Source organism: Trachinotus anak, unplaced genomic scaffold (assembly GCF_046630095.1).
Source record: "Trachinotus anak isolate AG129_WGS33_773 ecotype Australia unplaced genomic scaffold, CSIRO_AGI_Tana_v1 ptg000011l, whole genome shotgun sequence".
Taxonomy (NCBI): domain Eukaryota; kingdom Metazoa; phylum Chordata; class Actinopteri; order Carangiformes; family Carangidae; genus Trachinotus; species Trachinotus anak.
The window spans coordinates 26,591,688-27,168,403 of NW_027273862.1; the positions used below are offsets into that span (position 1 = coordinate 26,591,688).

The 576,716-nt window shown below is 40.7% G+C and overlaps 3 protein-coding genes, 2 long non-coding RNA genes and 2 other non-coding genes across 14 annotated transcripts; 5 read left to right on the forward strand and 2 right to left on the reverse strand.

Moving 5' to 3' along the window:
• Positions 1-10,034: 10,034 nt before the first annotated feature.
• LOC139628128 (uncharacterized) lies at positions 10,035-14,065 on the reverse strand. Its single transcript, XR_011692697.1, has 3 exons — positions 13,948-14,065; positions 11,795-11,846; positions 10,035-10,583 (listed from the first exon to the last, which is right to left on the reverse strand). It is a non-coding gene; the product is annotated as an uncharacterized lncRNA (long non-coding RNA).
• Positions 14,066-56,154: 42,089 nt separating this feature from the next.
• On the forward strand, positions 56,155-176,670 carry lrp4 (low density lipoprotein receptor-related protein 4). 2 transcript variants are annotated; one of them, XM_071489450.1, is made up of 38 exons: positions 56,155-56,496; positions 110,948-111,094; positions 133,711-133,827; positions 140,551-140,664; positions 140,757-140,873; positions 141,955-142,083; positions 146,141-146,260; positions 146,447-146,572; positions 147,685-147,810; positions 148,654-148,788; positions 149,528-149,653; positions 150,140-150,370; positions 151,319-151,475; positions 152,051-152,268; positions 158,442-158,618; positions 160,666-160,791; positions 161,687-161,895; positions 162,498-162,579; positions 162,675-162,780; positions 162,875-163,076; positions 163,330-163,519; positions 164,273-164,404; positions 165,044-165,184; positions 165,278-165,364; positions 165,449-165,620; positions 165,817-165,979; positions 166,110-166,335; positions 166,489-166,792; positions 167,196-167,414; positions 167,557-167,691; positions 168,278-168,386; positions 168,680-168,872; positions 169,247-169,360; positions 169,615-169,726; positions 170,281-170,342; positions 171,374-171,461; positions 171,555-171,696; positions 173,116-176,670. In XM_071489450.1, exons 1-38 carry the CDS (start codon positions 56,436-56,438, stop codon positions 173,455-173,457), a joined length of 5,757 nt encoding a protein of 1,918 aa, XP_071345551.1. In that variant the 5' UTR covers positions 56,155-56,435; the 3' UTR covers positions 173,458-176,670. The 2 variants fall into 2 exon arrangements, with proteins under 2 accessions (XP_071345551.1, XP_071345552.1); XM_071489451.1 differs by having other exon boundaries at positions 168,728-168,872.
• A 1,049-nt stretch (positions 176,671-177,719) lies between these two features.
• LOC139628100 (uncharacterized) lies at positions 177,720-244,401 on the forward strand. Of its 2 annotated transcripts, XR_011692685.1 has the most exons (13): positions 177,720-178,280; positions 178,813-178,907; positions 179,665-179,798; positions 181,046-181,214; positions 181,563-181,670; positions 181,868-182,003; positions 186,239-193,379; positions 195,215-197,632; positions 198,790-198,891; positions 199,015-199,080; positions 225,116-225,221; positions 242,262-242,491; positions 242,828-244,401. It is a non-coding gene; the product is annotated as an uncharacterized lncRNA (long non-coding RNA). The 2 variants fall into 2 exon arrangements; XR_011692686.1 differs by lacking the exons at positions 186,239-193,379; positions 195,215-197,632; positions 198,790-198,891; ... (2 more) ...; positions 242,262-242,491; positions 242,828-244,401 and having other exon boundaries at positions 177,724-177,845; positions 178,170-178,280; positions 181,868-182,746.
• LOC139628484 (small nucleolar RNA SNORD67) lies at positions 178,332-178,443 on the forward strand. The gene has a single exon (XR_011692794.1). It is a non-coding gene; the product is annotated as a small nucleolar RNA SNORD67 (small nucleolar RNA).
• LOC139628485 (small nucleolar RNA SNORD67) lies at positions 179,447-179,560 on the forward strand. The gene has a single exon (XR_011692795.1). It is a non-coding gene; the product is annotated as a small nucleolar RNA SNORD67 (small nucleolar RNA).
• Positions 235,185-480,662, reverse strand: LOC139628098 (protein kinase C-binding protein NELL1-like). Of its 6 annotated transcripts, none has more exons than XR_011692683.1 (21): positions 480,184-480,662; positions 479,559-479,687; positions 445,799-445,949; positions 431,400-431,570; positions 405,918-406,014; positions 398,357-398,429; positions 397,695-397,777; positions 393,583-393,717; positions 391,255-391,357; positions 388,716-388,789; positions 383,939-384,038; positions 380,865-380,993; positions 315,939-316,064; positions 295,295-295,417; positions 271,949-272,044; positions 257,245-257,385; positions 247,478-247,671; positions 242,830-243,006; positions 242,249-242,473; positions 238,065-240,101; positions 235,185-237,901 (listed from the first exon to the last, which is right to left on the reverse strand). XR_011692683.1 is itself a non-coding variant. In XM_071489463.1 (20 exons), the coding sequence occupies exons 1-20, from the start codon at positions 480,374-480,376 to the stop codon at positions 239,958-239,960; spliced, it is 2,664 nt and encodes an 887-aa protein (XP_071345564.1). In that variant the 5' UTR covers positions 480,377-480,662; the 3' UTR covers positions 235,185-239,957. The 6 variants fall into 6 exon arrangements, 4 of the variants coding, with proteins under 4 accessions (XP_071345564.1, XP_071345567.1, XP_071345566.1 ...); XR_011692684.1 differs by lacking the exon at positions 235,185-237,901 and adding an exon at positions 240,618-241,138 and having other exon boundaries at positions 239,985-240,101; positions 480,184-480,414; XM_071489463.1 differs by having other exon boundaries at positions 235,185-240,101.
• On the forward strand, positions 354,074-360,147 carry LOC139628099 (piggyBac transposable element-derived protein 4-like). The gene is made up of 2 exons (XM_071489467.1): positions 354,074-354,353; positions 356,211-360,147. The coding sequence occupies exons 1-2, from the start codon at positions 354,232-354,234 to the stop codon at positions 358,285-358,287; spliced, it is 2,199 nt and encodes a 732-aa protein (XP_071345568.1). The 5' UTR covers positions 354,074-354,231; the 3' UTR covers positions 358,288-360,147.
• Positions 480,663-576,716: the final 96,054 nt, after the last annotated feature.

Here is a 576,716-nt window from a genome sequence, read left to right on the forward strand (position 1 = left end):
TGACTGTCACTCTATGGGTTATATTCAAATAATGGCATGGATGTTACTGTTTAAATACATATTTTTAGAGAAAATTTGAAGATATAAATAGAGCTAACAACTCTGCCCAACATACCTCTGCTCCAGTGACTCGTGAACTGTTCATTTTTGATGTTTTCTGTTGTGGACAGCAGGACAGGGCTACTTGTGAATGCCTGTGACAGGCGCAAGAAACAATCAGTGCCAAAAGAAATACTGGTGGTCATTCATACAGGCCACAGTATGCTAGACACTGCCCAGGAAATTGAGAAATTGCATGGAGACGCCAAGCTTCAGCATGAAACACAAGCTGGCAGTCAAGATTTAACCAAACGAGCAGACACTGCTAACCAGTAGAAACAAGTCACTGTATGCCGAAGTTAACTTCAATGTAGACTGTTTATTTTGTTACGTCTGTTGTAGACAGCAGCTCAGAGGGATTTCTCCGTGTGACAACTGAGGGGTGACGGCTTCAATAGTGTCTTCAAAGGCAAAACAGCAACAAGAAAGAAGCACTATCAAACTTTTTATGGTACCATATGTTTAAATAGACCAGGCTACTGTCATTATTTGTACTCGATAAAAAGTAGTAAAGAGTAGCTTTGCTGCTAACTTCAGAGCTGTTGGTCTGTATGTAATGAAGTGGTCTTCTCTCTGCTCTCAGTTTGTCTTCTCTGTATGTTCCCCTCATATTTTTACCAATAAATATGACTAAATACACAACATAACAAGCTGTTTAGCTTTGCCTCAGGCAGCATTACACTGGGTAAAGCTAGTGCAGCAGCAATAAACACATGCAGTGTATTTACTTTGTGTATTGGTGAAACTTTGGTGTTTTGGAGGAGGATTCTTGTCAAGGGAACCTTACTCTTTTTCTTGTACTAAAATGGTTGCTAAAAAGAGTAATAGTAAAGCTTAGCTGCTAGCAAAGCTAAAACATTCATCGTTTCGCCTGACTTTAAGTGTTTCCATCTTTCATTTCCATCACTATCTGTAGGCACTTGGCCTGTATTCTGAGTGTGTTTCAAACACCAAATACACAGCTTCTGTTTGTCAGCCATTGGTTGTTTGGCGTCTCTTAGCTGCTTAGCACTGTTAGCTGTTTAACACTGTTAGCTGTTAAGCATGCATGCAACAGTTACCAGGACAATACTAACAGCTAACTGCACTAGCACAAAGTACTTCATTTTCTATGGACAGTTTGATACTGTCCTGACAAAGTGAGTTTGCTGTCAGTTGTTCTGCTGTGAATCTAAGCGACAAACTTTCAAATATACAAGCGGTAAGCACTCTATATCCAAATACAGGTTTTTGGAGGATTCCTGTAACTAAAAGAGCAGCTCCCTGGAGCTCTGGGAAAAATTAATCCTGATGTCTGTATCAAAAATTTGTTGGTTTATTGCCAAGCGCTCTTACATCTTGTAAATCACAGTGTAAGCACAGCCAATGGTGGGTAGCTGCATTTAATCAGTGGATATCCTGCTGCAAAAAAAATGAGTTTAAAGAATTTGAGAATCCAAAGACAATATACAAATGTAATAATCCAGATAAACAAAGGTACCACTGTCCTACTTACAGGAACAAGGGACCTGCTGAGAAACACTAAACCATTTAATTGAGGCATTTGATTTAGGCTGGTGATCAACACGTCCATATGGAGGCTTAATGGATTCACTTATAATCAAGCAAGCTTACGAGTCAAAACAAAGAGCCTCTCAGTTGGAAAGCCTTCACTGTGCTTATGTAATGTGAGTGCTGTTGATACAAAAACCTTCTCTGTGACTGCATGGATACTGATATCTGAGCCTTGGGCTTAATCCAGTATGACTAGTCCTACATGTAGAGCCTGGACTATGATGAAGTGACTGCTCTCTCGCTCACACACACACACACAGGGGCTTATTTTAGCACTGGGTTAGTAAAGAACTGCTTTTAGGCTTATTACACTGAAATTGGACTTATTATGCATCTGCTTATTACTAAACATACTAGCAGATTTATAGTAAATATCCTTTGTTTTTTTGTAACTTGTAATCTTTTTTTTCTTTTCTTTTTTGCACTCATTTTTAGTCCAAAAAACAACTAGCAAAAGTGGTCATATTGGAAATACAAGTGTAAAATCAACTTCAAAAGAGCTGGACCTAACTTATTTTCATTATCTGTAAATCTGAGAACTACTTTCTTGATTAATCAAAATAATCACACACAAAATAAAAAATTACAGACCCAGCTTTGTGTCTTCAAAGTTATTTTTTGTCTAACAGCGTGAAACCCAGTGATTAAATGACACTGATATAAACGACAGAAAAGCAGGAAATCCTGCCATACAATAAGCTGGAAGCAGAGGGTGGGTGACAATTACTTGATTATCAAAATAGTTTTCTGATTAATTTTGTTTCAGTCAACAAGTCAGTTAATTGACTCATCATTTTGGCTTTAGTAATTTAGATTTTTTTTCCAAGACCATGTTGCACCTCTTACTACAAATTCATTTAAACATACTAACTTTATGCCAACCTTTTGAGGATATTCCATATTCTATATTCTTCAAATTTTCTTCTTATAAAATGCATTTATCGTATTATCTTTATCATTATTATTATCTTAAGTTTGAAATTTTTCCCCAGTGACCTCTTTCACAATAAAATGACTGATGGCACCCTCAGCCATTCCATGGAGGGAGGGTCTATCTGCTATACAAAATAAACCTGACACCCATGCAGAAAGATACTTGTAAATGCTTATTTTACCAAGTGGATTTATGTATTTCATGATATACTATCAATCCTTCCCCACTTGCAAAACCACCAGCTGCACTTGAGCTGTAACTCTCATCTACTCACAGAAAAGGGCTTTATAAGGCAGTGTTATCCTAAAAGCAAAATGTTTGGACGTAAAAGAGCCTCACAGAAATCTGTTTATCAGCAGAGTGCCGCACTGACATTGTTTACTGAAAACCACAGCAGCACTGAGCAGCTTATGGAAAACAAAACCCCTCGGAGGTTGATAACACTTTGTGTTTAATTGCAGAGAGAAACAGGATAGAAGATGTTCTGAATATTTCCAGCCCCCCCTTTGGCTTCCCTTCTCTCTGCACACACTCGATCTAATTTTATTTCCTTTATTCCTTTGCCAAATCTCTGTATCAGTTTATCGTTCTCCACCTCCCCCATCTTTGGATCCCCCTCCCTCCCTACTTCACTCTCCTCGGAGGGGGGGGGGGGTCGAGCCTCCAGTAAAGCCGGTTCGAGTTGGTGTTGTTGACAGAATCAGGATGTCTCCTCCCAGAGGGATGCAGGAGTGTCAGGCTGGGACACAGACTAAGGAGGGCTGCAGGTCTCGCATTAATAACACTATACTGCACGCACACAAACACACACATATTTGTCCCATATGCTCATCACTATTCATCACTAGTCATCTCCATGTCCTCATAAGCTGACAGGAGGTGGAGAGACAGGGAGAAAAACAGGAAGAAAGATGAGGTGAACAGAGAGAACAAGGAAGGATAAAAAGAGTCTATCCTTCAAGTCATAAGGTATCAGGGATTTCCATAGCTTCTTGTTTCTGTGATTAATGTGTTACTGATTGAATCAGCATGGTAACACAGTTAGGGACTGTTCATTGCAAAAATGTTTCCTTTATGTTCTTGAGCTGATTTTAAAATAGTGAAAATAAAAGAAAATCAAATGCAAGTTTAGTTTTTTGTCAACCACACCTCTTTCTTAGCAGATGGCAATCATGGTCTTTTGGTCAGTCCGCCACTTGGTCTCCTCTTGCAGCACCAACAGGTTGAAGTTTTCCCTTTTTCTGTGAAATATCTCAAAATGTACAAGATAGATTGGCACAAAATGTAGAACAGACGTCCATGCTGCTGTGAGCATGTTAGCAAGGCTACTACTAGCATTTTTACACTTGCTTCACCCCTGCCATTTTTCTTTACAATGGGCAGGGTCAAAAAGCAGCTAGCATAGCTGTAAACATTCATTTTTATGTGACTCCTCATAGCGCTGTGTTCCATGTTCAATCCCACACATCTTGCAGAGTCGCAGTATGTTTATCTGATGCATCTGATGTGTGCTACAGGCGCTGTTAAATTATGCATTGTGTGGTCAGAGGAGTTTCACTGCCACACACTTTCAAATATAGCAGAGATGGTTATTATGGTTATTTTGGCAGCTGCAGTTTGTGATGCTGTGAAGCTGTATTATTTTATACTGACAGGTGTTTCTAATATGTAATTTAATTGATATAAATATGTGCAAAATATTAGTGAGATGTACTGGGACGAGCTGTCTCACACAGCCGCCCCTGAGCCGCTGGCTGGTCCAGCCTTTTAACCCTTTCTGCGTCAAGTTGCTTCAGCTGCTGCGGAGGTCGGAAATCAGCTGCTCCAATCAGCTCCAGTGATCAGCAACATATTGGTGGAAGTCACGCCCCCTCCAACATAGCAGCCAGCCACAAAGCAGGACCCATGCAGCCTACTTTGCATATATTCTACTAGGAAACAGGGTTAATTGTATGGGAGGGTGGGGGCCCATCAGCTACGGCCGTAACAACCTAAATATACTTAATAGGCATTAGAATAAAAACATTTAAGTATTAACATGTCAGATGCTTTTCTGAGACATGTTTGACAGCTATGACTTTAGGAAACTATATATTGGTAGTAAGCTAGACTACTGGTTATGTATTGATCTATCACTCTTCTCACATAAAAGTAAAATTACTCCCATGAACAACAGTCAGTCAATGCTCTGATCCTCAGTATCATTAGAAGATGCACTCCATCAACATAGGATAAAAAACTGGACTTACTGAACAGACACTGTGCCATTATGTTTCCTGTCAATATGAACACTCTTTCTGGCTCCACAAAGAACTCAGCTCAAACAAGCTTCCCACGCATCCTTGAAGTCGGTGTCTTATTGATTATCAATGCTCCAGAACACTCTCCTTTAGGAGGCCCAGTTGTTTGGCTCCTAGTTTTGTGAAACAATCGTTCACCGTCAAAAATATTGATCCAATTAGTCTAATTCACTTTAATGGAAAGGGGAGCGCCAAAACAAAGATTAAAACCCAGCCTCTGCAAACCCAGAGGAAATGTAGCTCATATGTTTATCTCAGCTCCAATCGCTATGGCCGAGCTCACAGAAACTGAACGGGGAAGAAAAAGACCTGCACTCTGTTCTCCTGCCTTCAGTTCATGTTTAAGCACTTGAGCTAAAAAGTAAGCAACTTCCAGGAACCACATGTTACAGGCAGAAAATGGAAACAGCCCTCCTTGTTGGTTCAGCAGAACAATTTTTGTGTGTTTGAGCTGAAACAGGGACGACTGTTGATTCCTTTATGCAGAGATAAATGTGTTTTCTTTGCCAAAATGAGCTGAGGAAGAAATTACCAGCAGATTATAAGTAGGTTTTCTCATATAGCGGCACACTCAAAATAATGATACATTGTCCTGAGATAACCCAACCCTCCCTCTAATGTCCTTCTTTTTTCCTTCAGCTTGCCTTCGATCCATTCCACTCCTCCCTCTGCTCTGCTCTCTGCCACTTTTATCCCTCTCTCATACGATTTCCTTTAATGTTGCAGCTTGCACCACTTGGTGTGCATAACCGTGTCTGTGCATGTATAGGTATATGTACTCTACACATGAACATATGTGTACCAAGCTCCATGTAATATTAGACTTTTAGATCTAAACAGGACACATCTGCAAGGCATTAGAGATTAATAATCCAACCAAACCACACAAAACAGGTACAGCAATTCAAGCTAAATAAGGGGGATATTACATCCTTATGCCTGTTTAGGAAAAGTCAAATATAGATGACACACTGGTGGTTTTGCTCAGCAGAACTAGCCCCACACAGAAGGAAATACATTTTCACACTGTCACTTTTTTCCCTACCAGTAGGTTCATTGCTGCCTGGGATGATGGAAGCTAATGAAGTGTTTCAGTGCTGTGCTACTGGAGAGACAGCTGAGAACCTGTGGGAGTTATTGGGAGAAAAAAAACAGGTGAACAAGAAGGAAAAAGTAAAGTGTAACAGGAAACGTGGGAGGCGGAAAGTTTGACAGAGAGCTTTCTGCTCTGTTGCAGCAGATGAGCCACCATACCTGGAAGACAAGTCCACAGCGGTCAACTCCAAGTTGAGTCTCAAGTTCAGCATTGTTGCAGTGTTTTCAAATGTCAAACTTTTGATGAAAACCCAAGTCCACTGATTCAATTTACTATTTGAATCTAAGTCAATAAAAAGCTTACTATGAGGAAGCAAGCAGGATTTTACTTTTAAACGTGGTCTCTCGGAGGGAGCAGGTGATGATGGTTGTTGCTTTACAAGATCTTTGGTCATTGTTACATTTATAAGACAGGAGTTAATAATACGTCTTCTGAGCAGCGCTACATCCAATGACACAGGCCAGGGCTAGCTGGTTAGTGTGCTAACTTAAGAAGAAGAAAAGACGTGTTGGAGACAAGAGTTCTCATTGAGGTTGCTTTCCATCGCTGGAGACGGTTCTTGGTGAGTTAAGGAATGACGTTTGATGCTGAACTCACAATATTTCCTCTAGAAAGCTGTGCACAACTGTTAATGCTAACTTTAGCAATAGCACAACTTACAAATGGCTCTTTTAATGGATGAATTTAACTTTAAAATGTTAAAACTATTACATTTTAAAGCTGCCACACCTTCTGCTCGGCTTTGGTCTGAAATAACTCCTGAGAAAAAAACTTTTAGCTGCTAGATTAGCCAATTAGTTATTAGTTCCTGTTGTCAGTGTGTTAGGCAAGTTATAAGTGGGTCTACCAGAGACATTATGCTGAAAACAGCTGAATTAAGCAGCAGAATGAATGATAATTCTCTGTTCTTTCAGAGGAACAATTTTCATACTTACTCACTTTTCAGGAGCTTTATTATAACTGTCTATATTTTTAATGCGTCTCTCAGCTCATACTGATTTAAGATACAGGCTGCAGCCTGGAGTGGAGCTGAAAAAGTTACCAAAGAAATAATGAGATATTTAGCAGCGCTGTGGAAGTGAGCCTCAAGGCCAAACAAAAGTTAGCAAGAAGGAGATTGGTAAACAAGCACCAAAAATGCATAAGAAAATAGGAGACAAGTCTATGTTTCAAGGAGTCATGATGCAGAAAATAAATTCATAGGAAGAGTTCAGTGGTTATTAGGGAGGGTGTGTTTGTGAGAGGAAGACAGAGATGTGTGTTGGTTCATCAGAGAGAAATAAGCCTGTATTTGAAATTAAAGTGACCCCTAGATGCTAATGTTATTTTATTTCAGAGAGCGTTGATCTGATAAACAGACCTGCTCTTCCTTATGTGGCAAAAGTTACAATAGTTAAACAGTGACAGTCTTAACAATATTAATAAAAGTTAACCTCACCTGAAAGTAGGAATTTAAGAGGAGTCTAGGTTCTGGTTTCACTTAATAATCAGGGTTAATATCTGGTTACACCTACCTGGATCTGTATGGACGTGACTCATTGCTCCTCAGTAGCTGTGTTGTTGTCAGTGAACTGGAGGTGGTGTTCAGGCCAGTTCTGTGGATGTTTTCAGGTCTTTTCAGGAGTATATTTCAGTTCAGTCATTATACTGAGGAGAATCTCAGTTGACTGTTCAAGCTTCAGTAACCTTCTGCCAGCCAAACAACAATCAACCTCTTGCGGTCTCTCTGAGCTGTAGATTCGTGTGTAGAAATAGGCAGTCTTGCCAAGATAGTCAAAGTGAAATAATAAATTATGTTTCCAACTCGATGAATGTTACCAAATAATAACATACTTCAATTCTTTTGTTAAAACAAGATCATTTATGAACAGAGTGACCTATAGATTGTTCATTTGGGTTGAGATTTGGTAACTATGAAGGCCATAGCATATGATGCACATAAATTTCATACCCATCAAACCATTCAGTGACCCTTTGGGCCCTATGGCTAGGTCCCTCCCATCAGAATAGAAATGTTTCATCATAGTATGAAGGTGATCACTCAGAAGAGTTTGTATCAATTTGCAGCAAAATGCCGTCCACAGCATAACCAGAACCAACTCCTTACTGTAGGGGTCAAGCATTCAAGCCTGAGCTGTTCTCCTGGTAAACACTATACATTCACTGTGTAGAATATGGTGAAGCTTGATTCATCACTTTTTCCACATCTCTATCAGTGCATATGGTTCTTGCACCTCTGAGCTCTCAAAACTGCACTCATCTTTGTAATGAGGGGTTTATGCACTGCAACCGTATTATAATACCCCTCTCTATGTAATTGCCACCAGATTGTTTTTGCTGACTGATCATGCCCTACATTAACATTCTCCTTCACCTGAGGAAGAGTTGCTCTTCTGTTTTTCCCTACACATAACACATTGTGGCCATAAAATGTGTTGTCGACCACAATTTCTGACCCTTTCTACAAATGTCTCTCTCATAGATCTAAATGTAGATGTCACTTTAGTCACTGTTCCTATTGAAACACTGGCCAGTTGAGCTTCTTTGAGACTAAAGCTCCTGCCCCAACAATGAATCTTTTTTCAAGTCATATAGATGTTTTCTTCTTCTTCATCTTGATACAAAATCAGAATCAACTGGGCCTGTTCAGCATTTTTATACCTGCCACAGAGCATGATTGGATGTTAATTGCTTAACTGTACCATGCAATGTACCTGTGTGGAAGAGTTTGCATTTGTTATGTTTCTCCCCTCATTTATTCAGGTTTCCCCCTTTCATGATTAAAGTTAAGATAGCTTGACAGTAACTTTAGTCCAAAATGAAATATGTCAAATACTATTGGATGGTATGGACATTAGTGATCCCCAGAGGAATCCTGACTTTGGTGATCCCCCGCCTTTTAATCTAGTGCCACAAGTAGGTCAAGGTACAAACATGATGGACATTTAATGAGGTAAACTTTGCAAATACCAAATAATGATGAGCAATGATGCCACTAAACCCCTGGATTTCATTTTTGGATAACAGAAACATATTGAATTCTTGACCAGCTGTTCAGCAGAGATTGTAAATCCTCAAACAAGATTTAAAACACGCACATGCCAAAACAAAAGCTGAAGAGGTTTTTGTATATCTGGAGATCAGCGGTTAGTACTCTAGCTTCTGGATTTGGTTTGGCTCATTTTGATTACTGAGTGAGTGATGAGAGTGAGCAGTCTGCAGCCCAATCAATCACTGATCAATTCACTGCCAATGTGGGAGGTGCTGGGTGGCTTTACTGAAGAGTTGCAGCACTGGCATGTAAGCACTGAAAATATAAATCCCACCTCTTTCCAGCAATTTGTTATTATGACAGATTGCTGCATTTATGGGATTGAAATACATCAACGCATTTCACGAAACATCTCCCTCGTGCGCTTTTCCTCTGCTGCACTCCCTCATTGCCAATGTCAATCACACCGCTCTGTGATTCTTTACTCCACCCACCATCATCCCCGCCATCACCATCAACAATCTCTCCCCTGTTTCTTTCCTCCATCCCTCCATCTTCACACAGCTGCCTTTCTAAGCTAAAATCAATACACTATAGAGTGTGGCCGCTTGCCTCTCAGCTGCTGTCTATCGAAGTGATTGTAACACACTCAGAAATGATGACAGCCTCTGTTATGTTTGATTTAGCCTCATATTGCCAGCACAGGATTTATCCTCTCCCTCTCAAGCAGGCATGGTATCACTTGTTTTGTATAAAAATACAATATTTATTTTAATACCTGCAAAAATAGAAAGAAAAACATTGCAAAAAGCATAAGCTATTATACATGACCTATTAGATGGTGTACTGTATATCCACTGAGATCAGTTTCTGAATAGATTTGGAGTAAAAAGAAAATAGACTGTGCTGTAATACTCTAGCTCCTCTAATTTTCCATAAAGGCACAAAGGCTGAGGGAACAGTTTGACATTTTTGGAAATTTGCAGCTATAATAAAAGGGAGAACTCAGTCAGGATGTTTTGGATGGTGAAGAGATTGATTTATCTACTGTAGCTACTTTATACAATCAATATACTGATTTATTTATCGTGTCATCATAGACCATGAAGGCCAAATCGAAATGAGAGAGTCTGGCCTTTGGAGGATTTACACATCTGCGCCACTAGCTGTGCAACTTTTTTTTTTTTTTAAACTTTAGGTTTTAATGCCCATGGTTTCCTCACATTTGTACCATTGGCTGTTGAACTGGCAGACAACCAATACTTACATTTATAAGCATAATCCTCAGGCTCTCTGTCAGCGTTGTTTGCTGCCATATTATTTTCATTACTGGTGTGCAATGAATCTTGGGATAGTTTGGGGCCATGAAGGATCCACCTGTTGTAGCCTTCATCCCCCAGGAAAAGAAAGCAACATTTCTTGACTGCTTTTGAAGGAGCTTTCAAAATGGACCAGCCTAGACATGCCACTGTGACGCAATTGGTCGCGATTGGTCAATCGATGCAGCCTTCGAAGGACGTGGCTCCTGAATTGGGACACAGCTTTTAACTGTCTGCTGCTTGGTGTTGGGCAGGTAGGTACTGGTTACTGCCAAACAGCCGCCTGTTGCTGCCAGAAACACAGTTGATGAGAAACATTCAAAACAATGAGCTATATACCTGAGTAGAACTGCAAAGATGGGTGAAACATCTCTCTGGGTCAGTCAATACTACCTCTTCCACATTACCCACAGTCAATACTAAAATACTTAAACAGTGCAGGTTTAAGAAAAACAACCGCCCATGTCCAAACTCAACTCTTTATTTACATTTTAATTGTCATATCCTCCACTGGCAAAAGTTGTGAGTTCACTTTGGTATGAAAACTTACAGAAAAACATATTCTACACACAGTGAACTGCAGTTTTTGAATAGACAGCATCTCAATTACATGACAAAAACAAACAGCATGACATTAACAACCTGCTGTGTGACTTGTGTTTGCTTCGATTTGGTTTTGACAGAAGCCACAGCTCGTCTCTGAGGTTCATATGTAATTGTAGATGTTTAAGTGTCACATAATGACAGTAATTACACAAGAAGCACAAACTGATGCCCTGTGTTATGTGTACCTAGAGTGATGTCTGGCTGTAATTTGGATGCTCCATGTTTGTTGTTCTGGAAACATCTCCTGACAGCAATGGTAGTTGCCATTATTAGTTGTTTTTTTTAAATCCAGAAATCAGGAAGTCTTTTGACATGCAAATCATAAAATCAATGTTTAATGGGCCTCGAGTAATTTGTCCCAACATCCACAGATCTCAGAAGTTTGGTTGGTACAATTTTCTCATATAATAGATGTTGATATGCAGAACACTGAGCTGAACGAAATGAAGTCTGGAGACATTTCCCTGTTGCCAGAATCAGTAAGCTCAAAAGGTAAAAGTTCATCAAAACTTTCTCCAATAAAATAAGCTACATATAAGTCCATGTGACTGCTGTTTACAAGTCCTGACTGGCTTGTAATTTAAGTTTGTGAAATTAAATGGAGCGTGTACCAAATTCAATAAACTAAACTTTTCCAGTTTGGACCAAAGAGAAGCCAACTCTCTACTTTTTCTCAATTCTGTGCTTTTGTTAGAATTTTTTTCCCCTTCTCCCGGGTTGTCTGTAAATTCTCTTGAACTGCTCTGCAACTAATCTTTGTCACTTTGCTATTTCTCTGTCCTTCGGTACCCACAAGCACCCTTCACCCAAGGAGGTGTAGCTGTAATGACGGCTGATGGAATTACAGTAAAAATATTGATCTGCAGCTGGCTGAAACATTGAGCAGGTCCCTACCTTGGCTGGCGGCTTTACTCTGGTTTCAAGGTTTCAAGGTCTGTTTGAGATCCTGGAGAACATCAGAGGAGGTTTAAGACAACTGAGAAGGAAATTACAATAACATGATTAAAAACGTGGAAATCAGGATGACTGTCTTTTAGTTAGCAGGATAGCTTAAAAATTATTTCATTGAAATTTGGTGGAAGGTAAGGCCGTGAGCAAGAGCTGACAGTAGTGAAATAACAGGAAGTGAAAGAGAGATGGGGAATTATATGCAACAAATGCCACCAGGGCTCTCAACCTGTGACCATTTCTAAAGCGCAACACTCTGAGGTTCCTTTCATGTGTTTGAACTTCTTAGTTTACTCTGATCCATTTAGGTTGGTGAGATCACTGTCAATCCAGTTCTTCAGTTCCCATCTGAAAAGGTCTCAGTTTGCTTCTAAGGAAACTGCTGTGCAGTTTGGTAAAATGAAATTAAACTGAAAAATGTACTTGATTTGTCTTTGAGCTTGCTAACCTCTCCTCCATCATGTCACACTTCAGAATGTGTCATCTTTTTCACCCTTGTTTGCCTCTGAAGTCCAATACGGTTTTGATTAATGCTCACACCATGAACACAAATTCTCCTGACCTGGCCATGTTTATAAGCCCAGTATTCATGACCACACAGCCTGCACATGACAACTGCATGTGCAAGCATGTTAACATCCTCACCCGATGTAGCATCAAGAGATGCAGTGTTGGAGATCATCAGGGCGTCAAAGAATAAGCCAGTCAATATTCTATATTTCTTTGACTGTCAATAAAACCAACAATATGTTAGTGCTACTAAAACAAAAAATTACAGCTTTTCATGGCACTACCCCCTAAGCCCAAATCTTCAAATATATTTTCTTTTCAAAAAAAAAGGCAAAATAATTTTCTTAAACAGGTAGGCAGTATAATTTCAGCAGATTTTGGGAACCTGCAAGTACAGCAGCAAGACAGCTTATGTGGGATTAATTGGTAATGAAGGAGCATGTCAGTCAGTGCAGCAGTGTGGCTCATTCATGTGTTTTAATAGTTTTTGGAAACAATGGAGCTGTATGACACAGACGAATAAGCTATATCAGGCTTTGGTTATGAAGACAGTACTTGTGAGTAGGATAAATTCATTATTGATTTTGGACTTTTTATGATTTCGTTGTCTGTAAGAATGTGGTATCATACACAACCTTTTTAAAGATATGTTTGGCGGCATTTTTGCCTTTATTTGACAGGACAGTAGAGAGTGAGTTTTTTTGTATATTTTTTTTGTTATTGTTGTATTTTATTGTGTTGTTTTTTGTATTTTGTATTTTATATTTGTATTTGTATTGTGTTTTGAATATTCTGCAGCCAAAAACTGTTGAAAAACCTTCATGAAAGCATCATGAATCTAACCTGCTCTAACTGTTTGTTTTCACCTTTGAGTTGAGACCAAACTTCCTCAGAGTTGTATTCAGTCAGCTTGACTCCCACAATCCCCCTCTGTCAGACTGGGATGATGGAATTGATTGAGGGATACAGAGGGAATTTGTTCAATTGCTGTTCCACTGGTGTTATCTTATCTTCCAGCCGTCTCTGAGATGATGAGTCTGGGGACAACAAAGCCACTTTCCCCCTCTGACTGAGCTAATCTAATTGTGCTCTTATCCTGCCACTTCCTGCCTAGTTGGCTCTGTTTACAGTTCAACTTTCGGAGATGGGGACTGCAGGATCCAAAATGCAGCTGAAAAAAAAAAGTTTTGTTTTTTTGTTTAGTTGTTGTTATACAGCCTTAATTGCTTATGTGTAAAACAATTTTTGTTGTTGTGAGATGTTTATGTACTATCCATTTGCTTTTTTGGAGGAAACCAAATCGCTATCTGGCGTCATAGTGAAGAGGTTGGGATGGAGGCTTGGTCCTACAAACCACATGGCTTTGACACCAGAAACAGGCTTCTTGCATCTCACTTGTTTTGACTACTCAAACATCTGGTTAGGATCAGGTAAAGATCATGGTTTTGCCTCGGTATTCACAGAACAAATGTTCACGTCTCATGCTTAAAGTCAGTCATGACTTTATCAGCCATTAATCCTTCTTTTAGTTCCTGGTGTGGTTATTGTACAGAAATCAAATCAAATAAATAAATAAGAGAACACCTTACCTTATGTTGATTCCTCAGTATATGACTCCAACCCCTCTCCATCCAGGTATCCATGACAACCAGGAGAAGTCAGATGTACGGATTTACAGATCGAGTCTTAAACTGAACGGAACTGCTCACAGACTCAAGGTGATGTTTGATGTTAGTTAGGAGCTAAAATCTGAATGGTTACATCAGTACTTTCACAACTGACGGTTTTGCCAAGCAACTGTAAACATTATAGCCCTTGAGGCTAATGTTAGCTAGCATACTACTACCGACAGAAATTAAAACTGACAGTTAAAACCCCCAGTTCTCTGTGAATGGACGACCTCATGCTGACTCATTTAACCTTCTACTTTTGCTTTTTCTCGCTGCAAAGTTTTAGCAATGTTACAGCAGTTTATTGCACCACAGTGTCCGTTTTGCTTACGTCTGCTCCCCCATAAGATCATGTGAGATGAGATCACGTGAGGTGCATTGCTCCTTGATGGCTCCCTCTGGCAGGATAATCTTAATAATGTCCTGTAAAGTGTGATGCACCACTATTTTCAAATCTTGTAGTGTGTGCATGTTTGAGATTAAAGAGAAGAACATCTGTGAAGTTCCCCCCCATGTGTGTGATGCAACCCAATTTCAAAATCAGATAGGATTTTAAGGACTCCTGTAGTCTGAGCCCTGCTTTAACAGAGTGCGCACCCGAGCTTTAAGCGCCACCGAACACCAGCTGAATAAGGCTCTCTGAGGCGATTAATAAAGTGTTTTCTGTGTCTGCAAACAACTTGTTTCACCATCGTCCATCTGGAGGAACAGATAAAGGCAAAAACTTTCAGAAGCTTATTGTGCACCTGTCCACGCTGCTACACAGTGGGGTTTTGAAAATCCTTGTTGGCCAGTTGAAAACACTGACCAGACTGTCCACACCTCTAAGAGCTTTACAAAGGCAGCTGGAATTTGCTTGAGGTTCTTGAAGACATTTCACGTCTCCGCTGTGAGGTTTCTTCATTTCTGACTGAGTAGTGACCTGGATGACTGAGGCTCTTCACAGATGCATCCAAACCCGATGACAAGACCAAATTTGAAAATAATAGAAATACAGACACACGTGATCATAAAAACTATATTTTGAGATCATCATACGGATGCATCTCTTCTGTGTGTCTGTGTGAGTGTGTTACGTGCATGTTTCGGGTGTTGATGTGTCATTGATCTGCACCAGACGTCTCTCTCATTATGTTAGCAGTAGCCTGTTGTGATAAGGCTGATGATAGCTGTCTTTCATTGGCTCTTGCTTCACCTCTTGCCCCCACCTACCCCTGCCCACCACCCCCTCCAAGAGAAAACTGCTGCTGCAGCACCAGGAAAGAAATTCAGCAGTTCCTGATTCAAGTCTGCAAACAGACAGAGCGGGACAATGGGGAAAAGAGACAGCACAGAAAGCTTTATTGAATCTGTAAACACACTGGGTGTTATTACACCTCGCAGTGACTGAAGAAATCAGATTAACTTTCCCTGAGGCACAAATAGGGCAGTAACCAATGAGGTCATCATAGCAATGAGCTGTGTAAACAAAACAGAGGCTGGTTAGACTCATGTTAGCACATGTACATACGTCCTAAATACCTTTCCACAGCTACACCGATTTATCCCAGGGCTTTGTCATTTTTGCATCCATATCTCACTTCCTGGTCAGGCTGAGCTGCTTGCACTGGTGTTACTGGAGGTCATTGCACAACTTTCTGGACTATAAAAATGGAAAAATCTTGGCAGGATATCATAGAAAGAGCCTCTTCTTGCTACTATTTTACCGTGAGTCATCGGATTGGAGAACACCAGCTTTAAATCTCTGCTGACAGGGAGGTAATCATCTTTACTGGAGTCTGTTGTTCTTCAAAGGTCCTTGTCCATTTTTAGCTACATGTCGTTTTGGGAGATCATGATGTCACCTCAGCATTGGCTTTCAGGCTGCAGGCTTTTGAATCCCTAGTTCCGTTTTTAAAACCTGCCATTAGCCAACCAGGGGGCAGAGAAAATAAACCAGTGATTCAACCCCCCCCTTCCTCCCTCCCACCCCACCACCGTTCATTTACGTTCTGCCTCTTGGAGCAAGACGATACTTCCTGGAGTTCGACTGTGTGTGTGTGTGTGACAGATAGAGAGAGAGAGAGCAGATACCAACCAAGGCACACTGAGCATCAGCAGAGAGAGGGGACAGAGAAAAACAAACTGAGCCAAGATGGATTTTAAACCGAATACAGCAAAGTTTTGTTAAAAGACTGAGGAGGTGGACGTGGCTGAGCTCATTCTGATTATATGTACATAAGAAGAAGAAATGGGGGTTTAAGATTTCTCTCCTGCTCTGCAGAAATACTTGCCTTGGCCCTAAAAAACTGTTTTTTTTAAGAAAGCGAATTTTGATTTGATTTGATATGAGAAAAAGAAAAATGCATGAATAAAAAATTATTCTGCTATACTTGACCAGAGAAAATCATGCAACAAGCTTGTGTGTACAGTTTACTTTAGAGCTCTTGTAGACATCAACAGTGCATCATTGTTATCTAAATGTCCTGTTTCACCGAATTCAGCTTTTCTGCTCAGGCAGATGTTTCAAGAAGTGACAACAGGAAAAACTTTTAAAGACAATCGATATCCGTGTTGCTGTGTTTCATGGCATGTTATTCACTGCTTTTATATTCCCTGCAAAGGCAGGGTATATAATACAGTAATACAGCAAGAACGCACATCCTGTTACATATTGTATCTTTACTCCATTTGTTTTTAGCTTGAACCAACCCAAGTCAATTTAGCATTACATTGACATATAACAGAAAAACATGTGCTCTATAAGAGTGACAAAATAATTTCAACTCACGGTCCACTTTCTAGCCTTTTTTTTCAAGCTTTCAACTACATTCTACATCTTTTTTGACTGGACCAGAGTTATGATCTCCATCACCTTTTATCATATGACAGATGTTCCATACCTCTGTAATGTCTGAGCCACTTGCTGATGAAGACTGTGAAGTGCAGCTGAAAGCTCAGAAAAACCTTGTAAGTCAACCCTAATAACGTCAAAATGAGATTTTGTTTTGACAAATACCGATCCCGGGGTCAAAAATGAAAAAAGTCCAAAAGTGATGGGGTCTGAATTGTTTTTGACACCACTGATTTTTTTTTTTCTTTTTTGTGAACTGAAGTTTTAATGCACCTGTATTTATGCTCCTATAACTCTCTGTGTACCCCCTTGACAGTCTCAGAGCCTGTTGCTGCTGGATTTCCATCTGTGTCCGATCACATCTCCAACTATCACGGCATTTTGATTGGTTAATGATGACTAATGGTTGCTGTGTTGGAGTCTGGAGAAGATTCGGGGTCAGAGTTGCACCTCTTGTACATTGTGGAGATCCAGTATATGGTATAGCCCATCACTTTACTCTGGTCAGGCTTCAGATGCTTGAATTGCACATTTGCCAAGAGTTATAGAAAGACCATAAATCTCGTTGTGTTCTATCCTCGGGGCTGAAAGAAGAAGTGGAAATTTCTTTCTGGTGCAATCAGGTGAAAGCAAAAGAGGAACAATCATTTGTATTTTTCCACATTAAATTTACCATCCATCACTAAGCAGCAGAGAAATACTGGAACCAAACATCTGTTTCAGGTTTGACACTGCATGGAGTGAGAGGAGTTAGATACTGAAGGGATTTACTCTAAATGAACAAATTTCTATGGCCTGAAGAACAGTTTATTGGCTTTCTACAAGAAAACTTAATGGGCACATATAGAGTAATTAAAAACTAGCCAGCTAAAGTTACTAATGTGTGGCTCAACCCTGTGTTGATAAAAATTAAATATATACTAATTAACTTATAAAAGTAACAGTAAATGCTCCTTGTCCTAAGGTTGAGAATGAACTTTCAGTTCCAACTTTAGCAAACATAGCCTTAAAGACAGAGACAGAGACAGTGAAGATGTTCCATGCAGCAGTAAATTTCCCCCAAAACATAACAGGCAGAACCATATAGTTGCTTAAGCAAATGGCCAAAAGGTCTTTTGAAAACTTTCATAACTGAACTACTAAGACCAGTGACGAAGAACTGAAATATGACCTAAATACCCTTAAACAAAAAAATACGCTATATATATTTATAATAAGGCTTTATAATTTTTTTGTTTGTTTGGTTTTGGTTGAGAATGAAATACAATCTGACATCTGTTACATTTGCGTTGGTTGAGACATTAATTTCAATTTCATTCTGTACATGATGTAATCGAAGCATCCTTTCAGAATCTCAGTACTGCAATGGAGACGTTTTATGTAATGCTAATAGATGATGCAAATGAAAAATTGAAAAAAAAATGAACAAAGCTGGCCTCTGCTTTTCTTTTCTCCTGTCTTGAACACGAATGCAGTTTTCGCCAGTTTACGAGTAGATAAAGTGGATAATAGACAGAGCACAGCTTGTGCTGAATGCCTCTGCCAGAGTGCTGACTAGGACAAAAGACAATGACCACATCACACCTGTCTTGGCCACAATACACTGGCTTTTTTCTTTAAGAAGAATGACTTAAACAGCACTGAACTTGTTTTTTAAAGGGCTTACATGGCTCACTACCAACTATCATATCAGATAGCCTACACAACCAGAGTCCTCTTCACAATTTGACATCAACAAACAAGTTTCCTCTGTTTTCCATCATTAAATAATGATTAATTCATATGTAGTTACTCCCTGCTGTTTAAAAACACACCTTGATGCATAGATAGTTACCTGATGTTTTCTTTCTTTGCTTTTAAATTGTCTTGTCTTGTATTTCCTTCTGTTTTCTGAAAGCTCTTATAATTGTTTATAGCTTCCTGGTACGTGATTGATTGATTAAAAAATGAAATTGACTGAAACTGTAGAATGGGCAGAGAGTACCGACAGAAACATCATTTACTAGCTTCAGAAATTTTAACTAATGCAACTATTAATTTAAGGGACGCTAAATGACGAAGAGTTTAAATGAATTTCAAGAGAATCTTGGTTCTAACATTTTTCTTCTAAAAGTCAAGAGCATCTTGGCTTCAACTGAAAAATCCCACGAGCCTCTTGTTGCACCATCATTGCTTTTGTTTTTACTGCATAGGTCAAGCTCAGCAATTATCTTCTTTTCTTTCTCTTCTTTCTTTTCTTTTGTATTATCTCATGGGGAACAGTCACACTGAGCTGTGTCACTTAAAACACAATGTCTGCAAGGCAACTGTTGTTGTGGTCCACCACACTCACCTCTTGCAACATGTTCTTAAGTTTCCTGGTGTTGTCTTTAGTTTACACTTAACTTTTTTGGCACATGGTGCAGAGTTGCAATACTCATCAATGTCTCAGGCCACAGCCTGAGGCACATGGAGCACATGGAGCTTTTGGCCTTTTCAAAGACAACATCATGTCATAAAAGTCAGTTCAAGTTTGAATGTCTCAGTGACAGCAGCACTTTCAAGACAAAGAACCTCATGTAAAAGTTAAGTACATGTACCGTTGCCTGTAATTACTCTTAATTAAAGTGCTGACATCAGGCAATTATCACCCAAATCTACAAAACTCTCGCTCTTTCCAGAAAAAGCGGAATGAACACTGGAGTTGTGTTCATCAGGTGGCCATAAACACAGCTGAAAATGTACGCTAATGTAGCAGAATCACACAAGCATTTAAATGAGCCATTTGTAGGTTTTGCTATCGCTCCATATCCAGTGTTAGCAATAGCAGCTGTTTACTTACCAGTCTACAAGAAACTGTGAGTTCAGCATCAAACTTCATTCCTTTACTCGCCAAGAGCTGTCTCCAGCAGTGGAAAGAAACGCCAATGTTAACTCTTGTCTCTAGCACCTGCTGTCTGATCAAATAGCGATCGAAAACTGAATAATACCACTTGAAATAGTTTTTAACATCTAGAATGTTTTTCACATTAAAATGCTGTCACAGCTAGAATGACATGAAGAGTGAAAACTGACCAGTGAAACTAACAAAAAAGAAAAACAAATGCCAGTATCCTTTAAAGTGGAGCATAAAAGATGCCTGTGGGATGTGTGCACCTGAGCAGGTGGAGTGAGATGATGATGAGGGGAAGCAGCGGGGGTCAAAGCTCAGAGGTGACCTGCTGCCTCTGGGGTCACTGGACTGGACTCTGCTGCTCTGCCTGTCAGTCAAAACACTTGAGCCTCAGGCTGTACACACACACAGACAGCACACACTGCACATATTCACCCAGTGGAAACAGCTGAAATGAAACAGTCAGCAGCGTCAGGACACTGTTAGTTATGGCTCGCCGAAAAAATTCCAAAAAACTAATTTCCATTGCAAGAGGCTGAAATCCAGCTGGACATCAAAGACGCTGGCAGACAAAGCAGAGTGCAGAGGTGACTGTATGGAAATTAATGCACTCATATAAAATTCATGATGCATTTCATGAGGCAACACGGAGCCTTTGTTGCCAGCTACTGTGATTCAGTTGGTTGTTTTTGTTTTTTTGTTTTTTTTGTTTTTGTTTTTTTTTTTGCTGTTTTTTGCCATAAACTAGAAAAACATGACCACTTCTGTCTGTCACAGTGACCCCCTGGTTTTATGAGGTTTGAGGGTATAAAAGTCTGAAATCCTTAAAATCATACTGACTTTGATAACGACACAAATTACTGAAAATCCAGCTGTATGAGATAACCTTGCATCACAGTATGTCCTTCCTTGTCAAGACAGAGAGGCTAAATTAGCTAACACTAATATTATCATTCTGTGAGCTTGTGCACACTGATTCTGAATTTCTTTCTGATAACACCCTAGCATGTGTTAAGCATTAATTACAAAAGTTAAATATTTTTTTGTAATGTCTTAGAGGTAAAAAAAAAAAAAAAACAGACTAATGTGAACTTCCTGAAAAACTGTTACATCTTGGAAAATACTCTTTATTAGTCTTTAATAGACCTTATACTGAAGTTCCATCAACCCTACTGTATCTGTCTGTCCCTCTCATCTTACCTTTATTTCCTTTCTTGACACCTGACACTTTGTTATAAATATTATAAGTTATATAAAAAATAACAGTTCCAGTATTCTGTTCAGAGAATTATCTGTAAATAAACTCTGAATGGTCTGAATGATGATGAATGATGTGTACCTGCCAACATGTGGTTCAAGGTGCTCTCCCATAAACTGGCCCCCAGTCTTTATTATAAATAATCTCATACATGGATATATATATATTATATTTGTCTGACATTATCCAAGTTGCCATATTGAGTATGAAAACAAGCTAGACACACAAACCACACATATAGCCTATATAATTTCAACCCATCTGTTACCACAACCTGGCAACCCAGAACCCGATTCAAGTTGTGTGTGCAGGTGGGAAGTACATTTGACTGAATTAATTGTCATTAAACTAACAATTTCAACTAAACCTGTTCATTTTATGTTCATGTAATGTTATATAATGATAATATTAAATGACGTGAATCTTATTAAGTGTTTAATTGTTAGCAGATATGATGATGATATTATCAGTCGTATGCTCTGGACTTCACAGTCAAGCCCCTATGGGAGATTTTAGACCAATATGTTAGACAGCGTTCTCCACCACCATCAACAAAACACCACATGAGGGAATATCTGTGGAAGAGTGGTGTTCATCCTTCCAGTAGAGTCCAGAGACTTGGAGAATCAATGCAAAGGAGCATAAAAAAAACCCACCTTACTAAGACACTCTATGCTGGTTTTTCCTTCAATTTGTCACCCATCTGTAGCTGCATACGGCCACAGCAACCCCCGCCACGAAGATAGCACAGCTTGTATGATACCTGAGAGGCAAAATGCGGGTCAACAGTCAGCAAATTACATGCTTCGGCTTGTAGAGCAATAACTCAGATGTAGAGTATCAGCATTTTTATCAGCTCAGTTCTTCTTTCGTCTAGCATATGATGGCCTGTGATGAAGGAACAATGTTTTCACCTAACATCAGTCAATGTATCTTTATATGGCGCTAGTTATGAAATATGTTGTGTTTCATGAGGTCATATGCTTTGTGAACGAGCCCTGATTCCATGTAATACAGCCTAATAAGACTATCCGCTCAGTGAATGGCTCTTGCACAGCCAACCCGCAGCTGGCTGTTGGGTATGAGGGCAATCAGAAGCAGAGGGGTGAGAAGTGACAGGCAGAAAAAGGTGACAAGGGTGACGAGGTTGTGTAACCACAGGAGGAAACCCAGTCTGTTTACTCAAGTGATATTTTAATTTGAGCTGCGGGCTTCAAGCTGGTTTTTTCCTCTGGATCCTTTCAGTGTGGACTGACTTTTTTCACCTCCTGAAATTGGGTCTGGGACATTAAGACAACATTGACTTTGGCATGAGAGCAGCAACTGGGGAAGTGACGGGACTCTTAAAGAAGTTTCCTCCCTCCACCTCTCCCTGCCTGCACTCTGATCAATGTCACATCACACTTGACATTCACAACAACCAGACACACCGGCTCATGTCCCCTAACGTAACTCCGTGCCACACTGATGAGGTCACAGACTCCTGCAGAGGTCAGATCTAACACAGGAGCCCTGCCTGCCATATCTGAAAGGTTCCTGTAAGCACTGTTAACCATTTAATTTTTTGTAATGATCTTTCAAGATGAAAGTGTCATATATAGTTTATATATAGTTTAAATATAATGAATTTACCAGCTGTATGATTAAAAATTGCCTCATCTCACTAAAGGAAAACCATGGAGTCAGGTCAATGTTGCAGCACTTGAGCTGGAGAACTTCCCTTCCGTATAAAAGCACCTACTGTCCGCAGATCAGGACCTCAGACGGTTTAAATCTTTACATGATGCTGCAATTTCAACACGCCCCCCAGGGTGTGTCAGTTATACCGTGACATCACAAATCAGGGGTTGACGTTAAAGGTGCAACAGTGCAAACACATAGCAGTTATGTGTGTGGTCAGACTTTCAACCAGAGAGGACAGTGACACGCTGCTTTTCAGCCTGGTAAGTCATCGACTGGGATGACGTCAGCCAGTAAAGGGAGAAAGAGGCTGGCACATCCATTAAATGCAACAAAGGTGAGCCACTCTCACTCGACAGGCAGAAGATGGACAACTGACAAAGAAATTGATTTCCATTATCCAAGTATGTCTGACAATCTGCTCCATCACATTTGTATGCGCATCAATCACTGCGGCACTGACACCATGCCGGGTGCTGACCTTTTGTCCTTAAAGTGCAACTACAAGAAGCATCACGGTGTTCAGAATCAATAGGATTCATCCTCTGGGGGACATGAATGTGCTCAGGATATTTCATTGCAGTTGTCCAGCTGTTCATATGTCCTGGGGGTACTAAAGGTGAGAAAGGTCATCAAAGTAGTTGCACAGTGGTACAGGGCTGCCAGCGTGGGTTCTCTCCAGGTACTCTTCTTCCCACAGTCTGAAGACGAAGGTTGTGAATGTGAGCATGGGTGGATGTTTGTCTCTATAAGTCAGCTCTGTGATAGACTGTCATCCTGTTCATCGCCCAATGTCAGCTGTAGGGATAAGTACTATAGATAATGCATGAATGTTGTGGATACCATGCAATCCTATAGTGGATGAGTGTGTGTAACAGCAATCTGAAAAAGTAGTTGTTTAAATTTGGGCCCTTCTTCTAGTGACTTAAATAGTAGCTTTGTATAAACCAGAGTTGACACTGTTGACAAAGTCCCTATTTATGGCACTTGGGAGCAGTGGAACAAGCTGAAAATGCAATACTAACATCACCTTGACACATTATACAGTTCTCATGGCAAATGTCTAGCAACAGGTTGCCCATACACACATCCAGACACAAAACATTACCATTCATTTTGAGTCATGTTTGTGTCCATCTGATCGATTAAAGCCGTAGGCTGTATATAAAGATGGACATAGCCTTTGTGATGTCAGCCATTGGTTTCTGAGGAGTGGTTATGAAGCTCAGAGTGGGCTGCTCTTCCATTGCCATCTTGGCATTACCTGACTCAGCCTAACTTCCGGCTAATTCAAAAATGGGCAGAGGTGGGTCATGTCCGGAGCCGATGCTTCTGTGAATTCCGGTTTATAGCAAGCATACGCTCACCCACCTGTCACTTAAAGTGGCATGCCCTCAGTTACTTACAACTTTAAGTCTTAAGGCTGTAAACATGTTTATTTTTGCAGTAAATTGGACATTTTAACATGGGACTCTATGGTGATTGACTCACTTTAGGAGCCAGCCTCAGGTGGCCATTCAAAGAACTGCAGTTTCCAGCACTTTGGTGTTGGCTTCATCTTTCAGCCCCAGAGGTTGCTGCTTGATTTAAGACCAATATTCACTCTGCCTTTATTTCTGGTTTGGTCTCCACCAACCCCTGAGAAACATGTCTGGCTGCTTAGCTGGGAAATGTTCCATTTTCTTCATCAGCTGGTTGCTAATTTTGTGAACAAGGTTGTTTAAATGAAGCTGAAAAGCTCTGTCCTGCAGAGTTTAGTGAAAAATCTCTCTCACTTTGTCACAAGTAGCACCTTTCACACTATACATAGTAATTTGATTCATTGTTTAGATAAGAAATATTGATTATCAAGGATTTGCTTCCACAGATATTTTCACTTTAACAGGATTATGTATAAAACTTCAGGGTGAACATTGTCATCATCCTCAATGAGATGTTTTATTTGAATTTAAATTGACTGGGATCAAAAGGAGACCTGTGGTCAGTGTGATACTGTCATCCAGGCCAAACTACAGAGCACAAACTGATAAGTACCCGTCTGTCGTGGCTCCTCACCCACTGAGAGCAAAGACTGAAGCTAAACCATGCCTTGAACACAGACTAATCGTCCTCTCTCTGTTTACAGCACCCAAGGGTGAGCCTTAATGAGGCTAACGGTGATATTACTAAACATCCAGCAGCCTTCATCTGTCAGGAGAGCTGCAGGCCTGAGGCTTTTGATGTCTGTCTGAGCAGCGGAGGAGGCAGGATCCCTCCTCCCGTCCTTTCAGACGACTTCACTGCATCTCTGTTGAAGTGGAAATATGAAATGTCAGAAAGTGTGCTGTGTCTGCTTGAAAATGTCACAGATGCAGCATCTTGTCATACAAGAATCTGCAGGAGGCTGGAGGGAGATTAAAAGAGAATCAAGAACAGTTTTGTAGAGAATAACCAAAACAAGTCTGCAGAGTTTTGGTTTTTTTTGTGGCGCTGACATTTCTGGCTCTCAGGATGTACTTTCTGGCTCAAAATCCATGTTGGAATAATAACTCTTCAAGTGGTGCAACATATTTTGTTCTCCAGCCAAAATGCAAATGCCAAAGCAGTTCTGTTATTTCAGTGCCCAGCATGGTAATGTTTCACTTCTTTGGATCTCTGCTCTGATTAGCCAGTCAAGTCCTCTCTATTGTGAAATTTAACATGTTTTGTCATTGACAGGCAACTGTACTTGTCAGTGTTGCAGCAACTGTCCCCAGTAAATGTTGCTAAAAGTTCTTATGCTTAACTGCTAATATTATACTGTAGAGTCATTAGTGATGGAAAAAAGTATTCAAATTCTCAATTTAAGTCAACACACCAATGAAAATTATTTTGTTTCATGCAATTATTTCATTTCATGCAATCTAAATGTTATTCAAATTAACATAATGTCAGCAGTAAAATGCTTCTAATCCAACTAAAATCCAAGATGAAAGTAAAATTGTATTTATTAAATCATGTAGCAGTAAGAGGACAAAGACGAAAGTAATTTAATGATACAAAAGAGTAACTTTGAGGACACATTTTTAGGTTAAGCTAACAAATTAAATAAATGGACGGAATGGCTTTGTAAAATGAAGAGGAAAATAAGTACTGAACACACAAAGACCTGTGTAGTCATTACTACATTATTACCAGCCGCAACAGAGTTGCTGGTTTTGTTTTTACCCTGCCAGGAGGTGTGTGTGTGTGTGATCATTGCAAAATGTGCTCCTGGAGACACCTACTGTAGCGAGAACTACCACAGAGGCAGTTTTTAGTACTTTGGCAGTTCTGTATATGTTTATGGACAAAACCCATTAGTACTCATGGGTTGGAACATCAACATGTTGTCAAGCGTGTGATCGCAGTACAAGATGGATTCTAGTTATATGAAAACTCAGCATGACACACACCCATCTTTGAACACCACCTTCATTTTGATGTCAACTACACACCTGTGAGGTTTTCTATTATCATGACAAAATCTGTCGACAGACATATAAACACCTGCTAAAGTACTTAAAACCCCCCCTGTGGTAGTTCCCGCTACTTTATCTCCAGGACCACACAGACTCAGGTGAAAACAATACCAGCCCTGCTGTCACTGCTGTGAAATATCACTTTTTCTGGAATTATTCACCTAAAATTGATGATTTCTTAAGAGGACAGAAACAGAAAAATCATACTGTTAAAAGAAACACAAGCTAGACTTGTGTTAGTGGGTTTGCTTTGGAAGTGAGTTTGCTGTCCTTGCTGTTCCACAGTCAGTGTCACTGACTCAAGGCTGATGCATGCACTGTTTGTGGGGGGGGGGGGCGTAACATCAGTGTGTGACGGCCCCCTCCGAGGTGAGTCCACCTGAGTGAGGAGGACGAAGAGCAGACACAGGTTGGATGAATATGGATGATGTTAGGCTGCAGAAGCTGCTGTCCTGCTATAAAACATCCCGTTACTAAAACTGAAGAACAAAACTGACTGAGTTTGAAGGTCTGCTGGAAGCCCTTCTGACAGAATTGGACATTAAGTATATCAGATATTTGTTTTAATGTCCTTTTCCACACCCGTGAATAGAAAACTGTAAAATACATATTGCATTGCCTCCTATTTTCTACCTTATAAAATATTTGCAAAGCTTTTTACAATGTTTTTAAATCTGCAATACTGCCATCAACTTGCTGTCCCTCTCATGTTTTGCCAGACTTTTCACTGTATTACTGCCAACAACTGTCAATATGTGTAACTGCATGAATTGCAGAGACATACTTTCCTTTAAAATGCCCAAAAGGACATCCAGATTTAAAGCAACATAGGTTGGCAAGCTGAGATATAAGATGTTAACTTTTACATACCTGCCTGTTGCTAATTAAAGTTTATGGTTTATTGCATCTAAATTAATCTAATAAACTTCTTACACCCGACCAGACCCACTGGTGGCTCCATCTTTACAAACTCATTTAATTTGGCCCATTTCTTATTGGTTATTTTTCAAACTGGCTATAACACATTTTATTATTAAAAAAATAAGCATGGGCTTCCATAAACCACTGAACCCTGGTTTTCCGAGGTGTGGAGCTCAATGTCAGGTGTGTCTTTATCACCAGGTTCAGGTGATTGACACTGAGGTGTATATCTGTATTACAATTATTGGATAATGGGGGTTGTGGTGTATTGCAGGATTTCTTTCCCCCATCCACTCAGGCAGAGCAGGTCATAATGGCTTCATGGCTAAGCCACAGAGGCCCCAGCAAAGGTGGAGGAAGTCTGACCGAGCTCAAGTCTTCATCAAAATGAAGTTTCCATTTCCCTTCCCTCTGAAATCCCTAAAGCAGCACCACAGTGGATCCATTTCACACCTGGAAATAGTTTCCTCAGCGTGTGGGTTCACGATGGGCTTACAGGCAGGCGGGGGCTGCACGGGACGTTTAAGCCTCCATCAAATAATGGCTTTGTAATTTCAAAGCAAGCGGCCGCATCGAGCCAATCTCAGTCACTGCCTTTCTCCGCTGTTATCTCCTCACCATGCCTCCCTCTCGCTCCTTGTCTCCCCGTCTGTTTTCCCCCACAGGTGTCGCCCCCTATCTCGCTCTGTTTCTCCAGCCGTCTCTGTCTCTGACAGCTACAGACTTTATTAGCTGTGATTGGTTACAGTTCACAGCCATGAAATGATTCTTGGGGGAAAAAAATAACACACCCAAACCTGAATACAGCTCACATTAGCTGCAGCACGAAACCTGCTGTATCTGTAAATGTGGCATGTGACAGGTAAGTAATCTGATAGTGTCACTTCAAAGGCTTAAAGAAACATCTGTGCTATCTCAAACCCGGCTGTCCGACCATGTGCTGCTCTTTGTTTGGGAGAAAATGGAGGGAAATCATGAGGAGAGTGGGAATCCCAGTTTCATTGTGGAATTTTCTCCAAGGTGTTGCTTATGAAAAAGTAAACTGCTCTTGTGGGGTTTGTTTGAACGATTGTCAGGTTGTTTGGGCTTCGATGCTTTTTTAAAAGAAAGTTGGCACTGGAGATTATATTATGTCAGGTGGCAATGACTCAGAAATCTTCCCGAAATGTGAAGACGAATACATGAACCAGACAGTGCTCAGTAGACCCAAGTAGCAGTGTGACATGACGCTATACAGTCGTCTCATTGTGGGTTTAGACTGAGCGCAAATCAAATCTGAGCGAGGGAAATGGAAACTTCACCTGGGAGGTGGCAGAGAGATGGAAGTAGATGTGAGAAGACGTGGATTCACTGTGAGAGGTACAGCCTGACTTGAGATGAAGACACAAGTTGAAAATGATTCAACTTCAAAAAAAAATTTGCTGGTGATAGAAAGTGAAGTTGCTGGCACATCTGCTCACTCATGGTTGCTGCACATGCTTTAGATATGGAAATCACATATCACATTAAAGGAGCTACTTCTAAGTATTGCTATTGCTACATAGCTAACATTAGCATTAACAGCTGTTTACTTACCAGTCTGGAGGAACCGTTGTGAGTTCAGCACCAAACTTCATTCCTTTACTCACCAAGAGCTGTCTCCAGCAGTGGAAAGCAACATCAATGTTAACTCTTGTCTTTATCACATCTTTTGTTCTTCTGAAGTTAGCATGCTAACTAGCTAGCCAGGGCCCATCTCGTCACTTTCCAATCGCAACTCACTGTAGCCTCCAATCTGCCCTGAAGATGTAGCGCTGCCTCAGAGAGCGTATTATAACCTTTTGTATCATAAAGACAACGATGGCCGAAGCTCTTGTCAAGCAACAGTCATCACCACCCACTCCCACAGAGAAACCACATTCAGTGGCAGAGAGACCACAAATGTGTACAAAACTTACAAATAGTCCCTTTAAAGATTTGCAGTCATTGATTATGTTATTTTCTCACTTCTCTCCTAAACTAAGCACAGTTGAATTTCAGTATGTTGGAGAGTAAGTGAATGCATCACAAGCCAAATGCACTTCAGTACGTATGTCACTAAATGAATGCATCACCCTTCATATGGTCCTTGACTAACAGTGGGAATATTATTTACCTTTGTTTTAGATTCTACAGCTTCAGAAATGAACAGGGAATTACATGATGCATAACTAGCAGCAGCTGTTCTGACCTGGTTATGTTTTGCATAAGTAAACAGCTGAGCCTGGTTTCCGAGAGTTGGATAAGACCCTATCCTGGCTTTCAGAAACCTACCTGGAGTGTTCCAATAGAAACCAGGATACTGTGGCATATAAACATCTTATCAAGGTTTTTGAACCATCTCATAGTACATGCCTGGAGGCACATGATCAGAAACCTGGATACTGTTATGATCATGTATACAAGGATATGAAGAACCAGGTTTTTCATGTTCCATGTAAACACTGTATCGAATATAATCAAAAACCAGATAAAGCTCAAAATCAGGATACTAATGCACATGTAAACATACTGTGTGTGTGTAAAGGATTTAGAGTCGATTTTTCCCGTAAGCCTGCATTCTGCTACGACAGAACTTTCCAGAGATGTGAAAAGATTATTACCATAATTAAACACTTTGAAGAGAATAAGTGTTGCAGCAAAGAGGTATGTGTGTGAGAGAGAGAGAGAGAGAGAGAGAGAGAGTGTGAGAGCATGTAATTCATGGACTACTGAGGGTGGAGCAACTGGGAGATTTAGTGATGATTTAGTGCGAGCAGTCATAGCTGTGGAGAAATGGAAATGTTTTCCTAAGGCTCACGGCACTTAACAGCCACAGCTTACATTCACAAGCACACACACACTCTCTCTCTCACACACACGCATAACTCACATAAACACACCTAATTTCCCTCCCATTGGAGTGCAGCAATAATGAAGTGCAGATTGAAAAGCATTTGATGTTAGAATCTGGCAATTATGTGCATTCAAACACAGACAGACCCACAGTGCATTTACAATCACACATACTGTAACTATACTGTATGCAGCATTTTTTGCTGCGGGATATCACAAACAGATCACAGCATGCCTGGACTGAACATGACAGCACAAACGGTGATGACAAATATACTGGAGAGAAAGAGATGCTTAACTTTTCCACTGTCAACATCTTTTAGTGCCTTTTTCTTCCCTACATCCACCTACCTCTGGAACTCGGCTCCTGGGCACTTCCACCTGTAATCATCTTTCATTGCTCCAGCACAGTACTGACTGCCTGACCAGCTTCTTGAAGGGAAAATCCTCTGTTAAACAGTAACGTCAGGAGCTACAGCTGAGTTTGGGTGTTTGTGTTAAATGTCAGATTAAAATGTCAGCTGTGCCATTTTGCAGTAACAGTGTATTTTTAATACAAATAGCTTAAAAACAGAAGTGAAACATTGTTACAGGAAAGGTCAAGAAGCAGCTTATACAGTGGTTATGAAAAAACAACCTAACAACATGAATTGGTTAAAAAAAATGCAAACCAAATAAAGCAAAATAAGAGATATAATAAAGCAATTTATGTCGTCTGGTTTTCTCTGAATCCCCAGATTGTCCACTCATCAATTCAAAACAAATAGCAGCACTTATTCAAGTGTTTCCTGCAGAGCCAGAAATAAACAGGTCTGCACTGGTTTACACACAGCTGTGAGGTAAAGAGGTGGCTGTGTTTCTGAAAGGCCAAAACTATTGATACATAGGTAAATACTGTATAGGTGCAAGTTAGCTAGTAAGCCAAACAGCTAGTGAATGAGCAACTGAGTTAATCAGCTATCTTGAGAGTTTTGTTTTTGAGAGTTTTTAAACTGTTAAATAATAGACAGTATTGATTCAGTTAAAGAGGCTATTTGTACGTTTTCTCCACTGAACTTGGTGTCTTGCCAGGAGCGGGGGGTGGTGCTTGCTGCTCGTTGTATTTACAAGACAAGAGGTTACAATACGCCCTCTGAGCAGCACTGCATCTTCAGGGCAGATTTGAGGCTACAGTGGGTCGCTATCAGAAAGTGATGAGAGAGGCCAGGCCTTGCTGGTTAGTGTGTTGACTTCAGTAGAGGAAAAGATGTGATAGAGACAAGAGTTAACAATGTCATTGCTTTCCATCACTGGAGACAGCTGTTGGTGAGTCGCAATTTTTCTTCTAGACTGGTCAGTAAACAGCTGTTAATGCTAACATTGGCTATGTAGCAATAGCAAAACTTACAAAAAGCTCCTTTAAGTTGAGTCTGCTAATACAAAGTATTTTTTTTACGACGGCTGTGTCCTCAGTGCACTCTGTCACAGGCCTGGAGGACTGAAGATCACAAAACGTTATAAATCTCATTGTCAGTCATTTTCTTTTTTTGAGGTCCAAACTTCAAGACAGAAAACGTTAAAATAATTTGACACGGCTAGTCCCATTTCAATCTGGCTTCCAATGTGGCTTAGAAATGCAACTTCCTTTTCCCTGAATTTATGGCTGGTACTGTCCCACAATCCATTGTGGCGCAGCCTTGTGTTTAATGGTGCAATTTAGTGGTAAAGACAGGAAACGCCAAGCAATCACTTCATATTTACCAGGTATTTCCATTCTGGCAATCATCTATCATTTCTCTACCGCTTTACCGCTGGTGTTTACCACAGCCATACAAAGGCAACATCCTTAAAGGCCTTTTTACTTTACCATTTGACAAAGATAAAAAATAAAACTTTCTAGCTTTGGTCTATGTAAGGCTGGTACATCTTCTCTGAACAGAAGAATTCACCCTTCAGGTCTTCTGAAGGTCTCACCAAAGACACAGCCTCTATGTACTAGATACATTGCTGCCATGTTTTTGAGTTTCATGTTCGAATTCTGCCGTCATTTCAGACCCTGCCACTCCCACCTACCTGCCTTCCCCGCCAATAGAATCACCTGGCCTGCTACTCCTCCCCACTCACCTGCTCACCTGTTCCTCATTCCCTTATTAGCTCCTGGTTTAGATACCTGTCCATTTGCACTTGCTCTCTGCAAGATTGTCTTTGTGCCAAGGGCCTTAGCTCTCCAGTTTTCCATTCTATACCTGCCTGTTTGATCCTGAGTGTGTTTTAGACCTTCCTACCTTTTTTTCTGCTTGGGTTTTGTTTTTCTAAGTAAAGACTCTGTGCTCTTTTATCTGCCTCCTGAGTCATGCACTGTCTGCATTACCAAAAAACTCTCTGAAAACTCATCAACTGGAGTAGAGGTTACAGGTTAAGGAAAAGTAGGTTCACCAAAAAAATGTAAATCTTCTTTCATTATCAGAAAAAAAAAACTATTGGAAAGCACTGAATGTCTCATGCTGATCAGATTCAGTCATATAAAAATGGTCTGAGGGTGAAATTGGCTTCCTCAATGTGGATACCTATTTACCTATAAATCCTTATAGGTTTATACACCACTGGTTTGCCTGCTGTTGTGTAAAATTAACCTGAAAATGTTTTCCCATCATGAAATTTGTCTCCGTGTGTAATTCCTCAATCAAAATGCGCAATGAGCATAACCTCTGTGTGGCCAGAGGCTATTCCTGAATAATTTAGACTTTAAACAGCCTGATGTTGCTCTATCACCTCATCACAGATTCAGTCATGGAAGCAGGTCACCAACCCTCATCTATAATCCACAAAAAGGGTTTCCCCCGTCCATTAACACCCTCACTGCTGAATGCAGGACTTGAAAACCCACACAAATTACATGGGGAGGGGTTGTGAATATGTTTTTTGTGGGGGAGGTTGTTGTTGTGGGATGTAATTTTATTGGGATACATTCAAATATCCATTCATTTTCATCCTATTCTAAGCAGAGGTACAGATACTTTTCATGTGAAACCTATTGTAAGATCTTTCCCACCATCCTCACCAGTTTGGGCCAAATTCTCATCAGCTGCTTCGAGCTATTTCATTCTTCATTCTTACTTCACTTGGTTCATTTCAACACAACAAACTTCATACTCATAAATTAACCACCATCAAAACTCAGAACACAAGCCCTGGCCCAGAAGCACATTTCATCCACCAAAGAAAAACATTTTTCTAATGACATATGAACCTATGAATAATGACTTCCGTGTCTTGTAATTATGATCTGGCATTTTGTAATTATGAAAAAACCATGTTATGATACAAGATAAACGTCTCATGTATATGAAATAAATCTCATATTTTTTCACGGTATGAGATTCGTGTATGAGATTTTAAGATCATTTAATTCGCAGATCCTAAGTCATAATTAGGAGATACAGAAATCAAAATACATACAAATGTTTTTTTGTTTGTTTGTTTTTTTCCATTGGTGGATGCAATGCAGGAGAAACAGGTTTTGTCCAAAATCACTCACTCATTAAGTTCTCCCTGTTCATTATCAAGGGAGTGCTTTGTTGAGAACTATAGAGTGAGCTCTGTAAAATGAAAAAACACTGTCAGACACTACTCTAATTTTTCTTTCTTTCAGTCCAAGCGCAATTCATGATGGTGTATATATATTGCTTGGTTAGTGACTTGTACACTACTCTTCATAATGCATGATGGGATACTATGAATCCACTATATAAGGTATGATAATTCTTACTATACATTCGGACAGCCTAGGAAAACAACTTCAAAGTAAGCTTCCCTTGGCCAAACTCTGTGAATACCCCTTGTTATTCGCATTAGGGAATAGGCAATCAGCTGATTAATTACCGAATTCACTGAGCACATGACCAGTCATGTACAGCAAAATGTAACATTAAGACAAGTAATTTCTTGGATTTTGGAATTTGCCCTCATCTGAAGCAGCTTTGTATCAGTGAGCTCATTGGCATTTTAGAAAGGTGATGCAGCCACTTCAGAGCCATGTCGTTGTTTGAGGTAATGCACACTCATTGGTTTGGTGTTTTCCCTTTGATGCCTGTTTCTGATGAATGGAGAATCAGTTGAAAGCATAGACTATACATACAAATGGACATATACTCCAGGTCTGAAAAGGCAATAGTGCCTTAAACTTGCAATCTATCTAATGACCATCAGGGGGCGACTCCACTGGTTACAAAAATATGTCCTTTTGTATTAATGTCTATGGGGAAATGGCTCTGTTTATCACATGATTTATTACCTCTGTTTTCCTTAAGAGTTTATGGTCTCAATCACTAGTTTTAAGTCTTCTTCAATACAACATGATGTTCATTTTTTTAAGATATGGTCCAAAAAAATGGTGAAAAGTGGTTAATTTGGAGCTGGATTTCAATCTAACATGCTCAAAATGTGAAAATGCTGATGTTAAGCAGGAAATGTTTACCATGATCATCATCTGAGTTTAGCATGTTAGCATGCTAAACATTTACTAATCACCAATGACCACTATGGGAATGACATTAGTTTTTCAGGTATTTGGTCATAAACCAAAGTAATGGATAGAGTACAGAGCAGGTCAGATCCACCCCTCACTCCTCCTCAACACCACCTTCTCATCCAAATATGGTTTCTTTTGGTTTCAAAAAACCAAGATGGTGACGGCAAAATTGCAATCTCGAGGCTTCAAAACACCAGTTCACAAACCAATGGATGACGTCACGGTGGGTTTCCACTTCGTTGAGAGCTCAGCAGGTGGGATTAAGGACTGTTAAATGGCTACATTCATAAAAAAAAATAACATAGAAAGAAAAGTTAAAATACAATAATTGAGAAAGAAGTATACAAGTTTCTGTAGGACAGCTATCAGAAATAAAACAACTTTTTATATTGACACGTTTCTTTGGTTATTAAAAGGAGAATGCTAAGTCATTTGCACCTATTGTTGCACCGGTTGACTTGGCAGGGCAGATATGTAACTCGTTACCGATTGTTTAGGGCAAAAACAAAACACACAACTCCCTCTCCTGTCCAGAAATTGGCTGACATGAACACAATGTCAGGCTGGAGGAATCAATTGAAAAGAAGTGGCAATTCAGTCAGATTACCAGGCTCACTGCACACCCTCCATGGCAATTACAATAATGTATTGTCTGACTGACTTCATAAAGTGGTGCATGTTACCAGGAGGAACCCACCACAGCTGAATGCTGCAGCCAATATGCCTCAAAATGCAGTTCCTCAAACAGCATGTCTGTGGAAATACAAAGGCAATATACTGTATTTTTCCCATGAGATAGGATCTTGGTTGGTAATTTCACTCACATTAGTTGTGTTGACATTTTTGAAAATGATTGCTCCATTAAAAAGACGCCATAAATTCTCATATAAAAGTCTCAGATTCTACCCTGAGATGTGGCCTGTTTGGAAAATCTAATGCAACTCAAATAAAGACAAACAACAACAACTACAAAGAAACAGTGTCACTGATGTGACACACCACACTAACACTGAAGCCTTCATGGTGTGGATGTAGCTTTGGGTGGAATATTGGACTGGTTGAAGAGAATATTTCTAGTTGAAGTAATGAAAGGCTTTCCTTGTTCAAACATGCAGGAAGCTGTTCTGTTTTTAGACACAGTGTTGTGCTGGATGTGGTTGCACAGCTATAATAAGAATAAAGACATAAGAATGCACAAATTTGTTGAATATTTCTGTTTACATAATCACTGCTTTCTCTCTCTCCCTCTATCTTTGTGTGTGTGTCTCTCTCTCATACACAAAGAAGACAAAGATGTTGCAGCCTTAAAGCCACTGTGTGTAGGATTTTAAAAGTTCTGAATCTGTCGTTTCCCAGTGGTTGTGTCCCACTGATGGCTTTAGATGTAAAAGAGACTTTATGTAAATTTCATGTCAATCCATCCATCAGTTGTTGAGACAGACCAAAGTGGTGGACTGGCCGACCCACTGATCCAACATCATTACAGCTACTCCTCTGCTGTGGCTAAAAAGACAACCCGATAAAATACAGCAACTTAACACCACACAGCAAACATACCTGCATTCTGGTGATGAAAGCTTGGACCCTACCTGACAGGTGAAAGCTTCTCTTTGTCAGGTCACATCAGAGGTTTGTGCGGGAAATTAAAGGCACAGTATGTAACTTCTGCCACTTTGGGTCTTTCAATCAAAACAATAACAAAAGACTACGTAGGCTGACATGTCATGGGAGTTGATGTCTTCACCACCACTGCTGTGTCAGATGCTCCTGGTTTGGATTCTTTCCCTGTCATCCAGGAGGTTTTTACCAGGAGCCAAATTATCCACAAAGCTCTCCTCCTCTCAAAATAAAGAGACGAGTGGATTTAAAACCATAAGAAACACAGAATGAAGCACTTTCACATTAAAAATCAGTGATTCACCAATGCAGTTCAGCAGACACAGGATGTCTCGAAGGGGCCAGGAGCTGAGCTGCCTAACATTTGCCAGGCTTTTTTCCTCTCATAACTTAAGATCTAGATGTCTGATGACTAAAATCCTTCATCTTATTAAAATATATAGTTGAAAACAACCAAGGTGTACTAAGTGTATCTTAAAAATGTGGCTTAACACTGGACAAAAGTCAATTTCGCTGACGCATGTGCAATGAAATTACCATTACCATGATTAAAATCAAATCTAAGTTTGAGAATTGATGAAAAAAGTAAACAGCTCAACAACATGTATATACCATGAGTCTAGTCATTTTTAGACATTGTAATGAGGAAAATTAACATATTACATATTATATATATATATATATATATATATATATATATATATATATATATATATATATATATATGAGAACATCCTGTCATCTTCCTGCATAAACTACATGCACAAAAATCCTGCCACAAAAGTGAAACTAAATGGTAATAACCTAAAAAAAAATACATTGTTAATGTACTGGCAAAAACATAGCAAATCTTCTGGAATACCTGTAACAAGCATTGATTACTTTTAAACACGCCAGCAGTAAAACCTCTATCACTGCATTTGTGACATTTATTATCTGATCGAGAGGCACAAAGCAGCCTTCACAGTTGCTTACTGAGACACATTATCCTTCTCGTTGCAATTATGACTGTTATGATGTACTGTATCATACAAAGTCACATACAGCAGGCTGACATCCAGTAAAATGTTCTGTCAAAGATAATAGCTATGAATAAGACTCAAATCCATTTGATGTAAATTATTAACCTTTTAAAGTGCATAATTGAACAGATCAAGGGACGATTGCTTCTAGTTTTTTCTTTGATGTGCCTCGCAGCTCAGCTCACAATGTAGATTTATGAAGCTTGAATACTGGGAGGGAGAGCTTAATATCTCTTTCTCTCTTTCTGCCTATTTCTCTTTTATAAGAAATTGCTCTGCTGAGGCAGGTTCAGACTCGGGTCTTGTGGAGCTTCTAGCAGAGTTGTCCCCTGTGTGTGGGACAATCACTGACTATTAAAGGACTGCTGGCAAGAGATGGTGTGTGATCATTTGTTTCTGTGTGTGTGTGTGTGTGTGTGTGGGTAGGTGTGCACTGTGGTAAAAGTTGCAATGTGAAATCTCTCAGCAGTGGGAGAAAAGTCGCCTGCAGGCTTCTGAGGCTTTTGTGAGTTTCCACCTTCAGAAAAAAAAAACTGGCAGAGCAAACTTAATCCTGCTCCTACAGGGCGAGAGGGGGCCCGACCAACAAGAAAGAGACAGAGAGAGAAAGAAAGACAGAGAGAGAGTGAGAGGAGGAGAGATCAAGGGAGGAAAGTGAGAGTTTCTAATGTCAGGGCTTCTGTTTTCTTCTCTTTTATCTTTTAATCTGTTGTTTTAATCCTGCTGTGTGGATCACTGTGGGCGATATGTTTGTATGAAAGTTGAGTTGAGGATCTTAACAAATGAAATATCACACATTATAAAACTGACTCAGTTTTTTTTGCCTTCACTCTCTCTTAGTGCTCAGAACAAAGCAAACATCGCTGTTTTGATTTTGGATTTAAAAAAACAAAACAAAACAAAGCATCTTGTAACGGAAAAGCACAAAAGCTGCTGACTGGTCACCACTTAAGTCTAGACTGAAATATTCTTTGGATTTCCATGAAATGTTCTACAAACATTCTTGATCCCCAGAGGGTGAATCCCACAGAGAGTGCCCTTTCTTCTCTAGTGCCACCATGAGGTTGACATTTTTGTTTTCTTAGTGAAATGTCCTGTCAGCTACATTTATTAGATGGATTTCCATGAAGCTTGGGACATATCCAAGGAACCCAGATGCTGAATTCTCATGACTTTGGTGACTCTACACGACCATTCTGCTAATCTCTTAACTTTTCACCTTGCACCACCACCAAGTCAAAAGTTGTCTAATGGCTGATCAAATAATTTCAAAACTAAAGACGATCCCATGCACCTCAGCTGTACTTTGTTTAGTGCTAATCCTAGCATGTTAAACTCAGTTGTTGAACATACTGTTCCTGCGAATGCTAATATTAGCATTTTATTCATGTGCAGCCTCACAGAGCGTGGCTGTAGAGTCTTAAACTTGTTGTTCTACATACCCTGAAGGCGTGTGCTCAGTTTCAGATTTCCTGTATGACACTGATATGACATGGATACATATGAAGTGCAAATGAAATGGCTGTAATTCACCAGTCTGTCAAAAGAGACGAGTGTGTGAACACAGCGACAGTGATCTGTAATCTGTGTATCTGAACTGACGAGCATCAAGATGTTTTACTGCATGCGTCCACTAATCTGTCCTTTCTCCATGCACAACTAACGCATGATGAAGTGAGTCTGGTGGCAAGACTGATGATGATAAACTTCGGCAGACGCTGAATAATAATTCATATCGTAAGTAACAGATGAATACAACACATAAACACGAGCATGAAAACAAAGTACAAACATGTTGAAATTCCACTTCTTGATTCACAAAATCTAATCAACAGACAGGAGTGGTAGGAGGGAAGTCTGTAGGCAGCCAAGGTCTTTTTCTACTATTGAGTGAGGTGATGGACTGTTCAAATATTTCCAACATCTGGAAAGACATCAAACTCTCCTGTTTAAATGGTTAGTACAAAATAGTGACTACTGAAATGTTACAAGTAGTAAACTGTGTAAAGGTCCAGTTTTAGGAGACAACTGATTGCAGTAAGAAAAATTCAACATCTAAAAATTCTGTTTTTCCAATAAAGAATTCTTAGATCTTTAATTTTGTATAACTATTTGATTAATTTAAACAAATGAAACTGGGTCAATTTGTCATTCTGGATAAACAATTCCACGGTGTTTTGTCCCTGAATGGAAAAACAAACTGCTCTGAACAAGCTAAAACTATGGTTTGATTTTCAAGTTGTTCCCAAAATGGAGACACAATTTACAGGCAATAAAAAGGAAGAAAAACAGCATAATACAAAACATAGTACAAAAGGACAAAGACCCCATGCCACATAACTTGACAGTGTGGATGAACACATGCTATGTGGCCGTAAGTATGTGGACACTTGAACATTACGCTCCATGTGATCTCTGCAGCAGTGTCAAATGAGGCTCATGTAGTATTTAATGCCGGCTGACACAGCAAACTGATGGTACAAGATAACTCTGTAGTATTGTTAAACTATTCAGGAGACTCTTGAATGTCTGCAATGACTGGAATTGATGTTATTATTAAAAAGTAATGAAACTGCAGCTTCACTCACTTCTCCAGTCTGCTTCGCTTTAAACAGGGAGCTCTCCGTCCAACAGATTTATTCATGTCTTTTTGAAGTTTTAAATGATCTTGTTAAAAGATGGACAGACAGTGGTGAAAAACATTACTGCATCTTTATATGCAAACATTAGACGGCAAGGAGGAGAAACAAGATGCTGCTATGAAAAGAGCACTCATGTAGGGACAAGAAATATTGCAAATTTTCTCAGCACTTAGTTGAAACCATGTTGCAATCTACTGAGTGGTGATCATCAAAATGCCTGTTTATCATTTACAAAACTATACAAACACTTCAGAATACATTAAAACACTTCTGCTTTGAACCTCACTAAACCTAATTCACATAAGACGGTACAGTCTGAGGCTGCTCAAGACTTAAAGTAGTTCACATTCGAGCCTTTCACACAGTACTCCATTATTATTAACCACTAATAGGCACTATTACATGGTCCAATATAAACACAAAGCCCAGAGACCATTATCAAGTATGTATCCAAATAGACTGCTTTCTGATGCTAATTTAATACAGGAGACAGAAACAGACGAGCAGGGAAAGAGACCGCAAGTTAGCTGGTTGGAAATCAGAGCCGACGTGGTCTCGGAGTCGCCCTAGCCTTGCCACTGAGGCCAGTTTGCAATCATGTCCCCCCAATCTGTCAGGGTGGGTGGTGAGAGCAGGGGCAACAGGAGTGGACGGGATGAGGGGAGTGTAGCGAGGAGAAATAAGGCTAAATGAGACTCTGGGGGATTGGAGACCACAGAGCAGCTCGCTGTGTCCCTCTCTCCTCCAATGCCGGGATCTTTTAGGTTCTCCTTCTATTCCTCTTTTTTTCATGGCTCTGGTCTCTAGAACAAAATAACCTCTTCACACTCTCACTACCACCATGCTGATAGAGTGGGGATTAGCGTTCAAGCACTGCTAGCAGTGCGCTAAAGATGTGCAGGGTAAACTTTTGCTCTCGTAAGCAAAACTGAGCTCTTCTTCCTCCTCACCTTGGAGGCCACACACTCACCCAAGAGACTTTGTTAAGAGGATTGACCCTGTTGGTTCAAACTCAGAGAGTGTTACTGTTCATTTCATCAGCCATTTCAATGCCCAGCACCAGGAAAAAAAAGAACAGCTCGAATATCTTCTGAAACTGAAATCCACAAAATGTTTTAGTCATATCCATCCCATCCAGCAGGTTAAATTGGCTTAGTATAAACAGTATAAGAGATAAATAGCTAGCTGTGAAATGAGAAGTAGCCCCAGACAAAAAAAAAAACAAAAATTGCCATTATCAATTTTACACTCTGGTTTTTGTGTGAATTAAACAAAAAAGACTAAGCATGTTAATTAGCGAGGTAGATTTTGTTACCTTGAACAGAGACAGAGCAGTTTTCCATCCCTACAATTGTGTTGCCTTTCTTTTGCTATTGCTACATAGCCAGCGTTAGCATCAACAGCTGTTTACCTTCCAGTCTTGTAGAAACATTGACTTCAGCATCAAACTTCATTCCTTTTCTCTGTGGTGCTGTCTCTAGCGGTGGAAAGCAACGCCAATGTTAACTTTTGTCCCTATCACGTATTTTTTCTACCAAAGTTAGCATGCTAACCAGCTAGCCCCGGCCTGTCTCATCACTTTCTGATAGCGACCCACTTTAGCCTGTGCCATCAAGACAGGGTGTATTATAACCTCTTGTCTTATAAACACAACGATGGCTAAAGCTCTTGTCAGGCGACAATCACCATCACCTGCTCACGGCAAGAAACCACATTCAGCAGCAGAGAAAACTTACAAACAGCCCCTTTAAACTACTTTAGTGCCTTATACTATTATTTTACTTAGTGGTTCATCTGATTATTTTTCTAGTTATGGTGTGATGTTAACATTTGTGTGACGGCCATAAGAAGTTTTGCTATCAATTATATATGTGTATATATATATATATATATATATATATATATATATATATATATATATATATATAATATTGATAGCAGTAATGCCATGTCATCATTCCAAAACATCATCCTAATGTCCCATAATATAACAGAGTACAGTCCATAGACATGATGTGTGTAGTGGTTCATTTGTGGCATGTTTCACAAAGCTTTTATTGACATAATTTTCATGTTTTAATACAGCAGCAGGACTGATTTTTAAATTCAGAGGATGTGCGTGCAGGGTTGTCTTGTGCTGACCTTGTGGTTACAGTAATGACACGTTTAGGAGGACGATTGGCGCCAGACTGCTCAGTAGACCTCAACCACACTTATTATTTGAGAACATATTGTTTTGGTCAGAAGCGTTCGCCACACGGGGGCTTGAATAATACCATGCGAAAGCAAACAGTTGAAACAAATGCTGTGGGTTCTGAAGTTTTGAAGAATTTAAAGCACCCAGTCAAAATATTAGACGGCGCAGACATTGTGCAATTACTCAAAATGTTCCTCTGAGGTATTTCACCGAGTCTACAGAGAAACTGCAGTAGCAACTCTGAAGCCAGCAGAGCTTCATGTTTCATTAAGCTGACGCTCTTTATCCCTGCGGCCCGGTGAGCGAGCACATTAGAGTGTCTTGCTCAAGGACATGCAGCCAGGGAGACTTTCAGGGATAAAATGTGCGTGACCTAAGATGACCTCTCTAACCTGCCCTGCCCCCATGCTCCTTTACATAAAAAACAAGTTCAGATACAGAGGCTGACACAGTTAAACAGTTTTATGTGTGTGACTGTTTGTATTGCTGTAATCACATCATACAGATAAATTATTACTGATCCGATAAATCTGAAATTAATTATCTGAAGATTTTATCCTTCCTTCAGTCACTAATTTATGTAATGAGAGCAGTAAGAGGAGATTTTAATTAGTCTCCTTAGCTAACTATCTGTTGTTCTATTAAAATCACTTGATTTCTGTGCAGCATGTTTCAAAGTTGACTCAGCTGAACTCGACTTGGCTCAGTGGTTGTTGAACCTTATGGGTCAACTTGTGAGGTCTTGCACAAGGTTGTGTTATAATCAGGATGAAGTACTTCACATTGCCTGCAGTCTTGTGTTTAGCCATGATGCCAAAATCACAGCTCAGCACATTGCTGTTTATTAGGGATTTTTTTTTGTTGTTGTTGTTGTTTATTATCTGCAGACAAACTGGTTCCTCTTGATTCATTATTTACATAAACTCTTAAAAGAGGAGGCCACTTTTAGAATAAATTCATCCAAATTACCAAAAAGATGAAAGGTGAACAGACTCTTTAATTGATGCATTAGATGGTACAGTGAGGATCCACAAGTTGGTTATTAGTTGTCATCCACTCAGTGTGTCAATTCCCAGCATCCTTGTGCAAGACACAACAGCTACCAACAGCTCCCAATGTGTGTGTTTGTTGCTTTAGGTAAATGTGGCTGCCAAATGAATGCACTGAGAAGAGCCCTCTCATTACACAGCACACAGTAGTCACTGTTGATTAAAAGTCTCTGAGATCTTGTGTACATGTCTGAGTGTGTGTGTGTGTGTGTGTGTGTGTGTGTGTGTGTGTGTGTGTGTGTGTGTGTGTAACTATATGGATGTGTCAGCATGCTCACCCCTGTCCCCCTCCAGGCCCCTCCTTGTAAAAAATATGTTTTGTTCACGCCAGATTCAGCAGCACAATTATCACTGTGGCCTTTTCTGTCTCGGCTCTTTAGGCCAAGAGATGAAGCATGAAATGAATTCTGTGGCCAGCGGCCGGGCCAGCTGGATTTGGACTGTGCCAACACAATGGCTGGGGCCGGTGCCAGGACACTTATTTGCTTTTGCTATGAAGTTGTTTCTCTTGGTGTTTAATGAGTAGTGTCAGCATAAACCTCATGTCATTATGTCTTTGGGCACTTAACCCTTGATATGTCTGTGCTTGAAGTCTCAAATATTCTTGGTATGCTCAGTTATAGCTGAGCTAAGAATAAATCATAGTGTTTCTTCTACCTTTCTTCAACACAAAAACGGATTGTAGATATTGAGTATTCAGGGTAATAGCTGCCTCCAAGACTTCTGCCTCTAACCCAACACAATAGAAGTGAAGTGTTCTTTGCATTGAAAAATCTCATTAAAATGAAACTCAACAGCAACAAACCTTTCCCAGAAACAGCCTTGCAGTTATTCAAGACAACATAGAGAACATACTGTCTGCAGTTCATGGGGAGTATATCTTTGATTGAAAGTAGTTCCAGTAAAAATTGTTCCCAGTGTTTTTAATGTTGATTTTTCTTTTTAACATTTCTATTTTATTTCTGCCATTTACTGCTCACAAATTGCAGATAGAGTTACAGTCCTACAGGCCCCTGAAGGAGAGGAAACTATCCCGTGTTACAAATCACAGCTCACACATGACAAATCACAAATTTTGTGAAAGCCCGTCAGGACAACATTGATACTGTTTTGTAATTAGGACAAGTAAAGTTTAATGTGAACTCGATTCTTAACATTTTCTTAAAGGTGCTATATGTAAGTTTTCTCTGCTGCAGGATGTGGTTTCTTGACGGAAGTGTGTGATGGTGATGATGCTCCCTGAAAGAGCTTCACCCATCATTGCATTTACAAGACAAGAGGTTATAATATGCCCTCTGAGCAGTGCTACTGGTTGCTGCTGTGACTCCATACAGAAAAGTGACAAGACAGACTTGCCAAGCTGGGGCTAGCTAGCTAGCTAACATGCTAACTTCAGTACAAGAAAAGTAGAAGGAAAACAAGAGGGTTGCTTTCCACCACTGGAGACAGTTCTTGACAAGTAAAGCAATAAAGTTTGCTGCTGAACTTCCAACATTTCTTCTAGACTGGTAAGTAAACAGTTGTTAATGCTAATGCTGGTTAGCAAAAACTTACATAGAGTCCCTTTAAACAGTTTACTAATTGCACCAGGGACTTGTCCAAGTTCAAGGAGTCCATTTACGCAACAGGTGCTGCTCATCACTCAACAGGTACGAGCACACACCTTCACACTAAGCTGTACACACCCTCCCTCCCCTCCCCCAAACACAGGTGTAAGACTTTTTACAAAGAGCAAAGTGTAAACAGGCCGGTCTTTTAGCCAGGAGGCCAACATAAAAGGCAGTTTGCATGATTTTGAGGACTGCTTTAGGATTGTTCGGTAGCCTATTGACACAGCTGCAGGCCCCACCTTCTGCCCATATCGCCTAAAGAAAAGAGGCTCGCATGGAAGCCTGCATGCACCGCAATCTGTTATTCTGAAGGTTAAAAGAAAATCCAAGCGGGTAGAAAACATTCTGAAGAAGCCAGACAAAAACCCAACAAGCCTTTATAAGCCCTGAGGATTCAAAGCTTTTGAACAGTGAAAATTAGGATACTCTGTGTACACATGCATGTCTGTACACATACATGCATACATATTGATGTATGCTGTGTGTGTGTGTGTGTGTGTGTGTGTGTGTGTGTGTGTGTGTGTGTTTTATTTTGTGGGTGTGATCTTTGTGTGCACTGTCATTCTCCAGCTGTTGCAGGGAAAGTGCTGTTGCCTCAAAAAGAAGCAGCTTACAATTACAAGTTCCATTCTGAGGAGCACAAAAAGAAGGCAGCAGTGGACAGGCCGATAGAAAAGATGTCTATTTATAGTGAACTCCTGGGCATTTTTACAGCGGACAGCCAGCTTTGTGTTTGTGATGGAACATATGGATGAGGGAAATTGTCACGTAATTACACCCTGTTAAGCGTCTGACCTGTCATTTTGTTGAAATGTGAAAGGGGTGATTCTGCGAGAGCTTTGTTACCAATGATGGCAGAGAATTTCAAACAGACGGGGAGGAAAAGCTCACATCAATCAGTGTGTGAATTGAAAGACACACACACACACGCACACACACACACATGCATACACTGGAATACATCTCTGCACATAAGGCATTGATTTTTAAATGCAAAGAAAATCTATGAGGTTGACTCCACTCTTACAAACACAGAGACAGGCTACGTCCACACTAATGTGGACATATTTGAAAACATGTCATTTTTTTCTCTGCTTTGGACTTCCACCCACACTAAGGAAATCTGAACTTCTGGAAAAGAGTTTGTGTATTAAACATGCCAGTCTGACACTGTGAAAGCACGAACAAAGTCATCTATCTAAAATAAGACGGCTTATGCAGTGCTAAAGTTGGGTCAAACACACAAAAACGTCCACCTGATCATTTTGCATGTCATTACATAATCTATGTTGTGTTTGCTGCAAGAGCAGGGCAAGCCCTTATGATCGTGAATATCGCTGACTGACTGGCTGAGTGATCAAAATTCCACCATTGGTCAGCCGGATACCAAATGATTGAGCTGGTCTTCAAAAACAGGTCCTCTTGATGGGCGCTTCAAGTCCACATTGTGGTTCACTTCACCTGTGCACTGTGAGCACAAAGCACTCCAGGTTTGTTTCACCCTTTGCCATTGTATTTTAGCCCTGCCGTACACATGCTTATTGGGAAGGCCAGAAAAACATATAGACTGAACCATGTCCGCTGGTAATGACAGCAAGACTGGTGACTGAGGAATAACAGATATAAAATGAACACATCAAACAGCAACTATCTACTATTACTAATATATAGATATATTCTGCTGCATTAAAATACTGTCTGTGTGAGCTGTATATGGGAAAGAAGCAAACAGATGAAGAGCTCATAGCCTTCAACACAGTCATACAGTAGTTTTTGACCTAGTCTTGTTTTGTTTCTGTTATCAGATGCCTGCATGAGTCAAATACTTTCTACATACATGTGCAGTAGTGCTGAACAAAATGTAAAAAAAAAAAAGATTATGATTTTTGTTTGAGTTTGTACCAAAGGAGCTTTTTCCCGTATGTCCAGGGAAAATGATTTGTAGACTAGGCCATCTCTGTAGCTTTATGGTATATTGTGACACATTTTATCTTTATCAAAAAATTGCAGCTGGGTATTGCACGAGGCCGTATTGCAATTTCAATAATATTTCAATTAATTGTTCACCTCTAATGTGCAGTCTTCTTGTAATTGAAACAGCAATATGCCAGAATCAAAACCAGGATTGTGTCATCAGCTACACTGAAACACAAAATAGTGTAAGGTATCACAGTCAGAGAAGATGGACTGAGCAGAGTAACCAGCCATATGTGTCTGTGAATGGACTGCACTTACATTGTGCTTTTCTCGTCTTATCAACCTCTCAAAGCGTTTTACACTATAAGCCACATTCACCCATTCTCACTGCGCTTTTTTCTACACATTCAAAGCTTTTGTGTTGCCTATGAACACTTTGACATGCAGACAGGAATGGAATCACACTACTGACTTTGCCATTAATGCACGACCCGTTCTATTTCCTGTGCCACAGCCACCATTCAGGCCCACTCCTTACCAAACGATGACAGCAATACCACCGTAAAGGTCCCCTGTGGAGTTTTCTTGTAAACAAACAAAACTTATGCTTACACTGAGAGTTACTCATCAAAACACATTTATCTACTTATTTATCCAGGAATGTCCCCAAACACATTGTGTGTATCCTTGAGGTCTAACAAACATGCTGAGTGCATTTCCTTTCCCCCCTAAAATGTTTGCAAAGCAGATCTTTGGAACATTTTAAAACCAGCATTGTTTACATCTGTGTTTATTTGGTAGCAGTCTTCTTCTTCCCTGTGTTTGTTGGCATGTTGCTTTGTCTCTTGGGTGCATTACCGCCACATCTAAATCAGTGACACACCGTGGGCAGGAATGTACATCAAGTGACCTGTGTGCACGAACATGTTAATTGTTGGGGTGATTCAGTGTGTAGTGTAGCAGGGGCGAGAAACTCCCCCGGGTGGAGCACAGTGGATGCAGGAACACTAAATCACCAGCAGTCCTACGGTCAACATGTGAGCTTTATAGCAGCTCTGGCTTTCAGAGCTGGATGTCAATATTTGGTCCCATTCCTTGTGGTTGGGGCTGTGACGCATTCAGCCAGAGCTGGATTTGCACTGCTCGCCTCCACAGGCCGTCCAGCCAGCAACGAACAAACAAGCTGTTCTGCATTAACCAGATACAACCTTCCAATAGCAACTCACAATGCCTTATTATATTATTGCCCCCAAACCACAAGCCATTATGAAAAAAATACTGTTCAAACCAGAGATGACTCTTTTTGATCTGAATGGAGCTAAAATAAAAAAAAGATAATAATCATAATAATTGTTTCAAACAATAACTGAAGGAATATTCCATCATCTCTTCCATTGTTCAATCTCATCATGTGGAGACATAGACATTACAAATGACTGTGTGATGGGCCAAAAGTATAACAAATAATAAAATTTTCAATATCAATGGTTGATAAAATAAATTGTCCATGAACTCATTTAACATATTAAATATATAAATAAATATATTTTCTTAATATTTTTTTTTTCATATTTCTTACCCTGTTACATATATAATAATCTTCAGGCTACATATAATTTTAATTTTCTCAGTTCTTCATTATCTCACTGAGCTCTGCCACTGCTCTTATTGTTGCTGTACACCTCTGTTTTGTTCATTCTCATCTGTGATTTGAAGCTCAGATGACTTCTATGTCTATGTGGTTTAGCAGTTCAGTGACAATATTCCAGTATGTAGTTAGAACCTGCTCTAAAGGCTCATTATAGGCTATATATATATCCTATTGAGATAACATGTAATTCAAATTATAAACACTCCTGCATTTTAACTTTTAACCCCACAGGACCATTAAGGATTCATCATTTCAGATATAGCAATGTGTGTGTGTGTGTGTGTGTGTGTGTGTGTGTGTGTGTGTGTGTGTGTGTGTGTGTGTGTGTGTGTGTGTGTGTGTGTGTGTGTGTGTGCATGAGGTCCATGTATACGTGCAGTGACACTTTGTGAAGGCACAGGATGATTAGTAGCAATTTATCCTACTTTAAAATCTTAATCTCGCCCTCAGAGGTAATTCTGCCCACAAAGCCATATCAAAGCTTTTGGCCTCTGTTTCCATTTCAGCAGCTTTAACAGAAAGCCCCATCCAGAGCTTCCAGAGCTACACCGGCCCCACCTCTCCTCAACCCAGGTCTCAGTGCTCTCCCTCTGGGTATGGCGCTTCAGAGCTGGGGCCTCTTTGGTAGCACCGGCGCCCCCAGGACTGTGAGTCATAGAAGATCTGATGGCTTTCTAATGAGGTTTTAAGACCTGATGCCAGCAGGCCAGGTGTGTGAGCCTGTATAGGTGGGTTTTGCAGTGTGTGTGTGCTTTGTGTTGTGAAGGAATGTGCATATGTTTACCTGCGTGTGAAACGTGCTGATTCATTCACAGTATGTACACCTGCAGGAACAAGTGTGTGTTTGCTTGTGTAGGTGCTGATTATGTACATTCATGTCTAAATCTCTCTTGTGCTGCGTATGTTAATGGTGGATCACTAACACAGACGACAGATGTCAATAGAAACATGATTCATGTAAAATGTACTTAATATTGTGTTTGTATAAAACTCTATTGTAAACCCATCAAACCCAAGTAAGAAAGCCTGAATGTTTTAACAGGTGAAAGTGAGGCTTTGTCTAAGTTGGTGTCAGTGATCCAGGATAAACCTGCTTGTGCAGACCACAGTATTTGCCACTAAATTGTAGCCCAGTATCACCCAACCACCCACCCCAACTTTTGCTCCAAAGGCTCAGTCACACCCGCATTTATAATAGAAAATCCATATGCAAAGGTAATACATGTACATATATCAAATTTCTATACATGAAAATATATGTACATATAAAATAAAAACATATATGTAAACCAATTTGAAATGGGAACAATTTCATAAATTGGCATGTATGTCTAACCCATACAAATATGTATCTTTATCTACAGTATGTATATTTACATTGTAGACATATGTTATGTAAATATATATCCATCCCAAAGCCTTTCAGTATATGTTTATATCATATACAATAGCACCCAAATGTCTGAGACCATTTTCCCTGAATGGGAAGATAGGCATGTTTAATATTCACAAGAAACATTGCGTAAATAAATCAGATATATATCATTAACATATATGGTTGCAACATGTTACACCATATACAAATTCATTATATAGATTTTTTTATTATTTTAATTTTTTGTACATACACAGATTTCACTGTGGGTTTTTCATATATTTTAAAAATTGATATCTTCATATATCCAGAGGATGTGTATATGTGATAATAACATATCCACTTAAAGTTAAGGTATTTGGCAACATCACTCTTGCCTTTGGGACATATATGTCATATATTACGTGGGAAATTTACAAACAAAATTATTTCATTCCACTGTAATCACCACAATGAGTGAATTCACTTGCTGACACAAAGAAAAAAGTTCAACTATGGTGAACTTTGACATGCATGTGTTCCACTGACATCTGACCTCTGAGGAAACAGAGAGGCCCATAGAGTCAGAAACCCCTGAAAGCATAATATGTCAGTGTGACATGGAAAAGTTGGAAATTAAAAAAAAAAAAACACCAACCAACCATCACAAAATCAGATTACCTGTGAAATGTAAGACAGAAATAAAGAGACTGTGAGCTCTACATAACGCTAGTATTCTCATTTAAAACAAAAAAGGACAAGTTATGATTGGATCTAAAATAACGCCACTTTTGCTTTAGAGAATAAAAGCCCTTTTCATTGCAACCGAGGACAAGCCTGCGGTCAAACTGAATCTCCATGCCTCAAAAAGGCCAACAACGAAGCGAGGCGAAAGCCTGCATCCATGTCAGCGTGTGTTTGACTTTGGCCACATGTAAACGAGCCCATTGTACGAGGAGAACATGGAGAGAGCAGAGCATCCACAAAAATAAACCTCACACAGAAAAGCCCTGTAGTTAAACGGGCCACAGAACAGGCTGCTGGGCTCCGAACCACACCACAGCAGGACGCGCTGTGTGTGTGTTTGTGTGTGTGTGTGTGTGTGTGCATATGTGGTGGGTATGACTGTGGCACAGCAGCCGGTCCTGGCCATGTGGAGTGTGGTGTGGTCGGGTTCCCCTGCTAATTTTAATAAGGGTGTCTCTGGTTACATCATGGCCAGGGAAAACAGACAGAGAGAGAAGAGAGGCAGACAGGAAGTAGCAAAAAATCTGCCATCAGCATTATAATGTTTAAAGAACCGTTCTGGTGGGTTAGCATGTCTAATTTAGCCAATTAGCTTAAAAAGTTGAAGCTACATTCATATTTTTTTAGCCCCTTGAGGTAATAAGAACTCCACAGCTGGTCATGGCTAACGTGTTAGCAACAGGCTATTTACACATCCAGCAGACACAGGGCAACATTAGAATCTACTTGGAGCCATGTTTCAGTTTAATAGTCGCTCTCTTTTTAGCTCTAATTTGGTGACAGCAAATGTGCCATAAAACCAAAAGAGGTTAAAAAGCTCCACAGAGCTGAGCTGCTGGTAATTCTCTGTGGGTTTATCACTGGGAGTGACTCTACATCACACACAATCATTTGACACACAAAAAAAATTAATTAATAATGCTAAATTATCAGTTACTGATTCATGTTTAATTGTTAATATAATAAAATCATTAATTAAGACCTCTGTTCTCTATAATTACTGGCTGGCAGATCGTCTTTTTTTTATATACATTGGAAAATTTCTAATTCTTTAAAAGGATTTAGAAAAAGACTGTGTAAAGATTTGAGACAACATAGGTTGTCTGTTCACGCAGGTTATTACGATCCATAGCCAAGTTTTATTGTCAGGCGACCTCTATCAGCTGCAGTAACTATGATGGGAGCAAAAAAGTAGAAGAAGGTGATGTGGTATAGAGAGCGACAAAAGCCACGTTCGGAGGGGGATGGGGTGGATGGATGTATCAATAAAACACAGGACTTTCTCACAAGAGACCGCTGTCCACTGTGTGTACCCAACTGTCATTGTTATTTCTTTTATCCATGACTGTTGCACAACCTTAACTGTGTTTTTATTATTGTAACCTTGGCAACGATGTCACATTAATGCAATTGCAGTGATGTAGTTTGGATTTCTCTGTTTATTGGGGTGTGAACGTCCCACATTAGAATACCAAAAATCACATGTCGATGCCATTATAATGTATTCCATGATCTATTATTTGCTTTTTAACAAATGACTCTAAAAGTCACTGAATGGCACATATCAAAACAGTCATCCCCATTATTTTCAATGCAAAACGCCCACACCGGTGGTGGCTAGGCGTGCACCCGACAACACTTCACATCACTGACTTATTTTCAGCCTCGCTGCCCCGAAAAGAAGAAGAGAAAAGGCTGTTTTGTAGCAGCTTGACTTCCATCTCCTCATCTCTTGCTGTCTCTGTTACTGTTTCTCATGTGTTAGGAGAGACAATTTGTTGAAATATAAAGAGTTATATGACCCACAAACACGTTATTACAAAGACAATGGCAAAACAAATTACCTGATGAGCTATAGCTTCAGATTGAACTCAAGTTTAAGTTTTGATGTCCACACATGATTTTAAGTTAATGTCTGCATGTTGCAGCGCGACACTTCCCATTGGTGCTCGGGGTGGCACCTAATGCTTGTCATCTGATGTGACATGATGCGACGCTGCAGCAGTAGTGTTTTCAGCTTTACTCCCTTTGTGTCACTTTTAACAACTGGGCTATTACACATGATAATGTAAAAAAAAAAAAAAACAGATAGACAATCTGTCCAGAGCAGTTTTCATCTCTCTGCAAATTCATTTTCACAGTGCACTGAAACAAAGTGAAACAAATGTCTGAAATGTTGCATCAATCTGAAAGCTTGGCCCAAGTGAAGATAATGGATGTAAAAATTATTTGTATTTGGCTAAACCATAAGCGAACCACTGGTATGGTCCCATAAAACTGGTTTACTTTGACATGGTCTATTTCACGCAAACATGTGACCCCTGTTTCAAGTGACCACAGAGCTATAAATGTCCATTAACGTGTATCTATGTGTGAGAAAGAAAGATGCTCAGGAAATTAATCAAATCCTGTGTTAAGCTCAGGGAGGAATGTTCATATAAGCAAGTGGTGAAGAGGGAAGGTCACATCCGTGTTATCTACACACACCCGTGCACATATATGCAAACATAACTACACATAAGAAAAATTCCAGCACCTGTCTGATTTTCTATCTGTGGCGGCCTCCTCATCTCCCAGCACACTTCTTTATTTATCGGCGGAAGCTAAAGTGATAAGCCCACAGCTGTTCTCCTAGCAACACACACACACACACACACACACACACACACACACACACACACACACACACACACACACACACACACACACACACATACACACACACACACACACACTTACTCTGACAGCCATATGTTGCACTGGCCAAAAGGTGTCAGATACCAGCGGTGTCTTCGAAAGAGACAGAGAATATAAAAGTCAGAGGAGAACTGGTGTGACTTTTTGGCACTTTAAGTGATAAGGTTCTTCATTATGATTGTTTAAACAGGGTGTACCAGAGCATACAAATTCATTCTCAGTGTGTGTGTGTGTGTGTTTGTGACAAGTCTGCAACCAGAACGAAAGCCCTTGGTGCTGCACAGACAGACTGCTGGCCCACTGCGGACACATTAATCACAGGTTATAATTAAATGTCTCCATCTCTTCACTCAGAGACAGGATGGGAGCTGAAAGGGGCCACAGCTGCTCTCCATTCACACTGCTGGCGGGCCGGCTGGCCGCCCACGCTGGTCCGGGTCCTGATCCTGAATCAGTTCACTGCTCACTCACTGCAGTCAGCAGTGGGACTGCAGAGAGGGAGAATATGTAAAACTCATCCTGCCTTTATTGTCGTTCTTCACATTCTCCTAAAAACACATGTTTGGGCTGTATTGGCTCTGATGTGTATTTATGACATATATGACATTTAATAATGGTTATGGTTACTTGGTAGTGCTGTTGCTGTGACTGTTCTGGTGCCAGTATAATATAACTAAAGCCAGTTATATGTGGTGCTTGATTGTGTTGATCTTATTAACACCTCAGTGTGTTTCAAAGGCACTACTTCATACAAAATGTTGCCCCACCACATCTAAAGGCAAAAGTGTTTATACATGTTGTTAATGGCCACAATCAAAGGCGTAAAGCCTGCTGTCATCGCCTCATCCTGGCTGCATCACAGTGCCGCCCCAGACTCTAACCAAGAACTTTGTGCTGGCGTGTTTCTGTTTTGTCACATTGTAGTCTCTCCTCAGACACGTGCAATTACACACGCAAAAACACAAGTAAAGAATGAAAAGGAGCGTTTGAAGGAGTATTTCAAACGCTGCCTTTAGCACACTTGCCAATCACTGCATTTAGTGAATCTATGTGTTTTGGAAAGTTACAGTGTTGGATGCAGCCTCTGCCATGTGGAAGTCAGCTTCAGGCACTGTTGGATGATCAAAAATGCACTTTATCTGAAGCACACTTAGGTCTGTGGGATTTAAGGAAACAATCCTTTCGATTTTCATTATTTCATTTTTATCCTATCTATAGCTGGATTTTTTTTTCATTAATAGTTGTTTAAGGCATTTACACTGTTAATGCCTGTTGGATGACATTGTTTACTGTTTTATTAATACAACGTGATGCGCTCTCAGGCCATGGTTTGTTTAGCTGTGCTGTAACAGATACAAGACTTGATCTTCTCTTTAGAAGTTAAGTTTGGGACCTGTATTAAATCTTGGCATTTTTCTCTTATATTTCCTATTCATAAAGTATTCATAAATTATTCTGATAGGAGCTTAGATGGTGTCTGAGGTCATTAATAATGAGCAAATCGCGCCCTTTTTGATCCTTAGAGTTTTCCCTAAAAGAAGGTTATAATGAATTATTGTACTGTGATTAATAGTATTTCTGCCTCATAAATGATCCCTCTTATTGAATCTTACATTTAGGAATATGTTCAGTGTCTTTAGGATTTGTCATGGGGACTATTACAGCTCTTTGTCCAAAGCATTGTTCATTAAAATGCTCTGCATCAAATCATGAATAAGTGACGGCGCAGACCACTTTTATTGGGATGAAATGTAATACTCTGATGGATGCTCCACAGGAGAGTGGGAGTGGAGACATGTGCTGAATGATGATGTTCTGTTTAGAGATGAGGGAGCTCGCATCCCAACTAGAGCTGCCTCAATTAGAAGGGGCGGTCTAAAGCCTCCATTCTAAGGATAGAGGAGAAACATGAATATGCAGGAATGTGGAACAGCGCACATGCTACTCATTCATCCATTTAGAAGGATGAAAAATTAGGTGGTGTTATTAAAATGAGATTATAAGTATATCAGTTCACTGTAACAACTATAAACCATATTCTATCTATCTATCTATCTATCTATCTATCTATCTATCTATCTATCTATCTATCTATCTATCTATCTAATGCTTTTAATTATTATCATATATCATCATACTAACATACAGTAGTTGTAGAAATTGATGTTGTATGGTACTTCATTTCTTCCTTAGTGTCTGGGGTATTTATGGGATTTAAAGTATATTGTATTTGTTGTCTGGTTATTACAGTGTCCATGCTGGAACTGCTGATATGTCATAGCTTATATTTGATCCCTAATAGTGAGATCATGGTGAATTTATATGACATAATGCTCATTTTTAAACTCCTGGTATCACTATAATACTCCTATGAGTACATGCAGTGTGTTCTGTGACTTAATTGTGTTTAATACAATCATATTCCTTTAGCATTTTGCACTGAGTGTGTATTATAGTTAATACTGACTTTATGTTGACTTTTTGGACCTAACTGCATGTATGAACTTGTTGTGTACTTATATAACCCCTATAGGAACCTTTTTAGAGTTCTAAGAAAAGACTTTTGGAATTAATTGCGTTTTAATATAGACTAACCACAATATCCCTCCAGTGGCGCTTTGTAAAACGTTGGTACTGAATAATGACAGTGTAATAACCTCATCTCAGTCCACCGCACTGCAGAAACCGCTGCTCTGTCATTTGCCTCCACTGACATAAGTGACAAAGAGAGGCTTTCCCACTCTCCTCCTCCTCTTTAACCCACGTTGTGTGAGAAAGAGGCAGAACGGGAGAGGAGGGGAGAGAGAGAGAGAGAGAGAGAGAGAGAGAGAAAACTTTTTCCGTGTTGTGAGGAAAAAGGCACAAACAGCCTATAAGCTGTCTGACCTTGTCTTTGATTTGCTGACCACAAGCCCCCTTTTAAAAAGACATTGTAACTTAAGAAATGACACAACCAGAGCAGGGATTTTGGACGAGACCATTTGTTGAGAGATAGGGGCGTACATAGACATGGGGAGAAGTAAAACGTATAAAAACAGCTAATTGAGAATATTTATAATCTGTTTACTATTTTGCAAAGTGTAATACGATAACGATTTGTCACCTCCGCTAACTCACACCAATTTTAGCTTTTAAAAAATCCGCGATAGACACATTCTTCCCCCCTTTGCTGGTGTTTGGTACAGTCCACAGCTTCTTTTGGTCGCCACCGCGTCGGTAACTGGAGCACAACATGTTGGAGAGCGTCGCCGCGCTGCTCCCCCCAGAGTTAACTTTCTAATCCCGGCTCTGTCGCGTTATCACACACAAGAGGAGGAGGCGGAGGAGGCCGGGGAGAGAAAGGGGGCTGAAAAGTCAGTCATGGTATGAAGTTAGCGTCCAAAGCCGGAGCATCTCCTCGTAGCAGAAGCCCGTTGATATTTAACTGAGAGGAGAAGAAGAGGGGGGGGGAAAGGGAAGAGGGAAGCCCGGAGAAGAGAGAGAAAAGCGGGGTACAAGATGCAGCTGGCCGCGGTGTTGTGGGGAGCCCTGGTAACTTTACTGCTCAACCAGACTTCAGGTAAGAAAACGTCCGTTTAGAAACGCTACAGGGTGGACTTTAAACTGCAGGAGAAGAAGTGGACGGAGGTGTTTTTGCACCGCCGGTGTTTGGTAGTAGTGTGTGTGTGTGTGTGTGTGTGTGTGTGTGTGTTTTATTCCCTCCTTATCAGCTCTGTGGTGTTTTGACTCGCACATTCAGACATCTGCACTCAGCAGCCAAGTTTCCCCCTTATTAGAGAGCGCAATTTAGGTGGCTAAAATAGAAAGTCTAGTGGAAAATGTGTGTGAGTGTGCGTGTTCATGCTTTTTTTTTTTTTTTTTTTTTAAATCTTGTTTGACAACATGCTTGTGCAAGTGTTGAAGCCGGTGCTCCGAGCTCTCGGATCTGCAGAAGTTCATCCTATTTTATTCATTTAACTTCTGAAAACGCTTTTGCACTATGTTCCACACTTATCCCGTGTGTCAGCTATACGAGCTGTTGGAAGTACATGGCTATTATGCGTTGCAGTGCACTGAGTTGCGATCATATAGGTTTATGGAAGCCTTTGTCAGTGGTTTCTGGTGTTACATGAAGGTTAGGCTGCATGTATCTGCCTGATGTCCTGTCACATCTCCAGCCTGACGCAGATTGCCATCAGCCCTGACTGATGTGGGAATTAAAACCCTGAATCTCAGATCAGTTTTCAATCAGCTGTTTTAACATCAGTTGTTTGTAAGAGAATATGTGATGGATTGTGTGCTTTTGCATTCTTTATAAGCAGGTAGAAAGTTTGTTTTTAAAAGAAATCATTTCTGCTTGTCTCTCTCATGCAGATCATTCATCGACTTAAAGTAAAACTAAATCCTTGGGATATGACAACGGTGCTGGTGGATGCAGCCCTCATTCTTATGTTCAGTTTAAAATAACCAAGCACGCTGCCCTGTGCTGTGATTGCAGGTGAACTGGGTTGTTTATCTACGATAACCTACATCCTGTGTCCCCCTCCAACAGCACTTGTAATAGGTCTGAGTGATTTCCACCACCCCCTTCCTATGTTTTCTCTAACACCTTGTATTTACAACATGTTAGAACAGCCGCTGGAATGCAGGGACCCTACTGAAGCTATTTCTAAACACACACAGCCACACACTGGGCTGAGCGTCATACACACACACACACACACACACACACACACACACACACAGTCTCGCACACACTTTGGTGCCGTGCCCTATGACATGACATGAAAAGGTTTACCTGACAGGATAAGGAAAAATTACATCTGTAATTGGCTGGTTGGACCTGAAAAGGAGCTTGCTGTAATTGTGACATCTCCTAAATGTCACCAGGATACTGTCTCCAAAATGTCAGCCAGATAAGGTTCAATATCCCAATTGAAAACAAAAGCCCCCCCTGGATGATCCACATCCTATTTATAGCTGGGTCTTTCATCCTTTCAGATGTAGTTATCAATGTTTTCCCCTGCCTCCCGTCTTTATCTGGGGCGGGAAGGGGGGTGGGAGGGTGCTGCTCGTTTGATTATGGACTTCTTCTGTCATAAAGCAATTAAGTCTGCAGGGCCTGTATCATGTCTTAAACACACCGTTGTCTGTTGTGCGTGAGTGTGACATGCTGCTATTGACATTTTTCATTGTGGCACCCAACATATACCTGAATTGATGCTTTGTAAAGCCAGTGCCTTTTTTCTGGGGAGGGGGGGCAAAGCTGCTGATGGATGGTATTTAATTCAGATTTTCAAATCAAGATCTTTAAGTTCAATCATTCTCATGCCAGAGACTTTAAATACAACATTTTCCCCCTCAGAGGTTTATTTTTGTCAGGATGGAAAAGCCTCTGAAATAGCATTTAAACCCTCATGTGACACTGACAGTCAGACTAGCGCTAATGATATTATTTTAGGGGTAGCAGCTCAAACACAAGATCTCATCCCACAGCTATCCAGTGGTTGGGAAATTCCAGGATACATAAAAACCAACATAGATAAATATATCTTTAAACAATTAATTGACTAAATGAAAAGCAAAGATGGAATTCTAGTGGGTCAAGACTTGAAATGTTCATTAAATTGGCCACAGATATTGGCCTAACCTTGACATATTGTACTGTTGTATTTCAAAATATACATTATGGGATTCATGGAAAGATGAATAACATGGTAAAGGCTATAATTTCTAAGCTCTGTACAGTAAATGGCATTAGAAATGCCAGCCGTTGGTCCCAGCAGACAGTAGATGACCCAGGGCTACAATTTATTAGTCTGACTGTGTGTGTGTGTGTGTGTGTGTGTGTGTGTGTGTGTGTGTCTGAGAGAAAGAGTCCAACGTGTGTGAGGTCAAGATGCCTCCTCAGCTAAGTCTAGTGGCCTTGCAGTAATGGGCTGAGTTGGACTAATGGCGTGTTGGGGAGTGTGTTACACAGTTTAATGATGTGCTCTGGGACAGCACGGCCCCTCACCCCACTCCAGTGATTCTCACTGAACCCTCCTCATTTACTAATCAACTATTGATTGGACTCACAGGTCGACCCTGAAGCTCTGGTGTTTGTTTCACTGAAGGCATGGCTGCACGCTAAATCATATTTGTATTTATAGAAAAGTGTCACTGACAGATCTAAATCCATAATCCTATGGGCCGGGAAGACATTTTCAACTTACACGATGATCCCTCTCCTGCAGAACTGAGCAGGACTAAACTGAGACAGTGCTGCGGTATGAATCTGACAGCTGGGCAACTATCCAAAAAAAACTCCTTCCTTGAATGAGGCTGGTTGGTTTTATCTGCTGCAGCCAAACAAAGACGAAGGAGGAAAGAAAAGGGGACGATGACAGTAAAATACAATGAGACGGGGTGGGCTGCAACATGTCATTATTCTCATCAAAAAAAGTCAGTTGTGGTTTCCCAGAACTCAAAGCTACGTCTCCAAATTGCTTGTTCTGTCCTAATAAAAGCCTCACACCCAAAGCTATTCAATTTAAAATGATATGAAACAGAAAAGGCAACACATCCTCACATCTGAGAAATAGAGCGTGGCCAACTTTTGACATTTTTACCTAAGCTTTATGGCTTAAATGAGTTTGCAGCAGTGCGTTTTAGTGCAGGTGGTCTTCCTCACCTGAGATAAAGAGTTCCTTTGCCAATACATTGTTCCTGCTATATACATTTTACAGCGGCAGCCCGCTGGGTACAACAAAACCCTTCGTAGTCGGACCGGCAATCAGCAGCACCAGAACAAATCCCACCGCATCAGTGGGCTGCTGGACCGTCAGAAAATCCATAAAGTTTTTACCGCCCCAGTCCATCTCCTCACTGGCCCTCCTGTGTGCCTGTCATTTGGGGTGCGTGTGAGAACCAGACACTTCACCAACTTGAAACTCGGGCACAAACCCCACGCCCCTCTCTCTTGACAAACTGCTAACAGCAAAAATGTAGTAAACTCTCTAAATAAAACGTAAACCTTAATTCGCCTTAATTCAATTCAAGAACCTTTATTTGTCCTAAGATGGCAAAGTAAAGGGTACATAGAGTAGACATTAAAAACACACAAAGTACACAAAAAAAAACATACAAGACAAACTATACATGTATAGAGAAACAATGCTAATGACATGAAGAAACATCAGTGCAAAAAAAAAGAATCAACAATGATGCAAAACAAAACCTGTGATGTTATAATGAGAACAAAAATGACATAGGAGAATATCATTACTAGTGCAAATAAATAACTGTATACATAAATGACTGACTGTTTGAAAATTTAGATCGAAATTGGCTGTATGAGAGATAGTATTTTATTGCACTAAAACTATCTTACATATATACACTATAGGTGCATATTGGCATATTTGGCATATGAGGGAAAATAGCAGAGCAAATGTCATATTTTAATGAGTATGGCTGTTGTCTAGGTTTCCGTCTAGTGATAATGGCAAGTCAAGTCACGTCTGAAAAACAATTTTGTGTTTAAGGAAGATGTTTACAAAGTTTTTTTAGCTCTCTAATCAGATAATCATTTCAGTGGTAAATAGAAAAAACGAAAGAAAAACAAAAGAAGCAAAAAAGAAAAAAATTAGCTGTAAGATGGGCGTACAGTACAAGCTGAGAGGTGAGGAAAGAGCGTGTTGAAAAGAGGAGGTGGGGAGTTTGGCCTTGTGCTCGCTCTGCTGGCTGCCCTGCTCTGTGGTTCAGGTTGCTGCCGGTCTCTGTGCCCTTCCCTGCTGCTTGCATCCCCTCGTTGGATTGATTAGTCCCCTGACATTGCCCTCCTCATCCTGGACTTAAACACACACACACACACTCTCAGTCTCACTAGTGGCCTTTTCAGAGAACCTGCAGGCGTGGTTTGTGCGTACCCAGCAAGCGTTACAACAGCAAATTTATGATTTTGTCTTGCAAAATAGCTCCAACGCCACATTTGATGAAGTGTCCTCAGAGTAATTGTTTTGGTATTAATGGTGTTTAATGTTGATATTACAGAATAACTCAGCCTCCAGACAGATTTATTGCTCGATGTGAGTTGTTTTTGGTACAGATTCCACTCTGCAGGCGACGATACTTTCCCTGACAGGAGAAGCCTGTTTTGGAGGATGTGGCCGCGGCTCACGTCTATGTAACGGGACTCCTTTGTCTTTACTCCTGGCAAGGTTTGACTGTTTTGGCATGCATGCACATTCACCCTCCATTCTGGTGGCTTCCTTGTCGAGGCTGAAGCTCAGAGGAAGAGGAGGGTTTCAGTCCTGGTTTTGAGACTGAAGCTGTTGTGTTGGAGGAGTTTATGTGACTTTTGAGGCCTGACTGAATGTGTGTGTGTGTGTGTGTGTGTGTGTGTGCCCTCCTCTGGTCTAGCTGGTTGGGTTGGTGTCGGCCAAGCTTTTGCTTTCACCAGGGGAAGGCAGAGTGGGCCACCCGATACCCCCACTGTGCTTTGTGTCTCTCTGCTGAGAGGATGGAATTGCACCTCCAAGGTAGCACTGGAGGTATGGATAAATGTCAGACCTCATACCAACCCCCACCCGTCCCACTCCTCTACTCATGTTCCTCCACCTTCCTATAAATCACCTGACTCTCTCCCTGCGAGGCCGGCCTCCTCTGTGAGAGCCCCGGGGGTCTCTCGTCTTTGGGGTCGTTTCTGATTTCAGAACATGATGCCCTGGCCCTGGGGCCCGTTTCAATTATGTTCACAACACTAATATATGTCACAGATGTCAGGTCTGAGAGCACAGGAACAAGCAAACAAAGTCAACCACTGGCAGTCCCTCAGTGCGTGAACAGTGGATGGAGCTGGTAGAAATCACTGTCAGGATATTTGATTGTGTTCTGCTGTTTCTGCTGCTCCTTTCACTGCCCACAGTGAGAGTGCCACCTATGAGAGTTTGTTTATGTAAATGACCTGATAATTGAGGGAATTTAAAGTGCTCTTCAGCTTCTTGATCTTCTTGACCAAATGGAAAGCCAAAATAATCAAAATGCATTTTAACATCTGGCCAGGGACAAAGGATGAAAATTAACCTTGCAGGCTAACTCTGGCCCATTTACAGTTTTTCTGTTGATCATCATTTCGAATCGAGCAACTGTGGTGGTTTGAGCCTCACCTCCTCCTGTCCACATGGTGAAATTGCTGCCATTGGTGGAGCAATTTAACCTCATCTTCTTTAAAAGATATTAGTATTATTAGTATTGTTAGTATTACAGCAATGTTAGTTTCAGTCTAATAAAAAAGTCCCAAAGAAAGATTCCTGACAAATACTGTTCCCCAGAATCTGGGCGCAGTTGCACAAAATAGTTAAGATTTCTCCTCATGTTAGTCTTGTACTTGAGGAATCTCTTCAAGTCAGTTAAACTGTTGTGCAAAAGACCTTAGCGACCAATGCAAGTTAAAAAACTAAAGGTACCACTGGCTGAGTTTATGGGGATAAATGAAGAAAATGAATGCATCCCAAGAACAGTGTGGATGAAGGAGGAATGAGGAATTTATTTGACATTACAGGTTTGACTGGCAGTCAGTTTATGATTTGTCCGACCGTCTAGAGTTGGATCCTTCTACTTTCTACAGCTTAATGATTCCTCTGCAGTTTTATGCCATCTGATCTTTCCAGTCAGGTGTAGTGCAGGTATTTCATGTCCACAGATCAGCGGGGTGCCAGGTCACACACCAAGTTTCAATGCTCTTACCGTCTGCTGAACACTGTGGCCCCATGAGGACGAGATAGCAGTGCGCTTCTTAGATGTTACCAGCTCCCCAAAAGTGATAACAGATATAACGGTAGAATTTTACTGCTGTCAAATCTCTTTCACTGCTGCAAATGTCTCAACTTTTCTCCTTAACTAAAGAAACATTTTAAGAGATTCTGTGCAACACCCTTACAGAGAAATAAAACCTTGAGTGTCATACTTAAGTAGAAAAGATGCCTGAGTCTGAAACCTCAGGTTGCACAACAGACACGTCTGCAGGCTACAAGATGTTTAAATGACATCATCAGTACATCAAACATACTGTGAAACTGTGTCTGCTGCCTTTGAAAGTTTTGTGACAGGAATTTAGGTCACGTCACCGCAGAGGTTTGGTATTGAAAGGGACGTTTGTCATTTTTCAGGCCACGTAGAATGAATCTGAGTTCCTCGGGGGTTGCAGATTATTGGAGACTGTAATAAACTGTGGTTGTCCGTCTCAGTGGGGGTCTGCTGTAAAGGACAGAAAGATAAGCAGGGTTGGAGACTCACTGTCTGAGCACAACCACGGGAGGGGGGGTAGGGAACACAAAGACATTTTGAAGGACACACACACGTACAGATCCATAGTAACTTAATTCTTCAGTGGCTTCTCTCCTCCCTCTCTCCCTTGCTGTGACTTTGCATGGACGTTGATCAAATTCTGGCAAATTTGGAAGAAGACATTGGTGTCAAATGATTGAAGCTTCAGCAGATTGTTGTGATGAAAGGCCTCTTTCCCATCCCTGAATGTGTTTTCATCCATGCATTAAAAATAAGCCCCTTATTCTTGTGTATCGTCTCGCCTCTGCACAGACAAAAAGAAGACATTTGTCTGATGCCAGTGGCTGTATGGGTTCAGTCTTTGCTGATGGGCGGGAGGGAATTTGTGCAGCCATATTTCCAGCGTGTCTAATGGGTTAAACTGCACAGAGGGCCACACACACACACAAACGTATGGTTTGGAGATGACTTTTGTCTCTATACAAGAGAAACATCTGAACAATTTTTCAGTGGAGGACAGTTGTCCCGTTGTCATTTTTTTAGGCAGGGGTGTCCAGTCAATCTTGGGAATGAATGGCCAGTTGAAAGTTTTATGCTTGAAAAGACGGCAGTTAATCATTAATATCTCTCTGTGGGATGATCACTGGGATTTGTTATTGAAGCAGTCAGATAGTGAATTTGATAATCAAAATTTTATTTATATTTTTTATTTGTCAAAACTGTGAGTGAACACACAGAGGAAAGCTTTTAGAAAAGTTAGGAATACAGTGATACTCTACTGTGTTATTGTTAACAAAGCTAGTTCTGGTTTTGGTGTCTTTATTTATTGACAATAAGAAAAATATAGAAAAACTCCAGTCTTATCATTAAATGCTTTTTCATTCAAACACCTAAAAGAAAGCAGCACTTGCCTAATCTGTTAGCATGGGTGACTGTTTACATTTTTGTCCTTCTCCCGCCATGTAGCAAGAAAACAGATTGGGTGAGAGTTCAGGATATAAATAACTACAGTGACAGACAGGCTTCTCTCCGAACTGAACATGGCCCCATTCACTACGCCGAGGTCATGGACTAAGTGTGTGTGTGTGTGTGTGTGTGTGTGTGTGTGTGTGTGCGCATACATACTTTCTACTACACTGCATTGAAGCTCACAAACAGGCTCTATGCAGCTTCATGGAAAGAGGGAGATGAGGATCTTTCTGTTAATTGATTTTAATTGATTTTTCTCCCCCACAAGATTAAGTCTTCAGCCCAAAAACTCTGAAACCCTGAAGAGCATCCGGTATGGCGCATATTTTCTGCCCATTTCTGCCTGTAAAGTTTGACAATCACGGAAGAAAAGACATTAAAACACTCACAGAAATGTTTCAGAACATTCATGCTACATAACTGAATAACTACTCCTAAGTTCCAAACGATCGTTGCTTCACTAAAAAATAATAACCGTTACTTTAGGTGGTGCTTCTGTGTTACATGGAGGTGACTGCGGAACATTTGAATCCGCTGGCGCCAGAGTAAGCTGCAAATGTCTCAGAGTTAACTTTTAAGCCTACAGGAGGTAAACATTTGATATTTAAAAGACAGTGGAAAATCTCAGCTTTTTGTTTTCCAGATATGTTTTAGTTTTTTTGCCACACAGCTGCCTTCCTTCATTCTCATGTGGGATTTTTTTTCCGCTCTCCTGATCATAATCTCTGCTTCTCTGCTGAGCACCTTTAAACTCTTCCATGTTGCTTATGCCCCCCCACACCCGTTCACAAATGGGGGTCCTGCAGATGGGGGCCTACAGCTATCTCATAGATCACTTCTAAAAGGTGCCAAACAGCCTGTTCAGGCACATGTTTCAGAACACACACACGCACACACACACTCTCACAGCTTCCATCTTAAGCTTCAGATAAGATTAGACTGTGATATGATTTGACTGAGACCCCCCACACTCTCTCCCCAACACACGCTGGTGAGTGTTAAATCCTGTCATCCAACTCTATGTGTGCATTTACACTATCAGCTACCTAATGGACTTCAGGTGGAGTTTAAAGGCCTGATGGATCTATGTAGAGAAAAATAAAAACAAACTTTGTAGTTTTCCTGTGATTAATATAGCTACATTGTGTACATGGATCATTATTTTCAGTTTTTGTAGCTCAAAAGTAAAAATTAAAAATTTGCTGATTACCAGATTCTCTGTGTAAAGTTTGGTAAAATCTATACAAAATAAAAGCACTTCCAGTATCCTTACATATTATGACTGTAGTATAGTATATTTGAGATAAATAAAGCTTAGATCACCTTAGCTGTTATTGATTCCAACATCATTGGAGTAAGAGAAATAGGAAGCTTTGATTAGAGGTGATCAACTTCATTTTCATTTAGCACCTGAAGGGCAGAACTGTGTTTATGAACTGAATAACACTGATTGCTACAACAGGAGCTAAAGAAATCTGATCAGTTGTTAACGGCTGATGACGTGATTGGGTTTATTATTGTCCCAACATTTTCATCCATCTCATGCTTAGCTGCTGTCCACATACCAGCTGACACTGGTGTGTTGCTCAGCTCTGAAGGAAAACAGCTGAACGGACTCGGGTGACTTTTTGATTGTGTATCAGTGTTTCAGCCTTTCCGTCCCACACTTCCCTCAGTCCCTACAACTGCAGCGAAGCACCTGCTACGTATCTGATGTCCTTCTAGTTGTTGAAACCAGTAGGAGGCACGCTACTGCAACGATGGAATTAAAAACATGTCCAAAGTCATGTCAGACACACTCATAAAAACCTGCTTTAATGTGACACAGTTACTTCCAAAGGCTGAAGTGTCTGTTAAAAGTTTGGCAATGAAGACTAAAGTGTGAGAAACAATAGCTACCTGCTTGGTTTGGTTTTTATCTGTTAGAAAACAATATATACTCAATAGAAATATACGCAATCAAACAATCTGAGGCTGCTGCTCTTATTTCATTTATCAAGTAATCTATTGATTATTCTATTTTATTCAAGCAATTAGTCGTTGCCATTATTTAAAAAAAAACCAAAACAAAACAAAACAAAAAAACAGAAACCCACAACAAACAACAGGGATTCAGTAGCGTATGTGTCCACAAAGACACAAATACATACTGATGATCATATCCACAGCTGAAGAGACGATTACCAATCGCTCATGTCCATGCTGATTTTGAAGCAATCATATATTTATTGGGCGGTGGGGCATGATGTGTTTATAAAGTGTAATAACATCCTGAATGATCTGCTTTAGCAAACCACTATTAATTAGCCAAATATGTGTTTCATATTTCAAACTAAAATAGGATATGAAACCACCTAAAACCTGTTCCCTCCTGAGTATTTCCTGTTTGTCACAGGGTTCCCAGCTGCCACTCAGCTTTGTCTCGTTGCTGCTCTTATGTGCAGCTGTGAAGTCACATTTTTGCTCCCCACTAAACAAAACTGGGATCTATCCGTATGTAACACAATCTAGATCCCATGCATATAACATAATCTATTTAGCACCATAGCTGCTGTGTCTCTGGTACAGTAAAGGGACATACCATACTATGGGTAACTAATTGCTAGCTAGCCAAAACCTGAGGTGTACAATCAGCCCACTTTGACTTTCTTGCTATAATTATCTCCAAGTGTGGCTCATGTACACACACTATACACACACACACACACACACACACACACTGTGGTAGCTGAGACTTCCTTGGGGCATGTATGACCTCAGAGTGTCTTTGCCCTTCTTGAGTGACATCGCTCAAAGTTGTCCCTCGATACTGACGCACAGTGATGTCACCTGAAAGTGTGAGAGCTGAAACCTGACCCTGGGCACTCCTACACAATGCTTCACCTGAGAGAGTGCGCTCGCCTCACAGCCAATCGTGAAGGTGAAGCACTGTACCTGTGTAATTCATACTCTGTGTTATGGAGTAGTTGTTCCACATCTTTGTTCTTTGTCATATGTCTTCATGCTTATGCTTCTTCTTCACAGCCACCCCCCACCCCCCCTGTCACTCTTTTTTCTTCACCATTTTCTTTCAACGGACCCTCACCCTGCTGGCACTAACTCCGCCAGCCCTGTGATGAGGGAAATGGAGGTGGTAGCTGTGGAGGTGCTGAGGGTCTTTATTAAACAAACAGTAAAGGGCTTTGGAGGCCCCATTGAGGCCTGGAGCTTGGAATGGGGACGCGACTGAAAGCGCTGCACTCCCTAATGAACTCGAGTGGCCCATAGAAGCGGGGCCTTTTCACAGAAGCCAAGGAGGACAAAGTGTCAAAACAAGCCCAGCCCCTCTTCGTTCACAGGGGCTAAACGCCGCCTTTTGACTCCGTGGAGTGTGGGCATCTGAAGGGGAGGCCATGAGGAGAAAGCAGGGGGAGGCAGAATGTACTTGTTAAGACAATGGGCTCTTAAATCAAGCACCCCTCCTTGCCTCTCTTCTTCTCCTTAGCTCCTCTGCTCCCGCCTCCTTAACCCCCTTGTATCGCCTCGACTTCTAATTAGACCTACTCTTGCACAAGCAGTTGAATGCCCCATATATCGCAGGGGCCTCAAAGGAGAGGCTTTGGAGTTGCGTCTCTGTAGCAGTGTTGCCTGTATGAAAGGCCTTAGTATTCAGAGGAGAGCCCTGTTTGGGCTCCTCAAAGCTCTCAATCTGCCACTGGGGACTTGTGTACCATCATGTTCTTTCCGTTCGCTGCCGCTCCTCTCCCTTCTTCCCTCTTTCTAAGCCACTCCACCCCCTCCATTCCTTGCCTCTCCTTCTCTGTCCCACCCTCAGCCAAAACTCTTTCTTCTGTTTGTGACCCCTCCGTCGCTCCGCCATGCTTGGCTGCTTGCGGGGGCCGAGGCAGGAGCCGTGCACCGCCGGAGCCCGAGCAGCTTGCTGCCTCCCTCCTCTCAGTTGTTTAGCTATGGATGAAAAGCAGAGACAAATATGTCTGTGGTTCAAAGTCCATCCCAGCAATTACAGTGACTGATTAAAGAGTTGGCCTAAACAGGCAGCTATGTATAATACTACAACTCCCACTCAGTGTTTCATAACACCACCTTCAGAATAGAACTGAGCTCAGCGGGGCCTGATAAGGGCCCATGGCTGGCTGAGTCCACTGTTTACGGTGAAGTGATTAAGAGCTGGTGCCATGAAAGGGGCCACGATTGTTTTATGACCTGAGTTTATAATAAGCCCAGTAGACAGTGTTGTATTTCTTGACAAACAATACCCACAACCAAAAACTGCAAACGGTGAAAGTACAGTTGAGTAATAAATGACTAGACTAGAGCTGCAGCAGTGCAACATGCCTGCTCTTTTCTCCATTTCATCACATTTAGCATAATTTATTTGACAGGCCTGATAAAGTGAATGACAGTGGATGGGTTAGGATGGGAATTTGGCATTATTTGTGACATGATACATGAAAAACTGATTAATTAAAAAAAAGATACAAATCAATCAATAGCAAAGTCATCATCAATCACTGCCCTAAACTGAACAGAACATTGTCTTCTACACACAGTTTCCTCATGCTTGTGTTTATTGCCCTAAGTGGGAATGTATGGTGTATGTCTGTCATCTCTTGCCAAACAACCACATCAGTCTAACAGCACTGGAGCTCTGAGATGAACAAAAGCTGCATTGTTTGGCGTTGTTTATCTGCAAGGTTGCACTCAGATGTCTGATTTAACCTTGGACTTCCCTGTCATTATCACATGCACAAATGGTCTTAAATGCAGCGCTGTGATTACAGCAGGGGTCAGTTTCAAATTATGATGTAAACTTAAGGAATCTTTGCAGGATTGAGATTCTTCTGATCTCTTCAAAGGCATGCCGTAATTACTGTAGAGCCGCAACTTCAAAAAGTATGGAGCTGATTTAGCTGACCTCTTGTTGGAAAGATAACTCTTGCTTTCAGAATTGATTGATAAGTCTTGTATTTTTGCCGTTATGATTATTTTATATGCTGTAACTTTAATATCAGTGTTGTATTAATCTGCTACATTGTTGGAAAATGAAACCCAGAAAACAAATCCAAACAATGCAGGGAAAACAAAGAACGGCTAATATTGTTTTACCTTCTACTTTTGAATGTATTTGGAAAAGTCCTGGGGTTCAATGTCAGAATACAAGTGAGGGCAATTTTAAGAAGCCTTTAAAACATGAACAAGAAGTAGTGGGCCTGCTGGGAGCAAGAAAAGAGAAAGGAAAGGAAAAGAGGATGAATAATGAGTGATACAGTGCTACAGTGACTTTGCCTGTGGATTGTAGTAGCCTCTCCCAGGGGCCAGAGTTAGTCTTTTATGCCTTGAGGCAAAACTAGGGGCCGATAATAACAACAACAAGACACTCCATCAGAATCAGGGGAACCATCTGCCTGGACTGAAATGAACTGAAGCAGGCCGCATCTATATTCTGCTGAGAGTCGGCACTAATTGGGTCAGCATGATTTTCCACTTTTGTTGCTAGGTGGTTGATCTGTGGGGCTTCTATTCTGAGAAGCGCCTACTTAAGTTATTGTATCGGCCATCAAGAGACAAATCCAGCTACACTGGGCAAAGCCCATCGTCGAACATCGTCCTCGTTTTCATTTAGCCCACATTCATTTTAGAGAGGTTGTTCTAAATCACGGTGGTGGCCCAAAATGGGTTTTCTCAAAGGCTTGTTCCACTTTTTTTGTGATTTTGTTTGTGTGTTAATGGCGTTTATCCACTTTAAGGGTCTGCTTCCTGTTGTTGTCACAGCTGCCAGGGACACAGTGACCCAATATGAGGATAATTGTTTTTTTCGAGAAGCAAGAACGAGCAGGGGGCACTGTGGTTTTCCTGTGGAATGTCTGCTTGTTGTCTGTGATTGAAGGAGAGAAGACATAGTTTAGGAGTTTGATCTGAGTAGAAGTTATGTGGAACATGTCAAACATTTCACTTTGTCATCAACAACAATCTCGTCACAGAGGATTCAGATTTATGCTGTTTCCCCCTCTTGCTCAGATCCGGAGCATCAGACAGCCCAAAGGCCCTCACATAGCTTTGCATTGGTGGCAGATGCTGAGTGTGCTCATTGCTCCTAAGTTATAAGGTAACTGGGAATAGAGTAGAGTAGGCAGGGATGTTTTTGTCCAGACCTGGAAGACTGGTGCCGCTTATCCTGTCCAGGTGTTAGCCTGGGAGGGAGAGGAAATCTGGGGCACAGTTAAATCAGAGCCAGGCCTGGACATGGCTCTGTGGGCTGGAGCAGCATGCTGCGGTTGGACTGGGCTATTGAAAAACTCAGGTCAGCGTCCAGACTGGACCTGTTCATTTACACTCTCTCTCTCAGGTTCAAACCCAGAACCTTTGCAGCACCATTGTATCATCCGTGTTTCAAAAGTGTGGGTAAAATCCAGGTAACATCTGATAATTCAGATGAATATGCGGAAACCATATAAAGAACTCCAAGAATTAATTCACGATTTCATTTATGACTTCAACCTTGAAAGGCAAATTGGTCAGGCAGCCATTATGTTAGATAGCTCTGTTGACAATCGAGGATTAGGATTGGCAGAAAACTGATTGATGCAGAGCAGGGAAGTCGGATTTCAGGGTCCACACCGAAAAGGTATTTGAATGCCAGCTGCAAATATATTCTACCAAGAGGTGAGCATGGTTTGTATATGAGATTTATGATACCGTCAGGTATAAATTAGGTTGAAATCTAATGTTGTGACATGTTTCAGTCTGAGGACACAACCTCATCTCTCCTACCTGTTTACTGTTGACTGGTAAGTGCCTGTTAGGATGAGCTGGCATGTGTGGCCTTCAACCTGCAGCTCTAAGGACAATATATACTGACTGCCTGGGGCAACTTGATTTGCACAGCCAACCTCCGGTGTGTACAACATACAGACGTGCAGTTAGGGCACACCTACTAATACCCCCTGACAATGTCAGTCGGTGGCCTCTCTGACTAGCTGTCCTCCTGCAGGCTGCTTTAGATGCTCGATTGATTGCTGTAACCTTGGCATCCAGGAGGGAGGTAGGGACACGCTTTAGAGCAGCATTCATAAAACACAGGCACTTCTGAAATTGCTCAGTTAATAGGGATGTTGTGTGAGCTCTTGCTCACTTAAGACAGCAATGCTTGAGGCTCTAAAAGCATATTTCAAGGTTTTACAAAGTTTTACTCTTCCTCTCTTAGTGGCGAAGCATTAATTTTATGTCTGCAATTAGGCTAGCCTTTAAGGTCATGGTTAAGCTCGGAGCAACTGGTCTGTTTCTCTCGCTTTGTGAACGTGTGCTTTGAGAGAACTGTTTGCTATAATCTGATTGGAGCTCAGTCGTCTGTAGCTGTACGTCACCACAGCCGTCCAAGCTGAGGCTTCCGGGTATCAGGCCGTCTCCCTCCTATACTTTGACACAGTCATTCATGGTAAATCTGTGACAGGTGCCGCAGCTTAAATGTGTGTCTCTTTCATGCTACATTTATTTGCCTGTGTTGTGTGCATTTTCATGCTGTGGGTGTGTGTATGTTTGTGAGACAGGTGCCGGGGTGCAGTCAAGTTGCCGGGCAGTTGCAGCAGCGGGCTGAAATAAAAAGGTTCAGCTGGCGCCTGGCGCCCATAGTGCTCTACTCAGATATGTGCCTCTGGCAGTGTGCCACAAACACACACACACACACACAAACACACACACACACCAACCAGGAGCCACTCGACTAACCCTGTTGATTGTAACAAATACACACATGCACCCCCTAACAATCAGACACACATATTCCTCTGCTGTTTTTCTTCCCCTCCGCTGCCACAGCTGAAGCTGGCACCCCCGGCTCTGCTGTCACCCCCGGGGCTCCAGGTAGACACGGTCATCAGGCTGAGTGGTGCCAGCCCGTTTTATAATTGGATTTAGTGTTGGCACTCTTCCGTTCCCCCTTCAGCTGGATAGCATTGATTTATGAGGGAGGCCTGGGAGACTGTATGTGACCGAGTCCAGCGAGCACTGCAGCGTGAGGCTTTGTTCCTGCTGTTAGCTTCTCCTCTGTCACTGAGCTGAGCGGTGCTGTGAATATCTATACACTTACTTCTAATTTAGATTAGGGTGTGTGATATCACTTTATTACTCCTCCTTGTCTGATAAGCTGATTCAAAAGTCAGCTGCAGTTGGTCTGTTGGCTTTGTTTTTCTGACCCGCCACAGAACAGGGATGGGAATCAACTTGCGCGTTAGTCTCATCAGTACATCTGATAGTGTTTGATCGAATCTGTATCCAGCATCAGATCCTCTTATCCACTGAGGATCGTTTCGAATCCCATATCAAATCTCTTGACGTTTCACTTCCAACAACTTCAACTTAACAAAAGTTTAAGAACTGGAAGTCAGATTAACGTACACAGTTTCACTATTGTACTTCTAATACCAGGATCCAGGTATTTTAACCATCCTGGAACCAGATCCAAAATGAGCCCAGCTATCAGAGCCTTCTTCACCATTCCAGTGTCTAGTTAAAGACTGGATGCCAGAGAGGCTCTCACTTGCCCTCCAGTTACTGTAACCCCCCTCAACTCAGTCTTTCTCAAGTGTAGGGTGTCAGCGCCCTGTCTCCCCCTCCTCCTCCTGCCTCAGGGTGGTTTTCGGTGATGGCTATTCTTGGCGGAGGAGGGCGCTTGCTCGCTATACTGCGCTTCCTTGCCCTGCCGCATGATAACCCTTTCACCTCTTCAGATGATCTTGTTGCCCTTCAGCAGAGGACGCAGGGGTTACGCGCCTGCAGGACTCACAAACACTGACTGTCTGACCACTTAAGCAACATGGAAGCAGCCCTGGAATGCAAACAGACGCTCCCTTTACCCTTGAACTGCCTCTGACCTTGGTTCGTGTTCAGGAGGGTGGAGTGATATTTAGGATAATGGGTGGATGCTGTACCTGTCATCCACCTTCTGGAGCAGTTTCTCTGCAGAGTAGCTGGAGTGTGAAATGTCCTTCATCTGGTCCAGTGTGGAATGAAATCCATTTTTTTAATATGAGCTTCCTTCACAGCTGCTAGTCTTGGACAAAAATACATAGTATAAAAGTATGATTGGATGGGACAAACCTGGAATGAGGGACAGACACTCACTTGATACACATGTGAAATATTGTAGACTGGCTTTTATTATATTTTGGCACTGCACTCTTACCGATACTCAACCCCAAATCATATTTTTTGTTTCTCACAAATGCTCCTCAATGAGATTTAATGATGACTGTTATAAGTTGCTAGTGTTGTTTTTCACAGGACGAAGGCTTTGGACAGTGTCCTGCAACACACCAGTGTCTCACTTGCTGATGTGTACATATACTATTTTTTCCTTCACATAATTAAGTTTAATTACATCCATGGTCCATCCATTAGGATGTAAGTCCCTCAGAAGAAATCCAAGATTCCCAGTAGCGGGGCACACAATGACATGCACATAAACTGTAGTTTTCACATTTGTGTAATTAGTTTTTACACAGCTGACCCCCCTCAGACATGTTGGCCCTGAGAGGAATACTGAGCTGCTGCCAGTGGTGAGTCACATGAAGGGAGGAAGCTCTGAGATAAAACTGAGACAATGTCCAGGGAGCGTCAAGTGCTGACCTCGTGTTCCTGATCAGCCAGACGGCTCAGGGCTCGCTGTTCTGCAACAGAGCCACCATTCACTGCAGCGACACACTGGCTAACCCAGTCACTGCTAGACACAACCACTGCTGACACAGCTCTAAGACAAACACATGATGCACTTTTGAACCACCCTAATTCATTCAGACCCACTTGAAATGTGCAAATGGTATCAACTCCAAAAAATAATTCATGTGGAATGATAACTGATATGCACTTACAACTGCATTTACTCAGCCAACTGCAGCGTTGGCAAATAAATGAAGAGAAGATGTTCACTGTGATGGATTAACTAACTGTTTCAAGTCTCTGCAAGGTGATTTTTCATGTTGTAGTCAAATGAATTTAAGCGGCCTAGAAAGTTGGAAAACAAGAAAAATCACTATGGTAATGTAAAGATGGTATAATTTAGAGTCAGTGGGGTAAAACTTTAAAAGAACTGCTGCAATTTTGGTCTCAATTTCTTCTTGACAAGAGATAAAGGAACAAGACTAGGTCAAAACCCGGTATATGCCTGGATATTGTATATGTAAATTTTGTATGCAAAACTAAGGACGTAATTGAAACTGTGTGGAAGTGCTGTAACAGGTACTTTCAATGCAAAGTAGCTAAAGCTGCTGGAAAAGTGGCTAAATGTTACTAGATGTCGTAATACCCTAATTTGCATATTCATGATGCCAGCATGTCATTTTTGCATCCCGCCAGGTGTCAGGTGGTTTCAGCCCTTTACCCGTTAGCCTCTGTTGTACTCTCTGTGCTCACATATACCATATTTTAATACAGCAGAATTCACAATAAAGCTGTTCTCATTCACATGTTTTTCTTTCTGTATAAAATAGTGACTGAAACACAGCCCGTTAAGACTACAAGCCTCTGCTGCTAAAATCCTGATTTTATAAACGTTATCTGACAAAATCACCTCACACATGAGTTCAAGACAAAGGCTGTTCTGTGATTTTTGGCTACATTGTAAAATGATGACTCAGAGAGAAAGTTAAAAGTAGCATTCTGACTCTCACACAGTGCACAGCCTCCATCTGGGTAACAGACTGCTGCTCCGCCTCTCTGTAACTCACTGAACAGAGAGTAGATACAGAGAGAGTACCTGTTGCTCACAGGGCATTAGCCCGCTGGTGACTTTCCTCGAAAGAAAGTAGCTGAGGTTTGTCCAAAAAAATTGCTTGGTTTGTCGCGAGGCTCAAAGTAAACACCCCCTGATGATGTAAGAGAATATGTTTGCCCTAAATCATGTTGAAAAAGCAACAGCCAATGGGTAAACACTCCAACCCGAACAGTACAACACTCGGCCAACCAATGGTGTAACTTCTTACTCACGTATTAACTTCCATCCTATGATACTCTGCCTCAGCTTGATAACTTGTTCAGCTGTTCAACTTCTTATTCTTTGACAAAGTGTTTTAATTTATGGCCCATTTCTTCCCCCTCAAACTGCCTCATCTACTACTTAAGTTTATGGTTTTCTAAATTTCCCTGAAGTGCTTTCGAAGACTCCCCGAGAAGGGGCCTGAACATGTTGTATTCAGCAATGTTTTATGTCTTCTCAGAGAGAACAATACAAGCAGTGACTGTGATGATAACATGGTACGAGAGAGACACTTTTTCCAGTCAAGAAAAACTTTTGATCCCACCCTTATTTTAATGTCTTGGTGTGTGGAGGTCCAGTGAAGAAGCTGGTGAATAGCATTCATAATACTAAAAGCCAAACAGATGGAGAAAAGGTTCTGACTGCAGAGAAACTGCAGTTTTCAGCCCTTTCACACATGTCAACACTTCTTTAGTTCTCTCCATGCTTTAGTGTTTTAGTGCCTTTTTAACCTTTTAAGCTATTTATTTTTCAGGCTGAAATTAAACCATGCTGCAGAAAGGCGCCATGGATCAGCAAGAACAACCAAGAGCAGTGACACGCGTTAAAACTGTTCACTGTAGTTTAAGATTGAGTGGGCGGATTTTTTCATGGAAGCTACTATGTCACTGAATATGCTTCACACTCTGTGTTGAAATAGCCTTTTTTAATTTCTAAAGACAAGTATTACACTGTTGCTGTTCAAAGCAGCAGCTCAGATCTCTGCCAGTGCTGAGTCATGGATGACTTAATGGTGTTGTGCCCTGTTTACTGTGTTTACAACGTCCTTGCAGATATTTCCATCCCTGTGGGAGAGTGAAGCACGTCTTATCTGTGAGGCGATGGCACAAGGAAGGAGAGACAGTGAGAGAGAGAGAGAGAGATGCAGGCTGAGGAAGGAGAGAGGGGGAGAAGATCAAACGCAAAGAGAGGCTAAATATACTCATACCATCTTTGGCTCTGCATGTGCATCTATATCTCACTGTGTGGGCTTCACAAGAGGAAGCTGAACCGTCAGCGTGTAACTGATTCACTTTGCTGAGAGGTTCTCGACATAGAGATGTCCCCACCATAAGATGCCTTTGGCATAGGTATTGATTTATAATTCAGTGTTGGATTCAGTCTGATGATAGCGCCACTGTCACTCAAGCTGGATATGATGGACATTATCAGGCCATGTTGTACTGTATTTATACACCCCAACATAATCATGTTTACACTCTTTCATTCACTCTCTAATGTAAAGCAATGAGGGTGAGTATTGAGCTCTCTTCTTTTTTTGTACCACTTAAAATGTGTCTGTTTAGTCAAGTACTGAAACTCTTCTTTATTTAGTTGTGATATCTTGATTTTAGACATTTACCATTTGAAAAATATTTTGAAATTAATTAAAAGTTCTGTAGATTATGTAGAATATTCCTTAAAGTAAGGTACTGAGTACAGCGAATACTTAAGTGTTGCATTCATTGCATCAGTAGTAAAAAATGTAATAATAATTATAATAGTATCCAGCCCTAACAATATGTCTAGTATTACTGAAAGATTACTGAGGCATTCCTCAACTTTCTGTATGTTGTCTTCACTATCAACAATCATAGAAACATCAGAATGTGCAAAAGTGCTAGCAGTCAAGCTGACCAATCATCAGTCTTCTGGTTTCTACGTGGTATCTGCACTAGCACAGCATGCAGTTGTGCAGCTTGTATAGGTATGGATGCTACACCATCATCCTCAAATCCACATGTCTAAGTCCAGCTTTATGGCTGCATTTCAGTGATGGCCAAACTATCAGGTAGTGGCTGCTGTGTAGCGACGTTTGATGTCAAACCCCAAAGGGGGTGAGTAAAATGAAAGGTGAGGGAATAGTGATCACCGAAGAATCTCTTAAACACTTGTTCCCTCCCCCTGTTTCTTTCACCTTTGCCTGTCTCCCATCCAGCCACTTCATTACTTCCTTATCCATCACACACCCATCTCTGTATCACACTGTTGACTTTGCCAAAGGCTTATCTGGACTATTGCCAAACACAAGTCCTTTGTGGATAACCCTTGCAGGGACGTTGGGACAGCAGCCATTGATAGAGTAGCATGAATGTTATCTGCCATGCTGGACTTTGGATTGAATGTGACTCAGATTTTAGGAGCTGTTGGCACTGGAGGGAAGAAGACTGGAGGTTTGCCAAATGCTCCCTTCCACAGTTGAGTCTGGCCGTCTGGTCCTTGATGTAACCTTGACTCTGCTGGAGATCGTAGCACAGAAAGACGTCAAGTTCCTGATTTGCTCCAAGCCAGGACCAGCACGCCAGACTGTCATGCCCAGACAAGAGCCTCTGTTTCCAGTCTGGCCTTACCTCACGGCCCCTGAGGGTGGATGCCGAGCCGTGGAGCTGTGGAGACTGATATATGGAGGGGAGAGGGCATGGAAACATTCTGCTGATGGTAGCTGAGGAGCAAACCATGACATACATCCAGCATGTTCTGCTTTTTTGCTTGTTCAAATTTGGACATCTGATATGCTGGAATTATTGTACACACCTCTCACAGCAGTGCCTCATCCAATTTGGCTCCGTTTTCTTTCTTGTTAGAAAACCAAAGAATGCCCCTGGCAGTTTCTTCCTTTCTTGTTTGTGAGCACGGCCAGCTGTTTATAGACTTTCTTTGCCTCTGCCTGTAGTCCTGACAGAGGCATGTTTTTTTTTTTTACTTTAGCTGTGAAGGCTCTGTGTGCTGCTGGCTGTGGGGCTCTCAGATCTTTAGAGGTTGACCTCTCCAAAACGCTGGGCTGGACTCGGACACAGTTGTGGTCATTGTTCTGGTAGTTAATGATTCTGCCCCTCCATTTTCACCCTCAGTCTCCTTCAGTTCCGCTGCCTCCTTTATAGAGTCAGGAAATGGCTACCCCGAATGGATGTAACTTCCAGGTCAGTGGACGTGGGGTGAGGGGTCACGGTTGGGTTGAGGCAATCATAAATCGGATGACCAGGCAACTTTTTTCTGCTGCCTGATGAGTTCGGAAACATTTCATGGTCAGCTCACACAAAAACACATGCACAGATGTGCATGGAACGTGCATGAAAATACATTAGGGGTTTGTTAGCATGCAGAAATGAGAGAACTTGTGCATCCAGCTCTCCCCCATAGTTTTCTCTCCTCCACTATCCTCAACTCTCTTCCCACTGTTCTAGCTTTTCTCCTCCTCACCTCTTTCTTCACTCTCTCCCTCTGTCCGCCTCATTGCTAAGCAACAATGACAGCCGTGACAGATCTGCGCTTTGGCTCACACAGTGTCACATCTGACTTTAGCCAACCCCCTCCGACATAAACACACATACACACAAATGCTACGCAACCAAGTGCCCTGCTGGTTTGTGGTTTATGATACTGAAACCCACCCCTCCCCTCAAAACAGCCTCCTGGTCAGCACCCCCTCACTGAGGTGACAGAAGGGAAGCGTCCAGCTGGATGGAACTGTTGTGTTCCTCTCCTGAGGGCTTTGATCCTTTGCCCCTCATCCCCCAAATCAGCGCCTACCCCTGCCAGCTTGAAGAGGGGGCCGGATTGCGCCTTGATTTAGCACTGTTTCCCCTGTCTGTGGGGATGGAGGCTCGAGTGTTGGAGAGGTACGACGCATACTTGTGTGGGGCTGTGTGACAGCTGCGACAAGGTGGAGGCCCCTTCTCTAGATTGGCCGCCCCCATCGCCCCACCTGCCTTAACTTCCCCCTAGCCAGTGCTCACTCTTGGCTACCCTTAGCTCCACAGTGCAGACTCATTGTCTCTAAGCTCCTGCTTGTCTCTGGGGAGCAGAGGGAGAAGGCTGAGGCTCCCTCACTCTCCCCTCCCCTGGTACCCCCTGATCCCGGCCCCATTTTTTAAGGCTTTAAGACTGACCTGTCAGCCGCTCTCTCTTCCCCAGAGTCAATGTGGCCCGGCCCCCTCAAAGACCCGTCCACATCGGCCTTCTGTTTGAACAGGCCCCACCAAAAGACCCCTTGTGCTGCCCTTTGTGTGCCCATAAATAAGATCAGAGTTAAAGTCCCTGTGCTCTTGTGTCCAGAGACGGGCCCTGTGGGCCAGGAGGACTAATGCTGCTTGGCAGACCTATCGATCACAAAGCTCCTCCCAGAATGTTGACCAGCTCTGCAAATGCCCTGATGCCTTGCCTGCTACGTTGCTCTTATATATGCACGCAATTATTGCAGGTTGCTTAAACATATATTCAGAGATAGATTTTACATATACCCAGACAGAAGATTTCAACATTTTCACACCACCATAACATACATTATACCTCACATCAGCAGATTTCAGACTGCGACAGCGTTGCTCTTCTGACTCTGTCTCACTCGTTTCTTTCTTATGTGACACCACTTTCGACTAAACCCCAGTCAGACCATCAAGCCCATCAAATCTCAGTGTATCCCTGCAGCCTCAGCCCTGTCCAGGAAGCTGTCTTTGCCATCTAAATCAGCCCAGATTTATAGCAGGGTCTGGATGGAGCAGAGCTCTGCTTAAACAATTGTCTGTCTTGTAACTTAAGAGGCAAATAAAAAAGAGATAGTCTCCTATCCCGGCGTCTGGATTAGATGTCCCAGACCTGGAGGCCAACACATGTCTGTAGGATGAAGAAAAACATGGCCACTGATGTCTGTCCGACTGAGGATGAAGGGAATACGTGAGTGAGGTTCAGAGAAGTGGAACTTGAAGACTGAAGAGAATAACAAATAGACTGAGGTTAAAGGTACAATGGATGCAGAGAGGAGGCGAAGGTCGCATACGCCAGCCAAAAGGGTGTAAAGGCCAAGGGGCCGCAAAAAGAGGAAGGAAAAGGGTTATCAAGGCAGGCAAGCCATTACAAGTGGATTAGGTTAGAGGAAGCTGAGCTCCAGCAACAAACCGGATTACACAATATCACTGGCCGCTCAGTTTACTGTGCTTAAAGATGCCTGAGCCCCTAGCTCGATGGAGAGAAGCTTATAGTTAACTGGTTGAAGAACTTGAGTCTCTGGTATTTACCCTGGGGCAGGATGATGAAGTTGAGAAGTAACGATACAGTGTTCCTAGATACTTTGAGCCCTGTTTATTTCCCAATTTATCCTCTCCTTTGGGGCTCAGCACTCCTTACTGTGGTGTTTTAGCACTTCCCAAAAATCACCTGCAACTCTCTATAAGTGACACACATGTATTTCTCTATTAAGGTATTGTGAAACTTAAGTTTGTTCTGAACAAACCAGAAACATAACCCTCATTGCGTTCTGTGCAACATATTTCAGATGTTTACAGAAGCAAACATTTTTTCTGACCTCATCAAAGGTTAAAAAGTCAAACTCTCTATAGGTTGGCAATGCGGGATCACACACAGAAAACCAGCCCTTTGTGTACATGCACATGTTATACACACAGAGACACAATTGTCTAGCATGATGTCAAGAGATATCAAATGTCCTGGGGTGAGAGGCTGTTTGCTCCGGGTCCAAATCCTTCTGTCATGACGATTACACGCATGTCCATGCGTCTGGAGCCATTGGCCCACCTGTTCTCATTCCTTCATCAGCAAAAGGAGACAGGGAGCCTGGCCCGGGGCAGATGGGGACAAGAGGTCGCCACTGTTTTGAGCTTTTACAGTCTTGCAGCCTTATGAACTTACACAGTGGTACATTTAGGATTTAGTAACACTCCCAACTGACTTCAAAAACTATAAATTCTCACAAACATCCCTGCAAGGGTTATACACAAAGGATTGGTGTTTGGCAAAAATAATGGCTCGACATAATCAAGTAACAATTGTACTACACTTATTTATACAGCATTTTATTTGGCGCATAACGCAAGATGTTAAACACACACAAAAAAGAAAGCAGAGTATTGAAAGGAATAAAAAGGGCTTACGGTCATGTTCAAGGCATTCAAGTTCAAGTTATTTCAGTGAGAAGCAGAACAACATGGTAACTCAGAAAGGCTTGAATGCTGGGAATTCCACTGACTACAAACGTCTACCCTCTGAGCTGAGCTTAGGATGATGGAACTAGCTGTAGACTTTTATAGTCTATTCTAACTTTTACTGACAAATAACCCAGTGTAGTTAGGCCATCTCTGAGACAGGATGTGGCTTTATGGTTAAGACCAAAGGGACTACAGGAAGTTGCCTTAATCAAGTCTAGGGAAGGCAAAGGTTTGGAGATGTTGATTCAAGAAGAATGCAGTGTCGCCAAATCACATCTAAAGATAAAGGTATTTTATACCTGTTCTTTGGGACCACACTGTGGGGGTGAAGCCCATGATATACGATGAATCGTGAATAATGGAACCTTTTGTTTTTACCTGATTCTCCTTGTTCATGGTTCATGGTTACACCCAGTTGTGCAGTTGTGTGTCACACACAAAAAAAAACGTAAGAAACGTTAAAATTCACCTTTGCTTATCTGAATAATTGCTGCATGAAGTGAGCATGCTTTGATGGACTGTCTGTTTCGGGAAGTTGCAGGAGTTGTTGGACACAGCTGCAGATTCTGAGCTCAGAAAGGTGTATGTCTATAAGCTTTCAGGTGCACAGTGCATGTTGATACCTCAAGTGACTCAAGGTTTGTCTTAATAGCACAGGTCTGCTATGAGGGGCATTTTCTTTCAGGCAATTTGTGGGACATGTTGTGTCATTTGCAGCATTAGTTATAGAAGTATTTGTTTCAGATACTACACTATCAAAGTCAAAATCTATATTTAGTTTGTCTGCAACTGGAAAGTCAGCTGAATTCAGCCTGTTTTCATCAGAATCAGAATCAGAATCAGTTTTATTGCCAAGTATGTTTCCACATACAAGGATTTGTTCTGGTGATTGGTGCAATTGGAGGTTCTTGGAGGTAAACAACAGGTTTACACAGTTTTAGTTTCATGGAGATGCTCAGAGAGATGTTTGTGTCTGTGAGTCTTTATAGAGGAAAACTACTTTCACAATGACAGTGCCTGTAAGAACAGAGGAGTCGGTCTTTCTCTGTCTGTATGTGTGTGGGGAGGAAGCCTTTGGAAAGTGCTCTTTAATGAGTGTGAATCGAGTCAACTCTAGCAGCTTCTGTGTTTTACATGAGACTCCATTTTTCCTCTCTGCCTCTAATCAATCACTGAGCCCCTCTCCCTCTCTGCCCTCTCTGTTGTTCTTCTTCCTCCCTTTTTTCTTTTTTTTTTGGGGGGGGGGGGGGGGGGGGGGGGTGGTGAAATACAGAAAGGAGTGCATAAAGAAGAGAAAGAAATCCTCACATGTGTAACTGTGGTCCAGGCTGCCCGGGGGCTTTTGTTTGGGACCCATGGAGCCCAGCCGGGCACTGTGGGAGCAGCTCAAAACTGCAGGGGATTGTGGGAAAAATCCATGCATGCAGTTACAGAGATCAACAAATGAAATGGAATATGGAACAAAGCTTCAAAATCATAATCGTCCAATGCTTCTACTCTGTGAAAACCTTTTAACTTCAACAGTAGAGTTTTTACGATTTCATGCTGGAAAAAAAAAAACAACCTTTGCTCTAAAACCTATTTCAGAAGAAATGTAAGTAAAATGTTCCCACTTTTAGTCACTGGCACCACATTAACCAGTGACAGTTGACATATTAAGTGAGAAGTGAAGTTGGTGCTCACAGCTACATAAGCTCTGCTTGTCCAACTGCAATCTACACTGCACCACTGAATTACAAACCCATTGAATGCAACATATATCTGACTAGTGTCTGCTGAAAGGCCACAGCAGAGCGTTCACGATGAGCTGTTTTATGCTTAGGCTGTCAGAGGATACAGCACTGCACTTAGGCTATATTTGTAACATGAATGTTGGAGAAGTGCAAATATAAAGGCACTCATTCTCTGTATTTAAACTGGCCAAAAAAATGTCCAGCCAGATATTCAGCTTATTGCACACAGCTGATGTATTAATCTCTTTGCCCAAGAGCTGTTTAACCTCCTTACATTACAGTATACTGTATCTACAGCTCGTAGGAGGTCCCATTAAAATAAAATACATGCACAGAAGGGGCCAAAAGTCTGAGTTCACTTTCCCATTTAATATATATGTACAAAAGTGTTTTTTGAGTTCACAAAACTAGTTTCTTGTACAAGCAATTATTATTAAATGTTATTAACACAATACATTTTTATTTTAACCCGGTTTATTAAGCAGCTGTGCCACTTAAAATGTCTACATTGAAAACACAACTAATTAGACTATCAAGGCTACAAACTAATAATGCATGTTTGCAAGTATTGGTGACGTGTTCAGCCAGGTAGAGTTTGTTTGCAGATGAGCTTCTGTGTCATGATCCCTGCTGTGCCAGTGCAGTGGTCTCGTGACCACAACTCAACTGTTGGACACTGTGAAAATGTCGGTATAAATGCAGCAGAACTTCTTATAGCTCTTAGTGCAGGTGTGTATGCAGGTGAGGTGGTGGTGTTGCTGGGATGAGATGGGATGTTGATGGTGTAGTCCCACTTCAGTGATCTGCGTCGTCGTCCTGTCAGGCTGGAATGCCTTGACAGGAGGAGGAAGGCAGTGTTATGGGGGATGGGAGTTTAGTTAGTGATCTCTTTCTTCCTCCCTCTCTGTCTCTCTCTCTCTCTCTAACACACACACACACACACAGATGCACACACACATACCCTGAGAGTGGCCGTGTGGTTAACTCTAGCTCAAGTTCATTGTGGCTAAGTTCCGGGAGGAGGTGGTGTTGGAGGGTGTTGGTGGGGTGAGGAGGAGCAGTAATTAAAGAGTTTTGAGAGAGGGGCCCCTGCACTCTGTTAGATGCATTTCACCCCCCTCCCCCCACCAACCCCCTCCCCATAATCCCCACAGGAATAAACAAATTGGGCTTTTCAGCCTGCAGGCTGGGCCTGGGGGCTCCTGTAATGGGATAGACATGAGGTGTATATATGTGTGTGTGTGTGTTGGACGGACAGAGACTGTGTGTGTGAATACGAGATATGAGAGAGAGAACATGTGTTTCTTGGTCAGTGTGCACGTCCCTGTTTGTGTGTGTGTGTGTGTGTGTGTGCATGTCCCACTGCAAGTGTAGTAAGTGGCTAATTGCTCCCAGCTCAGTGGTGAAGTGTGCAGACGGACAAAGAGGCCTCAGCTTCATTTACTTAATCCATGTGGTTGGTATCTGAACCAGATTATACTGGGATACCTCTTAAACACCTGAGCACCCTGTATGTGCGTGTATACTGTATGTGTGTCTGTGTTTCATTACCCTAATGCTGGATCCTCGTTTTGAGCATTTCTGCTTTTATTGCATTGTAACCAGTAGAGATGCATTCAAAAGCTCTGGCTGCATTTGAACCAGAGAGGTTGTATGTGCGTTGGAACTGGTCACTCTCTGGCTTTGAAGATCCCATATTTGACACTTTCCCAGTGTTTTATTTGAAGTGTTGATATCCTTAAGAAGATATATTTGTGGTTTTAACTACCAAAAATGATCTCAATGTAGTTTTACATCTCCTCTCTCAGGCTTCTCTCTGGAGCTGTAGTAACAACAAGTCAGTGAGAAAACAGTCAGCCAGTCTCTGATTGGCTGACTGTTTATGGAGTCATCTAATAAAAATATAGCAGATTTCAGGGAAATGCATACACAAACCAAATCCTGCAAGGTTGGATGGTGGGTCCAGGTGGGCTGGGCCTGGGGCATGGCTGAAGGTGGTGACTGCTTTGTTGTGACATCACAAAGTTCCAGAAGTCCTGACAGCTGGTTTTAAGGCCCAGCCAGGTTCTGAAAACAGGCTGTGTTCATTTCTCTGTGGACTGAGGCTTTGATATTTTCACGGTATTAATATAGAACCTAGATCTGCTTTATCATCAAAAAAGACATGGAAATCTCACTTTATACCTTCAAAGGAGAAATCTGCACTCTTTGCATCCTGAGGCTTATTTTTGTACTTTAGACCATCTTATCAGTTATGCTGAGGTTTGACTCACCAATGTAATTGCTTTGATGTCATACAGGGCAGTTGTTTTGCTTCATTTTCAAAAACATTTAATAGAACTCCATGTAACAAGGTTGTAAACAGATTAATTCAACAGGACCAAGTCCTGTTTTATGTGTTTGCTGCCTGATATGAAGTTACCTGGCACACACCAGCTTCTTTGACAAAACTATACCACTGTTCCCGTTCCCTGCAACTCTTCTATTTTATGCCCACAGCCTGATGTGCATTTTCTCAACTGGAATCCTCAGCTGCTGCTAATCCAAATGTCACTGCGGCGACGCCGTGCACCTCCAAACATCCTAAGCGGATCAGAGGAGCAGGAGCATGATGTAAGACGAGCAAATGAAACGAAAGAGGGAGAGTGTATCTAAATCCTCATCTTAAAGCTGAAATGTGCAGCACATCACGAGGCTGCCTGTCTTTTCTTTAACGAGAACAAGCAACACAACAGTTTTGTTAAGCTAATGAGAGCCGTGTGCGTGTATGTTTGGCCGATCAGTTCTTAAGTGTGTGTGTGTGTGTGTGTGTGTGTGTGTTTAGCGGAGAGGGAGGAGGTTGAATGAATTCAGCCCCTCTCCTCTTAATGAGTCTCAAGCACATCTCATTTCACTGGCTGTTGCACTTAAAAAAGAAAAATAGCCCCCCCCCCTTCTCCTCTTCAGCTACTCCACCTCCACTTCCAGTCTCTCAGGCGACTTCAGAGGGCTCTGCCATGCAAAGCAGCCAATGATTTACTAAATGGTCCTTTAATCATTACAGGTCTCATTCCCCCAGCCTGTCTGGAGGTCAGTAATCGTCTCACAAAAGGAGCTCTGTTTGTCGTCAGGTTGTTGACAGCACAGAGAGGAGCAGGAGAGTGGAGAAGTTTCAGCTCGTCTGCCTGCAGGTCTGATGAGGATCAGCAGGTTGTTTATTAAGCATCACTCCAAATCCCAGCCGCCATTATCTTCCAACAGGATGTAGAGACACAGATGTGGTTCTGTAACTGAGGAAAAGGGGAGAAAAAAAGTGTATGAGACGCCAAAAATGTAAAAAAGAAACTCAGTTACAAAAAGCGTATTGAAGCTGGCATCCTGCTGAAGCCCGTCCCTCGGCACCCCAAAGCCGCCTTGACTAAGACATCTCCGAAAAACCTTGTCAGAGAGGAAGTGGCATCGGATATGAAAGAAAGAAAGCAAGTTTGTTTACGTCTCTATCCTCCTCTCCACCCCGTCATCACCATCATCCTCCTCTTCTGTTCAGCTCCCCCAGATGCTGTTACAGTGAATGCTTGATGCCTGCTTTCACCACACATCTGATGTCCCAGCTTGTCTTCGAGTCATGAAATGCTTTCTTTTGCATCTTACACAGGCCTGCTTCCCTCCCCACACAATCCTCCGTTTTGTTCATTTCTTCTCTGAGCTCTGGGATGTGGAGGTTGGGGGCTGGTAGAACAGATGGAGAACAAGAAGAGAAAGATGGAGGTTCTGCTCTGATTCGTCTTTAATCAGAGTGTCAGTGGCGTTGTGTTTCTCTGTTGCTGCCAGCTTTCCTCCTCCACACGCCTCTTTTCCAAAGCCTGGTGGTTTGTAACTCTTTCTGCGCTTATCCTCTTGTTTTTTCTTTTTTCCCCTTTCACTTTATCTCTATAGTGGCTTGCATCTGTTCTATGTGAAGGTAAAGATCTTCAGATGCTGCAGAATCAGGGGGAGAAACACCATGGAAAGATCTGTGACAGCTAATCAGGAGGAGAGGATAGGGGGAGGGCAGTGTGGGGAAAAAAAAGTCTAGAGAAAACTGAGAATAGTAAATTATCTTTGTCTGAGCAAACTCTGATTTCTCTGCGTGAGCGAGGGTTGTGTTCCTCTTTCATGCCTCCCCTGCTGTATTGTGTCTTGAATCAACTCTCTGGCCTGTGTGATGAATCATTGATACCTTGTGTTGCCATCATTAATAATTTCTTAACCTCAGTGATGCTGAAGTCATTGATATATATGCTATGCTGTGAGGAAAATTTAATATTTCTGTAAAAACCAAAAAATAAGTATAAGACACAATGGAATCAAGACCAGCCGGCTTTGAGAAATGTACCATTGAAGGTTTTGAGGGGAGGGGGTGGCGTGCATGGGTTGGCAAAGTGAGTCCAGTCCCAGGACTGGGATTTGTCCTGGTACGGCCAGTCCAACTAGGTTTTCTTGTATTGGGGTTGGCATATACATTTTGCAGCATCAGCCAACACTGTCCTGATTTTAATCCAGTTTCCACAAATCCCAGTAAAAAATAAACTGGAAAAAGTAATGCAAGATTTGGCTGTTGAGGAAACATTGTCACCATTAAGTTTATTGAGATCCTGTTCTGGAGGACTCACTCATATGCCTCAGCAGATGGGCAGAGAAAGACAAAGACAGAACTCGGACCTCAACTTTACTTTATCAGCATCCAGGTTGCACTAACGTCAGCGACGGCTCAACTGTTACAGTTTGTCGAACTCTTCGTAGATTAGTGATGTACCTGTTTCCTTCAACTTCTTGGGGGTCATATTCACAAGTTTGAAATTCATTCCTGACGTCTTGCTACCATCGTGGTAACTTGTAAACCTGTCATTTGGTCACGTGTCATTGTCCCAGTGTCGGTGCTGGTAAGAGGTGAGATGCACAAAACTATCACTAAGATTAAATGTCCATGTTTGAGAAGAACTGATTGAAATTAATGTTGATGCATAACGAATAATGTTGGATTAGCATTTTGTTACTTCATGGGTTATTTGGGATTTTTGTGTTAATGCATATATAATAATTTAAAAAAAAAAAACAAAACAAAACGCAGCATTCAAATACTGATTTGGACATTGATTACCATGGCAACAGTTGAAGCCTCATAGCTTTGAGGCATTCAGGTTCAACCCTAGTGTGTTGATGTGTGTGTGGACAGAAGGTCAGTAGGTCCTCACCTCAATATTCGATAAGTACATTTCTTCAGGAATCGGAGATCTGTGATATTGGAACTGGTTCTTGATACTCAACACTAACAAAACAACCAAAAAATGATGATTTATAACCCTGATCACAATATTTTGCAACGAGTATTTATCATTTTACATAAACCTTGCAACATTAACAGACAATCATACAGTTTTATTTATCAAATGGATATTAAGCTATGGTCATGTGACTGATGACAAGGAAGCATTGTGTGTGTGTGTGTGTGTGTGTGTGTGTGTGTGTGTGTGTGTGTGTGTGTGTGTGTTCTCAGTTGTCGGCCAGCAGCCTGCAGGCGTCTGAGCCAGCAGGCAGGCCCAAGCAGGCCCAACGCTAAGATCAGACCTCAGGCTGCACCTCTTCTGTCTTCTCTCAGTCTGGGCTATGTCACTCTGCCAACATTATATGTGTGTGTGTGTGTGTGTGTGTGTGTGTGTGTGTGTGTCAAAGTGGCCAAGATAGGTCCATTCTTTTAATCAAGGCTGGCTGAAAACAGACAGGCGAGTGTGCAACATCCCACTTGCCGGGGGAAGAGCTGTCACTCAGCCTTCAGGAGGGGACAGCAGAGCAGAAAAGAGGAAGACGAAGGAGGGAGGGAGAAAGGAAAAAAAGCAGCAGGGCAGAAGGAGGGCTCGAGAGGCATAAATAAAGAAAGATCTGGATTTAGGACAGCAAGATGGAGGTGCGGAGAGGACAGAGCAGAACAGATAATTGAGGCGTGTGCGTGTCAGGAGAGCGATTTACTCCGACCTAACGGTAAAATATGATGCTGTCATTCCATTTGTCCGAAGGCAGACGGTCTCTCAGGCACCGTTTGTTATGGCTGAGCCTCAAACAAATTTATCTGAATGAAAGATGCGCTACCTGCAAGACAGGCATTGCGCTTACAATGTTAATGCTTTGTCAACAATAACACGTTGAAGAATGATGACCTCCATCTTCTTGAAAACGGGACAGAGAGTGATTTTGCAGCAGATGGGAAATTATTTAGTTTTGGCTGAAAATAGCAAAACGCAACCAGGACTTTTGTGCATTTAGTTTCCTGACCTCATTAGTGCCGGATTGACCAGATTTCAGTTCAATGCAAATATATCATTATTGGTATACTGTATACTGTCTGTCAGTCCGTAAGCAACAAGTCATTAAGGAACAGTAATGTCAAATACATATTTAAAATAATTTAGAAAGAATCACCAGTGCATCGTCTATCCATCAGAGAGCACTGATAAGTTTATTTTCACACTGTAACATGTCCTACTCATTATATATTTTATTCAGTGGTAGAGGAGTTACTCCTTAATAACCAAATTTAAGGCATCCTTGTCAAAAATATTTGCTAGGTTTTTAAAAAGAATATCTCCTTAACAGCTATTGATATTTGCTGAACTCAACAACAGCTAAACTTCAGTGGGCGTCAGGCTCTAGATCCCATTACTAAAACCTGTTGTGTTTTTAAATGCAAAAGTAAATTTATTGCAGAAAAAAAAGGAAAACAACTCTGGCTGTGACTTTTTGCAGATTATGATCTCAAACCTCGTAGCTGTTGTAGCATTTGAACAGTCATGAGGATATTGTCACCAGTGATTTAACTGCTCACCCACTGTGTTATGGTGTAGTTAGCAGTCTCCGCTAACACTGGAGAAAATGATCATGCGTCATATAAATTGAACAATAAACCCATTTCCTCCATTTCACTTGGGTACAATTTTACCATCAACTGAAGGATGACAGAGAGGTGGACAACAGATTTGAAATAAATGGTAACTTTAGTTTATTATAACTCATTTTGTCATTCATTTCTATTATCGGAGCAAATTCTGACAGGGAGGAACATGAGCAGTCAGAGGATTGGAGAAATAGCTTTTACTTATCGCTTTTGTTTGCTCTTCCAAAGAAGTCTTTCTAAACTGGGGGTTTGACTGTGTTACTGCACGTGTCCTTTTCCCCGTTGGACCTATTTTTACTGAAACTGCCATGTTCCATCATCTCAGCAATTACCTCAGTGAATACAGTGTCATTTTCACTGATAGAAATGATGGCCAAAACTATGAAAACAAGTTGTAATAAATGGGAATTATTCCCAGAATGTCTTCTTTTCTCCCCTTAATGCTCTCTCCTCCTCCTTCATTACACTGGTGCTGTTTTGGCTGATGACTTGATCTGCTGAAGCCGCTGTCACAAGCTCACTGGGGGGGGGGGGGGGGGGGGGGGGGGGGGGGGGGGGGGGGGGGGGGGGGATACATTAAGATTGATGTCTTCATATTCAAAAATGCCATGGGCCAAATTAACATTTATTAAGTTACATCCTGATTTTCCTTTTTATGAGGTTCTAAAACAGGATATCAGTCACATCATCCCAGACAGATATTAAGCAACAGACAATAGCTTGATGCCTTGGGACTGAAACACAAACACACACATGCGCAAACACACTTGATTGTTTTAGCTTTTATTGCTCATCACGGCGGGGGACCGTAACTTGTTTTGCCGTCCAATGTCTGCAGCTTCCGCAAATGAAACTTTGATGAGCGCTGTGCTTCCACCTGCTTACGGCCGTCGATGATCCATTAACAGGTGTCATAACACTGGAGTGTAATTATTCTGCAGCCAGAGGGGATACATAACTGCATCTTCACTTCAACGTAATCGGAGGGCTGCGGTGCGGCGAGCGCCACAGACTGACAGAGCAAATATTTGTACTGTCTATTTAAACGGGAGGTTTATTAGGGCAGCAGAGTGGGCTGCTGTCATTTCTACTTGCAGACGTGTGAAAAGCTTCCTGTCATGTTGAACTTCTCTCCCCGGAGTCAACCCGAGCCGCTGTGCTGTAGAGCACTCTGGCAGCAAAGAGTTAGCACAGAAGCTCAAGTGTGTGCCTTGTTTCAGAGCTACATTTACTAACAGCTAAAAATCTGTGTGTATTTCTTTGTATGTTTGGTTTTCATTTGCATGAACAGATTGTATTTCTATTACAGTATTTCTAGTCTATACTCAGCAAATGTTCTTTGGGCCAGTTTTATGATTTGACATCCCTGGTACGCAGATAATGGATTATGTGCACCATAGCAACAAAACCAGTTAGAGATGGCCTATAATTAGCCTAAGTGAAGCTGTACCTTTCCATCCTACACACACACACAGCAGAAAATTGAAAAAGTATGTTTAGTGGGAGTTACGCTTTGCCTCTTAAAATGAGTTAGAGAGCTGCAAATTTACAGAGCAGTTGTCTCTAATTCAAACAGGAGGGAGATAAAAACCTGTCATTAAATAAGGTACAGGGCTGCACCTTTAGTCTACTTACTGTCAAACACCAGCTATCAGATGTTACAAATCTGTACTTTCTTTTGCCAGGGTTTAAGTACAAGGAATGAAGTGTGTGTGTGTGTTTGTGTATGACTATCTATTATGAGGAGCTAAAAATATTGATCCAACCCTGACTCTTGAAATTATGTTTATTTACATCTAAACTGCAACAGCGAATATTTTTTGTATGAAACGTGACTGCATCCGATAAGGACAGGGTGGAAAAACTGACTCTGCGATTCAAATCGATCTTCATTTGAAATCTCATATCATAGGTCGATCTTACTTTGAATAATTGCCTTTTACATTCTCCCATGGATGTGTGAAGCTGTAACCCTGTTAGTCTCGCCTGACCACCCTTCTCGCGCAACGAGATCTGGTCACGTGAGAGACAAAAACATGGCGGACACGGCTCAACTGAAGGCGCAGGTCTAAAGGCAGATGCGTGGCTGCATTTTGGATTTAAAGAGCTGAAACAAAAAGCAAATCCATGTGCAAGATGTGCAAAAAGAAGCTGATAGAAGAAGACGCTGTGTGCACTGGGGTACATTAGCAATGTATCAGAGCAAAATTGGCATTTTAACTTAAGTATCTGTGAATGAATCGATATTGAATCGAATTGCGTCGAACTGGGACCTTGTCAAAGGGGAGTGAATTGATTCGGGAGCATCAATGACAATACCCAGCACTAATCCAGATTATGTTTTCTATTAACGTAGTGAGGATATGTTGCTAATTTACATATTTGCTGTTGCAGTTAAGTTGTATATTAATGTTTTGGGGAAACAGGTTTGTCTGATAGAGAGGGTGCAGTTACATGCCATCCACTAACATACCTGTCTTAAAAATGTCATACTGCTGAAATCTAAAATCAGTTTTAGTGAAAATGTTTAAATTATATTTAGTCATTTTTGGAAAATGTTTTTTTATTCGTCAGTTTAATGTGAATAAAATCTAACTTCTGAAATTGTGTTATTTGTTATTTGGGACAAACGAGAACAAAGAAGCTGACTTTTTTTCCCCATTTTATGCCCAAGGAGGAAGATAAATAAGGATTTTTGTACAGTTCCTGCTTGTTATCATCCCAACTTTCTTAAAAATAGCACAAGTCGAACTGTGGGCTGACTGCGTCATCGCTCTCCTAGTCTGCAGAGCCATGTTCCGCCGAATTCAGAATGAGGCCTTGAGTAAATGATTGACCGAAAGAGTTTCTTTTACTCTCTCCGTCAGACCTTCATGTAGCTATTTGAGACCCTGACATCTTCCTAGTTTACTGAAATGATCAATCAGCCGGACAAGGTTGTGACTCTGCAGACGCCTCTAATTTCCTTCGGCACAACGGATCTCCGGCACTGCCCTTTCTTTGCCTTTTCTGCTGTCTCCTTCCTCAAACAGACAATTGGTTTTTATTGATTTCCTGAGCATCATTCCCAGATGACTCATCTGCTCGCTCTGGGAGTCTGGCTCTGTGAGGAAATGCTTTCTTCACGTTACCTGCTCTACTTTTGGTGCTGCTTGTCAAGGTGGAAGGTCTTGTCTGGGCCTTGAGGCTTAGAATAGTTGCTCATGATAGTAGGTGGGAAAGATTTATAGTGTACTCTTTCTCTTAGAGGAATAACAACGTCTTTAGTGAGGCTGAGGCTGGCAAGAGGTGTGCTGTGGCGCCCCTGAGGGGCATTTGGCCTTCCTCGACTGTTTTGTAAGCGTTTGACAGGTGAAATAGTGTGGGAACTGCAGGGAGTATTGCTTTAAAATGCTTTTTGTTGCGCTTGTCGGGGATGTGGAGGTGCCTGGTGAATGCTCAATAGCTCTGTAGGAGCCATTGGTGAATGGTTGAGTGTTGGGGGGGAAAATGGCTTCCCGCAAGAGCTGTGAGGATTGTTGCTGAGGCTCCTTCTGTGGGGAAACTGTCCACATTTCTTTCTCCCAACTTCTGACTCCCGCAGAGGAGTGCAGAAACAGGGTTTTTTGTTATTGATCGATCAGACTGACACGTACTTTGCCTGTTTCTCAGCCTGAACCGTTTGGACAGTCGCCATACGAACTGATGAGCCATATGTTCTGCTGAAGCCCAGCTTGCTGTCTAACATCCTGCGCCTGAGGAAAGAGACACGCTACAGAGTGTATTGTAATGGCACAAAGCTGTCTCACTGTCACCGCTCATTTTCATTGTTTTCACTGTTGTGTTCCATGTGTTGTGGAAATCTCACATGGGTTACGGTAAAACAAAGTTGGTTGTAATTTTGCCCTGACAAATATGCCATTAATCAGACCAATAATTGCTTTGTTCACCCACTCTCTGAGTTTGGTCCAAGTCCCTTCAGGCAGGACAGATCCAGCAGGGCCTTTTCAAAGACGGAGAGATGGTTGGGGTGAGACATAGTGATAGAGGGTGAGTCACCCACGTTTTGATGATTGGGGCAATGGGAGGGTCAAATGGGGTCCTGAGAAACCAGAAAGATGTGGGGCGCTTCGTGCTGCCCTTCGCCCTGATTCAGAGTGTTTGTCTTAGTGTTACCGAAAAGGAAAATGAGAAGAGTTGAGGTAAAGAGAAATGGACGGGAAACCAAGTGAAAATTTTGAGGTTAAGAGAGAAAGGGGAAGTGGAGACGAACAGATGAGAGAAAACAGTTTATGTTGAAGGAAATGGCTGCTGATGGACGACACTGGATGGATAAAGGAATGTGGGTTTTGCGGGAATGGCTTGTGGTTGCTTTTAGAGACGGAGAGAGTAAGGCAGAGAGGGAAGCAGAGAGAGGGATTGTTCAGAGCCAGCGCCTGGCGAGGGCCATTGTTCATCCTTCCCTTTTGAGCTTAAGGAGACAGGAGAGTTTCACACGCCACTCGCAGGCATCCTGCTGGGCAGCCCCGGAAGGGGGCTATTGCAGCCGGTAAAGAAGGCCTGGCCATAGGGATAAATTACTCTGAATGGAGGGGTCTGTGTTTGCCGTTTTCTCCTCTTTTTCTAAAAGGAGCCAGAGAGGGAAAGAATTCAACCCCAACCACAGGTTGTCCGCTTCGCTTCTGGAAAGGCTCTGCCTTCCAAGTCACCAATTTAACATCCCTCCACCCCCATCACCCTCCAAACTCTCCACTCCCACCTCCTCTGGAATGCTCTGGGGTTTTGTTGTCCTGCAGGGACCAGGGTGTGTGTGTCTTCCAAGGTTTCATAACTTGAAGATGTGCATTTACTCTTACTGAGGAAATGGATACAAAATGTGAATCATTTTCAAAGAAATAAATTTAGTAAAATTCTTGATCAATGTACCATCCAATGTATAATTAAATGATAATCACTCTGTATGTCTTCTGTCTAGTTTCCGTTCCCATATTTATTTTGCAAATAGTTTCATATGTAAAGAGACATTTCTAAAATGAAGAGCGTCAGACTCGGATTTAAAGTACTTTCTGTTTTAGCTAATAAAGATAAAGAAAGTGACATTGAAGTCTGTTAGGTAATTTATTTTGAAGGGATCATTTGCAGGTGAAGGTTTTGACTTGTTCTGTGTCTATCAGGTAATGAATTCATTAATTAATGATTCAGCACTAAAAGGGAAACACGTGTTATAGCCTGAATGAGTATATCCTAAAGATATTATTGGTCAATTTTGATGAGAAATATTATTGTATATCATAATAGATGAGCAAAACAAAACAGCGCACATAATATCAATATCAGAATTGACTCTTAACATTCAGTATGATTTTGCCTCTATTCTCATGTTTCTTGACCAGTTTTGCTGATGAGACTAAAAACCTTTGTGAGCCAGACATTGTGTTCACATTTGTACAGGCATGACCGGTTTTAACGTGTGTGTGTGTGTGTGTGTGTGTGTGTGTGTGTGTGTGTGTGTGTGTGTGTGTGCGCAATTGTTTGAGCCCTCCTCATAGTTAGCAGCTCGCTTTAATGGCTGACTGTTGGACTGATGTAGAAAACAGAGAGGTCAATATACTAAAACTGGCAAACTCTCACTCGTAGATTTGAAATTTACAAGCCCAGTTTTTGCCCCGAATCTCAAATGTTAACATCATAGAGCGTCTGGTGCCAACATGGAGGAGGTTAGAGCTGCGGAGTGGAGCCCTTCATGCTGCGTCAGTTTATAACTGGATATTACAGAGCTGGACCTCAGTGCCTGTTCCCCTCATCCAGTCAAAGCCCATAAAGTGAGTTACAGCTTGCCCGCATGGAATAATCTCCTCTTATTACACTTATCCCTTCACAGTGAGTTCACATTCACAGACATGGACCAAGTAGAACTGCTAATACTGATCTGGCATCCGGCACTGCCATGAGGCCTTCCCAGGACCACTGTAACTTGCTTATATTCAGAATTGGACTGTTCTGGTTTTGGTGTTTTATGGAGCTCAGACAAATGTTTTCACAGGTGAAAAAAAATCGTTTGCACTGGTTAAACTTGTGATGGATTCAGGTGTTCAGATAAGTATACAATGGCACAATTAATGGTCCAATTAGTTTTGATATCCGAAACCATCTCAGTGTAGTTTTACATCTCTGCTCTCAGGCGTCTCTCTGGAGCTCTAGTAACAACAGAGCGTTTTGTGTTGAGCCTCCCTTCTCACTGGCTGAGTGTTTTCAGAATAAAATAAAATACAGCAGATTTCAGGTAAAACACTCAGAGAAACCAAATCCTGCAAGGTCCAGGTGGGCGGGGCTTGGGGCGTGGTTGAGAGTGGTGACTGCTTTGTTGTGACATCACAAAGTTACAGAAGTCCTGATGGCTCATTTTAAGGCTCAGTTTCTGAATACAGGCTGTGTGCATTTCTCTGTGGACTGAGCACTTTGATACCTTTACAGTATTAGTATTAGTATTAGTATTAGTACGCAGTATTAGTATACAGTATTAGTATCTTTTTTATAATCAAAAAAGACATGGAAATATCATTATCAGCATTCCTGGTCATAAATTTTAAAAGAGAACAAATTTCATAGCAATTAATTGATTGCATCGCTGTTCATAAGGCTGTGAATCTAAAGTGCCTGACTCTTCAGTCTAATTTGCCTGTTCAATTTTTTTCATTCAGTTTAGCAGAAAATGTAAGCTACAGTATAAAAGCATCTTTAATAAGGTTCAGGGATAAGCAACTATCTGCAACTGTGTCATTGCATCATGATTGTTTCTGTGGCTTCTGTGTTCTTTCTGTGAGCTTTTAACCAGGACAGCTTTCTTGTTTTGAATATTTGTTTGGTGTGGCCCAAACTGACTGCAAGTGTTGTAAAACCAGCAAAAAAAAAAAATTTAAGACAGCATTCCTGCTGTTTAATGTAATGCCTGTTTTTGTGGGAGTTTTTCAGCTACAGGTTTGCTGCATGTTCGTCTGTAGGCTGCCTCGCTCTGAGTTTTATTTGTACAGCAGATGGATTTCAGTCCATCAGTGTGCAGCCCCTGAGCAGGTGATCGATAAATCCCAGGGAGAGGTGCTGATCTCAGGGGGCGAGTTTCTGTTGCAGGCTGTTGCAGACAAGCGGCTCGTGTAGCACTTACAGGCGGACTCCAGTGGACTGGACCTGATCCAGACACTAGTTTTACACACACACACGCAGCAAAAAGTTTCACCAGCAGTCCGTGTGTGCTGCAGGGACACTTGCTGGAAATGGTAAAATTGTTCCTTTAAGACAGAGTTTTCAGACTCCAGTGGACAGCCCGTTCACCTTCCCTGCACCTCTCTCTTTCTCAGTTATCCTGTGTTTTTATTCTACCTGGACACTGGTTCAAGCTGAGCGATGTTAACATTCCTGTCGGTTCAGCTACTTGAGTTTGAGCTGAGTGAGGGCTGCCGCTTTTAGAACCCAGAAGCATGGTTTTGATTTGACTCCACAGAACAATAGATGTTTGCAGTTCAAACAGGTCGCTTAGTTTGGGTTTATTGGACATTTTTGAGGTTTGCATAACACAAGCGTAGATTAGGATTCTGTCACTGATCCACTTTTTGAAGCTCTGTGCAGAATAGTAATGCACAAACAATTAACACTACACTCATGGCTGTCACTCTTAGGGCCAGATGTTGGTGCTGATGTTGGCATTAATCTCCAGATCGTTCAGTACATGTGCTTTTAATTTTCTAGATGTCTGGTTTAGGAGCAGCATTGTTTACATACTTAGTATTTCATCATTTTGTTTAGTCTGACTACTTTTTTTCCCAGTTTCCAGCGTCAACTGTGTTTCCTTCAAACTGCTTGTTTTGTCAGACCAACTGTCAAAAACCCAAATACAAAGACAGAACACAGTAAAAGGCCAAAAAGACTTGTGTTTGACAAGGTGGAATCAAAGACTGTTTGACTGAAACCAGTGGTGCCCATAAGTTTAGCCACTGGAGCTGGAAGGCTGATTGACATAAAAACCTCTACTTATCTTATCAGGTGTGGGCAGAGCAGGGGAGAAATCAGCGGGACTGTGGATTGGGAAGCTCTGATTTAAACAATCACCTATCAGAATACTTGACAATTAGTTTCCTCAGTCAGTTGATGAATTGACTTGCAGTGTCAGCACAGCATCCTCTGGGAAGTACCTCCACACACACCGATTAATGCAAAACCACACAGTCATTGAGAAAAGATACAGAAAGATGAATCTTTGAAGAATTGATAGAACAGTTGAATATCAGACTCCAAGCTCTGAACTCTGGGGTCAGCTGAAGCTCTGACCTTTGTGTCCCTGATAGAGGCCCCTGTTGGGGATGGTGAGTGTGCATGAGGGGAGGGTGGAGAAGGGGGGTGGGGGGTGGTGGGTCAGCTGGCCAAAGAGACAATCTGTGGATTAGAGTGAGCTTGGACACCAAGTGCTCACTCAGCACATTACCCAGCAAGTCTAGTGTTCACAGCCAGAGGCAGAGCTCAGGGCTCCGCTGTGTTTACACTGCCAGGTCTGACACACACACACACACACACACTCACACACTAAAACAATCCTGTTCAAACTAAAGCCAATGCATTGCACTGAAGTGCACTGAAAGTCTCACACTGTGCAGTAAATCTGAAGCGATGCTCTTTGTAGCTGCGGAACAATTTTATTGAGCCGTGTCATAAACTGCATCGTAAAATTTGTGCATCATGATTTAAATTTTGAATGCAGCTTTTGGTACTTGTTTTTATATAATCTGTGCTACAGATGCTATTTATTTAGTATGAAATAAAATATTGTGGTTTGATACACAGGCCCTTTCTCTCCAACAGCCTCTGTCTCGTCTCAGTGGTGCGGCGTTCACACCGCTTCTTCAGCAGCCGTTGAACAAACTTTCATCGCTCTGTCTCCCGTTGCCCTCCTCACTCCTCCTCCTCTCTGACTCCACGCAGAACACTCGCTTTCTCACCCACACTTCATAACAAACACCACAGGAGTCCTCCCACACGCGCTTATGACAGTCAGACCTGCAGCTCTTCATCTCGCTCTGCCGTCCATCCTGTACGCAGCCTCCATCCTTTCAACATGTGTGTGTCATCTTTGTGGAAAAGTCGTCTTCCAGTTTCCCATCGGGTCATTAAATCCTTAAAGCGCATGTCCAATACACAAAGCAGAGCAAATGGAAGTAGTCACGATGGATCTTTTATGTGTTTTCTCTTTGATCATAGCACAGAGCCCTTCCCTCATTCATTCATATACTGTATACAGTGTACACACACATGTTCACACACACACACACACACACACACACATATTGAGTCCCAAAGCCACATAAGTACAGTGTGTGGAGGCCAGTCATCACAAAGGGCTGATGGTAGTGGAAAATGAAACCTAGTACGACACACTCGCCCCTCTCCCTCCTTAACCCCTTCATGGCCTTGTGACCAGACAGACCACACAGCATCACACACACGGAAACATCACTGACTTCATCTGTTACAGAGGTGTGTGTGTGTGTGTGTGTGTGTGTATATGTATGTATATGTATATGTATGTGTATATATATATATATATATATATATATAATTTATTTTTTTTTAAATTAATTAATTCATTTTTTTTTTTAAACAAGTAGAAAATCTGCCCAATCAGCGTCGTGATTTCTGTCTCACCTCCGTTTATTGGCCTTCGGTCACACTCCACCCACTCACCACATGTTCTCGGACTTTCTCCCTGTTTCCAGATGCACCTGCTCACCTGTTTTCAATTCCCAATCACTGGAAGGTCCCCGCCTACTAACACACACCTGTTCCTCATTTCCCTCATCTGCTCCCCAGTATTTAAACCAGCCCCTTTTCTCCAGTCAGTCGCCACACTGTTCGTCAGTGTGTTTCGCTTTGTGCCTTATTATGTATTTATTGCAAATGAAAATTAGCTCTAAGCTAACTCTGACAACAGTTCTGTTTAATATGCACATGGTTCCATACAAATAAGTGTAACTTAACATAACAACAATGCTGTGAACTAAAAAAAATCTGTTATACAATACACCAACAATAAATAGAAGATGTAAAAGTTATGATAAATGCATCACATAAACATAAAATCAAATGTATGTAATGTGTTTTGTGTTCTGGTGGGAGCAATGGATGGAAAGTAAAGATAAAAAGGAACTTGGTTAGCTTGGTTAGTGTTGGTGGAGGCTAAAATCTTCGCACTTTGCAAGGAGAAAATGAGATTTGGGATTACGTGGGATTATTTTAAAATGCTGAAAGGAGTTTTTGCACCTCTTAAGTAAAATAACATGAAAACTACACTTACAGCATATGTACAGAATGGATATGTCTGTGCTCTTTCCTTTTTTTTTTTTTTTTTTTTCACTTCATGTATCCCCCCACCCACACCCGGTGGTGCCAGCCCACATGCCCGTCCAGCAGCCATCCACTCATCCCTGGCCAAGGCAGTGTTATCTTTGAACTGACTTCAGAGAGACTGCTGGCCGGCCACGGATGATGACACTGTGTGTGTGTGTGTGTGTGTGAGAGAGGCCTTTATTTTCTTACCCGCAGCAGCAGGACCATGATATATCACCGAGCGTGTAATTATGTTGTTTTCGCTCATTTCAGGGGAATAAAGGACAGTATCCTCCCACATGCCTCTGGGTCGGACTTGGTTAATAGGCAATGACTCGGCTGAGTGTGTGTATGTGTGTGTTGCATACATGCCTGGTGTTATTCGCTTCCATGTAGTGCTGGACGTAATCAACATTCAGCGCTGACTGTCTGTAATGATGCCTCTGGTCAGGTTTGGGGAGCGTCAGCATGGTTAAGCATTACAGGCAGGGCCAACAACAGCACACACACACACACACACACACACACACACACACACACACACACACACACACACACACACACACACACACACACACACACACACACACACCACCCTGCTGAGTTACAGTATGTTATAAGAAAGTGATTGAGTGCTGTACTGTGATAAGACTGGAGTTTTAATGAAAGTCTGAGATGAGCAGGCGTGAAAAGAACCCCGCTGCTGACCAACTGCTGCACATTTCAGACGCTGCTCTGTGTGTGTGTGTGTGTGTGTGTGTGTGTGTGTGTGTGTGTGTGTGTGTGTTGCGTGTCTGAGATAACCGGGAGGATGAGCTTGTGATGACGGGCCTGTCTTGCTTTGAAGACCTGGCATCAATTCTGAACTTGTTTGTCTGGTACTTTGTTTACATTCTTGGGCGCGGGAACCGGATATTTTAAGCGTCTGAAGAATTTCCCTGTGCGCTGGAAAAGTGGTGTGCATATGTGCATCTGCTCACACATGCTGGTCCTCCACACTTGCATCTTTTTTTTTCCCAGCAGGGCTTCAACATGTGCTGCTGTGGTTACCAGCTTGCCACATCAGAGCGGCCTGACCTATGGTGGGCAAATTAGTAGGTGGAGATGAGCCGACAAAGAGGGGGAACGGGTAGGGAGGATGAGCTGTTTGGAATCTTGAAGCCAAGTCAGCTTAACCCAGAGCCATCATAACCGCAGGGAATTCAGTCAATGTGTTCTTTGAGTGTTTCAGCAGCTTTAGAGCTTCCTTTTGTTGTGATGAGGAGAAATACGGATATAAAAAAGCAGCAGGAGCCTGGGAAATTGTGTGCATCATCATTAAGACTTCACCCATCAATACCTTTTACATATCGGTGACGAAGGAAGTGAAAGGTGAGGGACCATTGCAGAATCCTCACCAACTCTTAATGGAGCGTTTTTGCCTCTTTAAGCTCATAGTTTTGGTTTTATGGAAAATGTGCAGTTTTGTGCACGGATGCGCTAAATGATCACAGTTCATTTACTGAATCCATTTGCCACTAATGAATGTGAACGTGAGCGTTGTTCACTCTTGCGAGAATTAATGTTCACGCACCAGAAGGCAGCAGTTCATGGACCAGAATACTGTTTGCCAACCACCAAACATCAGAAGAAGAGGGGCGTGTTTTACTGCAGCACCCGAGGATTTACAGCACCCAGCGTGTGTCCAGTGAACGCAACTACTGGTGCTGCCGAAGCCAGTTCGGATGAACACTTGATGGACTTTTATGAATAAATCAGTGCTGTTTCCATTGGGGAAAAAACAAGTCCAAATGTCAACTACATTGACAACAAATTTTTAACGACACATCAAGTTGATGCATGCAACAAGTCTTTTAAAGTATCAGCAAATGAATGATGATCACAAGAAATCATTAAGAAAGGGTCTGAGTCAAACACAGCATTTACAGTCTGTGACTCTATAGTCAATACAACTATTCATTTAGTTTAAGTGGCAATGCTTGGGGGCTGGTAGTAGGAGGTTCTACTGAGAAAGAATTAAAATAAATAAATTAATTAAAAAAAAAATAATTAATTTTTAAAAAGGAAGAAATAAAAACGAACTAGTTCATTTTATTCCTTGTGAACTTAACTTTGAGCTACAGTAGCTAGTGTAGTGAGGAGCTATGTAAGTGACAGTGATCAGTTTGGCTGTAAAGTTGTAAGAGTCCAGAGTTATTAGCAGTGCGATCACGCCCTCTCTTCTCTACTCACACGTTTCACATTGCAGCCTTGATAGACTAGATCGAAAATGGAAGTGGCACAGTCTGCTGCGTGAGGTGAGGTTTTGTTAATATTTGGCAGGATTGTTTTTCTTTGAAAATAACACTAAAAGCCAAAAATGACTTGGGTTGACTGTATATAAAAAACATTTTAGTATTCGGTCTCATACATCCCAGTTTCTGCTGATTTCCAGTTTATATTACTTTTATATTTACCTGAGTATGGAGTCATGGCTGGGTCAATCCAATTCAAAACTATGATGCTAAATTTGACCTGTCCTATTTAATTCATCTACGTTTCACAGAAAACAGACCACATTAAAGGAAGCACTTTGAGGAGTGTCCAAACTTCATTTTGTGCAAATGTAGGATATAAAAAAAACAAAAGCAGATGTCAAATGCATCTCCACGACTGACTACTCTGTGTTACAGAGTTAGGCTTTAAGAGAGTGCTTCATATTGTGTTGTTCATAGGCTTAGTGAGTTTTTATTTGTCCTTCTACAGTTTCTCTGCGAGTTTTAAGCAGCCCAAAAGTGGTCAGTAAGCCCTGTTTAACTGCAAGGAGTTTTGTGCTGTTGTTGAGATGTTTTCTGACAGTTTATTGCAGAAATGAAGGGGACAGAGTTGTCTGTAAAATGTCCAATATGTAGTTTGCCATGTTTACTCTCTTTCATTTACATGTAATTAGCTCAGTTTATCATTAAACTCACCCTGAAAAGGGCAGGACGTGCCAAAACACAGGCCTGTATAATTTAAAATACAAGCAATGAGTCAGCCTTACAAATGTCTCCCCTCCTGTGTTTGAAGTCTGTCAGCTTCTCACTAGCCTTGGTGTGCTTTTTCATTCAGATCTCTTAGAATATTTATTAAAATGTGACACTATTATTAAAAAAAAATGACAAGAATGCCCAGTTTTATTTAAATGTCTTTTCCGAAAAACAGGTGGTGCAAAAGTGACGTACTCTTACGATCCATTGTATCTTATATTTCTGGCTGTATTTTAACCAATCAGTGTTACTTTACTATCAGGAAAGCCAAAGCCACTGTTGCAGTATGAATGGTGAATGACAGTGCAGGTGAGCAGCCGTCGTGTATACGTGAGCAGTCAGGCGTCTCACTGTCAGCAGTCTCACACGGCGAGAAGTGACGAAGGATGAACACGCTGTTGTCTGACAGCGAGGTGGGGAACCAGTAGTGTCCATTGTGGTTGTGCAGCGCCGTGCGATGCTGTGATGTGCAGCTGGTTTGGGACTGCTCGGGCTGAACAGTTGCTGACACGCTGAGACGCAGCTGTCTCTCTGAAGTGACACTTTAACAGCTCGACACCAGCAGCGGATGGGTGGCAGGAAGACAGAGGGCAGACAAAAGGTTTGACTCATTCCCTCCGTGTGCCTGTCTTACCCTTTTGCATTGTCAGATGGTTCTTTTTTTCCCCCCAATTTACCGCTTATCACTTTTTATAGCAGTACACTCATGCGCTGAAAGAAAGACGCAGCTCCGACCCTCCAGGTAGTCTCCAGGGAGGTCCACGCCTAATTAACTGGCAGCCTTTTGACATCGTTCAAAGCGTGTGGCCACCCGCTCTCCAGGCTGGGTTACCATTGTGTGTTTTGGCTCCTTTGCTCTCTCCTCTACTGCTCACGCTCGTCATTTAACTATTTAACAACAGCAAATTGTGAAATGGTGAAACAGTTCGAATGCCACCTGGTTAGATCTGAGACTCCTACAACGTGTCCGCTTCCGGCCCCGGTTTGGTCCATGAACACGGGCTTTTGGCGGCTGGCCCCTGCTGTAGGTGGGTCAGGTTTAGGCGTGGTGTCAGGTTGGGTTTGCGGGATCATCTGTGTTTACCTTTTATGGGGGGTGGAGGACCACCTGTCTTGTTTCACACCAGGCCTGTTTAGACAGTTTCAGGCTGTAGTTACCAGCAGTGAAGGATCTTTGGTGGTCTTTGTTTTCTTTTTCTCTGCTGGAGGTTCCTGTCTGTCTCGTGGCCTCTGGCAGCAGCAGGTGAAGTGAGAGTTAAGTTGTCCGTCTGTGTCACTGTTTGCCTGAAGAGCAGGTTCAACACATCATCCTACACCTGTTACTGGATAGAAGTGGGAGCTTTACTCCTTCCTCAGTTGGTTTGACCTTTGTCTGATCACCTGGCTTATCTGTGGGTTTGATGTGGTGGAATTTAATGATTTATGTAGAAAAATCAAGAGATCAAGTATTTTCACTATTCAGTAGCAAATGAGATAATTTGCTGACATTGAACAGGTTTTATCCCAGTCTGGGGCTCTGGCACCTACTGATGCATAGAGAAGGGAAGAAACACTTAAAGGCCCCTTTTTTTTTCACTTTTCCTTGCTTGTTTTAAAGGTCTAATATTGTATACAGGGACATTTCCATGTCCTTTTAGTTTCAGGTATAGGTTCTATATTAATACTGTGAAAGTATCAAAGCCTCAGTCCACAGAGAAATGCACCCAGCCTGTATTCAGAAACTGAGCCTGAAAGTGAGCCGTCAGGACTTCTGGAACTTTGTGATGTCACAACAAAGCAGTCACCGCTCTCAGCCATGCCCCAAGCCCCTCCCACCTGAACTCACCATCCAACTTTGCACACTCTGAGTGTTTCCCTGACATCTGCTATATTTTTATTAAATCACTCAGAAAACAGTCAGCCAGTAGCCTCTCTTCTGATTGGCTCACTGACCTGTTGTCAGTAGAGCTCCAGAGAAGCCTGAGAGAGGCATTAAAGCTGCATTGAGATGTTATTTGGTTCTTAAAATCACAAATATATCTTCTTATGGATATCAACACTTCAAATAAAACACCAGAAAAGAGTCAAATATGGGACCTTTAAGGCTCAGAGCACTTTGACACTTTCACAGTATTAATATAGAACCTAGACCCTATAATCAAAAAAGACATGGACACTCACTTTATATAATATGGGACCTTTAAGATGAAACTCTAGCAGGATTTATTGACTTTAGAACAGCTTTACTGAAGTCACAAGCAGAAAAGAAACTGTTTACCCTAAATATATATTCTGTGTTCACCTAAATTGCAGCAAGCACCTGCAACTCTTCCAGTTCAGTGTGTCAAACTGATCTACTCACAACAATGTAGTCTAAAATGGTCACAGGTGACTCTATTGTCCCTGCTCCACTTTAACTTCCTTTAATAGACTGAATCACGTATTGTTGCTAAACTTGCACTCGCGGCTCAAAGAGATCCACTGTCTCTACAAAACAGCCCGGCATGTGATCTGCTATCTGTGTAATGCATCAGAGGCTTGTCATGCTGGCGCTCTTGAAAGCACTGGGCTGCCATGGCTGGCTGCTGCTGCAGCATAGTGTGTTTGTGTGCTTGTGTGTTTGTCTGCAGCCCTGCATAACAATCTAGTGCACGGCGAGGATTCTGTCTTTATTGTCACTAATGTCGTGCTCTCAGTGTAAAGGCGATATTCATCTGTCTGCTGGTTGACACACATTCATACCTGTTTCTCAGATTAATGTTGAGTATGAGTTGATCTTTCACTTGTCATCATCAGTTTCATCAGTTAACATCAGCATCTCTTTGCTTCCTTGATCCAAGTTGTGATGTTGTGATTATTTGTGGTGGCAGGGTTACAGCACTACCAACTGATGTTTGCATTGTTTTTTTTGGCAGTATTTTCTCTTCCAGAACAGACTGAAAGTGTTAGCAAGTCTCTGCCCACCCATGTGAGAAACTATTCACAACGGTTCACATGTTGCATATATGACATATTTTTTTTATTTTTTTTATTTGACAGCTTTGAAAGTTTTCTTTGTTTTTCATGGCAGTTGTAGCATGAGACACTGTTGATTTGTGGCTGCGGTGCTTGTGCCAGTTCTGTGTGTACCTACCTGTGGTGGTGACACAGTATCAGCAGTATAACAATCATTTCTTTTCTGTTACTGAGGAGCAGGTTTTTCCTTCCTCCTTTTTTTCGAGTAGATTTTTTTGAAGTGTTTGGCTCCTATCTGCTCAGCTGTTTGTCCAGTTTTAAAAATCCTCAAACTCTGCAAACGTAGTGTTTCATTTCGATGATAAATACAGCACATATTTACGTCCACCCGTCCCATTCTTGTGAAATATCTCTGGAATGCTTTGGAGGAATTTCTTCAAATTTGGCACAAACATTCATGCTGAAGGATGAACTGATGAGAATTTGATGGTCAAAGGTCAAGGTCACTGTGACATCACAAGACGTGCTTATATCATCATAACTCAAGAATTCATTTGGTAATCATGATACAATTTCACACAAACGTCTAACAGGATGAAACGATGACATAATGACATTTTATATCAAAAAGGTCAAAGGTCAACATCACTATGACATCATAATGTTCTGCAAATGCCACTGTACACTCAATACATTTTATATTCCTTCCCTATGTATATTACAGACGTGGTTGTAAACTGTAACTTGACTGGTTGGTAGAGTTAATATAACTCGAGTCATCTTCAGTCACGCAAACTATCTCAACATATCATAGATGATTCTCTACCTGTGCTGTGAGTTTTAGTTTATAGCCTGACTGATTCTGGATTTTTAAGAGCGATACTAATGTCATTTGAGATATCTGCAAGCCATGATGACAAATGGTCTGATAACAACCTGTTAGCTGACATAAACAAATCAATGTTGCTGTGGATCCTTTAGATTTGTGTTGTTACTTATCTGCCACGATTTACACAGTTGCGATGTATCTGCGTAGTATCAGCTGATACGTTAGCCTGGTTCATTTATCAGTCTAGCTCTAGTTAGTTGATCCTGAGATTCCCGGGTAGGGGTGTGTGAAATAGATAAAATCTTCTGTCATGTCAATGTAGTTGTCATATTGCATCAGAAAAATATTTTGTGAAATGGTACATTTTCGGAAAATACTTCAGAGAAACCATTTAATAGACAAAATAATACTCCAGTTCACTGATTTGCGACACTACCCACAGTGGTCTAATACTGAAACCAGAAACAGCACACCAGAATATCTCTCCGCTGTCAAATCTCCCACTGTGCACAATGTATGATCATATCACCTGAATCATTTCTCAGTCCTGGTTGGTGCTCGTGCATGTGCAGCCCAGTGTGTGTGATGGTGTCCTGCTAAGAGCTGTAAGTTTCTCTGGCTCTGGTCGCAGCAAATGGCTCCAGTATGTTTGACAAATGCGCGGCCTGAGATGTGGCTTCATGTTGACACGGCTTCTGCTCCAGATCACAGACTCTAATTTAGCTCAGTACACACACACACACACACACACACACACACACACACACACACACACACACACACACACACACACACACACACACAGATGAATAAAACACACATAATGTGCTGTAAGTTACAAATCCAGCACAGCTCTACCTCGGAGTATCAGGAATTAGGCTGAGTTGGGGATTTTCAGGCTTTAGTCTGTACCTGTCTGTCTGTGATTGTCCTGTCTGTCTCTCTGAGTGTAAGTGGCATGCCCCCCTCCCCCCCCGGTGTCCCACAGCCTCAGGAACTACACACTGTGCAAGAAAATTAGAAAGACAACTTTAAAGACAGGAAGACTTGGATGACGCCATCCCTGTTTCCCTCTGGAAACGAGGGGAGGGGAGAGGAAAAAAGTGGGGAAGAGGAGAAAAGAAGGGAGGCAGCTGAAGGGGAAGTGTGAAGAGGGGATGGATGGAAAGAGAAGAATGAGGAGAAAGAGAGGGAGAGAGAGAAATGAAAAGAAAGAGGCCATTAATTTAGTGCTGTGGGAGGGATCTGAAGGTTACTGAGCTCTCTCTGCCAGGCCCTCCTGGGTTGACTGATGCCTTTGTGAGGAGGCCAGGAACCACACACACACACACACACACACACACACACACACACACACACACACACACACACACACACACACACCATGCGCGTTCCAAGAAACTCTGGGTTTGTAGCGGCAGGCCAGTTTCAGCAAAATTGACACACACACCATACACACACACAAACACACACACACACACAGATGGTCATTAATAGGCTTCAAAGTGAGAGCTAAATGGGAAACCTTTATTTATTTCCTCTCCTGAACGTGATGTGCTGCGATGTGTCTGAAGGTGTGGTGACGCCATGTTTTTCTCTGCTGTGGTGGGAAACCAGAGCAGAGTGAACGTATGGATCCTGCGTGTGTGTATGTGTGTGTTTGTGTGTGTTTGACTGTGTATTTTTGGGATACTGCGTTTGTCTGTGCACATATGCACACAGCGTAAGCAGAATGGGGCCTACGTTAAAGGGCCAGTAATCACTGTAATGTAACTTTACTTTTTAACTCTATAAAGAGAATGAAGATGTTTCATGATTCATATTGTGCTCTTTGGCTAAAGCTCCTGCTGTTAACAGAAGTACCCATCCTACCCGTGAGTCTCTACCTGCCAGCCCACAAATCGTATTGTAAAGACATAAGGGAACATGCTTGTTTGGTTCGGATGTTTTTTTTTTGTTTTTTTTTTTTTTTCTTGGCATATCCTTCAGCCCTGACATGGACATATTTTCTTTTTTTTAATTAACCTTTATTTTACCAAGCAAATAAACAAAACACAAGACAAGAAAACAAAGAAGAAGAATGACTAATTAATCAGATCAAACAGAAGTAAAACATTGTCAAATATCGTTAAAATAAAAGGAGGTATGCATATGTAACCTCTGACAAGGGCTCTCAAATAGATATTGCTTGGTTTTAAAAATGCTGGAGACCGCTGACCTAGTGAACCAAGACTGGATGCTCATTTATGTTGTGTGTGTCAAGTGACGACAGGGTTTTATCTCCATATCTCCATCTCCATATTACTTAAAATCAAAAATGTAAACTGAAAAATACCTATTATTATTTTAGCTCACAAACCTCATTAATCACTTCATGAATCATTATGCTGATGGGTGTCGGTACAGTCCAACAACAGTCTCATATCAGCTGTTTTTTTGTTTTGTTTTTTTTGAGGACGAGGAAGAATCTTTTTAAAAGACGTCGTCCTACTTATCACAAAGGATCTCAGCTATAAACACATACGCTCACATACAAACAAGCACATATTTATAAAACCTCTTCACTCTGAGGAGCTAAAACTACCTGTGGCGATACTTGTTTATACTCATGATTTTAATACTTTTGTTTGTTACTCATACAACACACATATTCATGTTCCGGTGGAGGAGATTAATTAAATGAAATCCATTCACGTTAAGATCAGGCTTATGAATTGTTGTCTTTGAATACCACAAATTGTCCAGAGGAAACCAGATTAATCAAATACTCTGCAATATGGCCGCCAGCCAGATGGTTTGTGAAGTCTCATTTCTACATGGTGACATAGTGTGTGGCTGTATGAAGCGAATTAGGCTGTAGTTTACGGTACACAGCCCGCTGGAGCGGTGACAGAGAAGCTGCGTGGCAGACGGCAGCTCAGAGAAACGCTGCTAACGTACTGAGCCTCCTTAAAACAAAGAGATCAGCACATGAACACGAGCAGCCCAGTACTCGCACTGAACTGTCATTTTGTTACCATTGCAATATTTCACCATTAGCTAATTAGCTGTTGATGTTTGGCAGAGTGTGTTGTTTTGTGTCTGCTCTGCTGTAGAGCTGGAGACTTGGACTGAGATCAGATTTAAGTTACAAAATCGTTTCTATTTACGTTTCTAGTTTTGACAAAGAAAGTCCCACAATGATCATTAGAAAAAGACAACATCAGGCAGGGCTTGCATAACCACCATAGAGTATTTAAAAGAGGTCTGTATGTTGAAAGTGCAGCTATCTAAAAATATTACTACACAGCTTTGGAAAAAAAAAAGTTCAGGACATGATGTGATCTTGAAATCGCCCTTGAGGACTCGAGACTTGACATGATTTGAGATTTGAAACAGGCCTTTTGACTTGATCTGGAATTTCCCAGAAATATGTCAAAACAAGCCTGTCAGCTTTAAAAAAAAAAAACAAAAAAACAAAAAAAAAAACTTGAACCTCCATCAAAGGTAATTTATGGAGATAGGACTAACTTTGATAAAGTCCATTCACAGCAGCCTCATGATTGAGCGGATTTGAAGTTGCGAACCTGCACAAAGGCCCTGAAATGCTCCTGTTGTTTCTCCAGCTGCTGAACAATCATTCACACAGCAAAGCTGAAACCAGGTTAGTTTTTATCTGTGTGGAGTTTACAGCTGCAGCATAAATCAAATAGAGACTCACATTAAATTACACTAAACAGATTGGCTGTGGTTGTGGTGTCACACAAACAGAGGGGTTAAGCAGGGTGAATATATCATCATAAAAAAAAGACAATGCAAGAAATCACACGGGTAAAAGTCAGCGTTTTAATCATCAGCTGTGTCATGTGTTACAGTAAATGTCCTCCCTGTATGACTCCTCTGCCACCACCTCTGTTCAATGTTGTCTGAGTCAGGGTTCAGAGGCAGGTTGTGGTTTTTCAACTGGGATGAGTCCACCTCCACATTCAGTACTTTCACCCTCAGTCATTTCTGTATGTGTAACTGGTCGAATCAGTGATAACAAGTCCGTTAACGTGACCGTGTGTGATGACCTCTGACCCTCTCTCCCTCCGTGTGTGCAGGTGTTCGGGGCAATGCTGAGTGCTCATGTGGGAGGAATCACTTCACGTGTGCTGTCAGTGCGTTTGGGGAGTGTACCTGCATCCCGGCCCAGTGGCAGTGCGACGGAGACAACGACTGCGGGGACCACAGCGACGAGGACGGATGCAGTGAGTTCACCGCTTATTCTGTTTTTGCCATCCTCTTCTGTCTCTTCTTTTCTCTCTCTATCATTGAGCCACCATAAACAAAAGATCTTAAAATCAAAGACACTAGAGATTTATATTTTAACAGTAAAATCAACTCTGAGTATTTCAGAAACTAAAAAGCTCTACTTTGAATTCGCTCTATTGACCGACTGAAGTTGTAGACATCAAGTTGGCACTGAGGCGAAAGCAAGCCTGTTTATTAGATTTGATGTGATTTCTTGATCCATGTGCCCTGCCAGTAGATTGAAAGTTAGTCTGTGTGATCCAGCTGAAAATGCTTTTGCCCACTTGGTGGCAGATAAAGGTGGACCGAGAGTTCTGCATTTCTAAAGGATTGTAAGACAAAAGTTTGTTTCTGACGTCAAAACATTTGTCCCAGTTTGTTAAAGGATCAGACATAGATCTGTCAGCTTTTAATTAAAGGTTCCTAAAAGTAAAATCTTTTGATAGCTTACCTTGAGAAATATAAACATGTTTTTTTTTTCCAATAAATAGAAGTAGACAAACTTCTCAAATATTAAATAATGTATAAACACAAACTGCTGTACATTGGTTTTTGTCAGACTAAATGTCTTTTTTGATTATAAAGCAGGTTTAGGTTCTGTATTAATACTGTGAAAGTATCAAAGCCTCACCACACAGCCTGTATTCAGTGACTGAGCCTTAAAACGAGCCATCAGGGCTTCTGTAACTTTGTGATGTCACCACTCTCAGCCACGCCCCAAGCCCCGCCCACCTGGACCCACCATCCAGCATTGCAGGATTTGGTTTCTATAAATGTTTACCTGAAATCCAGAAGAGAGGCTCAGATCCTCTCTTCTGATTGGTCCAGGGAGAAGCCTGAGAGAGGAGATGCAAAACTACAGTGAGACGGTTTTTGGTTCTTAAAACCATAGATCTTCTCATGGATATCAACACTTCAAATAAAACACAGGAAAAGTGTAAAATATGGGACCTTTAATTATGGAAGAATAAGTAAAAGTGATCACAGATCTGACCTGACAATCAATATTAACTTTCAGACAATTTTTGCTGCTCAGTGCTACAGACACAAATATATTTTGGTCGGTACAAAAACAGTATCAACGTTATCAATGTATTAAACATTTTGATATGGAAATTTATGGACGGATATTTAATTTGCACTAATGTACTTTGTGTTTTAGATATTTTCTGTAATTAAAAAAACTCAAACTTTGGTTTTAGCAGCTTGACAAGTGTGGTCATAAATCAGTTATTCTCAGCTGAGTATTATCATGGTCTTCTTGAGCAAGGCATTAAACTCCCACCACTCATCAAAGACTTTGTTTGGACTTGGCAGCTCTCTGGTGCAACTGTGCATAACTTCATGACTTCTGACTTTTGCTAGAAAGGTACAAGTGTGCTCAGAATTTTCTCTGCATAAATAGTCCGGAATAGTAAGAAAGAAAAAAAATATAATTGGGCCCATATGGATCCCATCATCACCCAGTGAAACAGTGAATGGGTCACTGGTCCAGGCGGGGTAGTATTTCTGATGCAGAAACAGAGCGAGGCGCTCTGCGTGGTGTATGCCCCGTGCACAAAAATGCTTGAGTGACTTTTGGCACCAGACGGCGTTTGGCTGGAGGGAAGTCTTGGCAGCAGAGTCAGACAGGAGTATTTTCCTGCAGAGTATGTCAGTTTGTCAAGTGGAGGAGATCTTCACCGCTCCTCTTTTACACTTCTGTGTATCGATGTGAGATGTCAGTGTGAGTGTCTTCTTTTTCGTTTTTTTTTTTCTGCTTGCTCATAAAGCAGATGAGCAGGTGCTGCCCTTTTGTTTGACACCTCCTAAGCCTTTTTGAGGTGTGAGAGAGTGTGAGAGAGTGTGAGAGAGAGAGAGAGAGAGAGAGAGAGAGAGAGAGAGAGAGAGAGAGAGAGAGAGAGAGAGAGAGAGAGAGAGAGAGAGAGAGAGAGAGAGAGAGAGAGAGAGAGAGAGAGAGAGAGAGAGAGAGAGAGAGAGAGAGAGAGAGAGAGAGAGAATATTCCTTCTCCATTAGTCTTCCTCTGTCACATTAGGCTAGTTAGGAGTTGGGAAAGGGGACGCTAAGTGTTATTGATCTCTGCCCAGTTGAATGTTCACTGAGTCTGATCGCCACTTATTGATCTGTGGGATGTCACTTTTTAAGGAGACACATGGAAGCAGCTGACAGATATCAGAGCATCTAGCTGGACCTTCCTAATCCATTAGTACTGTCTAATCAATCCTCCGCTGCAGCCGGCCACTCGTCCTCTTGGACTCATTCCAGTCAGTCTCGTAATCATAGAGCTCATAGTACAGAGATTCATGTTGCTGCTGTGGCCATTTCACATTACGGCTTCAGTATTTATTACCACACAAATGTAATGCCCTGCTTTTATCTCAGCGTATGCAACATTTTCTATTCAAAAACTCTGGACAGGAGCACCCAGCACCATCAATGTCATTCCTTTATTTAGTCGTACAGTTGGCTAATCTTTGAGCAAAGTATGTGTTTCATTTGTGCGTCCTCAGGTTCTGATTTGTTAGTTCAGAACAACTGAAAAAATCGATTACTGTCTCTCTGGATCTATCTTTTCATGTGCTGGAATCCTTGAATCTAAACTCTGGTTGGCACTGAACACAGAAGCAATAAATTGCCATCCATTTTGATATTTGATTAATAGTTTGGGCAGAAAAAAGCCAAATACTCTCTTGTCCCAGCTTCTTAAATGTTTAGATTTGATGCTTTTCTCTGTTTTGTACTCTAGGATGCTGTGGTGGGTTTTCTTCTTTTATAGATCAGTAGTTATCAACCTTGGTATCGTGACTCCCCAAGAGTTCCCAAGATATACATATTCACAGGATTATTAACTGGATAAAAAAAATAATAAAATAAAATAAAACAGTTTTTTGTTTTGTTTTGTTTTGTTCTACAAAATCACATTGATTTTTCTAGCATTTTTCTAATCTTTACTGTTTTCTTGTGAATTTATGGATAAGTTTCCCTCCTCTGGTAAAATCTTTCAAATGAGGCAATTTATGAAGGAAAAAAATAACTCTTTACAATTGTGAACTGTTTAGAGCGTCACTCCACACTGCACACTACGTTTTTGCACACTTTGAATAGAATTTGATTTATTTAATCAAATAAATAAAATCAAATAAAAATTGATTATCACCAAAAAGGTTACAAACTACTATTTTGGGCTAATTTTATAATTAAATCATCTATTGATCAAGTATGAAAATCCTCTCTGTGTAGCTACAGGGATCAGGTCAGAGGAAAATTCTTCAGAAAAACAGCTCAAAAACCAAAAGTATATTTTGCAGTTAATGGTTATTTTGATTTGAAAAGTGTCGTCCAGCCGTTGGATTTTTATAGTGTCCAGCTACTGAATGATTGATGTCCTCGGGTACAGAACTATATTAATGTCGTGTAATATTGCTTTTTGAAATCAAATGATATTCTTTGTGTGTAGGCTGAAAGTCAGAGGTGTGTGTGTGTTTTTCGTGTTTCACTGAGGAGAGTCGAGGCCCACATGACTCAGCTTCTATTACACTGATTGAATTAAGGGAGTCAGATTGTAAAACCAAGGAGCGAGATTTTATGGTTTTTAACGACATTTTCTAAATGCAGCGAAGAATTGAGTTTATGGAGGCGCAGCTTCAGTGCACGGTGGAGCGGGAGCGGATTCCACCATTCAGCAGGCAACGGCAGACGTGTGTGACTGTGAGAACATAGACTCACAATGAACACACACATTCAGATAAACACAGAACAATCCCTCTGTTCAGCGGAATAGTAGCCGCGTAGTTTGTGGCATCCAGACCTTGTTTGAACTTTAATGCATTGATCATTAATGCCAATTTAACAATTGCTAGAGAGAGCACAATCGCTGTGAATCACCCTGGAGGAATGTGTGTGTCTGTGTGTGTTGAAACTCAGGAGAATAGGAGCAGAGGGAAAGTGGCCAACTGTGTCTATGAAGCTATCCTTGTAAACTTCTGATCTAATTACGATGTGGGAATCATGTGGAAATGTGTAGTGCAGATGTGGCTGTTTTTGTCAGTGTGTTTATGTGTGTATGTGTGTTAGTGTGTAAGTGTGTGTGCTTGTGTTCCCCCAGATAAAGTTTCATAGCTGCACAGAGACCAAAGTGGGAGTGGTGGAGAGTTGATGAGAGGACAGAGAGGAGTGTGCATGGATTCTCTGTGTGTGTGTGTGTGTGTGTGTGTGTGTGTGTGTGTGTGTGTGTGTGTGTGTGTGTGTGTGTGTGTGTGTGTGTGTGTGTGTATAGACACTCCAGCTCACTCTGAAGCTGGCGGATGAAGGTGAGGAGGTAAAAGACTTTACAGCAGTGGGTTCTCCTCTTCACCTCACATGTAACATCTGTCTGTTTATAGTAGACCACACTGGGTGGCTGTGGGGTGGGAGAGTGGGGGAGTGAGGGGCAGGTCTTTAGCTGGCGATCATAAATCTGTCCTTTTAAGAAAAACATTTAAAGTTAAAAGGTCCATGACAGTGTGCTTGCAAGGTTTAGCTTCAAATTCCTCAAATTTTCTCTGACCATTTTTGAATGAATGCTGCACAGTTTTATATATTATTCCCAGTGTCACACAGCCATTCATTTCCATTCATTACCCTTATGTATGAAAATCATTTAGTAGACTTGTGACCCATTCTTGTGTTCTGTAGTCCTTTCCAGTGAACATCGAGTGTGCGTTATTTTCATCAGCATTGCCTTATCATTCTGATGATTTCAAAAGTACATTGTTTGGGGATTGTTTGGAATAAATAAAGCAGAATGGAAGAAAGGGCTTCAGCTAAACTCAAAATTTATCTATCAACCCATTTTTCTTCTGCTGGGGTCCACCTTGTTGGTCTCCTCCAGAATACATCTAGAGGGAGGCCTCCAGGAGCAGGATCACATGCTGCAGGTTCTTTTCAAAATGAAGGAACAGTGGTTTTACTCTAAGATGCTTCAGAATGTCCAAGCCTCACAAAGCAACCCCTGCCATTGTTGGGTGCATGTTTTTTTGGGTACCGTTGAGACCTGAAGTACAATCCAGGAAGTACAATTTGAGATCCAGAAGTTTGAAGGCCAAAATACTGCACAGGGGCAGCATTTTTTCTTCCTAGACCAAAGTTGGTCTGGATTGAGGTTGTTTGATTGGAGCAACTTATCAGCGATTGGCTGAGTCTATCACTGGTTGGTTTTTTGAGGTAAAGCGAGACTTATAAATTTGAAAAGATGGCAAATTTCTTCATTTAAGTCCTTCAGTTTGCAGGTTGCCCCTGTTTAAAACTGAAATAATCCCAAGCAGGTGATTTTATCTTTGGCACCAATATATTGGCAATTTCCGGTTGTCGGACTGATGGTGGCCGGATGGAAAATTTAACATATCGCCCAACCCTAGTGTGAAAGCAGCCTTACAGAAAGCTTAGACACCCTGTGAATGAAAGTCATGTTGGCTGCAAGTATGAATTATCTCACTCTGGACCACTATCCAGAGCACATAACAAGGGGTTGGACAATCAAATGGTAAATCAAGAGTTTGCCTCCAGGCTCATTTCCTCTTCACTATGCCGGACCAGTACAAACACCCACATCACAGGAGACGCTACCCAAATCTGTCTTTCGATCTCACACTTCATTTCACCCTCACTTACTCAGCAGTCACGTTGACATGTAATTCTCCAGCTATGTACCGTGACCTCAACATGCAATAAATCTGGGGAAGAAGATTTGGCGTCACGGGATTCTCAGATGATCTTTGTGAGCCACGTTTCAGAAAAAAGCACAAAAATGAATGCTTGGCACAAAGTATCTCGAAAAAAAAAACCAAAAACATTGATCATCTTTGATTACATTACGTGTTTGATGATGATCCAGGCCTATATGACAGTATTATGATCATGGAAAACATTTCTGTTTTCATGCCTCACTAACTGAAGAGCAGGAAAAGCACATTGCAGGGTCACACATCTCAAGGACAAGACACTAATTAGCCCTGATGAAATTTAATGAAGGCATAACTCACAGACGTTTCATCAAATTAATAACACCCCCTTTTTTTCATTGATACAGCTGTCTGAGCTCAGGGGGTGTACACAGCTCCGGATTGCACGGGATCAGAACACACTTCACTGTGTTTTGATCGCAGGCCAAACGTATGAGCTGCGAGAGACTCTGACATGAAGCATGGCGACGTTAAAGGAATATATGTTTACGTTCTTGGCACCAAGCTCCACATCCATAAACCCTCTTGAAGACAAGGAAGATTACAAGCTTCCTCTGTGAATCTGGTTCCTATGGAAATAGCTGCGAGTGCTCATTGTGTTGAAGGCTGTGCAGCCGGAGGAGGCAGGCTGAAGTGAAAATTGAATGAACAGGGAGAAGGACAGAGAAAGTCATGTAAAGAATGATGCCTGCTTCGTGTTGTGGTCAGTGCTTTCAGCTAAACCTCCTGCCGCTCTCTTTATAAGCCACTCTCACCTCACTGGAGCTCTTCTCTCAAAGGTTGTATTGTGATCAGTTCCCCTTTTGCTTTACTGGAAAGAAAAGTTCAAATTTGTCATAGTTGCATCAAAGCAAACAAGAGCAGTTTATTTTAATGGGGTGAATGAGCGTGGGTGTAAAGGCCTTGTAAAACTGCAGTGACTTGTTAACAACAAATTTCTGCAATATTTTTGAAACCAATATGACATCAAGATTTATGGATCACTTAGATAGAGGCTGAAACTTTTTTTCCTTTTATATTAATTTATATGATAATTCTGTAATCAATTTTTTGTTTTATAAAACCAAAACTGTGAAATGTCCAAATGTCACAAACAACTTCTTTTAATTCACTATAATATGAGGCAAGGAAAAACAGTAAATCCTAACATCAGAGCAGCTTGAACTTTTCCTTGAAAAATGACTTTAATGCTAAAATGGTATAATTGATCGGCTAATCGCTGCAGCTCTAAACTTAAATTCCCTCACTTAGTGGAGGCAGAGTTGGGCATTATAACAGGTGACACCGTGAATGGACAGGAGGGATTTCAGACACCTTGATATTTGACAAAGATGTAAGTTGAAAATTTCTTGTAGTTTAATAGAGCTGTAGATTTGAGACTTCAGGTTAGGCCTTGAGTCAGACTTTAAGGAGCTATTTTTACAGTTTTGCTATTGCTAGATAGCCAACGTTAGCATTAACAGTTGTTTACTTATCAATATTGCTGAGAGCTTCAGCCACTGTTGCATTTACAGTACCAGAGACTATAAAAGACCGTCCAAGCAGCTACTTCTTCAGGGCGGACTGGGCACTACAGTGACTCGGTATCAGAAAGTGACGAGACAGGCTGGGTCTAGATAGTTAGCATGCTAACTTCTGTAGAGGAAAATAAATTGAACCAAAACCAGCGCTTGGTGAGAAAAGGACTAACGTTTGATGCCGAACTTAAAATGTTTTCTCTCAATTGATAAATAAACATCTGTTAATGCTAAAACTTACAAAACTTGCTCCTTTAAGTAAAAACAAACAGCAAAAAAAAGACTTATTTTACAGGGGAAATGCCATTTTACCAGTCAGCAACCAGAAGCCTGAAAGACTGAATCTTAACTTGATGTTGTTACCAACTCTGTTGGATTTGCCCCAGAACACATAAAACCACCTCCGGCGGGTCTAGTATTGTGTCATACTTGAGCCTTTATTTTTCTGATGACTTTTTTTTTCTCATGCTGATTTATAGTCTTGTAACTTTAATTGTGTTTTATTAGTATTTTACATGGGTTTCTGTTTATGTTTGCCTTGAATTCAGTTCCAAGTGTCATTAAAAGGTCTTGAGAAGTCTGAAAGGAAAAGGAAATTATGATTTTTTTTTTTTCTTTTTATAACCCGGATGTTATTTTTTGTAGCTTGGGCTGTCATTCCTACAGTTACAATAACATTTTTCACACTAGCTTCTTTGCTGTGCTCTAAGCATGTGTGAATCACTTGAAATGTGATCAGGCTTGACTGATCACACAAACTGTGCATCTCTCATCCCATTTCTCTACATACTAATGGTTCTTAAATGAAAAAACAAGAGGTTTATGTGCAACTGGTTTATCCATGATACAACCAGAGCAGTGTTTTCCTTTGAATGTGGCCTCCTGAACTGTGTAGATACCCTGAAAGTAGATGAGGCCAACAGTCTAATTGAGTCTGACTTATGGATCCTCCTCCATATCTTATCTGGCTCTCAGTTCTCCTGATCTCTCCTCCCAGTTGAAGGCAAACAAATTTATTAATGCACACTGATATAGAGTGTTCATAACAACTGTAACCACAGCACATAAGACAGGATAACCTTGGAAGGTTACATGTCTTCTGTTATTTTACCATTCGTACCCTCCCTCCCACCCCCTCCCTCGCTGTTGTAGATCATCCGTCAACTTATTTCTCTCTCTGCATTTCACACACACACACACACACACACACACAGATGCACAGGCTCACTGTTGGAGTCAAGCTGAGTTGAAAGCAGCTGAGGTTGTGAAAGAGTAAATGCTTTCGGCCAGCACGAGGAGACAGGGGTGCAGAAGAGATGGATGTGAAGTGTGTGTGTGTGCGTGTGCGTGTGTGTGTGTGCTGGTTGGTGGCTGGAAATGAGATGAAATGAAAGAGGAAAAATCTCTCTTGAGAGTGATTGAAAGCGCTGCATGAGGTTTGGCTTCCTCTGCTGTTGGCTCACACAAGTCTGTGAGGTTTGAGAAATGGGTGTGTACCATATACTCAAATTCACACACTCACAGGTATACACACACACACACACACACACACACACACACACACACACACACACACATATGTTACACTTACTTGTGAGGACCCTCACCAGGACTTTCACAGGCGTTTCTCCTTGGCCGTATTATATTTCCTGTATTCATGAGAAGAATCCATTGATGCATTTTTTGTGTCCTTGTTTGTTGCTCCTTCACATGATGCTGAAGTAGAAGAAACACTGAATCATTCACCATTTCTGAAAAGGGGACAAGGCAACGTCTGTTTTTGTTGTCAGTTGCCTAGCAACTGTGTTCTCACAATTCAAATAGGTATGGGGCTATGAACAGCATGACCTTAACTTCCAATGTGGAGAACACAACTGCTGTAAGTCTTTTGAATTTAACCTTTCATTATTGAAGTGTTTTGAGTACAGTTGGCTGCGTTCCTGTGTGTTTCTGACATGAACCTCCACATTCAGGATTTCATATCCAAAAGCATAATAACTCTGGACTGTCATCAGCTGCTGCAAGAGGCTTTGATGAATTTGATAATTCAACGTTAAGCTCAGGGCAAGGTCAAGTTCTACATGTTCATTTTCCTTTTCTCAGAACTGTAGATTCTGGGGTTTTTTTTAATTCACTGAGGCTAAATTTAGTTTAAGCTCAGTTATAAATAAAAAACTATTACAGTAAATTAAGGTAAATTAAAACCTTTATTCATCATTTTCAAGATTGTGACAGGCCCCGACTGTCCTGATTATAAGACGCGTAGGAATCTGATCTTCTTTGATTTGAGCTTTTCAGCAAAATCACTTTAAATGAAAATGATCTGTTGCAAAGTAAGAGTAAGTCGGCCTTTTAAAAGGCTTCACATTTGTATCTGTCTTTAATAAACTAAACCTTGACCCTTCACCAGTCACACTGAGGAAAACAAGTGAGGAATGCCCACGGTGTCCTTGGTTCAAATATCTAGAACTCACACTGGTTCTCACAAGGGCATTGATACAAACTCACACACACATATAAACCACCAAAAAATAAGAAATACCCCCTCTGTCCTTTAATCCAAAGCTCTCTGCAGTCTTAGCCAATCAGAGAGCAGCTGTCACCACAGGAGCTCAGCTGATGCAAAAGCAGGAGCGTAGAAGATTAGGACCCCATTCCCTCCTTCTCTATGTGTCAATTTCTTTCTCCGTCGCTTCATCTCTTCCTCCCTCTGCCCCTGCATCCGTCCTCTCTGCCCTCCGCCCGCAGGAAACCTCCAACCCCAGCTCACTTTTCTTTTTACCCAACTCTTCCTCATTTATTTCTCACTGTGTGGGTGAATTTCTTCCTTCTCTCTGGTTTCTCTGTCCTCCCGTCTCTTTCTTCTTGTCTTGTTGTATTTTCTATCTCGCCTTCCGTCTCAGCGTTTGACCGAGCTTGTTTGGACACATTAGCATAATCCTCCCCTTCTCTTTCTTCATCCTCTGCTTGCCTCCTCACTCCCCTCCGGCCCCTTCCTAAATATTTACTCCCTGCTCAGTAAACCAGGCGAGCACACTTGTTCACACAGAGGAGGAGATGATTAGAGGCTGATTGGGGGCAGACAAAGAGACAGAAATAAGAGGAGAAACAAAGAGCTTGTTGGTCTGGTGCCTGCTTTTACCTTCTTTGTAAATACAAGCTTGTTTGAGTGGGTTTTAAATATTCTGTGTGTTAGAGGTGGTGGATTCAAGTTTTTACTATTTTACAGGGGTCAACAGGTTCAACTATGAGCCTGTTTTTTTCTTTTTAGCAGTGTCTAATGGACCAATGTTTTGCAGCCATATTGGAAGCCTGTTGTTCATTTATATATTTTATTTTATTCTATTTAAGAATTAATTGACTTAAGCAAACTGAGGACTATGTGACAGATGCAGCTTTTCCTATCAGTCAGTGAAGGAGAGCAGAGTTACAAGAGCTTATGATTAAACTTATTTGGCAAAAAAAAGAAGAGTCATATATGTAAATGCATGTTCAGTGTTGCAGTATGAGGCTAGATATGTAACTGATAAGTGAACGGTGGTCTGCTGCAGTCCAAGTTGAATATACAGCTAAAATCAGTAGGTGATCGACAGGTTGTAAATTTTTTAAATGCTTTTCTCGGTCTTCTATGACAACAAAGCTGACTCTTGGTTTGATAAAACAAAGAGTTTTAATTATTTAATTCTGCCTTTAGAAAATGTTTCGCCAATTTCTGGCATTTTATAGAGTAAAAGATTAACCAGGAAGTTGAAACTATGATTCACTGACTAATCAAGAACGACAGTAAACATTAGTTGCTGCCCTAGTTGAATGAAAATGCTGCTGTCATTAGTACACTGCCACAGATTTGTGTTTGTGAGACACACATCAGTTATTGTCAAATAAACCTGATTGAAACTGTCCTTAAAATCATGCGTTCATGCTGTGTTCATGTAGTGCTCATGTTTGTTTGTGTGCAGCCTGAAGCTGCCACCTCGCCTCTTCATCCGACACAGTTCTGGCCTCAATTCTTTTTCAATGGTTTCAGTTGTTTATTGTCTTATGTTCTTAGAACAAAACTGTGATTAGTTGATTTAACTCTGAACAGGGATGAGGCAAACATAGATATTTCAATGTAGCAACAGTATCTTTTTCATAATGGTTATGTAACGGCTCAAATCAGAGACAAAGAAAGATTGTTGGCGGCTAAAGAGAAAACATTTGCTGCAGGTTGGCACCGTTTTGGGTTAGTCCCAAATAACAAGAGAAAAGGAGCAAATCTGGACGTGTGATTTACGTGAAGAAAGTGTTAGCCAGAGATAAAACAGTCCAGATTTATTTTCGCTTTTAAGAATTAATCACACGCTGACTGCTGTGGGGATGAGTCTGTCAACTGCTTCTGCTTTTGCTCTGCTTTTCCATATTTCATATCACAGCAATTTTAAGTTACACATGTATAATAATTCTTTTGGATTCTCTGACAGCCAAAATAAACCTGTTTGCCGACATCACCGCAGGCTCTGAGAAGCTGTGGTGTGGACTTTTTGTTGAGTTTGACATTTTAAAGGGTGAATAACTAATGGACTAGTTTAAAATAATGATTAATAATTTGTTAGGCGTAGCCCCAGTCATGATGTTAACTTTTAAAAGGGCAAAAATACACAAAGGAAGGTTTACAGAGACAGTTTATATGTTTCCAGTTTGAACTATTGATGAAAAAACTTATTTACTCTGGCGCAGTAACAAGGAAGTCAACTAGATTTGAGGTTGTGTTGATGTTATTTCAGCCAACATGACTGTTCTGGTGTTCACACATAGTCTCCCTGGTTTCTCATCTTTTCAGCTTTGTAATGAATCAGTGAACTTCTGGGACATTTGCTGACTTTTGGATCATGTCGCTCACAGTGAGAATGCACATGTTGACGCTGCTCCTGTCAGAAGTAGACAAATGGATTCATCTAATATCACACAACTAGACAACCACAGCTGTGTGTGGCAGGATTCATGCCTGTGTGTGTGTGTGTGTGTGTGTGTGTGTGTGTGTGTGTGTGTGTGTGTGTGCGCAAATTTACTTCCTCCCTGAAATCTTCCTCAAACTGTCCTGTTATCTAAAATCAAAGCTGCACTGACACACAGTCAGTTGTTTTGTCCTGCAGGTGGCTCAAAGATGGTTGCTTTGATCCAGAGCAAGACATCATGAGATCTGCTTGACAGATTATCAAATAATTTGATAAGAACATCACTGATCACCTGAGAGTGCTGATTTTTGCTGATTCTGATCTTTAGTAACTCAATCGGGCCACAAATTCCATCTGTGCACAGTTTCAAGGGCAGACGGCCATGGAATTTACTGAGGCACAGTCATGGTGCAAAAGAGACCACCCTGCCACCTCCTGCTTTCTGGAAACACCTGTGGGAGATGCTAAGGTGACTTTAGGTGTCTTCTCTTGTTTGTTAAAGGGAACATAAAATTAAAGCTGGGGTAGGCAGACAAAATTGAAAAAATTGAAAATACAGCTGCCCCCATGCAGCTCACACAACACAAGCAGCACAGCTGCATCCGTCAGCCTTTGGCTACGGTTAGCAGAAGGCTAAAGTGTTAGCAACGTTCGACATGGTCACTCATCACCTGCTTTCAGGGTAAATTTACCTACACATCCAACCACTACAACACATTTATCAGCCTGTTTCCTGTCCAGAAGAAGTACAACAACACTTCACCACAACAGCCAAAAGAAACGTTCTCTTTCTTTCTTTATAAAAAGACCTGCAATTGGCCAAAGTCTCGCATCACAGGTTTGATCTTCTAAAGCCTGAAAACCATAGACTGTAAATAAAGATGGATGCAGCCTCCGTGACATCACCCACAGGTTTCTGATGAGTGATTTTAAAGTGGGCTGCTCCTCTGTTGCCATCTTGGCAGTGCCCGACTTCACCTAACTCCCGGCTAATCCAAAAATAGGTGGGGCATGTGTGGTGGCAAGCATACACTCACCCACCTGTCACTCAAAGCAGCCGTTTTGAATTATCAAAGCAGTTTTGGAGCCAGCCTCAAGTAACACATCCTCATTCAAAGAACAGCAGTTTTTGGCACTTGTTGGCGTCATTTTTCAGCCTTGGAGGTTGGTGCTTGCAGAAAACGGAGGCAAGAGGAGGTGCAGACGCCTAGTTTGCTCTCACACCACTTGAATTAAAATATGCTAAAAGGTGATTATGGAATTTTTGCCCGTGGACACCAAAGAATTACTGCCCACCCTTTAATAATTGCGTTCGATCTATGAGTTCACTTGCAACTTGAATGTTCTCACTCGAACATGTCATGCGTTATTCTATAGTCGTTTCCTTTATTCAGACTCTTGCCTCTGTCGCTTTCTTTTTGTTGGTGGTCTTTTTGAAGTGCACTTTTTTGGCTAATATCCCCTTATCCTGGTTTATACTCATAAAACTAATTATCCTTGGCCAGTAAACAGTCAAGTAGCTGAAGTGTCGTGTGCAGAGAGATGAATTGCCTGCTGTGGGTGGGTGACTAAAGGACAGGCAAGGTAACATTAGAGAAATTATAAACTAATTCATCATTAGACCACATTAGAGTATTTCCTGTCATTCATCTGCTTAGGAAGAAAATGTGTGGGTTGTCAATGACAGCACTTGAGTGTTACTCACTGGTCTCGAGGACTCAGCAGAGATTTGTCATGGCAACAAGCACGTTTTTCAGCATTAATCTGCCTTGATGGGGACAGTAAAACGTCTTGTAACAAAGCTGAGACACACTCATGAATGTCTGCAGTTCATTCAGCACAAGCACTGACACTTAAGTAGAGTGTAATGTAAATTTAGACCCTCTAGAAAAGGAAAATCTTTTACTACATTCATTAGACAGCTATAGTCTGTAATCTTGTATTCAGCTCTCTGGTTGGTGATAAATAGATGGATAAACAGTCTTTCCTCACGGGTTTTGAATTTTTGATTTGTTTGATGCTATAAACACTTTGTGATGAGGTGATAAAGGTTGATATCACCCTCAGAAGGCTAGTAAACCTCACTGAGGAGCGATCTCTCGATTGGTTTATGAACGCTAAGAGAAGCTGCAGCCGGGGCGAGGCAGGAGGTCTGTTTACTGTAGAGGCGGAGGAGGACGGCAAGAGCAGATCACACAGGCCACCGCCAGACACACTGCCAAGAAAAACTCTGCTGGCAGCGCCACTCCGCTCTGACGGACTGAAATATGCGCTGGCGACTGACCAGAGCTGCCTAGAATCAGATAAGCCGCCTCTGTTGGGATCGGCTATGAGAGGAAAATGAAGAGCAAGTGAAGAAGGAGAGACTGAGATGGATGAGAGGGACAGAGCGGATTAGTTTGAGTTGGACGGGCAGGACAAGGGAGATACTTTAAAATTCTGAAATAATACATTTTAAAGCCTTACAAACTATTAAAATATCCTTCACACAGTGGTTCAATGTGCTGCATGCCCACTCTACGAATGGCAGAGGTAGGGTTAAGTGCACTGAATCTGGTTTTGTTCTAAAAAAAAAAACCTTGTCCAACTCCATTTAGCTTAAAAAGGCTGCTAAAAGTAAAAACCAAATGGCGTTTTTGTTGCCTGCAGAAAAATGAAGAAAGGCAGCACAAACTTGAAGTGCCAAGGAAACACGAGGAAGTGAAGAGAAGCCAGACAACGAGACACGTGTTTGAGGTTTTAGAGGAGAATCTCTACATGCAAGAACTTGAATAATGTGGGTGCAGTGTCAGATGTAAGAAAAAAATAAGTGAGGAAATGAGAGTTAGGGGAGTGTGATCCCTGTTGGCTCAGCTTTGGCTCAGTCTACCTCTGAATGAATGAATGAATGAATGAATTAGACCTTTATTGCACTTCAGGGAATTTGCTTTGCACAGACAGCATAAAAGATCATAAAAAAGTAAGCAATCACACATGACAGCACATACTATAAAACATAAGCATATAAAAACATCTTAAATATCATATTTTTATACCATAAAATACAACATAAAACATAAGCATGTAAAAGCATCTTAAAAGGCATCATTTAGGAGGTGGATGAAGGACATCAAATGCAAGTTCAAGAAGTGCTCAAATGTAGTAGTGAGTGGGACGAAGGATGTGCTTCCTCTGTTAGCCTGTATCCTGGCTGTGCTGCACCTTCACCCTCAAGATAAGAGCACATGCTCAGACCATAGAAGGTGCAATAGATCTGCAATGATCTTGTGAGCTAAAATCATGGTGCGCTGGTTTGTCATGTAAGTAACAATGCACATTGGTTTCCCAATTATCCTGCCACCCAGTTTCACAAATGTGTCCACTTTGTTCTTGTTTTGCACAGACTGGATGCAAAAGGTCAAAATACTCTGAATGCAGATCTCATAAAACAGTGTCAGTGTCGGTTCTGCCCACCTTAAAACCACTGATTTCCTTAAGAAGTTGTTGAGCCTTTGCTAACCTAGCGTTAATGTCAGCATTTCCTGTCAGTTCATTGTCTATAATATCACCCAGGTACTTGTCCTCCGGTCCCTTTTTAAATGGTTGTGTTGTTCATAATGAGAGGAGACAAAGAGGATTTATATACAAGATTCAAAAGTGTTAGTCTTGCATCCTTTACACCCTTCTTTATGCAAATTGTGAAGCCTCCATGTGATCATTGGTTTTAGACTTTAAATGAGATCAAACAATTCAATCAAAACATTTCATAACTACTGGGATTAAGGCTGGTGGTCTAAAATCATTTCACTCAGAGGGATTTGTCTTTTTAGGTAATGGGATTATTTCAGACATTTTCCATAATCTCTGAATTACTTGTGAGTCCAGTGATGCTTGAAAGAGTCTAGTGAACTGCTCACAACACTGCTTTAGCATATTTCCATCCGGACTGATGGATTTCCGAGTGTTTATCTGTGAGAGGGTGTGTCCCTCTTCCTCTAATGCTACAAGTGTTGGTGCGCTACCCTCTCTCCAGCCCCCCTTGAGCTGCTGTTGAGATGGTCTGTCAGTCTTGTGACAAGCAAAAAAGCAATTTCAGCAACTGGCAAACTCTGCTGTTTGTGCAGAGCTGGTCCACTGTGAGCTCAGGCCAACCATTGTCTTTATTCTGCACCACGCCTCTTTGGAGTCGTTGTCCTTGAGTAGCTGCTCCACTTCTGCAATCTCTCTTTGCTTGATTTATTTGGGTCTGTACTTCTCTCTGAATTAGTTTTCCCGTATGTCAGTTATTCATTTTAAATATTCTTTGTTTTTTCAATTTGAAGCTTTTTTTTATATCAGCAGTGACCCATGGTTTAGTATTTGCACATGGTTTTTGTTTGAAGATTGAATTTGAAACCAAAGACACTTAGGTTTGGCAAACACATAATGTCGAAAGGTGTTGACTTTGACTTTTAGTACTTTTCCATGCAAGTTGTTGCAGTTCATTTATCACGTTCCCTTGTGTTTATTTGTGAGACTTGTTTTTTTTTTTTTCCATCTTGCTGCTTGATTTCAGACATGGAGTCCAAATAATAAAAAAAATATTGCACAGATCTCCAGATCAGCACTGTGAACAAATGTTTCCAGTGGAGACAACAGTAATTTGGAGGTGAACCAACCTGTTCTGGACTGGAAGAGAAAACCCTTATTAAAGCTCATTGGATGAAATATTCTTGTTAGACTTGCAGACTCCTCTATCGTTCTCTGGAGTCCACATCTGTTTTTCAAGCAGAGAGAGAGTCCTCTCTCTCTCTCTCTCTGTCCATCCTCCCCTCCGTTGACCCGGTGTGATAAGCGGCGTTTAGACAGATATATTGGTCCCATTAGAGCTACTTCATTCAGCTGATCCACAGTAAAGCGGAGGCCATTAACTCTGCTGCTCAAGGCCATTTAAAGATGCACACATACATCTTCCCAAAGACATGGAACACACACACACACACACGCACCAGCATATGCAGATCAGACATGCCCATTCTTACTGCTCAGTAAGCATATAAAATCAGAAGGGCTTATTATTTTTAGTTGTTAAAAAAGAAAAAAAGGGATTTATTTTAAAATAGATATTTAAAACACTCATGCTCAAAATTGTGCATCTATTCCTGAGAATTTAGCCTTCACCCCGTTAGAAAGAAGGTGAACGGGTTTAAGTTTGATGAGTTTACAGCTTTAAAAAGCTGCATTAAATAAAACTCAACAGGAAAATCTCTTTTCAGAAACTGTAACTCTTGATAGTCCAGACTTGCAACAAATATTACATCTACCCATTGTGTAGAGGTCAAGGCAGAAGTCTGAAGGGGAATGTACTAATTTAGCAATTTAGACTTCTGAAGTATAAATAGATTAGAGAGACGATGTGTCATGCTAATGAAATATGTGTGACTGAAGTAATTCATTTAGTCACTAATTTGATGTTTTATGAACTTACTGTAAGCGCATTAATGATATTATTTTATCTGTGGTGTGTCCTGTGTTGCAAAATGTGCCTCATCAGAAAAGAAACCAAAACCCAAAAGCACCTTATTTCTAGGGAGGAAAAGTTCATCTGATCACAGTGAAATCTGACTGTAAGAAACAAAGGGATGTTTCTGAAGCTGGCAGTGATGCGGTGCTGTAATCAAAGGACACTTAAACTCAGAAGTCTAGATAGAGATTATTGAATTGAAGATTTCCATGAGCGAGCTCACAGCAGGACAGCGGAGGTGTGCTCGTCCAAAGAGAATATTTCATCCAAAGTTTTTCTCTCCCACTTCAGAGCAGGTCGGTTCACCTCAGGATCACTGTCATCTCCACTGGAAACCTCTACTCACTGTGATCTGAAGATCTGTCCTTTTTTCATCCTTCAGACTCCATCTTTGGCCACACACACACACACACACAGGAAGGACTTCAACACAAAATATTTCTACTAACTGAATATTCCGTTGATTAGCTTTCAGTTTAGTCTGTAAAATAATGACAAACTTTGAACACAATTTATTTTTTATTGAGAAGTGACTCGGTTATCAAAATAATTTTCGGCCGTTCGATTTAATTGATCAATCAGCAAATTAATAAGGCAAACTTCAGCTCCTGCGGTAACTAGTGTATATGTGTGTGTCAGAGAATGAGAGAGAGAGAGAGAGGGAGAGACTTTTGAGATGATGATGGGAATGGCAGGTGTGTGTGTGTGTGTGTGTGTGTGTGGGAATGTGCTGTGGAATGCAAGTGGGAATTCTGTAGCTCGGATGAGAAAAGCCCATCGGTGAAGGTCAGGGTGTGTGTGTGTGTGTGTGTGTGTGTGTGTGCGCGCGCGCGCGCGCGTGTGCACGTGCATGCGTGCATGCGTGCGTGTTTTAACACATGTGAATCCAACAGCACTCAGGAGGATACACGGTGAATGTTCAGGGGAAATATTTTGGAAAGGCGTTGGTGCGTGACTGAGACAAACATTGTGTGTTTTTTGTGTTATTGCGTCACCAGGAAATGTCAGTCGGGGTTGTGCATAAAGTGAAACAAGTGGTCATGTTTTAGCAAGTTTAAGCGAATTTCCCCCAAACGCAGTTAGCAAAACAAAGCGCACGCGTATCAACAACCGCTGCTGTTCACACACTCGAGAAGAGGTGAGAGCCTCAGTGACAGTGGAGCAGGAAATGTGCGTCTACGGTCGGTAGCTTGTGAAATGTAACACGCGTTCTTACTTTTCTCTTGACTTGGGAAATATCTGCATCTTAAGTACTGTTTAAGCATATTCAGCACACAGACCCCACTTTTGTCTCTTGAAGGCGGGGATGCAGGGAATTGTTGGACTGAGGCAGGTGGAGGGAAAGCAAATCTGCTGAAAAGTGCAGTACATCATAAAGTGATTCCTGGAATGCAACAGACAACACACAGTAGACAAAGTTGAGGTTGGGATGGCTCGAGAGTGCATTATTTAATATGTGTGTGTGTGTGTGTGCGTGTGTGTGCGCCAGCCTCAGAGGAATGCAGTGGTAGTGAGAAAGCCGCGCTGAGCTGAGCAGAATCTGTGTGATAAGAGAGATCAAAGTACTCAGAGACCTCATCAACCTTCCCAGCATGCTCCCTGCTGATCCACCTGATACCAGGAGCAGGTCTCACCTGCTGTGTGCATGTGAGTGTGTGTGAGAGAGAGAGAGTGAGTGAAGTATATTTATTTGCTTGCATTTTGCATTGCTTTCGATTTGTGTGCCTGAACAGCTCTGCACTGTGGATGAACATGAGTTTGTTTAGCCTGCACAGCGACGGTTTGCTTATGTCTGCATGTGTGTGTTTGTCTGCGTGAGTGTATGCTCTCCACCTCTTCAGATAAGCTGAATTATTTATTGAAATGTCGAGGAGCAGCATTTTTTTTCTCCTCCCTTTCTGTCGAGGCCATAATTCTGCTGACGCCCAGTCAGAGATGCAGCAGACAGCTTCAGTCTGACAGAGAGCTTTCTGGGCGGTGTGCAGGTGTCAGGACTTTAATGACTCTCAGAATGTTTCACCAGTGGATCTGTGCACATTTTTTACTGACTGTTAAATTCAGAAACAGAAAACAGTTTTTCTGTTTTTGTTTTTTGTTTTTTCCCCTACAAATTTGATCTGGTCTGTTGGCTACCAGCTATTTTTTTTTTCATTTCCACCCTTCCAAACATGTTTAATGGAAAAACAATGAACTTCTGTTTGTTATCGTCTTGTTTCTTGCTTTAAAGGTCCCATATTGTATAAAGTGAGATTTCCATGTCTTTTTTCATTATAAAGCAGGTCTAGGTTTTATATCAAAAGTATGTGCTCAGTCCATAGAGAAATGAACACAGTCTGTATTCTGAAACTTAGGTCCTAAATCGAATTGTCTGGACTTCTGTAGTTTTGTGATGCCACAACAAAGCAGTCACTGCTTTCAGCCACGCCCCAAGCCCAGCTCACCTGGACCCACATTTCAACCTTGCAGGATTTTGTTTCTCTGAGTGTTGACCTGAAATCTGCTATAGTTTTATTTTATCACTCAGAAAACAGTCAGTGAATCAGAAGTGAGGCTTAGATCCTCTCTTCTGATTGGCTCACTGACTTGGAACTAGAGCTCCAGAAAGGCGATGTAAAACTATACAGAGATGTTTTTTTAGTTCTTAAAACAACAAATATATCTTCTTTTCGATATCAACACCTCAAATAAAACACCAGAAAAGTGTAAAATATGGGACCTTTAAAAAAAAAAAAGGCTCTGAAACCTTTGAATCAACTACATGGGAGTAGTTTTCAGTGCCATCTAAACTCTGTATTAAAATGTGACAAAAGCCTTGACAAAAACATAAAGGTGGTAGAATATCTGAAACACATTTCATGTCTCCACAAGTTGATTTTCACACCATCCAGGACTAAACTGAAGCCAGTGGGTGCCTGCAGGGAAGAAAGTGATGGTATGAGCTGTTTGCAGAAATGCATTGTTTATGCTAATTGAGCAAAACGACTGTGAGTTTATCAGAAGGTGAAGAGAATAAGGGGTCGAGATTGGGCACGTGAGAGAGTCCTGTTTGCTTATGTGTGTCCCTCTCTCTCTCTCTTTGTGTTTGTGTCTGAATAATGTAATATCCATGTAGGGGTATGTGGGTCAGTGGGGCTTAACTTCCCCTGGAGACCAGAGCCACACCCCAGCACACACACTTCCTTAATTCACTCTCCGAGCCCCGACTCGTCCGCCTGTCTGCCTCACTGGTTAACCCACCGCGTGACGTCATACATTTTTCATAAAGTCTGCGATGCTCAGTCAATATTTCATATGTGCTATTGACAGGCGGGGTGAGAGTCCACTGTAAGGAGTTACTACTCCCTCTCCTCTCTTATCCACCCCCCATCCCTCTCTGGCCTGTAATTAAATTAGCTCTGTCTGTGGATGACAAAGGGCCAGTCATTCAGGCTCTGCTTAGATAGTGAGTCGCTGCACTTAGAGCGGATATGAAGTTAAGGAGGAATGCGCTGAGCTGAGCTGGGTTCAGTGCTGCTCCCTGGGTCTCAGGGTGAGAAGATGGGAGAGAGGAGGACTTGTGGGTCCAGATCAGGCTCAGGCTGAGCTGGAACCAGACAGAGAATGAACCCTCCCGCATTTTAACTCTGACCTTTACTGCAGACAGCAGGGACACAGGAGCAATGACTGTGAAAGCAGTAAAAGCTTCATCACTGCTTTGGATTAACATCACATCAGACTGAGTTTACTCATGTTTCACTTACTTTATTATAGAGCTTTTTACTCTTGAATAATCTGCCTATCTTTTCAATATTTCATTTATGTATAGAGTTCAGATATAGTGAAAAATGCCCATCACAACTTCCCAGAGCCCAAGTCAATGTATTAAAATTGCTTGTTTTGTCCAAATAACAGTCCAACACTCAAACATGTTCAGTTTACGATCACAGACGACAGAGATGAGCAAATGTTCATATTTCAGAAGCTGAAACTACAGATGAATCATTTTCATATAATGGAAATAATCAATTAGACAACTAATCATCTTAGTTCTGTGTTATTTATTCATCTGCGACATAACACATTAATTGACATATTTGTGTAATAAATTAGTAACAACTAATGACCCAAATATGTCTTGAAAACAAGGACTGAAAAGTGTAAAGTATTAAAGTAGGTGTTGAGCATCAGATCGGACACATGATCTTTTTTTACTCTCCGGATTTTTGATTGGATTATTTTGCCAATTTTAGACTGTTTTTATTTTGGCACAGTTTTTGAGTGACTGCTTGAATTCAGACAGAATTTTGTATTTAGAGTTGTAGCTTCTTTTTGTGAAAATTCTGCATAAACAAATACACAGTTAATATGAAAATGTGCTTATGATGACAGTATTTTAAAGATACGACAGCTGTAACTTTATGAGACAAAACATTGAAAGGACAACAGAGTACAGGGTTCAAAACAGAGAGAACACAACACAACATGCCACATACACCTGACTTCAAACAGACTTGACAGATAATAAAGACACATTTTAACATTACAATCTTGTTTATTATCAATTTGTCTCATAACTAGATTTCTGGTCATTAACTCTCGCCTGAGCTAGTTAATTCTGCTGATGATACAGCATTGAAATAATCAAATGTCTTGAATCTTTGCAGAAGTGATAAAAGATTTCACATTAAATTTACTTGACCAAAAAAAAACAAACAAACAAAAGAAACAAACCACAATGTATCAGTGTTTAATATCAGAATTTTTGTATTGTATTTTGTGCATGTTGTTGATTTTATGTCACTTCATCATTTTAGGATACAGTTTCACTGAATATGTGTGGAGTGGATTGTTTCCTGTCTTCCGCTCTGCTTTGTGGTTTGTTGTTTGTTTGCACGCTCCTGCTGACACTCTTGTTGTCTGTCCTTGTGTGTTTGCAGTGCTCCCCACCTGTTCGCCGCTGGACTTCCACTGTGACAACGGCAAATGTATCCGTCGCTCCTGGGTGTGTGACGGAGACAACGACTGTGAGGATGACTCCGACGAACAGGACTGTCGTAAGTGCACTTACTCGCTCTCTCTCTTGTCACCGCGAACAATCGGTGGCAGTCGCATGGATTCGCACCGTCGCACACACAAGCACGCACACTCACACACAGACACACACTGGACCTGCTCTGTCAGGCTCAGGGGGACGAGTAATTAAAGTGGACAGATGTTTGAGGCAGCCATGTGCAATGAAGTGTTTGTTCTGAGTCTAAAGAAGTTGCCTGGCTGTCTCGCGCGCACACACACACGCACTTGCGAGAGGTCAGCACTCCCACCTTTCACCACACAAGGCATTATCTGACTTTTGGCCTCAGTTTATTTTGTTCCTGTTTTGATTTGTGGAAGTGTGTGAGTGTGTGAGTGTGTGAGTGTGTCAGTGTGTGTGTACGCATGTGTGCCTGTGTATGTGTGCTCATTTTGAAATACCCCTCAGTTGCCTGTCAGGCAGAATGTGCCCTGCAGTGAGGGAGCGTGTGGTTGTGTGTTTCTACGGTCATATTTATGTATTTGTGCATTGCTGCCTGGTGGGTAGGTGTGTGTGTGTGTGTCTGTGTGTGCTCCTGTGTTTCTGTCTTTGTGAGGACCATTTTAACATCGACATCTTGTTTTGGAAAGAGGGAGTCGGTTCCTCACATCATCAGAGAGCGGTTTGAGGAGTTAACGCTGCATTCATGCAGTGTTGGCAGATTCTGGACAACAGGAAAACCTCCCCTCATTCTGACTTGGGAGTGTTCATGCATTATTCCAAGGTCGTCAGGCCTTTGAACCTTGTGTGAAATACGCAGCTCTCTCATTCATTTGAATGGAGCCAATCTGTCGGTGAACTATGGGGAGGGGGGCCGACACAGGGGGGCCAGGGGCCAAACAAGAGAGGGACTTAAAGCAGAAATGATGAATCTGGCTCAGCTTCTGCTGCAACTGAACACAGCATCACCTGGTGAGGCTTTGCGTTAATAGCTACATACATGCAAGTGCACATTTCTGTCAGATGACTTTATAGAGTGAACACTGGGACAAACAATAAAATAATGGCTGCTGTGATAACTTTCCAGAGATGTAAAATCCTGTCACTCTTGCAGTGCAGTGTCCTGTTGTCTGATCAGCCTTTAAATGCATTCATTTGTTTCTGAAGCTGGACTTCCTTGTTTGTATTTCACTGTCTCACTGATGCCAAAACAACATGCCGCCGCCAACACAGACCCCTGCACTGTTTTGATGCAGGGCGCCACAGGGCTAGCAGCGCTCACCACCGCCGCTTCATAGAAATAGTCAGAAATAGCTACTTTGGAGCGGTTTGTTAACAAGTGAAACAAAGTGAAGGATGTTGTGGCCTAATATCTCCGACAGAATTACAACAAAGAGGCTGATGTGATTTTTTTGTAATGATCGTCTGGATCACAGGAGATGAACATGGCTTTAGTGTCATCAAGGGTTTTTACAAAAAGCCCTTTTAACAGACTTTTGATGCTGAGTTTGAAAAACCATTTATCACCCAGGAAGGGTATAAGGAAAATGTGCTATTACATTATGGGAAATGTAGGATTCTCTGAGTATCAGAAACTAAGAAGTACTGGAAGTTGACATCTAATGCAAGCTTCACTTTCAGGCTAGAATTAGATTCAGATTAAGCTTCAGGATTGGGGTTGTGAGTCGAGGGAGTCGTGTGTGTGTGTGTGTGTGTGTGTGTGTGTGTGTGTGTGTGTGTGTGTGTGTGTGTGTGTGTGTGGTGCTCCATTAGTCAGGGTGGAGTTGGTGGTCAGTGAACACATAGTCCACTTTTAGTCCCTGTGTTTAGCCATAATGACTCAGGAGGCTCCATGTGTGCGGTCTGATCTGTGTGGATGAACACTGCAGGCCAGTCAGTCCTCCACACTGTCACTGTCAGTTTGGTGATTCACTTTAATCACACTTAAAACTCTGCATTGGGACAGAATTAGTTACCGGGGGTGACGTGTTCCTGATGGAGACAACACTACCAGAGTCAGACAATGTCCTTTTAGGACAGGGAGGTATTCAGTTCAAATTCAGAGAGGTCCAGTTGGACAACATTTCTTCAACCAAAGGTTCAAAACATTTGCTTTTCCATCATGAGATCTCCACCATTAACATTTCAACAGTTAACCAACCACAACAGTATCAACTCATCTTAACAAGGGAACAGCTTTAACACCTCCTTCCTTCTTTCCCGCTTATATCCGACTTTCCCCACTTTCTTCTCTGACGTCACCTCTCACCATGTTTGTATAATAATAAATAACAATAATAACATTTTATTTACAAGCCCCTTTCAAGGACATCTTACAACACACAATAAAAGATAAAATAGCAAGTAAATTAGAATAAACATGATTGCATTGAATGTTAGGCATTGAGTAGGCAAGTTTGAAGAGGTGTGTTTTGAGGTGGGATTTGAAAGTACGAAGAGAGTCAATATTACAGATGTCTTGTGGAAGTGGGCTCCAGACTCGAGGGGCAACACGGCTGAAGGCTCTTAAGCCCCTGGTGGTCAGATGGGCAAGAGGTACAGTGAGATAACTTTTGCCCCTAATTCTGCCTCATGTAGTTCATATGTGCAGCAGTCACAGGCAGGTTAGCTCTTTCTCCTCTGAATGATTTTTCTTGTCTGTCTGTCAACCAGTGATTTCCCCTCCTCCTTTGTTGACCCACATACTCTATCAGCAGCCAGACACCGAATTACTTCCTGATGGGGAAGCTGGCTATGAATTTTTCATCTTCATGCCCAGTAAATTTCCCTCCTTCCCCTGTTCCCCAAACTACTTATTATTTCATGCTTCTTTCTGTCTCCTCATTCTTTCACCCTGGTCTGTCTTTCACCTCCCAATATATTTTGTTTCTCCCCACCATGCAGTGGTGTTATTTCATTATTTAGAGACGGGGAGACAATCCTCCACGCTCGGCTGGAACCCAAGTAGTTGTCAAGATTTCAGACAAACATGGAGACTGAGGTGTGTCTCAGTGTGGATGTGTGTGTCTGAACATGATTTTCTGAATTTTTGTTTTAAAGACATTTCATCAAGGAAAAAAAATATATAACATGATTTCACCACACACACACACACACACACACACACACATGCAGGCAGCCTGGTAATGACTCTCAGTGGCCTTTGCCCTTTGACGTTTGGCCGCTGTATGAATGATGAGTGTCTTGAGGGCTTGTTGACCCCTGACCTTCCTCTGTTTACCTCGCTGGTGGGAGGGGAGAGAGAGCATGGGAGAAGCAGAGAGGGACAGAATCAATTATTTTCTTACAAATTGAATAAATTAGTGTATTTGTCGATGGTGCAGGTAAAATTAAATTCTCATTTGGACCTGCTGTTGGGTTTTTATGGTTTTAATCCTCTTCTTCTTTTTGCAGGGGGGGGGGCGTTCTGGTGTGGGTGAGGTCAGCTGAGGTTTAGCAACCAAAAGAGTTTGACCGATCAATCAGCCGGGCTGAACAATTGAACAATATTTACTTATCACAAACCACATTGCATCAGTATTGACATAATCTTGGCGGATTAGTAACAAGAAATTGCAATATAAATGTGCTAGAGATATCTTTGAGGTAATTTATAATAATGATATATAATATAATAATTTGTGTGTGTGTGTGTGTGTGTGTGTGTGTGTGCGTGTGTGCGTGTGTGCGGTGTGTGCGGTGTGTGTGTATATCTCAGCTGATTTTTCCAACGTTGATATTGGGAGCCAGCTCAAAGTCCAGTTTACATATGTACAGACAATTGTTCCCCGCACCTTTTCCTTCCCGATACTGATTCTAATACCTGAATTTGTGCGTCACCTGATACAAAGTACTGATCTGATACCATTGCATTAAAAAAGAAATGTAACAGCTGTATACTACTAACCCTGTGTGGTGATATGGCTGCTGTCATGTTGTATGGCACGGCTGAGGGTAAACATGAACAGATACATGAATGCCATAGGTTCTTGAAATAAATAACACTCCCTTTACTAGTTGTCCTAACACTTGTTCCACCCCGCCAAAATAAAGCCTTGCATATTGAATACTTTACCTTTTTAATAGTGGGAGTTAACAGTGTATCATGTTGCCAAATTGCTGAAATTTATAATGTTACACTGTTTTCCATAAATTAATTCTTTGCCGCTCTGTAACCGCTCTGTAACCATATAACACAACTTCCTGTGTAAACAGCTGTTTTAGAGCAGCAAAGAAGAATTGATTCCCGTGAATACTGCAGTTTCATCCAGGCCTGAAATTTTAAAGTTTATTGCCAGTGCATTGGTATCACAACAACTCTACTCTCTTACCCAGAGTGGTGTGTAGCCATGTAAATAATTTCACAGGGCTGGATTTGCCAAGGTCATGAAGTATCCATCATTGATGATTCTGCCTCTGCTCCAGCAGCAGTGAAAGTGAATGAAATTCTGTTTATGTTTCTGAAAGTCCTGAAAAATTAAATCTAAAATTCCAACAGCAGAATCTCTCTACTGATGATTGACACACCTCACTATAAACAGTTTGCACACAGGCACAGACTCTTTGCTACAAAGCACAGAAGCTCTGGGAAAACTGTGCACAGCAAAGTTTTTGGATTAGCTTAACTAACTGCAATATCAATCTTGGAAAGGCGCATCGCTGCTGACTTCATCAAATGTAATTTTTCCAACAAGATTCCACTGCATCTCCCAGTTTTTTCTTGAGCGTACAGAAATATTTAATATCCGGAGGTGTTCAAAACAAGCACACACACACACACACATAAAACACACAGGCCCTGGAGCCTCATGTCATGTCACTCATCTCAGCAGTGCAGTGTGTCAGTGGTAGCCTTGACTCGTGCTGTCATGCTGCAACACAGCTGAAAAAAGATGGAAAATCTCTGAAATAAATAAAAACTTCATCTTCTGTTTTTTCTTGTCACTCTATTCTGTGGGCATCCTCCTGTTTCCGTCTTTTACCTCTCCCTCTGTGTTTGTCTCAGCTGTCCAACACTCACACATGGCAGTGATAAATTATAGATTACCTCCTGCCAGGGGCCATCCATCATTGGTTCTCCTTGACGAAGCTGTTTATATGGCCCCCGGGCGAGTAAGGAGAGGCGCTGCCATCGATTGCAGTGGTAACAGTAGAAGGCAGGGTTTTGAAAATGCATTCAACCTTTTATCAATGCAGGTGTGATTAAAAGGAGCGAGGTGGAGGAGTTTTTTGGATCATTGAAAGGGTCTGAAGCTGAAACACTGTCAATGTCAGAGTGCTGAAAGTTCACTGGAGAGAGTGACGCATGTCTTCTGTCTCTTGTCTCAAGGTTAACTGTCTGGTGAAACAACATTTTGTAACCTACAGCAGCCAGTAGATTTAACTGAGACATACAACAAGCTGCTGGATCTCAGGTCTGATGGATTAAACCAGACCAAAATTCAAACCAGGTTTAAAATTTAGAGGAATTGGGGATTTGTTGAGAAATATCTTTTTTTTAATTCGGTTTGGACTGTCTCTGTTGCATGTTACATGAAAATGCACAGTTACTATAAAGTGTTCAAATATGGTGCATTGAAACCTGCAAAGAACAGAGTTTTCCTTCTTGGCATGGGTCTCACAGCGGGTTTTAATGTCCACAGTCATAGTTGTAGTCATAACAAATAACTAGCAAATAACAAATAAAATGGAGGCTGCTGCACACACATTGTGCTAAAACACATGCACATATGCAGACACCTCCATATAGTCAGTGTACAAGCAGTGGTTTAAATTGACCTACAAGGGGACGGAGCCATAGTGTGAGAATATACATGTTATATTTTAACAGCCTGAACAATGATGACTGCAGCCTGCTAATGTTGTGAGCTCTCAGATGAAGCTATGTTAGCCCAAACAAGCTAACGTTAGCATTTGTGAACATTGTGTGTGGAGCATTGTTAGAACAGAACAGATGTCAGCTCCCACAGTTGAGCTGTATCCTCATGCTGGCTTCTGGTCGTCTAGAACTCGCCCCAGATGATCTGCATCAGATACAAAATATCTCCACGCACCAGTCATGGTGCGGTTGACCTGTAGCTGCACCTGTACTCTCTGCTGTCATTCCATGCGTTGTTATTGTCTACTGTCCCTGTCTTCTTTCTTTATTACACTGCTCTCGTCAGTCCTGGAAGAATCACCTCTGCATCTCTAATATGCTCTGGACAATCAGTCCTGTTTGGGTTAAATTAGAACTGAGCATACAGATGGATAGTGGAGATGAGGATTATACTGAGATATCTGCACCAGATATCACCAGCCACTTGTGAAACTATTTTGGTTTCATAGGTTTTCGTAAGATATTTGTTATTCGTCCTGGAGAAGTGCTGAATGAATATAATCATTGCTGTAGCAAATGTTTTCCCTGATCAGTCGATGACTGTGAAGAAAGCCGCACACACTGTACACACTCAGCCTGCCTCCTCACTGTGTTGCAGTAGTTGTCAATCAGATGTTTTTGTGCAGAGATTGAACCACAGGAGTCTTTGAGCTCTAGACTTGCAGCCTCTGGAGAGTTCAGCTTGTTTATGGAGAGAAAAATCTTGTTTCTTTTCCTCAGCCCTTTGCTCTGAGCCTGACATAAAAGGCCACAGTTTCCCTGATGTCAGTGCCGTTTCAGATATACTTTAATGTCTGCCTGTTATCACATTCCTGCACAGTATCTGCTCTTTGCTTTTGTAGGATCCTCATTATTTGTCTTCTGAAACCTTTCTTTTTCTCTCTGCAGCCCCCAGGGAGTGCGAGGAGGATGAGTTTCACTGCCAGAATGGCTACTGTATTCGCAGCCTCTGGCACTGCGATGGCGATAACGACTGTGGGGACAACAGTGATGAACAGTGTGGTGGGTACAAATTAAGATACACAGGGACACCAGCACATCATTCATTCATTCGCACTGTCTTATAAATATGAGTTGTGTGTTTTTCATGTCAGACATGCGTAAATGTTCGGACAAAGAGTTCCGTTGCACTGATGGCAGCTGTATCGCCGAGCACTGGTACTGCGATGGGGACACAGACTGCAAGGATGGATCAGATGAGGAAAACTGCAGTAAGTTATTCTGAGTGTGTGTAAGAACATTACGAGACAGACTGAGTGCTTCTCATGTTAAAGCATGAAGCATAATAACCATGAGAAAGAGAAACCTGCTTTTCTGAATCAAGGTTAGAGGTTACTGTTGATTTTTCTTGATTATTATTATTTTCATTTTCTTTTACTGGTTTTTATAACACTAGGGAGTCAAGTGCTCCATAGAGACTTCAAACAGGGAACTTATCTCTGGCAGCAAACTGGCAGGATGAAAAGACAAGCCATTAATCATAGCAGGGGTTTGTCCTCACATCTAAAGTAATTAAAGTCAAAGTTAGACCTAAATTCAAAAGCTGAAATAAATTATTCCAAACAAGAAAGTTTCAGTATCTGAACACAAACCACCTGCTCCCCCACAACTCTAGGCCAAAGTCAGTCCAGACTGACTCAAAAACTCTTCAGGCTGCATCTTCAGGATTAAATACAAAGTATCACAGGGATCACATATTTTGGTGGGCCAACCTGGATGTTAGCATGACCCTGGTTCCCTCGACAAAAAAACAATGGTATTTTTACATTAGCTTTTGGATTCCTGCAGAAAATAAGCTCTTGGACAAAGAAAAGTTAATGATACTTATACATTTTGTTCGACAAAAGCTTTTCCTCTTAGAAAGTTAGCAATAGTTTGCAAAAGCACAAGTATAAACACAATAAGGCTATAGAGGTGAACTGATAAGTAGATTGGTTTTCGTGTTCAGAGGATGATGTTTAACTTCAGCGACAGCCTCTGTAGTCTCATTTAGCCGCTTGTAGAGAACGTGAAGTGCTAAAATACTGACTAATTTCCTGTGTTTAGGACTCCAGCGGTACTTTATTATGGCCAAAAGAAGTGAAGACTTGGTTTAAACTAAGATCTTATAAAAAACAGTTTACTACAGAGCATGTGAACATGTGCACAGTCTTAATAGAGAGTTGCGGCTTCTCCGTCTTTTCGTGTATAGTTTCTGACAGTCAGCACACAACAGTTGAAGCTTCAAAGAGCCTCAGACAGCCAACTGCTGCAGCATCAGCATCTGTTTAACACATCTGTGTCTCTGTGCAGCCTCAGATGTGATGACAGCCACCTGCAGTGTGGAGGAGTTCCAGTGTGCATACGGGCGCTGCATCCTGGACATCTACCACTGCGATGGAGACGATGACTGCGGAGACTGGTCAGATGAGTCGGACTGTTGTAAGTTTTCCATCAACTTAATGAAGACCCGATACCGACTTCAGGTGTTTCATAACCCTGAACCTTAAAGGGAACAGGGTCTTTCAGACCAGTCACCTGTCCAGCACTGTGCTGTTAAACCAGAAACACAGTGGTTACACTGCACTTTGAGATGAAAGTCCCCTACATAAGTTTTAAAAAGATCAATCAATCGATCGACGTGAAGGCAGCAACACTGACAGGAGCACCCTCCCAGGGACGAGATCGAACAGACCAGTTTTACCAGTCTGCAGGGCAGCTAACAGCTCGCCCTTTCTGCCATGCATCGGCGTCTTTGTGTGTTCTCTGTAACTACACGTGATGACTTTGCTCCCCGAGTTATGTGTGTCCTCTTGGAGCAGAAAGGTAAACTCGGCTGGGAGTCTAAAATAAGTCAATCACCTTTTATTAGCAGGTTTAGCAACGTTTAAAAAACCTTCATATACCTGCTAATTTTGGTGTAAAAAGTGTATTAGTCAAGCTAAATGAAAGCTCTGTCATTAGACCAACTATGGTCAGACGTGAAGGTTTTGCAAAACAATATCACTTCATAAAAACATCCTCATTTTCAAGATCTGCAAAGCAATAACAAACTGTTCCAGTGGACTTGCTGATCCAGCCTATCCTGCTGGTATAAAGCTCACAGTCAGCTGCTGTCATCTGCGTATGCACACACACAGACGTGCACACGGCTCTTTAGGCTCCGTGGCAGCGCTCCAGGCTCTCAATAAACAACATCTTGTGCAAGAGAGGAAGGTGAAGCTCCTCTTCGAGACCAGTCCTGCGTTACGCCGTTAGATTCAAGTTTTCTCTCTACGTCCTTTCTTCCTCTCCGCATCTCTCTCTCCCTGCATGCATCCAAATGGCAATGCTGCACGTGTCCCAAAATAGCAACACATCTTCACATCCTGCAGATTTCTGCAGCTGAACTGCACAAGTTCAACTGGAGTTTAAAAATACATAATAGGCTTATCTGTGCAGGAAGTCTAAATTTAGGCATTAATCTGAATTGTTGGTGGTTGCACCAACTGAATCAGCACCAACAAGCCAATAACAATTGTTCTCATCATCGAGTGACCTGTTGATTGTTGTTTTTTGTGCGGCCAGTAGCCCAGAAAAACAGAGATTATCAGTTTTCAGTGATGTAAAACAGAAAGGAGAGGCAAATCTTTACATTTAAGAAGATCTTCAATGACACCCACACAGTCTTGAAGAAGCAGAGGAGTTAAGAAATACTAAAGATTTTGGTGCTTTAAGAGACGTTTCCAGCATCCTAGCTCCGACAACTTCACTTCATCTTAACGCTTGGTGTCGGTTTCACACATTAACGCTCGATGGCAGGTTTAGCTCAGAACATCTGCTGTTTGTGGACGGCCGCTTACCAGCATCTGTCAGAGCTGGAGAACGCTCAGTCTGTTACATATATTCAGTCACTGTATCCCACACTCTCTCTCTCACACACACACACTGCACACACACAGAGTAAGGCCATGGTTCTGATTGACACAGACTCATGATGTTTCGCTCTTGTCACTCCAGAGACGCTGCCTCGTGTCTCTCATCTCTGACTTCTAACATGTTCGTTTCATTCGCTCATTGTCTGTAACAGCCCACCTCATCTCTCCCTCTCTCACACGCACACACTCCAAAACACTCATACACAGTGGTTTCTCCCTTTGATGCCTTTATCTGCAGTGCGATAAGCACAGCTCCAAGGTTTTGTAACATCGTTTGATCGTCTGTAAGGTCACGTTAGTCGACTGAGCTGCTCTCTCTGTTTCTCTCTCGTCTCCTCCCACATCCAGGTTTTTAATTGCTGCCTCGCTTCTGAAGTGTTTAGCTTTTTCTTTTTTTTTTTTTTTTTGAAAGTTGAGCTGGCATGAAAGGGGGAAAAAAGACAGTAGACAGACCTTAAAAATACATTAAATAACTGTGCAGGGAAAACACTGCATCGTATATCAGATCCAGACTAACAAGGTATTACTGGACACACACACACTACATTGTTTGTTTGGGTCTTTAAAAGTGTGAAAAGGATTTTGAATTTAAATGATGGAAACCGTTCTCACTTCTTCACTGAGCAGCAGTAGATCAATCTACGTCCTGTCTCATGTTCAGAAATCTTTATTCCTCTTACCTCCTCATTCCCTGCTCTCTTTTACTTACTTAAACTGCCCATTACTATGTTTTTTATTTTATTTCATTTATTTTTAACCAGCATTTGTCCAGAATGAGAGTTTTCACTTTTTTTATGTGTTTAAGTTTTGAAAAATTGTATTTCACAAAGCGTAAAAAAAAAAAAAAGTTTGAGGACGTCTTGGCTTTCTGAAACATACAGATAGTTTGTGGACACACTCACTCACACACAAACAACACACACACACACACACACACACACAGAGGAGGCATTCCTCAGAGGCATAAGACAGCCCATCCTCAGACAGCATTCCTTGGCATCGGCTCTCCAGACACATGAAGGGCGCTTTGTTAGAGAAGAAGTCTGTCTCTCTCTCTCTCTCTCTCTCTCTCTCTCTCTCTCTCTCTCGCTCTCTCGCTCCTCCCTCCTTCCTCTGTTATGCGAACGCACACATAAACACACACATTCAAAAACGCTCACACTCGCATGCCTTGTTGCAAACACTGATACTGCTTTCGGGTGCATGGCCGAGAAAGATGAAAGGGCATAGTTGGTAGGTTTGTGTGTGTGTGTGTGAGCGAGAGAGGGGGAGAGAGAGAGATAGGGAGAGAAATAGAGAGAGCAACAAAGAGAGAGATAAAGGGTGGATGAATCATTTGAGTGTGTGTGTGGGCGTCAGTGTGTTCATCGGCATCCCACGCTGATTCTTGTGGCCTGTAAGTCTCTCTCTCTCTCTCTCTCTCTCTCTCTCTCTCTCTCTCTCTCTCTCTCTCTCTCTCTCTCTCTCTCTCTCTCTCTCTCTCTCTCTCTCTCTCTCTCTCTCTCTCTCTCTCTCTCTCTCTCTCTCTCTCTCTCTCTCTCTGTGGGTGAGCCACCTGCTGTTTTGATCATCTCTCTCTTCTCTCGCCCAGCTGATAAGTCTGTATGGGGATGCTTGAAGCTCTACAACATCTTTTTTTTTTTTTTCTTGCCTTTCTTCCCCCCTGCATTCCCCTGCTTGTCATTTCGTTCCTCCCTTATCTCACGCCCACTGTAGCTTCGATGGGAGCCGGCTCGTGCTGTCAGGAGGAAACACGTCAAAGAAGTACACACATACACACACATACACACTCACGTGCGTTCACAGACACTCGGGCTTTAAGATGCTTATGTTTGATTCAGCTTTAATCTTCTTGTCCACCTCCGTCTTCATCTGCCGCCAGTTTGAGCTTCGCTTTGATCTGATCACATGTAGAGATGTGGTGGGAGATTTAAAGGTGGGGCAGCTATGATCTCTCGTCAGAGGGGATCACGAGGCAGTCAAAATAAACACAACCAATGATGGGATATATTTTTTTGTATGAACAGCAATCACACAGGACAGAAAACTAAGAATTTCTTTGTGTAGCTTTGTATCAGAAGCTTTGTATTTGGTCTTTATTTTTCTGATTAATCAAGAAATCGTTTGGCCTATAAAATGTTTGAAAACAGTTTCTTAAATTCCTTGTTTTGTACGGCCAACAGTCCAAACTTTGTGTACGATGTTCAATTTACAGTAATAATAAACAGAGAAAAGCAGCAAATCCTTATGTGAACATTTGAGAAGCTGGGACCAGATATATGACTGAAATGATGAATCCATTATCATAATTGATAGAGATTAATTGATTCACCCCAGTGATTCTCAGAGGAGACTGAAAACCTGAAATCACTCAGAATTTCACAGTGAAAAATCCTAAAAGTATGACATGATAGTAAACACGAGAGAAAATAAATATTGTACCACATCACAAATTAACACGAGAGCCTGATATTTATTTTTTTTACCTGTTTGGTGAGCCCAGGTCTGAACCTCAGGTTGAAAAGTTTGCCATGTTTCTAATTTCATTTTGTGTGTGTGTGTGTGTGTGTGTGTGTGTGTAGCCTCCCACCAGCCCTGCAGATCAGTGGAATTCATGTGCAGCAGCGGGATGTGCATCAACGCCGGCTGGAGGTGTGACGGCGAGTACGACTGTGACGACCAATCAGACGAGAAGAACTGCAGTGAGTAGCTGCTGAACAAATCTCAGTATCGTGCTGTGCAATGGGCTGTGTATCTACAAATATGTGCATTTTTTATTCTCTCTTTACATAAATGTTCATGAGTTTTACTCAGAATATCTCAAATCAGCTGTTGTAATAATGACATAATAATATTTGTGTTTCTGTGTGTGTGTGTGTCCCTTGCAGCCACGTCCATGTGCACGGCCGACCAGTTCCGCTGTGGAACCGGACGCTGCGTCCGGTTGTCATGGAGATGCGATGGCGAGGATGACTGCTCGGACCGCAGCGATGAAGAGGGCTGCGAGAAGACTGGTAAGACTGTGTTTGTTATCTTGTTTTCAGGAGCTAAATATAACACGAGCTTCAGTCGTAGTTATGACAACAGCTGAGAACAGCAACAGCCCTCCTCTGCTGACAAACAAACCAACTTTTTTTTTTTTTTTTGTTGGCTGAGACAGTTGCTTTTAAAATATAGACCAAGGACAAACAACTGAAACTATACTGACTTGTATGTTGGGATAAAAAAGAACAATGAACAGGCAGCAGAGAAAAGATGACGATGGAAAGTTTTTACTTCTGTTTTGAATAATATAGACATGTATCATTTTTTTATTGATTGATTTTATTTTATTTTATTTGGTTAAAGACAAAGAGAATGATAACCTATTAATACATAAAATAGCAAGACATAACAAGACATAACATAAGCTAATACAGCATAACATAATGTAACATGATGGCATACATTACTACAGAGAACACCTGACAGCTTTTTGTTATTGCTATAGATATAGTGTTATATATAATTTGATTTGTTGAGAGGGAGGGAACTTTTTTTTTTTTAATGTATACACCTGTGTCATGAGTCATAGTGGCAAATGGATATCACACCATTTTGCATAAACCTCTTGCACCCAGATTTTCCTTAACTCTCCCCTTATAAAAGTTCAATTTCTATTCTTTCTGTTTATGTTTCTGCAGCTGCAGGCCTTCATTAATATGTAATGAAATATTCAGCCCCATGATGTCATTTTTATGGCTGCACAGTTGCCATCAAATCAAAATATATTTTGCATCATTGCACTGGAGTCTCTGGATACACTGCAGTCTCTGTGAGACTTTCACACAAGCTGATAACCAACGTTCACATATACTGTTGGACTCACTGGTGAATCCAGCAGAGGTTAATGGAAAATCCCAAATAAAACACTTTAATTCTCTGAATACACATTGGCAATGTGCTTAAAGCTACAACTGTTTTCTGTAATGTGGCAGAGTGGAAGATATAGAGTTTCTGTTGTACCACAATCCTGCTCATTTTAATTATATCATTGCCCACAGGCGTCCAGTACAACCACAGATGTTTAGGAATAAATACTTAACTATCAATACTGTGAAAAATTCATCATCACATCTTCCCACAGAAAGTCCTCCATGTGCGCCTGATCAGTTCCAGTGTGGGAACGGCCGCTGCATCGGTCAGAGGAAGGTGTGTAATGAGGCTAACGACTGCGGAGACGGCACCGACGAACTCCCACACCACGACTGCCGTGAGTTAATATCAGCATCTGAACATTAAATCTGAAAGTTCAGCCTTTTTTTTTTTCCTTTAAAGCTCAGACAGAATATGAAGTAGCACTGACTTTGAAGTGTGTCTGTGACTGCCATAACAATGTTGAAGTAATGAAGACTGCTATGATCATTAAACCTAATGAATGTTAATTGAGATTCATTAACAATTGTGTCTGTCTGTTCAAATTTGACATCTTGACGTTAGTAAAAGGAACAAAGCCTCTTATGGGAGGTTTTATTTAATGAAATGTTTTTCACACTGTCAGTTGTAATAAGTTACCACTGTATTATTACACACATTTTACAATTAACGCTTGTGTTTGACAGTGTCATTACAGTGTTATTAATCAAAGTGTTTATCCCCATGGGGCCAATTAATGTGTTCACATTTATATTGTAATCTGTGTGTTAGATTAAGAGTTGTGTAATTATCTTGTGTGTAATTTGGACATTTCAGCGTGAGGGTGTTTCGAAAGGAAAACTCATCTGTGGATAGACTTCATTAATGCTTTGAATAAATTTTATTACACATTGGCCATTTTTAATATATAATGTGTGGACAAGGCTTGTAAGGAAAAGTCAGGGAGTCACCAGGGGCATGAAAATTTAGAGGAAATGCAAACTTAGTTGACCCACATAGGTGTTGGTCAAGGTGAGGTTTCGGGCTTATATTTCTATCCAGGACCAGGCTGACCAACATCACCATCCTCAGGCCTCGCTGCCTGGGGGCCAGAAATATTTCAGGGCTCAACACCAGATACTTTTTACAGTTTGGGTTGTCTATACTGAATCAGCATGCTGCGTTTATGTTCCCTGTGCAGGTCCGCGCTCCAACAAGGACAACTGTAACCAGAATAACGGAGGCTGCTCCCAGAAGTGTCAGATGGTCAGAGGACTGGTCCAGTGCACCTGTCACACTGGATACCGACTGATGGACGACGGCAAAGCCTGCCAGGGTGTGTGTGTGTGTGTGTGTGTGTGTGTGTGTGTGTGTGTGTGTGTGTGTGTGTGTGTGTGTGTGTGTGTGTGTGCATTACAATCTGACATCAGAGTTTGCATTGAAAGTGAGAGAGCAGACTGAGGGTGTTAATATTCATGACCTCTGCAGAGTTGCTTAGCAACCTACCCAAAAAGTTTGATTACGAAACCTAACTCACTAACTCCTGTTCAAGAACCAGGAAGACAAAAATGTAAAACTAAACAGGTAACACTGACAGGTAGCAAAATGAAGCAAAGGAACAAGTTAAATTGATGAAGTTAGGAAAAAAATAAAAATCTTTAACTTCCTAAATATGGCCGACTCACACAGTTCCTGTTAGTTAGTCAGTTTGTCTTTATGCCAACAGGATATTTCCCAAATGTGTGAACACATTTCCATGGAACTTTGGGGAAAGTTCAGCTTTGGGTTAAATTATTGATTAGAAATTGGTGTGGATGTGTGAATGAGTGTGGATGAGTGAATTCATCACAATCAAATCTTTATTTCCAGATTCTTGCAAGGTCAAGAAATTAATTCAAACCTTAAGGGGTGTAACATGAAGTAGGATGTGGATATGTTTCTAAAGTGTGAGCGTTTTTTTTCACTTTTCAACCACCTTCACTCTGCCTTGAATTCACTGATAACCCTGCAGGAGTTTGATGCCACCATCTCTCTGTCCCTCCCCTCTTGTCCTTTGCCTCTGTGGTCCATTCCAGATGTGGACGAGTGTGCTGAAGAAGGCTACTGCAGCCAGGGCTGTACCAACACGGAGGGGGGGTTCCAGTGCTGGTGCGTTCAGGGCTACGAGCTCCGACCTGACAAGCGCAGCTGCAAAGCTCTGGGTAAAAACCACCGTACTATGTTTCAACCTTGACATGTGACCGCAGAGAGTCACTGGGGTTTGACCTCCAATAAAAACACGCTTGCATAGTGTTTATACTTGCCTCAACAGTAACTGTATCCATTCCTCTGCTCCGGGGTATTGGACTCAGAATGAGGTCGGCTCATTCGCAGGGTCTGGACTAGATTTAGATATGCAGTGGAGGTAGAGCGCAGGCCTGGTACAGCAGCCCATAAATCTGCTGCAGACCAGAGTTAAACCCAGGTCAGGACTGTCTGTCAGTTGCCAGCAGCCAGACCTTCACCTCTATTGAGATTAATGCTCACTGTTATTAAAAGTGACCAGCCGTCCCAACTCAAACTTTTTCGTCTCTTTCCTTTTTTTTTTTACTTTCAAACTTTCACCTCATGTTTGGCTTCTCGCTATTGTCCTTTCAACTCTAATTCACATCACATCCATCCCTGTCTGTCTTTCCGTTCTCCTTCAGGTCCAGAGCCAGTCCTGCTGTTCGCCAATCGAATCGACATCCGTCAGGTTTTGCCACATCGCTCCGAGTACACCCTGCTGTTAAACAACCTGGAGAACGCCATCGCCCTGGACTTCCACCACAACCGCGAGCTGGTTTTCTGGTCGGACGTGACACTGGACCGCATCATGAAGGCCAACCTCAATGGCTCCAACGTGGAGGAGGTCGTCTCCACCGGTTTGGAGAGCCCAGGTGGGTGCGGCAGCTGATAGGATGCAGGTTCAGAAGTAGGACAACAGGCTCATTTATCATCTCCCCTGTTTATTCAGCTCTGCTGCATTCTGTCCAATTATTCTCTGCCCTGCCTCACTTCATCCATCACTTTGTTCATATAGAAGTTAAGCAGTTTGTCATCTATAGTGTTCGAATTATAGTGTTTCTCTCTTATTTTAAGTCTACTTTTTTTATACTTTATATCTTTTGTATCTCTCCTTGGTTCATTCTCTCAGCCACAACAGACTCGTTTTTCTTCACTATATTTATCTCTGAGTCCCTGTTACTCAGATTTTCTTGTTTACAATTTATCTCTGTTTTATTCTTTTTACTTCTCGTCTTTCTTTTTCACTCTCCCTCGTCTTTCTCCAATCAAGACAAAGAGAGAAACTACTCATTATATACAGGAGTAGTTCAAAATCGTGGAAAGGACATTTATTTTTTCATAAAAGTGACAAGGAGAGAATTGATATTAATCTCATCAGTGTTAAGAATGGAGCTGGAGGTCTAAAATATGAATTCCAACAAGTAAACAAACAATAATCAACTTTAAAGATCCCATATTTGATAAAGTGTCCATGTTCTTGATTATAAAGCAGGTCTAGGTTCTATATTAATACTCTGAAAGTATCAAAGCCTCAGTCCACAGAGAAATGAACACAGCCTGTATTCAGAAGCTGAGCCTTAAAATGAGCCATCAGGACTTCTGTAAATTTGTGATGTCACAACAAAGTAGTAACCACCCTCAGCCACGCCCCAAGCCCCTCCCACCTGGACCCACCATACAACCTTGCAGGATTTGGTTTCTCTGTTTCCCTGAAAACTGCTGTATTTTTATTTGAACTAATTAAACCACGACACTAACACAGTTTACTATAAAATGGGTTCGTTTTCAGACAAACTTATAATGTTTTTTCTCTCCTCCAGGTGGACTGGCCATAGACTGGATCCATGACAAGTTGTACTGGACAGACTCGGGGACGTCCCGTATCGAGGTGGCCAACCTGGATGGAACACACCGCAAAGTGCTGCTGTGGCAAAACATGGAGAAGCCCCGAGCCATCGCGCTGCACCCTATAGAGGGGTATGAGTCTTTACACACACACACACACAGAATCTATATAATTCAGTGCAGATGGTTTCAAATGTACATGTATATACATATCCCCTCTGGACATGTCCCAGTTGTAGTGTAGCAGCAGAGCAGGGATTAAAGTTTGGCAGCACAGCAGTGCCCACAGGCGAGCATCTGTGTGGAACAAGTATTTCATGGAAAGGCTGCAGCAAAGTGTGTTTTCCTCCCCTGTGTCATATGCTTCAATGACAGGAGAGAGTTTTGGATGAAGCTCCAGAGAAATTTAAAGCTAGAAAGCTCATTCAGCTTATTAGGCTGCTCATTTGCATGGGATAATTAAGATGTATCAAAAAAGGTAGCTCTTCTCTCAGAGGCCAGTCAGAACAGTTGAGTGATGATGAGGAAGACATGAAAGTCGAGGACGGAGGAGACTTTGTTATATCAGACATCTGCTGTGTCTTGAATCCTGACAACAGTTTGTTTACCTCCTGTCTTAAGTGGACCCACAAGGATCAACTCATTCTGCTCAAACAGACTGATATAAACAAGTGAAGTAACCATGACTGTCCCATTTTCCTCCTCAGGAAGATTTACTGGACAGATTGGGGCAACACCCCTCGCATCGAGTACGCCAACATGGACGGCTCCAACCGGCGGGTCATCGCAGACACACACCTGTTCTGGCCCAACGGCCTCACCATCGACTACGCCGGTCGCCGCATGTACTGGGTGGACGCCAAGCACCATGTCATTGAGAGGGCTGACCTGGATGGACGCAACCGCAAGGCTGTCATCAGCCAAGGTAAACTCCCTCCTGTTACCTGTCTTTTCTGAATTGGGCTGGCCCTTGAGAACCAGTTCAGTATCTGAGTTTGTAGCAGATGCTTTTGGGATATTGTTAAGAGACGTGCTTTTAAGGTTTGGCAGACACCTGACTGAACTGTAGTGCTGAGCAGGGGATTTTTTATGTGCTAATTGTTAATGACTAAAATATTTAAAGAAGATCTTTGACAGTTATTTGCTCACATTTCACATTTAACATACAGTAAGACCTAAAAAGGCCTGTGTTTAAAATAATGGTAAGACGACCTTGTGAACTTGAAATGAGGCTTTGTCAGCCCTTCATCCAAGAGAAACAGAGGGGGTGTGGTGTGCAGCGGTCTGGCTGGAGCTCAGATTCTCATTAATTACCACACATACATAAAGAAACACGCACAAACACCGGGGGTTGGATTTAGGATGCAGCACTCTAAGGCTACTTCATTTCACCATGTGGAGTTAATCAATGCCACATTTGCGTTAAAGAGCATATGCATCTTGCCTACCACTGAAGAACACACATACACATATACAGACACACACACACACACACACACACACACACGCCATAAATGAAAACATAAAGCTTTGCGTGCCTCTGTTTATGTTGTCGCTTCCTACAGTGAAGCCTGAGCATGTGTGTCTGTGTGCACTTAAAGTGGGGATCTGGCATTTACAGACGTAAGCTGGCAGGGTACTGATCTGTCATGCACGCACGCGCGCACACACACACACACACACACACACACACACACACACTGGCCTGCCTCTGAGATGTCTCATGCTGCAGTAAGATTTGTTTCTCAGGTTTTGTCTGATCGTTTTTGTCCTTTTCCTGAATCTGTTTCTTTACTCCTCATGTTTATCAGTCAGCCGAACATTACAGGACAGCATGTTAAGCTGTACAGGTACAGAAACACATTAAGGCAGTTTAACAGCAATCACTCGTTCCTACATTTCAAATGAATACAGTCGGTTTTCCAAAATCAAATACTGTAAAGAATCAGTATTTCTACTGCAGGCTGCAGGCAGACCATTGAGTTATCCATGTCCCTCCATATATTTGCCAAAAAAGAAAACAAAAAATTCACCCATGTTAATCAATCAGTGCAATCAGTGTCTGTTTGTAAGGAGCCAAAAATGCATGACCAGATTTGTGCAGAATTGGGGGGGGCAGTCGTGCCTTGGGCTAAGGTAACACTACCAAGAAACAGTTTGATTTTGGGTGTGATCCAGGGGTCCTCAACCATTAGACAAATGTGACTGTGAAACTAACAGGCACAAAGTAGACTCCAGTTCATGACGTGGTGTTTTCAAGGTCAAGAAATCAGTTTAGTGGTCACAAAAAGACCAGGTGAATCATGAGTTTTAATATTAGCTGATGAGTAGCTTTCAATTTGGGATTTTCTTTTCTGATTAAGTGAAAAAAAAGAGTGTGGAAGCATATCAGTGAAAATTAAGAGGGTTTAAGAGAAAAGGACAGGGAAATTGTTTGGTGGAGGGTGTGTGTGTGTGTGTGTGTGTGTGTGTGTGTGTGTGTGTGTGTGTGTGTGTGTGTGTGTGTGTGTGTGTGTGTGTGTGTGCACCCACCATCAGCCCATGGAGCTCTCCTTAATGATGTGTGCTCTCAGGATAAAAGGCTGTAATTGGCCCTGTCCTTTCTCTACAGCCTGTGTTTGCTCAGACAACACACAGGACAAATGGGACGTGTGTGTGTGTGTGTGTGTGTGTGTGTGTGTGTGTGTGTGTGTGTGCACGTGTGTGTGTGTGTGTATGCACGGTTACATTACGAGCTGCCATACCCAGGAATGTTAACAAGTGTGTGTTTCCCTACACCTATAGTTCTGTGTGTGTGTGTGTGTGTGTGTGTGTGTGTGTGTGTGTGTGTGTTACATAGAGTGACAAACAGACAGACAGAAATAGAGAGAGGGTGTGTGTGTGTCCATGCACACTAATTGGATGTGTGCCAGCTCCTCCGTCACTGGAGCTGGAGGGCAGGCGGATGTCATGGATAACGCCGCTATCCAGTCTCCACACCTGTGCACCTGGAGGTGGGAGACAGGAAGAGAAGGGGTGGGCTGTTTGTGTGTGTGTGTGTGTGTGTGTGTGTGTGTGTGTGTGTGTGTGTGTTTATACATCTGCCTGAGGACAAATCCTGTATACTGCAGTGATGCCTCACTGACAATGAGTCGTCTGCTGTGTGGCGATACACTGGATGTCCAGTCAGTTCTATAGGAAGCAATGACAGTAAACCAATAAAACAATGCCCCCTTGTGGACAGCTGCTCAGCTCACAGGTATTAACATGACATCTTACATTTCACCAAGGAACAAAGGTGTTGGTTTGTACAATAATAATGTACAAGTAAGTGGGGTCATAAAAATATCAAAGTGTTCATCCTCTGGAGAGATTCTTCCTTAAATCCTACTTTAATTTATCTTTTTAAGAAACCTTTTAAACTTTCTCCTGTAACTAAAGCTGATACATCTGACCGACTCATTTACATGTGCTCAGATGATCAGTCTCTTAAACTGTGTGTCTTTGAGTCGTCATGTTTAGTTTTATTTTGTTCATTTGTCTGTTTCATTGCCATTTATGATTTATATCAAAATCTCTGCTTTAACATTGTGAGTTATTTCAGAGAAATTCAAAGTTTGGATGGTGCAAGCTGTTATATTCTTGATCTTCAAGGACAGAATACATGACAAACCTTAAACTAGAGTCACTATCTTTTTACTTGCTTTGTCATTTTGTAAACGACAATAAAAGCTGCACAGCTCAAAAAGGAATGTGATTGTGGACGGAAACGTTCACTGTGTTGTAAGTCCATCCCACGGCAGTGTTGTGTCCGGCTGGTGTGGCCGGCGTGCTGCTGATGACGTGTAGATTAGAGAGTGTGACAGATCCGGTTCAGGCGTGAGAGGACCGGGGAGGTGCCACATGTAGGTTAAAGGGGACATTACTGTGAAGGCTGGTTGGGATGTTTGATGCCCCGTCGGCACTGCAGCTGCTCCCCCAGCTGTCCCGGAAAGAAGGAGCAGGAGGGGGTGTGATGGGATGGGATGGGGGCGCCTGGATGACAAGGAAGAAGGTGACCATATCAAAACCAGGCGCCTCTGTAGATGTCGATGACTCACAGGGAGGGAAGGGGGTGTACCGATGTCTCCCTCATGGTAGGATAAGATCACAAAACCCACACAGTCAGCCAGTATCACCTCACACACACCTGGACCTGTCTGAAGAGGAGGGAGAATTCTTTACATATCCTTTGACAAGACAGCTCCAGAGCCAAATCATAATTGTGCCGATTTTAGACAATTTAATTCAGTTAATTAAAGACTCCCTTTTATGAAAATCAAGTTTTTGGCCTTGTTAACATGTCCATGTGGTGTTTTTTATATAATGCAAGACATATCGTGAGTGAAATAAGCAGTCAATGTCATGTTTGAGTATTTCCACCTTGAACTGCAGTGAACCAATGACAGTCTCATAAAAACAGATTCAGATACCCAGATTTATGTCATATAACTAAGGAACCAATCCTGTCAACTTCCAGGGATGATGGGTGGGACTAAATAAACCAAAAACTTTGTCAGTACAGAGAGCGAGAGTTTGCATTAGTACAACCACTAACACTGTGTCAGGCACTGCCAGTTACAAGCTAACAAACAGCATGAATAACTAAGTTTACTGTTCTGATAAGACTGCTAGTCTCTGATTTTGGTCACAACAAACTCCTGAGTCTGGGTCTAACATGTGTCTGAGTCTCTCTGATGTTTCCTCCTCTAACCATCTTGATGCACTCTCTGCTCTTTCACCGGTCAACCTAGAACAACCAGCGGCGGTGGGGGGGGGCACAAGTCCTGATCCAGATTTCTCAGTGAAGAAGTAGATGTGCTTCCAGCCCCAGTTTTTCCCTTTTTTCACTTTTTATGTTGCAAAACCATGTTAAACAAAATATTAATCATTGCAAATTATTTTTTATATAGTTTAAAAGATGTCTCGAGAGGAACTTTAAATTCTTATATGGCTGCTTGTGTCTAGAGATTTGAGAACTTTGGGCTCCTTTGTTAAATAAAAAAGGGTTTCTACTGAAAAACATGTTCACATTTAGTTTAAGTTAAGTAAATTAGTATTGTTTTGGGATTAGCACCGAAACTCTGGTATTGTATCAGTCCTTGAAAATTTCCCCTAGTGAGGACACAGTGTTAGATTGCCAGTAGTAGGCATTTGTAATATGGAGAATCGAAGATGCTAAGACTTCACCATAGGAATAGTTCAAAATTAAACTTGTTAATGACTCTGATGGACAAGCTATCTTATGGTGACACCGTGCCTGCATCTCATTGCTGTCTCTGTACTGCAGTTTCAGAGTTTGCTGATATTGATATAGTTCTAATAAGATTCAATCAGCTTCTAATATTTAGCACAGATTTCACATGTGAGGAAACATTTTCTGGAGGCAAACTAAAGTAAAATGTGTTCTTTGTTCATTTAGACTAATGCAGGAACGTTCACCTGGACCACAGGAGCAACTAATAGTTTATTGCTCATAAAACGTATACATATAGATTAAAACGATAAAACTTTTGTCTCTTACACTTGAGCACACACACAATTACTCTGATGCTCGTGGCTCGTTATCATTCTGGTCTCTCTCCAGTTTTAGCCATTTACCACTTGACATTTATGCTGCACTGTAAAACACTGTCATTAAATGAGCAGTGCTGTTTTTAAAAGCCCTGCACCAGCACGCTCACCGCACCACCACCACCACCACCACCACGGCTCTATGTAGCAGCAGAAATCACTTTTTCCATCCATTCAGACCTCTGATCCAACTGGCTGTGCAGCTACTCCAGTGGAGGAGGGATTAAGCTGGAGAGAAAGAGAACATTAATTTTGACGAGTGTGGAAGAGTCACCCCAAGCAGATGTTCCCACTGGATACAAATCTGCAAGGAGTTCCCTGTCACATATGTTAGTGTTTAGACCACTGAGATGGGCTGTGAACGCTGAGACTGACAATTATCAGCACAAGTCAACAATTTACACAGAGACGAACGCAGTCGCAGATGCAACGCCTCAATGCAAATTTCTAATGTAGCCAACTTTTTAAAGGGCCTTCAACTTACTACTAACTATAAGTGGTGGGATTTTACATGAGCACATTATTATCTGCTAAAGTTAGAACAACACATGGTTATTTGACTTAAATCTTTTCTCTGTGTTCTCACTTGTCTGAGGTGGTTGGGGGCTCTGTTGGATAAAGTGACATCAGTTGTGCCTTTCTATTTTTTTTTTTACTTGATTATTGCTCATTTATCCACAAATGTTTAATAGACATTGTGTACACAACATGAAAAAAAAGGGTTTCAAGACAGTCGAGGAAATCAAAAATCCCAAATACTTAGTGTTTCCATGTTTTTCTCTTGTTAAGTTAACCATCATTTAGACCATCAAGAGATACTAAAACTCTCCATTTAAACCAAAACCTATGAGGTTGTTTTTGGATTAGAATACTGTTTACACACAAGAGGATGAGAGCATCTGGGCAACACTACTGTCCTTCACATTAAAATCTCCCATTAAAATGATTAAAATCAAAGAGAAGAACTGGACCAGTCCAGAATCAGGCTCTTGTATCAGTCTGACCTTGTATAAGTGCTGCTCATGATGTTGTGTTCAAAATCTGGACGGAAAAGTCACGTTACTTAAGGAAAACCGATGGAGCGCCTCTGCTTTTGGATTCTCCGGCCACAACTAAACCAACTACAGGCCGATGAGAGGCAGAGTAATTGAAAGCAGCTCTAAATGGGGAAGATATGACATCAGCCAAGCCCACAGCGCTGAATGGGAGGATGTTTGGAGAGAGCTGGTGGAACGAGCCAAATTCAGCATTTGTTCTTTCCAATTTTTTTGTGTTTGGAAAGAGGCTTCAAATCTCCACATTAACCTCACAGAATCAATATTTTTGGTCATTATCAGGGTGTCAAACATAGCGCCTGCGTTAGTTTACTTTGATGATTAACTTCCTTCCAAAAAATGGGTCATTCTTTCATGAGAAATGTCTTTGGCCCGTTCAATCAAACGCTTCAGTGAGCATCTCTCAGTCTTTCTGAGCTCTGTCTATCTCTCTCTCTCTGTCTCTCTTTAGGCCTGCCCCACCCATTTGCCATCACAGTATTTGAGGACAGCCTCTACTGGACCGACTGGCACACCAAGAGCATCAACAGCGCCAACAAATTCACCGGCAAGAATCAAGAGATTATTCGCAACAAGCTGCACTTCCCCATGGACATCCACACCCTGCACCCCCAGAGGCAGCCCGCAGGTCGGTACACAGCCGGGTCAGGAGCTAAATGCTCATTTTAAAGTGTGGTAAATGTCCATGAAATATCCCACACTCTTTTCACTGTAAATGATTATTGGTAGAATCAGCCGACACTTAGCAGCTGGTGAAGTTGAAGTCGTAACACTATAGAAGTGTAGTTCTCCAAATAACTCATTGTTCTATGTTCTTTAATATGTTATAAGGTTGTATTGTTGATATTGGAATATAAAATTACTGCAAGGTCACAAAGCAACAACTTGAACCAGGGTAATCAATCGCATCACAGTGGAGGAGTTCAATCGATTGTTTTGATTTTGTAGGCAGAATTTCATGTTGATAATGTTAGATTTTGTTTCTGTGTTTTGCCATCAGAGGCAAAAACAAAACATACATTCATTTTAACAGTAATGTGGCCAGTTCTTTATGAGCAACAGTCTAGGAAAAAGCTCAGTGACATCACAAGTTGGGATTCTCGTTTCGAGAACAATGGACCCATTTTTAAAAACATCCACATTAGCAGCCTGAAGCAGAAGAAAATGTCATGCATCAAACAAAGACTCAACATTAGAGGGAGAAAGCTGAGCTGGTTGAGGACAGACAGAAAATAAGAACCGTCTTTAGAGGTGTTGAACACAGGGGTGAAAACTTTTCTCTCACGGTGGCGAACCCTGAGATGATAGCATGATTTGTTGCTCTAGTGTTAGACCCTGTGGTAAAACAGCCAGTTGAGGTGTTTTATCAGCATGATAACATAGTGTTGTGTTCTTTGCTAACAAACCATGTTGAACTTGAGTTCAGGCCAATAGAAAGTTTTGGTTATCATGCTGATAGAATACTGTAAACAGTCCTGACACTAATATGAACTGTGAGCTGCCTCTGTGCTGGCAGAGGGAGGTCATTCACTTTTCTTTTTGTTTTGGTTGAGATTTATTGAGTCATGTTAGTTCATCTGATGAACAGATTTGAACTCTGCATTAATTAAACAAAGCAAAGAGGCCTCTGGACTCAAGTGAAATCCAGACACACACTGTGACATTTAGAAGAACAGGCTCTGCAATTGATGTTTATAAAGTATACACAGTATTGCCTTCTAGTTTCAACACTATGCTCCTTTACTTTCTTTCCAAGAGTTAGAGGAGGATTTGCTTAGCTTAGCATCAGGACTTGAAGCAGAAAACAACTACCAACATACAGCATCTCAGCTCACTTGTTAGCATGCTCTACCTGGTTTGTTTAAAGGAGCTGTTTGCAAGTTTTGCTATTGCTACATAGCTAACCTTAACATTAACAGCTGTTTATTTACCAGTCTAGAAGAAATGTTGTGAGACCAGCATCAGACTTCATTCCTTTACTCACAGAGAGCTGTCTCCTGTGGTGGAAAGCATGCTAACCAGCTAGCCCTGGTCCGTCTCATCACTTTCTTATAGGGACTCACTGTAGCCTCCAGTCTGCCCTGAAGACGTGGCGCTGCTCAGAGGTGTATTTTAACCTCACTGGCCCGAAGCGCTTGTCAAGTGACAATCACCACCACCTGCCCCCCAAAAGAAACTATGTTCATGGGCAGAGAAAATTAACAAATGGCCCCTTTTATTCATACAGAAATGTATAACTACAAGTTGTGCTTTTATGAACAAGTTAACTGCAGAGAGTGTGTCAGCGTATTCCCAAAAGTGCTGAACTATTCCTTTACATTTACCTGAAAGAAACAAATACCTCCTCATTCACTTTAAATAAAAATTCTGTGCTTTACACGTATGTTCTCACAATTTGAATTGGACACATTGCCAATGTATAAAATGAGTATCACTGTTAAGAATCACTACATCCTCAGATTTCAACAATACAATGAATGTGCAAAATGGCATCACAGAAAATAGATTTGGCAGCACACAGTAGAGAGGCAGACAGAAAACAGAGGGAGAAATGATATGCAACCTAGGACCTTGTTTGGATGTAAAAAAAAACAAAACAAAAAAAAAACTATAAAAGATTGCCTAACCCCATAAATCATCACATACTGAGCCGTGTGTCTCTGTCTCTTCTGTAGGAGGCAGGAACCGCTGCGGCACCAACAATGGAGGCTGCAGCCACCTGTGTCTTCCCAGCAACAAGACTTACACCTGTGCCTGTCCCACCGGCTTCAAGAAGGTCGACCACTACAACTGTGCCAACGGTGAGTTTCCAAACACCCAGCACCTTGGTATTGTCACTGTCGAGTGGAAACTTTGTATGTCCAAAACCATTACTTTTAAGGAAATGGAAAAAAACTGTTTTGTTTTGGGGCCTGCATAATAATAATCGAGCACCACAAGATTTAATCACAAGCTCTTTTTAATACTTTTTTATTTGTTAAATATTTGTAATGACATACAAGGTTTCTGCTCAACAGCAATGCTATGTGTCATAATTTAATGGACGTTATATAATTGTTTATTTAAGTAGCAATAAATGTAACAATTTTAGCAAGTTAGCATGTGACATTTATTGAATGCATTAAAATACTATTTCATATTTTTTATGTAGCAGTTATTATAAAACACACACCAATATATTTGTTCCCCTGTGTTTGAATTCTACTCATTTTTAATAACCTGGAAATGAGAAAAGATAATCTGATAACATGAATTTAATCTTCTTGATCAGCCCCGCAGTCGAGGTGTTGGTTAGGGAAGAAGTGCACGCAGAGGAGACATTACAAGTGAAATTCCAACTAATGGAATTTTAGAAGTAAAAATGACATGTTATGGTCCAATGCAGTTAAAGTAGTGTTGAACTAAATTGAATTTTATTTGTAAAATAAGTTTTTATTGAATGTTTTTATTTTTGTGACAGTTGCACTGCTTGAAATAGAAATATGTGACACGTAGACACCCTGTAGTTATAAATGTTTTATTATCATACCAGATGATTATATTAGGGGAAGGGTTGTGATAATATTAGTCGATTTGGTTGGATTTGCCCTTTACGGGCTGTTAGTTGTCTGTGTGGTAGTGCTGTTTTGCTGTGTTCACTGTTGACCCCACTGTTAAACCTAGAAGACTGACAGAAGACCTTTGGTCTTTAATCAGGTCTTGACAAGTTCCTGCTTTTTGCCCGAAGGACGGACATCCGACGAATCAGCTTTGATACAGAGGACATGTCCGATGATGTCATCCCTCTGGCTGATGTGCGCAATGCCGTGGCGCTGGACTGGGATGCCAAAGACGGCTACATCTACTGGACGGATGTCACTACCGACTCTATCAACAGAGCGCTGTGGAATGGCACCAAGCAAGAGGTCAGTCACATTTATACTCTGACTGAACTCAACACAGACATCCCATCAATTCAATCGGAAGCAGCAGCTGCTGAATACAGATAGATTTAAGTTAATGCAATACTGCCATCTACTGGGGCTGATGGGAAAGTGGACCAGCAATTCATGCTTGCTAGAAAAAATAGACCGTGTAATAGAGTTTATTTGATATGTGATACATTTAGTTTCGCTTGTTTTCCACTGCACAAATTCACACAGAGAGAACACAACAACAGACACACAAACACATGTCCCGGTAAGATTTAAAAGTACAAATGTTTTTCCAGATACTATAGCTATTGGTCCCTATTTGTTCATGGGAAGATGGAATAGTAGCTGTGAAATAGTGGCTTTGATTTATTCTCTTGATTCATCAATATTAGTGTCAGATGTTTTTAATGTTGTTGTTGTTGTTGTTGTTGTCTTTCTCTCCAATATGAATAACACCAAAAATTATAGACTGTATATCTTTTTATTTGTATGGATCTCTCACATCTAAGGTCTCAAAGGTTCAAGATGTAACCTGAGGCGAAATTGAAACTAGACCTGGAGAATTTAGATCTTTGTTGTCCCTGTTTTTGCAGGTGGTGGTGGACACCAGTCTGGAGAGCCCAGCAGGTTTGGCAATTGACTGGGTGACCAACAAGCTCTACTGGACTGATGCTGGTAAAAGACGTCATGCATCATGTGTCATGTACAATCACTGTCATAACTAGTGCTCCCACATTTCAACAGCTCATGTCATGTCTTGGGTTTCTCAGGTACAGATCGTATCGAAGTCTCTAATGCTGATGGGAGCATGCGGACTGTGCTGATATGGGAGAACCTGGACCGGCCCAGGGACATTGTCGTCGACCCAATCGGAGGGTGAGATATTAAAAAGATTTAAAAAGTAACGTATGAACCTGAATCTGGCATGACATTCTCATTATTTCTCATTTGTTTTATTCTTTCTCCATAGTTTCATGTACTGGACCGACTGGGGTGCCAACCCGAAGATCGAGCGTGCAGGAATGGACGCCTCCAGTCGCATTGTCATCATCTCATCCAATCTGACATGGCCCAACGGGCTCGCCATTGACTACGAGACCAAACGCCTGTACTGGGCAGATGCTGGCATGAAGACTATTGAATTTGGCAACTTTGATGGTTCTGACCGACAGGTAAAGGGTGTTTTTAATTTGCCATTCCATCATTTTTATCCTCACTAAGTTAATGTTCTTCTGCTGATTTGTTGGAGAAAGTCTTTAAACATAAAATGTAAATAGAAGGAATAAAGTATTCTGTTAGCAGCAGTTTGATCAGTAGTGGAGACTAGCTTTCTAGTTTTTCTCTTCATTTGAAATTAACACGATAAACAGATGTTTAGAAGGGTCTATAAATCTCACCACACCTCTGCTGCTGTTGTGTGTGCAGGTTTTGATTGGCAGCCAGCTGCCGCACCCCTTTGGACTGACTGTACACAAGGACAAGCTATACTGGACAGACTGGCAGTCCAAGAGCATCCAGAGCGCTGACAAGCTCACCGGCTTGGGACGACACACACTGGCCGAAAACCTGGAGAACCTCATGGACATTCACATGTTCCACCGACATCGTGAGACAGGTGTGTGTGCACCCACATGCTCGATCAAGACTGAAGCAAACATGTGCAGTGGAGTCAGCAAGTAGAAGGGCAGTGACACGTTTTTCATTTTCGTTGTTATGTCTCTACAACACAATGGAGCTGAAATAAATGAAACAGTGACTGCAATATAGAATTTGCTGCTGAAATTTTAGGATGTTTGCATCCATATCAGATAAATAGTTTAGAAGCTCTAGCAATTTTTACTAGTTAATAACTGTTATTTGCCCAAGCCAGGCAAATGGACCTCTGGGATCCTGAGTTATGGAGCAGCCTGTCCTGTTAGCATGAGCATAAGCAGCCAAAGTTCAAAGCATGTAGAGCTTAGATTAAGATCATGCATAGTACAAACTATACAAATGAAATACTCTTCTGTCCTGCCCTGGGTTTGTGTAGTCTCTTGTTACAAAGATAAAAAACCACTCTCTGCTTTTCTGATTTTTGCCGCCTTTTCTCAGCTCAGATCCAGTGTCTCTGCTGACACTGGGGGGATTACAGGTAAACTGAACCCACATCACTGAGAGGGCAGAGAGCCTCAGGGGCTCAATGCCAAACTAAAACCTCACTGATCTCAATGATGTGTGGGGGGCTTTCCTGTGTTCTCCAACAGCTTTCACTGTAGCGTAGTCTGTTTCTTTTTTGTTTGTCCCACTGTCTTCCATTCCTTGCCTCTAAGCAGAACTAGAACCTTAGTTGTTGGATGAGCTGAGTCTGGTTGTGTGTCTCCATCTGCAGTGCATAACCCTTGTGCGGTGAATAATGGAGGCTGCAGCCACCTCTGTCTCCTGGCTCCTGCCCCCAAAGCCTCCAGCTGTGCCTGTCCCACTGGGATCAACCTGCAGACGGACGGAAAGACCTGCACACCTGGTATGAAACAACCTCTGTTTGCATTTCTGAAAGATTTGACCCAAAAATTTAAATCGAGGAAACACTGCAGTTTCCACAATGTCCACTGAGGATAAATGTCGTAAAATATGCTCAGAATTCACATTAATAAGATTATACTTATAACCTAAGATGATACCTCATAATTTAAAGTTATACTTTGTCTTCATTGTAAAAACTAACCCAGCACTTGTTGTCTGTAAGTTCATATTTACAGTGCAAACAGTAACAGCGAATGCAGATTGATGTTTCATGGTGGAAATTAACCAAAATGCAAAGAAATATAGGCTGAAAAAATGGGTAACTGGTGAATCCAATATCTACTATAACCTACAATGCAACATTACGCTTATTATCTGCGTCAACAAAGGCATGACGGGAATAGTAGTACAATAGTAGTGACAAAATCCTTGAAAAATCTCTTCTATTAGTCTGCAGATAAAAGGAGAAAACTACACAGAAAAGCATCGAGTTCAAAGGGTTAATACCAAAAACTGTAGATAAAAGTGTGTCAGCCCCCTTTGTGTTCTGACAGAGAGGTGCTGTGAGGTGTGTTGACGTGTGTGTGTGTGTGTGTGTGTGTGTGTGTGTGTGTGTGTGTGTGTGTGTGTGTGTGTGCAGGAATGAGCAGCTTCCTGATCTTTGCACGGAGGACGGACATCAGGATGGTTTCTCTGGATATCCCTTACTTCGCTGATGTGGTTCTGGCCGTCAATAGCTCCATGAAAAACACCATCGCCATCGGTGTTGACCCCAAAGAAGGTCTGTATGTCTTGTTTTAAAATCTGTTTCTCAAAAAGATAAGTGATGTAGACTTGGCATCCTTACGTATCTGTGTGTGCGTTGCCTCCGCAGCAAAAGTGTACTGGTCTGACAGCACGCTGAAGAAAATCAGCAGATCCAACATCAATGGAACAGCACATGAAGAAATCATATCTACAGGTGAGGAGGGTGGCTTACATGTATGATACGGTTTAACTCCACCCTGCTGTAGCATCACGAGTTCATCTTTGTCTCTCTCTGTAGGTTTGGTGACAACTGACGGTCTGGCAGTGGACGCTTGTGGCAGGAAGATCTACTGGACAGACACAGGGACCAACCGCATCGAGGTTGCCAACCTGGACGGCTCCATGAGGAAAGTTCTCGTATGGCAGAACCTGGACAGCCCTCGGGCCATCGCGCTCTACCACGAGATGGGGTAAGGCTGCTACAGGCACAATAGCTTTTTATTTTCAGAGCATTTGGTGCAAACCTCTGATTGTACTGTCAAAGATGTAATTGACCAGACTTGTAATCCTCAGTGCTGTCTTCATCATCTAGTTTCAGCTTTCCTACACTATCTGACCTTTGACCTCTGTGTCCTTCTTCTCTTTCCCTCTCTCTCTCTTCTCCAGTTATATGTACTGGACAGACTGGGGAGAACATGCTAAGCTGGAGCGCTCAGCGATGGATGGATCCGACCGTGTGGTCCTCATCAGTAACAACTTGGGCTGGCCCAACGGCCTGGCCATTGACATGGCTGGCTCACAGTTACTGTGGGCTGATGCTCACACTGAGGTCAGCCGTGACTCCTCGTGATGCTCATTTAATTTTCAGCCCAACTGTAAAAAAGGACAAAAGTCTCTTTTTTTTTTTACAGCCTTGTAATGTTGTCTACTGACCTTCTGGTATCTTTGGTTCTGTCCAGCGTATTGAAGCATCTGACCTGAACGGGCAGAATCGCCACACCCTCGTGACTCCAGTCCAGCACCCATACGGTTTAACCCTCCTGGGGCCCCATATCTACTGGACCGACTGGCAGAGCCGCAGCATACAGCGAGCAGATAAGAACACCGGGGCCAACACTATCACGGTGCGAGCCAACCTGCCAGGCCTGATGGACATCCAGGCTGTGGACAGGGAGAAGCCACTGGGTGAGTTTGAGGACTGGAAGTTGAACTTTGAACCTTGGGATGTTTGAAAGATTACAAGAAGTGTAGTGTGAATCCAGTATTTTGGAGCATCTGTCCTATTTTAAGTACTCCTCTGTCTCTTTGCACCAAGTTTTCTCTCTCTGGTCTCTTCAGGTTTTAATAAGTGTGGCAGGAGGAATGGTGGCTGCACCCACCTGTGCCTGCCTCGTCCCAATGGCACGTCGTGTGCCTGTCCCACCGGCATCTTGCTCAAGGGAGACGGCAGGTCATGTGACGACTCACCAGAGACGTACCTGCTCTTCTCCAACCGTGTCAGCGTGCGCAGAATCTCCCTGGACACCAACGACCACACTGACGTACACGTACCGGTGCCAGAGCTGCACAATGTCATCTCACTGGACTACGACAGTGTAGACGGAAAACTTTACTACACTGACGTCACCCTAGACGTTATCAGGTCGGGACGCAAAGATCTGAATATCTGCTTGCAATCTCTCTTTTGCAATTTGTGTTTTAGCTTTAATTTAGTAATAAGGATTTTATGATCTTCTGTATTAATCAAGGTCAGTCATTGTCTAAACAAAAACAAAAACAGCGTCATTTAGTGTAATTCAATTTGTTTAGCCATGGGTTTTTTAGGGAGGTCTTTTTTTCAAGCTTTTACCTTCCTACGTCTCCTGCACAAGCTTGTTTAGTTTGGATTCATGTATGTCTGTTTACATGTAAGTAGAAATGTGCTTGTATATATAGGTGCCTTTTTGTACATATCAGATATTTACATAGTAACTGCTTCTTTGTTACTGTGCAAACAAAACAAATAAAAGTCGCCTAATATCATCAAATGTCTGTCCTCTACTTAGGCGTGCAAACCTAGATGGCAGTGACATGGAGACGGTGATCAGTCAAGGCCTGAAAACCACAGATGGGCTAGCTGTAGACTGGGTGTCCAGGAACATGTACTGGACCGACACTGGGCGTAACACCATCGAGGTGGCCCGCCTGGACGGAACAAGCCGCAAAGTCCTGGTCAACAACAGTTTGGATGAACCCAGAGCCATCGCAGTGTTCCCAAGCAAAGGGTAAGGGGGGGGAGTTTTGGCTCACAAGCTGTTAATAGAAATTTCTAAACAAGCCAGATAATAAAGTCGAGAAAAAGATAAATATTAACAAAAAGGTTGTTTTTACAATAGTCTCCTCACCAGTTCAGCCTTGTCTCTGCAGGTTCCTGTTCTGGACTGACTGGGGTCACATTGCAAAGATTGAGCGATCTCATTTGGACGGCTCAGACCGAAAGGTCCTGATCAATACGGACCTTGGCTGGCCCAACGGTCTCACGCTAGACTACGACACACGAAGGTCAGAGAGAGAAGCACATCTGTGGGGGGGAGCTACCTGTAGGGATTTTTTTTTTTTTCACAAAAGAGCCTTGTAAATTAAATTAGAGGAGATATTATGAAGGTTTCATGATGTAATAACCCTGGTGGATCATCAGAAATTCTATCTATGAGACAAGAAAAGAGTCCTGAAGATTATACAACAGCCAGTTATTGTGTAACTACTCAACATAATGAGATTAATCATTAAAATCATGAGAGGATTTAGCATATTTGACAAACTGGCTTGTATAACTGTACAATCTTAACTTTTTACATTCTTTGGTGTGATAATAGAATGATGATAGCAGCAGTGATAACAGTGCAACTGAGGGGTCAAGCTTAGACTGACGAAAGTTGAATCAAGTCTAATTATGTGCAATTAGAGGATAAACTTTTGATTTAGGTAAAAACACAACCTTACCCCACTAGTGGTAAGGAAGTTAAAAAAAGCCAAGCTGTCTCTCAACTTTTCATCCATCCAACACTTTTGTTTTCTTGTGTGTATTTAGCGTTACAGCCTCACAGGGTGTAGAGGTGCGTTAATGATTCTTTGATGTTTTCTGCAGGATCTTCTGGGTGGACGCCCACTTGGACAGGATCGAGAGTTCAGACCTAAACGGGAAACTGCGTCAGGTCCTTGTCAGCCCCGTGTCCCACCCGTTCGCCCTCACGCAGGTACCCCCACCCTCACCCCTCCTCACCCTCTGCTGTGGGCTGACCCTCCTTCCTCCACTCACCTGCTCTCTTTCACTCATCGGCTCACCGTGTGACTCTCACTGGTCGTCTCTTCGTCCTCCAGCTCATACTGAACTCATTCGACTTAACCATTTCTTCTACTTCCCTTCCACTCTGACCCTCATTTTTCTTCCTCCTCTCTCCCTCCCCTTTTCCCTTCCCTTTCTTCCTCCCATCCCCTTGCTCCTTGTCTGTGTTTTTCCTCTCCTTTTTCTTCTCCCGTGTTTCCCCAGTTGAAGCCGGTGTCCTCCCCTCTAACTCCTTTCTCCCGACTCTCGCAGCAAGACCGCTGGATCTACTGGACGGACTGGCAGACTAAGTCCATCCAGCGGGTGGACAAGCACACGGGCCGTAACAAGGAAACAGTGCTGGCCAACGTGGAGGGGCTCATGGACATTATAGTGGTATCACCTCACAGACAGACAGGTAAGGAGGTTTTTCTTCTGACGCCTCCAGCAGACATGGGAGACACCAAAGACCTCACTATGTTTTCCTACTTTTCCTGTCAATACTAATACAAAGAGAACAAAATCAATGCTAGAGAAAGAATTTTTTTCACCTTATAGTTGTGTTGTTTGTCTTTCTTCTTCTGAAATATTCAATATCAGTCTCTCAGTGCTACGCAGTCATTATCACCATTGATTGGTTAGAAAACAGGATGATTTTTTTCAGTCCCTGTGTTGAAAATGTTTTGTGATTTTTAACATGATATTTTTTTACAACACCACAAACTACATCCTCAAAAATGCACTTCAAATGTAACCAGACTGTCTGTGAATGATCGCCATCCTCTAATTCAGGTACCAACCTCTGTGGCGTGAATAATGGCGGCTGCACTCACCTCTGCTTTGCAAAGACCAACAGCTTTGTGTGCGCCTGCCCGGATGAACCAGATGGGCGACCCTGCTCCACCAGTGAGTGACCGCTGTGATTGTGCAGTGTGTACCGGACTGTTGCATGTGCTGACTTTTAGATGTTTGACCATGAGGAGCTTTGCAAACAGTGATTTAGTCCAAATCCCATATTCTTGGCCAATAAGAAAAGCTCATAGTTGGATTATCTTGGCCACAGTTATTTCAGGTTAAAAAGATGCAGTGACAAAGAAATAAAGGTAAAGTCACTAGTTTGCTCCAGGACACTCAAATTCTGATCTGCTTGTGTTTATCAGTTTCGGGCTACATCCCTACGTCTCCTGCCAGAGGAACCAGCAGCACTCCTGTCCCTAACAAGATCCCTAAAGCTCCAACAGACACTCCACACAGAGGACCCTCGCTGGTCAAGTACGTCTGTTTGTCCATTTGGATATTTGTTTAACAGGAAAGCTCCTTTTTAAACTGATTTGAACTTTACTTGCTCTAAAATGTAATAACTTAATGATTATTTAATAAATAATAAATAATAATAGCTTAAAGTATGTCAGAATACTTTCATGGTATCACACTGAGAAACAAGGTGAAACAAGCTGCTGAAGGATTTTCTGTCACTTCCTTTAGTTGTTCACCTAATTTGAAGAAGTTGCAATAATTGGATAAAGTGAAGTTGCTTGTCCTTGCACAAAAAAACATTGAATTCTTTCAGTCGTAAAAGGTCAGAGAATTTTCTTATTCCACTAAGGACTAATTATGTCACTGTTCATCCCTAACACAAAACACAATGAGGTTTTCAGCCAGCAGTGATACTACAGAAGCTTACACACTCCTCCCAAAGGCCTTTACAGAGAGTTATCTTCAGGGAAAACTGTGTAATGGTTTTGACTTAATAAGGTCTTTTCCACTGAACATTAAGTTAAGTCTCCTAACATATAGTCTGTTGTATTCCTGTCTTATTTTTACAGCTGCACTGACAAGAACCTGAGTGTGGAGGGCTGCTCGAGCAACGTGGTGACAGCTCCTCACGGTTAGTATATGAAATAGTTTCTTCTTATCACACTGCATGTAGTCTTAAAGGAACAATCTGACTGTCAAGTCTGACATTTGGGAAATTCACATTTACCATCTTACAGTTTAAAGAGAAAAGCCATGTTTTAATTTCATCCATGTGTCAAGTTCAGAGATAGGTCGAGTATCTCCTTAGCCTAGCTTAGCTCAGAGACTGGAAGCAGAGGGAGACTGTTCACCTAGCTCCATGAAAAGTGTAAAAGACAAATCCATTTTTTTTTTTTTTTTTTATCAAACAAATACACACAAATGTAAAGTTGAAACATTAGGTGAAATTGGTTGTAGCTGTTGGTTACTAGCAAGCCAACATAATAACAGCTTTTGGAGGTGTTATCATGGTGTTTTTATCGTTGTGTGGGAGGTACAGTAATTACTAGTTTCCAACTTGTAAACATCTTTCACATCAAAACCAAGCAATTACGACAGGGAAAGTGTTTCTTTTTTGTTTTCTTTTTTTTTTTTTTGAATGCTCTGACACATCTGACTTGGCACAAATAACACACAAGTGCCTGAAAAAGCAAACAAATAATTGTCAGCCAAAGTCCATCAACAAAGTGATTAAATGCGAATGAAATGATGAACAATTATAATATTAAAACTTTATTATACAGCTACAAAGTGCTTCATGGTAGTCATGTGTGCTTCAAGTCCTGAAAAAACAGAAAAACTCAACAGAAAAACGGTAAAACTAAATCAAAACAACAAATAAATAAATAAAGCTGAAATGGTGAGTTTTGTTGTGTTATCTCTACACAAAGGGAATATTTTTAATCCTCACAGGATGAACTCTGCAGTCATACAACTTGCTTAAAGTTTGAGGACATCCATCCCAACCCATCCCACAGGACGTAAACCCGACAAAAGCCCAAACTCTTTTAGAACTGAGATCAAACTGAAAGTGGGTTAGACAGGAAACAAGATACCAAAACAAAGCCACTAGATTTGCTCTGTAAATACACCAATCTTTAATATTTGTGCTATCTGTTGCAGGAGAAGGCCTTCACATCAGCTATGTGATTGGTGGAGTTCTGACCATCCTGGCTATTCTGATCCTCATCGCTGCTTTGATCATTTACAGGTCAGTCCCCTGCTTGATACTTTTCTCAGGGTATAATAAATGCACAGAGAAAATAGTTCTATATGTAAACCATGTGCTAATTTTGACCAACAGGCATAAAAAGTCAAAGTTCGCTGACCCGGGAGTGAGCAACCTGACCTACAGTAACCCCTCCTACCGGACGTCCACACAAGAGGTCAAGATCGAGGCGTCGCAGAAGCCTCCGATATACAACCAGCTTCGATATAAGAAAGAGGTAAGGAACAGGCTGCGCACTGAAGTGAAAGTGACAGACGTTTTTCGGTTTAATAGATGAATGGATTTAAGGTAAATCCATGATATTTTCTCAGATTGATCACAGACTGTGTAGGTGTATGGTGGGTAACCACAGAGACAAATGACTTCACTGTTTGTCTCTATGGTCATATTGATTGTGATTGATTGTGACATGAGCAGGTCACAGACACCCGTGCTCATCTTGTCCTCCCGCTCTATCTCCCTCACTGCAGCTCTCTCATCCCTACAACTCCCTCTCTCCCTTTATCTTTTGACCCACTTGTCCCGTGGAGAGGTAGTTACACAGCATGGAGGAGTCGTGTCCTATCCAGTTGTGTTTTCTCTGACTTGTCCTTCTTTGTTTTCCCTCATTTCTTCTGTCTTCTCTTTGCATGGACTCTGCAATCCAACAATTAATCATTTCCGTCTTTGGTGCAGTTTCTGAGATCTGTGATCAGTAGCATGTCAGTGTTTATACTACTATATTTATACGATTTGATTTATTTGTGAAACTGACATTTCAACAGGGAAGGGATCTAAATATAAGGATAGATTTTGTTAAAGGTGCTACATGTATCATCATCATCGGTATATTATTCTCAAATAAGTTGTGAAGCCTTGAAATAAGCATAAACATCTCAGAGCATGTTGCAGACAGTTGGTCGGCTCTGTGTCAGAGCTGTGATATGATTGATGGCACAGTTTCAGGTAAGGACACTGACACTGAGTGATGTGAGCTGAGCTGCTTTTTTTCATGCTGGAGATGAAGAGACACTGTCTAAATTATTCCCGTAAAAATAGACTCACTAATTTCCATGAGCATTATATGCAGCGCTGTAGCCTGGCTCCATTTGCTCTGGAAAAATAACACCATCCCCCAGTTCAGTGGATTTCACTCCACATTACACAGACTGGTGTTTTTGTTTATGGTAACTACATACCTGTAGCACCTTAATCTGAAAATGAAAAAACTAACTCCAGATGAAAGCACAGCATTACTAAAAGGAACCAAGCTGCTGTGCATGGGTTGTGTTTAAAGGTGATATCTTGTTCCGGAGTGTCGTGCAGTTTGTCTCTGATTAATCCTTAAAGGGAAATCCACCTTTAACAGGTTAAACTTCTGTGATTTTGGTGATGTTTTTCTAGCCAATGCTAACATCAATAAACTGTAAGTATTCTTTAAATACGAGTGGAGGGTTAGGGTTAAGGAAAGAAGGAGGAAACGGGCGTGTGACGAGGAAATTGAGGAGAAACGTATATAAAAGACATTTAATCACAAATTGACTCCTGGGAATTGTTTAGTTGAACAGATTGAACCTGAGGGTGGATTTTTCCTTTAAACTGCTCACATACATAGAGGCCGTCACTCTGACTAGACTAACCAAGTCTTGTTGTCCAGGGGGGAGTGGATGGAGGTTACACCAAGGAAAAGATCCGCATTGTGGAAGGCGTGTGTCTCCTGTCCAATGAGGAGCTTTACTGGGACGACCTAAAACAGATCAAGCCGTCCAGAGGAGGCCTGCACACCTGCATGCGCACAGACACCGTGTCCCTGCAGGCCAGCAGCGCTTCGCTAGATGATGGCGAGACGGAGCAGCTCCTCCAGGAGGAGGCGTCCGAATGCTCCTCCATAACCACCCTGACTCCTTCAGCCATCACCCCACAGCGTCATGCCCAGCACAGCCTGCCTGACACCGGGTGGACCTCCACGCGCAAGCCCTCCACTGAGAGCGAAATGTGAGGGAGGCCCCCCTCCCCCCCCGCCCGCCCTCTGTGCTTTATCTCAACCTCTATTACCTAATACATACATGCACACACCTGTATTTATAGCTGGTACAAAAACACAAAGGTAAATAGGTAAAAACACAGTAACTGTTGCATAGGTAGAGTAATGGTACATATGAACCTGGTTAGACACAACCAAGCTCCCAAAAACACAACTACTGTCTCTGAAAATGGGGCTCCGTCCTACTTGTGCACACACAAACACACATATACACACACAGTACAGTCCTTTAATACTACCCTCAGTGCTACTGCCTATAGGCAAAAATGATAAACTAATGAGCATGCTGGAACAAGAAAGCAAATAACTCTGGGGAGGAAGTGAACAGAGAGACACAAGCGTTATCTGGAGCCTTTTTAAAGGACGCAGACTCTGAGAGTGACGAACGCTTCTCTGTGTACAACTTCACCTTTATTTTTTGTGAATTTTTTTTTTTTTTTTTTTTTTTTTTTTTTTTTGGGACAAAGCTAAAATGACATACTCCCTGGACGATGTAACCATGATGCTCTCTAATACCACTCATGTCTTTATGAACTCTATTTATGAACGTTTTTGTACTTGTAGAGTGGGTTTGCTGACTTTCAGAGAACGGTGGGAGTGTTTGTTTGAACTTTGTGCTGCAGGACCTGGGTTTTCAAGAGTTGTATTTATGACAGTGCCAAAGGGTGGAGCTTCACAGAGTCTCCATACTTCTTTCTGCATTTACACTTCAGTAGAAATGTATTTTAATAACGAATTGTTGATTTCCTTTGACTTTACTGACTTGCCCCTACTGGTACGAGACCTCAGTGACGACGCCTGCTTCTGATTCCTTATTTTACAGCCTCCAACGGGTCAAACAAGGACTTGCTGTAGCTGGTCCTCTATACTGGTTGCAGAAGTCCATTCAACCTCTGCAAAAGTAAACTGAAAGGAGCCTTTTTTTTGTGTGTGTGTGTGTGTGTGTGTGTGTGTGTGTGTGTGTGTGTGTGTTTTTTTTGTTTTGTTTTTTTTTTAGTTTTTTTAAAGTTGTGATTCAACCATTGTTGATCCTCGGGCAGAGCAGAGGAAGATGCGATGAAGTAACAGCCTAAGTGCCAAACATTTCGTTCTCTTTCCTCCTTCAACCTGTATATTTATTTTTCTCAGAGGTTTTAAAATGTATGTGACATTCTTTTTTATTTGGGTTTGGTCACCCAAATTGCAGAAAAACATATCTTCTCACTTACCACTACTGCTGTTCAGCCATGCAGATAGTTGAGGTCTTATTTACCCAGCTGTTAGATATATGTCTCTGGGATTTCTTCTGCCCACAAACACCAGGGTTAACTGTGGAGCTACTTCCCCAGTGCAACCTCACATTGAACATTTCTTTTATTGGTCTTTCCAGAAAATATGATTCAGGTTCCCAGGGTTCGCTATCCGGATAAATGATGATCTATGAGCACTTACTATTACATTTTGAAGGTCTTTGATTTTAATTTTAACACGTTTAACACCTGTTCCCTTATCCATGACATCCACCTGTAGTTCAGCTGTAATCCCAGATGTCTAAGAAAAGTACATGCCATTCAGCTCTCCCTGTCCATCTTATATGTATTTAACCCGCAATGGTCTTAAGTATGTGGGTTAGAGCATTTTTAAGGCTACTGCAACTACTGGTGACAAATTAAAGGAAAAGCCAACAAAGTGTCTTAGTAAGGTGTTGGGTCACCATGTGCCGCAAGAACAGCATCAGTGCATTGATTTAATTCTGTTTTGATGATGCGGTGGAGAGCACACGTCGGTCCAAAATCTCCCCAGGTGTTCAATGGGTAGAGATCTGGCGACAGTGAAGGCCATAGCATATGATTGGCATCAATTTTTCTCATTTATTCATGTTTTTCCTTTAATTTGTCGACCTCTGTATATTGTAAAAACAAACAAAACAAAAAAAACCAGAAAACCCTGTTTTTACAAATTGACTAAACTGAACAAGTTACCGTTAAGAAAGGTCATGTTGTCAGCTTAGATTTTAGATATCTGCATTACTACAAATGTCAATGTGATTTTTGAATCGAATTTCACTTCTGGACCGTAAATCACAGAAGCTCCAGTTTCACTTTGGCTCTATATTATCGCACTGGGGGAGCAGCAAGTTTCAGAGACGAATATATCAAGAAACTTGGCACGTACAACCAAAAAGTATCTGCGTGACCAAACACTATTAGAGGTAAATTAGAACATTTGTTCTTTTCATGATTTGAGTTTTAATCCATCAACTCTAAATCTGTAATGCAAAGGTGCACCCACAGTGTCTGCCACAGTACAGCATAACAAATGGGTAAATTAGGAACACTGTGCATGTCTGACCCCATCAGACAGTGAGGGTTATAGTTTAGAAATATATCACTGACAACTTAAAAAAAAAAAGAATTTAATACAAGTAAAGATATTATGCATTGCTTTAACTTTAGAGTACAATTCTGTCTGTTGTTGAAATATGGTACGAGGAAATACTATATTGTTATATTGACAAATATATCAGTTAGACTTTATAGAACCATGTATTTTGAAGTATCTGCTACAAGCTCAGCAACTTGCTGATTTGCTGCTAGACGAAGCACTGAGGCCAATGAAAGAGGGTCTTGGCAGCTACATAACTACGGTCTCTGACGGTTGGTTGACAGTAGGCCTACAGAGCATCACAGCGACCCAGTAACCAATCATCCCGGCTCACAGTCCCTCCAACTCTGCTGCAGGAATGCTAAAACTGTACAGATTATATCATGCCGAAATAAGCAAAAACATTTCTGTTGAAGATATTGCGTTGATTAAGTTGTATAGTCTTTTGTACAAAGGGATTTCATGACCGTTTTTAGACTTGTATTAATTTTACTCACTGGAGAAGAACTTTTTTTGTTTTTGCTGGATTATTTTAACCACTGTTTCCACGCCTTGTAAATGATAGGGAAGATACCAGTTATTTAATAGTGCTCTTTTATCTTATGAAATACTGGTCGCGTATAGCTGTTGTAAAGTTAACAAAAAGAGGTATTTATGATTTCTGTTTGGTTGTCACTTGATGTGTAAATATGAAAAGACTGTATATGTATTTCCATGGCAGTACTAACAAGCTGTGTTGTGTGATATAGTGAATTATCCCTTTGCTATCTTTTAATATAAAATTGCATTTGCATTTCAATGAAACTTTTGTCTCACTCATCTATGCACTTACTGCTCTTAGACAATTGTCTCCCTCATCAGGCACAATGATCATATAGCAATAAAGAAAATGCATATGTATTGTTTAGAGAGCAGACAAAATAGCACCAGGCAATGTGAAGTACATAAGTTCTAATATCAAATAAATGTGTTTCAGGCAGTCTTACAATGTCTGGAGTGAAGAATGTAAATCAGAAGATGTAAAGCAACCTCCAGGTCCAGCCCCAGAGCTGACACAACCTGGACCACAAACTCTACTTTGACCCGGAAAGAGGACAGATTTTGCAAACACACAAAGGCAAAACACAGGAAATTCATTCACATAGAGGGAGAAGAGATAAGATGCGAAAAGAGGATGATGTACAAAAAAGCATTTTGCATTCTCTGTACTAACATTACTTGAAAATATACATCTGTTTTCTATTGCAAACAAGCTTCAACCAGCTTCAGATAACATCAGTAACTTAGAATCAGTTGTTATCTTGTGTAATAAAAGTGAATATAAATAGGTATATTGTAGTGGCTACCATATGGAAACACAACTAATTCTGGACTACCACACCCACCCTATAAGCCCCTGTTGATGTGCTACATTGTGACTTACTTAAGAATACAGTAACATTTAGATCCTTCAGTGGAAATACATGCAGAGCATTTTATACCACTATCACTCAGTGACAGCAGCATTGTGTAAATCTGGACAGATGTGGCTGAGTAAAGTACCAGACCACTACATCCAGGGGTAAAAGGTTGGTCTCAGCTTTTACACCCAGGTACACAGAGAAAATAATGGCAGTATTTGTAATATCAACATGTGCGTTATATTCTGCAAAACAATGAGAGCGAGCGAAATTTAATGTAAGAGGTTATAAACTACTTATAAAATCAGCTTAATTTTAGTTCATTAATCAGCTAAATAACCGCAGAGCTTCAAGCTGTTGCGCTTCTGCGGCGACTGTGTGCATGTGACCACTACACAACTTGTCATTGGTGGAAAGAAAATATCAATTGTCCAATGAACGTCCATCATCCCGGCGTTTAAGCCAATCAGTGATCAGCTTTACCCGGCGCTCTTGTTCAAAAGCAGGAAAAGACGTCGCAGGGCCGCAACGACGAGATAAGAAGCGCAAGAAACACAAGGAAAAGTGGTTATTAGAAAAGTGAGCTGGATGCACACGGTTTCTGTACGTTTGGATTGGGTTGTCTTGGTTTAGCTTTCTGTTTTAGGGAGAACTATCTGCCATTTATGAGAGACTGAAGCGAATGTGAGAAGCTAACATAGCTAACTAGCTAACAGTTACGCTAACGCAGGTAGAGCTCGTCAGTCGGTACTGGCCTTTTGTTTTAACTGTTTTTTAACGTCAAAGGAAAAAAAATATTAGTCTTCTGGGTTCTTTCAGTCTCACGGAGGCCAGTTTCGGTTTTTTATGATGAGTCTGAGAACAAAGACCCGCTTTTCTTGCATGTTTCGTTGTTAACCTCAGGTGATGAAAACTGTCGCGAAGGTCTCGGAATGCACTGATTTGAGGCAGACTCAGTCATGGCGGCCGACACAGAGCGGATAAACAGCTGCGGACCACAGTCGTGAACGCGAGGTAAATACAAAGCAAGCAGGGAAGTCAGTGTTCGTCGTGGGGGTGGTGGCGGATGAGAGTGATGAGTTGCACTAATCAGCTGGGGTGTCTGCTGCAGTGGCATCAGCACCCCAACCTGACCCAACCTGAGGACACAGACTGCACAGGGGCCATCTGACTCAATCTCCATCCCCCATGTTATGAAATGTGTGCTCTGCATAGATGTAGGCTCGCTAGGCAGTTCATTAGGTGCACAGAACTCTATGTTCACCCCATTTATGCATATGTATAATGTGATAGGCTACACATCAGAAGCACCACTGAGATTTCTCATAAGGCTACTTGATGTTGATTTACCATAGTAGGTCTGTAAAACTGTATGAGCAGTTCTTCTATAATGACTTTATTTTTTGTTCAGTTATGTTATTTTGAGCGATTCCTCATAAGTATATAAATTTAATCTGTTGTTCAAAAATATGTCTTTTTTTTTCTCTCTCCTGCAGAAAGTATATTAATACAGCCTGTTTCATATCTCCCTGTTTTTGTGTGGTAGGATGCTGTGCTGTGGAGTTTCTTGAGCTCCCCCCTCCTTCAAGCAGAACTGAACTATCAGCTTACTGACTTGGAGACCAGCTCTTTCATTTCAAGGTTTGTTTTTTGGATGTACTGCTGTCTTACTGTAGGAGGATGATTTTTTTAACCAAAGGGTTTTTGTTTTTTTTTTGTACTTGTTAATTAGTCACCCACAGTGCTTTTGATGAGTGTCCCTGAATCAGTCTGGTTTTCCATCTGCTTCAGATAATTAAGAATATCAGTTTATTAGCTTCAGTCCAGTCCTTTGTTTTAGTTGACAAACATCATGTGTATCACCACTTGTCAGTTAACATATTGCTTCATGCAAAATTATGACTGTTTTTGGAAATTGGACAGCTGAGCATATGTTAGCATAGTCAGTACAGCTCCTGATGACTCAGTTACACTCAATCCCTTTCATTGTACCTGGAGGTTTTATGACACTCCTCTATATTGTGAGATGAATGGACCTTTTTCATCCCGAGTGTTTACCACAAACAATTTTAGAAAGTCTGGGACTAAACCTGTGTTTCAACCAGGGTCACACAATGTTGCACAAACTGAAATGTCTTGACTTTTGTTTTGCTATACCTTGATAGTGAGAGCCACTGGGGTGTGACAATGATGAGTTGCACCTTTTAGTCAGGTTGCTGATTGCAGTGGCACAGTGGACCTGTCCTGACAACCTGTGATGACACCCATTGTGCACAGGGGCCATCTGAGTCAACCCCCAAACTGACAGGAAAAAAAGTGGGTCAGTGCTTAAAGGTTTTCTTCTGTCATTTCCTGACCTACTATTCTGTCCCTTTGTTCTGCTCTCTTCCTTTCCCAGCCTGAAGATGGGAGACTTCAAAGATGTGGTTAGGAAAGCTGTTTGAGCCATTGTGAACAAAATGTATCCTGCCAGCAAAAGCTTTCCCTTCACACTGGGTGGAATAAAGATCGCCTACTCCAACCTGAGAGCTGGTGAGGACCAACAGCCCAATTCTTCTGTGTTTAGTATGATGAGAAAATCTCTTCCCAAGTTATATTTTGTGGATTGTCTCATTTTAAAAAAGTCACAGCTAAAATGCAAAAAAGATGAGAAATGCAAAAAACTAAACCAAATCTTACATGGTGCGACATTCATGTGGAGTGGAACAATTTCAGTGCATGAAATGGATTGTTGCAGTCATTGGCTGTGTAATCTTGGCAAATCATGTGCAAAAAAATGATTCAGTACAAAAGTGTTTCAGTGGGCTTGGTGGCAGAGATGCTCAGTGACCTCTTGGCAATGGTTACATACAGTGTGAAGTAGGGGCGGGCGATATATATCGAATATACTCACTGTATCGCGGCTTCTTCCACGTGCGATGTAGTGAATGACTATCGCGAACATCGAGTGTAAATCGTCACGACTGTTTTAAGACGCCACCATTCACTTTGGCGTTTCACTCCTCTTGCTCGCTCCTGTGGCTGTCTCTGTCTTCACAGACAACTTTCTCAGAACACTCTGCATGTGTTACGTGGGTGAGGCGTGTGTTTGTATCTAGAGCGGAGGGAACTGGGGAGAGTGGAAGAAGTGAGGTGCCAAAGCAAGTTTATACAGCGTAAGAAACAGTAACTGAAGATGGAGGCAGATGAAGTGGTATAGAAAAGATGCAGCATCAGAATACACTGCCTGCCTTGTGTGTGCATGGCAGCTGTGTCTTGTCTGTGTGTGTGTTCATCCCGACTGTCTGATGTGTAGCTGCTACTGCCGCCGGCTATGTCTTTCTACAGAGTTTGCCTTGACTGGTTTTCTTCAGAGCAAGACAGAGCACACTTCTGCCCCTCACCTGTTAAATTATTGACATAATGATTTTTAGCCTACATTGGCTTTCTGCTTTAACCATACAGTCAGCCCAGCCCTAGTGTGAAGCTGTGTTCACTGAGGCTACACAGGACATGCTGTCAGTCCAGCATACTCATTTGTTTCTTACTGTGTTAATGACTTGGTGCATTTCTACTTATTTATTTCTGTTGGTCAGTGATCCAGTTAAAACTTCCAGCTGTGACCAGTGGCCCACTTGATAGTTGGATTCCGTGGGAAACAAAAACAGCCCACAGAAGTGTTTTTCATGCCGTTTCCCTTTTTCTTGTCCTGATTACTTACTTAACTTTATCATTGGTTCTGCTTTTAAATCTCTCTTGTCCTCTTTCTGTCTCCCTCCCCACTTCCTTTGTCCCTGCAGGCGGTCTTGCACCCAGAGAACTCGAACAGCTCTGCAGCAGCAGCAGCCACTGGTGCAGTCACAGCTCAAGCCTGGACCACTACCTGCTGCACATACCTCCTGTCCTTGGTCCCTGAGCTGCTCCAGTACGACCTGAACTGACCTTGTCTGAAGCAGAAAAACGGTTCCAGTATGTTTGCACTAAAGAATTTTTATAAGGTCCTAAACCTTCATGTTAACTAGTAGAAGGACTTTCTGTTGGCACTGAACTCCAGTTTTAAAAAAACTGAAGCTTTGAATTGGGAGAAATTCAGAAGAAATAAAGTAGATCATACACATGGTTTTTAGTTTTCCTTTAGCTATATATTGAAATTGCTGTGGTGTCTGTAGTAGTTCAGTGTTCATGATGCCAAGAGGGTTGCCTGCAATGTCAAAATTACCATCAAGGATGGCATATGTTTTTGGGTTTTGTTTTGTGTGTTTTTTTTTTTTTTTTTTTGTTTTTTTTTGCCTCATTGCTGACTTATTCTCTTTGTAGGCTCTGTTTGCTTCCAACTGCTCATCATCGTGACCCAAATCCTGCCTCTGTTAATGCCAGTCATATCCCAGATTCTCTCTGGGGACCTGCATGCCGGTTCTTAGACAGGTGAGGGCACAGTTCCCTTTGATCTGTTTGACGCATTTTTATTCAGGTTGGAAAAAATGGATGCTTCTATAATAAATGAAGGAAAAAAAATATTGAGCTGTATTATTTTCCCTGCTTAAATAACTGTAGAAACAGTTTTCCAATGCTGAGAGGTTCCTGCTCAGTCTTTTCTCTAAAGAGACTCTTTAACTGTGCAGATGGACGCGGTGTTGGACCAGAGTAGCGCGTCAGAAATGCAGTGCTGTACAGCCGCTGCACATCATCCACAGCATGAACACTGTTAACCACTATCTTGGGAAGACATCGCTCAGCTGTACTGTGGGCTTAATGCTGGTGAGCATAACAAGAGGACGTCCAGTTTGGCTATGTTTATCTTCAAAAATGTTTTGCTGTCAAAAACATTGGTATGGACACGCACAGTAAATGTCCACAAATATATACGTGTTCTCTACCAGTTTGACATTTTAAAACATGTTTTTCTTGCTGTTATTTAATCTACATAATTCAACCCAATAAAAAATAAACTGCTTAAATTACAATTTTAATGGGTTATAAACTTTTGACCTGTAGTATATTTTTAACATTGTCATAGCATCCAGCTTTTCAGTAATCCTTTGAGTCTAGCAGTTCTGCAGTGGTGACTGGAATGGGTTCACAGTGTTTTGATTCCTCTGAAGGAATTGCAGTTTTTGTGATTTCCTTGCATCATCAGAGGCCACAGCTCATCATAAATATCTGCAATATTTTCTGTGTCTTTGTCAGCCAGCAGCAGGTTCTTAGACATCAAGTCTGAAAACCTGCAATCTGCAATGTGTGCGTTTGGTTAAAGCTGGGTCTGGGCAACATGCTAAAGTGCACATGATTGTCATTTGATAATAAAGGGGGGAAAAACATTTAGATAATTGTTAGTGTTGGTTTTGGCAATAATTCCAAGCTTATTAAACAGATTTGGGTGTAGATCAGAAATGACTAGATCATACGGAATCAGGAAACCTGTTAAGCAGCTGTTTGTACTTTTGTGATTTCATGAATAATGAAATAAAATATTCATTTTCTTTGTTTCGGGGATTTTAAAATATTATGAATTGCTTTTTATCACTCTGTGCGACAAAACAACACTAGTGGCCACAGCTCTCAAATATGGTTAATTTTTATGGCTTTTCCAACTTTCCCACATAGCTATTTCTATAGGCAAAGACTTCCAGGTTTTTAATCAAACTTTGTTTGTGTTACCATTTTAGCTACGTTTTTAAAAATGCATACTATTGGTAAGTGAAAATATTTTGGACTTTATTCAACTATAATTGTGATTAGCTTATGATAGAGCCATTTGATGGAGACTTGTTAGGAAGAAAGAAATTTGGATTTGATGTTCATGTCAGCATACATGCTACCTAAAAGTTAAGAAAATGGCATAAAAGTGTCATTAAAACAAAATTGTGCAGATCCTATAATATGCTGGTGTTGAACAATGGAAAACAGGTTTAAAAGCAGTAACATCTTCAGGAGGTTGTTCCAGATGTCTACAGCACAGCTTCAGTATGTTTGGACCTAATTCAGGTCAAAATCAGCTGATCAGTTGGAGACAAAGCCCTAAAACAAAACTGAAATCCTTCTTGCTCTGGTTATTGTGGATGAACTACAGCCTCCAGTAGAGGAGAGGTCTCAAACGAGGAAACAGAACAGTTGTGTGGTGTTAAAGGCCGACCTGGTGCCCTCCACAGTGCTCCATCTCTGATGTGCAGTCTGTTTTTCACCACCAGGTGGCAGCTGAACATCAGTGTTGCCCCAGCCTGTGGACAGATAAATGTGTCCTAATGCTGTCTCAGTCACGTGTGAAGTAAGGAAACACATTTCACTGGATTTATTCTGTTGCAGAAATACATACACGGGTGCCTGAGGGCTCCACACAAATGTGCAGCTCCTGCAGGAAGAAAACTAGGTGGTTAAAGCTACAACTGTGATGAAAACCTTTGTCTCAGAGGCAAGTTCCCACTAAAGTATTGATTCTGAAACTCCCTCACCAAACTCAAACATCATCATTTTGAATATTCATTTTTTCTCACACGCTTTTCTCTGACCAAGTCCTTTTATAAAGAACAGTCTTTACTTTGATTTGGTCCAGACTTAAATATAACAGTATGAAATACAACTTTGAGAGATCAGATGTAAACAATGTGCCACGTTCTGTAGTTTATTGTACAACCTGTGCGTTGATGATGATGGGTCAAAAATATAGTTCTCAAATGATCCTCAGCTAACTCAGGGTTTAGATCCTGCACAGACTGACAGTGGATGGTGACTGTATTACAGATGAAGCTCCGATTTTACCGTGTGGGTATTTTAATAACCATCAGTTTTGCCTGGAGACAGCAGCAACATTTCCTTTGACCTCAAAGGTCCGACTGCAGTGTAAGATCTTACTCGTTATTGATCCGTGTGCATATGTTCTCCCTTAAAGTTTGGCATGAAAGGTGCTATTCAGGAGTCAAAAAGTAAAACGCCTGTGGTATAATAGTGTAAATAATGTCATTATTCAGTGCTTTTAAACTTTTTTAACTGCTAGGCACACTGATTAATAATATTTCATGGGAAACTTTACCACAAGTCTGCAGTGACTTCATTTGAAGTAGAACAAGAGACAAATCAATTATTCATCTCCTTAATTGTGAACTGACACTGAGTTCTTTTCAGAGCAGCACCTCAAAGGTTGCATAGTGTTTATGGCAGACCACTGTCATTAACTTAAGAGATCTCAGAGCACCATGGGAGTCGTTTCCAGCACCAGCCAACATCAATCCATTTGTCTTTTTTTTTTCTTCACCTAAAGCCATCAACATCAGCCAAGCTGTCTGCCAGGCTGTGTCACAGAGCTGAACAGTGCCCTCCGTCTGGGCACTTTTTCTATCAGACTGAACCCGACTGTACTAGTCTGTAGCATGACACCACTGCTATTGCAACCCAGAGAGCAGCCGGCTGCACAGTGTGTGTGCACTGACAGGAGGAGGAGGGTATTATTTGCCGTGGTGGAATGTTTTTTTTCTAGTCTTTTGTACGGAGTGAAATTTGGGCTGTGATGTGCTGTATGGTATGTTCACTGACTTGTTATCTTTCAGTTGTGTTTTCCCTCTGGAAATCTGAGGATGGCAGTCCTCCTCTCTTCCCCTCCTGCTTTTTATACCTTCTCTTCTTCTTTGTTTCTGCGGCAGTTGAGACAGATGTTCTCATTCACTTTGCAGCGTGTTTGATTCTCTGGGAGCAACAAACTAATTATTTGCAGTTTTCATCATCTTGTTTTCAAATCTGCTGTGGTACAGGAACAGCCATCATGATGCTTGGCAAACTAAATGGACTGTAGTGCATTTTATCGCTGGATAAAGTTCGGATATCATTTAATATTATGCTACAGCATTGTGAAATAGTGGTGAATAGTAAAATTCTAAATTTTACTAAAGTGAAACTAAACAAATGTAACATTTTCTTTATATCAAAGTAAAAACACCAATATGCACAGGGCTGAAACTGATTATTTTCCTTGCATTAATTGCTTGAACACAAAATTGTCAAAATTCCCTAGCTGAAAAAAAACAGCAACAATGATGATTTGTAAAGCTGAACCAGAGCATTTTCATAACTTTTGCTTGAAAAATGACATAAATGATTATCACTCATTGAAACTGACAGTTATCATTAAGGTGAGTTTGGTTTCCATGTGTGATGAAGATGGTTTCACTCTTCACCAAGTCAGTTAAAGAATGAAAGGAGGGAAGGAACTGGAAGGAACGGAGATGGAGAAGAAACAGAAAAAGGGAAGGAAAGAAAAAGTTAATGTTGAGTATAAAATCTGGATATGAAACATTCTCCACAACAGTTGCCTGGAGAGGAGGTTGTTAACCTGTAAAAATGTGCATGATAAGCATTACCAGTCACATGAGGACGTGCTCTTGAGCCTGCTACAGTTAAACTCCAACCCACACCAGTTTTATACATACAGATCGTTTTATTCCCAAAATTTCAAAAGGAGATTTGACTGCAAGACCTTGCAATTTAGATGTGTACTAGACATCTCTAATGATGTTCATCTACAGGCCAGTGATGATGTTTGTTACATTATGTGCCGACTTAAACATCTTTTTTGTTTGTTTTATTGTTGTAAATCATTATTATTATTATGATCATTATTAGGTTGATCCAAACACCAAATGTCCTGAAAGTGGCAGCAAACACATTTTATGGTGTTCAACCCAATTACCATGTGGTACCATAAACCTGCCATTAAATCATATCATTAGCTGAGTTGCTAGCAAACTTGCCAATTAAAAACAAAGCACATTAAATGCTTCCAATAACAATAAATACTGCATATTACATAACATAACATACATAACATAATACTGCAGTGATTCCTACAGCTGGTCTCATCTCTGCTGTGCACTGGGATCAGACTAACTACCAGACTCCTGTCTCTGAGCAACGTATCACTAATGCATTTAAAATTCTTTAAATCTGACCTGTGGTAATTTCCTGTGAGTTGTATTGATATAAAACACAGTTTCATACACTGACAGGTAAAACAAGCCGCTGCCACTGGCCCAGACAGACAAAGAGACAACAAGGAAGTGATGTCCTCGCAGATGACCTGCCTGATAAGAGGACCGACTGAATTTCCATTATGACCTCAAAAGAGCGTAGTGACGTGTAAATGAATAGTCTGAGGGCGCTGTTTGCTTTTTGTATTTGAATATTGTCAATGTAGAGGAGGTGAAGTCTTTCAAGATGAAATATCAAACAGCTTTGCAATTTTCATTTGAATATCGTCATAGAACACCCACATGATTGTGTGAAAGTGGAAATGCAAATTGGATTACTGCATTTTCTTTTTAATTTTTGCTTAAAAAAGGCATCCTGTGAAAAGTGGGGTCACATGACAGCTGGGCTGAACAGCACAGTATATTTCCTGAAGTCATGTTTATTTTATTAAGTAGTACCTCTAATCTCCTAGGCTTCTTCTCACCTGATTATATATTTAAAGTGAAAATGTCTGATGTGGTGCTTTTGATTTAGAATTGTTTGGTGCTTTATTAATAATAATATGATAAACTTTGACCTGTATGTACTCTTTCTTTCAAGTGTAGAAATACTGGAACCATTCACACCTGACTGACTGCAAAACATTAAATACTTTCAAAAGGAACCTTCTGACTGTTTCTCCTTTGCTCATATTCATGAACTCATGTCCAACGTAATCCTAGAACACGTGTGTGAAAAATTACATTTTCATATTCAAGTTTACATGATCGTTTTAATAAAGTCCCCTATAGGCTTCTGTAATGAGTTTAACATTTATAATTTAGTCTTTTTTTCAGAAACTGCACTATCTACTTTGGCTTGGTGTTATTTATATTGGCTGTAGGTGGAGTTGCTCATCTCGCTGCATGTGTCCTTTTGATGTCATTTAACAGGTAGAAAAACATTCAGAGTTTCTTTCACATGTCCATGAGGGATTTAAAATAGGACACTTTTTCTGATGTGTCTCGTCTCATTTTCCTCTCTGTCCCGGCAGAAGGCTGTGACTCAGAGCTGTGACTGACAGGAGTGCAGAGAGCGATCATAGAGAATTGACTGACTAGACTTTGTGACCGCAGGCAGCTCTTGTTTTGCTTTTAACTGATCTCAGGGGGGAGTTGAGGAACATCCAGCTGCCCACAGGTGTTTCCTGAGTATTGCAGGGTAAAAATATGTCCAGCACCTGAGAGAGAGAAGCTGAGCTGGGGCATCTCTTAAAAGAGATAAATATGTTTGTGCAGCCTGAGGAGGCTGTCCTGCGAGTGTGCAGGTCCGGAGGGAGCTGCAGCTTTCATGGTGCTCTGAACACACTTGTTCAGGTCGCTGTGCAGATGGTGATCAAAGGAATGTTTCATATCAACACCTGAAAGAGCTTTTCTGCTAACCAGGTCATGTTGATTTGTTCAGCTCCTGAAAATGACCCATCGGGGAAGTGACCGCGGCCCCCAGTGAGCTGAATAAGTACACATGCTGGTCACATTTATGGTAAGAGGCAGCTCAGTGTCAGCTAATGAAGAGCTATGCAGAAAAATTTGCCTGTGTAGTGTTTAGTAATTTTGCCCTGAAGGGCCTCATCAATCCATGATGAACATGCGATTTTAATAGCTGCAATTCAGATTTACTGGATGGTATCACTGAGTCATTTCCAGCTTTGTGTAGAGTGTTTATTACCCAGATTCACATCAGCTCACATCGTTGCATTGACTTCATAGGTAATCATGCATCTAACATTGGTCGCCTGGTACATAACCTGTTTTCCAAAATCCATATTTTTTTCCAATATTTCTTCCCAAAAAATATTACTTTCATAGCACAGACAATTTAACAGCACTACAGGTTCATGTTATGAGCACAAGTTTTTTTCCCATCAGATTCAAATGGCTGATGACTATAAATACCATATATCCCATGAGCCTAAGCTGTGAATCAGAGCTGCAGCTAAATGTGGTTGTTTTGTTGTTGTGGTTCTTAACTTGCTGCATTTATCCAACAGTGAATTTCTGAATGTTTTATCAGATTACTACTGATTCTAAATGTTGACATCAGTACGCTGTGACAGGCGCAGGTGTCAGTGAGTGGTGTTTGAGCTGAGTGACTGGATGTTTCTAACTGTAATGCTTCTAGGGTTTGGTCAACTTCTCTATTCACATTTTATGTACACAGGCTCTTACCCTTTGAATTTTACCAAGGAACTAAATATTTTCTGACGCAGTTCCTCATCCTTTGCACAAATGACACAGCCAATTTTAAAGGAGCTATCTGTAAGTTTTGCTATGCTACATAGCTAACGTTAGCATTAACAGCTGTTTACTTACCAGTCTAGAAGAAACATTTTGAGCTCAGCATCAAACTTTATTCCTTTACTCACCAAGAGCATGCTAGCCAGCTAGCCGCGCCGCATGTCCTCACTTTCCGGTACTGACTAACTGTACACTCTAATGTTCCCTGAAGAAGTCGCACTGCTCAGAGGGCGTATTATACCTTTTGTCTTGTAAACACAACAGTGTCTGAAGCTCTTGTCAAGTGACAATCACCACCACCCGCTCCCGGGGAGAAACCTCATTCAGCGGCAGAAAAAAACGTACAAATAGCCCCTTTTATGTGTCAGTCACCTCAAATTCGTCTGTGCAGAAAGTGGATGTAACTTGTTCATCCCATAGACTGTATATAAAGGTTCATCCACAACCCTAGACACCCAAAAACAGCTGCTCCCACTTCACCATGGGAGAAAATGTTCAGAAATCGATTTGCAGCTGATTTGTAAGCCACTGCATCTTTGTGTAATACTGTGGATTTCGATTAAGGTGCAGTTTCAACCTTACCATTGTCACTGAAAGCGTCTTGTTCCTTGTTTTCCATCATCACTATATTATACCTCTGTGGTTGTGCAAATACCTAGAGGCTTCTACAAGAGTTCATACCCACCAACATTTTTCTGTATACATATAAATGTCCAAAAAAGAGAAAATAAGATGAGATTGAAACGATAATGCAACTTACTGCTTTTCACTGTTTCATTCCTGTATGCCTTTTTAAAAAAAAATTTATTTGGGAGCAATGTCACTAAAAAATGAAATGCAGGTACATAAAAATACACTGAGGTATTTAATTGATAAGCTGTTTTGTAAAGTGTGACTGACAAATGAATCATGTCTGTACTGTTTTTTTTTTTTTTTTTAGTTTGTTTGTTTGTTTTTGTCACTGAAATTGGTAATTTCCTCTCTTCTTTAAAACAGAGAGGATTCTTATGTGGTGACACATGTGCAGGGAGCCAGACCAGAGGCTTCTGTGACTGCTGTTTATCTTAATGTGAGTCATCATAAGGTTAAGTGGAAAACAGTTAAAACTGGAAACAGTTTATAATAATTAGGAGCAGCTAATGCCTTTGGCTGAGGTTCTGCTTGCCTAATGAAAGCTGCGTGCAGCACCCTGGTATCTAGCTCCGTGCCAGTGTAGGTGTTCAGAAAAATCACAAGGGAGCACACAAATGAATACCGTGTTTTTTGTTTATTTCACCTCAGGAAAATGCAACTAAAATAGGCTGCTGCTCAATAGACTTGGTTCTGCCGTGATTCTGGTTCAAAGACACGCCATTTATTCTCATAAAGCTTATGTCTTTGGGCAAATCAAAGCAATGAGTGCACATTCTGATATCATATAGAAGGTTTTCAGAAATATTGCAACACCTCTCTGCTCTGAAATCGTGTCATGCAGATTGCATTTTTGTGAAGAGATCTGTCAAAGAATGTTTTCTCCCCTCAGATTTTCATATTCATGTGGAGCTCATGAATACATCATGACTTCTCTGTATCCTGTGCACCAGTGGAGGCAGACAGTGATGGAAGAGTTGGGAGGTGTGAAGTTACATATTTTCTGTTGGAATAGTAAAGCGATTTCTACAAATGCGCCCAAGCAGCACTCCACCAGAAACCTCTGGAAAGGGTATGGGGTGGGGCAGATTAAAACACAGATGATTGTTCTCTCAGTGGTACCATAACTCTCATTTTGACTCTTTTCCTCTTCAGTCAGTCTCACTTCTCAAAGCCAGAATGGGGAGTTGACCTTTTCAGAAAGAGAGCAGGAACTTGTCAGATTAAATATGCAACAGGCTGCACATGTAGGAGACATGCAGCTACCAAAATATTTCAAAGCAAACTCAAAAGCAGTTCAAAATTTCTCCTATAGTATGAAATCTCTGTGTGTGTGTGAAGCCAGTGAGGCCATCAGTTATTCCACCTCACCCACAGCTCTAAGGTTTCTTGTGGGTGTAAATAGAGGAATATCTGCATACAAGCTGACTTGAAGCTCCAAACAGGACCATGAGATACAGGAGTTTAGAGGACCTGGGAAATATGAGCATTTCTAGCAAATACACTTAGGTAGAGGGTTGTTGTCTTGGAAATTGGAGAATTATCAGAAAATACAAACAGCCAGTGGGAAGTTCAATGAGCCTGGGAAATCTGAGCGTTTCTAAGACAGAGCTAATACAGAGTCCCAGAGTACTTTAGGGGGCCATCAGTATAGTCTATGAACAAACGATACACAGATTTATAGGGTAGTTTAGGTGGCCTGGGAGATTTGAGCATATCCAGAAAATAAACAGAGCCAGTGGGTAGCACAGGGGCCTGTGACTATGAAGTCACACCAAGTACACTTGTGGGTTGCTGATGGGGCCAGGAAAATGGGAGCACATACGCAGAGCCAGACCAGCTTGGAGTCTCAGTAATGACTGACATAAGAAAAGAGACACTGGCAACCCTTATGTGATTATTTGTGCGAATGGCCGATTAAATATAATCGAGTTCACCTTTAGATTACTCCTACAGCGGATGAAGTTGCACCTGCAGCTAAAACTGTCTCATCCAAATGTTGAATGAGAGGATTTTTTCACCGTTTTTGGTGAAAAGGATGATATTGTGCTATGATATTGTTGTGCAGCGTGTCGGGGTGGCTGACCCATGCTTATCTGGCATATGTATCACAGATGCAGACAAGAGCAGAAGAAGAAAGCAGCGAAATCGCTTGGCGTTGTCGCTGGAGATTTGGACGCTGAATAGATGTGAGCTTCAGTCAGATCCAGGCTCAGATTAACCTTCCCTGCTGTCCTCTCGCCTCCTCAGAGGGCGGCCCATGATGGACGACCTCTCCCTCGCACACACAATGCACACAGCTCTCACTGCTCATGCCCATTAAGAACGTATCCTTATAAACGGATTAGGAGGCCAGTAATGGAAACTCAGGGAACTTGGTCCCATAATCTCCTGCTTGATACCTTCTGCTCTGATCAATCTTTGTTTGGGTGCCTTGGAGGTAGTTGTGAAATGTCACTGGCTCCAGCTTGAGAGGTGAGGGCGTGTGTATGCGTGTGGTTCAGGGTATTCAATGTCAGATATCGGATTCATCTGTCTAACTTGTTGGGTGCAGATTCATAATGTGCACTGGCTTGGGGTGTCGAGAGGAGCCATTAGTTATTATCTATGAAGGGTGTTGCATTTTTGATTTATTCGGTGCTGCAGCAGAGATTGTGCTGGTGCATTATACCATCATTATGGCTTCAAGCGTGACCCAAATTTCCTCTGCCCCTCTTAGCTCACCCTCCTCCTTCTCTCTCTCTTTCTCTGCCTTCCACAGTGGCGTCTGCATCCAGATGGAGAGCAGACTGTATGGTGTGACCACAGCTTATTATCAGCCTCAGCTGCACTGTTACACCAGGCCAGAGAGAGAGATGGAGAAAGAGAGGAGACAGAGGACGGAAAGGGAAGGTGGGAGAAAAGGAGAGCAGATTTGTACAACACGACATTACAGCAAATACACAGTGTCAGCAATTATCACAGTTAAATGTAATACTATTAAAGAAAGAACACAGAATTTTGACAGATCATGTAGGAAGGTTTCAATAGACACACATAACATGTAGGGGTATGAGTAGGATTTTTCTAAATGGCTTCTGCCAATCAAGGCTTTATACTGTGGCTATTTTGCTTACACCTGCAGTACATGCACATAAAGAGGAGAATCACGCTCACTAATAGGCAATTTTAAGACACATTCAGATGGGTGCTGAATGAGCAAGTAAGATTTTAATCCACCACAACAACCACCTTCAATGTTCCTGCTCACAGATTCTCAGAGTCTATAGAACAGCATTCATGCAAAGGATATTCCCTCATTCTGTGTTTTGATGATGATGATGATGGTGATGATGAACACTGGACCTTGCTTTACAAAAGGAAGGGAGAAAATGCCGTCCCACAATTCTTTGCAGCAGCACTGGTTAAAGCGACTGAAAGCAATGCACCATTGTAGTTTCACCACGGCAGACCCACACAAATGTAGAGACAAGAGAGCGCCTGTTTTATGTTTGTGACACAACCCAAAACTTTTGGAAATCCCCAAATGATCGGCTGAGCTTTTTTTTTCAAATCTGTCCAAATTTCATATATATATAGATATATATAAATATATCTATATATATTTTCCTTGACCTCAAGTTTTCCTTCGAGGTCAAGGAAAAGTGGTTAGGAAAGGAGATTTTTACTTTTTGACCACAGCCATGGTCACCTGTAAGGAAGTTTCTACATTTACCAGGTATCTCTGTTCATTTATTCAAGTTTTTTACTTAATTTGTCTCCCATGTGTATCTTATCGTCACCCATAATGACAAACTGCATGCTGACATTGATGAACGATGTCCTTGAAGTCCAGTCAGTCAGTAGCACTGTTGGATTCAGCCATTTGAGTATTGAAGGGCATGAAAGGTTGTTCAGGGGAAAGTATTGGTGTTGTCTGGTCTTATTTAACCAACTGCCCTCCTGTTCTTTCTCCTTGTCCCCAATCACTGCTCATGTGGGTGAACCCCATGCAGGGACACACTGTCACATTGTCACATCCCTACACTGCCTACCGCTACGCTCTACCACAGTCCTGTTGTGATGCTTGTTTGACATTCGAACATGGTCTCTTGGTCTATTCCTTTCTCTGACTCACTGCTCTGCTTTCTGTCCCCAGCATTTTTTTTTTGTCATTGCTGTCTCAAGGTGAGTCCTGACACAATCAGCAGCAGTGGGAACCCCTTAGCTCAGTCTGCCCACCATCTCACAGCCCTTTCATGCCAGAACTGTGACCTGGGAAACATCCAACCGGGTAAGTCAAACATAGCAAAGAAGGATGTTATCCGGATCAAGGTTGAGAGCTGAGACAAACTCTGCTGTGCTTGAACTAAAAGTTTATTGTATAGACTGGTGATACACAAATTTTTGTTCTTTATTTTTGTTGGTTTCTGTGATGGTGTTGTACTTCACCTCGCAGATGTCGCCTACGTAATAACATTAACATTTTCTGTCAATTAAAGCTAGAGTTAGATTTCCCAGTGTTCACTTACGACAACCTGATACGGTGTTTGAGGATAGTATCTGTTCCAGTGAATGTGGCTCACCCAGCACATGTGTCATCACATCATCTGTTGTTGGTGTCTGGTAATATGAACAAGACAAGTGGTGTCCCATTCTACAGTTGAGCTATTTTAACACGACCCACACCTTTTATTTTGGAGAGCCACTGAAGACTCAAAGTGGCTTGTTGGGACAGCTTAAGGGGAAGAGTTGGAACAAAGAACAACAGCTTAGAACAGCAATGTCATATTAACTATAAATTCCTGACAATATACTGACTGCAACCCTCTAACTAGGTTAATCTACTTGCTGTTAATTATATTGAAAAATGTTATTCCTCTGAGCTAAACAATCAAATGTTCCTTGTTTGTTGTATAAATCTCTACATCTTACGTTTGGAGATTTTCTGTATCTCTAGCCTAGGAGGTTTAACCATGTGGGTGGACCACTACTGTGCAGCCATCAATTAGTGTCAGACTCAGTCTATGATAATATCAGCATAAAGCATGGATTAAAATTAACAGATGCTCTAGTCTTCTCTCATATCTTGCTCTCTCATATCCCATAAGGTCTGTCTCTCTGCAGCAACAGACAACTGTCATGCCAGCTAAACTGCACAAAAATGACAGATTCGACAATAAATTTTCAATCTTTATTAGGGACTATTCGGCAGAATGTCATAAGAAAATATAATAAGATAACATGGTATGGTACCATGCTGTTGATCTCCATACTTTAATGCTCTTGGCAAATAAATTAAACTACAGACAAAAGATCAAGGATTTATTTAGGCCAAGAGCTAATGATGGCTTTTGTCCTATATAAGACCTGGATGACGGATCTAAAAATGGCGCCTATTCAGTTCAATACAAGTTGCTCACCTGGCGCATACGCCGAAAAAGTTTCTGGCTTCTGGGTTACTTCCGCGTTATGCGGCCCATAGAGACTGTGCAGTAGTGTCTCTCCCATTATACCTTTGGGCAATGAGAATGAGCGAAAAACATTCTCGATCTGGCGCTGTGCGTTCACGAGTGCATTCATTGTGTGCACATCCTCCTAAACTTTGATTTATCAGTCAAAAAACTGTTGCTGAGTGACTCTCAGTGCTGCAAAATGGAGACAACAAACATGTTTACAAGGTCTTTCACCTGCATTTATTTAGATTTGTTATTCTGAGTTTACTGTGTGAGCCATCACCACTGGAAGTGATCACATACTCATCAACCTCATCATTTTACAGGCTGTATATCTGAAATGAATTCAAGATCTAAAGATCTTGCTGACTGAGAAGAAGAGTGCATTTAGGTGAGGGATCAAGGTGGAGCTGCAGAGGGAGCAGACTCAGCTGATGGAGATTCACGCCCACAGATAAATTCTTTAAATCATATGTCTGGTAATTTCCATGGAGTTGTATTGATATAAGACACAGACGGGTAAAACAAGCTGCTGCCACTGCCCCAGACAAAGTGACGAGAGAGGAGGAAGTGATGTCCTCACTGATGAGATGAGACTGTCTCTCAGCATCTTATCACTTATTGTAATACATTTAAAAATCTTTAAATTTCATCTCTGGTCATTTCCTTACAGGGAACAAGCTACAACCACTGCCCCAGTGACAGAAACATTACAACTGACGAGGAAGTGACGTCCTCACTGATGACCTGCCTCAATGAGAGGACTGAGTGCATTTTCATTTTGACCCCTAAAGAGCGCAGTGACATGTAAATGTAAATGCAGTGGCCTGAGGAGCTGTTTGTTCATTATGTTTAAATACTGTCACTGCAGAGCAGGTTCAGTCTTTGAAAATCATCATTTTAATATGTTCGTAGATGAGTACACACATGAGTATGTGAAAATGAAAATGCAAAATGGAGTACTGCATTTTCTTTTTAAATGATACTTAAATAAAGCATCCTGTGGGAAGTGGGGTCACATGACTGCTGGGCTGAGGAGCACAGGTGGAGAACTGAGCCGCTCACACAGGTGTCTTGAGTTTTCTTTGTTCTGTGTCCTGAGCTCATTCTCCGTTTGTCCTTCAGCTGAGCTGCTCTCACCTTTGTTCCTGAGTGTGTCGAGTGAGTCGTTTATTTCATTATATTTCCTCAAGTGATGTGTGTTTTGTTGTTAAGTGGTACATTTAATCTCCTTGGTTTGTTCTCCCACCGTTATATATTTAAAGCGATAATGTATGTACTGATTTTGATTTAGAATTGTTTGTTGATTTATTCAAGATAAAGTGATAGAATTTGACCTGTTTGTTCGCTTTCTTTCATTTGTAGACATGAACCACTCACACCCGACTGACTGCAAGCAAAAGATTAAAAACCTTCAGATGGAACCTGCTTGTCCTGCTTTGCTCACATTCATTCAGTCCAGTGTTTTATCCTAGAACACATACATGTGTCAGAAATCTCAATTCTATCATGGATTTTTTTCAGTTTCAAGTTTATATGATAATTCTATTGAAGTCTTCTATAGGCTTTTGTAATGACCTTAATGTTTATAATTGAGTCTGTTATTTTCCTGCACCAGATGCTTTGAGGACAGACCACTATAATCATGGATTGGACGCTACAATCATAATCAGGACTGTGCATTTAAAGGAGAACCCAACACTTTGACAGAACTCACTTTTCTTATTCCTGTGCCTCAGAACAGTTTGGTCAATATTTGTGAACATGCAGCTCTTCACTGAAGTTAGAAACCAAAGAGAGAACATTAATGTTCGATGTCGACCCGGTTTGCTCTTTAACAGTGAACGGGGCTCTGATGCTGTGAGGCCATAAAATGTTTATATCATTTCTTGGCCCGAAATGAGATTCAAATTTCAAATTTTGTACAAAATTTAAAAGCCAAATGAGACGTGTTAGGAGGAACACAGCACAGCTACTGTAGATTATAGGGTCAGCACGGTAACTCATTTCCCCCAGTGGCTCAAATTAATTTCAGCTGTAGATGCTGAGAACAAACCTTTGACTTTTTCAGTCGATCGTTCCAGAGTCTGTTTTTCTGCTGTGTTTGTTCATTTGCTCTCAATGTGAGTGATTCAATTAAAGACTGATGCATTTCCTGCATTCCACATTTTCATTGATCACTGACAGATTTTAATCAGTATTTTGATGGAAGACACAGCTGCGAACATTTCAAAGTCAGTGTCGTTGTGTTGTCTCTGGAGGATTCTCTGGTTTCCAGCTTTAGGACAGTGACGTGTTTTCAGACACAGACTTCACTGTTCCTGGGGCCCAAATATCACTGGTGACATTTAAGCCTTTTATTTATTCAAAGTTGCTTCAAACGAATGAACTGTGTGTTTATGAATGTTGTGATTATTATTTACTAGTAAGTTAAACTTTGTGCACAGCTGTGGTTGGGCTGCTACCTTCACTCACCGCTGCAGTTTATGAACTTTAAACATTTCCTTCACCGGCACTTCCTGTTGTTTCTGGCCTTCATGTTTCTGCTTTAATATTTCCCGTGTGTTCATGAAACAAACCGGAAACAAACTGGTTAGACTCGGTCGAGTCTTTGCCAGAATGATGTGAGTAAAGTCAGAAATATAAACCGGGGACAAACACGCAGAAACACGCTGATCCTTGTGGCAGTGGAGGCCGGTGGAGCAGGAAGAGGAAGCCGCAGAGCCGCAGAGAGCCGCTGTTTATCCGCTGCCCTCCTGCGCTGATTGGGCAGAAAACGCGCGTTTTCTTCTTTAAAAAGCAGCGACAAACAAACATGAGGCAGAAACTGAGGCTTTGCTCTGTCAACAGCCTCCAGCGGATCTCCTCCTCTGCAGCACCGAAGGTAAGAGAGTTCACTTTATTCATCAGAGCCTGTTTGGTTGGAGGACGAGGCCTTTGCATCATGAGAGAAATGAACTGAAATATTGATGCTTGTTGTTTTGTTTGCAAAGAGGGAAACTCGGCACAAATGAGACGCTGAATATGTTGAACAGAGTTTTTGTAGCTGCTGAATCTCTGAGAAGTGATGTTATTGTTGGAGACACCAGTGGTGAGCTGATGCAGAGACAGTGTGACAGAAGTTGTGCTTTTGTTCAAATCTTTGTGCAGAAAACTGTGAAACCAGGGCTGGGTGATCTCACTTTGGCATATGATCAACTTTTAATATGAATGTACAGATGCCTTCATTAAAGCTGCTATATTTAGAGAGCCCTGGTTAATGTCCAGGGTTAACGCTGCTAACCTGCCCACTGCCACCTGTTAAACAGCTAGCATGCTAACCGCAGCTAGCATGCTAACCGCAGCTGGCGAGAGCGGCCCTTGTTCTGCAGCCTGGTGCGTTTGGCTCACAGACATATATTATATTATATTATATTATATTATATTATATATTATTATATTCTTCACCTGAACAGAACAAGAGCTAATGTCACCAGCCAATGAGACACCTGCGGTAAAGGCGGCACACAGGAGGCGGGGCAGCTGGTTAGCGGCTGGTTAGCAGCTGGTTAGCAGCCTCATAAATATACCTCATATATAACTATGCTGTCCAAAAGAATCCTCCATATGAGCTCAGCGTGAAATGTGGTTGGTTGTGGCACAGTTTGTACATGTAAGACAACATTGTTGAGGAAGAGCTGCTAGCTGGCTAACATCTGGAGCTGGTGTCGAAGCGGCGGAAAAAGACGTCGTTACTTCCGGTTAGGACTTTCACAATAAAATCAGTGGAAACAATGTAGATCGTGATAAAGCTGGAAATATTGACATATGACCTTTGGCCAGATCGCCCACCCCTATGCTCAAAAATGACAAGTACACATTCTGACCCTTTTTCAAAAATTTTTTTTTTTTTTTTTTTTTAAACTTAATCTGATTGGACAGCGACAATCCCACAAAGCAGAGTCCAATCAGAGAGCAGGTGGTTCCTTTACCTTCATCTCTGCCTATACCCTGAAAGGTGTAGTAGATTTTCAAGATGGAGGACAGCATGGGCTTGAAAATCTACTACACCTTTCAGGATCTGCCGTGGAGCTGAAGGCAACTGAATGATCTGCCCTCTGACTGAACTTTGTGACTGGATTGTCATTGTCCAATCAGTAAGGTTTAAAAAAAAAACAAAAAACAAAACACCAACTTCTCTTTTTTTGGCACCAGTAAATGCCACTTAAACCACAACCAAGTAATGTAAGCTTTTAAAAATCTTTCCAGGATTCCTGTTAACAGTATCTGCAGTTGGAGCTGTGTGCGATAACCTCCTTTGAGACTGATGGGAGCTAACTTCATAACTTGCACTTGACTGAGTTTATAATGGTAAGTGAAATGGATTATTAAAAGTAAATGTTTCTCAATATTGTTTTGTGAAAAACTGCCTAAAATGTCTTGATTTGCCCTGCAATGGAAAATGTATTTTAGTACAACTGCATGTTTTCATAGAGATGCCAGAACCCACCTCAGGCCAGGACCACATCCTGTATGGTGCCCCACACCCAGCAAGAAATGGTAAGTCATGGGCGTGACTCCATCACATACCTATACCTAAACTAGGATCAAAAGGATTTTGAGCTTATAAAGTGATGTTCACAAATAATTCCAAATGTAGTTTTAAATCAATCTTTGTAAACCTGCAAAATCTGTATGAGAAACTCAAGTATATACATGTGAAGACATTGTGCTTGTGTAGAGGAGATTTGTATTTGTAAAAAGACCGTGTGATTTTAAAATCTGACCAAATGAAATGAGTGGTGAGGTAACACAAAGACACCGTGGAAGAACTGCTTTTGTCAACGTCTGTGTATAGATACAAAGCAGACAACTGTGTAAAACTTGGTGTTCAAAGTTCCTACACAGTGTGTGACACTGAATTTACAAGCACAATTTTGACGCCATCCTTACACCTTAAAATGATTGGACAAAGACGGTCCAATCACAAAGCAGAGTCCAATTAGAGGGCAGGTGATTCTGGTGTCTTCATCTCTGTCGCACATCCTGAAAGATGTGGTAGATTTTGAAGGTGGACGACAGCGCTGGCTTTAATATCTACTACACTGTTCAGGATCTGTGGCTGCCTATAGAAGACTGTGGCTGTGTGCACAGCTGGAGGTGTCCTGTTGAAAGTTTTACTGGCCTCTCTTTTACTATGGGAAAAATGCTTTTTGGGCCGCAGGGGCCGCACTGGGAAATATTGTCTGCAAGTCTGAGCGGCGGCGCCGTATCCAGGTCTTATAATACATCCATGGTTTAATGGCACAGTGTTGGGCAGGTGTCAGGTCTGTTTGCAGTGCTTGTGCTCTGGAGGTGAAAACGACAGTGTGGTCCTGGATGTTATGTTTACATCACTACTGATCGGAGCTGGAACCGAAAAAATGCCTGTGACTACGGTCATTTCACCTGGGAGTGAATCGTGATTGTACCCCTTCATATTTCCGATAAATGTCAAATGTTAGCTGTTTTTTTTTTTTTTTCTGTTTAAATTGGGATATGGTTTTAAGGGGATTCGTCTGTATTTTTTCACCCTTCTTGTCCTGGCCGCAGCCGGAACCCTCAGTGCATGTAACCCCAGTGGACAACTGTGGCCTGTATGTTAAGTGGGATGTGTGGTCCTTAAGGTAGGATTGGTTGCAGGTGCTTGAGACATCACCACTTTCCTAGTTGGCTGAGTCCTGACTGGAGCAGCACCTGATCCAGCCCACCAATCAACCAGATGCCGTTTGGGACTGAAGCCTGGTCAGTCTGACAGTGGGCACCGCTGATGCTCAGAGTTTGCCAGTTCACAAGCATAGCTGTTGAACTTTTGTTGAGCTTGCGTATTAGTATTGAAATATGTGTTGGACTATTTGGGATTTGGACCAGGTGCAGAGAAAAGTAGAAAAGACCACACACGTCTGTGGAAAAATCTTTGTTTAGATCCATTAACACGGTTGATGTTTGGGCTGTTTTATTTCTTGTAGGACAGAGCGGTGAAAAGTTTTATTTTCATTTCTGTTTTCATTTAGAAAGCTAGTTGCAACTCTTATTTATCTAGAGTCCTCCACTGGTCTATTTAGTTCTTTGTTTTAACAGAATCTGTTTGCCCAGTTTGCCCTTTGAGTTAACCTAATTTATTCTTTGTAGCAATTTTCCCAAGCCTCTTCTAAATGAAAAACTTTGCTTAGCCAACCACATCTTGTTTCATGTTGCCTCCCTTTTCCCAAAAACAAGCTGGGTTGTAACACTCTCTTTAAGCTTCATGTACAAAAATAGTAAGAACAACAAAATTATTGGCCGAGATAAATGTGAGTCGTCACAGGGGAGTGAAGTGAGAGTCATTTGGTGGGTGAGGGCCTAGCTTTAACACTTATGGTTTGCAATTATGTTAGAGGGAAGTACAGCTCTCAGCTCAGGACAAGTTGGACTGTTCTACTGTTTTTGATGAGGTAGGGTAACACATATCCAACTCAACGTGAGATTCTGCCCAGATGGCAAATTAATATTCTCCATATGTGTGAGCATGAAACGGACATTACACAAAGAATTTCATTTTGGATTTAGCTGCTTTGTGCAATTGCTTTCTTTCAGTTGAAGTCTGCAGGTTCAGACAGTGAGTGATTAGAAAGTAGCAATATTTAAATTGCTGCTGTGTTTGGTTTCTCTTCTTACTTGTTTAAAACCCTTTGGGGACCCTGCAGCCCTCTCTCTCTTCTTTAAGCCGCCACACCCAGATGAATCATCACTTCATAGTGAGGATTATCTCTCTGAGTCCCTCATGCTGCTAATACCACACTGTCATAGGGCACCTGTACCTAACACTAGGCATTGTAAGAAAGTGTGCACCATATTTTTCCTGAACAAAAGGGGTGTTTTAAGGACAAAAGTCAAGATTGAGATGATGAATATGTTTCTCTAAAGGTATCAATGTTGAAGATGTGGCTTTTTTTCATGCAAGCAGAGATCTCATTAGACTGCATAATAAAAGATGGAATAAGTACTATGGACTAAAGAAAAAGTATGGAGGATTTCTCTCTGAAAGCAGCCATTGTGAGGCTCTAAAATGGGGCATGACAGCCCATGGTGGGTACATTGTTATTTCTGCTGACCATTTGGTGCTGGTAACTTACAGAATTGCCTGGTAGAAAATCTACTCTGCTTTGTTGAATTTGGAGGTTAGAGGGGAGCATGCCTGCCCTTCACCTTCAGTGAGAATACAGAGCAAGTTGTTGTGAGTCAGCAGGGGGATACAGGTAACTTTTTAGTGTCCAGAGAAAGACAGGAAGAGGGAGAGTTGCAGCTTTCCTCTGGCCAGGCAGCTGCAACATTAAAGTGAATGATGACTTTAAGCAGTATATTTGATACCATCTGCTGCATTGCTGATTCTGGTGGTGAGATGTGCTCAGACGCAGCCTCCCTGACTTTTGGTGAGGCTAAAACATTTCTTTGCAATTTACTCAGATGTAATGCATGGAATGCATGTATACTCTTCCCTCAGATTCAAGATTCAATCATTTTAGCTCTTAGAATTTTTTTTGTACAGTGCTTCATACAAGCAAAAGTACACAACCGTAAGACATGCCACTTGACTACACTCCAGACTACACTTCAGATAAAAGGGCAGTTAAAAATGTACTGTAAAGTGTTTTATTGTTAGAGGAAAGGCTCATCATTATTTTGCCATTGACAAAATTAAGTATACTATATATCCACAATGATGTGGACACCTCAACATTGCAGTCATGCAGTATATGATGATCATTAAATTCCAAAGAAATGGACATTACTGTGGTGCTATAACAGCCTCCTCTCCTCTTTGAAGGCTTTCCACAACATTTTTTCAAACCTGGCTGCAGGGATTTGCTCCCATTCAACTACAAGAGTCTTAAAGAGGTCCAACACTGATGTTGGGTGATGAGGCCTGACTTAAAGTCTGTGTTCAGTTTCATCCTGAAGACGTTAAATGGAGTTGAGGTCAAAGCTGTGTCCAAGTTGCTAAAGTTCTTCCACACCAAACTGAGAACACAATTTCTTTATGGAACAGGCATGTTGATGAAGAAAATGGCCTTCACCAGGTTGTTGCCACAAATTTGGAAGCCAGCTGTTAAATTATCATTGACCCACACAAGGTGGGCGGACCCACACAAGTCCCACAAATGCAGAAATATGTATGTACTACAAACACAGTTCTGTTTTGCTATATAGTCCATATAAAATGAGTTTTCTTGCTAACAAAGATTTATGTTTACATTCAGTGTTTCTCACCAGAATGCATTGTGTATATTTTTGACAAATATGTTCACATTTTGTTTCCCTTAAAACATCTGCTGATCAGCCCATTTCTTTTGATATTTTGAAAAAAACATTGTTTACATCCAAGTTTGCTCGCTAGCTGTCATCTTCTTCCCCACCTGTAATCAATTAGCAAAACAAGACTCAAGACGCTGTAGCACAGGAATATTCACTTAAAAATGAGAGATCCAGTTAAACAAATTTCTTCAAGCAAAGGTCCAGAGTTTTTAATATTATGATTATCATAAAATAATCATAATGTCTTCACTATGTAAAAATACAATAACTATATCATAACTTTTAGCTTTTCTAGGATAATAATGGCTGTAATAAATAACTACAAAACAGAGAGCTTTTGAAAAATTATAATAAAATGCTTAACTTAACTAAATTAAATAGAAAATAGAAAGTGTTGCTTAACATTACATTTCTCCTCATTATGGTAACTCCAACAGTTAACCAACAGTCTAAATCATTTTTATAGTAAATAATCTCAACACAGTTTAAGAGCTTAATAGCTTTCCTTTGTTATTTCTTCAGTATCATCACGTGATTAGTGCCATAAAGGCTCGAAAAGTAGTGCCAATTATAAAAGAAAAACTCCCTAAATATTTAATAATTCTCAGTTTTATTGGCTGTATATCCGGGTCCGAATAGGGTGGATTTTAGGTCCAGATCTGGACTGTGATCCACCTTTTAGTGACGTCTGCCAGTGTAGAGGGCTACCCAACATCCTACAGCAGAGTATAAAGTACATCAAAACACCTATCTTGATTATTTTCTTTGTAAGCCCTCACAGCGGTGGAGTAACAACTTGTCAGAATACACCACAGTGCTAGCACATCCTGCTAATAAGAAATTAGCAGCTTTAGTCTTATGGAAAATTACTGTGTGTGTATATGACAAAAACAGAGCTCTTTGTTGACACTCACACTCCATTTTCAGAGTGACATGTTAAAGCAGTGAGATGTGACAAGTGAGTATGTGGCCACAGGGTTTATTTTAATTGGTTAGAAAAATCAAAACGGAGAGGGAAATCAGCAGTGGGACTTTAACTGATTTACTGCTAGAGAGACGACAAACTTGTTAAACGATTTGTAAAATAGGTAAAAGCAGTTAAAGTTGCTTTGATACTAAAATCAACAGATTTAACATTTCCCACACATTTTAACTGAGGTGCTACGAATAAATGAACTCCTTTTTCATGAAGCGAGTGAACGTTCAAAGAAAAATTAACCCTGGGTTTCACTTTGCCGCTCTGTGAAAAGAGACAGAGGAATGTCATTTCTGCTCTGCACATCTCCAGCTCAGTCTCTCAATCCAGCTTCACACTGAAATAAATTGAGAGAGTGAACTGACAGTGAACCCTCTGTGTTTCATAACCTGTGAAAGTAATCTAACAGGAAAGTAATAATTTTGGCCAATTTCTGTACCTTTACCGTTTCCATGTCAATAGAATCCTCTGCTTTTGCAGGTGTTGGTGTGAGAGAAGTACGGAAAACAGTTTAGCAATGAGTGTGTTGTGCTTATTCTCTCCTTTCCTCCTTTCTTGCCTGTCACATTCAGATGAAAACACTGGGGAAGAGACTCTACTGTAAATTAGCAAGTTTCCTTGAATTGTCCCTTGCAGGTGTGCAGTGAGTTGGAAAAATCCACTGATGTCTGAACCAACAGCAGGTTTGTTATCCTTATTCTAATTATTGCTGTGGTGACAATTTGTGCATTAAGGTTTGAGTGCAAAGCTGCAAATCAGAAAGGTTATTCTTTGTCCAGCCCTTGGCAGGCAGGTGTCTAGATGACTTAAATTCTATTAAAAAAGGTGGTGGACTTCCTCCATTGTCAGACTTTATTTTAAGAGGGTGCAATGTTTCTGGCGTAAACAGCTGATAATAACAACACCTGTGTACTATTTCTATGTGGTGTGATGAGTTTTGAGCTGCTGTGGCTGTGATATGAAGGTGATGTTTATTGTATTCTGTGTTTCATGCTTGATGGTGTAGTACCAAAACTTTGTTAACTAAACTTAATACTGACAGTGTGTGTGTCTATATTCTGTGCATTACTTTAGATAAAAACATATAATTTTCCCACTCCAGTTATTTCTCTTTAAATAGGCTCAGTGGTATCTGAAATATCATTTGTAGACATTTATTACTACAAATTGTTGTGAATTCCTCATGCTGTGGAGACCGTGGGGATTATAATATAACATATATATATATAGTTGCCAGCTACACCAGTGATGTATGTCAGTTACTTAAATAACCCATTATAAATCCCAGAGCCATTCCCAAAGCCTCTTGTGTGTCTTTGCATTACAGCAGTTGCCAGTACAGAAGTCAGAGATGATAAACTGCTATCAACACGTACAACTTGTGACTGCCTGTAATTATGTTACCAACTTCCAGCAAAGCAAAGAAGTTGAACTCCACCTTACTGCTCTCTGGTAGGAGTCTTGTAGCAGTCAATACACATTATGCAGCTACCTCAGGGTTAGAGCCCAACACAAATTACAGCCCCTCTTTATGTATATTCACTGGAAGTTAATCATTGGCAATTCCCAGACAAATTTAATGCCCTCTGGCTATATTTGCCCCGAAATATGGATGCTAGCCTGCCTGTGGTGACCTCTTGCAGTGATACACAGCCAGGTCCACTCAGGTGTCAGGCTAATGCATTTAAATTGACTCTATTAACCACAGCTCCCGTGGAACCATTCAGCAAAGGCACAGTGCCCATTACATACAATGTTGTGAATGTAATGCAGGCAATAAAAACATGAAGAGGAAGCATGCACAGCAAACACACATTCAAGAAAACTGTAACTTGCACATAATTTGAAGCCATTTTTTACACTTCTGGGTGGTCATGATTAATGGGATGTTTTCTGGTGTAAAGCATTATCATCCACATGCTATCCCCCACCTTGTGACTTTGCTGGCAAATGTTGAGCCACATAAGACTTTGAAACGTGACATGCCAACATTTGTACCCATGTCTTTCTTGACCTGGTAGTAGCCCTGTTTCTCTGCTTTCACCCTGGTTTCAGTCTCTCTGGTTGTCTGTCCAGTCACATATTTTGTTCTTGTTGTTGTTCCTGTTGAAGTGGGAAATTGAGGCATTGTTGGTTTCAGTGAGATTGTCTGAGGGGTCTTTTGGAGCTACTGGATTTAAAAAAAAAAAAAAAAAAAAAAAAAGCAAATGTAAAACTGACAGTGGCTGTCATGGCAATGTGCTCACAGTAGCAATGTTAACATGTTTAACAGGTAAAGTTTTGTCATGATCACAATCTTAGCTTTGAGTGATGGCAACTTAACCTTCAAGTATGTGCACAGAAAGAGCTTTCATTAATTATTAGTAATTAATTAGTTTTCAGAAGTATGGCTGAACTTGGACTAGAATTACAGGACTTGTCTACCAATGGGTGTAATAACGACTTCCATTCCAAATAGCTGTGGCATTGTTATTATGGCTGTTTGAACTATAACACTTGAGCGTTACAGTCCATGGTGATCTTGAGAAAAAAGGAGCTTCTTTTGGACTGATGGGCCAGAAGGTGGGCTCAGCAGATACTCCGACCAGCCAGAAACAGCACTTTCTACACCTCCATGTTAAATTAATGTTTGAATGGAACTCTGTGTGACACACAACATTTTGTGTGCTGTAACCTGCCTTTGTGTCAAGACCACAGAGTTGAAAAAGAAACAAATCTACTTTATTCTTCTAATACTATAGGTTTTTCATTTTACTTTTCAAGAAGCTGGAACTGTTTCACATAATATTACACCTTTATTTCACATTTCAAGTGAAATAAAAGTGTAATATTTTGCTGCTGTCATCATGATTAAGATTCTTAATATCAGTCTTTTTTCATTATCTGGTAAGGCTGAATATTTAATTGAAATATTGCTGAAATTGAAATATGGCCAAATGATAATTCCAAATCGCAGGAGCTGCAATTTTTTGATAAAGGTAAAATGTGTCACATCAGACCATAAATGAAGGATTTTCCTTAGCCTAAAAATGATATTCTCCACGCGTTAAGGAACATGGTTGTTTGGTACCCCAACAAAAATGACATCATCATTTTTATTTTATTTTATTTTATTTTATTTTTTCAGTGCAAAAACAATTATGCCAACTCAAATCATGAGTGTTCAGTCTGGTTATCCTGGTTATCCTGTTTGTGTTTGTGCATGGAAAAAAAATCCCAAAGTTTAATTTGCTGTAATTCAACCCTTGGCTAACCTTTTTAGATGTAGAGGTGATATGACACTTCCTTTTCTCTAATCTGTAGTCTCATTTTAGTGTTTGGATCACACTCAGCAAATAAATGGGCAGCGAAGAAGTAGATTTTGCTGCAGTAGTGGTTGAAGAATTTTCATTTAGCGTTCATACTTTTATTTTGCAGTACAAGTGAATCCAAAGCTAAAGGCAGCTGCTGTCACCTGCAGAGATACAAGCTACAAACAAAGAGGTGCATGTTTGATACTCAGAAATCAGTATTCTTTTGGTGAAGTATTGCTTTAAGTTTCCCTCCTCAGACTTGCTGAGACACCAGGGGAATGAGGCAGGGAGGGTTGGGGATTGAGAGACCGGGCAAAGTAGGTCAGCCCTAAAATGCTCAGGCTGGCGCTGGTTCATCTCTTGATATTGAGCAGCCCTGTCACAAAGATAACCTTGTATCATCTTATGGCAATCAGTTCAAGGCCTCTGTGATAATTACGACAGCTGACAGCTGTGATAGCCATGACCGTTAACTTGAAGATTGTACTTTTCCCTCTTGAGCTTTCTGAGCAGCTGAACCCTTCTTTCATCTGGATCTCAGACAGAAGGGGAGCGTCACCTTCATCTATGAAGACAGTTTGGTTTTGGCTGCAGGCCACGGCTCGGTCTCTCCTTCCATCATCTCCTCCTCCTTCACCAAACTCAAGTCCTGATATTTCTTCTTTTCTCTCTGAATGTGGTCGGACAGTTTCTTGGTCTAGATATTTAAGCTCACCTGACACCCACTGATCGCGAATGTCAAATATTTACTCTTAGTAGTTTGTTCTCTTTTAGTGCTTTCTTGGTGCAGCTAATCTTGATTAAAGAACAACTCTGACACTAATAATCTTTATTTTAAAAAATAAACAAGAAAACAAGCAATGCAGTTTGTATTATCTCATTAAACTGACAAAATGGTTTGTTTTCAGAGAAACATGCCAGATGAGCAGTTTTTTATTTTCTACGTGTTGGCCATTATTAAACCATGTCCAGCGGTCAGAACGACATTTTCTGAATAAATTAAAGAATAGATAGTTCAAATAATTTGAAGACCACATAAACCTTGCAGCTTCAGTTCTTAATTAAAAATCTACATTTTACTTGCCCCACTGAGGCCCCGGGAGCTTAATTAATTAGCATGGAATTACAGTTAAGCACTACAAGTATTGTTTATCTTGATTGCCTCAGAGAGAATAAGAGCTCTGTAACAAAGTTGTGGTGAATAGCCCACAGTGTCTCATCCATCATCCCTTCTGCGTCCACCACTGAAAAAATCTCAACTGCCACATTGTACTTCTCACACTCCCCTTCATCTTGTCTAACCTCTCACTGGGGACTGAGGCACAGAATCCTTGCGTGTGCTAGACATGATTAGTTATACATCTTGCATCCTTGCCATGCACCTCACTAAGGTTGAATTAATGTCCAAATAACAGTATTTTGCTCGCTTTCACAGTTTGAACCGACTGGAGAGAGCTGGCTGTACTGTAAATTAGAATAAATAACTAAGGTAACTGTGGTATTATGATCATTTCGGGGGAGAAAAACTCAAATGTAATGCCTTGCATGGTAACTTTATCATAATGCACATGTCTGCAACATAAATCCCACCTTTACCTCACCTTAAGGTGTGTTCACAGCAAATATGAAACAAACAGTAGAGAAAGTACAAATACTTTCAGTAAAAAAGATGCACCTGTAGGCAATCAGATGTGGATGTAGTCTATGCAGAGCAGCGCAGTCAGAGAGAAGGCCTGCAGGGTTTGAATGCACTGAAAATGTTTCAGCTCAGGGCACGGGTCCAGACTTGGGTCAGACATGAGTTTCAAAAAAATTCAAAAGACTTCCAACTTCATTTTGACTTTGCTTGAACCTGGAATGTATGATTTGCAATCCCCTTTCCAAATCTCAAAGAGGAAGAATATTGTCTGGAGCAGCATTTATTTTAGAGGTAGGGCAAACTGAAGGCCCAGCAGCTTTTGTTCTGATGAGCTTTTGAATAAATTAATACACAGCAAATGGTACATTGTCTGCAGTGATGGATGTGTTGTACCAGATTGTGTTTGTCAATTGAGACCTCTATCTCAATTTACCATAATACAATCCTGACCTCATCTGGGACCACAAGCTCTGGGTAGTAACCACGGAAATGAAATTGAAAACGCAAGAGACCAAAATGAGTTTCCTTTACAAGTTGTGTGGGCTCACCCTGAGGGAGATGATAAGGAGCTGGAGTGGACCTGCTGCTCAGTCACACTGAATGGACCTGATTGAGGTGGTTTGGCCATCTGATCATGTCTCCTGGGCATCTTCCCGATGTGTTCCAGGCACTAGTTGGAGACCCTGGGGCAAAACCAAAACACAATGGGATTATGTATAACCATCTGGCCCGGGAATGCCTCAGGATCCCCCGGGAGAATTGTGGAGGTTGTGACTTAAATAAAGAACATCTGGGCTGCTTCACTGAACCTGCTGCCACCACTATCTGGAGGCAGAATTGCAGAGAAAAGTGAACAGATGGATGAATTGTAATTCAATAGCAATGATTTTAGGCCTGTCATTAGTGAGAGGAGTGGGATTGAGATGAAGAAGTTATTGGATACAGTGAAATGAGAGCTTTTACACTGATACCCTTTTATGACAAGACATTTAAAGAGAAATACATTCTGGATTCTTATTTTACAGTAAATTTGCACCTGCTTTGCTATTCTAAATGTTGGACATTTAACATTTAAAAAACAATCTGAAAATGCATGTGTTCACGTTTATCCCCACAGCCATAGTTAACTGTGAGAGCCAGGTGTTCTCAGAAGAAAAGGCTCAAATTGAAATGATGTGAACTTGCACAGGACCTCTGTTTAATAGCACCTTATGTGATCTTGTACTATCTCACCTCATCCATTACTGTCTGAATTTTTGGCTGTGGCCATGGTTTTGCCTAAAAGTGCAGCAGATTGGGCTGATGACTTCAGAGCCCCTGACGCCACAGAGCCGACCATCGTCTTCTACCTGCAGCTTCATTTAGCAGCAAATAGTGACAGGTGTCAGAGCTGTGACCTTCTGTGACCAACAAGGTAATATACCAGAGTATTATTGGTGAGGGACTTATGTAGATATTTGACATCACCACAGTCTGAGACACCGTAGATCACGATTTCCTCTGAGAGTCTGCAAACTCCAAGAAAGGCTTTATTAAAAGGAGTGATTTATCTAATCTGGAGCGAGGACCAATGATGTGTGAAACCAAGAGAGATGATTAAACCTCTCTAGTGTCAGGGAGATGGTCCCTGTCACATCCTGCTCCTTGTCAGAATTTAAGACCCCACTGCCGTGACATGTTGTCCTCTAGACTCTGCACTGTTCACTCATTTTATTTCATTCCTCCCATTGTTCTTTAATCCCCAGTCGATGTGGCAGAAACAGATTCATGAATTTAATTGCTGTGACGATTCACCTTGCAGTGGGCGAGAGTGTCAGCTCAGTAACTTTTCACAAAACTTTTTTTATATCCAGTGGCACTATCTACAAAATATCTTTTGAGTTTTAAGGATGACAAATTCGTTGAGCAGTTATTAACCTGGCTTTTATTTTAACATTTGTCAGAAACTCAAGCCAGGAAGACAGTAAACAAAGGATCAGTTCACCCAAACAACAGATGGTCGTTGGTTTTATTATTCTAGATCTAGATTTTTGAAATATCTGCCTCTGAGGTTACCAAGTACAATAGACGTGAATGAAATTTCAGGAGGTAATGACAGGATGAAAGTGTAGGGTTTAAAAAAATTCAAGAAAGCAGCATGTCTTTGCAGAAACATTGTCCTGGATTATCCAGAGTAACGTCGAATGACAGTTTTCATTGAAATGTCTTGCTATTGAAGAAATACTGTAGTTCCAATAAGAGCTGTTAACAGTGAAATCTTTCACTCATCCAGAGCACCTCCATTGTACTGGTGAAGGTAGAAAGAGACAGACTTATAAAAATAAAGTATGATTTATTTATTCATGTATTTTTGTTATTTGTGATTTGAAGATATAATCTCTTTGCTATGTAGAATAATTTTCTTAGTTTTTGCTTTCATTATCCAGTTGGATTAAATGTAGTGCGACTTCCTCAGTGAACTCAGGGTGTACTCTCTTAGCTGCCGTGCTCTTTCTGTAAATCTTGGCAAAACAAAAACTGCTCATTACATTTTACCTAACTGAAACAAACCAGGTTCCTTTTAACTTAAGTAATGGCTCATAAAACATTTGGACATTAAATTTTTTTTAAAGCCAATAGTTTTTTCTAATAATGCATTTTCACAAAGTTGAAAACAGTTCTAAAGCTCATGAAAAGATGTGCTAGAGATATGTAATTTTCACAGGTTGGCAACAATATTGCAGGGATATACTGTTGTAGGAGTATGGTAGAATATCCTGTCTGTCATGTATCCAACAGCATCTGAATGCAAAATATGTGTGACTAGTCTTAGCGTGTGTGCGTGCGTGTGTGTGTGCATAATGAGGGCAGAATGCTGATCGCAGCATGAAAAAAAACAGAGTCTGTGTATAAATAATACAGCCCAGTGAGATTTTCATTTTCTCCCTGATTGACTCTGAATTGGAAAAAGCATCCTTTGGACACTGATAGTGAGGACTGACATCACAATGAAAGGCTGAGAGCACACTGAGATATATTAAAGATATCTATCCATTCATAAACTAAACTGCTTGTACTGTTCAGTGTTGTGGCAGGCTGGAGTATACCCCAGCATGCACTGGGTGAGAGGTGGAATATTGTCTGGGCAGGTCAGCAGTCTGTCAGGGGGTAACACAAGCAGACAGACACATTCATCCCCTTGAGCAAAGTCAGGGATCAGAACATTGGCAGTTTCATCCAAATGAGGGGACAGTTTACTGAAATAATGCTTCAACAGTCCACCTGGATGATGTGGTCTGAGATTAGTTCCAGTTGAACTGCAGCACATTTCTTCTGCATCATTAATGGCGTTCTTGCACTGTTAGCAAGAGAAAAGCAGCGATAAAATAATAATGATCCATGATGTGTGAGCAAATTATTATATTAAAGCCCAACATAGTGCCATCATTTTTTTTTTTTTTTTTTTTTTTTTTGTGGTTTTTTTGTTAAGGCAGCACTTTAGTAGTAGGATCACTCGTACACCTGCTTATTCATGCAACTATCCAGTCAGCCAATCATGTGGCAGCAGTGCAATGCATAAAATCATGCTGTGCAGATATCAAACATCAGAATGAGGAAAAAAAACACTCGAACAATTTTATTCAGAATGGTGTGAAAAACAACAAACATCCAGTGAGCTGCGAATCTGTGTATAGAAACATCTTGTTGATGAGAGAGGTCAGAGGCGAACGTAAAGGTTGGAGCTGACAGAAAGGCTACAGTAAACTCAGATAACCACAGTTTACAGAATACACAACCGGTTGAACCTTGAGATGGATGAGAAGACCATGATCGTTTCACTCCTCTCAGTCAAGAACAGAAACCTGAGGCTGCAGTGGGCGCAGGCTCACCAAAACTGGACAGATGAAGCCTGAAATGTAGCCTGGTCTGATGAATCTGGATTTCTGCTGAAGTTAGGAACATGAATCCATGAGCCCATCCTGCCTTGTGTCAACAGTCTGGGCTGCTAGTGGTGGTGGTGTGATGGTGTGGGGGATGTTTTCTTGGCTCACTCTGGGCCCCGTAATACCAATCAGTATGGCACAGCCTAAGTATCTGAGTATTGTTGCACTGCGTCAAAAAGCAGAAATCAAATAGGTTTCATAAGCATGACAATGTGAACTTCAGTGGCCTTCCCAGTCACTTTGGGATGTGGTAGATCAGGAGATTGGCAGCATGAATGTGCAACTGAGAATATCTGCTGAAATGATGTGATGCAATAATGTCGACATGGAGCAGAATATCAAAGGAAAGTTTCCAACATCCTGTGGAATCTATGACCAGAAGAACCGAGGCTGTTTTGAGAACAAAGAGAGGCCATACCCAGCAGTGGTGTGATGTTCCTAATAAAGTATTCAGTGAGTGTGCTTCTTTGCAGCTTGGTCGCAGTAGACATAGTTGAGCTCTCCACAGTTCATCTAAGTGAAATCACCATGATCTCAGGGAGTGCTTAAAGTGCTGTTTAAGATCAGGTGGAGAGCGTCAGTTGTTTGGTGCATGACAGGTTTGAGTAGGTTTTCCGCATGTTAGGTTGTTTAATATTATCCAAAATTCTGGGCCCATGAGGACCTCTACTACCTACATCAAAACCACAGATGACAAAAATGCAGTTTACTGGCAATAGGTGTGAACACCGTCACTTTGCTGAGGAAGGCATTACTCAAACTGAGCATGGATTTGAACAATAAGTGAATGTGAAAGCAGAGCAGCAGGAGCAGAGACGAGAATCAAACCTGAGTTTGGACTCATCTTTTTTGTTCACTTCACTGTCTTTTGACTATGGCAGGATACCTACAAACACAGGAAACCCACATAGGCACAGAGAAAATATGGGAACTCTGGCAAGCTGGGTCCAGCTCAAGCCCAGGACATTCTTACTGTAAGGTGTAACGTGCTGTCCATAAAAGGATGGTTCAAAAACAAGAGCTTTATCACAGATGAGCAACAGCAGTGCCACTGTGAGGAAATCTAGTAAAAAAAAAAACTGATCACTGCAACAGTATTAGCACCTGTCAGTCAGGCCCCTGGTCAATCAGCTCAAAGTCTGCAGTCAATAAGTGACCGATCAGATGGCTTACCAGACCACTGCCGCTACATCCAATCAATTTTTATGCCTGGAAGTCAATGTTTGTGGTTTTCTTTGTGGATTTAATTGCTGGAAATGTTGCCGTTCTGCAGTGAAGTACACACCACACAGTCTGTTTGCTTGCCTCACACCCCATGCAGCTGCAGAAGTCTTTCTTCTGTTTCACTTCCTGCTCGTGTAGGTGATTTTAAAAGTTTGTGCAAACAGCATAATGTGGATAAACTGGCCTTAAAACAAATAACTCAGCAACTTATGTCCTTTTTAAGTAGTCACTATGTCTGCGTGATTGTGGTCTGTCCTGTGGTTGTGTCTGTGTGGTATCATAACAAGCTCTGGACAAGAAAGTTTGAGGGTGCTGCATTGCTTAAGTTTTATTTATAGGATTCAGGCACATTAAATTGTTAAACTATTATTTTTTTGGTACAGTGTGCTGTGTTGCTAGAGGATGTCTGATTTCATAAAATTAAAGAGTAAAATTTGAAATATAGTGTACTCATTGTTTTACAGTATAGTGAATAGGTGATTAAAATGCAAATGGAGTTTTTCAGCATTATCTGATATTCCTACTGATATAATTCTGTATGAATGATATAAACAAAAGGCATTTTTGAAATGTTCCTGTCAGCATATCCAAAGGATATGAGATGTCCCACATTTAGAGAATCACTCTTCTAAATTAGATTTTATAATAATCACCGAAGCCAGATACTGATCAAAGGGATGTGAATATCTTAGTCTTCCCATGAGATGCCACGCAGCCTAAAAACAAATCTCCCTCTGCCCCAGATTGTATCACTGTGAATGTAATTAGAGGATGTGCTGTTGTAATTGACAAGGATATACTGTGCTTTTGCATGGTGGGATATAAGGTAAATGAGAAGGTGTGCAGACCCTTGGCCTCACGGGAAAATGCAGTGTGTTCCATCTATCTTAGTATCTTATGCATCAGAGCTGTGAGCTGCTGGTGGCAGAGCCTTTTGTGTGTTATTAAAAGCTGTGCAACCTCTCTTTGTCAGAACATACTGGGCCATGGAGAGAGTTAGAGGAGTGAAAACAGTGAGAACACAGCCGCTGGTCTTTATGAACAACAAACTGCACTTATTGACCGTGCTTTCTTAGTGGAAGAACTTAACATTTTGAACTCATTTAATTCAGCAGCAGCAGCTTTATCACTGTACACTACCAGACTTTCACATTTCAGCTGCAAGGTCGATTTCATTTGAGTTCTAGCTATTTGACACTGAATACAAAGCCTCGGAGCTCTCACACAAAGACACACACACACACACACACACACACACACACACACACACACACACACAAAATACAAAATGCATTGCTTACATAAAACGACACAAACACTGTTCTGATTAACTTCTAGCTAAAGACAAGACAATGGGGTTTGTTACTGACAGGTTTCTTATTTTCTTTATAAAACATTTTAAGTTAGTAATTAAAAATAAAATTAAAAAAAAACTCTACATCATATTGTTCTTAAATTTATAGACAAACCTACAAAGACCTAAAAATAAAGTCTTAGTATTCTTAGTTTTGTGTGAAAATCCTCCTGTGGAGAAAAAAACAACAAATGAGACTAATGATAACACAAGATGAATTACATGAAAAACTGCATGGAAATGGAAAGTGTAATAAATGATTAAATGCACTGATGGGAAATGAAAGAAATTAATGTAAAATGAAATGTAAATATTTACCATGGTAAATAAGTACATGATTATATTAATAAACATAAACTAAATCAGTATTCACTGAAATAAATTAATCTATCTCCCTTCCAGCTTCATGAAATTATTGCAGTGGTTACATATTTAATTTTGCCATTTCATTAATTCACAAGAGTTGTTTGTCATTGTTTCTTATATATTTTCTAATGATTTCTTAAAAGCAATTTGTAGACTAGCTTTTCAAAAAGGTTGTTTGACAGTTATATTTTTTTTTCATGTGGCATTTTCCCAAAGGGCTATTTTATGTTTCATTGTGTTGTTATTTTGAAATGGCACTCTTTTGTCTGTCAACACTTTAGGTTTAAGGTCAACAACAGTGATTGTTTTCACTAAGAGGATTGGCAAAAACAAAAGCCTTCAGTATAATTAGCCCAACCATGACCCTAATCTGGAACAGAGGCTCAGTTGATGATGGATGGAAAACAAAAAAAACAAAAAAAAAATCTGATTAATTGCCATTTTTATTTGAATGATCCAATATTGATTCATAAAAACCCAAGATTGAGATTTGCATTTTGGCCGTTTCTCAGCAACAATGCTCATCTGCGGTAAATGTATGGGAAGGCATTAGTTACTTGTAAGTGGTTCAGTTAGGATTGCATGATTTGAAAAATGTATGCATTATGTAATTGGAGTTACTATAACATGCACAAAAAAGTTATTCCTACTTAAAAAGTAACTGGCTATGCAAACAATCCCATAATCTGTTGCACTTTTTTTTGTCAAAATAACTTAATTCAAGGCCCATTTACAGGCTTCAAACTGTTGTTTGCTCAGTTGTCATGGAGGTGGCTCATTCGTGTTGTCATAAGCATGTGCCATGCAGAGATGTTAGAGTGTTGAATGGTTTGTGTTAAGTGCTCAGACTATTAAAGTAATAGTACTTGAAGAACCTGATGTTCCAACAGTCCAGCCATGTAAGGTGGTCCCACTGGAACTCTTCTGAAGGTTCCCTTGGAGAGAGGGAAGTGTCTGTCCTTGAAAAAAACCTGCAATAAATGCCACTTGGTGGCAATGCAACAGGCTGTAAACACAATAATGGAAGATTATCACCTTACAAAGTTGCTAACATACTAGCAGAAGTACACTTCCAGCAGACACAGAGCAAAATTCAAAATCCTCTGTGGGTGCAGCTCTAAGAGCAGCTTCTTTCACGTTGTCCTTTATCATCTGATTCTTTGTTAATGCTGCACCACGCTCTCTCATCCTCTTCACCAACAGACAGTCTGCTCTGTGTAGGAGGGTTCTCACAACTGATGTTTTATGTTGTGTTGGTTAGAGTGAAACTGCACACGGTGGTCTTTATGCTTACATGTGAACATTTAGGAACAGTAGCATTTTCCTCCTCACTTGTGAACTGCAATTAGAGTTTGATGTTACTGAAATATGATGTATGAAACAGTTTGATGAAAGTGTTTTTCCAGATGCTATGTGTATTTTTGTTTTCGACTATGTACAATACATATTTACTCTTACCTAACTTAATCAAATCAGATTTCCTGCATGGAATATTCCACAACGACTTTCTACAAACACTCACTGTATTTGCTTTACTGGTTTCATATTTCATTTCAAATACAACACACTGTGCTGCCCATTCCTAGTTACAAATATCAGCTGCAGCAAATAGATTCCCATAAATATACAACAGCCTGCACACCAAGCTTGGCCATATTTTTCATTGGTGAATAGGCAGCCTCGTTTTTTTGTCTCTGGTAACGTATGCACCTCTCACTTTCTGGTTGGTAATGCTCTTGAACTTTTCAGCTAAATTGCATCATTAAATGGTGAGATATTTATCACGAGGAGAGTGTCTGTGGAGAGGAGAGAACTTTACAGTGGGAGGCAGTTTTTAAAGCATTGGTTGCCTGCTCATGTTTGTCCAGTTCAGTGGAGTTATTTGGATTTGGAGACCTCAGATGTTCAGCAAACAGTGTTGAGGGAATGAGTAGGTCAGAGATTAAGAAGATGGGGGATGAGAAGAAAGGTGTGAGGGGTTAAGAGATCATTAATGCATGCATGTGTCCTGGATTAGGAAGCATCGATCCCAGATAAAGATGTTGGCTTTGGCTGTCTCTATTGCTCTTTTCTTGCCGCTGAGGGGAGTTTGGACATTTCACCTTCAGTTTCCTATTAGACGCCCAGCAGATTAATCACTCTCCCTCCTGCTTCTACATCTTCTCCTCTTTTAATCAACGTCAACAATTAGATCTGTTTTGTGTCTAGCTGCTTCTCCTTCTTTGTCCCCTTTTTCGTCCTCTCAGCAGCATTGCAGGGCAGTTTGTTATTCCAGGCCAGATATTTGTCATTTATTAAGTCTGCAGTGCATGCAAAATCTATGTTCCTGTCTTTGAAAAGGCAGGGCACATGGCACCAGTGCACAGAACCTGCTGTTGACCTGCATGAGCTGCAATTTGTGCTTCCTGCACAGCAATGCATCCTGGGGGCAATGTGTTGGGGTAGAAGCTCCAGTGATGGGGCATATTGCATATGCTCAAGTTAAGTTATGCTTCTCATAAACTTCTTGTTGACTACATAGATTTCATGTTTATAATTTTCCTACATACACTAACACGGGGCCCAGGTTGATATAAATTGTAAAAATTGATACCGCCACGATTTTAAAGTTAATTCTGGGCACTTTAACAACCACAGCATTTTCCTTTAAGAGTTGGTACATTACTTTGGTTTTAGCAGGCTAAACCTTTAGCTATAGTAGACAGTAGCAGTGGGCACAACTCCAAATACTACAGCAAAGTATCCAGTGCATGGTTGTTGCTATTTAAATAGAACAAACAGAATGCTGGCACTCACAGAGCAAACACGTTTCAGCTATAAGCCATCATCAGCCCTAACGATAGTTGTGGGTTTGACAATTTATAAAGATAGGTGAGGTTTGAACACCAATTCACAATGAGAATACACTATAGTTTAATGAGGTGCAGCCTAGAAAGAATCACAACAGAAGCGACACCCCAAGGAGGATGGTGCGACCATGACAACAACATTACACAATCAAACAGCTTCAGAAGCAACAGCCAAGAACTGTCACTGGAGAGATACATGATAGACACTGGTAAACAAAGATGCATAAAAATGCACATTTTTATATAAACTTTTAACCACTAAACCAAATCCATTTTGTCAGCACTCTTTGAGTATTTACTGAAATCTGTCTGTAACATCAAGGGATGTGGGATGTGATATATATATATATATATATATATATATATATATATATATATATATATATATATATATACATATACACAAGGGATCAAATATTAAGTTATGTTTCTGATATTGATCACTTCTTTGATCTGAAAGAAAGCTTTGCTCACAGACAATATGCTGTTGTGGCAAATCCCTTTGCAACCATCAGTCCCCTCAGCACAACCATAGACCAGACAATTTGTTTAATGTCTTTTATTGAGGCGGCTGTACACACACACTTCCACCTTCAATACACTTTCAGTGTGCATCTCTGGCTGCCTGGCTATCAGACACACGTTTTCCTGTTTCTCTCTTAGTCCTTCCAAACAGTTTCTCCAGGGTCACTGTGACCGTCTCTCCTTCTTTTTGTGTGTGTGTTCTTTATATAAGGAGAAGTGTGATTAGCCAATGAGCGACAGCTGATCAATCACCTCACCTTGCATTGCTCTTATATGGCACCCCCACTCCTCTCCTGCAGCTGTATGCCGACCATCCCCATCCCCACAGTGATTAAGTGAAAGTTCTTGTTCATCTGCTTGTGTTAACTTTCAACACTGCAGTCAGAAGTTTTAGTAAAACCCTTAAAATTATCATTTCATCAAATCAAAGGTGTAGCCAACTCAACCAGGACTAAAATTCAGTTGAAACATTTAGGGGAAAACAAGCTTATATTATGTTATATTGTTCAAATGCAGGTACTGAAAAAAGAATAACTGTAATATGTGTCCAGAAACTGCACAGCAGAAGTTGTACTGTAGGCATGTCAGCCATTTCTGCCATTTCTGCCTTGTCTGTCTTTCCATGTTCCTTTCAGATGATAGCAGCAGTTTGAGACACAAACACAAAAGAGAGAAAAAAACATGAAAAAAAAAAAAAATCCACCCACAAATGAGCATCCACATCTTCACCCACATACCCACATACACTGTGGCAACATCACCAAAGTGATAAGAATGTGATAATACCTCCCTCAAAGGGGAGTATGTGCTCCTTGCTTGAGTCATGCACACTTCCTCCAATGCTGTCAGGCAGAAAGATGCACACTTGTTGTTCTGTAATTATGCAAAGCTCTGCACTCAAGCAGAAAACTGTGACACTGTCCAGGGCATCTCGGCCCTCTCTCAACCCGTATCCTCCCTCATGGTGATGACCGAAATGTCACTGTTGTATCAGGAGGAGAGTCATATTGTGTGTCTTGCACACACAGTTGCACATAGTCAGGCATCTTTTCTTTTTTCTTTTTTCTTTTCCTTCCATCATGAATATGGATATTTTCCAGATTTCCCACAAATGGGGTGAATTTGTTTTCTGCTCTCGCCCTCAGGCAGGTTTAGGAATGACTTGTCGGTGTACAGGCCAAGCTCAGTTTTTCATAAGATTGTTTCTTCCCTGCTTCATTTCCCACTCTCTCTGTTCTTGTTTTCACCATCTGCATTCATGACGGTCACCAATCACAGAGCTGTAACTTCTCTCTTTAACTTCTTTCTTTCTCCACTTCTGCTCCTCCTGCTATACATCATTGGTGATTTACATCATCATTTGCTTCAGGCTTTTGGCTATTCTGGCTTTTTAAACTCCTGACATAGCCGTTTGTCTTGGTTAGAAAACATCCCTGTGATTTGATTTTAGTTTTTCAGATATTTTTCTCTTATAGCACAGTAGAGAAGAGAACAAGCTGCTATTCATTAGGCAAGATGGCTGAAGTAGAAGTGTGTTGTGGACACGGTGGGTTTTGGGATTTGAGTCTTAAGAGACTTTTCTCTTAAAGATTTCTTTGTCAGTGTGTATCAGTGCCTGGGTCATTTCTTCAGACAGGAGGCAGCGATTAGAGAATTCTATTTGACAGACTTCTAATTGGGCTTCAGCCTCACATCAGGAAGCCCCATGCTTTGTACGACTTACAATTAACTCAAATTCCATGTTCTGAGATATGGTCCTATGGAGACTGTTTTTCTACCAAACTTACAAAAGTATAACAGAAAACCTAGAGATCCCAGAAGATGATATTTATAGATGGCATGCATGAGTGCAAGTTTATATACCCAAATACTGAATGAAAAGATGACTCCAGTCCTCCCAACCTGGCAGAAGGGGAATTTTTACTGGTCCCAAACACTGCAAAAATCACACAGGAGTTTGTAAAGAAGGAGAAAGTAAAACTACGACCTGGCTAAATATGTTACCCGATCCAATCGAAACATCTCTGGAGCAACTACCTTACTTATTGGACCTTGGACACTTTTAGCATAGCTTTATCCAAATAGAAAAAAATAAAGTATAAAAAGCAAAGTATACTTGTAATTATCGGTGATTTAGTGCTGAAACAGTTCATCCATTTGTAAAGAGACGATTAATCAACATCACTTTTAACATTCAGTGAACCAATCAATCCAGTCGATCATTTAAGCTATTTATCAACCTAAAACTTAAAATGTGCAGCTTCTTAAATTTGAGGATTAAACTGTTTGGTTTTCAACCATTAGCTGAACCAAATAAGCCATTTAAAGATACTGGGAAATTTGGATGGATGTTTTTAATTTTCTAATTGCACATTAATCAACCTCATTGATTAATGTACAAAGTGATTTCATTACACTTAGCATTGCAGTACTTTTTTTCTTACTTCCTATTGAGTCATCCCCCCAACACTTGTCTTATCTTGTCTTGTCAGTATCTGCCCTGCTATAATTTAGTAGCAGTCCCCTTCTTGACAATATATTCTTTTTGGTCTAAAGTGTTGTATTTGTAATATTAGTGTGAAAGAAAATCTTTAAACACTTAAGTGTTGAGTTATTTGGAAACTTATCCTCAGACCTGCATTTGTAATTTTTATCCCTTTAAAACAAAGAGTAGAGCAGTCTCTTTCACCTTGTGTTAATGTTGGTTCAGAATAAACAGATTTTATATTTATCCCAGAGTAGTTTATGTACAACAGCGTCCTGTGTTTCATCTTGTTTGGCTTTTATCTATATTCAGTGTGAGGAAAAAGTATCCTAATGGGTATTGATTTTTGTAACTTTCCATCTCACTACCTCCTCTACCGGTGCTTAATTCTGACTTTCTCCTCTTTGATCATCACTCGAATTCTTTAAGTGCTGTTTATTAAGTTAGACTCTATGATGGAGAGACTGGATTACTGAACAAAAAGTGAAATGTGTGTGCATTTTTCGACCAGTATGAAAATGTGTTGTGATTGATGATGTGTTCACTGACACCACAGAGAGGTGCTTGTGTTGAAGCCGACCAGAAAGGTCTGGCTGTGTAAGATAAAGGGTGCTCACTGCAGATGCTGTTGGAACTATTGAAAGTGTAAGTCGAACCTCACGGGAAAGAGAGTGGGACATTTCTGTAACACCTGAGAACCGGGACATAACCTTAAGCAGCTGAATTATGTGGTGATGGGAGGAAAATATTGTTGTATATAATCAATTATTATTTAGCCTGTTGTTCTGTGGATATCTAAGTATTTGTTTTGACTGTTGATTCTGGCCAACATTGCATTATTTTTTTATTTTCTCACATGTGGTCTTCTTCTTTTTTTATTTATGAGCCATGTGGCAAATGTTCACATCACACTGTGTTATTTTCTGTTCGTGTTAACTACTGCTCAGCAGAGTGAATCCTGAGTCAGGTGAACATGGCAGCGTCCAGCTACATGCTACATTTAACCTCTTTATATCAGAGAAGCCCTTTCTGTTGTACTGTGAGCCATGAGCAGCAGGGGCTGGCATTTATAGAGAAAAGGTCATTTATGTTGTATCAGTGTTTCTAGGGATACATTGAGATTTAGATTTATTTTTCATTATTTGTTTTTTGATTTGGTCTTAAAAAGTAAAACTGGGTGTTTTGAGATTATTAAGATAATAATAATAATTTGTATGACTAATTATTTGTGGCTCGTAACTCCAAGTGGCTGACAATGGTGCTCTTCCAGTTTCATACTCAGGGTATTTCTTGATTGGTAAAAATTTGTAAAAATCAAAAACGAAGAGCTTTAACCTTAGCACTGTATTTAATTGATGAATGCATTTGTTACCTTTAACCACAAATACTATGTGGCGTTGATGTTTGTTGGAGCAGAATCCTTTCAAAATGATGTTACATCTACACTACCAGAAATTAAATGAGAACGTCAACAGTTAGCAGCAACATCATTTTAGAAAATTTGTTTCTATTATCGTGTATAACATAATTTCCACCTTTGACAAGATGAAAAACTTTTTCATTTTTAGTCAAAATGTACATAAAAGCAGAGGGTTTGAAAGGTATCATCAGACTTGTTTGTTTCAGTAATTCTGTGGGACAATGTAACAAGCAGCCAATCAGCACCTGTTTTGCTTTGATTTTATTGGCTCATGATCAGAATATACACAACTTTGAGTGAAACTGTTGATAGATCGTTTAAATGAGTCATGCTGTTGACCCTTGTTGATATATCCAACACAACTTCCACCATTGTCTGAGGATTTTCAGTCATCTCAGTTGAATTGAGGACAACTGGACTTGGTTGTAGACACTTGGGCAGATGTGATGCCAACCTCCGGAGGGAATTGGACCTCTCTCTCATTGAGTAGCTGGTTCTGCACTTTCTCTAGGGTCATTTCAGCTCTGTGGCCTTTCACTGTGACATATCAGCCACCATTGTAGGTGGTTTCTGTAGTCTGAAATTTTTCTGGCTTTCCTTTCATATTCCTGCAACATTGACAGTGTGTGTCATCCCAGAATGCTTTGTAAGATGTCTGTGAAGCTTCTCAGACATCCAGGTCATGGTTATTCAAGATGGACTTGGTTGTAGACTCCAACAACTCCTCGACTACCCACAACTAACCAAGGGATATCAGTGGCCCTGGTGAAATGTCTAGAAGTCCAGTTGTCCTCGATGCAACCCTTCTTTGTTAACAGTCACCATTGTCTGAGCTTGCAGATGTTAATTTCAGACCATGCGTGTTGTGTGGATTACCTCTACTGAGAAGATGTAAAAGACGAGACAAAGACTGACTCATCTTTCTCCTTTCTGTACTTAAAAGACGAGGATGTGACTGTCATCTTTTAGGCCAGGCCTTGTTCTCGCTCCAAATACTTTGTAAAGATGGCCAACATAATCTGTGACTGCTCTGGCACCCCATGAAGCATCATCCCCTCAAAATAGAGGGTCAATCTTCTGTCTGTGCCTCTCTGTCCAGTGCTGTTAAGGATTGCAGGGTATTAAGAGGGATTCAGCCCACAGAAGGGGCCACGGTATTTACCGAGTAAGTGCTGAGGGCAGAGATGGAAATGGCTCAAATCTGAACCACATGCCGACAGGGAAGAAAAACCATAAAACAAGAATTGCCTGACTCTGTGGGGCGACACGCACTAGTGGTGTAAGGAGGGAAAGATTGTGTGGCTTTGTGTACATGCAGAGAAAAGCGAGATGCTTTATTGTTGGGAGACATAAGTAGAAACAGGGAGTCGTCTGACACAAGAACAGCTCAGCTTCACAGTTTGTGCAAATAACTTTAGACCAAGACAAAACCTTTGTACAGCCAACAAATTTATGGATTATCACTGTTATACCAAGAAAGGAGATTGTGTATCAGCAAAAGTAAGAAAAACTATCCACACACTGTGCTGATAGCTGCCAGAAATTTTAATAGATCAGCAATGTTTTGATCCGCAGGGCTCTTTGTTAGGCACCATCAAATCATTACAAAGCAGACATTGATATTGTGTTTTGACCTCGTGTTGATGAACAGAAGAATCATTTAACAAGGTACCGCAAACCCTGCTAGCTTAGCTACCACAAATTGCTTTATGTTTACAGGGATGTACATCTAGTGTTGCACCATTTTAAATGTAATGTGGGAAGTTGGAAATGGTAAAATATCAGTAATACATGTACCAAAGCTTTATAATAAACAGCAGTGGTTTTAAAACATTGCAGCTGTTTTAGAGGACTTGATGCAATTTCTGTATTTATCAATGACCTTTATTATTGATCTTGCTGTGTAAATAATAGCTTGGTTTTGTACAAAGAAACTATTTACTGTCTCTCATAATTGATTAATCATTTGTTGATTATCTAACCTAAAAAAACCCCAAAATTCTTCACATAATTCTTTTTGTTGGAAGAATATAAACCAGACATGTTTTTGTCTACTCAGTGTTGAGCTTAACCACAGGTTAAGAAATACTCTGTGCTGCATGTTCTGTCTTCAGTGGTCTCTCCTGCAGTGTGTCTGATAATACAGTCAAAAGGCCAGTAAATGTCAAATGCTGTGGTCTGACTCCCTCTCCTCTTTCTTCACGCAGATCCTCCTCCCCTGCAGCAACCTCTGAAGGTTTCACGCTGACTGAAGTCATGCAACTATCACACCACATCCCAGCAGTGCTGCACGGTGGGAGTGTAAAGCATACTGTGAGTAAACAGTCTTATTCACACATGCATACTGTACAGAGTGGGATGAAACACCAAGCACCAACAGTTCTTCACCCGTTCACACTTTGCTATAGTGATTAATGCTTACATATACCTGTTCAGCACCACCCAAGGTCAGTATTTTCAATATCTAAATCAAGCTTCATGCTTCATCAACCTGTGTGATGCCACAGACACTGTATCTTGTTTTTAGCTACAGCAGTCGCTTTTGTGTTGGTTTAAGCGTCTGTGAAATATCAGATGACTTTAGATTTGTGATATATTGCATAAATAATGTTACTTCCCAGTAAATAGTAGGGCTATAAAATGTCATTTTATTCCAGCTGTGGCCTTAGGGATGTCACCAGGATTAAAAGCTTGTATGCAGTATGTTGCACAAGAGGAAACATGATGATTGATCCTCTGGGGACCATTAATTTCCTACAGTAGATTTCTTGGAAATCTGTTAAATCTTAGTTGTTGATTTATCTTGATCTGGTTGAAAGTGTTTAATGGACAAATCCACCAACTACTTGTTGTCCCTGTCCTCAGGGCAAAAAAACAAAAATCAGTCTCAGTCTGGATTAGACAGACCACCTGACTTAATAGTTTTGACAAACTACCTATTTAAATTACATGAGCCCCACCTTATTTTCCACAGATTTGTAGAACTGCTTATGAAATTAGGACGTGTTGGCCCACTTCTTGTAACTATGACAACCATGTAGATATGAGAGGAAATGAGCCTGAAAGCAGCAGAGTTTGTTCCCTGTGGGTCAGCCTCCCAGGGACTGTGCAGCACTCTTCACTCTGCCTCCCGCTCCTCTCCCGCTGGGCAGCAGATTGTCTGTAAACCAGGCCACAGCATTTGGCACCAGGGTTGAGGGGAGGCAGCCCCAGATTGTTGTGGGTGTGTGCGGGTAGATGCCAGGAATACCGTTACAGATGGGTTGTTGAACAGTGTGGGACGGTGTAAAGAGTTCCAGTGTCGACCTGCATGTCTCATTAGGAACAGATGAGAGCTGAGAAACAGGAAGAATTACATGACATGACGGTGCTTCCTCTGCAGTTTGTGACTGGCTGCATTCAAGCATGACACAGCACATGTCATGGGTTACGATAGAGGAGCCCCTGTCAAACTGAGCAGGTGGTTTGTCAGGTTACAGCATATACAGTGACACAGCAGGGCTCATAAATATCATCTAAGTTCTCTACCTTTCCTCCTGCTGCAATTTACTCTCAACTGCAGCTCATCCTAGACCCATTTTAGATAAAAAAAATTCCTTGCTTTTTTCATATAATTGAAATTATCTTAGGGAAATGCATGCCAGCCTTTTCATAAGCTAACGACAGAAAGCCATCAGTCTTCCTCAGGCTTCCTTTGCGTGAGATCCAAAATTCAAGACTGGCGTCTGCAAGCAAATGCATTGCAACCTCCATCTATCCGGGGTTAATTGACTCTTAGAATCCATTTCCAGTACTCATATTTCTCTGTTGCCCGAGCCGTATCAATATCACTTCATTATTCCAGCAAACAAAACAACCGTTCCAAACATAACAAACCACGTATTAATTTCTGAACCTTTCCTTGCTGGTAAGAACTCTGATGGCACCTCAGTGAACACTGTAGTCTAGACACTTTCTAGGGGGTGTTCTCCATCTGCTCACCCAGATAAAACATTCAATTTCATTTGTGTTGCAAGTTGAGCCGCACTTCCATTCAGCTGTGCCTGCGTGAGAGCTACAAGAGGCAAAGACGAGAGCAGGAAGTTGGAAACAAAAGCCCACAGGGAGTTTTACCAGTCTGCCTTGGCAAACCCACTCACCAAATAATTAACTACCGGCATCAAGTACACCTCCAGAACACCAGTAAAGTACAGGAGCTGTGGTAAATAATGTGGAGACAGCGCACTAATCTTTTGGCAAACAGAAACTGTTAGAGGATAATGAAAAGGAGGAGAAATCATTCAGCCATCTAAGCAGTGCTGCCACGGGAAAATTTCTAAGCTACCATAAAATCTTTTCTGGAGGGAATCCATATGTAACAGTTTCCACTGAGGTCCCCCCGGCTGTCCTCTTATGAAAATGTGTCTTTTAATTAAAGTAGTTGATGGGAAGCATCGGGCTCAGGGGTTCACGCTGGTGATGATCCATGTTTGCTGAGAAGCCGAGCTGGCACAATGAGGACAACGCGTTGTTTTCAGACCTGTTTTCCTCTTCAGGCCTCGCTGTTATCTTTCAGCTCCACTTTATGGAACATCCATCCATCTGCGTGTGAGAGGGCGATGACGACGGCAGAGTTTGGTGCAGACGGTGTGGTTCCTTTTCTACGGCCCATTGTCCTTTATCAGGCACGACGGGATGTTATCAGCCTCAGCCAGGCTCAACCTCCTACAATGCTTCATTACCTGTGTGTGTGTGTGTGTGTGTGTGTGTGTGCTCTCATCCCGCAAACAATGCTTCATTACATATCTCTCCCAGGGCTCCCTTAACATTTCTTCCTGTCTCATTACCCAGTGAGAGTCGTGTTATCTGTTCCAGTCATATTTACCAAGCAGACCTTTGACACACACACACACACACGCACACACACACTCACACACACACAGCTGTCATGTTTGTTAGCGGCATAATCCTGATATCAGTGCTTGTAATGAATAATCACTCAGTGTTTAATCAGTGTGTGTTAATGACACTATATAGACATAAATACTATATGTAAACATTAAAATCCGCAAACAGTTGTAGTTTAAAGAATCAGTATCACATATCTATAATTTAAACAATAAATATGCTATTAATGGCTAATTATTCTAAGTTTGTGCATAATCTAAGGTGTCTCAAAACACTTAATGAAAACACTTAATATGAAAACTGACAATGGCAAAATTTAAATATATACTTCTTATGAAACAAAAAACCTAAAATTCAAATCTGAAATCGAAACGTCCTAATTTTAGATGATGCAAATTTCACAACAGAGTTGAAGTGAAAAGAAAACACAGGTAAACCTCATTTGTTTCTGTTTTTTAGTAAGACAAATGAAAGAAACCCCTCGAATACAAAAATAAAAGTTTGGCAGAGAGGCCTCTGGGAAAACAAGCTGGTGAGAGCAGAGTTAGACAAAAGCTGCAAGTTCATGGTCGGCTAGGTTGGAGTCATCCAGTTGAATGCAGCAGATTCTGTATTATTTGTTAATTATTGAGCTTTTGAGATGCTGGTAGGTGGATTTCGCTGCCTTCAGACAGAGCCATGCTAACTGTTTCACCTTGTTTACAGTCATGATGCTAAGCTAAGCTTATCGGCTGTGGGCCATAGCTTCAGACCAGCTTCTATACAGACATGAGCATGCTATTGGTCATTTCATTAAATTATTGGCGAGAAAAGTGAATACATTTATTTCCCAAAATGTCTCACATATTTTTTGTCTGCCTCTGAAAGTTTGCCTCTGTGATTCCAAAACAATGGAGGTGAATGCATTTTCATTCGGGTTTCCATTGCAGCGTTGAGCAAAATAGAACCAATTTCTTAGAAAACTCAATGAAACACAGTTGCAAATGGTCTGTGTTTCCTAATGGACGACGATCACAGTGATCAATGATCACCAGAGCCATCGACAATTGCTTATGCCATTGTTGATGTCAAAACATTATTTGGCTTGTTTTCCCATTAATGTATGAACTTGTTATTGCCATCATTATCTGTAGTATGAAATTAATATTAAGTTGAATTTACCCTGCCATAGTTTCATGTATATAATCGTATACACACGTGCCCACACACACTGCGACCAGCTGATGGTCACTGCAGTGCTGCTTGTTGAATGTGAGTGTGTACATGTGTGTGTACATTTTTTTTTTAAGCGACGTTTGAATGTTTTTTTTGTTTTTTTTTTTAAATTTCATGTTTCCATTACTTGTTTTTAAGTTCGCAGTAACATACCGTACATTAAGCAGGTTAACGGAATTGCACCTATCAACAGTTTTCATTGGAACTATGATACTTTCAATACCTGAATAGCTGAAGTGTTAGACACAGTGAAATGTTTTTGTGATTTGGGTGAACTGATCCTTTATATATTTTGAAAGTAATCCGTATCGCCTAACATCCGTTTGTTTTTTTTTTTTTTCAGTTGCAGGTTGTAAGCCTCTTTGCGTTCAGCAGAAATTATTCGACATTTCTCTTCTTTCTAATGCCGACACATGGTAGAAACCTTAGTCTCTGTAGGAATTGAAGGCTTCAGCAGTGAGGTGGTTCAGGCTTGATGCCGTCACGGTTTGCTCTGTTCACATCTAAATATTCCAAGTGAGTCAGTGTGAGTACAGATGAATATGATGGCAGAGCTGGAGGCTGCAGCCCGTCACGTCTAATAAGAGACTGTCAGGTTATCATAGAAAGACTATTGATCATCCACATCTGGCCCAGTTTCCCTCCTCAGCCCAGATTAAGGATTTCACAGCACCGTTGATGGAAAATGAATCACAGAAACACAGAGAAATAGTGGGACACAGGGAGTTGGGGGAATGTATAATTAGATGTAATTATTCAGGGTTATGCAATCTTTTTTTTTTTATTATTATTTTTTTATTTATTTTTTTATATTATTTCAAGGAGCTGAGTGTCGTACTGGTATAACATAAGCTTAATGTTTAAATGAGAAAGAGGATCCATTTAGATCTGCATTTACATAGCACTGAATATTTTAACTTTTTACAGCTTTGCACTGAAATCTAAACTTAAGCTCAGCAGCTACAAATTTAAAGACCTCTACTTATTATAGGCTACATTCACACTAGTACTTTTTAAGTTTTAAAACGCATCTTTTTTCCTTATCTTTTAGACGCTACTCCACGCCTAAAACGGAGACTTTTGGAAACGCTGCTGGCCCCTTTTAGGTTGAAAACGCCAGGGTTATGTTGTAGTCCGGATGGGAAGAAATGGAGACGTTTGGAAACGATGACGCATGCACTCATGTACGCTCCCTGATTGTGTTGCTGACCTTGTGGTTTTTGCAAGCAGGTGTTTATTGTAACTGCCTTTGCTGTTCAGTGTTCGTATTGTTTTCTGCAACTTTCCAACTGCAGAGAAGTCCATTTTTTTCCTGTTAACACCAGCATTCTTCCCCAGTATACATGAATGGTCATGTGATATGCATTTTCAGGTGTGATAGTATGGACAGAGATACTCTGCTACAGAGCTAAAATGGTCGTCTGAATGGAGATAGTTTTTGTTTTAAAACGCTGTTTTAAAATGAAAACGTAGTGGTGTGGATGTAGCCAAAGTCTATATTCATGGTGGAAGATATACGACATGTTGTTTTCAAATTTCTGTTTTGCATGTGATGAAGTGGGAAATGTAAAACAGATTCAGAGGGAGTTTTCTGTTAGAACCTGTCTTTTCTCATAACCAGCCTCTGAGGGGATAATGGTGCCTCAAGCTGTTGTGGATGCATGTTTCTTTAATAAAGGCCAGCTGCCTGCTCAACTTATTATCTACATTCTCTATACGCAGTGATAAACAAGCACATTAGAGACCAGCGCATCTGCTGACACCTCCTGATATACAAGGTCTTTTCAAGAATTCATTTATGTCGAGTATTTTTTTTTTTTTCCTAAATGGGCCTGGCACTTGTGGATGGCTGTGCCTCTGGGCTGCGTGCCCTCTCCAATTAAAATCTGTTTGCCTAATTGATAAATGTTATCAGTTAATAAGTTGTGACAGAAAATTAATGGCGCTGGTCAGAGCGGGTGTGTGAAGGTCATGGTGGAAGGCTGATGGTTTAATTGGTTTTTACTCGGCTCTCAAGTTGTTTCTTGCCAGACACAGCATCCTAAAACAGCCCTGATGTCTAATTCTAGCACACTTACTGCCATTTCAATCAGGATCCAGTCCACCAAATTACCTACGCCTGTCCTGCTGCCATTAGATTTACTATATTAAAGAGAAAAGCCCTCCCTGGATACTCCTATAGTGTTATATGGTATCAGTTATCTGACGTTCAAGGGTTACAAGCGTTACTTTGTGATGTGCTGCAATTCAGTCAATTTTATTGATTTCCCACATTAACGAGAATGCTTTTAGCAAACCCTGGAGGAGAGCCGTGAACTCAGGTGTGTGTTTTCTACATGTAGGAGTGCATGCAGAGAGAGTGATGGCAATAGTCTGGGAAACTGCAGATACAAAGTGGAAAGATCCAGAAGCTAAAGAGCCAGATTGTGTATTGTACTCAGACATAGACTAGACCAGAGATAAGACAGTGAGGGTTGGACAGAAACACAACTCCAAATTAATACTAATGTTGCTCTGTGTGTGCTGAATGTGTAAACAACTGTTTGCTAACAAGTTAGCTGTAGCTATAGGGGTGATACAGTGTTGATTTTACTTATTTGCTCTCTTGCTAAGAGTTGGATGAAAAGATTGATACCACATCATATCTGTCAGTTAAACATGAGAAAGTTACCTTAGCTTAGCACAAAGAATTGGGGGAAACAGCTGGACTGGATCTGTCAAACATGACAAAATCCACCTACCAGCACCTCTATAGTTCACTAATTAACACATCATACCAACCAAAGTTTAAAAATGATTAGATGGGGTTAATGATTATTTTGTATTGCTTTAAGGTGGCCTTTAAAGAATTTTGTCAAGAGCTTTACAAAAGTACTACATACATCAAAGTATGGTTATTACAGTCAGCCGTCAAGCAGGAAATATCTCAACATAACATGACAAAATGGGATGTTTTGTCTCTTCATTTGTGCATTTAGCTCATGGAGAAATGAAAATACAGAGCAAACAATAAATTGATTCAAGGCAGGCTCACTTGTCTGTTAATGCACACGCTGCTTTACATTTCTCTTTGTATCTTTATTAGATCTCCTGCCGCTCCCTCTCATCTTTCTCCACCTTATTCGTTCTTTCAGGAGCTCTATGAAAAATTCATACTTGGGGATGGTGAAATGCCCACTCTTATTTAAAAAAAAAAAAAAAACCATTCATTTTCACATCTATCAGGATATTGAGACTACCTCTTTAGATCTGAAACTCCTCTCTACAGAGAGAAGAGGAAAGTTATATAAGTGGTGGACTAAAAGGTCCAGGTAGAGAGTTAATTTGCATGCTGGTGCAGGCTTCTACAGCAGTCTGAGAACGTCAGTGCATTAAACACCTGTAGCTATGCTAACTAGCTTTGGGCATTAGCAGAAAGCAATATTCCTTTCTGTTATTCTCTCCATAGTTTCCAAATTTCACATTTTCTTGAACATAAAATGAGGTAATTCATATTTGTAATTGTTATTACTGACTTTTTTCATTCTTCCTGTTTTAAATATGGTGTGACACGTAAAGATAATGCATGAATTTACATTACACACACATGCTTACACACATGTACAATGACACTGGGTTAAATAAACACTTAGCTGCCCCATCTGACCACAGGTCAACAGTGGCATTGCCGTTTGCCTTGTCACTTTCTCAGCTGCACTCTTTAATTATACATCCATTGATTGGTCAGGATGTCGATAAAGCATTTAAGCAGCTTAATCCATGCTGTATTAACATGAACAACATGCACATAGTTGATGTATTCATTTTCAGCCTGGTTCAGAGCACTTGTATTTGTTGCTTCTTGCATTTCAATCACAGTGCCCTGGGTTTTCCTGAAATGTTGATAGAAAGAGGAGAAATTGATCGATTTGACTGCTAGTGCCAGGAAGAGGAGGAGCTGGTGGTGGTGGAGGGAGAGGAGGAGGAGGAGGTGGTGGTGGAGGAAGAGGAGGAGGAGTAGGCTTGGGACTGCTGAAGTTACTTTCTGTTTTTCTGAACTGATGCCAAACCGCTATCTCTCCTCTGTTGTTTTAAACCAACAAATCTATCAGGAAGAATAAGACATCACTTTAAGTTAAATTAGAGGTGACTGAAAAAGCAATTTGCAATTGTGTGCTGTTAAGTCCTTCCATTCATCCATAGATGCTTGCTGTATCCGCCCTCTGCTCCCCCTCCGCATCTATACAGTAGATGAGAGCTGGTGCTGAGGGAGTCACTCCATCTTCAGTGGCGACCTCCACGGTGCCAGCCTATGAATGGTAAGCACCTTTGGGTGGAGTCGCCCCTTGCTGAGGGGAGCGGGAGCCAGGTCGGACAGGGAGCACAGGGCCACCACTCACCATGACTGCGACAGGCAGAGTGGAGAGGAAAAAAAGTACTTGCTTTACAGCTAACTGACAGCAGGTTAATTGACTGAACCCTCCCCAGTGCAGCTCACCAGAGACTGCCTCCCCCCACCCATCTCAATTCACCATCTAGGATAGAGATGTTCATACTGATCTGTGGCAGGAACACACTCATGGAAACCCGCTGCATCTGATTACATAATAGTTCCTGTATAATATTAAAAGTGTGTACTTTCTCTATGTGTGTCTTTCCTAATTTCCATAGCTGTTTTTAAGCCATACTTGTGGCATTGTAATGTTGGTCTTTCAGTCCATCAATCCAGCTGTCTGAAATATTGCAATAAATATTGCATATGGGTGGAATGGTGGTGCAGTGGTTAACCTGCTGACCAGCCCCAGCCTTCCTGTGTGGAGTTTGCACTTTGTCCTCATGCCCAGGTTTCCTCCTGGTACTCTGGCTTCTTCCCACAATCCAGAGACATGCAGGTTAGGTTAATTGGTGACTTGTGAATGCGAGTGTAAAGGTTGTTTGTCTCTGTATGTTAGCCCTGTGATGGACAGGTGACCTGTCCAGGGTGTACGCTGTTCTCACCCAATGTAGTGTGGGATTGCTGAGCCTAGAAGGACATCCAGAGAGGATGAACCTGACCGACTCTGTTGATTCCCTAGCTTTTCGTCTAGCGCCAGCAGCAAGTAAACATCTTTGGCCATGTTGGCCATGGCCATTGTCTTTGTTCATAGATGTTGATGGTTCCCATTGAACTGTAATAACTTTGGTAATCCCTAAATGAATCTCCTGCTGCCGTCAACAGGTCAAAAATGTTATTTGTCTAGGTTAGTTCCTAACCTAGAGTAACAGTCACTGGCAATAAGGTCAGTGAACTGACTCAGTAATGTTAATGACAGAGCAAATTATATCTTAAGTTGGCTAACACTACCTAATATTATCCGTCATGTTTTTGACCTATTTTGGCTGCAGAGGTTGAACCCCTGAGTGTACTGACTTGGCAAGTGTGGGTTTTACTACTTGTGAATTCAGATTTTTGTAAGAGGAAAATTGTATTATTTCTTCTTTCAAAAGTTACATAGTCTTCTTTTACAGGTGGGACAGAAGTGATTTGAAAAATCAAGGTTCATGTGTTGACTTTGAATGCTGTAAAAATCATAGTTGTATGTGGTGAGAGTAACTTCTTATTTTTTTTGGGAACACCAGCATTTCAGTAATTGCATGCATTTAATATAATTTTAGGTGCTGTGTCGTGTGTGTGTGTGTGTGTGTGTGTGTGTGTGTGTGTGTGTGTGTGTGTGTGTGTGTGTGTGTGTGTGTGTTTTTTACTGATTGTGGTGCTGCAGGAAAATATAAAGCCTTAGGTTCCATGTTGGGCACCTTCTACTTTTTTTTCACACAATGGAGCTTCAAAAGTGTTGCTGTACCTGCTCCTGTCAGTGGCACAGCAGTGCTCCATTAAAGCATCAAAAGCATGTACTTATCTTTACTGCAACACAGCCTTTCATACTTTTCCTGAGGGAAATGGAAAACAGCAGTATTGATAAAAAGAAGAAACATGAAAGACTTTTCCAGCACGGTATCCTGATGCTGGGATTGGCTTTCATGTCTCAAGCTCAGAAACACTGCTTTCGTTTAGGCTGCCGATGGGTGGCATGATGGCAAGCAGCATTTAGCTGTCCTCAATTTGGGCCGTTAGCCTGAAAGTGCGACTTGTCTACCAGTGAACTTAAAAGTCAAACTGCCAGTCGTCACATTTTGAAGCCAAGAACTCAAACCAAATAAAGTAAACAACTAAAATATTTATTAACTGAAGAATTTTTTTTTACAGCAAACTCTTATCACGACACAGTCTTCAAGTCAAATGACACTTAACCCTTTGAGTACAGTTAGGTTGGCCACGCTGATCTGGAGAAGTAACAATGAAAGGACCTGGGGGATTCCTCCGCCGCAGTCCTCTATCAAAAACATGAACAAGCACATCAGGATCTAGAAGGTCCAAAATTGCTGCTTTTTAAAAAGTCAGACATTAAAGGAGAAACACAGTTGCTTGCTATTTTAGTAGGAACTGAATCAAGAATAACATTGTCATTTTCAACATTAGAATTCTTTTTTTTTTTTTCTTTTTTCTTTTTTTTTTTTTTTACATGTGTACATAGTTCTATTTTGTCTGTTTCTTGTGAAGAGATTTTTCAGTTCATACAGACATGTGTTGGAGGAGAAAAAAAATGGCTTGTCAGTGTGGTGAACAGTCCATCCAAGCTCCTTTTCTGTTTGCAAAGATGCTCAGACTGCGCTCAGTCTGATATCCAAAGTCCGCTTCTGTTGACGCTTTTAGTGAGGGACACTGATCAGAGCTCTGTACATACACACAGGCTAGTCAAATCCATAATGCTGCCCTAAAACAGTGAAAAGACATTAAACTATGACAGATACTAAAAGGGTTAAGGCAAGAATAGAAAAATAAAGAAATAGTAAAAACAATAGAAATGTTGCATCTCTCTCATAATTGACTTACAACGTTCATATCCTAAGAAGCTGTGTTAGTGAGAATTATTCACATAGTCTTACTCTCTTTACAGAACCCTTTACTTTACACAGTATTTACAGCAAAACAGAACCTGTCCCACAAAAAGAAAAAGTAGTCCACTAAAATTAACACATTATTCATGAACACAATGATAATTAAAAAACTGTATAGTTTTATCATATTGTCAGCATGTAAAAACATTTACACACAGACTTGCAAATAGTGTTTTACAGTTGTCATTATAATTCATATCAAATTAATCAACATAGCAATCTGAAAACCTTGTTTTCAGTGATCTTTTGTACAAATGTCTGCTTTCAATTGCTGTGTTCAACTTTAATGGGTACAGATACCATTTGCATGACTTTTTTTCTGTGTGTGTTTGTGTGTGTGTCTGTGTGTGTTTGTGCACAGTTGACAGTATTAGTTTTACAAGAGGCATTGTGACAAGAGAGAAATGCTCAGATGAGACACGAACAGATGTGGTGGCAACAAAGACGGCACAAGGACAATGTGGCTGAGAGGTCAGAGCAGCAGCATACCTCGCTGCACGCCAACGCCCCCTCCAGAAAACAACCAGCCTCACCTTTCCCAAAAGTCTGTGAAATGGCCACCACCTGTGGAATCCAAATAATGCACTCTGCTTGAAGGGGTGGAAAAATACCTTTCTGGACTGTTTATGTGAGGGATCAGAAAGACGACCGGAAACAAGAACCAGTTTGACATTAAATATTGGAAGGTCAGCAGGAGGGAAATGGCTGAGACATTTACTTTGAACTCCAGAGACCGAGGTCACCCCTGACGGTGGTTCCAAATAAATGTTCTTCTGTTATAGGCTGTGCAGACTACAACACCTCCAAATCTCATGGCTGCTGTATTGCCCTCGACACAAGACATTTTACAGAGTCTTGTCACATTGTGGTGGACTGAACATAAACTACAGCAAAGGATCGTAATGTGGAAGGATTGTAATATGGACAAAAAAACACGAGCGTCCACTGCTTCCCTCATTTCCTGCCTTCAGATGTAAGGTGTGCTCTCATTGGATACTGTTCATCTCCTAAATCAGACTTGTTTCCAAGGTGATCTACAAGTGCATCTTATTTTTTTTCATAGCAGGTGGGATTGCTCACGACGGTGTCAAGGATTTTTGTTTCAGACCTCAAGTATTTCTCTGGAACAGGAAAGTTATACTGTTTCATTGTCTGTCATTCTGATGAATTTTGAATTTTTATTGATATTGAGACATAACTTGTTAAATAGCATTTAATTTTCAAAAACTAGTTGGATTATGCATTTATAAGTGCATGGAGAGAGTGACAGCTGAGGGCACTAAAACACTGTGGCCAGGCAAATATGAACAATGCAATTTTCTACAATTAACTGCAACTACAATTAAAATATGAAAAAACCAAAACCTTCCTCCATGGACTTAAACTGAGTGCTCGCTTGAGTGTAATCAAATATATTGGGTCAGATTGTCATTAGGTTTTGCCAGATGACTTCTCCTGGCTGTAATTTTATTGTGAAGGCTGAACACGCACTCTGCTGCCGCACATGGGATTGGAATTATCAGTGCCACTTCAGCTCGAGTTTTGCAGTGAGGGAACAACTCTGAACAGGGGATTTCCCAATTCTGCAAGCACTGGCTTCACTGGGAGGAAATCCTGCAAAATGTGCTCCTACAGATTTTACAAATTCTGTAAATGACTGAAAATATTTGGTTAATGCGACTCCTGGTTTGGATAACCTGTAGAGTACCAGTGTGAAGTCTGGCCTTGATGGGGAATACCAGCATCTTTTAGGGCTAAAACCGATTTACGTCTCTTCACATAAAAAAATTAAAAAAGATCTTTGACTAAATCAAATGAAGGTTTTACTTTCACTGTGGATTATCTCAATTTCTGGAAGCAAATGGATTCTTTTTGAAGATGGAAGATGAGTCCTGATATCTGCAACTGTGCTGACGCTGAAGGAAAAACCAAAGAGGAAGAAGAAAGTGTAAAGAGAGGATCTTACCTGTTTGAACCAGCTTTGAAAAATTATGCCTCTACAGAAATTATTTTACATGCCTCAGATTAACAGACTGTTGAGAGGTTTTATAACAAAAAATTACTGACTAACTTTTTTACCTGACCTGAATCTGGAGTGATGTGGTTTTGCTGTTATCAGGCAATCATTTCACGGCCACAGCGCATAGTTCACTTCTCAAAGTCTGTACTCATTTCAGAAAATGTTGAGCTCATGTTAGAGCTTCCATCTGGTTTCTCTGGGGGAAAAAATAAAACGAGCAGTGATGGACACACAGGTGAAAACGACACTTGAGGGAAATGTTAGTGCTCTCGAGGCGAGCTTGTGGATAATGGAGAGAGGTGTGGAGGAGCAGGCAGGGCAGGAGGCCAGAGCAGGGTCAGAGCTGTGAACGTATGAACTGTTGCAGGAAAAGCACCAGACTCTCCTGCCTTAATAAGCCTGGCCGTCAGTAAACAGACTCAACACTCGGTGACCTCCTGGCATACTCAACTCCAGGCCTGTGTGACATGGCTTTAATTATCCACATTTTTTCATGTATCTCTGCCACACTCTGTGTGTGCCATATGGTTCAGGGCTGAGGAGCTCTGGGAGATGCCACAGGAGTCCACCCTGCCACAAGCTGTGCTGATTTAATCAACAGCTACGACTGATGCTTGTTGTGGCCTGCAGGATGCCGCTGCGCATCATCGCACTGCTCTCACAAGCTTTTAATATCATGACTGTTGTTGTTATTCATAACTATCTGGCAGTCAGCATCAACAGAGAGGAGACACTGAGGCTGGGGGAAAGTGTTGGGAGACAGAAGTGTTAATGACTCAGCGGGGCAGATAACAGCTACGACCCAATTCAGAGCCTGGATCCTCTGAAGGATGTGGCTTATGAAGGTGGGTCATTGAAAAGGACCTGAAGACAGAAGACTGAAGTGTGATTGAAATGAAATACTGAAGAAACTGTCATCTAACTGTCTAAAGGCAGTGTTTATATCTATTCTGAACCACACTCAGAAGCGGGGCCTAGCTTGAGAGACAAGTTCAAGTCTCACATGCCTTCTTACTTCCTCACACCTGGCCAATCACTGCTTGAAGTGGATGAGCTTGTCAGATTGTTTTACAAAGCTACAAAAATTGTTCACTCCAGCGCCCCTCAACACCAAAAGGGGATTTCAGATGCTGTTTGATGTTCCAACAAATACTTTGTCCAAAAGAAAAACAAGACTAGGTCAAAACCTAGCATGTGGCTGGACCGCCTATGGTCAAATCCTGATTTTATGTTTGCGAGGTCAGCTGACAAAACCACCAAACACATAAATAAAAGACAAAGACTGTGCTGTGATTTCAACTGTATTTACTTATAAAATAATCGAGCAGAGACAAAGTTAGGAGAGATCTTTATTTTAGTTATTTAAGTTATTTTTCAGGCTTTTGCCTTTAGTACAGTCAGAGAGGGAGAGAGAAAGAGGGGATGTTACACCGAGACAGACTATCTTTCTTATTTTGTCTCTCAAACAGCCTCTGTCTGGGATTCACAACAGTTTAGCCTTTATTTACTGGCAGCAGACTTTTATTAGAGGCAGCTCTTTATTTTCTAACTCCCTCTGGTTTATATGTAGAATCGGTCGTAGTGGTCTTTTAGTACAAAGCCTTGTTTTCAGTCAATCCTGTTCACCATGTTAAAGTTACTGCATTAAGTGTTAATACAAATGCAACAGTTCCTGTAATCATTTCAAATTCAAAGCCCTCCAGTGTTTCAGTGTACAGAAACCCTTTATTTTTTAACAGGGCTTTTATTGCTATGCTGCAGGAGGCATATTGTCTCATTTCCAGTTGGTGTCTGTTGTTTACATGTTATTCACATCAGCTAGTTTCAAGCAGTTACCGATGACTTCTCTCTCTCCCTCCCTCCCTCTCTCCTGCTCTCTCTGCCCAGTGTATCTTATGTTCAGTTATTTCTCCGCCTCCTTTAGTACTAATGAGACATGTAATGAAAGTAGTTTACTTGCCGTAATGGACGCGTGGCAGTTCCCAAGCAGCCGGGAAACCAGAGTGGCTCAGAAGACTGCCCAAAACAAAGTGTAGCGCTAAGGCCCCAGTTGGCATCCATACACTGTACAGCCGTGTATCAGGTTTATACCCAGTCTGTTTGGAAAAAAAAAAGTCTCTTGATCAACAATGTGAACAATGTGCTAAGTTGGCAACACTACAGCTCTGAACACCCCCCACTCCTAGAAGCTCTTTGCGCCAGAAACTTCAACTCAGTGACAAGGCACTCGGCTGACCAGTGGTAGAAATATGATCACTCAGTCAGTCAGTCAGGGACGTTCCAGATTATAGGGCTGGCCCCACTGTTGTTGTCCAGTCAAAAATTATGTATATGGATATATATTTGATGAAAAGGAGGATGCATTTCATACAACTGATGTAAGTTCCTTTAGAAAAGGATAAGCCTTGTTTTTAACAAATTAGATGTATCGAGACATCACACGATGCAGTTTCTGTATTGGGAGCAAAGAGCAATGACTTGTCATAAAACATATAAACTGAATGTAAAGAGAAGTCATTGTTTGCACTGTTTTGCCTTATACTTTTGCACATGTGACCAGAGAAGCACGGAATAACTTTAAGATTAAGGTTAATAGATTTTGATTTTCTTACCTGTTTCCCACAGACACAGATAGAGTGCCAGAACATCTGTCCAGCTGTGAATCCTTAATGACAACTCTTAACACTCAGCTGCCTGTCTCTGGTTTTCAGTTCAACACGCAATGCTAAACAGGCTTCCTCAAGACATGTAGTGAAATGGAAACAACACAAAGACACATACACAACACAGTGACTGTTGTGAGAGCTACTACGGCCTCGGTCTCCTTCTGAGCCACACACAAACAAACACACACACACACACACACACTCGCTGTTTGTTGACAGAGTTACAGCATAGAACACAGCCTCAACACCCCAGTCTGTCCAGTGTGTGTTTGTATTTTCTGTGCACACACTGGCATGCACGTGTGTCTTATGAATCCGAGGGGAGAGTCATCAGATGAAGGAGAGGGGTGTGGCAGTCCCATAGTGACAGAGGAGGACGGTAGGAGGAGGAGGAGGAGGAGCACAGGAGGAAGAGTTTAGTTGTTCTGAAGGCAGTCAAGATCCACCGAACAGCAGACGTTCCCGTTCTGAGCAGCGTAGCATGAAAAGACAGGGAAGAAGAGATATAAAGTATGTAATATACCGTATTCTATTATAATATGCTGTACACGTTGAATGTAACAGCAGCAGTCAGAGCCTGGCTGACCATAATCAGTCAAAATAAACAACCTAATGCAGAGGGAACTGAACATGATGTTAACACCACCTCCACAATATCAGTAAAGGGTCACTTTACACAAATTACAAAAGAACATACATCCCTTCCCCTAGTCATTCATTCTCAGGCCTATCTGCTATGCTTCTGAGATATCCATCTCTGAGATTTATGCTGCCACTCTAGTACATTGGAAGTGAACAGAATTTAGGATGTGTGGCGTCACGCAGTGACAAATTTGAGAAATTGAACGGCAATATGTCTTCCCACAGACAAGTGTCCCAGTTACTCTGGATAATCAGCAGACCTCACTGTGACAGTGTCACACTTTCCTTTTGGAGCTGCTTTCTACTGAAAAATAGTCCCTATGGAAAGGGTTTCAGAGACTAGTGCATAAACTATCTGCATGACTCCATCAACAGAAAAGAGGATAGATTACTGACCAGGGTGATAGATCTGTGCCCTCTGACATGGGACAGGCTCTTATTGTCTGTACAGCTGTGACATGTAATGGCACGTGTAAGATTAATGTCTGTTGATATTCTGCACTTTTCATATTATCTACAAATTTCATGAAAAGACTACCCTAACATGGAACTGATCATATTAACCACTGTCAATGCATCCACAGCCTGATATGTTATTCCTCTCCACCAAAACCAAAGGGAAAAACTATGAAATACACATAAGTGAGCAACACTGTTCCACATTGTGAGTTTGTGTAGTTTAATTTGATTCAACCCCACATGCACTGTCCTTCTGCTGCAAATACGAAGTAGATGTGGATTAATCCGCTGCTGAACAAATACACTGTCCACAACAAATACACCATTAATTCTTGTTTGAGTAACATTGGCTAAAAACCACAGAGCACTGTGTCCTGTGGTTTTAGGAAAGTCAATAGCCTTTTTAGTAAAAGGAAAAAAAAGTAGAAAAATATATATATACAAACTGTGCTGTGGTTGTCGTTGCTTTGGCCTACCTTACACTTGCAGGTGGTGCAGGGTGAGCTGGGCATTTGCCATGTGTCTCCACTGAGGCGGGCGATGCCTGTAGGGTCCTCGCACGTCTGCCGGATGTCATACGACATGTTGTCGGCCATGCAGGGGTCTGTGACGCAGCGTGGGCAACACTCACCCTCCGCCACTGCCGTGTACTCGCACATCAGCACGGGGCAAACCAGAGGCCAGCAATCTACCTCCCCCTCCTGCAGAGGCATGGAGAGGTAAAAAAGAAAGTGACAGAAAGTGTGTTGGTTTTGTGTGTGAATCAGCTGATCCAGCAATAGCAGCTACAGCTCACACGCTGATTTGTTGCCACATCTCTAATTAGAGAGGTGGTAATTATCTAAGCCCTCCACACATGTACACACACACACTCAGCAGAGCAGCAGAGCAGGGGGCCAGGTATTAAACAAAGCCCAGTTCTGAGCTTCCTGTTGATGAGGAGATTTTGTTTGTTTTCTTTATGTCATCTGTTTCTTCTAATAAACCTGTTCCACCACACTCAGGGAATTAAGATGAAGGTCAGCTTTCATTTCTTTGTGTGTTTGTGTGTACAGACCATGCAGCGGCACTGCTGGCAACCGTACAGCCAGGATGCTCCGCTGCGGTAGAGTGTGCGTCCACTCTGGTCCAGACACTGGCTGCTGGGCCTGTTGTCACAGCCGGGACAGCAGTACAAGTCCTCGTCTGGGTCTCCACAATCACAGGGTCTCCTCCTGCAGTACGTCTGCCCATCCTGCACAACAGAGGAGGTCACATCAGTCAGGGAGCAAACAGACTCAGGTCATGATAGAAGACCCAAGCCTCACATCACTTCATGTCCTGGGCTGTAAGGTACATCCCCATAGCCCGCGTGAAGAAGAGGGACTTTGAAAATAAATCTAAGGGTCTCAGACCCACTATGATTCACATAAAAATGATGCTACACTGATATGAACAAATACAGCTTGAAATCTTTCCTGAGTGAAACCTTCCCTTTGGTGCCTCATTGTCTTTGACAAACAGGCACAAATTCAAATCAGTACCATTTGGTGACAAAAGTACAGCCTCATATATGCACAGGGAGGAGCAGGATAATGCTAGAGTTGTGACAAACTTCTTAAAATAACATTATTATTTGCAATGGAAAATCCTGTCAGCTGTGAATCTTGCTTATTAGTTAAAACACGTGACAAGATGAATGTTAAAAGTTGGACTTGAACACAGAACAAAGACTTCAGCCAATTCAGCCAATGGGCAGCTGCCGTACACTTACGTGAGAGGATATATTCTGTTCCTCAACCAAAAAGCATCACAGAAAGACAAATACGGTAAATACAACAGGCCAACTCTGTAATTCTCTGTAATGTCTTGTCTCACTGCTCAGAATCAGAATTGAGAATATGTATTCACACTGGTATTGTTAGCCTGTGGTCTTTTGCTTGTGAAAAGGGGAAATGCAGAGGTCAGAAAATTGAAATGTTCCAGATTTTTCTCCTCATTGAAAAAAGTGGGGGCTGGGGGGTCAACCTGAAAGGTTTGTTTGGTTCCAGTGAAGAGATTTTCTAATGGCCTGAATATTGTTTCAGTCTTTTATCTCTAAAAACTGTACAATCCTGAACTGAAGGCTGAATTTTTCTGCCTCTGTGCTGGTGACAGCCAGGGCAGGAGGTATTGTGTTTTTGGGTTGTCTGATGTTACATACATTCACTTGGGCTCAACAGTGAACTGACTGGACTTTGGTGGCCAAAGGTCATAGGTCAAGGTCACTGTGACTTCACATTCTTCCGAACATGATATATCAAGAATTACATCTCTCCAAATCTGAAGAAATTCCCTCAAAGCAGTCTTGATATATCACACCGAAGAGGCCAAAAATTTTTTGTGAGTGAACAATGGCACATTGACCTTTGATCACCAAAATCTACTCAGTTCATCCTTGAGTCCAAATGAGCATTCCCTCAAGGTGTTCCTGAGATATTGTGTTTACGAGAATAGGACAGACGGACAACCCGAAAACAAATCGCCTAAAAATGTGAAAGATGTTGAAATCCTTTTTTTTTTTTTGAAAGTATCAGTATCACAATTTAAAGAAAAATCCACATCCATCTAATCTATGACTATGGGATATTATCAAAGTGCATATCAGAAATCTCTCTCAGACACCATTAGAGAGAGATAGTTAGCAATTTTGTATGTTGGTATGTTATCATCCAGACAGATTCTTCCTGGCCAGTCGTAGCCACTCTCAAATCTCCATTAACCAACAGCAATTAATTAGATTCATGAATGAATCAAGAATGTGTTAGAAGTTTGGTGTCTTGGCTGAAATGCAAAGTCAAACACAGGGGAGTCTGTCTGATCTGTGAGTCTCTCCATCCACCTTGTCCCTGGCTCCCTGTCTCTACCTAGAGAAAACTTTATGGGCCATTTTACTCAGCACAGCCAGCACTGTCTGGCCTGGGGACAACAGTGTAATGGAGATGTAAAAATGTTACATAAAATGGCTGTTAGAAAATGTATGGGAGCCATAAAATCATTCCGCATACCATTAAAAGGGCAATACAGAGCCAATGTTTTATCGATGCATATTGTCCTGCTACAGTAACCGCTCAGTCCCAGGGTGCCAGTATGGATGGCCTTGGTCTTTACAGTTACGGCCCTGGACTTGCTGAGAAATTACTGCCAATTGTAGCACGCTGGCAGGATATATGAAGACAGACTGTTCATTTTAATACCAGAAGAAGGACCAGGCCTGCATGCCAATGCTACACTGTTGTGCTATCCAAAACAACAATGAAATCATTACTGCTTTGATGGTAGAAATTTTATGATAAATTTGATGACTGCGAGTTATTTTGATATATTTCTTTTTTATTATTAGGTGTGACTTGTTTTCAGCGCGGTCCCAGGAAGGGGATGTATTTTTTCTTAAAGTTATTTAATTTCGGAGCCTTTCGGTTCCTGTGGGGTCACTTCTGTAGAAAGCTAAAATCCAATTCTTCTATTTAACTCAATTTCCAGTTTTCAGTTTCCTAATAAGAAGACGTTTTCTCTCAAGTTTCCAGCATATGTTAGAGTTTCTACAAACTCTCCTCTCCTACTCTGTATTTTTGTTTATACATTTCAAACACACTCTAATGTTCAACAAACTAATTGACATTTTGGTATAGTTTATCTCTAGGCTCTGTGAATCCCTGACCTGGTTAGCTTTAATCTCTCCGCCTCTTCACAGACTACATTCCGTTCCAGGCTGCCTCCCAGCCACCAGGACAGTGGTTTTCAGTGTTGGTCCCAAATCAGTGCCTGTTTCACATTCAGTGAGCATCTGACTCAACTCATGAACTGACAGCTGGAGTGAAAACCAGCAGGATCCTGGATCCTCAAGATATCCCCAACACCAATCCCCAACACTGAGCAGAGCATCTCAACCGCTTCTCAATTATGTCTCTTTTCTAAACTCTGCTGTTGTTACGTGGTGGGTCTGCTTTTGCCGAATGTGCTCTCATTTCTCAATCCTGAAATTCCCTTGTGAATGTATGTAAATGCCTATATTTATTGACAGTTGACAAGAAATAAATATTTAATGCTGTATTTCATTTCAAAGCTAGTTTTTCTTGTATTGAATGTGTCTCCTCTCCGACAAAGCCTGTGGAGTGTGAGATAGAACACCACAGATACAAAATATAGTGCTCTACATATACTGACTAAAACGAGTCTGTTAACACATCATAAAAGAGCCGCAGACATTTACTTATTATGCTTGTAAAATATTCAAAATGTCACCAAAACAACTCTGAACTCTACTGGAAAAGAAAAGTGGCTGCTGAAGGACAGACTGCTTGAAAACGCCCTGCGTTTGAAACACTCCCGGTGTGCATTTGATCAGTGATGGAGCCAAGACATGAAGCAGTGCTGCAGAGGATTTTCTCTGTGTCTCTCAACACTTCACACAAGCTTGACCTAAGCTCAGTTCATGTAGCATATGAATTTCTTGCAGAGGAAGCATAATGCAGAGAAAGCCTCTGCAGGATGTAAATAATGGAGATCACTGAGCCAGCATGTTTGCAACACAATTTACATTGTATAAAGTTTAGACATATTGTGACAGAAAAAAAAAAATCTATCATAATAGGTGTAAACTAACTTACTTATGTGTAAACTTGATCAATTGGATGTAAAAACACATCCGAGTCATTTGCTCGTGTTGAAGTAAATTTCATAAGTCACGATACACAAGTATAATATAATTTTTTACCCGCAGTATTTCCATTTAGTAGTTCATGTGAAACTCATTTTATTGCAAATAACCGTCTATGTCTGTTTGGCATTAATCTCACTCACTGAGCTTCACCTTTGCAAAGACAAATCATCATAATCTCTGCCTCATTCTGACTCCTGAGCACACACATGAGTTGTTAAACCACCACAAATATTTGTCAGAAAATAATGCAGGCTAATGACAAACAGATGGGAGCGCTGAGGTGTGTCTTTTTTTTTTTTTTTTTTCCCTCTCGAGCCGAGCCTGTATGATGCTTATTTCTATTTTCATTTATATTTCTATTTTGCTCTCCTGAGGTCGGGATGACCAAAAAACTGTACTTAACTTTTTGTGTTAGCTTTTGATGTTAGCTAATCCACCGCCACACACTCAATTAACAAACAAATGTGTGCGTGTTGATCTTTGTGCTCTAACACTGAGCTCCCTCCTCACTGCTAATGAGTTTTCTGTACTATCAAATGTATTCCTGCATACAGGTAAAATGAAGTAAGGTGATAGAATTTCTGTAAAAAACATACTGTCAAGGAATTGGATTAATAATTTCCAAATCATATATTGGTGCTTGCCCTTGGTTTTGTCCCTCCTTTCTCTTTTTTCTCTTCTTGGGGGGTCCTTGGATGATTAGAAAGTCACACTCCACCTAAAATCTCTCTTTTGAGCATTAAAAACTTAGATTTGAAAAGTGGCAATTTAAAGTTTGTATATTGCTCCTTTGCATAAAAAAGGCAGATTCTCACATTAAAGATAAATGAAACATTATTGAATACATATTCTTTACAATAGATATACTTGTCTATTTTCCTCACAAAAAACTATACATTAACAGCTTAGTCACAGGACGTCACAGAGGCAAGATACAGTTTTGGTGATGAAAACCCTAAGTTAAGATCCTCCACCAGTACGACAAAGTGTAGTGAATTTATATGCGGATGTTTGTCTTCTGTACCTTGCAGGAGCATATAGCGCAGCGGTCAAAGCTGGGTTTCCAGTCCTCTCCATTGCGCCTGATTTCTTCTTCCTGAGGACAGTCGCCGCTGCAGCCTGGACCGGACGTACACACACAGTCGTAGCCTCCCGGGAGGTTTACACACACACTGTCATTCCAGCAGGTGTGTGTCTGCAGACTGCACTCGTCGATGTCTGGAAGACAAAGAGCAAGCCATTGTTAATGGCTGTTAACTTGTAATTTGTTGTACAAATGTAGGAATGTAATTGTGTGTGTGTGTGTGTTTGTTTACTTGTTGTATTGTATTACGCTCTATTTTCTCTATTAGTATCAGAGAACTATACACAATATGTTTTGTCCTCAAATTATTTTGTAAAAGTTGTGACATTAAACAACATGACATTATGACCCGTGGTATCCTGTTGGAAATTACAATTTTATTCATTTTACACAATAAAATTTGCAGCATTCAACGTTAGTAAACTGTCCTGGAGCCAAAAACCCAAGACTTCTGGGTAAAAAAAAAAAAAAAAAATCATATATTATTAATCCTAATTAATGTTGTGTAGCATATTTCCTGGTGATACTCTTCATTCAGAGCTGCAGTGTTGTATCACAGTACAAGACGCAATGTATTATCTTATTAACTATGTGGTAGATATGGTTGACATTTACTTTTAATTTAAACTTCCATTTCCTCACATTATTAAGGGGCACAGCAGGTATTCAGTGTAATGTATATAATTGTGTTGTTCAGAAATATTCTAGACCTTCAAGTTGCTTTAATCATCTCTTCAAATCAATATCTTTCAGTTGTTGCAGTAGAAACTGAAATTTCAGGTTGTTGAGGGAGGGGAGTGTTAGCAACAGGCACACAGCAGGATGACACATGCTGCTGTGTTATGGAGTGCGAAATTAACACTGAACATAAGACATAAGTGGATATACTGTATGTTTCAGGCTCTGTATGTGAATAAAAACGTAAAAAAAAGTATTGTCTTTCTCATTTCATATCTTAAGGTATGGTAGATTTTTCTGGTCTGTCACGATGAACTCGAACTTAAATTATAATTTGAGGGAAGAAATTAGGTCATGTATTATACCCTTCCTGCATGTACAAAGAGTAGGGGACACTGGAGACAGTTGCAACAGCAGACGGTCTTATCCCTCCAATCAGAAAAATGGGATGACACTCATTTTGCAAATTCTCAGTTAGACTCAGAAGACACAGACAACATCGACTGCAGCATTAATTAAAAACAAAAAACTTCCAACCTTCTTTCAACCTTTTCAATGAATTAGTTATAACTCACTTATTTAAATCATTGTTTTGTTGACTCCTAAGCGACATGGTTAACGTTTGTCATGCTCAGTGTTTCTACATAGCACACAATGTTCTGTCATGGCAACTGTCATCAAAACAGACCACACAACAGGATTTTGTTTAGTTCAAAATAGCAAATATATGTTGCCAGTTTTGTTCTGCAGCAAAACAGATGCAACAGTAATTGCTCATTATTATGCACAACAGAAAACAAATGAGTTATATTTTGTTGTTTTATTCTGTTCTGCTTATTAAAAGCAATAAAATAGATATATTGCGCTTATTTGGATTCAAGGTAGGACTGTGTTATGCAATACTCAATAACTCTTCTTTGATAAATATTATTAAATAACTAAGACTATAATAATATTGTATAAGTAAATAATGCTATAATACAATACATATTTTCAGAATACCATGTTTATTGTTGCATCTCTCCCCAGGGTTTGGGTCTAAGAGAAATGCAAAACCATCCCCAGTTTCCCCTATAGCTTGCATGCATACTGGCATCATAGCCTGAGTCACATCATTTACAGCCGCAGTAGATTCAGAAGACTCATCTAAGAAAAGAGGCATCTGCTCAGTCAGCTTCTTTTTCACTTCTCCCTCTTTACAAACCAAAAGGACCAACATGAACAGGCGGGATGGATTTTCATTTTCATCTACTTTTCTTTATCAGCATGGCACAGGAAACAGGGCGCCAAAAGTCTGTCCCTAGCTTTTTATCAAGCCATGACATTTAACTCTCTTTATCCTCACTAAATGTGAGCTGTTCAGAAAGAAAAAGACCAAAGTCCCTTTGACAGCAGCTCCGCTCTCCTGTCAGCACCTGCTGCCTGCAGACATCAATCACACCCACACAGCACCGACAGCACGCTACTGCTGCTGCGTGAACAAAGCTATGGAGTAGAAAAACTAAATAACATTAATGAGAAAAAAATGAGTATGCATGTTCGTGTATGTTTACCTCTGACCATGCTCTCACACTGTGAGCAACACTGTCGATAAGTCCTTTTACTTTCTTCACAGTTGACTTTGACAGGAAACTGTGGAGACTGTCACCAGATCTAAAAAGGTTGGTTTCCACACCTCTGTGTCCCTACTGATAAAGTATGTCTGACTTTTACTGAGCAATATTCACATCAGCTGTACCTTTTAATTATGCTGTGTGCATAAAAGCCCTGCTAGAGACAAGAGTTGAAAATTAGAAAAAGCTGTAAACTCTGTACATTAGTTTTTTGCTCTGTATCGGAACTCAAACTGTGAAACTGCAGAATCATCTCAATGTGATCAGACTTGGCTCAACTGTTCTATGTCCAAGCTACTTTCAGCTTAACGCTACCATTACAAGTTAGGATATGATATATGAAGGGCAAAATGCCAATGGACATTAAACCTACTGTTTTCTATGTAAACACACTCACAAATGGTGGCAAAACACACACACACAGCATCAGACATGCTGCAATCCTTCATCCCTACGCCAGGAAAAACAGCAATTTTATCACACATATTAATTTGATCCTCAGATGGTCACATTACCACTGTCTGTCCAGTGCAGCCAGTGTGTGCTACAGGTGTCATATTAGAGAGCCAAAGAGGGACCTGGACTTCAACAAGATTCTGCTCCAGAAGTAAGAAAAAAGTAATTCAAAATCCCCCTGACATTTGTAACAACATGTTAATTAAAACAGAGCCTTTCTCAACAGTATGTCACAGGGCTCAGTTCATATGTTTAGATAAGGCAGTAATTCTTTTGCTTATACAATGTCTGTTTTTAGCTGCTATTAACAAACCCCATTTCCCATAAGCCTAAGAAAAAAACAGGATAAAGGTTATAACGCAACAAAGCAGGTGAGTCCATGGAGCAGCTGAGAGGACACAGTTATTTCAGACGTGTCTGTAACAGAGGACTACAGCTTACAGCTCAAAATGATTTTACAACAGAACGTTTTACAGAAATTGATAAAGCTAAGTTAAGATGATGTTGGTACCCATTTTCTCAGCAGCTCACACTGAGAGTGCCAAGCAAAACCCCATGTTTCCTCCAGTGCAGAACAGTGAGTGGTATCCGGCAGGAAGACCTACTCTGGGTGGACATGAGGTTTCGATCAATGCTGTGGACACACCAGGCAAACCGATGCGCTTTGACAGTACTGAGTACAAACTCTAATTGGTTACAGTGTCGAGTTTGTTGGATACAGAGAGAATTTATCGTACCTGCAACTGACTATTTGCATTCACAAAAAAAAATCCCATCAGCCACTCAGACACTGCACCTCCGCTGGTGAAGGATTAATTCTCTTCATGCTACATCCACCACAGTTACAAAGCTGCTGCTCGCAGACGAAGCGCACTCATACATGTAGGCTGTGTCTTACAACCAAACACAAAAGCCCCGGGAGAACCCAGCTGAGCACAGCCGACCATATGAGACACTTCCACTCATACCTGCATGTCCTGTTAAACATGAAAGGACTAATTCTGCAGCGTACATGACAACGCACATTGATGCAGGTATAGACACACACACACGCACACGCACGCACGCACAGAGAGACGCACAAAACAAATAAATCCCTATGACAGATGTTGGTAATTAGAAGGCATCAGAAAGCTCAGTATTTGAGTATTCAAGTTATAATTCTTTGGTTTGTCTCCAGGCAGCCCATATGGAAAGGTCATGTACATTACAGAGAGGAAAAAAAATGATGCACTCGCACTCTTGTGCAGGGAGACAGTGGGGGTTTGTGGTGTATTATCCTCATCTTTATGCACAATCTGTTTATTAAAGCCACCTGTCTTTTCCTAAAGCGTTAGGCATAATAAACATGTTTTGAGATTCAGTCTGTGCAGCTCTTTGTCAAAGCAATAAAGAGGGCTGTTGCTTGCAGGTGGCTCTGGTCTCCACCACAATGTGCAATGCAACACAGTACAATGTAACAAAATGTATTGCATCATAGCACAGCTAACTCAACACAATGCACAGCAACAAGACAGAACTTGGAGCACAATGAAATCCAACAGGAGAAAACACAAAGTCACCTTAAACAACACGCAACCGAGTGTAACATTTTAATATTACAATATACCACACTGAAACATTATGACATGGTGTACTGTAACACAAGGTGTTGTAAGAATCTTACTGTGTTACATTATAGCACATTATTCTGACACAGCACAGTGAAACAAAATCATCCAGACATCAACATCAAACCAAAACACACACACACCGCACAACAGAAAACACAAAAAAGCACAAGATGAGAACAAGACACACAGTAATACACTCTAGCTTCGAGAAAATCTCTCTACTGTCCAATTACAAGGCTTGTTACTCCGGCATTTCCTTTTGGTTTCATTTCTGGACGACAAAAACACAACTAAACAAACACACACAGACACACACACACATTAGATATATTATATCTGTGGACAAGTAGATTTACCCGAGCTTCTGTTACGTAGTCTAATTTGTACCCTGTGTCTGCTGACCACACTGCTTACCTGCACATACATTACACATGTGGGGGAAAAACAAACAGTACATGGACATGGTGTGAAGTGTCTCACTGAAGGACCACCTCCTGTACAGACCTCCTCTGCCAGAGTCTAATTAGTTCCACCATAGCAAACTGAAAATATTTAACTATTTCAAATGGCTAAAACCTTATTTCATTGTAGAGCTGTGAGCAGAGCCTTGATTGGCTGAGATCCGATCACAAGTGGTCACTGGAGACACGTGTTAATGGCAGGTGTGACCATGGGGTCATGTGTCAGGCATCAGGATGCCCCGAGAGCAGCACAGCCAGTTGTTTCATGTGCCAAACATTTACCTTTCATTAGACAGACGCTTTTATCCAAAGCGACTTACACGTGAGGGATAAAACATGGGATACAGCATGAATTAGCACCAAATTCAAAGCATGAATTAGCACATGAATTAGCACTAACACTAGAACAAAGCACTTCATTTGAGAAACACAACAAATCCTTTTACTGGAAGGCCCTTTTCACAGGGCACACATCCACTAACACAGAATAATTCCCCAGTTTGCTGTTGTGGAAAAATACAGGGAGATTGTTTCCATCAATCCATTACTATACCCTTAGGAATTTTGAATTTGTTCTTTTTTTTTTTTTTTTTTTTTACAGAAAATAGTTGTAAAAGTGATGCTTTGGGGCTGTTAATTTGCATCTCAAACTCTGACTGAAATCTTTGAAATATCCTTGTAAAAGAAAAGTCACAACAAAAATAAAAAACAACCACTTAACCTCTTTGCCAGATGCGATTATCCTCTTCTCTCTCACTAATTCCCGTCCCCAGTGCTCTCTGCCCTCCTGCATGGCCATCACATACTCTCTACTCTCTGCAGTTCTCTGCTTTGAGCTGGCTCTCTTATTACAAAATGCTACTTTCTGTTTGGTTGACTCACGAGAGGCTGTTGGAGGGATATTGTGGAGGGAAAAAATCCTGTTAAATTGTCATTCGTACTTATTTCCCCTGCTGGCTTCCAGCCTAATGCTGCATAGAGGGAGGAGAAAAGGTGGCGAATTTACTGTCACAGCTACATGCACTTGTCTGGCTCAGGAGTGACACACATACAAGTACACAACACACACACATTATGTCACACACTTGTATTTATGCAGTAAGGTCTAGGAAAGCAAAGTTATTAATGGTGTCTCTTAATGACACATAAATAAGTGCTTTCACTAATCACATAGCATAAATCATAACCCTAATCTGCTGAAAGCCTCTGATTACAGAGCACAGTCAAGTAAGTTAATGTCCAATTAGACGTGACTGATGTGAGTCACGCCATTCGCTGCAGATGTGAGTTATGTGCTGATTTTATGCGATTAAACCATCTTTTAAATCATTCTGATGACGCACGTTTTTGTTTGTAGAAAAACGAAACAACCCTTGTGTGAGAGTGCGTAACCATCCACCTGTTGTCTGCACATTTTCAATTAGCACATGGAAATGATGGCAATTTAAAGGGAAAAAAAACTAAGAGCACAGATATTGCAAGAAGGTGTAAAAGTTGGTCTATCAGCTAAAATAAAATGCGTCAAAAAGCAAAGAGAAACAGACTCAGAAAATAATCCCTGATGAGCGCGAGGCATGTGAGTTAAACATCAATCATGGGTGACTGAATGAATGGCATTAGATGGAAACATCAGACCAATGAGTAGACTGTAACCTTCCACAAATATATACATGAAACAAACATGATGCCATTTTCCATCATGTGTTCATTTGTTTGAGATTTGACTGGCGCTCTTTTCATTGCATCATCCTGCTGTGGCCTCTGGTCATGCCTTAGGGCCGGGGACATTATGTTCTCAGGTTGCCTGTCTGTCCATATCTCAGGAACTTCTCAAGAGAATCCTTTCAAGTTTGACACAAATGGCCAGTTGGACACAACAATGAACTGATCGAATTTTGGCAATCAAAGGTCAAAGTTCAAGGTCACTGTGAGGTCATAAATCCATACACTACAATTTAACACAAATGTCTAACAGTATAAAATGATAACGTGATGACATTTTATATCCAGATGGTGTTGATGTTCATTTTAGCCCTGTGATGGTTTAATGCCACTGCAGCAGAAGCACCACCAACTGTTTTGACTCCTAATGTTTCCACAGTAGTGGATGAAAGTTTGTGGTGAATTCAATGAATACTTGATTTATGTCTTGTTGTGTTACTACTGCTGGAACTGATAAAAGGCAGCCGTTTTGAAATCCTACACACAGGAGCTTTAAAGGACAACAAGTGTATTTTTTGGGTCCCCTGTTACACTTGAAAGTTGGGTCTGAAAAGTTTGTAGCTTTCTTTTTAGTGGAAGATGGATTCAGCTTGCATTCACTTTTACATTTAATTCAAATGGTGACCCGCCAGAAAAAAGTCAAAACAAATCGAATTGTCTACAGACACTTCTCAAACCACTTCTGCAGAACAGTCCTCCTCTCTGCCATTGATTTGTATGTTTAGTATGCTCCAAGCATTAGATGCTTTCCCAATAATTTGCCAATGCACTACTTTTGGTGGAGCTTAGGAGCTCTAATCTGACACAGAAGTAATGTATTTACCTCTGCTGTGGAGAAACTATGAATGTTAAAAAGATGCAGAGCACAGCAGAGGAGTGGATTATGCTGCACAGAAGATTTGATACTGTACGATGACTCTGGAGAACATTGGAGTCTGTTTTAAGGGCTGTAGCTACCAGCATCCACATAGTAGCAAGCTACAGGCCTCTCATAGCCAGGTTTGCAAGAAAACAATTATATTTTGCAGGAGAGGCTGGTGATGGCCAATAGGTTACTCTAAATTAAAAGATTTAAATGTCTAATTGGATGAGGAACACACAAAAATATGAGAGAAAAGAGCAAAACAGTTTTGACTGTGGAGTCTCTTAGAGACGCTGTGGATGGTGGTCAGTCTGTGTGGTCATTTGATATGGAGCTGCTTAAGTAAAGTCAAACTTTCTTTTAGAACCAAGTTTGAGTGAAGCGACTTTGTTGGCAAATGTGCTGACATCATATTTCTCCCCTTACAGGAAGTAAATCAAACCGGACTGCTGATGTTGCATTTTGATTTAAAGGTTAAGTGAAAGCAAAAATGTGTCACTGAGCCAAGCTGCCTTATTTGCTGCATATTAGTGTCTTGGATTGGCTGAGGGATATTTAGATATCCTGAGCTCCTGCTCTAATTAAGGCAGAATGTCATGTATAATATGCTGAACAATGGAAAATCATGATATGCAGGTAATGTCAGTACCAGGAATCAGTAAGAAGCTGTACTTCTGAGCAAACTAAGATGGTGATGATGTTAAAGAGGCTATTTGTAAGTTTTCTCTGCAGCTGAATGTGCTTTGTTGCTAGGAACAGGTGGTGGTGATGTGTTGCTTGACAAGAGCTTCGGCCTCTTGTAATACAAGAGGTTATAATATATACGCCCTCTAGAAGCACTCCGTCTTCAGGGCAAACTGGAGGCTACAGTGAGTCACTAGTAAAAGTAATGAGACAGGCTGATACGGGCCGGCCTTCGGGCCTTCGTTAGAAGAAAAGAAGTCACTGGACACAGCTGTTGGTGAGTAAAGGAATGAAGTTTGATTCTGAACTTTCAATGTTTCTTCTACACTGGTAAGGAAACAGCTGTTAATGCTAACACTGGCTATATAGCAATAGCAAAACTTGCAGGTAGCTCCTTTAAATGTTATACCTGCTAAACATTAGCGTGCTGAAACATCTTTGGATCCACAAATCAACACAATGGTGCTAACTGTGGACTTGAGCCTCACTTAGAGATTTACAACCACAGCAATAACAAACATGTATTGTTATGAAAGTCTGTTTCTTTCTGTCTTTTGCCCTGTTCTTCTCACTGTGACCAAAACAATTAACAAGTTCCAGACCTGCATAACATCCAAAAACAAAGAAGGTTTTTGGTGTGAAATATTCATTAGAGCACAGTATGTGACTTCTCTTTTTAAGTGGAAGAAGTGGAACATGGTCAAAATTAACAAACTGCTTAAATCAGATCAAACAGGCCTATCAACCTATTTTTAAAAAGAAGCACTTGAAGTTGATTTTTTTCACACCCTCCTAAAACTTTTATCTGACAGCGCAGCAGAACAAATCTCTGATTCCTTTCTCATCGTTTCCAAAGTTTGCTCTGAAAGTGGTGCTTCTGTACGATAAATGATCAAAATCACGTTGTGATATAAGAGGAAAAATCAAAGCAGTCAAGATACTGCACATGGTCTTTTTAAAACTTTGTCACTGAATGAGACCATTAACATACAATACCACTATGAATTTGTGAAAATACTGTTGCTTGCAGTGTAAATATGTGATTATCCAGATCTAAGCAAGTTAATTATTGATTTTAAAGTCAGGCTTTTCTGCTCCATACATCATCAACACTGTTTTTGAAACAAGAAACACAAGAGCCAGGTGTTTCTCTATTTTTGTCCCTAACTCTGCATCCTGTCTTGGTGTGCTAACACATGTGAGAGAGGGCACACGCCACAAACAACAAGGCTGCTGTGTGTTCCTCATGAATATCTCATTATAGGTTGCATGTTGGTTTCACTGCGCGTGGTTAGGTCTCGAGCTGTGAAGGTGGGAAGACCTCTGATTAGCCTCCTCGTAAGCCTGCTGGGTGGCACGTCAGAGCGAGCACACGTGCACCCATCACAGATTTCAAACAGGATAAGTGAAACAAATAATGACAATCAAGCAATCATGCAGAAGACCAGAGACTTTAAGAGGAAGCCAGGCAGTGACAGTATTCAGCGTTCCTGAGTAATTGGACAGAGAACGAGAGAGAGGAGGGGGTCCTGTAGAAGCTAGGTGTTGGGCATGCAGAGTCAGTGGGACTGGTATTTCAAACAGTGATAAGGATGTTTGCACTTCAGTGTATGCTCACCAATGCAGGAGCTCCCATCGAGCAGGTAGGAGCCATTGTCATGGAAACCACTTCTGCATTCACAGTGGTACCAGCCGGGCAGGTTGACACAGCGGGAGTGGTTGTGGCACTCAATCAGACCCTCTGCACACTCATCGATATCTGAGGGGACACACACACACACACACACAGTAGCATCAGCATCAGTTTGAATTAATTTTTCTGGTAACAAACATGAATCTGAAACTCCCCTCAGTTGTGCCATTAAATTTTTATTTTTTTTTTTTTTTGCCTGTTCTTTGATCAGTTCTAGCTGCAACATTAGAGGCTGACCCAATCAGAGCAAACTGCTGCCACCGCAGCAGAGCTGGGTCAGTTGCTGCCCACATTATACAGCCGACATCTCTGCAGCCTGTCCACCACAGCAGACAGTGTTTTAGAAATCACACCACTTGGCAGCAGAGTCATTTCCTCCTTTGCCATTTTGACTCAGCTGGCTTTGTCTGCAGCATGTGGCGTGCACACACATGCCCGGACCAGAGGTGTTAGGGCTTCACTCTCTCAAATCTCTCTCATTAATAATGTATGTTGTGAGCCCTGCATCTCTCTCATCTGCAGCTCTGGTGCTTCAGTCTGTAAGACCTGACCTGCGCACACACCATGATGTGTAAAGTGTGACCTTCACTCACACCTTCCATCACCTAAATGCAAACTGTAGCAAACAGGGAAAGGTGGCAATGGACTACTCAAGTGTCAGGTCTGCGGAAATCTCATATAGTCGCTGAAGGAGGAAAATCCCACATCTCAAATGGACAAGATAAAGTGCATTAGATTGTAGTTTGACCAGGAGGCATTTTTTTACATTATGTAACAGACTTTAAGAGGGTTTTTATGGGTGAGTGAGGGTTGTAGAGTCTTTTCATACATACAGCTTATAAAGTAAATGTGTAGTCTCAAAAATTTCAGTTTTGTTTTTGTGAAATCCACCACTGACAAAGCTCCTCCTACTACAGACCTGTTATTTCTAAACCCAGCTGTGGTTCAAATTCATACACCTATGATGAAAACCTATGATGAGGTGACATCTTGCTCACAAATGGAGTTGAAATTTAGGCCCTTAAATGTCAGTGCTTCAAAAGCTGCTAATGTCTTACTAAATCTGATTTACTGCAGCTGTATAATTACAATAGTCATATAAGGTAAATAATAATACCAACATTCATCTTTGGTTACTTTTATGCCTTCTACTTGGATGCATTGTGATTAGCTTGTTTGCTAACAAGATACAACATAAAAACAGGACTAGCTCATATAAATCAAAGTCTTTCCCTCTGAGAAAAGTTGTTTATCTTTCACACGTGTTATCTGAAGATCTGGAGATAAAGGAGTGATGTGTTGAGGTCACTCCACATTAACTTAAAAAATAATTAGGGTCCTGATGAAGTGTGAACATGCAGACAAAATCTGAGTATACTGTTATTTTGTAATGAAAAATGTTTGTGTTGTGTTCATGATCATTAATCTATTGATGAGTTTAGTAAATATTCTATTTTCTAAATGTATTCTTGATTAATGTGTCATTAATCTGTATTATATTCCTAATTTTCCCTGTGATCTACAGTATATTTCTGTTGTGAGGTGAGATACAAACAAACGCAGACACCACCCTGATGACAGAGATATGGTTGTAAGTATTTGTGGGTATAAAAGTATTGGGACCAATCCCAGTGCCCCCCCTGAGGTCTGAGCCCCGAACCCCCACAGGCTTAGTCGACATCACCTGGTAAGTGATCGAGTGTGAGAGGCTGTAAGGCTCAAAATGGAGGAACAGGACAGCATTACATATAATGTTACCTTGACAACGCCAAAACACGTTATGTATAATTGTGGGTTTGGGTTTTGATTTAGTGTTTTTTTTTTCTTTTTTTTTTAAATTTCCTACCTTTGTAAGCAAAAAATAATGTTGGGTAAGAGCTGAAATCATCATCATGTCATCATAGCCCAAATAACTACACATGGTTCTGGCTCTGAATCACCGCTGAGCTCTCTGTTTAAAGCCAGAGCAAATTACACATGTTGACATTCTTTAATGCTTCCGGGCGTCCTCTTGAAACCATGGTAACCCCATGTTTAACATCACAATGCTATGATCTGTGGGCAATTCCCTCAGGCAAAGTCTGCAGAAATGTGGCCTTACGAAGAGTCTGAGAGAAAGCCCCCATGCACTGGATGGTTTTGCAGTGGGACAGCTCTAAGGCCTTGTTTATTTAGCAAGAATGCACCTCAAAATCTGTGTCTCCAAGAGGGTGGACACTGGGACTGGGCTCCGGAGAATATGTGGTCTCTTAGACTTTTGGAACCTGCTGAATATTTATGTCTCATATTCCCTTGTTGAAAAGGTACTACAGCCTAAGAGAAGAGTTGTGAGATGTGTTTAATTTTGACCTAGATTAAAGCAAACCACACAACAGACTACATCTTTGTATATAGAGCAGACACTGTGAGAGCAGCTCCATTTCACACCCAGCTTCCCCACCCATAGAAAAATAACCAAACTGGCCTTCTGATCCTCCGTTATGAACATATTTGTGTTGCTGCAGTCCTGTTGTGACACCTCTGACCCGGTCTTTAGAGCACACACACAAACACACACATACAGTATTTATCTGTGCACAGATAAAAGGGAGACTCGGGGTGAGCCGTTTAGCAGTGTGTGTTGTGGTTGTGCCATTTGGCTGGTGCACTGTAGGTAATAAGACGTGACAGCTGCCTGGAGGACTGCCCTCTGTCAGCCTCCGAGGTCAGAGATCCAGTCAGTGCTGCACCAGAAGATTCCCTTTCTGACATCCCCCTGAAAAATAGCAAGATTAGAGGTGACTGGTGGCTGAGAGCAGCTAACCCTTCAACAAAAGAGCAGTGCTGCGCAGGGTGCATGAGAGGGCACAAGTCTGGGCGCTGGGGCTGGTTGTCGTGTGTGCTAAAGGTGCTGCAATGCAGTAATGGTTTAATCCAGTAGCGATTAGATTCCTTCAGCAGGGATTCAGTGCATCATTAAGTTTCAAATATGGTTCAATTTTGTTTAACAGGATTAATTTTTACACTTCCAATTTGTTAAAGTGTAAAAAGTAATATAACTAAGTAAGGAAAGAGACCGTCAGGAATAAAACTTCTTACATTGTCCTCTCAACCCTCAGGTTGAGACAAGGCAATCATTGTATGTTTTTCTGTGCAGTTGCCCGCGCCAGTGACAAAGACACGATCCCTCATCTGGCCCCCTCCCACGAACACTGCCAGTTCCGTTCATCACAAGAAACAATCCCTTGATCTTTACAGTGGTGGGAAAGAGTTTTGCTCCCGTGCTACGAAAGAGCGGAGGAGCTCACGAGTGTGCCAGTGAGAAAGATGGACACTGTGGAATATCTGTCTAGTTTTGTACTTTATTGTATCGCAGCTGTTTGTCTTTGTCAACATAGTTTTATGAAAAACATGAACACAATGATATAACATTAAAGCAAAGGTACTTCTTGGCCCTTGGAGAAATCTGGGTTTCCCCAGGTCCTTAAAAAAAGTGAAATCAAAAGTAGGCCTTCAAATGTCTTAAAAAGGATTTTTTTTACTACTGGAGGTCTTGAAAATTAAATGTATTAAGAAGCTAATGTTTGTTTGTTTTTTTATTAAGTTTTGCTTTCAAATGTGTTTAAGGGGAAAATTTGCATTGATCACACTGTGACAAAACGAAACCAACATGGAACCAATAACCACTGATAAAAACAAACTATACAAACGACACAACACAAACCGATACACACCCAGCAAGTGCGGCGTGATGTGGTGTGGTGTGTGTGGTCTCCTCTCAAAAAAAGCAACTTCTGGAAGTCATAAGCTTAAAATGCTTCTGTTAATGTGGCTTTCATCTAATATTGGTAAATGCAAGTTCAACAAGCTCTAGCTTGAGACCAGCACATTTAGTGCTGTCTGAGGCCTGTTGCAAATAATGAATTTGAAGTCATTAGACTCGCACTGGAAGTCAGTAGAACATAAAGCTGCCATAAAAAGATACCAGCAGATTCCTGCCATCACCCAGTAATGTTCTCTATTCCCTGTGTGACCCAACAATGTTAACTCCTGCAACTCACACTCACTCTCACACACACACACACACACACACACACACACACACACACACACACACGTTGGTCTTTCTGTCATTGACATGTTGCTTTCCTAGCTGCTACTCTCAGCTCCTACCTTGACCCTAATTCTAACCTGAACCATCAAACAAAGTCTGAAGCCTCAAACAGCCCTTTGAAGTTGTGAGTAGCTGCCAAGATGTCCTCACAGTGATACTGCCCAACCAAAATTTGTCCACAAAGACACAGTGATGTGAATAAATTCATTTACTTCGCAAGTAATTCTGGGACTCCCATTCTCCCTCATATCCTTTGTACTCGTTTTTTTTTTTTTTTTTTTTTTTTTTTTTTTAACACAGTATGGATGTGAAATTTTTCTTAAATTATCTTAAAAAGGTCTTAAGAAGTCTTTCATTTAACTGGTTGAAAGCTGCAGAAACCATGGAAACAGGAAAGAGAACAAACAAGATCTGACAGGAAGACAAAACAAGTGCATGGATGGATCTTGGATCTTGGATGTGGTGATATAGAAATTTAGTTTGTGGCTGTTTGCTTCAAATTCATATGAAAACGGTAAAATGTAGTGAAAGGGTTCAGAGTGGGAGGCAGAGAATATAAGTGTAAATTAAAACAACAGCTAAACAATCATGTTACTTTTGTTGTAATATTCATTTAGCAGATCATGATTGCAAACAGTGAGAGAGCTGAGTGTCTGTTTAACCCTGCAACAGAATATAGCAGCCATCAGTCACTGTGGCTGCACAGGAGGCTAACAGCTGCCAGCCGCTCTAATATACAGCACAGGCAGACCACAGATCATTTAATATAGTACACAGTCTGACTAATAAACCTACAGCACAGTGCATGTCTGCTGCAAATCTTGCTACCGCTGTCACAAATTAGTTGTTGGTCACAGTTGCAAATAATGTACAGCGTTTAGTGCATATAAGGGCCACCGCACTAAGATTTAATCAAAATGATTTAATCATCCATTCATCCGTTCAGTATTAATTCGCCGACATCCATGCTTTACACTTAAATGTATGTTTTATGCTTCTGTACCTTCAGGGTCACACAAACCACTTCCCTGCTTTGCATAAACAAATAACAATGTTCATGTTCCTTGTAGAGAAAATTTGTAAAGAAAAGCAATAATGCCCAGTTTGAGCCTCGACCGTACACAAACAACAGGCGACAGCGCTGCCTGCATTCCTAATAACAATAATCCTGCCCTGCTCTCCAGCATCTGTCCATAATTTAGAAGATGTTTTTCACTGCTATGACAAAACACCACCACTTTAATTATGAAGTACATGAGGCGCTGCAGTTTTCCTCTCATCTTCCCATTTTCTTGTATTGATGTGCGACCACTCATTACTCTGCCTCTCCCTGTTTCTTCTATCTCTGTATTTTACTGCTTTCATTATGTAAAACAGGGACAGTGACATCGCTGAATCTGGAACATTGACTATGAAATTAAACCAAATACTTTCAGCTTCAAGGTTGTGTGAGGGTGTTTAAATCCATATTGGGTGAACAGCTAATTTTAGGACCAGGCTGTCATTCAGTTTTATAGTAGTACTTTTTGTTTTCTTGCATTAGAGATTTGAGAGAGTGAAGCCCTAACACCTCTGGTCCGGGCATGTGTGTGCACGCCACATGCTGCAGACAAAGCCAGCTGAGTCAAAATGGCAAAGGAGGAAATGACTCTGCTGCCAAGTGGTGTGATTTCTAAAACACTGTCTGCTGTGGTGGACAGGCTGCAGAGATGTCGGCTGTATAATGTGGGCAGCAACTTTTCTTGCATTAGAACTTATTTGTCATTCATTCATTTGTTTACTAGCCATTCTGCTATACTTTTAGGGTCACAGGTGGGCTGGAGCTAATCCAACTGGAAACTGACTGAGGGCGGGGTACACGCTGGCCAGCTCACCACCCTATCACAGGGCTGACATACAGAGACAAACAACCACTCATGCTCACATTAACACCTGTTGGCAATTTTTTAGAGTTGCCAATGAACCTGCATGTCTTTGGACTGGGGGAGGAAGCCGGAGTACCCGGAGAACACGCAGACACTACAAGGAAAGGCTCCAGCCGTGCAGCAGGTTCCTTCAGAACCTTCGTGCTCACTGTGTTCTGCCGGCTTAGGGAAGGAAATCACATCAGACATCAACAGTGATTTACCGCCATCATCCTCTCTCACTGCTGATGCCTGATGTGATTTCCTTTTCGCAGGTGAGCAGTCATATGAAATGAGTTTTAATATTTGCCCTCATTCATATCAGAATCAAAAGTATTTTATTGAATTGAAAAATTAATACTATGTTACATTAACGCTGGTGAATATAGTGTCTTGAAGTGAGGGGTGTGGGGGCTACAATATTGAATCCTTTGTTCCACCCTTAAAACCCACAAAATCTCTGCTCCACACCTGTCTAGGACTGTCGATCTGAACAACAAGCTTAATATATAGTCAGAGTAACCAAGAAGTTTTCAGAGTCAAACTGTGAAATGCTCTTGAGTGGCAAAGCCTGTCTCCTGACCCCTGTACAGCTGATCATGTGTTTCATTTGCTGAAAAAAAATAGAACTGTACATTGTGGACAAACAGGTTGTTCTGGGAATTTGGGTCACACAGTGGCTGGTTGAGTGGTGCAAAGATCCAGTGGTAGTCACTGTTTTATTCATGGCAAAGTGAAAAGCAAAGCTCTGCTGGTGCTGCCTCTCATTTGGCAGGACAAAGTTAAAAAACTTGGCCGGTGCAGCACAGTTAATATGAAAGCGTCCTCCACTCTACGGTTCACACTCTTCCCTTAAAGGTCGGCACTGGGTTGGCATTTGGTAAACTGCATGCATTTGCATCTTAAAGTTCCCTAAAAGCTGAGCCGTACACAAAAGCGCCACACAAAAGGACTTAATGACTGAATTCACTGATCACACGGATTCCATTCACAACTGAAATGAGTTTTATGTGAAACTTCATTCATTAATGCAGGTGTGAGAAAGATTTGAAGCCAGGATGTCTCTGAAATGAGCAGGAAGTGAAAATGACTGCAGCACAGATTACTTCAGATTGTCACAGACTGTAAAGGATCTGTAAGGCTTAAAGGTAACATTTCAAAACAGATTCACTGCAATACAGATTGAACACAATTAAAAACTTCTAATTGCATGGCATCGCCTCGATGACCTCTGTGAAATTTACATCTAGATTAGAAATAAAAGACAGTCTAGTTTAAACGTAGACACCTCTCTGCCTGTATTCCACCTCTTTTGTCGTCATCTTTCTATTATTCAAAGCACTTTGCTGCTCAAAGAGCTTTAATCAGCACACTCTCACACACACACACACACACACACACACACACACACACACACACACACACACACACACACACACACACACACACACACACAAACTCATCACCTTCCTTATTTAGCTACTTTATGAGGCGCAGAGCTTCTGTAAATGAAGGTGTTGGAAAGAGAGAAACACAAAGGGAACAATAACAATGCACCTGTAGACTGTGCACTGTTATTTGCCTCCTGTGCGCTGTGTGCACAACATTAAGTGCTGTCAGACATCATTCTACCTTTCAACTCAATTACTAAGGTGTTAGTGCCAGATTTCTCACTTCGAGGAAACAAGGGAAGGTAAATTAGCTTTAGCCAAGGCTATGCCATTTGCTAGCCTCGACTGGCTGGAGTTAGATAGCACTCAACCAAATAAAAAAACATGTAAACAGTATTGTAATGTATACACTGTTAACTTTTAAAAAAATTGTATTAATGTCTACCTTTCCTGTATTATTTGAAAATTGTTAACAATAGACTGTAAACTGATGGACAGGCACAGAGGTGGGGCGTGTTGAGACTTCAGTGCATGCAAGTTTGTGGCAAGTATACACTCATCCATCTGTTACTCAAAGTGGAAAGCCCTCAATTCTGTGATATGTACTTCTCATGGGATCAATAAAGTCTCAACATGTTCTATATCTTCACACGCTGACAAAAGATGATCCAAACTGGAAAGGAGTCATCCACTTGGGAGCATTAATGTGCTCTAAACATTTTAAGAGAGAGCATCAATTAAGCATGTCCTTGTCTGAAGCAAGAAAGTCCAGTTCAAATTTAATGGCAAAGTGATAAGTTGTTGCAATAAGTGTTGTCTGGGACAGCCAGCAATGACACAACCTACCATCTGTCTGATCTGGGGCCTGTGATAATTCACAGCTGAAATTGTAAACACAGAAATACCTAATTCCACCAGGACCCTGGATCTCCTTTTATTGGAGAGCACTTGTTGTTTAAAATGCCATCCATCACTTTTTTATTAAGATGTGATAAAAGCTCATTTCATTCACACACAGTCAATAATTCCTCTTGCTCAATGGGGTTATAAAGATATTTGTTAACTGGTGTGCATCTGCAAATGTGTGTGTTTGTGTGTGAACAGCCATTCATTCTCCTTGTCTGTGGCAGTGAAGTGGACAGTTGACCTTCCTGTGGTATGGGGTACAATATGCTTGGAATACACACACACACACACACACACACACACACACACACACACACACACGCACACACACACACACACACGCACACACACACACACACGCACACACACACACACACACACACACACACACACACACACACACACACACACACACACATACACATATATATACACTCCATCAATCCTTGTTACAGCCACAGGAAGGAAAGCAGCCAGACAGCATTTCATATTTTCCTCTGTTTCCATCTATTACAATGCAAACAGGAGCACTTAGTACTTTCTGCAGGGCTTCACTTCTGCCCCGTCTGTGAATTTTCCCAGCGGGGATACATGAAGACTTTGTGACAGCCCAAACTGTGAAGAGCTGTGAGTTTTAGCTCAGCGAAAAAATGGGAATTAATCCAGACATAGTTAAAATAATCCCCGAGCTCTCTGGAGGATCCTCTGGACTACTGGGGTTTACATAATTACACTTATCTCGGCCCCACTAACCTAGTGAAACAACATCACAGTAAATGCCACGTGGGGCATTTCCAGTAATGTGTCCTCAGACAGAAACAGCCAGGTTTGGTTTGTGTTTGTTGCTACCTGACAATCTGTGACCAGTAAATGTGCATAAAATTAACAGCCTGCTGGATTAAAGGAGCGGTTACAGTGACCACAGACCATAGCCAGGCACTAATGACGGGATGCAACGCTGCTCTATTTGACTACTGATATCAACGCTCATTTGCATTTACCTCTTGTAATTACATGTGACAAAATGTCTACTTGCTACAGTAATTTGTTAATGACACAATACAGTAGGGTTTTTTTTAATGAACAGTTTGTAGGGTTTTTTTTGGATGTCTAGGTTACATAAAAATGCTGGTGTTGTTTCAGCTGTGTCTAAAAGACTATTTCTATCTAAAGCAAAGCCATTCACAACAGTTAAATGTTACTTGAATGTCTAAAAGAAGTGGACTTTTAACCGCGTTTTAATGCTGCCATCTTTTGATCTACAAAAGGTGATGTGGGACCAACATGGAGCTGTTATCCAGAGAGTGAAAATACAGTTCAAATGAACGTGTTTAGATTAGAGAATAGATAGGTCTTTATTTCAGTCTAAATGTATAGCTTTGTAAAAACACCCTAAAAACCTCATCACCGTGTCCACATTCTCAGATTCATCCACCTCAGCGTGGATATAATCTCACTTCACAGCACACCTCTTCAAATTTGGCAATTCTGTTCAACTCCAACATTCAATGTAAGCATATTTATTTTATGCAATTATATTTATTCTAATTTATCATGTATTTTACACCTTGCACTTGCTTTTTTTATCTTTTACAGTTTGTTGTAAAGTTTCCTTGAGTTCCTTGAAAGGTGCCTATAAAAATAAAATATAATAATAATAATAATAATAATAATAGTGTATTATTATTATTATTATTTATTTTCATAAAACTACCTAAAAAGCTAAAAAAAAAAAAAGTAGCCCAACTGTCATGGGGTCAAAATGCAGTCCCTGTCCAGTGCTGCAATGCTGTCTGAAGTTTAGCTGATGCTGCTTTGAGGCTTCAGCAGTCTGAGTGGGTATCATCCAAAGTCACAGTTATTCCAGTTGCTATACTGCAGCTTGGCAGGAAAATAAATGTCCAAGAAGCAAAAGGCAGAAATGTCATAAGCAGACTGTTATGTAGAAAGTAACTCAATAGATTAGTCCGACAGAGACCGCTGAAGCCTCATATTAGCTTTGGATTAACTGTAGAAAGCATTTTTGTGGAGTACAGACTTTGTTTCCCGCGTCTTCCTCTGTGATCACACTGGGAGGAGGGCTCCTCAGAGCAAGAGAGAGCATCCAATAACATTTTCAACATGCATAAATAAACACTGTTTTCAGATAAATGTGAATGAAACAATCTGAACATATACTTTAACGTTGCTTCCAGGTTGATCGAACTTCACACTCAGATGTTTTTGTTTGTCAGGTTTATACTTTGGACAATGGTTTTTAAAAAATGGGTCACCTCTAGCCCAACCTCATGCTCTGCAGCACAGTGCCTACATTATCTTACATTGGCTGTTTTGGCAGAGAAATGGTATATACTTCACAATGTGTGAAGTGGGAGTTGGTCGTTCGGGGAGCTGTTCAGTTTTTGATCCATGATCCAGGAGTGAAGCCTTTCAAAAAATAAATCACAAGGATCCAACATTGGATCTGTGAACCCACTGGAGGAAGACGGGCAGCCCTGAAGAATGGATTAATGTGGGAGAAGATGAAAAGATCAACTGTGTTCCCATGTGCTTTATATTTAGATGCTGTTAACCTCCCACTGAGCTGCAGTGTACGCCACAGAGGAGAGAAGTCAGCGGAGCAGCGAGGCGTTTTATTACACAGGAGGGAAGGGCAGCAGGGAGGCAGACGGACAGACGTACAGACAGACAGAGAGAGTTTGACAGATATTCTCAGGTAGAGAGTGAAACACAGGGAACATGAGTTAACACAAGAACCCTCTGTACAGCTTGTACAAGTTGCCTACAGCAAATCTTCAAGGGAAACTCCACCATCCTGACAGCAGGACATGGAAGTCTTTTACTTCACTAACACTGCTCTAAGACAGTTTAGATGTCACATGATGATTCAAATTAAAGTACGGCAACTCTAAAGGGTAGAAGTTATTTAAAATATGTACTCTGTCTATTCTATAGTGTCATGGTATTGTTAGAGGTTTATATAAACATTAAAAATAAACACTGGTACTAACACTGATAGTACCCCAATAAATAATAAGTTTCAAAGTAAAATGTCTGAGAATTTAATGCTGCTAATGAATAACAATTTGATTTAAGCCCTTAACCTGAATACACTTTGATGGTCGAACTGACACTTTGCTTTCAGCACTTTTCACTTCAAAAGCCACTTCAACCTCTTTCAGTGATATAACATAATAAGACATTTGTGTACAATTTTTCAGCTGAATCGTACGGTGGCCCTGAGAGCTCAACACACTGCAATTTCATAAAACACGTGCAAACGGACAAAACACAAACAAATTCACCTGACAACACATGTGCTGCAAATACTGTGAAGTGTTTCCAGGGGACACTAAAAATCATGAACTTGGCTGGAACACTTTGTTCTTCAAAGCTTTGTGACTTTTGTAGTTAAAATCATTGGATGTATATTAATACATGAATTATAATACATCCATGCAGGTGTGTCCCTGCCAGGCTCATCACTTTTTGTGTCCCCTGGAAACACTTCCGTTGTGTTGTGAATAATTGCAGTGCATGTGTTCTCAAATTAATGAAGATGTTTTCTGAATTTGTTTGTTTTTTGTCTGATTGCATGTGTTCTCTGAAGCTGCAGTGCATTGAGCTCTCAGGGCCACCATAGACTCGAGCACATGTACATTTTCTTCAAAGATGGACCCATTTGTAATTTGATGTAAATATATGATCTCTACTAAAGCTCAGGTATTTGTTCAGGTTTATTTTTATCATCCCTCATCCCCCTTCTAACAAATTTTGAAATCTATGTTGAAGACAAATGTGGAGTCTTCAGTGGCTCAGGTGTAAGCTTACAGCAATTAGAAATAAAACCCTGTTCTTCTGCAGTTTCTGCAAATGAGACGTACAGTGGGGGTGAGATATACAGGGAAAGTGGTCTCAGACTTTTGGACCCCACTGTGGATGTAGAGAAACACAGTGTGACAGAGCCAGAGACTGAAACAGATTTTGACATAGAGAGATGGAGGGATTTCTGCTCCTCACTTTGCTTTATTTTCTTCTTTGCATAATCTTTTCCTCCCCTCGCCCCCTCTAAAGTGGTTCAAAGAGGAGCGCCAGAATCATTTTGCAGATGCGATGTAGTCATTTTTCAGACCACTCTTTCATTTTGTTAGTCATCAAAATTCAATTTACAAGCACTAATGTAAAGTCTGTGCCAAGCTGCCACATCGCCATTTGGATATAAAATTTAATTTTCAAAGAACAGCACTGAGGATTTAGTTTGCCATGTTAATTAATTGATAGATATTTGATGCTGTTTTTTTGAAGAGGTTAATTAGCCCTTGGTTTCTTGCCAGCTTTCATAAAATGTGTTGCATACTGATTGCCACTGATTACCTCTCAGAGGTTCAAATGTGTAGACCTGAGAGTATGTGTCTGAATTAATTTATCATTATTTTCTCCACAACAGAGTTTAAAGTGTTGTGAAAGAAAAGACAAAGTGCAGTGAAAAGATTTCACCACGGAGTGATGTTAACATTTTTTTTTATTTCCTAAAATTTTCTAAAATTTGAGGGATGAAAATGCACAGATAGGCACAGTCTCAGCTTGAAAACCTCTGTCTTAATATCTTCGTCTGGACCCGTCATTGACATAATATTCTTCCTAACCCCTTACCCAACCCTTAACCAGCCCTAACCTCAACCCAGTTCTATCTCCAACCATAAAACCAAGTCTTGACCCTCAAACAGAACATTCAAACTTGTGGGGTGCAGAATTTTGGTCCCTTAAGAGTGTCGGGCCCTACAAGTACAGTGGGCTCCCGGTTTTCGGACAACAAGAATACAGTAAAATAAGGCCACACACTCAGACACTCACACAGCTCTGAACTCAGAGATCAGAGGGAGCACAGGTTGTCTCCACCTCACTCACTGGAAGGAGCTTCAGCAGAAATCAGAATTTTAACCCAGATCAGCTGGATCTATAAAAATTAAAACTTCACTTCATCATCACTGGTAGAGGAAACGCCAGCAGTAGTGAGTGTGACACTTTCCATTTATTTTACTAATCTAATACATATGTATGTTTCTTCTTACTTAAGATGTGCTACATAGCGTTGTAAGAGCTGTCTCTCATTTCCCTCTGGGATTATGAAAGTGATATCTTATCTGAAAGCCCACTGTTTACTTTGTCACAATGTGTAATCTTGTGGGGGAAATTATATTTATATATAAATATCTAGTGCAATCAATGAAAAATTAATTGCACACACCACACACACACAAAAAGAAAGAAAGGTGTTTGTGTAGTTTTTACACTTGGTATCATCTGCTCCCTCCTGACTGGTTTTTCCACAGAGTGACTTGTGATGAAGAAAGGAAATGTGTCCCTGGGGGGTTACAGCAAACAGACGTGCACCATCTTCCTCTGCTTTTCAGAGGGTGTATTAGGACGAACAGCAGAATACCTGGGGTCTAAGCTTTTGTCACCAATAATGTGCACATGTATGTGTAATCTGGTATCTAAAGAGAAACCATGGCAACGTGCTGTGAACAGCTGACCTGCGAATGGGACGCCCCGTGAGAGCCGGTTGATGACTTTGGTAAAATGAGACCGCAGAGACAGAAGCTTTAATAACAAGAGGAGAGGAGAGAAGTGAGGGATGAAAAGAGGTGATGAAGGAGCAGAAAAATATGAGAAGGAGGAGGAGTGGACGAAAAGGTGGAGGGAAAGGAGGAGGAGGAGAAAGGGAGAGTGGGATAGGAAAGGAAAAGGAAGGAAAGTAAAGAAGAATGGATGAAGGAACAGGGAGAGAAGAATAAGAGACAGGATAAAAGGAAGGGGGGGTAGTAGAGGGAGGGAAGAGGGAGGCATAGGGGGGAGGAAAAGGGATGAGAAGAGGAGAGAAGGAAAGGAGATGAGAGGAAGACAGAAAGAAGAGAAGGAAAAATAGAGTAGAGGAAAGATGGGAGGAAACAGGAAGGGGAGAAAAGGGAGGAGGCGAGCAGAGAAGAATTAACAGTCCTCCTGAGATCCTCAATCTCTGCAGTGTCCAATTCAAACACACGGCTTTAGAGATGGAGAGTGAATGTGTGTGTGTGTGTGTGTGTATGTGTGTGTGTGTGTGTGTGTGTGTGTGTGTGTGTGTGTGTGTGTGTGTGAGTGTGTACAGTAGACCGAGTGAGTGGGAGCGAGGGAGGACAGAGGGAGGGAGAAACAAAGTGCAGCTGCTGAGCCCTCGGACTGACCCTGATGACCAGTCCTCTGCTGTCACTTCTGAGATTCGATAAAAACAATATGGTGCTCCAGCTGAAAAAGATGGGACGCGTGAGAGGCAAGGCGGGGTCGTCAGGTCTTACCTGTCTCGCAGCGGCGTCCTGTAAACCCTGAGGGACAGACGCATGTGTTGGGAGATACGCAGGTCCCTCCGCTCCTACATCCCTCTTCACAGAAGGCTGGAAAGACAAAGAGAAAAGCGTTAGTTCAGTTTGTCTTCATGTTCTATCACAGCAGCAGCAGCACAAAGAGGCTTTGAATTCCTGCAGTTAAAGGTTTGGTGAAGGCATTACAAGGTGCACAGTGATTCCCCTGACTATTCTGAAAGCAGCGTAACAGTTCTGGGAGGAAACACTGACACTTTTTTGTCATGCACATGGGCGTATAAATGGTATTTTTATGTTTGGAAGTGTGTGTGTGTGTGCACGCACTCAGGATATGAAGCAACCTGACAAAATATTATCACAGATCTGAAATGGCAACACTGTGCATCTGAACGAGGCACTTCTGCTACAGTTTTATTACCTGACATCCACTCAGAACAATAAGCTGTCCTCTTTAAACTTCATTTGGGTTTACTGAGGGGTCTGATGTTAAATCTGAGTGGTATTCATGCAGAGGACAGGAGTTAAGTGACGAAGATTTTTTTAAAAAAAGGGTTCAAATATATTTTTTGTAGTTGCATTGATAAATATGTCAACAATGGATCAAATGTAATGTGAAAGGTGTCACACTGAGAGTCCTTGCTTTGGGTTTGTCACTGTTTGTCTCTTTTCATTGTTTTGGTTTTATGGCCAAAAATCCAAGTGAATGAATGATTGAATGAATGTTGCTTTTGTATTTGCCAGATGTGTGGGTATACATCTGTTTGTCATCAACACTTAGATACTTATTGCAGATTTAAAGAATCAGTCACATTAAAGGTGGTGACATGAAGACATCCACCTGTAAAGACGCAGGTCAGAAAGCAGCAGTGTAAATACTTCTACCTGTGATGTGTACACACTGCTGTCACAGAGCCAAAACACAAAAACTGTGATACAGTGACTTTAGATTTTTTACTCATATGTAAGTGAAACCATGTTAAATCAGCTGAAAAGTGAGACTGGTTGAAAAGCACAATGATGTCATTTTATTGAGGATATTCATGCTTGGCTCCAAGATAAGTGGACTGGTTTTATATAGCACATTTATCCTGAGAACAGTGCAAACACTTTACTAAGCTTCTAACTCACCTACGCACACATTCAAACACTGATTTTGGCCCAGCTGCCGTGCAAAGTGCTGCTAACCTGTATCAGGAACAGAACTCAGTGTGAGTGTCAAGGCCGACCCGAGCTACTGCTGTGCTGTACTAGAAGGAAATGTGATAAAATCCTTGCATGTATAGATTTGCTGCCTTTCACTTTCTCTTGTAGTTTGTGTTTTATAAGTGCCTGGTGTCACTGGTAAGAGGATCATGGCGCCACTCGTACAAAAATACAGTATCTTCCAAAAATGGTTCATTATCATTTTCTAACCTGCCAGCACTTTACTCAAAATCTGGTTGAGTTGAGGTATTTAAAACTTCTTAGTTTAAATCTGGGGAAGGTCATCTTCATGTCTGTATCACATCATTCCTGCAGATTTACCAGCTGCACATTCATGCTGCCAACAACTTCCCAAAGGTGTTCTCCTGCAGGACTTCTCAATGTAGAGTCCGGGGACCCCTTGGGGGTCCTTGAGGGTGTTCCTGGAGGTCCCCAGCTTAAAGGGGAATAATTTATTTTCACTATAATTCCACTCATAAGTAACACAATGACATAATATATGACAGGACTAAAAGCCTAAAATCGATAAATGAAGGTCAAATTTGGCCTGCTGGCAATGGTAATTAAATCTAAGGTCAGAGTTTTGAACTGACAGAGCTACGTGCATCATTTCACATGTCTATTGTGCAGTTATTTGAAAATCATATCACTGTGTGTGCAAGCCTGTATGCACAACTGTCTCACTGCCTTTTAGCTTTGAGCAGGCTAGAAGTGCTGTGATTTGTTCCATTAGCACACAAGATGAATCAACATGGCTTAGGCAAACGGGCGAAGGAGAAGGCTGCAGGTTGAGGAGAGCTGGCAGAGAAACGCACTCCACAAAAACACAAAGGAAGACCGAGTGTGAGGAGAGTCAGAGAGAAAGAGGAGTTATCCAGTGCTTAAAGCGAGCAGGATTAAAGCAAAATGAGGGCAGACTTCAGCAAGTTCATTAAAGAGAAATTACTTTAGTATTTCTAAGCTTAATTAATGACATGATTTGAAAGATGAGCCTTAATGGGCTGAAAAATCTATTTATAGTCACATACATATGGTGTGCGAGTGTAATGTCTCTGTGTGTATAATGTATGTATAGCTGCTTGTCTCCCTTTTGCTTTATGAATCCAAAGAAACATAATTTATCCCAGTAAATCATCACACCGCTATTTTGAAAAAAAAAGAAAAACTAAATATACAAACGAATGCAAGAGTGTAATAAATAAAAGCAGAATCCCACGCCAGAAGCTATTAGAGCCATTAATTTGACTGGTTCCACTATTTAAGAAGTTCCATCAGGCCCTCATTAGGAGCCTGATTGCCTCTGTACTAATAAACCTCACACTTAAAAAATTACACTTATATTGACTCGATCTATCTCCAGCACTAATTATCATTTTACCACCATCAGCATCAGCCGCCTGCCTGTCGGACTAATGACTTCGCTTCGCTGGAGTTGGGTGTGTTGTATGTTTTTCAAGACTTGCATTTTTCAGTCAAAGCTGCTGGCAACCAAGGACAACACACAGTTTCCAGTTGGACAGCAGAAATCTAGACCATTGGTATACTGTCACTCTGCACTGAAACACAGATTTATCATGATTATACCAGTAACAATAATGTTGCTACCAATTGTGCAGCGCATTAATATACAGTCACATTGAATCCAGTCAAATTAAACAATAACAACATGTTTTCCATTTGAGCAATTTGCCTTAAGGAGCTTTTTTTTTTGCATCGCAGTGGGAAACTAAGCACTAATGGCCCACCCTGCAGGAAAATCATGTGTTGTTTTTGAAGTTCAAGTAAAATCATGGGAAATTTGAACACTTTCTCTTGCAGTTTGTGGCATTCTTACGCCACAAATGTGGACAAATATTGTCAGATTGTACCATACATGATTATGATTGTGTTTACATGCAAGAGTGGGAAGTGGTGACAAGACAAGTAGCACCTGAAATTGCTTTGTGAGATGTTTGGTGGATGTACGGTACATCACCCGCTCTCTGAGGATTTTCTGTTTTCAAAAATGCCTTTCACAGAGGAGTTTTCAGCTGCAGGTTTTGTAAAGTGTAAAGTGAGATTTCCATGTGTTTTTTGATAAAAAAAGGTCTAGGTTCTATTTTAAGACTGTAAAAGTATCAAAGCCTCAGTCCACAGAGAATCTGTTCAGAAACTGAGCCTTAAAACGAGCTGTCAGGACTTCTGTAAATTTGTGATGTCACAACAAAGCAGTCACTGCTCTCAACCATGCCCCAAGTCCAGCCCACCTGGACCCACCATCCAACCTTGCAGGATTTAGTTTCTCTGAGTGTTTTACCTGAAATCTGCTATAGTTGTATTTGATCACTCAGAAAACAGTCAGCGAATAAGAAGAGGATCAGAGCCTCTCTTCTGATTGGCTCACCAACCTGTTGTTACTACAGTCTGTTACTAGCCGAAGAGAAAAGATGTAAATCTTCACTGAGATGGTTTTTCTGTTCTTACAGTCACAAATATATCTTCTTATAGATATCAACTCTTCAAATAAAACACAGGAACATTTTCAAATATGGGAACTTTAAGTATTATAGTTATGGTTTCCCATTCCTGAATAACATTAAGAAGAGGATAAAATATAGTGTTGCTGTTGAACAACCGCAGGTGAGAACATCCCAAACCACTGAGGAGGAGTGGACAAAAAGACACATCGTATTGTGTTGCAATGGCTTCTCCTGGGGCTGTAAAAGTTAATCTTTAGTTTCCTCCTCTGACAGCAATACCTGATGTTTATCACTGATGCTACAGATCACTATCATGCTCCATTGTTGCAAGAAGTATCTCAAGTCTCCACAAACCACTGAATGTACAAAGCATCGACAACACCTCCACTCCTTCCTTCACCTTCCACTCCTCTCTGTGTGGCTTGTATCAACTCACAGTCACAACATCTTTTTCCATTTCTCCTTGACGGCTCCTCCCTCCACATTACATTACATTACCGGACCCATGCTACAGCGACAAATAGCCTGTGCTGCTTCTGTGAGGAGGAGCCTGCCCTCCTTCATTGTAGTCCCCATGACCTCCAGCTAAACTATCTCACTGCTTAACTGAGCCTGTTGCTGACTCGTGACTTCGCCAGACATGCTTATACCCACAGATTTGCTATTTGAGTTTCCCATTACGGGCCTAGATTGCTTTCCAGTGGGTGGTGAGAATGGAATCATTCCACTCTGTGCCGTGGCTAACAGCCACGTTCACGGTCGTTGGGCGTCCAAGGATCCATCTCAGAATTAATAGCAGGAATATCACAGAGAAAGACAATGGATATTCCACAAACTCGAGAAGGTATGAAGGGAGAAAAAATTAGCTTTGCAGTTCTATGGCAGAATAGAAATGTGCTAATAATTAGCATCCCATGGAGTTCAGCACAGTTCAGTAACATGCTGCATTAAGACATCGTTAGCCTCATGATAATGATCTCATCTCTAACTGAAAGTTCAAATGTCTGGAATCTAAAGCTGCATTTTTCTGTATTTTTAATCTTGGCCCTAACACTGAATCAGATGACTACACACTGTGAAAGGGGTCACTCCTAGCCCCAATTTGTGCCACTAGCATTGCAATGAAGTCACAGTGGTAAGCATCTGTTTCTGTGACAGGTAAATACCCAGTGAGAGCATTTGAACTACTGGGTGTTTCAAACACTGACAGGTTTTTACCTCCTCAGAAAAACAGATGCTTACCACTGCGAGTCAAAAGTAACTGATAGATAAGAGGCACAAACTGGGACTAGGTCACTCATAGTAACAAACAGACAATTACTATTCAAATCAGAGCCTTTGAATATTGCATTTATTGAACAGGTTAGTCTCACAAATAATGTTTTTAGATGGCTCACTTTTCCATCTCAGATTAGTAATATATTTCTGTTTCTGCAAATCTATCAATCATTTACAATCTCCTAACGCTTTGGGTATTATTTTCTTATGTCTTGCAGGCCTAATAAAACATAAAGAAACCAATAATATCACACAAATCTCCTACTTTTCATAGGTTATCAATATATGAAGTGCTGTATATCTTCAGTGTTCAATCAAGGTCCCTGGTTTCACTATGAATACATGAACACAGAATAAATAAACAACAGATTTTGGTGGTATTTCTCATTATTTCTCAGTCTGGTAAAGAGCTGCTGGAAACACAGTTGATGTGACGACCATAACAGAGGTCAGAGTCAGTTTGGACTGCACAGCTGTGTGTCTCACTGGTATTTAAGCATCGCTGACATCTGTCTTTCAGGCTGATTTGCAGGTCAGCCATTCCCACCAACCCAAATCCAGCAGCTGCAAGAAGCTCTGATAAGCACAATTTACACTACCTGCCTAAGTTAGAAACCAGCTGGTGAAGAGATGGTGTCATATTTCCATCATACCAGCAATATTACATAAAATTAACAACTTTAACAGTTTACAGTCTCTATGTCAGGGCAGAATCTGAATATGTTAGACATTTTTACCATTGTAGCAGCTGTATGTAGAGGCACCATTTTCTGTCAAAAATAAGTAAGAAATTAATTCATAATTGAAAAAAATTCAACATTGTAGTAGCTGACAGGACAGAGCAGGCTGGTCTGAACACACACGATGCAAGCCTCAGCAGTTCAGAGATGCAGCCGCCATGCACACACAACGCAGTGTGTTTCAAATGTGACTGTGATAATATATCAAGGTTGTATTTCTGTCCGCTGTTTTGCAGTTTTCCAGTTAATTAATGCAGCTTTTAAATATGATCTTGTCGTCCAACAGATGCTGATACCAGGAGGAGGGGGAGAGTGCGCAATAAAACACATCACAGAGAGTTCCCCAACACACCGTCAGTAGTTCAGACTGACAGAAGAACAGAGGGGTATCTGGATAATGGACTCTGAGCTCCTTCTTCTTCTTTATCTCTCTCTCCAGCAAACCTGGTCTCAGAGGGAGAAAGAGGCCTCCTCTTGCTTCCTCTCTCTGCAAAATATCTGCACAGGTAACCTGATAATGAATGCACCCCAGCAGGCTTAAAGGCAGAGGTAGAGGTCCATTGTCAGCTTGCACAGAAGAGCTGAGAGGACCAGAAACTTGGAAAAGAAAGAATTAAGGCCAACTCATTTACTCATACAAATCAGCCTTGCTTTGTAATGCATCACAGTAGAAGCAGTTCACCCTTGGCTGTACTCTCTGTTCAGCATTTAGTGAACATCACAGATAATGACCGCACTTACAAGACAATAAGGACTCAGGCCAGGCGGTCGGCATGGATTAAAGACGCATTAGGGAAGATTTTTACTGCCATAATGTATCAGCAGAGGGTTTAAGGGTGGCTGATCAATACTGCTGACACGACAATTAATTCCACCAGGTGCTTTCAGAGATTTCTTGCTCTGGAACGCAGCTCCACACATTTCAAACTGCTCGAGAATGAAGAGTGGGAGTGTTGCGAGCAAGCGAGTAGAATAGAAACTCCTATGGATTTCCAGGTAAAACTAAAAACCAAATAAATAGATAAATAAAAAGGAATAAGTATAGCAATGCACTCAGACCTCTTGATCATTCACCTACATGATGTTTCTCTTCTGTTAGAAGTCACTTTAGCTTAGCTCAGGAGAAAAACGGAAAAAGTTCAGTTAATCATTTTCACTTATGACATATTCAAAAACAATTGTGTGAGTAATTTTGCAGAATTCTTTTTGAACAAGTCCACCAACCTGAACAACCACTTTTATCATGGGTTCTTACTCTCAGGTACGACCTCAAATAGCACCTTAGGCGGCAAGCATACTGAAGCTCTGTCGTCATGGTTACAGTAATAAATACGCTGTTAAGATTGTGGAACAGTTATGGATTAAAAAAAAACAAAAACAGAATTACCACCTTGTGGCTGTATGTCTGTGGCAACCCCCTAAGGCGCAGGAAATATGGTCACAATCTCCCCTTCCTGTTTTACAAGCATTAAATAATAACCAGTGGTGTTTCTGGAGAACATTATGATGTCACAGTGAAATTAACCTTTGACCATTTGGATATAAAATGTCATCATTTTAATCCTATTAGATATTTGTGTTAAATTGTGTCAGAATTAGCATATGAATTTGTAAATTATGGTCAAAAAAATGTTTTGTGACATCGTCATGACCTTGACCTTCGACCATTCTTGAGTCAAATTGAATGTTATTACCAAATTTGAAGAAATTCTCTCAAAAGCATTACTGTTATACCATGTTCACAACAATAGGATGGACAACCTGAAAATTTCTGCCTGATGAACATTTGCTTCAAATGGGAAATTAACAGTCTGCCGTATAAAGGTCCTGTGTTTTGTGGACCCATCCTCCCTAATCCTCCTCTCAACACTGGAGCGGACGTTGTTGCTCATTACAGTAAGTCACCTGATGCCTCATTTGCTCCCGTCGTACAGCCGCAGGAGGTCACCTAACACAACAGAACAGGCGACCTATGAGGGCTTGAGTGTCTTCAGTTTGGCTGTTGTGATACCTGTCAGTCCTCACAGATGTAATCTATAAACTAAGCCTTCCAGTAAACTACAGTGACCATAATTCATTGCCTCTGTAGCTGTGGTGTGTGCAGAGAGAGAGTCTGAAATGTTGCCTCCATAACCAGATGGCAGCTGAAGACTGAGCTGATGCTGAGGAGCTATTAGTTGATGTTATACAGGGAGAATGAAAAAATATGAGCAAACTGACATCCAGCATTTTTTTTCTGTGCCACATTTTCTAGATATAAAACAGCTGTCAATATTCAAATGGCCCTCTGAGATTCTGGCTCTCACTTTAAAAGCATTCTGCATTTTGCATTTTTTTTCTCGAGCCATTAAGTTTCAGGCAGCAAAATACCACTATGTCGTCTCGTGTTCATTGTTATCCGTTACCGCACAGCCCTGCTTAATGCCACTTTAAAATCAGAAGATTGCTGTCTCGAGAGTTAGACTGATCTCTTAAAAGCGTATTCTATAATCCTAATCCAAAGTCACACTTTTATGAATATCCACAAGTAAGAAGCTGCCTTAAAAGACTCGCTAGTGCTCTATCTTAAGCTCCTGCTTGGCTTCACATTCATGATGATCCTTCGGGTTGTGTACTCACAATGACTAGACTTAAGAAGCCTGTCATGAACTTAGACCTGGTTCAAGTGATGGAGGTAACAGATTATGGCACTACTAACTGGGGGGACATGATTAAAAGGGGGCACAAGTGAGGCAAGGAGTCAATTAAAAGACATGAATTATGTTAATCCAAACATGGCTCCTCCATCATACAGGTTGCGAACTGAACTTAGAACATGCAAATATGCAAATGCATGGAACAACACCTGTGCACTTGTGGCTCTGGTATAGGGAACGAACAGCAGGTTGTATTACTGTATGTCCTCAAACTCACAAGTAAGACTGTCCTCAATTCTCAGACCTTAGTACAGCAGAAAAATAAGATCCACAACAAAACACAGCAAGTCACAAACACAAGCAGATACAAGAAAAAGACAATCTTCCCAAATTCAGCATTTACCCAAGCCAGTCTTAGAAATCTGGTTTGGGTTTAAATTTGAGGGAAAAAAAGTGATATGTTGAGACAAATTCAATTATAAACAAAAATGATAATGTGGCAATGAAACTGGAGACTGTGTTTTCTTCAAGCGGCTGAAAAATGAAGCCAATATGGACGTGCCAAACACTGCAGTTCCTCAAATGGCCACTTGAGGCTGGCACCAAAAGTGAGTCAAACCCCACATACCCCCATATTAAAACCCTCAAATTTTAAACATGTTTACAGCCACTTTAACTAATTTCCTCCTTCATGACAACTGTGCGAGGGGGTGAATATTTATATAAGTCATCCAGCTAAAAAGGCAGAAATATCCCTCAGAGAGCAAAATCAGAGCTGGTAGGGGAGTGAATATTGGACTTACATTCATCAGGTGGACACAAGCGCAACTCGAAATGAATGTTAATGGTTTTTGTGTGTGTTTGCAATCAATTTCATCTTAATAGGTGACAGTACATCCTTGTTGTGTTTATAATTTGTTTCCACAATCCCCTAAATAGACAAAAAATTAGTTATTGCAGGTTTTAAGTTTTGCTTTATACGGTGTACATTATCATTAAACTAACTTATTATGTACTGGCTTCATACTTTTGTTATGACTTGACAAGAAAATCCACAGTTACATAAAGAATATGTTCCTACCTAAATGTGGGTGTGTGTATGTTTATAGCAGCATTTATGTATTTGAAAACTTGCACAGCTGAAATACAGATGAAGTTAAAGTATGTATATGAAGAGAGAGAGAGAGAGAGAGAGAGGAGAACACAGTGAGATTATAAAAAAGTAGATCTGACAGGAGTAAAATATGAATAAAATGATGCTAAACCAAAACAGTTGTCACTGTTGGGAAGGTTTTGCGTGTTTGGTATTTTTATGTAAAAAAAAAAAAAAAATCAGTGGCTGAATAAAAACTGGATAAAAAATTCCTGCTGTTGCCTCTTCTCCACCCGAATCAGTGTGTGGCAGACATTAACTGGCTGTTCACGCCACGTCTGGATGATTTTATCTATTTTCATCTGTGGAAGAGTCATGGGGGCACGACTCTATCAGCGCAACGAGTGGGGGAGGAGCAAGGACGCCCTTGGCAGCCGGATGTGAGGAGCTTTCATAACAGAGGGTGGTGCAGGACGAATGACTCCCTCCATCGGAATCCATTACTGAGACACAAACAGGTAGGCAGCTGACACCACTGTTTTCTCCAACCTCTGCTGTTTCGTTGATAAGATCAGCTTCACTGCAGAGAGGCGAGATGTAGTGTTGGAATTACCTATGACCCATGCTGCTGGAATCTGGAGGAGGGATATGCATCACATCAAGAAATGATGGGATTTTGATTTTATGAGGAAGATTCTGTTGAAAGATGTCACTTGTTGGTCCAGGGTGGTATTTTTTTCTCTTTAGTTTTTTCACTAGATTCAGGTTTGCACCTTATAGCTACCAGGGGAAAGTCACTATTTTTCATATACATTCTTTTATAGCATGTGTATAATCAAAAGAGTCAGCCCCCAACACAGACGAACAAAATCTCTCTCGCCATTCAGTTTACGATATGAGATTTCTGCCTTCACCATAAGGCAATGAAGATAAATGGAATCTAGTTTGTAGTGCTCACAGGGCTGAAAGATTCAGATGCAATGTGTCCCCAACTTTGGATGATCATAATCACTTTGATGGTGAAAGTTAAAGAAGTATTTCATTTTTATCGGCTGTCATTTCAGGTGGTTCAATTGTGCAGTAGCTGGGGCAAAGTGATACTGTTAGATCCAGATTAAAAATTTTAAATAACTTCATCACACAATCTGATCGGTGGTTGTGGGAAATTAACATTTTTAGATTGTGGAATTAATGCATTAATACTTCTCCTCGTGCTGCATGAATTAAAGAGATTTGATTCATCACATCACATCTGTAATTCTTCAGAGAACTCGCAACTCTCAACATTAAAGGAGAATTTATTTCATATTGTAAGAACAAGGGTGTAAATGCCATATAAAAAAAAAGTCTTTAAAAATATGACTCCGGAGGGTTGTAGCTCGGCTGGTAGAGAGCGTACCATTAAGGCTAAGTCCTTACTGCAGCAGCCCGAGTTAAAATCCAGCCTGGACCCTTTGCTGGACGTCATACCCTCTCTCTCTCTCTCCCCCTATTTCCCCTATCTCTCTCACTGCACCTATCATAATAAAGATGCCCAACAAAATATATACATATATGACTCTGAATACAACATGTGACTGTCGCCCCACCAGGCGGAGCATCAGCTGATACTAAAGATGCGGTCAAAGACACTGTCATATCCTCCTCTCAGGAGATGGCTGCTGCTTCATTTCTCTCGATTTATCAACATACTAATGTCTCAACACACTGACCTGCGTCTCTGCCTCTGTGACCTCCTTTGACCTTTGACCTCTAGGGATGGCCCTGTTAGTCAGTCCACCAGTTAAGTCCAGACTGAAATATGTAGCCATGTCCACCAGGTCTTTTTGTACAGATGTTCATGTTATTCATGTTTCCTACGGTCACCTAAAAACTTTGATCCCCAGACCTTTCATGTCATCAACAAAATTTCAGTTTGGCACAAACTGTGGTTTACGAATAAATACCTACAACACTAATGACCTTCCCATCAGCCTTAGCTGTACATTGTAGTACTTAAGTAAAGTACAAGTATCACATTGTAAACATGCTTCACCGTCCTGTATTCAATGTTTTCTTTGAGTAGAAGTATGGTAGTTAAAAATTATACTTCAAGTATAAAAGTACTCACTACAAACAAAATGAGCTCAGTCAGTGTGACATCATTACAATAGTGGATTAATATTATTGATGCACAAACAATTTACCAGATCACACACACTTCATGGAGCAGATCCCATCACCTGCACTGATGATGACCACCTCTCTCTCTCTCTCTCTCTCTCTCTCTCTCTCTCCGTATCTTTGTTTGAATGTTCTTTATCGATATAGAAGCAGCAACAATAAATAAAACCATAGATCATATTCTGACTGTGACGGCGGCTTGGACAACATGACACTAAAAATAACAACACAGGGTCAATAACTATTAAAAGACTCATTTATAAAGTGACACATGATTCATCTCTGTGTCTGTGTCCATCAGCTCATTAGTGGAGGCTGGAATCATTGATTGACTGATGGCCATCACATTGTTTTTCACAGTTATATAGTAATATAACTCCTACTGTTTGTTTTTTTTTAGTATTTACATTACATTGATACTGAAACAAACTTAAAAACATGATGATTTATAGTTAAAAGGAGCATCTTTATTTTATCACTTCTAAAGTGATTTTTGGATGGAACAGACATCAGGGATCGGAGGCATCATCAGGAAGTGTGAGTCTCACAATCCAAAAATACATGTACCATATCTATGTGTTCAGTTCTGATTGAGTTATGACTCATAAGGAGGATTATTTTGATGCTAATTGCAGCTCAGGCCTCATGTCTTCAGACTTTAATGTTTTTGCTATTAAGTCTGATGTAAGTCCAGTTACAGAGCAGTCAAGTCTGAGTCCAGTTCTTATTTTTGTTAGTTTTAAGTCTCTAGTCTTAATGTTGTCACTAATAAAGTAACATTACAATTTTAGGAGTAATAAGTGATAAGTGATTACTTGTGGATTCTTTTTTTAGTGAAATCTCTAGCAATGGCTGTGAGTAAACATTATTGCACTACACCAGATTAAGTTTCAAGGCGTTTTCTTAGTCAAGTATTTCCTCTACCTGTATATCCATTATTTGTGTGTGTGCATTTGTGTGTGTGCAGCCTGCAGCCTGCCATAAATCAGGCAGGGGCCACAGATCTGAACTAAAGTGTTTTGGAGCCCGGAGCCTCTGGGCTTTGTTCTTATCAGTCTCAGTTGAAAATCCCGTCTGTGTTTGAAAACAGGCTTTCTTACACGGCACCTATGAGTTTCTTTACGCTGTTTGTGAGGGTTGCAAATTAAATTCACTATAAGTCAGAGAGCGACGAGGGGAACACCTGTGGTTCTGAGCAAAATGTGTTTTCATCTTCAGTTGATTGGACGAGGGAGATGGCATCAAGAGAAATTAAACTGAGGTGGTAAGCACAACTTTATCAATAGATAAACTAATGCTTCATTTATCATCTACACACGTATCCTGTGTTGTACACTTGTTCCTATTGAGGCAAATCAGGTGAAAGTTATCACTTCACTTTCATTACTTTGGCAGTATATGAAGACTTCTGAAGTTATTAGAGTTTGCCTTGAAGCTATTAAATGACTTGAAAATGAGGAGTAGATTCCTGCAGAACACTGAAACTGATGGACGGTCTAATCAGTCCAGTTTCTTTCTCCACTATGTGATTAATGCAGCAGTATTTATCGCAGGGAGGTGTATGTTTACACTAAAAGTTTGTATCCAATTTGAAATCGTGTAGTGTCAACTTTTGTTTTCTGCGTTTATGTGTTTGTAAGTGTTACAATGCTCTTCTTGTCTCAGTTTTCAATGGCAGCACCCAGAATCGCAACAAGGTGCTGATAACCAATAAGAAAGAACTTACTGTTATCTTATCTGCAAACTTATGCGATACTTCATACTTTTAATATCCTGAAAATAAGAACAAAATAGTTGTAGGTATAATGTTAGAAAGGTGATTTGTCATTGTTAATTATAGCTAATGTGTGTGAATTTATTGTAAATGACACAATAACACAAATATGCACAAAACATTTGGTGTTATGTCTTGTGTTTTTGACACTGCGGTGTTGTTTGTCTTTTCTTTGCTACATATAATTTTCAAAATGCCAAATATATGACATCACAAGGTGATGTTTACAGAGGATATGGAGGAGTTTGATAGAATATTTCACTTTTTGTAAAGGTTTGAGTAACTGATGCAAATCTTTCTTTGGTGCCTTCTGATGCCAGGACTTTTTTCAAATCCTCCTCCAACTCTGTGGAAAAAGACCATTTCAGATAAAAATCACTCTGTGGTTAAAATACTCACAACACCCGTCTGCTGTAAGGCCTTAATCTGTAAAGAGGAATTACAAACAACTTCACTTTAAGAGTCACAAGCTAAAAAGGCTTGAAACCTCTCATATATGTTATGAGAGGTTCATATGTGTTTTGCTGCTGTGCATGTGTTCTGTTGCTTTCTCCTGTGCACACGTGAACAGTGGGCAGTCTCTACTTTACTGCACTCAACTGTGAACACACACACATGTCATGTTCTGCGTCATGTTATGGGGAAAAACAAGGAGAGGATACAGAGAGGATGAGAGCGAGAGACAAGGAGCAGTAAAAGTATAAACGCTGATAAGATTATCTCCAGAACCGAACCTCCTGAGAAGCTGTCAAGGCGTAAAACACACTTGTACACATGGACTCACTGTTTCTTCACCTTCTCTCCCTGAAGACTGAGAGGAGCTACCTGTAACACTGGCAGCAGCAGCACGAGAGCTGTTTTTAGGTCTGCTGAGGCAAGTGTGAATCTGAAATCCAGGCCAAATGTCAAGTCTGTCACAGTAAGTCTTCAGAAGCAGTCGACATGCACATGAAGTCTTGCAGGTCCCTGAATGTTGACAAATACAATTTCACAGCTTTTGAAAAATTCCCTTTAAAGCTGCGTTAGTGCTGTTTTCACACAGCCGCTGAGACCTTGTCCTACCACTGCACAGGCCTGATCATTCATTAAGGGATAATTACAGCTTGGATTTTACACTCACTGGGTTTGAGAAACGAAAACACAGCATCATCACTTAAAAGAAATCTAACAGCTTAAGAAACACCAGTCAGAAAATTGCTGTTGCTGCTTTAATCAGGTGAAATTTTGAAACTTGACTGTTTTTGTTTCCAGGTCTCAAGTAAAGTTTAGTCTTTAGGGAATAAAATCTCAATTAAGTCAATTCTTACATCCATATTTTTGATTCAAGTCTTACTTGGGTCTATATCTCAAGTCTAAAGCTCTGAACTAATAATAATAGACCAGGGAATTGGTCTCATGATTAAAACCTTCATATGGTTACAATACATAGTTAAAAACAACCAAGGTGTAAAAAGTGTATCTTTAAAATATGGCTTTAAACTGGATAAAAAGTCAATTTTGAGCTTCTGGCAAGCAACCACACTGACACGTGAACATAGGGGATATGATGCACTGACAGGCCACCAAATGACCAAATAACCATGATTAAAATCATGTATTTCTCTAGGTTTGGGAATTGCTGCAAACATTTGGGATAATGCACATCAATAAAAAAAATAACATGTGTCTAGTCATTTTTAAACAGTGATTAAAGTGGAAAAGTTACATATTATAAGCTTTACTGTCACAGCGTAGACTAGTAGGCCTGTTAGTGTGCTAATATTAGAGTTCAGTATTATAATGGTTGTGCCACTGCCTCTGTACCACACTGCATCACTAACAAGCATCTCCATGTTAAACAAAGAGTACTCTCTTCACAGATTTAATGTTGAAGAGTATCAGTAACACAATAAAACAAGGCTGATTGAAGACAAAATAGCCCACCGAGTAGCTAGAACGAGGACAGCACGCTAGAATTTCGCCTGGTGCATTAAATTACATTAGAGGAGTGGATCTGATAGAGCTGAACACAAGAGAAGATTTTTCTCTGTGCTGCACAGCAGCTACATCTAACAGCGGGACACAGACTAAAAATAATTGTCTCAAATGATAATTGCCACAAAGCTTCAAAAACAAGTAGTGTGACTTTTTAAATTTTTTTGCTGCATTTTTTTCCACATTTGCAATTAATCATAGCTTCAGATACTGTGGTTGTTACCCAATTAAATGTTGTAAAACACTATGCCCTCTAGCACAGAGCTATGCAGCAGAGAAACTGCTAAATGTGTTTCTCTTATCAAAAAAGGATGAAGGGGAGCAATAATTATGTAAACAGAAAATTAAATGCTTCAGACTTGTAGGAGAAATGAAGGCTGAATCCAACAACCCCCCCCCCCAATTTCTCTTTTTGCCTCCCTGCAGCAAACACCCCCTCCCCTCACCTCCCTTCCCCTTTCCCTCCATCCCTCAGAATACATTAGCCTGGGTCTCACTGCTCAATGTTAGCAGGTTGCAACATGGTTCCTCTGTGATTAGCTCCGATAGCAAGATGAAAAAAACACAAGTCGATGTCTTTGTCCTCTGCACTGCTGTTAAGACTTGCTACTCAAATCCTCTCTATTTAAAACCCCTTTGTCTATACAAACCGGTCCTGGGGAATGAAACGGACCATTAACAAGATTAGCTCAGTCATTCTGCTGCTGACAAAGCCTCTGCAATAGGCTGCTGATCATTAGGCTGGCAGCAGGAACAATGCTGATCTATAATCTTACACCGTGCACTGATTGAACTATTGTGGCCCATTTATTGTTCTTTGAGGACGATGACATAATGGTAACCTTTTTTTTTCTCCCCCTAGAGAATTGCAATACAAAAGCAGGGAAAGTGAGATGAAGGGGAGGAAGAAAGAGTAAGTAAAGGTAGAGGGAGTCTTAACCCCTCATTTCTTCTCACTTCCAGTCAGCCCAGACAATCAATAGCAGTAAAATGGGCTCTTGAGATGGAGGCCTTTCTTTATGTGCCGCTGCAATCATCCCAGTCACAGCAGGCAGACTGGGGGAGGGTGGTTGGGGCGGGAGGCCTTCTAGGAATTGACTACTTGTGAGATATGGAGTTAAATTTAAAGCTCTGAATGTTATTATCAAGCGCACTAACCAGCTGGGTTTTTCCAGTTGGAAATTCTGGATTGGAAAATGTCAAGCAGAGATAAATCCAGTCATTTTAAACTCACTGTCTCAAATCGTGCTCTTCAATTTTGTTTTTTAAAGCCAAAGCAGTGGTAGGACAGAACAGTATGAGCCTCTACAATAGCAGCACTTCTCCATCTATTGTCTATTTGCATAATATCAGCAGCAGGCAAATCTATTGTGTCGTTAACAGTCACCGAATGGGCATGGCACTGCTGTAGCAACAATATTAGCCATAATTACTCTACTGTAACAGAAATGAGGTGTGAGGTGTAATCACCACTCAGTCTGAGAGAGAGCAGACGTGGGCCGGGCTGCGGTGGACTGACTGACTGTGGCGAATGTGCCTGGCCTCGCCGAGCTCCCCAGAGAGCGCCAAGGCAAAGATCCAACTGTAGAGGGGAGGAATTGCCCCGTTGAGAGCCACATTACACATCCGTTACAGGAGCCTATCAGGGGAAATCTAATAGGTTCAGCCTGGTAGTAATCCTCTGGTGTCCAACAAATACTTACAGGTGAGTATGGGGTATCACAATGTGGAGCATGTGTGGAGAAGAAGGAAAAGGTTGAGAATATGATTACTGAAGCAATATCATGACCTTGCTAATATGTATAATGGAGACTGTCTTTGTGCAACAGATTATTATGACTCATAGTTACATTTTGTTGTTAGGCAACATCTAGTGCCCATAGTAATTATGACAGGAGTAAAGGGAAAAGTTCAATTCCAGTAACTTGTCGTACCTAAACAACAAAAACAAGTCCTGTTGTTTGTCATTCCTTCCAAATGACCCCACATGGATCAAAGTTCTGGTCTGTGGAGGACTCTGCAGTTCCCCTTGGCCCCGTTGTTTTGGCTTTACAGCTCACAACTTCATTGCTTCGGGTAAGTCTAACTGCTTCGTTCATCCTTGTTTTAAGATACAGCTGTTTTCAGGGAAAAGCTCTAATAAATCCATCAACTAGATGCTAACGTTGTCCGAGAGCTGGCTGCCCAGGCCAAACAGAGCAATCAGGGGGAGAAGGGCCCAGAACCTGATGGCGACTCAGGCTCAGATCCATGTCACACCATATCTACGTGGATCTGAGTCTGAGTCGCCACCAGGTTCTGGGCCCTTCTCCACACAAGGTTGCTTACGGGCAAAACTAAGGTAGAGCTGCTATTTTGCACCTACAAGCTACAACCATGGACCATAATGTAGAAATGAAAGTGGACATAATGTCTTTTTCAGTAACAATGAGTAGGAAATTCTTGGTCTTGTGCATTTAAATTGCAGCTAAATACCAAAAGTCCATTCAAATTCTACAGGGTTGATTAAAAGCCTTCAGGGAAATGTAGGTATTCACAAATGACAAGGACGGTTCTCAGGGAAGCTGAGGGGGGAGCACTAATCCACACTTCATAACAAAAGAACATGTGATTTATGAATCATCAGTTAATGAGATCTATCAAAGGACCTGAGACAAGGTTTTCCTTTAAGGTCTAACAAAAAACAAAATGAGATATTTAGCGTTTTAAAGTCATTGATGGTACGAAGCCACATCTCTAGCTGTCCTTGTCATCCGTCAAGTCCCAACAAATAACAAAAAAAAAAAAGGTCAAGTCATAACTTTGCAAATAAATGCTCTGTCTTTGGAAACTAATTCAAATGCAGCAGTGGAATCTGAAAATGATTGCTTTCACAGGAAATAAGCCATTGTCAGTCAAGGGCGCTCATCACCTGCTTTTAATGCGTCAAGTTAATCACACATTTGGCTCAGACACCAGATTTTGCCCCGTCTGCTCTGGACCCATTGCTCAGTGCTGGCTAAACACTGTTTTTTTGCCTTATTAACATTAACAGGGAAAGGCTGAGGAGCTGCAGTCACACTCTGACTAATTCTCTTATTCCTGAGAGGGCTGCGGTGATGTATGAGGGGAATGAGATGGGAGGCACAGGTCGAATGGCCAACACTGTTGCCATCACACAGTAATGAGATCTCAGGGGGAGGGGAAAAGAGAGGCCGATTCCTCCGACTACCTGCTCACAAAATACTAATTGGGCAGAATAGGGTAGGTAAGATGTAGGAAGTTTTAATGACATTATTAAAAAAAGTATAGAATCTCCACACCTGCTTCTGAGAAAGATCATCAGGAGCGGGACTGAGACTGTTGCGAGTGGTCTCTTCATGGTCGACCACATATTAGCTGCACAATAGGGCCAAAAGCATGAGGGCATAGCCAAACATTTGCTTTTCTGTACTCAATCTTAATATTAAGCACAACAGTGACATTTTAGACAATGATGTGCTTCAACATTTTCTGTGTCAGCATGAAAATGCCCCTGTGCACAAAGTGAGATAATGCGTGGAAGAACTTGACTGGCCTGCAAAGAGTCGGTCCCACAACTTTGGGATCAATTAAAATCTTATTGACTAACAACAGCTGCAAATTCACCAATGCTTTTGTGGCTGGGATGGCCCAACCTTGAGGAGTAATGGCTGTTACATGATTTTGATACAGCTTGTACGGTCACATCATACAGGTAAGATGTAATGTGCTGGCGTCACATATTCTGTTCTGGTCTCCATTTACCATAGGGTATCTCAAGAGTATATCCCAGCATTAACTAGATTTTTGCACCACATTGAGTAATTTCCATATATTTAATATTTCCATAATTCATATTCTAAACATCTGCTGCTCTGTTCCATTATTTGCTCATTGACCAAGACTTCTGGGCAAGGCCAGGCAAGGCAAGGACATTTTTATTTATACAGCACATTTCATACCTCAGGCTATTCAAAGGGGTTTGCAGAGGGATATTAGAGCAGAGCTATCAAATAAAAACACCAATGTATAAACATGTACACAAAAAACATAAAAGTATGATAGAAAATAAACAATCTGAGCATATAAAAGACACAAAGACACTTAAGGTAACTGTGCTGAGGTGTGAGTGAGTCTTCAGTCAAAGGCTTTGGGGAACTGGTAAGCTCTGAGACTTGTCTTAGATTTTCAGGAAGTGGATTCCAGTAGTAGGCAGCCTGATACTGAAAAGCTGCTTCCCCAGTGTTAACCTGAGGGGGAACCAGTAGACCAGTCCCTGATGATCTGAGCCATTGAGAAATGTATTTAGAGCCAAAGCTGCTGACTGATTTAAAAACAAGGCAGAGGATTTTAAAGTGGATCCTAAACTCGAACCTTGATTTTGGTGAGCAGCCTTACAGCAGCTGCAGCATTCTGGACCAGTTGTTTCCTCAGGAGACTCGAGAACAGAACGTTACAGAAGTCAAATCTGAAGCATCATGTCAGGACAACAGATCTCAGATTCAAGTAAGACTCCCTAAGTGAAAAGAAGGCTGATTTCACAATTGACTTGATGCGGCTGCTGACACTGAGGTCTGAATCTATAATGCCCAGATTCATCACAGTGGAACTGGTGTTATAAGATAAAGTACTCGGGTGGTCAATCACAATCACTTTCTTTTTCTGGCCAAAACAAAAAAACACAATGACTTTGGTTTTGTCATTTTTCAATTTGGGGCATCCACACATTAGTTTGATTAATACACTCAAGCAAGGAGTTTAGTGGACTGTCGTCACTGTGCATGAATTTTACAAGAAAAAAAAAAACATGCAGGAAGCACTGCAGTCAGGTTTTATATTGTATAGTTAGTGTGTGTGTGTGTGTGTGTGTGTGTGTGTGTGTGTGTGTGTGTGTGTGTGTGTGTGTCTGTAGCATGAGCCTGGAGGCAATCCAGTGGCAGAAATTGTGCGGTGGCACTTTGCAAATTGCTCTGATCTCTCTCTAGACCTGCCTTCCACCTGCCACCCATCCAACAGTGTAACAGAAGGGCTGAGCAGGGCGGGTGCAGTAGGACAGACTTACTTCTTTATCCTTCCCCTGTCGTTTTCTGCCTCTTTTCTCTGTCATTGTCTTTGCATTTACCTCATTCTTCCTTTTGCTGTCCTTTCTTAAATCCATCTTTCCTGCTTGCAATCACACAAACACACACACACACAAATATACACAAGCACCTGCAGCTGCAGATGACATACTTTCCCTTGCTAGTCACTGGTATGACTGACATGCTTTGCTCTGTCCTGTCCTTCTAATAACCACATTATTAGCTGTCACGGTGATGATTAACAGAGGAGATTCAGAACATGTGTTAATGAGTGAGAAATCACGATGGAACATGTCATGAGAAAAAACTGACCATGTTTTAATTTGACCTCTGTTAAATATCTGGAATATCAGCCCAGTGGTCAGTGGACTTTTAAGCTGAAAAAACAAACAAAACAAAGATGACATTTTGCAGCCTTGGAAGCTGCGCCTGTTCAGTGTTGGTGGAACCAGCACTGAGATTGTCTCAGTCTAATCTGGTGATGTTGGCTCCTTAACAGTGACTGATATCCCATGATGCAACATATTTTGCTGGAAGTTTATTGAGATTATGTTTAAGTAGTTTGGAAAATCAAAGCCTAATTAAGCTTAATGATGCTGTCGTCTCCTGGACAGCAGCCAAGCATAAGCACACAGTCAGGAAACTGCATGAGAGAGCTTCTCGTGAGCTCCTGGGATCTCTTTATCTACAAATTAAGCACTAGGCATGAGAAAAGCTGCATATCAAACCTCTACTTCTTGATTTGCTTGGTGTGTTTCTTAGTCTTCCTGATTAATTATCTTTTGGAGGGAAAATGTAAAATAAATAAATAAACTAATAATGTGTTCCAATATATTGCGTATCTGTTCCTTTAGCTAAATGAAAACCTGGATGCCTTGTACACAACTCTTTGCTCATAAAAAAAAAAAAAAAAAAGAGGGGGGATGATAAAAAAATCAATAAGACCCTTGTAGGCATTTTCAGCTAGGAACAGGATCCAAATGTAACCGGCTCTCTGAAAATAACCCTTGCAACCATGCTGTCTCTCCTGCGCTGTCATTTTGGCCAAGTATCTCTTCTAAAAGAAATATCGTATCTCAAGGGCCTTCCTGGTTACTTAGTTAAAGCCTGAGCTTGGGGTAGAGCATAACTTCTTCACCCTGCCAACCCTCTAATGAGTGTCCTCAAACTCCTGTTACCAACTGTCCTGCCTCATCTGCCTTGACCCTGCAGCGGCTGTCCCACTGCGGCTGCCTTCAGTGCAAATATACAGTTAAATATAGTTCATACAGAATACGGCTGAGTAGACACATGAATGTAGGGTCTAAAACTGGAGGTCGTATGTGTACATGCAAGCACACACACCTAAGAATATCAGAGGGCATGTAAACAGCTTCACAGCCCTGCACAAATATTCACTCACATTAACACCAACACCGGGGTCACAGACGTACATTAGTGAAACAAATGCCACAGCAAGCTCCCAATTTGCTTTTCATGTAACTGGAAAACAACCATAAAGGTTTTTTTTTTTTATTACTGCTCAGTTCGATAAAGGAGTTGTTGAACACAGTGCAGCTTCCCTTCTGAATGGGAAATCATTTTGGTATCATAAAAACAGCAATAAGTCACTCTTGAAGAGCACTGACTGCTGTTTTGCTCACAGAGTTTATTAAAGATGCGATTTCTGAATTGGCAGGCCAGTGAAAATGGTCAGCTCGGGCCAGAAGCCAGTCTTTATTGGCAAGACATCTGTATTGATTGTGACTAGCTACTGACAAGGTTGCACTGTCGTAGCTGGATGTTCAAAACTCACTTTCAAAGCTCACTTTACATGACAGCACACCTGGTTTGGACAAAGCAGGCAAAGCAGAAACCTTGAAATTCACAAGTAAGGGCTATACAAAGCTCAGTTAATTTCTCATCACTAGGTTTTGTTTGTAAGCTTTTGTGCCTTAGGTTGAGCACTACCACCCTCTCATAAAATACTGGAGGTGTCGGCAGGTTGGATTTAAAAAAAGCTGTCAACTTGAATCTATTTTGATGACATTTCTCAGGTGCATCACACCTCTAAAGTGTTGCTTGAAACAGCAGGATGGACATATATGAAAAAACTATGATGATGATGATTTAAATAGCTATAACGAGCTGTCATTTTATTTTAGTTAGCACTACAGTGCCAATCAGGTGTGTGCCACATACAGTACAAAGGCTCCCGGTAAGCACTGAAGAGTGGAAGATTAGTATTACCTGCGCTGAAATATAGTGGTTGAAATGCTGTTTAAACAGAGGTTATGTTACCTAGATGTCTAAAAACCTTTTGCCAAATGAATGCCCACTGCTCTGTGTAAGTAGCATTTTAAGCATTTATTAAAGTTCTTTTATTGAGGCACTTTTCCACTTTGATTTAATCATTGAATGTCCCTGTTTTCATTTTCTGAAGATGACAGCATGCAACCCACAAGCTATTAGGCTGGAGTGTGCTAAGTCTACTCCAAAGGTCTATGCAGCAGGATCAGGATAAATGGAGGCTTTTATAACAGATTAGATATTTTTGAATATATATTGACACAGTTTTTAGTGCTGTTTACACAACACATACAATGCTAAAAAACATTTCTAATTTCCTCCTTCCTCCATCCATCTGTGTGCTACTGTAGGGCCAACCTGGTGAGGGACCAGGGCAGGGAGATGGGTCAACAGGGAGCAGGGTGAGCAGTGAGGGGAAGGAGGCACACATGTGGAAAACAGGCTGAAATTGGCCCAGAATTAATTTTCATCACGTCTGTGGCAGCTGCTGCTGCTGGTTAGGTGATGTGAAGGAGGAGTGATCCATAATGTTTCGGAGCAGAGAATCAGCCAGAATCAGAGGATGTGGGTCGGGAGGTTTGAGTCTGTATTTTTTTTGTTGCCTGGTGGGCTGTTCCAGGGCAGGAACCTACCTCTGCAGATGGTGCCATTGCCCACGTAGCCCGGCTTGCAGGTACACAGGTGTCCTCTGATGGTGTTGGTGCAGATGGCGTTCTCATCACACAAATTTTGGCCGCTGGCGCACTCGTCATGCTCTGAGGGAGAGATAGAGCGAGAGACTCAGAGACTCAGTCAGAATAACTGTGTGTATGTGTGCGTGTGTGTCTGCTGCTGTGAAAGATGGAGAGGTCATTGGAAAAATGTGCTGTTTGAGCCTAGCAGCCATCGAAGCTCCACTGATGAGAGGGCAGTTAACAAGCTAGTTGGCTGAGAAAATGAGGCCACAGCTGAACTCCTCTTCCGTCAGCAGCCAGCAACTTTCTGAACATTCACGTTTTCAACATGGACGCGAAGTGGATTCTGTAACATGAAGGTTACTTCAAACAATGACAAAGGGTGTAGCTGCTTTTTCTACCCCAGTTTTGCTTTAAAACCACCATCAGGTGGCAGAGGTGTTGGGAGCAACAGCTGATACAAGCCAGGTGCGCTGACTGATTGCTCAGTATCAGCATCAATTAGCCTAATGAGGTTGGCAATGACTAGTGAGACACAACATCAAGAAACATATCAACACTTAACTTTCATAAAATCATGTAAACAAGTTGAGCTTTCCAGCAGCTTACAGACTAACAGCTTACACTAATTCCACAGAGTTTACGTCTGCTAATAGGAAATAACTGCTTAAAATGTCTCAGTATTTCCCAGTGTCCCAATATATAACATATGGGCCTCTGGCATCTACAGACCGTGATTGGTCAGCTTGTTCTTTCTCCTACGTTAATGCAGATGTAGGTTTTTGGCTGTGAAGTTCGGTTATCAGTAACAACAGGCAAGGACATCCCTGTGATCGCCACTTTTTAATCACAATGTGAGACAAGAATCTGAACACAGATGGTGTGGGGAATATAATATAGATGTGTCTAGTGTCACAGTGGTGCTATCGTTGTAGGTGTGTATGGCACAAACTTTTCTCGTCTAAATTACTTGTGGCCTCCAGAAAGGGGGAAAATTTCAGATGATATTTTTATCTCTGTGCCAGCGACAGCCAGGGCTGGAGGCATAATGTTTTCAGGTTGCAATATCACCTTGAGAGAGCTTCCTCAAATTTGGCACAAACATTCATTTTGACTAAAGGATGAACTGGTTAGACTTTGGTGGTCAGAGGTCAGAGGTCAAGGTCCCGGTGACCTCACAAGACACAGTTTTGACCTTGTGAATACAATATCTCAGTAACGCCTTGAGGGAACTTCTTCAAATTTGGCAGAAATACTCACTTGGAGTCAAAGAAGAACTGATTAGAATTTGGTGGTCAAAGGTCAATGGTTAAGGTCATGGGGTTTGTTTCATGTTCTTGTCTCATGTTCTTGTGAATGCAATATATCAGAAACACCCTGACATCTGACACAAACATTCACCTTGACTCAATGATGAACTTAGAATTGGTGGTCAAAGGTCAAAGGTCACAGTGACCTCACAAAACACATTTTTAGCCAAAACTCACAAATCAATACACTAATTATAACACAATTTAAATCAAATGTCCATAAGGATAAAATGAAGTGATGACATTTTATATCTAAATGGTCAAAGGTCAACTTCACTGTGACATCAAAATGTTCTGCACAACACACTTCTGGCCATTATTCAATGCTGTAATTCACGAAGGGAAGATTGTGACCATATTTCCTGCAACCTGGCTGGTTGGTAGAGGTGGTAATTCTAGTTTCTTCTTTACCTTTAAGATATTCATACATGTCTCAACTGTACTTTCAATTTACGCTGATTAATGCTCCCTATCCAGTTACTATAACAACTCATTAAAGCAATGTAGCAATCTGAATATCAAAGCAGTTATCAATGCATGAATTGCTTGTTGAAAAGGCTTTGGCAGCAGATGGCAGATCACACTGTCAAAAAGAGCATCACATCAGCCGTATTCTCCACAGAGGGCAGAGGGCCGCTGGTATGTCAGAACCCTGCAGGTGCAGTTTTGACATTTCTTTCCTTATCCATAGACTGAGAGGGAAATGGTCCTTCATGGGTTGTATAAATTCTCTGACCATAAAGCTGAGAGACTAATAATAGAAAACAGTGCAAGGTCAGCAGTATGAGAATATGGCTAGTTTTGTTTCATTGATGAAATGCTGACTCACTAATAACATGGGGGGTACACAGTGTTGTATGCCTGCTCAGGGTCAGTGTTTTATTGTCTGCTGGGTACCATGAACTGCTCTCTTGACTTTTATGGTTTGCTGTTAGGTAGAAGCCAGAGGGAGTAAGGAGTTTAGAACTGGAGGAAATGTATGGTTAACCACCACTAGGAGACCTTCCAGGAAACAGTCAGGAATGTTAACGTTCGGCTACATAAGAAGATAAGACAGGTGTTCAACATCTCCACAATGAAACACTAAATCCAACAACAGGACCTTTTCAAAGCAGATATTTTGAATTGTTATAATCGGAAAATATCATTAACGATGGCTTTCTTCTATTGAAATGCCCCAGTAAGCTACCATAGTGTGCCACTGAGTCAGCGTGCACAATAAGAGGACACTGAAACTGAAGCAGCTAAATTGAATTAATCTATTATATGTTTTATTTGTCACATCTGTTCCTTTTCAGTTTTTTTTCCTCCACGAAAAAGGCCCACACTTTATCAACTGACACGTAAAATACATTTCTTCACCACTGATTTATTGCAATTCATAAGTGTCCTATTGAGAGTTTATCGTGTCATCAATAGTGAATGAGTGATTTCTGCCAGCTCTGGTTTCTCAGGTCCACTGTTCAGCACTGCAGCAGCCTGCTCCTGCATGTTAATCACACCAGGATCAACATGTTACACATGACATACTACATGTTCCACTAATGGGCCCCACAGCAAAAGGTCCTAATTAGGCTGTTCTCAAGTTGACCTGAGGCCACCACAACCCAGCTTAAGTGGGAATGCGTTATTAGCAAAAAAGGGAAATTTGATTCATACATTTTTAAAACGAACATAATTATAACAACATGAAATAATAATTATGGATCTCTCTGCTGCTTATTAGTATGGGATTAACTGATTTTTGGCAGCATGTTTATTGATCCAAGTCTCACTGTTGAGCTTATCAAACTGGTTAATCCGCAGTTAATGCATCTTCAGTTAGAATTTAACATGATTTTGGATGATTATAAACAATACATTAGAAAGGAAAAAGCTTTGATGATGCAGCTGTGGGGATTTACAACAGAGCTGAAGTATCGTTTCATCTCAAACCATGAACTGTGTCTTTAAGTACAAGTCAGGACCTGGCCTGAGGCTGCCTCCAGTCACAAGGTGCACACTAAAACACACTCCTGATTAATATGCAAAAGCTTTGGTGGGCGTCATGACTAATACAGTCCCCTTAATTAATGAGTGTTGCTCAAGCAGCCCCGAGGCAACTAGGAGAAATTATTTAGCTTTTCTCTTCCCAAGGATTTCCTCCCCATGTTGAACTATAAAGTGGAGGTGAAAGTCAACAGTGCTGGTGGGATGCGTACAAGTTTGTGTGGAGGGATATGAAAAGTAGGCTGCATTAATGGTAAGTAATAGAGGAAGAGTTACATGATTAAATATTCAGCGTGCTAATGGCTGCAAGCTGATGGAGGGCAGAGCAACACAATCAAAACACCGACAGCCTCGGCTGCTTATTAATGCTGTTTAATGTCTGCTGGCCAATTTGAAATTATAGAGAAGCATAAACAGACAGATGCAATGGCTGAATTGATGGATAATGAATATGTGAAAGACCGCCAAGTTGAATAAGCAATAAATTCCCTCCCAAAAACACTTAGGGGCCCTATTTTTGTGGTGGTGCAATGTGAAGTAAACTAGTGTGAATCATTAGTTTTTTAATTTATTCATTCTGTTACTACTGTGGGCCTTTGATCACTTTGCTTATACGCCTGTTGGGATTCATGTAGCTGAAAAACATGAAAATGTGGTGTTAAGTGTAACCAGATGTTCTGTGTTTTCATATCAAGACGGCCGCTTTCCTGAATTTAGTCTATGTAAGCACAAAGGTAGCTCATGTCTTCTTGATAATTGGTTGTAAGGGTGTTGAAATCTGACTCTTGTTAGGTAGACAGCCAATCACATTTCACCTTCCTTGTTCTCTTGAATGGTATTAAAGAAGCTCTTGTAAAGAAGTTTTCACTACTGCTGAATGTGGTTTCTTGCCAGGAGCTGCTCCAAGATGTTGTAATGCACCGCCGTCTTCAGGACAGACTGGAAGTTCCAGTGAGTCCCTGTGGGAAAGTAATGAGAGAGTCTCATCCTTGAGCCACAGCTAGCTGGTTAGCATGCTAAATTCAGTAGAAGAAAATATTTGATAAAGACATGAAGGTGGGTGTTGCTTTCCACTGCTGGAGACAGCTCTTGGTGAGCTAAGGAATGAATTTTGATGCTGTACTTGCAATGTTTCTAGACTGGTAGTCAGTAATCAGCTGTGGAAGCCAACCCTGGCTATGTAACGACAGCAAAACTTACAAATAGCTCCTTTAAAAAAAAAAAAAAAAAAGGAGTTTTACTGTTGTTTGGGGGAATCTTCGCTGACGCTGTGTGTAAATTGTACAATATATATTTTTATACTCAACCACTACAGTGCTTTGTGCGTTTATCATTGATGATATTCATGCAGTTTCCACAACAGCGAAAAACAGTGCAATCAGTCTTCCTAAAGACCCAAATCTGCAACCTGGCAGCAGGTCTGTGGTGCTGTTTGTGTCGCCCTTCTCTGCACCATCCAGACAATATGATTACCTGCAGAAGTATTCTCCACTTCTTGAGTGGTTGTAGTTAGTTAGAGATTGTCAGAGCTGTTTCAGACCCTGGAGGGACCCACACTGTCTGTGGACCCATAACTCGTCCCTGCATTTGTGCAATTAAAATTAGCAATATTGTAATTGCTTTTTACTGGGGATAACTGTCCAAAAGTAGAATGTGAAATGTCACATTAATATATTTTGAGGCCTTTGCTCACCAGCAGTGATATGTTCTCAGATAGTTGTGAACCAACAGAAAAACATTTAGTACAACAATAAAACTCTGACAGTGAAGGAGGGCTCCCTTCAGTCAAAATTCATCATGAAATTTATCATGAGTCCGAGGACTGGAATGTCATCGACAGGGTGAGTGCAGCATGCTGGCTTTTTCCCTTCATTCTTGTCAACATTGGCTTCGTAACAGCTTCTGATTCAGACATTATTTATACATGTACCTGAATCCTGGGGAGTCTTTCTAGGCCTTAAGTCTATTTTCTCCTGATTCCTACATGCATCTGCATGGACTGGATATGGAGCAGTGAGCACTGCCAAATCATGTTTGACTGCACAGCAGTATTGTGTCTGAACATACTGTATCCGTTGTGACACTGATGGAGGACTGAAACTACTATTGCTGCTGAAGTTGTCTTCGCTATGCAGCTGGTGTAGAGGTCTCAGATTCATTGTACTGTGGCACAGGTAACAATGGTTTCATCAACTCAAACTTTATTCATCACTGATTTAAGGCATCACCTAGAGACTAAGCTATGTGACCAAAAAAATCTAACAGCTCAATGTGTAAATACTAGAGGCTGCCTCATGAAAGGTTTTTGTTCTGCACTTCAGAGCGACTTCAAGGCTCACGACAGAGAATTTGAATTAGCCTTCCTGGCTGATTCATTAAAAGCACTACAGACAAATAGGTAGGTTCAAGACTTGAATTTTACGATAAAAAAAAATTGAAATCAAACAATATATAAAGAACATCCATGTGGGTGGCGCAGTGATTAGCACTGTTGAATTACAGCAAGAAGGCCTTCTCAAAATGACAAGCAGTATAACTAAAGGACGGAAGGACATTCATTTGTGTTTGAGGGCTGCACTGTTCTCTATCCTGCTATTGATTTGTATAAAAAGTTTTCAGATTGATTTATTTATTTTTTTTAATGCTGCAGCCGCTGTATTCCCTATGGTCTGCTGTATGGCTTAAATCTATAATTATCTTGATTGACCGAAGGGCTGTCTGATAATGTGAGTTATTTGATTAAATGCTAGTTTTTCCAAAATAGTGCTTAATATGGCTTCCAAATAACATTTCATGGACTTTTTATTTCTAAAAAAATTTTTTTGTGGCCATCAACCACACGCTAATAGAGGGACTGCTTTTTATTCACTTCTACGCTGGCTTCACAAATCAGCAGCAGCAGCTGTCGTTTAAATTACAGATCCTGAAGAATAATTAATGGAGTGCATTAACCATCAGAGATTGATAAGATCTACCAGTTAGACTATCCAATGGTGGGGATTTTTTTTCCCCCACAATACAATAACCTAACCCTGTGATGAATGATGGTGTCACTGGAAAGTTATTACATTGACAGTAGTGAGCTCAGTGATTGTCCTGGAGATAATGAGAGCCGCGTCTGAGCACGCTGCTCAGGTTTGGTCTAATTAGTGATGATCATAGAGTGATGCGGTGTCAGGCCTGGACATGTTGAGGTGACCACCCCAAAGTTCTGAGGGGTTAATGACAGAACCACCAATACACCCAGGGTGGCTTCTGCACTGTCAACACACTAGAAAATGCAGGGTAATAGGAGGATTAGAGGGACCAATGGGGTTATTCTCCCATTTCACAGAATTACTGGGACAAACAACACCAACCAGGACATGTCAGAACTGGAGCTGTGTGCGAACTCACATTCCTTCTTCATTCATTTAAGGTGAGTAGTTTAGTGAGCAGTAAATTTAGATATTGGACACTTATGAATCATCAACACTGAAAGGATTGGCATCACATAACAGTAATTTACACATCTACCAAAGGAGACACATTGCGTTACGAGATTTTGAGCAAAAAATGGTGGACATACCATGGGCATGAGATTTTTTTTCATTTCATTATAAGGCAGAAATCACTCCAGCAGGTACTTCACATTGAACACAAAATGATCATTTACCTTTCTTTGTTTACCTTATTGGCACAAATGTCTTATTTAGTGACAGTAAAAACGCACAAGGAACTTAGCTCTTTTTCTTTCTCCACTTTCTCTCCTTTCGCCTTTTGTATTGGTAGATAACATGGTGTCATAAAGCCTCGGGATAAACGCTAACTTTTTGCTCAAGTTGAAACATTTTTAATGCATGGACAACTGTTTGCCTGCAGTTCCACTGCTAATAATCTGTGTCCACTTGTATCTTCACATTGAGTTTCTATGTAATCATGCTGCCTGTGAAATGTGCTTTGTGTTCAGCCAAGAATTTAACACCAAACTAATGTGAGGAGGCAGTGGTGGAAAGTAACAAAGTGCATATGGAAATGTTGCACTATTCCTCCACCACATTTACATGACAGCTTTAGTTCCTTTGCAGATAGACTCTCATTTTAAAATGCACAACTTTCAGCAAAAATAAACAAGTTTACAGCCTGGTACAAAACACGGTTTTGGTCTCTAGAGCCAATTTCTTCCTTCATTGTAGGGGGGTGAATTTTTCTAAAACTCACCCATTTAAATTTTATCCAGGCTTAAAGTTGTGCATAATTGAATGTGTGGCTGCTTTGAGTGACAGGTGGATGAATATATGCTTGCCACAAAATGGCATGCGTGAAGTCTCGGCTCCACACACTCCCCACCTCTTTGCCCATTTTTCAGTCAGCTGGGAGTTAGGTGAAGTCAGGCAATGCCAAGATTGTGACGGCGGAGCAGCCCACTCTGAGCTGCAAAAACGCTACTCACATACCTATGGGTAGCGTCACAGAGGTTACATCCATCTTTATTTACAGTCTATGGTGGCAACAGGTTGGTGAGGCTCTGAGCCTCTCTTCTGATTGGCTGAATGTTTTCTGAGTGATCAAATAAAATACAGCAGATTTCAGGTAAACACCAAAACCTGGATGGTGGATCCAGCTTGGGACATAGCTGAGAGCAGTGACTGCTTTGTTGTGACATCACATATTTACAGAAGTCCTGGCGGCTGGTTTTAAGGCTCAGTTTCTGAAGACAGTCTGTGTGAATTTCTCTGTGGACTGAGGCTTTGATACTTTCACAGTATTATAATGGAACCTAGACCTGCTTTATAATCAAAAAACACATGGACATCTACCTTTATACTGTATGGACCTGGAAAAGCTACAAAAGTAAAATGTTGCCTCCACATTGAGGCCTTATTATAAACAATCTAATAATGTCAATCGTAATAAATTAGTCATAGGACCAATTTCACTGTAGAATGAATATATTTACTTGGATTTGAGTGTACTTTTACCAGGAATCAAAAGTATGTGCACAATTGCCAGATCAGAATTTTACATGTTTTATATCTTTACCAAATTTTATCTGTTTTGCATCCATCCCCACTGCTTGTCTTTGATTTATGGCTCTTCACCTCCACTTGCTTGTCTTGCTAACAACCTTATAATTTAAGCTTCCTGGACTGTTGTTCTCATCATAATTTGTTCTGGATCAGACAGGCAGCAAAATGCCTCATATTTATTCAACTGTAAAAACTGATGAAGACTGAAAAATATTGATGGTGCAGCTTAAGTAGCTCTGATGCTGTCTGAAGTGTGGAGGATATAACTAATAATTTATGACATTTTGTAGAGTGTATTATAATATGTTTGAACATGTTTCATAAGAGATAATCATTAAGTTAAAAAAAAAAGGAAAGACACGAATGGGCCTGTAATTAGTGTAACACAACCACGTTCTCTTTATTCACATCTCACTAAAGCTGCTACTAATGCCTATTATTAAACACAGCAGGGGTTTTCTGTTCTGTTCTTACTGTCGAAAGTCCTCACTCATTCAAAAGACTGTAGGACCGCTCAAAGATTTGTCTGAGTATGAAAGACGCTGTTATCAGCTACTTTACAGCCAGACGCGACTGGAGATTCAGAATCAGTTTAGCATAAAGAGACAAGACAGTAATTTTTTAAGTCCCTTTAGGACAAACACTATCTTCCATGAATGTTCTTCCAATCTTTTAATTTTACAGCTGCTCAAATGTGAATATTTGCTGGCTGCCTTGGTTTAACATGACAGTGAACTGAATACCATTGGGTTTCAATATTTTCTGACATTTTGTTTTTGTTAAGATCACAGTAATCTTACATTTAACTTCTCTGGGCAAACTAATCACACCATGATGGACTAAGAACACAGGCTTTTTCACTGCACCTCAATCATGGAGGTCTCACTGAAGCAGTTGTGGACAGTAAGGAAAACATTTACCTGAGTACTGTACTTAAGCATATTTTTTCATTAATTATAATTTACTTGAATGTTATTATTCCTGAAACTCATAGCTTTTACTGACAGATTTTGACTCCACTACATTTCAATAAAGTTTTTTGAGTCAGTGGAATGGATTTTATTTTATTTTGAAAATCTGACAGACCATACACTGTGTTCATCAGAGGAGAAAAACCAATCGCAGCCAACCTCTACACTGTCAGTCATGTTTGAACAGCTCAGTTTGAATTTGGCAGAGTACTAACAATGGCTATGTTCGATAAAGATGAGGTAGAAGATTCTTCACCAGAGTGCCACAACCTTATCTTGAGTCCATGTTTAAAGTTTTAGAAATAAATAAAGAATAATTGTTTTAAATGTTTGCTGTGTTTGCCATAACCAAACTTAATCACTGCCTGAAAAAAGAAATATGAAAATGTATTTTTAAAATCAAGTACTCCAGAAACTTGGGCAAAATTTTGACTAAACAACTTTCACTTGTATTAGAGTAATATTTGACCAGGAGTATCTATACTTTGGTAATGGAGCTGTGTGCTTTGTCCACCTCTGCTTTGATCGTAAAGAGAGACTTTTTGCAAGTGACACTGCTTTTATAATGACGACTGGAAACAGGTCTGAAAGAGGTCCGATGGTGACGTAAGAGAACTGATCTTCCTCCATACCAAGGACAAGAAGATAACAAAACAGTGTAGGCACAAACTGCATCATACTTACTGCATCTTCAATGTCTTCTCTTGTCCTGTCACATTTGTCACCACAGAACGTTTCACTAAGAGACCTATGATTACTTCTGTAATAATTGTAATTACTTAATAATTTGTCAGAGATGAACAGCCTGTGTCTTTTTTCAGAATGGAAATCTCTGAAACTGCACAAAGGACTTTGAAATGATGCAGCAGTGGTTTATTATTGTTGGGCAAGTAAACAAGTAATTACTGCGCCATACCCTAATGTATGTAGATTTAGCAATGACTGTATTCTGATGTACAGTTAGATTATTAAATCTCCTTTGTGTGCATCATCTAACTAATGCTGTGGATGTGCTGCTGTTTGTAGCATCCGTCCAGAGCCTTTAAAACCTCATCACCACACTAACATCTCTGTTCCAGGAGTAAAATTATGAAGCAGCTGTGGCTTCACACATCTTTTTTATACACTTTCCATTTGATGCCCATCTGTACACATCTTCTGGTTTTTTGTTACTTTCTCCTATTACACATATTTTACTCTAGCCATTTTAGCCACAGAGAAACTAAAGCGAAGTCAGAGTTGTTTTTGTCACAAAAATAACCTCTGCTGATGTTTTTTTAAATTTCATTTAAATTCTTTTTTTTAATCGAATCTCATCTGTCCTCTTTTTCTTTTTCAGAGCTCAGAGCCTTTTTTTTCTCTAACTGGTCTATAACCTAAGTTAAAAAAGACAGACTGTGTATTAAGTGATCTATAAGTAAAACAAACCCTTCATGATTCACTTTTACTTTGCATGATAAATATCTAAACCATCTCTTAAGCACCTACCGTTGTCTCGTTCAATACTGTCAAGCAGAACATTTCACTAATGTGAAATTTAATGACCAGTGACGAGCCCGTAAAACAGGAACAGAGCACAGAACCCCCCCCCAATGCAAAGTCGTCATGCTCACTTTCCACCTCTGCCTTGCTGCTCACCTTGACATGATGTGAACTCAACAGAGATCTGCCTCTGTCACAGGGGAAAAATATTGATGGCCTGTCATGGAATTTAACCTGGAGGACATGGATTTCCATAAAATTAGTTGGAGAAAATTTCTGATTTTCCTGCAGTAATCCACATGGAGTTCAAGAGGCAGTTTTCTTTTGACCATGAGGTCAATGAATTCCATCTTACACAGCTGCTTCTCAACACTGCTGCATACAGGCCATGTGTGGTAAGAAAAAAAGATTTTATTATTAAGATTTTATTACAACAAAACGAGCCTAAAGGCTCCTTGGATAGGGCAGTCTAGATTAATGTATCTGAATGACTTCTGGTGACTTTTTAACACATTGTCTGTCCTTTTTCAAGGCAGATTAACATCTATTTCCCTTTGTCTCTTGTTCTTTACATCATCATTTATGTCATCACTGGACTGACACACTAAAGTGCATATGAATAACATATGTCATGTAAATGTTACACAACCTGTTACAAAAATAAAATGCTAATTTGTATGCATTTCCATTTCCTACTGTTAGAATAATAAAGATAAGATCGAAAGATGGTAGACAAAGAGTGCAGTATGTCTGACATTGACGTTAGAGACCAAGGGTTCACATCCTGTTTCCCAGCAGGATGTGGTTGACACCCCGTCAGGAGCACCAGGTCATTTCCTGGTGGCCTGTGCCACAAACAGTCAACTTAACAAGCAGCAACAAGTTAACAGACCTCTTGCGTCACCTCGCCTGTGTATGACGGCTACATCGCTGAACTGCTGCGGCTCAAAGTGCGGCCACACTGCTACTGCTGAGTTTACCTTTGATATTGGTCATCAATAATAATCATTATCCACTGTTGATGCATGGTCGGAAAAAGTGAAGACTTGTAACCAGAAGAGAGAGAGAGCGAGAGAGTGAGAGAGAGAGAAGACTGGAAAACTATTGCCCTTCACCCTTTAAACCTATTGAGATAATATTATAGCCACTTTCTCCTGTAATAACATACAATTCCTTAAAAAAAAAATCATAATTGAATGTATCTTTTTTGTCATATTTGTTAGTCAGTCACAAATGTTTGTAATTTATAATCTGGAGAACTCTTCTCCCAGGTGAACATGGTGGCCAAGTGTATGTGGTAACATTAACAACTAAAGCTAGCCTACAGTTACAGGTTTAATTGATAGAGTCACATTCCTGGGCTGAATTATTGAAACAAGTTAATGTGGTTTCTCTTTACCTTGGCAGACCTTTACTTCCACTAACAGACTTCTTGGCCATGTAGGGGCAGCGAAAACTAGTTGTGCTCGAAACTGAGGGGGAACTGCAGATAATACTCTGATGTTATGAGCCACCCCTTTCACATACAGTGTGACCCACTGTTAATATAAACATATTATATAAATACCTGCTTCAACTATAAAGGTAGACTATATATGAGTTTGTCATACTGTATTTGGTTGATTTAGTAGGTAGGTACTTGTACAACAAGCTGGTGCTATGACCATAATACCCAAAATAAACAAGAATAAGTAAAACCAGCTTTGCCTTTTTCATTTAGAGTCTTTTTTAAATTGTAAGTAAACTATATATATTTTTTTATTATTATTTTTTGGGGTTTTTTATGCCTTTATTATAGCTTAGTGGAGACTGACAGGAAAGGGGATAGAGAGAGGGGGAATGACATGCAGGAAAGAGTCAGACCTGTCGGGAGTCGAACCGGTGACTGCCCTGCTAAGAGCGTCTTGCGCTCAACATGGTACGCGCCCTTACCACTCGACTACCGGGCCGCCCAAGTAAACTATATTTATGTTGAACTTTTATACCAAAGTGCTTTAAAATATGCTTCTCATCCACCCAGGAATCAAAGCACACACATTCAGAGGTAATGGGGACTTATTTATAAGGATCAGAGTTTCTCTAACACCTGAACAAGCAATGATAGTATAGACTTCACAGTTTCTTTAGTTTTGCTACTGCTGAAAATGTAAATAATCATATTTTGCAATGACAAAAACCACAGGCAAAGGAAGCAGTAGAAGCTGCACCAGAGGCACACGTGTTATAGTCAAATGTTTCTAATAGCATTAAAGACCTTGCACTTTAAAACAAGTGCTTTTCATTGTGCTGCAAATATGTTTATCTACATCCAAAATTACAGCTGCTTCCTTAGCGACATTAGCGTCTGGTTAGCTGCACAGCATCCTCCTCACCACCACCCCGTTCATATCCTCTCTACGCAGCAGCACAGAACCAGCGAGATAATGTGGTTCATCTACTACCCAGTGAAATATACAGCTCAAGGCAATAAAGATGCTTAGGCTGCAATTCACATTAATGAAAGCATGTTCCATTAATGCCCTCTGTCAGTACACATCCATCCCATAGCCACGGAGTATTATTATTCCACATGTCTCCATGTGTATTCCGCCGGGGGAGCAGGAAGACAATGCATCAAAGAAGAAGAAGAAGAAAAGACAAAGCTTTAAGAGCAGCAGTGGGAATTGAGGACTGATGTCACTCCAGATGGTCGTCCAGTCAGCAGACGAGCAGGAAGAAACACTCCTTACATCAAATCTTTATGGGGAAGCTAAATATAAACATCAGAGTCAATTACAACTGGATGAAAGTGAGGACGGAGGAAAACTTGTCTGACTCCTTCCCAGACTGTGTTTGATGGGCTTATTAAATTGAGCCAGCCTGACAGCATGACCTCCATTTTTGAAGAGTTAATGTATACAGGGAGGGTTGCCAAGGTTTCCAGGCTCGTCACACCTGAGCTCCACATTCATTATATGCATAATTGGAATTGGATTTGATTAAATTTTCATTAAACATATAATGTGTTTTGGGGAGGGGGGGGGGTGCGGCCTTTACCAATGCTAGAATTTTGAAGAATATATGTAGCAACTGATGCATGAAATTAATGGCAGCTTTTTGGTCAACCACCCAGCAGAGCCTGAGCATATTGTCTATGAACAGCACATTGATAAGAAAATAGCAAAGAGAAGTATTGATCAGGAGAGTGCAGATGAGGACAGGAGAGAAATACATTAGAGGATCAAAGGCAGCAGCACGTGAACATAGGAAAGCAAACAATTAGATCTGGTCGATTCAATCAATAAAAGTTAAAATACCCCCATGTGTTTACGTCAGCTAAAGGAACAATACAGGCGTCACAGGCAGGCAGACTGGTCACAGCTAGATTAATGTGATTTTTAAATAATTTTTAAATAATATTTTTTTAAACAGATACTCAAAATGAAAGATTTCATCCATGCATGTTTGAAGATATATAAATGTACTCTGCTTTGTGTTTTCCATAAATTACTTACTAAGAAATTCTTGAAATCACATCTACACCTCCTCCCTTATTTAATTATTTTTCATTTTAAAACTTTAACCCCCAGAGACAAGATGTCTCCTGCATCATTAAAAGATCATCCTCAACATCTGCAAAACTTCAACAGTTAAATTCAAGAACAGCCTTTGTGTGTCAAACTCTCAACTTGTGTCATTTTGCACAGTAAACTGACCGAAACACATTTTTTGAATGGAGGGGGACTTAAAATATTTATAATACCTTAAATGAGCTGGGACAAATGTAGATATAAACACACTCGGGCAAGATCTTTTACAATTGAAGAATATCAATTATGACAGTTATAAATCTAGGACTATGACACAGTTTTTTGGAGTTTGACAACATTTCTGTGAAGTTGAAGTGTTTTGTAGCAGGCTCTCCCTCTTTGATTTATTCAGTGTCACTCCAACCAGATTTCACATCTCTCAAATCTCTTCTCCAGCAGTGATGAGTAAAATGTTTTAATATTAAAATAGTTCACTGACAAACAGCTGAACAGACTCATTATACAGTAGGTAGTAAAATGTGAAAAATATATGATATATAATATAAAATATTTTATATGAATTTAAACAATAAGCATCATATGAACATAAAGATTCAACCTAAAAACTGTTTTGTACTCAAACTTCAACTTTCATTGTATATGTGACAAAAATACCAATACATCTGTGAGAGACTGTAATAGTCTACACCAGTGGTTCCCAATTTTGGGGCCGGGGTCCCAATGAAAGTATTGCAAGTGGGCTGACAAATTTGCAAAACGGTACAATTTTGGTGAAAAGAAGCTTCCCTTGCTTTCAGTTGAAATGAATGTTCAGTCATTATTTCTGTATTAAAAGGTGCTGAGAGAAGAAGTATTATTTGGCCTCTGTGTAGTTACAGAGTAAAGGTTAGAAACCCCTGGACTATACACTATGGTGTTTGAGTTAACTAAGAGGAGTATAAAAGCATCAGCTTGGCCATCACAGGGCTCTCAAATAGATTAAATACACTGAGTCTCACTATCTCCGATTCATAGAGTGCAAAGCTACAGCTTCTAACAGGTGAGGTTTTCATTTTAAAATAGCCGTGCTACACTTTAACTGCGGGCCTGAGCTGAGCCTGCTGTTGGAGGTCATTTACAGGGCAGAGCTGAGAGGAAGAACGACCTTAAACCTCTAATTTCAGCAGTTTAATCTGTAACTACAAGTCTTATCTGTGTCTGCTTAATGCAGGAAACAATTCCTCTAAAACCCACAGATCATAAGATAAGTGCACAGTGGGAGTTGCACAAATTACCAGTGGCAGAGAGCTATTATCCACCAACACATGAAGTCAGAGATCATAATGACCTTCCATGGGGGAAACTGCTTAGGTTCCGCTTGCACCACACCATAAAGACTGAGGGTAAATGCTGATCTACTCTTTAGGAAACTGGGCTCAACACACTGATAAAAAATTATTCACTTTTTTCTTTATTTAAATTTTCAAATAGATATTCTGAAAGTAAATATATCTTTTAAAAACAAAAAAATCCTATATCCTATATGTACTCTACAGCTAATAAATTCCTCAACACTCACTGTCTGGAAGGTCTCTATAAGGAAATTTCTTCTTGTAGACAGGGAGGTTTCAAACACTTGGATGTGTAGCAGTGGAGCCACTAATTCATTTGTGTAGGACTGAAGCGATTTGCACCTTTTGCATGAGCCAACAACAAAAACAGAGGAAAGACAGGAAGCTATTCTTGGAGCTATTTGATCTGACAGAGCTGGGTGTTTTGGCATCTCTGACAAATGTTAAATTTGTTTGACTGTAGTGAATGTGTTTCTGTTAACCTGAACCCAGCAGCACAGAACATAGAGCAGAATGTAAATCACCTCCCTTTTTTGGGAGTGTGATGATTACCTCTGACCCTGTGGCTTTGTAGCAACAGCAAAACTTGACATCCCCCCACCTTCAAGGCAGTCTGGCAGTCCAACAGTCCAATCCATCACAAGAGTATAAACAGTTTTAATTTAGGCCATAAGGGAGGGGTTGTTAAAGGGTTAAATTCCAGTACAGAAAAAAAAGAAGAGTAGGAGGAGCCGTGGGTTAATCGGGGTCCAGTCGCTATTTTCAGCCCTTGGGGCCAGTAGGTGGTTAATGTTGCCATGAAACGGGAATAATGCCAGGTGTGACGTGATCTCTGGGAAGTCCAGTGTTGTGCTGAGCAACAAAGATAATGGAAAAAAATATATGCGAATCAAATACACATAATCAGTTTCACATCAAATGTCCTTTAAATGTTCTTGAACAGCACACAGATGAAGCCGATGATTTGGGTTGCATTAGCATGTAGGTGATGACAGCACTGTGGCAGTTTCAGGAGGTGAGGTACAGAGCCTCACACTTCCTGCCACCTCTCTTCCTCTCCCCTCAGTCCATCCCCTGCTTCCCCTGTTGAGCTGCTTTCCTGCTTCCACAGAGGTGAAATCAAGTGGAACCACAATTATCGCAGCCTCCCATTGTTTACATGGCACTGTCTCCAGGACAGGCTCTCTGGTGCCAGGAGGTGTGAGAGAGAGAGGAGGCCGAGAGATGATACGCGGTGAGTCATGTACACGTACTATAGGTCACATTCTACTCCTTTGAGGAAGGAGCCGCTCACATTGTAATGTTGAGATTAAATTTGTAGAGTATCCGCTGCTTATGGTGATGTAAGTTAAGTTTGTGGGTGGATGAAGCTACAAAGAGCTGCCTGATCTCCATAGAGACGCACACAGAGTACACGCACGCACTCTTGCCTGAAGTGAAACGGCAGGAACAAACGCATTAGTGTCACCGTTTCTCCTTGTTTTTATCTCATATCTGCTTGATTGTCACAGTTGAGGTGACTTCCTTACATCTGGCAGAGGACAGGGATTGATGTTGTGTCACCCTGCGGTCACTAACCCCTGAGCAACAAAGAGAGAGAGAGAGAATCCATCTTAAGTTGTAAAGGAGCTGTTGGACAGAAACAGCAGAAGTTTTTACAGACCGACAAAGGGGCTGTGGAGCGTACTTATCAACAGTACAATGTACAATTTACAAATTACCTCTATATTTAGATGCCACGTCACGCAACTTTTTACTACTACACTATTTCGGAAAGAAATGTTGAACTTTTCCTTCTAGTACAGGTATCAAACTGGTTACTTCGCAGGTTAAGATTTTAGATATGAAATATTAAATGGATAGTGTGGGTAAAATTTGGTTGATGTCAACTGGTGCTTTTACAAAACTGTAAATCTGAAAGTCCTCTGAGGACATTGTGGTCTGATCAGGCTGACAAAACATGCGTTAAACTTCATGAGACTATTTGTAATTTTTCTAAGCTGCTGAACTAGGTTTCTTTCTGGGAGCAGGTGGTGGTGATTGTCAAGTTGTTACTCGACAAGAGTTTCGTCCATCATTGTCTTTATAATGCGCCCTCTGAGCAGCGCTACATCGTCAGGGCACAGTGGAGGCTGCAGTTAGCGTGCTAACTTGAAGACAAGAGTTAACATTGCTGTTGCTTTCCACTGCTGGAGACAGCTCTTGGTGAATAAAGGAATGAAGTTTGATGCTAAACATTTGTTATAGACTGGTAAGTAAACAGCTGTTAACATTGGCTTTCTTCCTTCATGGTATCACAGCTCCACCAATTCACTGAGGCTACTTTGACTCCATGCAATCCAAACAGCCACTGAAGCCCCTAAAAGTGTAAGCCCCTAAAAAAAAAAGTTATCCTTGTTATTCGCTTAATGCTCCAAGGTCTTGCAATTTTCTTTGTTTACTCACAGAATGGTTTCTGCCATGTCTGCGTGTGTCCTGCTTAATGCAGTGACAACAGTATAATTACCAAAAGCCTTTCCAGATCCACAGACACAATACAGAATAACAATACAGATTTGAGCACAACGCACCAATTACAGGAGCTAATGGGCAATCGTGTTAGCGTGGTGAAATATGAGCAGACACCTTCCCCTGCACCGTAGACGCTAACTCTGTTTTACATTCATGCAGGAGGATGTGAAACCTGCGGGAAGAAGCTGACGGAGAAGCAGGAAGAGGGAAAAGGAAACAGAAAGGATTTATCTCTCCCAGCAGATGTAGAGAGTGCTCCTTGGGCTCCCAGAAAGCAGCCAGGACAGTTTACAAGCTGCAAAATAGATTGATTGTCCATGGATCCCTGTCCCCGCGTGGCTGCCAACTCTGAGCTAATTAAAGAACACTTCTCCGGAGGAACACTGAGCAGCAACCAAGCACATCCTATTCACTCCAGAGAAAACATGCTGCTCTAAACCCCTTTAGAGAAAAAAAAATAAAATAAAAAAAAATAAAACACTGTAAGCCAGCTATGCCACAGCAGATGTCACTGAATTGTATGGTGAGAAATAGCTTGAGATCCACAGAGATAAGCTTGGGCAGAAAATTTGCATTTTGTTGTTAAAAGTAGGTAAGTAGGTGTTGGTGAAATTCCTTCCATACTTTGACCTGACATTCAGCTCTGAGAAGGTCAGGGATGTGGAGGAAACATGATCCTTTTGATCAGAATATTTGTGGTAGACAAGCCATTAAAAAAAAGCTGAATAGCTGCAATCACCCGTTCTTGTTCGACTGTGCGCTGATTCTCCCAACCTTTAAAAAGACAGATGCAGGGGTTTTCACCAATCAGTTGGCATTCACTTCTTTGCACACTTTAATTTCAGACAACAAAAGACACAGCATCGCAGTCACAGAGCCGTGCGATGTGAGCCAGGCTCACAGTTTCCAACTGCACACTAGTGTGGGCCAGTGAGAGAACCACAACAAATAATCAACTTATTCAGTCATCTCATCAACTTTCTTTAGCTGAAGTCAGATTTTTCATACAAAGATATGATTATTTCCATCCATCCAATCCATTAAATATAGTAATATATATGGTATGATAAGCATTTTTCATTTTTATACTTTTGATAATACTTCTGTGTTTTTACTTACAGAGGAGAACTACATTGTGTGTTGCTATTTTTAGTCAGTTTCTTACATGTAGGTTGCACCAGTGTGAATTTGCTAAAACCTGACAGATGAAGCATGCTGCCACTGTGTCCTGATGTTTGCCAAAATTACCTGCCCTGCCAAGCGCAAAGTTGCAAATGCCACAAGTGTGAGATCACCGTTTCAAGAGTGTGATCTCTGTCGAGTGCAACTTAACACAAGGCCACAGGGAATCTTACTGGGTTTGATCTGATGATGGAGGGGATCACTAAAGTTAGTACAATTCACGCATTAATTCATGTTCCCCACAGGATGAAATCCATCAATTAGTTGTTGAAACGTTTCACTCTGGACAAGCTATGAACAACCAACACTGCTCTGGCTAGAGTCCCACTCTTAGCCGGGTTAAAGTAGCAATCTCCAAGATCTGTGTTTTGTTACCTTTGGCGACACTTGTGGCCACGCACAGTGATTGCAGGTTTGTTTTTGTGCCACACTTGTGCACCCAATAGTTAACTCCTGGAGTTCTGCTATAACTCCTGGGTGATGGGACACGTGTCACTAACTTTGTATTAATGACTCATGTTCCTTGTGATTTTGTGTGGAATTCATACCCGACAGCCAGTTCATAAAACTGTAAAATGCAATCAGTGGGTCATAGGCTCAACCACCATTATGCTACCTCATTCTGTGATAGATAGTAAAAGACAGTTATATAAATGAAAATTATAACTATAACCAACTGTAAACACATTCACTACAGGTGAAGAGCTCCAGCTCACTAGCCACTGGGAAACTGCCCTGCAGGCTCCAGCCTCATCACACTGGATCACTCTTTGTTCAGTTCAGCACATTTATTATATTTTTTCTCAACAACTTCTGAAGAAAATAAGATCAAAAGCTAGCTATGTGAGCTGATCTCAGCTTCCAACCACTGTTTGCTGTCAAAGTTGCCCAAACTAAGGTGGAGATCCAAAACTCCAGCACAGTTTTGCAGTGATCCCGTGGAAGACTTGGAGGCGGGAGAAGATTTAAAACTGATTTCACAAAGTTGTAGTGAGAACAACATCATAAAACATTCAGCGATGCTCATTCCTCCAAAACACAAACACATCACACATTCAACAGGTCAATTCATAAAGAGAGCCTAATACTTCCTGACATAAACAACACTAAAACAACATCTATTGTATAACCTTTCCTTTCTTCCCTCCTAATTAAAGTAAAAATAAACAGCATATCACAAATTAGTTTTGACAGTTATATGTGTGTGTATTATTAATTATTATTATTATTTATTATGTAATAAGACAAGATGATTCAGTAATGTCTTTGCAAGCACGCAGACTTTACCAGTGCAGGAGTATTCATCCACCCTGATGAAGCCTGGCAGACAGTCACAGCGATGGCTGCCGGGCAGGTTGACACACACCGTGTTGGACTGGCAGTAATGCATCTGGGTCGCACACTCATCAATATCTGAGAACAAACAGAGCAGATACAGTGGATTAATAACTCCCTGATACAGGGACACACTCAGGAGGAAACACACAGAGAGGCTCCTCGGGCGACTGATGAAGCAGGTGGGTGCAGCTCATTGAACTGATTCAACACTGCGGATTTAATCACATTACAAAAGCACAGTTTCAGGGCATTCACTTGTTTCTTACAGGTATTAATCAGAGCGTTACTATTCCAAAAAATGAGTCCTAAAAATTTCTGTCACTCCCCAACCTCACAGGCAAAGAAGGCAACTTTTCCTTGTCTCTGTCTTTGTCTGGTGCTCAGTTAGAGGAAGAAAGAAAAGACAAGAAAGGAAAAAACAGAAAGGAAAAATGGGATGAGCACATACAAACTGAAGAGGACAGAGGAGAAGCGAGAGCAGCATCTTTCCTAACACCCATAATGTCCCACTAATATCTTGATATATTACAGCCTCTCTTCATACACAGAATCCTTCTCTTCCTAATGTAGCTTGAAAGACATTGTATGAGCATTAAAACACAGAGCTCAGCGAGGCATTAGCCGAGCAGGATGACTGCTGATGAAATGGGATCGGAAATACACAAGGGAGGTGTTATGCAGAAGGGTCTAAATTTGTGTGTGTGTGTGTGTGTGCATGTATGTATACGATACAGTGTATTTATGTGGAAGTGAGCAGCAGAGAGCTGGTTTCCTCAGGCTAACAGGCCTCTCCACCACTTAAGGGACTCTGTATGCAACACTTAAGGGAAAGAGAGAGTGAGGAGAGTATTTCCATATCCTGTCCTTGGATAAATACATTCCAGCTTTGAGGTTTTCAGCTCACACTTTCCCCTTACAACAGAATAAATTTGTATGAAGTATGTAATTGACTTACATGCAACACCCAGAGGTTTTTTTTCTTGGTAAATTTCATCCTTGGAGAGTGTACAGTAGAGTGTTGAATTGCACAATCAAAGAGAGACGGATTGTGTATTCAGGCGTACAAAGCTTTGCCGGCCTTCAGCACAGAAAGCACTGATCTGCTACATCAAAAACATGTAACTTATTCGAGTGCTTTGAGGCCGCCAAACAGTACCTGAATCCAATCTCCATCTTGTCCTGAAGCACTACTCCACCCTGAGAGCTGCTCATTTGATTACGCTTTATTGGCGAGAGGCACTGAAGCGTCGTTCAAGCCCGATGATGGCTAGGCCTGTGATGTCGCCAACACACAGCCTCAATAATTCAAAGAGCTCGCTGCCTTTGTCAGCTTCCATTTACAGTGGGAAAAGCATCTGCTGTCAATTCTGGAGACATGATGAGGCTTTTCTGAACTCTGTTGTTCCGTGGTCCTGTATCCCCTGTGTTTGTAATTGTGTATGTGTGTCTGAAGGTGTGTGTGTGTGTGTGTGTGTGCGTGCGTGTGTGTGTGTATGAGTGCATGTTCGCCCTCTGCAGCCTCCTCTGGGAGTAGACGGAGCAGGTGAGGTCTGCTGACAGAACTGGAACTGTCATTTCACACAGGGGGGAATTCATTTTTCTGGATTTGCTGGTGTGTGTCTCTCTCTCTGTCTCTCCCTCCTTCCTCCTCCACCCCCCCCACCCCAGACCTCATCCTCCTCCTCTCCCTCCACCCTTCTGAGCTCACTTTCTTCATCTCTCTGCTGCTTTATTCATGCTGTGATGTAGGTCAGGACTGGTGGTGGTGGGGTGGGGGTGGCAGGCCAGCTAAAAATAAGGCAAGATAGGACTGTGTGTGTGTGTGTGTGTGTGTGTGTGTGTGTGTGTGTGTGTGTGTGTGTGTGTGCACCAGCTCATCCCTCTGTGTGTATTTGTGTGTCTGGGGGAGAGAGACTGTGTGTTTGGATATGAAGTGTCTGGATGCTTTGAGACAGAAAGAGAGAAGAGTTTTCTATGTGTGCTGACTGAAACCACCTGTACTTTCTTTACTCAAATCAACCCAGATTACGTGTGTGTCAGTTAATGTGGTCCAGGACCTGAGCCGCTGCAGCTGACCGGCTTCTATCAGCAGCTCATGCTTTATTCCGAAGCCCACCAGATGAAGCTGCTGCCTCAGTGTGAGAGAGATCGAAACAAATACAGAGACCAACTCAGAACTATTGACCACATTCTTTTCTCTCCTCACAATGATGAAAGTTTGAGAAGTCAAAGAGAGGAGTGTGTGTAAAACTTTCCCTGAGGTTTTACACTTAACAAAATCTGAATTGTTGATCAATTTTCTTTCTAGGTTTTCAGACTGTAACTCAGGTCATTTGAAAAAAATCCCTCATGAAAAGAATTCTGTGAAATGCGGTTAACAGATCGAATGGTGTTTGGAAAAGGAACAATTGATTTGATTGTGGTGAGTCAGATCTCAGATATTTACCATTAAACATGGATCATTGCTCAGTTAAGAGGAAAATAAGAAAAGTTTGCACAGAAAGTTTTACATCTAATTATTATAAGTTGAGAATGTTGACAGTCAGAAGCTCGATTTATCTTAGAAATTGTGTGGGTGCAAAACTCTAATATTGTTAAGTTTTCAGGCTTGTTCTATTAGGTGCAGTTTATTTCTCATTTTACTTATATTATTATATATTCTGTTATAGATTTGCACCACTGCAGATATTTCTATTGCCTTTACTTTATATTCTCAAATTTTCTATCTATGATGAGCCTCTATGGTAAATTTGATGCACTCAACTTTGTAGTGGACGGAAGGTTGCGGTGATATTGCTTCTGTTATATGCAGGCTAATAGAGCTCACTTGTGTCCTGCAATAGATTTTTTTAAAATGAAAAATATTTGCATATTCATAGTTTCAGGATTTTTTTAGTGTCTTTAAGGGAGGGTACGGGGGTTTATAGTTGTCATTGCAAAATGTGCCACTATGAGAGGCCACCAGGGGCCCCATCCCCTTGCGAGCCCCAAGCCTCTGCTTGGTTTGCCTCTCCTGACTGTTAATATGAGAAAATAAATTCAGTATTTGTAGGGAAATAAACACTGAAACAAATCTGCTATAACTCTCACAGCTCCTCCCCATCTGACTGGAGTAGTAACCCCCTAACCCTGTGAAATCAGTTGACACTAATGTGAAAGCACAAATTACTCATTCATGTACACATGGTAAAACAAAAGTGACCCCTGGTAAAGTGTGGTAGAGTCTGGTAAATTGTTTTGGAGAAGACTACAACTGTTTCCTTCAAAGCATCATTTCCCCTCTGGATACAAACCTCGTCACTGTCTCAGCAGATGTGTCCTCACACATATACACAGGAAATCAGCATTCCCCTCTTCTCTGACCTCTCTCTCTCTCACTCTCTCTCTCTCTCTCCATTTTCCTGTACCCAAAAGTTAATCTCACCCAGCAATTACACACCATGGTAATTGAGGGTTGCACAGAGCATTGCTTTCAGCATACAGGCATGCACGCACACGCACTGTGTTGAAAGAGAACTGGATATTTCATTTATTTTTGCTAATGCACTAGGTGTAAACAGCTAATCAGCTTTTTGTTTTCCTCATTGGACTCCACTGAAACAAGTGAAACAGAGTCAGCCAGGAAAATATTTTCCAATATTAGGCATTTTTACAGAAAGTATTATGCCTATATGCAGGTCTCAAGTCTCACAGCGCAGTTTGTAATGAAATCAAAATGTATCAAATTAAGACATTACACAGCACAGCAACAGTTTGAGTTAACTTAATGATGGAAAAATTTAGACAGCAAACAATATTGTTTAACTGTGTTGAGCTTTACTGCGTTACCAATACGTTATGGTATTGTGTGTGCAAGGATTGCCGTTTCAGTTTCAATGAAATATTCCTTCAAAATAAAATAAATAAGTTCAATTAAAATTAAAAGAATAGTAAATATTATAATCAATCTACTTATGCTTAGCTCTGTCTGCCTCAAACAGCTGACCTGCAGAGTAATATGGCATGTACTGTAGCAAGATAAAGCTCTGAAAATATTCAAAATAAAGTGGACTCTTAAACTGACTAAAAGTGAGTACAACGTGTTTCTGCAGATGGCCCCGTCCACAGCAGCTCATCACTCAGTTCCTGTGCCAGTGCTCCTGCTGCTTCTCCAAACTGGGAGCAGACTTATCTGAATCTACTGCAGGTAATACACTGACCTCAAACTACCTTACATCAAATAACAAGGACTATCACTTTCAGCAATAACACTCACGTCATTCTAAGTTACAGCATATACATGATCCTCAGTTATTCTCTAATGCACACGACAGTAAATAGTTCACTGTTATAATGGTTTTAAAGTATAACCCTAACAGTGTGAGCCTACGCCCACACTGTACATCAGAGCAGCAACTGTCTCTGACTCCCATTTATTTGCAGTGTCTGTCAGGCACAAATGAGAGAGACTGATGAGACGGATGGTTCCTTGATGAGGCCAGGAGAATGCTGACCCTCATCTTCATTAAAATCCAAACAAACACACTTCACTTTATGGGGTTTGCTCTGTCATCAGATGATCTCACATTCATCCCAGTATCTCTGTCTCTACAGGGATCCTGTCTCTCTGGTGCAAATGCAGCAAAACCTAAATTCCTACCAAGGTTTTGATGCCATTACAATGCATGAACACCTCTATGATTTAGTAACACCCAGCTCGCCTGGTTACTTGCACAGTATATATGAACATCGATCTAATTTTCAGGACTTCAGTTGTTCACCTTACTGTTCTGCTTTAGTGGTTTTTGGTTTAGAAACTTCAGTTTCTTTGGCAACACGTGTTTGAAGATTTTTTTTCTTTGAATCTGGGGACACATTTTTTTTTTGTGTGTGTCAGAGGACTGACAGGCATCAGAGCATAGCGTAACACAAAACTCTCACTCAGCATAGTTAAATGAGTATAAAAGAAAAAAGTTTCTTCTAGTCGCTGTGATGGACTTTTATCCCTGTGCGGATGATGTTTTTCATATCGTATAAGAATGAACAGCAGGAAAACGGCAGCCTCTGAAGGGGGGAATTAATCTCAGCCAGCAATTACACACCATGATAATTGAGTCTTATACAAAGCATTGCTTTCAACAACTTCGACTTGTAAAGTAGGAAAGTGAGCTCAGATATTTCCCACCGTGCTATGCGGCAGCGGGACCTTGGACTGCTAACACAAACTCGAAAAGAGCTGCAATATCATCCTGCAATATGAAGTGAGCCACGATGAAGCGCAAATTTCATGATGGGTGGTTTCATCTCCAGAATGAGGGCATGCACTGCACAGGGGGGCTGAACTCAACGACAACATGCTCCTTATCTTTCCGTGCTGCAAACAAATCAAACACAAAAACAACAATCAACATGCAGCGCGGCGCTACACCTCTCTCAAATGTTGCGTGTCCGCTCCTGGAGTTAGGGGAGAAAATGAACTACTGATGCATTTAATTAGAGGGCCTTCAGAGAGCAGCAACACTTATCACCATTGTTGTTCTTCCAGAAGACGCATACAGAGCAGGAAGTGCTCGGGCTGAGCAGATTACAGCCTGCTGAGGAACACGATGCACGCATTGTCGGTGCAGAGAACAGCTCATGGGTTGGGAAACCGAATGATGGTGTGGTTCTCTATCAGGAGGAAGAAACAGTGTGAGCAAGGTGGTTTTATACATCCGTCACTCTGCAGCTCCAACGAGAAGCTGCCACTCACTGAGCCGCACACTGACAGAGTTTCAGACAGACACTCTGAAGACGGAGACTGTGGCAGACTCCTTCTGTCAGACAGAGCGGAACAGTTTACATAGATGACAGGTGCTCTGTGAGTGTTCACACAGGTGTACTTACTGCAAAGCCTGGGTACCCACTAACTAAAAGAAATCCATGTATTAGGAGGAGGCAGCACAGTGTGCATTATTCCTCACAGTTTAACAGACTGTCATGCAGCTGAGGTCTTATTGAATTCCTATCGGAGCAGTGTGATGTATATCACAAAAGAAACACACACACATCCCTTTGTCTTGATGTTTTATAAAGGGATATTATCGGCACAGGGAATGAATCTGCACAGCATTCAACACACCTCACCCAGACAAAGTTACAAAGCAACACACAGCACAATGTTCTCTGTCAATTCATCTGAGGGTTTCCTTCCTCCACCACAAAATAAACTGTGTAAAAATAGAATGACCATCTTCACCTGTTCAGCACAGTATACGAGTTGACCAGCTGGACGATGTGCACTGTCATCCCGGGGAGAACAGTCTTATCTCTGCCTCAACCACTGCTTCTCTTGTCTGCAGCATTTTAAAATATGAATATAATTCCTTTTGGTAAATGAAATTTTTACCTCAGAGGTGAAATATAATATTTGTTACTGCCAGTTTGTCTGAAGGTAAAGCTGAATACATCACAAATACATGTCTTATTGGACAGTTTAACAACAGCGCTTCCTGTGTAATGAAAATAAACAGAGGAAATGTGGTCTATATTAAATTTTATTTCTTTTATGTATTACAGATTGGGTAACAGGTTTATTTTTTACTACACTCACTTACTGGTTTGATTTTTTTTGTCTCCTTGAAAAAGTCTGTTTAGAAATCATTCTGTCTGTCTGTAAGGTTGCTGCTGATCCAAATCCAGCCATCCTTCCCTGTAGCATCCTGCAGCACCACCAGTGTAGCAACTGTTGTTGCATGTGTTTTGGACTATTTCTATTAGTTGTTCCTGTATTTGTTATATTTCTTGATTTTTAGCAGGTTTCCTTTAAAGCCTGTGATTACTTAATCATCAGAATATAAGAAAGTATACTGATGTAACTGCTGGTCAGAGCCTCACTCGCACCTATGAGCACAGTTTTCGTGAAACTTGTTAGCAAACATCCAAGCACACAGGCTGGGATGCACATATGGGGAGGGTCCTCCAGCAGATCTGCACACACACATACACACACAAATGGAGTTGTTCCAGTGACAGGCTGATAATCAGGAAGCTGTGGAGAGATCGGGTAAGAAGCTGGGAGGTAAACACAGATGCTGACAGAGGAAAACAGTGACATGAGCTGCCAGCAGTGGGGTTGAGCTGGGTACTCATGATTTATTCGTACATTTCCTGTTTTCAGGACACAAGTACCATTTGAGTCCTGTGTACCAATAGTTGTAATCAGAAACACACAGCATGTGCGATTAGCTTGAAGAAATCAATGTGCTTCTGCTCCTGGACTAAAGAAGAGGCTGCTTCCACAAGTCTTAAACCTCAACCAACCTGGTAGGCTTGGTAAGATTTAATGACAAAACAAAATAGTTAGTTAATACTTTCCAGAACTACCCACATGACTGAATGAAATGATTCATCGGCGTTTTCTGCTCTGCCACCTTTATAGAATCCAGTGTTAACTGTTGGCAAGTGTGATGCAATACTACTTTAAGTTTTGCTTCTGAGAGATGACTCATAATTCACACAAGAGGTTGCTTGCCAAGAAACACGGTTAGTTTTAGGCACCTGTGCAAGGGACCAACGCTGCAATATCTCTCCTGAGACGCCATATTTGCTGCACATAATCCTGGGGGTGTCTACAACTAGATATAAAGTCTGCAAACTGTGCAAAGACCATCGCATCACCACAACATATCAGAGCAGCTCCATCAGCTTATTGGTCAAAGCAACAATCCCATCATCAATTAAGAAAAGATAACCTAACTATCAACAAAAAAGTAAAGTAAACACACACACACACACACACACACACACACACACACACACACACACACACACACACACACACACACACATCACATCACATCACATCACATCACATCACATCATATCTATACGCCTACACAGACTGGTAAATTTGAAGCTATTTAAACAAGGAACAAAGTAATGCAATTACCCATAGAGCAGATTTGATCCAGACTCTAATGCACATACCATTATGGTCGCACTCACCACTTTGCAGAGGCCTGAGCTCTGAAATGATTGTGCACTTGTTTAATGTTCATTCCCCTGAGCCAACCACAGCTGACTCAAGAGACGGTGAAAAATGACACAATTTGCATCTTTGTGTGAAAACAGAGAGTGGTCAAAACCTACTGGACACTTGGATAATCCCCAAGGAATTTGAATATAGAAATCAGCACATTTTGGCTCAGAGTTAAACCTCAGTGCTGTGACAGTGTGCCAGATCCTCCATCATCTGTCTCAGCAATACATCCCCTGAACTGCTCACAAGTGGTTCAAAATGCTGCCACCAAGGCTTCTGACCAAGTCATCCAGATGGCCTCATGTAACACCAACCCTGATTTCTTTACAGTGGCTTCCCGTTAAATTCATGATATGATGTCATTGGCATGGTCAGGCACCTGCCTTCTGCTGCCATATAATTCCTGCAGGAGTCTGACGTCCTCTGGTCAGTTTGCTGGTTGCTCCTCATTCCCAAAAGCAGCTTGCTTAGACTTGTTAGTGCTTTTTTTTAAACTGTCTTGTATTTGTGTTGGTCGTAACTGCTTGTTTATTCTCGTGAAGCACTTTGAGACATCTGCTCTTGAAAGGTGCTACATAAATACATTTTACTAACTAAACAGCTTCACTGGCAAACATTACTATTCCTCCAAAAAGTATGATTTCGCTGTGGTTGCTCACAACTGCCAGTGGGTGCACCGAGATCCAAAGCGCCCACATCGTCAGTGCCTTTATGGTCTTAGCCCATAAATAAAGGTTAAACTGGTCAAAAAGTCGCACTGTATTCAGTGCAGCAGTGTCATTAATACAGGTTAAACTGATCAAAGTGTAAGACTGTATTCAGTGCAGCAGTGTAATAAAGACACAGCAACAGCTTGTCCACCATAATGAAGCAGTAAAGTGACTGTAAACATTAGCTAGCCAGCATCACACAGACAAACTGTTTAACTTCTCCCCGCTGATTAAACACAGCCCAAAATAATCACAACCGTAAACCAGGGGGAAAAAAAGTTTATCAAATCAAAACTGTCTCAGCGGTTTGCCTTGATGTCGAGAGTTGAACACGTCAGGAAACAAGTGAACAATTGCTCTCCAAAACTTCACCAAGTGAGAACAGAATCTCATCCCAAACACAGTCAACACATCTTGACCCGCTGACATCGGTCTGGTACATGTGGTGTTTGTTTGTGTGCTTACATCGGTCACACTGTGTTTCCACCAGATCTGCTGTTTTACTTTGGTTTTTCTCCCCCAGCCATAGCCAGCATGCATTACTATTCTATGAGCTGTATCAGTCCCTCCCACACACACACACACACACACACACCCACACACCCACACACCCACACACCCTTTGATTGTCCCCGTGCCCAGGACTGTTGGTAGGGCGGCAGCAGCAGCAGCAGATGGTTGAATTTCTCATAGTGTCAGGTTGATGCAACTCACACACACACACACAGACACACACACACATAAATATACATATACACAAATCCAAATTTGTCAGGAAGGTCATCTACATACTATTATGCAAGTCCAGATAAGAACTTGTTTCAGATTATTGGCCAGATTCAACCATTAGGGAGCTGTTGCTAGGTAACAGCAATGCCTCGCGGCTAACAACCTGCATGATCTAACCGACATCCCATCCGTCACCATTCACCTTGTAGCTGATAGGAAAAGAAAGGTACAACAAGGAGGAGTGGAGCACTTATTATCCCGATAGTTTCCACCATGTTTTTGGTTACTATGATGGATTAACAAAAAGTTCCTGACTCACATCATGAAGAGTGATGGAGAGAGGCCGACTGACAGGTTCAAACAGAAACAGACAGCGATGCACAAATACAAGAGGAAATGGAGGGAAAACAAAGATAGAAACAGAGACAAAGAACAAAAAGACAGAAAAAGATGCAGAAACTGAAAGAGGCGGAAAATCCAAAGAGATCCAAGGATACAGAGAAAACCTGTGAAGAATCAAAGAAGGAACACAGCTCTTGCTGTGACTTCACCGATGACAGCCAGCAATCATTTGACAGGGGAACTGATATTGGGGTATAAATATTTGACAATCCAGTGTTGGAGAGTTTAATAAGCTTCATTGTTATTCCCATCCAGAAACAGCTGCTACCTGGAGCACATGCTGACAAAACACGTGTGTGAGTGCGCGAGTGAATGTGGATATTTCATATTGTGTTACTACTTTTAATTTTGATTGCAGTTTTAATTTGGAGGTGATGGCGTTGGCGTTGGCGGAGGTGGAGGTGGCAGGTGTAAGGAAATTAGCTTAGATATTAGCTGATGTTATTCATAAGTCAGTTGTAGTCTATGTGGGAGTCAAGAATTAAAAAAAAAAAAAAAAAAAAAAAATGGGATTCAACTGTTTGAAGGAGAAAAGAAACTTCATGGATAATAAGTTTGAGATCCTGAGTGTAACTGAGTGTAGAGGAGTTCTGATAGCGAACATGTCACGGCACATTTCAGCTGTGTTTTATGGATGTAGATAGTGTTGGGATTAATTAAAATCAATTAATTGCTTGCAAAAACTAAAATCTGTATGTTTCTGTAAGTTGCTGGTTGTGTGAACTAAAACAAACAAAAAACGAGCCTGTGCCTGTGGTGTGAACAGATTTTAAAGGGCTATTTGTAAGTTTTCTCTGCCACCAAATGTGGAGAGGGGGTGGTGGTGATTGTCGCTTGACAAGAGCTTCAGCCAATGTGCATTTACAAGACAAGAGGTTATAATACACCATCTGTGCAGCATTACGTCTTCAGGGCAGATTGGATGCTTGATGTATAATAAGCAACTGTCTGCTCTGTTTGCCATACTAACTTTATAAAGTATAACATGTCACAGCCATTTGTGCTTCCTCCTATAGTGCCCCCTGCAAAAAAAAAAAAAAAAAAATAGTTTGGCTTTTAGGTGTTTTATCTTGATTTAAAGTATAACCTACTGTTGAGGAAAAATTACTTGAGTCCTTAGTCTCCAGAGTTTGCTGTAGTGGAGTGAGTTTATTAATATTCCAGAATATGGTGTCTGAGGCAATAGACTGACCAAGAGTGAAGGGAGAGAGGAGACAGTTATACAGTTAGATCAAAGGGTGGTCGTCAATTTGTAAGTAAAGACAATTACAGACATTGTGATTGGACAGAGTATAGTTACTGTGATCAGAGGAGGGAACAGACAAAAGGATATTTGCATTCAGGGGCCTCACAAGGTCAACTCACCAGGGGGTGTGTGTTGCTGTTGTGAGGCTCTAACACACATCTGAGACTGACAGAGTGTTTCACTTCATTTCTGTGAGACACCAGTAAAGGCACAAACAATGTGGGTCTCATGAGAAAAGGTTTTGATACCAATATCAGAACTATATTTTTATTCATATCATTTTTGTCAGAGGGAATTGAAATCTAATCACAGATGGATTAAATTGAAAACAATCATGTCATGATTAAATAACTCAACTCAACCCAACTCATTAATTAGGTAATGGCAAACATTAGTCTAATCATATTTAATACTACTAAGCAAAACTATGCAAAACTGTGCTGAGCTACAGTTCAGCATACTCATGTGAGCAGATATTGTAATGGAAAAGACTTGTGATATTATGTATAAATTAATGACATTACCCAGTGTATTAGCGACTTACTTCAGGTCAACAATCTCGGTAATGTTTTGGTTTTGAGTAAAACTAAAAATGCATGTTGTTAATTGAGACTTCAGGGTCTTTCTTTTCTCCTCAGGATTTTTCACAGACTCCTACATTTTTAATTGAGTTTGTAAATGTTTTTACATGCCCCACTGCTGCTGTGCCCCATTTTCCTGAAAGGTAGATGTGTCAGCACGGGGCCCAGCGGGGGACAACAGCAAAGTGACAACAGAATAGCTGAGGAGAAGGCTGGAAGAAGCAGCATTCTCTCTCTCTCTCACACACACACACACACACACACACACACACACACACACACACACACACACAGAGTTATTTGTCCCTGTGCCCAGGACTGTTGGGAGGGCAGCAGCAGCAGATGGTCTGCAATAGCTCTCATTGTCTCAGGATGTGGCAACAGGGAGCGAGGCGTGCCCTGTTCGGCCCTGGTATGGAGACGCCATTGCCACGTCCTGCGTCAGTGTCACAGTCAACCTCTTCCTCATAATTAAGGCCAGCCCCTCTGGTTCCACTTGACAGCAGAGAGCAGCTGGAGGTCAGAGGAAGAGGAGGAGAGGGTCGACTCTTCCAGGTGAACAGCAGCTGAGCAGCTCTCGTGCTCCAGTATGTGAAAAAACACCACAGACTCTATATCAAGATGGACGGAGCCTCCATGACATCTGCCATCGCCATCTTAGCAGTGCCTGACTCGTCTAACTCCCAGCTAATCTTAAAACGGGCAAAGAGGAGGGGCGTGTGGAGCTGGTTTAATAACCGTGGCAAGAATGTGCTCCTGGCATCATTAGCACAGCTGGGTGTCTGGGCATCTTGCTTCAAGGCTAGCCCAAAGCTAATTCATTTGCTGGCTAATTAACTAGTTAGCAAGCTAAGCTAACAAGTCAGTTTGGGTGAGTGCAGACACCAACACCTGACACCAACCACAACCCTGGATGTCCTTTTGTAATGCAACAATAAAGCAGAAATACTTCAAACTGTGCAGACGTCCTAGTTGCAGAAGATTAGATTGCAGGTGTGAATGTAAACTTAGTCAGTACACTTATCATCAAAGTGCTTGCGTTCCATTGTGGCAATGACGCATAATTGTGCCTCTGTAGTTAATGTTTGTTTCTTTTCCTCCATTGGTTTATTTGAGCCTTGATGTGTTTTTACTGGCCTTATCAGTTTTATTGCCCTCTACACTTGTACAGTCTGTTTCATTGGCTGTTTAAAACCATTTGGCTAACACTTCCTCCCAGACACTGAACCAAGCACTCAGCTGTAAGTCAAATGTAATTTAGATGTAAAACTGGGTAAAACTGGGTTTGGTCGAAAAGTGAATTTACATGTTTACATAGAGTTATATAAATGCTGTTAAAATAACAGGTCCACAACATGTAACCTACACTTCTAAAAACTTTAGGCCAGTGCTGGACAGGACATCCAAGTGTTTTGACCTTCAAATCACCAAATCAGTGCTTACAGGGTCACACATTTATAGTCCTGTTGACTGATAATGGCATTCCTCGCAAACATGGAATATAAAAGTAAATACTAAATTAAGGAATATATGTAATTTTTGGCCAAAATTATGTAAACTCCTTAAATGTTAAGTAAAGACACAGTAAGAAACTAATATAATATACTGTTTTTCTTCAGTCAGCATGGTGGATAATGGAAAAAAAGATGGGTGTAAAACAGGCAGAGTTATCCTTGAACTTTCATCCTTACTTAATCCTAAATCTAATCTTAATCCTAATCCCTGAAACTATTTCTTCAGGAAAAAGTGATGACAAACCAAACTGAGCTGCTCGGAAGGATTTTTCTCATTCAATGCTCAAATGCATCTCACACACAAACTTTCAGTAACCTTAATCCTGTTCTGCACAGACACCCCTCCTAAAAAAAACAAAAAAAAAAAAAGACCCACCTTTCTTTAACGCTGCTCAAATTGAAAATTCTTAATGACAACAGCTTTAACTCATGTTGAGGTTTCTGACTAGTTCAGAAGCGACAACTGTAACAGACGATCTGAACGATGTGACAATTAAGAGTGGCTCCTATCTTTGTGGCAACTGCATCAAACGCACATTCGCTCTCGTTTTTTCTTCATTGCAGGTCGTCTTTCAGGACAAGACGTTGACAACTAACTTTGGTAATACATCAACCATGCAGGAGGCGCCACATCTGTTTCTGACAACATCCATGCTTGTCATCTGCTCTGCCAGCTGCGAGACAGCCCACTTACAGAACGGAGGTTGCATCACAATCAGTCCTGGGAAGTTGGTGCGTCTGAATCCACTGGTGACCCGTGCATACGAACGACATGTTGTTTAACGGATGCAGACAGTCACATCAAAGCGCTCAGTCCATCATGACTGCTCATTATTTTAGACACAGATTTTTATTTATTTATTTTGCTTAAGATTGAAGCTTATTGATGTTGTACAGCATTACCCATAAATGACTTTCCACAGTTTCTACTCTGTTATATATCTGTTATATCTCCAGTTTCAATAGATTTTGCTTTTCCTTGGAGGGACAGAAACAACACCTGATGAGGTTACGGAGCAAACAGCAAACAAACTGCATTATATTAAACAGAAACTATCAAAATGCAAATTGATATGAGAGGTCGCTTAATATGTTTCTATCTAATAAAAACAACTTTTCATGATTTGCTCCTTAATAAATGTGTTTCATTTTGTGAAGTGCCCTTGTTGCATCAGTTTTTCCAAACGAAAAAAAAACTAGTGAAGGCTTCACAGCTCAACCATGCCTCCTCAAAATCACAACAAATCACAGTTTTTACTACGATTTAGAGCAAACATTACTACTGCCTGGATTATGTTCCCAGGCTACGAAGTTTGACAGTCCTGTACCACACAAGCTGGTATGTAGTGTTGGTGATGGGTTTACAACGCACAGGACTTGTAAACCACAGGTCTGCTCCACCTGTGGTTAGGTTTAGCCAACAAAAGCACACTGGTAAAGGTCGGGTAAAGATCATGGTTTGGTTATATATTAAAAAAGTAAATTTGTTCTATTTTGTGTTGGCTTTTTCAGTATTTAACCAAGATCATGATCTTTGTCTAACCTGCAAATTAGTTGGATAACAAAGTAATTTTAGGAGGCAGAGTTGCACAAGGTGCTAGACACAGACAAAATGTAGAGTTTGTCCTCATAATGCTGAGGAAATGCAGAAATACAAGCAGATAAAGACACCTAGACTTTCACATGTGCTAGATTTTAACTCTTAATAATACTCATATATATATATATATATATATATATATATATATATATATATATATATATATATATATATATATATATACTGGAAAAATGCACTTAAATGCTTAATTTTTACTTAATCTCTCACTAGTCCTTCATGTACGATTCCCTGCTCTGCTCTGCCTCATTCACTGAATTCAGTGCTCTTTTCTTTTTTTAACCATCATTCACTTTAACATTCATTTTATTTTACTTTAGTCTCCCCTTATGATCCATTACAGTGTAGTTGTCTTGTCTTTTATTCCCTGAGGAGAGCTAAAAGTTACAACCTCTCATCCTCAGGGTGATCAAACTGTCTTTTTACACTCGGAGCAAGCTGCTCAGTTTTCGTAAGGATTTTCAGTAAGTGTCAATGTTTTTTTCACTCCGTCAGATGTGAAAGTTGAAATTAATTAATTTAACGTGCTCTTTCAAAATGTCACTGTACACAACATAATTCAACTTGTACAGCTTGATTTCAGAAATGTTTTCCTCATTCAAATGGCAATTATTTTTTTATTAATCTTTTCTGTTTCCTTAATGCAGTTATTCTACTCATTAATACACATTATTATGTTGTCAGTGATTAACGTCATTCTTCCTCAACTGGCAGACCTTTCACAATACTCTTTAGAACGAATGTGAAGTTTCCTGAATACACAAGGCTGGGCTTCTGGAAACTTTCCCATATTTACTTCCAGGCTTCCAGCTGCCACTCCTCCAATTGTGTACACATTAAAATACGTGACTTCCATTTATCAAAGCTCATAGTGGGTTTTCCAGGCAGCCAGTGGTTTCCATTCATTCAGTTACAAAAGTGCAAGTTTTACATAAAACTATTTTCTGAGGGCAGAGGGGTTGTGCTCTCTCAGGCAGTAGTGTGAGGTGTACATTACACATATTTTCTTACTTTAGGTTTTGGTTCTGTACTGTATTAAACTAGACCCCAAACACACCGAGCTCCACAATGTGTGTCCAGTGTAATTCTGTCATTCTGGCTACAATTTTATTACAGAGGATAATGGCAGGGAAGGAAAATTGTTCAACTAGAACTCCCAGAGTTATGAAACTATTTCCGATCCCACCGAGACTTGAAATCTCAAGCAAGACAGAATATATACCACAAGAATACCAGGTCATTTACATCAAGATGTAGAGTCCATAGCATCCTACTGTATGTAGTTACTTCATCCTGCTGCACCTTGTATATGTACGTGTACTGAAAATATCTATGATGAATTTTTATGTAGGATAATATGCAACCATATACTGTATGTTAATGATATATATCTAATTTATATATGCTTGGTTGATTTAAACAAAAAGGTATAAAAATTGTATGTGCTTATGTTTTTTTTTAAATTCTCATTAATATTAAACATGGTTATCTTCCCATCCTGGGAAAGTGTTCTCAGTATAAATATACTGACAGGATTTGGGATGGACATAAATTTATGTAACATAGGTTTACAATGTAACCATACATACATAAACATACATATTTGTATGGGCTAGGCATATATGTCAATATATGAAATAATAACAATTTGTAATAGGTTTCATATATAATGTTTACAAATACATACATAAAAAGACATATTTCATATATGGAAATTCAATGTACATGTCTATGTACATATGTTACATATGCAGCAGTTGGGGTAGTTGACAAGCAATCTGACACTAGTCTCAGATGTTAGACATTTTTTTTTATTGTAATGAAATGAACCTGATCTAATGTCTGCAAAAAATATATATATATCATTGATGTCAACTAGGCATGGCAGGCAGCTAATAAGTTAAGCATCAAAATAAGCATTGGTACACATAGAAATGAATACAAATGTTTCAACTAACTTCAATGTAACAGTTACAATTCCTTGTACTCTCTGCATCAACTTTTTCTCATTAACAACTCTCTAAATCTCCAGTACCTCTTCTAGTTTTTTCTGAGGTCACTCGCAGTCTGTTTTGGCTCGTCTACCTGTGTCCTTCCACGGGCCACAGCTCCATCTACCTGCGCTGAGCTCGCCCTCCTTCACTTCCCCGCCTGCACTGATGGTATCAGCTCCTGATTCACTGTAGCCGCCTCAACTCTTATAATTGATACAGAATCCCGATGCCCGGAGCAGCTGACATTCAACACAGTCTGAAGGGCAGCTAGGGAAATGAGCAGCGTATAATGGAATATGCCGCCAGCGCAAACAGGACGAAGAGCCACTTGTAATGTGATCTGCTCCAGCGCTTAAATATCAAGTGCAATTAAATGCCAGTGATGGCAGGACAGAGATGAGCAGCATGTGTGTCTGGAAACAAATTTGCTCTCAATCGGCTGTGACATCCTTTGTATAGTCAGCTATCATTTAGTCTGTGTGAGTGAAATAGCTGGTCTGCTGTTTCTGCCCCAGCAGGGACAAAACAGTCTCACTTGATTTTGTGAAATGAGGACAAACTGAGAAGTCTGTGGACACAAACAATGTTCACATTGTTCCTCTACCATGAGAGGTGACATCTGAAAGGCATCGGACATCTAACCTTGTGTTGTCTTTGACTGTGGCTGAGTTGAGGGTTTCAGTGTAGACTTCCAGAGCCAATACCTGTTATATTAAATGCCCGGGCCTGATAATAAAAGACAAACTCATTCTCAGCATATGAAAATAGATGATTATTTCCACCCCTTCTGGCTCAGTCCTCCTGGTTGTGATTTAAATCTAAAGCTAAAGGAAGATTTAAGATGTCTTAAGCAGATGCATTTATTTCTGTCTTGATGCATCAGGGAGATAATGGGCAAAGGTAATGGGCAATTACAGACGTTACCAGGTTAACTAATGTAATGCCACCTGGGCAAGGGCAAGTTTAAACCCAGAATTACATGACACAAGCGCACATGTCTCAGACCATATGTCCAAATATGCTTCTTTCTTCTTCTAAACATATCTGTCACATACATGTGTGAAGACTATTAAATAAATCTACACATGAGCTCACATCTTCCCTAATTTACATTTACTTGCCTTTTGCTGCAGTTGGAGTTGGACGCTGCATACTGTCTGTCCATGACACTCTCTGACACTGCATACCTTCCCCTGAATGTAACCCAACCCCGAACATGCTTACTGATAGGGCCTTGGTTGCTATGGTTACTTCTGACAGGAACAGTGCAGCTGAACTCTGTCAGCTAAAAGAAAAGTAAACAATGAAGAGCTGCTTACAACGATGGTTCTGTGTGTGACTTGTGGAGAAATACTACACAGAGACTAACACTAGTGATAGGTCACCAGCAGATTATGCCAGGTCGTCAGCCTCAGCATCACCAAACCATCTCCAGTAGCATCAAAGTATTAACACTAAGTAAAAGGATTATATTGCTCAGATGGAAAGTCTGAATTAAATTAACTAAAGTATCCATCAAGCACTGGCTCAATGATTAACTTTTTACAATTTTACAGGAAAATATGAAACTTTTTTTTGGATGTAAATCAAAATTTTGTGTCTCCCCAATTATTTTTTTCTTAATAGGAAGTTAAATTCAAAAACCTGACAATCTGTCCACCTCTAGGAAGCACTTAAAGTAAATATAAGAGTATGGTCAGGATTCAGGAGATTAAGATTCAGTACTTATATAACAAAATTACTTTTTTAGTATATTGTGAATTGTTATTGTCACTGTTGCCCTGGTTCTTGTTTCTGGGTCACTGGATGTAAACTCTGTTCCCTTAGCTGCTCCAGTCCTTTCCTGTCCTCTGTTCTCAGCCCTGGCAGTGAACTCGTCGCCTCCGATGGGAGGGGTTGTCTCTGGGCAGGGCAGTGTGACATGGGGAGGGTGCACTCAGCTGAGCACCAGGTCAGCCGTTTGGCTCATCGTTTTTTCATGCTCCACGAGTTGTACACTGTAGGACTTTACCCGGGACAGAGAGAGTGGTGGGGAATTATATGAAGTGGTGTATATGTATGTGAGTGTGCACAGGATTGTGTATTTGCATGTGTGAAACCTTTCTGCAAGGGCACAGAGCTCGGGGGGGGGGGGGGGGGACAGACAGAGATTAATGATAGGAGGTGACAACTCTTTCAATATTAAGGGAAGGAAGTACTGTCATTGTGTGGACAGCTGGGGGAGGGGAACGACAAAAAGAGAGAGAGAGAGAGAGGGAGGCCCTGCAGAAGTAGAATTTACCCCTTCCAGTAGTTTTTACTCCCTGAGATGCAGTGATTAATTAAAGTGCCATCCTGCTGTAATTACCAACCCATTACCTATTAGATTAACTTTGAATTGCTGAAAATGTAAATTTCCACTATTGATTCTCTTTTAGCTCTAAATGTCACAAAAGACAGGATTGATCCAGTCTATGTGATCGAGCGACAGTCTCGATGACACATCTGGGCTAGAGCCACTGTACCACTGGCTTCTGGAACTCAGTGTGTGCTCTCATTGAGGGTTTTGTTCATTGATCTTGATGAATTGACATTTACTATTCCTTTTGATTTTAGTTCAGCAATTATTCACTATTTTTTTCACAGATCCCATGCACTTACTTAAAGAAAACAAACAGAAATTTACACCAAAAACTACTTATTTGTGTTGCAACTTACTTCCATTAGCATGTATGACGTTTCAGTAGCATGTTTATTTATGCCAAATACTGTCTGCACCCGTGACACTCTTTCTTCTAATGTCATCTTTCCATCTTTTTAGTGGCAATTTCTGCTGCCTGAAAAACCTCTGTGTCATTTGTCCATTAACATGCATTCACATAGGTTGCTCCTTAGTGGCCTTAATGCATTTCAGCAAATGACATTTAACCCACTAAGGGGCTTGTGGGAAATGGTTTTTATATATGCCCAAAACAGCAACGTTACATTCACATTTCTGTTGAGAAATTTCCAGTTTTCTTCTTTCTGGAACCGAACCCGGACGTTCTTTTTTCAATCCAAATCTCTTAAGAGTGTGATCTGAAGTCTTTAGCCATATTCCTGAAGAAGAGGAGAAACTGTATGATGAACATGACGTTTATCAACAAGCGCACAGCTGGAGAGAAAAAAATCACTTCACTCTGCCGTTAAAAATTCATACAAATGATCCCTTGGGGCAAATAACCTGCAGGTAAAATTCAAGCTGTTGAATTAAAAACTTCACATGACACGGGTGCCTCTCCCCCAAGTTGTGCTTGATCAGAGAAAGAGTGGGACAGCATTTTGACATCCATCACCACAAACCTGCCAAACACTACTAATCAGATGTGCTTGTCAGAATAAAGACTTTCAGTTTAAATGACTAAAGTCTGCGGTATCCCCTCAAGCAACTCGATTCTTCACACGCTTTCCATCATCCTTCAGTTTCATCAACTGCTACCAGTCTACCGGTTCATGCAGTAATGAAACTTCCATACGCTGAACTCCAAAAATGATAGTACATAAAATGCTCCCACAGTGCTAATACCAATGAGAGTGTTAACAAAGGTAAAGAAAGATTACACTGAAGGAATTCAGTCCAAATAAAGGGGTGGTTTGTCTTAAAATTTTGAGCTTATGCTCCTACATGAGGTAGTCTGGGATGAATCCCAGTTAAACTAAAGTACGGTCCATGTCCAGTCAATGGTTAGAGTAATCTGTAATAAGCATCACCACTGGAAATTAAAACCATTTCTTGCATTGTTTGCAAGACAGCAGGGGATAAAAGGCCTTGCAGGATTGTAAACAGTTAAAGCAAAAATAACAGGGTAGTGGAAGAGCGGCACTTTTATTGTTTGAAGCCCATACTAATGGTCCCTTCAGCTGCAATCACTGAATGGATCTGCCTGGCTGTAGATTGTTAAGTTTTCCCTGCATACATCATCCTGGGTGCCAATCTTGTTTCCTAGCAACAGAGGTAAATAGATGCATTTACAGACAAAAGGACGTAGTGGACCATGAATCAGAACAATAGTAAGGAGCTCCTGGGGGTCGGACGGTGGTGGTGGTAGTGTGAAAACTGCTAAAAATTGAAAGCCCTGCAAAGAGCCCCTAAAGGCTTCAGTGTTCAGAACCTGCAGTACAAAAGTACTGGACAGAAAGAAAGACATACTGGGGATAAATCTGTAAAGTCTGACAGATCATGGAAACACAAAATTCTACTGAATTCTTCTGGAGAGCATGAGCGTACTTTAATAGCATCTAATAGCCTGATCACAGTTTGTGATATGTTGTGTGCAAACAGCATAGCAGAAAGGAGAGGGGGGGGAGGGTCCCCAAAACCAATAGGGGTGATGCCCTAGAGACATGTGCTGACTAGGATTGCAGCCAATTGTGCTGTTTACTTGTATTAAAAATGGCCACCACAAATTCCCAGACCCAAGATGATGTTCTGAAACTGACCAACAGCCCAAAACCCAAAGCTACTCAATTTACAATCATATAAAGAGTTAAAAAGGAAATCCTTCCAAGTGATAGTCTGAGAACCAGTGAATATTTGGTATTTTTATAATAAATTTAAATTTATTAATAAATTAAATTTGTGGAAGATGAAATTTTTGGTTAAGGGTGGCAACAGATGAAAGGTCACCACAGCCAGTAGGTTCATCCTCTGGGGTCTCTAAATCTAAATCTACACGTGGTAACTTAGGTCTGACATTGGCTTAAGAGTAAAGGTCAAGTCATCAACCCATCACATTAGGATCTATCCTTTGACATCTGTAATTACCAAATGCAAATTCCTTCTCCAATGTGATCATATCTAAACTCTTAAATATTCATCCTGAATATTTACACCAAGCTCCATGGCTATCTGGCCTGTAGTTGAGATCAAAATATGTTGGTCCGACCTACTAACCCACTGACACTGAAGTCCTTCAGCCTCCACCTAGCAGGGGCCACAATGACTTTCACACAGGTACTGTAAATTAGCACGAGTACTCCTGGCCCTGTCCTTGCTCCTGCCTCTGTCCACTAAATAATTCCTCGCTGGCTTATTTCAATCCTCGGGAGTTCAGAGCCAGCTCTTATCCATGAAGGCCGACACACCAGGTTGCTGCTCAACACTCCAGAGTGACATCACCGTCTTCACTTCAAGGTCACCTATGGGTGGGATACAGTATCAGGCAGATTTCAGCACAGAACTTCAACTGCTTTCCTCTGGTTGATTTCAGTTCAGCGGCCTGTTTCCTCTTCATCTGCTGTGTGTGTGTGTGTGTTCTCCATCACTGTGATGTCATGATGAATGGGTGGCCAACAAAGCGGAGGAGAGGCAGGGAGAGAGAAGGGGAGAGGAAAAGCGATCTCTCCTCTGCCTTTTTATCGCTCTATTTCATCATGGAAATCACCTCATTTACTCTGAGCACTTCTCCATTCATCTCTTATTGTCACTGGCAAAACCTATTTTCTATCTGCACCGGTGCTGTGTGTGCATGTGTGTGTGTGTCTGCATGTTTGTATCTGGGTATGAGAGAGTTGGAGGAACGGGGGAAAAGCGCCGTGCTCACTACACGCAGTTCTGTTTGCACATGAGCAGTTGTATTAATGAACTCATGCTGCAGATTTGAGTGTTAACATTAGCAAACAAACTTGCAATGTAGGAATCTATTGTTGTTTTGTTATTTTTCGCTTGGCAGACTGCTGGTTCACATTCAATCATCATTAAATCAATCAACATGCATTTCCCCCGGAGGGAAAAAAAAATCCTACTGACTTAGTGCTAAATAGCAAATGTTTGCATGCTTACACAATACAGTAATATGGTATTAGATATGGTAAATGTAACCAGCAAAACACTGGCATTTCAACTTTGCCTCTAGGAGTTTTGACTGAAGTTTTGCTGTGTCTGTTCCAGTCTGGGCCTGTTGGTGCTGGCAGTTAAGAGAGGGATCATACTACGTGTTCTACCTGCTCCTCTCCTTATGACAGTTTTAGATATGTTCAGTTTTTATGCCTGAAATTAGGATCAGAGAACTGCATGCAGACAAGAAAAAAGGGTACAATGAGAGAGAATGAATCTATAATTTTATAAATTACATCAGTCTGGGTTCAAAATCAATTCTTCTCTCTCCTCCAGATTTCTCTGGAGAGTTTACAGTCCATGTTGCCCTCATCCCTCCTTTAACCATCAACCTGTAGTTTCCCCTCCTATCTTTTGCCCATTTCATAGAAATTGCAACCATCATAATCATGTTGGATAATGATTGGTGTTATTCTTTATTTTGAATACAGGAACATGCTGTATTTAGTGGGTTGCCCACGGTGATGTAACTAATCACAGTCTACATACAGTGTGTTGTCCTCAGTGGTTCAGTACGGTCCTTTAAAAAAAATGTGTTGTATCTGTTCTTCAGGGCGTTGTCTGCTCCGAGCTAGAGTTTACCTGCTGTGTTCCCAGGTCAGACACAGTATAAGCTAAGCACGCCGGCTAAAGCTTCTCCTTGATCTACTGTGGACTGAACACAGCCTTCATTGTTTGTCGTTTTCCCCAAAAGCATCTGCCTAATGAATAAATGTCGAAAATGTCGTGATGTAGTGACATACACAACATGTTTGCACAGCTGCCAAAATGTGAACTTGGATACTATAGCTACTCAAGTTGCTATGGTTACAGATGTGCTACATTGTAAGCATGGATGCTATATATGGCTACAGGTCTGCTGTGGCCACAGATACTACTCGCACATGTTTCTATGAATCAAGTCTTTTAGGCAGAAGACGTTATATCAGCGACAATGATCCCAAAATAAACATCAGGATGATGAATTAAGAGTCTGATGTAAAACTCTGTGCGATGAATGTTGTTATCTCTTGCATTTTTTATTTATTTATTCATTGCAGTGCAGCAGCGGGTTTGAACTACATCTGCTGAGAATCGTGCCAGTGTGCCGGTGCCTTCAGTGAATAGCAGGAGAGCAGTGGCATGGCTCTTGGAGTAATGCAACATGACAGCGTTCACCTCAGATGATAGAGAGTGGAAGAAAACTATCAAAATGCTTATAAATATCTTATAGAGCCACTGAGGAGCAGCTGAACAGGGGGAGGGGGCAGGATGGGTGAGGAGGCTGGTGTGTCGACATGCTCCAACTCCTGCTGCAGAGGCAAATATCACGCTACTCACATGGAAAATGAGAATGACGATGTGTGTTTATCAGTGTGTTTCGTGTGAACACTTGCAAGTGTATGTGTGTGTGTGTGTGTGTGTGTGTGTGTGGCACAGCATACAGTGATAATGACAGTGGCAGATTCAGGCAAACAGGTGTGGAAGGGAAGGTGGCTGTACCTTGGCAGCAGCACAGACACACAAACAGGATTGTGGGATTTCAAGGTGTCTGTGTGAGTTTGTGAATGACCAAACACAACAAAGTGGAGGAGAGTAACAACTGCAGACAAAAAGAATATACAGAAAATTAAAAAAATAAGGGTACAGTTCCTGAGCTGAATCCCTACACCTCCTGGCAGGGAAAAATACTCTTTTTCAGCGAGTTGCAACATGCTCTCCTACAAAGTCAGCCCCAGGTCAGTTAGTACACAGGACTGCACACATACAATACAAACACTTCACAACACTCAAACTAGAACTGTGGAGAAGTGTGAAGGACGTCTTGGTTCATATTAGTGCCCAGTAACACATTTTTAAACTGTAGTGTGTAAAATACATCGGTGAAAACTTACTGTAGAGCTTCATTATAAATGATTCTGTATTCACTCTCAATGCTGATGTTACATGTTGATGTGTGTGATTCTTTAATATTTTATCAAGTGGAAACACCTCAGCAGTCAGAGGGTCTTAAAAGTTTGCCCATGTCTCTCATGTGAAAGAAGCTGTATGATGTACCCATGTTTCTTGCAATTTCACATGTCCAAAGACAGTGGCAACAATACAACATGAAAAAGAGCAAAGGGTTGATAAAGAGCTAAAGACTGATCTAGCCAAAGTAAGACTACAAGCATCAAAATATCAATAAAAGGCTTTTTAAATATTTCATGGAGGTAGCAAAGAAATTCAATCATTTCATTCATTCATTTATTTATTTGGCTACTTGTCAGTAAAAGTACTGACAAAACAACAGCCTGACAGTATATATTACCGCCATATAAAGTATGGCTAACATGCTAGCATATGATGCCTAATGATACATCCAGTCCACACAAAACATCATTAGCATTCATTTGGAATCAGATGAATGTAAACCCAACATCCACTCTCCTTAAAGCTCTGGTTTCTCCTCAGAGCTCGTTTGCATTAAGCAGCTGCCTGCTGCTGGTGACAGGGCTGCAAACAGTGCTACAGTAAATGTGCCATAAAACCAAAACAAAGAGCTACAAGAGGATACAAAACTCCATAAAGCATCAAAGTCATTATGCATCATCATCACTATAAGTGACCATTGTCAAATTGCACTTAGGCATGTACTTCAGTGTTGATATTAAAAAAATGCTGTTTAGTTGAGCTTTATTGATACAAGGTTTCAAATGTATATCAAAACCTTGTCGTGTCAGCCCCAAAGTACAAAATGAAAAGGGCAAGAATAAAGAACATCCCGTCCTATCAGACCACTGTTTAATCCTCAGCACTAATCCTGGTGTCTTTCAGGTCTTTTCTTGAACCAGGGTAGGCCTCCACACTGTGTGTGTGTGTGTGTGTGTGTGTGTGTGTGTGTGTGTGTGTGTGTGTGTGTGTGTGTGTGTGTGTGTGTGTGTGTGTGTGCTACCTTAATAGAATGGTCTTTGGGACTTTGATGCTACATCTCAGAGGATTAAACACTTCCCAGAAGAGGGGGAGCACTCCTTTCTTTTTAAATCTCTCCCCTGCCAGGTCCAGACCAACCAGACATATTATTGATCACAGGAGGTTCCCCCTCAGCCTGCAGCCTCATTCAGACCAGCTTCATTGTTTCCTGATGAAACACCTGACAATAGCCTCCCACTGACAGAATTTAATGCATGCTGCTACCCTTAAAGCCCACGACTCCCGCTTCCATTTCTCTCATCTGTATACGTGATCTCATCAGTCTCCCTCACTCTTAAAAGCCTTTCTTCTTCTCTCTTCTTCTCTCACCACCAACAGCCTCCTGCAAAACAGGTCTCCCTCAGTATTGCAATTCCCACACTGGAGGAATCCAATGAAAAGTGCTGGAACACGACTATAGCCAAAATTACACTCCCTCTTCTCAGGGCCATAAATCAGGCAAACTGAAAAGCAGAAATATCAAATCAAGTGAATGTACTTTATCCAGTCCACATAAAAGGGAAATCCCTCGTAACATCAGATCAATCAAATCATCAAATTTTGGTTTGTTCTTCAGTATCAAAAATATTCTAGTTGCTTATATGTACATGCAGGATAACAGCAAAAAAAGAACTAGACAAGAAACTCGTTCAGCACAAATTTCTATAGTCAAGATAATCCAAAAAGGCAGAAAACTTTATGCTGCATTTTTGGGACTGAAGCTCTTTATTTATCTTATTTTAAGTTACCTTTTTTATACATTAAATAACAGTGTTTTTGAAATTCTCATATTCTACAGTATCTGCATGGGGCAACAATACTGTAAAATGTTAAAGAAAGACCAAAGATGAGATGGTTTAAGCAACATGAACTATGGTTATAGTGAGGCAACTAAAACACTTGGTTCAGGTTAGGGAAACCTGCAGACTCAGCTCTCGTCCAACTGCCTCCTCAGCTTCCGCTAACTTCCCGCTGCCCTACATACAAGGCACAGAATTTCCTGTGTTTGCACTACACAGTGGCATTGCACAAAAATCATGAGGTGCAAAATCCAGGACAAAATTCTTTAGGATATTAAGGTGAACTATGCCATAAGCCTTTTGATAAAAGGGAGTGAAAACCAAGAAAGCAACAACAGCCTAGGGTTTATAATTTGATATTCCATTGTAATAAGGCCAACATACCCCAATTATCAAATGTCTTCTTGGATTCTAGAAACAGTGAAAAAGACTAACTTTTCAGTCCAATCAGCTCTTCATTAGAATCATCAATAAATGTGTCAGTCACATACTTGTACACAACTACTCACGCACAGTGTGAGTTATGTTTTGTAACAGTGTAAAAGTGCAAAAAAAAAAAAGTTCTTTTAAGTAGGTTACTACCTAAAATAGTGGAGTTACCCACCCTCCAACCCCCCCAGCTCAACACAGACTGTTCGTCACTTCCCCATCCGTATACCCACAAGATGATTCTACATGCCATTACTGGGTCATGAAACTAGCATCTGTTCCCTCTTGACCTCTCGGAGTGACTCAGAGCACCAGAACATCACAGGATCAAAGAGGAGCTCATTTCAAATACATCACTGCAAAAATTTTCTCAAGCCTTCTGCTTGGCTGAGAAAAAAACAAAACACAAAACATCACAGCTTCTTTTCTTCTGTGAACCACTGTAATTTCACATTGTCTTTATCTTCAAATCGCAGTGTGTGTCGACATGTCAAATTCTCATTACTTGATGATGAAAATATCGCAGCAGAGGTAACACAGCACAGGAACTCTTCAGGGGAACAACAGAGCAGAACTAAAACAAAAGACTAAAGGCACACAAACACTGGCGAACCCTGCAATATATGACATAAATAACAAGAGCACACTACTTACATCTGTCCTTTTTCAAATGAAGACAAAAAGCAGCAAATTGAGGCAAATTGTGAAAATTATTATGCATGTTACAGAGACAGAAACATGCATACACGAGCTGAAACAAAGCTAAATGTATGTCATTTTCGAAAACTAAAGGGCCATTTCACTGTGCTTGGTTTGCCTGGGGCAAAGTGAATTATAGACTGCAATGTGCCTTTCACATTACTCGAAATGTATACGCCTGCCCATGTCTGGGTGATTGTTAGGTGCTATAGCAACCGACAAATCCATTTAACGTTGTTGGATAATGAGGACTGAATATAGTGATTCCCTGTGCTGCTCTCTACGAGAACAGCACATCTGCAGTAGCAGGACCAGGAACCATATACAGCTGGTGAAGCTTAGCCGTTCTCCTCTCATGTCACTTTGAGGAGTCCACTCATCTGAGGAGTCACAGGGGACCCATCCTGTTTCTTCAAACAATGACCCTCATTTATAAAATCTTTGGTAGAGGCCAGGACTGCAGGCTGAAGCACTGGAAGAGGTGTTGCATCCTTCCACATATGATTCATGATTCACTATCACACTGCATTCAGAAGGTATTCAGACCCCTGAACTTTTTTCATGTTTTGTTATGTTGCAGCTTTTATGCTAAAATTGTTTCAATTAATTTTTTCAGTTGAGGCCCCTTTGGCAGAGATTGCAGCCTTGAGTCGTCTTGGGTATGACACGACAAGCTTTGCACACCTGGATTTGGGGATTTTCTGCCATTCTTCTCTACAGATCCTCTCAGGCTCTGTCAGGCAGGGTGGGGACCGTTAGTGGACAACTATTTTCAGGTCTCTCCAGGGATGTTAGACTGGGTTCAAGTCGGGGCTCTGGCTGGGACACTCAAGGACATTCATATAAGCCAGTCCTGCACTGTTGTATCTGTGAACTTAAGGTCATTGTCCTGTTGGAAAGTGAACCTTTGAGCCACCTTGGACCAGGTTCTCATTAAGGATATTTTTGTACTTTGCTCTGTTCAGCTTTCCCTCAACCCTGACCCCCTGTCCCAGCCCCCACACAATGATGCTGCCACCACCATGCTTCACCTTTGGGATGGTGTTGGGCAGGTGATGAGCGGTGCTGGTTTCCTCCAGACATGACGCTTAGAATTGAGGCCAGTTCAATCTTGGTTTCATCAGACAAGAGAATCTTGTTTCTCACAGTCTCAGAGTCTTTTAGGTGCTTTTTTAGAAACTCCAAGCAGCTTTCCTGTGTCTTTCCCTAAGAAGAGCCCACTCTGCAATAAAGCCCGGATCAGTGGAGTGCTGCAGAGATGGTTGTCCTGGAAGTTTTCAGTCTGAGCTCTGCAGGAAATTCCTTCCACCACATGACTTTTTGTTTTTGTTCTGATATGCATTGTCAGCTGTCAGACCTTATACATTCAGTTGTGTGCTTTTCCAAAACATTTCCAACCTGCTGGATTTACCAATCAATTCCAATCAAGGTGTAGAAACATCTCAAAGCTCTGAATACTTATGTCAACGTGTGTCAATCTTTCAGTTTTTCCTATTTGATAAATTTGCAAAGACTTCTAAAATTCTGTATTGTCTTTGTCCTCATGGGCTGTTGAGTGAAGAAAAAAAATGAACTCAAGTAATTTTAGAATAAAGCTGCAACACAAACTGTGAAAAAAAACCTGGGACAAAACCTTGGATATGGCTGGACTGCATCGTATTTGTGTTCTGCCAAGTGTTTCAGCCCTTTATCTGTTTGCTTCTCTCCTTCTTTTTGTGCTCACATATACAGTATTTTAATACAGACTAGTTGACTGTTGGTAGGAGATGGGAAGCTTCAAACTGTGTCAAACTGCCAAACTGTTATAATGCTGCAAGATCTCTTTACCCATACACAAAGTACCATTATATCTGACCACTGCATGTCAGGAAAACCAGGAACCAGTGATGCAATTTCTCTGGTGAGAATTGTCTGATGGGATAATTAAATATCCATCTCATGCAATTGTTGGATTGTTCAGTGCGCTGGTGATACCCTGAGGCTAAGAACTGGATTCGGCTATTAAAAGAACATTCATTCCCTGCTCTCGTAGTGAATGAATGCTTTGTTCAACACTCATTTTGTACCTACTAGAGAACTTGTGCAGATACTTTGACTTTGACTTAAGATACCACAGAGGCGAAAAACTGCATTCAGTAAATGCAATAGAGAATAATAACTGGACTGCTAATAGGAGGTCTTTTGAGATTTTCAGTAGGGTTTTTTTTTTTTTTTTTTTACATGAAAAATCTAACAGAACCATTAAATAATATAATTCTAAATCTAAGAATTTGTCTTACCTTAAAGAGCCATCAATGACAAGTACATAGGAAAAATAACCACAGAAGTTACAATGTACGATGTTGGAGATCTGACTATAACGTCCAGTTACAGTTGCATTAACAAAAATCACTGAATGTTTTGGCATTTCTGTGGCAGGATTCAATGTGTGCAAATCTTCTGATTATCCTTATCTTAATTATAATTGTGGTTATTGTTCCTGTTTCAGCTGTTGTCTTACAGTTCTTATAGTTTGTTAAAGGAGAGCCTGATACAGCCTCCCTAAACAAACAACAGGCTCAAGTGGAGACTGCTTATTGTTCATAATAAAACGTTTTTAAAACTGTAAGTAAACTTTTTTTTCCTCATTTTCAACAATCCTCCCCTCTGGTTTGACCTGGTCAAGTGAACTAATATGTTTTCTTATTTTTTTTTTTTTTAGTTTGAAGAGAACTCTTGAAGAAACTGCTAAATTTAACATGTGCTGTAACTAGTGCTGGCTGTCTCCTTACAGCCATACGTGCCTGTGTTGTTTTTGGATGTTTCCTGTAGCTGGTTCAGTTTACATTGTCCACCTAATGAACCTCACCTAGTTCTCTTCACAGAAGCAGTTTCATTTTGTGCAGCAGATTTGTTGAACCTGAGCTTGAATAGCTTTTGTTGTTACCTGCTCAAATAAAGCAGGCTAAAGGAGAAAGCATTTCACAGTTCAAGTGAACTCCTTCAAATGTGCTTGGTGTGAATGTGACCAGTTTATAGCTTGAATTGAATCTCTATTTGGGCCTGAAGGTTTTGCTCGGAGGACAGAAGTGATCAGAAAAGTGGCCGGCCTGAACATTTAATGAGCTCCATGGCTGTGAGTGGCCAGAAGAGCCTGTTATCTTTGGAAGTGCCATCATCTTGCAATGTGACATTTTTCCCAAAGTGCTCCATTCATGGTGGTCTGATTTTGCAGGTGAGGCAAAAACAAACTCACTAGACTTTTATGCTCATTAAAAAAAAAAAAAAAAAGATTGCTGTCAGTAATCAGGTTAAAGCAAGAAACTGGATGTCGTGTTTACATTATGTTGCTTCACTACGATTCCTCTGATAAAAACCCCTGCTAGCTAAATGTCATTGAATTAATGTTTAAGAAGTTGTCAGAATGTCATCTAATATGCTGCAGGTCTGGTATTGATTTCAAGTGAAGTTGAAATGTCATATTTTCAGTTAATTAAAAAAAAAAAAAAAAACACATTTGTGAGGAGTTTTCACAGTCTGTGTATGAAAAATTCAGTCTTACCAGCAGGTTTTCACAAATTGTTGTGAACAAAACTGACCAAAAAGTTGCACTGGCTTGTTAGTTTGAGGGACAATATATTATGGGCTTAACAAGCCCACCTGTTTTAGTGGATACCATATATAAAGGCTGAGTCCATGCCACAGCAGGTTTGAATCTCGCCCAGGCTCTTTGCTGCATGTCATCCCATCTCTCTCCCTTCCTTTCCTGTCTCTCTCCACTGAGTCAAATAAAATAATGATGAGAAATTGTTTGCTAACACTTGATCTGACTGACCGTATCAAATGTTCTGCTTGTCAGGAGTGAGACACAACTATCTAAAAGTGGCCTGGGTGGACAAAGCCATCCTTGAGTTTTGAGGTGTTTGTAACGAAGTTGGTTTGTTGAGGCTGAAGGATTTTGTTTCACCTGAATTTGCAACTCCGATGCTAGATTGGATTATTTATTTCTGAAAAGCGCGACAATTAGTAAAATGTACACACTTTCTTCCGATTTAAAGGTTAAAAAAATGTCTTATGCAAGATCAAATAATATGGGAATTGGTTAAATTTTATTTTTTTATTGCCGATTCCTGAAGAGACTGAAAAGAGGTGATTGTCACTAATCTACATGAACTCAAACGGACAACCATTATTCTAAATGTTGGCCACTGTGGACGAATGAGTTTAAGTCACAGAAACATCTGAGTATAGCAGCTTTGTGGTTTGATCTGTAATAAGATTTACCTCCTACCTCTCCCAAAAGTGGATCTGACACTTATCAGCCTCCTGCACACCAATACAGAAAAAGATGAATGAATGACACGGCACAAACATTTGCACATTCACAGGCACATATTTTTTTGGAAACTAACCTAGAGAGAGAAACCTGATTACATGGTCATGTATAAATTCAGCATCTTAAAGGTTAATTGTGGGCACTAAACGAGCCAAGCAAAAGTACAGGTATGAACACAGCCTTAATCCCTGGAAACAGTTTGTGTTTACAGCTGTAATGTCTGAAATCAGATTAGTACTGAAACAGAAGAATAATCATATCTGTACGAGCACATGGAAACCAGTGATGCAAGCAAAACTCACAGGAACACACACACAAACCCACAGACATTAAAACACCTACACCTACACAGGAAAAGTTTAATTACTTAACTTGTTAAACACAGATGAGGGGGCGGGAGGTATCAGAGGAAGACCCCTCACACGCCTCTTGTGTGCTGCATGAGAGGAGTGTGTGAGCAGGGAGCAAAGTGGGCTGAGAGGAGGAGGTGTAAGGATATGCTTGGTTAGATGCAGAGCAAATGGAAAAAAGGAGTAGAATGAAATAAAGATGGAGGTGTAGATGAGCAGAAGGCGAGGCGGCAGTGAGACTAGAAATCCTTGGGAGCCCAAAGAGCAGCAGAGGCTGCAGACTTTGCTGCAGTGGTCTGAATCATTCATTCCCCTTTAGTTTTCATGGCGATCGCAGTAAACATCAGCGCTGTGTTGGGTCAGAGGAGTTGTTTCCTCCAAAGGCATGTGAATGGTGCTGAGAGAGGATGGATGGTAAAACTCTTCCTGTATATCTTTTAACCCTTTATCTGTCTCTCTCTCTCTCTCTCTCTCACACACACACACACACACCTACTAACCAAGGCTCATAAAAGTTTTAGAGGCTGAGCATGAAGTGCTCACCGCAGACGGAAACTCAGTCAAGGTTGACCGTTTCCTGTCCCGGTATTTACACAGCAGTTGAAAACAACAGGGCAAAGCATCCAAATCGATGCAACATGCATTACGTCCTATATATATTTAATCTGGAGAAATGATAATAAAAGCTGCACGCGCACTGAGGACAGCACATACTGTAGTTGTTGCTCCGGGCTGCACCATGAGGAGATCTCAGTGATTCTGGTCTCTTCTTCTTCTTCTTGCTCTCTCTCCATTTGCTTTATTCATTTATCTAAAACTGATGATCTCAAGGTCCACACCTCCAGAAAAACAGTAAAAGTGATTTCTTCCCTTGAATTTTCTGACAAACTTAATGAAAAAATAGGTTATTGGTCATTGACTCCCACATCCCACATTAATCCATACAAGCATTTTCTTATCAGCATCATCATCATGTACCAGCTTTCAAATCCTTTACAAACAACCTCTACAAACATGATTTATTTGACTGTTTCCTGAACTCTCACAATTAAGGTTTGGTTAGATTCAGGCATAAAAACTACTTGGTTAGACCTGTGGTCTGTCATTGTCAAAGTCACAATCACACACTTTCTATTCCCAGCCATCCACCTGAACCTCCTCCTCCTGCAGTGCTGTGATAATGTCATGTTATCTCTTCCTTTGTTTCTGACAGATAAGAGTCATCATTTACACAACCTCAAAGAGCTCAGAGTCAGGTAAATGTAATCCTAACTTCCTAAGAGCGTCCTGGATAATTCAACAATGATATATGTCTATGTGATGGGCACTGGCTTTAAATATTTCAACTTCAATTCCTTTTTCTGTAGTAGAGCACCAAAGCATTTGCCTTAAAATTGGTCCATAATTCAAATACCACAGGATTTTTCAAAGTCTTCGTATTACTGCTGGAAACATATTAATTTTGATTGGATGTTTCAAACCAAAATGCTTCCGAGGAGTCAAACTTGGACTTTTCTCCTAACACTTCTATGCACACAGGGTTGCTCCTTTGACTTCCCATGAAAGAACCATGTATTTTTTGACACAAGTGTTCATCTTCTGCACTGATAATTCAACCAGGGGAGTTTGTGTTCATGCCAGTCTTGGAAGTCAGTCAACTAACATTGTTTAGAAAGTGAAAACCATTTATTATTTCCAGAACCTGGATGGCCTCAGTAACTCCCCTCACATCACTACTGTATTAAACATGAATGGAGATTCCATCCACAGCTCAGATCAGCGGAGGCCCCTCAGACTCCTACAGAGGACACGTGACAAGTGTCATTGCCATCATCACCCCCTCCCTCTCTCTCTCTCTCACACACACATACACACACACACACAGAGACACCATCCTGTCAACAGGCCTGACAGAAAAGCACACAGCAGAGACATCCATAACATGTATAATTCAGATGCCTTGCTGGTGGCTACATCCACCACTTACATGATTTACTCTGCAGCAGGGAGCATTGTTTTACCCGTGATCCCATTACTGGGAGCAATTCTGGTAAAACATGAAACATATATTTAAACGTTAGGAAATAAATGCTCCTTTTGGCTCCCTAAGATTTGTATTCACTTCTTCCCCACTGATGGAGACTGGCAGGAGGCCTCACATGTGGCTGTTTTCACATTTTCTTCTGTTGCAGCCTCATGTTAAGATCAATCTAAATGCATTTGTTCCCTCATCAGTCTACATTCAGTACCCCATAATCAAAAAAGAAAACTGAATTAAGAGAAACTGAAATATCACATTGACACAAGTATTCAGACCTTTAGCTATGATACTTGAAATCTAGCTCTTGATCATCTTTTGAGATGTTTCTGCATCTTAAGTGGAGTCTGCCTGTGGTAAATTGAGGACTGAGTAAGAAAGAGGTGACCAGGAAGCTGACGGTCACTCTGGCTTAGCTCCACAGATCCTCCTAGACAAGAAGGACAACTATTACTGTAGCACTCTACCAATCTGGGTCCTAGGGCAGAGTGTCCATACTGGAGCCTCTCCACCAGATTCTCTGGTCTGATAAAACCAAGATTAAACTGTTTGGCCTCAGTTCAAGAGTTGAAACAAAATGTGAAAAAAGAAAAAGGGGCCTGGATGCTTTCATAAAGATTTTTCATAGTTTCCGGGAACATTGTGTTTAACTAAACCATAATGTGTAAGATAAGATGGGAAAATAATGTTAAAAAAAAAAAAACTTAATCACAATTATAACTTTTGTATACTGAAATGAACTATACATGTAACAACAATGATGTCAAAATTCAGAATGACTTAGTTTAGTTTTTCTGTGAAATGAGCTCCTGGTTAGAATTACCTCATGGGACCAGTGTTTATACCTGCACAGCAAAATTTCCACCAATTTGGAAAAGAATGAATAAATCACAAGGCACACTTACAGTATCATGGGGCATGGTGCAATGAAAAACAAATTCACAGAAGACTGAAATGTGAGTAAAATGGGACCTTTAAACTTTCCAGAATTTGAAATCACAGCTATGACAGACTGAATAATTCATGAATCTGGCTGTAAACAGAAAGACTGAGTCGTTTTTGAAATGATGATGTTGAGAAAGTTTGCACCCGAGAGGTCATATTATATTATATATATATATATATATATATATATATTATATATATATATATATATATATATATATATACACACATACATACATACATACATATACACACACACACACACACATATATATATATATATATATATATATATACACACATATATACATATATACATATATACATACACTTACCTTAAATAAATCAAAAAATAACCTGCGTACTATAAAATCTCATATTAATATAAACCGACCTTGATGTTTATTCTGCAGCAGTAATTTCATCAAGGACTACTTTTTCTGATGAAAGTAGTTCCATGTATTTACAGTGAGATCTGAGGCTTTTTTTCTGTGAATTGACCCTTTGCCTGCCTTAAATAATTTGCTGTAAAAGCTTAGCAAAGGAAGCACATGAAACCCTGTGATTCTGACTTCCTTAAGTGAAGCTCTTTCAATGATGAATAAGCAGCATAACTTTGGCTTCTTCATTCAGCTCGTCCACACGATGGGGAACTATGAGGTTATAAGAGTGAGTGGGAGTTTATTCAGCCTCTTAACAGAGGCTAGCATCATTGTCTCTGATTCTTAATGGGGAAGGGGAAGCAAGGTCACTCAGCAGCCGCCTGGCCAGACTCACTCTGTATAACACCGATGATTATGAGATGCCTGCACTATCAAACACATATTTGTGTAAGATGTCGCGCCCACGCAGCTGACAAACACACTGACTATGATAACAGCAGGGCTCCTGCCCTCACATATCAAAGATTTACCCACCATGCTTTGCCCTTAATGAAGTAATAGAAAACATCTGCTCGCTGGTATAAGACGGAAATTAAAAATGACAGGTGATGATTATATCACAGAGGATTCAGGCAATGTGAGCCTCTGAATGCTAATGGTCCTACTTTTCCATCACACTGACGGACACCACATGCACCTAAAATGACCCAGTGAAGCAAAAAAGAAGTAGTGGCGTCATATATAGAGTGACCAAGTCCAGGTTAGGCGGAGGTTGTGGTGGATGGATGGCTCCACAAACCACAGGACTGGTCATGGCCAGTGTGAAACTGCTAAGCAGCATTGTTTCTTTTAACCATGACTATTCCACAATCCTAACCTCAGCCCTGGTACAGTCCTACAGGTCATATTATTTTTACCGTGATGCCGAAGGTCCGAAACACCTACCACTGGTAGGCACCTTTGGGTCATATCCAAGTGTAGGGACAAGTGACCTGTATGGTCAATCTGCCTGGAGGACTTGTTATGCTATCTATATCTAGTCTGCTATCTAGTGCTATTACAAGTTACAAAATGTTACATCTAGTTTAAATTTATGGGGTTTTTTTGTAAAATACACCTGAAATAATAACAATTTGTAATAATATACAAACAGAAAATATTGTAGATGCTCACCCACATGAACATCACAACAGGATACTCTAAAACTGTAGCAACTCAGTGCAAGTACAAAGGATTCAACACATCAGGACAAAGCTATATTAAATAATTTAATAATAATAAAAAAGGCTTTCTGGCTAAAAAAGGTTATAGCCACCTTGAGGAGCACAGGATGAGTCAAATCCAAGACTACACTTGATCGATTAAAACGCAGGAAAACTCAATACAGACTTTTTCCTCTCTAAGTTATTTGCTTTTCAAACTGCTGTCATCCTGCTTATGCTTATTATTCTGCATCAGTGATGGAGCAAAATGTTCTCCTTAAAAACAAAACAACATTTCACTTTGTTATTGGGATGGCTGAGGTTAAAAAGATGATATCAACAGACATGATTGTTTTTATTAGGCTATTTGTTGTAAAGGGCAAAGATCTCAAGAGATTCACTCATGCATCATAAAAACCATCTTTTGGACAATTGACTCGGGGGAGTTGAAGCTATTCAGACATGGGACCAAAGGTGCCAAATATTTTAAGATGCTTGAAAGGAAATGCTGACATTAATAGTCACTGGTTCGTGGTGAGGAACATTACTTCATTTTTATTATGGTTCGCCTGTATGAATATAATAAACACATTTCTCTCCCCCTTGTTATTTTAAGTTGCTGTCTCTTTTAATTAAAAATAAGAACTTTCAGGGTGAGGTACACACACACACACACACACACACACACACACACACACAATATAGATAGATATTTCCTGCTATACATCAGAGGATGGAATCCCAGAGTCACATTTACTCCTGCATCAACCCCACACTTAACCATTTCAGAAACAATATGGGCTAAATATGTCTTGCATCCTGTGACGACCCTGTTCTTCCTGTTTGACCTGCTTGTCTCCCTCTTCTGTGGGGGTGGCAGGCGTGTTGCTGTCCACCTAGATTACATTATCCATTGTTGGTCTGCAGAGATGACTGAGCTCACTGCCCGCTCACGCATCACGCTCTCTCAGCTCTCACATCTTGATTTATCCTTGGTTATAGCATTTAACTCTTTTTGTTTTGTTTTATTTACTTTTTTTAAAACAATTTTGTTGAATAAACAGTTTCCTCTGGACTGACAACCTGTTGTGTGTTCTCCCTCCTGATCTCTGTCTGAACATTGAGCCAGTCCATGACACATGCAGTAAATAACTTTATCAAACAATAAGATATTTATTTAAAATACAAAACAGATATGTCATCAGTAACAGGAAGAAGACATGTAAGCGTTTGTTTTAACCAGAACAGAAATGAGCAGAAGACCAGGAGAAAAAAAAATGAACCAATCCCAATTACCTAGACTGTCTTTTAATTTCCTTAAGCCAATCCCAATGCAGATGCGACCTATGGACGGGCCTTATATGGTCCGCCAGGGGAACCCCCGCGTGAAAAGCATCTTTGTCACAGTGTTGAGGAGACGATTAAAAAGAGTGGGACGGCCCACGGGAGCACACCGCTAGGACTTTCTCCACAGGCTGAGTTACAACTCGTCAGGCTTTAGAGATGTTTCTGTCAGAGTCTGAGGATGAATTAGAGCAGCTCCACTCGGATTTAGACTCAGAGAGCAGCCAGTGCAGTCTGGAGGAGGACTACATTCCGGGAGGGCTGCCCCGCGGATCAGAGCAGTGAGTACCGGCCGCTCCCCGGGCTGGCGTGGGTCTGAAATACTCGCGCCTGAATCAAACATGAAGTGAAGGCTCTGACATGCCCGGAGATCATAACGATCACAGGAATCACAGGAAGCCTTAAAAATGACGAGAGAGGCCACCAGACTGCAGTCTGTGTCACCAGCCACTGATAGTCTACATTATTCTGATTGTAGAGGACGAGCAGATGGGACAATACAAGAACAACACAATTAACACAGCACTGAACACAAAATGCACCAATTTGCCCAGTTTTGTGTGCCGCATTTCCAGTAGTAGCCTACAGCACAGTTAGGATGACTGTGGCCCCGGCTGCAGCTGTCCATCCTGCAGCCGCCTGGTGCTGCTGCGGCCGGTGCATCCAGAACAAAAGCATTACGCTGTGTGCAGACCTGCAGCAGGCACACGGACAGCCCTGCTGATCTAGCTCCTGGTTTGCAATTCTGATCGTTTAGTGCTGTTTCACAAACTCCACTACAAAGTCTTACTATTGTGCACACACTACCCTCTGCGGGTCCCCACACAAGCTCCTGCGCCGCGTACGGGCGTGTGCACATCGCGGTTCGCGGTGGGACTTATTTCACAATGGACTTAGTGGTCCAATATAACTTCTGTGCAGCACAGTGGCGGTTCTAGATTTTTTTTAAAGGGGTCACTCATTGGGGGGGGGGGGGGGGGGGGGATATTGGACAAAACAATCTGATATTGGACAAAACAATATTATGTGTCATCATCATAATATGCTCTTGCCTGATTTTAGACATTATGTTGAGTACAGCCAAGTATGTGAAAACTGTTGTATAATATCTCCTGGGGCTCAGGGGGAGCCTGAGGGAGGCTACATACTTTTAACAGAGAGCCTGCATTAATAAACTGGAGGTGTGTGTGTTTGGAAGACATGGTTATTTACAAAGCTGGGAGGGTCTGACAACAGATGACACCAAGTAGCATCAAGGGATTCAGTATTTTTGAAGGCTGAGGCATACTGAGAATTAAAAGTTAAGATATACCTCTGCTACTTTGATTTTGACCATTCTGTTATTTTAATATGTCTCTTGGAAGCCCCCTAACTTTTGTATCTTTAGTCTTACTGAGCTGAATATAAACAGGCAACTCATTCTGTAAAGTAGTGATAATATAATAGCCATGTTAATAGTAGGGACAATATGGATAAAACCCTATATCACAGTATATGTCATTTTGTATTTCAGTACACACACACACACACATATATATATATATATATATATATATATATATATATATATGCAGTGATATAGTGATTTCGTAGATAAAATCTATTAGGGAAGTGTCTATGTATAAAATAACCAGATTCCAAACCAGCCAAATCAAGGTGCTTCATCATATTGATCCAAAAATCACATCACATCACATAAAATACCCAATATTGCCACAAATCACTCCTGCTTGTTGATTTAAAACATTACCCACATTGAATAAACCCAGGGACATTAAGGTAAAATATCATCTCACTGTACATATTGACATATTACCCGACTTCTGCAGTAGTAATACAAGGACTCCCCATCTCTACTGACTTAGTGATGTTTCCTTATTCATAATATTACATTGTTACCATTCTGTTATTATTATTACATATATAGCAGTAGCAATAGTTGATTATGTACTTTTATTACCATTTCATATTTCTGCTGTCATTCATGTTTTTTACTTTTTTTGGAGCAAACTTGAATTGAATTTATACACCATTTGTTACACCCTCAGTTTGACAAATAAAACATAATTTGGAGAAAGCAGAAATTAACAATTTTATCTACTATATCATAAATCCTCACCTATCTACATTATTTACAGGGAGGACTTCACTGATGAGGACAGCTCAGACGAAGAGTGGGAAAACAAGCCCACAAAGAGAAAAGCTCCCAGGAAACGCTGCCGCTCTGTTTCTGCCTCTACAGCGTTGTCGTCCCCGAAATCCCCATCCAAGAAGCTGGAACAGAGTCCCCACAGAAAGAAGCTCCACTATGCATCTACACCCAAAAAAGACTCCACATCCCCAAGAACTGGCAAGACATTCTCCAGTCCACGCAGGAAGAATGAAAGAGGAAAGAGGCAATCAGAAAGAAGGCTTGTGAGGGAGGAAGAGAATGAATCAGATGATGGAGACCGGTGGCATGACATCGATGAGGACGATGCTGAGCCTCCTCAACCACGGTTCAGACCTGAGAGGGATGTGGGGCCGCAACTGAACAGAACTGCGAATTACACCCCACTTGAACTGTTCCAGCTGTTCTTCTCTACAACAGTAATCGATACAATGCTTAGAAACACCAACGCCTATGGGAAGAAGAAATACCAAGGCCAGAGGGAAAGCTGGGTGCCTGTCACAGCAGCAGATATGAACTCCTTCCTCTGCCTTGTCCTCTACATGGGTATTGTGCCGCTAAAAACTCTGAAAGAGTTCTGGAGAGGATCTAAGCTGTTCAGCCTGCCATTTCCTGCCTCTGTCATGCCCTGCAGACGCTTCCTAGCCATTTCCCGCAGTCTACACATGAATGATCCTGCAGTCGAAGCAGCAAATGAGCTGAAGAAAGGGACATCAGGATATGACAGACTTTGCAAGATAAAGCCACTATATGGGCAGATTTTGGAGGCCTGCCATACGTTCTTTCATCCCCACCAGCATATCTCCATAGATGAACGGATGGTGGCCACCAAAGCAAGGATTGGCTTAAAGCAGTACATTAGAAACAAGCCTACAAAATGGGGCTTTAAGCTTTTTGTTTTGGCAGACTCGATATGTGGCTACACGCTGAACTTTTTCGTGTATGGGGGAAGAGACAGCGAACCCACAGGGAAGGGGCAAAGTTACGATGCTGTCATGAGACTGCTGAACATCCCCTTTCTAGGTAAAGGATACAAACTCTATGTGGACAACTTTTACACCAGTCCAACTCTATTCCTCGACCTCCTTCAGAGAAAAATCTGGGCATGCGGCACCATTCGCTCCAATATAGCTGGTTACCCCAAAATGAAAAGGAACGACATGACCAAGAAAACCACGAGGGGAACTATCCGGTGGATCAGAAAAGGAGAGCTGCTGTTTGTTAAGTGGTTAGACACCCGCGAGGTAACAATGTGCTCCACTATACACAAAGCATACACTAATGACACAGCAAAGCGCAAGGTGAAGGACGCAGATGGACAGTGGACAGTCAAGCAGGTGCCTATTCCAGGCTGCATCAAAGATTACAACCGGCACATGGGCGGTGTTGACTTGTCAGATGCACTTATCGGGTACTACAATGTCCTCCATAAAACCCAGAAGTGGTACAAAACTCTGTTCTATCATTTTGTGGACATAGCCACCGTGAATGCCTTCATCCTCCACAAGGAAATGTGCAAACTCCAGAATCGGCCGACACTTACACAGAAAAGCTTCAGGGAACAACTGATATTGTCCCTGGCTGAGATTGGGTCCACTCCACGCCGGTCAGCTCCACAAAACTTCATGTGTCCTGCCTCTCCTTTCAAAGGGCATCCTGCTTCGCCATTCAAAGTCCCTACTGCCTCCCTGATAACTCCTTCCCAATCCACAGTGGAAACTGCTTCAACATCTGATGTGCCATCAGCCTCCCCATCTGAAGCACCCCCCAGCTCTCCTTCCACAATATCACCTCCCTCTCTGTCCACCAAGGTACCACCTGCCACTGTTTCTGAGGCTCCAGGTTTAGGTCACCTGCCAGCTTACTTTGTAGAACAAATGAGCAATGTGGCCTCCAGAGATCGGGCCACTGCCGGCAGAAGGGCATGTGTGGTCTGCAAAAGAAAGTCGCCAGTCTATTGCAGCACTTGCCAAAAAACACTATGTTTTACTACTTTAAGGAACTGCTATAGTGAGTGGCACAGAAGTAACGGCATCTGTATCTAAGTGTGACATTTATTTGTATATAGTTTTTATAAAGGGCCTTTCATAGGTGAACTAACCCCTTTAGCATCTTCCCTTAGTTGGTGATTGGAGTCTTTGGTCACCTGTAGTGAACAAATGTCAACTGCCTTTTGGTTTCCTTGCCAATCTCTCCTAGATACCACAATTACACTGAGTATTTAACAAGCCTGTTCAAATGGTTTCCAAGTAGTATGAGATGTGTCGGGACAAGACATATAGAAAAAACCATGAAAATGTGTTTAGTTACGTAGGTTAGGATCCACATATAAGGAGAAATCTACTCATGGTCTTAATTGGCTGAATTTACTGTTAGATGAAAATATTCCTAAAGCTTCAGTATCTCTTCTTGTCATTACTCATTCAGATACCTCAGTGTCTCTAAACCCCTCATTAAAAAATTACAGAATTTATATGGACTTGTAAAGTGTCTTACAAACCAGGAGGCCACAGTGTTGCCTGGATTCATTTCAGGGGGCAAATTTATTTCCAAACCTCATCCTAAAACCATATCTATGAGGACTGATTATGCTGCTTTAATGCATTTAATCAAATAAGGTCTGAGGGTCCACAGAAATCTTGGGCAGAAAATGCAACTATTATCTAGACTCAGTGGGAGAAGTGATCTAACACTCAGTGACTCAGAGATTCAGAATCATAAGTGGAAACATATCTACCTACCTCTGCCTGGAAGACTGCTGTGAACATAGATACCTCATCATCGTCATCTTCTGTTATTATCTCCATTTAAGATCCTCCTACAGTGTTCCTGTAACTTGAAATTACTTTCTCCTGGTGTGGTGCATGTAGATTTATGAATCACTGTGGATTGTATACTGTGAATGAAGGAAGATGACTCTTGAATGTAATAACTGATGCAGGAGACAACTACTGCTTATTATTACATGTACACTTGTTTCACCATTATGAGATTTTTCCTGATTTTGATATTTAGAAAATGATATTTACATGAGGCATAAGAGTAACTTTGCATTTCTGTCAGTATCCAGGTTTTGGATTGTGTTGTTGGTGCAGATGTGTCTGACTTTTGGGCATCTCACATTTCAAGTTACCTCAGCTGTTGAGAATCAACCCTCCTCAGCTTTGTGCTGCATTTAACATGCTATGTTAGATCTGGGTTCTTCAGCTTGACTTCCCGCGACCACAGCAACGCGACTCGAGATGAGGATGCACCAGCATAGATCGCAGATAGAGATTACAATCCTGTATGAGGGTTTTTTGTATCCCACAGTACCCGAGTACTCCTCCTGGCTGTGATACCTTTTTACTTTTGATAAGGGTTTTTAAAATCAGTATGTTTACAGACACAGTCAGCCTTTAAAAACCAAAACTAGTGTGCATAAAAACACACTGATTCATTACAGTTTACCTAATCAACCTCACACCACATAAATCAGTTCAAACTTGAATGATCACATGTTATAGTTTTGGTCATTTTTTGGTACAATATCTGTGACACTCTGACTGATATCACAGGAACTACTACTACAATTATTTACGCGCATTTGAGAAAGTCTCTATGTTTATAGACAAAACAAAGCATTACATAGCTTTATGTATTACAAAATGAAAAGCAGTGACCTCACAGTCCCTCTCTCCTGTCCTCACAGCTAAATGAACATATGTGCCCCCCTTCAAAAGGTCACACATTCTCAGAAAGCCATATGGATCCACTGCTAAAGCAGGTATCTGAACTATTACGTCTCAGTACCTCTGATTAACTTGATTACCTCTCTGACTCTGTTGTGTGTATTTTCAGTAGGGAACTGAGTTTTGTACTTTTGTGTGTGTTCTGTAAAAATATAATAAATCTTTAAAAAGGGATCTGTATAGAGTATTGTTACTTTTGTGCTGGTGGGGTTTATGGTTAAATAAGGGACATTATTCGAAATAGTATTTATACTGTTTACATATAGTGTAGATTTTATTGTGTTGGATAAATTTGTAAAAACTGAAAGCAGAGGGCACTTAAAGAAGAAAGATTTCACTTCACAATCTGAGCTGAGACCATGTCATCTCCTGGTGTGGTGCATGTAGATTTATGTAGATTTATGATTCATGGCTTGAAGAAAATGCTATGTAGACATGATTCAGTGGTGCTAAATATGTTAAAAAATGATGTGTTTACAAACATAACATTTTTCATTATCATAAAAGTGATTCATCATCATCATCTGGTAACTTTGGAGACATTTAAATTTCGGATTGTTGGTACAGCATTCACTGAAATAATTATATCACAATTTTTTGGCGAACTAAAATTGTATACAGATTTTCATGGAGTGTTCCTGTGAATTTTGATCAATTTCATGACTGATTTACTCTAAAGAAATAAAACATCTGTTTTTTTCTGTTTATTCCTTCAACAATTCAACTGCATCATACTTTGTGAAATTTCACTGTCAGTTCTTAACTGTCGTATAAACAGCAAAACGGCAGAAAATGGCAGAAGTGATCTGCAAGAGGTAAAAGACAAGAGTACTGGAAGGTTGTCATTCACAATGCTGCTGCTCTGTTGGTGTTTTGTTTATATTCACACTTGAGTAAAGGTGTGAAACAGAGCTGCTCTCTACCTCTCTAATTAGAGCTGTAAAGATTAAGTGACAGGAATACATAAAGTCAACTGACAGCAATTCTGCTTCATTATCATCTTATCAAACACACCTGGGGCCTCTGCCAGGTAATGAGCCACTATGTGAATATCACATGAAGCCAAGAAGAAAAATCACTCAGTATTGTATGTACAGTACAGTGCACACTGGGTTATCCACATGCCTTTAAACTTATGTCAGTCACCACATAGTTTTTCAGGACAGCAACAAAGTACTATGTCGTCTCCACTGCAGCCAGTCTTTATCCTGCTGCTGAGGATTTTATTTATAGAAACTGTTCATATGATGCAGCACATTTACTCTCAGTAAGCATAAAGCTCTTTAATTGGGACGCTCAAACATCCCTGGCCTCATGTAGCGATATCTTAATATTGTATGATTCATTTACTATTCATTTTTCAAGTAGGCTACCATAACCCACTCACTGCACATCGCTCCCTATGTGCAAATAAAGATGACCTGTTTATGAATGTGACAAACCTAAATTGTTAACATATTATTTAATTAAAAAACTTTATCCAAATTTCTAAGAGCACATTTGCGTTCAGGTACACTACCAGCAACTAGTAGGTTAAGTAATATCCCTGTAAAGGCATATTTTTCTTTATTTTAAATGATGATTTAAGGGCTTTACTTTTTAGTAAAAAGTCATCTATGTCTGCTAACATCTTCTGGTTGAATGACTTACTACTTGGCTTGAGGCTGTGTTTCAGGTAACTTTCCTAAAACACAACTGCAAAGCCAAGTGTTGTTGTGTTGTGTTATGTTGCTGCATAACAGTTGAAGTCCATCTTGCCTGGGAATTTGTATGAGAATGACACAAATAAAAGAAATAACCAAAATAGTGTACCTAGAGTAATGAGATTTGTATACAATAAAGCTGTTGTGTAATATCACTGAAATGTTAAAGGGTTCAAAACTGACACAAGAGCTCAACTACAGTTCTGCCATTTTCAAAACAAAGAGCTTGGATAATAACCATTGAACATGAGGATATAAAGCCCACATAAAGGTGCTGATACAGGGCTTCACAAGTACAAAAGGTGGAAGGAAGATGATATTTCTAGATGGCATTATGAATGTTTGTATACCCAGATACTGAAAGGTGACTCTCAATTGCTATCATCCATATCATTGCCTTTTATCAGGTTAAAATTGTGCGTGTTCATATCTAGGTAAAGATATGATATCAATCTGTTGTTCAGCTCTACTGCCAGTCTCAATAAGCTTGGCATGAGAGGAATTTTCTAACAAGACAATGATCCCAAACACACTGCAAAGATCACACAAAAGTTAAGAAAAAAAGAAGTGGAAACTATGACCTTGCCAAGTACGCCCCCTGACCATAATCCACCAGAACACCTTAAGAGCATATTAGAGCAGAGGGTAGAGCAACAAAACCCCTGCAGCAAGAAGCAGAGTAAAAGTGTGAAGAATGACATTGTGAGGAATGCCAGAACATCTGCCAACATATTTGTGCAAGACTGGAATCATCCATACCCAGGAAGCTCATTTCTGTCAGCAACAGTAAAGACAAATATTAAATTTTTTTTTAAAATAAAAATTGAACTGGAATGAAAATAGAAATGAAAGGTGTAATGACTTTCATTGCAGCTGTTTCTTTAATATGGAGTTTAATTAGTCAAACATCCTGTTTTTCCATTGAACTGGCTTCATTCGTGTCAGACAGGATTCGTAATTACTTGACATTTAATTGACCAGGTGTTTATAAAAAGAATGGCCTCTGTATGTAAATGTTGCCCCTGACATTCTGTCCACAAATGAGATAAAGTGTGCATGTTCCCTTTAATAATAAAAAGTAACAGGGATGAGCAGGGATGATGCATAGACTACAGGCTGAGTGAACCCTGAACCGATCCAACCGTGGTCTGATGGAAGCCGTACGTAAACACGCGTATTAGCAGCCAGGTGCAGCCACGCCGCTGTTCTGCCTGTGATTAATAGCCTGATAGTTCCCTTTGCAGAGGCTTTGCAGACAGAGCAGCCTCTCAGGTGGGGCGATGCAATGTGAGCATCACTCTGTGATTATATATCCTGTGTCTGCAGATAAGAGACTGTTTAACCCTCTGCCAATCACAGCCTCAGATGTTATTTGGTTTTCCCCTGAACGTTAAATTGGGAGCAATTCTGCAGGCGCTGCGCTGAATCTCATATCTCAGTCCATAAAGCAGAAGCTTCAGAAAGGCAAACTTTTGTTTCCATTTCACAGGAGATTAATAATTTCCAGCGAGGTAGAGCGAGCGCCGTCTCAGACAAAATTTAATGACTACAGACAAAATAGACCCTGTTGGAGTGTTAATATCACATTGCTTATTCAATCTCTTGACTGCGTTTGGAGTTATTGGCTTACTTTTCTACATCACAGAGCATTTTCAGCGGTGGCACTGAAGCCCAGTGGTTAGTGGTTCACACTGTTTGAGCTCTTCCTTTTGCCTAGTGCATGCTGGGATTGGCTCTGGACTCTCAACCCTACTGAATTACAGTAGGCAGGCAAAGACAATAAATGACTGCATATGAATGATTTGCATCTTAAAGCCAGACCTAGTGATCTAAGGTCATTTGAGCCACACTGGTGTAGCTATGACAACTGTTGCTCATTAAAATAAAGTTGTGGCACTGACACCACACAGGAAGAGGGTCTTGAGCTCGTACCCAACTGGACATGCTGAGTTCTCTTGTGAATGAAATCTGCATTTTCTACCTATGTATGTGTGTGGCCTTGTTTTAGTTCATAGTTCCCCGTCAGAAAACTGGGAGCCCACTGTACTTGTGGGGTCAGACAGCTTTGTCGGTACCAAAATGCTGGACCCCACAAGTTTACATTGGCTTCCTGGCGTATATCACTGCTACTCCAAAAGCATGTTCACAAATAACACCCTCATTCCTCTGGGCAGAACTGAGATAAAGTTCTTAAGTCCCTAAATGTTCCTGAATTTCTGGAGAAGTTCTCGGGGTCAAAAAGGCCCCTGAGATTAAGTACTGACTTTTCAAGGTGCAACCAGCACATTGCCCAGTGGGTGCTGGAATATCAGCTTCATCCGCCTATGTCCTTGAAATGGAAAAACAGGCACATACAATGGGGATGGACAAAAATAATTTTAGAATTAAACAGTTTACAATGTCAGACTTAAAAACTTACACACAAAGATACAAGTGAAAACCTTTCAAATTTTGCAGTGAAGTAGATTGTCAGCTTTGTGTGGCAACATTTTTCATCAAGAGAAACAAGTGGCACAAACCTCTCAACACATTATTCATTGTGTCAACCCTGATCACTGACCCCAAGCTCGGCCAATCATACGGACAGCATATGCCCCAACAATACTTTGTGCCCTGTCATTATGGTAATGGTGCTGGGTGTCAACACCCTGCTGCTGCACTCTGACAGGCTAAAGCCTTATCACATCATTACACACCATTACTGTTCTTAATGAAGTCAACAGCTCCCAAGCAGAGCATACCCTCTCTGCTGTCTGACTCATTAAATGATCTAACATGTGAATAACCCAGGGCTCAATTATTGAGTCACTCAGCTGTCCTCGTGCCTGTTCACCTCTTCCTCACACGGCCCCGCAAACACTTTGGCTTTTTCTGTTACTGTGCGTGTTAGAGAGGTCCTGAGTAAGGTTATAGCAATTTATCTCTAGGCCAATATTGGCTTCTTACTAGATATTCAGTCATGCTGCCCACTGCCAATGTGATTGTGGTTGTCTGGTGTTAAAACTAATTATTTTTTATGGTTTGTTTTAGCATGAAAACTAAATACTGAGTAAAGAGATGTGACTTAACTTAGCTAAGCACAGCTAGATATCACTGAAACTGGCTAATCAAGCAACTGCTTTGCACTGGGTTTTATTGGGTGGGGACATGGTGTATATGCTCTGGTCAGTCATGTGAGTTTGTCTTGGTCAACTCAGGCCCAGCGAACTATAAGAGATCTACAAGTTGTTATAACACAGTGGCTTGCTGGCTTGTTTACTGAGTGGATTTCAGATTATATTTACATTAACATTAATGAGTTTGGCAGAAACCTTTATCCAAAGGTACAAACCAAGGTCAAGGAAAAGTCGTGATCATGGTTTCAGGGGACACTCCTATGGGTCGTATCAGAGGGCTGAAAGAAACGACCTATATGGTTGATCAGGTTGGAGGACTGTTTGATGAAGTAACATATAAGTGACAACAAATTACTTTTTTTTAATTGAAGAGCTGAAGTAGGATCTAGAGATAGGAAGGGAGAAAAACTGCATATTAGGTGAATGAATATTCCAGAGGTAGTGATTTTTGAAGACTTGGCATGGCATATGATCAATTTAGCTCTGTAAAATGCATTATACCCACTTGTTATGCTTCATGATTCATTTTATTAAGTCAAAACACCAGCATTTTCATCCAGGGGTGCATATCAATATGGATTTTTATATATTTGTATGCAGCACCAAGTGGAGTGACATACCTCAGGCATATGTCTCATTAACTGGCAAAGTTAAGAGCTACCAGTGGTATTTACCTAAGACTGGGCATCTGTGAGCTGCTAAATCTACACTACTGGAACAGTGGTCACAGTGATAGAAAGTGGCTTTGTATAAAAGTGTCTGTCAACCAAAGGAATGTAACGTAATGGACTACTTCCATTGTGAATGTGCATAACTGCACATTTGGTGTAAGTATAAATATAAAGAATCCAGTTGTACTACAGTTTAATAATATAATGTGAAATAATACCAGTGTGTGTATGTGTGTTTGTGTGTCTGTACAGTTGCTAGGTGTGTGCATCATCCATCAGAGGTGTTCCACACTTGTCATTGGGGAGTTCCTCTCTCCTCACTGCAGGACGTTCATCACATGAAGGTCAACCCAGAATCCACCAGCTGCTCTTTATTAACACTCAACCTTTCAGTTCAGCCATCTGCCAGGCAAAGAAATGAATGTTTAAAGTCTTTACGGGAGGACGCGCGTAGACAGACACAAGACGCAGGTTTGTGTTTCTTCGCTTGTGACGACCTTCCACTGACAGCATTCACACGCTAAGCTCAACACCTGCCATTACATCCTTAACCTCTCTGTTTACACCGTGTTCTGTCATCTTGGATTTGCTGGAAAATCAAGCTGAAGGCTGGATAAAAAAAGACCATTCATTAAATTGCCCCCAGGTGGTAAGTATAAGAAGGACTAATGGGCGTATATGATGACTAGGAACCAGAAATTTCTGTTCCAATATTAGCAGCCCAAGGTTACCAGCTAAATTCACTCTAATGCTTCATCTCTACTTGCAAAAAAAATGTTAAGCATAGTGTGATTTGTAAAGAAGGAGGAGGCAAGCTTCCAATAATTTAAAAATTATTATCATTTAAAATAGCAGATGATTATCTCCACTTCCCTATTCCTGCTTCTTCTGGACTCCAATAGAGGGCGAGAGTTGTGCTACGCTATGAGGGAAACCAAGATTTCCCCGAATCATAAATGATAAGAGTGCTTGACGCACAGCTTTGATCATGTAAACCTTGAATAAATCGATGAGCTCTTCCTTCTCTGTGCCTGCAGCCTGAATAGCTGAGCCTGGGCTAAAATACACTCCTCAAAGACAGCCACATTTAATATGCTTTGGGGCAAAAGGTGCAGAGAGCCGAGGCCCTTTGTACTTTGAGCATCTGTATTATAGCTGGGAGCGTTTGGCAGATATTTTTGGGGGAGCACTAGATGAGACTCCCGCTGTTGCTATGAGACTTTTGAGAACCCCTTTGAAGCATGGCACAGTCAAGTTCGAAGTTAAAATATTTTTAACTTCTTGCACTCGCTGCTGTTTACACCAAAACACACCAGGCTTTTGGAGCTGGAAACATATAGCTTTATACCGATATAACGTCAACAATAAGAATAGGAAATGAATGCTGCAAAGGGAATGAGAATATGAGGCACTTACAATAGGACACTATATCCAAAAGATCATGACAGACAGGGGACAGAAAGGCTGAGGGATGTTAGCCATGAACCATTTAGTTGTGCAAAAGTCGTGTGTCTACTTGCCTAACATTATTTTATACAGTTCAGGGAGGTTGGTCAAAAGAATATACAGTATATACAAACAGCAGTATCTTCAGGATTTAGCAATTTATTGGTTAAAAGACATCTAAACATCAAGATTTTCAGTTTTCTCAGTGACATGAAACTGCTGCTTCCTCAGTATTTCTGTAACTACATCCCCACTTACAGTTTGGACTGCTTCACTTCTCTTATGGCTGCAGGATGCTGCCTTCATGAAAACCTCTGACCTCAAAAGATCTATTAAAAGGTGCTGACTTCTTTCTAAAAATATAAACTCAATCAAAGTCATTTCACAAGAAATCACAGCCTCAGTTCCTGTGATACGTGTCTTAGTAGTGATTTTCAGAATGAATGTTTTAATTAATGCTGAAGGTTAATTATTTTGGGGGTATGTTTGCCTGACTGATTCAGTAACCCATGCTAGCAAGAGTCCCCCCCAGGCCATCCCCCGAAAATCGCTCCAGTAAATGCCAAGATGGAAGCAAAGTGTAAACTCATACTGAAGCTTTAAAAAGGTCCATTAGGAGATCGATGGATGCGTGACTCATTCCATCATCAATATCAGCAGTGTGTTCTTCAAGAGTGAAAACACTGGATACTCACAGCAACAACATCCAGTTAGATCACCTGACCTTCAATTGTGTGCATGTATTTCCTTTACAGACATGATGTGAGTGTGGCATCATCCCTTCTTCCTTATAAAGTCTCAGCTCATCTCAGTTGCACTGGAGCATTAAATTAGTGCTGTGACAGATTCGACAAAAGGTTGTTGGCGGGTTTAATTGCCAGTGGTTAAATATGGTGTGAATGTAAGGCGGTCTGGCAGAACATTTGGGTCATAAACCACTCTGAGCTGTCGTGCTTTGTGGAGCCGAGCAGAAAATCACTACTCCAAGCGAAAATCCTTGACATGTACTCTGACGGCTAAAAATCAATCCCCCGAACAAAGCTAAACTTCAGGATAAATTCAGAGTCAGGACAACTGAGCCAAAATAACCATTCATCACTTGATATACTTTTTAGGCAGAACAGAGTGATTTGTAATGTACACTATGGACACACAGTTTTTCCTCACAGCTGGTGCAGTCACTCTGGATTGGACTGGATACTAATCTTGTCTTTGAAAAAGCTCTGTCAGGTCAGTAACTTTGTGCAAGAGAGTAATTTAGTTCTGTGACACTCAAGTCATCTGAGTTTTTGTCTTAGTCACTAGTCGTGTGTGTGTGTGTGTGTGTGTGTGTAGAACACCAAGGACACTGTCTAAGCTAAGTGGAGATGAATGATGTCTTTGCAGTCATAATTGTGTCATTACCACCCTGTGGAACATGATCATTAGTCCCTGCGGTCTCTGCTGTAATTAACAGATCAGGGATGACTGAAGGGAAGACTGAGGAGGAGCGTATGTCCACACTCCACACTCAACCGCAGCCACGTCTTCACCTTCTGGCCAAAAACACACAGGAAATGACCTCAAGTGATCATTTAGTATCCCAAAATCTTTTGATTTGTCAAATCAAAAGCTCAGGAAATATATCAGATGACCAAGTAGTTGTGTTCAGGTGGTAATCTGTCACTAGTTGATACATCTACATCATAAACTGTAGTAATTTAAAAGCCTCTAAAATATAAAATCCGGTAAACATTTTGCTCCTATGAGCGGACCAGATATGTTGTTAATAACTATAACATCTTTTAATTCTCAGGTTTTTGAAATTTGTAAATTTTACAATTAATATGATGCAAAGCAAAGTGAAATCTAATGAATCAGGGTTTTGCATGGCCGTTCAAACCACACTTCCTGGTGGTAAACTGAAATTTACCCAAACACCATTAATTTAGGTCTTGGTTGGCTAGACTGTCACATTTAGGAAGAAAGTGGAAGACCAGTCACACAGTGACAGAGCGCTACAGGGTCTGTGAAACGTCAGCCAGTGTCTGTCTATGAAAGAAATGCCCAGTCACTTCTTTCATCCAGACTCAAAATGCAACTGCAGCTGGAGTTCACCAGGAATTGCTGCTGTTCCTGCACCTGGGAGCACTGCAACACTGCACAACACTTGAAAAGTTCAAGCCAGAGCGGCCAGTCTGTAACTATGACATGACTTCATACCTCTGAGCTTCATCTTTATAAAAATAATAATATACCCCTTAAACTGACATTTATAGATGAGGTTTTATTTAAGGTAGCTCCTTTGAAGAAGAAAAAAATTCTAGTAGTTATATGATCTCTGCCTTAATTAACAAATATATTTTCTCACCAGCAAGATAAAATAAAAAGAGCATATAAAAGAGAAGGAAAATTACCTGCTTTATTATGTGACATTATGACAGAAAAACTATTTTGTCCTGCCTTGACTGACAGTAATTATATGTTACTTTGGCAGTCTGATGACATATCGCAGTCTAGTTTATATGAAAATATGAAAGAGTAAATTGGGTGATGCTTTATTTGGACAGTTCGCCTGCAAAGTATCTTTTACAAAGTATCATTAGTTGAGATGCAACAATTCATCTGTTTTGCCAACCCTAATCATTAAATGGTTTTCTAATTGGTGGTTGAATGTTTGTGTTTACATTGTTGAATATTCAACAAAGATTTGTGAAAAGTTAAAATACTCTGTAAACCCTCTGTAGGCAGACAGACTTGTCCTAACACTTGGGGCAGAACATCGATCCATCTTAATGAAATAAAACAGGCCTGTGGGTAATCTGCAATCACTCCCATTAGGCTACTTAGAGGAAATAAGTTTTTCAGGCTTGCACGGCAGCTTTCAGGCTCAGTTCCAATGGAAATTTGAACACTTTAGCCCATAGACCATGCAGAGCAGCAAGCCAGCAAGTCCTCTGGCTCGAGGATTACCACCCCAATCCCCTGCAGCTCAGAAATGGTCAGGAAATTGAACGGGAATAAGCAGGGATAAATAACCGTATGAGGAATGAGGCGAGGGAAAGCAGCGGTGCCAAGGACAGCCCTGGCAGTGTTGGAACACATGCAGTCAGTGTAGTGCAGATGGCAGAGATGGATGCCACCCAGAAGAGAGTTTGAGAAGTGGGACAGGGAGGTAGAGGAGTAGCATTCACACACACAGACACACAGTCGTTCAGTGAAATGACTGCAATTCATTACAGGTCTTTCACTGACCTTTTACCAGAGAGCTCACCCACTGTGACTCCAGCAGACCTCTGCCGGCGTTAAACAGCAAGCTGAGTCAATCCACCCGCTGCTCACAAAGAAGCTCTCCTTACACTCTCAGACTTTTCGCACCATGGACAGAGCTTGGCTGGCAGCACTGCTTCTCTTTCCAACTCTGCCCGCTCCTACATTATCTCTGCTTGAGCCATGAAAAATGGGTTTTATTGTTATTTTTACTCCTGCCTGTCTGTCTGCTTGTTTATTATCAGGATACATGGTTTTCTGTAACCTTTATGCAAAGGATAATTCAATTTTATCCTTAACTAGGATGTTGTTGTTGTAGTTATGGCCAGATTTATGGCAAGATAACTCGTCTCACCAGTTAAAACATACTCAACAATTAATCATGGCATTGCTACTGCAGAGACACTGCCCTCTGCCTGTGTTTTTTATGTTCTTCTGATTTTCTGTGTTTGGGACATTTCTGGCCCTTTGGGCAGTGGATCTGTAGCTGCCAGCCAATAACAGCACACAGGGTATGTGGACCAGGTTACATCACTGTCTCCGTCTCTCTCCTCTGCTCCTCTGTCATTATTGTATGAAAAGCTGCAGGTCTGTGTGTGTTTGACTGAGCTGCATTCACAAAAAATCTGGCAGTACAATGCCTTCTCACAGGGTTGTGTGGAGGTGTGGGTGTGGTTACTTGTACTTTAGAACAATACGAAACTACCAGAAGACATTGTTTGATTTCTGTGATTCACTCCTTTGTTCTGCCTTTGTTCTTGCTCCCTCCCTTCATTCACTCTCCAGCTCGCTCAAGCACTGCTGCTCTCACTCTGTCTCTTACTTGTTAAGCCGGGCGGGGAGGGGGGGTAACTTCAGATGGTGTCTGCATATTACACTCTTAAATACAAATCTATAGCCAAAGCCAGTTAGCCTAGCTTAGCACAAAGAGGAGAAACTGGGGGAAAGAGTTAACCTACCTCTGTCTAATGGAAACAAAATCTACCTGCCTGCATCTCTAAAGCACAAATATAATAATATAATAACTATATATAGGCTACTATATGCTACATTTACTATATTTTTTGGTTGCAAATAACGTCCTGGAGTCTTTGCTGGATGCCTGGTGACTAAGCAGAATAAAAGTAACAAACAAAGTTTAAAAATCAAATCAAAATGTAGATGCTTTGTTGCCATTTGACAGAGCCAGGATAGAACTTTTCCCCTGTCTCCAGTCATTGGATGCTAACCAGCTGCTAAGGGTAGACTTGTATTTAGTAGATGCATATGAGAGTGGTATTCATCAAGTGAATAAGAATCTTTTTAAAATTAACAAGCTTGAGGTTGCACGTTGCAAAAATGTTCAAGTAAATGACATTTTTTGGCAAATTCAATTGAATCATAAGGGAAGGAACATGAATGAAAGTCTTGATAATACTGATGGGATGTCAGTTCATTTTCTGGTCACACTGACAGTTTTTGGCTTTCTATTTTTAATACATGTAGCCTTAACTTGACTTAAATTGTCAAAGAACAGTTCAAGATTAATTAATACAATTAATTCTTTAAAAGTACAAGATAGACTGAGTATCCCTGAACCCTAAGACATAAGATGCTTTATCACTTTAACTAAAGGTATGATCCCATCTTCAGGTGTACATAGGTGCTGGTATGACTTTCTGATTGCCAAACCTGTGCACTGTCAGGGGAGGACAAACAACAACCAACAAACGTTTCAGAGCACACAGCTTACAGTGGGTTGTTGACAGAGGCTTCTACTGCTGCCTTTTAGCTTGTCCTTGTCTCTTTCTACCTTACTTACTGCCTGTCTGCCAAACTCTTCGTACCCCACCCCCTGCTCCTAACCCCTGCTTGACCCCTCTTCCCACATTGTACAGAACTGAGCAGGAGCAGACACTGTTGCTCATTCGTTCCCTGTCATTACATCTTTGTTTTAACACGGAGGAGGCAGAGTTCCCACAGAGAACCTGATTGATTCGCAGAAGTACAAACACAGCCAATTACTCTTTAATGCCACTGAGTGAGAGCCAATTCAGCCAGCGGCACTCGCCAGTGCCACAAGAGACAGACGCACACCACTGCTCCCATCATCGCAGACTGAGTAAGGGCAAATGAGGATTATCTAAACTGCTCCCAATCAATAAGTCACTTGCTTTTGCACCAGCCCTGGCACTGAAGTGGTCTATGATAGGCTATAGAATTAGTAAAACCTTCAACACATTACAGGTGTGTATTTCCATGTTTCTCTGGCTCCTGGTGTTGTTATGTGTGACCAGACTCAGTGGGGAAAAGGAAGCAGAAGCTGTCAGTTTTAGCGGATTAGCTGTAGCATAAGGGCAGGTGCTGAACTCTGGGTGGAGACACATCGTGTTTTCTTCAGCTTATCTGAAAAACCAGGACAGGTATACACACACACACACACACACACACACACACACACACACACACCTTTATCCTGACCGTGGAAGCTCTGCAGGCAGGCGCTGCCCTTGATTAGCTCATTTCCAACCTCTGATATGATTCCAGTAGGTTTGCACTCCCAGGGATCTGCGTGTATTTCTGTCTGTTTGTAACCGCAGCCTCCCTTCACCATAAATCCCTCAGCCTGTCTGTGTGACTGTCGGTCAGTCAGTGTGTTGGTCTGTCCCTCCCAGATGCCAAATGCCCAGCTCATCTTAGCTCATTTGCAAACATGAGATGAAAGAACATCTGTCGGCCTCAGCAACATTAGAGACAAGATGGGTAAATTCCTGCACAAATGCTTTTCTAAATCCTAAATCACTGGTCCTAGATGTATGGGATACAGATACATGATGAGCTCTGTCCATGTCAGCAAACAGGGCTTATGGCATGAGAGCATGCTATATGGGAAGCAATTAGTGGAACAGCTACCAAAGCCTCCAGGAGGCAGTTCAGAATAACTGAAGGGACAATCAAAACAGTGACATTTAAGGGGTCAGTTCTCCCAAATTACAAAGACGTTTTCACCTACCACTACTCAATATCTAGCCATGTAGACAGCTTAGGTTTTTACATGCCAAGCTTTTTAAAATCTCTGTTTGAGATTTCTGCTGCTATCCCAATACAAAGGAGGCGAGTCGAATATAAATTGTGGTGCTCACAGCATTGAAAAATGAGTGCTGGATCTCGCTATCGACAGTTTTCCTTTTTACTGAGGGAATGATCCCTGAGAAATCTGTCCACAATGATAAACAGTCATCGTGACACTGTTTCTGGAGATGTGTTTTGAATGTTTTTCATTACCCCCAAAAAAAGTCCACTTCACCTCCATTGCACTGTGTAGGTACAGAAATCTCTGAGTTTTAAAAATGTGAGCAAAAGACCTACAAGTTGTTCTGCTAATATGTTCAGTCTTTTTGTTTTTCAGCTACTCAAGGGTAGTCTAGGGGTTTCTTAACAAAGAAGAAAAAGAAAGACTCATACAACAATAAAAACATTAGTGAACTGGAATGGCACTCAGAAGAGCACATACCTCTGCCAACGCCAAACAACCCTTCATGTCTGTGACATCAAGATTATTATCTGGATCTACACCAAACTATAAATCGGTGCAACTGCAAATCAGTTGAGTACTTTTTGTGTAATCCTGCTGACAAACAACAAACAAACAAACAAACAGACACGGGTGAAAACATAACCTCCTTGGCAGAGGTAACCGTTGCACACTGAGAGGCCTGTGCCAATGTTCTTCATTAGTCCAAATTTTTCAAATCACAGGCTTCATCAGGTTTGCTGTGTAAACCAGACTGTTTTTTTCAAAAGGATCTGACAAATCTTAATACAGACAACATAAAATCAACACTGCAAAAATCTTATATTTAGATTTTACATCAAGCTAGGTTTAAACCATATTTCTGCACAAGTGATTTTTGTGATAAATCTGCTTCTATTTCTTGTAAAGTGTGGTGTAACTTTTACCCATTCAGTTTTCATTTTGAGAGAATCTGTTGTGTGGATGAGTGACAAGCTTGTCCCACTAACAAAAAGCCACTGTTCACACTTTTCCCATTTCTGTGTCATCAAAAGCCAAGGTGATTATTGTTTGCCTTTTGTGTCCAGCATGAGCAAAATGGACAAGACATTGATTACAGCCACTTAACCCCCCCCCCCCCCCCCACACACACACGATAGATTTTATGTAAAACACTGCATGGACACAGATTGATGTGGCTGTGTCCGTTGGTGGCACTGATAGTTGGCTCTAAAGTGATTTTATTGAACTTATTTTCAATTAATGCAACTAAATGTGACAAGGGTGCACCATTTGTAGTCTATAAGATGATGCATCCATGCAATATAATATAGTCAAAGCATTTCCATTCGTATAAGCAACCGCTATATCAAAATACTTTTTTTTTTTTTTTTTTTATTTCTGTGCAGTTCAGCATGGTGCATGAAATAGTCTGTATGAAGTCTCTTGCACCACCCAGAGTATAACAACAGATCCACCATAACATACGAAGTGCGTTCATGCAGTTCCAGTTGCAGTAACTGTGATGCTATTAGCACCAAAGTCACAGCATCTTATCAGTGAGTGGTAAAAGCCAGAGAGAGAGAGAGAGAGAGAGAGAGAGAGAGAGAGAGAGAGAGAGAGAGAGAGAGAGAAAAGAAGAGCTGAAATCTGCTGTGGTGTCAGTGGAGACTGACTGGAGATCAGGGACATCATAAAGTGCCTCACCAGAGCCTGTTAGCTAAGGGGACACATCAGAGAGTCAGTCCCTGAACCCAGGGAGTTCGGCTGCTCTGGAGCTAAATGAAAGTGAGCTGAACAAACAGAAATAGCCCCGTTAGGTTTGATGTGTCGGCCTCTAATCTTATTACTCATAGCAGAAAAAAAAACTGTGGGCTATAGTCCCAAAAAAAAAAAAAAAAAAAAACAACTGCAGAAAATGGCAGCCCAAGCTGATGATTGACAGAAATGTGAAGTAGAGAGGGCTATAGGGTCATAACACAAATTTGATTCAGTGGATATTAATTAGGTTCAATTAAACTTAGCTGTTGTACTCCAAACAAAATACACAGCCAGTGAAGCAAGGAAACAAATCCACCTTTGTAAGTAAACAAAGCGTAAGTCAGTGTTTGAGTTCCACATAAGAGCTGCTGAAGAGTTACAGGGCACAACAGGAGCTAATGTTGCCATTAATGTGGGTAGAGTGACCCATGAGGGTTCTTAACAGCAGGAGGAAATTCTCCACAACAACCTCCTGAGACAATTTCTATGGAAATAAGCTTCAACTCTGCATATGTGAAAATGCTTGACTCGACTGCATCGTCTTACTAACTGCTCTGACTTTTCCCTAATGTGCTCACCCATAAACATTTCCAAGGACGCAGCATGGTGATGGGGCCTTTAATGTGAAACATGAAGGAGGAAGGAAGTGCACAGAAGAGGCACTTGAGAGTCTGTTTTAAAGAAAGAAAAAAAAAAAATGAAAGCTTCCTGCAGAGCAAGAGATCATTTGATTATATTGAGGAAATAGATCCACATAAAACTGAGAACATATGCAATGAAGGAAAGATATGTACTATCTAGGTGAACTTCAGTTCAACATTAGACTCATGCTGGGATTTCACCCACCATGGAAAAAGAAAAAATGCAGAGCAGCCTCTGTGGTAACAACCGGCCATTTGGGAGGAGGGTTCCTGCACCAACAGGGAATTATGATGTTTGTCCTTAGCTGATGCAACTGCTTTCAACATCTGCAGGTCTAGCACTGTCTTTATTTGCAGCGTTATTGTTGGCAGGTTCAATCCATCCTCAATAAGGCAACATTTTTAGGCTTCAATTAAAATGTTGTCAGCGAAACAGCAACAACAGTGTTAATGTCTGTGTCCTCTGGAGCTGAGAGAGAGAGGATACAGTAGATCTGCCGGGACTCGAAGAATTTCACTGATAGCATAAACAAAAGCTGGTGAGGATAATAAGCCCATGATAAGCCCATTAGCACAAATGTTAAAAACTACTATGTACTGAACGGAGCAGCATCAAGTGGTGTGACACTGAAGTGGAAAGAGAACACAACCCATGAGATGTAGTCAGTGCTTTTGTCAGTGGTAATTAGAACTGTAACACCTTTGTTACAGCGTTCACAGTCCTCCTGTCTCACAGGATTTATCTGATTACACATCACAAGCTACTGATAGCTCTGTGTCACAACATACTAACAGATATATACATCTGCTGTAAGTAGGTCAATCAATACCTCCTTGGCCCATAACATTACATCACTTGACAGTAAAATCAGTTCACATCTTTTAGTTTGTCATTTGTTTACCTTAGTGAACAGTATGATCATTCTACCATGGCAACCAGCCATTGCTTACTGGCTAAAATAGAATATCTCACGTTACAGTTCACCTGTTTATAAAAACCGTTAACTGTTTGTTTTAGTTGGTAAGGGGCCATGGTATGGTAAGATAAGCCTGAGGTGTCCTGATATAAAAAAATGCTACATCCACATCCACCTTGTTTTTATGTATTTATTTTTGTGGGTTATCACAGATGAGACATCTTGTTTTGCAGCATGATGTTCCCTCTGAGTCCCACATGATTAACTGTAGAGAAAACTAGAAAATCTCTCTCAGACAAACGGTAAAATGTACATTCACTGTTTTCTATATATACAGTGTATACAAATAAACTGATATACCGTATCAGTTCACAGAGGAACCCTTTTATCTGTGAAGTCACAACTTTTCAGAAAGTTTGAGAAACTCAAGTTAGAAAGCAGAATTATGGGATACTTCAGCTGAAGCTAAAACACAGCAAACACTGCAGTAACAAGCTCCTTATTTTGCGTATACCGTCTAATATGCTCATGCTGCTCATTGAGTTCAATGGATATGAAAGAAGGTAACAGATGCAAAGCTAAAGGTCTTTCAGGTAACTGTGAACATGACCTTTAGTGCAAACAGTCATTTCATAGGAAGACCATTAGGACTGAGTCCTGTCCTGCTGCACCTCATGTGTCCATGCTGTTGCTGAGGCAGAGCCAACAAGCCAGTAGTTAGCCCTGTTGGAGCCTTTGGGTTGTTGAGTGTTGACAAGACCAATCAATAGCAACCACTGCCTTCTCCCTGGCTTCTTCCAGGATTAGAAATTATTTCCCAAGCTAGAGGTGGAGGAGCAGCTGTCTTAACATCCGGTATGCAGGGCGATGCCTCCAACTGGACTCATCTCTTAAATCTAGAAAGATGTCAGCCCATATGCAGTAATACATCTTTAATGGAGTAAATAAACACACAGGCCTTGGTGGGCAGGCTAGTGAGGCACAAGTCATCATTAATGTAACCTGTGTTTGTGTTTCTACATGTGTGCATATTCTGCATATGCATGCACATTTCTGGTTTCTCTGAGGTTAGGCAGATGGCTTTGAATATTAACACATTCACCACATTCTTTTGCTGGGGGCAGGTATTAGGCCTGTGTAATGTGTGCTGCAGCAGACAGACAGTATGCTTCAGGTTCATTGACTCTTTTATTGCACAAAAAAATAGAATTTTTTTGTATGCCCCACCCAACCAGTGAAGTTGCAGGACATATAGTAACAATCTCCCCTTCCTGAGTCACAGCACTGAATAATTGCCAGAGGTGTTTTTGCAGAGCTTGTGATGTCACAGTGAAGTTGACCTTTGACCATTTGAATTTCAACTGGTCTTGAGAATTCACATTCAAGAGGCCAATTACGTGTTTTGTGAGGTCACAGTGGCCCTTGACCACCAGAATCTGATCTGTTCATCCTCAAGTCCAAATGGACATTTATGCCATATTTGTAGGGATCCCTTTGTGTAGTTCCCGAGATATCACATTCACAAGGCCAGAACCGTGTTTTGTGAGGTCACCGTGACTTTGACCTTTGACCGCCAAAATCTAATCAGTTCATCTTTGAGTCCAAGTGATTGTCTGGGCCAAAATACTTAAGACAAATAAACTGGGTTCTGGTGAAGCCTGCAGCAAACTCTTCAAAACTCTCTTCTCTTCAAAACGCAATGCTACACAAACAATAACAATTTATGACTTGACAATTTATCCAACAAATGTAGTGTCTATGCCATACATTTGTAAACAAGAGAGTGGAAACTGAGCAACATAAGCCTAGATTTGGAAGAATTATACATTAATCCAAGGCTGAGATATTTGTGATTCTATAAGTAATAGCAAACACTCGATACAAATACTATGTAAGTCTTCCTTATATTTACATTGGAAAAAAAGACTCAAGTAAAATCTCCCAACAGACGAGGTGCCTCATTATCTTATCTTATTTAAAGTTTTGACACACTGGAGGCCAGTATCCCATCGGAATATCCCACTGTAATTAGGTATTCAGAGAGCGAGAATAACTACGGCACCACAAGGTGACTGAAAGCAAGGCAGAGGGTGCAGCCTGGCCTCGCTTTGAAATCCTCAGGCCCCCTCCTCAGACAGCCCTCTGGTTACAAGCAAATAATCTCATATTCAATCGTTCTGCTGCACATTAAAACATTGATGAGGATATTATGGTCATGTTTAATGACAGCTTAGAGACAAAGCCAGACACATTCTCCTGTTTATAAAATACAACAGGAGAAATTCATTTGCTCTTTAAAAGCTCTATCAGGATAACGGTGACACCCCCTCAGACTGCGGAGCTTTGTTTACCATTAGAAAACAACAACAAAAAAAGATGTGATTACCCCAGTCTGCTGTTATCCTAAGCCAATTTAAGTTGGAGGTGAGAGTGAAACCATGTCAAATATCACCATACTGTACAGCAGGAATCCAGCTAATCCATTTACAATAGAGGTTTGAGCTGCCTTAAGGGAGCAACCCCCAAACATGGATAATGCCGCCATAACCAATAGATCCGTGCCTCCACGATTTAAAAAGTTGATCTAACAATCAGCGCTCCCCAGCCCTCACTCATATGGTGTGGGACTGTTGTGGATTGGAGAGGAGCTCTGGGTAAACCTCTTTACCATGCAGATCAAACAGACGCAAACAGACTGGAGGGCTTGTGGCTACCCAGCTTTCAGTGCGTTTCGTGCATTCAGTCTGCTGTGGCTCCAACCCAAAGACAACTGCATCGAGCAACGAGCAAATCCTTCAATCCACCGACTGCCGCTCCCAAGCCTCTTAATCAAATAAGACCATTGGCTTCATCACAAGTACTCCGGGTCTCAAGCACACACAGACTGGGGCTTTTCCTCTGCCAAGTCCAACAATCAGCATACCGGAAGCACGCTGACACTCTTCGTGATGAGTTTTTCAAAGAGGTTGCGATCCCCATCAGATTAAACGTCTCGAAAGTCAGATTAAAGGTTTTCCAGGAAAAGTGAAGACCACTATAAAGAGCAGGGTTCAAGTCCCAAATATAAATACCAAATACTTTTCCTCAGCAAGTTAGGTTTAAATCTCAGCAAAAGTTTCATCCAAGCAGGAAATGTGAGCATGAGAAAAAATAATAACAATAAACTGAAAGAACCATGCTTGTCCTAAACTGTGCCTTGTGTTGCACACGACTACTTAGTTTGCAGGCAGTCATTTTTAGTTCATGCAAGATGCTACAGTACAAAGGCCAACCTGCAGGAACATTAAACTTGCTTCAAACAGATAATGCATCACTGTGAGTGCAGTTACAAGCTGAACTGTGCTTTTTTGAATGCAAGAAATGATCATATTCATCTTTTGTCCATTTTTTCTCATTATTTGTTTCTGTGTGATATTTCCCAACAACTCAGCTCTTGAACATGATTTTTTTCAGCATCTGCCTCTGAACTCTTGATCACATCACATGACATTTATTTGGCAGATGCTCTTATCCGGAGCAACTTAAAATAAGTGCACTCAGCTGTAAAAGCAAGAGGAACTAGAACTCCATGTGAGAGCTTCACTGATCACACTACAATAAAACTCATAGCTGCATCACCATTAGATGATATTTTAACTTCGACAAATGTCTAACTTTTTTTCACACTGGTATTAAATGAGGTCTGGTATCCTCTGTAAAATAAAGAAAGTGTCCTACACTCTGGCTCCATATGTATTTTCTTTTTATTCAAATGGATGATGTTTCGGTCATCAGGCCTTCTTCAGGATCTTCAGGCCATGAAACTTAGAATAAAAGAAAAATAAATATGGAACCAGAATGTGCGACACTGCTCTCAAGTCTATATCCAGTGATCAGCACCTCATTACAGCCCTTGGTGTGTGTTACTTTTCTATTGTATCTTTTTTACAATGGCTAGCAGTAAAGACCTAAATATGCAAAGATCCTTTGACTGATGATCCTGAAGTCCTTTAACAAAACTATTTAAGTTTCCTGAACTGAACCTTACTCTGACCCCTCACTAACAGACAAATCAAAGTGTTTCACAGATCTTGCTCTTTGCTCAAAATTCATTAATTCTTTGTGCAACTATTGATGCTATAAAACTCCTCAGACCTCTGTTCACAACTGACTACAGTGCTTTCTCAGACCAAGCCTTACAGCCAGTCATCATCACATCACACACTCAGTTTGTTAATATCAGCTCATTTCAAGTGTCTGGCCCTCACCCTGTATTCGTCCTCCTAAAAAAAGGACAACAAACTAACGCTGACACACTGCCACCCATGCTGCTTTTAACATCCTGAGCTAATAGACATCATGAGTCAGTCACATGAGCAACAGCTCAGCCTGAGCTGGGTTAAAGTGCAATCCTACCTTCACAGTAAGTAGAATCCCCGTGGATGGAGGCATAGCCGCTCTTGCATTCACACTCTGCTTTAGTATTCCGGTTTTTGCACTCTGAGTTTTCTCCACAAATGAGTCCCTCTGCGCAGAAGTCATAACCTGAAAGAGAGGACGAAAGGAAGCCTTGATTTATGTCGCTCTTGAAATTTCACTCACTCAAGGCAGTGAAAAATTGTGTATGGATCTGCGCTCGCACACGCACGCACACACACGCACACGCACGCACGCACACACAGTGTACAGAAGTAAAAGCGGACAAATGCACAAATGAATAACCTTGTTCCTGTCACCCACAACACTGTGGATGACAAGAGGCCTGATGCATAAAGTTTATGTCTGCAGCAGATTTGGTGCAAAAATAAAGTTTTAACATGTGCACACACGTAAAATCATCCATCCAATAATAAACTGCTCTTCTGGTGTTTTGTGTTAATGTGTTTAGGGAAGTTGTATGAATGTGCAAAAAAAACTGAAATGACAGTGAAAAATGACACCAACACTAACTGACCACAAGAATCTCCACTTTATTCAGCCAACGTGTCAGTGGTTTAATCATGATGTTTACAGCACTGCCTTTATATACACCACAAGATGGCTCAGTCTTTATTAATTATCCTATGACTACTAAAGGATGCTGCACTTCTATCACAAACATTTCAAAATAAATGCAAACAACAAAAAGCTATTTAATAACTTTCATTGTGAGAGAAAAAAAAAACTGAATAAAATACTTCTGTATGAGCCTTGAAGCTATGAATAGCACAATGTGGAAGCTGTGTATTTAGCTCTCATGAGACACCATGCATATGTCAAAATATACTGTAGATACACCAACCTTGTCTCCTAGATACTATATTTATATAGCAGTAATAGTAGTATAGCGCGTTAACGTAGTATAAAGAGTGACAAATTCCACGTCAGGAGGAAGATCAACAAAAGAAATATCACACAGAGTGGTGTTTGATTCCCATGTGAAAGTAGCAGTTTATGTTGTTTCTTTTATTCATGACTGTTAGACAAACATAACCATGTTGTTATGATTGTAACCATGACAACAGAGATTGTCCAATCTTAGGGAAGAACTCAAATCAACATCTTTTCCTAAACCTAACCAAGTGATAACCATTTATTATTGTAACCATAGAGATGAAGGTCCGGAACGCTGCTGCCAGTACACTTTGGGGGCTATTTCAGGAGACACTCTGTTATCCCTTGTCTTTCTCTAACCTCAACCAAAATGTTTTTAGTTTTTTACCTTAACCTAAGAACACATGTGACTCAAGAGACAGTTCCCAGAAGCTGGTTGCTACAGCCACCAGGAATCAAACCAAGACACTCTGTGGTGTCGGACAGGAGCTTTACCTCTGCACCAGCCGTGTGCCTCAGTGCCAATCCTTCTCAAAACTGAACCAGACTAGACCGAGATCCTGCACATGCACAGAAATGTGACATGACAGAACTGAGAATCAGTCTGACAGATAAGGAGGCGGACAGACAGACAGAGAGATGATTTGTCTCCTCCTCAGTAGGTATGAGCTGATGTAGTCCATCATGTCCTGTAATGAGTGACAGACTGGCTGCACATAAAAGCCCTGAGAAACAGGGAGCCTGGGGAGCCATTACTGAGGAAAGAGCTGTGTCTGCATTATCTGTCCTCTCACGCCAAGCCCTACAGAACGGTGTGTACACGTTTACAGGACTGATTACACATGGAATAAAACACGTGAGCGTGCGCATGCATGTGCATATGATAAAACAACAGTCCTGCTGCAAAAACTAACTCCACTTTTCTCTGCAGCTGTGTTTTTGATTTGCAGTACACAGAAATCAGTTTCTCACTTTAATTTTTTGATATATATTTTCTTCGTCTTCAGGAAAACAGAGGGGTGTGAACACTCTGTGACAATTGCGTAATTACCAGTTTAACTGAACTAGCATGACTCTGAGGACCTAACAGTGTTGCACATGTAAATTTCAGAGTGATGGCAAAGAACTGAGTCACATAGTGGAGAAGAGGTCTGGAGATGATTTGGAAATAATGAGCAGCTCTACGTTTTAGCGCCTGTGGGTGTGTATGTAACAAAGAGTGAGAGAGAGAAGAGAGGGTTGTAGGGAAGAGGCACTGTGACTCTAATCTTTAATTGTTAGTTCTTACAGTCTAAACTCTTCTCTCGCCTACTCTCCCCTCTTTTACACTCTATACTTTTCTTCTCCTCCCCTCTCACCTCCACTTTGTCTTCTCCTTACAATACAAGTTTTATTCTTCTTTAATTCTTATCTTCTTTTTTCTTTTCCTTTCCTTTTTCTTCATCCTTCTTCTTTCCTTTGTTCTCTCAGCATACCACGTTTTATCCTCTCTTCCTCTCCTCTCATGTGGTTTATACTCTTTACACACACTCTCTCTTCCCCCCTTTCTTTTCAACAAAGCAGGTCTAAGATTTTATATTTCCTTGCCCCCTCCCTCCTTCTCCTCTGCTTGCCATCTTCTTCTTTACACTCTAAACCTTCTCCCTCTCTCATCTTCCTTCTCGCTTTCTCTTTCCCCTACTCGAATCCTGTCTTTTCCTTCTCCTTTAGCTGCTTTTCATCTTCCTTTCCTCTGACTATGGTAAATCTAAGGCATGCTGCTTATCTTACCTAAATGAGAGCGCAATTTCCCTCGCTCAGAACCTGCCCCAGGTTTCTTTTATTATTGCTCTATAGCTGACAGCCTCCTACAGTTTGTTTATTCAATGTATTTACTGAATTACCGGTGGCTATTTACCCTGTAGTACCTCCCTGCCAAAGCAGCGGGGTTCAGGCAAATTGGCATAGCAGGTGCTTTATAGCAGACAGACCAATCTGCTCTGATAGGTATCCAAGCCAAGAAGCATTCATACTTGGTGTAAAGGGAGGGAAACAGTTATTGCAGAGGCACAGCCTGAATCAGCATCCGGCAGACGGGCTGTATTTACTCCTCACGGCAGCAGGGGTTTGGTGCATGCATGTCCAGGGAAGGAGTGATTTGTGCAACTGAGGAGAGTGAAGTAAGAAGGAAGAGATACCTCTGCAAACATTGCAGCATCTGCCGTCTGGTAAGATCTGGTCACTGATGGTGCAGTTGATCTCTGGACAGGTTTCGGTGACTTTCACCATTAGGCCGTTCTGGAAGGACAGGACAGAGGCAGGACATTAGAGTTTCAGTGCAGTGCTGAGATACTCTGCAGGAGGATGACCAAGTGATCTTAAGAGTAAATGTTTTTGTTTGTTTGTTTTTTTCCATACAGGTTAATAATTTTTCATTTGTGAATATCATTTTGGACAAGTGCATGTTCATACAATTCTATTCACATTTCAACCTTTGAACCAATCAAAAAGACAGAAAAAAATGTGAGAACTTTCCTAAAGTTAGAAAAAAAACAAAAAAAAAAACCCCATTCCTTATGGTGTATAGCAGAAACGTGTATCCATTCCATCAATCCAGTTTTTACACATATTTGGGGCTAACACGGGTTACATTAGTGGTCTTTGGGTGGCCATGCAGCTTTCACCAAAAACTAAAAGCCAAACCAGTCTGGGTCTAATGTGTCTTAAATCTGAATTTCTTGAGTCCAACATCTTAACTGGATTAAATGTGTTGAATGTGACATAAACCATCCAGTCAGACGTGTCCCAGATGAGAGAGGGTTAGAGTCTCAGTTTTTCATTTGCATCAAACAAAGTTTTCTGAGCAAATCGACTGCATATGGAAACCAATTAGAAAATAACATACCGACACTACACTAAGGTTTTATTCTAATGAACATGGTCTATAACAGCAATATTTTACTGCAAAGGAATTAGCTCTTACAGAAAAATGTTAAATTCAGTGTTAGACATTGTGGCTATAAAAAGTCAAATAATGTGCCTGTCTCTGAAAGCTGGCTCTGTTTTCTTGAGAAAAAATAGTCAATCATTATTTGAAGGTCTTTAATTGCATACAGAAAATACTTGAAATATCAAACTTTCATCTTTTACAATCCCACAAATCAAGCAAACTATGACCCTGTTCAATATTTTAAAATTAAGAAATATTCTCTCACCTCACATAAAGACCTGCATGTGGAGCTGAACTTTGTCTGAACCTTATCATTTGAATGTCACAAGGTCATGATGACACCGCTTTTGAAATGTATTAAACCACACCGACAGTTAAAAACATGTTTTCAGATTTTAAAATACTCCTGAGTTGCTTAGGCTGCCATGACAACAGAGGAGGCAGAATGTAAAGGCTGCTTGTGCTGCTCACATTCGTAAGGAAGGCATGAATAAAGACAGCAAGTAAGATGCAGATATGTGCCACAAAAGAAGGGAAACAAAGGTAGATAAACCTCAGTGTCATCTTCAAAACAGACAGCAGACACACAGCAGCAGCAGCAGCAGCAGCAGCAGCAGCAGCAGCAGCAGCAGCAGCAGCAGCAGCAGCAGCAGCAGCAGCAGCAGCAGGCTGGGTCTGTCAGAGCTCCAGTGGTCTCCGCAATGCCTCTCAAGGTGTGAAGAATCAACTCAAATCCCTCAGACATTTCTTTCCTTCGGTGATTTTCTAGGTAAATTCATTAACTTCTTTTTCATTTTTTAAACACTACAGTCGCTTTGCGCTGTGAACCTTTTATCAGTAACATCATTTTATAATTAAGTAATGAGAATTTTCATCATGAATGAATCAGTCTTTGAGTTAATCCATTAAAGCTGCACTAATCAGAATCTTTTACATTAACAGTGTCTTATGTGAAAGATGTCCATTGTAGTGATGAATCCATAGAGAATTTGCAGTGCTACAGAACAATTTAGCTTCTGCTGGAGCATTGTTTTGGCTTTAAGGCCCGCTAAGTCCACTCTCATCAATGCTCTCAGTATCAGCAGAAGGCAGACGTTTTTGATGTAAAAGCTTTGATAAACCCACCGTAAGCTACCTGTCCTGTACTAAACAGCAGACAGACAAAGTAAGAGCCAATAGCTGTCGACATTTTTCTCAAGAGTTGGTGCAGACCAAAGCATCACTGAAAGGAGAATGAATGCCAACGTTGCTCTGTGTCTTCTTGACAATGTTTGCTCACATAAGTTCCCAGAGGGCAAGGTGTTGTCTTCACATTGCTTGTGTTGTCTGCAAAACCTAAAAATGTTGTAATAAAAGCAACAAATACTCATGTTTGATAAGTACATATTTAGTATATTTGCCTAAGACATTGGTGTTGCTTTCCACCGCTGGACACAGCTCTTGGTGAGTAAAGGAATGAAGTTTAATGCTGAACTTGCATCATTTCATCTAGACTGGTAAGTAAACAGCTGCTAATTCTAATGCTGGCTATGTAGAAATAGCAAAACTTATAAATAGTTTTATCAATTTTAATAACTGTTATATCAACTAATCCACTTCAGCACTAGTATTATTACTCTGTCATCATGTCAGGCTGACATGATGAGGTCAGCATTATTGGAGAAGAACTCCACTGAACAGTGGAATATAATTCAGCAGGATTTTTCATTTATCAATACCAGGAAATGAAATAACTAATTCCACTGAGTTTTGATGTGCCACCATCCCCATTTTCGATTCTTATCATTACAGAAAAAGGGCCAGTCTGATAGTTTTCTCTATGAGACAAGTGACAATAAAATCATCTCAGTTTATTGGTCAGAGTGTCTGAAATGAACTTGCTACAAGAGCAGAGAAAGATCTGTACTAGTCTGCAACTTATGAAAAACAATTCGCAGCAACTATATCTTCACTTTACGCAGCAGCTGTGATTGGAGCATGTTTATTTTTTGACATTATTTTCCACAGAACACCAGCTATCACACTGAAAGCACCTTCCAGCAGAGAGAAACACTGTAACTGTGATGAGATGCTATTCCACATCTGCACACAAGAGATGGTTTCATTCTGAGAAGAATAAAAAACCAGTGACTATCCCATGTTTCTACAACAAGCTGCAATTTGTCCAGCAGCCAACCAGCCACTTAACTGCTGTTACTTGATGAAATTAGTCCATAAATGCAGACTGCAAAATAAGGTATTCAGGTGACTGAAAGAGCCTCACAAGCCACTCTCATCATAAATGAAAACAGTTTCAGTTTCTAACTGGGTCTGACTATCTTTGCATTCCTATCATGTCAACATTTTATTGATTTGTTTCATTTTTGAGATGCAGAGACGCAGCCACTCTGCCAATCATCAGTTGTTCTGTAAAACTATATTTATACACAACTATGGCTATAATTTGGCAAAGCCCCAAAGAAGCTATGCAAAATTTCATATTGATATTTGGTGATTTTACAGCACACAATTACACGCAATGACAATGTTCTGTACCAATGCAGGAAGTCGTGTGTGAAGACATAGAGGCTGGAGTAGGGGCTATAGTTGTGTAACACACAACTTTCATGCTGGGGGCTGAAGTCTGGATGTTTTGAGCAAAATGTATTCATAAAAAATATAAATGATATAATCAAAAGAATTATAACAAAACAGAGGCTTTACAAACAAATAAAAAATTCATTCTTTAAAAATCTGCTCTCCAAGTTAAATCCTACAGTACCTTACAGGGGGAAAACTCTGATGTGTAAATACAAGAGCACAACACATTCTCCACTTTTTGGTGGTAGTTATTTTGAGTTGCTGAATGCTACTTGTCAACAGAGGGGACATGGCACTGAAATGAAACCAGTGGTTGCCTGGAAGGTGCAGTAGCTAACTAGCTAACTAAAAACTGATAATATGCTTTGGAAAATGAAAACTACTACTAAATGAAACTACACAGGATGTGTAATCAGTGGCCTAAAACCACTAAAAACAGACCTTTAAATTAACTCAAATGGTTTTAACTGTGGACCAAAATGATGATTCATTTCACACACACCATCTAAAAATAGCTTAATGTGGCCCTCTCTCCCTCTCTCTGTCTGTCTCCCTCATTTTCTCGCTTATTCTCTCCAAATGTCAATGCATATATTCACTGTTGCTTTTCTCACTTCCCACCTCTCCCACTGTGAGGGTGAGAGGACAGAGAGATGGTCAGGAAAAGGAAGGTTACAGCATCGAATCAGTACCAACCAGAGACCTGTAGAAACCACCCGAATATACACACAGTCATGTTCACATGCTTGCACACACAAATGCTGAAAGAGCAGAGATTTATGGGCTGTCATGGAATCGAGCGCTGACACTTGAGACCGCTGAAAGCCTCAAAATAAAACATTTTTGGGTCTCTTCTAAAAATAATTCGTCCACAAATTGGTCATTTAGCAGCGTTCACATCCAGGATTAAAGGATGGCTGTAATTGCTGGAAACAAAGCTTACAAACAGCATAATGATGTTTCTAAGTCTCTGAGGACTAATAATGGATGCAGGAATCCGCTGTGTGGCTCTTTGTAAGCAATTACATGCATAAAATGCTAGTTTTCTCCTTAAAAGATATTTTCTCTCTTTAAAGATAAATGGCCTCTGAGTAAAGAAAGCTCACCTCTGTTCTATATTGAGCTGGAATAATGACTTTAATTATAATCCACACAGTGATGAAGCTCCAATTCAAACCAGGGCTTCGTTCATAAGTTATTCTAATTACCTGGCCATCTCGCCATTAGAGAGGAGAAAAAAGGCAGATTGAACAGATTGGTGGAGGGAGGGAAAACTAATAAGGCCTGCTGGATAATTGAATAACACACCAGAGCAGTCCACCACACACAATCTTTACACATTTACGCTGAAAAAGAAGCCCTGCATGGTGATCTGATTGCAGAGCAGAGACTAAATGCTGGAGAAAGACATGTACAATGTAAAAAAAAAAAAAAAAAAAGGTTACCTTGCATTCCCTGCAGCTCCTGGATAAAAAGTGCTGGCCTTCAGAGAAGGTCTGGCCCATGTAAGTACATTTTGCTGTAGAGAAATAGAACATAGCAGCTTCAATATCACACTATTATAAGGTAAGTACAGTCGCTATGAAATACCAGAAATGGAATATTTCCTCAGCTAATATCAGGTCCTGTGGTACTTTCAACAACAGAGAAAAATGCTTTTGAGTTTGCCTGCGAAAAAGAAAGAAAAAAAAGTTTCCAGCCTGAAGTTCTGCACAGTTAATTCTGTTAGAAACAAACTTGTTCTTGGCTAGTATGCATAAGTGGAGAGGAAATGTATCAGCGCATTAAGAATACAACAGAGGAGACCCTTCTACATATTCCTCTGGCAATAAAGCAGAAATAGCAAATGAATCATATGATATGAAGTCCTGCTTTTCTCCTCTCCAGGGTGCAAGACCGTGGAGCGCTCAGTCGCAGTTCTGGAGCGCTGCTGCCTCGTTCGTCTGTGCCAGAGCTCTGATGTTCACAGGGGAGGAAGAGGAGGAAGGAGGAGTGAGCACAGGGATGGAGGGAGGCAGTGGAGGGCTGGAATTATTCAAAGACGGGCTATACTTCAGGGATTTATTGTTTTTGCAGCATAGCAATAGAGACACAGTTGTTCGTGGCTCTGTGAGCAGTTACCAGACCTGTGTGCTTTATACTAGAGATGCTGCTTCCATTTCAGCTCCTATATGAAAATCAGGCTATTGTGATCTTTGCTCTAGCAGATGCTTTACTCTGGTTTCATTGTGCGAGCAGAACATCAGCGACCAAAACAAAAGGTGTGTTGTTTGTATCTGCAGTGGTTGTGGTTGTACTAGCAACTTCAAAAGCACAAACTACTGTGCTACTGGTAATCTGTTCCAATGCGCAACGCAACCTATGTTTATGTTCTTATGACAAGCAAACCTTTGCAGCTGTGCGAATAGTGACTGTCTCACTAGCAGAGAACAAGAAGTGGCATGACACTGTTAAGGCTTGGTCCCATTACATTTCTCTTCTATGAAACGTATCTCCAACTGGCCCTGAGAAAGGTTGTGATGTCACATTATCTGCTGCGGATAATAAATAAATATTGATGAGAGCAATCACAAACTATATATGAGAGCAATGCTGTTTCCAGTCTAGTACTGTGATAATGTGCAAAACATGGTGAAGAGACAAGTTAGAGTATTAACTTCTCCATTTCCAAACACAGTGTATCAGCGTCTGTATTGGTCAACAGAGGACATGTGCTCACTCAAAGCTGAATGAAGGTGAACTCTGACCTGCAGCAGGTGATCGCAGTGGAACAGGAAACACACGCTTGAATTTGTCCATTGTTGAGATGAATGGGAGGAATATTCATACACCGGAAATGTATTGAGCTTTTGCCTTCATACTGCTGCTACTCAGTTTCACACAGAAGTAAAAAAAAAAAAAAAAAAGATTCATCATCTGCAACGATGACTGTTGCTAGCAGATTTTTATTAGCTGCAGCTAGCTTGGGTAAGCTAATGCTTAAACTCCATGACCTTTTAACATTTCCACTAGCATTACTCTGAATTCTGGAGATAATACAAGGTTACTAATGTAGGCAGTGGGCTTCTTAGCTGGGATGCTAATGTTTGCAGATTACATAACACGTAAACACAGTGTTTAATCCATAACTTACACTTTTTCTCTCGTGTTTGTGGTTTTGGAAAGGCTAAAAAAATGATGCCACCCTACAACCACCACCCTTGATACGCTGACTCCTGACATACTGACACTGTCATTATCTTGTATTAATGTCCTTACATTTACTGGATGCCATTCAGCAACTGACCTGCTCTGCTGCCTTTATTACTTCACCATCCAGTCAAAATGATTCAATCATCACTGCCCTAATAAGGTCAGTTCCACCTTGTCCTTAACTGTCTAGACATTGCAGATCTGTCTGTCTGGGTATTTTCCAGGTCGAAGTTAATTCTGATTTGAGTCTGCATGAGACGAACATGTTAATCAAGTTGACACTTGGTGTCTCACTAAGTGAATTTCTGCATGGATACACTCTTTTGCAGTTGTGCTAATAATTTACTGTCCTCTCCAAAAAACAATACAGCATCAGTCTTTTAATAACTTAAAAACTTACAAAGAAGTGAGATGTTCTACTGCCTAAACTTCATTTAATGTTTCTTGATTATATTGGATGTACTGATAAAACTAAAAGGATCATAGAGAAGGATTTATTTTTTAAGAAAGCAGCTGTGAAGTCATCATATCATTTTTAGCTCTGTTTGTTAGTTTGCAGAGAAAATACAAACCAAAGTAGTGATATTCAAATGGTGGCAGCCATGGTGCCAACTGAGCATCATGAAGGTTATTTAATTTGTTTTACCAATTTATCTCATCATCATGTATTTGTGACTGCTGTGCAGAAAAACAAATGATCAGCCAGTTAATTTACTCTGAGCCTGTTTGTATGGTGTGGAATATTAGTTTTCTGCCTCCTGCTTGTTCTAAGCATGTGTTGCGCATACTTACGTCTACACTTCTTGCAGCAGGTCCCATCGACGTGTACCGGCAGAGAGTCCTCTGAGCAGTTTGCTGGAGGACAGAAAATCCTGCGACATTCCACCACACCATTCTGCAAGAGGATGAATTTCTTTAATTCTCTCTCCTTTCTTTTCTATCACCAAAAACATGCATATATCAGTAGCAAAAATCCAACACTCAGTCTGCACATACAACTTTAGCCTGTGGCACTGCCGAAAAATCAACACTGATCATGTCTCCTGTTTCCCCCCATGTCTCAATTTACATTTGTACAAGCAGTCATTGAACTTTACATCTTTGTCTGGAAGCTAACACCTTCTTTTCCAAAAACCAACCAGTGAATGTACAGACAGGTGAAAAAAATGAATGTGAGTGGAGACACAGGATGACAATGCCCCCATCCATAGGGCACAGAGGGTGAGAATGACGTGAATCACATGCTGTGGTCTTCACAGTCACCGGATCACAACCCAACTGAACACCTATGGAATATTTTAGACCGATGTATTAGACAGTGCTCCCCACTATCTTCTGGGAATGATGTTCATCCCTCCAGTAGAGTTCAGACATATGTAGAATTCAGTTCAATTCAATTTTACTTGTATGGCACCAAATCATAACATACATTATCTCAAGGCACTTTACAAGGTGAGGTCAGGACCTTGCAATATGATGGAGAGAAATCCAACACTTCCCACAATGAGCAGCACTTGGTGACAGGGTGGGCAACTGTCTGCCTTGACTGGTTGGGTTGAGAGGAGAGGGGAGGGGGGCAGGAACAGCTGTAAATACGGTATAACAATAATAATAATAATAATAATAATAAGCATAATCATAATCATCATCATCATTATATTATTATTATTATTATTATTATTATTATTATCATAAGTACCTGGGCACATCATTGCTGTTGCCTAACTTTAATTTGTTACCTGTTTATTTATAACACTTTACATGTTTCGTCCACTGTAGCTTAAAGGCCAACCCTAAATGATTAATGCTCCAGCAGTGCTGGCACCATGCAAACCACCCAACTGCTCAGAATCCTACATTCAGGACTGCACTCTGAAACTGAAAGTTATCATATTTAAAAAAAAAATTATATTGTGATACAGTCAGATAACAGATTCATCATTGAACACTGGGTTCCCAATACTGAAATTGAACAACCTGCTGATAGCAGGTAGTTATTCAGGCCCTGAAGGACTGCCTTCATTTTTGAGTCTGATACCTCTCCCCACATGCGCCTCTTCATTTCATGAGTCATCGGAAATGGTTCCCCCAGGATGCTGCGGTTATCAGTTAATGATATGTCCACGGGAGGAAATCAGACGGACTAAACTCCACCCTGTGCTTGATGTGCAATGATGCAGCAAGTCTAATTCCCCAGGGCTCAGGATGGTCTGATTCAACACATTTTAAAGTCTGGCTCCTATGTATGAGTACAGGCATGGATGCTTATTAGGTGTTGGACAGGAGGCAGGGAGAGATGATGCAGGGCCTGGGAAAGAGGGAGGTGTGATGGAAAAGCAAGTTCAGGATGACAAGTGTTGAGATGGAAGACGATTGCAGTGTTTTATCATCAGTCTGTGATGTTGAAACTGTTCCAGAGGTTATTTTGTTAAAAATCTTGTCAGGTGTTCCCTTGAATGTTACTATTTTTCTTCTGATTTCACCTGATACATTGCAATTTTTTTATCTTATTAAGTCATTTTGATTTGTATTGACTCCCAAAATTTCCATTTCCTTTATAAAGTTGAAAAATCTGCATAGATCAAATTATTTCAATCTGTTTCAGATAAAAATCTATTTGGAGGTAAATATTTCACTCAGTGAAAAGTAAACATCATATAACTTTAACAAAGAGCTGAAACAAGCTCAAACTTAACATGATACTGTTGGAGAAAACCCTTGGTGGCCTAGGGGTTCACACACCCTGACCCTCAAAATCCATTATTCTCATCTGGTTCACATCTGGCCATTTCCTATCTCTCATTTTCCTGTCATCTCTCGACTGTCAGACTCTGCTGTCAGACAGTGTGGAATAAGATGATTTAACAATCTTAAAGGGGAAGAAAAAAGGAAACTTCTAGATACTGACCCTAATTACAAGAGAATTCTTTATAACAAGTTGACAGGTTGAAATTTCTTACAGTAGATTTTTTTTTCACATTTTCCAATTTTTTCACAAAATAATACTTCCAGGGCTCAATAATAGATTGAAACCCTCAAAATGATGGTTATTTTTCATAGTGCGATAGTTGAAAGCCAATGTCTCATCCTTTGATTTTTGAGGATGAGGGTGACACTCACCTTACATGCACAGTTCCTGCAGTTCTCGGGCTCCACCCACAGCTCCTTATCCCGGTACACCAGGCCGTTGGCACTGCACGTCCTCTCACAGTGACAGCCCTCCAGCTGGGTCAGCCTGGACTCAGCGTAGTTCAGCTGAGGACAAACACAGAATCAAACACAGAGTCACCAAACTACATCAAAAGTCTGAGTGTGCACACGGGTTAACCCCTCAGCCCCACCCCCTCACCCTCTGGCGCTCCCCGGTCGATTTTCACAGAGAGCTGCTCCACCGGGAGCTGCTCATTAGAAGAGCACACTGAAGAGTTAGTGATCATCATTCAGCTCATGCTCCAGACCTCAGGCTATGATCTACTGAGAAATGACAGACAGGACTGACAGTGCCGATCCTGCCTCTCCCCTCTTCTTCTTCAGCTTATTTCATGATCAACACTCTCTCTTGACAAGTGATGCATCTTTGACTGACAAATGTCACGAGGCAATGTCACAGGGATGAACACAGAGGGTGGGTTGCACCACAATGATGAACTTTATAACAGGATTTAACAACCCTGTGTCTTTGCACGTGTTGTTTATACGACCAGTTTGTTAAATTGTTATGCCAAATATGTTTCATGAGGAACATTTTTCCCACCTGGATTATGTTCAGAGCCAGTTACGCACAGAAGTCACTGGGTGGAGGTCAGGGTGGATGGAGGGTATGCAAAGTGCAGGACACTGACAGTGGACACTGCAGTTGGAGTTTATATATATATATATATATATATATATATATATATATATATATATATATATATATCTGTCATAGATCTATAAAAAATACAAGTAACTGCCTGAGCCATATATAAACAATCAGAGGCCTGTTTGAAAGGTGCAAAGGTGGACGAATTCTAAAAGGTCCAATTGATCTGAGCAGCATAGGTCAACTCGGAAATTGTAGGTCCACTTAAGACACTCAAGACTGTTCTGCCGCTCTGCCTCCGCACCCTCTGGTCCTCTGAGACCTGCCCAGGCCAAAGTGTCAGATGGAGAGGACTCGCTACGAATGATAGAGGCTACTCAGTAAAAAAGAAAAATGCTGGATGTCACTAAGGCTTTTTACTTCATTTAGAGGAGTCCCGGCTGGCTGCTGGAGAGCTGTGTGAGCCGTGAGCAGTGGGGATGTGTCCTGTCAAAGCCCCAAACAAAATGTTTGAAATGCAATTTCAAAGGCTGGGAGGCTGCCTTGAGGCACCACAGAGGAATACCTTTCCTGTACATCGTGAGAATCAAATAGCACAGTGATACCGCACAAAGGAGTGAGAAGCTAATAGGCATGAACCTCCTATGGTTGATACATGAGGCTGAGAGCACAGACTGTATACAAAAAGGCTGAGAGACATGAGTGAAATAATAAAACAATAGCTCAAGACAATGTAGAAACAAAGGAGGGCAAGGGAAAAGGTGCATTTATTACCTTCAATTGTTTTGTTTCTCTGTGTGTCTGAAGGAAACATCAAATAGGTATGAATACATTTCTATGAAATGCTGGGGACCAATCAGTCTTGGGCCACTGAGCAATTAATTAGATTTTGTTTGTAATTCAGATCTGGGCCGTCTGCCACCAAGTAATTATATTTTAGCTGTAACAATGAAACAAACGCACTCTGAGACTCCAAAAGCTGATCAGAGCCTCTTAGTGATGGTAAAAATGTGCCTGGATTTACAGCAAGTAGGGGGATCGTTTTATCTTAGCCTTCCTAACTCAGCCTGAATGTTGTAATACAAATGCAGTGAAGAGAAAGTGAGAAACCAAAGTTGTTGTAAGCAACAAAATATCCTGAATAACCCCTTCCAGATAATTCAGAGGGGTTCTCAAAGATTACCAGGGAGCCTGGAACATGACAGGGAAATTTACCATTTTAGGGCCCTGTTGTTTTCACAGGGCCAATTCTATCTAGTAGCTCCCCTGCATCAAGGAGGAGTTTATTTGAAAGCTCAAAAATCAAAATCTGAGGATTATTTTCACTGGACCATATATTAATGGATCATTGCGCCCATAATACCACTGTACCATACCACCTCTAGCAGTAAGTAGCCATGCATGACCATTTGAGATAAAGCATCCGTCTCTGACTTTGCAGACAACTGTTTATTGGGACTATTTCTTTGGTCGAAGGTAGTTTAAAAACTGTCTGGAGACCTCAACAAATAAAACTGTGTGTAAAGGGGCCATTTGTAAGTTTTCTCTGCCTCTGAATGTGGTTTCTTGATGGGAGCGGGTGGTTGTTGTGGCCATTGTTGTGTTTACAAGACAAGAGGCTATAATACGTCCTCTGAGCAGCGCTATGTCCTCAGGGCAGATTGGAGGCTACAGTGGGATGCTATCAGAAAGTGACGAGAGCTAGTTGGTTAGCATGCTAACTTCAGTAGAAGAAAAGATATGATAGAGGCGAGAATTAACATTGGTGTTGCTTTCCACTGCTTGAGACAGCTTTTGGTGAGTTAAGGAATGAAGTTGTTGTCAGAAAAGATATATTTCTACTAAAGTGTTTTGGCATTAACATGTTTGAACACACTGGTAGGAAACATGTCAATGCCGCCATGCTAATCCACGCACACACAACAAGGCTTACTGTCATTTCACCTCGCCTTGACACTCCACATCACACATTCAGGACCAAGCAATTATTCACCTCATGCTGAATTTCTCTACTCCTCGCAGCATAAAGGCAGAGAGCCATTTATAGCTGGAGATGACTGCATCCTCCCTGCTGCAACTCGTATGAGCAATGAGGTCAGGTGGCAATGGGTCGAGGTGTGTTCATGTGAAGGAGGCAGCGTTGGCACAGCAGTAGGGTAATGTTCTTCATTTCACCCTTATTTACACCAAAAATTATTCTATAGCTCACCCGCCCGCTGAGATGTCCTTGCTTCATTCACTCCCACCTGATAGCACTCACTCATGCACGCAGAAGTGCACACACACACACACAAAGGCAATCTCACACACACACAGTTATGCAGATGTGTGGTCTTATAATGGTTCAAGCTCTCCCCCGTGGCTCCAGGGCACAGTGCACATTGCCTGTTAGCCTCCTGCCGTGCCGGTGGAGTCGACTGACACCTCTATGAACCCTGTATGTATCTGTCCTGTGTGTGTCTGTGTGTAAGTGTGGTCCACAAAAAAAATTATCTCTTGTATTTAAAATGACAGCACCAGCAGCACAGGAAAATAAACATTATACTATAAGAAACTTTAACATAATATATACAACAGTCATATTGCTTCTTGTACCAGCCCTGCATGTGCTAATAAAAATGTAGCTTCTACCGAGTCAGTAAAGTGTATACTGTACTAAATTGTCAGATTTACCTGGATTTCAATAAGTGAAGGTGTGTAGGCTAGTTGTGAAACAATTTACTCATCACAATTCTCTGGAAATAAAATGTTTAATCCCATAGATTATAATTAATCAGAGAATAGCAGCCAATGACTTGAGCAGAAGCTTAACCAATCAAAGCCAATCAGGAAAAACATGAGAAGTGAGGAAAAAAAAACAGGTAATTGTCTGATTGCTGTTCCCTTTTACCTGCACATTAATATCTTCTATCTTTTTTTTTTTTTTTTTTGATTTGAGTCATAAAACCACTTCTTCAATCCTCACTCACTATAATAACTGACAGAACAATCAGATTTTCTCCAGACAGATTAAGGTGCATGTTCATTTTGTTTTTGTTTCCTTACAATAACGTCTTATCTTTTTTTGGGCACTATCTTGTTGATGACTTTGGAGGAGAGAGAACAATGCCATTCAGTGAAGGCAACAGAATCAAAGGATTTGGCTGTCTCCAGCAAAATAAGAGAAGGATGTAATTTATTTATAATTTTATTTATGTATTTATCTGTTTGTCAGGCTACAACTGAGGACGGTATTAGTGGCTCTTTTAAGTGTAATTCTTTCATTTCCTTTGCTGACATGGTTGCCAAGATGATGCATTTTCATTGTTTTTCTTTTGCCAGTCAAGTCTCTGTGAATTCCAGTTTTGCAGTGTTTTATACTGTGTTGTTTTGCAGCCAGGTGAGCTGGTGATGGTAGTTTTCTGTCTGGAAAGCTGTTCTTTGCTCTTACCTTCAGGGTCATTTTGGCCAGGAGCTCCTGAAGGTCCATGATGCCTTGTACCAGGCTCAGGAAATCGCTGCAGGTCGGACAAGCTCAACGGAGGAATAAAGAAGCACCAAAGCAGAGGAGAAAAGGGCAGGGAGAGCAAGACGGAAGCGTTTAGTGAGGAAATAAACAGAAGAAGAAAAAAAGAGCCTGACTGTATTTATTTGAACACAGCTCATGGTGGCCAACAGCAAACAAAAGGGAAGCCTCACACATCTGTTTACTCTTTGTCTTAGGCTTGTGGCTGGTGTTAGTATCAATAATAAAGCGACAAGGTGTGATTACATGCCTTATTGATCAGCGACAGACACAGTGGCACAGCGGTGACCTTGTATCTTAATCTGTTTGACAGTAAACAGATGGAGAAACAAGGTGGGGAGAGAGGAGGCTACACCGAGTCTGAATTACAGCAAAATGAAGATTACTGGAGTGAGAGGAAGAAAAAATAATAGAGAGAGGCTTTGTCTGTGATCAGCAGAGAGAGGTCACTACCAGATAACACATAACTCATTACAATCCAATTTGATAATGGCACACAGTAATGGGCAGGGTTCATTTTTCTTTCTACCTTTGCTCTCAGTGTGTGTTCAGAACACTATGTATGATTGTGTCATCATGATACTTACTGCGGTTAAGGTTAGGACACTGTGTGATGTAGCCGTTGGGAGCAAAAATCAGCTTCACATCCTGGATAATGCCCTGGCAACACAGAAGGAGAAAGCAGAAAGACACAATGATACATACAATATCTGTATTGACACTCGTGTGGTGGAATCAAAACCCTTTTATGACAGACTCATCATTGCCACCAGTAGAGCCACGCCACGATCATGGTGAAAAAATATTAAAGGTCCCATATTGTGCAACATGAGATTTCAACATCTATTTTTATTGTAAAGCAGGTCTAGATTCTATATCAATACTGTGAAAGTATCAAAGTACTCAGTCCTCACAGAAAAAGCACACAATCCGTGTTCAGAAACGAGCCATCATGACTTCCATAATTTTGTGATGTCACAACTATATAGTCTGTAAGGACTCTTATTAATGTTCGTTATTTTGTTATTAGTTAGTTAATTAGTGATTTATTTTGTATAGTGCATCTCAAACTTTTCAGCTTTTAATCTTTTTAACACTATGCTTCTAATGATCATTGGATAACTTTTATCTTGCTGTTTTAAGTTTCCCGTTGTATCAACTGTGTAACTTTATGAGTTACACTTTGACTGAAAACCAGCTGTTATTGTAGCTGTATGTGTGGGCTGCATGGACAGCCGATCAAAAAAGAGGCTGCGAACCTCTCTTCTGATTGGCTGATTGACATATTTTTGCTAGATCTCCAAAGAGAAGCCTGACAGAGGCAATATAACTACATTGACATGGGTTTTGGCACTTAAAACTAAAAATATATCTTCTTATAGATATAAAAACTTCAGATAAAATAGAGGGTAAGTGCTACATCTGGGACCCTTAAAGGACACCCTGTTCTTCCCTGCCCTTTAGAAGAATCGGTTTAGTTTTGCTATAGTCTTTGGTGAAAAAAAAAAGGAAGATTTGATCACTAAAAACAAGGATTTTTCTGAAGATTTCCTCCTTATTTAATTGTACCCAAGTTCACTGTTTTCATTTCTGAGCTGAACTAAAAAGCACTCAGTGTATACCTCTGTCAAGGCTGCACAATCATCTAAATTTCAATAAAAGATCTGCATCTGGACCGACATCTGCAGCAGATTGCATACACTGATTTGCAAACCAAAATCTACACTTGGCCTAATAGCATGGAAATCTTGAACTATAGAAACCTAACAGCAGCTGATATTACCATAGGTTTGCCTGCTTTTTAGAAAACAGCTATTACCACAATATGCAGACAGCATCCATTCCTTACTGAGCGGAAGCAAATGTATTCTCCATGTAACTAAATGGCCTATAACTGAGTGCTCTCTTTTAACAGACTGTGTGTCAGTCACTCTGAATGACAGGCTATCTCCTGAGGTGCAGGGCTGGTAAATAAAGGGCTTCTTGATGACCACAGGGGAAAACCTTGCGGGGAAAAAAGGCACCTCTCTAATGGAAAACAAAACTTGTAAAACACTGTGGTGCCCCCAGCCACACACACACACATGATGGGGTAAGATAATTTCACCATTCCTTCAAAGTGGCAACTGAAAACTGGCTACTGGAGGAACATTAGAATTCACAAACTCAAGCACAGTTGGCATCAATCTCTCCTTGATGTGGATGTGAAATTCATTTACAGTGAATTTGGCTTGCCTGGATGCAAGCAACACCTGCCTCCATTTCACACACACACACAGAGAGAGAGAGAGAGAGAGAGAGACAGAGAGACAGAGCAAGAGAGCGCGAGAGAGAGAGAGACTTGAAGCGAACAGGCTTGCAGCACAGACTGAGAACAAACACGCTCTCACACATACAAGCTTTGTGAAGAAATGCACGGCGAAGAAGAGACTGTCAGTGTCAGAATGAAAATAAAGGTGCAGATCACGGATGTCCGTCCCACAGGTGTTGCAGAGGAGGCCTGACCACACATCACTGTCAGTGATCAGTAAGTAATTCGATCTGAAGTCATAAAATCTTTCCTCTTGCTCGCTCTCTTTCTCAAGCGCACACACACACACACACAGGAAGAAATATGCACACGTGTTTCACTCCTCTGCCACAGCCTAATGGCACTATTAAGGAATAATGTCTATTCCCCAATGATAAGACAAGTCCGAATACACAGCTGTATTTTGAGGTATTTACTGTGCAGTATTTAGGTGTTTGGCCATGAAACTTTAAGGCTGACGTAATCAACAGGTTTATATTAACAGCAATTCTCATGTGATACTTCTTTGAGCCTTTTTTCTGTATGTTTCAGTCTCACATCAGTAGGTAGCTGTTTTCAGGAAACCTGACAGACCACCTGTAAAGCTACCTGCAGCACAAAACAGCAGGCAGACAAAGCTAGCAACTAGCATGGCTAAGCTAGGAGATAAAAAGACTGTTTTCTCATGAGAAACCAAACCTGGGCTAAAAGGATACTGTACTTACATTCATTATGTGGACACAACTCCAAATGAATGCTAATGTTTCTCTGTGTCTCAGATGCATAATTAGGAAATAGTTTCGTTAACATGATAGCTGGAGCAACTTCATGATTTGCGAATATGGACTGGGTGTGTGTTGCTTGACAAGAGCTTCAGCCATCAATTACAAGCTGTTATAATACTCCCTCTGAGCAGCACTATGTCTTCAGGACAGATTGGAGGCTACAGTGAGTCGCTATCGGAAATTGACGAGACGGGCTGGAGCTAGCTGGTTAGCATGCTAACTTCAGTAGAAGAAAAGACGTGATAGAAACAAGAGTTAACATTGGCATTGCTTTCCACTTCTGGAGACAGCTCTCTGTGAGTAAAGGAATAAGGTTTGATGCTGAACTCGCAACGTTTCTTCTAGACTGATAAATTATTTGAAGGTAAAGTAGTTTAGCTCCAAGGATGTTTAAAAGTGTTCACATCTATATCATGTCTTTCCTTGAAGCAATTACATACCTTCCCCTAGGTTAACTTAAGGTAGTCTTCCACCTTAAATTGGGAGACTATGTATCAAAAGTGCAGACAGGCCCAGATTCTGAATTCCAGTGGCCTGGCCAGCTGACTGGCTGGTTGGTGTCTGACCAGTGTTAAAAGTGCTGAGTGAATAGGTAAATCAAAGTGAAAACAACATGGGTCCTACAGTCCCTCACTACTGTAGAATGTGAGTGCATGTGTTTTCATGCATTTGTATGGGAACCAGATGTCTTAATCTCTTCTCATTTTAGGTTAGAATTGGTTCAAGGTTTGATTATGATTCATGCTGGGGAAAGTCCTCACAAGGAGTGCATATCTGTGTCTGTGTGTGTGTGTGTGTGTGTGTGTGTGTGTGTGTGTGTGTGTGTGTGTGTGTGTGTGTGTGTGTGTGTGTGTGTGTGAGAGCTGCATGCTTAAGAACTGTTTATGCATCATTTATTTCTAGGTGTCCCCAAACATTCACACATGCACTCATTGTTATTGCTGATAAAATTACCTTCACCCTGCTTGTCTGCACACTTACACTGTCATAATTCCCACTTCACTTGTTTATTATAGCAATAATAGGCCAGGCAGGTTTGGCCAGAGCTTCGCCTTTGGGCAGCATCGACAGAGGTCTATTATCCTGTTCTGTATCCTGCGATTCTCCTTTCTCACTTTGATCATGCACAACATGACCTTTCCTTCACTCGGCAAGGTGTGAAGACTTAACTTCCACCTGCAGTTCATCTCCCAGGACCAAATCAGCTTCAACAACTCTAATTAACAAGTGTGAGAAGGCAGAGACAGCGCTCCGACTCTGCCTTTGTTTGTAAGGGATTGTCAATATAGCTATTTGGTAACAAAAGGAGTCTAAACCACACATGCAGACATTAGGGACCATACCTGAATTTCATTTCAGTTATAGTGCAAAAAAAAAACAACAAGTTGACGTTTTAACTTATGGTTTGCAGTGTATTTTAGCTGCTATCAACTTGTGCACAAAAACTCTTGTGTTTGCTGTATGTCGTGCACTACTGCACAAGACTTCCTGATGAACATTTTGCAACATAACAAGGATATAATATTGAAATTATGAAGGAACACTTTAGGATGACGTCATGAGAGGACAGAGTTTATTCCATGACTTAATGATGGTGCAACAATGTGTTATTTATCAATTATTCAGGCAGACGGATGTGCAATAAAAATTCAAATGATTTATCATGTTTTGTCAAAATATTGAGTAACTCAAAGTACTTATGTCCTCCTTGTATCACTACAGTACATTCAGGGGTTAATGTACCCCAATAATTAAGTACTACTACAAATAAAGAGCCTCACAGCATCTATGGGAAAAATATACAACATTTTTAAGTTGATTTCTTCATTGAGAAGCTGAATTTTTTCCCATAATAAAACAGATTTTTTCCAGTTCATCCAGTGAGTTTCCTTATGCCCGTTCTACTTTTAGAAGTTGGATAAATTAACAGCCAAACTGTTCTGTACTATACTGATACAGGGCAGAACAGAGCGAGCACAACAGGTATGGAGGAGGAGATTATGTTGTGGAAGGTGCAACGCTGTTATAAAAAGACGTGAACAAAGCATAAACAAGTTAATCTAAACAACCAGGAAGCAGAGGAGACACAAAGCAAAGTAAACGACAGATTGAGTGAGAGATCTGAGCTCTGAGTCCCTCACGTCCAGGTTTGGCTTTTTCCTCCATCATGCTACGTTATGTAACGTGTTCAAGCTCTCCATCATTGTCTGTTCTAGATTCATTACCGTCCCGTAGTGCATGAAACACCCAGGGTTTCACAAAAGCACTGGTTCCAAATGAGCCTGCAGTGTCCCTGAGGAGTTAGCATCCTTGGCACAATGGATTCTAGATAAAGATAATTTATTACAGTTGCTCCTTCAGATGTAGAGGCCCCCGAGAGGAGGCTGCGCGAGGATGTGGAGCGTCTCAAGCCACTGCGAGGGCTCAATATATTTTATTTAAAGGCCTAGTTAGCTCATCTTATCATTATCCCACTCCTGAGTCCTGAATGGGATAGATTACAGCTGCTTCATTTCACCTCCTATCTCCATCTGCAGTGATACTGCTATAGCTCTTGGTCATCTCTCCCTTTCCTTCACCTTTTGCATCTTTATTCCTTTCTCTGGTTTCTCAACAAACTCTTCACCCTTCTCTGCTTTTGACATGAGCAGACATAAGCAGACTCTGTTTGTCCCCTCGTCTTTAGCAGGTTAAAGAAGGGAGCAGGTGAGAAAGTGTGAAGGGAAGTGCAAAGACAGAGATGTAAAGTTAGACGATATGTTTTGTCTCTGTCTGTCCCAGTCCATCTCAGTTTCTCTGTTTGTGTGTGTCTCTTAAGGCACCTGCAAAATACACCTGGCCACTGTTTGCCCTGAAACAGTTACAGCACATAATTCCCTGTTAAACTACAACTTGACATTTGTGTACAGATTAAGCAAATCAAACAAGACAAGTTAATTTACAGACCGGCAAACAAAAGACTGCAACAGGATTTCAGGATTTTGTGTCAAACCTTCCTATCATGCAAATAGACAGCAGCCAGCTAAAATGTAATGAAGTAGATAGCCAGTAGGCTAACTTTAGTATGACATTGGAACCTAATTGGAAACCAAATACACTTGTGATTCTTTCAGTGGTTGTCTAATGTATGGTCTGTGACATGTCTGTCCATGTAAGACATCTATAAGCATTAATTTCTTCTTTTCCAATTGGGACAAGAGCATAGAATAAACTAAATAGATTTTTCCTTTACAACCCACAGTTATGTTTTATTGTTAGCTGACCTCTAGCAGCTGTGGTAATCATAACAGGCAGAAAAAGTCCATTGACGTAGTCTATAGAGCGACAAAGTCCACATTAAGTGGAGGTGGGGTGGATGGACAGCTAACTGCATGAACAGGGTTATAAAACTGAATGCTGCTTTAGGCTGGGTTGTGTCTAATGCAACATGGCACCACACGGTAAGGAACTGCCCAAACAAGTAAGTAACCAGACTGTGAGACTTCATTAAGGTGAGAGAGGGTACAAGAGCATCAGTAGGCTACTGAACATGAGATGAAATACAGCTGCAGCAGTGTTTAGGATCTGTAGAAGGAGCCATGCTACCAATAACAGAAGGTGAAGTGGACGTCCTTCAAAAATAACACCACACACAATTCACTATATTAATGCAACCTTGCACTGAAAAACAAACAGGTTAAGTGCTTCTCACTTGATTACAACAATAATAAAAATAACCCTACAATCGCACTAACGAGGGGTGCACTGACTTTTATTTCAGCTGGTCTTTAAATATAGAAGTTTCATTTGAGTTTAATTAGTCAAACATTTCTGTTTTTCAAATTAATTGGCTTCATTCGTCTTGAGCTTTGGTTAAAAACAAAATAAAACTGAATTAAATGGACACAAATTATTCAAATTACTTTGAGGACCTATTGGCCAGTGTCAACAGGTTTAGCTGGTCATAAAGTGTTAAGCACCAGTATGTGTCCTAATTTAGAACAGTAGATAAACTGTGACCAAGATGAGGTTTGAAGTTTTACAATTTTGACAAATACCAAAGAGATATTTTCTGTGGCATTGCTATAATCACACTGATTATTTCTTGTATCTGTCAGTTTCTGTAACTTTTACTCTCTCTCTGAGGCAAAAATCAAATCATAAACTTAAAGGTGTAGCACTAAATTGCCCTTCTGATGCTCTCTCTGATCAACAGGTCCTTGATTCCAGGTGTTACAAGTGCACCTGTCAGCCAACATGCGAACTCGTCCCAGTGTGAACCTGTCGGGAGATTCTCCTCATTCCCTCCGTCACGTGACACCAGCCTGTGCGCATGCAGACCATCTGTCTCTGCTGCTGACAAACACTTTTTGAGTGCTCCCTGCACATGAAGGGTGGACAGACTCCGAGCACTGAGCCGACTGCACAAAGGGAACTGGATGATGGAGCTGCGTCTATTAAGACCAGAGCTTTCTTTCAAAAGAAGGAGCGCCTTGAAGTCTCGGTGTGAGAGAGGGGATGAAGGAGGAGGAGGAGGAGTAGTTAGAGTGAGGAGGAACAATGGGCTGATGTGCAGCAGCGATAGTGTCAAAGCACAGGCAGGAGAAATAATTTAAACCATGGTGGGGTCTGGTTGCTAATCAATATGTTACACAGAAAAAATAAAAGGCCCATTGATTGCATGGCAGGTGGGCAGGAGAGGTGGGGATATCAAGCCTGTGCTTGCCCTCGTGATACTGCGCTATGTCCCCTCCCTGCTGCGAGAGCATGCAGGAGCCTGACGAAATGAGCAGTGATTAAAAATCGACAACATTGTAATGGGCTTGGGAATAAGTGCTTCAAAACGCACGTTGAGCTTTTGCAGTTCCTCTCAGCCCTCAGTGTTTCTCTCTTCTATCTTCCACTTGGCTCTCTTCCCCACACAGCCTACTGCAAATCTGGCCAATTATCCATGCGATCTTGAATGCGAAGCACGTTCAGGTATTTGAGGGAAGTGTGTGTGACTGTGTGTGTGTGTGTGTGTGTGTGTGTGTGTGTGTGTGTGTGTGTGTGTGTGTGTGTGTGTGTGTGTGTGCATCATCTGTGAATTCTTACCTTAAACAGACCATGCTTGTGGCTGTGCTGGCCTAGCCACACTCCGCTGCCTGGGGTGAGCTCCATCTGAGGAGGGTCTATCACCCGCTCGTAAATCCTGCCAACAACAAATCAGAAGAGAATGTTTGGTTATGATAACGACACACACACACACAAACATGTGTCTCTTTCTGTCCTGGTCTGGCATGAACACTGATCCAATACAGCTGAAGAGCAGAGGAAATCCAACAGACTGTGTGCATGTCCGCTCCCGCCCACCCGCCCTGCCTCTCCCTTCACGGAAAACAGAGAGTGTAGGGCAGAAGCTGTTCTCTTCAAGCATGACAGCCAGTCTCGCCCCACGGCTCTCTAACATGGTATTGATATCTGGACCTGAGATGTAGGCTGGATTAACCATCCGACTCCTGACACAGACACAAACAGGCTTTGGCATTATCAAGGCAAACATCCTCAGCGCCATTCAGCACCATTTTTCCCTGCACTGAGGTGGGCTTAATGATGCCGACGAGCTCCAATGGGCCTCTGTGAGGATGTCAGAGAACAATTTGTCAGGTTTTGCCCTCCTCCCTCTCCTCGCACTATGAATGCATGCAGGGACGCACTCAGAGGAGCAAGCAGATTTCTCTTTTTCTTCTTTCAAAGAAAGGCCATTGCAGTAATTTAGTGTTCGTTTTGATCTCTGCGACAGAGGAATTGCAGTAATGACTCCAACAACATGTTAGGCTAAATTTCAAAAAAACTAATAGTCACTATGTTCAGGAGTAATCAGAATGAAGAGCAGGAGTCATCATGCAAAATAAAACTTCCTCTTATTAGCAGTGGAGGTTATGTCCAAAACAGAGGACAGGACAGAAAGTGAGATTTGTGAGCCAGAAAGGTCAGCAGCTGGGCAGGTGATCAGTCTTGATATATGACCAGACCAATCACCTGCAGATAAATCATGACATTTTCTGCTATTTGCTTATACTTAAAGCTCCATTAAGTATATCTGTGCCATTAACATTGAGTGAAATGACTCGCTGTACTGTCAAATGATCACTGGTGCTGCTAATCCCTGCAGCTTTTAAAGGTTTCTGTCAGCTTTTGGTTTTGAGAGCTCTCACTAACAAGAAAACCCTCCCCCCCTTCCACACACACACACACACACACACACACACACACACACACACACACTTAAAACAAAGCTTCTCAGATGTGTTTCTCTCAGAAGCTGACATCATGACAACAATGGCTGTCAATATTCAATTAACATTTCACACTAATGGAAAGAAAGTAGGATGCCAGTTTTACTCTGTATGTGTAATACATGAAGTGGGCACTTGCTAACAAAAAATAGATTGAGTCATCAGTGTGCCAGATTTATCATACTGACTCGTCTGTGTGTAACCTGGAAAATCTAAATATCAAAGTAAAAATATGCAGAAAATACACAAGGTGGATCCTCTTAACACTAAAAAAAAAAAAATTTCCTCCAGTGAGAGGATGAGTCAATGACAGCAGCAGAATTTGTCATCTAAATATATGAATCAGTCTCTTTTATGTGTCAGTTAATGCTTACAAAGGAGAAACACGGTGCCACACCTTACTCATTATAGGGCATTTATTTATGTGCATGCATCTCCTAAATAATGCATTTCAATTCTGAAAGCTGCAACTTTGTGCATATGTTATTCTGTGCACATATTTAGTGCTTGTTCATTCTGATGTGCAAGTGCTGCAGTGCCTCAGTGCTGTTTGTGCTGTACCTGTCTTATTCCCCACCTGCTGAGAGAGCTGTCACTGCGGTAGAGAATGTAGAGGTCATGTGATTATGCTCTGTTTTGCCCCCCTCCCCCACCCCCCAACCTTTCCATCTTTGCTTCCCTCACCTTCTTCTCTTGTCAGCAGCTCAGTGCCAGTGAAGAGTGGAGGGGAAACACTGGAGAGAGTACAGCTATGGCAATGATGCCAATTAGAATAGCGATGTGCTCACGGGCATATTTGCATGCTCTGACACCACAGGCTGCACCCATCAACAGCCAATTATATAGGACATACACCAGTCAACACACTGTATAGTGTGATTAACAGTGCTCTTCTATCACCATGGTGCAGGATTCAATGAGCTACATATTACAGCCCAGAGAACAGAAAAGAAGAAAAGTAATGAACATCTTGGCAACACTTTACATTCATTAAAAAACATGTTTATCACAAACCATAGTGGTATTTAGTCATGCAGATGGCTTTGGTTTATTCTGTCCAAGTTTTAAGATATCTGCCTAAACCCTAATACAATGAAGGTGAACAGAGGTAGGTATGAAAGTATTTTGACCCTTTAAAGTTAAGAGTCTTTTTTTGGCAATAGCAAATATCGAATATATTAACATTGTGTAATTACCTCTGTTTTAAGTCTGCCATTCCCTAATTGCATTCAGATTGCCAACCTATGCATGAGGGGATTCACAGGAAACGATGCAGCATGTAATCCATCGTGACTGGCTGTAATTTTAACTCACTGACATCAGCCCCGCTGTTCACTGCTCACTCTCCCACTTCCATATTGGAGCTGCACTCTGTATTCCTACTGCTGCAAAGTTAACATTAAAGGCATTCGACAAAAATGTGGAGACAAGAGCTGCAAGGTAACCAACTGCACCAAGCTCTACTGGGGTGTGTGCTGCAGGTTCTCATGGTATGATGGAAAAAGACCAGCTGTTGACTTATGTCTTGATTAACACAACATGAGTTTGTTTGGCTGCTTCGTAAACGGACACACCAGTTTCTCTTCTGTTGTATTTCTAACAAAGCGGCTGCTCGAGGAGAGTTTGCTGTCACGAGGATTCTGGGACCTGTTGTATTAAATCACACTTGCTGTCATGCCCAGAACCCACGGTTGTCACCAAATCAACCAGGTCTGAAATCTTAAGCATTGCAACTGTAAAGTGGGATTAGCAGTGCCGCAGCGCTTTGCCAAATCCCTTTAGTATCTCCTGCACATTAGAAAAGGAATGCTAATCAATAAAAGCTTGTTGGACATGGAGCGGCTTGCAGGAATACATGACCCACAACAGCCAGACGAACCAGACCAATCACTTCATTCATAACCTGTAAAATAGGGCAGCGCTGCTCCACTTTCACACTGCTCCTCTTCACCTTTATCAGTGTCTGTGTTGATGTGAGTGAGACAGAGAGAGACCCACATCTGCACACAGAAGAGAAAGCGAGGCAGGCGTGGAACAGCTCAGTCATCATTCATGTGAATGGCAAAGCTGAAAGGGAAAACCCAGAGATGTGCAAAGTGCTGCATTGTGGGCCAGCTAGAGCTATGGAAGCGCTATATGGTGGAGACTGTATAAATCCACATCTGAACTCATATTTTGTTGACAGTCCTCTTCAATGAGCTGCCAGGCCGCCTCGTTTCCACCGATTTACTGGCTGAATTGAATAAACTACATGTAATCTTGGCCAGTCAGGATTTCAACTATATTGGCTGGCTGTTTCCCTAAGTTTGTCTTTAAGCCACTGATAAGAGCAAATAAAAAGACACCATAAACACTAAATAAAGCCACAAACACTATCAAAAGCCATGTCCGGAAAATTCCAAAACTAACAGCTTTCTTCTTCAAAAGTGAGACACAATATTTAGGTCTTTGGCAGCTTTCATGGCTCCTCTTCAGAAGAACAATCTCAATCACAGCCTTCATTATTTGCTCTGCCAATATGAGTCGGCCACACTAAACTCCAGACCACTTCCAATTTTCCAGTAGTTGAGCCTGAGACATTTTCTGTCGTGTTTGTGTCTTTCCTCTGCCAGAGATAGGAAGTCAGAAAATCGGGAGTCAAAGTCCCTTTTGAATCACTTGCCTCACTGTTGGACCAAATTCTCAAAGCTCTCCATTAATCCGCTGCCAAAAGCAAGCTGGGATATGTCACGTCACTGAAGGCGGGAGGGAGATTACTGGTTACTGTGGTATTTTGGGCAGTAAGCTAAACAGAGTGTCCCACGTGCTGTAAAATGCTCCAAAGGTGTGTGTCATTTGGGTTAGTGTTGATAGCCCTTCGTCAAATCTGTGAAGAATCTGCTAATGATACATCGGCACTGTCAGCATCGGGTTTCCGGGGCTTTAGCCAGGAATGTTTTTTGACTAGTCCCGAATCTTTCTGAAAGAACACAATAATCTATAATTGTCACAAAACATAAATACTCTATTTCCCAACCACCCCCAAAAATTGCAGCTGCCTGCATGTGGATATACAGAGACTGAGGGAGTGGGAGGAGATGGGAAACATCCTCTTGTATACCAGCTCAGTCAGTCCCCCGCAGAGCTGTTTTCAGTCTGAATCCCTCCAAAGGAAATGCGTCCATTACATGTCTCAGTATCTCATTTCAGTATGTGCTTATTTAATAAAGCAATGCCAGTTCCTTTCATAGTGATCGCCGCTTCGGCTGACAGCGCAGTCAGCTGCCACATAGAAGAGGCACTCTGAAGAGCATAATTAGCAGCAGCACAATCAAGAATAGGTACTGTATACGCTGGTGAGAAGTGCTACGTGACGGTTTCTAAGTGCCATGAGCTGGTGCTGTGTCAAGGTCTGTTTCCCCATTGATATGTGTTTCCTCTTCCTAACCTAACCTTATCCTATGTGACATACAAGCCACAGTCTGAAGAGTTATAATATCTGGAAACTTTCCAAGCCATTCTCAAAACTGATTTCGATTTAGCTGTTTAAAAAGTTTTAAAGTAGCATTATAATTAAGAACTGAAATATATTCAAGAACTAACACTCATCCAAGGACAAGCCTCAAATTTGACCAGATTTGAAAGCCTGTTTGCTAAGTGACTAATTGACTCCCTGACTGTAGCATTAGCATTATACTTTACTGCTTTGTACAAAACAGAGAAAAGGTAAGATTTTCTAAAAGATTCACAAGACTGTGCTGGAAAGAGGTTGTCAAAATGTTGTGATAGTTTTGCTTTTGCTATTGGAACACATACATAGGTGGCATCACAAGCAAAGCGGTCTTGGGTTGACCCCTTCCTTGGTCCCCGATTAACAGCATTTAGTTTACTTAGTTAATTTAGTATTACTATTGAACCTATTATAATGTCATGGTTGGATTATGATCCTTTTGTGGTTTGCTGGTTTTTGCAACTGCTTTTGAGTCGAAATGGCATTACTTATATTCTGTACTTATTTATTTGTATTTCAATACCAAATCAATTTAATAAATTACATAAAAAGGACTATGAATTAATTAACTTGAATATCTGACTGACTTATTCTTGAAATTACCATTCTCCCACCTTCAGGCTCTCCTGGAAATTATGTTCATATACAACAGCATATATGATTTGAAAGAAATGTAATGCTGCCTTGATCTCATATTCTATTATAGTAAGTGACTTCATCTCCAAAGTTATAAAGAGTTCATATTTACACAAAACTATTCAATTTGTTTTTTCTTCCAAGAGTATCTGTTCATGACAGCGATTTCAAGATCAGGTCAAAGCAAGCGGTTAAGGTTTGGGAAAGATCAGTCTCTTGGTTAAATATTGAAAAAGTCAACAACAGGGTGTCTTAACTTTGACTAACTGACTAAAACCAGTCTTTTTCTGATTTTAACCAAACTTGATCTTTTATCCAGGGTGTTTTTGTTGCATAAACCGAACCACCTGCAGGATGGTCCTGTATTCTGTACACCCACCAACCATCTCACTTTGACTTCTGTCTCATACAAGAATATAGCATTTTGTGCAATGGAGCAAACATTGCCGAGGAACATGAATTATGCTTCTTCCAAAAAAGGTGAAGAAGATTTAGCAGTTTATCAACATCATTTAGATGTTAAAATATTCTATAAGTGTTTATTGAATTTACTCTTGAACTTTCTTCCTTCTCCATTATGTCCTAATATTTTGGAGGAAGTTTTTTTGTCCTCTTCAGGCTGTGTCAGGAGCTGCGAAGCGCCCTGAGACCTTTTACTTGATTTCAAGCTGTAAACATAAACATCACTTGACTCTACTTCTGTTTCAGTAAGCAGCCACATCATATGGTCTTTCAACTGAGCCAGCTGAGCCTAGACATTCACCATGATACCTCTCCTGAGTGCTGCACAGTACAAGAGCCAAAACACACAATACCCTTACTGGATACAAATGTGGACAGAAAAAGTACATATTGTGAACAAAATGTACACAAATTATCACAAGATTACCTTTCCTTTGTGAATAAAACTTACGCCCTAGCAATTCTAATGTGCTCATAATAATTGGGATGATTCTCAGTTACAGTCCATTTGTTCAGATTGGATATGAATTCCTGCTCATTTACATGTGAATCTCTACTGTGCTGTACAGAAAAAGCTACTGTTCAGCACTTTCCTTATGCTAACACATGGTATACTCTGTTGTTATTCTTCTAATTGGAGTTTCAACCCACAGTTAAAATGACTGCAACAGACCTGAATCATCTACACTACAGTGAGCATAGACTATCTGAGGGGAATTTGTAGCAAGGGGCTGGTGGTTTATTAGTTTAACTGTTAAAAAAAAAAAAAAAAAAAAAGAAAAAAAAAAGCTTTACCCATTTACAAGTCAAAAACACAACTCTCTTGCACTTTGATCCTCAGTGTTAGGAATGTTAGTGAACAACTCACCGGAGATTGCAAGTGAGCACAGTGTCACATAGGAATGTCTGTGCACAATTACATCTCTTAGTAACACTTCTTTGAAAGAAGTGGCAAAAAAAAAAGAAAAAAAAAATCAACAACAGCAGTGTAGAGCTCTTCATGAGCATTAGAGCTATTCAAGTGCTGAGCAGGGTCAGAGTGCATCAGGCAACATGTATGGTGGTTTCAAGTGTATCACACGTAACAATTACGCACATATATACATTCCAGATGCTGCTATAAAGACATATCACCTGGAAACACTATGTGTCTATTGTTGTGTCCTTGTCAGCTTTTATATGTAACTGTTCCCTGCCTCTATTATTTATTTATTTCTGTATTCATTTTGGGAAGGACTTTTGTGTAAACTTTGGTTTGAAAAATGCTCCAGAAATACAGGTATTATTAGGCTATTATATGCAAAGAAAGGAAAGGAAAGGAAAGGAAAGGAAAGGGAAGGAAAGGAAAGAACCTGACCTTGACAATCAAAAGGAGAGGTAACTTGTTGGTATTCTTGTGGAAATTGGGTCTTAGAGGTTGCACTGAGAATAAAATCACATCTGTTTCTGACTTGAGCTAATACAACACCCATGGGGACATAGAGATGGGTGACAAATGAAAGGCTAAACCTGAATGAATGAGTGGAGCGCCTCAGTGGAGCTGAAACAATTGGTTGATTAATCTATCGGGGGAACCGCAGAAAGGTAATCTGCAAATATTTGGACAACCCATTAATAGTTTAAGTCATTTTTTCAAGCAAATATTATGCACGGGCTGACTTTACCTATAGTTTTCAATAGGGAGGATTTGCTCCTTGTCTTTGGCTTATGTGGCAGTGAACTGAAAACCTTGGGCTTCAGGAAATTGTGACCATAACTGTTTAATGGTTTTTTCTAATAAGCCCATAGTTTAAGTTCAAAGATGCCACTAATGATGAAGATCTAAAGACTTGCAATCAATTAATTAATTGATTAAATAATCACGTAATTGAGAATATAATTGCCAGATTAATCAATAATAAAAATAATTGTTAGTTGCATCTCTCTCTCTCTCAGCGGTATGAAGATGATGAATTGTGTTGTGGGAGTGGAATAATGTTGAGATGGTGCTTTTCCTCATACTCCTCATATTCCTCATACCGTCTTTTCTTGACTTCAGTGGAAGCACTACTGTATATTCAGGCAACTGTCACTGCAGCTCCGCGCTATCCTCTTCTGAAAGGGCATCTGTCAGTCTCTCTCATACTCCTTTAGTGCTGCAGATGAATCAAACTGTACCAGCTCCACTCAAACTGGAGCTCTGCCACCCACAGCGGTTGAAAGATGTCAGCATTATGCTCTGAGATGGCAGAGCTGCGATTTGAGTCAATACTCGCATTCAACATTAAATCCAGCCTGAGTTGTCTTCCTGTACAAATGAAAGGCGCAGAATGACTAATGGATGAAATATGGGCAAGATGTTTTTTTGGTTTTTTTTTGTTCTTTTTATATGTGTTTTTTAAACATTTTTGGAAATACATGATGCAAAAGATCCCAAAAGCAGAAAAAGTAAAACTAACTGGAAAGAACTGGAGCGCAGCACCATTGAAAAAGGCAAGGAAACTATTGCCTGAAACTAGAGCATATCCTAATAAGATGGCAGATGTATCATATTTAATGGATAAAATGACCCAAATTCCTTTACCCCCAGCTTGGCACGGGGATAAGACTGGTTTTACCTACAGTATGTAGATGAAGATAGGGTCTAATCTGGCTTTGTCACCCAATTCCCAAAGGAACTGTATGCCTGCTTCCTCTGTGTCTCAGAAATCTGTAATTACTTCACCTCAACAGTGACCTTATCTGTTGATAGAGGCTCCTGTCCTTCTCTGATAAGAAGACTACTGTAGCTGCAGATACATAACAGGGAAAAAAAAAAAAAAAAAAAAAAAGAGATGGAGAGGCTGGTAAGGTGTTTAAGTACGCTTGTGTATGTGTGTATGTGTCCCCTGGGTCTCCTTGGTGCAGGGAGCTCCTCCTGTCCTCCTGTCCTCCTGCCCCCCTGCCCCCCGCCCCCCACCCCCCCCGCTGCCACCGGGGGCCCGAGCCGGGGCGTCTGCCCACAGGAGGTAGGTGGGAAGCCGCTGAGCTTCATGCAGGGAGGCAACAGTAATGACACACTCCATCACACCTGACACAAGACAGCAGTGAACCCCAGACACCAGAAGGCTACTGGGGAGGACTAACAGCCTCAAATCTGCCCCTTAAAAACAAAGTCAGATACTTGAGCAGCAGGATGATGGAGGCTCAGGTTGGGCTAATGAAGACAGAAAGCTGACACTGTGTTTCTCTCACAGATCCTGACCCAGGCATGCAGATACATTCGTCACACAACAAGATCTGTAGGAAACAGTAAAAACACACTAATGCAGAGCCAGAATATCTACATGTATCTTTACAAATGCTGTGCAGAAAACAAGTGCATCGCTCTTTGTAGCAGATGATACATATTATCCAGGGAGTCTCATCTCATAAACCAACACATACTGGCACTGAACGTTTGAAAACATTGTTGTTTAACTTAATCCGGGCTTTAACTGAATGATTCAATTTTAATTCTCTGTCTTGTGTCAGAGTTGCATCCCCAGAACTGCCTCCCCCTGGCTCCTGGCTATCTTTTGTGCATAACATCAAAGGCAAGGAGCCCAAATATGAATCAAACAGAAGATGAAAAAATACTGATGTATAAAGCGGAACGAAAAAAATCCAAGCCATAGTGATCACATTGTGATTAACTGTCTATCAGTTCATGCTTGAAATAAATTTCAGTTGATAAGCGAAACTCCCAGGCTCGAAACACTGAATGAAAATCCCAGTCGGATGGTGGAGGTTTGTCTGTGCAGTCTAACTCGCATGAGGAGCACATTACAGAAAATCAATTGGGGAAAAAAGACTGTACCACCACCATTCACTGACATTTAAAATTTTCCTTCATTAGGCTGCCTAAGGCAGGAGGAGTAATTACTTGCCGAGGCCTGTATGAGCACTGGAACCACAGCTACCCATTGATCTAAACGTGGGTTATTCTGCTGGAGTTGCCCCATTGATTAAAGACCCACATATAATTTCCTCTGTGCTCTCACTGCACTCGGTGTCCTGTGCAGCTGTGACCATGCAACCACCAAATCAGACAAAAGCGCTTTCTGGTCAGAGATAGCAACTGTATCTTGAGCCCAATGCTGGCCAAGAACCAGGGGAAAGGTTTCAAGGTTACAGACGGCATCGTGTGGCAGTGTTAACCTGATTTCAACTCATTATCATTCTTTGTGCAGCACCCTCCTCTTAGCTGGCGCGTCAATGTTCAGGTAATGAAGTAATGAATGCTCGCTGCTCTGCTGAACATAGCTGGCGCTGCCCTTCAGACGAAATTAGAACGTTACACCTGAGTTGCTCATTTGGAGTAACATTTTTAGTTCTTCATGCATGGCTTCACTCAGACTGAAATCTGCCCATGCATATCACTACTACTAATCTTTTGACATATACATTAAACATTAAGATACATTAGCAAAGAACTGTGAATGGAAAAAAACTAAGAGGGAACAATGGACAGAAAACAGTATTAACAACTCCATCATTAATCTAATGATAAATTCCAGTCTAACAGCCTTGTTCTTGTCCTAATGATAGTTTTGGCCAGGCTGGTGAGCTGCTTAGCAGGTAAGAAAAAAAAAAAAAAAAAGGAACATACCTTCCAGTTCACTGGCCTCTTTAATGAGCAAAGCAGAATGTCATTTTCTGCCTGCTGGTCACAAAAGCTGTGCGAGTCATATCATTATGAGATCTTAAAGGTGGAGAGCTTGCGCCGTCTCTCCTCCTTCATTAGTGTGAGCCATCAGTCCACTTCCTGACACATATCCGCACATTAACGACATTGTGGGAAGCACAATGGTCGGAAGAAAAAAAAAAGTGCAGCAAGGACAAAAAAAAAGAGACGCATAAAAATCCTCGCAATGAACGGATGGATGGAGCAGACAGCGAGAAGTCCAACACTGAAATTCTATGGACGACAGTACTGAACCATAACCTTGACCTTCATATAATCAAAAATGTTTATTTTCTTAAATCAAGTCGCAACCTTAATAATTAAACTGCTTTCTTAGTTCACATGATGTAGGACTGCATCTAATAATTATTTTCATCATCAATTAATTTCTCAATCAACTGAAGAAAATGACGAAAGCTGCCCATTGCAAATTTCCAGAGCCCAATTTTATATCTCGACTTTGTTCATTTTCTGCAACCAACAGTCCAAAGACATTCCATTTTCTATAATACAAGACAAAGGAAAAACTTAAAACCCTGTAGTGGCAATTTTTGTTAAAATAAACACAAGTGAACTCTTGTCTTTCTGTAAGTTTAATTCAAGTTTCTGCGGCCGGGCTCACAGCACAGTCAAACAGGCTGAAAGTGCAGATGAGCAATGAGCACAAGGAAAGTCAGAGTTTTCATACACATCTCTGAGTCATTCATTGTGTAAGCATAAGGTTATTATTATCTCATCAAGCACAGAAACAGTACAGAAACATTGCTTCTTCAAATAATACAGTAGCTAATCTTAGCTTATCTCCTGAGCATTGTCTTCCTGTAGCTCCAGGTCAACCATCAGACGTACAAAGGTGGATGACAAAACCAGAGAAGCAGGAACCACACAGAATGTTTGGTACTTTGCTTGAAAATTAGTTAAACTATTTAGTAATTATTAAAATTGTACCAAATTACTTTTGGTGGATAAAATTAGTTTAAAATAAACTAATAAGTTCACCAGCACTCAAACGCAAACTTCATTTAACAAATAAAAAGTCTAATTCATGTAATTTTCACATAATCTGGAAGATAATTACAAAATATGGCCTGTTCAGAGTTTGTGCCCGTTTCACAATAATTTATCAGGTTCTGAGTTGCAACAGAAATCAACACTGATATTCAGCTGTTTTGAAGATTTAATTAGGACATCATTCAACACAACCGTCATGAGACCGAAAGAGAGCGAGATGAAGGAGGATCAAAGAGGCGTCAGGGAGAGCTGAGGCATTTGAAAGAGATTTTTTTAAAGCGAGTCTTCACACCATAACTAAAACACAGACAGCTGCAGTGTGATTTGTGAGAAAAGAAAATAACTCTAGCTGGTGGCAATTTATTCCTAATGAAACCAATAATAGCCCCTCTTTCAGCCACAACAGCAGCCCCTTTAGGCCGTAACTACACCTTAAACATTTATGTCCACGGATGATTTATAGGCCAAATGAGATGAATAATGTAGATCGGCCGCATTGTTAGTCAGGCATCTGGTTAATTCAGGCCACGTAAACGCCTCTTCATTATGATGTCCTCATGCTGTTCAAGCATCTGCTCCTCCAACCGTGGCTGAACCGAGCTTCCACCGGCCTCTATCAGTCATTATACAACAGGTAGTTTCGTCTGATTGGTCGCACACGCTCTTAACTGGCGCTAATAATTCCAAACACGTTGCGTGGGGGTAACCTTGGAGAGATGATGCAACCTGGCACCATTTCCTGGTCCTAATTGGTCTAATTAGGCATTACATTTCAGCTTGCCAAAGGAAATATCGCTTCTGATTTGGATCAAATGTAGCATCTTGTTACTGTGTGGCCCAAAGGTTACAGGTTTAACTTGCCTTTTCATCTTGTGTTGCACGCTCATTATTACTTTGGAGAATTGCACTGTGATCCATGAAGACATGTTTATCACGCCTTAATATACAATGGACAAAATGAATGGCTTCATTATTTTGCTATTCTTACAGTTTGAAGTGGAATTAAGGGAAGGTCACGGGGGTCATACTTTTTAGCATTTCTTGGTTTGAGCTGCCGGTGGCGCTACAGGAAAGGTGAGTAGGATTCATCCTCAAGGGTCCGTTAACATCCACAATGAATTTCATCAGAATCCAGAAATTAGTTTTCGGGCAAACTGTACAAGCTACATGAACCAAAGTTTTCCAGTCAGACTTCTGTCATACTGGATAATTCTGCAGCACGGTGTCTATGACCTTTGTCAAAGTCCACTGCCAATGCAGGTGCACATATGCATCCTTTATGTAGCGACATGACATAAGGGTCATAAGGGACATAAGAAGTCAGAGGTCAGTGGGAACTTTTACATATCCTAATTTGCTAATATTATTATTTCTTCACCCTGACTACTCTACTCTATTTGCCATTCACAGATATAGTTGGAAAAAAAGACCTTTAACATGAATATTTCAACACATTGTCATCAAAACTAAGAGACACCAGCCACGCTACCACCTCTGTGAGGCTGCAAGTTACCATGGTCTCCATCACAGTTTAGCGTGTTACATAAAGTAGAGCTGAGGCTGATGGGAATGTAGTTAGGTTTGCAGGTATTTTGTCATAAAACAGAGAACAATTTCAACCTGATGGTGGCGCTCTATGGCAACGGAGGGGAAATCAAAAAAAAATCACTACTGATATAAGAATGTCTGTGCCAAATTTCATGCCAATTCATACCATAGTTTTCAAGACATTTCCCTCAAAGCCAAAAATGTCAACTCATGGTTGACAGTCCAGGGATTACCAGAGTCAGTGGGGTATGAAGTAGGGCAAGTGAACCATGGGGTATCATACGCCTTCTGCATCACTGTCTCTGGGGATGTCAATATAGTACAGCTCTGTGGGGGAAACCACAGCAGAAGAAATATTTTTAATTTCCTCTCGTGGTATTTATATTTTAGTCCTTGTTAAACAGCCGCTTCACTCTTTGTAATCGTCAATATCTGCATTGACACAGACACCTCTGCGCAGCTAATGGAGCTGTATCAATAAATCTGTTTCTTCAAATCCTTGACCTTGAATAATAAGGAAATAAAAAAAAAAAATCTGTTGGAATTCACTGGTGTGACTAACACAAAGCCTCTCTGAGCCTCCGACTAGACACTGAACAGCAAAAAAAAAAAAAAAAAAAAAAATTGTAAATGAGGGGCAATTGTTATTCAGTTATTCAGCTTATCCATAAGTAAAGCTCGTCACTGATGAGTGTACAAAGCCTGTTGCTGAGACACCCACACTCTCCCTTACAAAAACCAGCAGCAGCGAGGATACAATGGTAAACACACAAAATGATTTGCCCTTAGTGTAATCTCTGTAATATAAAAAGAGTCCCAGACACACCAGACAGGAGCACAAACCCTGAGGCTTAGTCCTTGACAACTGTAAATTACAGATACATGACAGATTAAAAGGCAAACTTCCTAGTTAAACTTTAACCTCGTACACTTACCGTAGTTTACCTGTAACACACAGTCTGTCTGCAAGTGCTAGAAAGTGGTTTAGATAATGTGGATAAACTGGTGGTTTGTTTATAACCTGTCTGACCACCTGACTGCTCGTCTTTCTTGCCCCAGTCAACTTTTTGTACCTGGTATTAAAATGACTTTGGTGAGGAAAATATTACTGTATAAATCTGGTAAGAATTGTGGCCAACACTATGAAAATAAGATCCAAGTTTTCATGAACCAAAATTTCAAATGTTACCAAGTTTATCTGTCATTATTTCGTAGCATTTTGTTGTTAATGTGTATCTATTCAAGATGTCTTGAAACAGAAAAAATAGTTTCTAAATTTCAAATCAACTTTGTTGTTGTGATCTTTGGAACAATATTTAAAAAGTATATTCTCACAGTGCACAGTATGTCTGCAATGTAAGCGAAACTATCTGGAATTAGCATAAGCAAAAGTAGGCGTAGCATACTACTGCAAAATACAGTGAAGGAAACAAATCACTGGGAAAAAAATGCTTTCTCTCTATTGTACACACACACACAAGAACACGTACCGAGCAATGTCCTGGTTGTCATTATTGCTGAAAATATGAAGCCAAAGAGAACTGAGTTGACCTCTCCCCTCACTGGTTTCTCAGATCCCTCTTGGCCTTCCTCCGTGTCCAGGACGATCTCTACCAACAATTCCAAACTTCTGCTTTAGGTTAGAGGCAAGCAACATACTGAGTGACTGAGACAAGACACAACAAAGTCTGCCGATTTTAATATGCATAGAGAATGTGTCTGTGCACTAATCAGGGCAAAAGCATGACCTATGGATGAGCTAAATAAATGGATGCCATTTTTGTCCAGAGCCGTTTCCATGACAACTGAGGAATTCCATGCACTAGGAAAAACCTAGATGCAGTTAAAATCTCAGGGGAAAACAAGTAACTTTGGTATAAGTGTCCATCTCTCCTCCCTAAACATTTTTGTCTCGTTAGCTATGAAGTTAATCCAGAGAAGAGAGGGTTTGAACCTCTCTTCTGATTGGCTGACTGGTTTCTGATTGATCCAGTGAAAATACAGGAGAGAAATAAAATCCTGCAAGGTTGAATGGTGGGTTCAGGAGGCCAAGGCTTAGGCCGTGGTATGCTTTGTTATGATATCACAATGTTACAGAAGCCCTGATGACTCATTTTAAGCCACAGTTTCTGAATACAGGCCGTGTTCATTTCTCTGGACTGAGCCCTTTGATACTTTCACAGGAATAATATGTAAAGAACCAATAATCGTCACCTTTAACAAAGTTTGAATATTTTACGGATTTACATGCTCCCCAGATGATGGACCTTTTTTCCATTTTGAATGATTTTTAAGTTTCCTGTTAGGCCAGTGCTATTGTAAGGCGAAAATGTTAGTGTTACACACTAGATATCCAATTAGCACATTAAAAGTGCCTGAGGTGGTGAATGGTTTAATTTGAATGACCCTCTGACCTTTCTGCTGACTCTACCCTCAGGACAAAATGTATATTTTAACTATCCTGCTATTAAGGCCTCATAGTACAGCAAAATTTTCCGTTTGTTGTTCAATCTGTGAGTATTATTGAGCTGTGGGTGCCCATGGGGTTTTAGACTTTGTGAAAACTCATTCCTCTACACAGTCTGCTGAGGGAGAAAGCGCTTGCAGGCAGCAAGCAGAAAAAGCAAAATGAGGGTTAAGTAGATATTGAGAGGGAGTTGCTTTTGTTTGGAACTCGATTCTGTACTGTATCCCAAAAGAAGGAGCAGACAAGGAGAAAGCAGTTATTTTCAACACAACCCCACTTGAAGGTTGGCTTTCATATCACATCTAAAGATTACACATGCAGCAGGGCCCTGGCTAAACCGAGTGCCAAATGAGAAGCAGCACAGGAGAGGCTAAGGAGCTGGCAGCAGGAACTGAGCAGTGCCAAGAGCAGCAGCAAAGGCCCCCCAGAGAAACACCAGCCAGTCTGCACATGAAATGACCTTCTGCGAGTAGGGGACAGCCATGTGGTTGTAAGTGACAGGCACAGCCAATGTCATTACTGCGATTAGCTATTCAGGTCCAAAACAAAGAGCTGACTCTGAGTGTGTGACAAGGGCATACGTACTGGGCGTCTGCCACTAATTCAATTAGGAAAATTTGGAAATTGCAATTACATACAACAGTTATGTAAGCATCTGACCTTGTCTAAGCACCACTGTGGCACAACTGCAGGTAATATCACGCAAATCTGAGTGTGGGAGAGAAATGACCTGCAGTAATTGAATATGTTCCGGTGAAAGACATCTGAAAATGATAGGTCGAGGAGGACTGAAAAAGTCATTGACTCTGCATTAGGGAGCACACTGCAGCTCTCATTTCACTCCACACATCTGAACGCGACAACATTTTGTATTTCAATATGTATCATTTCTCAATGTCTGAGTCGTTGCTGAAGCAAAACAGAAAATTCATTTTTCATCTGGACAGGTGAGTCATAACAATTTTCCCACAGAGGCACAGGCAGACAGAGCAGCAGCGTTGGGTCTGGGTGTCAGTGACTTTGACTATTAGTCAGAATTTATTTGTAGAAGAATGGAGAAAACAACGCTGCTGTATCCTGACCCAAGACAGAGGGCACAGTAACACCAGCAATTACAACAGCAAGACTCAGTGAGGCTGGCACATTTGCTTGGGGAGATTAAACACATCCATGCTGAGCTTTTGCATAGTGCAGAGTTCAACTTTGCTGAAGACTGACACCAAAATGCATGCAGTAGATATACATTTGAAAATATATAATGTGTGAAAATATTCCAGTTTTTACTGGCAACTAAGATCCTTGAATAGATGAAAGAAGCTTATGCTCATCTGTTCCAGTGATTTTTTTTAACTAGAGTGCTTCATTCTTGTTGTAATCATTAATCCCAATATTTGGATGATCATACAAAGCCTGAAGATAAACAGGGCTCCTCATGAGCAGCTTTCCCAAGGCTCAAGTCTTTTATCAGTGCAATGAACATTGCCACTGGCCATTCGATATTTTTAAGCTTGTCTATAAAACAGTCTAATATCTAATTTAAATGATGCAATCTCTTCAGAGTTCAAAGATTTTTATAGTCCCTCATAAGGAAATTTGATTTACAGCACAGGGCACACAAACAAACAACACACAAACAACATACAAGAGGACATCGGACATCAATTAAAGCCGTCACAGCAAAGAGCCATAAAAAGGATGTATCTGCTCATAAATAGTGCCAAACCATTGGAATGGTAGCCATAATAAAGTGATGCTGAGCAATGCTGTCAAGGTTCAGTGCAAATGAAGCACCTAAGGAATAGACAGCTACAGAAACTACTAACTCTGTAAATAACACTCCTTATAATAACACTAGTGCCACCTCTCATACTGTACATGTTGCCTTTTTACTGATGGGACTTTCCAGTATAACTTATTGCCAAATTGCTGACTTTTGCTAATGGAAAACTTTACTCTATTTACAGGAAATCCATTCTTTGACACTCTAAAACAGTAGCTGCCAGTAGCTGCACAGCACTACTTGCAGTCTAAGACACTGTTTTAGAGAACTGAATTTAGAAAAGAAGAATTGATTAATGGAGAAAACAGCTATTTTTATATGTGAAACTATAGAGTTTATTAATAAATTACGAGATATAAGAGCGGTGCATTGATTTGCATACTTGCTAATACCTGATAGCGTGTTTTAGGCAGTCGGATCAACTCTTATAAGGAATTTAAACCTGTTGTTCTTCTTGATTTTTCAAGTTCACTGTATCATCCTAACCTGACATAATACCATGGTCGCCTCACAGCAAGATGGATCAATGAGTTTATATGTTCATACATAAAAAAAAACCTCCTTTGACTGGTGACCTTTTCAATATGTTTCTCCACCTTCTGCTCATTGCCTACAGATGGAGTCAAGAAACTGCTGGACTTCATAAGATTGAAATGATGTTAAGGACTAATAACTGGGAGCTGGCTTACGATAACATCAATTTGGGAACAGACATTTATTTAGTACAACCGTGTAACTGATCAGGATCATTTATTAGGGTGACAGCAAATGGAGATGTTATGCCTGTGAATAAGCTGAGCTGATGAGCTTTGAGGCAAACCACATTAATCAGTGAGCGGGGAAAACATGATCACCGACAGAAACTGAATGCTGTCAGATAAGATGAGAATGAGTCCACAGCAGTCCAGGAGACCAGAGGTAAAGCAGCCTCAGCACTGACTCCTCCCTGAGTTATCTGGATTCATCAGCCTAACATTCATTTTCAGGTCTTAAATGAACCACTGAACAACTACAAGTGGGCAATCAGATTGGAAAACAGCCAGGGGAGTGATACTGGGATATCTTCCTGTGGTTCAGGGTCTGAATGTCAACCTTGGTTGAACCAGAGCTGTTTTAAAGCCTTTTAGGAAGGTCAAGGTCAAGTCTCAGGAGACTGCTTTTACCGTCCAAGAACCAAGCTGTGTGTGCCCCCCCCCCCCAATCTCTCTGTGACCCACCACCCAACCCCACGCCCTCCTCTCTCTTTCTTTCTCTCCTCCTGTTGTTGTCTACAGGTCCTTCTGCACAGAGCTGCAGTTACAATCTCCAATTGCAAATGCCTCCACGATCCTGCTCAACACCTGCTGCTAAATTTATTAATATGAATAATAGTAATTGTTACTGTTATTAACTATTATTAATACTATTCCCATATCATTAGCAGTATTATTCTCTCTCTCTCTCTCTCTCTCTCTCTCTCTCTCTCAAAGTGCCTGTAGATAACTTCTGTTGTGATTTGGCGTTGTATAAATAAAATTTGAGTTGACGGTCCTTAGAGAGTGAAGTCTCAAGAAATTCAAGTACATCTCTTTTGTTACTTAGCTCTGACTTGTCCAAGTTTCAAACAATCATTTCTTGATTGATCAATTTACAGATTACTTCAATAATTATTTAAGATAGATCTGGGCCTGTAACAAGTCTTACTGCAAGCATTTCAGTAAACTGTACTACAATAAATCACGGGGGTTTCCTTTAGAGCAAGCTAAAGATTTCCAAAGCTCCACTTAAACTTTTGGGACAACAGCCTAGCCAGTACACACAAAGTAGAAAACCATGTACTTGTTGGAATGGAGGAGCCGGGGGATTTGTGTTGTTAAAAGGATGGAGGCTTGTGTTGCGTGACGCCATGGACAGGACCAGCTGATGGGGAAAACAGTCAAAGAGTCAGGATGAAAAATCTATTAACTCCAGCCCCAGTCCATCTTGAACCTTGAAACTCTTAATTGCTGCAGTTTCACATAAACTGATATTCTCAGTAAGACTGCATCTATCATTCATTATCAGTTTATTTAACCTTTACCATTCTGATTAACTAATTGCTTGGTCTATAAAATGTCAGAAAAGAAAAGAAAATTTCTATCACCAGTTCCCAAAGCACAAGGCATTGTTTCTAATTGCTAATGCACATTTTGAATACATTTTTGTTCCCAATGAATCCTGTGACTACTTTATTTTTTATAGAGCTTCAAAGTTCACGTTTGTCCTCAGGCTCTAAACTTTTAAGCCAACATGGTCGAGAAGTCCATAAAGTGAGTTCAAAGTTCATATTGAATATTGTTATTCCTCAACCCAGGCTACTAGAAATTCTGTTTTTATACAACAAACCTGCAGCAGCAAATATGTCCTGTAGGAAGCAGAACTTCTGTGACCGGATCATTTTTTCAGTGAACATACTGAGGACATGTTGTTAATTTACATATTTGGCAAGTTGCAAACACGTTGATAATAAATGTATCATTAAAATGTTCACAGACAACACATGCACCTATTGTTTTACAATATATTCAACCTCCTAGTGACTCTGTTGCTGTTAATAAATGTAGCCTTTCATTCATTCAGAAAATACACAGCAACTGAGCAAAATCCATATTGCATTTGTTATTGCAGCTTAGTTGTTTAATAATTAAATTATCTAGGGATTTAGTCTTCTTACTATTATCTTTCTTGTGAGCTTTTGGTTCTTATTGAAATTTTGTCACTCATGTTAAAACTGAATTTTCATTGATTTGATTGATATATGTTTTACTATATTTAGCATTATTAACTTTACAATGCCATTATATTGTTTTATGGTTGTTATTATTATTATTGGGGCTCTTATTGGAAGCAACATTGATGGTATTGATAGTTAATTAGAATATTTGTACCACATTATAATGCATATAACATGCTGGTGCAGAGAGAAAATCTTTCATCCATCACTTTTTTTACGGAACACCACCATGTTTATTGACAAGCTCCATCCCAGCTGAGGGCATCACTGCCTCTCTGTGCTCCCTCAGTGTGTTGCTCAAAAGTCTTTACTTGTGTGCTGTTTTCTTCGCATCGATCTCAGACGGGGACAGACGAGGAAACGGACACAGGGGAAATTTCCATGAACTCTCCGGTGTCTGATCCACCTTCAGATTAAGTCCAAATCCTAACCCTAGGTAAAAGTCCTTCACTTGTACACAGTGAATCGTGGTCAAACAAAATGACAGGTACAAATTGAAGCAGTTGCCCTGCAGAAAGCCAGAGGATTTTCTTCTTGTAACCAACAGTGTCAAAAACACAGACTGGTGAGGCGGGGATATCCAAACGGATCAAGTTAGTCAAATAGAGGATAATGTTGCTGTTCCTTGTCCACATACAGCAACAAATTTGAAATCCTCTGTTAATGTCACAGCATGTGCTTATCTGGTTAGTATTATTTCAATGACTGTGTTGAATTGTTAATTACATTGCCTATAGAGAAAAAAACTGTAGCCTCTAAAGATCTATCACACTTTAAAAATGAAGGGCTGTCTGTAAAGAATAGAGCACTGATGAGCAATTCTGTTTCCCTGACGAGTCCAAGGTGTGAAATATAGATGGGGGATAAAGGGAACATTCAATTCATTTGATAATGATGATGATGACGAGCAACTTGGGTCAAAGACATTTAAGTAGTTAGTGACTGAATTCATTACTGAGTCTTGAATTATTATTTTAGACTTATCTGTAGGAATGAAATGCAACACTGGGAAGTGATGCAGTAATTTCCCAGCATGCCTATTGGTAACCTCAAAGATGGGATGCATGTAGCTTGGGGGAAGAAGTTTTTCCAGTTAAGAAAAAGGATTCATCTCCTACTGTTAACCAAACCTCCCATATGTCACCCTGCTCTGTCTTCTTGTTTTGTTTTGTAGGTTTCTCTGGAAAGATACCTCCACCTTTTCTAAAAAAACTACTCCCTTCTTTTATGAGGCTTTCGATTGCTCAAACATTTTATTCTCTCAGACTTTGTAGTTGCTGGAAATACCAAACAATTGGTTCTAAAATGAGGCAACAAATGAAGAGCTATCCTTAAATCATCAGCTTCCTCCATCATTTTTCATTTAGCTAACATGTTGAATGTGCACAGAAGTTCTTTTACTGACTTCTGAATGTTGTTGCTGTTGGTTTGTCAAAGCTGCATTTCTGGGACACGATGGGGCAGAATAACTCCACAACAAGCTAACAGACACACAGCATTTGATCAATTATCATGATGTTGTTGCGGCTAAGAGCAGCTGAAACATGAGCGCAGCTTCTCCTTGTTTCGAGTGGTTATGCTAAGCTAAGACACTCAACAGGCAGAGAGTGGGAGTGATACTGATCTTTTTGTCTAACTCGCAGCAAGAAGGCGAATAAGCATATTTTCCTAAATGTCAAACTATTCCTTTAATATGATAATATTGACTAGTGGAGTTTTAAGTATTGTCAGCCAGTCTTTGCATTATAACCACCGGCCTTGTTGACTTTGCATCTAAAAGAGCCCAGAGAGCCTGACCGCTTTTTGTGTATGTCACAGTTTAGGCATCAATAAAACAAGAGCTGTGAAGGCCAGTGAAACTACGTGGTAAAAGTTCACCTGACGACGTGAGGATTAACTGCCCTTTCTCACATTTATGGATGCTTAAAACCATTTAATGAGCCTTGAAATCAATAAAGTGCTGTTTAGTGCACAAATCAAATTGCTCTGAATTTCAAGGTTATTGGGTCTGCCAATTTGCTTTGCATGGAGAAATCATTCCCTGCACTTAAGAGGAGTGAGATGATCATGTTAGCAGGGATATGAAATTTCATTTGTTCTCTGGTTTTATGTTTTTTTAACTTGTGCAAAGTTGTCGTTAAAGCCAAATTTACTTGGTGGCTGATTCGATTCGATAATTCGATTTCTAATTCTGACTTTCTGTGTGGAATGACTTAATCAGGATTAATCCTTTACAAAAATCTTGAAAAAGAATGTTTTTGTGAATAAACACACACAGTCACACTGAAACCTTAATAACTATAATCAGAATGCAAATCAAAAAAAAAAAAATGGGAACAGCTTTCCTTTGTAACTAACCTGAATCCATTCCTCATACAAACTATCCTCATTACTGGCTTCAGGGAAAGTGTGATTGGTAATTCTGGACATATTCTGCTCACTGAAGAGTTTATCAGCTGTACAAAAGCATCTAATTACAAGCTTTATCACCGCACTCTATTGAGCAGTCAGCATCAAATGACAGTAAATATAGATTGGTTTGGGTTTTCATCTCAGCACTTTCAGGCAATCAAGCCCAGAATATTTGAGACTTTTTGTACCAACCGTGCAGAAGCTTAATTGATCCAATGATGTAGAGGCCATTGCCTTGTAGTGAAAAGCCAAAAGCTAGGTGGGCAGTTCCAAACTTGATAAACACTATAGATGAACAGTTTAGCGACTGTTTTGTTTTATGCTTTTCTTCTTTTTCTGGTTGAAACAGTTGGACCCAACAGCTGCAGAGTTTAAACACAGATTGAGATGATGGTGGCCGATCAGCTGATGGTCAAAGTGCCTGGGGGGGGAAAAAATGTGTCCTCATTATGCCGTCACATCAGGCTAAAGTGCTGCTGTGTTGTTTCCCCGATGAAAGGTATCGTGAGCTCTGATTGCTACTTTGAAGACAATGTGAAAGCTGATTTGCAAGCAGGTGGTGTCGGCTGATGCAGTTGCAGATGGGTGAACATGTGATCAGAGCAGAGCGTGGCTGCAGATGAAGTGCTTGACCTTTCTCTCCGACCCAGTACGTCTATGGCGAAAGGGGCTTGGTAATCATGATCGAGTTCACTCTCTCACCTGCTGCACATTGACCTTGCAAGAAAAGCTTCACACAGCAGCTCTACATAAACATCATCAGATGCTGTCTATGTATGAGCAAATGAAACGCAGTGCAATGCATTAAAAATCAACAATTCCCAAAATAACTGCTTGTATTGATGAAAAACCTGGTTAAAGTAACAGTTACTTTCTGCCGGTTTTTCAGGTGTTACACATCTCTGAAGTGCTACTGAACATTTCATGCCAGTAATAGAGTCTCTCCAAACCTTCCTGCCACAAGAGCTTCTTTTTGTAGGGATCTGAAACCCTGACAGAAGCAGGATATGTTTTCATGATGCAAAACACCCACAATGGTGTTGATGCCTTCTCTGATGGATGAACTAATGATCGAACAATAAAAAGGTGGATTTATTTTAACTTTTACCTAAACACTTGTCAACCACCTGTTAAAATGTAGCTGTAGGTGATATACAGTATTATAGAAAATAATAAAATATTAACAAGCTAAATACATCATTCTAACTGAGCTGAGTATGCATTAGTATATACACATATACATAATTTATATAGCATTTTACTGGTGAGGTGTACGTAAGTAAGTCTTTTCGTGAAAAAAAAAAAAAAAAGTTAAAAAAGTGCAATAAGGAAATACATGGTCTTACAACACTGATACGCCAAACAGAAGACATCCGGCTGTGGATTGTTATTCTAGTGAAATACTTCTGGGAAAAGTTTCAACGGTCCCTATTCTGTGTTCTTTGATCTGGTTCTTTGTGAAGCTTTAGAGATTTTACTACTTATGGATTTAATGCTGATAAATCTTGAGGGTGCATTTACGCTTTTTGTGATGTTGCTCTCACATCAAGGCAAACTGGTGAGTCAAGCCTCCATTTATTTAGCAGCTGCTTGTTTTTTTTTGTTTTGTTTTTTAATCACTGAATGTTAAAAGCTTGCTGCTTTATTAGTGAGGAGAGGTTTAAAGACTGTCAGCCTGCTGCAGGTTGGGGAAATGATCTAATGGTATTTATGAAGCAGGGAATGGTATTTTAGCATCGCGATTGTTCTCCGCTGTGGTTCATCAGAGGACAGAAGTTCAAAGATTTATTCTGTGATTGTGTGACGTTGGTGAACTACTGTCTGGTGCAAACTGTGCTTCACACACTTATTTCTGGCCCCTGAACCACAGCACTACTACCTTGGATGAAGCCTGAATAGTTGATATAGCAGTTCAATAATGTCTATGTTATGTGCCATTCTGACAGCATGACATTAGTTAATAATAATAATAATAATAATAATAATAATAATAATAATAATAATAATAATAATAATAATAATGCAACAAAACATGAAAAGAATACATAAAAGAATACTAAAATAGCAGCGATAGCAGTTATGCAAGGAACAAGATGCAGTAATGGTCAGACAATGACTCATAATAAATGTGTTTGAAGGCAGAACAACAATCTAGCTTAGTACTGACCTTCACTTTCATACCACTCACAGCCACCATCAGATGACATTAAATGGCATTAAACCGACCCATTCACTGTAACCATCTCAATTAACTCAGCTCTCCAAAAAACTGTAAGTATGAAAAAACATGTCTTTTATCTTCACCACAGTCTACACAGTCTCCTCTGACAGACAGCAACTTCAGCCATAATTAATCGACAAACCACCAGCCTAATGGGAATAATAGGTTTCTGAGAAGAATCAATACAGCAACGCAACCCCCCCCCCCCCCCCCCCCCCCCCCCCCCCCCCCCACACACACACACACACACACACACACACACACACACACACACACACACACCCCCACATGCATCATACAGCTTTTCATCCCTAAGAGGTGACAGAGCATTACCTCGAGTCAAATTTACACTGCTTGTTCACAGCGTGCCTGTCTGGCAACTACATTAAGAAAAGGACATGTGATGCCTTCCTGGCTCTCAGGAGGGAGTGTGAGGGCTGAGAAGGACTGTCACAGCTGAGGTGCATGTTTATAGATCAGTTCTGACTGAGTGCTCCTTCAGAAAAGTGCCTTCATTACCAAATCGATGAGGCCATTATATCATTGTTACTTTCCACTTCATTATGGAACAGTGCGAGCTGAACACACATCCTCTAGGCTATAGAAAAGATGCAGCCTTTCTTTTACACTGTGTGTTTTGTCCTTGGATGTTCCGTTGTCAGTTAACAGCCTGTCATCCACAGTGAGACAGTAGCAAACAAATATTTACTATGATAAACACAGACAGCTCATTAGCAGTGTCACTTCAGGACCATGGTAAAAATAAATCAGCACAGCCACTTGTGACAGATTTATCAAGGTATTTTGTGTGTGTGTGTGTGTGTGTGTGTGTTACCTGTTACAGTCGACATGCAGCAGTAGGTGGGAGGCGCTGATGGTGAGGGCGATCTTGTGCCACTGTCCATCAGCGAGGCGGTAGGGGAAGGACTCGGAGCGCGGCTTGCCTTTGAAGCGGTAGTGATAGCGGATCTCCTCTCTCACCCCACTGCTCTCCAGCTCAAAGTAACTGCAGAGGAAGAGGTCAGAGGTCAGACACGCTCGGTCTCGGTTCAGGGTGGAGAAATATCGAAACTTATGGAAGACTAAAACATTATGGGTACAAACTCTTATGCAAAACAGGTTAGCGAACCATTTTCAAGATCTTTATTTGAGTGAGAAAGCTTCTAAAGTGACTTTTATATGTCACTGATCTGGTGCAACCAATCAACAATTAGTTGATTGGTTGGTTGAGCAACAGAAAAGTAATTCCACTGCTTGAAGTCATTTATAAAGGAAAAAAGGTTAAATATTCACTGGCTCCATCTTCTCAAATCTGAAATTTTGCTGCTAATTTACATTTTATATTATCATAAGTTGAATATCGTTCATGTTTGGACTGTTGGTCTGACAAAACAAGCAATTTCAAGATCTATATCCAAGACTCTTTGAACCTGAACTTATTTTCCAGTGTTTCTGAAAATTTCACTGATGATATTCTGTTGCTGTAGCTGCTTATTAAGCCCTTGGTGAACAATTAATTTACAACATGAGCAAATGTCTACAGCCGCCAACAGGCTAAACTAACAACTTGACCTGAAGGTGGTGCTAAGTTAAAGTTCATAGAGTATCAACAGTGCAAAGGTTTCTTTCTCTGTGGAGCAGGATTAGAAAATAAAATGTGAATCTGCCAATTAAAGTTTGACATTTGTTGTGTAGAAATGTTAGAGAAGAGAGCAGCGTTCACTAAAGTCAGTCTGATTTACCAAATCTATCCAAAATCTGACAATTTGTTTTCTAGACACCTCATTATTGACCAGACAGTTGGTCAAGGACGAATAGATCTGACTGGACAAAGTATCAGGAGAATTATCCTCTAGGGATCATGAATATTGATACAAAATTTTATATAAATCTGGACCAAGTATTTGGACAGACTAACTGTCGAAATACCCCAAATCATCTTGGGGCTTCACTGCTGTCTCTGCACACAAAAATATATTAACACAATAAAAGCTAGTTATTAAACTATGAAAATTAAATGTCACTTAGTCTCACAGGCAATCTCTCTGTAGCTGTGGTCTAGTAAAAACCACAGTCACACTGGCAGACAATGATTTGCTGATCCCATATTTATTAAAAAGTGCCACAATCATCCTAACCTCTGAATACACACTGTAATTTAATTACTCAGCTAACACACATAGCAACATAATGAGTACACACGAAGGACAGGAAGTTGATGCTTTCACAAACAGCTACTGATGTGACAGCTCAGTGCGAGCTTTGGGAGATATTTCTGTCTCAGTTTCACCCACTATCCTCACTTTGTGGTGTGACTGCAGGCGTTCGACCTGCAGCTCGCCTCAGCACCATGTGCACTCTGTTCTCCCGCCTCATCAGACACGCTGAAGTACGAGCCAGCCAGCCGCAGACAGCTGCAGCACGAGAGCCGCAGGCAAACAGTCCTGACATTTCAGCTTCCCTGCAGCTGCAAATGACCCCAACACTGGAACCCCTGGACCCTCAGCACACACGCCGAATATACTGTATGTAGCGAACACAGCTCTGATACATGCATACCAAACCTAGCTAGAACTTCGCCTATCCCAACATATTCAGGCACAAACACACACATACACACTCAGGGATCAAGCCTATTCAATACCAAAGCTCAACAGCTCTCATGCATATTTATGGGTAGGGAGAGTGGACCCACTCCACAGAATATCAATCAAGGCTGTGGGGCAGCAGATTTATCCATCTTTCTGTTTGGAAAATGAATGAAACTGAGAAAAACTCATAAGAACTCAACACAAACACATCATACTGTAGGATGAAATATCAGAAAATCATTTTCAGCTATACATTAAAACTAATGTCCCCATCTGCAGCTCAAAGACATGATATGATAGTGTTAGCACCACAGTATAGCTGATGGATATGAGATATTTCAGGGTTCAAAAGTCTGAGACCACTTCCATTGTATTCAGAGTAATTGCTGAGGTCTGTGAATGAGGGGGCATTGCAACCAAAAAAAAAAAAAAAAACGGGGCAAGAAACATGGGCAGTCGGATCATTAGACAGGTTGGAAACAGGCCCAAATCCCTCACTGCACAGAGGAACTGTGTGCACAGCTACAGTAAGCACAGTGCAGTAGGTCAAGGGTGAAAGGAGAGGCCAGTCTGTAAACAATGATAGATGTTTACTACATGAAGTCTGGATATTTTTATTGTCTTGTCTTGCTTTTCTCATCCATGTAATATATGTTTAGGTTTTTCTGTATTTTAGATGAGGTTAGGTTTTTCCTGACCAGTCAGACTTTGTTGAAGCAACGTGGCTGTTTCCCCAGATCTCAGTGGTTATGGTATCTCAGTGACTACAGCGGTGCCCTTACCACCCTAATCCTATGTGAAAGCCGCCCATTGATGTGGTAATAGCACACTTTTGCTGCATAGCATAAGTTTCAGTATAACGCCTGTCAGGGTCAGCTCACTCACTCACTCACACACACACACACACACACACACACACACACACACACACACCTTTTCACAGGTAAACCAAACGCAGCATTGTGGCTGGGGCTGCACTGAGATCGTACAGTTCACTTCACTTCACTGCAGGCTTTAAATAGTAATTCAACCAAAACTGCAGGAAACATGTTGACGAAACATCTGTAAATGTGTAATATGTCTGTTTTGTCCTGTCAGCAAAATCCCAACAACTTAAAAGGACAACAGACAGCTGGACCCGTAGCCTACGTTGCTAAATACTGAGAAGCAGAGAAAAAGCCCAGTGGTTGTGGTTTTACACAGAGCTGTCGCATCACCAAAAATATACTGCACTACTTGTCAAAGGGGAGGAGGAGGAGGAGGAGGAGGAGGAGGAGGAGGAGAGGAGAGATATCTTCCTCTCTTTCATAGTGGAGTATAAAATTTCAGGAAGCACTTTATTAGGTACAACTGTACACCTGCTAATTCATGCAATTATCCAATCAGCCAATCATGTGGCAGCAGTGCAATGTATACAATCAGCAAACTGATTCAACCATAAAAGACAAGATGAAGAAAAGAAAGGAAATTAGAGGAGGGCGGTTTTGATCAGTACACGCAGTCTTGCCAAGTTCAGTCAAAAGGAGCTCAAACCTTTCCACAGAGCTAATGATGGCTCATCAGCCCCCCACACAGCAGGCTGTGTTAATACAAAAACAATTATCACACAGTAAATTAACAAGCATCACAGGAAGTGTTTTTCTACAACATTAAATTGGACTGAGCAGCGGCTGCTTGCTTAGAGAGAGCAGAGTCAGTGTGGGTGCGTCTGGCCAGTTCGGCTGTCTCTGTACAGCATGTCATCACTATGAAATTAAATGAATACATCACTCTGTGGCTGCGCGGGGCACCGACCTGACAGCTCGTCTCCATCATGCTGCAGGAGACGGAGCTGCTGATACTTGTCAGCTGGAGAAGAATCATTTGCACAGAATGAGGGGTAAAAAGAGACTGAGTGCTCTCCAGCCTCGCCTCTTCCACTGATGGAAGCCTCCTCGGGGCCGCGAGAGGCCCCGGAAACACTAAACGAGCAGAAACACCGTTATCCTGATTTGACTCATGAAATAATCATCAGAGGCATTAACTCCACTTCACAGCAAGCGTTTATTTTATGAAGCGTTTAGTGGTAGCTATTGTATCCCTGCACTACAGCATATTTAATGAAGGAGAATAATCTATTGGCAGGCAGTCCATTTGTAATGAATAGTAGACAGTAAAAATGATATATCTGTTTTGGTGCTTCTCTGCTCAGAATACAAACAATGAGGCTTATCGCTGTTTAAAGGCTCTCTTTTCATGGCTGATCCTTTCAGTATTTAAAAAAAAAAAAACACTTTTTTTTTTTTTAAACTAATGACAGCTGCATGGATCAGACAGACCCCTAATGTGAGCATCCACAGCTTTCAAAAAAAAGAAAAATCCTCTTTGCATATCAAAGAAACAGAAATATTTTGGCCAGCAGTGGTAGAGAGAGGTCGGGTCGTGATTAGAATGTGTTTAAATGTAATGTGATCACTAATCTGCTGGGTATGTCTATATTTTCCGGACAAAGATGCACTTGAAAAGAAGTCGCTCATGTTTGAGCTCAAAACAAAACAAAAGTATAAAAATTAAACCCAATAGGTGCTGGTTAAATAATTCATTGAGGTTTTAATGTGCATAGCTGCAGGTATATTGTAGGTTAAGGGACAGAAAGAAAGACAGAAAGAACAGCTTTCTCTGCTCTGAAGCAAGTGGCCAAACTTTGTTTTTTATTTATCAAATTTAATGTATTTATAGAGCATTTTGAAAAACAGCAAACAGCTGACCAACTATATCAACACAGAGAATCAAATCAAATATAGCGAGGTGACATTTACATGCTTACAAATTGGATCACCTCTACACTCCATTAAACAATGGCCAGAACACAATAGATAAGGGCATATAAATGGCTACAAAGGACGCAGTGCTCGTGTCCTCCAAACTTGGACAAAAACAAGCTGCACTCACACCATTTGGAGTATCCTTTCAAAACCAAAAGGCTTTGTTGGCCAGTATATGATGAGCTTGCACCAGGAATGTAGACTTCAGAGGACAAAGGGACCCGGAACTGGGACAAAGCCTTAGATTTCCTTTTCATTTCTAAGAAAGTACACCAAAAAAATTCTTCTGCATTTCCAGGGATCTTATGCAATGACATTTTTGCAAGAGTTTAACTGTGCCACTGCATATTGAACATAACTGGTATAATCTCTGCTCTGGCTCCACAGTATTGGGACCTACATCTCTACATACACACCTCAGTAACTCCTTGCTACCACTCAGTCTCATTTCAAAAAAGAAAAGCACACACCTCTGAGCACTTGCACTGTACAAATGAACACGCTACAGCCATTTGTTTAAATTTTGGATGATATCTAATTTTGGGTGATATATAGCTCTTGTTCCTTACTTACTGTAAACCACTTCGGACAGAAGCGTCTCCCAAATGAATGTAATAATGTCTTTATTTCTCTTTTTTCATGAGTTGAAATAAAAGATTTAAGACTTTTTCTGTAAAATCAAACACACACGCACACACACACACACAGATATACCATGATGAGATCCTGAGGCCCATTGTCTTGCCATTCATCCGCCGCCATCACCTCATGTTGCAGTGTGATGTACACAATTCCTGGAAGCTTAAAACGTAGTCACCAGACATGTCACCCACTGAGCGTGTCTGAGATGCTCTGGGTCTGTGTACGTCAGTGTGTTCCTCTTCCTGCCAATATGCAGCCACTTCACACAGTCACTGAAGAGGAGCAGTCCAACAATCAACAACCTGATCAATCCCCAGAAAAAAATGTACGTCTGTGGGCCAAGTCGCACACATGTGCAATGCTGTGTAATCAGCATCTTGATGTGCCACACCTGCCAGGTGGAGGGATGATCTTGGCAAAGGAGAACATGGATTTAAACACATTTCTGAGGAAAATGTGAGAGAAAGACGCCTTTTGTGCGCTTAGAAAATCTTCATGAAAAATGGAAGCAAAAAACACTGTTTTTGTTCAGTGTAGTTTTGTGAGGAGTAGAAAAAGAGGTGCTCATATCATATAAACCTAACACATGAATCCTGTACCTTCAAGCACTCAGACTTATCATTTCTCTTTACCAATGTAGAAATGTACGCAGCAAACTGTTCTAAAATATAATGAGATCTCTACATCCCACAAACCTGTTTTGTTACAGAAACCATTTCTTTGTAGAAATTAGTTTTACTGAAAACTGGTCTTCGGGGAGGGTGGCTGATAAATCCAGAGTAATGGGAACATTATTTCCTGAAGGAGATGTGGCTGTTTAAATATTTTCTAGGATAAATTTTCTTTGGTGTGAGCACCAAAAATGAAATTTCTATCACTTTTATTGTAATTGGGTGGAGGCAGACACTTACAGAACTGTGCAAAGGTTTCAGGCACTTTAGATGTTTTGATTCTTTCCGATCATACAATACCATCAAGGAGGCGTCAGATCGGTCCTGAATTCATTCTGCAGCATGACCCCAAACAGTCAGCCAGAGACATAAAGAAGTACCTTCAGAGACAAGAAGAACAAGGAGTCCTGAAATAGATGGTCTGGCCCCCAGAGAGCCCTGGTCTCAACATCATGGAGTCAGTGTGGGATCACATGAAGAGTACAGTGAATTCTTTTGAAAGCATTGTTACTTCACTTTAAGTGCCTTAAAATTTAACTTAGCACTGTATGTGAAAACCTGGAGAAATAAAAACTTAAGTATAGTCTGTATATGAAATATTTTTTTGTTTTGTGTTTTTTTTACTTTGGAGAAAACTGATCCCTCATGAAGCTTATTGTTAGTTGGGTTAAATACTTTCCAAACTGTGGATGAAAAGGTTGAGTCCACTCTCGTTACTGATACTTCCGCAGTGTTGGGAAGCTACTTTGAAAGCATAACTTTGCAAGCTACCAATTACTTTACACTGGAGGAAGTTGAACTACAGCAAAACTATAGGGAGAGTTTGGTTAAATAAAGATTCTTAGAAACAGTAAGTTTTAACCACTTTGTTTTGTAAAGAATAACTGCTTCAGTATGGTCATGGTGATTCTTCCTCGGGCTGAGATTCAGGAGGTTTATCCATGATGATGTTGGGTGATTAACACCTGCCCCTGGCTTTTGCACATGCACAGGGGAATGGGCATACTTCACAGGAGGTGGGGCTGATCATGGTTATGATGATTTCATTAAAAAAAAAAATTCACTTCCATTTGTAGTTTCAGTTAACTACGTAAAAATGGCAAAAAAAAAAAAGCCATTTATTTACTTGAACTCTTATGCAAATAAGAATGTAGCAAGCTACTGCAAAATTGGGCTGTGATATGTACAAAGCAGAGCTAATCAAGCGGCTGTGATTTAAAGTTTCACAGCAGTTTAGCTGCAGACCATTTCCTCATTCAACTGAGGAAACATTCAAGGCGAGTTATCACCAGTGATGCCGTAACTGTTTTTATAATGTCGGACATGTGGGACGTAGGAAGAACTGAACTAATTGTTATGCCTCTCCCCATTTTCCTCACAATATTAGAAATGTGCTGAGACCAGGGAAGATAGTGATTCAAACTGCTGAGTAATAAATAAACAACCAGCAGTGGCAGGGTTGCAGGCTGCGCCTCCTGAGATGGGAGATTGTGGGCTGTGGGGGGGTCTCTGCAGTGCGGTGACAGGTCTGGGAAGAAGCTGTTGAGGTGACAAGTGGTCTTCATCAAAATGCACTGGTGTCATCTGTAAGAGAAAAGTTTTGGAAATGAATGGCTGTCGGAGAATGCTGCGTTGGCTGTATATCATCCTGGACTTATTCTTCGCCCCCTGTGTCATGCAGCTATTTTATGGAGGGCAGCTGACATCCAATTATCTGCTCAGTAGGGAGGTCAACACTCTGGAGCTTGTCTGTGGAACGAGAGGAGGAGGTGGTAAACCAGATACTATGATGGAAAAATGCACCCATGCCCTCAACTACTGACCTGGAAAATGTGACCAGGATTGATTGAGAGACATTGTGCTTCAGTTGTCACAGGGAGATTATCCTTGATGGGGGTTTCTGGATTTAGCAGACGCTCTCATCATGCAGGGTGAGGGCAGATAGGTGTAACTTTCACAACTGAGCCTGTTCTCAAGGTATATGGCTCAAAGGGGTGTGATGAGCACAAGGGAATCAATTCTCATTTTCACAGTTTGGAGTGTTTTCAGTATTACATTATTAGCAGCAAAGCACAGTGCGAGGCAGAGTTCTTGGTGGTGACGTCCATCAGGGATGAGGGTGATGCTGCTCGGTGTAAACAGATCATGGTCAGGCCGGGGAAGGTGGGCTCATTGATTTACAGTGTGCAGAGGAGAACGGGAAGCAAATCCACATGGGTGATTCAAGACATGGGTCAGGAATAGTTTTCTATGCATTTGTAACGCTGGCATTGCTGATTTTATAACATGAGTGAGCTAACAAACCCACCTAGTATTCTATTGTAAATAAGTAAATCACCACAGACCAAGATGTGGTTCCCTTTAATCACCCTGAGAGTTTCCTTCCAAAACGAGACAGGAAAAACCCCAACTTTCTTGAAAACCCTGGTACAACTAGTCAGTCTCTCAATTACTACCTCACCTGCCCCAAGGTTGAAAGACATTTTTGGGGATTCGAATGTTTTTCTGCCAGAAAGCCATTTTTCAGCTGAGAAGCTGGTGAAGGTCTCTGGGGTCTGAAGACTGTTGGACAGGTGGAGGAGGTCTGGATGTGTCTGGGGTGTCATGGGAGGGGGGTCCCTGTCATTCAAACTAACAAATATAGTGGACGTTTCAAGGAAGTGTGAGCCAGGGTGAGTCTAAGATTGCCTTTTTGTTGCCAGAGAGCAGCAGAGTCTTTGTCATGCTGGGAGAGTAATTTATTTTTTCCCTGTAGGCTTGGTGTTCTTCAGGGCTCCTTCCCTGTAGGACTCTTCAGCAGACGCAGAGCTGCTCTGGCCAATGACGTGTTTTGTTTTTGAAGGCTTCCTCACAGAAGCAGAGGCAGCAACTGAACAAATGTTGGTGTCAAAACTGTCTTCAACGCCTCTGATATGTGGCCCACTTTGAGTGCCTTCACACACACACACAGCTAACCAGTTATTACCATTTAGCTCCTTTTATAAAGCGTTTTTTCTCTTCTATACCCACTTTACGCTGCCTGCTCTGCACCAAATGGCAGACAAAGACAGACACCAGCTAGCTGGCAATGAAAGAGCCAGATCATTTTTCTTTGAGTGTGGAAACCAAAATAGAGCTAAAAAGCAGACTGAAAATTAAACATTCATCTGGAGAACTGAAACTCGACTCCGAATGGATGCTATCTCCATAGGAGACACTTTCCATCACACCCCTCTCTCTCCTTGTTCCAGACTGTCAAATAAAGCAACATGTAAAAAAAAATAAAAAATCTTGCTAGAAACTTTATGAAACTTTATAAGTTATTCTGCCACTAAATTGCCAACATAGTAAAAGTAAATTAATACAACTTAAAAAAAAATCAAGTCTGCAGTGTTGTAAGTCTGGTTTACATTATCATTATCTGTCCCATTAACAAACATGCAGTTATATCCAACTTTGCCAAAATGGTTTTCACACACCAGCAACAATGACAGAAGAGAAACTAGAACATAACCTGCAGAACAAAGACTGCAATTCTGGGTACAGATTTCTGTATTTTGGTCAGTCTGTGTTTGTTCACAGAAGATGAGTGAGGAGAAAAGGGAATCGTTCTTATGCAGCATTTATACTGGATTTCATCCATTTCTGTAGAGCAAATACAGGAGAAGAATAATCCAGGGTGTGCAGTGTGGAAACTGGTTTCTGTCTGAGGTGAGAGGGCCCGCCTCATCCCCCACCTCCGCTCCACAGGGGAGATGAGGAGTTCAGGATGGAAGCTGGCAGGTTTCCTGTTTCTATCATTTACACTCAATTCAGTCCCATCTGATGGCAAAATATATTTTAAAATATTCTGCATATGAAGTTTAAGCAAAAAATAAAAAGAGATTCATGGCGGCTACCCGGCACAGCACCAAACACCTGCCAGGAGCTAATACACAAACTGAACAACTGACAACAATGTTAAAATTTTGGCATATTAATTTTTAGCAATATGTCACACCACCTGTTTTTCAAGGCTGTTATATAGAGTATGTGTTGGAGTCAGATGATGTGTGTTAAAACTACAAAAGGGAGATAATGAAAATACTTTATCTGCCAGGACTGTAGAGATTCTAGGAGTGAGTTAAATACCATGTGAAGGTCCTGGATCTGGGCAACATTTACAAGTATTCATTTGTACATTGCTTTTGTCCAAAAGAACGTACAATTCGAGCAGCAACACAGAGGTGCAGTACCTTTTGGAATTAGCCGGGACTTAGATGGAGTCAGGCTCTGCCAAGATGGCGACGGCAGAGAAGCTCACGTTGAGATTCAAAACCACTCTTCAGAAACCTATGGGTGACATCAGGGAGGCTATGGTACAGTCCGAGCCAGGTTACATATAGTTGTAAGCTGGGAATTTTAAAGTCATGCATACGCTTACTGATTTCACTGCAAAAGATTTGAATAAGCATTGTTCTTGAGCTCAAGTCGAACTCAATGCTCATCTAACAATTATTTTGCACTGGGGAACATATTGACTGCATCCAACTTCCCCGTGCTTACTCATCAATATTCCCAAACTTTTACCACAGTCTAGTTTAACAAGTCCCTCTCTTCCATCACTGTGTGTGCGTTTTCAGCTCTCGCCACACATCGATTTCAGCTCAGCATGTTTCCTTGACAGAGAGGAACCTGCAGCCGCTTATGAACTGAGGCGTGGAGGGAGAGACAGAGTGACAAAGGGCAGGCAGATGAACAGAGCAGCTGGAGGAGCTGGCTGAGCATCTTTAGTGTTTGAGTGCTCAGGTGGGAAGAGCAGTGGAGAGACTGGGCTTTGAGTTACTTCATCACAGAGCTGCTACCACTTGCTGACAATGAGAGCGTTACTGGGACCCACAAAACTGCTGCCTAGACAGAAATGAGGTCCTTTTGTTCTATTCAGCCTAGTGGAGCAGCAATAAACCTTCCCTCCCATTCCCCAGTGCTGGGCACAAGAAGAAGAAAAAAAAGCTTCTTCTGCTTTTGCAGCAGGTACCAAGAAATGCGCGCAATGAAAAGACATTTCTACTTTGAGGATAAGGAGAGTGGAGGATGAGAGGAGGGAGGAGAGAAGGATATTATCATATTGGAAAAGCAGAGCTGGCAAAGGAGGTGTGAAGAAGGAGGAGAGGATGGTTTGATTGTGCTCAGAGAAAAATGAAGTAAAGAAGGGACAGAGAGGGAATGTGTGATTAGATTTGGCTGGTCGGTAGAGCTAGCTGTGTGTTAGCAGGCTGAATGGGAGGCCTGTGTTATAATGGGGAAGAATGTGCATCAGGCGAGAGCTCTAATAGGGCCTTCAGAGAGGATTCAGAGGTTCAGAACAAATCCTCAGTCACAATGGAGCACAGGTCGGCACTGAGCCGGTCAAGGCTCTGTCCATCTTGCCAAATTTAATTACACTCGCAGTGTGGCGGTCTGACTCACACAACACCTCATCGCAAAATAACTTCAGCCTCCCACGACTTGTCTCAGCTGGATTTGCATCCGAATGTCTCCTTTATGATTCCCAACAAAGCATCATATTTGAAGTGACATGAAAGGTAAAAATCAAATCAAATAGGTGGTTTATTCTTCTGAAATACATGTCATAATATTCACTCTGTATTTCAGCTGTAAATCTTACATCAGTTCAACAAAATTACAAGAAAAATAGCCTATTTTCTCTTTTATCCCCAGTGGTGCCTGGTAATACAGTTAAGTTTTAGTTTTATATGCTGAGATTGTACGATACCCACATTTGAAATGTCTGCCACCTCAACTGCAATGTTTTTTTTTCTTCCAGAAACAGTATCCCATTACTCCGGATGATCCACAAATCTCACTGTAAACACACACTTTTAGATCCACAAATCCTCTTCCACAGTAGGTTATGGTGGGTGGATGGGTCAACAAAGATGACTTCTACCAGGAAGACAATTGTGCACATCCCCTTGACTATATCAAAAGTAAATACTGGGTTCTTCTAAGAAAGTAGCAATAACAGTTTTTGTGCCGAGTGTTTTGGTTTGAGAACCTGTTCCTCAAAGATAATAAAACCAGTTTCTGTACCACTGGGGGTAAAGTACAAAAATATGTATTCATAATCTGGGAGAACAGATCCTTTCAAAGTGAACATCTCTACCACAGCCACTCATTTCTGAACAAAATGTCATAGACTCAGTATATCTAAAAACTAGGTGGCCTCCGAGCATAGCTGAGTGTCTTTGTTACAACATTTTCTCAGACCGAGCACTGCTCCAAGCTGCATATACTGCATGGTGCATGTCATTGTGCCCGGAGGAGGAGGGCAGTACAATCAGTTAGCTCCATTTAGCCTCGCTGTTGTTTGGCCAGCCTGCTGTGCGACAATTACGCCTACAGGTAATGTGAGAGAGAGCAAGATAGAGACTGACAGAAAGACACAGGGAACTAAAAGGAAGCTCTGAAGGTCACCTTTAAAGCACAGCAGGGGGCATTACATTTCTCCTCATAGAGTGGATCATACAGTTGGTGCTTAAAGAGAAATGAGTGCACATACAAACCACTGAAGAAGAGGTATTATTGAGTAAAAGGAGTAGTACCACAAAAGAAGACTCCTCCAATGACAATCAAGTCCATTTGATGTTTTTTATATAATACAAGACAGCAAAATAAGCAGTCAACGCCATGACAGTGTATTTCCTCCTTGAGCTGCAGTGAACCAATGACAGGTTATATGACGTATGAATCCCTGGCTGTCTGAATCTGTTGTTATGAGACTAAGAAACCAATCCTGTCAATTTGTGGGAACCGGGGGAAACTGAACCAGACCTTGTCAGATTAGAGAGCAAGAGTCAGCATGAGCACAACCACTAACACTGTGTCAGCCACTGCCAGTTCCAAGCTAACAGCAAAAGATGCTAACTATGCTAACCATTCTGATACATCTTCTAGTTGCCGATTTCGGTCTCAACAGACTCCTCATCTGAGTCTGGGTCTGACTGAGGCTCAAACTTGTGTCCGAGTCTCTCTGATGTTTCCTCCTCTAACCGTCTTGACGCTCTCTGCTCTTTAACCTGTCAGCCAAGCACAAGCAGCGGTAACGAGGAAGTAGCATAGCAGAGAATTTTGTTCAGTTCAAATTCCATCTGGAGAGGAACTAGTACTAGTACTACTAAGTACTCATAATGCAAAACTGTCCAGATCATTGTTTTATGTTGATATTCCATATTACAACTTGGCTAATTATTTCTGATGAATTAATATGTAAGAAAAATTTTCATATTGGGTAATTTAATATAAGCACATTATAGGTTTCATATTGAAAAATCTGTGTTATATGTTATAAATTTTGCTCACAATATAAAGTCTTAAACTGTCATCATATTTTTGACAGTTTGAGCTGAAATGTTTTATCATTTCTCCCAAAGTAGCTTCGGTGTTGCAGCTACCTTTCTGAAGCACTGTAGTATTCACTTAGCGAGACAGAGCTTTGGCAAAAAATACTGTTTCTGGAAAATTATGATTTTACACAACCAAACTCTAACAGCAAATACGAGGAAATGCATTTGCAACCGGATTACATTTTTTATTAACGTAATGATGTTATGTTGTTAATTTAAAGCTGCTGTTAATAAATGTAATGCTTCATCCATTTAAAAAATATGTTGCCTCTTAATATAATCCAGCCAGTGTTTCCTACAACCGTATTTGTTTTTCCATTTTAGTTGTATAGAAGCAAAATTTCTAGGAAAACAGGGTTGAGTACCTCTGTTGCTATTTTTCAGGGAAGAATAACTGGTTGCTTTGTTTACTACATTTTAGGGTACTAGCTTTCTAAGCTGAGGTGCTCTGCTTCACTCACATGGTTTTGCCTTTGTCTTAACTCCAAGCAAACACACACACACACACACTTCCAAGCATGTTCACTTTGACTGTGTGTTTTGCAGAAGTGAAAGCTTTTACCTTCAGAGGAATGGAGGAAAAAAATCAATGTTGCCTGCCCTTTTTAAAAACAATTCACACTTGTACAGTTTCTCAAGGGGCTGGGAGAGAGCTCGCCGCTGCCACTTGCTGAAGTCCTACACTCATCACGTTCTGCAGAAACATTCATTCAATAAGACTCCTTGAAAGAGCCAAGAAAACATTGCCAATGTTTAAATTATTATTAAGAGAAAAAAAAAGATGTGTAAACATTTCTCTTCTCTGGCAGCTTCACAACAGCTCAGTTACAATGCCATGTGTTCTAGTTATCAGTGCAACAGCCACGGTCAGACGCTGTAGGTCTGTTTATGCGGGGTTATCTCTCTGCCCTGAGCATACAGGAGGAAACGCTGCATTTTTCCACCCTCCATCACCTGCTGACTTACACTAACAGTGGAGTACTCGCACACTGATCTTCTCTTTCCTACATCTCGTCAACAGACATCTGCAAACAGCTATGAGTAAGATGAAAAGTCATCTCTGGGTTTAATTTAAAAACTAGAGAGCTCGGTAATCCATGGAAGTAAAGTTGTGCTGTAAAGGAGCTGCAGGCCAAATTGAAGAGGATTAGAGATGGATTACCTGTGTTCTGACTCGTGGATGGAGAATATGACTCCCGACGTGGAGGACTTCTGCTGGATGGAGGCCAAGAAGGTAAACTCGCTTTTACTTCTGAACAGCTGCACCACTTTCTCTGTGATGTGTGCCGGGGCGTGAACTGCTCTCCCAACATCTGAGGGAACAAAGTAAAGTGGAAAGAAATCATAAGCTTGTGTAAACTCTTTACACAGGCTGTCTGCCTCCTCCGCGTGTACTTGCCAAAAGTGCAAGCAACACATTAAGTTAGTTAATCACATGGTGAAACACAAAATAACACCTTTAAACTTGGATAAAAAAAAATTCTCATGAATCAGTTCTGTCTGGCAGTCTGTGTGAAAAAAAAATCTGTTGATTCCAAACAGGCTTCATACACCAAACTAGGGCCTGTAAACTGCAGCAACATTTCAACAGTAAACTTTATGTACATGTGTTTCTGTGGACTTTAAAAGAGAACTTTCAGGACAGACAGATATAGAAGAATCATCAAAATCACCAAAAATAAAGATTCCACTCTTGGTAAATCATCTACCCTAATCATCACCTACTTCTGAACAGAGCTCTCACCCATTGTGTTATTCGCTTTCATATGATAATTTCAATGTATAACAGTTTCAGTCTTTGTAGCTTTGGTCATCATTTATATCACTTATGACAACTTTGCACTTACCAAAGTAATAACTGAGGTATGGAAAACTTGAATATCGCCACCAGTGGCACAGCTTGTGAACAGGCAAGGCTGGCAACTGCTTGGGGCCTCAGGCTATTACGGGCTCCCTGACAAACGTAACTCCATAGCAGTGTCACAAAATGCAGCTCTCTAACTCTTAAACAACCAATGGATGATCTGCAGTGACATCTCAGTACCAAAGCTCCCTAAAGGGAGCCCATTTAGAATAAAAACGATGGGGATCAGTGATTGGTTAAGTACGCCCACTCACATCTTTGTCTGGCTGATGATTTGTGAACTGAACGTGCTGCTGCTCTGTCCCACCCACAGAGCACCGTTAGTCACAAGAGCTTCTTCACCGTGAAGGAGATGAGTTAAGATCTGTCCAAAAAGTCAATAGATATTTCACTAACTTCTTTTGTAAAAAGTAGCTGAAGGGTTTTAAAAGTCATCAAATCTAGTGAGCAAATCAATTAATATCCAAAACTGCTCAGTAGGAAACCTCCTTAAAGGGCTTTATGTGTTGATAATCACTGCCTTTATAATCTGTCTTATTTAAAATGTGACACCAATGAAGTTAGTTAGTTTAGTTATCTATCTAGGTATTTATTGTTCTTTATAATATACATTTTGAAAATTACAAGATTTTTCATGTTCTTTATATTTTGAAATTTTGAAGTTTAGATTTTGCACATTTTTCCTTGGTGTCATTTTGTTTATTACATAATGGTAATGAACACCATTAGAAGAGCCACCTGGTAATTTCTTGCCCACCAGACTCTAGAATCACCACTGAATGCCACAACAGAAAAAACAACAACACAAGCAGTCAGAAAATTACACAACTAAAACTCAAGCCACCATTTAAAAATAAAGAAACTAGAGCTTTTGTTGAAGTATAAAAGCCACAATATGCAGTATTAACTAGAGCGGGTGGCTGGTTTGTTTTCCCACTACAAATTTCTGATGTTTTGTATTACAGCCTCAACTCAAATGAGTTTTAATATTGATGTCATGCTTTTCAGATACTGTTTTTCATTTGTGTCAACATGCAAAGAAAAGAACTCCCAGCCTTAAAAGACAGCTATTGTGCAGACGATGATGAAAAAAATGTTACTGTGTTCAAGGACATCAGAACACACGATAACTGACTCACACAGCATCAGACACAGTTTGCTTCTTTACAAAGCATTGCTTGTAAATGCGATGCAGTGAGTTTTTCCACTTATCCTTTGTAAAATAGCATCAATTTTCACAAAGAGTGAAGGTAACTTAAGGTCGACTTACAAATCAGTACAAGTTGATTTCATGCTGTATGAAAATTATATAAAACCAGTGGCTGTCTCGAAGGTAAGAAAACATGGCAGGCTATGGATATGGACATTATGAGCAACGCTTGTGGTAATCCAGTCAGTGGGTGGTTCAACACTTTGACTCAGACTGAAATTTGATAGATTAACATAGAATTTTGAACAGAAATTCATGCTCTCCAAAAGATGAATCTACTGACTTTGGTGATCCCCTCAATTTTCTAGGGCCACCATCAGTTTGACATTGGTGATTAAAATGTCTCAATAACTAGTGAATTATCTGATGGATTCTCTGTTTGGCACAGACATTCATTTATACGCTAAAGTTAGCATTTAGGTCAAAGCACTGCTGTCTCTGCAGTGACAGCAGTGCTTTGAGTAGACTGTTACTGTAGACTTGTTTCCTGTGGTCCATTCCTACCACCAAAACTGAACTCTGCAGGACAATAAAAATTAACATAAAAAAAAAAAAAAAAAAAGTCCTTGCGAACGAAAGTTTAGAAATATAGGCATTTTGTGTAAATGTGAGCATTCACGTAAGAGAGGAAACCTGCGAAAATCACAGCAGCATCACTAAACGTGTGTCAGCCACCAGAACTGATGGAACAAGAGGCTCCTGTGGTTCTGCACTCGCAGCTGTACAGGACACACAGTCCAATGGAGAGGAGCCTGTGGCTGTCTCAGTGCAGGGCTTTTAAATCTCCCCAGGGTGACAGTGGCCTGCCTGCCCTCACACTCAGCCTCCCTGCTGTCACAGCCCAGTCGATGGAGCGCCACTTCCCCCAGCTTCCCCTGGTTCTCCAACCTGCTGGCTTCCTGACTAGACTCTGTCATTAGATCATTCCTTCAAATCTGCAGAGACACTTAACACTGTCTGTGCTTTAACCTGACCAACAAGTAAAAAAAAAAAAAAAAAAAAGTTTTCACCTTAATTGAATCCCATTTAAACTGCAGCTGCCGCCTCATGTGTAAGTGCTTAATACAGTCAAGTTCACACTCTTTACAGCCGTGATCAATACCAACAAATTGTAGCAATAAGTCCAACTCAAAAGAGGCTGCAAACAAACCAAAGCAGACCCCTACTTCTGTGCATACGAGCTTGACTGCAAATGAGAATGGAGTTGAATTGGATTTTATCTGCAGTGATTAACTACACAACTCACCTCCCCTCAAAGTACAGCCAAGGCCAGAGGATTCATGATTTGGCCGGCTCAGACACTGAGGCTAAACACCTGAATTTATCCTTTACTTTAAGTGCTAAAAGTGCTATGTGCTAAAAATGTAACAATCCTTATACCTAAACTACTAAAAAGATAGTTTGTCATTGCTTTCCTCAACAACCGATGTGAACATTTTTTTTTTTTTTTTTTTAAATCTGGTGTCCCCATTTGCAGGGCAACATGCCCAGTGAGTCCAGGCACCTAAATGACAAAATACTGTAGGTTGTTTGTCACTGCTTTCCATAATGACCCTGTGTGTTTTCTGATCTGCCAACTCCATGGAATGTAGGTAGGAGACGGGATAAAAACACAAGTCTCCAGTGCCAAAGTTAGACACTTCATGCACCCAAGGGAAGAGGAAGTCATCCATTGTGACCTCCTCCTGAAAAGTTTTGTGGCATTATAATACATCACACTACTCCAGGCTTCGCTTCAGGGAGAGGAAAGTCATTATACACATGACATCACCCCTCAGGAAAACATAGGTTAGGTTGTTTTAAGCAAATGAGCAATGCTGTATTTTTTGTTTTGACACCAGTCTCCTTGGATTTATATTTTGGGCAGAAGCAAAAAATAAAAAAATAAATAAATACATAATCCCATTGTCATATTCAAATCAAAAAGGTGTCACTTAGAATGAGGCAGCTAAAGTTAAATCCTTTAAGAGTAATAAAAGAAGATCAGTTTCTCTAATGCTGATATATATTTTAAAAGAAATGTTTATATATAGGAACATTATAACATATAGGACATATGTGTCACATGCCAAGGTAAAATGTACAATAAGGACAGTAGTTTTTCCCCCCAATATCATAGAAGATATTGCATATGGCAGGAAATATCATGATATTTAATATTACTGAACACTGGCCCAAGCCTAAGAGGGACACTGATCCCAAATGTACAGACAATATTTGGACAATAAGTGTTGAGCATTGTATCTACCCACCTGAACACTGGTCTGACTCGTATATGCCAGCCCCGTCTCATAGGAGTTATGTTTCCATACAACTAAACTGCAACAGCAACTACATTTCATGTATGTAATTGTGACTGTTTTACTGCTGTTAGCCTTAAGATGACATGTTGTTAATTTACATCCTTGCCAAGTGACAAATACATTGATATTGAATGTAACAGTAACAAATATTTCATTTATTTACTGCCAAAATATCTGATCTTGCAGTACAATATGACTCTCAGCTCTTGTTTAAGGTTAGAGAAAGATCCTGGTTCTCATGGATTTCAGACTGAGTTACACTTAAACAAAACCACAAGCTCACTAACCTTAACCAAAGTGCTTTTGTTGCCTAAACAGACGAGCCTATAGATGCAAACCGTGATCTCTTGTGTGCTTTCTAGACTTGTCATCCACCCCAACCACCTCCTGGTGACTCCACTGCTATTAACAAATGTAGCTCTTCATTCTTTTTAAACACACACTGCCTGCAAACATTATCCAGCCAGTGATGATGTTTCCTGCAAGACGTATTTGCTGTTGCAGTTTAAGTTTATAGAAAGAAGGTTGAAGAAGCGAAGCGATGTTACAACCACTGTGTCTTTTTGACCTTTGCAGTTAAAAGAAAATGAAGACCTGTTACCTTGAAACAAGTTTAATTTTCTCACAGAAATGCTGTTTAGTGAAACTGTTTTTCTTGGAAAAGATTATGACTTCCTTCACTTGTATTTCCTTGTAGTGTAGAGTGTCGGTTCATCTGAGCAGGCCAGCGTCACAAAGTGCCGTCACAGTCTTCATATCATGATAAAAGCGCCTGTAATTGCTTCCACTCATGCATTTACTCTGAGCACACAGCTAATGTCAATTAAAGACTGTTGACAGTGAAATTTACAATTGTAGTTTATACATTTTTTGTAATCTTCCATTAAATATATTTACTTTTGAAAATATGTTCTATTTTTTCCAAGCAGTTTGCTTACATTTAAATGTCAAGGAGAAATTTCACAAGAGACAAAGAGCTTCTAGAGACAAGCTTTACATCATTAAATTTGATGATAATTTGAAGAAGAATATGAAGAAGATGATGGTGAATTAAATTCTTAAATTCTGAAAAGCTTAAAAAATTCTGCTGCACTTACAACATAAATGACCAATGAAAACCAAATTTACAAAAAATGTTCACACAGAAGAAAACAAACAGCGTTCACACCCTGACAGTCCAATAATAAAGATGCATTGAAAGTATGATGGAGGCAGAACTCAGGCAGTGCGCCCCAGCAGTCTCCACTGTACAGCAATCTCATACTTGTAGACATAAACAAACCCATTTACAGTGACAGAAGGAAACAGGTAGAGCAGGAAGGTATGTCTCCCTGCAGACAAGATGAAGCTCAGTGTAGCAAGCAGCAGCCGTCTGTCCCCCCCACCCCCCCTCGTTTTTACAGCTCATCACTTTAATCAGAAGCCTGGCAGGTCCTCCCTCAGCTCGGCTAAGTCTTACAGATGCTTTCTCTTAACTGGCAGTGAGGAAGAGGAGCTCAGACGAGGTCCAGAGAGACTTCACTCACCAAAGGCCCGGCCAGTCTAGTCTGTGCGGACCTCTGTCTGGCCTGATACGAAAAAACCCGTGTCACAGTGTCACAGCCAGATAAGCACTTTACTGTATTATGCTTAAGTTTTTGCCAAGGGCACAAAGTAAATCAGGGCAGCGTTTTCCAGGAGGCCAGTGTCCAGCAGGTCAGTAACTGGCAGCAACATTTCTGCAAGCCCTCACTCTCCAGCTCACAAAGAGGAACATCACATCGCCTCCTGCAGGTTTGTATGGACGTGTTTGCACTGCTTCAATTTATATTGAGTGCCATATTAGCTAGCTCTTCATTAGGGTTGAGTGATATGACATCTGAATTATGCTATAATCAAAGGGAAATTCAACACACAGTGGTTAAAATAATATATACTAGTGTTTTCATAGCTTTAATGACAAGCAGAAACTTGAATGAAAATTAAGGCTCCCTTGTGATGTATGTAGATTTGAAGAATGTCCTTTTTTTGTTGGTGGGGGCTAATCACAGATGTGTCTGCACTCGAGGCAGGACCACGCTTGATTACATGTTTCGAATGCAAACTGAGGTAAGATCCTTGGTTTTCAGGTGCTGTTATTTAAACTGTTACCGTTTAACTGAGCTGTAGTAATTACACCTTGTCCAAAGAGAGCCAACTTTAGCTCTGAAAGAAGTGCACTGCGAAGCACCACTTTCTGTGAGGTGCACGCTATTCACTTCTCGAGGCATTGTAGCCTACAGTGCATGTCGAAACACCAATGCCTATAGTTTCCTACGTAAAATCCCATACACAAGTTCAGCACAATCACATTCGTCTGGATCAGCACATCTCAGCTACTGTACCTCGACCACTGCTCCTGTCTATAGATAATGATGTGATGTGATGGGCATCTTCAAAAGTACATGGTGCTCTGCGATGAGGTCAGAGGTGTTTCACTGCCAGCTATTATCAAGTGCAGCAGCAAGAAGGAGGGAAGTGGTCTTGAGGACAAGAAAGTGCCACGTGGCTAAATGGCTAAGCTCCATTATTGGTTTATACAACACTGAAGCAGAGACAAAAAGAACTTGAAATCCTACATGTACAGATGTAAAGACAGAGAAAATGATAGGGCTGCAACTAACAGTTTTTTTTTTTTTTGTTGAGCAGTTTCCCAGAGCTCAAGGTTACATCTTCAAATCATTTGTTTTGTCCAAACCAACAGTTCAAAATCCTAAAATATTTCATTTATGATTATATAAAAGAGAGAAAAGCAGCAAATCCTGGGGGCAGTGCTCAGTTTCAGAACTATCATCTTTTTCATACCATTTGAGTTTGCAGGCCTGGAACACATGACAAAGCTTTAACTATGAATATGAATCAGTACATGTTCAGTGTACGGACTAAGCTTAATCTGGACGAAGGAAATGATACATGCACGACGCAGATCCACAGACACACTCCACGCTCAGATCAAAGAGCGTCTCCGGCCACTGTTACAGCTAGTTTGGCTGTCTCTGTTGGACAGTAGTTATATGTTTACAGTCCCAGCAGCAGCACATTTGCCATCACTGGCAGCTGCTCAGAGGCTGCTGGGCTCTGGCTACAGCGAGGAACAAGATTAAAAGGTACAAGAAGAGAAGAATAACACATCAAAGTTTCCTGGCATCGGTCGCAGCCAATTAACTAAACCCACAAGAGATAACTAGTTGGCAGGTGACACACAAGATAAAAGCTGCTTCTCACTGACCATCGCAGCTATGTGATTCCTTCCTCGGGGAAGATACTGCTGACAGACTTTCCATCCATCCATCCAGCAGGCATGTGGCATTTTTTTCTTGCTCACCTTAATCTTAATAATAGTGATAATGAAGTAGTTTGCCTTCACTTATCTTAAGGCCCGGAGCAACAGTAAGATGATTCAACAGCCCTGGTTTGAATCAAATAATCCCAAATAATAAAACTCTAAACTTAACTTGAAAACAGAGTTACAAGGCACTGTACCTGTCAAAATAAAGACAAGTAAAAGACATGTAAAAATAGAAAAGAAATTAAACAAACTTCAATACAATAAAATTTGATTAAATTAAAATAACACAACACATATTAGAAAACAAAAGATTGTTTTAAACAGTGATTTAAATCTTGTTACTAAACTGGCAGGTGACACCGCAACAGCAAAGACACAGTCAGAAGAACTCTGCCTTAGGATTTGATCTAAAGATCCTGAATTTAATTCTAAATTTAAACAACTCAATCTATTACAGATAGTTGAGATGGGTCATTTCTGGTTGAATGTCGGCACATCTGGCTATGTTCTGGCACCTGACAACCAAATATAAGTTGGCATAGACAGTGTATCACTGACAGACTTGACTTGGTATTGGTCCTGTTGGTGTTGGTTATTGGACCCAGAGCAAAAACTGGCTAGGAGTCCAGGGGCTGTATTAAACTATATCATACTATTATATTATAAACTATATCAAACTACATACTGAACCATGACATGATGATTTCCCATATCATACTGGCAAACAATCAACAAAGTGTATTATTTACCACTGCTAAATCTGATTTTAGACCAGCCAGAACACGTAGTTGTTTGTTAATGTTTTTGTTTTTTTGTTGATCTTGTTGTTGTTGGTCAGCATTGTAATGTGGATATTGTTTTCTACTCCTTCAGATCGACATGTTCTGCCTATGGGGAATACTAGGAGCTTAGCCATGGCAGGTATGCACACCTTTGTTTTATAAAAATGAAAAAGCAACACAACCTAGGAAGAAGTCTCCCACTTCCATCCTCACAAATCAGCTTTTGTGGCTCATGCAGGGCAGTAGTTGCATTAATGCATGATTCCTTGGTAACTCAAAAAGAAAATATATATGAACAAAGAATGCTACACTGCATACTGCAAACTTTGGCAGTTTATTTTTAATTTTCATAGCATGTTACAACCTTTCATGATCATTTTTTCTCCTCTCTCTCTCTGATCCTGCAAGAAGCCAGTCTTCTTTATTTCAACACTTCCAGCCCTCCAGTCATCTGTACATCCACACATGACGCTAGCCAGCCAGTCATCCATCCAGTACACAGCAGACTGTCCCTGAGGAGCTAGCCTGCTTTCGGCTGCTCAAGGCGGGTCTGCAGTGGAGAGTATGAAGCAGAGAGACTGGACTGCAGAACAGGGGCTGGGCTGGAAGTGAAGATAAAGGACTGAGGCATTACTGGAAATGGAACACAAACACACACACACACACACACACACACACACTCTCAAGGATTCAATGTATTGTTTAAAACAAAAACTATATGTCAGCAGCAGCAGCCGCTAAGTGCACTTCACCTTGACTACAGCTGAAGCAGAGATGTTGCAAACTCAGTGCACCGCTTTACCATCAGAAGCAAAATGCAAAGAGCAACAAACTAAGAAAAGCAAGAGTAGAGACGCTGACAGAATTTACCAAATAAATAACTGAACAAGGTATACTGTACCAAGTGATGGTGAGAGCAAAACAGAAAGGGAACATCTAATATTGTTTCTAAACTGGCAAAAGCCACAGAGAGTGAATAGTGTTGGTGCAAAAAAAAACAAAACAAAGGAGACAGAGAGTTTGATGCACGTGAAGGAGGACGAGTGCATGTCAAGCAGCCTACAAACACAGCCGAGCTCTCAGCAAGCCTCTCAAGTCGGCTTGGCTCGCATTTGAAGAACTCCTCGGCTGCTGAAAAATTCATAACTCTGAATAGATAAAACATTGATGATTCAGTTCAAGTTCCTTCCGCTTGCAAGTAGATAACCTGACTGTAAACATTAGAACCTATCTGGTAGGTTGTTGGCGTGATGTGATGTGTCATGTATCTAATGCCACAGGCCACAGATAACATCCTGAGAGGGCGAAGTCAGACCAGGCCTTGAACAGACCTGACAGCTCTTTATTATTACGGGCCAGCACACTGAGTGCACTTTTAATTACAGTAAATAAGGAAGAAACTTGCAAAAATTAAGCCCATCCATCTGTGGGAAAGTCATCGCCTGTCACTTAAATAACAATGCACAGTACTGAAGCGAAATCCAGCCCAAGGAAAATTAGATATTGGTTGGGGTAATGAACTTCCCTTTTGATTTCCTCCAGCAGAGCCAACATTTTCATGTTGTATCTCAAACACATGCACAGTAAAGCTCTGAACCCAGTGATGAACTGTACACAGAGTTAGACTGTTTGTGTGCGTGTGTGCGTGTGTGTGTGTGTGTGTGTGTGTGTGTGTGTGTGGTGTAAAATGAGATTAGCGCCATAAAAGATGGAGCTTGAACTAAATGAATTTGAATTGATCATGCCTATAGGGAGCAGCTGCAGCTGAATTAAACAAAAATGAAATTAAAGCAAACAATGGAAAAATACATGTCAAAATGATGATTGCATTTAAACGGAAATACGTGCCTTTGCTTTCTTTCCAACCATGAGTCATGAGAAGTTTTATTGTTGAAACTAGAGGGAGGGGGAAAACCTGACTCTGTCCGAAGTGAAAGAATACCTTAATTACATGATATATGTACAGTTGTTAAACTTCTACATGAACAGAAACAGCAAAAATGGTCATTTGTGGGAGACAAGAGCCAGATGCAGCACCCAAAGTCGTGATGTCACTGAGAGGCTGCCAGGAGTGTGAGTGCACCGAGACTAAAACCTGAGCACTCACTATCTGGCAACCCACACTACAGCCAGAAATGCTGCACTGATGTACCAGGCAGCTGGATAAACTGTTGTTTGTCAAGAAATAACTCCAACATGTAAAATCACAAATCACAACCTAAACAAACAAACGTACATTTTCACATTTCTGGACTAGTTTTGAATCATCCCTGCACCCAGTTTATCTCTGATGCAGACTTTGACAATACTTTACCAAACAAAGACACAGGTTGACTACACACTATATATTCATTGTAAATGAAGTCACACAGCTCGTCATATATTCATTGCAAATTAAGTCTATTTTCAGTTGAAAAACATGAGTTACTAACAAACAGTAAACAGCAAATTTTAGCACCAGCATGTGTAGTGGTTCGTGTGCCTACCGAGGGCAGAATGAGTGCAAAACAAGCACACACAAACAGCCAGTAAAGAATCAGCTTATGTTATCATGGCTAGCATATGAGCAAACTGCTGCCCATTTATACCCTGGAGAAAGATTAGCATCTCACTGCAGTGTTTTCTCTTTTTTTTGTCTCCTGAGAAAAATCTGCCTCTTTAGCTACTACATGTTTCATTTTCTTTACCAAATGGCTATGTCTGTCTGCCCTTTGATGCCGAGCAGGTAGCGTACCCTCAACTTGTTTACTGAAACTGACTTTCTGTATGACAGGGTTGGTGAGGGCTGGAAGACTGAACTAAAATGCATAATTTCCACTGAGGAGTTTTCAAAATCCCGATTTTTGTCCTCCTCACTTTTAATGTTTGAGACTGATTTTCTCACTAACACCTCTCTCAATGTTGTCCTCTCACCAACATCCAGATGAGAGAAGATCAGAGCTGATAAAAACTTTTCATGCACTCGCACTCACAGCCAACAAGTTTAACGAAGAGCGGCAGGTGTTTGGCAGACCTTCATTGCCCTGACTTTGCCCTCGCAGGCTGCTCTGTCTAATTGGTGTAGCCTGAGAGGAACACCTCCAGACTCTGCTCGGGGCTGGCAAAAAAAAAAAAAAGTGCAGTCAGTATTTTTATTTAGAGTTAATATTCTCCACTACTGCAAAGCACTTCTGTAGAGAAGATGCAAATATGACATTATATCAGGTTTCAGGTATCTGTGAAGGAAACTAAAATGATTTAGGATTTGTGCCTTAATAATATATAGGTTTACATATGTTTTGTTACACTGCCAAGCATAAAAAACAATTTTATCCCAAATGTATCGCCTGATTCAGTGTAAAGTAACACTTCATGGAGTTCAGCAATCAGATTTTGTGCTTCTGTTTGCAGTAAACTGTACGTCTCCAAGGTGCTTCTCTAAAAACTCCTTCCCTCCACAATGTTCACTCCCCAGCAGTGTCAGCAAGCCTGAAATTAAGATCCTTTTTTTTCCTACTTGGCGGCAGCTGTTGTTAATTGTAACAACTCTTAGTTCTGATATAGCAGAACGTGAAATCGGCTCCGTCTGCCTCTGGCCTTAGAGTAACAATGGCCTGACTCATTAAATCAGCTGATCACACTGTATCTTTGTGTCCAAGTAAATGACATTTGAACAAAGTCATATTCAATAATCTCAACCAGTTCTTACAAACTCATTTTTAAATTCAAAAAAAGTGTTCTAACATTTCAAAATATCAGCTGCTAAACTACAGTTCCTGTGGGCACTAATCTCTTTTCATATTGTGAGGATTTGTGCGTCTGTGTGCGTGCATGTGTTTTGTTAACAACTCTCTAGGCTGAGATCTTATCCATAATCTGCTCCACCCCCCCAGAGCTCTACACAATCCTCCTCGGCTGTGGGCAGGTTTTAACACCACAGCTGGCACTGCGCGCTTCAAACCGCTCACACTGTACACATACAGCATGAATCCACACATGCGCATGCGCACGCACACACACACACACACACACACACATATGTATACATAAAGAACACAAACCCTCACAGGGGAAATAGGTGGAATTGAGATGTGAGCTAATTTATTGGAGCACTGAGTGCTTTGAGGTGCTGTATCAGTAACTGTCAGGCCTCCGGTAGGCCCACTGCTGGGAGGTCTGGCTCACTCTGAGGGACCACGCAACTGCACAGCCAGGGCCACTGTAGAGATCCAGGAGAGCCTGAACATAAAGTCACCCCCCCCCCACCCCCCCACCCCCCACCCAAACACAACTCAGCTAAGCTTTATTTCCTCCTCTTGCTCCTCGTACAGCTCCGCCTGACAAACACCCGATCACTGGATCCGAGAGCGGGATGGCAGCAGCCAGCAGGCTCCAGCAATGCTTACACAGCTATTTATCTCAATTAGCTATGCTCTGCATGCTTGAAAAATATGATGTCGGGATAAGGCTGGGATAACCACGTCCCTTAGCACTGTCCCCCTTATATTTGTGATAAATCATCCCCTGTGAGCTCTCAACTACCGTGTCGTTAGACATCGAAAAAAAGCAACAAATCGGTAAATAACCTCATCATCACGCAGTCATGTTTATGCCAGACTCCTTAATCATTCTCTCACAGCCGCAAGCTGACAGTCACTGCCACATTGTTTACCTCTGCATGAGCTCTGCTGCATTTCCTTATCTTTTAAAAGAGAGAGCAACATGAGAAAAAACAAAAAAAACAATGGCTGTGGAGCAAACAAGTGCTGCAGCGTGGGCAGCATGAAGAGCAGAGCTGGGAGATACGATCAAGACAGGACATACAGGGAGGAGACGCACAGAAAGATAATATATAAGTTCACCCAAGGGCGCCATACTTCTCTCCTCTCTGTCACAGCCCAGTGGTACCACAGCAAACACCTGCAACAGCCATATACAACATGCCACATACACATGTTTGACATCAAATATATTGTTTAGGGGCCACAATATGACAAGATTCATTATCCATAACCCTTTATCAGAGCTGTAACTACTGCAGTCCTCCCTCCCAGTAGAGAAAAGAAATCATTTGACATGAAGCAAGAGGGGGCTGCTGGAGAGCTCGCAGGAACCAGTCACAAGTGTTTGAGTAGATTTTAAAAGCTGCACTGTCGCATAACAATAAGTTCAAATTCTTAAGTAACTTTTTGTTACCAGAACAGAATACGATTATTGTTCAGTGCACATCTCTACAAGCAAAATATTATTGTCACATAATCCAAACCATTATGGAAACTGTGACTCAAAACAAATTGATGATAAATGGAGAAGACAAACTCAAGTCAAATTGCTTAAAACTCTCCTCTTGAAAAGTCGGTACAGCATCGTTCTCAGGCAAAATAACAGCTTTTCTTCATAAGATAATGCCTAATTACTGTTGATTAAGATATGTCATCCTGCACTGTGGAAAACTGCGAAAAGGCTTTTTCTCCCAACTTCAAATGTCTTTTATCCAACTATCTAACTAACCCCAAAGTTTTTAGTTATCTAAAACACAGAAACCAGTATCAAAATAGTTACCAGTTAACTCTGTCCATCTGTCAAACTTCTTGATTCATTGATTAGTTGTGTCACCTTTACCTGTTGAGCTAATTTGACATTTATAGATGAGTGAAACGCACTGTGAATGCCTCCACTGACAGATACTGTGATTGTGGTGAGTCAGGATTTTAGTGGTAATGGTAATTTTTGCATTTCATTCTCAATGAAAAAAAAATATATAAGATGATGATGAAGCAAGAGAAAAACAAAAAAAGAGGAATCCAAATAAAAATCCACATAAAACCAAAACCGAACTGCGATTTCAAGAATATTTCAATAAACTGTTCAGCCTCCGTCATGATTCAAATGAGGTCAGCTAACACTGTTAGGCTGGATATGCAGAATAATTGGGATGTTTCTCAGTGTTATTTCAATACACTGTTTTGATGCTGTTGCCGTGCAAAGATATATTTCAGGGTCAGATTTTCAGCATGAACAAGTGAGACAGTGAGACTCAACACTAAACTCTTCTCATTTTGCCATTAGAGAATCCGGGGAACGTGTCACACAATGCACATGTTCTCCATGTCTCGCAGCCCTGCAGGAAGCTGTGGCAGTATCTGAAAACATTACAACCCTGCTGGTGAACAAACACATTAATACTTTTCTTTTAAAAAAAAAAAAAAAAAAGTGAAGACATGGCAAGACAAACAACACAAACAGTTCCCTCCCTCTGTTGCCAGTGCAAATAGGGAATCCATTTACACAGAGGCAAAAACAGAAAGGAGGCAACTCATCAAATACAGATGACTGGAAATGCAAACTAGCTGCTGCGTGTGGAGCAATATCTCTGTGTGTACTCTCAACACGTGTCAGCGACAGATTACTCACATGGGACTCTGCTTGGAGAGGGAAGACACCAAGTTTAGTGACTTCGAATGTGTCGGGGTTGATTATGAAGTCAGAAACAATGAATTATTAAAACAAATGGCACTCCAGATGTTTCCCCTGTCTTCATGACAAACGCTATCCTCTCTCAGGCGTGGAGACGCGAGCTGAGCATAACACGAGCTTGAAAAATCTCTGTGGCCTTCCTCCCGCTTGTGTGTTTGAGAGTGAGTGCAGTTTCCATTCTCTGGAGGTACTGTCACTGTGATACACGAGCAGCCCTTAGTCATTTGGCATTGTAAAGTTAAAGCTTTAGTATTAATAAACTGCTGGTATGAGGCTGGCAGGTACTACATATATTGTTCATGGTAAAGTTCTAGTGCTGTACTTTATAGGCTCCATTCAGGTGAGTTTAATATTCCACGGGGAGGTGAGTTGTAAAACTTTTGTGCTGCTCGAGTGCTGAAATAATTAGCTGATCAATTAATTAAGTGACAGAAATCAATGATGCTTTACTGATATTCACTTAAGTCACTTACTGAGCAAAAAAGGGAAACAAAATTTGTAGGTTCCAGCTTCTCAAACGTCCTGATTTGCTGTTTTATTTTATTTTATTTCATTTTACAAAGTTTTCTACCTCTTCATCTTGTTTTTTTAAACTTCCCCCCTGGAGAGGATACCACTGATATCACTGGAAATTAACTAACTTCAGGATTTGGACCGTTTGGGGAAAAAAAAAAAAAAAAAAAAAAAAACTAGCCTGCTTCTCAGTAGCTGAGTGGGCGGGTCACCATCATGGGATCATGGGAACAGAAAAAATTATATTTACAAGTGAGCATCAACACGTGTTGCATGTAAATCTTGACTGCAGAATCTCTCATGTAGATATTGACTGCAGAAGAAGTAAGAAGACGACTGTTGCCTGCAAGTGGATACTGGTAAATACATGTTGGGGTTAGGGGTTGCGGTGAAGAGGGAGTTGAGCCGGAAGGCGAAGCTCTCGATTTACCAGTTGATCTTTGCACCAACCCTCACCTGTGGTCATTACCTCTGGATAGTGACCGAAAGCAGAGGCTGAAATGAGTTTCCTCTGCAGGGTGGCTGGGCCCTGGCATCTGCAGGGAGCTCGGAGAAGAGCTGCTGCTCCTTCGTGTCAAAAAGGAGCAAGTTGAGGTGGTTCGGGCATCTGCTTAGGAATGCTTCCTGGGTGCCTTCCATTAGAGGTCTTCCATTCACATCCGACTAGTAGGAGGTCTTGAAGTAGACCCAGAACATGCTGGAGAGATTATATATCTCATGTGGCCTGAGAATGCCTCGGGATCCCCAAGGAAGAGCCGGAAAATGCTGCTGGGGAGAGATGCGTCAGGACTACTTTGCTTGACCTGCTGCGACAGCGACCCAGCCCCACATAAGCAGAAGAAAATGGCCGGATGGATTCCAAAATATCGATACTATAGATAGTACATGTTGTTTTTAAAGATTGATTATAGTGTCAAAAGGATCTACACCAGTTTCAGTTTCTCCATTGGAATCATTTCAGAGTACAACTGTCCGTGCAAACAATGTTCCATTGTCGTGGACAGTGCTGTTGTCATTTTGCACTGATTCAAACATGGATATACACGTCGCACACATGTAGCACACCCCAACAACCAGACATCAAACCCAGGCCTCACAGGTGGCTCTTTTAAATTCTGGCACTCCTTAAAATGATAGCTAACCTTTAGCAAATCATTTTTCATGGATGATGCATAAACTTCATAAATCATGAGACACTGCTCTTTTACAGGAAAGTACAAGAGCCACTTTCAATAATAAAAAGTATCGGTACCAGTGATCCTGGACCTGCTTTTCTGCTTGGCTCACTGTCCCATAGAACTTCAATTGCACAATAAGCTGATGAAACCAGGAGAAAATTCAGCTCCCAGCAGGCAAATGAGGACAACAAAAAAAAGAGTCTAACATAACCTGAAATGATTACTAGTGTCAATGGAGGAAAATCATCCACATATGCTCTCTATACGCGATGCATGCAGTAGTAAAATCTTCACTTTTCCAAAACTTTTGTCCAAAAGTCCCCATTGTATGCAATCCTAAATATTTATAGTCACATAGCAGCATCCAGGGTGAAATTCAGAAAACAGTTCAGAGTCCAATGCTCTGGTACATGAAAATATTCATTCAATATAAGAGTTGAGATATAAGCAATCATAGGGCCTATGATGCTCTTTTGGATAGAAAGAAGGCACAGCTCTTGGAGGAATGATCTTTAAAATCTTTAAAACAACCCCGCCAGGACCTTCTTCTAAGATTATAAATTCTCTAGATAATATTTTTGCTTGCTTGTTGGAGGGGCTTTGCAGTGCACAATGCCACTCCCGAATCTGAAGAATGCTATTGACAAAAAAACAACATTTCTACTTGTAAATCTCAAAAAAATCTCATTCAGTCTCATGATACACCAGAAAATGTTGCTGCTCACATTTTTCAGTTGTGAGTCAAACAACGGTGAACATAAAACCTCTTTTACATATTCATTCTTGTTGGTGTGAAGGCTGCTTGAGAGGCAAACAGCAAGCGAAATTCATTTAGCAACAGGGCTGAAAAAGCTTCCATTGTTTCTATCTCAAAGCTCCTCTCACTTCTCAGCTCTGTGTCGTGCCTCAGAGACAAAACTATAAGACTTGAAAAGCTTGCAGTCAAGAAGAGCAGCGGCATCTCCAACTGTGTTTTGCTATCCCTCTTCCTCCTCTAACCCCCGACTAAAACAAAAATGACGGCTTGCAGTGTGATGCAGTCAGCACTCGCAGTTCTTATTTTTAAATCCAGCATCCTTTGATCCTTCACCGCAGAGTTTTGCGTTTTGCTCTTTCTGAATGCTGAAGTTTTAAACACTGTTGAAGGCACAGTAGAGCCCATACTGTCATGAACAACAAAACTATGCTGGGTCTGACCAGCCAATAAAGTCTCAGACCTTCTTTCACATACCATTTAACAGGTATTAAGATCCTCTCTTCCACAAATGCTGCAGACAAACTGAGAGCACTAAGCAAAAAAAGTGCACCATGCTTTGAGATTTCAGTGGTCGAGTGCTTTCAAAGTTATTGTGCCAAAATGCATCATTCATCCAACTTCCATTGCAGTTGCACCAATCGTGTCTGACATTCTCTGAGTTACAAACTTGGAAGCCCATTGTCAGAGCAAGTCTCTGTGCATCTCAAATGTCTTTTTTTTCTTTTGGTTTGTTTGTTCAAGTAAAATAAAGCTGACAATATGATTCAATTTTCATCATTTCAAATACGACTTGTTACAGACTGAAAGCAATGTTTTACTGATGTTTTCTCAAACAAGTGAAGAGAGTCCAATTCACAGACAATATGTTGAATACATATGAATGAATTGAATGGAGTCAGGATAAAACCAATTTCCTTCTTGGAAATTAAGAATTAAATTTTGATGACCTCAGAAGACACTGGTGTTTCCAAGATACACAGATGCACTTCTGTATTCATATTTAGCCACACAGAACTGGAAAGTTTTAATTTTATCTGACTGATTTCATTTGAATTTAATTTTACATCTAAGTGGCTAAATGAGACTACAGAGGTTGTCGGGGACGTTAAATGTCATCACGCCGTCCACAAAAACCCATTTTAAGAGGAAAGGCTTTTGAAGTGAGAGCTAAATTTGTTTATAGCCAAATATCAGCTTTTTACTTCTGCGACTGTATTTAGGTTTCAAAAAAAAAAAAAAATCTTCATTTGTGAAGATTATCCCACTGAACAAAACCAGTATCATAATGTTCGGTTAATCACAAAGCTTATTTTCTCCAGTAATCCAAAAGCCAATGTAAATATCTCATTGTCATAAACCAACTACCACATATCCCATCCCTGCAACACTCTTAATATGTGTTAATAAAAATTCAATACTTCCTGACACTGTTTCAAATTAAAAGTCCCTTCATTTCTTAACGGGGCTTTAGTTGCTGTTCTGATGTGCTGCAGTAAGTGTTCTGTCTTAATTCTGGTTGCTGGTGTTGTTTATACACTATTCAGGTCTGCTAGTTTCTTCATCTTAGCAGTCACCGCTGACTTCTCTCTCTCTCCCTCCCACTCTGTCTTGCTTGGTGTGTCTTATGTTTAGTTAGTACTCTTTCTTCTTTAGTGATAAGGCTACATGTAATAAATGCAGTTTAATTGCTATAATGGAGACAAGGCTCAGTGAATTGGAAGTGCAACTGATTCCCTGCAGCCCCCGAGTAGCTGGAAAGCCAGGGCAGCTGGGTGACTGCCTGACTGCCTATGGTTCACACCCATACATACTATACCCAGCCATGTATACTAGGTTTATACCAAGTCTTGTTATTAAAAAGACCTCATAAAATGGGGGACCTGAACTTCATGGAAAAGTGTTGTCTCCTAGAAAACAGTACACCTCACATTGCACTGGTAGGCATAATTGAAACCAATAAAGCCTTTCTCTCCATAATTGATCTCCCACTGGTTTGCACTTTTGATTGTTCCTCTCTTGTGTTATGTTCTGAATAGTCATTCTGTTTCAACAGGATCATGTTTGGCATTAAATGTACCACTTTAGATTCCAAGGGCCCTTTGATGCCATTTTTTTTTTCAAGGATATGTCTGCGTTTGATAATCAAAGATTACATTTTTGGTGTTTTTTTTTTTATCCCATAAAGTATGGACTGTACATAAATATACAGTAGTTACTTCACACCTCTGGAAAGAAAGATGAAAATGCAAAACACTCAAACATACAACATTCAATTTCTAACCAAAGTAGTCCCTTTATTAGTGCTTCTTCTAAACTTTTGTCATCATTTTACTTAATCTCTAGTCTGGATATTGCTGGTCCAGTTTCTATCAGAATGGTATCATGGGTCGAGGAACCAATAGGTTATAATATATTCCGTCATCTCAGATATCACAGAGTGCATGAAGACCCTCTTCTCCTTATACCTCCATCAAAACAATATGATAGAGTTGCACATATAAAATCAAAACTAGTCCATCTTGTTATGGGTGGGCTTGGTTATGTAGCCTTTTTCTGTGTAGCTATTGTTCCTCCTTTCAACATAGTTATGTTAATTAGAGAACAAGAATCACTTTACTATGAGTGGTTTTATAGGGTTACTAAATATTAATAAGAAATGATGACATTTTCCAACCACATTAGCATATTTGGCCCCAAAGCAGCAGGAAAGCAGCTGAAGAAAAGTTGGCAAAGTTGGTAAGAGCTTCAGTACATCCAGCACTTTGGTCCTGATCACTCCTGGTCAGCTTGCCGTGGAACATTATCAGAATATTCAATGTCTCCAGAGGATGGCTCTGTGGGGATCCCACTGAAATTTCCTTTAGCACCACCATTAGTTCAAAATGTCCATATTTCCACACACACAATTTCAAAATCTATTATGTAGATTGCCATAACATTTGGACTGGAGCCAATCCCAGCTGACATTGGGCTAGAGGCAGGGTGCACCTTTGGCAGGTTACTGGTCTATCACAGAGCTCACAGTTTGTGATGTTATGTTGTAAAAGGAAAAAATAAAATTAAACTGGCTGATGTTGCTCTCAAACGTTGATACTAGGTTCAGAAATCTGGTATCAATCAGGCTTTAATGACATTAACAAGGTACATTCATGCCCTCCAGGGGCTGGACCCTGCAAAACTGCAACTCTGCATAAAAGGTATCTTATAAATTCAGGGTTTTTTCAAAGTCTGAGACTGTAGCCCTCAAATTGAGATAGAATCAATACAACTGGGCCCACTGTGATTTTTATTCTTGTTTATCTTTAGGGCAATAGTGTCCCAAGTTTCGTTTAATGGCATCCCATCCATTTCAAACAGCACCACCCAACAACACATACATATGCACACACACACACACACACACACACACACACACACACACACACACACCCCTCCAAGCCAAGAATGAAACTGTAAATATCATGGGCACTAAGGAGCATGAAAAGATGCTGCATTAGTCTTACAACTAGTAAATGTAAGCTAACGTCTCACAAACCCACACCTGTCAGCCTCACTGTAACGGAAACAGGGAGAAGTGTTAAGCGGTGAGCACCTCCCACCTGTCTAAAACAGTTTCATGGGACCCGGCAGTGGTGAAACTTTCTCTGCCCCCAGCGGTGTGTGAAGTTTCATTTGCACTTAAAACATGAAAATCAGCCACGCTGGTCTGGCAAGGTGTTCACATGGCAAAAGCGATATGCTCAGATTTTGCTCCGGCATGTTACAGGCTTCAGCTTAAGTTGAAAGGCTGTCAGTGACACCTTTTGCCTTGAAGCTGCTACAGCTGCATCTTTGGGTACGGTAAATTACCAGCAATGTGCAGCTGTGATGGTGTCAGTGTTGTCCTGGTAACCAGCTTGTAGGTGTTCACAGTTAATCCATAAGGTACATGAAGACTACATTTAGGGAGATGAGCCCAATGCTGCTAAATCCCAAAATACTTTCCCTCTGTACCTTTACTAGAGATTTGTAGACTGTTTTTTTTGGTTTTGAAACAGGTAAGTGAATATTATCAAGAATACATAGAATATAGATTGTAAAGCTTTGTCAACAAAGACTTAGAATTAGTCTGAATATTATTCAGATATAATTATATGTTTTACTAAAGAATATTCTCTGTTACTGTATTGTCCCATTTCTAAATGATAATCATTTGCTTAAATTATCTTTATCTCAACAAAGTATATCCTATGGTTCTGACAGTTTCAAAAAAGCCACTCGCTGTTGGCTGGAGTTCTGTTATTTCAAAGACAGTGTTTACTTTCATGGTAGCATATAATTTATTTAGAAGAAAGGGCAGCAAGAAAACATGGAGAGAAAGCAAACAACATTAAAGTTTGCTGTGAGGTGGAGGAAAAATTGAAATGTTTTGTTAAATGTTGCTTTTTTATGCAATGCATATGTATATGTGTATGTATTTATATGTATGGTACATGAATGCGTATGTTTAGCACCAAGAGGAACAAGCAGCCCTGCAACAGATGGTCTGGCTCCCACAGAGCCCTGATCTCAACATCATGGAGTCAATCTGGGATCACATGAAGAGACAGGAGATATTGAGACAGACTAAACCCTCAGAAGAGGTAGGTTCTCCAGAGAAACTGTGCACAAGTGTACTGAGCAGTCTCTTTTTGGTTTGTTTGTTTACTGCAATATGTGTGAAGTTTACTGACATGGCATTATTTGTGAAAGGACTCTGTCAGGTGATAATTTAAACTGTACACACGATGTGCATTTCAAAAGCTGATTTGTGTTTATTTGTGGTAGGATTCATGGGTAAAGTTCTTAAGTGGCAACACAACAGTGCAACAGCAAGCTGGATGCTGGACAGCTAATGAAAAACATTCAAAATTCCTTCTATGTTGTTTCTTTTTATTGGCTGCTGATCTGGAAGGTGTCTCCTCCATAATGTCCTGGTGCTACCAACATAACAGAGCAAATTCAAATTCCAATCTATGATTGGTTATAAAGCCACCGGAGTGAAAGTGAATGCAATTACAGTGCAACTGTGATACCATCAAAACTAAGACAATGGCTGCAGGCAGAACAAAACAGGCTAATTATATCAGGCTTCTCGTGGAGATAGGAAGGTGCTGAAGGCTCATTCTTCAAATAGTTTGAGGCAACGATAAATAGACAGGGTTTAATTGCTCAGCACTGAGGTTACTGTGCCAGTCTCCAGTCGTGCAGCCGAGAATTTAAAGATGAACATGTCGTATTGCAGATGTCATTTTTCTTTGTGTGATGATGAGCCAGACTTTGGAGGGAGCTTTGAGCGTATGACTACGCACCATTGCAACGGTCAATTTCAAACTCGTATTTTTCATGAGAGAAAAATATGAGGGTGCTGCAAAAAATAAACAAAACAGCAGTTTGCTGCTGTCAAACTCGTAAAAAAAAGAATAGATGAATCATTAAAGGAGCAAGCAATCCAGACTCCTTCTGTGCAGTAAGCTCTGTAGGGACCTGCAATATGTGGGGTTATTATTAAAGCTGGAACTGTTTACTGTGTATGTGTATGCATGTGTATGTGTGTGCTGCACACTAGGATAAACTGGATGAGTCAGACTTGCAGTTTCTACAAATACGTGTTACAGTGACTAAAGCAATCTCCAGAGCCAGAGCCACCAGCACGGCTGGACATAATCATTTTAAATTTGAGAATTTAAATTTAGCAAAGGTAAACCTAATAAAAAAACAGCACTGGAGGAGTATAAAAAAGCCTCTATGTGTGTATATAGGGCCTGAAAATTTCTGACTTCTAGTGGTAGAATCAAAAAAAGACATTTAGGACACTGTGACGAGTGGCATGAAAGCAAAACACAGCACCAGATTTCAAAGGTGCTGCCTAATTTTTCTGTAAACACAAACTAATGCCATCAGATTAAGTTTAAAGATGTCACAAATCACACAGAAATTCAAGGAGCTTTAAAAACCTCCTCAGATGATGAGAGAGAGGTAAAAGAGGACTACAGTTTGGGTCTAAAACTGCACAAGGCAGCTTCATTGTAGGGCTTCAATGCCAGAAATTGATCTTTTACAGTAAACCCTTGCTATTGATCCTGGACCCTGGAGACTGTGATACTCCGAACCAATTATATGGATTTTTGGTCTGGGTGTGCCAGATGAAATCATGTTTCCCACAGCCAACTGAAAGCACTTGTGTCTGGCCCTTGTTCCTGTGTGCTGCCTTTAATTTGACAGCAGGGGGGCAATAGAGACACGTCTGTCCCTTTAAAAGATATCACCCTCATGTACAATGAATAATTCAGATGGAATAATTCCACTGAGGTTCCTTTGAGGTGGGACCAGTGTCTCGCCTCCTCCAGCAGTAGGACGGCCAGGAAGCTCATACATAAAAGATGAAAGGTCTGATAGCCTCCACTGGATTCAGCGGCTGGGATTGTGCACCGTAGACTTCAGAGTTGTAGCCTGGCTTAGCTGCTCCTGTGAAGTGCCCACAGCCTCTCGGGCCTGGCTGCACGGGGCTTTCTCTGTAATATCTGTGCCATATGCAACACAGCTCCGCTCTGCAGTCGGGGGGGGGGGGGGGGGGGGGGGGGGGGGTTATAAATAGCAACAACATGGATGCAGGAGAGAATGAGACCTCACTCAAACCATTCAGTTTCTAGCCAGTTCACTCCAAACCTGCAGGAATGGTGCAGAAACAGCCTGCAACAAAAATAGAATAACTGTTTGGGTCATATTTTGCTGCGGCTTTATTCGGGTCTATCAAGATTTCTGAAATGTGTCATCACCTATTTCTCCTTCTTTAAGCCACGTACTCTCTAATTTCTCTGCAACATCTGCAACTGTGAGCTAAATCCAGCTCTCTAATTTGCCATTTTTCCTTTTACCGTTTTGTTACATGCAGCTTAGTCTCATCTTCACCGTGAGAGAACAGACAGATCTGTTCGAGTGGAGCCAAACCTTATGCCTGCCCAATCGCCTGACACAAACATGATAACATTTCACTGGAGCATATCAAAGATGGGCATATTTTGACTTCCTAAATTAGGAGTAACATGCACAGTGCTGATATGCTGAGAAGAAAGGAAACCTGTGGTGGGACGTGCATTTATCGGCCCATTCTTGTTAACCTTCTACCATCTTCGGTTACCCAAAGGATAAATACGCAGCCCTAGGAAGACATAAAGACCAAACATTTTGGTTCAAGGCATTTGTCTTTTGATTAAGTGTCAAGAAACTATCTGTGAAGAGACAGACATAACTAGCCATCAACTCAACCATGAACTCAATGGATTAAATCCCTTTTGGTACCAAAATGGGCGACTGAGTGTTAATAGTGATTTATATATAGTAGCTCTGGGTTGACAAGGAGACCTGTCAGCAGAAGATTTGATGGAAGTTAAAACACCACTTAATCTGTGGTGGTGAAAAGGGAACTTTGAGTCACATAGTGGTATAGAAGATGCAAACAAATCATTAAGAGCTGCAACACACATCGTTCCAGCATCTGCAACAGTCTGTGTGTTAATGATGTAGCTTTCAGGTTAGATTTTTCAGGCAGAACAGCACTCAGTTTCAACAATGTTTAACATAGAGCAGAGTTGTTGCAGTGCTTGCCCAAGCCCTTTAGGGGCAGAACATCAAAAAAGGGCCTATTCAACACTTTCCAGATCCTTCTATCTATCTATTCACCCTATCATCACAGAGCGAGTCACCTAAACACTGAAGAGGGCACCATAAATTGCCGCTATAGCTCTTTGGCAGCAATTTCCAAAACGGTGATACAGACAGAGCACAGGGCCAAGATTACTGAAGAGCTTTTTCTCCATCAAGCCTGATATATGAAGACACTGAGCTGCCAATATTGCTAGACATGTGCTATGCAAATAATGTTCATTCATTCATTGGAAGAGGTGTTTGTGATGGAATGTGATAGACTGGAGTAACCAAACAAACCAAACACAAGTTAATTTCACTTTTAATTTGTAAAATGTAGAAAAAAATATTCATATTTCATTCATATATTAGCATTTCTTGGTATTTTGCCAGCAGAGAGAGGGAGGAGACAGAGGGGCATGACACACAACGAGGGTCCCTGGCTGGGCATCAAGCCATGGACTTTAACAGTTTATGGACTTTTAGCAGTTAAGTGTTATGCACCTTAACTACAAAGCTACCAGGACCTCTGATCTGATCCACTGATCCTCCAGTCATGCAGGAACTGCCTAGTGCTATGTTCTAAGTCCTGCCTCACCACAGCTGTATAATGAATGGGTCCTTGAGGCAAGGGTGAGATGTAGGTCTCCACAAATCTGCTGACAGATACACAGGCAGCTACTGCTTTCCCTTTTATTAATGAGTAACCTGTTGCTTGAGTGTTTACGTGTAGAATTTACAACCCAATTAGCGTTGATTTAATAGATTAAAACTGATGAAACATCTCTGTAACACAAGAAAGCCCGGCACGGTGTGCTGTCCTCCCCACACAGCATCTGGTGAGGTATCAGATCAGAGTCGTAACTACACGCTCCCTGATGAATGTGAGACGACAAAGAGGAAAACTTACACTATTACAGATAATTAGGAGCCCTTCTATTCAGTGTATTCAGGGACAGTCATCACTGTAATCAGCACTAATCGCCCTGCCCTGCCTCAATTCAGGCTTAAAAACTTGAGGGAATAATTTTTCCCCTCATCTGCGATTAGAGGCCATTGCATCTGTAGTGTTATTGTTACAGGGAATTTTTATCTGCGTGTCATCTCTTCTTCCTTTGGTCAAAAAGGCATCCGCAAAGATCTACCTTCCTCCTGCGCTGTCATGTAATTTAAGATTTGGTGTGCTCACTTTAGCTCAATTTGCCTCGTCTATTTATATTTCATGTTGGGATTTCCTGCTGTAGCATTCCCAGCATTGCCTTTTGACAACTGCAGAGAAAAAGAGGAGCTAAAAAACCTGTTGCATTCACTTCTGGGTTTTATGAGCAAGTGCAGAGAGAGATAGCAATCTCCCCGTTAGCTCCCAGAGAAAAAGTGAAAATTGCCTCTTACTCAAAACCCAACCTGGATTGCAGGTCTATTTTCAGATCCCGTGAGTGCTGGATTTCATTGTCAGTGTTTCCTTCTTTTCTGATTTTTTCCTTCTTGTATCACTGTTGCAAAAATGAAGGACTGACAATAAAACCTGATGTTCACTGGTTTAGATAAAACCTTTAAGCTAAAACAATTCCCACTATTAGGCTCTATTTAAACTACATTGAAAATGTAATAAATTGTATTATTCAAGTGTTAAAATGTTTGTGAATTTCTTTTACAATGTGCAAAGTACTAGTGGACATGCTGGTGATATTCTAACAATTACAATGAATATGTGTGACATAGAGCTACATTATTATCCAAAAACTATTTAAACACCACACCATTGCATTGGGTGACACGTTTGTTTATTACCACTAACAAGGCCACTGTGGTTTATTTTGACTCAGTCCCACATACACCATCCTCCAGATACTGACAAGGCCACCAAACGTGTATTAATCCATAGCTGAAAATAGTCCATGAAAACACAACATTTCCTCCCTGCTTGCAAAAAACATGCTAAAATCCTAACACATTGCTGCTCTTGGTCCCTTGAATGGGGTTTGGTGACAATAAGATCCAAAAATAACACAAGCTTTATCTTTCACCCTTTAAGAGTAACAAAATAAAGCAAGTAGTAAGTAGTTAAGGTTTCTCCCTTTCACATATAAAATCATTCTCCACTTTGTTCGATCGATGCTCCTGCAGCTTGGGATTTGTCTTCCTCCTGTAGTCCGGGTCAGGGTTTTTGAGGGCAGAGTGGTAAGGCAGCAGCTGGTTACCGCCTGTTTTCTGCTGTTAATAAAGTGCTGGGTGCACTGGTGGCCCCTTGTTTGAGAGATGTTCAGTTTTTTCTTTTCAATTGGGAGCCACTGCAGAAATTGAGCGATTTCAGAATTGCCAATTTTACTCTTCATAAAACACCTATTTCAGCTTTCACAAAACATGTTTTTCCCTTCAACAAGTAGCGTTCAACAGAAGATGCAGCTGCAGCCGCTTGTGAACTGATCCAGAGAAGATGCTGGATAGAGGACATCTGTGATGGCTGCTGTTATTACCACTCTGCTCTGTGCTGAAAATATAAAACGCTCTGAAAGTTCCAATCTTAAAATTTTGACTAAAATCAAAAGTGTAACTGTACAATCTCCAGGGTGAGCTGAGGAAACTAAACTGAAGTTAAACTGAAGTTGTTCTGAACTCCAAATTGACCTTCTTCATATTCATCCAGGTCAGAGTTCACAGATGTAAAACCTCTGGACACAGCTGGAGTGCTCGTCTTTATTATTATCGCCAACATTATATTTGACCAGAAGAGACTCTATGGAACCAGAACTATATCTAACAAAGTGTATTTTGATTGTCCCGGTAAAGCAAGCTTCAACAGAAGTGCCAATTTGCCAGAAAAAGCACAGTTTCTAGAAGGTTAGAATCAGCTTTGAGTCGCTCAGTAAATCCTGTATAACAGACAAGTCCCTTTATTTAATTTGGTGTCACTCACAAATTGCTCCTCTTACTTACGATCAGTCTTACAAATCAGTGGTAGGCTTTGTTGTGAAGCAGGATTTGCAGACTTATTCACAGAGGGTAGCAACCATCTGGTAACTCTGTTCGCTATAAGCTGCTCTTCATCTACATTTGGACATTTTTTCAGTCTGTGGATCAGTTTTACAACACTGGTCTTTGCAGCATCACAGACACTGAAAACTGTGTTCAACAGTAAAACACACTGCAGGTATCCCACCCACATGGAAATGCATCTTAATTTAAGAGAAACAATAATTTCACTCGTGAGTATAGTTTCAACACCAACGTATGCATCCCGCATGTGTCCGTTCTCTCCCATGTGTTCGTACTCCTCCCACCCTGGACACAAACTCTTTGAGACACTCCCCTCTGGCAGGAGGCTGCGGTCCTTCAGGACCAAAACCTCTCGCCACAAAAATAGCTTCTTCCCATCTGCTATTAGCCTCATCAACAAGGCTAGAGAGCCCCACTGTTGCTGATCAATTGCACCAATCACCAGAAAAAATTCCTTGTATGTGAAAACATACTTGGCAATAAAACTGATTCTGATTCTGATTCTGATTCTGATTCAGTATGAAGCCAGAGCTGAAAGATGAGAGGAAAACACCCCTGAACTCTGAAGCTTACCAATTAACACATTAAATGTGAAACCAACAAGTTGTGATTTACATGTCAGTCTCTGTCAAGCAGCATCTTCCTTTCAACACTCTGGTTACTGTGCAGATCAAACTAATAAGATGTAATGTGTTAATCAGTAAGCAGCTTCATAATAACCTGACAGACAAGAGTGGTATCGCACAAAAGCAAATAAATGCATTTGTCAAAATGTGGAGTAATCCCTTGGAGCGTTCACACTTTCCCTCTCAACAGCGTCTACATCAGCGAATGATTTCCTGCATTTCCTACAACAGCTTTTGAGAGCATGCAGTTGTTGTTTCCAAGTGATTAGTGGTTGTTAAACACAAGTTCGGTGTCAGAACCAGTAAAAAAAACTTCATTCTTCACTTCACAACTTTTTCTGCAATTAAACTTCACTGCAGTTTGCTGGACATATCTTTATGTATGCTTTACATGCAACATTATCCACAAAATGCCTTTTGAATGACCCAGAGGTGCAAAGTGCATCAGCTATAGCTCTTTACTGGATAGTGCCGAGACATTTCAGTGTGGATTTCTGCTTTAAAAGAGACTGGGGGAAAATTCCGATTGGAATCGACAGCAGGGTCGATTAAACATTAATTAAGGACCTAGACTGCAGAGTTGTCATATGTTAAGGATAATTGGTCTAAAAGGCTGATAGGAGGAGTGTTTATAGATCTCTGGGATATCAAGATCAAGACTGCATTTGTTGTTGCCATTTGACTATTTAACACTAATGATTTTGAGTAAGAGAGTCAATGAAGAAGAGAAGGGTCTATAAAGACTAGATAGGTTAACAACCAGCTGTGTTTTCTACGTGTTATGCAAGTCTCTGTTTAACTTAATACTGTTATATATTATAAGTATAATATAAATAACCAGTTAATAATAAACTATTAAAACAGAATTTGTCTCTTTTTTAGCTTTAATTAGAAAAAAATCTTGCACAATGAAATATTTATTCCAAACTGTCAAAATGCTGTCATGATTTATAGCAAACAGCAAAGGCATTAAGTATTACTTCATCCATTCCAGCCATGTGATAATCAGCCAAATCAAATTTAATACAAATTATGATGTTATATCAGGACATGAAAGGACTTCCAGATCTGTTAAACACATCCCACCGTCAAAACTGTGCAGTCAATTCAGTAAATTCACTACTAATATTATATACTGAAGCATTTCCTCTCTACCATAATAAGACCTGAAGTCTATAGCCATGCCTGTGGCCCTGTGAAGCTGTAATGATCGTGCCATACTAGTAGACAAATATCACTGGATGGATATGAAATCAAGTGAAAACTTTGCTTTTCTTAGATCTTTACCACCAGTGGGGCATAAAACATAAAGTTTGATCTTCAAAAGAAAACTCCTGTCGTTATCCAAATCAAAATTGTTTGTCCTTTGAACAGTGGCCGTTTTAGGGCATCGCAAACTCAGCTGGTCTGGCTCAGCTCTACACAGTCTCAGCTCTACACAGTCAGACTTGGTTCCTCAAAGGGATTTGTTCACCTGTGTAACCTGGAGGGGTCTGCCTGAGACCCATGAATAAACCTATCCAAATGTGATGTGCATAAATACAATTTCAAACGAAGGAGGGCAGTCTAGACTCTGTCCAAACAGACCAGAGGATAATCAGACCTGATCCAAAATCCAGTCAAACCAAACAGAGAGATGAACAGCAGAGCTGCAGCAGCATGAGGCAGTAACAGTTGCTGAGCAATGGACAGCTGGAATGAGTAGAAATACGAATCGTCTCCCCTACATTTCACAGCTCACACCTCAGGTCTTGGGTCAAAAAACACATTTTCTCCCGTGTTGAAAACGATGTACCTCATAATCAGAGCTGATCGTGACTCACAGGTCTGCTTAAGTCTATTCAGATGTTATTCAGTTTGACACACAGACCCAAAACCAGGGGCAGTACTGTGATGACCCCACCTGACCCACTCAGACTGAATATAATTTGGATACAGCCCAAGTCAGGTCCAGAGTCAGGTCTCAGATACTAGGAACTGAGCGGACTCCTGAAGAGCTTTACTTTGTGATGTCCTGTATATAAATTCTTAGGCTACATCCACAGGACTATGTTTTCCCTTTAAAACCACGTTTTAAAATGAATGCAATCTCCGTTAAGATGACACTTTAAGCTCCATGTCAAAAACAATCTGTGTCCATACTATCACACCTGAACACGCATACATACATGACCATTCACGTACACTGGGCCTGCACAAGCCAGTGTGAACAGGAAGCAGAATGTCTACTCTCAGGTGATTAGTGGCAGAAAATACTGCAAACAAGCAGAATTTCACTGCACAATAGCTGCTAGCAAAAATAACAAGGTCAGTCAGACTTGCAACGCTTGTCATGTTTCTGTCCTGGGTGATAAGACCCAATCAGGGAGCGACGGGGTGGGACTACATCATCGTTTCCAAAGGTATCCGTCTTTGCCCGTCCAGACTACTATGTAACCCTGAGTTCTCAAACTAAAATGGTCCAGCGGTGTTTCCAAAATGCTCCGTTTTTGGGGCTTGACAACTCCAGGGTATTGTGGACGAGAGGCGTAAAGATAGCAAAAGATATGCATTTTAAAATGAAAACATAGTTGTGTGGAAATTTCATGGTAATCAATCCAATAGTTGCACAGGTATTTCATAAAAAGTTCTATTTCCAAGAGCTCAGCGCCCGTCTGATGAGGAGAGATGAAGATAGCCTTTATTAGTCCCACTGTGGGGAAATTTTGAAAGCTTTGCATGATTGAAGTGGCAGCTGTTTGAAGTTGAGATGTTTCACTCTGTACCAAAGTGACAGACCAACAGACTTAACATAAACCCACAGGGGGATACCAGAATACTAAGTGACAATCACCATTAGAAGAATTTTAAATCTAAATTAACACTGAGACAGGGAGGTGGGGGGGGTCTGAGTAATGAGGTTGACAATCTTGGTTCCAATGTAGGATGAGAAACTAGGTCAACCCTTATCTGGACAAATTAACTGTATTCAATACACCACAGAAGTTCCCACACTGTAAGCAATCCTGTTGATGAAAAAAAAAGTACAAACCATAACAAATATGCAAATGTATTAGCAATTAGCTGAGCTTTGTTCCCTACTATCACTGCATGGAGGGTGATTGTTAGCATTTTTCTTTCTTTTCAACACAAGGTCGGTTTACACTTCAAAACAAGGACCTTTTAGTGGAGGCTAAATGGGCTTTCATTAAATGTGCTGGTGCCTTATTCTGCTGAAAAACCTATGAGAGGAGAGGCTGAAATCTATTTTCTGATGTGGGCCATCTGTTGTTTGCAAATCAGTGGCTAACTGGGAGACCAGAGAGACTGGTCCCAGTGTCCAGCCAAAGACACTGGCAGAGCCCCCTCTTTCTCCCATGGTGCTATCGACACTAATTGGAGCACCACATTGCCCTTTTTTTCCCAGCCATTTCACCAGCATTACAATATGCTCCTCTACTATTTATGCAATCAAACAGATGAAATATGATATTGAGTTCAGTGCACAACATGATTGCATACAGCATACATAAATCATCTTGAATAATCACTGACCCAATCAGCTACAGCGGCTCCAGCAAAGCTTCCACCAGGCAGTAAATCATGGACTGCTTGTTGCTGTGAACTATCACAACATCAACTTCTCCACTTTTTAGAGAGGTAGTAGTGACTGGCGGCTGCTGCAACTTTGGCTGCAGTTGCTCTGTGGAGCCATCTGGGTTACAAGGCCATGAAAGCGGCACAGGGGTGGGCAAAGTGTTAAATAGGTCACAACGCAAGCGTCCACTTAAAAAAAACTCACAGGTCCAGTTTCCCCTCGCTGGGTTAGCCTCCCTTTCCCACACTATCTTGTTGCTGCACCTCAACCCTGGGAGCCTGGAAACCATGGGAAGAGCAGCTTGAAGTGGGTGTATGTGTGTGTGCGTGTGTGTGTGCGTGTCTCAAGTAAAAAGTGAGGTTGTGCATCCTGTATGGCCTCCAGCCCTGAATCTTGGACAGCTCCACCTCGGCAGTGTTGGCCAAGCTGCCCTGTCTTCATTCATAGAGAGCCAGTGGCACACCAAGCCAAGCACTCTACAAAATAAGACCACATGCATACGCACATGCACGCACACACGCACGCACGCGCACACACACACTCTACACTTGCACTCTGCTGATATGAGTCTCAATACCCATTGCTGCTTATTTTGGATTCAGGCTGTTGGTGTCTCTGCCAGTATCTTTGAATTTTCACAACAAAAAGTAAAAAAAAAAAAAAAAAAAAAAAGATTCAGGGTTTCCCTCCAACACTGTTCTTTCACTGGGTTGGAACTGCATCGGACCATTAATGTGAAAATCATACCTGCCTTTGAATATCGAGCTATTAAAATGCCATGAAACACCAAAATTAATAAAAGAAAGTTTCAGATATTAAAAAAAAAAATCATGGCCGGTTTTCCTGGCACTTTTTCTGTAGCTGCATCCAAGCAGGAAACAAAGCACAGAGGAGCAGCCAGCAACTAATCACAAAAAACAACTCTCTCATACAGTCACACATATCTTTCTCTTTTCTCTCAGTGCTGTGCATCCCACTATTTCCTCATTCTGCTTCAAGTCCAACAGCTCAGCCTCTGCTTAAAGCTGAGGGGACAACATGAAAAAGGAACAAGCTGCACCAAACAGGCAACTGAGTCCTCAGCAGAGTGCAGAGAAGCAACTGAGCAAAGCAAACTTATCTTCTGACACTGGTCACACATCTCACATCCCCTCAGCAGGGTTAACGTAGGCTATCAGTGGTTTATCTCCCCATCAGGACTTATGGCTTTGACATTTATTTGGAATTAGGATCTAGTGTTTTTCTTTATCTTTGAGCCACACGCTGTGTGCCCTTCAGGGTCCTCACGCTGTGGCACACCTGATATCCATTAACCACCAGTTGTTCGGATTACACAACACTGGGTGTCACTGGAAACAGTCAAAGTGCTGTTAAAAATCCTACACAGACAGTAGCGCTCAAGTGTGTCCACAAAGAGCCGGAGCATCTGCTGCCTGGGACAAATGAAACGTGGAGTAATTATGAGCGGAGGCTCCCCGGAGTGTTCTGCCTCGGAATCCGCGCTAATGCTGTGACACCGAAAGGTGTGGCGCTGCGTGGATTTGCTCACACTAACTAATGAAACAAAGACCGTGTGTGTGTGTGTGTGTGTGCGCGCCCGCGCAGCCATGAGACAGAGGACAAAGACATTTCTTAACTTGAGTGCTGCGACTAATGAGGCAGAGATGGTGATTGCTGCGTGCTTTACCTCGGAACAGGAAGGCTTTGCTGCTGTTGTGAAGACCCGCCACTTGGGTAATTCCATAGGTGGCATTTGCCAGGTCAAGTTCATTGATGATATCAATCTGGTAGTCTTGATCTGATCCGAAAGCCAAAGCTGATGGAGAGAAAGGGAGGTTAGAGGATGTGAAGCGGAGTGTTCAAAGCCTGCTGAGAGGATTCAATCTGACAGGGGTTTAACTAAAATCCTAATTCGTTTCACAAACATACATGGTCACTGATGATGTGCATTTCACTGCTTATAACGGACGGTAGTGGGAAAAAGTCACGCAGTTTTAATTTACACGCAGGGTTGCTTGATGCCTCACTGAGATGCACCGTCAGTGCCCGCAGCCATCACCTGTGTTCTCCACGGACCGTGGGTGCACCGTGCGCGCCGTCAAGGTAAAAGGTGCCGTCTCTTTCCCCTGAACTGCGCACTGGCTGTTTTCAAATGTTAACTCTGCAAACTGCAGCTGGTTAAAAACACAATAAGCTGCAGTCCGGAGAAAACAGCCAAATATCTGACACGCTTGTGCGCCAGGTGCAAACTCGTGTCACTCGGAACAAAACTGCTCACTGAGACCACAGAGAGCCACTCGGCTTGTACTCACCTGGTTTGGTAAAAAAGAAAAAAGATACCAAAGCCACGTAAATATCCATTTGTGTTGGAGTTGCGCTGTACAAAGTCCTCAGCCGTGCGCTCCGCTGCGTATCCCCCACTAACCCGCTCTGGTACGTCTGGCGCTGTGCGCCGCTCTCACCTCGCCTGGATGTGGAGGAACGGAGGAACAATCCACAGCACATGAACAGGGGTTCCCTCTCTGCAAAATCACATCAGTTTATCATGTCTGGATGCGTCCAATCAGTCAGTGCGCGGCATAGACGCCGACAGATGTCTGCGGTTATTCAGGACAGCAACCAAACTGAAATGCAGACGGAAAATTTGAGGATATTCTGAACCGCGAATCGGTAAAGTTCCCCCCGTTCAGACCACTGAAACTTCCAATTTTGGAGGTGAGAAAAAGGCCTTTCAAAGGAAAAGTCTGTGAGTGAAGGCTATGGGAATTCTCTGTGATAGAAAGGTGGGCTGCTCTTACTCGTCATAGCAAGAGATTATTCAGAGAATTGTCAGTCTCTCGGGGGAAATTATCATCACCGCAGCTGGCAAAGTAGAACAGGTTTTATGAACTGTACTGAGAGACTGTATCCTGCTGAACACTGGTTCGCTCTGTGTTAGGCTTTTGTACAATAGCACAGACACAATAAGGAGTCCTGCATCCTGTCTCTGCTTCACACATCATCCCCCCATCACTTCCTCTCATTCCTAAATCCAACTCTGCCTCCCACCTCCTCCTTGCCTCGGAGAATCCCTGGGATTTATAAGCGCTGCTACTACAGTCCTCTTCCCTCTGGGGCCTGTCCTTATTGAGAACCATTAATCATACCCTTCTCCTGCCTGCCTCTAATTTGTGTACACTGTCAGGTTGTCTGGGTTACCTGCACCAACACAAACTGATGAGGGAGAGAACAGCGGTGTCTGCTTAGTGATTATGGCAGTTACACATTGTGCACCGCCTGCTCCGCCTGTGCAAGTGTGCTCTACACTAGGGAAGGTGTAATGTCTGCTTTGGGATGCAGGTCACTGTTCCACCCTCTCAAATTAGACTGTAAACAATAGCAGCGTTCGCCAAGCCTATCCCCCCAATCCAGGAGCGAAAAAATCTTGAGGGGGGGAAAGAAACACATTATTTGAAATTGCAGGTTGCAGAGCAGCGAGGAGGGAGAGGCAGGAAGGGGAATTTAAATTGTTTGTGGAAAGGTGGTGTGGTTTACAGGCAGCATCATTCCTGCCTCATACTTTCAGGAAGTAAAAAAGAGGAAATGAAGCCTCTCTCTCTACTTCATCTTTGCAAATGCTGCACTACCAGTAATGTTGATCCGGTCATGTGTAGGTCAAATGACATCTGGACATCTGGATGTTAAAACTGGGCTGAATTAGTATTCTAAGCTCTACATACATATTACAGTGACTATAATTTGTGGTTAGGATCTTCTTTGCATTCAGTTAATGATGCTGAAACAGTGTCTTTTTGTCTTAAACATTAACTTTGCAATGAAACGTAGCAGTTGTAACCTAGACACCTAGATCTATATACTAATGGAGCTTCAGAAAAACTACTTTCTTACCCCCTACTTCTGCATTTTCTCTCCCTTCTTCCCAGTCAGTCAGGTAACTGAAGGTGTTTTCCCTCTTTACTTGAACCCATCGGATTTTCGATGTGACCTCTGTGCAGTCAACTTGTTGCTGTCAGAATTTAAAAACGCTCCATGCTCTGCCTCTGTGAGCTGTCATTTCTTTGTCCAGTTGATGAGACCCACCGCCGCCACTCCACCTCCAGTTTGAGATTATTCTCAACTGAACAACTACAACATTAGTCATTTGTTCAAAGGGTTTAAAGTCCTCTCCACATGTTTTTTTTTCTGACAAGATGACATCCCTCTCTCAGAAGTAATGACAGTAGCAGCATGATGTTGTCTGACTTTGTTGTTGTCCTGCTGATAGGGTAAACAGATCAGAAAACTCTCATATGGTTAATTTTGGAAAGCAATAGAGATGGGAATTATGGGTCTTTGAAGGGAGGTGGATTTTATGGTTCCGTTCCTTTCTGAGAGCCGACTCATCGTTCTCTTTTTTCTTTTTGGCTGCAGACCAGGCCTATAAATGAGAATGTCTGTCCCTGGCTGACTGACGGAGTGAGTGATGAACTTACACCATTGCTGTTTTTTTAAGTGATGGTGAAGATTGTTTGTTGACCCTGCTTTAAAGGACCTCGTAAGTTTTGCTATAGCTGCCAGCGTTGGCATTAAAAGCTGTTTACTTACCAGTCTAGAAGAAACGCTGCAAGTTCAGCATCAAACTTCATTCTTTTATTCGACAAGAGCTGTCTGCAGTAGTGGAAGGCAACACCAATGTTAACTCTTGTCTCTTTCTCTTTCTCTTTAACTCACTGTATCCTCCAATCTACCCTGAAGATGTAGCGCTGCTCTGAGGACATATTATAACCTCTTGTATCGTAAAAATAACGATGGCCTTAACGAAGCTCTTATCAAGTGACAATCACCACCACCCACTCCTGGCAAGAAGCCAGTCTCAGCAGCAGAGAAATCCTACAACTACCTTTTAAAGGATATTTTTGATTTGCAAATTGTGGACTCTATTGTTGCTGTTATTGCCTGAAATGCATGAACACATCTCCCTCAAGTAAGACTCAGTTCTCTTTGTTCATACCCAGAAATGTAAGATTACTAAAAAGCATCATTGAGAGCAATTACTTTTTTTTAGGTATGAGAACTTGTCCAGTTTATCAGAGTGTTTCAAAGCTTTGTGTCCATTCAATCTGCTCACGAGGCCTTTTACATTCATCTGATCTTCAGCTGAAGGCTTCACAAATGTTTAGACTGCATCAAGAGATATCCCTATGTGGTTCATTACAGGAAAACCCAATGAGAAAGTAATGAGTTCACAATAAGCTCCAGTTGCAGATCCTGGGCACAGGGTACAACTGAATGGTTGGACGAGTGTATGTGATTCTAGCTCTTAACCATGTTGAACACCGATGGGAGCTTCTGGAGCAACACGTAACCCAGTCAACAAATCACCAAATGATGGAATATCTTTTGGAAAAAAGTTGTACAGCCTCTCCATTAGAGTTTCAGAGAGGATGAAGGATGTCTCAAATCCACAAATCAGTGTTTGCTGGACAACTTCTGCACTGATAAAAAATTTGTTGACACATGCTCTCTGCATCAGCGATGTACCAAACCTAGAGTGAACCAACAGTGAGAAAGAAGGGAGACAGAGCGAGACAGAGAGCGACAGAGAAAGCATGATTGGCAGTGGCAGAGATATGAATGTCAACAGGATTAGCTCTATAATTCTCCAGATTGTGCGATTGCAGTGTGGCCCAGCTGTTTTCAATCTATGCTTGTCAACACAATGCCTGCTGTCGTCCTGCAGTCACACACAGCGAGGTCACCAGGAGAGGTGCAGCCAGTGGACCCTCTCTAATCAGGGAACAGGCAAGTGAGACACCCAATAGCACACAAACAGAAATGACCACGAAAACAGCAGTGGGAAAGCTCAGATGGAAGCCAAATTTAGCATTTCTCTGAGCAGAGCAGCCATCATATTAAACCCACAGGAGCTATGATGGTGCTCAATCACTGATCAGATCAATGACATTTAGCAGTGCTTCTGTTTTATATGATGGAGACACTGACACTGTCAGTCTGATAACTTTGATGGCTTTGAATCTTACCTCCTGGTAACGTTTTTTAAAGTTTAATCTTTAGCAAAAATTTAACCAATTCCACAAGGTTACAGGTTCAGGCTGTGCGTAGGTGTTGTGTTAAGCAGATGTACTTTGAAAACTCAGTGGACACCAAGAAATCATCAAATGTAATGATGCAATTCGTTCTTCTGTCAGTGTTTAAAATGAGTCAGAATGCACTGTGTTCTCTGCAGAAACAGGCAGGTGATCCTGTAACATCTGCAGAGACTGCTGAGTGGAGTGTTTTCACACAGCCTCTGCGTCTTCAAGGCTGCCAATTGTAATCTTGTTTTTTGCAGAACTATTTTGACTTGACCTCTTATAGAGTGCTTTTAAATAAAAAAAACAACACAAGAAAGAACAATTTTTCCACTGACAAATTTTCATACACGGTCGATTCTTGGATTGTTATAACACTACACTGGAGATAGTGACACTAAGTAAGATAATATGAGAAGTATTTTACACGTCATGTGCAGCCTTTTATTTACAAATGGCATCTTTGGAAACCTTGGAATCTTAAAGAGTAACTTAACACCTCCTGAAATGTCTTGTTTTTGTGCTGGTTTAACTGCTCATCCTGCTTCAGTGATGTAGAGGTGTACTCCAGGGTGTGTAAGTACACTGTGACATCACTTTTGGGTGTGGTTACAGGTGCACACCATAATGTTAGGTTTGGCAGTGATGAGGATATCCAATAGATACTACAGATGTACTGATGATGATCAGGTATTTGCCTGTTTGCCTGAAATATTTGTGCCACACAGCCTGGAAATTAATGGGAGTAAGCCATATCTAAATAAAATACAATTAGCAAAGAAATTCATGATGGACAGACTAGTGGATTAGACTGCGGCCGACTGATGAGATATATATATATATATACATATACATAAAATACACTCTGATGTGTCCTAATACGGACTACAAACTTGTGGAGAAAGTCAACACAAAATAAGAAAAATATTGTCATAATTAGTAAATGCATATGAAAATGTCTTTTCTTATTATTTATGTGTGAGTTAACTGCAAGTTCAATTAACTGATTAGAACTAAAATCAGTAATTATTCCACTGGTGACACACACCTCCATTTTATTACATTACACATCGCTGTGTCATGAAGGAACTTAAATTAAAAGGCTAAATTTCAGCTGCCAAAACAGGAAGTTAAATGACTCTGGTTACAGAGTTTGCATTGTTGCAGCTCAGACTGTGTCTCATGTTCTGATTGTGTCCACTGTCGAGAGATGAAATCTTCTTGCACACAATAACCTAGGCAGACAGGAAAGAGGTGTATACACTGTGTAATGAAGAACTAAGGTTCTGATGAGCAGCGGTTGGGTCGACTATTACAGCTCAGGGAACAGAGTCTTGCAACAGAGTCCTGCGGTGTCTGCTGAAAACCCATTATTACCCATTAATCACAGTGTTAAGGAACTCACATCTGTAATACCCACATTTATAGTTCTCCAGCAGCCTGGTGGATGTGGTGTGATGTGTGTACCAGGTTTGGAGGGCATCTGGTAAGAAGTGGATTTGAATGAACCTGCTTTTCTGCCAGACTGGGCTGCATGCACCTTGACCAGCTCGGATTCTGGTGAGCTTTTCATAAAAAAGTCTGATTTTAGTCTGCATTGAAAGCAAAATAGAGAGAAGATTCACATTAATGTGGAGCTGACCTACGCTGTGTCATCGATTGAGGTGTGATTTTCTGCAAAGAGTGACTGTCTTTGTCCTGAGAGGAACAAAGAAATAGGTTTGGCAGTTCACAATGCCTTCCCTCTGAAGTGGTTAAAACTGCAGGGTAGAGGTGAAGCTTCAGTAAACAGTGTTTGTTGTTCCGTTCAGCTGCACTGGAGAGTTTCAGGTCCAGTCTGGATTTAATAGGTCGAAAGGAGGGGGTGGAAACTGTGAGAGGGTTATGAGCGTGCACTATCAGAGACTTATGGAGCCAGGGTCAGCTCCTCAGGGACACCATAATGGTGCTAAAGGGAATCAATGTTTTAACTTTATTTTGTCAGCTACAGCTGGACTGTCAGTTGTCCAGATCATGATTAATCTGTTCCTCACAGGCACATTCACAAAAAAAGGGAAAAAATGTTGCACCACAATTTAAAAAATTGTTCTCTTCATTTAATAACAGGGGAGGAAACAGTGAGATGGAGTATTTTCTCTTTCACTCTAACCTGCTGTGAGAGCAGAATAAGTTATGGATTAAATGGGCACCACCGCTGCAGACCGGTGCATTGTTCTCAGAAACTGTTGCTAGGAGGCAATTATCAGGTCGCACAGAAAACTCTTAGCTGACATGATGGGCATGAATTGTCCCTGCAAGTTTGGTGGTTTGATTCCTTTGACAAATATAGCAGCACTTATCCCAAGCATGACCCACTTTTGCACTCAACTTTTTTCAGGCAGAGGTAAACACACTTGCTAGGCTGAAAGAAGCAGCATCTCTCCTGCAGAAGGCAGCGGTGTGATTGGAATGACAACTTACTGCTGTATCACTGTTTCACTGAGATCAGATCTCTCACACTGCAGACAAAAGCTGTCCAGTATGAGTAAGACATATATTCAAAGACCCGAAACAAACAGCTAAGAGAACAATAATGGTTTTCCTCTAGTTACTGACATCTAGTGATTAAGGCACATATTACCTTCCTGGTAAACCTATAGAATAATTCAGACATTTAAAGGGACCATGCAAATGTTTTTGCAAGTTCCCGCTCCCTGATTTTTAACTCTGTGGATATTCTGTTTTTCTTTTTGCCCAAATCCCATGAAAACCATGGCTTGAAAGCAAAGGATAAATTGTTTATTCCTCTGTGCCACAGAAGCTGTAATTATGCTGACTTAAGGACACCATTTTCACAATGACAATGCAAACATGCTGATGTTTAGCGGGTATAATGTTTACCATGTTCACTATTTTAATTTATTGTGTTAGCATGCTAATATTTAACCTACACAACACAAAGTGCAGCTTAGGACAAATGGTTGCAATGTCAGCGAATCACAAGTGTCATTAAGATTCATCCTGTGGGCACCATCGATGCCTGCACCACATTCATGGCGATCCATCCAACATCTCCAGGGACATATCACTGAAACCCAAAAAGATGGTGTTTCAAGAAAAGACAAGGGACCAACAAAGTTATCGAGATTAATCTGCAGACCGTAATTGCCATAGCAGTCCATTTAATAGTTTTTGAGATATTTTGGTCTGGATAGCATAACTGCAGTACTATTCTTTTTCTATGAATCATGAACACTTGAGATTTTTTTGCTGATGCTCTTCAGCCGACGCTGTACAATTTTAGATTTTTGGATGTATTTCTCCTGCATTCATTATCATACTGCTGTGGTGTAATAGGGTGCAGACCCTTCAAATAAAATGGAAGCTTAAAACAAAATCATAAGGGTCAATCGTTCCATTCTGCTTTTTCGGTGTTAAGCTTGGGATTTCTACATATTTGTCTTCCTCAAATGCTCATCAACATCCAAAGGATGTATGAACCTGTTATATTCAGCAGCGATTAGGAGAGAGCTATTTTAAAAATACAATACATTTCAAGCGCAAGAGTTGCCCTGTCTCTGAACGCTGCAAGCACATGGTATACTGGTCTATTACCTGTGGTTTCTGTAGACAGAAATCTTTCAGTGTGTTAGATTTCTCCTTGTAAGTATGTGTTGAACTTAGTGTAAAATGTTGATTTTTTTTTCTTCGATTTTGCAGGACTGACACCAAAACCTGATGTGCACACTTTGCAGCTGTGCTGAAAATGTTTGACAGAGCAGCACATCTTCCAGGATTTAGACCATTTCCCACTGGGAAAAAAACACCAAAATTAAAAAGACGAAAAAAAGTTTAAAATATGTCACAAATTTTATTGCTACATCCCTGAACTGTTGTTTTGATAGCTGGTTTCAAATCCACCAGCTTGACATCCTTTTAAAGGAATACTCTACCGGAAATCTCTCTTTTGATGCCCACTGGGCTTAAAATGTGCCATTGAAAAGTTTTTGGTCCTACAAGAGTCCTACAAGAAGAGAGACTGTGCACTAATTTTTGCCTGTTATACTAATAATAAGAAGCCGGCAGGTTTAGAAGCATAATTCAGTTTACTAACCTGCTGCAACTAGTAGCAGCTTGAGCCCTAAAGCGGCTTCTACTTATCATCTCTAACTTGTAGGATTATGCAGGCCATCAGTTCCACAGACTTCTGTATTGTTAGCAGTGACACCAGGCTCACATCCTCCACATTCATAGACAGTCTTCTGATATTGTCTGTTCAATAAGACCTAATCTGGAAACAAAAGAAACGAAATGAACAGTGATTTTTATAATATGCAAAACAAGGCATTAAAGTTGCAGCATGGAAGACTACAAGGACTAAAAACCTTTGAAATAGTAAATACTCATAAAAACCGGAGCACCATGTATTAATAAACCATTAACTGCATAACACTGCTTTGATCCATTACATTGCTTCCTAAATTTGCTTAGTTAACCAGCTGCTAATAATGAAATCTAGACTGTAAAGACTCACACATTATAGCTAACACCAGTTTCGAAGACAATATCGAGTATTCAGTGTGCGGGACTTGTCATCTCTCACAGCTCATTGAATCACCTCATTACTAAGCTAAGGCACACTCTCTGAACGGAACATTGCGGGGAACATTAAGTGCAGACTTGATAATATGTGGTGCAATAGTTTAAATATTGTTATAACACTATAACATGCAATTTACAGAAATGGAGTTTGGATTATTTGCCATAGAGAGCAGTGCTATTAAAGCTGATTGAGCCTTGATGCTGTTGTCCTGGTTACAATTATTAGAGCACAAATGGAGGCGTAACTTACAGTAAATACAGAGTGCACACATGTCACTGTCATGGATGCAAATGAGCTACTTAGAGGCAGCAGGGTGCCATGTACCAAAATAACACTCATCAGATCATGTGAGCAGCACTGTGGACCAGATGGACTTCCCCAGCCCCGCAAATTAGAGAGCTCACACCCTGCAGAGGCTGCTGAGGTGGCATAAAACACACACAGAAAATAAACCGTTGTGTTGCTCCTTGTATCCAGCAGTGGCTTTTTGACCTAATTATTCAAACACTGCCAATAAGCAACACAAAACGAGTTTCACACAGAGTATTTATAGGTGTATTTGTTTTGTTTGTTGTCATCTGTGTCATTGTGTAACTCAGCTTGTGTCAGTGTAAGGAGTCAAATTATTGTCTTTATATTGTGTTTATCATTTGTTCCTGGTGGGTCCTGTAAGTTGATAGATGAGACTGTGGATGTAATAACCAGTGGATGAAAAATCCAAATAAAGTAATTAACATTTCTGCCCCCTTTCTTCTCAGTGTGGCTCCATATGGCCGACTGCTCTCATACAAGAATGAAATCAAAATGATATCTTGATAGGATACTTGTTAGTCTTAATGATGTTTGTTGTGTGAATTTTCTAATGTCTCTGAACTGCAAAAAAAAAAGTCTGTCTGTGTCCTTGCTAGCATAAGTCTTCGTGGGCTATTCTGTTGTTTCATTCATAACTGGTTTGGTAATTTTACATTGGCCACATTTAAATCACATAAATGATGTATTGGTTTGTTGGAAATGGATTAAAAAGATGAAGGAACAAGTTGTTTAACAAACCCTTCCCTTAACTTTCAAGTTTTGCTTGCCTCCACTCCACTGATTACATACATCCTCGGTAGCGGGGCCACAAAAATATATCCAACTTACACATTTAGCTGCCTCCGTCAGTCATGAGACCCTGAGCTGGACTTGCACATCATAGCAGTTCCTTGTTAGTATTACCACTGTGCTTGGTGGCTGGGGGGGGGTGAAGCAGCAGATGGGATTCACCACAACGATGTCCGCAAGCAGTAAGACATGAAAGAACATCAATGCTTAATGCACAATACACACGAGACAAGACCTGTAAAAAATGCTGAACATCACAGTTCAACCTCTGCTTCCTCAAAGCCAGTGGTGGCATTAAAGATGACCATTACTGTACTTCAGCCCAAAGCTGAATGCTATTTTATGGTAAAAAGCTCCTCAGGATGTGTGACTAGTGTTGAAACTGGATTTTTTTTTTTTACCAACTCAGGGAGGAGGGCAGGACTAACAACATACTTAACTGCCTGGAGGCAAAGCACTCATGTTGTATCTTCAAGCTTCAAAGGACTGTAATATTTTGTGTACATCACTTTTCTTTATGGTTTTCATTTGTATTGCTCTAACTCAACCACAACAGAACAGTTAAAACAATAATAAAAAAGACAAATTGGCATGACAACCATAGAAAAATGCAGTATGGCTCTTTAAACACCTTTAAACACTTGACAGGAGTTCAAGCACATTTTACCGGCTCTCTGGGAGACGGGTTTCTCACTCATTGCAAGGCCACACTGCAGCAGCCACATATCAAACAAATTACAGTGTAAATGCAGCCATGGAGCATGGCTTTGGACATGAGCAATAGGAACCATCACTGAGAAGTCTCCAGTTGCATCTGTCAATGTTTTTCTCTGTCTATTTGGATCTATCAATGTGCTGCACATTAGTATATTTAGACACGTTTACTCATTTGCAACTAGTTCCAGTTATTTCCTATCCTGATTCTTAAATGTTGTTTTTGTGAAGCTGAATATTCCAAACAAAGATTCAGTGCTGGTCTCCAAAGATATTTGTTTCTTTACCACGAGAAAGGATCAGATGGAAGATTCATGGCTACAAACAGACAGTAGTGGGACTATGAAAGACAATGGCCTCAGGAATAGAGTCAAGAATTGGCAGGCTTTCCAAAAAATAAACAAGTTCGACTGCCACTTTCTTTCTGTTTCGTGTATTTAAAACTCTTGGCTGCATTGTAGCTGAAGCTGTCATCACTTCATGAAAACTATAGAACATGATGACAGATACAGGTACAAAAAAATGCATTGGTCAATAGACCCTTTTGCAGTTGGTCAAATAATGACAGTCCTCATTAAATAGCAAGTGGAAGTGACATGATGTTGTTAGTAGTGTAGCAGGAAGGCTTTGGACAAAGACTAGGTGGATGAAAGAGTGAATTAAGTGTTCAAAGTGGTTTGTGTTCCCATCTCGTTCTCTCAATCTACATTTCGTTGAACCATCTCTGAACTTGCATAAACTTAACATGACCTTAAACACAGAGGTGTCAGATAGAAAAAGTGTTGCATGAGTCATTTTGGAAAGCACTGACAAATTCTCAAAACCTATTTTATTATTACGATAGAAGGATTTGCTGCACATTTACCTTTTCCTGACCAGCAACCTCTTGTGTTTGTGTGTTTTGTCTTCTGCAGAAAAACACCAGCTGTGGTCGTATATTCAAACAGCTTACAGAAGTCCTATCCCTCCTATGTCGTTTCTGTTTCAGTCCAATGGGCTCCAGTACTCACTGGGATCTTGGATAATATGTTTCCTCATTGAGGACTTAATAGGGGGAAAAGTCCCGCTAAATATCACCAGTTACGCACCTGTGCACAAAATAAATCAATTCTGAGGATATTGGACGTTTCTTTCACTCTGCCCAAGCCACGTCACTCCATCACCAAACGTCAAGGCCTATAGGTCACGGAATGGACTGCACTGACTTATGTCAATAGGTATATCCATCTGTCTATTCCTTATTTGTTGTGGCAATATCCATCCATCTATCCAGTCAATCCAGATCCAGGTTGCAGTGGCAGCAGGCAAAGCAAGGAATAGTGCCATAGGCCCTTCTCCCTAACCACATCCTTCATCTTGTCCTGAAGGATCCCGAGGCGTTCTCCTTGGCCAGATAGGATGTATAATCCTCCCAGCATATGCTAGGTTTACAAAGTCTCCTCCCAGTTGGCTGGATCCAGAATACCTCCACAGGGAGGCGCCCACATCACTGATCTGATGACCAGACCACCTCAATTGACTCCTGTCACTGTGAAGGAGCAGCAGTTCTACTCCAAGCTGCTTTAAGGTATCCAAGCTTCTCACACAATCCCTAAAGCTAAGGCCAGACTGCCTACAAAGGAAACAAACTTTTGACTCCTGTAATCTCTATCACTCACCATTTGCAGGTCTGAAATGTAAAATGACTGACAAATAGAGAGCTTCGCCTTCAGGCTCCAACTCCCCTTATCTGTATTTCCCACAGAATTACATAAAAGTTCATCACCTACTGTACAATACATGGACCAGGCTGACATCCTTTTAAAAAGCACATTTTTCAGATCTGAGGAGTGGCACACATTTGTTGTTGACACATCTTTTTTTTCTCCCAGCCTAGCTTCTGGCAGTGTACATGGTCTTGACTGCTAATGTGCACATAAATGACAGACAAGAGTTCCTGAATGCTTGTGTCTCAGATCAACTTTTCTCCTTAAAGAAGTTCAGCTGTAAGGCAATGGATATGCTGAGAGCCTGGTTCTATTTGATAGAAATCATCTGCAAACTTTATACCTCTTATTCAAAGTCACCATTACCCAAACCTTTCAACAACAAAAACAAATTATAGCCTCATGGTGAGTGACAGTGAACAGATAATGCAGCAATTACAGGCCAAACAGTAAGTGCTTCTTTCCGGTAGAATGACATGCTTTTATATTATTCTGATAAGAGGGCCCTTGCATAACCAGGCAGAGGTAGAGGCCTCGGTTAGAGCAGAAGATTAATGGATGATTCAGGTAGATAGTCCCAGGGTACAGAGAGCCGCTCTGAAACTAAATGACCTTAGACAGCACAATGAAGCCAGGCCGCTCTTTCATATAAACAAGCCATACTGAGATAAATTACCTTTTCCCCTCTTTATATTACTATGTAATTAGTGCAAGTGTTCTGTGTTTAAAAAATCGTCAGAGGAAAACAAAAAATATAAACTATGTTTACGACTTTGCAGAAAACTATTATGATTTCAGTAGATTTGATGTAACATCTATATTTGCAATGCAGAATAGGCTTCCACTAATCTGTTTTCTTAAGTGGGTTTTCCTTGCTGACGTAAGTTTTTTGCAACTCCCTCAACGCAGCACTCATACTTAAACTGCTGGATATTGAAAACAGATGAAGGGAAGTGAATCACAAACGATTGGCAGGCAGGTTTCTGTTAGATTCACATCCTCTTGACAGCCAGACTCTCAATAAGAACCCACTAAACTAACAGCGATGCTGGTGGCTTGTTTAGCAGTTTTAAAGCACTTCCATTTGAATTTTATCTGCAGGAAATCAAAGAAATGGGATTCGAGCGACACATCGCAAACACATCAGTGGTGTCATCAAGTTGTAATGACGGCATGTCAGGGGGTCATCTTGAAAACAGACATTACATCCTCTATCCTCCAACTCGCACTTATTTCTCCAGCTGGTAGCAGCCCGGCTACACTGTAAGATGAATTCATGACAGACAGGAAACTCTCACAAGATACAGAACACATGAGCACAGAATCACAGTGACTCATTCTACGTCCTCAAGCAAGAAAAGAAAGCTTAGAAAGCTTAGAAAACCTCATTTAATGTCATGGGGAACATAACACCACCCATCCATCAGTTTATAATGCTTTTAGCTGAGGGAGGCTTGATTATTTTCAAAGTCTATTATTGTTTGGTAGCAATGCTAATTATAAAAGAAAATGTTCACTGCTGGTCTGACTGCACTTGCTGTTATTCTAGTAATTGCCTTGATTTTATTTCTACTAAATGAAGACAGCCTTAGTGTTTCACTACCCGAAACCTGTTTCTAATAATTCTGTTCATTTTGTTTTCCTTGTTTAATAAAACTGGAAATAATGAGCTCTCTCCGTAATGTAGCCTGGCCCATGTAGTGGAGCAATTACTGGTCCATCACACAATTAGTGGTTTGCTTGCTGTTTGAAAACAATGAGGACTCCTGGTACTTTACTAATACTGCCTAGTTGTATTAGTAGCATTTCATTACACTGCCTAATATAACTTTTCCATTCATTGAGACTGTCCTGTAAAAAAAAGGGTCATTTGTCCAACAGGTTTTTATGACTCATGATCATGTTTTGTTGTTAGGCAACATCTTGTGGTTGTAGTAATTATGACAGGAGCAAAGGGAAAAGTGCAGTGATGTAGTTTATAAAACTACAAAGTCTACGTCAGGAGGAGGTTGTGTTGGATGGATGGGTCAACAAAACACAGGAATATGATACAAGAGTGGGGTCTTTGATTCCATGGGAAAGCAGCAGTTTAAATCAATTCTCTATGATCAAAAATTTAACCACATTGTTATTACTATGACCATGTGCTGTCTTTGGAAATGGACATGTCATTATTTTAGTGTGTACAATCACTATTTTTATGACCTCCACCAAGAGGTAATGTTTTCACCCATGTCTGTTTATTGGTTTGTCTGTAGGATTACACAAAAAAGTACTGATGTGATTTGCATAAAACTTGATAGAGGGATGGAGAATGGGCCAGGGAAGAACCCATTAAATTTTGGTGCCGATCTGGTTAAAAGGGGCAGATTCAGGAATTTTTAGATCATTTTCGTAAACATTGTGAAAAAGGGCATTTTTTAAATCTTTTGTCAATTTCTCAGGAAATAATGTTTGGATCTTGATGTAAAAAAAAAAAAACAAAAAAAAAAACTGAGATATTAATGGTGTTGACCTATGACTCTGTACAGTTTGTTGCAGATCCAGGTAATAATCCACAAATTGTTTCTTCACTTTACTTAACATAGAGAAGATAAAGATAGGTCACTTTTCAACACTTTTGTGACAATAACCTGGATCTGACAGACGTGTTTAGGATTGTTTGGCCTTGGTGGAGGTATGCACTCTACTACCAAAAAGGTTATGTTTTTACCCGTGTATGTTTGTGTATTAGTTTGTTTGACAGAAGGACTACACAAACAGTACTGTACTGATTTGCACTGAACTTGGTGGATGAATGGGGCATGGACCAGGGAAGAACACGATAATTTTGGGGCAGATCCAGATCATTTATTATGAATCAGATTTTTTTTCTCTGAAGTCTGGTGTATGTTGTTTGACAGTGGCCTTGGCAGATCTCTGTAGTCTCTTAGTTAGACAACAACAACAATCTGCAGAATCACTCTCACAGACTGTTTGTAATCTTTCTGTTCAATAGTTATTTATTACACATATTCGAACTGTGACATCACTTCCTTTTCTGGGTGGACTGCTGGGAAATTTTGGTAGACAGAGAGTTTGATTCAGAAATCAGAAAGCCTTTATTGTCATTGCATAGAATACAATGAAATTGGTTGTGACCCTCAAAGTGATGCATTCTAGCAAAGACAAAAGACATAGGACATTTTAAGAAAATGGACCTTGGTCCAATCACACTAGTAATTAAAATAGCCAAATTTCACAGCAATATCAACTTAATGTCAATGTAATCATAAAAATTTGTGGATTTATTCATGGGGGCAAAATAGATTAATACAAAACTTTCACAGTGAGTTTAACTGTGGTGAACACACAAATTTGCTGTCAACTTATAGCGAGCCGTCCTGATAGTGCTGAGCTTTGAGGGAACGACGTGTTGAAGAATGCAAAATGGAGAAAGCTTCTATAGTTTGTCTGCATTTCAACATCAACTTTTATTCAACTGTTGTCCTCTGGTCTAGAATACTGCTTCACTAAAGAGGAAATGTTTTTAGACAGCTGTGAGACAGGAGTCGATGGCACAAGTATGTCATTTTAATAAACCATGTGAACTTATTGATAAGACCTTTTTTTTCCCTCAATAACAGACATGAAGTTCAGTCCTGGGGATAAAATTGCAGAGGGAAGTAATCAGCACAGTTCAGGGTAAATAAAGAGAAGCACAAAGCCATTGTGACTGACTAGTGTTATCATTTTCCAGGCTTGCAGAGCAGGCTGGATCTGGTATTAAATCACCTTGAATTTATACCTTTCATTACCTTCTATCTGATCAAAATTGTGAAATTCTAAACCACTGCATTAATGCAGTCTGTCGCACAGATGTCAGTCAATTCAGTATGGTCCGAGTTTACCATAAAACTGCACTTCACCTCCTGTATTAGGCAGACACAAGGGAGTACTGTAAGAAAAAAAAAAAAGGGTCACAGTGGCTACTGCTTACTGTTAACTTTTACATTATTCTGTTTCAAAATTTTATCGGAAACTCCCAAGCCATCCTGACTCTATTTCTAAATATTAAATTAGTAATTAGCTTAAGGGTAAATGATAATATACAAATCAAAATCTTAAAAATATTGTGTGTGCTAATTTGGGTGATACAGCGCAGCTTTGCGTGCAGTAGTAATAATAAAAAGTAAATAACATAAAGGTTCATTACACAACTGTTTTAAATTGCTACAAAAGTGAATTTTAATTGGAGGCTCGTTACAAAATGCATCTTACCAGGTTTACTTTAGGGATTGTGCTCTTTGCTTATTAATGCATCCAGCTGTTGGGCTATAATCACCAAAGTTAATTAGGGAGAGATCACTGCAGTAAGAATGTTGTTTCACTGACATGACTGTTCTGTCATTCTTCAGCCAAATACAACTGAGGACCAGACATAAAACAAAAGCTAGAGAGTTAACTATTATGTTCCTATAATGTATCCTATAATTAAACAGATCCAAGGATAAGTTTGCCTTAAAAATGACAAACTAGGTCATTGCCTTGCAAAACAAACCACACACGACTACAAGAACAACTGCAGTGATATGAGCTTTTCCTGATCTGCCAAATGTAGGCGATTAAAACTACTTAGTAACGATTAGGGTGAGCTTGTGGTCATGGTTACAGGAAACCAGTGTTGGCTGCTGGGAGAAGTTGGGACTTGAACCGAGGTCTTCATTAATGCATCACACTGCTTACATCTTTGCTTTGGAATGAGGACAGTTATTATTCACAAGTCCACATGAAGTCACTCGTCAGGACTGTTTCAAGTGTGCAACAAATAGACCAACGTGGGTATTTTTCTGGTGACAGACTCAAATGTAAACATTCATGTTACTCATCTTTAAAAGCTTTTTATTGCTCACCATGGAAAGTAACTAATTACTTTACATTGTCCTTGGTGTCAGCCACATATCTGCCCTCCTTTGCCCTGCAGCTACCCTCTTGCTCCTTACCTTCTGTTCTCAGTTGATTTGGACATCCACATTCATGCAAATATCAAACACATATTTCTCACCAAGGACTTATTTATCAAATTTAGCTGGAAGCTCTTTTTCTGGACCTCCCTGCTGCTGCTCTTCAATTCTGGTGTATTAATTTAGCAAACAAACACCTACATTAGAGCTGTCCACTAATACTGTTAAGTTACCAATGAAGTAGTTACTACTAACACACACCTGTTAGCCAATCAGAATCAAGAATTCTCAGAGGATGAGAAAATATTTTCGGAAAGCACTTTTATTTCTTATATTTACATTTTGTTCATTATTATTCAAGTTTTACTTATTTCACGTTTGAATGCTGAACTTTGAATTCAACTGGAGTATTTTTATACTTTATCAACTACTGTTTGTTGCTTTGTGATGCTTATTTTTGAATAAATACTCCACATTTTCTGATAAAGATTTAGTGATGACCTCTCCTGGTTGGTCAGGTCTGACTTTATTTATTTTAATGTGACTACACAGCAGATGTTTTGAGTAACTCCATTTTATCATTCCACCTCAGCAATGCCAGTTCAGCCTACACCAAAATCTGAAGCTTGAATAGAGACTTAAAGCGCCGAAATCCTGTATGGTACAGGGGCGGCAGAGTCCTCACATCACCCAGGAGACTGAGGGGATTAAAAATTCATCATGTTTTGTATTTGTTTGTTTTTCATAAAGTGTTAGACATGAGTAGGTCTCACAATGTCTTCAGCCATTTTTTTACACTTTATTTCTGTAGCAGCACACTGGACTGATACAACAGGAGTGATATTTTTCAGTAAACACCTTTTAACTCAGAAGATGACTCATCCTGCTCCTTATATTTGTACCTTCTGATTCAGTGGACAACAGACTGTACAAACCTGTACACAGAGCTGTTCCTCCTTGTCATAATGTTCTTCCTAGTACTTATTACTCAGACCCACCACATATTATAGCTCAATGTCTACATCGGACTCTGCTGTTTTAATTTACACTTGTCTGAGGTTTTCAAGGGTCTAACTGAGATCAGCACATTTTCTTAGCCTCCACAGAGCAAACAGAGCACTTGCAGCGGTGTTTTGTTCTTTGACTCGAATGTGGTTTTTTATTAGACAGACAAGTTCTGCCTCTGTTGGCCTACTGCTGATTGGGATGTGAAACAAAAACATTGTGAATTCTTCTCTGCATGGCTGAGCAGAGAATTATCTAATATTACATTTCCAACTGTTTAATATTCTCTCATGTTCTAAGTCAGAATTTAACACCCACCAGGTTCCCACTGCTGGTAAGATTTGAAGGCATGCAGGGATGACATGAGCAATAGGGGCTGTTTGAGTTGTCAGTTTTTGACATGGTCTCATCAGCATCCTGCTGTAAGATGGCTGAAGCCTGCAGCTGTATCCAAACACATTCGTCTTGAAAGTGTCCTACATTATCAACTTTGTTTAATATTTGTGATGCAATGCAAATGCGAAGCCATATATACATCGTGCCTCTACAAGTGGAACAGCAGCAGGAGCGCTGATGTTTTAAACGAGCCATTTGTGAGTTTTGCTACTTTAACAGCTGTTTACTTACAGTCTAGAGGAAACGCTGGTTCAGCATCAAACTTCATTCCTTTACTCACCAACTGTTGTTATGCTTCTATTTCTCTGGATCATCACTTAAAGATACCAAGTCACTCTAGCATCCTGTCTGCCCTAAAGAAGTATTAGTACTGAAGTACTTAAGTTCTTAGCAAGACTGGTAAGTAAACAGCTGTTAATGCTAACACCAGCTATCTAGCAATAGCAAAACCTACTCCTCGAAGTGCTGCAATAAGAAGAGTATATGTGAATGCAGACATACTATACCTTCATGCTTATATGAGCTTATAAACTATAAGAATTCTATGCTACCATGTTAGCAAGCTAGTCATGCTAAGCAGTTATCTCGTAAGCTAACATTATGTATATATAAATGGCCATCAAATGATCGGTTGCATGGGAAACATTAGCATCTTAACATCCTATAGGCTGGTTCAAAGAGTCAGATAAAATATTTCACAATCATGACTGAAATTGTCCTCTCATAATTACAAGATGCTAATTCATAATTATAAAATATGGAAGTCATAACTTATAATCAAAAAAATTATTATAATAAAAAGGGCAGATTTTGACCAATCAACAACCTATCATGAAGTCACGATAAAATTACTGCTAACTTATTTGAGTGTTGACAAAATTGAATCCAAATGTTTGGTTTCATTGGTCAGTTCCCTTGTAATTGAACAAAATGAAGCACCTCCTAAAGATCCTAAAGGGGACACAACCATGCTATTTTCTTAGCTGTCTCCCCTGCAAAGATCTATGATGATTAAAATCTATAAAAACACACTGAAAGTAATAAACCAAACCAAAACCTCTTAAAATACTGAGGTGCTTGATATGTCCCCCTCTCTGTGCTGTATATTAGCTTTACTGCACACATAAGGTGCTGCTCTCCCTACCATACCAGGAAAATGGTGGATAGCCTATATTTTATAGTTAATCCTAATGACATTCTCATGGCTGCCAGTCATGTAACGCTCTCTCTCTCTCTCTCTTATTGTGAGTAGGAATACAATTTTGCTCAGTTACTAAGCCCAGGTTCTCTGCAGTACATTTCCTCTTTCCTTGAAAATTCTTGACAGTCTGTGGGTTTGAGGAAAATAAAAGTGGCATTAAAGGTTTTTTTTTGTTTCTGTTCGTTTAAAAGAATGAATGGCTTAAAATACTTTTTTATAATTTTTCATTAAAAATATAGAACGCTCTTTGCAACGAAATCTCTCGAGAACTATTCAATGGATTTCCAAGAGGACTATCAGCTTTTACCTCGGTAATAAAGCGCAACCTGGTCGCACATTAGCACGCCTCTCTCTGCACCTCCATTGGTCATAAACACGCTCTCTTAGCCTTTTCAGTGGATACCCTGACAAACCCACTTCTGACTGGTTAATTTGTCAGAATATCTATTTTAGATTTATGGTTGAAAATTACTTCCTGCATCGACTGAACAACAGATTCAAAAGCAGCTTGTGCTCAGTGCTTCACTTCTCTTTACCTTCACTTAATTCCTGAACATAAATCAAAGCTGCTCCATGTTGTCAAGTGGAAGTGCAGCATTAGGCCAATGAGTGAGTTACGACAGCTGTTATGACAGGTGATAATCTAACTGTTTTTGAACCTAGTAGGCATTCAGAGGCAAAGTGGTTTAAGACATTTATAATAATGCGGTGATATAATAATTCTGCACTGTGAAATCTTGTCGGTATTGTAATCTATCCTACTGCACTCCTGCAAATTCAAACTGACCTTTCAAGTCCACATGGGTGCAGTGTTTAATACTCTGGGAACACATTGAGTATATATGCATACACACAACATGATGCTCCATTCCTCAGCTGGTGGCTGGTCGAAAACAAAAGCTGCATGGGATGGATGGATGACAGAAATTAAATTAAAAATAGATCTGCTCTCATGCATGAGTAACTACTTGCAGACCTCTGAGATCTTTGGATCTTGGTTTGTAGCACTGAAATGCAGTAGATGAAATACATAAATTATTTCAAACCTTATGACTGTGATAAAACATTTCTTCTGGCCCCTGAGCTTCATAAAACACTTTCAAAATCCAGAGAGTACCATTAATTATGCATTGTGACATCCCCTAACTTTGATTTCAACTTTTGAGATGTACAATGGCATCTCATTCTATTAGAAGTAGACAGTAAGATGCTGTACATGTATTCCAACTCAACAGGCGACACGAAAATAAACCAAAGTTTTCCAATCAGCAGCCTCTGCCAGTCTTTCTTCTTTCAATTTCTTCACAAGGTGAAAAGACACGGCTCTCTTGCCCTCTCAGGAAAACAACCCATTCTGCACTTTCTCACCCAGAGAATCTCAATCTTACTGAGCTCTATCATTTCCAACTCATGCTACTGCAGCAGGTTGGGCAAAGAAAAGGGCTCAGACTTCCATCTACATGACATATTCAGTGGAGGTGTGGATTTCTTTATTTCCCTGGTTCATATATATGAAGTCATCCTTGCCATTTTTTCCTGATGTGGTTGAACTGAAGCAGGATATTCAGTCACACCTGTGTTCACTCAGCTCTCTCTGCCTAGAACAGGTCTTCTGTAACACAAAACCACCCAGACAAAGAGCTTTTACTGCAGGCGTTCGATAGTTTCTTATTCATAGATCACTTCTGTGGGCTTCATCCTCTCTTCAGTAATACAGCTCCAGTAGAAATAGAAATGATCATGTTACTGTGTGTCCAGCTTGTTCTTGTTTTTTTTTTGTCTTTTTGTTGTTTTTAAAGTTACCTCTTATCAGTGTGCTCACTAAAACTCCTTAAGGGGATTCATGCTTCTATTCAAAGCTTTCATATCTTTTATAATTTATTCTTCTTCCAGTGGAGCTGACACACACAGCAGCCTATCCAGTAGCTCTGTCTGTGTCACCCCATACTGGAGGAGCTAAGACGCAGGTAACGTGGTGGCAGGACAGGCGCGAAGCTAAAGACTAAGCTAAAGGAGGACCTCCGGGAGAGCAGTTTACTGTGTACATGGGTAACTAGCAACGCTCCAGATGTTAATGTGAAGCTACCTGGATTCACTGCTTCTTATTTTGTGTTTTTGGTTTCTATTATGTGTGGTGAGGAGTGGGTTTTATATGTGTTATGAATTTCCCTTGGGATTAATAAAGTATCTTTCTAATCTTAAATATTCATCTTTTTAAAAACATCATCCTGTCGACCCCTTGAATATAACAACTGTATTCAGTATTTACAGTTCCAATGACACTTTATCTGTGTCCTGTGCTTGCAGTACATACACACACTTACACAAGTGACCATTCAACAATGTCCAGAGCTCACTCTTCAAATGATATTTTGAGTGCTTTTTGCACTTACAAACTGACACTTCAACAGCTAACAGTGTGTGCACCACCATTTACAAGTCAACTGCTTTCTGAGCTCATAGTTCAACTGATAGTCCAGCTGCATTCTCTGCTTACATAAAAACTGATTCCACTTTGCACAATGTTTGCACTTCAACTAACAATTCATCTGCTATCAGAGCATAGGGCCAGGTGACACTATCAGGACTGGAGTGAACATTGTGCCATCCAATAAGTGTTTAGTTGTTCTGAAACAGCCACGTTGGAAGGTGGAGAGAAAAGATGGCCGTCACAAAGACGTGATACTGTTTAAATATCAAGATAAATACACTATAAATGTCTCTCTGTGAGGACAGTCAAAGTGTTGCATTTGATTGTTCACATGAAAAGTGCCACAAATAGTTGAAGAACAAATGAAAAAAGAGAGCTAAAGAGAGAAGTTCAGACCCAGCATACTGTCTCACATCCACACAGCTGGCCAATCACAGCGTGAAGTGGGTGTGAAAGTCAGATTGTCAGTTTTGGAAAGTTACAGCAGTGGTCAGACACAGACTCCTGTAATCTGATGTTAGAAATGTGTGGAGGGAAGATCTATTCTGCAGAGCTGCTGTCTGTGTCAGTGTAGCCCTGATGGAGTACTCCTTTTATGTACAAATACAGTGTGATACTATAACAAAAACTTTAAATAATTGTAAAAGGATGCAATTCGTCTCTTTTCAAAAAGCCCCCCCCAAAAAAACTAATGCAATTATGCATTTAAAAAATCAAATACTAAAAATGCAACTGCAGAAACATGCGAGAAAACAAACAAATTTAATTGCATGATGTAAACTATTCCCAAACCGTGCATGTGACAGTGAATGCAAAATGAGGAGAAAATGAAAAATAAATGAGATCTGGTGAAGGCAGCCTCTGGTGGGAGGTTTCTGTATGTGTCTGGATGGTGTTTGTTGATCGCGGTTCACTGTGTGAGAGAGATAAACTAGGCCAGATGTGGATGAGCCATTGATTGTGCCGAGCACATCAGACTTATTTTAGAGTCCCTCTGTAACCCCTCTCCCTGGAGATCAGTGAGGCAGAGATCCAGCCACAGACTGGGTGAGGGGAGGCCCGAATGCTTTCTGTCCTTGACCTGGAAATACCTGAGGACACAGTGTTTCAGGTATCAGTTCAAAGACTTGGGTGCTACATCTGGCAAAAAAAAATACGAGACACACTATGTATTTCAGGGAAAAAGTCATATTTCATTTAGTTTTACTAAAGACAAGTACTAATTTTAGAAATCAGTCATGTCTTTGTGCGCAAATGAGATGACTCCACAATGGTTCAAAACTTCAAGGTTAAGAAAGTCAGATGTGGTAATTTGGCTTTCTAGGAGCATAATACGACCTGAAAATATCAGGTCATTTATTTAATCATTACTATTCACTTGGCTTACACTCCAACAGCTATTGTAACTGTGCAGTTGAGATTATACAGTTCATTCAGAGACCTTAAATTTGCATGTCCAGGAAGTAATTAAGTGCAGTGAGAACAACCAGTCCTCTGACCTGAACAACTATAAAGGTCGTTTTCTTCAGCCCTCTGATACAACCCATAGTTTTATAGAGTGTCTCCTGAAATAGCGCCCCTATGGCGACAGGCATACCAGACCTGGGTTGTCATAGTTACAATAATAAACACGCAGATTGTACTGAGAGTGGTGCACCTACCTTCATCGCCATGGTTACTATAATATCAGTCATGGCTTGGTTAGGTTTAGGAAAAGATGGTGATTTAGATTAATTAGATGATCTTTGTTGTCATGGTAACAATAATGACAATATGGTTGACTTGTCAAACAATCATGAATAATAGACACAACATAAACTGCTACTTTCACATGGGAATCGAACACGGCTCTCCTGCGTCATATTCCTGTGTTTTGTTGACCCATCCATCCACCCCAACCTCCTCCTGACATGGACTTTGTTGCTCTATAAACTACATCACCGCACTTCTCCCTTTGCTCCTGTCATCATTACTACGGCTGCTAGATGTCGTCTAACAACAAAACATAACTATGGGTCATAGTAACCTGCTGCACAGACGACCATTTCAACTAGAAGCTAGATGAGTGTCAATGTTTCCCTGCAGTGAATGAAGTATTTTTGTAGAGTTTTTCCTAATGCCTGAGGAAGGTATTACAAACTGCACAGATTTCACATTAGCAGCAGATTGTACTGTAGTCCCTCTGGGACAAACATCTGATTTTGCTTAATATAAATAAACTTATGTGTCTGTTTTGTCTTCAGCATGAAATATTTTTTGCCACCATGCATGAAAAGTGTGGATGAGGGAAATACTGAGTGATAATTAGATTAATCTATAGCCAAACAAGTTGTAAAATCAATAGATGGCTGTGCTTTGAGAAAACAATATAAATAAGTAAGAAAATCATTTAGTCTTTTCTCAGGTATGAATTCAAAGTAAAGACCCATCACCAGGGACAAAAAAAAGGAAACAATGATCATTAATGCAACATAAGCCACAGGGCTAATGTGCATTATCCTTTACTTAACAATAAAATCTACAGGCTTTTCTCTATTAAGAGTGAAGGCAGAATTGGATGGGGATGCTGCACCAGACATAGTTGTAGATCATTCCTTGTGCCGTCTGACAGCTGAAGAGAGGACAAAGTTAGATTTTCAAAAGATTTACCCTTTGGGGCAAAGGAGGAGTGGAGCGATAATTTACAGTCGAAGTGTAAAGTGGAACAAGTGCGATAGTATCAGTCCTGCTGTACCAGAGTGTCCTGATAGTTGCCCTGCTCCCCTCCGACGTGTACAGATGTATTTGCTGCTGTGTACCTGCACGACAGACGGGAGATGTAGATCGCACAGCTTCATTTTCTCTTTCTCTGTTAGCCTCTGTCATCACTGACAGTCAGGGTGAAAAGGAATAGAGTTTTGCTGAAGTTAAGTTGAGTCATGACTTTTATCCGTCGCTGTGCACCTCCCGCTCTGACTCCTGGAGCCGATCCAGAGCTGAAATTGTGTGGAAGGCACTTTGCAAATTGCATTGATCTTTCCCTGGACCTGTCTCCCACCTGCCGCCCATCCTAATGCCTGGCTCCTTCTCCAGTGGCGAGCCCTGAGATGGGTAATGACAGCTTCAGACGGTGCTACTCACACACACAAACCCCTGGTCAAGCACACACATGCATACAAAGTCTGTGCATGCACCAAACATGTATGTTTTTGGCTATTCCTACATCTAAAAGGAATAATGTGTTGGTTTCTTTTTTGGTTTCTGAAAATTATTAGCTTTTTTCACAATAAGAAAGTGTTGTTTTGCATATTTTTGCCAAACATGAATAAAGGAACCATTCTTTTCAGTTTTTTAATTGAATCACACCTGATGCACAAAGTTTTCTTGAAGTTTTCTGCCTTAACAAAATCGTGTGATCTTTTCATATTTTGCAATCTTGACATGACAGCCTATGATACATTTCCTTATCAGTACATAGTTAAAACTGTTTCCTTGTGATCCGTAGATAAACATGTGTAATCTGTGATCTAAGTTCACCATATAGTGAACTCATTGGTGATGACAGAGAGGAAAATGAAAGGCACATCACAGGAATTTTTCTTCCTGTTAGAGCAGAGAGTTGCCTATAAAAACCATTACCTTCTGTGAGATGTGGGCAGAGACAATCAGCAGAGATTAAACTACACATCTGCTGATTGCGTTTATCTGAATTTCGCATGGCTTTATCAAAGTATCACAGCAATAATACATTCTCCCATTGATCTGAGTCTCACACACACACACACACACAATCAGGAGCACGGTCTCATGCCTGCAACCCTGACATCTCTTTTCATTTTTCAAAGTAAAGCTGTTCAAAGCTGAAATATAAAGCTTTTGATTTTCCCGCAATGTATAGGTGAGCAGAGCAGAAGATGGAGGGGCAGGTTGTCTGTCAAGATTCCGCATGTTATCTTGTTTACTGCCATCTACCACATAATCATGTTTGTTAGGCTAACTCAGGCAAGCGGAGAGTGTTTTACTGCGCTTTTACAAAGTCTCAATAAAGTGGAGTCAGCTTTGTGGAGTTAATTGGCAGGGGAATCGCACTATCACTCAGTGTGCCTAGGCTCCTAATAAGTCTCCTCAGGCTCCATGAGGCCCCTAACATGGAGCCTCCGTGGCAGTCATTGAGTGTTATTGACTGTCCTGGTTCCTTCGGCTTGAACCTGCGATGGCTGTCCCACTGCAGCAGCAGCACTCAGCACCGTCACTCCTCTCCATCACAAGCCTTTCTTTCTGATATACACAGACTCAAGCCTGAATGCACAATCACACAGCATGTAGTGATGCCTCACACGCCACTGCACATGCAATACAATCAGCGCCGCTATCTGAGTATTTTCTCCACAACCCATCATTTACAATAACACCAGCCTGTCTCCTTGACACACCAAGAAAAGAAGAAAAAAATATCTTGCAGTTGCCAAAAGTGCTGTGGTGAGGCAGCGGGAAGCCTCTGTGTTGAGAGACAGAGGAGTTTGGAAGGAAAGAGAGAGAGGGGAGGGCGGAGGTGAGGTGTTGAGTTGTTGGGGAGGCCTCAATAAAATCAATTACCATCATTGCCATGTGCCAGGCGGTGATAAATAAGCAGGGCATGGTGTGGACAGCCGCCAGGGTGGATCTGATGGTGTGAGTACAGATGGCATTCTCACACCAGCACTGCCCACTGGCATACTGCAGAGTGAGTGTGTGTGTGTGTGTGTGTGTGTGTGTGTGTGTGTGTGTGTGTGTGTGACAGGGTGTGCGACTCGGAGACAAAGAGAACACACAGATGGATTGAACAGCTGAGATGGATGCTAACGTGCTTTCAGTTGCTTCACGGAAGCTGCATCGTTTGTTTGTTCCAAATAAAAGGATGATTATGCTTTTTTTTTTTTTTTTCGGAAAAGGGAAGAAAACCTCACTCACACTCCGAAACGCTCCTGCATGACGCATCATCAGTATTCAAGCTTCATATTAATCAGCACTAATGCATTTTCCCTCCTAATGAGATGAGTTTATTAAGTCCTAAAGCGGTCTTTGCACTAATAAGCTGTTTACAAGCAAATCAATTATGGAAGAAAAGGACATGCACAGTCAATGTGCACTGGCACTATCAAATCAAAGCAGATGATGGTGAACATTTGAATAATCACTGGACTCTACAGTGATTTTTCAAGGGCATGTTTGTTGCCGTGATTAACTCAGTCAAGCTCAATGAGCGTAAGGTTAGAGGTTTTATGAGATAAATTAAAAATTTTAATTGTTATTTGAAATACTGAATAATTTTGCTGCATGGGAAAGTGCGCATTAATGGAGACAAGAGCACCAAATGGAGGATGAATTCATTAACCTCAGTTTCTTGAAGCAGCTCCAGAAATATAGAAAAAAAATAAACTACAAGAGTTGGTGAGCTGTGCTGCCTGTTCACTGCTGCAGGCCTCCCATCGTCAGGCTCAGCTCTGCTACTCTGATGCAGATCAATCACAGCTCTGAGGAGACCCACTTTTGTGGTATAGAAAAACTGTTGCTGATTGCCATCGACTGAATGTCATTGCACTTAGCTTGCAGAATATAGATTTCCATCAGATCAGGAGGAGAATATTTCTTATCGCCGCCAAATAATCTATCAAAAGTTCAGGCAGGTGCCTTTGCACGGGTCCATTGATTTCTTAGGATGTGTGCGTTTGCATGTTTTAAAAGGTGTTTTGTGTGTGTGTGTGTGTGTGTGTGTGTGGTGGTGGGAGGGGGGTCAGGTTGAGGTTGTGCACAAAATGAGACACTGGTTGTGTTAATGCATGTACAGACAAAATTAATCTTGTGATTCAAATCACAGGAAAGTAGTTGAGTTCCATGAAGCTGTGAGGGAGGAGAAAGCATAAAGGCAGATGAGTTGTCAGGGGATTTCATTATGCAGTTGTTGGTTGTAAATGAAAACAGATTCTTATATGGTCTCAATTTCAGCCAATTTAATGCTGTAGAGAATACAGTGTGAAGCTATAACTCTCTTTCTAAGATAGCCTAAGATAACCAGGCTTGAGTTTCTGTTGAGATTTCATCAAAAATATTGAGTTAAAAAAAGGAATCACCCTTTTAACAGGTCTAATCCTGTTGTCTTGTCCCAGTGTAATTACATTTACATTTTACTGTGATGTGGTTTATTTGTAATTGCTAAGTGTTATACCATTATGGGAGAACGCAACAGGCACTAAACAATTTTCTCATAAGAAGGGAAGAGAGCAGCTGAGGGCTCAGGACTGATATGAAGAGGTACCAGGGCCATAAAAAGTGGCTTATTTCAGGCCCCTCCCTCAGTCCTCCACTAAGAGAGGGGGTTGAGTATTGTAAGAGCATGCTGCTCTGAGTGCTTCACTGCTGCATATCATTGAGAATGAAAATGTGGAGATTAGCAGCAGGCATTTTTCTCTGGAACTGAGCAGAAGCGAAAGAAAGGTTTTTGTTTAAAAAAAAAGTAATTTAAAGTCTTGAAATAAAATATGTCTCCCATCATCTCCACAATGCAATGATGTTCCCATGCTTGTTCAACAGGTCACTTAAGATGTGAATAGAGAATGTACAAAATAACTTCATTATAATGTTCACATACAGAAATGAAAATTATGTAAAAATGGAACAAAACTTATGTTTTGTATTCAAACCTCACCTTTAGACTTATCTGTGTTTTATATTCTAACTGTGCCAATGTTGAATCGTTTTAAAGTTTCAAATAGCAGATATGCTCATTCAAGAAGCTACCACATGTAGTTTTGTGTTCAGCTTGGTCTGTTTCCTCGAGAAAACAAAGGAATATAATGTGAATTGTTTTTACACAAATTAATGAATTAGTTTAGTGTGGTCTGAGGTACTACACTGAAAGGGATGACGGGGCTCTAATCTGTCCCAGCACAAGTGTCTGGACAACACAGCGCTGTGTGGTGACTTGAGCTTCGACAGAGCAGCAAGGACGCTTCAAAAAAGGAGGACAATTGATCAGGTGTCCACAGGCAACCCTGCTCCACTGCCACCTCTGAGCAATTAGATAATTCTTCTCCAGACACATCCTACCCACTCACCACCCGACTCCAAGTATCCCTGGATATTCTGTGCAGCTCAGATGACAGGAACCGTGGTGCATTCACCAGAGGTGTTTTCAGTGGCGGCTAATTGTCTGCTTCCCCTCGGTGATTCCAAAAAACCAGCCTTGATATTTCCTTGGCTGAGCTATGAGGTCGAACCTTGCAATTACCTCTTGCCTTGTAAACAAATTGTCCTCCAAGCCTGTCTCCTGCCAGGAGCTGGGGAGCAGGGGAGAATTAACTACTCCGTGCTCATTAGATAAAACAAGTCTGTCTTCATAGCCACAGAAACCAGCAGCACTTCAGAATAGAAATGAGAAGATCTGTATTCCAACTTGATTTCCAGCTGAGACTCTTCCTTTTCAGAAAATATGCCACTAATGTACACAGTTGCAGTATTTCGTCTCACTAATAGACCATTACAGTAAAATCTCTAGTATAAAGGCACAGAAATCACTATATGTATATCTAAAATGTTTTTGATTATGAGAGGGATAAAATACGGACAAGAAAATGGGGAAATAAAGAAGATTAATAAAAATGTAAACCACTTATGTGTACATTCAGAGTGCCTTCACTGCACTGGGCTGACTGTTTAATGCACCACTTGAATGGATGGATGAGATTAGCAAAGGGCATGAGAGGAAAATGTTTTCCTAACAGTTATTGCATTAATGGTGACACATGTTCTTCAGATGAACTGCTTATTACGACGTAAAAGTAGCTTTGTATCCTTTAAGACATGCTGTGTTGTCATTTAATTAAGGAACACACTTCTGCAGACACTTCGTTTTAAGGGAGTGATACCTCTTAAGAAACTAAGAGTAGAAAATGAAAGTTAAAAGGTCAAGATTCAAAGCCTCCAACTTTAAAAGAAAAGAGGAAAATGGAAAGAAGGAAACGAGCTATGATAGCAACTAGCTTCCATCAGCACAGAAAGAAAAAAATCATGTCAGTCACTGCCTGCATTGCTTTAAGTACGCCACAGCACTCATTTGATTTTATACCCCATACAGAAATGTAATATATCACATACTGTATACGCCCCAATATCAAGAGTGATGTTGCCACACATGTGACCCATAAGGAGAATTATTATTATCACATATATACATCCTCTGGATAAATGAAGATATAAGTTTTTATGTGGTATACATGGAATACCAATAATAACATTTGCAAATGTTTGTACATATATGAAAAATATCTAATAATAAATATGTACAATTTATATATGCAAGTTTATGAGAACATGGAACCCACTGTATGTAATATCAGCACATATTTACAGGCTTCAGAATGGGTATATATTCACATAACATATGTCTACAATACAAGCATAGATGTATATTTGTATGGACTGGACATGCATGTATTTTTTTCCTTTATGTACATTTATTTCATATAACTATGGAAATAAATAAGGTAAGAGCCCTTTGTAATCATTGCACTTGCAGTGTGAGCCTGACTACAGACCTGATACTAAACCATCAGGTTAAGACAAAGTTTTTTTTTGCCAGCACCAGTTCTCACAGCTGGAGAGAAATGAGTATTGTTGCTGCAATCCAGCTTCCAGCCACCAGAGGCTGGCCACCAGAAATATTGTGCCACATTACAAGTTGATAAGATGATTAGCTACCATCTTGTGAAATACAGTATTTTCAGCGTTCCTGTCATAAAGAAAATTATAAACTGAGTGGAATTATCATAATAGAGTAATACATGTCATGTTATGAGAGAAAAAAAAGAAATTAAAGTTCCATATGATCGTCTGCCAGTGACCCTATCACACAAGTGTCAAAGTCAAACAAGATGCTCAGATTACATTTCTATTTTTTATTCATTTATTTATTTATTTATTTATTACTGTCAATCTCTCACAAGTTTACTACATAAAGCAAAGAGGAAGAAGGGTTTCCATCAGGAGCCATCTTGTTATATAGTAAATATATCCCTCAGGACAACCCCAGGACTCAGGATGGATTGGGTTGGAGTAATGAAAGCATGTATAAAAGTGCACATGTGCAAATAAATTACTGTGACATCTTCAAGAGAAGAGGAGCGACAGGACAGATTATAGGAGCACACCATGAATACCACATGACTGTACCAGGCCAAATAAAGGGATTCACTAGATGAGAGGCAGGTATGAAGAGAAGAGGCCGAACAGCTAAAGGTCAGAAGAAGAGCTGTTTTGATCAGACGCTACAACATTATTCACATTTCATTATCCACCACCAGCTGAGAAGCGCTCATCCTTCCTCTGTGTGCTGAAGTATATAAAATGCAGATGCTCGTCCTTGGGGGGGGGGGGGGGGGGGGGGGGGGGGGGATAAGATTTTCTATCACTTTCCCCTGGTTATGAATATATGCATGCAACTATATGGCCCATGTCTATGTATGGGTATGTTCAACATGGAAGTTTTTAGTATGACAAAATGACACACTATCAATAAATGAACCCATGCTGCCTCAGCTGACTGAACACATGAAGAATCACTGTCTGACCTCAGATGTTTACAGATGGGTTACTCTTCTGGTGATTTTAGAAAATAACGTTGACTTTCAAAAATGAACAACATTTCAATTTCCCTTTTAAAAACCTACAATTTTCATGTTATTTTCCTTTTGGCTATGCATTCTATTCATAATACGTGTGTGTGTGTGTGCGAGAGAGAGAGAGTTATTGTGGTGGACTGGCAACAGAGCTGCAATTGTCAGTTCACAGCAGGGTAATTCATTTCTCTGGATCACCGCATCCTCCCTCTGTCCACCTCCCCTCTCTAGCTCTGTCTTTGTCCCTCCTCTGCTCCTTTCTCTCTCTCCCTCCCCTGCCTTCTCCCTCTTTTCATCATGACTTCCACTTCTCTTTTATCTTCCCTCCCCCTTCCCCCCTGTCAAATTAGCAAAAGTAGATAAAAAAAATCTTCCTCTAATCAATGACTCCTTGATTCCAGACAGAGGCAGACAAAAGCAGGCTTCTCATTTCTAGCCTGCGAATTTCAATTATGACGGCTGAAATGACAACTGTGGCCAGCAGATCTAATCAGCTGTAGCTAGATGACTAATTAAGCTAACGTTAGCTCCATGAGCTGGTTGAATGCTTCCCGGTTGTGTCTCTGACTAGAACCCTGTAAAACGGTCTTATATATGTACTTGATGGCTACATGTGTTACTGTGCTAAAATACTGAGGCTTCCATGTCCCCAGTTAAAAGTAATGGCACATTTGTTGGAAATTTTCTCGACTGCAGAAAGTCAACTGTGCAACAAGTCCTCCAACGTGAACGACCCCTTCAGCAGAATGCATGCCGGTCCCTCGTCAACATGGTCACGATATCAGAGAAAAAGTGTACCAGCATACCGGCCCATCGTTGTCATAGTTACAATAATAACCACATGGTTACGTTCATTAAATGGTCACAGTTTGGTTAGCTATAGAGACTACTAAGTTAGGTTTTGTCACAAAAACTACTTGGTTAGGTTTAGGACCGTAGTTTGGGTTAAAATATATACTTAATAAACTTGCAGTTAAGGTTGTTGGTAGAAAATGGTTTAAAGAAACAACATGACGATGAGTTTCACACAGGAAAAGAACTGCGGCCTCCCGTGTCAAGGTCCTGTGTTCTGTTGACCCATTCATCCAGCCCGACCTCCTCCCAACATGGACTTTGTTGCTCTTTATGCTAGTCCATCAAATTTCCTCCTTTGCTCTTATCATAAATACTACAGCCGCTAGAGCCTATAAATACATAAGTATGTGTCTGACAACCTCTGGCCCCGTTTTTTTTTTTTTTTTTTTACCGTCATCTTGTGGCCTTCTCTTAGTCTTCTTAGTCTATAAAAGGTTAAAATACACATCACTAAACCCTGAAGCCCAAGTTAACATACCTTGCAGGTTAATTTGGCCATGCCTTACACTGTTGTTCATGTTTTTGGTTTTACAAAGATGCCACTTTCCACAGTCTTTAAATAACAGACTCTGACTAAAGCCTCATGCAAATCCACAGCTCCGCAGGTCTGCTGTGCCTAGTTACAGTTGTAAAGCTGTGATTGGATGACTGCTGTTCAGGTTAGGGGTTGAGTAAACGGTCACTTACTTATTACTTATTCACTTCATTTCTTCCCTCATCAATCATCCCCGCTCTGTCAAAGCTGGCCTTCGCTGTATGTTACTACATATGATTGCACCATGTACAAGTCTATTGCAGCCTGTGTGAGCAGATGTAAAAGAATTGTTGTTATGGGTGAAGGCACACTGGGTACAGCTACCACATCTACATTTCTGCTTTATAGCTGAGGAGAGATGAGGGATGATGATATTTGCTTTGACCACAAGATCGAGGAGATGAGTGAACTATTTAGGGAATCTTTAAAGATATTTACTTTACTTTGGGATCTGTTTCAATGATTTCTCAATGTTTGTGTTAAAAAAGTGAGGACAGCATCAAACTGCATGCATGATTCTGGTCATTGACTATTAGCAGATCAAAGTCTTTTGGCTGGTGCACATTTGGTGCACCAGCCCAGCCCAGACTGGCGGGCAGATGCAGTGACAGAACATGGAAGTTAAACTGGTGAGTGGTGGGCAGGTCACATACACCACTCTGTCTGTGTTGCCATGACATCCAGAGACAGGAGAGCAAAGCCCCTCGTGTCTGTCTGTGCGATGGAGGTATTCATCACTACAGTGACATCTGTCAAGACGCTGATTTACCACCGCCCAAATGTAGGCATCAGCAGACGTTGCTGTTGTCATTTCAGGATGAAAAAGCTATTTTAAAAATAAATCCCAGAAAAGAATCTGCATGAAATGCGACAATTTTTTGCTACAGGGTGGAACAATTGAAATTTTTAGAGTGTCAAGGTTGAAATCAGACTTTTCTTTTTTTTGGATAAAGGCAGTAGAAACTGAAATGTAGAAGCTTCCAAAGTACTGTGCATAATTCATACAGCACAGTCTTTATGCTACAAGGCAAGGGCTTGGCAAATACAGGCCAAGCCTTACTTTGAGCAAAGTAACTGAGCGTGTACTCCTGAAACATGCTGTTTTTATTCAAACAGCTATGTTTCACATGGCAACTGCCAACTTGACTTGGGAAACCTCTGATAGCTTGAAATACAACCTGCACTTCATGACAGCACTGAAATGAAATAATTTCACAGTTGATTGATTTGTTTGTTTGCTTGCAATGTTTATAATATATGCATTTTACAAAGGCATGTACATATGTCTTCAAATATGGTCAGATCTTTATCTAAGTTACAATTATGAACAAACACAATCTATTTTAACTAATGACACACATATCATTGTATTGTTCCTGTCACTGACACTGCTACGAATGACTGCTAAAAACTTTTTACAAAGCGTGTGATAAAGACAGAAGGTGTGTTTTTCCATTAACTCCACAAACTCACCTCAGTCTCAGTCAGACTGAGCATCAGAGAAGTAACGACACCAGAGGTCAAGCAAAGCTGACGCTAACAAGATCTGGTCTTGTCCACTCTTGATTAAAATCAAGATGATGAATAATGTGAAGGTGTAAGTACAGAAAATGCTTTGAGCTCTATGGAAATCTTTTTTTTTTTCATTGATTTCTGACATGAAAACACCAATGTTTCGGTTAAATGTCTCCAAGGGAGGTTGTGTTTTCAGCCCTGTTTTCTTGCTAACGAGATAGATACCTGAAAAACTCATTAAAATTAAATACATTTGAAAGTTAGGCCATGGGGCAAGGCATAAGTGATTACTTTTTGGTACCAATGAAGAATTTTTAAAAGGAGTTCTTAAAGGATAACTCTGGTTGACACAAGTTGATTTTATATTTATAGGTTTGGTCAGTATGTATTAGTATGACAATAACATAAATTTATATTCACCAAGTTAACAGCTTTGGTCAAATCCCCAGGTTAGCCAAACATATTTAAAAGACAAAAAGAATGTTAAAAAATTAACAAAGGAGAATCTTAAATCAAGGCCCACTTACTAACTCTCTCTGGAGCCATCAACCACATGTCCTGGTCCTCTTAGCAGCTGGATGTGCAACAGTTAAAAGCTCCAATGTGGTGACACAAAATTTAGATTTTATTTGTCACAATTCATTTGTAGCTATTTAATCGCTTGCCTTGCCATTCCACTAAACCTCCAGTCATTTCAGATCCTGTCACTCCCGCCTGCCCTGCAGTAAACCCAGCCCTTCCCAAAGTTCTCTATCACATGATTCACCCATCTGCGCTCCTGTTCCCGATTCCCTCATTAGCTCCCTCGTGTATATAGTGGCCCATTTCCACTCTGTCTTCGTGCCCTCTTAGGTGGTACTTTCAAGCCCTGCCTGTTGCGAACCTTTGCCTGCCTGCTGTCTTGGCTCCATGTCATTCCCCTCTTCCCTGGTATCATCTGAATTATTGTGAATAAATGTGAACTTTTCACTGTGTCTCTGGGTCGTGCACTTGTGTCCAGTGTGTTTCTAAGCTGTGACCACATGATGTTGTTGTACACATCCATCCTACTTCACAGGGTGACGTCTTGATTTAACACTAACCTTACATACGTACACAAGTACAAAGTTTTCATTGTTTGACTTCAAAAATCATTTCGGCAATTTTTCTCTTTTCATAACTACGTCATAAAGTTTCAAAGCACTCAGTTATGTCATCTCTCTGCCATTAACCACTCAATGGTGCATCACTCGTTCTGCCAATGCAACTCCCCATTAAAAGTTAAATTTGCCTTTCCTCTTGCACATATACATTTCCCCTCTTCCAATCTTTCTACTCAGGTCTCTGAAAAATTGTTTTAGTCCCTCTCAATCCTCATTGCACCAAACTGTGGTAAACAGGGTTACATCTGAATGGTTTGAAAAGAAACATACCCTTGGATTCAAACATGAGCACTCACTGTCTGGCAACTGACTCGACGTGTTTCCTGATGAAAGGCAGCCATGGTTAGTTGTCCAAAGCGACGTGCAATATGACTGGCTACGTTTTCCCTGAATTAAGCATAATTACATGGAGTGCTGCTTCCTCATTGGGAGTGGCAGCTTCCTGATAAGACCCTGCCATCCCACAGGTCTCACCAGAAAATCAACTGTCGCTCATGGCAGGCATATTCTGCCTTGTTGCCTGGAATGACTGGTCCTTCTTTAACAAGATATTTTGGGAAGCAAAGTATCTATGGAACAGGAACTTGTGGGATGTTTTTTTTTTTTGATTTGTACAACAAGAACATAAGTGATCAAGAGAGTGTTAGGTCAAATTTCTATTCTGGTATACCTTGAGTCCTGTATGTTCCCCATGAAGACTGGGCTTCTCAGAAGAAGGATAGAGAATAAGCAACTCACCCACAGCTGAAAAAGCCATTGTCAGAAGCCCCTCTTTTCTCTGGGGAACTCCAGGTGAACGGTCTCTTTATCATAGAGAGATTAAACATCCGGAGCTGTGATTAACAACTCATTATCTGTTAGATTAATTTTCAGCTGCTGAATATTTCAAAATGCTGGTTTCTTTAGAGGACCTATTGTGGAATTCAAATTCATCCTCATTATCAACCTCCCTCGATGATGTGTGAAAGCTGTCCAGAGGAGGATGAGAGGAGAATGCCTGCACATCAAGCTTAGTAGTTTTTGCCAAGGACTTCAACTAATTAAGTACAAAGCACTCTACAAAGTAATACAAAAGCTGTCTCTGCCACCTCTGGTCTACAAACCCCAATTTTAAAAAATGCTTTTTTTAATCAAATCTACTTTGCCATAAATGTTTTTAGGAATGCAAGAACTTTGTCTGCATTTTAAAAGCAGGGGCTTGGGAGCTTCACTTCCTGGGCCGTAATTCCTGTCCCCCCCAAACATCCTGGAATATACTTCCTGCTCCTAAATTAGGTGCAGACAATGTAAATACATTAATCTTCTCATGTTTATCAGGTTTTTACATGGACATATGTGCAGATTTTCTCTCACCACCCCACCAGGTGTGTCTACAAGCATGATGATTGTACAAGTGGTGAGTACGTAAACAGACACCCGTTGTAATATGTAGAGTTAACAATTAAAACATTTTCTGCTGGCTGCCATTGTGTTTTCATCCATTATGAAGTAATGAAAGCGTTTTTTAGTGGCAAGTACTGACCATCACTGTCGAGCCAAACACACTAATGTATTGTACATTTTGTAAGATTTGCCACTGTGTGGTAACACCCTGAGTTGCCAAAGTCTGAAATGTTAAAATTCTCCGGGAGATTTAGTTTACCCAGGCTAACAGGATACTAGCTAATCAATAGGATGCTATGAAGTTATTTGAGATTAAGTTTGGAGAATAGAAAACATGATTGGAGAGTGATTGTACTCATACTTGGGGTTAACCTTGAAAAGTCTTGTGACAATTAAATTTAATTCAGCTTCAAAGAACTGAATAATCCATATTCATTTCAAGTCAAGCAGTGTGATACACTTAGCTAACAACAAACTCCAATGTAGCACTTAAAATCATTGATATTGTAAACAGCAAGGAATTCTATAATGAACATAACTGTGCATTGTAACAATATTCAAGGACTTCCTTTATCAAGCAGTCTACGAATGGGGTAAACACACCACAACTCATCTCGCAGTACCAAGACATCACTTCCTCCAACCTCCAACCTGAATGACGACATAGGTAATTTATTCCTGCCCTCTCAGGAAGATACGACCCTTGGGAGCCTCTTGTGAAATAGCGCCTCATGGTAGCAAGAGTACTGAACCTCCATTGTGGTTAGAATAATAAACACATGGTTAAGGACAGTTAGGGCTTGGTTAGACTCAGGATCATGGTTTGGGTTAAAATATCTACTTAAGGTCCAAAATCTGTGAGGGTAATCAGTTGGAGGCTGCTTTTGATCACAGACCTGCATGACCCAGAGCAGGAAACAAGAATGAGCGTCAATAATTCTTCTAACTGCAGAGACCATCTGCCTGCTTTGATTTCAGCTGGTTCCTAATTGCAGTTTCTTCTGAATGGTAGCACCTTGCCATCAACTAGCAGTGTAACAGATGAGCATTTAGTATGTGAACTTTAGAGGCAAAAGTAGTTTTAACGTGCTAATTTTAGCAGGTTTAGTACATACATTTAGCAAGGTACCACACAGTGCTATTCAATATATTGGTTATGCATATGTATATGTATGTAACATGTTGGAACATGGCAATGATTAGCATGTTGTCAAAGAGAAGTAGTGAAGCCTGACAAACAATTACTACTATTTTTTGTGGGCATCAGCACTGAAAAAGAGACCAGAAATGACCATTATCATTCAAATGTCATCAAGCAACCAGGTAATTTGGCTGCTTATTTAGGCTTATTTAGGTGTGGTAAAGTGAGATAGCATTGGAATTATTATAACCTTAGCAAAGTTCTGCCGAACAAAGAGATGTTAAATGCAAGTTCGGTAAAATAAAATGAATGAAACAATCGCAGGTTTGAAGTTCCTTTTTCATTCATTTTTAAATTGTTGTGCAAAAAAATAAAAATGCATATTTGGGCTGACCTTACCCTGCCTGCACCAATTATATGATAAATTCATTTCTATTGTTATTTATCCCATAAATTCTTTAGCAGCAAAAACTACATTAAAGGAGCTATTTGTAAGTTTTGCTATTGCTACACAGCCAGCCTTAGCATTAACAGCTCCAATATTAACTCTTATCTCTATCATGTCTTTTCTACTAACCAGCTAACCCCGACCCATCTTGTTACTTTCCAATAGCAATCTTTCCTGAAGACGTAGCACTGCTCAGAAGGCGTATTGTAATCTCTTATGTGGTAAACATAATGACGGCCAAAGCTCTTGTGAAGCGACAATCACCACCACCTGCTCTGGGCAAGAAAACATGTTTGGCAATAGAGAAAACTTACACACAGCCCCTTTAATGCTTCAAGCAAATGTACAAAACCCAACTTTTCTAGTTGGACAACAGCATCATGATCACAAAAAACATGGAAGGCGATCTAGCTAGAAAAAAAGTGAGAAGAGAGAGACTGAGAGCTTTGAAAGAGAAGGGGAATAACAGATAGAGATAATGGTTGATGTAGCAGGTGCCCAGCTTGGCATCCCTTTTCTGTCCTGGCTGAACCTCAATCAGTTGGGCATGGTGCTGCCCTGTGAGAGCACAAGGAGAGAGGAGCTGCCAGTGCCACTCAAGGGGCTGGATGGTACTAAACTCTTTTGCACATGGCTAGTGCACATGGTCAATGCTCACAGAGGTGCAATGTAGAATCAAACATTATATGGCCAAAAGATTGTGGACTCACAAACATTGCACCATACATATGAGTACTGATGTGTGTGCTGTTAAAATAGCCTCCACTCCTCTGAGACGGTTTTTCTCAAGATTTTGTTTCCTGGCTGCAGGGATTTGCTCCCACCCAGCCACAAGAGCATTAGCTGGGTCAGACACTGATGTTGGGTGATAAGGCCTGGCTCGCACTCCCTGTTCCACTTCCTCCAAAAAGGTGTTGAATGTGTTTAAGGTCAGAGCTCTGTGCATGGCAGTCAAGTTCTTCCACACCCAGCTAGGCACCCATTTCTTCACGGATCTTGCATCTTGTAGGACTGTCGTTTTGAAACTGGAAAAAAACACCTTCCCCAGACTGTTGCATCAGAGTTGAAAGTACAATCTACAATCACAAATAGCAGTGCTGCAGTATTAAAATTTTATTTAACAAGAAATAAAGAACCAGACCAAAAGTCTACAAATATAACCAGTGACGTCCACATACTTTTGGCTATATAGGGTAAAATATATACCATACAAAGTGTGGATAAAGATATTTATCAAATCAGGCTTGTGATGAAGCCTTTCATGTCTTAGCTAACTCAAGTTAAAACTTAAAACAGTACTGTTTTAGTTCTATTCATCGGAGTGCCAGATGATAAGGAGAGCCTAAATCCTTTGATCTCTAGCATTGTTCAGTGGAGGAGTGGAAACTTCCTTAAATTAAATGAAGACAAAACGTAAGATCTTAGAATTGGTACAGATACAGCACAGGGAGAGGAAATGTTAGGCAGGCTTGGAAATCTGGCTCTGCTGATTAAGCTGGAAGTAAAAAACCTGGGTGTTGTTGGCTCTCAACTGAATTTTGAAAGTCACATCAGCGCTTACAACTTTCTAAAGATAGCAAAAATCAGATGCTTAGATGATGCTAAGAAACTGACTCCTGAGCTTGTATTTTCATGCTTAGATTACTGCAATGCATTGATTAGCTACAACTCTTTCAAAACACAGCAACAAAAATCTTACCCAAAACTAGAAAAAGCGAACATATTACTTCAGTGTTACATTACTGCATTGGCTACCTGTAACATTGAGGAGAGATTTTTTTCTTTTACATCTTTTTAGAGCCAAAAATGGTCTCGCACCTTCCTATCTTTCAGATTTCCTGTCGGAGTATGTTCCAAACAGCTCACTTCATGCTGTCTTCTTAAATCTGCCACCTATTAACAGCAAGAAGAACAGGGACACAGCCTTCTGTAGATACGGACTGAAGATTTGAATCATACTCCCACCACATATTAGACAACTAACCTCTGTTGATATATTCAAGACGCAGCTCAAATGTAATTTTGATGGTCATGCTTTTAATTAAATCAACTTTTATTTGAGATTTCATATTGCTTTACGGTTTTTATATCTTAAAATTGCTTTTACTACTACCAGTTGTTTTTATTACCGGCATCATTTTTCTATGATCTTGAGGACATTATTGCCATATTGTCTTTTATTGCCTTAATGTGTCCTGTTTTTAAGTATCTGTCATATTATCTTTAACACCTCTTCTTCTAAAGCACTTTGAGCCACATTTCATTTAAAAAGGTGCTACATAAAGTTTATTATAATTATTCATGTAATAATATTAATTATATTTGAGTCAGTCAGTTGGTCAGTTTTACTATGGGATCAGACAATGGTTTCCACCTTTTAACTCAGTCGGTCAGTTTGACAGTGACAGCTCTGCCTCTCCAAACTCAAAGGTCTTACAGTTATCTAATGGTCTTTTGACTGTGATAGTTCATCTCTGAGGATTAAACGCCTCCCAGTGGAGGCCTAGCTGCCCTTTGTTTTTAAATCCCTGCCCGGACCAAACGGACACATAATTGATCACAGACTCATTTAGACCAGTTTCATTGTTCATCATTGTTTCAGATGAAACACAAAGCAGCCTCCTGCGGATTGAAGTTGAAGCAAACTGTTTTATCACTAGCACACATTTCAAAGACTTTTTGCAGCATGATTCTCTGTGTTGGAACATGGGCATCAGCAAAACACAAAATATCTTAACAAAGACTATTTGTCTCCATAGGCCTGGGATGACCTTAAAGAAATAACACTTGTGTCAACATTTCTGAGGAGATGGGCTTATCTTATCAGATTGCTCCTACTGAGGACAATAAAAAGAAAAGATAAAAAGGAAACAGATACAATCGCTGCTTTTATTGATGGCATGGTCCCCTCTTGTTCCGTCAGCATTTTGTTGGAGGTAGCTATAGGGGATTCGTGCTGTTTGAAAAATGGAGAGGACACTGATTATCAACAAATTTTTAACCTGTGGGTTAAAAATCAAAGTTTGCCCTCTCTGTCTGATAAAACTCCTTGTGATTATACTTCACGCCTGATATTAGTTATAGATAAAACAGATGATTGCAATTAGTATTATTTTTTATTAGCTCACACTAGCTACAGTGCTCAAAGAATGGCATTGTCGGTCCATCAGACCATTTACCTCTTTGGTCCAGACTGAAATATTTCAGCAACTAATGTATGGAATTCCATTAAACTTTATACAGATATTCATGCTCACCAGAGGATGAATCTTGGGGACTCCTCTGAAATATACCAACATCTAATGGAAGGATAGACATAAAACTTTGAACAGACATTCATAGTTCCCAGACAAGGTAACTTTCAGTCAGTGATTCACTGACTTCATCTATAGCCACCACGAGCTTCACTCCTATGGTTTTCTTAGACTGTAGGAGTGAGGTTGCAGATTGCAACCACCTGAATTCCCCTTTGTTAATGCTAATTTTCAGAAACTGATTGATAAAAATGCAACTTAAATTTACTTTCTTGTGTGGCCACAGTCACATATATACGTTTGACTGATTCATTGAACTGATGTTATTTTTTAATACCACATCATGACTCTGCTATTTCAGAGATCTATCAAGCAAGCAACAGAACCTTTGGCACTTCCTGTCAGAACCTTTCATAATAAAAGCTAAACGCTTGTTTGAACTATAAAATTGTAGAAAAAATGAATGTTCTTGCACTTTTATTTTGTAGACAAAATCGCTAAAGAGGAAGTGATTCTGTGGGTAACTGTTACTGCCATGACAGAGGTCTAGAACTGTGTGCTGCTCCTGATGTGCCTGTCATTCACTTTCAACGTAGATAAAAGTAAAAGCAACTTCAGGTGGGAAGAGATTCTCTATTTTGACATTAGCTGCAGCTTAATGTGAGACAATATTGTAAGATTAAAGAAAATCCAATTCAAAATACTCATCAAAATAATCTCGCGGGCCAGATATTATTGCTGGCGGGCCAGTTTTGGCCTGTGGGCTGCCAGTTGCTGACCACTGATGTACGAGATCCTACTGTGGCCTTCAGGCTTTCTAGGCCACAGCAGTCTAACTTACTAGTAATAAAAGCATGAATTTGTTTCTCAGCACACTGCTGTGTTAAAACATTTACTTTGGCAACATCTCTCAGGTGGAAGAAGCATGAACCACCTCTCACCTGAATTCATGCAGTACCTCATACAAGTAAATGCGATACTAATGAAGTATGCATTTCTGCACATACCCTAACACCCTTTGCTATATTCAGGTGCAACATTATGTTTCGTTTTTTTTTTTTTTCATAGACAGCAGTACAGAGAGAACTTTACCATTATAAGCATCACACAACACAACCTGCCATGCTTTGATAAGATTTTCTGTCATAACATATTAAGGTGAACAATAACCTGAAGTGTTCTCTGTGTGTGTTTGCCACAGTACAGGTGGGTTTAACATTCAGGGAAATTAAATTATCAACCATGGTAAAAGAAAATCTCAGATTCCATACTGTTACTCTCCATCTTAATGGGGACCTGTTACTATTGTTTGTAGCTCTATATTTTCATTCTCAGACTCCATTAGAGCAGCTCTGCATGATTCTGAGTTATTTACTTCATACTATCTGTTATTCATGCCCTCAGTTGAGCCTCTGACTGAAACAGGCAATATTAGCTCCGGGCTCTTTAAGTGCCTCCTCCCTAAGAGCACACTTTATTCGGACTGGGGGTCTGCCAAGTGAGCACCACCTCATCCTCTCACCGGTGTGGAGGTTCTGAAAGCAAATTGCAAAACCACTAAGTAACATAACATAACTAATTGGAAACGGCAACTTCTCAAATTGCTCCGTACATATTCAGTACAGCAGGGGTCTCTGTTCAGTGAAGATTACGCCCATTACCTGCTTACTGTGTGACATAACAGTGGATTTAGACTTTCAATCACAATCTGTACATAAGCATTTTCCATATACAGTCCCCTCCAAGAGTATTGGAACGACAAGGCCAATCCCTTTCTTTTTGTTGTTCACTGAAGGAGCATCACATATGAAGAATGCAACAGTTCGGTGATGTCAGTGGGTTGCAGGCTTGATTGCAAGCAAGGGTTATGTAACCAAATATTAAATAAATATTTACTTTACGACTACCTGTCCCTTTACTTTTGCTTACCTAAAAATGGGGCAGTCTGACACAAAAGGTGCTGTGCCCCAAGTTGTTTAACATATCTAGATGTAAATACCAGAAAATAAAAGCTGAAATTCCAATACTTCTGGAGGGGACTGAATGCCCCCATTAACAGGTGTTAATGGGGGATGCATTGACTGATGTCTGTTGTCAGGAAATACCAATGGTAATGATGCTAGTACATTGTTATTCTGCTGTCACCAAACATCTGTACAGTAAACCTTCACCGTTGGTTATTTGCATGCTGGAGTACATTAAATGATGAGCTTGTAATGAAAGTACTTTGGAAACCTAGCATCCAGAGGACTCCCAATCTGTCTCACAGGGATTAGTTTTACTTACATTTACCTTATTTGAAACTTTTAATATAGATATAAGATATTGTAACCTTATATATATATATATACACAGTATATGACAGAAAATAAGGAAAAGCATAATAAAAAATGCTTTCTTGCACTAATCATGGACTAATAGATTTATTATCTGATATAAATCTATATATAGATATATTATCTGATTGGACTACAATGTATTCACTTTGTATCTGTTTACATTGTCACAATAATACTAAGGTGTTCTTTTAAGACCTGAGAACAGGTTTCTTTGGCGCCCACTAACTCCTAGCACCAGTCTTCCAGTCGCTGAGTCACAGCATTTCTTTTGGACAGGAAAACAAAGAAGCAAGCTTAGCCTTAGAGGAAGCAAGCTTTGATTCACTGGGACTGATCAAAAACCCTTTCAACTCCTGCTGATGTATTGTGGTCATTTAGTAGCATGGGGCAATAAAAAACATCCTTATGGCCAAGGGTTACATTAGGATTAGTGGTCTGGGGGAGCCCTGATTCACAGAGGCTGGCAGGTGGGCAGATGCATGTGTGCATAGGCAGCAGTGGGATGGCTGGAAACTGAAGAGTCGTTTTGTGTCAATACTTGCTATGATACAGCAGTTTTTCAGCATAAAGTCTCTACAAGTCTCTATGTTTTTAGGGCCAAATATCTTGCCTCTGCCCACAGACATCTGAGGTCTAGAATTTGAAGTCAAGAAGTCTGGAACTATCACACTATACAAATTTTGGATTGTAGGATTTGAAAGAAATCTATAACTAAAATGACATGTTTGAGAAGAACTGGTTGTGATCTAAGTTCAGGCAAATGATGCATAAAGTGCTCCACGATGTTGGAGAGCTGTATGTGACAATGTTGACGCACACAGTGGTGTCTGTGACTCATAAGGTAAAGTATGTTCCCATGTAGTCACATGGTTTCTGTTTACCACCATCACAGCAACAGTCACATGACTCTACTTTCTGAAGATCCTGAGGAAATAGTGATTAACAGAGTAGTTTTTTTCCAATGTCCTGAATCTGTAGGATCAGTTCATTAAATCATCAGTTCACTGAATCATGTGTTGTGTTGTGTTGCTTCTGTGTTGCTGCTGTGGCAAAGTAATTTCCCTCTGGGATCAATATAGTACCTACCTAGACTTTAACATGTCCCGTTCCCCCTGCAAACAAACCTGAATCAGTCGCTCAGCGAGTGAGTGTATCACTGCATATTGGCTGTAAACCAACCGAGAACTCAACTGAACTGAGAGATGAACGGAAATGATCCAGGTCAGTGAGTTTAGCCAAAAGATTTGTTCTTTTTAAAGAATCACTCACGAACTTTACTCAACTGTCTGGAAAAATCAACTTGCAGGAGAAGCTGCTCGCTACTACCACTGATGCACTGCTCTGTGTGGGAAACCAGCAGCTCAGCAGTGGACAGCAGAGCCCTTCTGAGGGTCATTAATACCACCCAGAAGATCATCAGCCACTCACTGCCCTCTTTGGGGGACTTATTCGGCTCTGGCTGCCTCAGTAGAGCAGCCAACATATTGAAAGACCCATCCCACCATGGACATCAGCTGTTTAACCTGCTGCCCCCTGGTGGACCTTCAGATCCATCCTATCAGACGAACAGACTGACGAACAGCTTCAACCCTAGAGCCACACCAGAACTGAACACTGACACCGACTGTTTCGGTCCCAAGTGACCATCTGCAGTGCACAATATCGTCAAAGTGTACTACGGCAGCTGCTTTTAAAAAAAATCATATATTGTTTTATAGGTCACAGAAAATATATACAATTTATATGGTATTTATATATTTATATACTTTAAATTAGTTTAGTTTGAACTCTTCTCTTTAATTTAATTCCTGTTTGTGATGTGTGAATGCAACATCCTGATTACTACTAAATTGCTTTGTAATAATGTGTGATGATAATAAAGAAATCTATTATTTCAAACTTTATTTTATTATATCATAATTAATTTATTATATATTATCAGTGCCTGTTGTTCCGGTTCAGTGAAGCTCTGTTTGAGATGAACCATGACACCCCCAATACACAAGAGGCCTGATGTTTGCATTGTGAAGCTAAATGTTTGCTCTCTATTCCATTTCAGCTGGCTGTGTAATTTAGGCTTGAAGCATAACAAGCAGAGGGAATAATTATCCATACAGGGAGGAAGTTGGGCTTCAAACCCACCACCCCCAAGGGTGCCCGCTGAGCACAGCCAAAACACAGGCTGTCTTCAGCAATGATGAACAAAACAACAACAACAAGCTCCAACGACCTTATAAGCAAAAGGTATGTGTATAACATGAAATTGGCCAGGTGAAAAGAGACTCACTGAGTTTCAAGAAGTTTAAGAATACAACAGTCGGCAGAATGCTTCATATAGCTAAGGAGTACTACATAATCACTGTTGCTGTTGCTGATCAATTGCACCAATCACCAGAAAAAATTCCTTGTATGTGAAAACATACTTGGCAATAAAACTGATTCTGATTCTGATTAAGCAACCACTTTCACGTTATACATAGTAATTCAATCCATTTTTAGCGTAAACATATTGCTTAGATCTGTAATGTACTCTATTTCATCCCTATCCACTCTTCTCTGATCTACAGAAACTCAAACTTTGTCAGAAGAAAATCCAAAGGAGAAGATGTTGCTGCCCAGCCCACATTGTTTGATTGACAGGACGTCCCATGTTTTGTGCAGAAACACCACAGCCTCAACCCAGAAACATGAGACGTAATAAATTCAACAAGAACCTCTTGCATTACAGCCCTAAATAGGCAACCAAATTAGTATTGACGAACTGACTACTGCAATTTAATCAGGACAACACATATTTATGTCCATATTATACTGCAGCAACACAAATGTCAATCCTCTTTGCAAGTGTTGCAAGTAATGAGAGCACGAGTTTATTACAGATGCAAAAAGTCAAGTTGGCAGACTCTTGAGATGCTGACATTTTACAGCCTGGAGCAGCACTCAGAGACAGTCATGTGATGTAGAAATCAATACAAGTCATTACCATTACACTAATGAGAGCTCGAAGTGATGCAGTGAGTTGGCATTTTAATAACAACAAACTGTGATAATACATGTGCCACCTCATTTGTAGTGGTAAATAAAACACATTATACAATATCTGATATATATATTCCTTAAATTTGATTACACAATGTCTACACCCTACACATGATGAGAGATCTATTAAATAGTGTTTAATTATGTGTTATAAAATTTTATGAACACAAACTGCACCTGGTTCAGCTGGTGTCATTGTAATCCCTTGTTGGAAAGAAACTTTTGATGAAACGCAAATAGCATTAGACATTTCTTTGAAAGTGCAAACTGCAGCTGTGTCGAGGAGTTAATATGACAGCAGCAAATATTTCACACTCAACAGGAGGTTTCAAAGAGATTAACTCGCTCTCAAATAGTAACTTGGTGCCATTTGACAGACTAAACTCTGCTGCTTTCTCTAGCAAAAAGATCTTCTTCATGAGTTAAGCATTCCCAATCCCCCAGCACATGGGAGATGCTTTCCAGTGTTGTGCACAGGGTCTGTTCTCCTCGTCCAAGTGGAAAAGAAAAATGGCATGCAGCGTGCTGGCAGATATTAGTTGGACAGACGGTCCATCTCTGCAATGGGCCCAGCAATGTCCATTTAGCACCAGCTCTCTACAAAAACCCTTAGGACAACCACAGAAACCTGCAGTTCCCTGATTAAGATAACCCAGCAACCTTGTATTACACTGCAGATCAGTCATTTGAGTCAGAAAGAGCTAAACATAAGTGTGCTTGTGTGTACAAATAGGTAGGGTTGTTCAATAGTCAAAAAAATGTAGTTGCAAAGGAAAGTGCTGTTTGAAGACAAGACAAAGCAGTGAAAATATTCAAAATAAAGCATACACTTCTACCGATATATTGGGTTTTTTTTTAAGTGGCTAAAACATGTTTTCTGCTGACCCCGTTCACAGCAGTACATCACTCAGCCTCTGTCTGTGTCGTCAAACAGAGAGTGCACCGATCTAAATCTGCTGCAGGTAATACACTGACTATGTATAAGTGCCTCACACAACCCCACATCAAATAGCCTGAACTATCACTTTAAGAACAGAGAGAGGACAGCCAGTAATGGCCCATAGGACCAGCCAGTTCTTCCAAATGGACACAGAAGGACATCTTTACACTTGAAACCCCCCTCTGCTGAAAAAGGCCAGTTATTACCATTTCCTATTTCAGCCATCAGCAAGGCTCTTACAGATGAGCAGTGGGGATCTGATTGTCCAGGTCGGATCTTGAGGCAGAATTCAATCAAATCTCAGTAGTAAACACCTCAGTACAACCCTACAGTTGGATATTAGCATTTGTATTGTGCAGCTCTGTTGTTGACCAAAGCTGCTCTGCCTTATCTATCAACACAGGCTTGTCAGGTCCGCACCTTACTGAGTGGCTGCCGGTGCTTCCCATTCAGGGCTGCAGCGCTGGGAGCTCTCTGTGGCCTGGTTGGGAGCTCTCCTATCTCAGAGCAAAAAGAAAGAACAGCATCTGCTCGTCTCTTCTATTGCAGCACACACACAAACACACAGATTCACCTCCAACTGCTGCCAAACATTCACAAAGAAACACATTTCCCTCCAAGCTAGTCAACCCAAGCACTAAACGAGTATTTCTTCACCTTTTGGCTAAGAGGAGTCTCAGCTCAAACTCTACACCATCCAATACTGCTCCTTGACTTAAGCTCTTCCTCCCATGTTGTGTTTAAAAGACTGGATGTGCTAGTGCCTCAAAGTTTTAAAACTCCCATGGACAACACATTGTAACAGGTATTCTTCTTTTTCTTCTTCTCATTATTATTTGTTGTGTATTTTTAAAGCTCCTCGTGTATCATATAATATTCTGTTGGTTAAGATTTTCTTTGTAGAATTAATTAGGCATAAATAAATATTATTGACTATGTTTTGCTTTGAGGCCATCATGTTTATATCCGTTGGCCTAGATCTACATTTAATAGAAAGCACGATCAAATGTCTTATTCACATAAATAACTGAGATAAACTTTAAAATTAAAACAGTTGATGCATTTTTAGAGGGAGTTACACCTTGTTCACATATGGATTCGAGGTGGCAGGCTTTCTCTTGCCTTTTATGAGTCTGAAGCTTGCAGGCATGTTTGAATTGAGTAATTTACATACACCACATGCAACAAGCTTCCATCCATTCTGGTTAAAGTTAAATTGCCAGAACCCACTGACTAAGACAAATCAACTTTTCCTCTGATTTGCTTAAAGGACGATCCATGAAGGAATCAAAACAAGGACTGGTTCCTCTGCACATTAGTGAACATGTCTCAGCTTCCCTAAAATCACACTGCTGGGAGCTTGTTGAGTCTTTGAGTCACAGTGGGTGGTTTTTTTGAGCTTCAATTCAAAGTGAATTGCATTATGTCTAGTCTCCAGTGTTTGAGTCCATATGTGTGAACAGCAGGGTTTCAAAAAGCAGCAACCACCACTACAGGAAAACATGAAGGCCAATAGACAAGTATTTAAGATACAGTTATAATAATTAGTAACACTACAGCTGACTGCCAGGCTCTGCCAGCGTTTCTTGAAATTGGTCACTTGGGGGTGGATCATTGTCAAGGCAATCCAGACACAGTTTCTTATAGTTTGGCCTCAAACATTAATTTACACAGAACACAGAAAGGGTGTCAGGCATGATTGGTTTTTCCCATCATGCTAGTGCTCCACACAGTAAATGAGATATCTAATAACGATGAAAGTGAAGCTGTAAACAGCTAATTTCACTTCTTCTAAAGTCTGTCATGCTTGCAATTATGAAGATTATTGTTTCAAAATATCAGTCCTTACATAGAAATACACAGTGGGCTTGTTTGCTTGAATGAAGGGTGACTCCAAGGGAAGTGGAAGTGGAACTGGATACTGAGCGGTGAGCCAGATTTGCTGCCAGTTTGTCCCAGTGGTCGAGCGCAGTGCTACAAAAACAAGATGATTCATTGTATGTCCCCATTACATGCTGTTGCAAAACTGCCAAAATGATCAATTATTATTTTTTGTACATTTTTTATGCATTAGTGAGCAACTTTAAAAGCAACATTAAAATGAACATGCCATCTTGGTGACCAGTATCCATCTCTCTTTATAAATGGTGCCTCAGCATTTCACAGTCGTGGTTCCCGACATGATCAGTGACACACAGTAAACATGAAAACATCTCCTCTGAAATCTGAGAGTGGTTTTCATGCTTCCCTGCAGACTGTGGGAAAAAGATTCAGTTTTCACTTTTAATTTTAGCTTAATTCAGCAAAACTGCTGTGATGCTTTTTTGGTCAAGAAAACACCAACTAAATCAAAAATCAAAACTGAGGGCAGCAATAACCTCACTTGTATGGTTTCTATCCAGAGGGTTGCTGCAGGAAGAAAGCTTGTAAAAAAACTGGACAGGCAAATCGATCATCCTCAGGTTAATTCTAACCCAAGTACTGCAAGAGATGTTTGACTGGAAACTCTTACCAGGATACATCATTTCAGATGGAAAGAGTTTCTTTGTGAGCTGTGACTCTAAGATTTTGATTGAAACTCTCTCTTTACAGAATACATCTAACAGCTTTCACCATGAAACATAAAGATTATATCTCAGAGTATTCTTTACCCCAAAGTTATTGTTTCAGTTTCTGTCCACTGCATAAAGCATGCTAAAGGCCATGATTCAGCTCCAAAGTACTTAAAATGTCAACAGAACCAATGTAATGACTGTACGAATCAGGTTCAGCATAACCTTGAGTGATAGCAGTAAAAACCAAGCCACTGAGCAAGGCCCACTGAATAGGTAATAGCCTCGTACGACCTGGCAGCTGGGGCTTCTGATTAAAAGCAACATCCACAGATGATCTGCTGCAGTTTACGATAGTGATGAGTGAAAGTCTGCCTCTCTGAACTTCTCTCAGTTAAAAGCTGAACATAAAAGCTGCAGAAAAAAAAAACAACCTAGAGGCTGAATGGAAGGAGTAACCAGCATTTCAAATCAGAGGCTGCACAGTAACACAAACTGTGAGCACTTTTCAGCCAAACATTTGATGTGGTTATCTCAATTTTACTTTAATGGGTTATATAAAACCCCACTCCACTAATTCATTACCAGTATTATTAAATCAAAGTTCTCAATATGAGGCAACGAAAATACACACACAAGATTAAAAAAGTAGAGACAGATGGTTGTTACCTCATCCTTCATAGTCGAACCACCTGGGTAACCACCACTTCCTAAACTCTTTTGAAAACAAGCGGGCCAGATCACTGATGATCAGTTGTGACGAGCAAACACCGATAACTAACAAGAGTTAACCGAAGCCTCGCTGGAGAGTGTGGAGCAGACAGCGGGAGCATCAGCTGGTTTTGTGAACAGCTGCAGAGATGAAAAGGCCTGAGGCCTAACGAATGAGCCACGAGGTAACCATGCCTTGTAGCAGCAACAAGAAGAAAAACACTCACATGTGGAAATGCTGAACAGATAAGAGGCGAACTTCATCTTTCACCAAGCTGATCGTGGAGCCTACTACAGCTGGAATTGATGGAATCATGAAAGAAGTGCCAGAGCTAAAATCCAGCCTACAATTCTCTCAAGCTCAAATCAACAAGTTACCCTTTGTGGAAAAGATTGGATTACTTGAAACGCAACAGCGGTCCATGTAAACTCAGTGCACAGTCAGTGTAAACACTGACATTATTTCCTAAATGGATTACTGAGAGAAACAGAATCACAACTGATGGCTTTGCCCATGATAATGAACATGAATCCAGCACAGAAAAGAAACATTAAGTAATCAACTTGAAAAAAAAAAACAAATATTGATTCCAAATCAATTGAGATTTACAGGGTCCAACACACTGGCAAGCGGGAGCCAAATTCTGACAAAGTGAGATCAATTGTTGTCAGACTTGAGATTCAAAGACAAAGAACTAGTTCTCACCAAAGTTAAAAAAAACACATCGATCTATGTAAATGAGGGCTTCTCGACCTACTTAGGAGGAAGCAAGAGGATCTATTTCCGGCAATGAAAGAGGCCAGAGAACGACAGACTGATGGTTAGACGAAGAACGCCTCAACAATCCAAAGAGCCCATCCCAATCAGTACGATGATCCAAAATACTTTATTGATAGTAACTGTGATTTAAATTTACCCCATTTGTTTTTGTTTGATTGTTTAGTTTTTTTTTTAGTTGACCTCTGATTACTAAATTTCAGTTTTATTTAATTAGCTTTCTGTCAATGGTTTATGATCCACTTACATAATGCTACACTCTTATGGAAGATACTGATTCTTTCACCTCAAGGTTACTGGATATTAATGACTCGGATGTTAATTGTATGTCGACTAAAACAACACACCTTTGAAATCTCAGGTTATTATAGTGGAGATCAATTCAATTCAATTCATCATTCATTCTATCAATCCATTTGTCAAAAATTGTGAATTTTCCTTTCTTCGTGTCAATGTTCACAGTCTCCTCAGAAAATAATATTTTTTTCAACCATTCAATTTATTGTATATCGCTAAATCATAATATACATTATCTCAAGACACTTTACAGGGTAAGGTTGAGACCTTACTCAACAGTTCCCACAAAGAGCAGCACTTGGTGACAGGTGGGTGGGAAAACTCCCTTATAACAGGAACAGAACCGGACTCAGGAACAGCTGCATATACTATAGGTAATGGTGCTATCAATAATAATAGATAACAGTGGTAATAATATCTTAATAATCTCCTCAGAAAAGATCAAATAATCAGTAAGACATTATCAATAAGCCCATTTTGTGTTTTTTAATGTGGCTATGCTCATCAAAGTTTGTAATACCATTATTTGGTGTCTCTATCAACCACCTAATTCTAATATATCAGAATTTATCACTGATCTACCTCATGTTCTTCATATCGTTTGCTCAGAATGGAAATTATGGTTATTTCCTGTGTGATTTTAATATCAACATTATCAACTCAAAGGATGATACTCAAAGTGCAGATTTAATTGACGCTTTAATTTCATCCTTTGATTGAAGTTTGAGTCACAGGAAGAAAAAAAAACAGCAAAAACAACAGACCCTTCCCTCATATTTTCATGAGCAGTATTCCTACAACCATCAATTCCACAAGACATAACAACTAAACTAATGGCCTCCTATCTGTCGAACATCTCACTTACAGTTTGGTTTAATCTACAGAGGTTCGGTGATGTTGAACTCTGCCATCTCATATTTTAAATTTAGCACCTGCACAATTTAAGATAGCACTTAAAGTTTTGTTTTTATGTCCACAATGTCATCCTTATTGATTATCTTTGTAAACTGCCCACTAGAGTATATATGGGTGTTTACTCTTTTGTCTTTTGGTTGTCGTTTTTCCCTTTTTACTATTCTCTTTTTCTAATGACATAATGTATACACTGGAGAGTGCTGATCATATTTGCACCTCTCCATCACATTTTCTGTTTTTATGTACATATCAACTTGTATCTTTTACATACGTGTAAATAAATAAAAATCTAGTCAATCACATTGTTACTGTTCATCTACCTCCTCCTGTGCACTGCTGCACTTTAGAGAAATTATAGGAAGAATGATTAAAAATTACAGCAATTAACCTTTTTAATTAATAGATCCTCAATCACACATTAGAAGCCAAATGAACACAACAAAAACTTGAGGGCTCCCAGACTGCGGTTGAATGAGTATGATTGCGGCTCCCCGGCATGTATGAGTCATGGCAGGTAATTCCACAGGGCCATTGTTTGTTTGACAGCAGCACACTCCCTCCAACTGCTCCTCTGATAATGGTGTTTATGTACTTTGGCTCCACAAGGCAAAGCAAAATGGCCACACTAACAATAGAGGCAGCGGACAGAGGCAGCCAGCAAAATGGCACTGATTCATCCCTGAGGACTGAAAAAAAAAAAAAACCCAACAGCATTCACTACAGTGTTAATCACACAGACAATTACACACTTATCTTAAATATGAGCTGCCTAAAGAAGACAGCCAAGCTACATCATTTCTTGTAAGGAGATTCATATGTAATGTCATTTAGGAAAATGTCAGTATCAACAGTAATGTGTGCCAGGTTCACTCATTCACGTCCACAGGGATATGTGAGAGGGAAACTTGCCCAATAAACTAGTAACAAATAATCACTTTATTTTCTGACTGTGACAAGTAATATTTTTTATTTCTTATTTGTGATGTAAGGGGAAATTAGATGGGAAACTCAAATAATGACAATGACAATAACTTCAAGTCAATGTAGATAGTCACTACTGTTTTATCAGTGTTTCAGTACAATATGAGAGCAAAGATATTATAAGATTAGTAATGACTGAGCTTAAGTTTATTTACACAAACAGCACAGACATGGACAGAAGATACAGACAGGTGAGAAACTAAAGGAAAAATCAGCATAAAGACTCTTAGTTAGGAGTCACATGCATTCAGTGACCCCTCATGCCTTGTGGATGGGGGCTTTGTCATCTTGGAAGAGGCCGCTCCCGTCAGGAGAGAAATGTTTCATCATAAGATAAAGGTGATCACTTTGTATTGATTTGCAGTGACCCTTCCCTCTGGGGGGAGAAGTGGACCCACACCATGTCAGGAAAACAGGCCCCACAGCATAACTAAGCTGCCCGATCAAGCATTCAGGCCTGTACCGTTCCCTTGGTGAACACTATACGCTTGTGGACAGTATGGTGAAGGATTACTCATCTGACCAAACCATTTTTTTTCCACGTCTCTGCAGACCAGTGCGTCTGGTATTTGCACCACTGAACTCTCAGGTTTACGTGCTGCAGCTCTACTATAATATCCCTCTGTATGTAACTGCTGACAGTCTGATCACATCCTGCTTTGACAGATGCTCTTCTGTTTCTCCCTACACATCTAAATGTAGATGTCACTTTAGTCACTGTTGCTATTGAAACACCGGCCAGTTGAGCTTCTTTGAGACTGAAGCTTCTGCCACAACAATAACCTCTCTTTTAAAGTTACTTACATATTTTCCTCTTCTTCATCTTGATACAGAACCAGAATCACCTGGACCCGATCAGCATCTTTATACTTGCTAATTGCTTAATTCAGGGCATCTGTGTGGAAGTATCTGCATTTGTTGTGTTTCTCTTTTCCTTTATGCAGGTTTTTCTTTTGTCACCCATCTAGTATGTGACTGAAGGATATTAATATTTTTAACCTCATTTGAGGGCAGTGCAACACAGTTAAATAACGCCAGTCTTTGGGGTCACTGGTATGAGTTTGTGGTATTAAAGTGAGCACTAAAACATTTGTGACAACAAATATAGATTTCCTGCACAGGAAGACTCAAGTAATATGAAATTGCACTGGTTCCTTCCAGACAAAAAAACATTAATCACCAAAATAAGGGGTCGAAAATAGTGCTGTGCACAAAACTGCAAGTTTTTTCAAAAGTTAAGGTTTAGTTTGTTGGTTGTTTGTAACAGACAAACCAGTCCAATGAAGAGTCATATTGCACCAGACCACAGAACCTAAACTCACTCATTTAAACTCTGCACATGCACCTACCGAGGTCTTTTCACTTTCACTCTGCTAAACTGGATGCTGGAGCTACATGAGATTACTAAAATATTCTAATAATAACAAAGGTATAAAATGTACATTATTGTAAAAAAAAAGAAAAGAAAAAAGATGTCTGCCTGTTTTTACAAAGACCTGAAAAGAGGTTCAATCAGGCAAAAGAAGTGATTTGCATGGAAAGACCATAGCTGTGTAGGGCCTTTTAAACTGCCTCATATCCTAGTTTACATTCCTGATTTTGGGGCATTAATGCTGTACTGTATATGTTAAGAGATAAAAATCTGTTGCTGCATCAGTAGCTCAAATTATCTCACAATTTGTCTGCAAACACTGTGAAGCGTGTGATGGGTGGTGTTGAAATACGATCCATTTAACTGAAGTCTTTAACTGAGTGTATTAGCATGGTTTATGGGGTTTGACAGGGAATCAGGTTTCCTTGTTAATGTTCATTTAACTCCATTAATCAGCAACCAAGTTTCACCTTGTGGTCCCTTTCCACTTTACAAGAGGAGCTCATGATATTGCAAATAAAATCTAACCCTTCATTCGAAGGGGGGCCCTGACAAAACTAATGTATCTTCTGTGTCTAGAAAGTGCCATACAAAGTGAAGTTACTGAACATTCAGACCTTTGAAAAACTTTCACATTTCATCTTCAAGTTTTTAACTAAAATCTAACTCAGTTTCAGGTCTTTGCACCTCCAAGTCCCCAGAACAGTTTTCTCTGGGTAGACACTGATGCTGACAACAATATAGTTTATTATGCCACAACAGCCAACAAAACAAATTCTCATCTATTCTCATCAACTATGACTTTGAACTTTGAGTAGATTTAGAGCCACTGTAGGAAAAGGCTCTATAGGTACCATAGCTCTTCATTATATATTTAGACATTAACAGGTATGACCTGAGTGGATCTCTCAATGTGGGAGTTGTGAAGCTGTAACCCTCTTCTCTATACATTAAGTTTCTATACAACTTAACTTCAACAACAAATTCATTTTGTAGGAAACGTAATTGCTATTCAGATACACCTTTTTTAAATTAAATTAGACGTGAGAAATATTATAGCAGCAGCCCCAGAGGAGAGGTCTGGGGCGGATGGCGGCCACACAAAGTGCTCACCTGTCACACCAGAGAACAGGGTTCAACATCCACAGCCCCATCTGTGGTTTAGACAACAAAAGCAACTTGTCAAGATTAGGGAAAGAACATCTGCTGCATTGAACCAGACCACAATCTTTCTCTAACTTTAATCAAATGCTGTGTGACTCCAAAATATAAAAAAAAGTCAATCCAAAGTCAGGTGGATTGTGGGTTGTTCTGCAAAATTAAATATTTTTGGTGAAAACAGAAGATGTCCTTAAACATTTTGCTGATGCATTCAATATCACTTATTTGTGACTTTACAAATAGTAAATTAACAACATACCCTCATTATGTTAAGGAAACATAATCCTTTCATGTGTTTGTGCTCACAGAGTAGTTGTATATATGCAGCATTTATAGAAGACGGGGTTTTAAGGTGCTATACAGGAAGAGTAAACAAGTTGCTATGGCTGATATCAGAAGTGCTGCTCTAATTGCTGCATACGCCAACTTCACACAAGCAAGACTGCAGCCTTTACTTTCGTGCTTCATGTGTCCAGGCTGTTGCTAAGGCTGAGTCAGCAGGTTGACAGTAGCCCCTGTCAGAGGTCTTTGATTTGTTGAGTGTCAACAAGACTAATCAATGGCAACCACTGGCTTCTTGATGTCAAAGTGTCTATAAAGGCTCGATCTGTGATGTAGTTGTGAACAGAAAGTAACCAAAGCACCTAACAGACAGGCAGGTTACCCAAGTTAGTATCACAACTGAAACCTATTGATGTATACAGTTGTATACTTGTATAGGTACAGGTGTTAGTAATTTAAAACACTGACACATAAAACAACTGCTTATGGCTTATTTGATGCAGGAAGACAGCAGATACGTTAACCATTATGTATGATGTAAATCTAATGAATGTGCACTGTGACTGAGCCAGATGAGCTACAACAGCCTGAACAGCCTGGAAGATCCCATGCAACCAATAGAAAGTTCATTTACTTAAGGGTGCTGAATTCTTCTGGAGCGAGAAATTGAGGCAAGTGTACATTTACATGCTCCGAGCTGTTGTTCAGCCTGTTTAACAGAAAAATATGTTAGCACTGGGAGTTCACGTAGAGGAACTCATCTGTTGCTGAGCCTCATGCAGTGGATCTGCAAGGTCGCCTACAGTACTCACTCTTGTTTAGCTTTTGGTTTTGTTTTGAGTCCTGATTGAAAAAAAACACAATGCTTATAAATAATCTATTTCTTTGTCAGTTAAAATAAGCTTGTTTGATTTTTTTTTTTTATGATGAGAAATTCAGCCAAATAGGAGGCTTTACTTAAGTAACTGTGGGACGTTCAAGGCAACTGCAGTATAATGAAAAGCCTTGTTAAATATCACACGTACACATACAACTGAGTTACTAACTTACAAGGTAACTTCCAATGTCTTCCCTGTGGTGAGCTCCAGCACAAAAACTACCTACATATGCAGTGTATATCTATCAAATGTGTTAAAGGTTAAAATAACCTAATGCCATGTATTATCTAGCATTAAGACAAGCCACTAATCATACCCTCTAAACACAGTATCTAGCCTAAACAACAGGAGGTGAAACTGATCAATAAAACATTTTTAATTTAAAATTGTTTATCAAGGTTAAAACAAGGTGAGCTTCAGAGCACTCTTCGGGACTGAGTGTTACCTCTATATGCTCAGGTGTGTGTCTACCAGTGAGAGAGGCAGAGCCTACCCATCATATAATGAACAGGAGCAGCAATGATTCATATTTGGAACTTGTTTGATCAATGACAAAATTATTAAATATTTAGAATTTAAGGTTTAAATAAAATATTAAACTAAAAAACATCATGGAAACACTGAAGAGGTGCTGATAGCATTTCTATTAGACAATGGGCCAAAGTGTAGCTAACAACCTTTGGGTTTAGAAATACATATATTTTTACTTTCAAACAAATACCGTCCTTCTTAGAAAATTTGTAATCCTAATTTAGTGCCCGTTCAAAATGTGCCTGTTATTATAAGGGCTGATTGTTGGCCTGTGTTGGTCAAGCGTCAGAGTGCAAAATTACCCACTGCAGAAACATACCAAATGTATGGAGTTTCAGACACCCCCAGGGGGTGGTGGGAAAAAATGTGTAAATGTGTAGGATCTGGGTGTAGAAATCTGCACACAGATTATAAATATGATTCTTACACTCAAACGACTTGGTTTGCATGTGAAAACCACAGTAAATACAACGTTATAGAATGATAGGGGTGAAATGTCTGATGCAGCATCTTCACATCAAGTAACATGTAGAAAAGAAATGTCTGAAGCACCGTCTCAAGAACCGCTCATCCCGCTCACAGTCCACACTGCACTTCCCTGGGTCCTCAGCAATACATCTGCAAAGTTTGAAGTCGATCGATGAGTGGTGGTCGAGAAAATCAACAGAGACATTCCTCCATTTATAGTTAGATATTAAAGGCTATTATCTGTGAAAGTTTTCTATGGTCAAGCCGCACAAGGTCTGGGCTAATGAGGACATAACTAGAATGAGACTGGCTGCAAGTTTCAAATAAACTTTTAAGTGGGAGTTGAATTACTAGGATTATCTCCTGAGCTGTGGGCACAATTTTAAGCAGTAAATTCAGTCCTCTCATCCATCTCCTCCATATAAATAAGGATGAAATACTTCGGCATTTCAGTATTCTTCGTGACAGGCCAACTTTCAGAACATGCACTTAGAATAAAAGGTGCTCTTAACATTCAGAAATGTGCATTCACAGTGGACAATCCATCATTATCATGGGTGCATACTGTACATAGCTCAGTGGGCACAGCAGTCTCTTTCTATCTCAGCTGCTGACATTCAAACAAAGCACTGGCTCCTCCACTCCTCTGCAGGATCGCAATGAAAAACAACAACAAATGAATCACAGGCAACAGCAGCCCACTTTGCTCCCTTCACAGCATATAAAATGTCAATGCGCACAGCAATCCCTTACAGTGATGGATGGGTTAGAGTCACTGCTCTGCTCAGAACACAAAGCTCTGACTCCACCTCGCACTCCCTACACATTTCACACTTCTTTGTAAATGTCACACACAGGTTTCATAAACAGATGTTGTTTCACTGTTGAGATGACCCACGCTAAAGGTAACTGCGGAGCAGCTTTGCAGCCAACACCCAAAAACAAAGCCCCTCTCTGAATGACACAGAAAGTTCTGATGTATTTTTACATACATACATTTTTCTCAGATACAGCTTTTAAATTCTCAGAATACTACAGTACTATGTGGATAGTTTATCCCTTTTTTAGTGGCTCTTTTTTAGTGGCTCTTATAGTGGTTTTTGGAAATGGAACATTTTGTAGTTATTGATCATTAAAATCCAGTTAAAATTCCAAGATCTCTGTTTCTTTACTCCCTTGTGTAAATGACCTTGCAAATCCAAACTAGGTCTACATCTAAGTTGGAGTTAACATACTTAAAAAAGCATCATTCATGTTTTGTTTATGGGGGTTCTCAGGCTACATCCAATGTGTTTCAGTTTTAAAATGCACTTCCTTTGTTACCTTTACACCTGGTGTCCACACGACTCCTGAGTTTTTGATCCCCTAAAAGACTTTTGGAAACTGGCCCCATTTAAGTTTGAAACCTCCAGAGCTGTGTTGCAGTCTGGATGGGTAAGAATGGAGACCTTTGGAAACAATGCAGTGGTGAACACTACATGGAAACGAACTACAAGCATTGCTGACCTTGTTGTCTTTGCTAGCAGCTGTTGTGCAGTTAAATTCAGCATTTTAATGCTACAACTGCCTTATTTGCAGTATTTTCTGCAACTAACCAACTGCAGAATAGACAATCTGGTTCCTGTTAACACCAGCACAAACAATTGCAAGATGAGTTTCAAAGTCAAGTATTTGCCTTGTTGTGTTCTGCAGTTCCCCTGCTTTATTTTACATTATGTTACATTAAGTCCTCTGTCTTCTGACAGAGTGCTATACTGTCACCTCAAGTTTAATGCCATCAATACCAAGACACATACCAGTTTGTACACTCAAAATCTACATCTATCTGATTTATATAATTTATGGTACTTTCACTTGCTTTGACTCATAGACATTGCTAATTGCTTTGAACAGGCTTTGATGCTGCGTGTGACAGTGTTCTTCAATTAAACTACTCGTTAAGACAGCCACATGAAAGTTTTCAAGAAATTCTTGAAGTTGCATGTCAAGTATGTCATGAATTTTCAAGAAATTGGAAATTAAGCCTTTGATAGAAAGACCTGCTTTCTTCTTTACAGGGTGCCTGAGATGGATGTGGAGATTGTTATCTCTACAAGCATCTGGCAGGCTGCTCTCTTCTCGGTGTCAGGGATGTGATGTTCACTGAGGAGGAGAGAGAATGAGGGGCAGAGGGACTTAAAAAATTCACTGAGAGGGACCTTTGTTTCTGGTCCCTGAGATTCTAAGTTGAGTACAGAAACAAAATCTGAAAATCCTCTGGCACAATGGCAGACACTGTGTTAGTTTATCAGTGTAACTGCAGGATTAGCTGACCTGGAGGGCATTGGCTCTGGCCTTTCCATGCCTTTACTAAGCGTAATGAATGAATGCATCTGCAGCTTTATCTTGATTTCTGTAATTAACTTTTCTCACGGCTAAAGGAATACCAACAGACCTTTCTGGTTTTCATATGATATAGCTAATGAGGCTCACACCTGAACTTTGATGGTATTCTGTGGCACTCTGTCTTTGTTTTACAGTTAACAGCACAATGTGATGAAAGATTTCCAAAAGGTCTTTTGGTCCATGCCACCACCCTCTCATTCCCCCTCCTTCCTGTCTCTCTATGCTGCAAGTCCTCAAGACTAAATGGCAAAATTAGTTTTTTTTCCATTAACTTCTGGAATGACCTAAATGAGTGTTTTCTGATCTGATGGCCCTATCAGATGGACAACATTGTTATGAATACCAAGACTTGGCCAACGTTGGGAAAAAAAATCATGATTATGTTGGTTTTTTTTTTTTAAACGTAAGTGTTGGCTCTCTCGAAGCCCAATCATCCACCACCATGTTCTCCCAGAAAGGTTTTTCAGTGCAGACCAGTAACAATGTCACATACACACAATTTGTATATCGTGTCACATACACACAATATACAAATAAAATTGAATTGAATTGAATTGAATTTCTTCCACCTTTGTTTCAGATAGGAATCACAATTTGCATGACTATTAGACGCTGCTCACTAATTAAGTAATAGCTTAAGTAACAGCCGACCATCTCAACAGAACTGCTTCACGGGGCCCGTCACAAAGCCCAAAGTACAGGAAGCTATCATTTTACCCACATAGTGTGTAGATACCCTGTTCCCCCTTGATGAGCACCAAAGTCCTCTGGCCTGAAATGATCAACTGCCCTGGCTCTTCAAGGTTTATTGGACCTATTGGTTAATTTTTAATAATAGTCATATCAGGGTACATGTGTGTGAAGCTCAGAAAAATGCATTTAATGTATTACAACCATTTTTTGTAATGATCGGGTATGGTTGGGGGGGGGGGGGGGGGGGCGACTGTGGCCACGATGCAAAAACCACCTCCCAGCCCAGTGCTGCTCCTGGGGGACTTGGTTTACATAATAGACTGTGTTTTTGTACCAGAAAACAAAGGGAACAGGCTCTTGCAAATATATACCCACCAACTTTGGTTGGGTTGTGACGGTGGGGGCACTGCCTGATTTCAACTTTTAAGTGTCAGCACCAGTCAGCCGTCATAATGGAGTCCAGTTTGTGCTCACCTCAGGCCAAGCTATTTCAACTAACTGGGTTCTAACCTGCAAATGGTCAGCTGATAAATGGACAAGACTACAATCTGAACTTTTCCAGAGATGTTTTTTATCTGCAGGAAATTAGGACATGTCGTGGGGCAACGGGGCATCACCTATCATTCTGTAGGAAATTAAAAAAGATTTAAAAAAAAAAAAAAAAAAGAACACAAGCCCTTGAAAGTCTGTGAAACTCATTTGCACAAGACAAGCACTGTCTGCCAGCATGTCACTGCAAAAAGTGGGGGGTCTTGTGTCGGCCACGTATAGCTCTTGTAGTCTGGAATGAGTGGTGACCTGAGGTTATTTTCCCACATTGGTAGTCTCAGCAGCAATACTTAGCTTCGTAAGAAGCTGTGGGACATCCACACACACACAAACACACATAAACATTCAGGGCTACTCATTATGTTTAAGATGTAGTAAATCTAAAAGGCACAAAGAAGGTACGAGTTGGAGGAAACACCACCACACTCTCAACATCTCGTCTGCAAATGCGTGATGAATTAAAACGCGTAAAGCCAGAGGTGGCCCTGACCTTTAAGAAATGTATAGACAGACTACCAGGGCATTTATCATTTTCTAATTAAGTTATGTGACAAAAGCATATCTTGTGTGCCCAAAGTCTGCGGCGAAATGGGTCTCTATCTGTATGAAATTATTACAAAGCCATGTTTAATTAATGAAAATATGACCCAGGTGTCAGAGCTAATATATCAAAGTGAACATGCTACAGTTTCAGACTGTTCAGTGCCAAAGGATGAGGAGGAATGTAATGCATTAGCTTAAAAATATTATAAGGGGAAAAGAGCTTATTTTTCAACTCTGCCCTGTGTGAATTTCACTAACTGAATTTTAGATGAGTGTTAGAGTTTATAATTCAAAAATTGTTGATTTGCTGTTTTATCTTTTTTTTTTTTTTTTAAATGCAGAAGATTTTTATAAAGAGATTCAGAGCAAATAGGAAAAGGAAAAATCCAGTGCGCTGACTGTTAAATCAATTTCACCCAACTGGAATGTATTTTCTTGTTGCAAATTATTACAGTGACTGGACAAATGCAGAACAACTTTTCACGAAGAATGTCAAAATAAAAATAAATGAATAAATACATTTTAAAGTATACAAGTAAATAACTTGTATACTTGTTAAAATAAATCGATAACTAATGATTTTTGGGTTTGTTGTAGTTTTGAATTCTCTGCAAGACTGTGTCCAGAGAGGATGGTGAAGAATGCAGAAGTAGCTGGACGTATGAGAATAAATGGTAACATTTATTTGTATGCTGTTGTTGAAGGTGTTGTGTCTGGTCAGCTGTCTTATCCACATCATCTTTTGATTTCAAATCCCCAACAGCAGCACCTGCATGTAAATAAAACTCACATCATGCACTCTGTGCTCCTGTCAAGAGACTCACATTGCCATTCGTCCCAAGTCTGCACAATAAATCTGTCCTTTTACTGGATTCAGAATCACATTACTGTTGTTTCACAAACAACAAATTAATCTTCATGACTTAGCCACAGACATTCACTTCTTTATTTAATGTCAGCTGTGTTTGCAAGCAGAGTCACTGTGCAGTCTCCTTTTTTTATGCATTTCTGATGAGTGAAAATTCACAGACCCAAACAAAAATCACTAAACATTTGTGTTTCTCAGGCTGCCACAACATAGTTAGCTTTCAGTTATTACGTTGTTTAGTCTCTGTGAGTGCGGCTGCTAATTTTGTGTGCAATTGTGCTGATCTGCAGGGCTGTTTCCAGACTATTGATTTATTTCCATTTTTAGCTTGCTGAGAAAACCCTGAAAATATCTGTGAGCTTTTTAAGTGAATGCACAAAACTTTGCACGCCTTATTGGCAGAGCACACCTGTGTAAAAACACCTATTCCTTTTGTTTTCTGTGTAAGCCCACACATTAGGTTTGTCAAGATAGGAAGTAATACACATGAGGATACACTTCTGTTCCATTTCCAAGCATCAGAGTGCAGTTTTATTATATTCTCTCCCTGGATCATGCAGTATTAGGGATACTGGACAACTTTAGACTGTATGGCATATTTGTGTGTGTTACTGTAAATGAGTGTAAGGCCATTAAGGATCTAGAAACACTTCTGCCATTTCAAGAGCACAATTCTTTTTCTAATGCTTCAAACAGGTGCAAGAAGTGAAATCATAATACATAGCAAATTGTACAGACTGGATAGCGTCTAAATTCCAGTTTGTCTGAAAACCCATTAGCAATGTCATCATCTCAGCTGTTCAGTTACATCTCAAAATTTATTGGATGAAGTTGGAAACAGTTTGTGGGAATGAGTGGGAGTGGGCAGTGCAGCCAAGGTTGCTGTGCAAAAGTGGTGTGAGTCATTGAGTTCGACACACTAGTAGCTTGGTTCTATGGATGCCAATGTGTCTGTCTGTGTCTAGTTCAGACTGGTCAAACTGAAATATCTCAGCTATTGCATTGCAAGGAAATTTCCTACATTTCATACATGTTTAATATTTCCCAAACTTACATCCTACTTTAATCCAGGGAAATCTCTCAACATCAGCTAGATGAATTGGTACAAACTATTGTACATTTATTAATTTAGCGCTACCGTCAGGTTACTTTTTTTTTTTTTTTTTAAATAACAGAATACCTGCAAAACAAATTACATTCCCATCAGCCTCGGCTGTATTTTTCAGTGCTTTTAGAGCAAATGTTAGCAGAGTGACCTGCTACACTATCATGGTATAAACATTAGACAGAGGATGGCAGCAATGTCATTGTCAGTGTGTTAGCATACTAAAGGTAGCATTTAGCTCTAAGCACTGTTGTCCCTAAGTACGGCCTCTCCGAGCCACGAGCATGGCTATGTCCCAAATCCATACTAATATCAAACAGGTGTTTAATACAGTACCGTATACTCGTATTAGACAGCATGCATGCTAAATGTGGCTGGCTTTTGAGTATGCTGTTTAGTGATACTATCCCTCCCACGATGCAATGCACAAAGCAGGTGGTGGGGTGGAGAAAATGTAAATAATTTCTGGATGGTGGTGAAAATGCTCCAGAGAGGTCTCTGAAAACATACATAAGCAATCTCTTTTAGCTTTTCCATTGCGACGTTTAACTTGCAGTGACCGTCCTAAGTTGCAGTTTGATGAGCTCACATTCATCATGTAGATCATTTTGCAGAGTAACTGCTAAAACAGTGTACTCTGACAATTAGTAGATAACACATAATCTATAGAATTAGTATGTAGATGGGATTTGAGATACAGCATCAGACTTGTTTAACCTCTGACGACAACATACTGTATATCCAACTGGTGACTGATAAAACACTGAAGTGCGGCTTTAGTAGGTCTGGAATTAGCTAAAAGAAAGAGCTGCGATTTCATACCTCTGATGATTACACCAAACTCATAATTAACCCCAATCAGATGAGTAAGGGACCAGATGGGGAGCATCTCTGCAGTGCTGAGAACAGCCTGTTGATTCTGTTAATCAAGAGGTCAGAGTCTATGACCTCTTCTCCACATGGAGAGCGCCAATCCACAACACAAGTGGCAGTTAATGGAGAATACAAAGTGCACTAGAATCACCTAATTTTCCCCTACATCAGTCTGTAATCACGCTTACATCATCTCAAGCACACAGAGATTGTTTTACCACTGTATGATATTGCAATAATAATTAGAATGATGGGTTAAACAGGAGAAGGAACAAAAGAAAACGGAGGAAATAAAACATGGAGTATAAAAATACTCAATCATCTAAAATGGTGTAATGCAGGCAAAAACATTTACTGGACAAAGTGCAGACAGCTTGTCTCTCTTGTTTTTGGCTGGACCACAACACCAGCTGATCATAATTCCACCATTGGTCAGCAGAATGTCACATCACTGAGTTGGAGTTTCTGGCACAAGCAGGTTCTATTAGGGTGGCATTTACAGCCTGCAGTGTTGTCAACTTAGCGCGATGTCACTAGATGTAGAGACCAGACTGGTACATGGATTGACCGTGTATGAACGCCAACTGGGGACTTAGGGCTGCACCTTTTGTTACAGGCAGTCTACCGAGTCTCGCCTCCATTACAGCGAATAAATTACTTGTATCATTATTACTAAAGGAAGCAGAGGAATAACTAAACATCCAACACACTGAACAGAAAGAGCAGGAGAGTGGGAAGGAGAGAGAAATGCCATCGCTAACTGCTAAGCTAAAGAAACAAACAGATGTGAATAGCATGTAAACAACAGAAATGCCAGCAACCAGAAAAACCCAGGGTTACTGTGTAACCCTTTAATTTATAGGCCTTTAATTCTGTAGTGATTATATACTAATTATGTAGTAGTGTGAAGAAAACACCAAGAAATCACAGTCAAACAAAATCTGTATAATGACAAGTTGTAGTAGTATCAAATGGAAAACTGTCAGCATTTCAACTAATAACAAGCATGCTATTATATATACATATATTATATAATGAGTTTTGTCTTGTTTAGTTTGCTTAGTAATGTTTCATCCCTGTGCGAACATTTTAATGGGGACTGCAATTGAAAATTAGCCTCAGGCTAACTGTGCTACACTCCATCAGGTGACAACACGTTTAATGTTGTACATGCTGTTTCACTCCCCTGTTCCTTTTTAGTAAAATGGTTTCGTGTTGAGGAAGCAGAGAGTTTACTTTTCCTGTATTTTCCTGTTAAGCGTGTCACTTTTTTCATTAGTCACAATCCACTTTGCATTAAATTAAGATGTGCATCCCTGGCTGTAATCAGGAAATGCACGTTTTCCTCTTGTCCAACACAGCTACTGTATAAGTATTAAACTTTTATTTACTTGTTGTCTAAGTTATGTGTGCACAAAATGATGTAGATTTATTAGCATTAGAAGAAATTTTACATTGGTTTAAACATTTGAAATTGTTACCTTTGTTGACTTTTGCAGTTTCTTTAACTGATAACATGAAAATTCAAGATTATTCAAGATTATTTAAGTATTTTACTAGACACGACTGCAACGTTTTTTAAATTCCTGTGTTTGTTGATCACAAAAAAGTGTGTTACAGAAAAAGCTTCTTTTGAGCCATTTGTGGTTAATTGTTGTCATTAACTAAAGTTGGCAGCAGTGGAAGTTCAGTAACATTTGTTTTATTAACTGCACTAGTTGCTACAATATTATGTTAAACTATGTTTTGAGTTAAGATATGCAACATGTCATTCACTCAGAAAGATTTTGCTCAGTGAGCTGCTTGAAAAAAAAGAAAGTTTATCGGTGACATTGCTGACTAGATACTTGCTGCACTGCTCCCGCTGCTGCTGCAGCCGCCGCCGCTGCCGTGATCGATGCACGAATAACTTTGTCATCAAAGCAAAGGACGGGAACGTCAAAGAAAAAAAACATAGGTATAAAAGCCTCAGTCACATTGAACAGTCAGAATTTGATAGGACAGTTTAACAGGTAATGCTGAGAAAGAGCGCAGTGGATTGGACAGGACTGTCCAAGGCTAATTAGGCTAATTAGGATAAATATGAGGCCCACTGTTACATACAATTTGGGAAATTAGCATAAATTTGATGTGTGTTCATAAGGTAACGACCAGCCGCCCGAAATCAGCAGATATGAAGCTTTACCCTGTCTCAGTCATGTATAGCTCTGCTCACAGACAGAAACTGAAGTTGAGCAAACCTCTCCAACTAATGTGATTTTTGTATCAGCATCAGCAAATCATCAGCAAAATGATCACACCGCCGGCACCACAACACCATCCTGCACACAGGTCTGTGTGTGTGTGTGTGTGTGTGTGTGTGTGTGTATGTATGTATGTATGTATATATATTCACATATTCACATCCTGGATGTACTAACTTGTTTTTAACTATGTCTCTCCGGTGCTGCTAAGATCCGCTTTGAAAACACCCTGACTCAGGGTCTTATAGCTTCAAATATTATACCAGAAACTGACTTTAGCCTCCTCGAACACCTCCTCTCATTGCAACAACTCAGGGTCAGTAGTTCTCCTCCACTACTGACACCTGACTGGAAAAAGTCCTGCCTCCCAGGTTGTAGTCAACAGCCTCAATGTACTATTGTTTTTAACTATGTCTCTCCAGCGCTGCTAGAATCAGCCTGGAAAACGCCCGGACTCAGGGTCTTACACCTTTAGACATGTACCTTTAAATTCATGTAAGCCTCCTCCAATGCCTCCTCTCATTTCAAAACCTCAGGGTCAGTAGTTCTCCTCCCCTACTGACTCCTAACTGGAAAAAGTCCTGCCTCCCAGCTTGTAGAAAACTGCCTCGATGTATAAACTTGTTTATAACTGTCTTCCCAGTGCTGCTAAATCAGCATGAAAAATGTCCTTCGTAAGGGTTTGTTGTAGCTTTAAATTCATGTTTGCCTTTACCTGAAACTGACTTTAGCCTCCTCTCGTTTGTTGAAGAAGGTATTCCAGTGCTGTGATCAAGTCTGCAGGCTCCACTGGCATCTGAGTATCCAAATCTCCTCAACCAGGACCTCTACTGGCGTCAAAAAGGCACATCAACACACGTTTCCTGAGGCCCACCTGCCCTCCAGCAGACCTGCATCTGTTACATTTAATACTGATCCTTTTTGCTCAATTTCAATTTCTATAAACATTTTTAAAAAATGATTGTTTCACTGCATTGATTCATATTTATTAATCTGATTGTGTTCATGTTCCATCAAAAAAAAGTATATCAGCAGATTCATCAACACTATATTGATTTGAATAATACCACGGGAAACAGGAAGCACTTGGATGTCCTACCATGTCCCTAACTGATGCGTTTGACAAATTTTGTCCGACAAGGTTGTGGGTATAAAATTTAGAATTTGTCCAACCATATATTAGATTTTGACCTAGTCTTGTTTCGTTACATATTGAATTCTCTTTTGCATCCATGTTAATCTGTTCCCTAAAGTTCTGTTTGTGACAGCGCTCACCGGCCATATACACAAGACAAACAGGCAAGAATAACAACAAGCTGAATATCAGCAGCACAATATGCTATGTACATAATTTGTACAGTACTGGGATCACAGTTCAATATTATCATAATATTCACAAAGTCACTGAAAGTTTTTGGGCGGCGCTAATGCTGAAGCTCAAACAGGCATAAGGGGAAAAAAAACTGTCACAAACACACACCCACACACACACCCACACACACACACACAGAAGGAAAAGGTAGAAAGATAATGAGCCACCAGGCCCCTCATCAGCAGCTTAAATGCTCCATGACATTGATTCTTTAACTCTCTGAAACTGCAGTAGAGGGATAACCACCTTTTTACTCAAATATATTTCCACATTTGGTGTTTTGATGACTGTGATGGTTGGTCATCTGCTTCATACCAAACCATTCAGTGACCTCTTTTGCCTTTCATGAAAACATCCATATGTACCAATCTTTACATCTCTGTGATCATGGTATTCTTTCTCTCGGGCAGTAGGCTAGTGCATAGAGAAGAGTCTTTTTTTTAATTAACAATAATATTTGAAACAATAAGATCAAAATGAAAGTATGTTGTTTGGGGGCATCTCAGCTGAAGGTTTTTTTTTCCCTTTCATTGTACTTTATAACAATACATGTAAAAAGTCTGTCTTGTCTTGTTGCTTTCTCCTAAACTGGAAACCAAAATTGCCATCTCTGTTGTGCCCACCACTTTATTTCCATCTGAATTTCTACAAAGTGGTAAGTGCAAGACCTGCCAGCAGAACTAATGCCCATACATTGATAACACAAGCAGTTGTGTCATCTGATTTCATCACGTTAAGTAATTTCCAGGATGGAGATTGACACTTAAAGTCACTGAGATCACATTTTTTCTCCACTCTGAACTGAAGCTCCTCCCCTGAAATGCTATTGTTCTTGCTCTTTCCAAATAATATCTAACAATATCTAACAAGAAATTATTTTTTTTCTGTTGTTCCTGTGAGGGCACATTAAATTGAATAATTTAAGCAAACACTAAACTAGCTCTATTAAAGCTTCTTTTAAGCCTCAGTTTATGGCCTGTTTCCCAAAAGCTTTGACACATAGGAAACATTATTAGACTATAACTAAGGCTAAAAATGGGATTCACTGTATTTACCAGTTCCAGTCACTGTTAATGAATATCTTACTATACACTTGATCCAATGCAGCTGAGCAAGACAGGAAACCACCCAATGTAAACATCTGCCTGCTCCCATAAAGCTTGTAGTACTTATATCTGCGTCATGGCCTTGCACTGGAAACATCTCTTGATTATAGTGTGCTGCCTCAGATTATCCCTGTCAGTTTGTTTACCTGCAAACTGAAAGGCATCAATAAGTTAATTTCCCTCACAATTCAATTTTTTTTTTCTTTTTGATTGCACACTAACAAACAGACCAGTGGGACTTAACAGTTCAGTGCATAGTGGGAGGATTTTGTTCCGACGAAGATAAAATTGGGAGGAGCAGCTGCAGTCACTGATGTGGCAGAACAAGGTGTCTATTAATTGTAAGGTTGTTGGTTTAAGGTTGTACACATGTGTGAGTGTTTTTGAACAGGACACAGAATTCAGTAGTGTTTCCTATGTGTGCGTAGAGTGTGTGCATGGAAAAATCTAAGCTGCTCTGGACCAGATGCACCATGTTCATTTATATTACATTAACTAAAGACTACATGTGTATAATGAATTTGGTGAAACCAATTCAAATGCAGTCGTTGATATTTTGACTACTTGGGTCAGAAGAACAGCAACATGTCAGACACACAGCCTTAACGTGTTCTCGAAAAGCTGCATATGGAGCACGATGGTTGTTCAGAATCATGTTTCTGGCCCTTTGACGAACGCCAAGTCCTCTTTTTAGCTCAACTTTCATCTCCACAAACCCCTGAGAAAAATATTTGGTTCTTGTGTTCCATGAGCCATTGTCAGCCATTTGGTGCAAACAAAACAAACCCTATAAGAGACTGGAAAAAAAAAAAAAAAAAGCAGGGTTGAGAAGAAAACGGCTTTGAAACACAAAAATGTTTTTTGTTGCTTTTCCACAGAATAGTGTGTGTTAAATGTTATAGGCAGCTGTAAACTTGAATCTTTGGATATCAACTCACTGTCTGACATCACTGTATTTGCTTTTTTAAAATGTTCCTATTTCGTGAAATTTCAGGAGCTCAAGTACGCAGACCGGCCGTGCCTTTGAGTTGAATTTGAATTTTGTATCATGAGTGTTTTTGTATGTCATTGTTTATGCATGCATGTACAATGCTGGAGGTTTGTATCTACATGTGGAGAATATGAGCCTGAGAAGAGAAAGGGGAGATTCCTCTTCGTCACTGCCCTGCTCAGTTCAGATTCAGGTTTTGTGAATTACTGCTGCACCTCAGCTCTCAGCCTGGCTCTCAGCTTTAAAAAGCAGGGCTAACGGTGTGCCAATTAGGATGGTAATCTAGATGACATTTGTATTCACTGCTCTGGGGCCCACACAGCATCGAGAGCTCAATTTGGTGGAGTTTGACGTGGTAATAATACTTTCACACTACTACTGTTTGAGCAGAGGAAAGTAGCCGGCCTATAATCCTCTCTCTTCTGTGTGATTTGCTTTGATGACTCAAGGGAGAAAAACAGCCACACAACAGAGGACTGATTCCTTGTTTTCCCCTCTTGTCTTCTCTTCAATCACTGCGCAGTGAATTTGATTTTGAGAAACAATTGAGAAGAGTTCTGCATAACAAGACGGAGACAAGGGAGAGACGTAAAACCTGACATGATTGCTGTGACATTTGGGGAAATAAGCAAGTCTTACAGGGAATTAGAAGAATTATCAACTCTATTCTGTACAGAGGTTTGTCAAGGATGTGTGAAGCTTTGCTTAGAGCAAAGACTGGAAGCAGGGAGAAACAGCCTCCTCTAAAAGACATCCTACACCTTGTTCTGAGCTATGAAGGTGTGTAAATACAGCATCTTCACAAACACAACATGACTTGAGTGATTTGCAGTCAGTGAGCCCAGCTGTTGGTCATGCTAATGGTTCATTTTCTGTTTCTACATCTATAAGATGTAACATGTACAATTTTGGAATTGTTGCAAGGCACCCTGTTGCAAGGCAGGAAATTCTAGACTAAAAACAGCCTGCAAGACGAAGAAGCAGCTGAGCATAGATGGGTTAAGAAAAACAAATTCTAAGATGTCACCCTATTCTTTTCTATGAAATTAGATCACTGGGGTCATCACAACAAAAAAAAGTCTCTGCAGTCTCCACTTCCATGAATTTGGCTGCCCATACACATGATTGGCAAGAAAATAATTAAGTATCCAGTTATTTTTAGACTGTTCATTTCAAAGTGTTTGTGATGTTCAAAAAAACGTGTTCATCGTTTTAAAGCTTTTCTTTTTGTTATGATTGTGTGCGAGGAAAAGGGCCAGTGTGCGTCATGTGGCCTCGACACCACAATCACCTCACAGCTGAGCGCCATTCCTGGGGGCTTACGCTGAGCTAGCACTGGGTCTAGCAAGCTAATCTGCTGGCATTGCAGGAGCTAATTACAGGGTTCTGACTGGCTGTGTTTTGGACAGAAAAATGTTAAACTGGTTGTAGTTTTCCAGACATTTCTCCTGCTACTGTTTTGCTGGGCACCCCTCATATTAAAGAAATTGAGGGATAATTCTGATAGCAGGCGTATGCTTAAAGGTTCTCTATGGAGTTTTCTTAAACAAATAAACAAAAGATATGTTTACATTTAGCTTTACTCTTACTCAGTCTATCCTTGAGCTCTGCCAAATGTGTTGAATGCATTTCCCTCCGCACACAACATTTGCAAAGCCACTTTAAGTATTTTAAATCCAGCACTGTTTACATGTTTAGTAGCTAGTATTACTGGTGGTTAAACTGTGTTACAGCCACCTGTTCATCAGTGGAATAGTGTGAACCTTCACCCACCAGGGGCCCACTCTCAGAAACTCAGAAAAACTGCTCCATACAACTACTAGAGGTCAAACACTCCACAGGGATCCTCTAACTGTGGTCAAAGAAGTACAAGGTTTACTGAGTGAGTGACTCAGCCAGCCAAAACACTAGCAGCAAGCAGCCTACCGATACCTTCAGCTGCCTCCACCCGTCACATGACCATCACCTCGCAGGTCAAAGTTGTCCTTTGAGAGTTTAAGTTTATTTATATACAGCACATTCCATACAACAGGCACAGTGCTTCAAGATTAAAAGCAAAAAACAGGCAAAGATCATACATAACAAAAACACAAGATAAGAAGGTACTGCAAAAAAAGAGGGATTAAGATAGGAAGGTATTATTCACCAAATTATTAAATTACCAATAAGATGACTGAGAATTTGTTTTGGGTATATTGAAGAGAATTGTGCCGATCTAAGGGAGGAGCTATGCCATTCATATGTATGATGTATTTTAATATCAATTCTTTGTTTTCCCAGGAGCCAGTGAAGAGAAGTTAAAACAAGAGTGATATGTTCAAATCCTCTGGTTTTAGTTAATACTCTGGCTGCTGCATTTTGAATGAGCTGGATTTTATTTAATACCCATTTTGTCTGTCCAGCAAAAAAGTGCATTACAGTCTACGAGAAATAAATGCATCAACCAACTTTTCAGAATCCAACTGAGACAGGAAGCATCTAATTTTAAATGTATTTCTGAGATGATAAAAGGTAGTCTCGCAGATTACAGTATGTGCTTCTGGAAATTAAGATCAGCATCCAGAAATCACACCCAGGTTTTTGGCAAGCAACAGGGGAGTTAAAGAGTGAATCTGGTGCTTCAAAGCCTTGGTGCCTACTGAGAGACTCTCTGTTCTCCCCATTTAGCTGTAAAAATAATTTGGCCATTGGCCATAGCATATTTGAGACCTGTGGTGAATATTTCAGTCTGTCTACCCAACAGCTGAAAATATTTTTGCACAACTTAGAAAGCATTGGGTCAAGAGTGTATGTTGCAGAACTTAACTGCTGCACCTGTAAATTGATGCCAGGCACACAAGAAAAAGGACCCAAATGCAAACAAAACACTGGATGATGCAGTTAAGTATTTTGATAAATAAGCCAGTCTTACAGGAAGACTGGTGGAAAAGCAGGATCAGACAACTGGATACTTCACACAGGGAAAACAAGGGAACGTAGCCAGGAATGAAAACATGATGCGAGAATGCATATTGCTGGTGAGATGAGGAGAGAAACAGAGGCTGGAGACAGGAGGAACAGGAGCAGATAGTGACAGCACCACTTCTGCTAGTTCTCAACACAACATGGTACCGAGTTGAGATTATGGAAGAGGGGTCACACCCACCAGCAGAGGAAGCCACAATTTTATTCCTAATATTCTAAGTATGAGACTAATTCATGGTATTTTTCTGAAGGGTGTTTAACAATTTACAACTTTTGGTAATAATTTGAAAAAAGTAATGCTCTCTAGATTTTTTCACGTCTTAGTTATATTGACTGAGCGGGTCCTTATGAATATTACAAATCAAAATTGCAATTTGGTCTGACACCACTTGCTCACAGACTTGCAGCAGGTTCTTTTTAGGGCCCTCGCTCTTCCCACATTTCTCCAAGGTGCTTTTGTTTCACCAGATTATGTTATTGTCGGTAAAATGTCATCCATGATTTATGAAAAGTTAAAATGATTAACCAGTTTGTCACACAGAGCGATGGAAGGCAAATTAAAATCAGACTGTGACTATGTACACCTAACTGAATTAGGATACTTTGTCTGCACAAATGGAGTGTCCTTGGACCAACTGTAAACCAGCTACATGTTTGGTCAAGAGTGTGACTCTGATTATGCATGTCTGGAAACTGGTTTGCAAAATAATCTTAGATATTATTAATAATAAAATGTAAAAAGAACCACTGAGTCATACTAAACAGTAATTTTAGATAAATGCTCAACAAATTCAGATATAAAGCCTTTTTCAGGGTTTGGATGGCAGTGAACTGTGAGCATTCGACTGGGATGTACAGATCAGATGACCAGATCTCATAAGTCCCAAATGAGACTCTTCTACATGATAAAATATCTGAACAAACAGCAGCAACACTACCACCCTTCTTGTTAGACCTGATACGCTTCAATCAGCTCTTTGCTACCAGCTTCATCAAGTCTCAGTAAGGAGAACAAAATCAAGCCTATGAGATCTTACAATATCATTAACAATGAAAGTTTTATCATCAAGGGATCTGACATTGAAGAGGGCCGTCTTTAAAGAGCTTGCAGGATCAGTAGAATTGTAAACTGTGGTCAGGCCACAGAGGAGGGCTCCAGTTTTTTGGAGACTCTGTTTGGGAGTTAGGGCACACAGTGGCAGGGCTCCCGCTGTTAGGGCTGGAAGTTATAGTGGGAGACACACAGCAAGGCTGTGTTAAGCCAGGTTAAACACACCTTGAACCTCTCTCTTCATGGAATGCACAAAGATACAATGGATTGATTTTCTCATCTAATTCACTCTAAGAAATCAAAGAAGCCCATTTCCCAAAATATTCACGTAAGAAAGTGCTTAAAAAATAAATATTGCAGGAGGAGACATTTCCAATCATCATTATAATATTTGGTTAAATAATTACTGGACAAATTAATATATGACAAGCGCAAATTCAATGCTTTTCAAAATTAACGTTTCTCAATGAGGCAAATCCATTTAAGCGTGGCATTTTAAGTTGGAAAAACTGAAAATAAGCTCATTGAAAAAAGTCGCTGTTTGACACAAATATGAATTTAATTGATGGACAGAGCTAAGGTTTTACATCAATATCAACTTTGCTTGAGTGATTTGTTTTTAATATAACAATATTTATTAATACACAATGTTTTCAGTTACTAACAAAGAGAGACATGTTTTCCACAAGTCTAATCAGCAAGCAGAGTATCATTATTTCAAGCCATTGCATTTTGTGTTAGCTGTGCTAACAAAAGGATGTGACTGTGGATAAACCCACCTAACATTTTGGTCTATATTGGCGTTTGTCTTGATGATGATCACCTATTACAAAACTCATCGAGTAGGAATTGAACAATTTCCATATTTAGAGTTCTTGTAGCTATTCAACAGTTCCATCAATTACACCAAGTGCTGAAGACTGTGAAATTAAGATGTATTTAAAATAAAAGCTTTACTTGCAGCTGTGCATCTCATAATACATTGTATTGATTATATTCGCAGAGCTGTTTTGATGAAATGTTGTGTGCCATAATTATGAATGTGTGGATTCTTAAGAAGGCAAAAATATTTGAAGAAGTTTGACAAACCTCAAAACAGAAATAATTCTCAGATGTGCAGAGTAATAAATGATTCACCAAAATTGAGCAGCATTACAGGAAACACTTCTTAGTCAGGTCCCGAAATCAAAAGAGGAAACAAAAGGAGGCAAACATAAGTAAAGTGATGAATATTCCTGAGCCAGGAAGCAGAAACTCATCAAACAGGAGACAAGCATCAGAAACAAGTGACACAAGCGAAAAAAGGAAATGAAGAGCTCTGCTGAAGCAAAGCCGCGACAGGCAGTTTGAAACATGAGAATAGCCCACATGCGCAGTGGCACTGATCAAACTCCGGCACAGGAAAAGGAAACCAAATGGATTCACATGTCTTCATCCAAGCCTGATAATGTATCAGGCCTCATGAATAAAATAACAGTCCGAGAATGGGATTGAGAGGATTAGCCACATGGATATCAGAATAAAGAGTGTTGCCCTGCACACTGCAAATTCAGATAAACATAATACCAGATGATCATACTTATAATTAATTATTTCATCTGACAGAATAATCTACTGAACACGGAGGAAAGACTGGGATTCTTGTGTGATGACAGAGCTGCCTGCATTTACGACTAAATTAATTTTAGATGGCAACATGTTCTCCTCTCCTAACATGGCAGAACCCTCCAGTATTTTGCAAAATTTAATCTTGTACACAATATGACATTGATGAAATTGCTTTCCATCTTACAACATTGTAGCTTGTATAATTAGAATAATATACAAGTGTATCAGATGCTCTCTCTTGCCCGAGGATGTGCATCAGCCCCAGATGGAGGAGTCGGAGAGTCTCTGTCCTAAGGAACGCCTCCAGGCCCCCTCCTACCATCAGGCTGGGGCTGCAGAACCACTGGTGGGCTGAAAACAGCTGAACACAGCGGTGAGCCTGGATGGCTACTGCAGCAATCCACTGCATAACAGTTTAACACAGTGAGAGCTATTGTAGTGAAAGAAACAAGGCAAGAAACAGGAGCCCACACTCTACCATGTGAGTCATGGGAAATGCTGAATTGTAATATCACAGCGAGCACACACAGTAAGCAGGAAACAGGCCGGAAGCCTGTTTCCACCTATCTCTTTCTACTCCAATACCCTTAATATTTACCTCTCATGTTTCCCATTGTTGGTGCAACTCTGAATGTTAGAAATTACTTTTATATACAACTAATTTGTTTTTTATTCATACAAGGAGATTAAATTAATTCTGGCATGTGTCAAAAAATGTGGATATTCAGCATATCAGAGAATGTTCATATGTTTTGTCTGCAATATAAAATCTGCTTGTGGCAACTACAGAAATATTAAACTTTTATACTTAGTTTCATTATATTTATGGTTGTTTTGGCATTCACTCACAGAACTTGGTAAAGGTTATGGAAAGATTGTCGTCTTGGTTTAATACTGAGAAAGTCCATAGTGACTTGCAGCACAAGACAAGACAATATTAACCTCAACAAACCTTAACCAAGGTGCTTTGCTGGACTTGGGATGCAAATCCACCTTCCTGCAACTTTACTGTAGTAGATATGTAGTCAATCAAAAAAAAAAAAAAGACAACACTACACTTTACACTCGCAGGAAACGGTGAACTTACTTGGGATCTATACGGGTATGAGGTACAGTTACCATTGCAAGAAAAATCATCCCTTATAGTTCCTTTCAATAGCGACAGCATGATGTTGGAAACGTTTTTCTTTTAGGTTCAGAATGTGTACAACATATTATTCTATTTCTTTGACACTTTAAATTCAGCCATAAATTTTTTTTTTGCAATAATTATTGTTGTTTGCAATTACTATAGCAACTCAGGGACTATCAATAATCAGCTTGCAATTTAGTACATTGTCATCTCTCAGCATACACCTTCATGTTTTATGTTTTCACATTTAAGTTTTCTTTCACCAGGCTTCACAGGACAGGAAGGGACAATCTCCTGCTGCAGTGACGCTCCAGCTACAGATGCCCATTCATCTGGCCTTTTGTTTGTCCTAGCGAAAGTCCCTGTCATTGGATCACAGCCTGAGTCATTTGTTACTGTAGCGTTTGCTGTGTGAAACCATGAAGCGTGACGAGCCATCTGGACCGGGGCACAAATCAAAGAGCCCATAATACCACAGACAGATGTTGTCCTCTGTTCGCCCACACGCCTTTCTGTGCTGATGCAGACAAATATTTGATTCCATTCACACATTCGGTCTGTGATGGCAAGAAATAATGTTCCCTGACAAGGTTACAAATTACAATGTAATTAGCACATTTCACACATTACAGTCAGGACCCATAACGTTGATTTCTGCTATTTCCCTTCAGGGATGCAGCAATCAAATTAAATGTATGCATAATCCAAACTCTGTAGAGGGTTTTCAGGTGAACACTAACTGTCTGGAAGTCGTATCAGAGGTCCTCTGTTCTTGGTAAACTGCCTCTCAAACTGCATGGATGAGCAGATACCAGTTTTCTTAAACCACTGGCTAACATGGCACTCAGCTCTACACTCACAACAGTGTTGAAACCAGACTAATATGTTTATTAAAGGTCTTTCTTAGCAGAACATGATGTTAATGACTCCTGACTGGTATGGGAAAGAGTTGGTTATTCTCATTAGTTTTCTTTATACAACTACTTGCAACACTGTTCACTCACTTGACAGTAAGCTTATTAAAGTAAGCGGCATCAGCAATTTCAACTCTGATCTACAAAACCTGCTCTACAGCGTTTATTTTTATATGATTTGTCTTTTTATTGCTGTTTTTGATATTGTATGGTTCGATGTTTTTCACGGTGCTGGAATTATTATTTGTTCTCAAATGATGTTAGATGCTCTTGTGCAAAATCCATGTGGAGCTAGGCAATTTTTCTCCCTGGTAGACAATCGAAGCTGTATTCTGTATTCTATTCAATTTTGACCCTGGTTGTAAATTAAAGGAAATGGTTGTTATGTTGGGAAATATCCTTATTTGCTTTGCTGTAATTTAGATGAGGAGATCGATAAAGTAGCACTCTCACGACTGCACAGTAAATATAAAGCTACAGCCAGCATTGAGCTAACTTAGCTTAGCACAAACACTGGAAACGGGAAAACAGTGTGCCTAGCTGTCTCCAAACCAATTACTAAATCACTAATTAACATGCTGTAAGACATTTGTTTAATTCTGTACAAGAGTGTAAAAATTCCTGTATGCAGGGTTGGGACCTGGAGTCACTGCTGGCTGCCATTTCATTGGATAAGCGACCAAGAAATAGTTTGTCACATAACACACTGTGACACAGCAATTTGACTTTTTACACCTGTTTTTGCACAGATTAAACACATGAGATCCAAGATATTAATTAGGTTGATAAATAAGCTATAAGCTACAACAGTCAGCTTTCCTTAAGCTAAAAGGCCCAGAGGTAGTAGAGCACAGAGACCCAGAGGTACTTGAAACCACCTTGTTGATGTGTCTTTACTACATGTCAACTCAAAGCCCCTATGGAACCTGGAAAACTGAGAATGAATAAGATGAAAGCCGCACATAGACTATGTCACTTCTATCAGTTTTATTGCCAAGTATGTTTCCACATACAAGGAATTTGTTTTGGTGATTGGTGTAATTGGAGGTTCTTGTAAACAACAGGTTTACACAGTTTTAGTTTCTGCCTGTATGTGGGAATCAGGTGGACCATGACATGGTCAGAGTGGCCCAGTGCAGCCCGGGGGACGGCGTGATAAGCACCACTGATTGTGGTGTAACAGTGGTCCAGAGTGTTCCCCTCTCTGGTCGGGCAATTAACAAACTGTCTGTACTTGGGCAGTTCGTGGCTGAGGTTCCCTTTGTTAAAGTCACCAAGGACAATAACTATGGAGTCCGGGTTGGTCCGCTCCACACACAGTATCTGCTGTGGCCTGTGGTGGGATGTAAACACCGACCAGGATGAATGAAGTGAACTCACGGGGGGAGTAGAAGGGCCTGCAGTTTATGATGAAAGTTTTCAGGTCAGGAGAACAGTGCTGCAGGATCACTGTCACGTCTCTGCACCAGCCACTGTTAGCATAAAAACAGATTCCTCCACCTTTCGTTTTGCCGGACAGCTCTGTGTCTGGATCCGCTCTGAAGAGCTGGAAGCCGGCCAGCTCCAGCGCAGAGTCCGGAACCGATCCACACAGCCACGTCTCCGTGAAGCACAGAACGGAAGATGAAGAAAAGTCTCTGTTATATCAGCATTGTGTAATTTTTCAGCAAGACCAAACTTATTCTATGGGAATTACTAAACAATATGGAATAATTCCTATAGACAGGGGTAAGGCAGACTAGAGTTCATAAGCAAAATGTCATGTTAATCTAAAAAAATGCTCATGGTCTCTGTCAAAATTCCTGACACAAGCAATTTAAAAAATCATTACAATTAACTACATTAACCGAACCCTCCATGTAAAACATATATATATATATATATATATATATACATATACATATATATATATATATATATATATATATATTGTCTGAATTAGGCAATATTGTGAGACAAAATGAAAACAAAGACCATGTGACCCTGGGTTTAAAGGTCTGCTACGCCCTAACCACATCTCCTTGAAGCCCCACCAGGTCTGGAGCCACAGCTTTAATTCCACTTGATCCACCTCTGTGATCTGATGAATGCCCCCGCTCACCCACTTCTTTCGCGACGGCAGGGCCATTGATTTCTCCTGCTCTGTTGTTGCTACTGAGTACCAGACCATAATACACAGGCACTAATTCTAAGAAAAGGCACACACACTTTAGTAAAGCCCTGGCTCTGAGGGAATTGGATATCGGATCTTATCTCCCTGAGTCCTGGACCCCACTGTGACAGAGGAAGGCTTTCACTCCGCTCTAACCAAAGTGCTGTATAGCTCTAATCAGGAAATACTGCCTGCAAATAATTCTTCATTTTATGTATGTCTGTAACTGTTTCCCCAATAATGAACAGGAGTAAAAATAGTTTTAGCTGTAGGATCTCTTACCAAATGGCAAATGTATGCTGTTAATTATCTAATGGAGCATCGGTTTTATAGGTAGAACAATGTGTTCCTTGCTGGGACATGTGAGGTTGCCAGGAAATTAATGAAAAGGTCTAACAACAAAAGAAGAAAAGCTGATACAAACAAGAAAACAACTTTGTTTCCCAGTGATTTTCTACCACTAGGTTAATGGTGTATAGCACAGAGTGAAGTAACGATCTCATCCGGGCTAATTAGTTTCCTACACGCCTCCCTAACAGTTATTCAGCTCATCTGTCAGTGAATCCTCTCATTGACTGCTGTACAGACAATAGATGCGCACACACACACACACACACACACACACACGGTCTGCACTATACAGTACATCCGTCGACATGTAGATGTGCTTATTGTCTCACCTTCAGGCTATTATTGAACACTACATGCACACATTTCCTCAGATAACAGTGTCACCACAGCAAATCTTTGTCTGCTTTGTTTAAGGTGTAAACACGAAATCACAAGGGCCTTTCTTACATTTTCTTCTTGGCTGTAGATAAAAAGAACATAAAAAAAATTATTTAATATCCTAAAATGTAAAGAGTCAATTAGCTTTAGCATGAAAAAAAAGACCTTTTTTGAACAATACATTTTCTTTAACACTGTAGATTTTGCCCTTGTGTTCTTTGTAATGTCCACTTTCTTCAGCACTTCAGTAATGAAACATTTCAAACCGTTGAAAGCATATAACACAGTTTGCTCATAGTTTTTTTAGACTTTTTCACTTCTAGATAGTGGCACCACTACCACCACTACTGATTTGTCTTTGGTAGGATTTTCAGTGCTATTCCTACTGCTATCACGTTTATTTCTCAGCATTTCCTCGTGCTCCAGGGATCTGCTCATAACCAGTTAAGAACATTACAAGTTTGATTTTCCACCACTGTACTAGTTAACTTTTGACCTGCAGTATTAAAAGAGTTTGAATTGTTTTTTTCTTCAAGCTTTAACTTCTACTGAGGCTAAAAATAGTTGAGGCGCTGTCACCGTCAAGTCATTTCCTACCAACAATTCAGACCATTGTGTATTAATTAACTGTTGTTTACTTTCAAATACGAGCACTCACTAGCATGCTGCCAAGGCTTTTCAAGTACTGACAAAATTGCCAGTTCCAGAGAGGGAACGTTCTTGTATTGCCAAGGCAATTTATTTTGAAAGACTCATTAAAGGATAACATTGTTATTTTTCCTGGCATATTTTACCAAACACCCCTGGCTCGGTTGTACAAGTATAAATCATCATTCCTTTGGAATAAGCACATGAATTTACAGGGTAAAATCTTTAGTTTATCTTACCAGTAAAACTTCAAGTAGCATGTTTTTCCTTTCATTTTACTTGCAAATGGAATAAAGGCCTTTGGAAATATCAAAGGATTTATTGATCTCTTTACAATATATAAAAACAATACTAATGTCAAAAATACTGAATAAGTAAAGCTCATTGTTATGGACAGTGTGCTGAAAGTCATTGTGTCAAGCACTCTGACTATTATTACTGTAATTAGTTGAGTTTCCTGCAAATGACAAAGCCTTAGGTGGCTTTTTTATTTTCAGCAGATTGTTTTACTGACATTACAATGATTAACACAGGTAGGATTAAATGTCCCTTGCTGTCAGCAGCCACAGGAAAAGCTCAAATTTCATCTTCAACAAAATGACAGTGTAACTATTATTCTAGTGGAGTCTCCCTTTAAATGTAATGATGTACAATTGCCCATTTTACAACTGTCTGTTCTCAGCCTGTAGCATGTACACTCACCAAGCACTTCATTAGGAATGAACACAAAACTAATACTGTCTTTGCTCTCAAAACAGCCTCAGTTCTTTGTTTCATAGATTCCACAGGATGTTGGAAACTTTCCTTTGATATTCTGCTCCATGCATCACATCATTTCAGCAGATCTTCTCAGCTGCACATTCATGCTGCCAATCTCCTGATCTACCACATCCCAAAGGTGTTCTACTGGATTCAGATCTGGTGACTAGGGAGGCCACCTGAAGTTCACTGAACTCACTATCATGTTCATGAAACCAGTCTGAGACGACTTTTACTTTGTGACATGGTGCATTATCAAGTTGGAAGTAGCCATTAGACCATGGTGGCCATAGAGGATGCACATGGTCGGCAACAACACTCAGACTGTGATATTCAAACAATGATTGATTGGTATTAAGGGGCTCAAAGTGCACCTTTAGCAACCTAGATTGTTGACGCAAGGCAGGTTGGGTCAATGGATTTATGCAGCAAATCTGACCCTATAATCTGCTGCTTCAGCAGAAAACCAGATTCATCAGACCAGGCTACATTTCAGGCTTCATCTGTCCAGTTTTGGTGAGCCTGTGCCCACTGCAGCCTCAGGTTTCTGTTCTTGACTGAGAGGAGTGAAACAATCATGGTCTTCTCATCCATCTCAAGGTTCAACCGGTTGTGTATTCTGTAAACAGTGGTTATCCAAGTTTACTGTAACCTTTCTGCCAGCTCCAACTAGTCTGTAGGTTAACCTCTGACCTCTCTCATCAACAAGGTGTTTCTGTCCACAGATCTGCTGCTCACTGGATGTTTGTTGTTTTTCACACCATTCTGAGTAAAAACTGTTGTGTTACAGAAATACTGAAACAAAAATCCGGCCACATTCAAAGTCACTGAGATCACAATTTTTCCTCATTCTGATGTTTAAGGTGAACATTGATTGAAGTTCTGACCTGTACCTAAATACAGTGTACTGCCGCCACATGATTGGCTGATTTAATTAAATGATTAAGCAGGTGTACAGGTGTTTCTAATATAGTGCTCGGTGTGATTCTGTAACTAAGAGAGGTCTGGTGTTGCCCTCATTGATGGCTGTTTCCCTCAACTGGCAAACAACCAAGCCAATCCAAGCTGAGTTTTGTAGGCAGGATTAAGAACCAGGATGCCATCTTCCTGTGCCAGAGCCAGAAATGTGTAGACAAAAGAAACCCCACAAAAATAAGCTATACACCGTAGAATAATGACTCTTAAATCAACCTATTTCTTTGGAGCAACATGAATAACGTTCCTATAGCAAACATGACAACAGTCTCTGCCGTCTGACAAGGAAGCCAGTGTGATGTGTACATTAAATTTTTACCTTATCTGCTAATTGGCAAAAATAACCTCCACTCCCAAACAGAAGAAGCAAACATGAACTTGATGCATGACTGAATCATTAAGTGAAACAAAATGGCAGGTCAGCATGATTATCAGGCTACACTCCGCTGCCATCATGTAACAATCCAATTAGCACATTCTGTTGTACATACATCATGTTTTCACAGTTGTGCAGTATTTCAGATATGATGCTGTGTCTGAGGTTAGACTTGTTATTGCCATTTCAGAGCCTGACGTTGGCAGTCCTTTGTGATGACAGTGAACATCATTTAAACATTTTAACACCATAGGATTCACAAAACATCCCAAATATTCACCATCTGCCCTCTAAACTTTTATTCACTTACTCTTCTCAAGACACTTGTCAAAAGCCTCTCAGGGACAAACCTGGACCACTTCAGAAGCAACTGACTTTTATGAAACCTTAGATAAATAACAATGCTTCAAACCTATCATTCACTGTAACTGCCAATGACTGTAGCTCTGTCTCAGACTGCATAATTTGGTTTTGCTTGGTGGAGCAATCTTTCATTTGCATTTGAATTAAGGATACCGTTGTCAATTTTCAAGATATCACTCAAAAACACTCATATATGAGTCACCAAGAAGCCTTGTGGTCTAGCCTGACATACAGCTGTTTCACATGAAGACACAGTAGACTGTCTTTATCGCTGCACAGAGCTCAGATCGTAACAGCTTCAAGACAGCACTGACCTCCATAATGGCTAAAACATGCCAAGATGGGCACATCTGCACGCTCTCTTCCTGTTACTAAAAGGAGTCTCTATTCGAGATTTAATATCCTCTTGTCAGCAGAGCAGGTGCAGTGTGTTGAGGGGCTGTGTTACACAAAGAGGCAGACCTCAGATGTCTGTCTTGTCTGTATAGTCGGATCAAACACATATTTTTAGCTATCTGAGGTGCTCTTCTTTCTTTAGGTTTCTTCAGGCACCTCTCAGGTGTAACAGAATAAGAATGATGGACGTCAGCCCTAAGTGTATTTTGTAATGTTAAGCCGGTTCCCCCTATTAGTTGTCCCACTATTTTCAATCCAAAAGAATGAAATGTAACGCCTCTTTAATACTCACTCTAGTCTTTACAGCTCACTGTCTGCACTACTCTCCACTTCCCTGACAATCACATTGAATGGGCTTGTAAATAATGAACACAGACATGAATTATCATCTCATGAATTTCATCAGAGTCTGAAAACAGACATTACATTCGAAACTGGAGGGTAAATCCTGGACTAATCGAGTGCACTGCAAAAAAATTGAAAGGTGACGAATAAAATGTGAATATCAAACTAAAATCACAAACAATATGCTACAGAAAATGCATTATATACTTTTAGTTAAATGATCAGTTCAACCAAATTACAAACATTTTCCCTGCAGCGTAGTAAGAGCGTGTTATTTCCAAGCTATGAGTGTAAGAGTATCTCTCTATCCAGTAAAATCTTGCTGGGGATCAAGGCATATAAATAAATAAGTGCATTTAAGTTTCATTTATCCCCAGGTGCGATGGCTTTCAGTGCGGCACCTCTAGTATATGTTTGCTTGTCTCTCTTATCTACGTACTGTTGAGCTCCTACAAAATGATCTAGATTAATTTCTGAAAATGTAGAATAGAGATATAAATACATCAATATAAAAATATATAAAAATATCTTAAGTCATCAAAGAGAAAGAAGCTTGAGGGCGAGTCCCACCACATCCAGGGAACATCATTGCCTTCAGAGCTGTATACACACTGCCCTGACAACCTGAAGTGCCTCATTTGGGAATTATATGTTTTCCTTCATAAAACCAAGTGAAACTGACAATTTGCTGGATGTCCATTTTGTGAGGCTGCTCAACCATTTATTCAGCGAGCAAAGGTTCAAATTCAGTCTAATATGAGAGTGGGTCCTGCAAGCCTGATAATTACTGATCTAGACAACAACTCACACACTAACGTTTATCTTAATGTTCTTGTCACATCAGCCTGTCAGCATGCAGAGACTGAAAAAGGTTTAAGGCCCTTTCAGACCAGAAAGCAAAAAAAAAAACAAAAAAAAAAACACACAATCCTGCACAGATCTTACCGGGATTGGACGATGGTAGGCTCAATAGCTCTGCATCTAGTATCAAGAGCTCAGCATGGTTAAACTTCAGCAGCAGAAAATGGGAAAATCTGTGCTTGTTCACATGGCAGGCAACCGCATCCCCCCCTCCTGTGCTCCTGCTGTCATGATGGGCAGCAGATCTAATGCCAGGCTCTTAGTGACATGAAAAAGTGCAATTTGCTATAAGTAAGAAAACAGTATTCAAAAATCACACTGACATTTGTAATAATGCAAATCATTAAAATCCAAGCGTATAACATATACTCATTGCATTTGTCTAGACAGTGGTGATGAAGCTTTTAAAAAAAAACAATGTAATTTTAGTTTTAGTGTCCTTTAACAAACACCATTATCCTACAAGCCAGAGACCATCACAGGATAAACACTGCTAGCTCTTCAATGAGGCCATTCAAGTGGTTGTGACTATTCCAACTATGGCTTTAATAATAACAGGACTGAGAGAGCAAACAGGGAAGATGTTTTCAGAGAGAGCAGAGATTGGAAATACAAGACTGTGGGGAGATATTTCAGATAAGACAGAAACCACAATAATGCTGCCATGTTAGTAAAGCATTAAAAAAAACGTGAATTATTCTGTAAAATAATGAAGGGTTTTTTTTCTTTGAATATAAAGATTGTATGAATATGAAGATAATGTGAATAGAAAACCCAGGAACATGTTTCACCTTTTGAGAGTGCACAGACTTACAGAAGCTAGATGAACAGCAGCTAACCTCCAGTTAGCATCACAATTTTGACTCTTTATGCTCATTTACATTTAATGCTTGGATATAATAAATCTATTTGATCAATTTTTGACTTGAATTGTCTCAAGTAATCAGTTTTTGAGTTTAAAGTATGGCAGAGGTCATTATATCTTGATTAAAAGACAGCTAACCAGGGAGGGGTTTGCTTCTGCAGTGCTTGGTGGGCTTGGTGCCCCTCATTAACCTCACAGAGAGTTTAACTGTAGTTGAGCTTAGAGTTTACATTACATCTGAATGCTGGAGCTGACATTGTGGAAACTTAGCTTCAGGCTACCTGGAAAAGCATGTGGAAAAAGTGAACTCTCACAACTTCAACAGCAAAGTAACAAAAACAGCAAACATGAAAGATAACTTGACAATACTCACCGAGGCTGTCATTTGCTCAGGTCATTTAATCCCGAGGCTCTTTTCACGGCGCACTGCTGACTGCACTTCGTTTTCTTCAGAGCCTTATACTGATGCATCGCATCTACTTCAACAGAGGAGAGAGGGGGAAAAAACTTACAATCATTTCCTGCAACTGTGTTCCCAGGTCTGAGGTTGTGGTAAGAATAATCGTTTTTCCTGAACACTTTTCCTTGACCTCATGACGCTTTCCATTGAGGTCAAGGTAGAGAGGAGCAAGGAAAAGACGACCGCGGTGCGGAGAGAGTCCGACTACACTGGGACTTTTTTCTTTTTAAACTAACTTTATTTATAACACACAATACTCCTTTGCTAACCACAAAAACAAAGCAAACAAGATTGAAATGTTGAAATAAGATAACATGGCAGCAATACACAAGTAGAAAAAGTTGACCTATAAAAAATAATAATTAAATAAAAATAAGGAACTGAGCAAGTGATTAGTATAAAGACAATAGACATAAGTAGGCCATATATCTACCTGGCATGGGCACTTTTGACTTTTTTATACATTTGTTAAAACGAAAATGAATAATTTTTAATGCATTCCACAATGAAATTGGATTATATATATATATATATATATATATATATATATATACATATATATATATATATATATAGTATTTTAATTTATGATTGTATTGATAACTAGAAATCTGGACAGATTTGAAAGAGAAAGGAATCTGTTATCTGCTATGCATTTGGAGCTCAGCCAATCATACAAGGATTTCCATAAGTGTGGGATCATGTCATAAACATATAGAGGCTCTGTTTCTACCTTTATGTGGATCTGCTGTGGTGAAACTACAATCTTTTGTTATAGTGTGTCTTCTCCTAATCACACCAACCAGTGTTAAACACATGACCTACCTCTAAAGAATGCCCTGCCTCTAGCACAGAAAATTCAAAATAAAAGTTCACAACAAAATGATATATTGGTTCATACATCCACACAGTCACAGAAGATAGGGTACTACCAAAAAAAGTTTTTAAAAAAGTCGGTAACAAATACCAAAAATTAAATAGAACAGCTGTACAGAGACAAATAAAAGCTCCAACAGAGACAGAGAAGCTGGTTCAATAAAATTATTTTCCAACCATGTTGTTTACTTAATTCTCAAATTTAAGAGCAACTTCTTTGTTGATCTTTTTTGACTGTTTATGCAATTTAGTCTTAACAAATAGATTTCACAGTTTGATTCCCAACATTGTGAGGATGCACTTACTGAATGAGACATCAGTTAAAAGCTTGCAGGAGCATTTCATGGGCAAAACCTAAAAAAAGTAGTTGCTAACCAAGCTTATCTTTCTGTAAGTGAATGCCATACATTAACTTCTATACTGCAGCTCCTACATGATATAACCCCCACCCTTCCTCCCTTGTATTTGAACTTGAATACCCTTTCTGTCAGCTCAAAGATATTAGAAGAAAAATCACCTGTCAAATGTTCTTTCACTACTCTGTTTGTGATGTTTACTGGATTCAAGGAGTTATTTTGTGCGTGCTTGTTATTTTGTGAGTGTTCCTGTGAGTGTTCTTATACCCACTTTCCCTCAATCAACCCTGTCGACTTCTACTTCAGTTTGTGATTTCTTACATATTGCCTCAAGAAACCCTAACAAAGAGGTATATTGCATCCAGGTGTTCCCTTACTTAGATGCCACTTTTGTGTACTTTTGTCCTGGTGCTTTTTATCTTGGTTTAGGCTACAGTTATTATTCCAGTTAAGGAAAAAAAATACATGAGCATGTTTCAAACCTTGTGGCAACAGTCTGGAGAGGGTCCTTTCCTCAAGAAATTGTTTACAGAGTTTGGTGTAGAAAAACTTCACTGGCCTGCACAGAACCCCAACCTCTAACCCCTCAAACACCTTTAGGATGAGTTGAAATACCAACTGCAAGCCAGGCTTTATCACCCAACATCAGTGCCCAACCCCAGGACTTGTGGCTAAAATCTCTGCAGCCAGATTCCAAATCCTGCGTAAAATCCTTTCCAGAAGAGAGGGTGTTATAGCAGCATATCAAAGGTCATGGTTTTGTTCACATTCCTCTGGCAATGTAGTATAAAATATGTGATATTTATGTCGGGGATGGCGACAAAAAGAGGCTAAGGGTTCAGGCATCTGGGAGGCAAACAGAGCAACCTTTTGCTACTTCAGAGTGCAGCCTCGCTGAAATACATTAGTTACTTTGATATTGATAATGGTCACCTCTTTGCTTTAATGGTGCCTTTAGCTTCAGAAGTGAGAACAACAATGTTTTCATTGTAACCAAATATCAGGAAATCCTTTTACCCCTTAGCAGGATAAACACAGCATGGGTTATCATTCCTGCAGGGCTACACATTCGATAATGTGATCATGCAGTAGATTAGACGGTGGCTGGAGGCTGCAATGAAGCCACAATCTTTTACTCCATTCACATCTTTTTTATTCAGAATAATGTCTGTGCACTGGATGACACACATTTTGTTCAACCTGACTGAAATGTCTTGCAACTGGAGAATTTGGGTCCAACCTTTTTCAGTTCAGTGCCATCATTTTGTTATTTTTAGCTGTCTGCTAACATTACCACTGTACTCAAGTTTACAAAGGCATGAAAATGAACCTACAGGTATGAAGTGGCCAGGTTATTAGCTGCTACTGGTGAGATGTTTTTGCAGGTATTTTTTGATAAAGGTTCAAATAAATCTAATGAGATAACAAAGTATGTCATTTTGTGAGAACCTCTTCATTCTCAAAGGTTGAGAGACAACAATAGGGAATCATGTTTCTGTGACTTATAAGTGGACTGCAACTCAGCTGTTTTGCTTCACTGGCCCTGCTCTCATCATTGTCATTTCCAGCTGCAAATAACAACTGCTTTCAATTTAAAATCTTTAAAAACACACTGTGCACTACATGCTCAGAACCAAACATCAGACAGACAAAGTTAGCAACTAGCTAGTGAACATATTGTAGAGCCAGATAAATGGTTATATAGCCAGATGTTTATCAGTGCTTTGTTTACAGCTTGTTTCCACTCCTGACGTGTACAAATGCAGACTGGGTGTTGTCTTCTCAAGTCAAGAGGCACAAAACCTGTAAATGTGGTCAGGATTAGTAGGGTTTTTAAAAACAATTATGGTTTATGAGTTGCATAATAATAGCTACATCTGGTACACCTGATGTTTTAATTAGGCTTAGGGCAATACTGAATGTAAAAAATATATTGAATCACTATTTGAATACTTCTGTGTACCCTCTCCAGGTGAATACTATGCAGACAATTCCAACTTTTTCTACATCAAGCTCGAGTGCACTATCAAGTCCTCAGCTCTTTAAGATCCCCTGGAGTAAAATGCCATCAGATTACTGGGATGCTCAAAAACAAAGAGCAGCCAAAGACATGAACTGCCAGATGGCAGGATGAATTCGCCAAGTGAAGATTGCTCCCACTTATCCTGTGTCATTCAGAGATGTAAACCAAGAGCAAGTTGTAGGTGGTGGTTATAAGTCTCTTACCAAGCAGCTGCAGAGCAGAGTTGACAACACGATGATGGTTAAAACCTCCCTTTACCTAAAAGGCAGGCATCCAGTGCAAGTGAGGTAAAGACCTACCTTTCAAGACAATGAGACTGGATCCATATGGTTGTATAAACTGGCAACCATGGAAACCCCTGTTCTGGTAAGAGAGTAGCCATATCTGTTTGAGATGTGCAGTATCATGGCTCACTTCCAATAACTCTAGGGCGTTGATGTTGACAAAGGATCTGTGTCAAGTAAATGTTGAAACACATTGTGCTATAGCATTTTGAGATCATTTTCTATGACATAATGCGGTGTATAAATCTTTATAAAGTGTTTTGGCACACCAGCCTGAGTGGCACTATCCATGGTACTGAAATGGGGATTTCATTCTGGCATGTTCAATTAGTAAAGGACAAGGCACATAGTCGGACTGGGGGTTTGGGCGGGGGTTCATAACACGAAGAGCCGAACACACAAAGGAAAGGGGAGAAAATGTTTGTGTGCCTCTCGCTGAATCTGACAGCAAGAGGCAAATTAAAGCAGTGTTTCCAGAGTGTCTCTTGTGAATGATGCCCTCAAGTCAAGGAGAAACGATTAACACAACATTGGCTTTAAAGAGTGTTTAGATAGGAAACCGTTTCTAACTCATTGCTATTTAAATACTGAACTCATATATTTCAGAAGCACATAGTCAAATAAACACAAGAGTGCAGCAATCCATTATATATAGCAGAGGCAGGGGATGGATAAGAGATGCTTAAATAATCAAATTTCCTCTTCTTTTGTTTTGATATCATATTGTGTTTTGACAGTAAGCCAATATTAAATACTTCAATTGAAAGCATTTTAGTGGAGTTCACAATGAAATTCAGAGTCATTATTTATGTGTCAAAAGCATTCAACACCTGGTAAATTATTACATGATAAAGTTCTGACAGCGTCAGAAATTTAGCAAGACCGTCTCACAATGTGAAGCTAACCAACCAATAGGAATGCAGCATGAAATGACATTCTGACATGAACTCCATTGTTTACAAATATAGTGGCTCCAATGGATGATGCTGTTCTATCTTGTATATTGACTTGCATTGTAGCCTACAATTAAGTAGGTGTTGACATCATGCAGTATACATACATCAAACTTCATCGTACTCAAGTTCATGTATTAGATTAATGTCTCACAGTGAGGCCTGCAGTAAATTTATAAGACTGCTGAAACCTCAGTCTGTAGGTGTCCTGCTTTATCTCGTCAGCTTTTATCAGCTGATGAGATAAGTCATGAAGGATTTTCTTGTCAGTTGAATACAGACAGGAAACTGCAAACTGGGTGTTGTGTCTTCAAGTCAAGGGCCAGGAAACTTTTAACTGATGGTGAAGTAAACAAACAGGCTGTCAGGCAGGGAGAAGGCGAGGCTGCCACAGTCAGAATGACAAATGTCTGATTGTCACCACCCGCAGAAAGAAGACAAAAGTGTTCTTGAACACATCAAACTTTATTTTTCTCTCCTGCAGAGATTTTTGATCATTTATTAGCAGAGAAGAGAAGGACACTTTTCCTCAACATAACTTCTTGGAATAAGTGCTTTCAACAGACAGTGAATGATGTCATCTTAAAAGTTCCAAGATTTTATTCAATAATATAGCAGCAAACAACTATTTTCTATGTAAAGATATAGAGTAATCATGGCATCCTGAGCAGAGAACATGTCCTCTTTGTGTGTTGTAATCTGAGTGTCTCTGTTCTTTGGTTTGGTATCTGGGATGGCGGCACATGCATGTTAAAAGCATGTACATCTGCATGTTAGTGCATCTGAGTCCCTCCTGTTAAACCGTTGGCCACAGTGACTGCCCACACACAAGATGGCACAGTGCAGTAAGGAGTGGTCAGGTGAAAGAGACCTTCCAGAATTTCCTCCACTGAAGAAATTACGTTTACATCTAAAAAGGCTTCTGACAAAGAAAGAGGTTGGACCAGAGCCTAAGTGGACTGGCCATGGGAACTACCAACTCAGATCACAGTCGGCCAGTGGCCTGCCAGTGGCGGCTTTTGTGCCTTTATTATAGAACAGTGGAGACTGACAGGAAAGGGGGTAGAGAGAGGAGAATGACATGCAGGAAAGAGTTGGGCCGGTTGGGAGTTGAACCGGCGACTGCCTGCTAAGAGCGTCTTGCGCTCACGTGGCATGCACCCCAACAGCTCCGTCACTGTCATTTGTGCAGCCGGTCCCAGCAGATAAGTTCAAGGCTGAATATCTTACCCAATCCATCTGTGGAGCCAATACTGGTCTGACTTTACTGAGATGGAGAGCCTCACGAGCTGCTAAAGGGATCCAGCTTGACTCAGAACTGGCCTTTCTTCTCCTTGATGTGTAAGTAACATGATAATGTTAGCTTACTTGCTGTTGCCCATATTTTAAATGTGGTTGGCAAATGTTGGTGGCTGGCTTACTGCCAGGATTGCTGTAATATGCTACACAGCAATGTATTAGCGCAGGCTAATGGTTGTGGCTGGGTTGTTTTTTTTGTTGGCTCTCGTGTTCACAAGGTAACTTTATTCAGTTGTGCTTCTTGTTGAGTGTTTAGTGGCCGCTTTCACTGGGCTTCATAACACCTTGCTAACTGAGAAAGTGAAGGGAGGTCAGAGGTGTGGCCGATGACGCATTTGTTTTCGTCCAAGATGCTGGTGGTCTAGTGCGACATCTAGTGGCAGCGATGATCATTTACAGAACCTTTAAGACACAAACAAAGTAAAGTAAAAGTTTCACTGCAAATTACCAGACATTTAGTCCCATGTTAATTTGGGTGAACTGTGTCATTTAGGAAAATAGCAAACTTCTAGTTTTTTTGTTTGTTTTTAGCAAAAATTCCTCTGGTCTTTATCAATCCCTTTATAATAATTGCAGCTTAAGTGGTAGGAGGTTGAGGCATTTGGGTAAAAATTCAGGAGGTTCACCTAGCTGCCCACAATGAGTAACCCTTTGCAATACAATAGCTCTAATCAATCAAAAGGTATAAATTAATCAACAGATAATGAGATGCATAATATACTTCAGGAGCCAAATCAAAGTATTAAGTATTAGTTAAAAAAAAAATACACTGTGGCAGCAGAAGTCCAACATTTACCTCTTTGACTGTAACGGGTTTCTTCTCTGATGACACTCTGGTCACCCTGCAGTGCTTTCTGAAAGAAAGGGCTCCCAAGACGGAGAACCCGGGAACAATAAAAATGTTTACATTTTTCTGTCCAGCGTCAGAGATAAAATTGAATGGATCTTGAATACTGCTTATAAAGGAGCAGTCACCCTGCGATAGCCAAAGTGAAACTGCAGCTGTTGTGTGAGTGTGAGGTGTGATCATTCTCTTTATGTTGTCAACTATTAATTTACATGGGGCAGATGTGCCACAGTGGGATAAGTCTGCAGGTTTTTATTTCAACCATAGACTACACGAGGTGACTTAACTGATCAGTCCCTTTAATATGGTCGCAGGTATGCTTTACATAAGTTGGAGCCATTTAATGTCATAGTTCTTTGTGTCATAACATTGATCTGTCAGTTGGTCGGTCCACCACTTTAGATGAGACTAAAATATCTCAAAAATTATTCTCTGACTTTTTGTCTTCCTCCATCATCATAATTATCAGATCCCTGTAAAACCAGTGACATGATTGTCAGGTGCTCTTTGTGTTGTGTGCTGATTAGCAAATGTTAGCATGCTAACATGCTAAATATGCTACCATGCTAGATGGTACCTGCTAAATATCAGCATGATGGCATTCACCTTAAACCACCTCTGTACCTGAGTAGAGCTTCACAGAGCTGCTAGTGTGGCTGTTGACTCTTAATCTTCTTTTTTTCAACTACTGCACCATCAAATGTGTTTCAAATTAACTTCAAAAATAAACATGCATTTTCAAATCACTTATTTGCCCCTACACCCCCAACTCACAATGTTTGTGCCAATGTCAGTGCTAGCAATATTGAATTATATTCTTTAATTAGATGTGAAAATAACTTGACGGATTATTATTACAACGTGTTTTACAAATCAGTTGCACTTGCTAGTTTCCTGCCTTTTCATAACAAATCAATAAGCCTCAATGCCACTGTGGCATTTAATTCAATAAACATCTATAGTCTTTCTGCTTATTCACGGCATCATTAAGGGACTGGTGTGTATGATGTACTGTACCAACTGGTGTGCTGCATGCAAATGAATTTAAATTGCAAATTACTTTGACATGAAATATGCAGGCTAGTCTGCCACAGTGAGTGGTGTTCTACAGCACATGGTATGTACCAACGAACAACACGCCTGCAGGAGTGTTCAAATCGTCTTTCTCTTTCTAATCCCCTCCTCTTTGATCATGATTTCCCAGTAAACAACTAACAGTATGTAACATTTTCACACAGCTGTGATGCCTTCAGTGATGCAGCAGCTGAATATAAAAGTTGAGTGACAAGTAAAATCACAGAGGGGATTTATTGTCTTAACTTAATTTCCTTGTTGCTATTGTTTGTAGCTCCACTATCACACCAGGAAGCCTGTCTAAAATAAACCAGTGACAACAAAGAAAACAATAACATTTATTTATTGATTCATAGGTTATACATTTCATGATATAATAGCGATATATTATTATTGGCAAAGATACTATAATCCAATTGCATTTCTATACATAAATACAAAATCTGAGGTAGGGCCTCAAAGATTGATGACATTGAAAATAAATAGATGCATTTCACATATATATATA

What these genes read in the sequence shown, in the direction of transcription:
- LOC139628098 (XM_071489463.1), bottom strand. Translation starts at nt 480,376, where the DNA reads ATGTGCTGTGGATTGTTCCTCCGTTCCTCCACATCCAGGCGAGGTGAG. An exon ending in CTGCATGTCGACTGTAACAG is followed by an intron (nt 406,015 to 431,399) that starts GTAACACACACA and finishes TGTTGTTGGCAG; the next exon opens with GATTTACGAGCGGGTGATAG. An exon ending in TGGCCAAAATGACCCTGAAG is followed by an intron (nt 393,718 to 397,694) that starts GTAAGAGCAAAG and finishes GTTTGTCCTCAG; the next exon opens with CTGAACTACGCTGAGTCCAG.
- lrp4 (XM_071489450.1), top strand. Translation starts at nt 56,436, where the DNA reads ATGCAGCTGGCCGCGGTGTTGTGGGGAGCCCTGGTAACTTTACTGCTC. An exon ending in GGAATGGCACCAAGCAAGAG is followed by an intron (nt 161,896 to 162,497) that starts GTCAGTCACATT and finishes CTGTTTTTGCAG; the next exon opens with GTGGTGGTGGACACCAGTCT. An exon ending in GGGCTGATGCTCACACTGAG is followed by an intron (nt 165,980 to 166,109) that starts GTCAGCCGTGAC and finishes GGTTCTGTCCAG; the next exon opens with CGTATTGAAGCATCTGACCT.
- LOC139628099 (XM_071489467.1), top strand. Translation starts at nt 354,232, where the DNA reads ATGTTTCTGTCAGAGTCTGAGGATGAATTAGAGCAGCTCCACTCGGAT. An exon ending in CTGCCCCGCGGATCAGAGCA is followed by an intron (nt 354,354 to 356,210) that starts GTGAGTACCGGC and finishes CATTATTTACAG; the next exon opens with GGAGGACTTCACTGATGAGG.